Source organism: Syngnathus scovelli, chromosome 7 (assembly GCF_024217435.2).
Source record: "Syngnathus scovelli strain Florida chromosome 7, RoL_Ssco_1.2, whole genome shotgun sequence".
In the NCBI taxonomy this organism is placed as follows: domain Eukaryota; kingdom Metazoa; phylum Chordata; class Actinopteri; order Syngnathiformes; family Syngnathidae; genus Syngnathus; species Syngnathus scovelli.
The window spans coordinates 15,220,451-15,797,166 of NC_090853.1; the positions used below are offsets into that span (position 1 = coordinate 15,220,451).

The 576,716-nt window shown below is 43.5% G+C and overlaps 5 protein-coding genes, 3 long non-coding RNA genes and 2 pseudogenes across 23 annotated transcripts in view; 8 read left to right on the forward strand and 2 right to left on the reverse strand.

Annotated features, from left to right (window-relative positions):
* kcnj13 (potassium inwardly rectifying channel subfamily J member 13) overlaps positions 1–19,606 on the reverse strand; it is a 64,297-nt gene extending 44,691 nt beyond the window's left edge. The window contains exon 1 of one of the 2 annotated variants that reach the window (XM_049725899.1): positions 19,497–19,606. In XM_049725899.1, coding sequence (XP_049581856.1) covers positions 19,497–19,524 — 28 coding nt within the window. In that variant the 5' untranslated portion in view covers positions 19,525–19,606. Of the gene's footprint in view, positions 147–19,496 lie in introns of those variants that run through there. The other variant, XM_049725900.2, reaches the window with a different exon arrangement.
* Positions 19,607–34,216: 14,610 nt separating this feature from the next.
* Positions 34,217–34,335, reverse strand: LOC125972980 (5S ribosomal RNA; annotated as a pseudogene).
* A 9,740-nt stretch (positions 34,336–44,075) lies between these two features.
* On the forward strand, positions 44,076–79,092 carry akap1b (A kinase (PRKA) anchor protein 1b). Of its 2 annotated transcripts, XM_049725715.2 has the most exons (12): positions 44,100–44,242; positions 51,174–51,205; positions 51,280–52,814; positions 56,115–56,239; positions 58,363–58,489; positions 58,636–58,763; positions 71,332–71,509; positions 71,969–72,119; positions 73,522–73,589; positions 73,712–73,785; positions 73,866–73,931; positions 75,779–79,092. In XM_049725715.2, exons 3-12 carry the CDS (start codon positions 51,305–51,307, stop codon positions 75,839–75,841), a joined length of 2,490 nt encoding a protein of 829 aa, XP_049581672.1. In that variant the 5' UTR covers positions 44,100–44,242; positions 51,174–51,205; positions 51,280–51,304; the 3' UTR covers positions 75,842–79,092. The 2 variants fall into 2 exon arrangements, with proteins under 2 accessions (XP_049581671.1, XP_049581672.1); XM_049725714.1 differs by lacking the exon at positions 51,174–51,205 and having other exon boundaries at positions 44,076–44,242.
* A 2,323-nt stretch (positions 79,093–81,415) lies between these two features.
* Positions 81,416–243,731, forward strand: LOC125972246 (WD repeat and SOCS box-containing protein 1). 7 transcript variants are annotated; one of them, XM_049725851.2, is made up of 12 exons: positions 194,895–194,941; positions 195,014–195,107; positions 196,293–196,351; positions 199,986–200,055; positions 211,986–212,154; positions 212,653–212,936; positions 213,120–213,251; positions 219,219–219,319; positions 221,261–221,433; positions 225,942–226,055; positions 241,988–242,095; positions 242,192–243,731. In XM_049725851.2, the coding sequence occupies exons 3-12, from the start codon at positions 196,328–196,330 to the stop codon at positions 242,352–242,354; spliced, it is 1,338 nt and encodes a 445-aa protein (XP_049581808.1). In that variant the 5' UTR covers positions 194,895–194,941; positions 195,014–195,107; positions 196,293–196,327; the 3' UTR covers positions 242,355–243,731. The 7 variants fall into 7 exon arrangements, with proteins under 7 accessions (XP_068507340.1, XP_068507343.1, XP_068507342.1 ...); XM_068651239.1 differs by lacking the exons at positions 212,653–212,936; positions 213,120–213,251; positions 219,219–219,319; ... (2 more) ...; positions 241,988–242,095; positions 242,192–243,731 and adding exons at positions 81,416–81,583; positions 83,480–83,941; positions 84,136–84,263; ... (1 more) ...; positions 190,139–190,400; positions 194,613–194,678 and having other exon boundaries at positions 194,864–194,941; positions 211,986–212,134; XM_068651242.1 differs by lacking the exons at positions 211,986–212,154; positions 212,653–212,936; positions 213,120–213,251; ... (3 more) ...; positions 241,988–242,095; positions 242,192–243,731 and adding exons at positions 81,417–81,583; positions 83,480–83,941; positions 84,136–84,263; ... (2 more) ...; positions 194,613–194,678; positions 202,695–202,843 and having other exon boundaries at positions 194,864–194,941.
* LOC137840418 (uncharacterized) lies at positions 103,858–133,265 on the forward strand. Its single transcript, XR_011087056.1, has 2 exons — positions 103,858–117,580; positions 117,782–133,265. It is a non-coding gene; the product is annotated as an uncharacterized lncRNA (long non-coding RNA).
* LOC137840419 (uncharacterized) lies at positions 135,326–156,492 on the forward strand. Its single transcript, XR_011087057.1, has 2 exons — positions 135,326–136,061; positions 136,278–156,492. It is a non-coding gene; the product is annotated as an uncharacterized lncRNA (long non-coding RNA).
* On the forward strand, positions 176,666–188,645 carry LOC137840417 (uncharacterized). 2 transcript variants are annotated; one of them, XR_011087055.1, is made up of 2 exons: positions 176,666–183,347; positions 183,603–188,645. XR_011087055.1 is itself a non-coding variant. In XM_068651238.1 (2 exons), the coding sequence occupies exons 1-2, from the start codon at positions 180,733–180,735 to the stop codon at positions 182,293–182,295; spliced, it is 1,392 nt and encodes a 463-aa protein (XP_068507339.1). In that variant the 5' UTR covers positions 176,666–180,732; the 3' UTR covers positions 182,296–188,645. The 2 variants fall into 2 exon arrangements, 1 of the variants encoding a protein (XP_068507339.1); XM_068651238.1 differs by having other exon boundaries at positions 176,666–181,395; positions 181,567–188,645.
* Positions 243,732–247,084: 3,353 nt separating the features above from the next.
* LOC125972216 (kinase suppressor of Ras 1) lies at positions 247,085–309,607 on the forward strand. 7 transcript variants are annotated; one of them, XM_049725768.2, is made up of 19 exons: positions 247,109–247,261; positions 254,872–254,944; positions 274,757–274,904; positions 279,412–279,769; positions 284,947–285,101; positions 285,196–285,262; positions 286,982–287,065; positions 287,132–287,193; positions 291,361–291,473; positions 291,648–291,813; positions 292,538–292,598; positions 292,667–292,721; positions 293,941–294,159; positions 295,456–295,652; positions 295,767–295,863; positions 305,747–305,880; positions 305,955–306,086; positions 306,410–306,545; positions 308,173–309,607. In XM_049725768.2, the coding sequence occupies exons 2-19, from the start codon at positions 254,942–254,944 to the stop codon at positions 308,293–308,295; spliced, it is 2,310 nt and encodes a 769-aa protein (XP_049581725.1). In that variant the 5' UTR covers positions 247,109–247,261; positions 254,872–254,941; the 3' UTR covers positions 308,296–309,607. The 7 variants fall into 7 exon arrangements, with proteins under 7 accessions (XP_049581724.1, XP_049581723.1, XP_049581721.1 ...); XM_068651237.1 differs by lacking the exon at positions 254,872–254,944 and adding an exon at positions 261,670–261,799 and having other exon boundaries at positions 247,133–247,261; XM_049725767.2 differs by lacking the exons at positions 254,872–254,944; positions 308,173–309,607 and adding an exon at positions 306,918–308,165 and having other exon boundaries at positions 247,085–247,261.
* Positions 309,608–316,532: 6,925 nt separating this feature from the next.
* Positions 316,533–318,157, forward strand: LOC125972282 (phospholipid scramblase 1 pseudogene; annotated as a pseudogene).
* A 22,512-nt stretch (positions 318,158–340,669) lies between these two features.
* On the forward strand, positions 340,670–342,745 carry LOC125971956 (uncharacterized). The gene is made up of 3 exons (XR_011087158.1): positions 340,670–340,844; positions 340,957–341,029; positions 341,513–342,745. It is a non-coding gene; the product is annotated as an uncharacterized lncRNA (long non-coding RNA).
* Positions 342,746–576,716: the final 233,971 nt, after the last annotated feature.

Genomic DNA, 576,716 nt, shown 5'->3' on the forward strand with positions numbered 1-576,716 from the left:
GTTCAATAAATGAGTAAAACGCAACTTTAGTTACCATATTTTCCGGACGATAAGTCGCTCCGGAGTGCAAGTTACACCAGCCATAAAATGCATAATAAAGAAGAAAAAAACATATATAAGTTGCACCGGAGTACAAGTCGCATTTTTGGGGTAACTTTGTGTTAGGTTCAAAGTGCTAACTGAATATCTGAATAAGAGAAAAGGGTCAGCAGACAAAAAACAAGTGAGGCAGAATATTGAGTCTTTTCTCGCGAGGAGTGCAATCAGACTTACAGCAATCCGACTACACTAAAAATCTGTTTTACACTCCTCGCTCTTTTTATTTGGAATGCCCTACCCACAGTGTGAGACGATTAGCCCTTAAGGGGGGGGGAAAGAGATTGTGGCTTCGTCTCGTAAGAAACAAAAAGTAACGCACAAAGTGTTGCGTGCAGATATGGCTATATCAGCAAAACAGTTTAAGCGATATTCTGAGAGATAAAAAGAGAAAGTGACGTTCTTTAAGGAAGATCAGAAGGTTCGTGACGCATTGTTTGACGTGTTGTTTTCACGATCTGTTCTGGTGGACGCTGAGCTGTCAGCAGCATCTTGTTTGACACAACCGTCATCTCGCCCCTGACCCAGCCGTAATCCTTCTGTTCTGTTGTACAAGATAAGAATAAGCAAGGCAAAGCAGCAAGCATACTGAACAGTAATATTGTGAATAAGTACTCATTAGAGAACGCATGATAACATATATATACAATTTTTCTAACAATTCCCCCCTGTTTATCATAAGTTCTCGGGGACTAACTTATCACCCATATGGCCACTTCAAAAGATTTTCAGCCAAGGGATCACATTTCGCAAGAACTAACTTACACTTGGGAGGAAATTGAGTCTTAATCGTCAAAGCCAGAGTCACGAAACAAATCGGACAGGTTTACCACAATGGATTCGCTGACAGAGTCGTCACTAGAGAAAGAACTCCCGTCGATCGAAAGGTCATCCCTTTGGAGTAACGGAAAAGTCTCAGCTGGTGGAGAGATAGCAGTTGTAATTAGCTTAATAATTAAGGATCGGAGACAAGGAATGCAGCAACATCCACACAGGGTTAAAATGGCAGAGAAAACGGCAATGGAGACCAGGACCGAGGAAACCAGGGTGCGGTACTTTCCGAACACGTTCAACCAGTCGGTCCAAACCTCCGTGTTCACCCCACTGTGTTCCTTCATCCTCCCATTCAAGGTCCTCAGACCCTCAAGGGCCCGGGACAGGCTTCCGTCGGCTGCAGTATTATTTGGAATAAATGTGCAACATTGCTCACCAAACATGGCGCAGACACCGCCCTCTTTTGAGAGTAGCATGTCAAGGGCCATTCGATTCTGGAAAGCCATGAGGGAAGTAGCGGCCAGTTGGGAGTGGACCGCCTTGAAACCCGCCTCGGTCCAATTTCCAAGCCTCTGCACGTTGTAGTGGATGTAGTTAATCCTGTCAACATTTTTGTTAAGAGTACACCACCAACACAGGGCGGATTCAAAACCAGCTGCTATCTGATTCACCAGCTTATACTCAGCCGGTACTCCTCTAGGAACACCAATGGCATCTATGTAAGTTGGATTAGCTGCGCCCTGCCATTCGGCGTTTCGCTTCGTTCTCGGCCAGTATTTGGGCACTACGGACTTAGCAACAGATGTTAGATCATAAGAGGACATTGGTATCAAATGAACAGGAAACAATAGGGTTACCAAAGCGCAAATTCCAGAGCTGTTTAAAGGTAACCTATCATAAAGTTTGTTACTATTACACCAAAACCAAATATCACTACGAGCAATGGGCAAAAAAGGGGCAGTGACATTGGTCATGGACTCACACCATGGAGTAGGTAGGGCGCCGAGCTTCTCACCAGTACCAGGTAATCTAATGCATGTAAAATTACCCTTAGCTACATCGGACGAAAAAAGGGGTTTATATTTTGTCATAGAGGCAACAGGGTAAACCTTATCCCATTTAAAACAATCATGAGTGGGTGAAATGGATGAGTTTAACATTAAAACAACAGCACACTTAGGAACTATATTTGCAGGTATGATTTTCAAAAGAGGTCTTGGACCCATACATGCAATGCAACTGGTGTTAGCCATTTTTGCGGCTTGCTCAGCCATAAGAAGCCAGTTGTTGGTTTGACCGCTTATTCCTGTGGAGGCTACAAAATAGCTGTCTATATCAGTGAGGGGCATACTTGTGATTTTTGCTCCTGCTGACAAGGTGTAATTATTTGTAACGGGACGGTCTACGATCGACATTGTTTTGTTAATGCAAATAGCAATAGGAAAGTGGGGATCAATTCCAGAGGACCAAGCCCACAGTTGAAAACCCCAACAAGAAGTGTTAAACAAAGTGGCATTTGGAGGACGAATTTGACCATCAGGGAGTGTAAGAGTCAAAAGGAGGCTTGTGCCCTGATTTTTCAAAGTTACTCGTTTAGCAAAGAACACAGCCTCTTCACTGGAACCAGAGGGCCAAAAATCTTGCGTTTGTGTGGTGACAAGGGTGCCCCAGTCGGTGCTAACTGGGTGACCAGTTAAATACCACCAATATCCGAGCCATTTATCCCCAGTAGTGGGGTGACCATTTCGAAAACCTTTCAAACTTTTCATTGGTAAAATAATAGAAGAAGATGTATTAGGAGCCACAGTAAACATTAATGAGTTATTGTAAGTCCAAGACAAAAGCCATGGTACGCAAGTTGGAACGCGGACGGTTTCTGGTGTACAAACAACATGATCGAAAGGGGATTTTGTGTTGCGCTTATGTCTAGCAATTTTTCCCCATGAGCCATATTGATTAGAATCAGTGTTGGTAGTTGCCTGAGAGAAGAATGTTCGAGGCTCATGGTACTCTATCCATACGAATAAAATAACCCCCGAAAAAAAATATAATGGTAACACAAATCAGCAAAAGCAACCAAAAGCAAATGGTAGACTTTGCGCAGGCTACAGCCCGATTAAAGCACTCACCAAATGACTCTCTAATGCTCATGTTTTTGGATCTCCTCAGAGTCAACACCCTGAGCTTCGGGTTGGTGTCTTGGAAATTGGCTTCTGCTAGCTTTCGTGTCAACCCTGGATCTTGGCACCAGGATCAGGCACTATTACCAGACTTTGCTCACCTTCCGTACTTAGGTTGGGTCTGCGGAGATCACCTTTTTACAATGAGATAAATGAATCCATGTGTTGCGTTCGGCTATTTTCAAAGCATTAGGTGTCGTGAGTAGTACCAAAAAGGGACCTTCCCACTTGGGTGAATGCCAATTCTTCCTCTTGATACTCTTGATCAAAACCCAGTCTCCCGGTACCACTTTGGGGTCTTCCTGCGGAGAAATGGGTTCATCATCAGTGTTATTGGTTGGATTCTTTTGACGTTCCAACATTTTTCTCATGTAATCAGCTAATGTGGCTTCCTCGGGGATCTCCCATGTGTTCTTGAACTGAGGAAGCCTGTAAGGTCTTCCAAACATAGTTTCATAGGGAGTTAGCCCTGTTGTACTTGTAATATTTATGTACATTTTGACCAGGTCTAAGCACTGAGTCCATGGTCGTTTGGTTTCCGCCATACATTTCTTTAATCTGTTTTTTATAGTCGCGTTAGATCTCTCAACAAGGCCAGCTGATTGTGGATGATAAGAACAATGGTTCTTTAAATTTATGTGGAACATTCTCCCAATGTTATGCACTACTTGATTTACAAAGTGTGGACCATTGTCGCTGTAAATTTTTTCTGGAATACCGTACCTTGGAATGATGTCTTTGCATAAGGCTTTTGCCACTGTGAGTGCATCAGCATGTTTGGTAGGAAATGTTTCTACCCATTTAGAAAATGCGTCTATTATGACCAAACAATATTCTTTCCCTTCACATTTATGTAATTGAATATAATCCATATGTATTGTCTGAAACGGATACAATGGAGTCGGGTATTTCCCTCTCTGAGGTCTTAAATTGCCTTGTGGGTTGTGTTTAGCACAGATCAGACAGGCTCTGCAAAATTGTTGTGAGAAAGCTGCAAAGCCGTATGTTGTATAAATAGCTTCAACTTGTTTCACCATACCCCCCGTCGAGACATGGGTGACCCCATGACTCGAAATAGCAGCCCATTTGAACAAGTTACGAGGCAAGATAGGTTTGCCCAAAGGTCACACAAAAAGACCATCAGTGTTTTTAGTTGCACCCCGTTTTTCCCAAGAGAGTCGTTCCTGGGAGGGGCTCTGAGACTGCATGTCAAGCAACACATCAGGGGAGATGTGTGACATCGAATCATGATCAGTGAGAGACGAGAGGACATGGAGCAGGCCTTCTGCAGCGGCCTTAGCGGATTTGTCAGCAAAAGCATTACCAAGAGAAACAGGATCAGATCTTGCAGTGTGAGCAGCACATTTGCAAACAGCCACCTTTAAAGGTAGCTGGACAGCGTCCAAAAGTTGAGTTAGTAATGTGGAATGGGTGACGGGCTTCCCTGTAGAAGTTATCATGCCACGGTTGCTCCACTGCTGAGCAAAAACGTGCACTGTAGCAAAAGCATACTGACTATCAGTCCAGATAGTGACGGACTTGTTTGCAAACAATTTGCAGGCCCCAGTCAAAGCAATGAGCTCAGCGGCCTGTGCTGACATATAGGATGGCAGTTTAGCAGCCTCCAAGACTTCGTCGGCAGTAACAATGGCATACCCAGTAAGGGTCACTCCAGATTCATTTTTCTTAGAAGACCCATCAACAAAAACCACATCACCATCTGGCAGAGGCGTATCTTTCAAGTCAGGCCGAGCCTTTGCAATCTGTTGGGCAGCATCGACACAATCATGGAATTCACCGTCGTCAGGAAGGGGAATGAGAGTGGCAGGATTGAGTGTCGTGCATCTTTCAACGGTCAGGTGCGGCTGAGACAGTAACGTAGCCATGCAAGAAAGATGACGTGCAGGCGACAGAAAAGTCATATTAGTCTGTAGCAGAAGGGCCGAGACAGCATGAGGAACTTTCAGTGTTAAAGGATGAAACAACACAACACCAGCACTGCTCTCCACAGCCATGGAGGCCGCCACCACGGCCCTCACGCATGGTGGGAGAGCACATGCAACACTGTCCAGTTTAGAGGAATAAAAAGCAATAGGTCGCAACTTTGAGCCATGTGATTGGAGTAAAACAGAGGTCATGTAATGACCTTTGCAGTCAACAGTTTGGACAAATGCCTTATCATAGTTGGGTAAGGCTAGAGTGGAGCTGGATACCAAAGTCTGTTTGATCAACACAAAAGCCTCCTCAGCTTCAGGAGTCCATTTTAAGTGAGTGGACATTGAGATGTTTTCCACATACATCAATTTGGACAGAGGAGCAACAATTTGGGCATAATCAAGTATCCAGCTTCTACAATAACCTGTGAGACCCAAAAAAGACATCATTTGTTTCTTTGTGAGTGGCTTAGGAGCTTGCAAAATAGAGGCCTTTCTGCTCTCAACTATAGATCGACCTTGGGAACTTAGATTGTGGCCTAAATACTTAATTTCAGTGGACCACAGTTGAAGCTTGTCCTTGCTGACCTTGTGGCCTTCACTTGCCAAGTGATGCAGCACTGCAAGTGTGTCTTTCTGGCAAGAGGCAAAATCAGGAGATGCTATTAAAATGTCATCAACATAGAGCAAGATTTGACTTCCCATTGGCGGGACAAATTTAGCCATGCTGGCTGCCATCACCTGCGAGTAAATTGTCGGGCTTTCACAGTACCCTTGTGGTAACCTTGTAAAGGTGTACCTTGAGCCAGCATATGTAAATGCAAACCAAAACTGACTCTCTTCTGCAATAGGGACAGAGAAAAAAGCATTGCTAATGTCAATCACTGTAAAGATTTTCGCATCAGGTGTCAATGAATTCAACAAGGTATGCGGGTCAGGGACACAAGGTGCTCTCTGAATAACAGCATTGTTTACAGCTTGCAAGTCCTGCACCATTCTCCACCCCACAGAAGGGGGCGCCTTCTTTACAGGGAAAATTGGAGTATTGCAAGGAGAATCAGGGCAAGGAACAATGACACCTGCTTTTAGCAAATCAGAAATAACAGGTGCAATACCCTGTAAAGCATCAGGTTTTAAAGGATACTGCCTCACACAAGGGCGGTATTCAGTTCGAGGTCTTATGACAACAGGAAGCGCACCTTTCACTAAACCAACGTCAGAAGGACCCGTAGACCAAAGATGACTTGGGACCTCAGCGAGGATGTGCTCGTCATCAGACGTCAACACATAATCTCAAAATGAGGGTGTTTGCTCAACACCAGGATCAGCGTGAATTCCACTAATGAATGACAAGTCTTGAGTCATATTTTGTTTGAAGAGCTTGGTGGAAGGACTATAAAAGGAGTCAGGATTAACCTGAGTCCAGTCAGAAGCTGCCAAGGCCTCACCAGCCATAAATCCTAAACTTTGCCACGTTGCGGTGTGAGGCCTGTAGAGAGAGATGTGGAGCGGAGTGGGAGACACGTGTAACTTCTGCACAGCAGGGGGAGCCGTTTGTATGACTACACAAGCACGGCTCTCACCATCATGCAGAAGGAAAGATGTCGTCAAGGTGGTAGGTGTAGCAGCCTCAAGCATGTTCTCGTAGTTGTGATCAGGACCAGGTGTGTCTTTATGCCACATAGTTATGTGTAGTTCATTGGCTTCCATTGCCTGTTCAGGGCAGCGCAAAAGGGTGGCCACATGGGCCAAAAGAGGGGAACCAAATTCCATCACTTCTGCATCAGCCAAATCCAATGAATAAAAGTAGTAGCAGTGAAATTGACCAAAAATCTGTAACTGGTGTCGCCTTTTGACAACAATTTGATCGTTAAGAGACACAAGGGAAAGCCCAAGGGCAGTGAGAGCATCTCTACCTAGCAAATTAATAGGGCAACCGGGCATCAGCAAAATGGGAATGCAACAACTTCCCCCTTCTGGGTCCCGTATCCAAACTGGTCGAGACTGGGGAACTGGGGTTGCCAGCCCATTTGCTGCTCTCACCCAAAAAGTTTTACCGCTTTTTTGCACATCTGGAGGTATGTCACGACATGTGGTCACACATGCCCCTGAGTCACACAAAAAAGTTATTGGAGTCCCGTTTACCATTAGAGTTATCACTGGCTTCTCAATATTGTTCATCAACAAATCTTGAATGTTCAAATCTGAGGCGGCTCGGTGGCGCACTGGGTAGCACGTCCGCCTCACAGTTAGGAGGGTGCGGGTTCGATCCCACCTCCGGCCCTCCCTGTGCGGAGTTTGCATGTTCTCCCCGAGCCCGCGTGGGTTTTCTCCGGGCACTCCGGTTTCCTCCCACATCCCAAAAACATGCTTGGTAGGCCGATTGATCACTCCAAATTGTCCCTAGGTGTGAGTGCGTGTGCGAATGGTTGTTTGTCTCTGTGTGCCCTGCGATTGGCTGGCAACCGGTTCAGGGTGTCCCCCGCCTACTGCCCGATGACGGCTGGGATAGGCTCCAGCACGCCCGCGACCCCCGTGGGGACTAAGCGGTTCAGAAAATGGATGGATGGATGGATGTTCAAATCTACATCAACAGGGGGAGCTGTTGGCCAGGCAGTTGTTTCAACTGTAGTTTGACTGTCGGCTAGTCATAAGGGAGGTTTACTCTCGCCCTTGCCTGGGCAGTTTCTTGCTATATGGCCTTTTTTCCCACATGACCAGCAAATAGGAGGTTCAGCATTGTATCGTTTTGACTGACCTGAGGCGGGCTGGTCATTTGTTTTATAATTGGGAGAATCACGACTATACCACGCTACCTTTGCCACGAAATTTGTTACGACCACGCCCCCCTAGGCGTGGTTCGAAGGTCTTATTTTGATAGAACATTTCAGACTGCTCTCCATTGACCAAAAAAATGGTGCCTGTTTTCCCTTTCTCTTTTGCTCTTTTTGAATTGACAACTTTTTCGGCGTGTATAGCATGATCAATGAACTGTGGCAAGGTAGATGTCGGGAAAGTGATCATATGTTTAGTGATCCAGTTTTGGATTGCTGGTCGCGAATTTGCATGTAGAGCATTTTTGAGTTGTTGGTCATAAACATCAGTTCCATGCTCCAAGCCACTATTGGCTTTGAACACTTTTTCTAGTCTGTGTCTAAAGTCTTCAAACAACTCATCTTCTTTTTGTTTGGTTCGGCCAATGTCTGTGTAATTTGCTCTACGTTCGAATTTTATTTTTATCCTGCCCAATAGTTGGTCAATTTCTGTTTGTAATGGCACCCCGTTACATTCCAATGGACGGCCCCGGGAATCAAAGGGATTCCAGGTGCCTTTCACGCTTGCCCAATGTTTGGTTAAAGATGCCATGAAAGCCTGTTGTACTTCATCGCCTCTCAAATTATAGGAAGCAATGAGTTGTTTCATGTCGATACAGTATTGATCAACATCTTCAGTGGGCATTGCTATGCCCTCAATTGCTGATTTTATATCAGCTTGGGTCCATGTTCTGTATACTAAAATGGTGGGTCCTCCGTCATCATGAGGATTGGCCACTTCAATCATCGGGTATGCGTCAGCCGAGGGACCCAACTTAGCACGGCTCCGCGTCAACATACCACGAGTAGAATCACTATACTCAGGAGGATGATCTGTGTTTGGTAATTTGGGGTACAGAGACGGAAAAATTGGTTCGCTTTGGCGTGCTGCAATCTCCGTCTTTATAATTTGATCATTTTTCTCATCCTCATTCATCGCATTGTCAGCCTCGGCCTTCAAGCGAGCCCGCCCTGACACTGTCTCATCATCTTCCTGCCTGTGCAACAGCAAGTTCTTTTTTATCTTTTCTTCGTCTTCCTTATCTTTCAATTTTCCTCTCATCTGCCCACATTTTCTCTTCTCAGCTTCCAATTCCCATTGTACTATTAGATAATATCCGTCTTTATTTTTCTTTACGCCACATTTAGCATCAATTGATTGCTTTAGGTTATTCAATGAATTTGTTTTCAGCTGACCATCAAATTTGTAATCGGTTATCCATTTGTCAAGATATTTTACATTTTCGGGGTCGACCTCTTCCATCAATTTCCAATCTTTGCATTTTAATTCATGTCTGGGTAGCGGCTTTTGTTTGCTATTTGATTTTCCCATGGTTTATTTTCTAAATTTCGGAGTTGGCAATTCGAATGGCACCTACAGTGTCCTAAAGCCAACTTTATTCACAGGACAGTGGTTAAATGTTCGATGTGTGGCGAGTCTCTTTTCACCTTCCCGGAGGAAGCAGAGAGTCCTTGCTTTCATCCACACAAAGCCACTGTTTGCAACCCTGTGTTGTTTACATAGAGGAGAGCTCAAATGAGGTCACTCTCAGTCAAACCATACACACACACACAATGCGCACTTTTATCGTCTCACAGGCAAGCAGGGGAGTCCACCCTCCCGTGGATTTTAACAAACTCTTTAACCTTCCTATTGTGTAAGAAAACTTATTTTGCCTTTTTCTTGAAGTAGATATAAAACCTATCTTTTCATGGATAAGGGAGCCAAACCAGCTAAACAAGAGTTAAGAAAAACACCACAGATGGCAGCAGAAAGCTAACACATTAGGAAGGTTAAGTTAGGAGGCCCCACGACACCTCAGTGGAATTTAACTGCTCCAAATTACCTGTACTTTTTAGAAAACAGAGGAGTCCGCCCTCCCGTGGAATTTAACTGACTTTTACGTCAGGGGACTCCACCATCCCCTGCAGAATTTAACTGTTTCTAATTGCACTTGATAGGGTCTAGAATTGTCAAGGTTTTAAGTGACCTCTTGTCACTGCACTTTCATTACTTTTAACAGAATCAAGATCCGTACTCACAGTCTGCTGGGCCTTCTCCTCGGATGATCTCGTCAACCACTCCGGCGTCCAGCCGACTGATCGAGTCAGCCCCGTGAAAAGGGTTTCCTCTATATGCCTTGGCCAAGGACTTGTCCTGGGTCGAAAAGTCAGCTGGAATCCCGAAATAGGTCTATTGAGACCCCGGAACGAGCCCCCAAAAATCTGTTAGGTTCAAAGTGCTAACTGAATATCTGAATAAGAGAAAAGGGTCAGCAGACAAAAAACAAGTGAGGCAGAATATTGAGTCTTTTCTCGCGAGGAGTGCAATCAGACTTACAGCAATCCGACTACACTAAAAATCTGTTTTACACTCCTCGCTCTTTTTATTTGGAATGCCCTACCCACAGTGTGAGACGATTAGCCCTTAAGGGGGGGGGAAAGAGATTGTGGCTTCGTCTCGTAAGAAACAAAAAGTAACGCACAAAGTGTTGCGTGCAGATATGGCTATATCAGCAAAACAGTTTAAGCGATATTCTGAGAGATAAAAAGAGAAAGTGACGTTCTTTAAGGAAGATCAGAAGGTTCGTGACGCATTGTTTGACGTGTTGTTTTCACGATCTGTTCTGGTGGACGCTGAGCTGTCAGCAGCATCTTGTTTGACACAACCGTCATCTCGCCCCTGACCCAGCCGTAATCCTTCTGTTCTGTTGTACAAGATAAGAATAAGCAAGGCAAAGCAGCAAGCATACTGAACAGTAATATTGTGAATAAGTACTCATTAGAGAACGCATGATAACATATATATACAATTTTTCTAACACTTTGACACAATCAAACACCCAAAACAGACATGAATAGGCAACAACATGCTAAACGGTATGGTACGCTAACGTTAAATAAACACAAATGACTATACATAACTATAACATAAATAATACGTTTAGCAAACCATCCGCGTCATTCCAAATCATTAAATCCATTGAAATCTTTGTGCTTTGTGTCACTTATAAACAACGCCGCTGCTGACTCTGGAAGTGCATGCGGCGCAGACGTCGGAATCATAGTTAGTTGCGGCTCCAGTTATTTAGGGTGACCAGACATCCTCTTTTTCCCGGACATGTCCTACTTTTGAGCCCTAAAAAATTTCAATTTCAGGGGGAATTTCAAAATAGTCCAAGATTTTGTTAGACTGCCTCAAACATAATACATACATGTGCAGTACATTGTCAATAGAATTGCCACTCCGTTCCATTTCACTCAATTCCAGGTTTTTCTATAACGTTCGCAAATAAATCACACCCTAGGGGCCGGCCACCTTATGTATTTACACATAAATACTTGCATTTGATAGCATATGCGTACGCAGCGAGGGTCCAATTCTAAAATCACATTTAGGTAAATGCTCACACCTGGGATCGAACCAAGTTCTTTCCGAGCGAGAGCCCGTATCACCAACCAGTCGGCTATTTTGACCTGTCAGCCCTTGGCCGTCTGCACACTTTTGTACTAGTGATGTGCATTTCATTCTGAAGTGAACTGAATCTTTAGAATCAGTTCACGCAAAAGATTCATTCAAACGAATCATTCATCAAATCGTTCCCTCCCCACACACACACACACACACTGATCCTATTTATTTATTTATTTTTTATTTATTTTTTTATATAAATCAAATAATCAAAACTCATGGTCAAAGCTTCACGGAAAGTGAAAAGTGCCACACCTGCCCTCACCCCCACTTTCTGATTGGCTGTTTGATCTGTGACGTCACCGCCATTTTCAAGTGTACCTAATAACAGGCCACTTTACGAGGGAAATATCATGGCCAAAGGTCACAGGTGTCAAGCTCTAGTCCTCGGGGCCGCATTCCAACATGTTTTCCAAGATTCCCTCGTTAAGTGCACCTGTGTGAAAAGTTTTAGCTCCTGCAGAACGTGAAAATGAACAAAATCTTTTCACGCAGTGTGTCTAACAAGGGTAACTTGGAAAACATATTGGAACGCGGCCCCTCAAGGACTGGAGGTCGACACCCCTGGTTTAAGTGAAAAGTGCTACACCCGCCCTCACCCCCACTTTCTGATTGGCTGTTTGATCTGTGACGTCACCTGTACACTCCATTAGGTACACCGCCATTTTCAAGTGTACCTAATAACAGGCCACTTCATTAGGGAAATATCATGGTCAAAGGTCACAAGTGTCAAGCTCTAGTCCTCGGGGCCGCATTCCAACATGTTTTCCAAGAGTCCCTCGTTAAGTGCACCTGCGTGAAAAGGTTTTGGTCATTTTCACATTCTACAGGAGCTAAAACTTTACACGCAGGTGCACTTAACGAGGGAATCACACGGACACTCCATTAGGTACACCGCCATTTTCAAGTGTACCTAATAACAGGCCACTTTATTAGGGAAATATCATGGTCATGCAATAAAGTTAATCGTAAATCTACATTCTGGTTTACATAGTTCACACCAGGGGACGCAACACATTCACTGACTGATCCGTTGATGCACGGGAAGGCAGTTCACCCATTAACTCGTTCGCGAACGGGAAAGTCAGGATTCGTTCCCTCACTGATCCGTTCACGCGATGAACTGGAAATGCAAATCACTCACTCACTGACTCGTTCACTCGCAGATCTGTTCAGTTGGTGAACGGGAAAAGCACGATTCATTGAACGATTCGTTTGAACGAATCTTTTGAATGAACTGATTTTAAAGATTCTTTTCACTTAAAAGAACTGGAATGCACTAGTTGCTGTGTGCTTTTACTAACAGTGACGCGATGACGGCTGTGGTGCATTTTCGGTCCGATGGAAATCAGAACATGGAGTTCAACGGGAGATTCTGGATTGTTCATTTTTCACAACGTAAAATACACAGTCAAATCGAGACACCTTGACTGTGATAGCCACTCAGCCGCTGTCAGAACAGCAGAGCGTCTTTAAAAGTGACTTTGTTCTTAATGTCGCAATATTTTATAGAGCTAGTCTAAAACAGTAAACAAAGCCATATTGATTCTTTTGGATTTTGATCACAATCACTTTTAATAGTTTATTCCTTACACCAGTGTTTCCCAACCAGTGTGCCGCGGCACACTGGTGTGCCGTGAGAGATGTTCAGCTGTGCCGTGGGAAATTGTCCAACATTAAATACCGAGCGCATTGTAAACAGGATCGCCAAACCACAGGTCAGTTAGCGCAAGGCCTGGTCAGCCACTTGCTAATCGTGCATGCGTGGCAAATCGGAGAATCTTGAGATTTCATGTTGTGGCATCGGCACATACTCAGTTTATGTGTGTGTTGCTGTTAGTGTTGGCTCGTGAGTGAACAATTCGTTCAAAAGAACGATTTATTTTTTCCAGTGAACGAATCACTTCCTAAAGTGATTCGTTCTTTTTTCAGTTCATATGACTTCAACAAGTAGGTGCCGGTAATGCGCATTGAAGCTGGGCCACCTCGCCGTAAATCAAAACGAAGAAGAAAATGACGTAACTTCTCGTTCACGAACGACTCGTGAATTGCATTTCCCGTTCACCAACTGAACGGATCTGTGAGTGAACGAGTCAGTGAGTGAGTGATTTGCATTTCCAGTTCATCGCGAGAACGGATCAGTGAGGGAACGAATCCTGAATTTCCCGTTCGTGAACGAGTCAATGGGTGAACTGCCTTCCCGTGCATCAACGGATCAGTCAGTGAACGTGTTGCGTCTCCTGGCGTGAACTATGTAAGCCAGAATGTAGATTTACGATTTGCCAAGGAAAGAAAGAACCACTCACTGAAACACCACTTTTTTTATGCACGTTTTCTCCAAGCTAACGACTAACTTTATTGCATGAAGGGATGCGCCGTTATGCAACAACGGGGAGATTATGCTTCTCTTTGGGTAATCCAGATCAAACAGCCAATCAGAAAGTGGGGGTGAGGGCGGATGTGGCACTTTTCACTTTCACTTAAGCTTTGACCATGATTTTTCCCTAATGAAGTGGCCTGTGATTAGGTACACCTGAAAATGGCGGTGTACTTTAAGAGTGTCCGAATGACGTCACAGATCAAACAGCCAATCAGAACGTTGGGGTGAGGGCGGGTGTGGCACTTTTCACTTTCACTTAAGCTTTTTCCCTATTGAAGTGGCCTGTGATTAGGTACACCTCATGGACACTACACGAGGTAAAAAAAAGAAAAAAGAATGAATAAATAGGAAACTGTACTGAACGATTCGGTAAACGATTCTTTTGAACAAATATTTTGAGTGAACCGATTCTAAAGATTCAGTTCACTTAAGAACTGGAATGCACATCACTAGTACAAAACAGTGCAGACGACCGCGGGCTTCCAGGTCGAAATAGTCGATTGTATAATGACACTTGATTTGATCGCAGGTGTGAGAATGTACATAAATGTGCAATTAACCATTTATTTATTCTTTTTTTTTTTTTTTTACCTCGTGTAGTGTACCTATTGAAGTGTCCATGAGGTGTATGTAAGTGTCCATAAGATATATCATATCTAATATACCTAATCTCTCTCTCTCTCTCTCTCTCTCTCTCTCTCTCTAGAGATATATATATATATATACACACACACACACACACACACACACACACACACACACACACACACACACACACACATACTAATGATACTAACCACGATGGCGCCGCGTGCAAACGCAGCGGCCACTCTCTGTACCTATTGAAGTGTCCATGAGGTGTATGTAAGTGTCCATGAGGTATATCTCTCTCTCTCTATACACACACACACACACACACACACACACACACACACACACACACACACACACACACACACACACACACACACACACACACACACACACACACACACACACACACACACACACACACACACACGCACACACACACACACACACACACACACACACACACACACACACACACACATATATATATATATATATATACCGTATTTGCCGGTGTATAAGTCGACTCGGTGTATAAGTCGACCCCCTAAAATTCGACGTAAATTTACGATTTTATGATATATCCTTTGTATAAGTCGAGCTCAATTGTTGCATTATATTAAACTTCAAAATTCAATCAGAAATAAGCGAAATTTATTGACGAAATGTGTTCAAATTCGTGAGTTTGTATTGAGCGATCTATACGCCATTTTAAATATTATTTACTTCATGACCCTGTGATATTACGCGCTGAGAGAGACTAACAACAATGAACACTCTTAGAAACTGGTTTATTTTTAGTTAAGAAACAACAAAGTATAATTATAAAGTGATTGCCGGTACAAAGAGTTCAAAATTCGTCTTCATCGTCGCTATTTCCGAAAAGCTCGTTCCATTCGTTTTCGTTTAGTTTGTCGTCATAAAGGGCATCTTCTTGGTCTTCTCTATCCTGAGAGCATTTGGCGAATATTTTCTAAGTGCCAATGACTCAACCGCCGTAAAGTGTCCGCCTCGGCTGGTTCCCCATGTTGGCCACCACAAGTGAAAATTCGGCCTCTTCCCCTGGAAGTCTGGCCAAGTTTGGCAAATATTTTCAAAGTGCGAACGACTCAACCGCCGTAAAGTGTCCGCCTCGGCTGGTTCCCCGTGTCGGCCACCACAAGTGAAAATTCGGCCTCTTCCCCTGGAAGTCCGGCCAAGTTTGGCGAATATTTTCTAAGTGCCAACGACTCAACCGCCGTAAAGTGTCCGCCTCGGCTGGTTCCTCCGGTCGGCCAGAACAAGTGAAAATTCGGCCTCTTCCCCTGGAAGTCCGGCCAAGTTTGGCGAATATTTTCTAAGTGCCAACGACTCAACCGCCGTAAAGTGTCCGCCTCGGCTGGTTCCTCCGGTCGGCCAGAACAAGTGAAAATTCGGCCTCTTCCCCTGGAAGTCTGGCCAAGTTTGGCGAATATTTTCTAATTGCCAACGACATTCATTTAGACATGGCGATTGAATGTTTACGTACCGGTAGTTATTGTCGTTGCTTGACGCGCGATGACTCGCACATTCGCTCAATACCCAGTACTTCCCCCTAGCAGTCATCGTCGCTGCCTGGCTTTCGATGTCCGTTATTGAGGTGAGAATATTTGAAATTGTTGCTGAGGATGCGTGTTAATGCGACGAACGCTTTATAATGATTCAGTTTCTCGCTGTTTGATGAGCCTGACGGACGCACACCCACGCACAATGAGATGCATGAGAAACGGCCTTGGTTACCATCACATTTGAAGCGATGAATACGAAGTTAAATTTTATGACTCGGTGTATAAGTCGAGGTCGATTTTTTTCGGTCGACTTTGGATCGAAAAAGGTCGACTAATACACCGGCAAATACGGTATTACACACACACACACACACACACACACACACACATACATACATACTAATGATACTAATCAAGATGGCGGCGCGTGCACACGCAGCGGCCACTCTCTGTCCCGTTCGGTGTTTTGTGAGTGTTTACTGAGTGTTTGTCCGGCAGTTTTGTGTATGTTCGTCTCGTGTGATACGTCGTGCTACTAGTGCGGTGGGCATGTTCTGCTCAACATCGGCGGAAGTGGGTTTTATGGCGTTCTGGACTTTGGTGCGGAGAGATTAAGGGTGCTCGGACTGCTTCGTCATGGAGCGACGCCGGACTGGCCTGCTCTTCCTCCCTCGGTTGGACTGCGTCGTGAGCTCGGACTGCTCCGTCCTGGAGCATTGTTGGGATGCGTCAGCAGCGGGTCTGCGAGGCAGCAGAAGAGGGGCCAGCGCGGAGACATCGGGCCAGGCTTGCGCCCAACCCAGCTCGCCAAGCCGTGCCTTCCATTCTCCTGGCGTACGTTCGTTCGCGGGACGACAAGATGGGTTGCGTTCGCCTGATAGGATCTACGAACCGGACAGTGCGTGCCTGCTGTGTGCTCGTGTTCACAGTGGCCTGGTTGACTGTCATCTTTCCGGACTCTGCTGTGCATCGGGAGCGGCTAGCGTGCTATCACTCTTATTGTTCATCTTCTTGTTTTATTTTTCCTGTGTTGTTTACTTGTATGTGCGTTGTGAACTCTGTCTTGTCACCCTGGGATAGTGAGAAACGTAATTTCGATCTCTTTGTGTGTCTTGACATGCGGAGGAATTGACAATAAAGGAGACTTTGACATATATATATAAAAAAAAAAAAAAACTTTTCCTCACCCCCCGTGGGTGGTCTCTTTTTCCCTTCAAGCTCGGGTCCTCTACCAGAGGCCTGGGAGCTTGAGGGTTCTACGCAGTATCTTTGCTGTTCCTAGTACTGCACTTTTCTGGACTGAGATGTCAGATGTTTTTCCTGGGATCTGTTTCAGCCACTCCTCCAGTTTGGGGGTTACTGCCCCTAGTGCTCCAATGACCACAGGTACCACTGAAGTCTTAACTCTCCAGGTCTTCTCCAGCTCTTCTCTGAGCCCTTGATATTTCGCAAGTTTCTCATGTTCCTTTTTCCTAATGTTACCATCATTTGGGATGGCTATGTCAACCACAACGGCTTTCCTCTGCTCTTTGTCCACCACCACAATGTCCGGTTGGTTCGCCATTACCATTCTGTCTGTCTGGATCTGGAAGTCCCAGAGGATCTTGGCTTGGTCATTCTCTACCACCTTTGGAGGTGTTTCCCACTTGGATCTTGGGACTTCCAGTCCATACTCTGCACAGATGTTCCTGTACACTATTCCAGCTACTTGGTTATGGCGCTCCATGTATGCTTTACCTGCCAGCATCCTACACCCTGCAGTTATGTGCTGGATTGTCTCAGGACCTTCTTTGCACAATCTACACCTGGGGTCTTGTCTGGTGTGGTAGATTTGGGCCTCTATTGCTCTGGTGCTCAAGGCCTGTTCTTGTGCAGCCAGGATCAGTGCCTCTGTGCTGTCCTTCAGACCAGCTCTTTCTAGCCATTGGTAGGATTTCTGGATATCAGCTACTTCAGCTATGTTTCGGTGGTACATCCCATGTAGGGGCTTGTCCTCCCATGATGGTCCCTCCAGCACCTCATCTTCCTTTGATGCCCATTGTCTGAGACATTCACTGAGCACGTCATCCGTTGGGGCCTTATCCCTGATGTACTTATGGATCTTGGATGTTTCATCTTGGATCGTGGCTCTCACGCTCGCTAGTCCTCGGCCTCCTTCTTTACGGCTAGTGTACAGTCTCAGGGTGCTGGACTTGGGATGGAACCCTCCATGCATGGTTAGGAGCTTCCGTGTCTTGATATCTGTGGTCTGTATATCTTCCTTTGGCCACCGTATGATTCCTGCAGGGTACCTGATTACTGGTAGGGCGTAGCTGTTAATGGCTAGGGACTTGTTCTTGCCATTGAGCTGACTTCTTAGGACTTGCCTTACTCGATGGAGGTATTTGGCTGTGGCTGCTTTCCTTGTTTCCTCGTCAAGGTTGCCATTTGCCTGTGGAATTCCAAGGTATTTGTAGCTGTCCTCAATGTCTGCTATTGTTCCTTCTGGGAGTGAGACCCCCTCTGTGTGGATTACCTTTCCTCTTTTAGTCACCATGCGGCCACATTTCTCAAGTCCGAATGACATTCCGATGTCAGAGCTGTAGATCCTGGTAGGGATCTACAGCTCTGACATCGGAATATATATATATATATATATATATATATATACACACACACACACACACATATATATATAACATTCAGAATAATAACACCATCAACTATAACCCAACAAATACAAAATTAAAGTCGGCATAACGTGTGTTGGCTGGTATAGCAGCACTGCTGTCTGTCACTCACTCGTGAATCTTCGCGAACGACTAATCAGCAGCGAGCGATAGATGGAGGAGGGATTCACGAGTCAGTGGCGTAATTTCCCGTCCACGAACGAGACGAGTCAGTGACGCAACTTCCTGTTCAGTGTGTGCCTGTGTGTGTGTGTGTGGGGGGGGGGACGATTTGTTGAACGATTCGTTTGTACGAATTTTTTGAATGAACTGATTCTAAAGATTCAGTTCACTTAAAAGAACTGGAATGCACATCACTAGTTGCTGTGTGCTTTTACTAACAGTGACACTATGACGGCTGTGGTGCGTGTTCGGTCCGATGGAAATCAGAGCATGTAGTTCAACGGGAGAACTTGGATTGTTCATTTTTCACCAACGTAAAATACACAATCAAGTCGAGACACCTCGACTGTGATAGCCACTCAGCCGCTGTCAGAACAGCAGAGCGTCTTTAAAAGTGACTTTGTTCTTAATGTCGCAATATTTTATAGAGCTAGTCTAAAACAGTAAACAAAGCCATATTGATTCTTTTGAATTTTGATCACAATCACTTTCAATAGTTTATTGCTTACACTGTCTAAAACCTTTTTTCAAAAACTGTCACTTTCATTTACAAAAGAAATACAATTTAAAGAATATTTAGTAATTTTATTCAATTATTTGACTCTCCATACATATATAGGAATAGAACTTTATGTATTTTGTTGTAATATAACTGATTTCAATATAGAAGCTGGTGTAACATTTAACCGATTTTTGTTGGTGGTGTGCCTCGAGATTTTTTCCAATGAAAAGGTGTGCCGTGAATGAAAAAAGGTTGGGAAACACTGCGTTATTGAATGGAAAAGGCAAGGCAACAGTCGCTCACTCGGTCGTGAACGGGAAATTTCGTCACTGACTCGTTTTTTTTTTCCCCCTGTTACACCTACACGCGTCATGTGCGAGAATCGAATTGACGGTACCTGCACACAAGACAGGCGAGTGTACCATTACGCCATCAGCGACAGCCGTCCCCCTCACTCGTTCTTGAACGGGAAGTTGCGTCACTGAATCCTATGTGAGCGAACATAACGTGGCAGTATATCCGGTAAAGTCCCTCCTCCATTTAACGCTTGCTGCTGATTGGTCGTTCGCGAAGATTAACGAGTGAGTGACAGACAGCATTGCTGTTATCCCAGCCGGCACACGTTTGTGGGAGCTTAAATTACCTGAGAAATGATGATGCATTTTTTTTGTGTGTAATTGCGTGTCAAGAATGTGTATTTGACTACTTGATGTTTGTACAGGTTTATTGCACAATGCACACAAATATAAACAGTAATAAAATATGGAAATAAAAAGATACTGACACAAAGACATTGGGCCATTGGGTGACTTCATTACACAATATACCTACATTTGTTATTTTGGGGGACACCGACGTATAACATATACAAATTGTCATATTTTTCTATTTTCATGCGCAAAAATAAAAACATGGAATAAAACAGTCAAACACCAGACAAGTTTTAAAATAAAAAAGTTTATTAAAGTAATAATAATAAAAGTACATTTCAAACCAGCAATCTAATGTGAATTTGCAGTAGTTAGATTGGATAATTTCGTTGAATATTTAGGCGTATCAAAGTCAAAGTCAGCTTTATTGTCAATTTCTCCACATGCCAAAGACACACAAAGAAACCGAAATTACGTTCCCCCCTATCCCACGGTGACAAGACATGGCCCACAATAGACAATCAAGTAAACAAGTAAACAACAACGTGCTGAATAAATAATGAATAAATAACACAACAATAAATAAATAAGAGGAGCAAAACGGAAAAAGTGAGCGTACAGCAGACAGTCCAGAAAATAGCGCAACAGTGCCGCACGCTACGCAGAAGGGGGTAGTGTGGTATATGGTTTTAGTTGCTTCGCTGATCTCCAAAAAACACTCGGTGGTCGGTGGCTGTTTCCAGACAAATAAGCACTTCAGGGACCACGGCTGATTGGGAAAAGATTTTATTCAACCGATGTCAGAGTGAAGTCTTTCCAAAAAGTTGAGTGGCCCAAGGCATGGATGTAAAAAAGCCCCCCAACCCCTGTCAGGTCCGTATCTTTTATACCTGGCAAGGAGCTGATGTCATGGCTTTGTGCACCAGCTGCGGTTTTCAATCTACTAGTTTACTTCAGTCCTAAAAAGGAGATCTTGACCAGCGCTGTTGGTGATGGACGACAACAGCCACTTTACCTTATTATAGGATTGCACACATTGCTGAAACTGAATTCTCCCTGACCAGCAAATATAGAATAGAACCGTGTCACTGACGCCAGGTGGACATTCTAAGGCCACCTACAGGAATAGAGAGGGAATTCCAAATTACACTTCATTCCCCCCTTCCGGGACAAAGTAATAGTCCCGGAAACGGTCTAACAAAAGATGACATCGGTAAAGGTCCAAACATCTTCCCCCAACCAAATTTTATATATGCTCACGTCTACAATTTGGCCCAAAAATCCTCAGCCTAAATCACGCTCAAGGCATGCTACGTAAGGTTATTTTAACTAGGAAAGCTCAAACTATTTAGTTAGCCAATTGCTCCTTGACAACAATCTGAGGCATCTCAGGAACCACAAACAAAGAAAATTGAAGTCCACATTATTCAAACGACGATACCACCCCCCTTAGGTAATACCCTTACAACGGTGACAAATTGCGAAGTAATAAATTTGGTGTGGCCCGTTAGAAGCCCCAAAAAGCTGTCGGCCCTACCTCTAGAAAAAACCTCGCCCGTCTAATGACAAGGAAAAAGAGGAAGGCCCCTTCTACTAACGCCAGTGGTTCCCCTCACCTGGTGTCACCCAGGTGTAAGGAGCCCTGGCACATTACAATCCACAAAACAGTATGAGCTCACCAAACAGTATGGAAATGGAATGACATGTCCACCTATCACCAAACAGTGAAATTGTACCATCACATGATCAGCATGCCAGCAGGTAACAAAATGAGGTAAAAATATTGGAATAAACAATGAGGTATATAGTAATGAGGTATCAAAACATGGTATCAAAACAAGCCCCCGAAATGTCGCCCCCCTTCTTCATGTGTAAGTGCGTGCCGAGGCAGAGTCCATTCCCCGAATCTTCAGCGATAGAACGTGCTGGGTATCACTGCTCAGGGCCTGCTGTCCATACAAAGTCCTTATGCCCAGGTCACTGTCCATAGAGTCCCTTGCACGGCCCCGGTCAGCATTCAGAGGTTCTGGAACGAATAAGAACTCCTGCCAGTATCGTGTGATGACAATGGCACTCAACGCAAAACACATGCAACTTTGACACAATAACGATGGTAAACTGGTCGCGGGCTGGGCAACAACATACGGTGGATCACATTCCAGTGGAATCATGCAACACGTCACACAAAAAGGAAAATGAAAACCCAAGGAAGTGGTGCTACGCCGATGTTCCCACTCCTTCATCCCCTAACGTTGGGTTTTCATTTTCGTGTATAGCTCTATTTTTTGTATTTTTCTGATATTAATTCTCCTCTCCCATGCACTCCCCTTATCATTTTGTTATGTTTAATCCGAGTACCTGTCAGTCACTATCATTTCACCAGAGTAAGTCAGATCAGTCTTACAGTCGATCGGGAGCAGCGGCATCTGGGTCTGGTCCCTTGGCATTACCACGCCTATCCACCGTAATATCATGGCCTTTGCGCAAGTCATTATCACAGTGCAAAAACAAAGCATCACACATAGTGATATCCCGAGCACCTGCGCCACTATCGTCCCCACAGGTCCCAGTCTATCCTGTATCCAGCTGGTTGCTGACCAACCAGCGCCCTCAGACGGCCCAAAAGAATCTCGAATCACTTTAAGCGCGTTGATGATACTGGTAATGTTGTCGGTGTTATCAGGGATCAAAGTGTAGCAAGCGTCATCTGTCAAGTTTAGGGCTATGCACAACCCCCCTTGCCTCGCCAAGATATAATCCAAAGCCATGTCATGTTTAAGCAGGGTCAACCGATGGCTCTTTTGGGTAAGTGACAACTGTCGGAAGCCCTTGATCGTCTCATTCGCAAATCCCTGGAGGGTATACGTAATATTATCAATGTGATCTGCCAAAAATGTCACCCCGTACCAGGGAAAGATCCCAAGGCCCCATTTTTCTCCCAAGCTAATTCTCCAATGGTACGCATCCGTAGTGTGAAACGCCGCCATCTCCCTCTTGGCCCTGCTTGGGACCGCCTGATAAGTCTCCCCCTCTGGCTTGTGGCCCCTCTTTATTGTCATCACCTCAAATGGGAGCTTCAGGGTAGCAGAATAGCAGCAACCCAACCATCCATAAGGCAAAAACAAATACGCTTTAGTCCCACATACCCACCAGATGTCTCTAAGGTTACCTATGGTTGTGTTTCCAGGCCCCGTGCGATTCTCCACTATCACCGTAATCGCATTATAGGAGTCGGGTAGAGGAAAGGTCACCGGATGGATGGCTCCCCTTTCCCCCCATGCTTCACCTGGGAATTGCATAGAGTAATAGTCGCAATCTGCCACCCCCATAGGCACCCCCGGACCACCGTGAGTCACATTAGAGCAAAAACAGGCGGGCACCTTTATAGATGGCACATCGATGGATTCTGGCACCGCAACTTGAATGTCCTCATGCACGGCGAGCATATCCAAATAGGGAAGTTCACTTATCCACGCGCACACCCCTGTGGGCTTAAAAATCTTCCTGACCTGAGCGTCAGTTTCAGGTGCTTTCCACGACTGCTCGTACACCAACCAAAGCAGTAGCCTAAGTTGGCAATCGTCGGATACCGGCACTGGAACAGTCTGAAAAACAGCTTTCAGCGTACTTGGTGATTTTACCCTTACCAAGCACGGCCCACTCACTGCCTTGGACGACTTGATCGAATGCACCATCAGTTGATACCACATGTTTCTTCCTGCTCATTCATCAACGCCAAAGCATCGAACCCATAAGCCTTCCAAGCAGCTTCCCGTCTTGCCATAGCATGCAAATTGGTTCGCACCTCCGCCGGGGACCAGTCCGAGTCCGCAAACGCTTCGTGGACAGGTCCTGGAACGTCAGGCGTCGGCTTTACCGCCTCCGCCGTTCTCATGAGCGTCCCCGACGCGGCCGACTGCGTTTCAATGTTGTCGCCAATCGTTGTCATGGATACAACGTCAATTTTGATTGTGACTGCCTTCTCCGTCTTAACATACTCCGTGACTGGCCTGTCTGGTTGTTCGTCATCAATTTCTTTTTTCTCCGTCAATGTCACGAAAGTAACACTGTCTACCGTCGTTTGGTCGCCCATGCGTTCTGCCTTTTCCACTCCCATTTTGAAACAGGTACACGTATAGTTTCCGAAATCACTCATGCCAATTTTTGTCAGAAATAGAGCGCAATCTCCTAACACCTCAAATCGCCTATATGTATTTAGTAACAGTACATTGTCCACATGTGTTCGCTGAGCCAGGGCAAGGATGTTACCGGTGTTGTCTTCCCATTTGGCGGTGTGTCTGCACAGGGACCTTCCTGCCCTTGCGCAATTACATGGCAGTATGACAGCTCTTCCCAACACTCCCTCAACATTGCTCAATGTAACGCTCCGGCCGGACTCTGTGGCGGACTGGGCGTCCGTCACTGGGTCCTGTTGGGTGACCATGTCCATTGGGGACACCATCTCCGGTGGTAGTTGGCTCGGTGTCGCTGTGTTGGGGAGAGTCACCTGCATCTGGGGAGGGCGCGTCGTCAAGATTGACATTGTCGAACTGTTGGCTTCCTCGGCCATCGGCTGTGTCGCCCCCGATGTCCTCAGGAACAGATACAGCAGACACGTTATCCACCACAGCTCAACCTTGCCCGTCTTCATCCCGATCTGGGTCCCTGGGCGACTCTGGTTCTGGCAGTTGTTTGGAGTTCTCGCAGCCACGACTCCCTCTTTGGGGTTCTTCATCTTTGGGCACCTTGACGCAGTGTGTCAGATGGTACCAAGTTGGCGACCCTTTTACTTGCACCGCTGTTCCGGTACAGCGGACAACTTCAAATGGCCCCTGCCGTCTTTCGTTGTACCACTTGCGGCGGAACACTTTCACATACACCTTGTCTCCTGGCTGAACTGTGTCTTTAGTATTTGCTTCGAGTTTCTCTTGTGCTTCTTCTTGTTTCTGCCTGTCAACAACATAGGTGGAAATATTCCTATGTATCGTGGTTAAATGTTTGACATAGGCTTTCATTTCGTCCTCCAAAATTGACAGGCTTGGGCCTTTCCCACTGGTACGCAAACACGGCGAAGGCATGCGTATATCTGCGTATGCGTATACATATATCTTTTCCCTTCGACAGGTTGTATCATGTCGACAAAATCCACCACTAGTTCTCTCATGGGGCCATTAGGAGTCGGGATGTAACCCGTGGGGGTGGCTACCCCTCTTCTCACATTGTTTTTCAAGCAGATTGCACATTTTCCAATTACCTGGTCGATTTGTTCGAGCAAATATGGCGCCCAAAACCCGTATTCTGCGGTTATTTTTCTCTTTACCTCCCCCCTTGACACATGGGCCAACCCATGTGCCTCCTGGATTAACAGTCCCAGCAAATCTGGCGGCGCCACTACCAGACCTTCGTGATTTCTCCACAGTCCAGTAGGGTCTTGACTCGCCCCCCTTTGCTCCCAACGGTGTTTATCCATCGGGTTAACGGCTGCCTGCATTAAGATTACATCTCTGAGTGTGACCCTGTCTTCGAGGTCGACCTCATGCGTAACCAACAAAACTTTCCCTTTCTGGCTGCCCTTCGTGACAGCCCTGGCTGCTTCGTCCGCCACTCTATTTCCCTGCGTGACTCTGGACGCATCGGACTTGTGGGCAGCACATTTTGCAATGGCTATTTCTCTAGGTTTCATCATGGCCACCAGCAGCTTCATTATCTGCGCATGATGCTGGATGGGGGAACCGTCAGTCTTCTTGAACCCCCGATTCCTCCACACAGCACCGAACAGGTGGCACACGCTATGCGCATATGCCGAATCTGTATAGATTGTCACTCTTTTCCCTTCTGCGAGCAGGCATGCTTCTGTTAACCCCACCAGTTCAGCAAGTTGGGCCGAGGCCAGTTGTGGCACCACTTCGGCTTTGATCGTTACAAACTCAGGTCCCTGCGCTTGCACGACCGCATAGCCTGCACATAAATTTTCTCCGACTCGATAACAAGAGCCGTCTGTCCAAAGTTCGAGATCCGCTTCCCTCAGGGGGATAGCTTGCAAATCGGACCGCAGTCTAGAGTATTTTTCTGACTCATGCAAACAATCGTGGGGGTCCCCATCCTCTGAAGTTGGCAAAAACTCAGCTGGGTTTACAGTAGTACACCTTGCTAGAGTGACATCCTCTTGCTCCAAGAGCCTGTAATAGTCCCGGAGCCGGGGCTCTGTCAAGGTGTACTTGCCATGGTTCAACAGAGTCCGAAGACTATGGTGAGTAAGAATTGTCACAGGATAGCCCATGGTGATAGCAGAGGCTTTGTCATACATCAAATAGACTCCAACCATTGCTCTATAGCATGGCGGCAGGCCCATCTCCACCTCGGAGTAGGATGTCGAATAATAGGCCACAGGTTGGGGTCCAGACCCCGTACCTGTAGGCTGACAAAGAATTGCACACGCAAACCTACCCCCTGCCGAGATTGACGTGAATAACACAAAATTTTTCGAGTAATCTGGTAAAGCCAATGCTGGAGCCTCTTGCAACCTTGCTTTGATTGTTTCAAACGCCACATGGCCATCCTGTGTCCAATCCAGAGTGGCGTGGAGATCATTATTGCCTGTGTCTTTGATCATAGCTCTTAGCGGCCCCACCAATTTGGCGTATTCTTCGACCCAAGAGGCCGAATATCCCGCAATTCCCAGAAAGGTTAACATTTGCCGAACAGTTCTGGGTTTTGGAGCCGTTCGTATCGCCTCCAAGTGGCCATCTGAAATACGTCACTGTCCATACGATATTTTCTGGCCCAGATAGTCAACCTGTTTTTGACAGTATTGTAATTTCTTATGAGACACTTTATGACCATTTTCTGCCAAAATTTGCAACAGTTTGATCGAGTCTTTGTGGCACGTCTCGACATCCGATGCACAGACAATAATGTCGTCCACATATTGAATAACAGTGCTCTGCACCTGTCTTTCGAGCCCTTCGAGATCATCCTTTAACACTTTGTTAAACACATAAGGGCTATGTTTGTAACCCATAGATATTGTCTCTGATATTGATAAAACTGTCCTTTGAATGTGAACCCGAACAGTCCTTGTGATTCGCTACTGAGTGGGACACTGAAAAAGGCGCCACAAAGGTCCACCACTGAGAAGCATTCCGCGTCCGGCGGAATCTGTGCCAGCAGGGTGTGCGGATCTGGCACATCGGCTACATTGTCAATCACCACTTCGTTCACGGCTCGAAGGTCATGTACTAGCCGGTGGGTGTTGTCAGGCTTTTTCAAGGGCAGTATTGGTGTATTACTAAGAGGGGTCTGCGTTACCCTCAACACATTTGCCACGAGCAATCCTTCGATCTGTGTTTCAATCCCCCGCACTGCTTCCTCCTTCAGGGGGTACTGCGTCTTCCATGGAGGTCTGCAGCCTGGCCGAAGATCCACTGTTACCGGTTGTGCTGATTTTACAAGTCCAATATCCGTACTATGGCGAGACCACAGGTAGTCAGGGACCTGTTGTAGCATGTCCTCTTTGAGTTGATCTGTCGTCATACTGAGGATGGAGTCGTGTGACAGCTGTACTGTTTGGAGCTGTCCATGTCCATGCGCTGAAACCATGATTTTCATGAAACGTTTATCAACACTCACTCACAGAGCATTGTTTCCTGCCAGCGGGGAAAACTTCAGTGTTTCCGCCTCCGCCATCATTTCTCCTACATGTTGCTGCTCCCAGTCTTCTGCTATCAACAAAGTCACATGTGGGATGCTATTCTTGACTTTAAATTCCTTGTCAATGAATCAGTTTCTCTGGATTTTCATGGCCACTCCCTGTGGTCCCAGGATAATGCAAGTGCCGTTCAATTGCACTTCTTGAGGTTGTTGACGCAACCACTCTTCTGCCTGTGCCTGCGTTAGGACTTTGTGATATTGTAGCGTGCAGTGGACTGGGTACTCTGGGGTCCTTACTCCTGGTCTATTGGAGCGGATAAACTTCTCGCACTTCTTGTATGGTTCCAACAGGTTGTCGCTGACATCTCCCACCCAAAATACAGTGGGCGTTGACTTCCCGGACCCTGACTGCATCATCACCTTGTGGCACGTTTTGTTTGGTATTTCAACCTCACATCCATCGGGAGAACACTTTATGATACAGTTCAATCCACACAGGGCATCTCTGCCGAGGAGGGCAATAGGTGTACGGTTTGACACCAGGACTGGAATTTTTATTGTGTGGTCTTGCCAGCAGAGCTTTACTGGTCTTGTGGAAGGGATCAGCTGTTTAATACCCTCGAACCCTATTGTCCGCACAAAATGACCGGACATGGGGAGATGTGTAGCGTCTTCGGGCCGGATACAAGTGAAAGCCGCTCCGCTGTCAACCATAGCTGTCGAAGGCTGATCATTTACTTTCACTGTTATTGTTGGCTCCTGTTCCGGACCTGACAGTACCAGCTGACATCCCCCCTTAGGGCACTCTGGGCACCCCTAAAATCCAGGCTCCGGGCCCCCAAAGGGGTTTACCGGGCCCTGAGGCCTTTGGCCTCGTGGTTTGATTCCCCCTCTGAAGCCACCTCCAGAGGAGTTGTTATAGGGCCTATCACACTGGCGAGATATGTGGCCTGGTCGTCCGCAATTATAGCACGCATTAGGTCTCTGTTGTAGGCCCCCCGGGAGATTAGGCCTTCCTGCCCGTCCTTTGTCTCCACGGGCCGTGGCTCCCCAGAGATGGGCCGGTCTGTTTCCCCATTGAGGGGCTGGGCTGAAGGGCACCGCCATGGCTGCCTGCGGAGTTAGGCCATGCGGGGACGTGGGCTGTAGAATGATTTGTTGCGGTGGAGCTTGCACCACGACTGTCTGCTTCTTTTCCTTTTTATTGTCCACGAGCTGCACTTGGTTCAGCCTCCTCACCACTTCTTGGTCCTGCTCCTTTTGAGCCATCTCCTTCTTGCGGAACCAATCAATGTGATCAGTGTAGACATTAGTCGTCATGCTTCCCAGTCCCACCACTTCAGCCAGTTTGCTCCTCACTTGCACGGGCAGGCCCTTTTGGATCTTATCCCGCAAGATAGATTTTTCCATTTGGGTTGTATCTGGATCATTTCCTGTGATGTGTCTCCAAGTCTGATATGCTCTTGCCACGTATGAGCGTGCGTTCTCTGTCAGTCCCAGGGGTTCGAGCACAATATTATCAGGGTTTGCATTGGTCGGGTACGCTGCCCTCAGTGCTCCCCACATCTGGCCTCGGACTGCTGCAAACAGGTCAGAGTCATTTGCTGATGTTGTAGCAAAGCGATGTAACCCTGCTTTTCCCAAAATGTCTTTCATGGTATAGACTCCCACCACGTTAGCCAGAAGCCTCTTAATGTCTCCTACCGCGAACTGGGTTCCCACCATGCACTCCTCCAATTTGGATATCCAAGGGTGTGCTCCGTCTTGAATGGTGGGCAGCTTCTCAAGGATGGCTGACATGTCAGAATTCTGCCATGGTTTGTATTCCAGCTGTTGTCCTCTCACCAAAACTGGTAGGATTGTATTTGCCCGCCTTGATCTTTGCCCCTAGCTCAAAAGGGACGCTGGTATTTTGGACGCTTCTTTCTTCAGCTTGCGTTCAGCGACCTCCAACCTTTGCAATTGTTCCTCCAGCTCCTCTTGCTCCTTTGGTTCCACACTCCAGTCCAATTCCTCCAGGCATTGCTTTTTCCTGTTCTTAATGCTCATTAAGGCGGTTCTTCTCCAATCCTCCATGGCCGTGGGGGTGGAGCATGAGGTAGGCGTAGGATCCTTGTCTCCCCCGTCATCATCACTACTGTCGCTTCCACTGTCGGTGCTACTAAAATAAGTTGTTACTATATGCTACTTGTTCTAATCTTTTTCCCCGGAGTGCGTCCTTTTTCCTCCGCTTTTTTCAAAATGCTTTTGATTGTGGGGTCATAGCCCCCCGCTGCTCCTTCAGCATCACTCTGGCTGTCATACTGCAGCTCCTTTCTGGTGTAGTCAAAAGTGCCATGCTTCGCAAATCGTGTTTTATTTCTTTTGCGGGCAGGGCTAGGGTGCATGATGATGGTGGTCTTTGCTCTTCCTGTTTCGACAATGTCCTTATCCTCCGTCTCCAGCTGATAACTTCCTTCCTGGTTGATTATCGGAAGTTGTGGATAGAAATTTCCACGGTCTTCACTCACATCATACGGTGGGGGATTCTTAACAGGGGACACATGTGAAAAAGGCATGTTTGCTTTTTCCATTAGGTTCTTAGCTTCTTCCATATTTTTCTGCACTTCAGCTTTAATTTTCTCTTTTCTCTGTTGGAACTCTCGGTTCAATTTGAGTCCCTCTTCGTCAAATATTTTTAACAATCCCAATTCCCATTCTCTTTTTTCCTTCCTCTTTTCTCCTCTTTTTCCTTTTTTATGTCCTGCCTTGTATGCTGATACTAGTACACGTATAGTCTCAACTACTTCCCTGTTAAAAGTCCCTTCCACCGGCCAAGGCCTCTCGATGTCAGGCCATCTTTTATTCCATTTTTTTGGATATTTCTTTAACCCCCTTAATAAGCGGGTAGTTTCTCAGCACTACCTCGATGGGGGTAGTCACCATTGGACTAGCATATTTCCTTTCTCACATTTTTTTTTTTTTTTTTGATTGCAGGTAACAATATCAATTAAACAATGCACATACGATTTTGCCAACCTCAGATGGACCCCTTAAGACCGGCTGTCTCAATTGATATTCGATCCGGTGTATTCCGTCCGCGCTATTTCTGTACCCGCACTCAACTTATGTTGGAGATGACACCTTGTTTGAAAAACAATTGTTCACAAGTTTATGATGATCAGTCTGTAGTCAGTCTGCTATGCAATCCCTGTTCTCAGGTTAGAGTGAAATGCAAGAGTTTGTGGACAAAATCACACTGGCCTTAAGAATTTGAATGCGACGCTCCACGAAGCTCTTCTCCAGACGACTTGGAAGTTCAGTCTGTGTCTCTTTGTTCCCCTGGAGAAACGGATGTATCCGCCGTCTCAGGTTTTTTATGTAAACAGAAAATCAGAAGTATTGAGGAGAGCCCCAGAGAGCAATATCAATAATTGGTTTTTAATTTTATCATTCTGTCTTTAATTTAAATTAACAAGTTGGGCTTTTCTGCAACTCCAATTTCTCATTGCTCCCAGAGGGTCTAGGGGGCGCCAGCTGACCCTCGTAGGGTCCCTCATGAGGGACCACACTCTTTCTTGAGATGCATACATGCACATCTATATTAGTGTCGTATTAGGTAGCAGTCCCGTGCTTCTTGTTTCTTGTTAGACAGCTGTGGCACATTAATTCTCCTGGGTTGCAGTTACCTCAGGACCTCCACTGTTGGTCATGCATTCTTTTGCTCCTTCAGCATGCCGTCCTCCATCATCCTGTCACATTTTCTCACTACCAGCAAGGTAGGCCCCAAAATGGGCACAACTCTGGCCCCGCGCCCCGCCCCCACATCACCCACACGGGGAGTGCCTAGCCTTGAAACACGGTGGGCAGGTACAGATTGGCCACTCCCTGTCCCGCCCCCGAAGCCAGATTCCCCTCCCCGAGCGGGCACCACAGGCGGGCACGCGCCCCAGAGCACCGAGACGCTCACTATCCTTTTAGCTTTTTGCGGCCTCTCCAAGCACGCTCACCCACACGCATTCCAGAGCAAACACACACATTTACTCACGATCGCGCACACGCGCACACACACGCTCACATACACACACCCATGGGTACACTCACACACACACACACACACACACACACAGGGATCCCACACGTCTCTGCACGCGCAGACACTCACAAACAAAGAAGACAGAGCAGGATTCGAATCCATTCCACGTTTTGCTGTTTGCCAACTGCGGCTATGCAGTTTGGTGTTTAACCGTGCAGATATGCACTGACAAATACGCACGTCTTACTTAACTTTCGTTTCGTTTCTAATAGCGCTTTATATTTTCCCCTTTATTTTCTGCAGAATTTAACTTAAGTGTGCACACAAATTACTTTTTCCCAAGGTATACCAATCCTTGCACTCCGAGGCCTCATTGCCACGTTTTCCCTTTTTCACACAGAGGGATTTTCTCTACACACACACAATGCCGTTCAGCACCTATTTCCCAAACGCGGTCTGTACAGGCTCAAATTTATCAAACTTTGACAGACGTGCATGCTATTATAATACGTCCCCATAGAGGAATCGAACCGCAAGCAGATCGTATCAGCTTAATCAATATTCAAAAACCGCCAGTCCTTCGTTTTACCTGGGGGCCTCTTACACCAGCATTTAAATTGACCAGCCTTATAACTCACATACACCTCTAATTCGATCAGTGCCCAAACGACGTGGCTTCGCGCGCATCATTCTCTTCGGCCCACAGGTCCGTGACCTGGCCGGATATATTCTCCATCCACTCTCACGGTACGGATGCCAAGGTTGCGCTCGTTCCTATTGGCCAAACGCGGTCAACGCAACCTCCCTTTTTCGTTGGACTTTGGCAGAGACTAGCACGGCCACCGAACATCTCGACAATCGCACTTGGCGCTTGCAGTGTCCCGGCTTGCCCCAGGAACTTTCCGTCTGGGAGCTAGGTGGTGTGATCTATCTCTTGTCACAACATAGTTCAATCGTACCTATGTTTCCGCCACAATCACCCAGCTAAAATTTTGATCCTCCGCGGGACCATTGAAACGACTAATTTCCACGTCCACGTTTTTTGGGACTTCCTACTATTTTCTTCTTGTGACAGCTGACCAGCGTTGTTCTCGACAACCTGTCCTGTTTCACTTTCGCCCTCCCTGGGGCGTTTATTACTTCTCGTTTATCATTCTCACAAGACATGCCATTCACTCGTGCAATCCCCAAAACGTTTTGTTACTGTTCCCTTTTTATTTATTGTTTTTTATTTATTTTTTCTGTTTTTATTTTACTTTTCTTTCGCTGTCTCTATTTGCGCCACTCCCCCTTCAAAAGTCGCATTATGACGGCTTTTGACTTGGAGAGACAACTTTCCCTGGAGCCCGCCGTGGCCCCATCAGATCCGTTTAACTGCCCTCCGTGTGGGGGACAACGCTCCCTCCCCCACTTTCCAAGAGCGAGCATGCTGCGGCGACTTTGAGTGCAAGCAACTCACCTCAATACAGGTCGTCGGCCGGCCGCTGGATGCTGGCGGAGAGAGCGGACGGGAAGGTCCCCTGGAGAACACAAATCTTGTTTGTGACGCCGAAAATGTGGTATATGGTTTTTGCTGCTTCGCTGGTCTCCAAAAAACACTCGGTGATCGGTGGCTGTTTCCAGACAAATAAGCACTTCAGGGACCCACGGCTGATTGGGAAAAGATTTTATTCAACCGATGTCAGAGTGAAGTCTTTCCAAAAAGTTGAGTGGCCCAAGGCATGGATGTAAAAAAGCCCCCCAACCCCTGTCAGGCCCGTATCTTTTATACCTGGCAAGGAGCTGATGTCATGGCTTTGTGCACCAGCTGCGGTTTTCAATCTACTAGTTTACTTCAGTCCTAAAAAGGAGATCTTGACCAGCGCTGTTGGTGATGGACGACAACAGCCACTTTACCTTATTATAGGATTGCACACATTGCTGAAACTGAATTCTCCCTGACCAGTAAATATAAAATAGAACCGTGTCACTGATGCCAGGTGGACATTCTAAGGCCACCTACAGGAATAGAGAGGGAATTCCAAATTACACTTCAGTAGCGAGTTCAGGGTCCTAACAGCCTGGAGAAAGAAGCTGTTGGCGAGTCTGGTGGTGCGGGAGCGCAGGCTCCTGTACCTCTTCTCAGAGGGCAGAAGGTCAAACAAAGAGTGAGCCGGGTGACTCACATCACTCGCAATCGAGGTTGCCTTGCGGGCGAGATGGGAGGTGTAAATGTCCTTCAGGGAGGGGAGCGAAGCACCAATAATCTTACCAGCCGTATTCACTATGCGCTACAGGGCCTTCAAGTTCTGTTCAGTGCAGTTACCACCCCAGACAGCAATGCAACTGGTGAGGGCGCTCTCAATGGTGCCACGGTAGAATGTAGACAGGACTGCCTGAGGAGCACATGCATGCCTGAGCTTCCGCAGGAAGTACAGGCGGCGCTGAGCTTTCTATGCATACACGTTTCCTTTCACATTTGACTTGCAATAATAATAATGATAATACAAGCTTTCAGCACCTGCCGGTCTCCCATCCATGTCACAACCAGGTCCGAAACGGGCCTTCTTCCAAAACTTTTGGTGTTTCATGGAAACATGGCTACACTACATGGAAGTGCAATGTGTTGTGTTGGGTTCTTTTACAATAAAGACTGCTACTTTGAGTTCATAGGGAGCGAGGCTCTTTACGATATAGGTTTCAAACTCGGGTTGTAGTTTCAATGTCGGAGTTAAAATTAGGCTTGCAGTTTCCGAATGCCATACGTGATGGATGTTGTAAAAATTTGCTTTAACGATTGAAGTGCAAAAAGAAGAAAAAAAAAGCTTACAACACCTGGTATTCCCATGCAGTCTCGCATCCAACTACTAACCAGGCCCGACCCTGCTTAGCTTCAGAGATTGGACGAAATCGGGTGTTCTCAGGGTATAATGGCCGTAAGCCATGAGTGACTCAATAAATATTTGCCTTTTATAGATACAATCGCCCCTGAAAACCCGTGCCAAGCAGCGGCGGTACTTGATGGCTGTTGTAAAAGTTTCCTTACACAATTGACGTGAAAAAATATCAAAGTAAATGTCATGAAAAGAGGAAAAACACTAAATGGAAGCGCAATGTGTTCTGTTGGGTTCTTTTACAAATAAAGATTGCTGCTTTGAGTTCACAGGGAGCAAGCCTTTTTATTCACTGGACATAGTCTGCCATCTAACGGTTAGAAATGAGAACTACAATGCTATGGATGACGCCACACTATGTTTCAAACTCGGTGTAACTGACAAAGTCTACATGCAATTGTATCTTTCGCCACTAAGCACCCTGCGAGCATTTTGACGTCTAATAGACGTCTACATGCTACCCAGACGTCTCGGCTAAAACACGTCTAAAAAAGGTCTAAAAGTTAAATTAAAATAGACGTCTATGCCGTAGACTTCTACGGGAAAGACGTCTATTAGACGTCTATTAGACGCCTATATGTGAAGGTTTTTTTAGACGTCTACGGGATAGACATCTATTAAACGTCTCTTAGACGTCTACGGGACCGACGTCTATTAGACGTCTATGAGACGGCTATATATGAAAGTTTTTTTTAGACGTTTAGACTTAGACTTAGACTCAACTTTATTAATCCCTTGGGAATACTTGAGTAGACGTTCGAATGATGGCTAATAGCTATTAACGCGATTAGTGCTAACCGCGCTAATAGCTATCATTTGAACATCTAGACGTCTATTCAACATTGAGGTTCTCTTCAATACATTTAACCTGTGATCCTTACCTTTGTGTAGTTCCAGGATGTTATGAAAATGCATTTGATTAGTGACGGTCCAGGGTGTGAAAATTTACATTTTTAAATATAAAAATAGGTTTCAGTAACAGTCATACTTATGTTAGCTGCAGATATAAATACACCTTTTGATGTTAAAATTAAATAAATAAATAAAAACATTTTTTTCCAAACATTATCCAATCATCACAAATATAAATGTGCAATGTTTTTAAATCACATGTTTAAAAATGTAAAAATATACTTACAATATTAAAAAATGGGGGCTATTTTAATCGAACAAAACTACAGTGGAGCCTCGGTTTTCGAACGACCCGGTTCTCGAACAAACTGGTATTCGAACAAAAAATTCGAGATTTGTTTTGCTTCGGATGTCGGACGAAATTCGGTTGTCGAACTTCGCGAGATGAGCCGAGAGGACCCGCATGCCAACTGACTCCGTTCGTTATTACGTTCTCGTTACTCTGAGGATTGCATCAACTCTAATCATGCCTCCAAAGGAAGCAAGTGGGAGCAGTAAAGCCATCCTAAAACACAAAGACGGTCCTAAAGCAATGCGACACTGAGCGCGCTTCAGTTGCGCGATCGGACCTAATTAAGCTCCCTGCGCACTGAGGTCCACCTAAATTTTGGAAAGTCCATTAGGACTTTAAAAATAATTTCTAAATGTTAGCGACCGCTCTGTCACAATAATGTGACCAGCGCGATGCAGTTGCGCGGTCGGCGGGGCGCAACGGTTGGGCGTTCGGCGGTGCGCTGCAGTTGCGCGATCGGACAAAATTAAGCTCCCTTCGCACTGATGTTCACTTAAATTTTGGAAAGTACATCAGGACTTAAAAAATATTTTCTAAATTTCAGCGACGACTCTGTCACAATAATGCGACCAGCGCGGTGCAGTTGCACGGTCGGCGGCGCGCTACGGTTGTGCGTTTGGCGGTGCGCTGCAGTTGTACGATTGGACAAAAATGCGCAAATGAAAAAATGCTTAAAAAAGGCGTTTTTTTTTGGCATGGAACAGATTTTTTTTTTCCCATTATTTCTCGAACAACCTTCTGGAACAGATTGTGTTCGAAAACCGAGGCTCCACTGTACTAGGTTACAATATAAATATATAAGTGGAGCCTCGGTTTTTGACCACAATTCGTTCCAGAAGGTTGTTCGAGAAGTGAATCGTTCGAATTCCGAATCATGTTTTCCCGTTACAAATAATGGGAAAAAATTCATCCGTTCCGAACATATAACCTGCCCATTTTGAGCATTTTTTTCATTTGCGCATTTTTGTCCGATCGCGCAACTGCGGCGCACCGCCGAATGCGCAACTGCACCACGCTGGTCGCATTATTGTGACTGACGCTGAAATTTAGAAAATATTTTTAAAGTCCTGTTGTACTTTCCAAAATTTAAGTGGACCTCAGTAGATGGCGGGCCTAAGGCGATTAAAGTGAACTTGATTGATCTGCATCGCGGGAGTACACGATTCTTTGTGATCTAGGTTTTTTTTTTTTTTTTTTTGGTATGGCGCCTACGTGAGTGGCAGCCTTCCAGCAGTGTTCTCTCTTTTTCTCTTTATTTCCTTCTTTTCTCCTTTTTCTTTCTGTCTTTTTGTCCATTCGGCGATGCTGGTGCCTTCTACCGCACCTCGGTATCGCTTCGCATAGGATTCCCCCCCCCCCGGGAATATGTTCTTTGATATTGAGGGGTGCTGGTTGGCTGCTGTTACTTTTTTTCCTTTATCTTTTTGCTTTGCTTTGCTAGCTTTTATCTTTTGCACTTGCTGGCTTTCTTTGTGGCGTCTTAGGAGAGCCTATTGAGTTGCGCTCATGCCATCTGTGTGTCTTTTGTATACCCGCTATATAAATGTTCAATCAATCAATCAATCATATTAAGTCAAAAACAATTTGTTGGGAGCTAATTTTTGATCATCCTTTTTCACAATCTTACATTTTAATGAAATGTTTTCTCATGCATATCGTTGGACACCTCTAGCTCAGGGATGTCAAAGTCAAACACACCGAGGGCCAAAAAAACAAATTTGCTACAAGCCGAGGGCCGGACTGGTTCAATGTTTATTAAAATATATCGGAATGATTGCACATAGCCTTTTGAACTAAGACCTAACACAGTGTACATTATTTAATGATTAAATGAATATGGCAATATTTTGTTATGGCTCTGTCAGTAACTTCAAGGGAAAACATTTTCAACAGCCAAACAGCAAAAAATTCAATTGTTTTAAAAACAAAATGTGTTTCTTAATATCAACATAAATGCATAAGTAAAAGTGCATACATTATAAACTGAAAATGTATTATTGTGCTGCTCTATGATCTACCGATCATTGCTTTCAAATCGTAAAATAAAAAAATAATCAAATCAGTTGTATTCTTTCTCATGGCTCTTATCTGCAATTTTCCCTTGGTCCATTCAACTGAAAAATAAATATAAATAAATAAAATTCAAAAATTTACGGGACACAGACAAAACAATACTTTCTTCAAAGAAAAATCACGTCTTGTAGAAACAAATGTAAAAATGTAACCGAATTAAAAAACGGAAAATACGTTACTGTTCTGTGATGCTCACTTGTCTGAGGCTGAGCCTGATACTTAGAGGTGTCTCATTGTTTGTACAAGTTCATCAACGTTCGGGGTTAGGCTCTGAGGCTCAAAACCCGTTTTTGATCAACTCTCCTTCTGCAAAGGGCCGGGCTGATTTGGCGATCTCTTTTGCCACAATAAAGCTAGCCTTGGCAGCAGCCTCGCTTTGTGATTTAGCATACGTGAACATAGCCTGTCTGGACTTAAGGCCTCGTTTTAATTCTTCCACCTTCTGTAGCTTTTGTTCATATTCCATATTCTTGTCTTGGTCTGTGTGTTTCTTAGACGTTTGATAGTGCCTTCTTAAATTTAATTCTTTCATTACAGCCGCATTTTCTCCACACAGAAGACACACAGGTTTGCCTCTTACCTCCGTAAACATGTACTCTGCCTCCCACCTGGCCTGAAACCCCCTGTTCTCAGCGTCCACCTTACGTTTAGCCATTTTTGAGGAGGGGGGTATCAGAAAGTTGAACTCTGCTCTGACTACTGATGAATAATGAAGCCGCTTGTGCGAGCTGCAGGGACATCGCGGGCTACCGTTGCATTGTGGGAAATGTAGTGTTGGTGCGTGCAAAACACCAGCGGGCGGCTGTGGCCTACGGGCCGGTTCTAATAGTAATTCAATATCATCCAGGGGGCCATAGATAATCAATTCGCGGGCCGGATCTGGCCCGCGGGCCGTAACTCTGACATATGTGCTCTAGCTGATAAACCAATGACAAGTCGCATACGGGGATTAAGGACCCTAGTGATGTGCATTCCAGTTCTTTTAGGTGAACTGAATTTAAAGATTCTAAAGAATCAGTTCACTCAAAAGAAACGAATTCGTTGTTGTCGGCCTGGGATCTCTGAGACAGGATGGCGCCGATTCCCTGACTGGAGGCATCAACCTCCACCACAAACTGACGAGACGGGTCGGGCAAGGTGAGGATCGGAGCTGTGGTGAACCGCCTCTTCAGCTCCTGGAAGGCAGCTTCAGCCTCCGCCGTCCAGCGAAACGAAACTGTCGGGGAAGTGAGAGCGTGCAGGGGAGCCGCGGTGGCGCTGAAGCCTCGTATGAACCGTCTATAAAAGTTAGCAAATCCTAGAAATTGCTGCACTCTTTTGCGGCTATCCGGTACCGGCCATTAGGTCACCGCGCTTACTTTAGCCGGGTCCATCTGGACCTTCCCTGGGGCTATGATGAAGCCAAGGAATGATATCGTCTCGGCGTGGAACTCGCTCTTTTCGGCGTTTACATAAAGTTGATGGTCCAGGAGCCGTTGCAGGACCGACTTAACATGACTCTCATGGGTCTTCAAATCTGGTGAATAAATTAAGATATCATCCAAGTAAACGAAAACAAAGTGGTCTAAGAAATCACTCAGAACGTCATTGATCATGGCCTGGAAGACCGCGGGGGCATTGGTGAGGCCGAACGGCATTACCCGGTATTCAAAGTGTCCCCTGGGGTGTTGAAGCCCGTCTTCCACTCATCACCTTCCCGAATGCGCACGAGGTCATACGCGTTACGCAAATCTAACTTGGTGAATACCCGAGCCTGCTGCAACTGATCAAACACGGCCGACATGAGTGGGAGGGGATACCGATTTTTAATAGTGATCTGGTTGAGGGGACTGTAATCTATGCAGGGGCGCAGGGTACCGTCTTTCTTACCCACAAAGAAAAAACCGGCCCCTGCAGGCGATGATGACGGCCTGATCAGACCCGCTTTAAGTGACGCATCAATATAGTCATTTAAAGGGCTAGAGACACCGGTATATGTATAAATCGGTTTTAGTTAGCTTATGCGCTTATAAATATAAATTGTCGCTCGAAACAACGAAAAGGAAGCTGTTGCTCTGAAAAATATAATTTAAATTTGCCGCACAGACGAGTTTGACTGCACCGAGCCGCCAGCCGGAAGTGACGTCTCATGACGTCTCAAGTTGTACGCGTTTAGCTTCAGTGAATGTTAACAAAAAGAGAAGAGGGGCCAGCGCGGAGACGTCGGGCCAGGTTTGCGGCCAACCCAGCTCGCCTAGCCGTGCCTTCCATTATCCTGGCGTACGTTCGCTCGCGGGACGACAAGATGGGTTGAGTTCGCCTGATAGGATTACGTGCCTGCTGTGTGCTCGTGTTCACAGTGGCCTGGTTGACTGTCATCTTTCCGGACTCTGCTGTGCATCGGGAGCGGCTAGCGTGCTATCACTCTTATTGTTCTTCTTCTTGTTTTATTTTTCCTGTGTTGTTTACTTGTATGTGCGTTGTGAACGCTGTATTGTCACCCTGGGATAGTGAGAAACGTAATTTCGATCTCTTTGTGTGTCTTGACATGCGGCGGAATTGACAATAAAGGAGCCTTTGAGACTTTGACTTTGAAAAGTATGTCGAAGCGTGACGGGAGGGGCACAATTCAGAAAACGTGCTCAGCTCGTCGAAAAAATTTAAGAAATAAAATTAAAAATGCGCCTAAAACCTAAACCAAACGCTGCAGATGTTCATTTCTTCATTCGCAGTGGTCAACTCGGCACTCTACTCTTTTTACTATGCCAACCTAACCACAGTGACGGGAGAGGTGTCATGCGGTCACGTTTATTTTTCCGGATTTCTGTCTTGTCTGTGTCGTAACTTCACTTCCTGTTTTATTTTGTCATCCCTTCCGTTTCAGTTCGTGTTTCCTTCCTCTGTTTTCGGTTGTCTTGTATTCCCCGATCCCGATTGTGTGCACCTGCGTGATTGGCGCTAATTGTCAGCACCTGCGTCCCAGCCCTTTTGTGTGTATTTAGTTTGTGTCTTCCCCTTGTCTTGTGCCAGTGTGTCTTGCCTCGTCCCGACCACCAGCGATTCTTTGACGTCCGAACTCCCAGTAAGATTCCTCCTTTTTGTCTCGCCACAGAGCGACGCTTTCTGTTAGTGCCTTGTTCCCCATAGCCCTTTTTGTCTCGCCACCGAGCAACGCCTTTTGTTTGTGCCTTGATCCCCATAGCCCTTTTTGTCTCGCCCGAGTGCGACGCTTTTTGTTTGGACTTTTTGCCAAGTGTTTCCCTCGCAAGAGGCGCCTTGAGTTGTATTTTTTGATCGTGTGCTGGAATAAATCAGAGAAAAGAAAGACTCTGCATCCGAGTCCTCCGCCTTGTTCCCTGCCTGACAAGAGGCACAATTCAGAATACGTGCTCAGCTCGTCGAGAAAATGCAATTTAAGCAATAAAATTAAAAATGCTTATAAAACCTAAACCAAACGTTGCAGGTGGTCATGTCTTCATGTGCCGAGATCAACTCGGCACTCTAAAGCCCCCAAGAGCACTTTTTACTTTTTACTATGCCAACCTAACCAGAGTGACGGGAGGGGCACAATTCAGAAAATGTGCTCAGCTCAGCCCAAGTGAACTGCTAGATTCATCATACTCTGGGTCAAAAGAGGTTTCTGAATCGGATAAAATGATGCTAATATTGCCGCTAGAAACGGAGCTGTCGCTATCATCTGCCATGTTGTTTGGGTTTGTTGACATCCAGATGTACAACTTGTGACGTCACAGTAATGGCGCCGCCAGTTTGGCTTCGTGCGGGACCCGATCGATAAACTGGCATTTCATTTCAGCTTTATTCTTAGTAATCGGTGTCCATTTTTAATTTCCAATGCGGCAAATGTGTTCACTTTATACATTCTATCAAATTCCGTTCTAATTGAAAAAAAAAGGGGATGTCTCTAGCCCTTTAAGGCCTGCTTTTTGGGGCCCGAAAGGGAATAAAGTCTCCCCTTGGGTATCGTAGCACCGGGCAATAGTTCTATGGCGCAGTCGTAAGGACGGTGGGGTGGTAAGGAGCTCGCCTTGGCTTTGCTAAATACCTCCGCGAATTGATGATAGCATACGGGCACTTGGTTTAGATCCGGAGCTTTGAACTCTGGGTCAGGAGACGCAGAGTCAGAGAGAGAAGTGCGTGTAGAATCGATCGAAGGGTTCGGTTTGATACACGATTCTTGGCACTGGGATGCCCACCCCTTTATCTCCCCTGACTCCCAGTTCATGGCAGGGTTGTGATGTTTTAGCCACGGATAACCGAGGATACGCGGATTCAGGGGCGAGGTGACTACATGCATTCTTAGTAGTTCATGATGACTCCCAAAAGACAGTGAGAGGGGTTTGGTTATATAGGATATGTTGAAAAGGGCTTGTCCATTAAGTGCCTTAGCCTTTATGGTCGTGTTCAACAGTTCGGTCTTTACACCTAAGCTGCGATCGAAAGCCCAGTCAATCAGATTCTCATCGGCTCCAGAGTCAATCAACACTCCTAGCTTGATTACCTTGCCTTGGCAGGTTAGCATCCCGACGGGTAGAACCCGATTCTTCTGCCGGACCACGGAGAAGGTGCTTACCCTTCCTCTCCGGGCAGGAGAGGCGGATATGTCCAAGCGCACTGCAGTAGTAGCATCTGCCCTCATGGCGTCGACGCTGTCTTTCCTCTTCGCTCAATTTGGCCCTGCCGAGCTGCATGGGTTCCGTCCCAGCCAGTGGCAATGCCGGGGTCGATCTTTGGTGGTGCGTCTCGTGGGATGACAGCCCGCCCACTGACGCGGGAGGAGTGACGATTGCGCCCCGGCTTGCGCGCTGCTTCTTCCATTCCTGTAGTTGGTTGTCTGTTTCGGATGGCCAACGCGATGAGAGCGTCGAGTTCAGCAGGAAGGTCAAGGGGAATGAGTTGGTCCTGGATGGTCCCGGAAAGACCCCAGAGAAAAGCATCGTACAGGGCCGTCGAGTTCCATCCGCTTTCCGCGGCCAGAGTGCGGAAGCGGATCGCGTAGTCGCTGACCGTCTCTCGACCCTGGGTGATATGGCACAGCTCCCGTGCCTTCTCTCGGTCCGTGGGAACTGGATCGAACACCATGCGCAGGGCCTCGATGAATCTGGAGAATGAGTGACAGGTAGCGGAATTCCTGGCCCATTCTGCCGTCGCCCACGCCCGGGCTCTTCCCGTCAGATAGGATATCATGTATGCCACCGGGGAGCGTTCCGTTGGGAAGTCGCCTGGAGCTTGCTCGAACTGCATCTCACAATTGGTTATAAAGGCTCGGCTCAGCCCGGATTCACCTGCATATCGTTCCGGGGAAGCCAGTCTGACCCCCCTCGCCATAGGAGCGGGCGCCGGGTGGTCCACAGGGGGCGCCGCTGGGGAACTGTGCGTCGCAGCTCGTCCCGTGGTCAGCAGCGTGAGGACGTCTTGCATTTGACGACTCAGCGAATCCACCTGGGCGGCCACCGCCTCTCTGAAGCCTTCCTGGTTCTTCACCAGTTCTTGGACACCAACACTCAGAGCGTCTACCTGCTTCTGTTGTTGGCCCAGCTGCGACGTCTGGGAGCGTACTTGGGCGACCAGCTGCTCTGTCTCTGCCGAATCCATGTCTGGCCAGTGCATAATGTCAGGCGCGGAGCAGAGTTTCCAAAGTCCAAAGATGTGTTTATTTTCCCCAATGGCAGTAATAACAAAAGGCGCCTCAATATGAGGGAAAAAGGGGGGAAACTAAGGCGCCTCGAACCGAGGGAGAAAAAGGGGAAATCAAAGCACCTCGAACCGAGGTTAATACTATAACGAAGATAACTATGTAACCAAGTTAACATAGGTGATCAAAGTCGTTCAAACAAGGCTTCTACGTGGAACTCGAGGGTTTCGTGATCGCTAATGTTCTTAGCAAGGCAAGACGCACTGGGACTGGACACGGGGAAAGGCGCGGGTTATATGGACACAGAAGGAGGGGAACACAGGTGAAGACAGTTGGTCATTGGGGCAGGTGCACACACTTGGAATCAGGAAGTCACGTGACCGGACGCACAGGGGAAGGACACACCAACTGGAACGAGAGGAAAATTACACAATAAAACAGGAAGTGACCAGGACGACACATGACAGCATGACAGTCAGTGCCGATGACAAGCAGGGCAATTACCAACACCTAGTGGTTTGATCGGGGTTACGAACTCAGAAATCTGAAAGACATTGATTGTTTAATTACAACGCACCTTTATATTACAGCAATTACACAAATTTGTTATTTGTTCATACAGATGAAATAAAATACAATGATGTGTCGAGCAGGATTTGGCCCCCAGGCTTTCTGTTTGATATCTGTGTTTAAGATTTTATTTCTGTCTCTATGTAAACGACGTAACAAATTTCTAAAGTTGATACAGCTTATCACAATGTTTTCATTTCTCAGTAAAATAAATTAACCGGTATTGTTAAGTGCAAGAGTCTGTTGTATGGCGCAACCTCAGTTCGCCGTGCAGTTAAGTTATCACGAGACTGCACGTACCACCAACTATCATCGCGAGATTTGAGCAGCTGTTTGGTGTACTTTTTTTTTTTAAGCCTGATACTACTCTGCCAACACGTGGGGGAGAGATTGACTTTGTACCTGGACACCTTTTCAAAATCGACGTTTACACTGCGTTGTTCTCATCGTGGCAACATCAGGGGCCTTAAAATACTGTAAGTGAAATCTTCAACTCGCATTCATTTTTGCTACCAAGCATGTTAAAGTTAACTGCAGGTTCACTCTGCGTGGCTGGGTCAGATCTACTGACTGCGACGCAACGTAGGAACAGCCTTCGTGTTGCTGTCATGCATTTTTAATTTCTTTAAAAGCCATTGCCGTTATTCTGTCCGTGTCATTGAGCAACTAGCATCATCTTTCAACCTTTCTTATTTGCGTAGACAAGTTAGCCAATAGCCCCCTTGTTATTTATATAACTTGGCAAAATCAGCCCTCTTTGGTGTTAATTCACGTAATAATAACTGGTGCCAATGTCCAGAGTAGTGGCAGTGTGCCTTACATTGCTACAGCACTTGGCAAACTGGTTTCATTTTCGGCAGGCTGGTTAGCAAGCTAACGTTAAGGTCTTTGGCCCGTTCGGTGGAACACTGGCTGAAATTACCTCAAATATACATCGGTCAGCATTTTACTGCATTTTATATTGATGTAATTTAGTTAATAAATGACTAAAAATAGGCGAGGACGACACGAAACTGTTCTTAGACACAAGAGATCTTTCTTAGGACGTAACCCACGGTCAGAGTCGTTGGGCCAAAAAGAAGCCACTTTGGTAGTTCGACTTGCTGGACTGACATTGACCACCGTTACCGTTAATTCTACTTCATTGATTTGAATTTTCAAAATTGATTGTTCGTAAACGTAATGTGTGTCAAACACTGCGGCCTCCAAACGAGCTATGCTTTATTCCCAACAGTTCGGTTAGCATTAGATCACAGCTATCGACGTCAGATTTATCTAAAACACCGGTCAACGCAGAGTAAAATAATTTACTGATTTGTACGTAACTTCGCATTCTAAAAAGCTAACACAATATGTGAAACTTGTGAACATTACGCATTCACCGAGTATTTTGATATTGCATGATGGTGGTCTTAATTTCTGACGTTTCCTTGGTATTAGTAATAAAATGTTTTAGTCTGCATTGTTGTGTGGCAATGTTTTAAGTGTTGACATGTCAGAAGCCTGTCAAGCTGCAATCAGTAGGAGAAATGGTTGGACGCTTAAGTCACGGTATGCCCTTTGTAGTATCTGTTCAAGGGGAAAGACGTCCGAGTTGTTTCCGTTTCACGCGTGTGGTCGTCAATGCTAACTTGTCGACAACCGTTTTAACTACTCGTTAAAAGTACTTAAACAAATGTGATGAAACAAAGCGGTGAGGAACCAAACGGGACTGTCTTTAATAAAATGTGTCACTGGTTTTGCATAGAAGTTAAACGTTGTTAGCTACACTGACGTTAGAGGTTGGTGTGACTTTAGTATGCTAAGCAGTAAGCACCGACAGTGTAATTCTAGTAGCACATGGGATACGTTCGAGTTGGCATTTCTCCTTATTTTGAATGTTCAGTTAGCTTTTGGTGCTACATGTTTTACTAACAAGATATCATTTAGAATTTAGCTTGCAAAGAAAATCATGTAAACTCCCATGATCCTTGCTAAAATCTGTACCAAAATTTCAAATTGGCATTTATGATGAATAACTTCAAGATATTGCAAATATTTTTTGTTACCTATTTTTTACAGCAATTTGAACAGTAATTCAACAAACATTTTTTCATTTCAAAACTAGTCATCCATCAATTTGCTGTGTATAGGCAATAATATGATAAGACAGTTATACATTAATTTGGTGTCGCCGTCACAATGCTCTTATGAGGAACGCCATAACTATAAAATGGCCTGTGATAAAAACGAGTTTGACACCCCTGATTTAATATTACCAAATAAGCCAAAGTAATTGGTAACTAAACAGAAATAGTTTTTGCTTTTTTAATACTCTTGAACAGAAATACAATTGTATAGATCATTCAAATAATTGATTCTGAAAAAAGGTTTGATAATGACAGCCCTACACAAGTTCCTTTATGTTGAGTTGCATGGTCACTCTTGACCTGCAAAGTTGACTTTTTAAGAAAAGTGCGATTAACAGCAATTTGATATTGAAGGGACAATTGTTTGACACTAACAGCATCCTGCCAACTTTACCTTTAACCTTGTCCAAAATTAGGTATTAGGTATGCAATTCCCAAGTCGCATGATAGATAGATAGATAGATAGATAGATAGATAGATTGATACTTTATTGATCCCAGGGGGGAATTCAGTTTGCCAGCAGCATTCATAAAGTAGAGTGGGTTTATAAAAGACATACAGTGGTACCTCTACTTACGAAGTTAATTGGTTCCGCGATCGGGTTTGTAAATAGAAACGTTTGTAAATAGAAGCAACATTTTCCATAGGAATCAATGTAGTTAAAGCAAGTAATGCATGCCAGACTATCCCAAACGTCACACTTTTTGCCCTATTGCTCTGTGTAAGACACAGAAAACCAAAACAACACTTTTATTTTTGCTTTTTAAACATTTATAACAAAAATAAATGTCGCTTTATTTTTGACCTCTTAACTTTGCTTGGGGGGGGGACTCTTCAAATTTTCTGCACTTGCTAAAAATACCGAGAAGTCATACAAAAAGTCAGACTAATAAATTATTGTTTGCTTCCACGTACTACTCCTTGCAATGTACTCGCATACTTGTTACTTTTTGGTGCAATCATTTCCAACTGTGTGTGTTCAATGAACGCACCTCGCGCACAACACGAGTGAGAACTTGAAAAAAGAAAAGTAACCTAGCTTCTAAAAATGGAAATTGACAAAAAAAGGTGTGTTTTTCATGTTTTTATTGAAAACAAGCTGGTACTGTCTATCGCATGGCAACGGCTTCTGCCTTTCACTCAATGCGTGCATGCTCCTGCAGCAGAGGGTACCAATTTTCACAGAAATGGCAGAGTAAAGAAGACGAGGCTCGGGGTGGAGTGGGATGACTGGGGCGTTGGTTCAGAAGTCGAAAATTCGTTCGTAAGTAGATGCAAAAAAATTGCGAGGCTCCGATTCATAACACAAAATGTAAGTACAGGCGTTCGTAAATAAAGGTATCACTGTACTACACTTACTTGTCATTTTGTGGACGATGGGCTGCTCTGCTGGATACAAATGTATGAAGAAATGGACCTTTGTTTAAGTCAGGGGTCTCAAACTCCAGTCCTCGGGGCCCGCATTCCTACATGTTTTCTAAGTTTCCCTCGTTAAACACACCTGATTCAAATGATCAGTTCATCCTCACGTTCTGCAGGAGCCTGATAATTAAATCAAGTGTGTTTAACGAGGGAAACTTGGAAAACAAGTAGGAATGCGGCCCCCGAGGACTGGAGTTTGAGACCCCTGGTTTAAGTCAACGTTACCCACCATTTATCGACCCAATATTTTAAATTGGAAGAATTCTTATGTCATACCATTTAGCAACAAAATTTTTATTCAAAAAAAAGGTTAAGTACAGTGCATGATGGAGCACTGGTTAGCACGTCTGCCTCACAGTTCAGGGGTTGTGGGTTTGATTCTGGCTTCAGCCATCCCTGTGGAGTTTGCATGTTCTCCCCTTGCCTGCGTGGGTTTTCTCCGGGTAACCTCACATACCAAAAATATGCATGGTAGGCTGATTGAGCACTATTTACTATTTATTTACTTTCTGTACAAACCTCATTCATGTTCATACAGATACCCACATTAAACATACTGTAAATAAGATTTTTTTAACCTTCATTCTTAGACTAATGTAAATAAGATCTTTCACTTTTATTCTCAGACTTCCTTTTATACTTTTTTAAATTTTGTATGTTTGCACTAGGAAGGGAGCAGCTATCCGAATTTCGTTGTATAACTAAGTTGTAAAATGACAATAAAGAGCATTCTATTCTATTCTATTCTATTCTATTCTATTCTATTCTATTCTATTCTATTCTATTCTATTCTATTCTATTCTATTCTATTCATTCCAAATTGCCCATAAGTGTGAGTGCGTGTGGATGGTTGTTTGTCTCTGTGTGCGCTGCGATTGGCTGGTGACCAGTTCAGGGTGTCCCACGCCTACTGCAGGATGACAGCTGGGATAGGCTCCAACTCGCCGGCGACCCCCATGCGGACAAGCAGTATGGAAAATGAAATTTTTAGTAAAATATTATACAAAAAGTGGACGTACTGGTTAAATATGTAATGTCTTATCCAATAGAAAAACATTTGACTTTTTTCCCTTGAGGTGGTTGGAATTGTTGTAATATTTTTCTCAAATTAATTGACATTGGATAATTTGATTGCGGGCTCTGTACCGGTCCGTTGTGGTGAAGAGGGAGCTGAGCCAAAAGGCAAAGCTCTCGATTGACCGGTCAATCTATGTTCCTGCCCTCACCTATGGTCATGAGCTATGGGTCGTGATCAAAAGAACAATATCCCAAAATGAGTTTCCTCCGCTCGGTGTACGGGCTCTCCTATGGAGATAGTGTGAGAAGCTCGGTCATCCGTGAGGGACTGCTGCTCCTCCATGTCGAGAGAAGCCAGATGAGTTGGCTCGGGCATCTCATTAGGATGCGTCCTGGACGCCTCCCTGGTGTTCCGGGCATGTCCCACCAGCAGGAAACCCTGAGGACGACCCAGAACGCGCTGGAGGGACTGTCTCTCAGCTGACCTGGGAATGCCTTGGGGTTCCCTGGGATGAGTTGGACGAAGTGCCTGGGAAGAGGGAAGTCTGGGCGTCCCTCTTAAAGCTGATGCCCCCCGCGACACAACCTTGTAAAATCGGTAGAAGATGGATGGATGGATGGATGGATAGATGGATGGAAGGATGGATGGATGGATGCTGTCCAGTAGCAGTTGAAAAGAGTTTTCGTCATCCGCTGTCACTCGTCACTTTCTGTTGTATCTGTTTCAACTGTCCCATCAACATTATCAGGCCTGACCACAACCTCAATACCTCCCTGAATCTACTAACCGGATTCAGTTGAAGTTGGAAAATTGTGTAAAATGTAAATAAAAACAAAATACAATGATTTGAAAATCCTTCTCAACCCATATTCAATTGAATACACTACAAAGGCAACATATTTAATGTTCAAACTGAGAAAGCTGAGAAAAGCTCATCAAACACCTATTAGGAACATACCACATGTGATCAGGCTAATTTGGAACAGGTGGGTACCATGATTGGGTATAAAAGGAGCCTCCCCAAACATGCTCAGCCATTCACAAGCAAGGATGGAGCGAGGTTCCCCACTTTGTCCACAACTGTGAGAAAATAGTTGAACAGTTTAAGAACAACATTTCTCAAAGCAAAATTGCAAGGAATTTAGGGATTTCAACATCTACGGTCCATAATAGTTCATAGTTCTCTGGGCCCGAGCTCATGTAAAATGGACTGATGCACAATGGAAAAGTGTTTTGTGGTCTGATGAGTCCACTTTCTAAGTTGTTTTTGGAAACACTGGACGTCGTGTCCTCCGGACCAAAGAGGAAGCGGACCATCCAGTCTGTTATCAGCGCAAGCCAGCATCTGTGATGGTATGGGGGTGCATTAGTTCCCATGGCATGGGTGACTTACATTTCTGTGTAGGCAACATAAATGCTGAAAAGTACATACAGATTTCGGAGTAACATATGCTGCCATCCAAGCGACGTCTTTTTCATGGACGCCGCTGCTTATTTCAGCAAGATAATGCCAAGCCACATTCTGCACGTGTTACAACAGCGTGGCTTCAAAGTAAAAGAGTCCAGGTTCTCCCCTGGCCCGCTTGCAGTCCAGACCTGTCTCCCATTGAAAATGTGTGGCGCATTATGAAGCGTAAAATACGACAGGGAAGACCCCGGACTGTTGAACAACTGAAGCGGTTCATCAAGCAAGAATGGGAAAGAATTTCACATGAGAAGCTGAGAATTAGTTTCCTCTCTTCCAAAATGTTTATTGAGTGTTATTAAAAGGAAAGGTGATGTAACGAAGTGGTAAACATGCCCTTTCCCAACTTCTTCTGCACGTATTGCAGCCATGGAATTCTAAGTTCATTATTATTTGAAAAAGAAAATAAAGTTTGACTTTGAGCATTAAATATGTTGTCTTTGTAGTGTATTCAATTGGAAATAGGTTGAAAAGGATTTTCAAATCATTGTATTTTGTTTTTATTTACATTTTACACAATTTCCCAACTTTAACCGAATCCGGTTTGTAGTAACTGGACTGTGGTAGGATAGTCACACTCGCTCTTGGCCTTTTATTAATTCATTTAAATCATTTAACTGGCCATGAAAATGATCATCACCCGCTCAAGACTGCATTACAGTAGACATCACATGAATAGGTCAGGCATTATTTTGTGTTTTAATGTTAAGTGTATTTGCTTAGAATATTACTTTCTGACGAAGCAAATCGTAATATTTTGAATTCATAATAAAATAAAAACTAAAGTTCTTATGTCAGTTTTACATGTGCAACTTTTGTTGATTTTTAGATTTTTGTTGTACTGTTTTGGTACTGGTATCGAGGTACTTTATACATTTTTTTTTCCAATCAATGTTAGAATTTGGGCATTCTGTCATCACTACTTTAAACCCTTGTTGTGCAAAATGAAAGTTGGCCCCTCGTAGGAAGCTCATCTTGCATGCCTGCTTCTTCGGTGAGAATGATGAAGCAGCAGCACCGGATGTACTTGTAGCTTTTTTCTTTCACTTTCAACATTAACATCAACAAAGTACACATTAAACCACTAGAATTGCAGCTTTGGCCAAATATGCTTTATTACAGTCACGTTAAGATATATACAGTATACTGTATTGTGGATGATTAATTTAATTAATAATGCTTTTGACTCTTTAAAAGAATGCGAAATTTGCAATAATACTGTAGCTAGTAACGTTAACTTGGAACAAGGATGTTTAACTATATACTCGTAGTGTCAAAGCACAATTCAGAGTTCCATATTGCATCATTTTTCAATATCATGCAGCACAACTTGTCACCTTGGTAATAATGATTCTTAATTCTTGATTCTTAAGTTGCTGCTGAAACTGTTGGAAAGGTTTTTAAGGTAAGACCTACACACCTTGTCTGAACAAAAGATTACAATGGCTGAGATACATCTTTCCTTTTCCCTCTGTTCAGGTGTAGCTGCTAGTGTCCTGAGGAGATGCCTCTAAGGTTTCGCTCGATTGTGCCCTACACACTACCTGGAGTCCTTGCACTGATCGGCTGGTGGTGGTACACCTCGCGTAAGAAAGAGCGCCTCATCAGCCATGACGCCCCAGATGACAGTCCAACTAATGCATCCCTGAGATTGTGTATAACAACGGGAACGGGGCCCAATGGTGTGGTCGAGAAAGACACTGTATCTACTACACACAACACAAAACATCACTTGACCTGCAGAGATCCAAAAGCCAGTATAAACGATGAGGAGCAGGAAAATATGTTCCAAAATCATGTTGATGATACAGACACAGCATCCAATATGGGGCAGACTCTTAAAGAGACAGCTGTTGAAACATGTGGAATACAAGTGGAAGTTCAGAAACCCACAGTTTCAACTCTGCTGCCGTATGAACAGGATGAGAGTTTCAGTGTATCAGTAAAAGATCATGGAGACCTGAAAAAAAGCCCAGTACCCTCCTGTGGTTCAGAGGCAAATCTCGATCTAAAGAGAAAGTCAGCGTCTGCTTCAGAAATCACTATCAAAAACATGGTCTTGTCCTGCCAAGCCACCAATATTAGCCCCTCAACCACTACGACGTCAGGGTGCCTTGCTGATGCAGAACGGCCTGAGCCAGAGGGTGAAGTTGCTCAGACCCACACCACTACGACAGCACAGGATGATGGTGGTGCGATCATACCCATTGAAGCACGGAGAGTGGTCTCATCACAATTCGAGTCTCGAGACAAACACATTTCAGTGCAAGATTCAAATCAACTCATTCTAACCAGCACACCCAACTGTCTGGTCCTGACTCCTAAAGCCCAAACTACATCATTGACATCACAGGAAATCCAGGTTCCCAGGCATAATGGTGAGGAGCAAGATCTGGAAGTTCTGGCAGCTGGACTCATAACGGAGGTCATCTCAGCAGCCACCCAGCAGGTCTTTGGTGGCATCAACTGCCAGGTTTCTGACTCAAGCCAGCAGTGTCACCATCCTCGATTGTCAACCCACCATCAAACAGGCTGTGAGGAAACCCAAAACAAAGAGCAAGTGATGCCCAATGGGTCTTTTACCGACTCATGGGAGTCTTTAGAGGTTAATGAATTAGTGCAGACAAACTATACACAAAAAGAACCTATGCCAAAACTGTCTCACCAAATAGCAGACAGTATACCTCTGCTGAACAACGTTGTGAAAGGCAATGAATCAGCTACACAGACTGAGGACTCTGCTTGCAGCACCTGTCACTCTGAGGACGGCTTCAGCAATGAGAATCACCAACATAGTGTAATGGACAGCAAAATGGATGTCTTCCAGATTACAGACTTGTCAGAAAAAGAAGTAACACAAACCCAATCACTTATTGAGACACCCGCAGATGAAATTATTTTCCCTTTGGCTGGAGAAAATTCTGTGAATACTGTGTGTGGTGTTAAGATGCTTGATGGAATAAACGTAAGGAATGGACCTCAGGGATGTGAAGTGGAAACAGACCAGTCTGGAGGTGAGTCACTTTTGATCAAAGTGAAATATGCGGTGGAACCTCAAAGATAGAGCATGGCGATATGGCCTAAAATTAATATTGTATCAATTGCACCCCTTCACAGAAATTGTTTCATGATGTAATATAAAAAATATTTTTAATAATTAATACACCAAATGAATTATTTCTGAACAGAACCTAAATGAATGAAATAAAGGTAAAAATTAGGAGTTATGAAAACTTTTATTGTGCTAATCTCAAGTCAGAATAAAATTTTAGCACTCCCTAGTAGTACAAAATAATGCAAACAAAAATAAGATTGCTGATATTTTGAATGAAAACAGTATAATTGGGTTTCGGTTTCATATATCGTATAATTCCTTCTATTCACTGTGCCATTTTTTTTTGTCTTTAGCGGTAATATTTTCAAATGTAGTAGGAAGAAAGCAAGTCTATTCAACTCGATGGGTCAGATCTCAAATGTCAAAATCAAAAATCAGCATTCAAAATAAATAACATTGTCAATAGATTGGATTGATTGCTACAGTAGTTACTACCTTAGATATTTTGTTAATACACAGATATTTCAGGACAATGTAGGCTACTTGTACAAATGTCTTTTTTTCTCTATGTGCATATTTTCCCCGCCATCTACAGTATACGCAACCGGACTATGGTGTAAACCAGGGGTCACCAACACGGTGCCCGCGGGCACCAGGTCGCCCGTGAGGACCGCATGAGTCGCCCGCAGGATTGTTCTAAAATTAGCTCAAATCGCGGCACTTGTCAGTGAGATGCATCTATTTATTTTACAGTCAAACCTCGGTTTTCGAACGTCCTGGTTCTCGAACAAATCGGATTTCAAACAAAAAATTCAAGATTTTTTAGCTTCAGTTGTCGAACAAAATTCGGAGGTCGAACCTCGCGAGATGAGCCGGGAGGACCCGAGAAAACCCGACCTCGCGGCCCGGATGCCGACTGACTGTTGTTATTGTATTTTCGTTACTTTGACGATTGTATTAACCCCTAATCATGCCTCCAAAGAAAGCAAGTGGGAGCAGTAAAGTCATCCTTAAACACAAAGACGCTCTTAAAGCAATGCGACAGTGAGCGCCCGGCGCACTGCGGTTGCGCGATCGAACCAAATTAATCTCCCTGCGCACTGAGGTCCACTTACATTTTGGAAAGTACATCAGGACTTTAAAAATATTTTTTAAATTTTAGCGACGGCTCTGTCGCAATAATGCGACCAGCGCGGTGCAGTTGCACGGTCAGCGACGTGCTACTGTTGCGCGTTCGGCGGTGCGCTGCAGTTGGGCGATCGGGCCTAATTAAGCTCCCTGCGCACTGAGGTCCACTTACATTTTTGAAAGTACATCAGGACTTTAAAAATATTTTCTAAATTACAGCGACGGCTCTGTCACAATAATGCGACCAGCGTGGTGCAGTTGCGCGGTGGGCGACGCGCTACGGTTGCACGTTCGGCGGTGAGCTGCAGTTGCGCGATCGGACAAATATGCGCAAATGAAAAATAATGCTTAAAAAAGGCGGGGTGTTTTGTCTTGAAACGGATAAAAAAAATTCCCATTATTTGTAATGGGAAAAATAGATTCGGAATTCGACCGATTCGCTTCTCGAACCACCTTCTGGAACGGATTGTGGTCAAAAACCAAGGTTTGACTGTATTTTTGCTATTCTTGTTAAAATCACACTTACATATGAACTGGAAATGACAATAATAACACATAGTGAAAGCCAAATTGAGCAAATTTGCTATTTCAGAAGTGCGTGTCAAACTGGTAGCCCTTTGCCTTAATCAGTACCCAGGAAGTAGCTCTCGGTTTAAGAAAGGTTGGTGACCCCTGGTGTAAACTATAACGTCACTAATTTTAGACTTTTTTTGTAGCTTGTGATGACCACTGCAAGAAGTATGGTTAGAAACGTGTTATGGCAGCGAGCCAGAGACTATGGGCAAACATTTTGTATTATAATAACCGTAATTTCTGGACTATAAACCGCACCTGATTATAAACCGCACTAGCTAAAATTAGGGGAAAATCTTGTTTTGCTCATAATTAAACCGCACCAGACTAAAAATTGCAGGTGTTTGAATGTTTAATTATCATTTGCAAGAGAATATACACAGACGATTGTCAGGAAAGATATTATTAACATAATGTTTTTTGACAGAAATGAAGGAGCTCTGCAAACATACAAACATGCATAAATGTCAGCGACGACTCGGGCTGGATATCATGGCCAATTTCCTAAATCGATTCGATTTTGATTCTGAAGGTACTAAATCGATTAATTTCGATTAAATTCAATTCTGGTTTAATCGATTCAACCTGCTCTAAAATAATGAAAATAGTCAAAAGTCAAAAAAAGTCAAAGTCTGCTTTATTGTCAATTTCTTCACATGCCAAGACGTACAAAGAGATCAAAATTACGTATCCCACTATCCCACAGTGACAAGACATAGTACACAATATACTACATACAAGTAAACAACACAAAAAGTAAAAACAAGATGGCACAAACAATGAATAAATAAGAGCGATGAATAAATAATAAATGAACAAATAACATAATAAATAAGAGAAGCAAAAATGGAGCAAGTGTGCATACAGCAGGCAGTCAGAACATAGCGCAAAAGTACAGAACGTTACGCAGGAGGGGGGAGAGAGTTCAGGATCCTAACAGCCTGGAGTGTGAAGCTGTTGGTGAGTCTGGTGGTGCGGGAGCGCAGGCTCCTGTACCTCTTCCCAGATGGCAGAAGATCAAACAAAGAGTGACTCACATCACACACAATCGTGGTCGCCTTGCGGGTGAGATGGGAGGTGTAAATGTCCTTCAGGGAGGGGAGCGAAAATAGCTCACCTCTGTTGAAAAATACACGTAACTTTATTTTTTTTCGTCAGGTTTCAGCTGCAAACTTGAATTAAATTGCTCAAAGGAGTTGTTTCAGTGCAAAATATGATCAACAAAACTATAAGTTTAATTAACCTCTCAAGGCATTCACACTTTGACTGTAAACAAAACTGTCTTATCTCAGTAGTGCAATTGAAAATATATTGCAAATGGCAGCAAATTGCATTGTTGAAGTGAAAAATAATAACACAAAACTAAAAGTGGGCTTATAGTTAGGTGCGGTTTATAGTCCAGAAATTACGGTATTTTATGTTCAAGGGGCGTGCAAACAGAGCTGATCATTACAACTGGCAAATTATGTCTAGCTTCTTAGCATCGTGTTAACTTTGATTCTGATTCATTGTTTGTTTTTGCTGCTGAAAATTGATGACTGTACCTGCTGCTGTATAGGCTCTGATGTGAACAGTATGGACTCTGTGGATAGTGGCTGTACTATGGGTGCTAGAGAAAGTTATAGTACCCATGCTTCCTCTTCAAGTTCTGAGCTAGTCATCTGGGAGATTGAAGTGCCAAAGGTGAGGCATTATAAGTCTTATACATGTACATTAGTCCAATTTCCCTACCTTTTTAGCACAGAATTAGAGTTGCTACCTTGTCATAAATATTCCTTTAAAAGTTTAGGGCCTGACACCAACACGCTTGGAGAGGTGTGCCAATGGCTGGCTTGATTGTTCATGAACATTTTAATGAAATGGAGACATACCGTATTTTTCGGACTAAAAGTCGCTCCGGAGTACAAGTCGCATCACCTATAAAATGCACAATAAAGAGGAAAAACAAACATAAGTCGCACCGGAGTTTAAGTCGCATTTTGGGGGAAATTTATTTGACAAAATCCAACACCAAGAACAGACATGAACCAGCAACAACAGGCTAAACCAGTGGTCTCCAACATTTTTTGCGGCACGGACCGGTTACGTGTCAGAAATATTTTCGCGGACCGGCCTTTATATAAATAAATAATACATTTATATAAATAAATAATACATTTATAATAAATATATAAATACGATGAAATAAAATGATACCACTGGCATAAAAACAAGTATAAACAACATAAAGATAAAACTCACCATTACGTTGAATTAGTAGGAGCACTGAGCTTGTTTCTCAGAAAGGAGCCGGTCCCATATAGGCGTAATCGGAGACAATGACACCTGAAGTGGTTAAGGTTTGTCTTTTAATGCAGGATGCTTGGTCTTCATGTGCTGAAGCAGTTTTGAAGGCTTCATTGCCTCGTTAGCGAGCCTGTCGCCACATATTATGCAGAGTGGGCTTGGCGCGTCAGAGTCACCTGTGGCGATAAATCCATATTTTAAGTAGGACTCCAGAAATGTTCTTTTAATGCAGGTTTCCTTTTCTTAGAAGTCGTAGCCTCTTCTTCTTCCGTCTCCTCATTGTTTTTTTTCCCCCTTTCCGAAGAAGCTTTCCAAACATCTCTGTTTCTTGCTCATTTTTGCTTGCTTCATGGGCTCGACTAAGGTGACATCTCACTTGATCGAGACGAGCGTCTTGACCTGAACCGATGGACGTAATTGGGAGAAAATCGCCTATTTGTTTATATTTTTCAAAATAAATTTTTACTCATTTTTGCTAGCTCTGCGGGCTCGACTGGGGAAACATGTCACGTGACCGGGACGAGCGTCTTGACCTGAATTAATTGATCGTCGATAATTTTTTTTTTTTTTTTTTTTTTTTTTATTTTCTGTGGGGCTTGGCCGCCCGAGTGACCCATGTACCGGTCCGCGGACCCCTGGGCTAAACGATACGGTATGCTAACGTGACATAAACACAAATGAGGAGCTGAGAACGGGCCTGATGTAACATTAACAGTTATTCAAATAACTATAACATAAATAACACGTTTATCAAACCATCTGTGTCACTCCAAATCATTAAATCCATCGGAATATTCATCCTCTGTGTCAAAAAAAAAACAAAAACAAAAAAAACCGCTGTTGACTCCTGACCTACGTGCGCCACTGACGTCAGCCCCGTTGTCAGCCCCGTCGTCAGCTGCGGCTCCAATTATTCCACAGATCTACGTATATAACTATATTGTAGCGTTACCAAAGTACCTGGCAAGATGTGGGTTTCGTAATCGGCTCTTTATTTCACAAGACAAGAGCTCGATATGAGCCAACACACAGTGCTATAGCATGCGCCCTGGATCGCTCCCCCCCCCCCCGCCTTCACGGCCTTGCTAGACAATCAGAAACTACTGAAGTCTAACAACATACACGTTGCTACTCTAAATAAACTATATGTCAAATAACTATAACATAAATAACAAGTTTATCGAACCATCTGTGTCACTCCAAATCATGAAATCTCCTGACTCCGGAAGTCAGTGAATGGAACTCATTGTCAGTGAGACTCCAATTATTCCACAGCCGTAGTGCGCCCTCATGCGGTTTAAAGTGAAAACATGTGATCAACTATACTAGTAAGTAAGTAATGTGTTAATGATCAAGTAAAAATTTGTGAATAATTTCAGATATGTCACTCCTGAGTATAAGTTGCCCCCCCACCCAAACTGAACCCCCCGCGACTTATAGTCCGAAAAATACGGTAATTTATTTCAGCCACAATATTAAGATTAAAGTCTGTACATTCTTTGGCTGTCTTTCGTTTTCAGCTTCTGGTTGGGCGATTAATTGGGAAGCAAGGAAGATATGTGGGTTTTCTTAAGCAGACCTCTGGTGCAAAGATATACATCTCAACCCTGCCTTACACACAGGAGTTCCAAATCTGTCACATAGAGGGTGAGTTGCGGGGACTCTCAATTTTCATAGAATCTTGTGAAAAGAGAACTGACTCTCTAAAGAATTTAGCTCTCAAGTGCTTTTCTGTATTTTTTTTCACAATTGATATTTAAACAGGTTTAACCTCATGTTTGACATCCATGCAGGTATGCAACAACAAGTTGACAAAGCCCTGTCTCTGATTGGGAAGAAGTTTAAAGATTTGGATTTGACCAACCTTTATGCTCCTCCACCACCACCCCTCACATTGCCATCACTCCCCATGACTTCATGGGTAAGGGTAACTCTTTGTCTTCTACACTCATTACATTTGATGTTTTTTTTTTTTTTTTTTTAACATTTTGATAGTAAAAAAATAATACAAATCATACAATTCACCTCTACAGTCAAATAATTCCCATGGAACTAGCAGTGTTTTAAGTAGCATTTTTGACTCAAATAATGTGTAAAGCTATATTATAGTAAAATAAAATCCAACTCAACTTTTGATGTGTGACTAGTAACTACCATTTATGTTGTTTGCTTCAGACATAACCAAATTTGAATTTACTTCTAGTCAATTAATGCTTAAAGTTGAGTTATTTTTAGTGACATAACCAAATTTGAATTTACTTCTAGTTAATTAATGCTTAAAGTTGAGTTATTTTTAGTAATAATGCGCATATATATATATATATATATATATATATATATATATATATATATATATATATATATAGTTTTTTTATATACTGCTCAAAAAAATTAAAGAAACAGTTTTTTATCAGGGTATGGAATGAATCCAATTACACTTTTCTGATAAGGTTTTGGTCAGGTACGTGGCAGAAGGGGTTGTTAATCAGTTATAGCTGCATTGGTGTTGATGGAATTAACAACAGGTGCACTAGAGGGGCAACAACGAGATGGTCCCCAAAACAGGACTGGTTTTGCAGGTGGAGGCCATTTCAAGTTTCTCCCTCTTGATCTTTTTTAACTGTTTTTCCACAAGTGTTGGCCTTAGCTAGAGTCATTATCATGACTGGGAGGATGCGGCGATTTCTTAACCCTCCTGAAGTTGCGCAGATTGTCCAACTCCTCCTGAAGTTGCGCAGATTGTCCAACTCCTCCAGGATGGCACATCCATGCGTGCTGTTGCAAGAAGATTTGATGTGTCTCCCAGTACAACCTCCAGAGCATGGAGGAGATTCCAGGAGACAGGCAGTTACTCTAGGAGAGCTGGACAGGGCTGTAGACGGTCTTCATTCCATCAGCAGGACTGATATCTGCTACTTTGTGCAAGGAGGAACAGGTTGAGCACTGCCCGAGCCCTACAGAATGCCCAAACAGTTAGAAACAGACTTCACGAGGGTGGCCTCAGGGCACGACGTCCTGTAGTGTGCCCTGTGCTCATTGCTCAGCACCGTGGAGCTCGATTGGCATTTGCCATAGAATAGCAGAATTGGCAAGTCCGCCACTGGCGCCCTGTCCTTTTCACAGATGAGAGCAGGTTTCCTCTGAGCACCTATGATAGATGTGAAAGGGTCTGGAAAAGCCAAGGAGAGCGCTATGCTGCCTGCAACATCATTAAGCATGACCATTTCGGTGGTGGGTCAGTGATGGTCTGGGGAGGCATTTCCATGGAGGGACAAACAGACCTCTACAGGCGAGAGAACGGCAGTCTGACATTAGGTATCGGAATGAAATCCTTGCACCCATGGTCAGACCCTACGCTGGTGCAGTAGGTCCTGGGTTCCTCCTGATCCACAACAATGCCCGGCCTCATGTGGCAAGAGTATGCAGACAGTATCTGGAGGATGAAGGAATTGACACAATTGAATGGCCCTCACGATCACCTGATCTAAGCCCGATAGAACACCTCTGGGACATAATGTTTCGGTCCATCAGACGCCGCCAGGTTGCTCCTCAGACTTTACAGGAGCTTGCTGATGCCCTTAGACAGATCTGGGAGGACATCCCACAAGACACCATCCGTCGTCTCATTAGGAGCATGCTGTTTGTCAAGCATGCATACAAGCTCGTGGGGGCCACTCAAGATATTGAAAAGAATTTTGAGTTGCAGAAATTGAATTTAGGCAAAATGGACGAGCCTGCCACATCATTTTTTCACTTTGATTTTTGGGGTGTCTCTACACTGAGCCCTCTGTAGGCTGAAAACTTTTATTTCCATCAAAAGATGTGGCATCCTTTTGTTCCTGAGACATTAAACTGTCCATATCAGTATAAGATATCCAACTTTTTTTTCACCATTGAAATCTGTGTCTTCAAAGTGTTCCTTTAATTTTTTGGACCTGTGTGTGTGTGTGTGTGTGTGTGTGTGTGTGTGTGTGTGTGTGTGTGTGTGCATATATATATATATATATATATATATATATATATATATATACACATATATATATACACATATATATATATACACATATATATATACATATATATATATATATATATACACATATATATACGTACATATTGCACGCCCCACTTTTTAGTTTTTTATTTGTTAAAAAAGTTTAAATTATCCAATAAATTTCGTTCCACGTCACGATTGTGTCCCACTTGTTGATTCTTGACAAAAAATTAAAATTTTATATCTTTATGTTTGAAGCCTGAAATGTGGTGAAATGTTGAAAGGTTCAAGGGGGCCAAATACTTTCGCAAGGCACTGTGTGTGTGTGTGTGTGTGTGTGTGTGTGTGTGTGTGTGTGTGTGTGTGTGTGTGTGTGTGTGTGTGTGTGTGTGTGTGTGTGTGTGTGTGTGTGTGTGTGTGTGTGTGTGTGTGTGTGTGTGTGTGTGTGTGTGTGTGTGTGTGTGTGTGTGTGTGTGTGTGTGTGTGTGTGTGTGTGTGTGTGTGTGTGTGTGTGTGTGTGTGTGTGTGTGTGTGTGTGTGTGTGTGTGTGTGTGTGTGTGCGTGCGTGCGTGTGTGTGTGTATATAACACTCAGGACATGTGAAAATGACAAATATTCTCAAACATTCCCTGATCTTAAACTCCCAGGAGGGCAAGGAAAAACTCAAAACTCCAGCTAGGGAAAATGAGAAACCTTGAGAAGAGACCACAGATGGGATTGTCCCTCTTCCAGGATGACCAGGCTGCAATGGATGCAGAGAGGACACATAGTACAAACAGTGTAGTCAATTTAAAAAATATATATATATACCGTATTTTCCGGTGTATTAGTTGGCCTTTTTCGATCCAAAATCGACCGAAAAAAATCGACCTCGACTTATACACCGAGTCATAAAATTAAACTTCGTATTCAGCGCTTCAAATGTGATGGTAACCAAGGCTGTTTCTCATGCATCTCATTGTGCGTGGGTGTGCGTCCGTCAGGCTCATCAAACAGCGAGAAACTGAATCATTATAAAGCGTTCGTCGCATTAACACGCATCCTCAGCAACAATTTCAAATATTCTCACCTCAATAACGGACATCGAAAGCCAGGCAGCGATGATGACTGCTAGGGGGAAGTACTGGGTATTGAGCGAATGTGCGAGTCATCGCGCGTCAAGCAACGACAATAACTACCGGTACAAAAACATTCAATCGCCATGTCTAAATGAATGTCGTTGGCACTTAGAAAATATTCGCCAAACTTGGCCGGACTTCCAGGGGAAGAGGCCGAATTTTCACTTGTTCTGGCCGACCGGAGGAACCAGCCGAGGCGGACACTTTACGGCGGTTGAGTCATTGGCACTTAGAAAATATTCGCCAAACTTGGCCGGACTTCCAGGGGAAGAGGCCGAATTTTCACTTGTGGTGGCCGACACGGGGAACCAGCCGAGGCGGACACTTTACGGCGGTTGAGTCGTTCGCACTTTGAAAATATTCGCCAAACTTGGCCGGACTTCCAGGGGAAGAGGCCGAATTTTAACTTGTGGTGGCCGACACGGGGAACCAGCCGAGGCGGACACTTTACGGCGGTTGAGTCGTTCGCACTTTGAAAATATTTGCCAAACTTGGCCAGACTTCCAGGGGAAGAGGCCGAATTTTCACTTGTGGTGGCCGACATGGGGAACCAGCCGAGGCGGACACTTTACGGCGGTTGAGTCGTTGGCACTTGGAAAATATTCGCCAAGCTTGGCCAGACTTCCAGGGGAAGAGGCCGAATTTTCACTTGTTCTGGCCAACATGGGGAACCAGCCGGGGCGGACTCTTTATGGCGCAAGAGCCGTTGGCACTTAGAAAATATTTGCCAAACGCTCTCAGGATAGAGAAGACCAAGAAGATGCCCTTTATGATGACAAACTAAACGAAAACGAATGGAACGAGCTTTTCGGAAATAGCGACGATGAAGACGAATTTTGAACTCTATGTACCGGCAATCACTTTATAATTATAATTTGTTGTTTCTTAACTAAAAATAAACCAGTTTCTAAGAGTGTTCATTGTTGTTAGTCTCTCTCGGCGCGTAATATCACAGGGTCATGAAGTAAATATTTAAAATAGCGTATAGATCGCTCGCTACAAACTCGCGAATTTGAACACATTTCGTCAATAAATTTCGCATATTTCTGATTGAATTTTGAAGTTTAATATAATGCAACAATTGAGCTCGACTTATACAAAGGATATATCATAAAATCGTAAATTTACGTCGAATTTTAGGGGGTCGACTTATACACCGAGTCGACTTATACACCGGCAAATACGGTATATACATAGATACACACACACACACACACACACACACACACACACACACACACACACACACACACACACACACACTAGGAGTGGGAATCTTGAGGCACCTCACGATTCGATTACAATTCAGAGGCTACGATTCGATTATAAAGATTATTGATGCATTTTTAATTTAGGTTTATGATGCACTTTTTCCACATTTCTTTTTGTCTCACTGAATGAGCATTCATCACTTGCAGTTACAAAAACAATGCATTTGTAATAAGAAACAAAGAGTTTAATTAATTTCCATTATATCTTGGATATGGAAATTTCAATGGAAATATCCATTGGAATGGAAATGCATGGACATTTGAACTCTAGTGTTCTTGTATAAGAACAGTAGTTGATCCACATGCTCAGATGAGAGTGCTGCGTTGTGCAGTGATGTGTCTCCTGCAGTCGAAAAAACTCCTTCTGCAGCAACACTGGTGCCTGGAATACACAGGTACCGCTTGGCAAGCCTGGAAATAAGAGGAAAATGTACTGCATTCCTTGCCCACCAGTCAAGAGGGTCCTCTGAGAGACGGAGAGCTGGAGTACTAGTACAGTACTCGTTAACTTCTTGAGCCCTGGCGTAGGCAGATCGGGGCTGTGGCTGCCTTTCGGCTTGAGTGCTTCCCCAGCAGATCCTCCAACAGGGAAGATGACAAGGCTCTATGTTCCTCTTCCATGTCTATGTTTGGTGGGTCCTCTTCCCCTGCAGCAGGTGTTTGTTCCTCGTCCTCTTGCTCATTTTGCTGTAGGTAAACAAATGAGGAAAACGTGTAAACAAAAAGGCTCAAATGTTTATCACAACTTCATTGTTAAATTGACATTTGATACAAATGGTTGAATTTGATATTGAATTATGTACAAAATAAATAAATGTTATATTATGCAGAATATGCACAGAGTAACACTTTACAGGGAATATTATGTAATACAATATAATGAAAATTGCAGAATTGCCTGGAGTCGTGCAGCACCCTCAACAGCCACTCTGTCATAGGTCTCCTCTCTGTCCTCCTCCGACAGGAAGGGGAGGCTTTTAAACTGAGGGTCGAGAGCAGCAGCTATCTGAAGAGTTTGCTTCTCCTGCTCGCTGCTGTATTTTTTGCTGCTGAGCTCCTCGTGTATGGCTCTCTTTATTTCCCTGACCAGTGGAGACATCCCAGGAGGAGTTTAGCTTGCAGAGGAGCAATTAGAGAAATGGTGGGGCTTCTCTCTGTTGACATGACAGTTGTTGCATCCTTCAGGGGCTTGAGGGCTGCTATGATATCCTCAGCATTTTTGACATCAGCCTCACTGAGTGTACATAGGTCTTTCTCTGATCTTCTCACTTGAGGGGAGAGGAGTGTGGCGGTGATGGCAGGCTGCTGCTCCAAAAACCTGCTCACCACCTCAAAGGCACTATTCCATCTAGTAGTCTACCTTCAGTTTGTGCTTGAGGATGTTAAGCAGCTTCTGGTTCTCTTCAAGCTGATGTGCACCGACTGTGCCGCGGTGGAAAAAAGTGCCAATGCGTCTCACTCTTCCTAGCAGTCTGGCCACACTTGGCACCTTCAGGGCACGTTGAGCCGCAAGGTTCAGCGTGTGGGCGTAGCATTCCAGATGGCTGAACCAGCGACAACCATATTAGCTGCGTTGTCTGTAACTAGAACAACTTCTTTATTTGCGATGTTCCATTCATTTAAAGCACTGCTTAGCAGCTCAGCCATATTAGCACCCGTGTGGCTTTCATGCATTGATCTTGTTTGAAGCAGGTGTGCTTTCAGCTCCCACTCATCGGTTATGAAATGCGCAGTTAGAGTAACAAATGACTCGGTGGCTACAGATGTCCACGCATCACATGTAACGGCAACTCGGTCTGCATTCAACAGCGATGATGTTATTTCTGCTTTAGTCTGCTTGTAGAGTGCCGGGACGGCCGTGTCGGTGAAATAGCGTCGGGATGGGATGACGTACCTCGGCTCCGTTGCCTCCATCATTCTCCGAAATCCCCGATTCTCTACAACCGAGTACGGTTGCAAACCCATTGCAATGAATTCCGCGATGCCTTTTGTAATTCGCTTGGCCTTTTGCGATGTGTTTGGCAGCTTACTCAGAGCGTCCTCAATTGTTCTCTGGCTGCTAGTAGCAACAGCAGCAGCTGGCTTTCCCACCTCCTCTGTAGGGTGGAATCGTGCTGTAACTTCTCATATTCGTTGTGTTGTCAAAGTATTTTATTTTAGCGCTACATATCTTGCATACAACGTAGCTTTTGTCCAATTCAGTTCCTCCGTCAACATTGTAGAATCCAAAATGATTCCACACGTCTGCTTTTAAATTTTTACGAGCAGGTCGGATCTCTCGGCGAAGTGGGTTGAATATCTTAGGCTCAGCCATGTTTGTTTTTTTTCTGGAGGAGGGTACTGCGGAAGTGTGCTGAGTGTGCCACTGTGCTCTCGGTCCGTTCTGCATAGTGTCTCGGAGAATGCGCTTACTGTATTTTAGTTCCGCCTTACTTGGCATATTTAAATAATCGGAATTTGGATGTTTGCAAATCGTTCTCGATTCTTCCACGGCCGAATCGCGATTAATCTAAGAATCGGGAATTTCCCCCACCTCCAATACACACAGTATCTCACAAAAGTGAGTACACCCCTCTCATTTCTGCAATGTTTTAATTATATCTCATCATATCCTGCCATAACCAAATTTTAATTTATCTCCAGTCCAGGGGTGGGCAAACTTTTTGACTTGCGGGCCGAATTGGGTTCTAAATTTTGACCGGGGGGCCGAACCAGGAGCAGATGGATGTAGTGTTTGTGTGAAGTAATATAAACAACCTGTAAAGGTCATTGCATAAAAGGTTTTGGCCTTTAGTAGGTAGTAAAGCATGGATATTCTAAAAAAGTTTTTTGAAAACAAATGCATTTATTAACAGCATTAAAAAAAAAAAAAAACATCCCTAAAAAACTGCTATCAGTGATTCTCATAAAATATGACACTGTTATTATGAATGACAGTCTCCATCACTTCAGTGCCTGCAGGTCAGATTAATGAAAGATGTATGTTTATCTTATGAGATCACATCAAACGGCAAACATTTTGACCAAATATATCATCTTGAAGAATCGGTGAAAGCATACATCCAAATAAAGTAATCAAAACGGCAACACGGTGAGGGGTATCTGAAAATCAGAGCAGAGTTTTAACTCACAAACACCTGGTAACAGAAGTGAGGAAACGGAAAACACTTCCTTAAAGTAAGCCTTAACAACTTTAAAGGTTAAGATTAGTCATAACAGGTGGTGCATCAATGTCCTTGAGCATCCTGCATTGTTTGAAAATGAGAATGGTCGCTAGTTTCAATCCCTGCTATTTGTACAGATCATATTCAAAATGCATTTCTTTACAACAAACTTGAAAGCCTCCCCTTCATTTTCAGTGTTCATTTGATGCGGTTGTTCATGTGGCTGAACGTCACGTCGCGTACGTCGAGCCAAATTGGCCACTCTTTTTAAACACTCGGCACTTGCTTTTCCTTGGGCGACTCATTTTAATGGAAGGATTCCAGGGGAAGGTTTGTGGGTGGCTTTAGCGTAAAACTGTATCCGAAAACCCGGCGGGCAAATTACAAGAATGCTGTCGTCACAGCCCACGCTCTAAATTCGGCACTGCTACAAATAGAGCGCGAGTGCGCCATTTCCGTACTACTGAGTACGTACACGCACTTGTGAGTGTGCACCGAGCTTTCTGACACGGCTTCCGGTAGTAAATGCGCAGGCGAGTGGTTCCCCATCTACTGGGGAAACGCAGTCATTGCAGGCAAAATGACCGAAAAAAAAAAGTTTAATAATACAATTTATTTAGGGTTGGCGGGCCGGATTAAACGGATCCGGCCCGCGGGCCGTAGTTTGCCCATACCTGCTCTAGTCAATTAATGCTTAAAATTGAGTTATTTTTTAGTAATAATGCATATACCGTCTTTATTCTAATTATCGCACATATTCTAATAATTGCCCAGTGTGTGTTAGCGATGACATAAATAGAAAACATTGATACCTCTAATTATCGGCCATGCTGCTAAAATTGCTGCGATTGACCATTGCGCGCGGCCGTTCCGATCGGCCATTGCATGCGATCTTTCTGATCAACCATTGCGCGCGGTAGTTGCGCGCCGCCGTTCCGATCGGCCATTGCGCGCGGTCATTGCGCTCCTGTTGGATCGCCGCTGTGGGAATGTCGCCCTCCGGCCAAAGCCCAAAAGTAAATGAATGGGCCTTCATACTTTGTGTAATTTCAACCGAGAGGAAGTGTGCAACTTGGGAGTGGCCGTTGCGCCCGGCCGTTGTGGTTGGCCATTGCGTGTGGTCGTTGCGCGCGGCAACTCCGATCGGCCATTGCAGTTTCAACCGAGAGGAAGTGTGCGGTTTGGAGCGGCCGTTGCGCATGGCCGTTGCGATCGGCCATTGCGAGTGGCCGTTCCGATTGGCCATTGCGAGTGGCCGTTCCGATTGGCCATTGAGCGCAGTCGTTGCGCGTTTGAAGTATGCTGCGTTCCTTAAGAACACCAGTGAGATGCAGGTATTGCATACTACATAAGGAAAATAAACATATCGCCCATTTCAGTGCCCCTTGGCGATCGGACAAAAAGTGTTCTCTATTAATTGCCCACCCCCCTGTTGGACATAAACCTTCTCTAATTATCGCCCTGGGCGATAATTAGAATAAATACGAATATATAGTACATATTTTTCAAGATGGAGGCGCGTGCACACGCAGCGGCCACTCTCTGTCCCGTCAGTACGGTGATTTGTTCGTTTAATGAGTGTTCGTCCGACAGTCTTATGTGTTCGTCTCGTTGTGCTATGTCGTGCTACAAGTACAGCCGGCAGGTTCTGCTCGACATCGGCAGAAGTGGGTTTTGTGGCGTTCTGGACTTTGAAGTGGCGACATTAAAGGCGCTCGGACTGCTACGTCCTGAAACGTCGCCGACCTCGCCCGCTATTCCTCCCCCGGAAACTCTGTGCGAGGAGGCAGAAGAGGGGCAAGCGCGGAGGCGTCCGGGCCAGGCTGGCGGCCAACCCAGCTCGCCCGGCGGTGCCTTCCATTCTTCTGGCGAATGTTCGATCGCTGGACAACAAAACGGATTACATTCGCCTGCTGAGGTCTACAAACCGGACGGTGCGAAACTGCTGTGTCCTCGTGTTCACTGATACCTGGTTGACTGACAACATTCCAGACTCTGCCGTGCATCTGGAGCGGGGGGACCGTGCCATTGTACAAGGGGTAAAGTCGCGAGGAGGTGGAATATGCGTCTACATCCGAGAAGAATGGTGCCAGGACTCTGTGGTGGTATATAAGCACTGCTCGCCACTTGTGGAGTTTGTGATCATCAAGTGCCGTCCTGCCGAGGGAATTTACCGCTATTCTGCTAGTTGCGGTATACATCCCGCCTTCCAACATCGAAGGCGACAGGATCGCGGTGCTTGGTGAACTGTACCAGGCTGTCAGTGAACAACAGACAGCGCACCCTGACGGTTTCACCATCTTCGCTGGAGACTTTAATCATGCCAACCTGAAGTCTGTTTTCCCGAGGCTTCACCAGCATGTTACTTTTCCGACACGTGGAGACAGCTTCCTGGACCTAGTCTACTCTGCGCATAAGGGAGCTTTCAAAGCCACCCCCCTCCCCCATCTTGGGCTTTCTAACCATCTCACCGTTTTGCTTTTGCCCGCATACAGACAATTGGTAAAGGCATCCAGGCCGGTTCGGAGGCGGATTCGGGTGTGGCCTGAGGGTGCCTCCGATGCACTTCGTGACTGCTTCGACACCACTGACTGGGACTTGTTTAAGCAGGCGGCCACCTACAATGATCGGACGGACGTAGAGGAGTATACTGACTCTGTTTCCTCTTACATCGCGAAGTGCATCGATGATGTGACTAGCTCAAAATCCGTCGTCGCTCGAGCAAACTGGCAGCCGTGGCTGACAGGGGCCGTCCTCAGACTGCTGAGAGCCAGGGACAAGGCTTTCAGAGCGGGGGATGAGGCTGGCTTGAGGACAGTGAGAGCCGACCTGTCCTGGGCGTCAAAGAAGCGAAAAAGGCGTTCTCGTGCAAGGTCTCCACCCACTTCAAGGACAGCAAGGACGCACGGAGCCTCTGGCAGGGCATTCAGACCATCACGGACTACAAGCCCGCGCCGAGGAACTGTGAGGGCGACGTCCGTCTGCTGAACGATCTTAACCGCTTCTTTGCTCGCTTCGACGCCCAGAACAGCACTTGCCCGCTGAAGAGCACTCCCCCCCCCCCCTGGTCCTGGACAGGTACAAGTCTTGGATAGATGGGAGGTTGATTCCAATTATCTTTTCTGCAGTCCTGATTGTCCGTTGCAGTCTATGCTTGTCTTGTTTGGAGGCCGATCCAAACCAGACAGTGATGGAGGTGCAGAGGACAGACTGGATGATGGCAGTGTAGAAGGTTTTCAGCAGCTCCCGCGGCAGGTTGAACTTCTTGAGCTGTCTCAGGAAGTACAGCCTCTGCTGGGCCTTCTTCCGGACAGAGTCTATGTGGCCGGTCCATTTCAGGTCCCAAGAGATTGTGGTTCCCAGGAACTTGAAGGTGTCTGATGAGAGAATAGTATTACTGCGGATAGTGAGGGGTGAAAGTGGTGAAGGGCCTCGCCTGAAGTCCACTGTCATCTCCACGGTCTTGAGCGGGTTCAGGTCCAGGTGGATTTGGCTGCACCAGTGGACCAGCCGCTCCACCTCCTGTCTGTACGCAGTCTCATCACCGTTCTGGATCAGTCCGATGAGAGTGGTGTCGTCTGCATACTTCAGGAGCTTCACGGAAGAGTCACTTGCGGAGAAATCGTTGGTGTAGAGGGAGAAGAGCAGTGGGGAGAGGACGCATTCCTGAGGGGCTCCAGTGTTGGTGGTCAGGGTGTCAGATGTGGTGCTCCCCAGCCTCACACGCTGTCTCCTATTGGTCAGGAAGCTGGTGATCCACTGACAGGTGGAGGGAGGATGTCAGGAGCGATGGTGTTGAACGCCGAGCTGAAGTCCACAAACAGGATCCTGGCGTACTTTCCTGGGGTGTCCAGGTGTTGCAGGATGTAGTGCAGTCCCATGTTGACCGCATCATCCACCGACCTGTTTGCCCGGTAGGCAAACTGGAGGTGGTCCAGCAGGGGGCCCATGACATCCTTCAGGTGGTTCAGTACTAACCTCTCGAAAGATTTCATGACCACAGATGTTAGTGCAACAGGTCTATAGTCATTCAGACCTGTGATGGCGGGCTTCTTGGCCACTGGAACGATGGTGGAGCTCTTGAAGCACGAGGGCACCTCACACAGCTCCAGGGAACGGTTGAAGATCCGTGCAAAGGTGGGCGCCAGCGCAGACTTTCAAGCAGGAAGGTGACACACCGTCTGGGCCCGGTGCCTTCCTGATCTTTTGTCTCCGGAACATCTGGCGCACTTTCTCCTCGCGAATCTGGAGTGCGGGCGCGGCCTCTGCAAGAGAGAGAGTCGGTGACCACGGTGATGGTGTGGACAGAGCAGTTGTGGGGGGAGGTGAGTATGTGGATTGTGCTGCAGGAGGTCCCGTTGTGTGGGAGGACCGATCAAACCTGCAGTAGAACCTGTTTAACTGGTCAGCGAGCCTTGGGCTCTCCACAGGACGGGGGGTTTGTTTCTTGAAGCCCGTGATGCTCTGCAGGCCTTTCCACACTGTTGAGGGATCAGGATTGGCAGAGAGGTGTCTCTCCAGGCTCTCCCCGTAACACCTCCTGGCTTTCCTGACCTCTCGGACTTTCTTTGACTTTGATATACACACACACACACACACACACACACATATACACTTATACACATATACATACACACACACACATTATCTGGACGGACGGATTCAAGATTCAAGAGAGACACACAGCTGGCCAAAGGTGTGTGCGTGTGAGTGTGTGTGTGTGTGTACACACACACACACACACACACACACACACACACACACACACACACACACACCTTTGGCCAGCTGTGTGTGTGTGTGTGTCCATCCGTCCGTCCAGATAATCCTTTTTGTAATCGCTGTGAAAAACCATGGTTGACTGCAAACATTGAAGCGAGTAAAGTTTTGTTCAAGCGCTCCAATTTTTACTTTGCTTTTATTTTTGTCATTTGTCCTCTAGCTGCTCCTGCCCAGTGGTGTGACAGTTGAAGTGATTGTGGTGAATATTGTATCAGCCGGGCACATCTTTGTCCAGCAGCACACCCATCCTACTTACCATGCCCTAAGAAGCCTTGACCAGCAGATGTTCTTGTGCTACTCCCAACCTGGCACACCCACCCTTCCTTCTCCAGCTGAAGGTAAATATACCTGTAAAGAAAAATATTGTCTAGATCCACCCTTTGCAAAGTATTGTCCACAGTCTCTGATCAATGTCACAGTGTTAGGCTTGGTTAATACAGCAGGCAAATGCGACCCAAATTGGATTACCGTATTTTTCGGACTGTAAATCGCTCCGGAGTACAAGTCGCACCAGCCATACATAAAATGCATAATAAAGAAGAAAAACGCACATATAAGTCGCACCGGAGTACAAGTCACATTTTGGGGGGAACTTTATTTGACAAAATCTAACACCATGAACAGACATGAATAGGCAACAACAGGGTAAACAATAAGGTATGCTAACGTTACATAAACGCAAACGAGGAACTGAGAACGTTCCTGACGTAACATGTTAACAGTTATTCAAATAACTCCCTCACTGTTTCGTGCTTTTACATATATTAACACATGGTCTCTCTGTCTTCATCATCTAGTTGGTGTGATATGTGCAGCTCCAGCAGTGGAAGGAGCCTGGTGGAGAGCTCAGGTCATCACCTTCTATAAAGAATCAAATGAGGTGGAAATAAGATACGTTGATTATGGTGGCTATGACAGAGTGAAGATTGACTCATTACGGCAAATAAGGTATGGCTATATGTAAGAAGTACTGTTTAAGGGCCCTTGTCAACACAGCATTGCATTTTTAGATTAAGCTTCTTCGATGAATAAATAAAGCTTAAAGCAAAGCAGTGCAGTCCTTTCACAGAAGCTAGCGATGGCTAGCCTTGCGTTGTGAAAGAGGTACAGTTTTTTCATTAGTGTATTGGCCCAGGGTTTCTTTACCAGGTTTTGCTTTATATTTACCACATAAAGGACAATAATTATATGTGCAGCCATCTTGCTGATATTCAATAAATTAATCCATTTACCATTGAGGACAATAAATGATGAATGAGCAGTTTAAATAGTCAGACTTGTACAGTACTAGAATCTGCAGATTTGGATAGCGCTGTCAACACCATACCTTGCCCAAAACATTTTAAAAACTCAGACATTCAATTCTTTTAAAACGTATTATATTGAATGCCACCGTAAAGAAGACAAAGAAAATGAAAAACACAAACAAGGACGCAAAGAAGATAAAACTAGTGTCAGCCATCAGCCATCCAGCTATGATACAAGCCACATGTCGAAATATAATCAGGGCTTTAACAAAGAAACCATCAAGTAAAATCGGTGGCCGCCAGCCCACATCGTAAGTTTTAAGTTAAAAATAGCTTCCCGTATTTTCCGCACCATAAGGCGCATTTAAAAGCCTTTAATTTTTGCCAAACAATGAAGGTGCGCCTCTAACTAAGGTGCCCCTTTTGTGTGGACCAAATTCCCAAATCTGTAAAGTTCTTTTGTGTGGCTTCCGTGATATGTATACAGGCGTAATATGAAGACCCGATGAACCAATCAGAGGACTAGACGAAACATGTAGAGGAGTACGTACCTCCTCCGGCATTGGTAAATAAATACTATCGTTTGTGCAAATCTGTAAAGTTGTTTTGTGTGGCTTCCGCCACACAGACGTAGGTCCCTTATCAGAATCAGCTTTATTGGCCAAGTTTGTGCATGACAAACAAGGAATTTGACTCCGGTTGATCTCAGTCTCTGCAACATATAAATGACTAACGACATTTAAGTGGCAAGAACAGGATATTATTGCGACAATCTAATTTATTCGACACAAGACTTATTTTGGTTCATTATACGACTCCTTAAAAACCTCTAAATATAGGCTTAAAATCAGAATTTATAGAAGTTTATTTTATGCCCTTTATTCATGTTATTTAATGATAAATGGTGTGCACATAGCACTTTATTTATACCATATGGTGCCCAAAGCGCTTCAAGAAGATTACCAGTATATATTCTACCTTCATCTCATCCTCATTGTATAAAGGGACTGCAGGATTATAGCAAGATCTTTGCTTGTTGCCGTAATGCTTACGAACATGTTTAGTGTGACAGCGTTCAACACATTGATGGCTTTGTCTTTTAGGTCTGATTTTGTAACATTACCGTTTCAAGGGGCTGAAGTATTGCTTGACAACGTCGCTCCCCTCCCAGGTACACTGTTTTGACACAAGTTTATGCTTAACACATGGTTCTCTGGTATAGTTTATTCCTTATTTCAAATGGATTGCATTCATTTGCTTTCCTAATGTGCACTTACTGTATGATTCTATCAGGAGAGGATCATTTTTCGTCCGGGGCCACATCAGCGCTAGAAGAGATGACAAGAGGAGTTGCATTGCTTGCCCAAGTAGGCCTTTGTCAGTAATCTCCCCCAGACTGATAGTTGACTGTCACTAACTGGCAATATCTTTGTCTTGTATTTTAAAGGTCTCAAATTATGATAACAGTACCGGCCTCCCATTGGTTCATCTGTGGAACATGGTGGGAGAAGACGTAAGACACCACAATTATTAAATTACGAGTTGTTCGATTAACTGTATGTGTGTTTCTACTGTATAGTACAACTTTTTAGAATTGATTATTCTATTGTATTTCATTAAATAATCACATAAGAATGTTTGGCATTTAAGTGTATTGTAAAAACATATTTTCGATTACTTTTTGTTATTATTGAATGCTTAAACAAAGCCAAACAAACAACACATGAAACAAGTGGAAGGAAGTGATGTTATACTCATACAGTTTTTGAAACTGTGACTTTCTTAGGTTCTCGGTAATGCGAAAAGCTCGTCTACCAGGCTAAAGTATTTAGTCAGCCACCAATTGTGCAAGTTCTCCCACTTACAAGATGAGAGATGCCTATAATTTTCATCATAGGTACACTTCAACATTGAGAGACAAAATGGAAAAAAAAAATCACATTGTCTGCTTTTTTAAAAAAAAAAATATTTGCAAATTATGGTGGAAAATAAGTATTTGGTCAATAATGGCCTCGATCTGGGGCTCCACGCAAGATCCCACCCCGTGGTGTCAAAATGATCACGAGAACGGTGAACAAAAATCCCTGAACCACACAGGGGGACCTAGTGAATGACCTACAGAGAGCTGGGACCAAAGTAACAAAGACTACCATCAGTAACACACTACGTCGCCAGGGACTCAAATCCTGGAGTGCCAGACGTGTCCCTCTGCTTAAGCCAGTACATGTCCAGGCCCGTCTGAAGTTTGCTAGAGCGCATTTGGAAGAGAATTGGGAGAATGTCATATGGAATGTCATAAATTCTTTAAAAATCAGACAATGTGATTTTCTGGATTTTTTTTTTCATTTTGTCTCTCATAGTTGAAGTGTACCTATGATGAAATTTACAGCCATCTCTCATCTCTTTGTTCCCCAAAGTAAAAAAAGGTGTTTGCAAATGTCATATTTTGATAACAATAGACAGTTTGCTCTATGAAAAACTACAGAAATCTAATTATTTACTTTTGAGAAGCGGAAATCAGATGATTTGGACAATTTTAAGATAAACAATGGCTCTGAGTATTTAATTCTCAAATTAATTGTAGATTAATTTGATAATCGATCGTTGGCTAGTGTTATGGTTAAAATTTCACAACTCTTATTTCTAGTAGAGTTTTTTTCATAATTTTTTCATCAAAAGTACCTTAAAAAGGATCCTCACAGTATACAAATTGAAATTTGGAGGCCATTTAGAGTATTTGAAGGAAGGATGTTAACCAAATGGACCCAAAAAAAAGGTGTTTTTAAATTGTGTTACACAGTAAATTCTGCCAACAAATGCTAGCAAAAGTGGCCGTTTCACTTTTGGGCTTCCAATGATACGTAAAAACCAATGATATTAGTCTAGACCAGGGGTGTCAAACTCCTTTTTTTTCACGGGCCGCATTGTAGTCGTAGCTTCTTTCGGAGGGCCATTATGACTGTCAACCCAAATAAATGTATGAGCATCTCATATTAAATACAGTAAAAGCTACAAAACAAATAACTCGTTTACAAATCAGACGAGTAAAAACTGGTCAAATATTTAAAAAAAGAGAGAGATTAAAAGTGAAGACAATTTGCAATTCTAGTAATGACACACGAATTTGATGCACAATTTGTCTTCGCGGGCCACATAAAATGATGTGGCGGGCGGTATCTGGCCCCCGGGCCTTGAGTTTGACACCTGTGGTCTAGACCAAAAAAGCTCCAGAAAGAATGTAAGATAAGGTAAACATGAAGGTTTGTACTGACCTTCAGTTTTACAGTTTAGCATTCACTTAAGTATATGATGTATGCTTTCTAAGAAGTAAGTCTAACCAAGGTAATTTCTCTCTTTCAGGTTATTTCTATAAACCGCACATTGGCTGAGAGGGGCTTGGGTGTATGGGTTGATGGATTTTGAGCCATTGTCAGTTAAAGACAATTCACTGGATGATTTTTTGTTTCTTTGTTTGTTTTTCTCGTCCTGTTGTTGTTTGTTTCCTTTAAAAAGACATTAAAATATTTTTCTGGCATAGTCTTTGAGAGCAACAATGATAATAACACAAACCTTTTTGGGTCATTCACAAATGAAATGAAGAAAAACCTTGTACATGAAAAAAGGGTCTATATTGTAATTTAAATAAAGATTCAACCAATGTATTTTTTTTCTCCCCCAACTTTACCTTTTTGCACTGGGCTTTTGGACATTGTATTTTAATCATCATGCTGTATGGGCTCATGAGACGTATGTCAGACTATGTAGGCACGTGAACTGTAATTACCAACTCTGACAGCTATGGGTCAGTAAATTTCAAAATTGTTTGCATAAACGTTTTTTGTTTAGTCCAACTATAAGGATAATGCCATAATGTTGCTAAGTCCAAGGGTGAGTTGATAGCAAGCAGTCAAAGTCTGAAAACGGTCACCCGGCGACCAACAACAGTGCCGCCAGCTTGGACTAAAGCACAAGCTGGTTGTCCTACCGTAACATTATTCTGCCAACTTGTTTATGACCACAAAATGCCGTTCTCTGTAGACTTGAGCTCCAAGCTCGCTGCAGACTATCAAAGAAGCTTTTTTATTTTAATCACCCCCGGACCCCTTAATTCTATGACAGCACCACCAAAACCAAGTTTTATTTCGTTTTAAGAAAGTAGTGGTTGTGCGTGTGGTTGTGTGTCTGTGTGTGTACGTGCGTGCACATGGTAATTATCAGAGTGCGTCAACATTCTGATATTAGTTACATTCTGATATCAGTCGTAGATAAGTTATCAAATGTGGCAAAACTGTAGAATTAACCTTAAAGGGAAACAAAGGTCTTGTGCATAACTTCATTAACATCACCAGAAAAATTGAAGCACAAGTTTAATATAATAGCAGATTGGAAAACACTACATGAGGATTATTATACAATTTGACTTACCGTATTTTTCTGACTAAAAGTCGCTCGGGGTACAAGTCGCATCAGGCATAAAATGCACAAAAAAGTGAAAAAAACCAGAAGTTGCACCGGAGTATAACTCGCATTTTGGGGTAAATTTATTCGACAAAATCCAACACCAAGAACAGACATGAACAAGCAACAACAGGCTAAACAATACAGTATGCTAACGTGACATTAAACAGAAACGAAGAGCTGAGAACGGGCCTGAGGTAACATTAACAGTTATCCAAATAACTAAAACATAAATAACACCTTTATCAAACCATCTGTGTCACTCCAAATCATTAAATCTATCGATCGTCCTTTATGTAAACAATGCTGCGTGTGCGCCGCGCCGCTGACAGTTGGACTCGTCGTCAGTTGCAGTTCGAATCATTCCACAGGCCCATATGACGATATATAAATTATAGATCAAATAACTATTATATAAACAACAATATTATCAAACCATCTGTCACTCCAAATCATTAAATCCATCGATCGTCCTTTATGTAAACAATGCCGCATGTGCGCCGCGCCACCAGACTCATCGTCAGTTGCAGTTCAAATTATTCCACAGGCCCGCCCGTATATTTATAAACAACAATTTTATCAAAAAATCTCTTGTCACTCAAGTCATTAAATTCCGTGATCGAATCCTTTGTCCTTGATGTAAACAACGCCGCGTGTGCGCCGCGCCGCTGACATCAGTTGCAGTTCAAATTACAGTAATCCCTTGCTACATCGCGGTTCGTTTATTGCGGGTTCACTACATAGCGGATTTTTGAATTTTGAAAATTTGTGAATAATTTCACATATAAGTCGCTCCTGAGTATAAGTCGCCCCCCCCACCCAAACTATGAAAAGAACCGCGACTTATAGTCCGAAAAGTACAGGTATTTGACAATAGAATTAAAATTTGATAAGTGATCTGCTTAGTTCAAATTCAAGACCTTAACAGGTTATAGTCAATTAGTGATATATGTAATTCTGAATGTGCGACACTACTATTCATAATTGACTTTCTGTGGTCTGTATTACTGTACCTGAATGCAAGATTTATAAATCTATTGTGGCTGACAGGGTTAATTGGATTAAAACAAGGTTTCTTATTTTGACTTTGGCATGTCAAGTTCTCTCTCTCCGTTTTTTTTTTTTTCTTCAATAGAAAACGTAACCATGAAATTACACTACTTAAACAACACAACTTATATCAAGGATGCGCTGAGGTAAACAAAATTGACCTAGTGAGGAGTAATGACAAGGGAATGAGAATGACTTTGTGGACATAGTGGAATTTTCAACAGCTGGTTTTATCAAACAAAACACTATTCCAATTTACCAATAATTGGGCATTGTGGAAATTTCAACAGCTTTTTTTTTTTTATCAAACAAAACTATTCCAATTTACCAATATATATAGTTTTTGCTAAATGTTGCCCTTTGAAATTCTATCTAGTCTGTGTAGTCTTTCTTTTCTGAGTGCGTGTGACTGAGCGTGACTGAGTGAGGTAGCACGTATGAGATTTTGAGTGAAAATTCAAACCGAAACTGGGATCCGTGCACATTGCAAATGAATACTTAAAACACAGATTTCAGAGTTTTTGTTTGTTTTAACTTTTTGGTAACTGAAATGTAGTCCCATCTTTTATTTGTTGAGGCACATATTGGGAATATGAAGGTGCCTCGGTAATTAATCTGCAAAGTCAATGTGGTGAATCAGTGTACATGCAGACAGCTTTTGGTGGGTTTGAGTGCAACGGCTTTAAAAAAAAAAAAAAAAAAAAGTCCTCCCAGGAGCCTGTCCTCGTGTATTTGTATCCTCAATTATATAGTAAATACTGTAGATGTCTTCTCCTGTGATGCAAATTAACTTCCACCACACCTGAATACTTACTTTGTTCTATGTAAATAAGATACGACTATTTTCTATAACACTGCGAAACAGTGGTATTCAAAGGGGATGACGGGTATTTATTGCTATTTGGTCTGTTCTGGGTCATTTTGCCTCAAACTTTCACTCACCCATATTGTTTTTTGAAGTTGTGGGACGGTTTTTTGGGGGTGGATGGGGGGGTTGTTGTTTTGAATTGCTATACAAGTCTCCATTGGGATATTTGAAAGTACTGTGCCCATAAGATTTAACATGTACAGATGAAGTTTTTGCTAGTCTCATCTTCATTTTGATTGTACTGTAAAGATCTATTAGGGAAAAAAATAATAAAGGCTGTTTAAAGTGTATATATTAATTTGTTTCCATGTGGTAATTATTTTCATACACAAAGTAACCCGATGCGGGAACAGTAAAAAAACGCATCGTAGTATTAAAAAGAAGAAAGCTTAACATCACCTAATATCACAAATCTGTAATCTATCGTCACCAACATTTTTGTGGGCATCTCAATTTATGCTGACTTAAACCTCTGAGATTTTATGGACACAAGTCTTTTCCTCTCAATAGATCTCACTATAGAGAAAAGCTTAACATTGCATGACATCAGAAACTTGACCAGTTGTCACAAATTAATGTGTACTTATGCCTCCCCTGCCATCATGAAAAGGGGAAAAAACTAATTTAATTGTCATTCATCAAATTGTTTTATAATAAACTTTATAATATAGTCATTTTCCTTTTAATTTCAGTAGTTTTGTATCATTTTGAACCAAAATCGCTGAATTTTTATAGTTGGGTTAAAACCGAATATGAGTCGCTCAGAGGAGGCAACTTCCTGCCTTGCCAACCTTTTTTGTGACACGGTTAGGTGTCGGGCAAATTTTAACGGAGGGGGGGGGGTTCAGTGCTTCCCCATTCATGAACCTCACCGCACGTCACTGGTACTTATGATGATGATTTTATCCCACAGCGGGTAAATTTACTTGTCACAGCAATGGATAGATAGCAGACAAGGACAAAGACAATTGGCACCAGTGGCGGAAGAGACGAAACATGATCAGATGCCACGCATGTCGTAGAGCCTGACAGTAGTGGGAATGAAGGACCTGTGGAATTTTTCCTTCCTACACCGTGGGTGTAATAGTCTGCTGCTAAAGGAGCTGCTCAGGGACCACACAATGTCTTGGAGGGGGTGAAAGGTGCTGTCCGTGATGGATTTCACCTTGATTAACGTCCTCCTCTCACCCACAACCTCAATGGAGTCCAGGGGACAGCCCAGGACAGAGCTCGCTCTCCTGACCATCTTTAGTCTCCCCCTGTCCCGGTCCGTACTGCCCCCACCCCAGCAGACCACAGCATAGAGCAGGAGTAGGCAATTCCGGTCCTCGAGGGCCGGTGTCCTACATGTTTTCTATGTCACCCTGTTGCAACACACCTGATTCAAATGATCAGGATTGTTATCCAGCTTCTGCAGACCTTGCCAATTATCTGACCATTTGAATCAGGTGTGTTGCAACAGGGTGACATAGAAAACATGCAGGACACCGGCCCTCGAGGACCGGAATTGCCTACCCCTGGCGTAGAGGATGGCAGAGGCCACCACAGAGTCATAGTAGCCCTCAATCTCTGAAATTATATTTGATTTTAGGGACATTAGGCGACATGATTTCCAGGAAGCATGTCTGAATTTTTTTTTTTTTTTAACTGCAACAAGTGGCGTTGCGAAATAAAACGCTGTTTTCACTATACTGGAAGTGCATTTCCACATTTCACGAAAAGGATGGGCGTTGGAATAAGGTGGATGGTTTACGATCAATGGCAATATATTGGTATAAAAAGAAAAAAAAGATGTCCGCCCATCATCCTTGTGAAATTTGTTACTTGATTGGCATACTGGGGTGCCATTCATACGGCAGTTCAACGTCAAAAGTCAAAGTCTGCTTTATTGTTAATTTCGTCACATGCCAAGACATACAAAGAGATCGAAATTACGTAACGCCGTATCGCGTTTATATATCGGTTTGTGCAGTTATGTACACATCAAAATGTCTATACATAACGTAGGTAGCATTTGGATTTTACGTCACACTAGTTAACATGGTGAAAGTGCGGGACCCTCGACTGTGCTTTCCATGATTAAAAGTACATTAAAAGCTTGTAAAAACAGGAATAAAGATATTTAAAAACGAAGAAGAGAAATAGATGCAGTGTTTTCTGCAGCACTTAAGGGATTTTTAGTATGGAAAGTTCTTATTTAACAGTTAATTGGAGCAAATTTTCCAGGTAAATGGAGGGTTACGTTTATTCATTCCAAGTAACCTCACGCACTGGCCGAGCTAGGATATTTTTTTTAAAATTGGGAGAAGGGGGCCAAGGAAATATCACTGGGTCCGCTAAACCTTTACCATCCATATCAATGTTCCCTATGGGGCATTGGGAAACGCGGGGTAAAGGACAGCAGCTCTCTCGGACCGATATTGGTCAGTGATTTGGGCTTATCTCTGTTCGTTTTTCGTCAATTTACCTTAACAAAGCAACGAGAACCTTTGGAAGAAAAATGCGAATCTTAGTATCATTTAGATAGTTACAAATCATTTAAAATTAAATGTTCTGCACACAGAATGCGTTTCCATTCAATGAACTTTCTCTTGCATGTTATCACTGTGTGCACCGGGTAAAATGGACACATCCGGTTGCTAGCCGAGGTAGCTTACTGCTAAGATTATGGAGGCAGTGCACTTCTGTTTCCTATGACCGGCCCACCGTCCCGCAACACAGCTGGCCTTTTTGTCAAGACTCTGCTACACTGTGGATACTTTTAATCCTGCTCGGGATCCAACCAGCCTGTGAGTAACGGTAGCCTAAACTCAACATGTCGAACATGAAAGATTTGTTTGGCTTTAGTTTGGTGAATTACATCAAATGTGTCCTGTAGTGCCAAATATCGAATACTCAAGTTAGGAAAAGGGCAACAACAACAAAAAGTTGCTGGGTCTTAGTTGCACCCTACCGCCCCAAAATCGCATTATTGATGTCCTGCATCTATGACAAATTTAAATTTAGCCAATTCGGATTGGATGCTGCTGGGAGTGAGTCAGGCCTTTAGGATGGATTATCCGGAGGACCGTTTAAAGTGAATGCTTTGAACTACTGAATTCGGCGATGCAGTGATAAGTAAAATTGAAATCAGCGAAATGTAACTTTAAAATGTCGACATGACCACTTCCGGCATTTGTATTGATATTTAAGGGTACAGTGTTTGCGGAGAGAGACGTTACCGTAAACCAGTGAGCAGTGTTTTGATGAGAAACAATCACAGGAGGAAAGCGTAGCTATCGTGAAGATGTCACGCCAGAATCATCTTGTGACTATCTCCTTGTTCACTCGGTCGGCTGTGAATTTTTGCTCATCTTTTTAAGATGTATTTCAATAAGCTTTGTAGAAGCCCCGTTTTGTACTCGGTCGGCTGTGAATTTTTGCTCATCTTTTTAAGATGTATTTCAATAAGCTTTGTAGAAGCCCCGTTTTGTACTCGGTCGGCTGTGAATTTTTGCTCATCTTTTTAAGATGTATTTCAATAAGCTTTGTAGAAGCCCCGTTTTGTGTGTTTAGTGTACATTTTTATTACCGTTGTCTTGTGATGTGACCAGTTTCTTTTGCAATGAACGACTATGATTGGTCAATCGCCAGAGAAAAAAAATTCTGGGCTTCCCGTTAATCGGCGATTTGTGGCAGGGACAGAAGTGGCTTTTCGTGTGTGTGCATGCATATATATATTTATGTATATGCATTCGGCCTGCTCCATCATGGGTAAAAATCATAATCACGATTATTTTGTTCAACATCGAAATCACTTTTATTTTCACGATTATGTTTTGCAAATTAGAACAGCATTTATTGAACATGTTTGGAACAGTATTTATTGAACAAGGAAAGTTGGAAAAGTTAATTTTCTACACAAACTACTTCAAAGTTCAGGTCTCAAATATTAAAATTAACTTGTTCAGTTCATAATTTCAATAATTTTATGGTTCCAAAAATGAAGTATAGTTCCTCCCCCAATCACAAAACGTTGCTTCGACCTGTTACCAAAAGGCATTTTGTCATTTTGTCACTGTTTTCACCCATTCCTTTCACACTAGTATCCAGGTGCTATCACTGTACAATCTTAAATACAAGAGAACATTGCTTGAATTGTCTTTTTCTTTAATGAATTCAAACAAAAACATGGACTGTGGTCCATAATATGCAAACACAATCTGTTGTAGGTGCCAGACTAAGATTGGAAATGAAACATGTACAAATGACGTATTCAATGTGCAAAACAAGACTATATTTGCTTTATCAACTTTTTGTATTTAGTGAATATATTGTGTTTGCCCAAAGAACCAGAAAACCTTTAAAATTTGGGATGTAAAAGTGCAAAGGTAAAGGTGCAAATCCCAAATAAATTACTAAAACAGAAACAATCTCTTTAAGAGTAATTTGTGGTTCAACGCCAAATTTCAGAATGCTCTCAGGATGATAACTTGTTGTTGCCAGTTTACAAGGGGGGGGGGGGGGGGGTTTGCTAGTTGGACGACATGAATTTAATCAAATGGATCGTCTGTCATCACGCTTTTGTCGCATTTTGATGACGCTCGTGCCGTGCGACTGCGTGTGGCCGAAATTGCCAAAGCAGTTATAAAAGTGTCTGAATATCTCATACCAGATTGAGCTAACACATTATTTTTCTATTATAGGTCCTCAAACCTAAAAGAGGCTTTACATGTACTCCTCACACTCCAGGATTCAGTGTGCCATGCTAGAGGCAATTGAATCCAACTGTACTACTTGAGGAACGCTGACAGATCACACACATACAGTAAGGGCCATCCTAGCACTAGGTTGGTGAGAATTTGACAATGACCAGCCTGTTCAGGCGAAGCAGTAATAATGGAGGAGCTAGAAGCACTGGTGGAGGTGATGGACAGGTCGAGCTTAACAACAGCAGACCCAACTGCCAGGTCCGCCGACTGGAGTTCAACCAGGCAATGGAGGACTTCAAGATCATGTTCCCCACAATGGATTATGAAGTAATCGAATGTGTCTTGCGTTCCAATAATGGTGCTGTGGATTCCACCATTGACCAGCTTCTACAGATGAACATTGATGGACAGACTACAGATGATAGCTCAGACTCTGATGACAGCATCCCACCAGAGGTCAGTGGAAAGTGTCCAAAGCTGTCAACCCTAACCCTCTTATTTCCAGTAAGGCCTATTGCCCGTATTTTACTAAATCTTCATGTCTTGTGCAGTGGATGTGCAAAGCAAGATGACCTGGAAAGATTGAATGGAAACAAAATAGGACAGGCTTTACTTGAACCATGCATTGTGACAATTGTATTTCCCCTCAGATTCTGGAGAGAACGCTTGAACCAGACAGTTCAGATGAGGAACCACCGCCAATCTACTCACCACCAACATATGATATGCACATTTTTGATGGTAAATACCCAGAAGCCCCACCAAAACCCCCACCAAGGTAAGGTTGGTTCAAAAATGTATTTGCCTTGAAAGCCTTTGCAGCTCCATCTGGTGAACAATCATTCAATCTCAATCAACGCAATCAGCTGTTTCTTCCCCCCCCATCAATATTAAGACCTTTTAGCCTTAGCCTAAATCCATATTTCAAGTGAGTCTTCTGGTATTGTCTGTGAAATGCACCTTTCTTTTTCTCTTGAGTTGCATATATATCGAAATCGCTAAAGACTCAAATAAGTGCTTCTCTAGTAGAGGACACGTTATATAGGGTTGGCCAGAACTGCATTACAGATAAATTGGGAGAAAATAATACAGAATAATGTAGCCAGTCACATAAGACTAGAAATGATGGAGGACGTCACTGCACAAGTCATCTGAGAGGGGGGACAATAATATTAAAAGTATATTAGTGATACAATAAATATTTAACAAAAAAAACCTTTTATTCCCACAGTGGAGAAATCTGCATTGCTTTAGAAACAGTAGTGGTTATGGGAAATAGAAAAATAGCACGCCAGAGAAGATTTACCACACATCCATCTGCAAAGTTATGCGCAGAAGAAATAACATCACTCAACTAGAAAATGCAATTTCTGGAGAAATTGCGTGTGAAGGCGAAGACTTTGAATAACTTCTTGGGGAATGATGCCGAATGATGTTGAAATGAGTTGAATTACTTGAGAAATGTGGAAAATAGAAGTATAATACGAAATTTTGGAGAATTTGGTTGAATTTCAAATTCGGAATTTTTGGTAAGTGGGAAGTTGTGGAATAGGTAGGCAAAAGATGAACAGTTGAAAGTTGGAATGGGTTGAAAAATGTAGAAATTAGAGTAGAAAAATGAAATTTTGGAGAATTTGGTTGAATTTCAAATTTGGAATTTTTTGTAAGTGGGAAGTTGTGGAATAGGTAGGCAAAAGATGAACAGTTGAAAGTTGGAATGGGTTGAATTGGTTGAAAAACGTAGACGTTAGAGTAGAAAAATGAAATTTTGGAGAATTTGGTTGAACTTCAAATTTATAAATTTGTAATGTTTGGTAGGTGAGAAGGTGTGGAATAGGTAGGAAAAGATGAACAGTTGAACGTTGGAATGGGTTGAATCGGTTGAAAAATGTAGAAATTAGAGTAGAAAAATGGCATTTTGGAGAATTTGGTTGAATTTGAAATTTGGAATTTTTGGTAAGTAGGAAGTTGTGGAATAGGTAGGCAAAAGATTAACAGCTGAAAGTTGGAATGGGTTGAATTGGTTGAAAAACGTAGAAATAGAGTAGAAAAACGAAATATGGGAGAATTTCAAATTTGAAAATTTGGAATTTTTGGTAAGTGGGAAGTTGTGGAAAAGGTAGGCAAAAGATGAACAGTTGAAAGCTGGAATGGGTTGAATCGGATGAACAATGTAGAAACTAGAGTAGAAAAAGAAAATAATGGAGAATTTGGTTGAATTTCAAATTTGGAATTTTTGGTAAGTGGGAAGTTGTGGAATAGGTAGGCAAAAGATGAAAAGTTTAAAGTTGGAATGGGTTGAATCGGTTGAACAATGTAGAAATTAGAGTAGAAAACCAAAATTTTGGAGAATTTGGTTGAATTTTAAATTTGAAAGTTTGGAATTTTTGGTAAGTGGGAAGTTGTGTAATAGGTAGAAAAAAGATGAACAGTTGAAAGTAGGAATTGTTGTATCGGTTAAAAAATGTAGAAATCCATCCATCCATCTTCTTCCGCTTATCCGGGGTCGGGTCGCGGGGGCAGCAGCTTTAGGAGGGACTCCCAGACTTCCCTCTCCCCAGCCACTTCATCCAGCTCATCCCGGGGGATCCCAAGGCGTTCCCAGGCCAGCTGAGAGACATAGTCTCTCCAGCGCGTCCTGGGTCGTCCCCGGGGTCTCCTACCGGTGGGACATGCCCGGAACACCTCCCCAGGCAGGCGTCCAGGAGGCATCCTGATAAGATGCCCGAGCCACCTCATCTGGCTCCTCTCAACGTGGAGGAGTAGCGACTCTACTCCGAGTCTCTCCCGGATGACCGAGCTTCTCACCCTATCTCTAAGGGAGAGCCCGGACATCCTGCGGAGAAAACTCATTTCGGCCGCTTGTATCCGAGATCTCGTTCTTTCGGTCACGACCCATAGCTCGTGACCATAGGTGAGGTTAGGAGCGTAAATCGACCGGTAAATTGAGAGCTTTGCCTTTTGGCTCAGCTCTCTCTTCACCACAACGGACCGGTACAGGGTCCGCATTACTGCCGACGCTGCACCGATCCGCCTGTCGATCTCACGCTCCATCCTCCCCTCACTCGTGAACAAGACTCCAAGATACTTGAACTCCTCCACTTGGGGCAGGATCTCATCCCCGATCCGGAGAGGGCATTCCACCCTTTTCCGATCGAGGACCATGGACTCGGATTTGGAGGTGCTGACCCTCATCCCGACCGCTTCACACTCGGCTGCGAACCGTTCCAGCGAGAGCTGGAGATCACGGCCTGAAGAAGCCAACAGCACCACGTCATCTGCAAAAAGCAGAGACGCGATGCTGAGGTCCCCAAACCGGACCCCCTCAATGCCTCGGCTGCGCCTAGAAATTCTGTCCATAAAAATTATGAACAGAATCGGTGACAAAGGGCAGCCTTGGCGGAGTCCAACCCTCACTGGGAACGAATCCGACTTACTGCCGGAAATGCGGACCAGACTCTGGCATCGGTGATACAGGGACCGAACCGCCCTTATCAGTTGGCTCGGCACCCCGTACTCCCGAAGCACCCTCCACAGAACCTCCCGAGGGACACGGTCGAACGCCTTCTCCAAGTCCACAAAACACATGTGGACTGGTTGGGCGAACTCCCATGCACCCTCGAGGATCCTGCCGAGGGTGTAGAGCTGGTCCACTGTTTCACGGCCAGGACGAAAGCCACACTGCTCCTCCTGAATCCGAGGTTCGACCTCCTGACGGACCCTCCTCTCCAGCACCCCTGAATAGACCTTACCAGGGAGGCTGAGGAGTGTGATTCCCCTGTAATTGGAACACACCCTCCGGTCCCCCTTCTTAAAGAGGGGAACCACCACCCCAGTCTGCCAATCCAGAGGCACTGTCCCCGATGTCCACGCAACGTTGTAGAGGCGTGTCAGCCATGACAGCCCCACAACATCCAGAGCCTTTAAGAACTCTGGGCGGATCTCATCCACCCCCGGGGCCTTGCCACCGAGGAGTTTTTTAACTACCTCAGTGACTTCGACCCCAGAGATTGGAGAATCCGCCTCAGAGTCTCCAGGCCCTGCTTCCTCAATGGAAGGCGTGTAGGTGGAATTGAGGAGGTCTCCGAAGTATTCTCCCCACCGACTCACGACGTCCCGAGTCGAGGTCAGCAGCACGCCATCCCCACTGTAAACAGTGTTGACGTTGCACTGCTTCCCCCTCCTGAGACGCCGGATGGTGGACCAGAATTTCCTCGAAGCCGTCCGAAAGTCATTCTCCATGGCCTCACCGAACTCCTCCCACGCCCGGGTTTTTGCCTCAGCAACCGCCGAAGCCGCGTTCCGCTTGGCCATCCGGTACCTGTCAGCTGCCTCCGGAGTCCCGCAGGCCAAAACGGCCCGATAGGACTCCTTCTTCAGCTTGACGGCATCCCTTACCGCCGGTGTCCACCAGCGGGTTCGGGGGTTGCCGCCACGACAGGCACCAACGACCTTACGGCCACAGCTCCGGTCGGCCGCCTCAACAATGGAGGCGCGGAACATGGTCCACTCAGACTCAATGTCCCCCGCCTCCCCCGGGACGTGGGAAAAGCTCTGCCGGAGGTGGGAGTTGAAGCTCACCACCACCCAACCCACCACCAGGTGGTGATCAGTTGACAGCTCCGCCCCTCTCTTCACCCGAGTGTCCAAAACATGCGGCCGCAAATCCGATGACACGACTACAAAGTCGATCATCGAACTGCGGCCTAGGGTGTCCTGGTGCCAAGTGCACACATGGACACCCTTATGTTTGAACATGGTGTTCATTATTGAAAATCCGTGTCGAGCACAGAAGTCCAACAATAGAACACCGCTCGGGTTCAGATCAGGGGGGCCGTTCCTCCCAATCACGCCCTTCCAGGTCTCACTGTCATTGCCCACGTGAGCATTGAAGTCACCCAGTAGAACGATAGAGTCCCCAGAAGGAGCGCTCTCCAGCACTTCCTCCAGGGACCCCAAGAAGGGTGGGTACTCTGAGCTGCTGTTTGGTGCATAGACACAAACAACAGTCAGGACCCGTCCCCCCACCCGAAGGCGGAGGGAGGCTACCCTCTCGTTCACCGGGGTGAACCCCAATGTGCAGGCGCCCAGCCGGGGGGCAATAAGTATACCCACACCTGCTCGACGCCTCTCACCGTGGGCAACTCCAGAGTGGAAGAGAGTCCAGCCCCTCTCGAGAGGGCTTGTACCGGAACCCAAACTGTGTGTGGAGGCTAGTCCGACCATATCTAGTCGGAATCTTTCTGCCTCGCACACCAGCTCGGGCTCCTTTCCAGCCAGAGAGGTGACATTCCATGTCCCAAGAGCCAGCTTCTGCAGCCCGGGATCAGACCGCCAAGGTCCCCGCCTTTGGCTGCCGCCCAGCTCACATTGCACCCGACCCCTTCGGCCCCTCCCACAGGTGGTGAGCCCATGGGAAGGGGGACCCACGTTTCCATTTCGGGCTATGCCCGGCCGGGCAAATTTCAAATTTAAAAGTTTGGAATATTTGGTAAGTGAGAAGTTGTGGAAAAGGTAGGCAAACGATGAACAGTTGAACGTTGATATGGGTTGAATCGGTTGAAAAATGTAGAAATTGGAGTAGAAAAATGAAATTTTGGAGAATTTGGTTGAATTTCAAATTTGGAATTTTTGGTAAGTGGGAAGTTGTGGAATAGGTAGGCAAAAGATGAACAGTTGAAAGTTGGAATGGGTTGAATCGGTATGAAAAATGTAGAAGTTAGTGCAAATGTTGAATCCCAATAGAAAATGAGTGGGAATATAAAAGAAAAAACAATTGCGCCAAGATTTTTTGAAGTTTGGAACGAAACGAAATATACGCCTTCGGAAGGTTCACTTTTGGGGTTAAAATGTTGAAACGGGTTTAATCGGACAAAAATTGCAAAAGTTAGCGCAAATGTAGCGAATTGGGGCACTTTGTGTTGAATTACGGTCACTGCCGGTTTGATTCGGGTCACTTCTGGTTTATTTGGGTCACTTCCGGTTTAATATAGGTCACTTCCGCTTTAGCTGAGGTCACTTCCGGTTTATCTGGGGTCACTTCCGTTTTTTTTTTGGGTCACTTCCGGTTTGATTTGGGGTCACTTCCGGTTTACGTAAGGTAACTTCCGGTTCATTTGGGGTCACTTCCGGTTTGATTTGGGTCACTTCCGGTCTATTTTGGGTCACTTACGGTTTGATTAGAGGCACTTCCGGTCTAGCTGAGGTCACTTCCGGTTTAAAAAGGTCACTTCCTGTTTGATTTGGGGTCACTTCCGGGTCATTTGGGGTCACTTCCGGTTTGATTTGGGGCACTTCCGGTCTATTTTGGTCACTTCCGGTTTGATTAGAAGCACTTCCGGTCTAGTTGAGGTCACTTCCGGTTTATTTGGCGTCTCCTCCGGTTTAAAAAGGTCATTTCCGGTTTATTTTTGGGTCACTTCCGGTTTGATTTGGGGTCACTTCCGGTTTACCTAAGGTCACTTCCGGTTCATTTGGGGTCACTTCCAGTTTGATTTGGGTCACTTCCGGTCTATTTGGGTCACTTCCAGTTCATTCCGGGTTCATTGGGGCACTTCAGGGTCAATCCAAGATGGCCGCCACTCTGGAAGTGGGGGTCAAGGGTTGAATGGTGAAAGCATAGTGGAAGTGGGGGTGAAGGGGGTGAATATGGTAAGCATAAGGTGAACAAAGTGAATAAAGTTGGAATGGGTTGAATCAGTTGAAAAATGTAGAAATTAGAAGGGCAAAACAAAATTTTGGGAAAATTTGGTGTGAATTTCAAAATTGAAAATTTTGAAATTTTGGTAAGTGGGAAGGTGTGGAATAGGTAGGCAAAAGATGAACAGTTGAAAGTTGGAACGAGTTGAATCGGTGGAAAAATGTAGAAATTAGAAGTGAAAAACTAAATTTTGTGAAATTTTGCAACATTTTGTGCAAATTTTAAAAGTGAAAACGTGAAATTATTGAATTTGGCAAGTTTGGGAATGTCCCCAATGTGATTTGAATGCACTGAATTAAGTCAATTTCAAACTGGAGCAACGTAAATGTGAAATGCTGAATCTGCCATTAAGAATGAATGGGGAAGAATTTGCCAGAATTTTGTGAATTTTGCGAAAACGAAAAATGTTTTGAACAAAAAAAATGTAAGCAGCCGTGTCATGAATATTTGGAATCAGTGAAATGTGGAATGGAGTGAATCGGTTGAAGTATGTGGAAGTAGTTAAGCGTCAAAAAAGTGAGCGGAATAAGTAGAATAACTAGAATTTGCAATTCCTGAAGAAATTGCGTGTGAAGGTGAAGAGGTTGAATAAATACTTGGGGAATGCTGCAGAATGATGTTGAAAAGAGTTGAATCGGTTGAAAAATGTAGAAATTACAAGGGAAAAGGAAATTTGGGAAAATTGGGTGTGAATTTCAAAACTGAAATTTTGGAATTTTGGGTAAGTGGGAAGTTGTGGAATAGGTAGGAAAATGATGAACAGTTGAAAGGTGGAATGGGTTGAATAAGTTGAATGGGTTGAATAAGTTGAAAAAAGTAGAAATTAGAGTAGAAAACCAAAATTGAACAGTTGAAAGTTGGAACGAGTTGAATCGGTTAAAAAATGTAGAAGTTAGAGCAAATCTTGAATCCTAATAAAGAATGAATGGGAATTAAAAGAAAAAAAAATTGCGCCAAAATCTTTTGAAATTTGGAACAAAAGGAAAAAAAACGGCTTCAGGAGGTTCACTTTTGGGGTTAAAATGTAGAAACGGGTTTAATCGGTCAAAATTTGCAAAAGTTAGCGCAAATGTAGGTATTTTGGGCACTTAATGTTGAAATATGGTCACTTCCGGTTTGATTTGGGTCACTTCCGGTCTATTTGGGTCACTTCCGGTTTGATTAGAGGCACTTCCGGTCTAGCTGAGGTCACTTCCGGTTTATTTGGGGTAACTTCCGGTTTAAAAAGGTCACTTCCGGTTTGATTTGGGGTCACTTCCGAATTGATTTGGGGTCACTTCCGGTTTACCTGAGGTCACTTCCGGTTCATTTGGGGTCAATTCCGGTTTGATTTGGGGCACTTCCAGTTCATTCCGGGTTCATTGGGGCACTTCAGGGTCAATCCAAGATGGCCGCCACTCTGGAAGTGGGGGTCAAGGGTTGAATTGTGGAAGTGGGGGTGAAGGGGGTGAATATGGTAAGCATAAGGTGAACAAAGTGAATAAAGTTGGAATGGGTTGAATCGGTTGAAAAATGTAGAAATTAGAAGGGAAAAACTAAATTTTGGGAAAATTTGGTGTGAATTTCAAAATTGAAAATTTGGAAATTTTGCTAAGTGGGAAGGTGTGGAATAGGTAGGCAAAAGATGAACAGTTGAAAGTTGGAACGAGTTGAATCGGTGGAAAAATGTAGAAACTAGAAGTGAAAAACTAAATTTTGTGAAATTTTGCAAAATTTTGTGCAAATTTTAAAAGTGAAAACGTGAAATTTTTGAATTTGGCAAGTTTGGGAATGTCCCCAATGTGATTTGAATGTGTTGAAATAAGTGAATTTCAAACTGGAACAACAAAAATGTGAAATGTTGAATCTGCCATTAAGAATGAATGGGGAAAAAAATGCCACAAAATCGTGAATTTTGTGAAAACGGAAAATTTTTCGAACAAAAAAAATGTAAGCAGCCGTGTCATGAATATTTGGAATAAGTGAAAAGTGGAACGGAGTGAATCGGTTGAAGTATGTGGAAGGAGTTAAGCGTCAAAAAAGTGAGCGGAATAAGTAGAATAATAATAACTAGAATTTGCAATTCCTGAAGAAATTGCGTGTGAAGGTGAAGAGGTTGAATAAATACTTGGGGAATGTTGCAGAATGATGTTGAAAAGACTTGAATCGGTTGAAAAATGTAGAAATTACAAGGGAAAAAGGAAATTTGGGAAAATTGGGTGTGAATTTCAAAATTGAAAATTTGGAATTTTGGGTAAGTGGGAAGTTGTGGAATAGGTAGGAAAATGATGAACAGTTGAAAGGTGGAATGGCTTGAATAAGTTGAAAAATGTAGAAATTAGAGTAGAAAAACAAAATTGCAGAGAATTTTTGGTAAGTGGGAAATTGTGGAATAGGAAGGCAAAAGATGAACAGTTGAAAGTTGGAACGAATTGAATCGGTTAAAAAATGTAGAAGTTAGAGCAAAACTTGAATCCTAATAGAGAATGAATGGGAATTAAAAGAAAAAAAAATTGCACCAAAATTTTTTGAAATTTGGGACAAAAGGAAAAAAAAGGCTTCAGGAGGTTCACTTTTGGGGTTAAAATGTTGAAACGGGTTTAATCGGGCAAAATTTGCGAAAGTTAGCGCAAATGTATGTATTTAGGGCACTTAATGTTGAAATATGGTCACTTCCGGTTTGATTTGGGTCACTTCCGGTCTATTTGGGTCACTTCCGGTTTGATTAGAGGCACTTCCGGTCTAGCTGAGGTCACTTCCGGTTTATTTGGGGTCACTTCCGGTTTAAAAAGGTCACTTCCGGTTTGATTTGGGGTCACTTCCGGTTTGATTTGGGGTCACTTCCGGTTTACCTGAGGTCACTTCCGGTTCATTTGGGGTCAATTCCGGTTTGATTTGGGGCACTTCCAGTTCATTCCGGGTTCATTGGGGCACTTCAGGGTCAATCCAAGATGGCCGCCACTCTGGAAGTGGGGGTCAAGGGTTGAATTGTGGAAGTGGGGGTGAAGGGGGTGAATATGGTAAGCATAAGGTGAACAAAGTGAATAAAGTTGGAATGGGTTGAATCGGTTGAAAAATGTAGAAATTAGAAGGGAAAAACTAAATTTTGGGAAAATTTGGTGTGAATTTCAAAATTGAAAATTTGGAAATTTTGCTAAGTGGGAAGGTGTGGAATAGGTAGGCAAAAGATGAACAGTTGAAAGTTGGAACGAGTTGAATCGGTGGAAAAATGTAGAAACTAGAAGTGAAAAACTAAATTTTGTGAAATTTTGCAAAATTTTGTGCAAATTTTAAAAGTGAAAACGTGAAATTTTTGAATTTGGCAAGTTTGGGAATGTCCCCAATGTGATTTGAATGTGTTGAAATAAGTGAATTTCAAACTGGAACAACAAAAATGTGAAATGTTGAATCTGCCATTAAGAATGAATGGGGAAAAAAATGCCACAAAATCGTGAATTTTGTGAAAACGGAAAATTTTTCGAACAAAAAAAATGTAAGCAGCCGTGTCATGAATATTTGGAATAAGTGAAAAGTGGAACGGAGTGAATCGGTTGAAGTATGTGGAAGGAGTTAAGCGTCAAAAAAGTGAGCGGAATAAGTAGAATAATAATAATAATAACTAGAATTTGCAATTCCTGAAGAAATTGCGTGTGAAGGTGAAGAGGTTGAATAAATACTTGGGGAATGTTGCAGAATGATGTTGAAAAGAGTTGAATCGGTTGAAAAATGTAGAAATTACAAGGGAAAAAGGAAATTTGGGAAAATTGGGTGTGAATTTCAAAATTGAAAATTTGGAATTTTGGGTAAGTGGGAAGTTGTGGAATAGGTAGGAAAATGATGAAGGTGGAATGGCTTGAATAAGTTGAAAAATGTAGAAATTAGAGTAGAAAAACAAAATTGCAGAGAATTTTTGGTAAGTGGGAAATTGTGGAATAGGAAGGCAAAAGATGAACAGTTGAAAGTTGGAACGAATTGAATCGGTTAAAAAATGTAGAAGTTAGAGCAAAACTTGAATCCTAATAGAGAATGAATGGGAATTAAAAGAAAAAAAAATTGCACCAAAATTTTTTGAAATTTGGGACAAAAGGAAAAAAAAGGCTTCAGGAGGTTCACTTTTGGGGTTAAAATGTTGAAACGGGTTTAATCGGGCAAAATTTGCGAAAGTTAGTGCAAATGTATGTATTTAGGGCACTTAATGTTGAAATATGGTCACTTCCGGTTTGATTTGGGTCACTTCCGGTCTATTTGGGTCACTTCCGGTTTGATTTGGGTCACTTCCGGTCTAGCTGAGGTCACTTCCGGTTTATTTGGGGTCACTTCCGGTTTAAAAAGGTCACTTCCGGTTTGATTTGGGGTCACTTCCGGTTTGATTTGGGGTCTCTTCCGGTTTACCTGAGGTCACTTCCGGTTCATTTGGGGTCAATTCCGGTTTGATTTGGGGCACTTCCAGTTCATTCCGGGTTCATTGGGGCACTTCAGGGTCAATCCAAGATGGCCGCCACTCTGGAAGTGGGGGTCAAGGGTTGAATTGTGGAAGTGGGGGTGAAGGGGGTGAATATGGTAAGCATAAGGTGAACAAAGTGAATAAAGTTGGAATGGGTTGAATCGGTTGAAAAATGTAGAAATTAGAAGGGAAAAACTAAATTTTGGGAAAATTTGGTGTGAATTTCAAAATTGAAAATTTGGAAATTTTGCTAAGTGGGAAGGTGTGGAATAGGTAGGCAAAAGATGAACAGTTGAAAGTTGGAACGAGTTGAATCGGTGGAAAAATGTAGAAACTAGAAGTGAAAAACTAAATTTTGTGAAATTTTGCAAAATTTTGTGCAAATTTTAAAAGTGAAAACGTGAAATTTTTGAATTTGGCAAGTTTGGGAATGTCCCCAATGTGATTTGAATGTGTTGAAATAAGTGAATTTCAAACTGGAACAACAAAAATGTGAAATGTTGAATCTGCCATTAAGAATGAATGGGGAAAAAAATGCCACAAAATCGTGAATTTTGTGAAAACGGAAAATTTTTCGAACAAAAAAAATGTAAGCAGCCGTGTCATGAATATTTGGAATAAGTGAAAAGTGGAACGGAGTGAATCGGTTGAAGTATGTGGAAGGAGTTAAGCGTCAAAAAAGTGAGCGGAATAAGTAGAATAATAATAATAATAATAAAGGACAGCAATAACAATAGTGTGAAGGTCTTCACCTTCACACTAACTAGAATTTGCAATTCCTGAAGAAATTGCGTGTGAAGGTGAAGAGGTTGAATAAATACTTGGGGAATGTTGCAGAATGATGTTGAAAAGAGTTGAATCGGTTGAAAAATGTAGAAATTACAAGGGAAAAAGGAAATTTGGGAAAATTGGGTGTGAATTTCAAAATTGAAAATTTGGAATTTTGGGTAAGTGGGAAGTTGTGGAATAGGTAGGAAAATGATGAACAGTTGAAAGGTGGAATGGGTTGAATAAGTTGAAAATGTAGAAATTAGAGTAGAAAAAAAAATTGTAGAGAATTTTTGGTAAGTGGGAAGTTGTGGAATAGGAAGGCAAAAGAGGAACAGTTGAAAGTTGGAACGAGTTGAATCGGTTAAAAAATGTAGAAGTTAGAGCAAATCTTGAATCCTAATAGAGAATGAATGGGAATTAAAAGAAAAAAAATTGCACCAAAAGTTTCTGAAATTTGGAACAAAAGGAAAAAAACGGCTTCAGGAGGTTCACTTTTGGGGTTAAAATGTTGAAATGGGTTTAATCGGGCAAAATTTGCAAAAGTTAGCGCAAATGTAGGTATTTAGGGCACTTAATGTTGAAATATGGTCACTTCCGGTTTTATTTGGGTCACTTCCGGTTTGATTAGAGGCACTTCCGGTCTAGCTGAGGTCACTTCCGGTTTATTTGGGGTCACTTCCGGTTTAAAAAGGTCACTTCCGGTTGAAAAAGGTCACTTCCGGTTTGATTTGGGGTCACTTCCGGTTTGATTAAAAAGGTCACTTCCGGTTTGATTTTGGGTCACTTCCGGTTTACCTAAGGTCACTTCTGGTTTACCTAAGGTCACTTCCGGTTTGATTTGAGATACTTCTGGTTCATTCTGGGTTCATTGGGGGCACTTCAAGGTCAATCCAAGATGGCCGCCACACTGGAAGTGGGGGTCAAGGGGGTGAATATGGTAAGCATAAGGTGAACAAAGTGAATAAAGTTGGAATGGGTTGAATCGGTTCAAAAATGTATAAATTACAGTAGAAAAACAAAATTGCAGAGAATTTTTGGTAAGTGGGAAGTTGTGGAATAGGAAAGCAAAAGATGAACAGTTGAAAGTTGGAACGAGTTGAATTGGTTAAAAAATGTAGAAGTTTGAGCAAATCTTGAATCCTAATAGAGAATGAATGGGAATTAAAAGAAAAAAAATTGCGCCAAGATTTTTGGAAATTTGGAACAAAAGGAAAAAAACGGCTTCAGGAGGTTCACTTTTGGGGTTAAAATGTTGAAACGGGTTTAATCGGCCAAACTTTGTAAAAGTTAACCCAAATGTAGGTATTTAAGGCACCTAATGTTGAAATATGGTCACTTCCGGTTAGATTTGGGTCACTTCCGGTCTATTTGGGTCACTTCCGGTTTGATTAGAGGCACTTCCGGTCTACCTGAGGTCACTCCCGGTTTATTTGGGGTCACTTCCGGTTTAAAAGGTCACTTCCGGTTTGATTTGGGGTCACTTCCGGTTTGATTTGGGGTCACTTCCGGTTTACCTGAGGTCACTTCCGGTTCATTTGGGGTCAATTCCGGTTTGATTTGGGGCACTTCCAGTTCATTCCGGGTTCATTGGGGCACTTCAGGGTCAATCCAAGATGGCCGCCACTCTGGAAGTGGGGGTCAAGGGTTGAATTGTGGAAGTGGGGGTGAAGGGGGTGAATATGGTAAGCATAAGGTGAACAAAGTGAATAAAGTTGGAATGGGTTGAATCGGTTGAAAAATGTAGAAATTAGAAGGGAAAAACTAAATTTTGGGAAAATTTGGTGTGAATTTCAAAATTGAAAATTTGGAAATTTTGCTAAGTGGGAAGGTGTGGAATAGATAGGCAAAAGATGAACAGTTGAAAGTTGGAACGAGTTGAATCGGTGGAAAAATGTAGAAACTAGAAGTGAAAAACTAAATTTTGTGAAATTTTGCAAAATTTTGTGCAAATTTTAAAAGTGAAAACGTGAAATTTTTGAATTTGGCAAGTTTGGGAATGTCCCCAATGTGATTTGAATGTGTTGAAATAAGTGAATTTCAAACTGGAACAACAAAAATGTGAAATGTTGAATCTGCCATTAAGAATGAATGGGGAAAAAAATGCCACAAAATCGTGAATTTTGTGAAAACGGAAAATTTTTCGAACAAAAAAAATGTAAGCAGCCGTGTCATGAATATTTGGAATAAGTGAAAAGTGGAACGGAGTGAATCGGTTGAAGTATGTGGAAGGAGTTAAGCGTCAAAAAAGTGAGCGGAATAAGTAGAATAATAATAACTAGAATTTGCAATTCCTGAAGAAATTGCGTGTGAAGGTGAAGAGGTTGAATAAATACTTGGGGAATGTTGCAGAATGATGTTGAAAAGAGTTGAATCGGTTGAAAAATGTAGAAATTACAAGGGAAAAAGGAAATTTGGGAAAATTGGGTGTGAATTTCAAAATTGAAAATTTGGAATTTTGGGTAAGTGGGAAGTTGTGGAATAGGTAGGAAAATGATGAACAGTTGAAAGGTGGAATGGGTTGAATAAGTTGAAAATGTAGAAAAACAAAATTGTAGAGAATTTTTGGTAAGTGGGAAGTTGTGGAATAGGAAGGCAAAAGAGGAACAGTTGAAAGTTGGAACGAGTTGAATCGGTTAAAAAATGTAGAAGTTAGAGCAAATCTTGAATCCTAATGGAGAATGAATGGGAATTAAAAGAAAAAAAAATTGCACCAAAAGTTTCTGAAATTTGGAACAAACGGAAAAAAACGGCTTCAGGAGGTTCACTTTTGGGGTTAAAATGTTGAAATGGGTTTAATCGGGCAAAATTTGCAAAAGTTAGCGCAAATGTAGGTATTTAGGGCACTTAATGTTGAAATATGGTCATTTCCGGTTTGATTTGGGTCACTTCCGGTTTGATTAGAGGCACTTCCGGTCTAGCTGAGGTCACTTCCGGTTTATTTGGGGGTCACTTCCGGTTTAAAAAGGTCACTTCCGGTTTGATTTGGGGTCACTTCCGGTTTGATTTGGGGTCACTTCCGGTTTACCTGAGGTCACTTCCGGTTCATTTGGGGTCAATTCCGGTTTGATTTGGGGCACTTCCAGTTCATTCCGGGTTCATTGGGGCACTTCAGGGTCAATCCAAGATGGCCGCCACTCTGGAAGTGGGGGTCAAGGGTTGAATTGTGGAAGTGGGGGTGAAGGGGGTGAATATGGTAAGCATAAGGTGAACAAAGTGAATAAAGTTGGAATGGGTTGAATCGGTTGAAAAATGTAGAAATTAGAAGGGAAAAACTAAATTTTGGGAAAATTTGGTGTGAATTTCAAAATTGAAAATTTGCAAATTTTGCTAAGTGGGAAGGTGTGGAATAGGTAGGCAAAAGATGAACAGTTGAAAGTTGGAACGAGTTGAATCGGTGGAAAAATGTAGAAACTAGAAGTGAAAAACTAAATTTTGTGAAATTTTGCAAAATTTTGTGCAAATTTTAAAAGTGAAAACGTGAAATTTTTGAATTTGGCAAGTTTGGGAATGTCCCCAATGTGATTTGAATGTGTTGAAATAAGTGAATTTCAAACTGGAACAACAAAAATGTGAAATGTTGAATCTGCCATTAAGAAAGAATGGGGAAAAAAATGCCACAAAATCGTGAATTTTGTGAAAACGGAAAATTTTTCGAACAAAAAAAATGTAAGCAGCCGTGTCATGAATATTTGGAATAAGTGAAAAGTGGAACGGAGTGAATCGGTTGAAGTATGTGGAAGGAGTTAAGCGTCAAAAAAGTGAGCGGAATAAGTAGAATAATAATAATAACTAGAATTTGCAATTCCTGAAGAAATTGCGTGTGAAGGTGAAGAGGTTGAATAAATACTTGGGGAATGTTGCAGAATGATGTTGAAAAGAGTTGAATCGGTTGAAAAATGTAGAAATTACAAGGGAAAAAGGAAATTTGGGAAAATTGGGTGTGAATTTCAAAATTGAAAATTTGGAATTTTGGGTAAGTGGGAAGTTGTGGAATAGGTAGGAAAATGATAAACAGTTGAAAGGTGGAATGGGTTGAATAAGTTGAAAATGTAGAAATTAGAGTAGAAAAACAAAATTGTAGAGAATTTTTGGTAAGTGGGAAGTTGTGGAATAGGAAGGCAAAAGAGGAACAGTTGAAAGTTGGAACGAGTTGAATCGGTTAAAAAATGTAGAAGTTAGAGCAAATCTTGAATCCTAATAGAGAATGAATGGGAATTAAAAGAAAAAAAAATTGCACCAAAAGTTTCTGAAATTTGGAACAAAAGGAAAAAAACGGCTTCAGGAGGTTCACTTTTGGGGTTAAAATGTTGAAATGGGTTTAATCGGGCAAAATTTGCAAAAGTTAGCGCAAATGTAGGTATTTAGGGCACTTAATGTTGAAATATGGTCATTTCCGGTTTGATTTGGGTCACTTCCGGTTTGATTAGAGGCACTTCCGGTCTAGCTGAGGTCACTTCCGGTTTATTTGGGGTCACTTCCGGTTTAAAAAGGTCACTTCCGGTTGAAAAAGGTCACTTCCGGTTTGATTTGGGGTCACTTCCGGTTTGATTTGGGGTCACTTCCGTTTTACCTGAGGTCACTTCCGCTTCATTTGGGGTCACTTCCGGTTTGATTTGGGTCACTTCCGGTCTATTTAGGTCACTTCCGGTTTGATTAGAGGCACTTCCGGTCTATTTAGGTCACTTCCGGTTTGATTAGAGGCACTTCCGGTCTAGCTGAGGTCACTTCCGGTTTATTTGGGGTCACTTCCGGTTTAAAAAGGTCACTTCCGGTTTGATTTGGGGTCACTTCCGGTTTGATTTGGGGTCACTTCCGGTTTACCTGAGGTCACTTCCGGTTCATTTGGGGTCACTTCCGGTTTGATTTGGGTCACTTCCGGTCTATTTAGGTCACTTCCGGTTTGATTAGCGGCACTTCCGGTCTATTTAGGTCACTTCCGGTTTGATTAGAGGCACTTCCGGTCTAGCTGAGGTCACTTCCGGTTTATTTGGGGTCACTTCCGGTTTAAAAAGGTCACTTCCGGTTTGATTTGGGGTCACTTCCGGTTTGATTTGGGGTCACTTCCGGTTTACCTGAGGTCACTTCCGGTTCATTTGGGGTCACTTCCGGTTTGATTTGGGTCACTTCCGGTCTATTTAGGTCACTTCCGGTTTGATTAGCGGCACTTCCGGTCTATTTAGGTCACTTCCGGTTTGATTAGAGGCACTTCCGGTCTAGCTGAGGTCACTTCCGGTTTATTTGGGGTCACTTCCGGTTTAAAAAGGTCACTTCCGGTTTGATTTGGGGTCACTTCCGGTTTGATTTGGGGTCACTTCCGGTTTACCTGAGGTCACTTCCGGTTCATTTGGGGTCAATTCCGGTTTGATTTGGGGCACTTCCAGTTCATTCCGGCTTCATTGGGGCACTTCAGGGTCAATCCAAGATGGCCGCCACTCTGGAAGTGGGGGTCAAGGGTTGAATTGTGGAAGTGGGGGTGAAGGGGGTGAATATGGTAAGCATAAGGTGAACAAAGTGAATAAAGTTGGAATGGGTTGAATCGGTTGAAAAATGTAGAAATTAGAAGGGAAAAACTAAATTTTGGGATAATTTGGTGTGAATTTCAAAATTGAAAATTTGGAAATTTTGCTAAGTGGGAAGGTGTGGAATAGGTAGGCAAAAGATGAACAGTTGAAAGTTGGAACGAGTTGAATCGGTGGAAAAATGTAGAAACTAGAAGTAAAAAACTAAATTTTGTGAAATTTTGCAAAATTTTGTGCAAATTTTAAAAGTGAAAACGTGAAATTTTTGAATTTGGCAAGTTTGGGAATGTCCCCAATGTGATTTGAATGTGTTGAAATAAGTGAATTTCAAACTGGAACAACAAAAATGTGAAATGTTGAATCTGCCATTAAGAATGAATGGGGAAAAAAATGCCACAAAATCGTGAATTTTGCGAAAACGGAAAATTTTTCGAACAAAAAAAATGTAAGCAGCCGTGTCATGAATATTTGGAATAAGTGAAAAGTGGAACGGAGTGAATCGGTTGAAGTATGTGGAAGGAGTTAAGCGTCAAAAAAGTGAGCGGAATAAGTAGAATAATAATAATAACTAGAATTTGCAATTCCTGAAGAAATTGCGTGTGAAGGTGAAGAGGTTGAATAACTACTTGGGGAATGTTGCAGAATGATGTTGAAAAGAGTTGAATCGGTTGAAAAATGTAGAAATTACAAGGGAAAAAGGAAATTTGGGAAAATTGGGTGTGAATTTCAAAATTGAAAATTTGGAATTTTGGGTAAGTGGGAAGTTGTGGAATAGGTAGGAAAATGATGAACAGTTGAAAGGTAGAATGGGTTGAATAAATTGAAAATGTAGAAATTAGAGTAGAAAAACAAAATTGTAGAGAATTTTTGGTAAGTGGGAAGTTGTGGAATAGGAAGGCAAAAGAGGAACAGTTGAAAGTTGGAACGAGTTGAATCGGTTAAAAAATGTAGAAGTTAGAGCAAATCTTGAATCCTAATAGAGAATGAATGGGAATTAAAAGAAAAAAAATTGCACCAAAAGTTTCAGAAATTTGGAACAAAAGGAAAAAAACGGCTTCAGGAGGTTCACTTTTGGGGTTAAAATGTTGAAATGGGTTTAATCGGGCAAAATTTGCAAAAGTTAGCGCAAATGTAGGTAATTAGGGCACTTAATGTTGAAATATGGTCATTTCCGGTTTGATTTGGGTCACTTCCGGTTTGATTAGAGGCACTTCCGGTCTAGCTGAGGTCACTTCCGGTTTATTTGTGGTCACTTCCGGTTCAAAAAGGTCACTTCCGGTTTAAAAAGGTCACTTCCGGTTTGATTTGTGGTCACTTCCGGTTTACCTGAGGTCACTTCCGGTTCATTTGGGGTCACTTCCGGTTTGATTTGGGTCACTTCCGGTCTATTTAGGTCACTTCCGGTTTGATTAGAGGCACTTCCGGTCCAGCTGAGGTCACTTCCGGTTTATTTGGGGTCACTTCCGGTTGAAAAAGGTCACTTCCGGTTGAAAAAGGTCACTTCCGGTTTGATTTGGGGTCACTTCCGGTTTGATTTGGGGTCACTTCCGGTTTACCTGAGGTCACTTCCGGTTCATTTGGGGTCAATTCCGGTTTGATTTGGGGCACTTCCAGTTCATTCCGGGTTCATTGGGGCACTTCAGGGTCAATCCAAGATGGCCGCCACTCTGGAAGTGGGGGTCAAGGGTTGAATTGTGGAAGTGGGGGTGAAGGGGGTGAATATGGTAAGCATAAGGTGAACAAAGTGAATAAAGTTGGAATGGGTTGAATCGGTTGAAAAATGTAGAAATTAGAAGGGAAAAACTAAATTTTGGGAAAATTTGGTGTGAATTTCAAAATTAAAAATTTGGAAATTTTGCTAAGTGGGAAGGTGTGGAATAGGTAGGCAAAAGATGAACAGTTGAAAGTTGGAACGAGTTGAATCGGTGGAAAAATGTAGAAACTAGAAGTGAAAAACTAAATTTTGTGAAATTTTTCAAAATTTTGTGCAAATTTTAAAAGTGAAAACGTGAAATTTTTGAATTTGGCAAGTTTGGGAATGTCCCCAATGTGATTTGAATGTTTTGAAATAAGTGAATTTCAAACTGGAACAACAAAAATGTGAAATGTTGAATCTGCCATTAAGAATGAATGGGGAAAAAAATGCCACAAAATCGTGAATTTTGTGAAAACGGAAAATTTTTCGAACAAAAAAAATGTAAGCAGCCGTGTCATGAATATTTGGAATAAGTGAAAAGTGGAACGGAGTGAATCGGTTGAAGTATGTGGAAGGAGTTAAGCGTCAAAAAAGTGAGCGGAATAAGTAGAATAATAATAATAATAACTAGAATTTGCAATTCCTGAAGAAATTGCGTGTGAAGGTGAAGAGGTTGAATAAATACTTGGGGAATGCTGCAGAATGATGTTGAAAAGAGTTGAATCGGTTGAAAAATGTAGAAATTACAAGGGAAAAAGGAAATTTGGGAAAATTGGGTGTGAATTTCAAAATTGAAAATTTGGAATTTTGGGTAAGTGGGAAGTTGTGGAATAGGTAGGAAAATGATGAACAGTTGAAAGGTGGAATGGGTTGAATAAGTTGAAAATGTAGAAATTAGAGTAGAAAAACAAAATTGTAGAGAATTTTTGGTAAGTGTGAAGTTGTGGAATAGGAAGGCAAAAGAGGAACAGTTGAAAGTTGGAACGAGTTGAATCGGTTAAAAAATGTAGAAGTTAGAGCAAATCTTGAATCCTAATAGAGAATGAATGGGAATTAAAAGAAAAAAAATTGCGCCAAAATTTTTTGAAATTTGGAACAAAAGGAAAAAAAACGGCTTCAGGAAGTTCACTTTTGGGGTTAAAATGTTGAAATGGGTTTAATCGGGCAAAATTTGCAAAAGTTAGCGCAAATGTAGGTATTTAGGGCACTTAATGTTGAAATATGGTCACTTCCGGTTTGATTAGAGGCACTTCCGGTCTATTTGGGTCACTTCCGGTTTGATTAGAGGCACTTCCGGTCTAGCTGAGGTCACTTCCGGTTTATTTGGGGTCACTTCCGGTTTAAAAAGGTCACTTCCGGTTTGATTTGGGGTCACTTCCGGTTTGATTTGGGGTCACTTCCGGTTTACCTGAGGTCACTTCCGGTTCATTTGGGGTCAATTCCGGTTTGATTTGGGGCACTTCCAGTTCATTCCGGGTTCATTGGGGCACTTCAGGGTCAATCCAAGATGGCCGCCACTCTGGAAGTGGGGGTCAAGGGTTGAATTGTGGAAGTGGGGGTGAAGGGGGTGAATATGGTAAGCATAAGGTGAACAAAGTGAATAAAGTTGGAATGGGTTGAATCGGTTGAAAAATGTAGAAATTAGAAGGGAAAAACTAAATTTTGGGAAAATTTGGTGTGAATTTCAAAATTGAAAATTTGGAAATTTTGCTAAGTGGGAAGGTGTGGAATAGGTAGGCAAAAGATGAACAGTTGAAAGTTGGAACGAGTTGAATCGGTGGAAAAATGTAGAAACTAGAAGTGAAAAACTAAATTTTGTGAAATTTTGCAAAATTTTGTGCAAATTTTAAAAGTGAAAACGTGAAATTTTTGAATTTGGCAAGTTTGGGAATGTCCCCAATGTGATTTGAATGTGTTGAAATAAGTGAATTTCAAACTGGAACAACAAAAATGTGAAATGTTGAATCTGCCATTAAGAATGAATGGGGAAAAAAATGCCACAAAATCGTGAATTTTGTGAAAACGGAAAATTTTTCGAACAAAAAAAATGTAAGCAGCCGTGTCATGAATATTTGGAATAAGTGAAAAGTGGAACGGAGTGAATCGGTTGAAGTATGTGGAAGGAGTTAAGCGTCAAAAAAGTGAGCGGAATAAGTAGAATAATAATAATAATAAAGGACAGCAATAACAATAGTGTGAAGGTCTTCACCTTCACACTAATAATAATAAAGGACAGCAATAACAATAGTGTGAAGGTCTTCACCTTCACACTAATAATAATAATAAAGGACAGCAATAACAATAGTGTGAAGGTCTTCACCTTCACACTAATAATAATAATAAAGGACAGCAATAACAATAGTGTGAAGGTCTTCACCTTCACACTAATAACTAGAATTTGCAATTCCTGAAGAAATTGCGTGTGAAGGTGAAGAGGTTGAATAAATACTTGGGGAATGTTGCAGAATGATGTTGAAAAGAGTTGAATCGGTTGAAAAATGTAGAAATTACAAGGGAAAAAGGAAAATAGGGAAAATTGGGTGTGAATTTCAAAATTGAAAATTTGGAATTTTGGGTAAGTGGGAAGTTGTGGAATAGGTAGGAAAATAATGAACAGTTGAAAGGTGGAATGGCTTGAATAAGTTGAAAAATGTAGAAATTAGAGTAGAAAAACAAAATTGCAGAGAATTTTTGGTAAGTGGGAAATTGTGGAATAGGAAGGCAAAAGATGAACAGTTGAAAGTTGGAACGAATTAAATCGGTTAAAAAATGTAGAAGTTAGAGCAAAACTTGAATCCTAATAGAGAATGAATGGGAATTAAAAGCAAAAAAAATTGCACCAAAATTTTTTGAAATTTGGGACAAAAGGAAAAAAAAGGCTTCAGGAGGTTCACTTTTGGGGTTAAAATGTTGAAACGGGTTTAATCGGGCAAAATTTGCGAAAGTTAGTGCAAATGTATGTATTTAGGGCACTTAATGTAGAAATATGGTCACTTCCGGTTTGATTTGGGTCACTTCCGGTCTATTTGGGTCACTTCCGGTTTGATTAGAGGCACTTCCGGTCTAGCTGAGGTCACTTCCGGTTTATTTGGGGTCACTTCCGGTTTAAAAAGGTCACTTCCGGTTTGATTTGGGGTCACTTCCGGTTTGATTTGGGGTCACTTCCGGTTTACCTGAGGTCACTTCCGGTTCATTTGGGGTCAATTCCGGTTTGATTTGGGGCACTTCCAGTTCATTCCGGGTTCATTGGTGCACTTCAGGGTCAATCCAAGATGGCCGCCACTCTGGAAGTGGGGGTCAAGGGTTGAATTGTGGAAGTGGGGGTGAAGGGGGTGAATATGGTAAGCATAAGGTGAACAAAGTGAATAAAGTTGGAATGGGTTGAATCGGTTGAAAAATGTAGAAATTAGAAGGGAAAAACTAAATTTTGGGAAAATTTGGTGTGAATTTCAAAATTGAAAATTTGGAAATTTTGCTAAGTGGGAAGGTGTGGAATAGGTAGGCAAAAGATGAACAGTTGAAAGTTGGAACGAGTTGAATCGGTGGAAAAATGTAGAAACTAGAAGTGAAAAACTAACTTTTGTGAAATTTTGCGAAATTTTGTGCAAATTTTAAAAGTGAAAACGTGAAATTTTTGAATTTGGCAAGTTTGGGAATGTCCCCAATGTGATTTGAATGTGTTGAAATAAGTGAATTTCAAACTGGAACAACAAAAATGTGAAATGTTGAATCTGCCATTAAGAATGAATGGGGAAAAAAATGCCACAAAATCGTGAATTTTGTGAAAACGGAAAATTTTTCGAACAAAAAAAATGTAAGCAGCCGTGTCATGAATATTTGGAATAAGTGAAAAGTGGAACGGAGTGAATCGGTTGAAGTATGTGGAAGGAGTTAAGCGTCAAAAAAGTGAGCGGAATAAGTAGAATAATAATAATAATAATAATAATAATAATAATAATAAAGGACAGCAATAACAATAGTGTGAAGGTCTTCACCTTCACACTAATAATAACTAGAATTTGCAATTCCTGAAGAAATTGCGTGTGAAGGTGAAGAGGTTGAATAAATACTTGGGGAATGTTGCAGAATGATGTTGAAAAGAGTTGAATCGGTTGAAAAATGTAGAAATTACAAGGGAAAAAGGAAATTTGGGAAAATTGGGTGTGAATTTCAAAATTGAAAATTTGGAATTTTGGGTAAGTGGGAAGTTGTGGAATAGGTAGGAAAATGATGAACAGTTGAAAGGTGGAATGGGTTGAATAAGTTGAAAATGTAGAAATTAGAGTAGAAAAACAAAATTGTAGAGAATTTTTGGTAAGTGGGAAGTTGTGGAATAGGAAGGCAAAAGAGGAACAGTTGAAAGTTGGAACGAGTTGAATCGGTTAAAAAATGTAGAAGTTAGAGCAAATCTTGAATCCTAATAGAGAATGAATGGGAATTAAAAGAAAAAAAAATTGCACCAAAAGTTTCTGAAATTTGGAACAAAAGGAAAAAAACGGCTTCAGGAGGTTCACTTTTGGGGTTAAAATGTTGAAATGGGTTTAATCGGGCAAAATTTGCAAAAGTTAGCGCAAATGTAGGTAATTAGGGCACTTAATGTTGAAATATGGTCATTTCCGGTTTGATTTGGGTCACTTCCGGTTTGATTAGAGGCACTTCCGGTCTAGCTCAGGTCACTTCCGGTTTATTTGGGGTCACTTCCGGTTTAAAAAGGTCACTTCCGGTTTAAAAAGGTCACTTCCGGTTTGATTTGGGGTCACTTCCGGTTTACCTGAGGTCACTTCCGGTTCATTTGGGGTCACTTCCGGTTTGATTTGGGTCACTTCCGGTCTATTTAGGTCACTTCCGGTTTGATTAGAGGCACTTCCGGTCTATTTAGGTCACTTCCGGTTTGATTAGAGGCACTTCCGGTCTAGCTGAGGTCACTTCCGGTTTATTTGGGGTCACTTCCGGTTTAAAAAGGTCACTTCCGGTTTGATTTGGGGTCACTTCCGGTTTGATTTGGGGTCACTTCCGGTTTACCTGAGGTCACTTCCGGTTCATTTGGGGTCAATTCCGGTTTGATTTGGGGCACTTCCAGTTCATTCCGGGTTCATTGGGGCACTTCAGGGTCAATCCAAGATGGCCGCCACTCTGGAAGTGGGGGTCAAGGGTTGAATTGTGGAAGTGGGGGTGAAGGGGGTGAATATGGTAAGCATAAGGTGAACAAAGTGAATAAAGTTGGAATGGGTTGAATCGGTTGAAAAATGTAGAAATTAGAAGTGAAAAACTAAATTTTGGGAAAATTTGGTGTGAATTTCAAAATTGAAAATTTGGAAATTTTGCTAAGTGGGAAGGTGTGGAATAGGTAGGCAAAAGATGAACAGTTGAAAGTAGGAACGAGTTGAATCGGTGGAAAAATGTAGAAACTAGAAGTGAAAAACTAAATTTTGTGAAATTTTGCAAAATTTTGTGCAAATTTTAAAAGTGAAAACGTGAAATTTTTGAATTTGGCAAGTTTGGGAATGTCCCCAATGTGATTTGAATGTGTTGAAATAAGTGAATTTCAAACTGGAACAACAAAAATGTGAAATGTTGAATCTGCCATTAAGAATGAATGGGGAAAAAAATGCCACAAAATCGTGAATTTTGTGAAAACGGAAAATTTTTCGAACAAAAAAAATGTAAGCAGCCGTGTCATGAATATTTGGAATAAGTGAAAAGTGGAACGGAGTGAATCGGTTGAAGTATGTGGAAGGAGTTAAGCGTCAAAAAAGTGAGCGGAATAAGTAGAATAATAATAATAACTAGAAAATGCAATTTCTGGAGAAATTGCGTGTGAAGGCGAAGACTTTGAATCACTTCTTGGGGAATGCTGGCGAATTATGCTGAAACGAGTTGAATTACTTGAGAAATGTAGAAAATAGAGGTGAAAAACGGAATTTTGGAGAATTTGGTGGAATTTCAGAATTTTGGAGAATTTGGTTGAGTTTAAAATCTTAAAATGTGGAATTTATGGCAAGTGGAAATTTGGGGAATAGGTAGGAAAAAGATGAAGAGTTGAAAGTTGGAATGGGTTGAATCGGTTGAACAATGTGAAAATTAGAGTAGAAAAACACATTTTTGGAGAATTTGGTTGAATTTCAAATTTCAAAATTTGGAATTTTTTGTAAGGGGAAGTTGTGGAATAGGTAAGCAAAAGATGAAGAGTTGAAAGTTGGAATGGGTTGAATCGGTAGAGAAATGTAGAAATGAGAGTAGAAAAACGAAATTTTGGAGAATTTGGTTGAATTTCAAATTTGGGATTTTTGGTAAGTGGGAAGTTGTGTAATACGTAGGCAAAAGATGAAGAGTTGAAAGTTGGAATGGGTTGAATCGGTTGAAAAATGTACAAATTAGAGTCGAAAAATGAAATTTTGCAGAATTTGGTTGAATTTCAAATTTGGAATTTTTGGTAAGTGGGAAGTTGTGAAATAGGTAAGCAAAAGATGAAAAGTTGAAAGTTGGAATGGATTGAATCGGTTTCACAATGTAAAGATTAGAGTAGAAAAACAAAATGTTTGAGAATTTGGTTGAATTTCAAATTTTTAATTTTTAATTTTTGGTAAGTGGGAAGTTGTGGAATAGGTAGGCAAAAGATGAAGAGTTGAAAGTTGGAATGGGTTGAATCGGTTGAACAATGTAGAAATTACAGTAGAAAAACGAAATTTTGGAGATTTTGGTTGAATTTCAAATTTGGAATTTTTGGTAAGTGGGAAGTTGTGGAATAGGTAGGCAAAAGATGAAGAGTTGAAAGTTGGAATGGGTTGAATTGGTTGAACAATGTAGAAATTAGAGTAGAAAAACAAAATGTTGGAGAATTTGGTTGAATTTCAAATATGGAATTTTTGGTAAGTGGGAAGTTATGGAATAGGTAGGCAAAAGATGAAGAGTTGAAAGTTGGAATGGGTTGAATCGGTTGAACAATGTAGAAATTAGATTAGAAAAACGAAATTTGGGAGAATTTGGTTGAATTTCAAATTTGGAATTTTTGGTAAACGGGAAGTTGTGGAATAGGTAGACAAAACATGAACAGTTGAAAGTTGGAATGAGTTGAATCGGTTAAAAAATGTAGAAATTAGAGTAGAAAAACAAATTTTTTTGAGAATTTGGTTGAATTCCAAATTTGGAATTTTTGGTAAGTCGGAAGTTGTGGAATAGGTAGGCAAAAGATGAAGAGTTGAAAGTTGGAATGGGTTGAATCGGTTGAACAATGTAGAAATTAGAGTAGAAAAACAAAATGTTGGAGAATTTGGTTGAATTTCAAATATGGAATTTTTGGTAAGTGGGAAGTTGTGGAATAGGTAGGCAAAAGATGAAGAGTTGAAAGTTGGAATGGGTTGAATCGGTTGAACAATGTAGGAATTAGATTAGAAAAACGAAATTTTGGAGAATTTGGTTGAATTTCAAATTTGGAATTTTTGGTAAACGGGAAGTTGTGGAATAGGTAGGCAAAACATGAACAGTTGAAAGTTGGAATGGGTTGAACCGGTTGAACAATGTAGAAATTAGATTAGAAAAACGAAATTTTGGAGAATTTGGTTGAATTTCAAATTTGGAATTTTTGGTAAACGGGAAGTTGTGGAATAGGTAGGCAAAACATGAACAGTTGAAAGTTGGAATGAGTTGAATCGGTTAAAAAATGTAGAAATTAGAGTAGAAAAACACAATTTTTGAGAATTTGGTTGAATTCCAAATTTGGAATTTTTGGTAAGTCGGAAGTTGTGGAATAGGTAGGCAAAAGATGAAGAGTTGAAAGTTGGAAACGGTTGAATCGGTTGAACAATGTAGAAATTAGAGTAGAAAAACAAAATGTTGGAGAATTTGGTTGAATTTCAAATATGGAATTTTTGGTAAGTGGGAAGTTGTGGAATAGGTAGGCAAAAGATGAAGAGTTGAAAGTTGGAATGGGTTGAATCGGTTGAACAATGTAGAAATTAGATTAGAAAAACGAAATTTTGGAGAATTTGGTTGAATTTCAAATTTGGAATTTTTGGTAAACGGGAAGTTGTGGAATAGGTAGGCAAAACATGAACAGTTGAAAGTTGGAATGAGTTGAATCGGTTAAAAAATGTAGAAATTAGAGTAGAAAAACAAAATGTTGGAGAATTTGGTTGAATTTCAAATATGGAATTTTTGGTAAGTGGGAAGCTGTGGAATAGGTAGGCAAAACATGAACAGTTGAAAGTTGGAATGAGTTGAATCGGTTTAAAAATGTAGAAATTAGAGTAGAAAAACAAAATTTTTGAGAATTTGGTTGAATTCCAAATTTGAAAATTTGGAATTTTTCATAAGTTGGAAGTTGTGGAATAGTTAGAAAAAGATGAACAGTTGAAAGTTGGAATGGGTTGAATCGGTTGAAAAACGTAAAAGTTAGAGTGGAAAAACGAAATTTTGGAGAATTTGGTTGAATTTCAAATTTGGAATTTTTGGTAAGTGGGAAGTTGTGGAATAGGTAGGCAAAAGATGAACAGTTGAAAGTTGGAATGAGTTGAATCGGTTGAACAATGTAGAAAAAAGTGGAATGATGTAAATGTGAAATGTCGAATCTGCCATTAAGAATGAATGGGGAAAAATTTGTCGTAAGTTCGCGAATTTTGCGAAATCGGAAAATTTTCAGAACGAGAAAAATGGAAGCGCTCATCTCGTGAATATTTGGAACACGTCAAAAGTGGAACGGAGTGAATCGGATGAACTATGTGGAAGAAGAAGCGGGACAAAAAAGTGTGGAGAATAAAATATAATAATAATAATAATAACTAGAATTTGCAATTCCTGAAGAAATTGCGTGTGAAGGTGAAGAGGTTGAATAAATACTTGGGGAATGTTGCAGAATGATGTTGAAAAGAGTTGAATCGGTTGAAAAATGTAGAAATTACAAGGGAAAAAGGAAATTTGGGAAAATTGGGTGTGAGTAACAAAATTGAAAATTTGGAATTTTGGGTAAGTGGGAAGTTGTGGAATAGGTAGGAAAATGATGAACAGTTGAAAGGTCGAATGGGTTGAATAAGTTGAAAAATGTAGAAATTAGATTAGAAAAACAAAATTGTAGAGAATTTTTGGTAAGTGGGTAGTTGTGGAATAGGAAGGCAAAAGAAGAACAGTTCAAAGTTGGAAACAGTTGAATCGGTTAAAAAATGTAGAAGTTAGAGCAAATCTTGAATCCTAATAGAGAATGAATGGGAATTAAAAGAAAAAAAATTGCACCAAAATTTTTTGAAATTTGGAACAAAAGGAAAAAAACAGCTTTAGGAGGTTCACTTTTGGGGTTAAAATGTTGAAATGGGTTTAATCGGGCAAAATTTGCAAAAGTTAGCGCAAATGTAGGTATTTAGGGCACTTAATGTTGAAATATGGTCACTTCCGGTTTGATTTGGTCACTTTCGGTCTATTTGGGTCACTTCCGGTTTGATTAGAGGCACTTCCGGTCTAGCTGAGGTCACTTCCGGTTTATTTTGGGTCACTTCCGGTTTAAAAAGGTCACTTCCGGTTTGATTTGGGGTCACTTCCGGTTTGATTTGGGGTCACTTCCGGTTTACCTGAGGTCACTTCCGGTTCATTTGGGGTCAATTCCGGTTTGATTTGGGGCACTTCCAGTTCATTCCGGGTTCATTGGGGCACTTCAGGGTCAATCCAAGATGGCCGCCACTCTGGAAGTGTGGGTCAAGGGTTGAATTGTGGAAGTGGGGGTGAAGGGGGTGAATATGGTAAGCATAAGGTGAACAAAGTGAATAAAGTTGGAATGGGTTGAATCGGTTGAAAAATGTAGAAATTAGAAGGGAAAAACTAAATTTTGGGAAAATTTGGTGTGAATTTCAAAATTGAAAATTTGGAAATTTTGCTAAGTGGGAAGGTGTGGAATAGGTAGGCAAAAGATGAACAGTTGAAAGTTGGAACGAGTTGAATCGGTGGAAAAATGTAGAAACTAGAAGTGAAAAACTAAATTTTGTGAAATTTTGCAAAATTTTGTGCAAATTTTAAAAGTGAAAACGTGAAATTTTTTAATTTGGCAAGTTTGGGAATGTCCCCAATGTGATTTGAATGTGTTGAAATAAGTGAATTTCAAACTGGAACAACAAAAATGTGAAATGTTGAATCTGCCATTAAGAATGAATGGGGAAAAAAATGCCACAAAATCGTGAATTTTGTAAAAACGGAAAATTTTTCGAACAAAACAAATGTAAGCAGCCGTGTCATGAATATTTGGAATAAGTGAAAAGTGGAACGGAGTGAATCGGTTGAAGTATGTGGAAGGAGTTAAGCGTCAAAAAAGTGAGCGGAATAAGTAGAATAATAATAATAATAAAGGACAGCAATAACAATAGTGTGAAGGTCTTCACCTTCACACTAACTAGAATTTGCAATTCCTGAAGAAATTGCGTGTGAAGGTGAAGAGGTTGAATAAATACTTGGGGAATGTTGCAGAATGATGTTGAAAAGAGTTGAATCGGTTGAAAAATGTAGAAATTACAAGGGAAAAAGGAAATTTGGGAAAATTCGGTGTGAATTTCAAAATTGAAAATTTGGAATTTTGGGTAAGTGGGAAGTTGTGGAATAGGTAGGAAAATGATGAACAGTTGAAAGGTGGAATGGGTTGAATAAGTTGAAAATGTAGAAATTAGAGTAGAAAAACAAAATTGTAGAGAATTTTTGGTAAGTGGGAAGTTGTGGAATAGGAAGGCAAAAGAGGAACAGTTGAAAGTTGGAACGAGTTGAATCGGTTAAAAAATGTAGAAGTTAGAGCAAATCTTGAATCCTATTAGAGAATGAATGGGAATTAAAAGAAAAAAAAATTGCACCAAAAGTTTCTGAAATTTGGAACAAAAGGAAAGAAACGGCTTCAGGAGGTTCACTTTTGGGGTTAAAATGTTGAAATGGGTTTAATCGGGCAAAATTTGCAAATGTTAGCGCAAATGTAGGTATTTAGGGCACTTAATGTTGAAATATGGTCATTTCCGGTTTGATTAGAGGCACTTCCGGTCCAGCTGAGGTCACTTCCGGTTTATTTGGGGTCACTTCCGGTTTAAAAAGGTCACTTCCGGTTTGATTTGGGGTCACTTCCGGTTTGATTTGGGGTCACTTCCGGTTTACCTGAGGTCACTTCCGGTTCATTTGGGGTCAATTCCGGTTTGATTTGGGGCACTTCCAGTTCATTCCGGGTTCATTGGGGCACTTCAGGGTCAATCCAAGATGGCCGCCACTCTGGAAGTGGGGGTCAAGGGTTGAATTGTGGAAGTGGGGGTGAAGGGGGTGAATATGGTAAGCATAAGGTGAACAAAGTGAATAAAGTTGGAATGGGTTGAATCGGTTGAAAAATGTAGAAATTAGAAGGAAAAAACTAAATTTTGGGAAAATTTGGTGTGAATTTCAAAATTGAAAATTTGGAAATTTTGCTAAGTGGGAAGGTGTGGAATAGGTAGGCAAAAGATGAACAGTTGAAAGTTGGAACGAGTTGAATCGGTGGAAAAATGTAGAAACTAGAAGTGAAAAACTAAATTTTGTGAAATTTTGCAAAATTTTGTGCAAATTTTAAAAGTGAAAACGTGAAATTTTTGAATTTGGCAAGTTTGGGAATGTCCCCAATGTGATTTGAATGTGTTGAAATAAGTGAATTTCAAACTGGAACAACAAAAATGTGAAATGTTGAATCTGCCATTAAGAATGAATGGGGAAAAAAATGCCACAAAATCGTGAATTTTGTGAAAACGGAAAATTTTTCGAACAAAAAAAATGTAAGCAGCCGTGTCATGAATATTTGGAATAAGTGAAAAGTGGAACGGAGTGAATCGGTTGAAGTATGTGGAAGGAGTTAAGCGTCAAAAAAGTGAGCGGAATAAGTAGAATAATAATAATAATAACTAGAATTTGCAATTCCTGAAGAAATTGCGTGTGAAGGTGAAGAGGTTGAATAAATACTTGGGGAATGTTGCAGAATGATGTTGAAAAGAGTTGAATCGGTTGAAAAATGTAGAAATTACAAGGGAAAAAGGAAATTTGGGAAAATTGGGTGTGAATTTCAAAATTGAAAATTTGGAATTTTGGGTAAGTGGGAAGTTGTGGAATAGGTAGGAAAATGATGAACAGTTGAAAGGTGGAATGGGTTGAATAAGTTGAAAATGTAGAAATTAGAGTAGAAAAACAAAATTGTAGAGAATTTTTGGTAAGTGGGAAGTTGTGGAATAGGAAGGCAAAAGAGGAACAGTTGAAAGTTGGAACGAGTTGAATCGGTTAAAAAATGTAGAAGTTAGAGCAAATCTTGAATCCTAATAAAGAATGAATGGGAATTAAAAGAAAAAAAAATTGCACCAAAAGTTTCTGAAATTTGGAACAAAAGGAAAGAAACAGCTTCAGGAGGTTCACTTTTGGGGTTAAAATGTTGAAATGGGTTTAATCGGGCAAAATTTGCAAAAGTTAGCGCAAATGTAGGTATTTAGGGCACTTAATGTTGAAATATGGTCATTTCCGGTTTGATTTGGGTCACTTCCGGTTTGATTAGAGGCACTTCCGGTCCAGCTGAGGTCACTTCCGGTTTATTTGGGGTCACTTCCGGTTGAGAAAGGTCACTTCCGGTTGAAAAAGGTCACTTCCGGTTTGATTTGGGGTCACTTCCGGTTTGATTTGGGGTCACTTCCGGTTTACCTGAGGTCACTTCCGGTTCATTTGGGGTCAATTCCGGTTTGATTTGGGGCACTTCCAGTTCATTCCGGGTTCATTGGGGCACTTCAGGGTCAATCCAAGATGGCCGCCACTCTGGAAGTGGGGGTCAAGGGTTGAATTGTGGAAGTGGGGGTGAAGGGGGTGAATATGGTAAGCATAAGGTGAACAAAGTGAATAAAGTTGGAATGGGTTGAATCGGTTGAAAAATGTAGAAATTAGAAGGGAAAAACTAAATTTTGGGAAAATTTGGTGTGAATTTCAAAATTGAAAATTTGGAAATTTTGCTAAGTGGGAAGGTGTGGAATAGGTAGGCAGAAGATGAACAGTTGAAAGTTGGAACGAGTTGAATCGGTGGAAAAATGTAGAAACTAGAAGTGAAAAACTAAATTTTGTGAAATTTTGCAAAATTTTGTGCAAATTTTAAAAGTGAAAACGTGAAATTTTTGAATTTGGCAAGTTTGGGAATGTCCCCAATGTGATTTGAATGTGTTGAAATAAGTGAATTTCAAACTGGAACAACAAAAATGTGAAATGTTGAATCTGCCATTAAGAATGAATGGGGAAAAAAATGCCACAAAATCGTGAATTTTGTGAAAACGGAAAATTTTTCGAACAAAAAAAATGTAAGCAGCCGTGTCATGAATATTTGGAATAAGTGAAAAGTGGAACGGAGTGAATCGGTTGAAGTATGTGGAAGGAGTTAAGCGTCAAAAAAGTGAGCGGAATAAGTAGAATAATAACTAGAATTTGCAATTCCTGAAGAAATTGCGTGTGAAGGTGAAGAGGTTGAATAAATACTTGGGGAATGCTGCAGAATGATGTTGAAAAGAGTTGAATCGGTTGAAAAATGTAGAAATTACAAGGGAAAAAGGAAATTTGGGAAAATTGGGTGTGAATTTCAAAATTGAAAATTTGGAATTTTGGGTAAGTGGGAAGTTGTGGAATAGGTAGGAAAATGATGAACAGTTGAAAGGTGGAATGGGTTGAATAAGTTGAAAATGTAGAAATTAGAGTAGAAAAACAAAATTGTAGAGAATTTTTGGTAAGTGTGAAGTTGTGGAATAGGAAGGCAAAAGAGGAACAGTTGAAAGTTGGAACGAGTTGGATCGGTTAAAAAATGTAGAAGTTAGAGCAAATCTTGAATCCTAATAGAGAATGAATGGGAATTAAAAGAAAAAAAAATTGCGCCAAAATTTTTTGAAATTTGGAACAAAAGGAAAAAAAACGGCTTCAGGAAGTTCACTTTTGGGGTTAAAATGTTGAAATGGGTTTAATCGGGCAAAATTTGCAAAAGTTAGCGCAAATGTAGGTATTTAGGGCACTTAATGTTGAAATATGGTCACTTCCGGTTTGATTTGGTCACTTCCGGTCTATTTGGGTCACTTCCGGTTTGATTAGAGGCACTTCCGGTCTAGCTGAGGTCACTTCCGGTTTATTTGGGGTCACTTCCGGTTTAAAAAGGTCACTTCCGGTTTGATTTGGGGTCACTTCCGGTTTGATTTGGGGTCACTTCCGGTTTACCTGAGGTCACTTCCGGTTCATTTGGGGTCAATTCCGGTTTGATTTGGGGCACTTCCAGTTCATTCCGGGTTCATTGGGGCACTTCAGGGTCAATCCAAGATGGCCGCCACTCTGGAAGTGGGGGTCAAGGGTTGAATTGTGGAAGTGGGGGTGAAGGGGGTGAATATGGTAAGCATAAGGTGAACAAAGTGAATAAAGTTGGAATGGGTTGAATCGGTTGAAAAATGTAGAAATTAGAAGGGAAAAACTAAATTTTGGGAAAATTTGGTGTGAATTTCAAAATTGAAAATTTGGAAATTTTGCTAAGTGGGAAGGTGTGGAATAGGTAGGCAAAAGATGAACAGTTGAAAGTTGGAACGAGTTGAATCGGTGGAAAAATGTAGAAACTAGAAGTGAAAAACTAAATTTTGTGAAATTTTGCGAAATTTTGTGCAAATTTTAAAAGTGAAAACGTGAAATTTTTGAATTTGGCAAGTTTGGGAATGTCCCCAATGTGATTTGAATGTGTTGAAATAAGTGAATTTCAAACTGGAACAACAAAAATGTGAAATGTTGAATCTGCCATTAAGAATGAATGGGGAAAAAAATGCCACAAAATCGTGAATTTTGTGAAAACGGAAAATTTTTCGAACAAAAAAAATGTAAGCAGCCGTGTCATGAATATTTGGAATAAGTGAAAAGTGGAACGGAGTGAATCGGTTGAAGTATGTGGAAGGAGTTAAGCGTCAAAAAAGTGAGCGGAATAAGTAGAATAATAATAATAAAGGACAGCAATAACAATAGTGTGAAGGTCTTCACCTTCACACTAATAATAATAAAGGACAGCAATAACAATAGTGTGAAGGTCTTCACCTTCACACTAATAATAAAGGACAGCAATAACAATAGTGTGAAGGTCTTCACCTTCACACTAATAAAGGACAGCAATAACAATAGTGTGAAGGTCTTCACCTTCACACTAATAAAGGACAGCAATAACAATAGTGTGAAGGTCTTCACCTTCACACTAATAATAATAATAATAATAATAATAAAGGACAGCAATAACAATAGTGTGAAGGTCTTCACCTTCACACTAATAACTAGAATTTGCAATTCCTGAAGAAATTGCGTGTGAAGGTGAAGAGGTTGAATAAATACTTGGGGAATGTTGCAGAATGATGTTGAAAAGAGTTGAATCGGTTGAAAAATGTAGAAATTACAAGGGAAAAAGGAAATTTGGGAAAATTGGGTGTGAATTTCAAAATTGAAAATTTGGAATTTTGGGTAAGTGGGAAGTTGTGGAATAGGTAGGAAAATGATGAACAGTTGAAAGGTGGAATGGGTTGAATAAGTTGAAAATGTAGAAATTAGAGTAGAAAAACAAAATTGTAGAGAATTTTTGGTAAGTGGGAAGTTGTGGAATAGGAAGGCAAAAGAGGAACAGTTGAAAGTTGGAACGAGTTGAATCGGTTAAAAAATGTAGAAGTTAGAGCAAATCTTGAATCCTAATAGAGAATGAATGGGAATTAAAAGAAAAAAAAATTGCACCAAAAGTTTCTGAAATTTGGAACAAAAGGAAAGAAACGGCTTCAGGAGGTTCACTTTTGGGGTTAAAATGTTGAAATGGGTTTAATCGGGCAAAATTTGCAAAAGTTAGCGCAAATGTAGGTATTTAGGGCACTTAATGTTGAAATATGGTCATTTCCGGTTTGATTTGGGTCACTTCCGGTTTGATTAGAGGCACTTCCGGTCCAGCTGAGGTCACTTCCGGTTTATTTGGGGTCACTTCCGGTTGAAAAAGGTCACTTCCGGTTGAAAAAGGTCACTTCCGGTTTGATTTGGGGTCACTTCCGGTTTGATTTGGGGTCACTTCCGGTTTACCTGAGGTCACTTCCGGTTCATTTGGGGTCAATTCCGGTTTGATTTGGGGCACTTCCAGTTCATTCCGGGTTCATTGGGGCACTTCAGGGTCAATCCAAGATGGCCGCCACTCTGGAAGTGGGGGTCAAGGGTTGAATTGTGGAAGTGGGGGTGAAGGGGGTGAATATGGTAAGCATAAGGTGAACAAAGTGAATAAAGTTGGAATGGGTTGAATCGGTTGAAAAATGTAGAAATTAGAAGGGAAAAACTAAATTTTGGGAAAATTTGGTGTGAATTTCAAAATTGAAAATTTGGAAATTTTGCTAAGTGGGAAGGTGTGGAATAGGTAGGCAAAAGATGAACAGTTGAAAGTTGGAACGAGTTGAATCGGTGGAAAAATGTAGAAACTAGAAGTGAAAAACTAAATTTTGTGAAATTTTGCAAAATTTTGTGCAAATTTTAAAAGTGAAAACGTGAAATTTTTGAATTTGGCAAGTTTGGGAATGTCCCCAATGTGATTTGAATGTGTTGAAATAAGTGAATTTCAAACTGGAACAACAAATATGTGAAATGTTGAATCTGCCATTAAGAATGAATGGGGAAAAAAATGCCACAAAATCGTGAATTTTGTGAAAACGGAAAATTTTTCGAACAAAAAAAATGTAAGCAGCCGTGTCATGAATATTTGGAATAAGTGAAAAGTGGAACGGAGTGAATCGGTTGAAGTATGTGGAAGGAGTTAAGCGTCAAAAAAGTGAGCGGAATAAGTAGAATAATAATAACTAGAATTTGCAATTCCTGAAGAAATTGCGTGTGAAGGTGAAGAGGTTGAATAAATACTTGGGGAATGCTGCAGAATGATGTTGAAAAGAGTTGAATCGGTTGAAAAATGTAGAAATTACAAGGGAAAAAGGAAATTTGGGAAAATTGGGTGTGAATTTCAAAATTGAAAATTTGGAATTTTGGGTAAGTGGGAAGTTGTGGAATAGGTAGGAAAATGATGAACAGTTGAAAGGTGGAATGGGTTGAATAAGTTGAAAATGTAGAAATTAGAGTAGAAAAACAAAATTGTAGAGAATTTTTGGTAAGTGTGAAGTTGTGGAATAGGAAGGCAAAAGAGGAACAGTTGAAAGTTGGAACGAGTTGAATCGGTTAAAAAATGTAGAAGTTAGAGCAAATCTTGAATCCTAATAGAGAATGAATGGGAATTAAAAGAAAAAAAATTGCGCCAAAATTTTTTGAAATTTGGAACAAAAGGAAAACAAACGGCTTCAGGAAGTTCACTTTTGGGGTTAAAATGTTGAAATGGGTTTAATCGGGCAAAATTTGCAAAAGTTAGCGCAAATGTAGGTATTTAGGGCACTTAATGTTGAAATATGGTCACTTCCGGTTTGATTTGGTCACTTCCGGTCTATTTGGGTCACTTCCGGTTTGATTAGAGGCACTTCCGGTCTAGCTGAGGTCACTTCCGGTTTATTTGGGGTCACTTCCGGTTTAAAAAGGTCACTTCCGGTTTGATTTGGGGTCACTTCCGGTTTGATTTGGGGTCACTTCCGGTTTACCTGAGGTCACTTCCGGTTCATTTGGGGTCAATTCCGGTTTGATTTGGGGCACTTCCAGTTCATTCCGGGTTCATTGGGCCACTTCAGGGTCAATCCAAGATGGCCGCCACTCTGGAAGTGGGGGTCAAGGGTTGAATTGTGGAAGTGGGGGTGAAGGGGGTGAATATGGTAAGCATAAGGTGAACAAAGTGAATAAAGTTGGAATGGGTTGAATCGGTTGAAAAATGTAGAAATTAGAAGGGAAAAACTAAATTTTGGGAAAATTTGGTGTGAATTTCAAAATTGAAAATTTGGAAATTTTGCTAAGTGGGAAGGTGTGGAATAGGTAGGCAAAAGATGAACAGTTGAAAGTTGGAACGAGTTGAATCGGTGGAAAAATGTAGAAACTAGAAGTGAAAAACTAAATTTTGTGAAATTTTGCAAAATTTTGTGCAAATTTTAAAAGTGAAAACGTGAAATTTTTGAATTTGGCAAGTTTGGGAATGTCCCCAATGTGATTTGAATGTGTTGAAATAAGTGAATTTCAAACTGGAACAACAAAAATGTGAAATGTTGAATCTGCCATTAAGAATGAATGGGGAAAAAAATGCCACAAAATCGTGAATTTTGTGAAAACGGAAAATTTTTCGAACAAAAAAAATGTAAGCAGCCGTGTCATGAATATTTGGAATAAGTGAAAAGTGGAACGGAGTGAATCGGTTGAAGTATGTGGAAGGAGTTAAGCGTCAAAAAAGTGAGCGGAATAAGTAGAATAATAATAACTAGAATTGCAATTTCTGGAGAAATTGCGTGTGAAGGCGAAGACCTTCGCACTATTGTTATTCTACTTTAAGCGGGAAGAATAAAAAGGAAATTAAATTATTATGAAATAAATGGGAAAATGACAAAAGTTACAAATGATAAATGTTAAAAATGATAAGCGGGAAGAATATAAATTATTATTGTACGATAAATGGAAAAATGACGAGAGTTATAAATGATAAGCGGGAAGAATAAAAAGGAAAATAAATTATTAAAATAAATGGTAAAATGACAAGTTACAAATCATAAGCGTAAAAAATATGAAGTAGTGAATAAAAAATTAAAAAAAACGGTACCCACAGTTGGAATCGAACTCACACGGGGAAGCGGCTAGAGTTAAGAAGTGGCCGCGTTACAAACTGAGCTAATCAGTTTCCTTTTGTGAACCGGTAGAATTTGCTTAATGTGATGAATGTTCACGTTGAATGCGCCATTAAGAATGAATGCGTAATTTTATACCACAAATGTACTAATTATGCAAAAATGACAAATGTTTATAAAGAAAAAACTGCAGCCAGTGTCGTGTGAGTTTGTGTAATGGTGAGACGCCCAATGTGACACATGTAAAATTCGAACCCACGCAGGCAAATGGCTCGTGTTGAAATTGCCATTAAGAATGAATGGGGATTTAAAAGTCACAAATTTGCTAATTACACAAAAACGGTAAATGTTATCAACAAAAAAAATGGTAGCAAGCATGACATGAATATTTGGAATGTGTGAAAGTTTGAACGGGGTGAATCGGTTGAAGCATGTAGGACTAGTTAGGTGCCAAAAAAGTGGGCGGAATAAGTTGAATAATAATAATAATAACTAGAATTTGCAATTCCTGAAGAAATTGCGTGTGAAGGTGAAGAGGTTGAATAAATACTTGGGGAATGCTGCAGAATGATGTTGAAAAGAGTTGAATCGGTTGAAAAATGTAGAAATTACAAGGGAAAAAGGAAATTTGGGAAAATTGGGTGTGAATTTCAAAATTGAAAATTTGGAATTTTGGGTAAGTGGGAAGTTGTGAAATAGGTAGGAAAATGATGAACAGTTGAAAGGTGGAATGGGTTGAATAAGTTGAAAATGTAGAAATTAGAGTAGAAAAACAAAATTGTAGAGAATTTTTGGTAAGTGGGAAGTTGTGGAATAGGAAGGCAAAAGAGGAACAGTTGAAAGTTGGAACGAGTTGAATCAGTTAAAAAATGTAGAAGTTAGAGCAAATCTTGAATCCTAATAGAGAATGAATGGGAATTAAAAGAAAAAAAAATGCACCAAAAGTTTCTGAAATTTGGAACAAAAGGAAAAAAACGGCTTCAGGAGGTTCACTTTTGGGGTTAAAATGTTGAAATGGGTTTAATCGGGCAAAATTTGCAAAAGTTAGCGCAAATGTAGGTAATTAGGGCACTTAATGTTGAAATATGGTCATTTCCGGTTTGATTTGGGTCACTTCCGGTTTGATTAGAGGCACTTCCGGTCTAGCTCAGGTCACTTCCGGTTTATTTGGGGTCACTTCCGGTTTAAAAAAGGTCACTTCCGGTTGAAAAAGGTCACTTCCGGTTTGATTTGGGGTCACTTCCGGTTTGATTTGGGGTCACTTCCGGTTTACCTGAGGTCACTTCCGGTTCATTTGGGGTCAATTCCGGTTTGATTTGGGGCACTTCCAGTTCATTCCGGGTTCATTGGTGCACTTCAGGGTCAATCCAAGATGGCCGCCACTCTGGAAGTGGGGGTCAAGGGTTGAATTGTGGAAGTGGGGGTGAAGGGGGTGAATACGGTAAGCATAAGGTGAACAAAGTGAATAAAGTTGGAATGGGTTGAATCGGTTGAAAAATGTAGAAATTAGAAGGGAAAAACTAAATTTTGGGAAAATTTGGTGTGAATTTCAAAATTGAAAATTTGGAAATTTTGCTAAGTGGGAAGGTGTGGAATAGGTAGGCAAAAGATGAACAGTTGAAAGTTGGAACGAGTTGAATCGGTGGAAAAATGTAGAAACTAGAAGTGAAAAACTAAATTTTGTGAAATTTTGCGAAATTTTGTGCAAATTTTAAAAGTGAAAACGTGAAATTTTTGAATTTGGCAAGTTTGGGAATGTCCCCAATGTGATTTGAATGTGTTGAAATAAGTGAATTTCAAACTGGAACAACAAAAATGTGAAATGTTGAATCTGCCATTAAGAATGAATGGGGAAAAAAAATGCCACAAAATCGTGAATTTTGTGAAAACGGAAAATTTTTCGAACAAAAAAAATGTAAGCAGCCGTGTCATGAATATTTGGAATAAGTGAAAAGTGGAACGGAGTGAATCGGTTGAAGTATGTGGAAGGAGTTAAGCGTCAAAAAAGTGAGCGGAATAAGTAGAATAATAATAACTAGAATTTGCAATTCCTGAAGAAATTGCGTGTGAAGGTGAAGAGGTTGAATAAATACTTGGGGAATGTTGCAGAATGATGTTGAAAAGAGTTGAATCGGTTGAAAAATGTAGAAATTACAAGGGAAAAAGGAAATTTGGGAAAATTGGGTGTGAATTACAAAATTGAAAATTTGGAATTTTGGGTAAGTGGGAAGTTGTGGAATAGGTAGGAAAATGATGAACAGTTGAAAGGTCGAATGGGTTGAATAAGTTGAAAAATGTAGAAATTAGATTAGAAAAACAAAATTGTAGAGAATTTTTGGTAAGTGGGTAGTTGTGGAATAGGAAGGCAAGAGAAGAACAGTTCAAAGTTGGAACAAGTTGAATCGGTTAAAAAATATAGAAGTTAGAGCAAATCTTGAATCCTAATAGAGAATGAATGGGAATTTAAAGAAAAAAAATTGCACCAAAATTTTTTGAAATTTGGAACAAAAGGAAAAAAAACAGCTTTAGGAGGTTCACTTTTGGGGTTAAAATGTTGAAATGGGTTTAATCGGGCAAAATTTGCAAAAGTTAGCGCAAATGTAGGTATTTAGGGCACTTAATGTTGAAATATGGTCACTTCCGGTTTGATTTGGGTCACTTCCGGTCTATTTGGGTCACTTCCGGTTTGATTAGAGGCACTTCCGGTCTAGCTGAGGTCACTTCCGGTTTATTTGGGGTCACTTCCGGTTTAAAAAGGTCACTTCCGGTTTGATTTGGGGTCACTTCCGGTTTGATTTGGGGTCACTTCCAGTTTACCTGAGGTCACTTCCGGTTCATTTGGGGTCAATTCCGGTTTGATTTGGGGCACTTCCAGTTCATTCCGGGTTCATTGGGGCACTTCAGGGTCAATCCAAGATGGCCGCCACTCTGGAAGTGGGGGTCAAGGGTTGAATTGTGGAAGTGGGGGTGAAGGGGGTGAATACGGTAAGCATAAGGTGAACAAAGTGAATAAAGTTGGAATGGGTTGAATCGGTTGAAAAATGTAGAAATTAGAAGGGAAAAACTAAATTTTGGGAAAATTTGGTGTGAATTTCAAAATTGAAAATTTGGAAATTTTGCTAAGTGGGAAGGTGTGGAATAGGTAGGCAAAAGATGAACAGTTGAAAGTTGGAACGAGTTGAATCGGTGGAAAAATGTAGAAACTAGAAGTGAAAAACTAAATTTTGTGAAATTTTGCGAAATTTTGTGCAAATTTTAAAAGTGAAAACGTGAAATTTTTGAATTTGGCAAGTTTGGGAATGTCCCCAATGTGATTTGAATGTGTTGAAATAAGTGAATTTCAAACTGGAACAACAAAAATGTGAAATGTTGAATCTGCCATTAAGAATGAATGGGGAAAAAAAATGCCACAAAATCGTGAATTTTGTGAAAACGGAAAATTTTTCGAACAAAAAAAATGTAAGCAGCCGTGTCATGAATATTTGGAATAAGTGAAAAGTGGAACGGAGTGAATCGGTTGAAGTATGTGGAAGGAGTTAAGCGTCAAAAAAGTGAGCGGAATAAGTAGAATAATAATAACTAGAATTTGCAATTCCTGAAGAAATTGCGTGTGAAGGTGAAGAGGTTGAATAAATACTTGGGGAATGTTGCAGAATGATGTTGAAAAGAGTTGAATCGGTTGAAAAATGTAGAAATTACAAGGGAAAAAGGAAATTTGGGAAAATTGGGTGTGAATTACAAAATTGAAAATTTGGAATTTTGGGTAAGTGGGAAGTTGTGGAATAGGTAGGAAAATGATGAACAGTTGAAAGGTCGAATGGGTTGAATAAGTTGAAAAATGTAGAAATTAGATTAGAAAAACAAAATTGTAGAGAATTTTTGGTAAGTGGGTAGTTGTGGAATAGGAAGGCAAAAGAAGAACAGTTCAAAGTTGGAACAAGTTGAATCGGTTAAAAAATATAGAAGTTAGAGCAAATCTTGAATCCTAATAGAGAATGAATGGGAATTTAAAGAAAAAAAATTGCACCAAAATTTTTTGAAATTTGGAACAAAAGGAAAAAAAACAGCTTTAGGAGGTTCACTTTTGGGGTTAAAATGTTGAAATGGGTTTAATCGGGCAAAATTTGCAAAAGTTAGCGCAAATGTAGGTATTTAGGGCACTTAATGTTGAAATATGGTCACTTCCGGTTTGATTTGGGTCACTTCCGGTCTATTTGGGTCACTTCCGGTTTGATAAGAGGCACTTCCGGTCTAGCTGAGGTCACTTCCGGTTTATTTGGGGTCACTTCCGGTTTAAAAAGGTCACTTCCGGTTTGATTTGGGGTCACTTCCGGTTTGATTTGGGGTCACTTCCAGTTTACCTGAGGTCACTTCCGGTTCATTTGGGGTCAATTCCGGTTTGATTTGGGGCACTTCCAGTTCATTCCGGGTTCATTGGGGCACTTCAGGGTCAATCCAAGATGGCCGCCACTCTGGAAGTGGGGGTCAAGGGTTGAATTGTGGAAGTGGGGGTGAAGGGGGTGAATATGGTAAGCATAAGGTGAACAAAGTGAATAAAGTTGGAATGGGTTGAATCGGTTGAAAAATGTAGAAATTAGAAGGAAAAAACTAAATTTTGGGAAAATTTGGTGTGAATTTCAAAATTGAAAATTTGGAAATTTTGCTAAGTGGGAAGGTGTGGAATAGGTAGGCAAAAGATGAACAGTTGAAAGTTGGAACGAGTTGAATCGGTGGAAAAATGTAGAAACTAGAAGTGAAAAACTAAATTTTGTGAAATTTTGCAAAATTTTGTGCAAATTTTAAAAGTGAAAACGTGAAATTTTTGAATTTGGCAAGTTTGGGAATGTCCCCAATGTGATTTGAATGTGTTGAAATAAGTGAATTTCAAACTGGAACAACAAAAATGTGAAATGTTGAATCTGCCATTAAGAATGAATGGGGAAAAAAATGCCACAAAATCGTGAATTTTGTGAAAACGGAAAATTTTTCGAACAAAAAAAATGTAAGCAGCCGTGTCATGAATATTTGGAATAAGTGAAAAGTGGAACGGAGTGAATCGGTTGAAGTATGTGGAAGGAGTTAAGCGTCAAAAAAGTGAGCGGAATAAGTAGAATAATAACTAGAATTTGCAATTCCTGAAGAAATTGCGTGTGAAGGTGAAGAGGTTGAATAAATACTTGGGGAATGTTGCAGAATGATGTTGAAAAGAGTTGAATCGGTTGAAAAATGTAGAAATTACAAGGGAAAAAGGAAATTTGGGAAAATTGGGTGTGAATTTCAAAATTGAAAATTTGGAATTTTGGGTAAGTGGGAAGTTGTGGAATAGGTAGGAAAATGATGAACAGTTGAAAGGTGGAATGGGTTGAATAAGTTGAAAATGTAGAAATTAGAGTAGAAAAACAAAATTGTAGAGAATTTTTGGTAAGTGGGAAGTTGTGGAATAGGAAGGCAAAAAAGGAACAGTTGAAAGTTGGAACGAGTTGAGTCGGTTAAAAAATGTAGAAGTTAGAGCAAATCTTGAATCCTAATAGAGAATGAATGGGAATTAAAAGAAAAAAAAATTGCACCAAAAGTTTCTGAAATTTGGAACAAAAGGAAAAAAACGGCTTCAGGAGGTTCACTTTTGGGGTTAAAATGTTGAAATGGGTTTAATCGGGCAAAATTTGCAAAAGTTAGCGCAAATGTAGGTATTTAGGGCACTTAATGTTGAAATATGGTCATTTCCGGTTTGATTTGGGTCACTTCCGGTTTGATTAGAGGCACTTCCGGTCTAGCTGAGGTCACTTCCGGTTTATTTGGGGTCACTTCCGGTTTAAAAAGGTCACTTCCGGTTTGATTTGGGGTCACTTCCGGTTTGATTTGGGGTCACTTCCGGTTTACCTGAGGTCACTTCCGGTTCATTTGGGGTCAATTTCGGTTTGATTTGGGGCACTTCCAGTTCATTCCGGGTTCATTGGGGCACTTCAGGGTCAATCCAAGATGGCCGCCACTCTGGAAGTGGGGGTCAAGGGTTGAATTGTGGAAGTGGGGGTGAAGGGGGTGAATATGGTAAGCATAAGGTGAACAAAGTGAATAAAGTTGGAATGGGTTGAATCGGTTGAAAAATGTAGAAATTAGAAGGGAAAAACTAAATTTTGGGAAAATTTGGTGTGAATTTCAAAATTGAAAATTTGGAAATTTTGCTAAGTGGGAAGGTGTGGAATAGGTAGGCAAAAGATGAACAGTTGAAAGTTGGAACGAGTTGAATCGGTGGAAAAATGTAGAAACTAGAAGTGAAAAACTAAATTTTGTGAAATTTTGCAAAATTTTGTGCAAATTTTAAAAGTGAAAACGTGAAATTTTTGAATTTGGCAAGTTTGGGAATGTCCCCAATGTGATTTGAATGTGTTGAAATAAGTGAATTTCAAACTGGAACAACAAAAATGTGAAATGTTGAATCTGCCATTAAGAATGAATGGGGAAAAAAATGCCACAAAATCGTGAATTTTGTGAAAACGGAAATTTTTTCGAACAAAAAAAATGTAAGCAGCCGTGTCATGAATATTTGGAATAAGTGAAAAGTGGAACGGAGTGAATCGGTTGAAGTATGTGGAAGGAGTTAAGCGTCAAAAAAGTGAGCGGAATAAGTAGAATAATAATAATAACTAGAATTTGCAATTCCTGAAGAAATTGCGTGTGAAGGTGAAGAGGTTGAATAAATACTTGGGGAATGTTGCAGAATGATGTTGAAAAGAGTTGAATCGGTTGAAAAATGTAGAAATTACAAGGGAAAAAGGAAATTTGGGAAAATTGGGTGTGAATTTCAAAATTGAAAATTTGGAATTTTGGGTAAGTGGGAAGTTGTGGAATAGGTAGGAAAATGATGAACAGTTGAAAGGTGGAATGGGTTGAATAAGTTGAATGGGTTGAATAAGTTGAAAAAAGTAGAAATTAGAGTAGAAAACCAAAATTGAACAGTTCAAAGTTGGAACGAGTTGAATCGGTTAAAAAATGTAGAAGTTAGAGCAAATCTTGAATCCTAATAAAGAATGAATGGGAATTAAAAGAAAAAAAAATTGCGCCAAAATGTTTTGAAATTTGGAACAAAAGAAAAAAAAACGGCTTCAGGAGGTTCACTTTTGGGGTTAAAATGTAGAAACGGGTTTAATCGGTCAAAATTTGCAAAAGTTAGCGCAAATGTAGGTATTTTGGGCACTTAATGTTAAAATATGATCACTTCCGGTTTGATTTGGGTCACTTCCGGTCTATTTGGGTCACTTCCGGTTTGCTTAGAGGCATTTCCGGTCTCGCTGAGGTCACTTCCGGTTTATTTGGGGTCACTTCCGGTTTAAAAAGGTCACTTCCGGTTTGATTTGGGGTCACTTCCGGTTTGATTTGGGGTCACTTCCGGTTTACCTGAGGTCACTTCCGGTTCATTTGGGGTCACTTCCGGTTTGATTTGGGTCACTTCCGGTCTATTTAGGTCACTTCCGGTTTGATTAGAGGCACTTCCGGTCTATTTAGGTCACTTCCGGTTTGATTAGAGGCACTTCCGGTCTAGCTGAGGTCACTTCCGGTTTATTTGGGGTCACTTCCGGTTTAAAAAGGTCACTTCCGGTTTGATTTGGAGTCACTTCCGGTTTGATTTGGGGTCACTTCCGGTTTACCTGAGGTCACTTCCGGTTCATTTGGGGTCAATTCCGGTTTGATTTGGGGCACTTCCAGTTCATTCCGGGTTCATTGGGGCACTTCAGGGTCAATCCAAGATGGCCGCCACTCTGGAAGTGGGGGTCAAGGGTTGAATTGTGGAAGTGGGGGTGAAGGGGGTGAATATGGTAAGCATAAGGTGAACAAAGTGAATAAAGTTGGAATGGGTTGAATCGGTTGAAAAATGTAGAAATTAGAAGGGAAAAACTAAATTTTGGGAAAATTTGGTGTGAATTTCAAAATTGAAAATTTGCAAATTTTGCTAAGTGGGAAGGTGTGGAATAGGTAGGCAAAAGATGAACAGTTGAAAGTTGGAACGAGTTGAATCGGTGGAAAAATGTAGAAACTAGAAGTGAAAAACTAAATTTTGTGAAATTTTGCAAAATTTTGTGCAAATTTTAAAAGTGAAAACGTGAAATTTTTGAATTTGGCAAGTTTGGGAATGTCCCCAATGTGATTTGAATGTGTTGAAATAAGTGAATTTCAAACTGGAACAACAAAAATGTGAAATGTTGAATCTGCCATTAAGAATGAATGGGGAAAAAAATGCCACAAAATCGTGAATTTTGTGAAAACGGAAAATTTTTCGAACAAAAAAAATGTAAGCAGCCGTGTCATGAATATTTGGAATAAGTGAAAAGTGGAACGGAGTGAATCGGTTGAAGTATGTGGAAGGAGTTAAGCGTCAAAAAAGTGAGCGGAATAAGTAGAATAATAATAATAATAATAATAATAAAGGACAGCAATAACAATAGTGTGAAGGTCTTCACCTTCACACTAATAACTAGAATTTGCAATTCCTGAAGAAATTGCGTGTGAAGGTGAAGAGGTTGAATAAATACTTCGGGAATGTTGCAGAATGATGTTGAAAAGAGTTGAATCGGTTGAAAAATGTAGAAATTACAAGGGAAAAATGAAATTTGGGAAAATTGGGTGTGAATTACAAAATTGAAAATTTGGAATTTTGGGTAAGTGGGAAGTTGTGGAATAGGTAGGAAAATGATGAACAGTTGAAAGGTCGAATGGGTTGAATAAGTTGAAAAATGTAGAAATTAGATTAGAAAAACAAAATTGTAGAGATTTTTTGGTAAGTGGGTAGTTGTGGAATAGGAAGGCAAAAGAAGAACAGTCCAAAGTTGGAACAAGTTGAATCGGTTAAAAAATGTAGAAGTTAGAGCAAATCTTGAATCCTAATAGAGAATGAATGGGAATTAAAAGAAAAAAAAATTGCACCAAAATTTTTTGAAATTTGGAACAAAAGGAAAAAAAACAGCTTTCAGAGGTTCACTTTTGGGGTTAAAATGTTGAAATGGGTTTAATCGGGCAAAATTTGCAAAAGTTAGCGCAAATGTAGGCATTTAGGGCACTTAGGGTTGAAATATGGTCACTTCCGGTTTGATTTGGGTCACTTCCGGTCTATTTGGGTCACTTCCGGTTTGATTAGAGGCACTTCCGGTCTAGCTGAGGTCACTTCCGGTTTATTTGGGGTCACTTCCGGTTTTAAAAGGTCACTTCCGGTTTGATTTGGGGTCACTTCCGGTTTGATTTGGGGTCACTTCCGGTTTACCTGAGGTCACTTCCGGTTCATTTTGGGTCAATTCCGGTTTGATTTGGGGCACTTCCGGTTCATTCCGAGTTCATTGGGGCACTTCAGGGTCAATCCAAGATGGCCGCCACTCTGGAAGTGGGGGTCAAGGGTTGAATTGTGGAAGTGGGGGTGAAGGGGGTGAATATGGTAAGCATAAGGTGAACAAAGTGAATAAAGTTGGAATGGGTTGAATCGGTTGAAAAATGTAGAAATTAGAAGGGAAAAACTAAATTTTTGGAAAATTTGGTGTGAATTTCAAAATTGAAAATTTGGAAATTTTGGTAAGTGGGAAGGTGTGGAATAGGTAGGCAAAAGATGAACAGTTGAAAGTTGGAACGAGTTGAATCGGTGGAAAAATGTAGAAATTAGAAGTGAAAAACTAAATTTTGTGAAATTTTGCAAAATTTTGTGCAAATTTTAAAAGTGAAAACGTGAAATTTTCTAATTTGGCAAGTTTGGGAATGTCCCCAATGTGATTTGAATGTGTTGAATTAAGTGAATTTCAAACTGGAGCAACGTAAATGTGAAATGTTGAATCTGCCATTAAGAATGAATGGGGAAGAATTTGCCGGAATTTTGTGAATTTTGCGAAAACGGAAAATTTTTTGAACGAAAAAAATGTAAGCACCCGTGTCATGAATATTTGGAATCAGTGAAAAGTGGAATGGAGTGAATCGGTTGAAGTATGTGGAAGTAGTTAACGGACAAAAAAGTGAGCGGAATAAGTAGAATAATAATAATAACTAGAATTTGCAATTCCTGAAGAAATTGCGTGTGAAGGTGAAGAGGTTGAATAAATACTTGGGGAATGTTGCAGAATGATGTTGAAAAGAGTTGAATCGGTTGAAAAATGTAGAAATTACAAGGGAAAAAGGAAATTTGGGAAAATTGGGTGTGAATTTCAAAATTGAAAATTTGGAATTTTGGGTAAGTGGGAAGTTGTGGAATAGGGAGGAAAATGATGAACAGTTGAAAGGTGGAATGGTTGAATAAGTTGAAAATGTAGAAATTAGAGTAGAAAAACAAAATTGTAGAGAATTTTTGGTAAGTGGGAAGTTGTGGAATAGGAAGGCAAAAGAGGAACAGTTGAAAGTTGGAACGAGTTGAATCGGTTAAAAAATGTAGAAGTTAGAGCAAATCTTGAATCCTAATAGAGAATAAATGGGAATTAAAAGAAAAAAAAATTGCACCAAAAGTTTCTGAAATTTGGAACAAAAGGAAAGAAACGGCTTCAGGAGGTTCACTTTTGGGGTTAAAATGTTGAAATGGGTTTAATCGGGCAAAATTTGCAAAAGTTAGCGCAAATGTAGGTATTTAGGGCACTTAATGTTGAAATATGGTCATTTCCGGTTTGATTTGGGTCACTTCCGGTTTGATTAGAGGCACTTCCGCTCCAGCTGAGGTCACTTCCGGTTTATTTGGGGTCACTTCCGGTTGAAAAAGGTCACTTCCGGTTGAAAAAGGTCACTTCCGGTTTGATTTGGGGTCACTTCCGGTTTGATTTGGGGTCACTTCCGGTTTACCTGAGGTCACTTCCGGTTCATTTTGGGTCAATTCCGGTTTGATTTGGAGCACTTCCGGTTCATTCCGAGTTCATTGGGGCACTTCAGGGTCAATCCAAGATGGCCGCCACTCCGGAAGTGGGGGTCAAGGGTTGAATTGTGGAAGTGGGGGTGAAGGGGGTGAATATGGTAAGCATAAGGTGAACAAAGTGAATAAAGTTGGAATGGGTTGAATCGGTTGAAAAATGTAGAAATTAGAAGGGAAAAACTAAATTTTTGGAAAATTTGGTGTGAATTTCAAAATTGAAAATTTGGACATTTTGGTAAGTGGGAAGGTGTGGAATAGGTAGGCAAAAGATGAACAGTTGAAAGTTGGAACGAGTTGAATCGGTGGAAAAATGTAGAAATTAGAAGTGAAAAACTAAATTTTGTGAAATTTTGCAAAGTTTTGTGCAAATTTTAAAAGTGAAAACGTGAAATTTTCTAATTTGGCAAGTTTGGGAATGTCCCCAATGTGATTTGAATGTGTTGAATTAAGTGAATTTCAAACTGGAGCAACGTAAATGTGAAATGTTGAATCTGCCATTAAGAATGAATGGGGAAGAATTTGCCGGAATTTTGTGAATTTTGCGAAAACGGAAAATTTTTTGAACGAAAAAAATGTAAGCACCCGTGTCATGAATATTTGGAATCAGTGAAAAGTGGAATGGAGTGAATCGGTTGAAGTATGTGGAAGTAGTTAACGGACAAAAAAGTGAGCGGAATAAGTAGAATAATAATAATAATAACTAGAATTTGCAATTCCTGAAGAAATTGCGTGTGAAGGTGAAGAGGTTGAATAAATACTTGGGGAATGTTGCAGAATGATGTTGAAAAGAGTTGAATCGGTTGAAAAATGTAGAAATTACAAGGGAAAAAGGAAATTTGGGAAAATTGGGTGTGAATTTCAAAATTGAAAATTTGGAATTTTGGGTAAGTGGGAAGTTGTGGAATAGGTAGGAAAATGATGAACAGTTGAAAGGTGGAATGGGTTGAATAAGTTGAAAATGTAGAAATTAGAGTAGAAAAACAAAATTGTAGAGAATTTTTGGTAAGTGGGAAGTTGTGGAATAGGAAGGCAAAAGAGGAACAGTTGAAAGTTGGAACGAGTTGAATCGGTTAAAAAATGTAGAAGTTAGGTCAAATCTTGAATCCTAATAGAGAATGAATGGGAATTAAAAGAAAAAAAAATGCATCAAAAGTTTCTGAAATTTGGAACAAAAGGAAAAAAACGGCTTCAGGAGGTTCACTTTTGGGGTTAAAATGTTGAAATGGGTTTAATCGGGCAAAATTTGCAAAAGTTAGCGCAAATGTAGGTATTTAGGGCACTTAATGTTGAAATATGGTCATTTCCGGTTTGATTTGGGTCACTTCCGGTTTGATTAGAGGCACTTCCGGTCTAGCTGAGGTCACTTCCGGTTTATTTGAGGTCACTTCCGGTTTAAAAAGGTCACTTCCGGTTTAAAAAGGTCACTTCCGGTTTGATTTGGGGTCACTTCCGGTTTGATTTGGGGTCACTTCCGGTTTACCTGAGGTCACTTCCGGTTCATTTGGGGTCAATCCCGGTTTGATTTGGGGCACTTCCAGTTCATTCCGCGTACATTGGGGCACTTCAGGGTCAATCCAAGATGGCCGCCACTCTGGAAGTGGGGGTCAAGGGTTGAATTGTGGAAGTGGGGGTGAAGGGGGTGAATATGGTAAGCATAAGGTGAACAAAGTGAATAAAGTTGGAATGGGTTGAATCGGTCGAAAAATATAGAAATTAGAAGGGAAAAACTAAATTTTTGGAAAATTTGGTGTGAATTTCAAAATTGAAAATTTGGAAATTTTGCTAAGTGGGAAGGGGTGGAATAGGTAGGCAAAAGATGAACAGTTGAAAGTTGGAACGAGTTGAATCGGTGGAAAAATGTAGAAATTAGAAGTGAAAAACTAAATTTAGTGAAATTTTGCAAAATTTTGTGCAAATTTTAAAAGTGAAAACGTGAATTTTTTTAATTTGGCAAGTTTGGGAATGTCCCCAATGTGATTTGAATGTGTTGAAATAAGTGAATTTCAAACTGGAACAACAAAAATGTGAAATGTTGAATCTGCCATTAAGAATGAATGGGGAAGAATTTGCCGGAATTTTGTGAATTTTGCGAAAACGGAAAATTTTTTGAACGAAAAAAATGTAAGCACCCGTGTCATGAATATTTGGAATCAGGGAAAAGTGGAATGGAGTGAATCGGTTGAAGTATGTGGAAGTAGTTAACGGACAAAAAAGTGAGCGGAATAAGTAGAATAATAATAATAATAACTAGAATTTGCAATTCCTGAAGAAATTGCGTGTGAAGGTGAAGAGGTTCAATAAATACTTGGGGAATGTTGCAGAATGATGTTGAAAAGAGTTGAATCGGTTGAAAAATGTAGAAATTACAAGGGAAAAAGGAAATTTGGGAAAATTGGGTGTGAATTTCAAAATTGAAAATTTGGAATTTTGGGTAAGTGGGAAGTTGTGGAATAGGTAGGAAAATGATGAACAGTTGAAAGGTGGAATGGGTTGAATAAGTTGAAAATGTAGAAATTAGAGTACAAAAACAAAATTGTAGAGAATTTTTGGTAAGTGGGAAGTTGTGGAATAGGAAGGCAAAAGAGGAACAGTTGAAAGTTGGAACGAGTTGAATCGGTTAAAAAATGTAGAAGTTAGAGCAAATCTTGAATCCTAATAGAGAATGAATGGGAATTAAAAGAAAAAAAAATTGCACCAAAAGTTTCTGAAATTTGGAACAAAAGGAAAGAAACGGCTTCAGGAGGTTCACTTTTGGGGTTAAAATGTTGAAATGGGTTTAATCGGGCAAAATTTGCAAAAGTTAGCGCAAATGTAGGTATTTAGGGCACTTAATGTTGAAATATGGTCATTTCCGGTTTGATTTGGGTCACTTCCGGTTTGATTAGAGGCACTTCCGGTCCAGCTGAGGTCACTTCCGGTTTATTTGGGGTCACTTCCGGTTGAAAAAGGTCACTTCCGGTTGAAAAAGGTCACTTCCGGTTTGATTTGGGGTCACTTCCGGTTTGATTTGGGGTCACTTCCGGTTTACCTGAGGTCACTTCCGGTTCATTTGGGGTCAATTCCGGTTTGATTTGGGGGACTTCCAGTTCATTCCGGGTTCATTGGGGCACTTCAGGGTCAATCCAAGATGGCCGCCACTCTGGAAGTGGGGGTCAAGGGTTGAATTGTGGAAGTGGGGGTGAAGGGGGTGAATATGGTAAGCATAAGGTGAACAAAGTGAATAAAGTTGGAATGGGTTGAATCGGTTGAAAAATGTAGAAATTAGAAGGGAAAAACTAAATTTTGGGAAAATTTGGTGTGAATTTCAAAATTGAAAATTTGGAAATTTTGCTAAGTGGGAAGGTGTGGAATAGGTAGGCAAAAGATGAACAGTTGAAAGTTGGAACGAGTTGAATCGGTGGAAAAATGTAGAAACTAGAAGTGAAAAACGAAATTTTGTGAAATTTTGCAAAATTTTGTGCAAATTTTAAAAGTGAAAACGTGAAATTTTTGAATTTGGCAAGTTTGGGAATGTCCCCAATGTGATTTGAATGTGTTGAAATAAGTGAATTTCAAACTGGAACAACAAAAATGTGAAATGTTGAATCTGCCATTAAGAATGAATGGGGAGAAAAATGCCACAAAATCGTGAATTTTGTGAAAACGGAAAATTTTTCGAACAAAAAAAATGTAAGCAGCCGTGTCATGAATATTTGGAATAAGTGAAAAGTGGAACGGAGTGAATCGGTTGAAGTATGTGGAAGGAGTTAAGCGTCAAAAAAGTGAGCGGAATAAGTAGAATAATAATAATAATAATAATAATAATAAAGGACAGCAATAACAATAGTGTGAAGGTCTTCACCTTCACACTAATAAAGGACAGCAATAACAATAGTGTGAAGGTCTTCACCTTCACACTAATAATAATAAAGGACAGCAATAACAATAGTGTGAAGGTCTTCACCTTCACACTAATAATAATAAAGGACAGCAATAACAATAGTGTGAAGGTCTTCACCTTCACACTAATAATAATAAAGGACAGCAATAACAATAGTGTGAAGGTCTTCACCTTCACACTAATAATAATAAAGGACAGCAATAACAATAGTGTGAAGGTCTTCACCTTCACACTAATAATAATAACTAGAATTTGCAATTCCTGAAGAAATTGCGTGTGAAGGTGAAGAGGTTGAATAAATACTTGGGGAATGCTGCAGAATGATGTTGAAAAGAGTTGAATCGGTTGAAAAATGTAGAAATTACAAGGGAAAATGAAATTTGGGAAAATTGGGTGTGAATTTCAAAACTGAAAATTTGGAATTTTGGGTAAGTGGGAAGTTGTGGAATAAGTAGGAAAATGATGAACAGTTGAAAGGTGGAATGGGTTGAATAAGTTGAATGGGTTGAATAAGTTGAAAAAAGTAGAAATTAGAGTAGAAAACCAAAATTGAACAGTTGAAAGTTGGAACGAGTTGAATCGGTTAAAAAATGTAGAAGTTAGAGCAAATCTTGAATCCTAATAAAGAATGAATGGGAATTAAAAGAAAAAAAAATTGCGCCAAAATTTTTTGAAATTTGGAACAAAAGGAAAAAAAACGGCTTCAGGAGGTTCACTTTTGGGGTTAAAATGTAGAAACGGGTTTAATCGGTCAACATTTGCAAAAGTTAGCGCAAATGTAGGTATTTTGGGCACTTAATGTTGAAATATGGTCACTTCCGGTTTGATTTGGGTCACCTCCGGTCTATTTGGGTCACTTCCGGTTTGATTAGAGGCACTTCCGGTCTAGCTGAGGTCACTTCCGGTTTATTTGGGGTCACTTCCGGTTTAAAAAGGTCACTTCCGGTTTGATTTGGGGTCACTTCCGGTTTGATTTGGGGTCACTTCCGGTTTACCTGAGGTCACTTCCGGTTCATTTGGGGTCAATTCCGGTTTGATTTGGGGCACTTCCAGTTCATTCCGGGTTCATTGGGGCACTTCAGGGTCAATCCAAGATGGCCGCCACTCTGGAAGTGGGGGTCAAGGGTTGAATTGTGGAAGTGGGGGTGAAGGGGGTGAATATGGTAAGCATAAGGTGAACAAAGTGAATAAAGTTGGAATGGGTTGAATCGGTTGAAAAATGTAGAAATTAGAAGGGAAAAACTAAATTTTGGGAAAATTTGGTGTGAATTTCAAAATTGAAAATTTGGAAATTTTGCTAAGTGGGAAGGTGTGGAATAGGTAGGCAAAAGATGAACAGTTGAAAGTTGGAACGAGTTGAATCGGTGGAAAAATGTAGAAACTAGAAGTGAAAAACTAAATTTTGTGAAATTTTGCAAAATTTTGTGCAAATTTTAAAAGTGAAAACGTGAAATTTTTGAATTTGGCAAGTTTGGGAATGTCCCCAATGTGATTTGAATGTGTTGAAATAAGTGAATTTCAAACTGGAACAACAAAAATGTGAAATGTTGAATCTGCCATTAAGAATGAATGGGGAAAAAAATGCCACAAAATCGTGAATTTTGTGAAAACGGAAAATTTTTCGAACAAAAAAAATGTAAGCAGCCGTGTCATGAATATTTGGAATAAGTGAAAAGTGGAACGGAGTGAATCGGTTGAAGTATGTGGAAGGAGTTAAGCGTCAAAAAAGTGAGCGGAATAAGTAGAATAATAATAATAACTAGAATTTGCAATTCCTGAAGAAATTGCGTGTGAAGGTGAAGAGGTTGAATAAATACTTGGGGAATGTTGCAGAATGATGTTGAAAAGAGTTGAATCGGTTGAAAAATGTAGAAATTACAAGGGAAAAAGGAAATTTGGGAAAATTGGGTGTGAGTTACAAAATTGAAAATTTGGAATTTTGGGTAAGTGGGAAGTTGTGGAATAGGTAGGAAAATGATGAACAGTTGAAAGGTCGAATGGGTTGAATAAGTTGAAAAATGTAGAAATTAGATTAGAAAAACAAAATTGTGGAGAATTTTTGGTAAGTGGGTAGTTGTGGAATAGGAAGGCAAAAGAAGAACAGTTCAAAGTTGGAACAAGTTGAATCGGTTAAAAAATGTAGAAGTTAGAGCAAATCTTGAATCCTAATAGAGAATGAATGGGAATTAAAAGAAAAAAAATTGCACCAAAATTTTTTGAAATTTGGAACAAAAGGAAAAAAACAGCTTTAGGAGGTTCACTTTTGGGGTTAAAATGTTGAAATGGGTTTAATCGGGCAAAATTTGCAAAGGTTAGCGCAAATGTAGGTATTTAGGGCACTTAATGTTGAAATATGGTCACTTCCGGTTTGATTTGGGTCACTTCCGGTCTATTTGGGTCACTTCCGGTTTGATTAGAGGCACTTCCGGTCTAGCTGAGGTCACTTCCGGTTTATTTGGGGTCACTTCCGGTTTAAAAAGGTCACTTCCGGTTTGATTTGGGGTCACTTCCGGTTTGATTTGGGGTCACTTCCGGTTTACCTGAGGTCACTTCCGGTTCATTTGGGGTCAATTCCGGTTTGATTTGGGGCACTTCCAGTTCATTCCGGGTTCATTGGGGCACCTCAGGGTCAATCCAAGATGGCCGCCACTCTGGAAGTGGGGGTCAAGGGTTGAATTGTGGAAGTGGGGGTGAAGGGGGTGAATATGGTAAGCATAAGGTGAACAAAGTGAATAAAGTTGGAATGGGTTGAATCGGTTGAAAAATGTAGAAATTAGAAGGGAAAAACTAAATTTTGGGAAAATTTGGTGTGAATTTCAAAATTGAACATTTGGAAATTTTGCTAAGTGGGAAGGTGTGGAATAGGTAGGCAAAAGATGAACAGTTGAAAGTTGGAACGAGTTGAATCGGTGGGAAAATGTAGAAATTAGAAGTGAAAAACTAAATTTTGTGAAATTTTGTGAAATTTTGTGCAAATTTTAAAAGTGAAAACGTGAAATTTTTGAATTTGGCAAGTTTGGGAATGTCCCCAATGTGATTTGAATGTGTTGAAATAAGTGAATTTCAAACTGGAACAACAAAAATGTGAAATGTTGAATCTGCCATTAAGAATGAATGGGGAAAAAAATGCCACAAAATCGTGAATTTTGTGAAAACGGAAAATTTTTCGAACAAAAAAAATGTAAGCAGCCGTGTCATGAATATTTGGAATAAGTGAAAAGTGGAACGGAGTGAATCGGTTGAAGTATGTGGAAGGAGTTAAGCGTCAAAAAAGTGAGCGGAATAAGTAGAATAATAATAATAATAACTAGAATTTGCAATTCCTGAAGAAATTGCGTGTGAAGGTGAAGAGGTTGAATAAATACTTGGGGAATGTTGCAGAATGATGTTGAAAAGAGTTGAATCGGTTGAAAAATGTAGAAATTACAAGGGAAAAAGGAAATTTGGGAAAATTGGGTGTGAATTACAAAATTGAAAATTTGGAATTTTGGGTAAGTGGGAAGTTGTGGAATAGGTAGGAAAATGATGAACAGTTGAAAGGTCGAATGGGTTGAATAAGTTGAAAAATGTAGAAATTAGATTAGAAAAACAAAATTGTAGAGAATTTTTGGTAAGTGGGTAGTTGTGGAATAGGAAGGCAAAAGAAGAACAGTTCAAAGTTGGAACAAGTTGAATCGGTTAAAAAATGTAGAAGTTAGAGCAAAACTTGAATCCTAATAGAGAATGAATGGGAATTAAAAGAAAAAAAAATTGCACCAAAATTTTTTGAAATTTGGGACAAAAGGAAAAAAAAGGCTTCAGGAGGTTCACTTTTGGGGTTAAAATGTTGAAACGGGTTTAATCGGGCAAAATTTGCAAAAGTTAGCGCAAATGTATGTATTTAGGGCACTTAATGTTGAAATATGGTCACTTCCGGTTTTATTTGGGTCACTTCCGGTCTATTTGGGTCACTTCCGGTTTGATTAGAGGCACTTCCGGTCTAGCTGAGGTCACTTCCGGTTTATTTGGGGTCACTTCCGGTTGAAAAAGGTCACTTCCGGTTTGATTTGGGGTCACTTCCGGTTTGATTTGGGGTCACTTCCGGTTTACCTGAGGTCACTTCCGGTTCATTTGGGGTCAATTCCGGTTTGATTTGGGGCACTTCCAGTTCATTCCGGGTTCATTGGGGCACTTCAGGGTCAATCCAAGATGGCCGCCACTCTGGAAGTGGGGGTCAAGGGTTGAATTGTGGAAGTGGGGGTGAAGGGGGTGAATATGGTAAGCATAAGGTGAACAAAGTGAATAAAGTTGGAATGGGTTGAATCGGTTGAAAAATGTAGAAATTAGAAGGGAAAAACTAAATTTTGGGAAAATTTGGTGTGAATTTCAAAATTGAAAATTTGGAAATTTTGCTAAGTGGGAAGGTGTGGAATAGGTAGGCAAAAGATGAACAGTTGAAAGTTGGAACGAGTTGAATCGGTGGAAAAATGTAGAAACTAGAAGTGAAAAACTAAATTTTGTGAAATTTTGCAAAATTTTGTGCAAATTTTAAAAGTGAAAACGTGAAATTTTTGAATTTGGCAAGTTTGGGAATGTCCCCAATGTGATTTGAATGTGTTGAAATAAGTGAATTTCAAACTGGAACAACAAAAATGTGAAATGTTGAATCTGCCATTAAGAATGAATGGGGAAAAAAATGCCACAAAATCGTGAATTTTGTGAAAACGGAAAATTTTTCGAACAAAAAAAATGTAAGCAGCCGTGTCATGAATATTTGGAATAAGTGAAAAGTGGAACGGAGTGAATCGGTTGAAGTATGTGGAAGGAGTTAAGCGTCAAAAAAGTGAGCGGAATAAGTAGAATAATAATAATAACTAGAATTTGCAATTCCTGAAGAAATTGCGTGTGAAGGTGAAGAGGTTGAATAAATACTTGGGGAATGCTGCAGAATGATGTTGAAAAGAGTTGAATCGGTTGAAAAATGTAGAAATTACAAGGGAAAAGGAAATTTGGGAAAATTGGGTGTGAATTTCAAAACTGAAATTTTGGAATTTTGGGTAAGTGGGAAGTTGTGGAATAGGTAGGAAAATGATGAACAGTTGAAAGGTGGAATGGGTTGAATAAGTTGAATGGGTTGAATAAGTTGAAAAAAGTAGAAATTAGAGTAGAAAACCAAAATTGAACAGTTGAAAGTTGGAACGAGTTGAATCGGTTAAAAAATGTAGAAGTTAGAGCAAATCTTGAATCCTAATAAAGAATGAATGGGAATTAAAAGAAAAAAAAATTGCGCCAAAATCTTTTGAAATTTGGAACAAAAGGAAAAAAAACGGCTTCAGGAGGTTCACTTTTGGGGTTAAAATGTAGAAACGGGTTTAATCGGTCAAAATTTGCAAAAGTTAGCGCAAATGTAGGTATTTTGGGCACTTAATGTTGAAATATGGTCACTTCCGGTTTGATTTGGGTCACTTCCGGTCTATTTGGGTCACTTCCGGTTTGATTAGAGGCACTTCCGGTCCAGCTGAGGTCACTTCCGGTTTATTTGGGGTCACTTCCGGTTTAAAAAGGTCACTTCCGGTTTGATTTGGGGTCACTTCCGGTTTGATTTGGGGTCACTTCCGGTTTACCTGAGGTCACTTCCGGTTCATTTGGGGTCAATTCCGGTTTGATTTGGGGCACTTCCAGTTCATTCCGGGTTCATTGGGGCACTTCAGGGTCAATCCAAGATGGCCGCCACTCTGGAAGTGGGGGTCAAGGGTTGAATTGTGGAAGTGGGGGTGAAGGGGGTGAATATGGTAAGCATAAGGTGAACAAAGTGAATAAAGTTGGAATGGGTTGAATCGGTTGAAAAATGTAGAAATTAGAAGGGAAAAACTAAATTTTGGGAAAATTTGGTGTGAATTTCAAAATTGAAAATTTGGAAATTTTGCTAAGTGGGAAGGTGTGGAATAGGTAGGCAAAAGATGAACAGTTGAAAGTTGGAACGAGTTGAATCGGTGGAAAAATGTAGAAACTAGAAGTGAAAAACTAAATTTTGTGAAATTTTGCAAAATTTTGTGCAAATTTTAAAAGTGAAAACGTGAAATTTTTGAATTTGGCAAGTTTGGGAATGTCCCCAATGTGATTTGAATGTGTTGAAATAAGTGAATTTCAAACTGGAACAACAAAAATGTGAAATGTTGAATCTGCCATTAAGAATGAATGGGGAAAAAAATGCCACAAAATCGTGAATTTTGTGAAAACGGAAAATTTTTCGAACAAAAAAAATGTAAGCAGCCGTGTCATGAATATTTGGAATAAGTGAAAAGTGGAACGGAGTGAATCGGTTGAAGTATGTGGAAGGAGTTAAGCGTCAAAAAAGTGAGCGGAATAAGTAGAATAATAATAATAACTAGAATTTGCAATTCCTGAAGAAATTGCGTGTGAAGGTGAAGAGGTTGAATAAATACTTGGGGAATGTTGCAGAATGATGTTGAAAAGGGTTGAATCGGTTGAAAAATGTAGAAATTACAAGGGAAAAAGGAAATTTGGGAAAATTGGGTGTGAATTTAGAAATTGAAAATTTGGAATTTTGGGTAAGTGGGAAGTTGTGGAATAGGTAGGAAAATGATGAACAGTTGAAAGGTGGAATGGGTTGAATAAGTTGAAAATGTAGAAATTAGAGTAGAAAAACAAAATTGTAGAGAATTTTTGGTAAGTGGGAAGTTGTGGAATAGGAAGGCAAAAGAGGAACAGTTGAAAGTTGGAACGAGTTGAATCGGTTAAAAAATGTAGAAGTTAGAGCAAATCTTCAATCCTAATAGAGAATGAATGGGAATTAAAAGAAAAAAAAATTGCACCAAAAGTTTCTGAAATTTGGAACAAAAGGAAAGAAACGGCTTCAGGAGGTTCACTTTTGGGGTTAAAATGTTGAAATGGGTTTAATCGGGCAAAATTTGCAAAAGTTAGCGCAAATGTAGGTATTTAGGGCACTTAATGTTGAAATATGGTCATTTCCGGTTTGATTTGGGTCACTTCCGGTTTGATTAGAGGCACTTCCGGTCCAGCTACGGTCACTTCCGGTTTATTTGGGGTCACTTCCGGTTGAAAAAGGTCACTTCCGGTTGAAAAAGGTCACTTCCGGTTTGATTTGGGGTCACTTCCGGTTTGATTTGGGGTCACTTCCGGTTTACCTGAGGTCACTTCCGGTTCATTTGGGGTCAATTCCGGTTTGATTTGGGGCACTTCCAGTTCATTCCGGGTTCATTGGGGCACTTCAGGGTCAATCCAAGATGGCCGCCACTCTGGAAGTGGGGGTCAAGGGTTGAATTGTGGAAGTGGGGGTGAAGGGGGTGAATATGGTAAGCATAAGGTGAACAAAGTGAATAAAGTTGGAATGGGTTGAATCGGTTGAAAAATGTAGAAATTAGAAGGGAAAAACTAAATTTTGGGAAAATTTGGTGTGAATTTCAAAATTGAAAATTTGGAAATTTTGCTAAGTGGGAAGGTGTGGAATAGGTAGGCAAAAGATGAACAGTTGAAAGTTGGAACGAGTTGAATCGGTGGAAAAATATAGAAACTAGAAGTGAAAAACTAAATTTTGTGAAATTTTGCAAAATTTTGTGCAAATTTTAAAAGTGAAAACGTGAAATTTTTGAATTTGGCAAGTTTGGGAATGTCCCCAATGTGATTTGAATGTGTTGAAATAAGTGAATTTCAAACTGGAACAACAAAAATGTGAAATGTTGAATCTGCCATTAAGAATGAATGGGGAAAAAAATGCCACAAAATCGTGAATTTTGTGAAAACGGAAAATTTTTCGAACAAAAAAAATGTAAGCAGCCGTGTCATGAATATTTGGAATAAGTGAAAAGTGGAACGGAGTGAATCGGTTGAAGTATGTGGAAGGAGTTAAGCGTCAAAAAAGTGAGCGGAATAAGTAGAATAATAATAATAATAATAATAAAGGACAGCAATAACAATAGTGTGAAGGTCTTCACCTTCACACTAATAATAATAATAATAATAATAATAAAGGACAGCAATAACAATAGTGTGAAGGTCTTCACCTTCACACTAATAATAACAAAGGACAGCAATAACAATAGTGTGAAGGTCTTCACCTTCACACTAACTAGAATTTGCAATTCCTGAAGAAATTGCGTGTGAAGGTGAAGAGGTTGAATAAATACTTGGGGAATGCTGCAGAATGATGTTGAAAAGAGTTGAATCGGTTGAAAAATGTAGAAATTACAAGGGAAAAGGAAATTTGGGAAAATTGGGTGTGAATTTCAAAACTGAAAATTTGGAATTTTGGGTAAGTGGGAAGTTGTGGAATAGGTAGGAAAATGATGAACAGTTGAAAGGTGGAATGGGTTGAATAAGTTGAATGGGTTGAATAAGTTGAAAAAAGTAGAAATTAGAGTAGAAAACCAAAATTGAACAGTTGAAAGTTGGAACGAGTTGAATCGGTTAAAAAATGTAGAAGTTAGAGCAAATCTTGAATCCTAATAAAGAATGAATGGGAATTAAAAGAAAAAAAAATTGCGCCAAAATCTTTTGAAATTTGGAACAAAAGGAAAAAAACGGCTTCAGGAGGTTCACTTTTGGGGTTAAAATGTAGAAACGGGTTTAATCGGTCAAAATTTGCAAAAGTTAGCGCAAATGTAGGTATTTTGGGCACTTAATGTTGAAATATGGTCACTTCCGGTTTGATTTGGGTCACTTCCGGTCTATTTGAGTCACTTCCGGTTTGAATAGAGGCACTTCCTGTCTAGCTGAGGTCACTTCCGGTTTATTTGTGGTCACTTCCGGTTTAAAAAGGTCACTTCCGGTTTAAAAAGGTCACTTCCGGTTTGATTTGGGGTCACTTCCGGTTTACCTGAGGTCACTTCCGGTTCATTTGGGGTCAATTCCGGTTTGATTTGGGGCACTTCCGGTTCATTCCGAGTTCATTGGGGCACTTCAGGGTCAATCCAAGATGGCCGCCACTCCGGAAGTGGGGGTCAAGGGTTGAATTGTGGAAGTGGGGGTGAAGGGGGTGAATATGGTAAGCATAAGGTGAACAAAGTGAATAAAGTTGGAATGGGTTGAATCGGTTGAAAAATGTAGAAATTAGAAGGGAAAAACTAAATTTTTGGAAAATTTGGTGTGGATTTCAAAATTGAAAATTTGGACATTTTGGTAAGTGGGAAGGTGTGGAATAGGTAGGCAAAAGATGAACAGTTGAAAGTTGGAACGAGTTGAATCGGTGGAAAAATGTAGAAATTAGAAGTGAAAAACTAAATTTTGTGAAATTTTGCAAAGTTTTGTGCAAATTTTAAAAGTGAAAACGTGAAATTTTTGAATTTGGCAAGTTTGGGAATGTCCCCAATGTGATTTGAATGTGTTGAATTAAGTGAATTTCAAACTGGAGCAACGTAAATGTGAAATGTTGAATCTGCCATTAAGAATGAATGGGGAAGAATTTGCCGGAATTTTGTGAATTTTGCGAAAACGGAAAATTTTTTGAACGAAAAAAATGTAAGCACCCGTGTCATGAATATTTGGAATCAGTGAAAAGTGGAATGGAGTGAATCGGTTGAAGTATGTGGAAGTAGTTAACGGACAAAAAAGTGAGCGGAATAAGTAGAATAATAATAATAACTAGAATTTGCAATTCCTGAAGAAATTGCGTGTGAAGGTGAAGAGGTTGAATAAATACTTAAGGAATGCTGCAGAATGATGTTGAAAAGAGTTGAATCGGTTGAAAAATGTAGAAATTACAAGGGAAAAGGAAATTTGGGAAAATTGGGTGTGAATTTCAAAACTGAAAATTTGGAATTTTGGGTAAGTGGGAAGTTGTGGAATAGGTAGGAAAATGATGAACAGTTGAAAGGTGGAATGGGTTGAATAAGTTGAAAATGTAGAAATTAGAGTAGAAAAACAAAATTGTAGAGAATTTTTGGTAAGTGGGAAGTTGTGGAATAGGAAGGCAAAAGAGGAACAGTTGAAAGTTGGAACGAGTTGAATCGGTTAAAAAATGTAGAAGTTAGAGCAAATCTTGAATCCTAATAAAGAATGAATGGGAATTAAAAGAAAAAAAAATTGCACCAAAAGTTTCTGAAATTTGGAACAAAAGGAAAGAAACGGCGTCAGGAGGTTCACTTTTGGGGTTAAAATGTTGAAATGGGTTTAATCGGGCAAAATTTGCAAAAGTTAGCGCAAATGTAGGTATTTAGGGCACTTAATGTTGAAATATGGTCATTTCCGGTTTGATTTGGGTCACTTCCGGTTTGATTAGAGGCACTTCCGGTCCAGCTGAGGTCACTTCCGGTTTATTTGGGTCACTTCCGGTTGAGAAAGGTCACTTCCGGTTAAAAAAGGTCACTTCCGGTTTGATTTGGGGTCACTTCCGGTTTGATTTGGGGTCACTTCCGGTTTACCTGAGGTCACTTCCGGTTCATTTGGGGTCAATTCCGGTTTGATTTGGGGCACTTCCAGTTCATTCCGGGTTCATTGGGGCACTTCAGGGTCAATCCAAGATGGCCGCCACTCTGGAAGTGGGGGTCAAGGGTTGAATTGTGGAAGTGGGGGTGAAGGGGGTGAATATGGTAAGCATAAGGTGAACAAAGTGAATAAAGTTGGAATGGGTTGAATCGGTTGAAAAATGTAGAAATTAGAAGGGAAAAACTAAATTTTGGGAAAATTTGGTGTGAATTTCAAAATTGAAAATTTGGAAATTTTGCTAAGTGGGAAGGTGTGGAATAGGTAGGCAAAAGATGAACAGTTGAAAGTTGGAACGAGTTGAATCGGTGGAAAAATGTAGAAACTAGAAGTGAAAAACTAAATTTTGTGAAATTTTGCAAAATTTTGTGCAAATTTTAAAAGTGAAAACGTGAAATTTTTGAATTTGGCAAGTTTGGGAATGTCCCCAATGTGATTTGAATGTGTTGAAATAAGTGAATTTCAAACTGGAACAACAAAAATGTGAAATGTTGAATCTGCCATTAAGAATGAATGGGGAAAAAAATGCCACAAAATCGTGAATTTTGTGAAAACGGAAAATTTTTCGAACAAAAAAAATGTAAGCAGCCGTGTCATGAATATTTGGAATAAGTGAAAAGTGGAACGGAGTGAATCGGTTGAAGTATGTGGAAGGAGTTAAGCGTCAAAAAAGTGAGCGGAATAAGTAGAATAATAATAATAATAACTAGAAAATGCAATTTCTGGAGAAATTGCGCGTGAAGGCGAAGACTTTGAATCACTTCTTGGGGAATGATGCCGAATGATGTTGAAATGAGTTGAATTTCTTGAGAAATGTGGAAAATAGAAGTGTAATACTAAATTTTTGAGAATATGGTTGAATTTCAAATTTGATTTTTGGAATTTTTGGTAAGTGGAAAGTTGTGGAATAGGCAGGCAAAGGATGAACAGTTGAATGTTGGAACGGGTTGAATCGGTTAAAAAATGTAGAAGTGAGAGCAAATGTTGAATCCCCATAGAGAATGAATGGGAATTAAAAGAAAAAGCAATTGCGCCAAAATATTTTGAAATTTGGAACAAAATGTAAAAAAACAGCTTCAGGAGGTTCACTTTTGGGGTTAAAATGTTGAAACGGGTTCAATCGGACAAAAAATGCAAAAGTTAGCGCCTAATGTAGCTATTTATGGCAGTTAATGTTGAAATAAGTTTACTTCCGGGTTGATTTGGGTCACTTCCGGTCTATTTGGGTCACTTCCGGTCTGATTAGAGGCACTTCCGGTCCAGCTGAGGTCACTTCCGGTTCATTTAGGGTCACTTCCGGTTTAAAAAGGTCACTTCCGGTTTAAAAAGGTCACGTCCGGTTTGATTTGGGGTCACTTCCGGTTTACCTAAGGTCACTTCCTGTTTACCTAAGGTCACTTGCGGTTTGATATGGGGCACTTCCGGTACATTCTGGGTTCATTGGGGGCACGTCCGGGTCAATCCAAGATGGCCGCCACACTGGAAGTGTGGGTGAAGCAGGTGAATATGGTAAGCATAAGGTAAACAAAGTGAATAAAGTTGGAATGGGTTGAATCGGTTGAAAAATGTGGAAAAAAGAGTAGAAAAACGAAATTGTAGAGAATTTTTGGTGAGTGGAAAGTTGTGGAATAGGCAGGCAAAGGATGAACAGTTGAATGTTGGAACGGGTTGAATCGGTTAAAAAATGTAGAAGTGAGAGCAAATGTTGAATCCCCATAGAGAATGAATGGGAATTAAAAGAAAAAGCAATTGCGCCAAAATATTTTGAAATTTGGAACAAAACGTAAAAAAACAGCTTCAGGAGGTTCACTTTTGGGGTTAAAATGTTGAAACGGGTTCAATCGGACAAAAAATGCAAAAGTTAGCGCCTAATGTAGCTATTTATGGCAGTTAATGTTGAAATAAGTTCACTTCCGGGTTGATTTAGGTCACTTCCGGTCTATTTGGGTCACTTCCGGTCTGATTAGAGGCACTTCCGGTCCAGTTGAGGTCACTTCCGGTTTATTTGGGGTCACTTCCGGTTTAAAAAGGTCACTTCCGGTTTAAAAAGGTCACTTCCGGTTTGATTTGGGGTCACTTCCGGTTTACCTGAGGTCACTTCCTGTTTACCTAAGGTCACTTCCGGTTTGATTTGGGCCACTTCCGGTTCATTCTAGGTTCATTGGGAGCACTTCAGGGTCAATCCAAGATGGCCGCCACACTGGAAGTGGGGGTCAAGGGTTGAATTTTGTAAGCATAGTGGAAGTGGGGGTGAAGGGGGTGAATATGGTAAGGATGAGGTGACCAAAGTGAATAAAGTTGGAATGGGTTGAATCGGTTGAAAAATGTAGAAATTAGAGTAGAAAAACCAAATTTTGTAGAATTTGGTTGAATTTCAAAATTGAAAATTTGGAAATTTTGGTAAGTGGGAAGGTGTGGAATAGGTAGGCAAAAGATGAACAGTTGAAAGTTGGAATGGGTTGAATCGGTTGAAAAATGTAGAAATTAGAGTAGAAAAACGAAATTACGAAGAATTTGGTTGAATTTCAAATTTGAAAATTTGGAATTTTTTTTGTAAGTGGGAAGTTGTGGAATAGGTAGGCAAAAGATGAACAGTTGGAAGTTGGAACGGGTTCAATCGGTCGAAAAATGTAGAAATTAGAGGTGAAAAACGAAATTTCGTGAAATTTTGTCGGAATTTTTAACGTGAAAACGTGAAATTTTTGAATTTGGGAATTTTGGGAATGTCGAGAATCATTCCGAATGTGGTTTGAATGTGCTGAATGAGGTGAATTTAAAAGGGGAATGACGTAAATGTGAAATGTCGAATCTGCCATTGAGAATGAATGGGGAAAAATTTGTCGTAAATTCGCGAATTTTGCGAAATCGGAAAATTTTCGGAACGAGAAAAATGGAAGCGCTCATCTCGTGAATATTTGGAATACGTCAAAAGTGGAACGGAGTGAATCGGATGAATTATGTGGAAGAAGAAGCGGGACAAAAAAGTGGCGGGAATAAAATAGAAGAATAATAATAACTAGAATTTGCAATTCCTGAAGAAATTGCGTGTGAAGGTGAAGAGGTTGAATAAATACTTGGGGAATGCTGCAGAATGATGTTGAAAAGAGTTGAATCGGTTGAAAAATGTAGAAATTACAAGGGAAAAAGGAAATTTGGGAAAATTGGGTGTGAATTTCAAAATTGAAAATTTGGAATTTTGGGTAAGTGGGAAGTTGTGGAATAGGTAGGAAAATGATGAACAGTTGAAAGGTGGAATGGCTTGAATAAGTTGAAAAATGTAGAAATTAGAGTAGAAAAACAAAATTGCAGAGAATTTTTGGTAAGTGGGAAATTGTGGAATAGGAAGGCAAAAGATGAACAGTTGAAAGTTGGAACGAATTGAATCGGTTAAAAAATGTAGAAGTTAGAGCAAAACTTGAATCCTAATAGAGAATGAATGGGAATTAAAAGAAAAAAAAATTGCACCAAAATTTTTTGAAATTTGGGACAAAAGGAAAAAAAAGGCTTCAGGAGGTTCACTTTTGGGGTTAAAATGTTGAAACGGGTTTAATCGGGCAAAATTTGCGAAAGTTAGTGCAAATGTATGTATTTAGGGCACTTACTGTTGAAATATGGTCACTTCCGGTTTGATTTGGGTCACTTCCGGTCTATTTGGGTCACTTCCGGTTTGATTAGAGGCACTTCCGGTCTAGCTGAGGTCACTTCCGGTTTATTTGGGGTCACTTCCGGTTGAAAAAGGTCACTTCCGGTTTGATTTGGGGTCACTTCCGGTTTGATTTGGGGTCACTTCCGGTTTACCTGAGGTCACTTCCGGTTCATTTGGGGTCAATTCCGGTTTGATTTGGGGCACTTCCAGTTCATTCCGGGTTCATTGGGGCACTTCAGGGTCAATCCAAGATGGCCGCCACTCTGGAAGTGGGGGTCAAGGGTTGAATTGTGGAAGTGGGGGTGAAGGGGGTGAATATGGTAAGCATAAGGTGAACAAAGTGAATAAAGTTGGAATGGGTTGAATCGGTTGAAAAATGTAGAAATTAGAAGGGAAAAACTAAATTTTGGGAAAATTTGGTGTGAATTTCGAAATTGAAAATTTGGAAATTCTGCTAAGTGGGAAGGTGTGGAATAGGTAGGCAAAAGATGAACAGTTGAAAGTTGGAACGAGTTGAATCGGTGGAAAAATGTAGAAACTAGAAGTGAAAAACTAAATTTTGTGAAATTTTGCAAAATTTTGTGCAAATTTTAAAAGTGAAAACGTGAAATTTTTGAATTTGGCAAGTTTGGGAATGTCCCCAATGTGATTTGAATGTGTTGAAATAAGTGAATTTCAAACTGGAACAACAAAAATGTGAAATGTTGAATCTGCCATTAAGAATGAATGGGGAAAAAAATGCCACAAAATCGTGAATTTTGTGAAAACGGAAAATTTTTCGAACAAAAAAAATGTAAGCAGCCGTGTCATGAATATTTGGAATAAGTGAAAAGTGGAACGGAGTGAATCGGTTGAAGTATGTGGAAGGAGTTAAGCGTCAAAAAAGTGAGCGGAATAAGTAGAATAATAATAATAATAATAATAATAATAAAGGACAGCAATAACAATAGTGTGAAGGTCTTCACCTTCACACTAATAATAATAATAAAGGACAGCAATAACAATAGTGTGAAGGTCTTCACCTTCACACTAATAACTAGAATTTGCAATTCCTGAAGAAATTGCGTGTGAAGGTGAAGAGGTTGAATAAATACTTGGGGAATGTTGCAGAATGATGTTGAAAAGAGTTGAATCGGTTGAAAAATGTAGAAATTACAAGGGAAAAAGGAAATTTGGGAAAATTGGGTGTGAGTTACAAAATTGAAAACTTGGAATTTTGGGTAAGTGGGAAGTTGTGGAATAGGTAGGAAAATGATGAACAGTTGAAAGGTCGAATGGGTTGAATAAGTTGAACAATGTAGAAATTAGATTAGAAAAACAAAATTGTAGAGAATTTTTGGTAAGTGGGTAGTTGTGGAATAGGAAGGCAAAAGAAGAACAGTTCAAAGTTGGAACAAGTTGAATCGGTTAAAAAATGTAGAAGTTAGAGCAAATCTTGAATCCTAATAGAGAATGAATGGGAATTAAAAGAAAAAAAATTTGCACCAAAATTTTTTGAAATTTGGAACAAAAGGAAAAAAACAGCTTTAGGAGGTTCACTTTTGGGGTTAAAATGTTGAAATGGGTTTAATCGGGCAAAATTTGCAAAAGTTAGCGCAAATGTAGGTATTTAGGGCACTTAATGTTGAAATATGGTCACTTCCGGTTTGATTTGGGTCACTTCCGGTCTATTTGGGTCACTTCCGGTTTGATTAGAGGCACTTCCGGTCTAGCTGAGGTCACTTCCGGTTTATTTGGGGTCACTTCCGGTTTAAAAAGGTCACTTCCGGTTTGATTTGGGGTCACTTCCGGTTTGATTTGGGGTCACTTCCGGTTTACCTGAGGTCACTTCCGGTTCATTTGGGGTCAATTCCGGTTTGATTTGGGGCACTTCCAGTTCATTCCGGGTTCATTGGGGCACTTCAGGGTCAATCCAAGATGGCCGCCACTCTGGAAGTGGGGGTCAAGGGTTGAATTGTGGAAGTGGGGGTGAAGGGGGTGAATATGGTAAGCATAAGGTGAACAAAGTGAATAAAGTTGGAATGGGTTGAATCGGTTGAAAAATGTAGAAATTAGAAGGGAAAAACTAAATTTTGGGAAAATTTGGTGTGAATTTCAAAATTGAAAATTTGCAAATTTTGCTAAGTGGGAAGGTGTGGAATAGGTAGGCAAAAGATGAACAGTTGAAAGTTGGAACGAGTTGAATCGGTGGAAAAATGTAGAAACTAGAAGTGAAAAACTAAATTTTGTGAAATTTTGCAAAATTTTGTGCAAATTTTAAAAGTGAAAACGTGAAATTTTTGAATTTGGCAAGTTTGGGAATGTCCCCAATGTGATTTGAATGTGTTGAAATAAGTGAATTTCAAACTGGAACAACAAAAATGTGAAATGTTGAATCTGCCATTAAGAATGAATGGGGAAAAAAATGCCACAAAATCGTGAATTTTGTGAAAACGGAAAATTTTTCGAACAAAAAAAATGTAAGCAGCCGTGTCATGAATATTTGGAATAAGTGAAAAGTGGAACGGAGTGAATCGGTTGAAGTATGTGGAAGGAGTTAAGCGTCAAAAAAGTGAGCGGAATAAGTAGAATAATAATAATAATAATAATAATAAAGGACAGCAATAACAATAGTGTGAAGGTCTTCACCTTCACACTAATAACTAGAATTTGCAATTCCTGAAGAAATTGCATGTGAAGGTGAAGAGGTTGAATAAATACTTGGGGAATGTTGCAGAATGATGTTGAAAAGAGTTGAATCGGTTGAAAAATGTAGAAATTACAAGGGAAAAAGGAAATTTGGGAAAATTGGGTGTGAGTTACAAAATTGAAAATTTGGAATTTTGGGTAAGTGGGAAGTTGTGGAATAGGTAGGAAAATGATGAACAGTTGAAAGGTCGAATGGGTTGAATAAGTTGAAAAATGTAGAAATTAGATTAGAAAAACAAAATTGTAGAGAATTTTTGGTAAGTGGGTAGTTGTGGAATAGGAAGGCAAAAGAAGAACAGTTCAAAGTTGGAACAAGTTGAATCAGTTAAAAAATGTAGAAGTTAGAGCAAATCTTGAATCCTAATAGAGAATGAATGGGAATTAAAAGAAAAAAAATTGCACCAAAATTTTTTGAAATTTGGAACAAAAGGAAAAAAACAGCTTTAGGAGGTTCACTTTTGGGGTTAAAATGTTGAAATGGGTTTAATCGGGCAAAATTTGCAAAAGTTAGCGCAAATGTAGGTATTTAGGGCACTTAATGTTGAAATATGGTCACTTCCGGTTTGATTTGGGTCACTTCCGGTCTATTTGGGTCACTTCCGGTTTGATTAGAGGCACTTCCGGTCTAGCTGAGGTCACTTCCGGTTTATTTGGGGTCACTTCCGGTTTAAAAAGGTCACTTCCGGTTTGATTTGGGGTCACTTCCGGTTTGATTTGGGGTCACTTCCGGTTTACCTGAGGTCACTTCCGGTTCATTTGGGGTCAATTCCGGTTTGATTTGGGGCACTTCCAGTTCATTCCGGGTTCATTGGGGCACTTCAGGGTCAATCCAAGATGGCCGCCACTCTGGAAGTGGGGGTCAAGGGTTGAATTGTGGAAGTGGGGGTGAAGGGGGTGAATATGGTAAGCATAAGGTGAACAAAGTGAATAAAGTTGGAATGGGTTGAATCGGTTGAAAAATGTAGAAATTAGAAGGGAAAAACTAAATTTTGGGAAAATTTGGTGTGAATTTCAAAATTGAAAATTTGGAAATTTTGCTAAGTGGGAAGGTGTGGAATAGGTAGGCAAAAGATGAACAGTTGAAAGTTGGAACGAGTTGAATCGGTGGAAAAATGTAGAAACTAGAAGTGAAAAACTAAATTTTGTGAAATTTTGCAAAATTTTGTGCAAATTTTAAAAGTGAAAACGTGAAATTTTTGAATTTGGCAAGTTTGGGAATGTCCCCAATGTGATTTGAATGTGTTGAAATAAGTGAATTTCAAACTGGAACAACAAAAATGTGAAATGTTGAATCTGCCATTAAGAATGAATGGGGAAAAAAATGCCACAAAATCGTGAATTTTGTGAAAACGGAAAATTTTTCGAACAAAAAAAATGTAAGCAGCCGTGTCATGAATATTTGGAATAAGTGAAAAGTGGAACGGAGTGAATCGGTTGAAGTATGTGGAAGGAGTTAAGCGTCAAAAAAGTGAGCGGAATAAGTAGAATAATAATAATAAAGGACAGCAATAACAATAGTGTGAAGGTCTTCACCTTCACACTAATAATAATAATAATAAAGGACAGCAATAACAATAGTGTGAAGGTCTTCACCTTCACACTAATAATAATAATAATAACTAGAAAATGCAATTTCTGGAGAAATTGCGTGTGAAGGCGAAGACTTTGAATCACTTCTTGGGGAATGATGGCGAATGATGTCTAAATGAGTTGAATTTCTTGAGAAATGTGGAAAATAGAAGTGTAATACTAAATTTTGGAGAATTTGGTTGAATTTCAAATTTGAAGTTTGGAATTTGTGGTAAGTGGGAGGTTGTGGAATAGGTAGGCAAAAGATGAACAGTTGAATGTTGGAACGGGTTGAATCGGTTAAAAAATGTAGACGTGAGAGCAAATGTTGAATCTCCATAGAGAATGAATGGGAATTAAAAGCAAAAGCAATTGCGCCAAAATATTTTGAAATTTGGAACAAAACGAAAATAAATAGCTTCAGGAGGTTCACTTTTGGAGTTAAAATGTTGAAATGGGTTCAATCGGACAAAAAATGCAAAAGTTAGCGACTAATGTAGCTATTTAGGGCAGTTAATGTTGAAATAAGGTCACTTCCGGGGTGATTTGGGTCACTTCCGGTCTATTTGGGTCACTTCCGGTTTGAGTAGAGGCACTTCCGGTCTAGCTGAGGTCACTTCCGGTTTATTTGGGGTCACTTCCGGTTTACAAAGGTCACTTCCGGTTTAAAAAGGTCACTTCCGGTTTGATTTGGGGTCACTTCCGGTTTACCTAAGGTCACTTTCTGTTTACCTAAGGTCACGTGTGGTTTGATATGGGGCACTTCCGGTATATTCTGGGTTCATTGGGGGCACTTCCGGGTCAATCCAAGATGGCCGCCACACTGGAAGTGTGGGTGAAGGAGGTGAATATGGTAAGCATAAGGTAAACAAAGTGAATAAAGTTGGAATGGGTTGAATCGGTTGAAAAATGTGGAAAAAAGAGTAGAAAAACGAAATTGTAGAGAATATTTGGTAAGTGGAAAGTTGTGGAATAGGCAGGCAAAGGATGAACAGTTGAATGTTGGAACGGGTTGAATCGGTTAAAAAATGTAGAAGTGAGAGCAAATGTTGAATCCCCATAGAGAATGAATGGGAATTAAAAGAAAAAGCAATGGCGCCAAAATATTTTGAAATTTGGAACAAAACGTAAAAAAACAGCTTCAGGAGGTTCACTTTTGGGGTTAAAATGTTCGAACGGGTTCAATCGGACAAAAAAAGCAAATGTTAGCGCCTAATGTAGCTATTTAGGGCAGTTAATGTTGAAATAAGTTCACTTCCGGTTTGATTTGGGTCACTTCCGGTCTATTTGGGTCACTTCCGGTTTGATTAGAGGCACTTCCGGTCTAGCTGAGGTCACTTCCGGTTTATTTGGGGTCACTTCCGGTTTAAAAAGGTCACTTCCGGTTTAAAAAGGTCACTTCCGGTTTGATTTGGGGTCACTTCCGGTTTACCTAAGGTCACTTCCTGTTTACCTAAGGTCACTTCCGGTTCAATTTGGGGCACTTCCGGTTCATTCTAGGGTCATTGGGAGCACTTCAGGGTCAATCCAAGATGGCCGCCACACTGGAAGTGGGGGTCAAGGGTTGAATTGTGTAAGCATAGTGGAAGTGGGGGTGAAGGGGGTGAATATGGTAAGGATGAGGTGACCAAAGTGAATAAAGTTGGAATGGGTTGAATCGGTTGAAAAATGTAGAAATTAGAGTAGAAAAACCAAATTTTGTAGAATTTGGTTGAATTTCAAAATTGAAAATTTGGAAATTTTGGTAAGTGGGAAGGTGTGGAATAGGTAGGCAAAAGATGAACAGTTGAAAGTTGGAATGGGTTGAATCGGTTGAAAAACGTAGAAGTTAGAGTAGAAAAACGAAATTTTGGAGAATTTGGTTGAATTTCAAATTTGAAATTTTGGAATTTTTGGTAGGTGAGAAGTTGTGGAATAGGCAGGCAAAAGATGAACAGTTGAAAATTGGAATGGGTTGAATCGGTTGAAAAATGTAGAAACTAGAGGTGAAAAACGAAATTTCGTGAAATTTTGTCGGAATTTTTAACGTGAAAACGTGAAATTTTTGAATTTGGGAATTTTGGGAATGTCGAGAATCATTCCGAATGTGGTTTGAATGTGCTGAATGAGGTGAATTTAAAAGGGGAATGACGTAAATGTGAAATGTAGAATCTGCCATTGAGAATGAATGGGGACAAATTTGTCGTAAATTCGCGAATTTTGCGAAATCGGAAAATTTTCGGAACGAGAAAAATGGAAGCGCTCATCTCGTGAATATTTGGAATACGTCAAAAGTGGAACGGAGTGAATCGGATGAATTATGTGGAAGAAGAAGCGGGACAAAAAAGTGTGGAGAATAAAATATAATAATAATAATAACTAGAAAATGCAATTTCTGGAGAAATTGCGTGTGAAGGCGAAGACTTTGAATCACTTCTTGGGAAATGATGGCGAATGATGTTGAAATGAGTTGAATTTCTTGAGAAATGTGGAAAATAGAAGTGTAATACTAAATTTTGGAGAATTTGGTTGAATTTCAAATTTGAAGTTTGGAATTTGTGGTAAGTGGGAGGTTGTGGAATAGGTAGGCAAAAGATGAACAGTTGAATGTTGGAACGGGTTGAATCGGTTAAAAAATGTAGACGTGAGAGCAAATGTTGAATCTCCATAGAGAATGAATGGGAATTAAAAGAAAAAGCAATTGCGCCAAAATATTTTGAAATTTGGAACAAATTGAAAATAAATAGCTTCAGGAGGTTCACTTTTGGAGTTAAAATGTTGAAACGGGTTCAATCGGACAAAAAATGCAAAAGTTAGCGACTAATGTAGCTATTTAGGGCAGTTAATGTTGAAATAAGGTCACTTCCGGGGTGATTTGGGTCACTTCCGGTCTATTTGGGTCACTTCCGGTTTGAGTAGAGGCACTTCCGGTCTTGCCGAGGTCACTTCCGGTTTATTTGGGGTCACTTCTGGTTTAAAAAGGTCACTTAAGGTTTAAAAAGGTCACTTCCGGTTTGATTTGGGGTCACTTCCGGTTTACCTAAGGTCACTTCCTGTTTACCTAAGGTCACTTGCGGTTTGATATGGGGCACTTCCGGTACATTCTGGGTTCATTGGGGGCACTTCCGGGTCAATCCAAGATGGCCACCACACTGGAAGTGTGGGTGAAGGAGGTGAATATGGTAAGCATAAGGTAAACAAAGTGAATAAAGTTGGAATGGGTTGAATCGGTTGAAAAATGTGGAAAAAAGAGTAGAAAATTGAAATTGTAGAGAATTTTTGGTAAGTGGAAAGTTATGGAATAGGCAGGCAAAGGATGAAGAGTTGAATGTTGGAACGGGTTGAATCGGTTAAAAAATGTAGAAGTGAGAGCAAATGTTGTATCCCCATAGAGAATGAATGGGAATTAAAAGAAAAAGCAATTGCGCCAAAATATTTTGAAATTTGGAACAAAACGTAAAAAAAACAGCTTCAGGAGGTTCACTTTTGGGGTTAAAATGTTGAAACGGGTTCAATCGGACAAAAAAAGCAAAAGTTAGCGCCTAATGTAGCTATTTAGGGCAGTTAATGTTGAAATAAGTTCACTTCCGGGTATAAATGGGTCACTTCCGGTCTATTTGGGTCACTTCCGGTTTGATTAGAGGCACTTCCGGTCTAGCTGAGGTCACTTCCGGTTTATTTGGGGTCACTTCCGGTTTAAAAAGGTCACTTCCGGTTTAAAAAGGTCACTTCCGGTTTGATTTGGGGTCACTTCCGGTTTACCTGAGGTCACTTCCTGTTTACCTAAGGTCACTTCCGGTTCGATTTGGGGCACTTCCGGTTCATTCTAGGTTCATTGGGAGCACTTCAGGGTCAATCCAAGATGGCCGCCACACTGGAAGTGGGGGTCAAGGGTTGAATTTTGTAAGCATAGTGGAAGTGGAGGTGAAGGGGGTGAATATGGTAAGGATGAGGTGACCAAAGTGAATAAAGTTGGAATGGGTTGAATCGGTTGAAAAATGTAGAAATTAGAGTAGAAAAACCAAATTTTGTAGAATTTGGTTGAATTTCAAAATTGAAAATTTGGAAATTTTGGTAAGTGGGAAGGTGTGGAATAGGTAGGCAAAAGATTAACAGTTGAAAGTTGGAATGGGTTGAATCGGTTGAAAAACGTAGAAGTTAGAGTAGAAAAACGAAATTTTGGAGAATTTGGTTGAATTTCAAATTTGAAATTTTGGAATTTTTGGTAGGTGAGAAGTTGTGGAATAGGCAGGAAAAAGATGAACAGTTGAAAATTGGAATGGGTTGAATCGGTTGAAAAATGTAGAAACTAGAGGTGAAAAACGAAATTTCGTGAAATCTTGTCGGAATTTTTAACGTGAAAACGTGAAATTTTTGAATTTGGGAATTTTGGGAATGTCGAGAATCATTCCGAATGTGGTTTGAATGTGCTGAATGAGGTGAATTTAAAAGGGGAATGACGTAAATGTGAAATGTAGAATCTGCCATTGAGAATGAATGGGGAAAAATTTGTCGTAAATTCGCGAATTTTGCGAAATCGGAAAATTTTCGGAACGAGAAAAATGGAAGCGCTCATCTCGTGAATATTTGGAATACGTCAAAAGTGGAACGGAGTGAATCGGATGAATTATGTGGAAGAAGAAGCGGGACAAAAAAGTGTGGAGAATAAAATATAATAATAATAATAATAACTAGAAAATGCAATTTCTGGAGAAATTGCGTGTGAAGGCGAAGACTTTGAATCACTTCTTGGGGAATGATGCCGAATGATGTTGAAATGAGTTGAATTTCTTGAGAAATGTGGAAAATAGAAGTGTAATACTAAATTTTTGAGAATATGGTTGAATTTCAAATTTGATTTTTGGAATTTTTGGTAAGTGGAAAGTTGTGGAATAGGCAGGCAAAGGATGAACAGTTGAATGTTGGAACGGGTTGAATCGGTTAAAAAATGTAGAAGTGAGAGCAAATGTTGAATCCCCATAGAGAATGAATGGGAATTAAAAGAAAAAGCAATTGCGCCAAAATATTTTGAAATTTGGAACAAAACGTAAAAAAACAGCTTCAGGAGGTTCACTTTTGGGGTTAAAATGTTGAAACGGGTTCAATCGGACAAAAAATGCAAAAGTTAGCGCCTAATGTAGCTATTTATGGCAGTTAATGTTGAAATAAGTTCACTTCCGGGTTGATTTGGGTCACTTCCGGTCCATTTGGGTCACTTCCGGTCTGATTAGAGGCACTTCCGGTCCAGCTGAGGTCACTTCCGGTTTATTTGGGGTCACTTCCGGTTTAAAAAGGTCACTTCCGGTTTAAAAAGGTCACTTCCGGTTTGATTTGGGGTCACTTCCGGTTTACCTGAGGTCACTTCCTGTTTACCTAAGGTCACTTCCGGTTTGATTTGGGCCACTTCCGGTTCATTCTAGGTTCATTGGGAGCACTTCAGGGTCAATCCAAGATGGCCGCCACACTGGAAGTGGGGGTCAAGGGTTGAATTTTGTAAGCATAGTGGAAGTGGGGGTGAAGGGGGTGAATATGGTAAGGATGAGGTGACCAAAGTGAATAAAGTTGGAATGGGTTGAATCGGTTGAAAAATGTAGAAATTAGAGTAGAAAAACCAAATTTTGTAGAATTTGGTTGAATTTCAAAATTGAAAATTTGGAAATTTTGGTAAGTGGGAAGGTGTGGAATAGGTAGGCAAAAGATGAACAGTTGAAAGTTGGAATGGGTTGAATCGGTTGAAAAACGTAGAAGTTAGAGTAGAAAAACGAAATTTTGGAGAATTCGGTTGAATTTCAAATTTGAAATTTTGGAATTTTTGATAGGTGAGAAGTTGTGGAATAGGCAGGCAAAAGATGAACAGTTGAAAGTTGGAATGGGTTGAATCGGTTGAAAAATGTAGAAATTAGAGTAGAAAAACGAAATTACGAAGAATTTGGTTGAATTTCAAATTTGAAAATTTGGAATTTTTTGTAAGTGGGAAGTTGTGGAATAGGTAGGCAAAAGATGAACAGTTGGAAGTTGGAACGGGTTGAATCGGTCGAAAAATGTAGAAATTAGAGGTGAAAAACGAAATTTCGTGAAATTTTGTCGGAATTTTTAACGTGAAAACGTGAAATTTTTGAATTTGGGAATTTTGGGAATGTCGAGAATCATTCCGAATGTGGTTTGAATGTGCTGAATGAGGTGAATTTAAAAGGGGAATGACGTAAATGTGAAATGTCGAATCTGCCATTGAGAATGAATGGGGAAAAATTTGTCGTAAATTCGCGAATTTTGCGAAATCGGAAAATTTTCGGAACGAGAAAAATGGAAGCGCTCATCTCGTGAATATTTGGAATACATCAAAAGTGGAACGGAGTGAATCGGATGAACTATGTGGAAGAAGAAGCGGGACAAAAAAGTGTGGAGAATAAAATAGAAGAATAATAATAATAATAATAATAATAGAGAATGGTGTAGAATAACATATGTGTGAAGGCCATCGCCTTCACACAATAATAGAGAATGGTGTAGAATAACATATGTGTGAAGGCCATCGCCTTCACACAACTAGAATTTGCAATTCCTGAAGAAATTGCGTGTGAAGGTGAAGAGGTTGAATAAATACTTGGGGAATGTTGCAGAATGATGTTGAAAAGAGTTGAATCGGTTGAAAAATGTAGAAATTACAAGGGAAAAAGGAAATTTGGGAAAATTGGGTGTGAATTTCAAAATTGAAAATTTGGAATTTTGGGTAAGTGGGAAGTTGTGGAATAGGTAGGAAAATGATGAACAGTTGAAAGGTGGAATGGGTTGAATAAGTTGAAAATGTAGAAATTAGAGTAGAAAAACAAAATTGTAGAGAATTTTTGGTAAGTGGGAAGTTGTGGAATAGGAAGGCAAAAGAGGAACAGTTGAAAGTTGGAACGAGTTGAATCGGTTAAAAAATGTAGAAGTTAGAGCAAATCTTGAATCCTAATAGAGAATGAATGGGAATTAAAAGAAAAAAAAATTGCACCAAAAGTTTCTGAAATTTGGAACAAAAGGAAAGAAACGGCTTCAGGAGGTTCACTTTTGGGGTTAAAATGTTGAAATGGGTTTAATCGGGCAAAATTTGCAAAAGTTAGCGCAAATGTAGGTATTTAGGGCACTTAATGTTGAAATATGGTCACTTCCGGTTTGATTTGGGTCACTTCCGGTCTATTTGGGTCACTTCCGGTTTGATTAGAGGCACTTCCGGTCTAGCTGAGGTCACTTCCGGTTTATTTGGGGTCACTTCCGGTTGAAAAAGGTCACTTCCGTTTTGATTTGGGGTCACTTCCGGTTTGATTTGGGGTCACTTCCGGTTTACCTGAGGTCACTTCCGGTTCATTTGGGGTCAATCCCGGTTTGATTTGGGGCACTTCCAGTTCATTCCGCGTACATTGGGGCACTTCAGGGTCAATCCTAGATGGCCGCCACTCTGGAATTCGGGGTCAAGGGTTGAATTGTGGAAGTGGGGGTGAAGGGGGTGAATATGGTAAGCATAAGGTGAACAAAGTCAATAAAGTTGGAATGGGTTGAATCGGTTGAAAAATGTAGAAATTAGAAGGGAAAAACTAAATTTTGGGAAAATTTGGTGTGAATTTCAAAATTGAAAATTTGGAAATTTTGCTAAGTGGGAAGGTGTGGAATAGGTAGGCAAAAGATGAACAGTTGAAAGTTGGAACGAGTTGAATCGGTGGAAAAATGTAGAAACTAGAAGTGAAAAACTAAATTTTGTGAAATTTTGCAAAATTTTGTGCAAATTTTAAAAGTGAAAACGTGAAATTTTTGAATTTGGCAAGTTTGGGAATGTCCCCAATGTGATTTGAATGTGTTGAAATAAGTGAATTTCAAACTGGAACAACAAAAATGTGAAATGTTGAATCTGCCATTAAGAATGAATGGGGAAAAAATGCCACAAAATCGTGAATTTTGTGAAAACGGAAAATTTTTCGAACAAAAAAAATGTAAGCAGCCGTGTCATGAATATTTGGAATAAGTGAAAAGTGGAACGGAGTGAATCGGTTGAAGTATGTGGAAGGAGTTAAGCGTCAAAAAAGTGAGCGGAATAAGTAGAATAACTAGAATTTGCAATTCCTGAAGAAATTGCGTGTGAAGGTGAAGAGGTTGAATAAATACTTGGGGAATGTTGCAGAATGATGTTGAAAAGAGTTGAATCGGTTGAAAAATGTAGAAATTACAAGGGAAAAAGGAAATTTGGGAAAATTCGGTGTGAATTTCAAAATTGAAAATTTGGAATTTTGGGTAAGTGGGAAGTTGTGGAATAGGTAGGAAAATGATGAACAGTTGAAAGGTGGAATGGGTTGAATAAGTTGAAAATGTAGAAATTAGAGTAGAAAAACAAAATTGTAGAGAATTTTTGGTAAGTGGGCAGTTGTGGAATAGGAAGGCAAAAGAGGAACAGTTGAAAGTTGGAACGAGTTGAATCGGTTAAAAAATGTAGAAGTTAGAGCAAATCTTGAATCCTAATAGAGAATGAATGGGAATTAAAAGAAAAAAAAATTGCACCAAAAGTTTCTGAAATTTGGAACAAAAGGAAAAAAACGGCTTCAGGAGGTTCACTTTTGGGGTTAAAATGTTGAAATGGGTTTAATCGGGCAAAATTTGCAAAAGTTAGCGCAAATGTAGGTATTTAGGGCACTTAATGTTGAAATATGGTCACTTCCGGTTTGATTTGGGTCACTTCCGGTTTGATTAGAGGCACTTCCGGTCTAGCTGAGGTCACTTCCGGTTTATTTGGGGTCACTTCCGGTTTAAAAAGGTCACTTCCGGTTTGATTTGAGGTCACTTCCGGTTTGATTTGGGGTCACTTCCGGTTTACCTGAGGTCACTTCCGGTTCATTTGGGGTCAATTCCGGTTTGATTTGGGGCACTTCCAGTTCATTCCGGGTTCATTGGGGCACTTCAGGGTCAATCCAAGATGGCCGCCACTCTGGAAGTGGGGGTCAAGGGTTGAATTGTGGAAGTGGGGGTGAAGGGGGTGAATATGGTAAGCATAAGGTGAACAAAGTGAATAAAGTTGGAATGGGTTGAATCGGTTGAAAAATGTAGAAATTAGAAGGGAAAAACTAAATTTTGGGAAAATTTGGTGTGAATTTCAAAATTGAAAATTTGGAAATTTTGCTAAGTGGGAAGGTGTGGAATAGGTAGGCAAAAGATGAACAGTTGAAAGTTGGAACGAGTTGAATCGGTGGAAAAATGTAGAAACTAGAAGTGAAAAACTAAATTTTGTGAAATTTTGCAAAATTTTGTGCAAATTTTAAAAATGAAAACGTGAAATTTTTGAATTTGGCAAGTTTGGGAATGTCCCCAATGTGATTTGAATGTGTTGAAATAAGTGAATTTCAAACTGGAACAACAAAAATGTGAAATGTTGAATCTGCCATTAAGAATGAATGGGGAAAAAAATGCCACAAAATCGTGAATTTTGTGAAAACGGAAAATTTTTCGAACAAAAAAAATGTAAGCAGCCGTGTCATGAATATTTGGAATAAGTGAAAAGTGGAACGGAGTGAATCGGTTGAAGTATGTGGAAGGAGTTAAGCGTCAAAAAAGTGAGCGGAATAAGTAGAATAATAATAACTAGAATTTGCAATTCCTGAAGAAATTGCGTGTGAAGGTGAAGAGGTTGAATAAATACTTGGGGAATGCTGCAGAATGATGTCTAAAAGAGTTGAATCGGTTGAAAAATGTAGAAATTACAAGGGAAAAAGGAAATTTGGGAAAATTGGGTGTGAATTTCAAAATTGAAAATTTGGAATTTTGGGTAAGTGGGAAGTTGTGAAATAGGTAGGAAAATGATGAACAGTTGAAAGGTGGAATGGGTTGAATAAGTTGAAAATGTAGAAATTAGAGTAGAAAAACAAAATTGTAGAGAATTTTTGGTAAGTGGGAAGTTGTGGAATAGGAAGGCAAAAGAGGAACAGTTGAAAGTTGGAACGAGTTGAATCAGTTAAAAAATGTAGAAGTTAGAGCAAATCTTGAATCCTAATAGAGAATGAATGGGAATTAAAAGAAAAACAAATTGCACCAAAAGTTTCTGAAATTTGGAACAAAAGGAAAAAAACGGCTTCAGGACGTTCACTTTTGGGGTTAAAATGTTGAAATGGGTTTAATCGGGCAAAATTTGCAAAAGTTAGCGCAAATGTAGGTAATTAGGGCACTTAATGTTGAAATATGGTCATTTCCGGTTTGATTTGGGCCACTTCCGGTTTGATTAGAGGCACTTCCGGTCTAGCTGAGGTCACTTCCGGTTTATTTGGGGTCACTTCCGGTTTAAAAAGGTCACTTCCGGTTGAAAAAGGTCACTTCCGGTTTGATTTGGGGTCACTTCCGGTTTGATTTGGGGTCACTTCCGGTTTACCTGAGGTCACTTCCGGTTCATTTGGGGTCAATTCCGGTTTGATTTGGGGCACTTCCAGTTCATTCCGGGTTCATTGGGGCACTTCAGGGTCAATCCAAGATGGCCGCCACTCTGGAAGTGGGGGTCAAGGGTTGAATTGTGGAAGTGGGGGTGAAGGGGGTGAATATGGTAAGCATAAGGTGAACAAAGTGAATAAAGTTGGAATGGGTTGAATCGGTTGAAAAATGTAGAAATTAGAAGGGAAAAACTAAATTTTGGGAAAATTTGGTGTGAATTTCAAAATTGAAAATTTGGAAATTTTGCTAAGTGGGAAGGTGTGGAATAGGTAGGCAAAAGATGAACAGTTGAAAGTTGGAACGAGTTGAATCGGTGGAAAAATGTAGAAACTAGAAGTGAAAAACTAAATTTTGTGAAATTTTGCAAAATTTTGTGCAAATTTTAAAAGTGAAAACGTGAAATTTTTGAATTTGGCAAGTTTGGGAATGTCCCCAATGTGATTTGAATGTGTTGAAATAAGTGAATTTCAAACTGGAACAACAAAAATGTGAAATGTTGAATCTGCCATTAAGAATGAATGGGGAAAAAAATGCCACAAAATCGTGAATTTTGTGAAAACGGAAAATTTTTCGAACAAAAAAAATGTAAGCAGCCGTGTCATGAATATTTGGAATAAGTGAAAAGTGGAACGGAGTGAATCGGTTGAAGTATGTGGAAGGAGTTAAGCGTCAAAAAAGTGAGCGGAATAAGTAGAATAATAATAATAAAGGACAGCAATAACAATAGTGTGAAGGTCTTCACCTTCACACTAATAACTAGAATTTGCAATTCCTGAAGAAATTGCGTGTGAAGGTGAAGAGGTTGAATAAATACTTGGGGAATGTTGCAGAATGATGTTGAAAAGAGTTGAATCGGTTGAAAAATGTAGAAATTACAAGGGAAAAAGGAAATTTGGGAAAATTGGGTGTGAATTTCAAAATTGAAAATTTGGAATTTTGGGTAAGCGGGAAGTTGTGGAATAGGTAGGAAAATGATGAACAGTTGAAAGGTGGAATGGGTTGAATAAGTTGAAAATGTAGAAATTAGAGTAGAAAAACAAAATTGTAGAGAATTTTTTTGTAAGTGGGAAGTTGTGGAATAGGAAGGCAAAAGAGGAACAGTTGAAAGTTGGAACGAGTTGAATCGGTTAAAAAATGTAGAAGTTAGAGCAAATCTTGAATCCTAATAGAGAATGAATGGGAATTAAAAGAAAAAAAAATTGCACCAAAAGTTTCTGAAATTTGGAACAAAAGGAAAAAAAACGGCTTCAGGAGGTTCACTTTTGGGGTTAAAATGTTGAAATGGGTTTAATCGGGCAAAATTTGCAAAAGTTAGCGCAAATGTAGGTATTTAGGGCACTTAATGTTGAAATATGGTCATTTCCGGTTTGATTTGGGTCACTTCCGGTTTGATTAGAGGCACTTCCGGTGTAGCTGAGGTCACTTCCGGTTTATTTGGGGTCACTTCCGGTTTAAAAAGGTCACTTCCGGTTGAAAAAGGTCACTTCCGGTTTGATTTGGGGTCACTTCCGGTTTGATTTGGGGTCACTTCCGGTTTACCTGAGGTCACTTCCGGTTCATTTGGGGTCAATTCCGGTTTGATTTGGGGCACTTCCAGTTCATTCCGGGTTCATTGGGGCACTTCAGGGTCAATCCAAGATGGCCGCCACTCTGGAAGTGGGGGTCAAGGGTTGAATTGTGGAAGTGGGGGTGAAGGGGGTGAATATGGTAAGCATAAGGTGAACAAAGTGAATAAAGTTGGAATGGGTTGAATCGGTTGAAAAATGTAGAAATTAGAAGGGAAAAACTAAATTTTGGGAAAATTTGGTGTGAATTTCAAAATTGAAAATTTGGAAATTTTGCTAAGTGGGAAGGTGTGGAATAGGTAGGCAAAAGATGAACAGTTGAAAGTTGGAACGAGTTGAATCGGTGGAAAAATGTAGAAACTAGAAGTGAAAAACTAAATTTTGTGAAATTTTGCAAAATTTTGTGCAAATTTTAAAAGTGAAAACGTGAAATTTTTGAATTTGGCAAGTTTGGGAATGTCCCCAATGTGATTTGAATGTGTTGAAATAAGTGAATTTCAAACTGGAACAACAAAAATGTGAAATGTTGAATCTGCCATTAAGAATGAATGGGGAAAAAAATGCCACAAAATCGTGAATTTTGTGAAAACGGAAAATTTTTCGAACAAAAAAAATGTAAGCAGCCGTGTCATGAATATTTGGAATAAGTGAAAAGTGGAACGGAGTGAATCGGTTGAAGTATGTGGAAGGAGTTAAGCGTCAAAAAAGTGAGCGGAATAAGTAGAATAATAATAATAACTAGAATTTGCAATTCCTGAAGAAATTGCGTGTGAAGGTGAAGAGGTTGAATAAATACTTGGGGAATGTTGCAGAATGATGTTGAAAAGAGTTGAATCGGTTGAAAAATGTAGAAATTACAAGGGAAAAAGGAAATTTGGGAAAATTGGGTGTGAATTTCAAAATTGAAAATTTGGAATTTTGGGTAAGTGGGAAGTTGTGGAATAGGTAGGAAAATGATGAACAGTTGAAAGGTGGAATGGGTTGAATAAGTTGAAAATGTAGAAATTAGAGTAGAAAAACAAAATTGTAGAGAATTTTTGGTAAGTGGGAAGTTGTGGAATAGGAAGGCAAAAGAGGAACAGTTGAAAGTTGGAACGAGTTGAATCGGTTAAAAAATGTAGAAGTTAGAGCAAATCTTGAATCCTAATAGAGAATGAATGGGAATTAAAAGAAAAAAAAATTGCACCAAAAGTTTCTGAAATTTGGAACAAAAGGAAAGAAACGGCTTCAGGAGGTTCACTTTTTTTGGGGTTAAAATGTTGAAATGGGTTTAATCGGGCAAAATTTGCAAAAGTTAGCGCAAATGTAGGTATTTAGGGCACTTAATGTTGAAATATGGTCATTTCCGGTTTGATTTGGGTCACTTCCGGTTTGATTAGAGGCACTTCCGGTCCAGCTGAGGTCACTTCCGGTTTATTTGGGGTCACTTCCGGTTGAAAAAGGTCACTTCCGGTTTAAAAAGGTCACTTCCGGTTTGATTTGGGGTCACTTCCGGTTTACCTGAGGTCACTTCCGGTTCATTTGGGGTCACTTCCGGTTTGATTTGGGTCACATCCGGTCTATTAAGGTCACTTCCGGTTTGATTAGAGGCACTTCCGGTCTATTTAGGTCACTTCCGGTTTGATTAGAGGCACTTCCGGTCTAGCTGAGGTCACTTCCGGTTTATTTGGGGTCACTTCCGGTTTAAAAAGGTCACTTCCGGTTTGATTTGGGGTCACTTCCGGTTTGATTTGGGGTCACTTCCGGTTTACCTGAGGTCACTTCCGGTTCATTTGGGGTCAATTCCGGTTTGATTTGGGGCACTTCCAGTTCATTCCGGGTTCATTGGGGCACTTCAGGGTCAATCCAAGATGGCCGCCACTCTGGAAGTGGGGGTCAAGGGTTGAATTGTGGAAGTGGGGGTGAAGGGGGTGAATATGGTAAGCATAAGGTGAACAAAGTGAATAAAGTTGGAATGGGTTGAATCGGTTGAAAAATGTAGAAATTAGAAGGGAAAAACTAAATTTTGGGAAAATTTGGTGTGAATTTCAAAATATAAAATTTGGAAATTTTGCTAAGTGGGAAGGTGTGGAATAGGTAGGCAAAAGATGAACAGTTGAAAGTTGGAACGAGTTGAATCGGTGGAAAAATGTAGAAAATAGAAGTGAAAAACTAAATTTTGTGAAATTTTGCAAAATTTTGTGCAAATTTTAAAAGTGAAAACGTGAAATTTTTGAATTTGGCAAGTTTGGGAATGTCCCCAATGTGATTTGAATGTGTTGAAATAAGTGAATTTCAAACTGGAACAACAAAAATGTGAAATGTTGAATCTGCCATTAAGAATGAATGGGGAAAAAAATGCCACAAAATCGTGAATTTTGTGAAAACGGAAAATTTTTCGAACAAAAAAAATGTAAGCAGCCGTGTCATGAATATTTGGAATAAGTGAAAAGTGGAACGGAGTGAATCGGTTGAAGTATGTGGAAGGAGTTAAGCGTCAAAAAAGTGAGCGGAATAAGTAGAATAATAATAATAATAAAGGACAGCAATAACAATAGTGTGAAGGTCTTCACCTTCACACTAATAATAATAATAAAGGACAGCAATAACAATAGTGTGAAGGTCTTCACCTTCACACTAACTAGAATTTGCAATTCCTGAAGAAATTGCGTGTGAAGGTGAAGAGGTTGAATAAATACTTGGGGAATGTTGCAGAATGATGTTGAAAAGAGTTGAATCGGTTGAAAAATGTAGAAATTACAAGGGAAAAAGGAAATTTGGGAAAATTGGGTGTGAATTTCAAAATTGAAAATTTGGAATTTTGGGTAAGTGGGAAGTTGTGGAATAGGTAGGAAAATGATGAACAGTTGAAAGGTGGAATGGGTTGAATAAGTTGAAAATGTAGAAATTAGAGTAGAAAAACAAAATTGTAGAGAATTTTTGGTAAGTGGGAAGTTGTGGAATAGGAAGGCAAAAGAGGAACAGTTGAAAGTTGGAACGAGTTGAATCGGTTAAAAAATGTAGAAGTTAGAGCAAATCTTGAATCCTAATAGAGAATGAATGGGAATTAAAAGAAAAAAAAATTGCACCAAAAGTTTCTGAAATTTGGAACAAAAGGAAAGAAACGGCTTCAGGAGGTTCACTTTTGGGGTTAAAATGTTGAAATGGGTTTAATCGGGCAAAATTTGCAAAAGTTAGCGCAAATGTAGGTATTTAGGGCACTTAATGTTGAAATATGGTCATTTCCGGTTTGATTTGGGTCACTTCCGGTTTGATTAGAGGCACTTCCGGTCCAGCTGAGGTCACTTCCGGTTTATTTGGGGTCACTTCCGGTTGAAAAAGGTCACTTCCGGTTGAAAAAGGTCACTTCCGGTTTGATTTGGGGTCACTTCCGGTTTACCTGAGGTCTTTTCCGGTTCATTTGGGGTCACTTCCGGTTTGATTTGGGTCACTTCCGGTCTATTTAGGTCACTTCCGGTTTGATTAGAGGCACTTCCGGTCTATTTAGGTCACTTCCGGTTTGATTAGAGGCACTTCCGGTCTAGCTGAGGTCACTTCCGGTTTATTTGGGGTCACTTCCGGTTTAAAAAGGTCACTTCCGGTTTGATTTGGGGTCACTTCCGGTTTGATTTGGGGTCACTTCCGGTTTACCTGAGGTCACTTCCGGTTCATTTGGGGTCAATTCCGGTTTGATTTGGGGCACTTCCAGTTCATTCCGGGTTCATTGGGGCACTTCAGGGTCAATCCAAGATGGCCGCCACTCTGGAAGTGGGGGTCAAGGGTTGAATTGTGGAAGTGGGGGTGAAGGGGGTGAATATGGTAAGCATAAGGTGAACAAAGTGAATAAAGTTGGAATGGGTTGAATCGGTTGAAAAATGTAGAAATTAGAAGGGAAAAACTAAATTTTGGGAAAATTTGGTGTGAATTTCAAAATTGAAAATTTGGAAATTTTGCTAAGTGGGAAGGTGTGGAATAGGTAGGCAAAAGATGAACAGTTGAAAGTTGGAACGAGTTGAATCGGTGGAAAAATGTAGAAACTAGAAGTGAAAAACTAAATTTTGTGAAATTTTGCAAAATTTTGTGCAAATTTTAAAAGTGAAAACGTGAAATTTTTGAATTTGGCAAGTTTGGGAATGTCCCCAATGTGATTTGAATGTGTTGAAATAAGTGAATTTCAAACTGGAACAACAAAAATGTGAAATGTTGAATCTGCCATTAAGAATGAATGGGGAAAGAAATGCCACAAAATCGTGAATTTTGTGAAAACGGAAAATTTTTCGAACAAAAAAAATGTAAGCAGCCGTGTCATGAATATTTGGAATAAGTGAAAAGTGGAACGGAGTGAATCGGTTGAAGTATGTGGAAGGAGTTAAGCGTCAAAAAAGTGAGCGGAATAAGTAGAATAACTAGAATTTGCAATTCCTGAAGAAATTGCGTGTGAAGGTGAAGAGGTTGAATAAATACTTGGGGAATGTTGCAGAATGATGTTGAAAAGAGTTGAATCGGTTGAAAAATGTAGAAATTACAAGGGAAAAAGGAAATTTGGGAAAATTGGGTGTGAATTTCAAAATTGAAAATTTGGAATTTTGGGTAAGTGGGAAGTTGTGGAATAGGTAGGAAAATGATGAACAGTTGAAAGGTGGAATGGGTTGAATAAGTTGAAAATGTAGAAATTAGAGTAGAAAAACAAAATTGTAGAGAATTTTTGGTAAGTGGGAAGTTGTGGAATAGGAAGGCAAAAGAGGAACAGTTGAAAGTTGGAACGAGTTGAATCGGTTAAAAAATGTAGAAGTTAGAGCAAATCTTGAATCCTAATAGAGAATGAATGGGAATTAAAAGAAAAAAAAATTGCACCAAAAGTTTCTGAAATTTGGAACAAAAGGAAAGAAACGGCTTCAGGAGGTTCACTTTTGGGGTTAAAATGTTGAAATGGGTTTAATCGGGCAAAATTTGCAAAAGTTAGCGCAAATGTAGGTATTTAGGGCACTTAATGTTGAAATATGGCCATTGCCGGTTTGATTTGGGTCACTTCCGGTTTGATTAGAGGCACTTCCGGTCTATTTAGGTCACTTCCGGTTTGATTAGAGGCACTTCCGGTCTAGCTGAGGTCACTTCCGGTTTATTTGGGGTCACTTCCGGTTTAAAAAGGTCACTTCCGGTTTGATTTGGGGTCACTTCCGGTTTGATTTAGGGTCACTTCCGGTTTACCTGAGGTCACTTCCGGTTCATTTGGGGTCAATTCCGGTTTGATTTGGGGCACTTCCAGTTCATTCCGGGTTCATTGGGGCACTTCAGGGTCAATCCAAGATGGCCGCCACTCTGGAAGTGGGGGTCAAGGGTTGAATTGTGGAAGTGGGGGTGAAGGGGGTGAATATGGTAAGCATAAGGTGAACAAAGTGAATAAAGTTGGAATGGGTTGAATCGGTTAAAAAATGTAGAAATTAGAAGGGAAAAACTAAATTTTGGGAAAATTTGGTGTGAATTTCAAAATTGAAAATTTGGAAATTTTGCTAAGTGGGAAGGTGTGGAATAGGTAGGCAAAAGATGAACAGTTGAAAGTTGGAACGAGTTGAATCGGTGGAAAAATGTAGAAACTAGAAGTGAAAAACTAAATTTTGTGAAATTTTGCAAAATTTTGTGCAAATTTTAAAAGTGAAAACGTGAAATTTTTGAATTTGGCAAGTTTGGGAATGTCCCCAATGTGATTTGAATGTGTTGAAATAAGTGAATTTCAAACTGGAACAACAAAAATGTGAAATGTTGAATCTGCCATTAAGAATGAATGGGGAAAAAAATGCCACAAAATCGTGAATTTTGTGAAAACGGAAAATTTTTCGAACAAAAAAAATGTAAGCAGCCGTGTCATGAATATTTGGAATAAGTGAAAAGTGGAACGGAGTGAATCGGTTGAAGTATGTGGAAGGAGTTAAGCGTCAAAAAAGTGAGCGGAATAAGTAGAATAATAATAATAACTAGAATTTGCAATTCCTGAAGAAATTGCGTGTGAAGGTGAAGAGGTTGAATAAATACTTGGGGAATGTTGCAGAATGATGTTGAAAAGAGTTGAATCGGTTGAAAAATGTAGACATTACAAGGGAAAAAGGAAATTTGGGAAAATTGGGTGTGAATTTCAAAATTGAAAATTTGGAATTTTGGGTAAGTGGGAAGTTGTGGAATAGGTAGGAAAATGATGAACAGTTGAAAGGTGGAATGGGTTGAATAAGTTGAAAATGTAGAAATTAGAGTAGAAAAACAAAATTGTAGAGAATTTTTGGTAAGTGGGAAGTTGTGGAATAGGAAGGCAAAAGAGGAACAGTTGAAAGTTGGAACGAGTTGAATGGGTTAAAAAATGTAGAAGTTAGAGCAAATCTTGAATCCTAATAGAGAATGAATGGGAATTAAAAGAAAAAAAAATTGCACCAAAAGTTTCTGAAATTTGGAACAAAAGGAAAGAAACGGCTTCAGGAGGTTCACTTTTGGGGTTAAAATGTTGAAATGGGTTTAATCGGGCAAAATTTGCAAAAGTTAGCGCAAATGTAGGTATTTAGGGCACTTAATGTTGAAATATGGTCATTTCCGGTTTGATTTGGGTCACTTCCGGTTTGATTAGAGGCACTTCCGGTCTAGCTGAGGTCACTTCCGGTTTATTTGGGGTCACTTCCGGTTGAAAAAGGTCACTTCCGGTTTAAAAAGGTCACTTCCGGTTTGATTTGGGGTCACTTCCGGTTTACCTGAGGTCACTTCCGGTTCATTTGGGGTCACTTCCGGTTTGATTTGGGTCACTTCCGGTCTATTTAGGTCACTTCCGGTTTGATTAGAGGCACTTCCGGTCTATTTAGGTCACTTCCGGTCTAGCTGAGGTCACTTCCGGTTTATTTGGGGTCACTTCCGGTTTAAAAAGGTCACTTCCGGTTTGATTTGGGGTCACTTCCGGTTTGATTTGGGGTCACTTCCGGTTTACCTGAGGTCACTTCCGGTTCATTTGGGGTCAATTCCGGTTTGATTTGGGGCACTTCCAGTTCATTCCGGGTTCATTGGGGCACTTCAGGGTCAATCCAAGATGGCCGCCACTCTGGAAGTGGGGGTCAAGGGTTGAATTGTGGAAGTGGGGGTGAAGGGGGTGAATATGGTAAGCATAAGGTGAACAAAGTGAATAAAGTTGGAATGGGTTGAATCGGTTGAAAAATGTAGAAATTAGAAGGGAAAAACTAAATTTTGGGAAAATTTGGTGTGAATTTCAAAATTGAAAATTTGGAAATTTTGCTAAGTGGGAAGGTGTGGAATAGGTAGGCAAAAGATGAACAGTTGAAAGTTGGAACGAGTTGAATCGGTGGAAAAATGTAGAAACTAGAAGTGAAAAACTAAATTTTGCGAAATTTTGCAAAATTTTGTGCAAATTTTAAAAGTGAAAACGTGAAATTTTTGAATTTGGCAAGTTTGGGAATGTCCCCAATGTGATTTGAATGTGTTGAAATAAGTGAATTTCAAACTGGAACAACAAAAATGTGAAATGTTGAATCTGCCATTAAGAATGAATGGGGAAAAAAATGCCACAAAATCGTGAATTTTGTGAAAACGGAAAATTTTTCGAACAAAAAAAATGTAAGCAGCCGTGTCATGAATATTTGGAATAAGTGAAAAGTGGAACGGAGTGAATCGGTTGAAGTATGTGGAAGGAGTTAAGCGTCAAAAAAGTGAGCGGAATAAGTAGAATAATAATAATAACTAGAAAATGCAATTTCTGGAGAAATTGCGTGTGAAGGCGAAGACTTTGAATCACTTCTTGGGGAATGATGCCGAATGATGTTGAAATGAGTTGAATTTCTTGAGAAATGTGGAAAATAGAAGTGTAATACTAAATTTTTGAGAATATGGTTGAATTTCAAATTTGATTTTTGGAATTTTTGGTAAGTGGAAAGTTGTGGAATAGGCAGGCAAAGGATGAACAGTTGAATGTTGGAACGGGTTGAATCGGTTAAAAAATGTAGAAGTGAGAGCAAATGTTGAATCCCCATAGAGAATGAATGGGAATTAAAAGAAAAAGCAATTGCGCCAAAATATTTTGAAATTTGGAACAAAACGTAAAAAAACAGCTTCAGGAGGTTCACTTTTGGGGTTAAAATGTTGAAACGGGTTCAATCGGACAAAAAATGCAAAAGTTAGCGCCTAATGTAGCTATTTATGGCAGTTAATGTTGAAATAAGTTCACTTCCGGGTTGATTTGGGTCACTTCCGGTCTATTTGGGTCACTTCCGGTCTGATTAGTGGCACTTCCGGTCCAGCTGAGGTCACTTCCGGTTTATTTGGGGTCACTTCCGGTTTAAAAAGGTCACTTCCGGTTTAAAAAGGTCACTTCCGGTTTGATTTGGGGTCACTTCCGGTTTACCTGAGGTCACTTCCTGTTTACCTAAGGTCACTTCCGGTTTGATTTGGGCCACTTCCGGTTCATTCTAGGTTCATTGGGAGCACTTCAGGGTCAATCCAAGATGGCCGCCACACTGGAAGTGGGGGTCAAGGGTTGAATTTTGTAAGCATAGTGGAAGTGGGGGTGAAGGGGGTGAATATGGTAAGGATGAGGTGACCAAAGTGAATAAAGTTGGAATGGGTTGAATCGGTTGAAAAATGTAGAAATTAGAGTAGAAAAACCAAATTTTGTAGAATTTGGTTGAATTTCAAAATTGAAAATTTGGAAATTTTGGTAAGTGGGAAGGTGTGGAATAGGTAGGCAAAAGATGAACAGTTGAAAGTTGGAATGGGTTGAATCGGTTGAAAAACGTAGAAGTTAGAGTAGAAAAACGAAATTTTGGAGAATTTGGTTGAATTTCAAATTTGAAATTTTGGAATTTTTGATAGGTGAGAAGTTGTGGAATAGGCAGGCAAAAGATGAACAGTTGAAAGTTGGAATGGGTTGAATCGGTTGAAAAATGTAGAAATTAGAGTAGAAAAACGAAATTACGAAGAATTTGGTTGAATTTCAAATTTGAAAATTTGGAATTTTTTTGTAAGTGGGAAGTTGTGGAATAGGTAGGCAAAAGATGAACAGTTGGAAGTTGGAACGGGTTCAATCGGTCGAAAAATGTAGAAATTAGAGGTGAAAAACGAAATTTCGTGAAATTTTGTCGGAATTTTTAACGTGAAAACGTGAAATTTTTGAATTTGGGAATTTTGGGAATGTCGAGAATCATTCCGAATGTGGTTTGAATGTGCTGAATGAGGTGAATTTAAAAGGGGAATGACGTAAATGTGAAATGTCGAATCTGCCATTGAGAATGAATGGGGAAAAATTTGTCGTAAATTCGCGAATTTTGCGAAATCGGAAAATTTTCGGAACGAGAAAAATGGAAGCCCTCATCTCGTGAATATTTGGAATACGTCAAAAGTGGAACGGAGTGAATCGGATGAATTATGTGGAAGAAGAAGCGGGACAAAAAAGTGGCGGGAATAAAATAGAAGAATAATAATAATAACTAGAAAATGCAATTTCTGGAGAAATTGCGTGTGAAGGCGAAGACTTTGAATCACTTCTTGGGGAATGATGGTGAATGATGTTGAAATGAGTTGAATTTCTTGAGAAATGTGGAAAATAGAAGTGTAATACTAAATTTTGGAGAATTTGGTTGAATTTCAAATTTGAAGTTTGGAATTTGTGGTAAGTGGGAGGTTGTGGAATAGGTAGGCAAAAGATGAACAGTTGAATGTTGGAACGGGTTGAATCGGTTAAAAAATGTAGACGTGAGAGCAAATGTTGAATCTCCATAGAGAATGAATGGGAATTAAAAGAAAAAGCAATTGCGCCAAAATATTTTGAAATTTGGAACAAAACGAAAATAAATAGCTTCAGGAGGTTCACTTTTGGAGTTAAAATGTTGAAATGGGTTCAATTGGACAAAAAATGCAAAAGTTAGCGACTAATGTAGCTATTTAGGGCAGTTAATGTTGAAATAAGGTCACTTCCGGGGTGATTTGGGTCACTTCCGGTCTATTTGGGTCACTTCCGGTTTGATTAGAGGCACTTCCGGTCTAGCTGAGGTCACTTCCGGTTTATTTGGGGCCACTTCCGGTTTAAGAAGGTCACTTCCGGTTTAAAAACGTCACTTCCGGTTTGATTTGGGGTCACTTCCGGTTTACTTGAGGTCACTTCCGGTTCATTTGGGGTCACTTCCGGTTTGATTTAGGTCACTTCCGGTCTATTTGGGTCACTTCCGGTTTGATTAGAGGCACTTCCGGTCTAGCTGAGGTCACTTCCGGTTTATTTGGGGTCACTTCCGGTTTAAAAAGGTCACTTCCGGTTGATTTGGGGTCACTTCCGGTTTACCTGGGGTCACTTCCGGTTCATTTGGGGTCACTTCCGGTTTGATTTGGGTCACTTCCGGTCTATTTGAGTCACTTCCGGTTTGAATAGAGGCACTTCCGGTCTAGCTGAGGTCACTTCCGGTTTATTTGGGGTCACTTCCGGTTTAAAAAGGTCACTTCCGGTTTAAACAGGTCACTTCCGGTTTGATTTGGGGTCACTTCCGGTTTACTTGAGGTCACTTCCGGTTCATTTGGGGTCACTTCCGGTTTGATTTGGGTCACTTCCGGTCTATTTGGGTCACTTCCGGTTTGATTAGAGGCACTTCCGGTCTAGCTGAGGTCACTTCCGGTTTATTTGGGGTCACTTCCGGTTTAAAAAGGTCACTTCCGGTTTAAAAAGGTCACTTCCGGTTTGATTTGGGGTCACTTCCGGTTTACCTGAGGTCACTTCCTGTTTACCTAAGGTCACTTCCGGTTTGATTTGGGCCACTTCCGGTTCATTCTAGGGTCATTGGGAGCACTTCAGGGTCAATCCAAGATGGCCGCCACACTGGAAGTGGGGGTCAAGGGTTGAATTTTGTAAGCATAGTGGAAGTGGGGGTGAAGGGGGTGAATATGGTAAGGATGAGGTGACCAAAGTGAATAAAGTTGGAATGGGTTGAATCGGTTGAAAAATGTAGAAATTAGAGTAGAAAAACCAAATTTTGTAGAATTTGGTTGAATTTCAAAATTGAAAATTTGGAAATTTTGGTAAGTGGGAAGGTGTGGAATAGGTAGGCAAAAGATGAACAGTTGAAAGTTGGAATGGGTTGAATCGGTTGAAAAACGTAGAAGTTAGAGTAGAAAAACGAAATTTTGGAGAATTCGGTTGAATTTCAAATTTGAAATTTTGGAATTTTTGATAGGTGAGAAGTTGTGGAATAGGCAGGCAAAAGATGAACAGTTGAAAGTTGGAATGGGTTGAATCGGTTGAAAAATGTAGAAATTAGAGTAGAAAAACGAAATTACGAAGAATTTGGTTGAATTTCAAATTTGAAAATTTGGAATTTTTTTGTAAGTGGGAAGTTGTGGAATAGGTAGGCAAAAGATGAACAGTTGGAAGTTGGAACGGGTTGAATCGGTCGAAAAATGTAGAAATTAGAGGTGAAAAACGAAATTTCGTGAAATTTTGTCGGAATTTTTAACGTGAAAACGTGAAATTTTTGAATTTGGGAATTTTGGGAATGTCGAGAATCATTCCGAATGTGGTTTGAATGTGCTGAATGAGGTGAATTTAAAAGGGGAATGACGTAAATGTGAAATGTCGAATCTGCCATTGAGAATGAATGGGGAAAAATTTGTCGTAAATTCGCGAATTTTGCGAAATCGGAAAATTTTCGGAACGAGAAAAATGGAAGCGCTCATCTCGTGAATATTTGGAATACATCAAAAGTGGAACGGAGTGAATCGGATGAACTATGTGGAAGAAGAAGCGGGACAAAAAAGTGTGGAGAATAAAATAGAAGAATAATAATAATAATAACTAGAAAATGCAATTTCTGGAGAAATTGCGTGTGAAGGCGAAGACTTTGAATCACTTCTTGGGGAATGCTGGCGAATTATGCTGAAACGAGTTGAATTACTTGAGAAATGTAGAAAATAGAGGTGAAAAACGGAATTTTGGAGAATTTGGTGGAATTTAAGAATTTTGGAGAATTTGGTTGAGTTTAAAATCTTAAAATGTGGAATTTATGGCAAGTGGAAATTTGGGGAATAGGTAGGAAAAAGATGAAGAGTTGAAAGTTGGAATGAGTTGAATCGGTTGAACAATGTGAAAATTAGAGTAGAAAAACACATTTTTGGAGAATTTGGTTGAATTTCAAATTTCAAAATTTGGAATTTTTTGTAAGGGGAAGTTGTGGAATAGGTAAGCAAAAGATGAAGAGTTGAAAGTTGGAATGGGTTGAATCGGTAGAGAAATGTAGAAATGAGAGTAGAAAAACGAAATTTTGGAGAATTTGGTTGAATTTCAAATTTGGGATTTTTGGTAAGTGGGAAGTTGTGTAATACGTAGGCAAAAGATGAAGAGTTGAAAGTTGGAATGGGTTGAATCGGTTGAAAAATGTACAAATTAGAGTCGAAAAACGAAATTTTGCAGAATTTGGTTGAATTTCAAATTTGGAATTTTTGGTAAGTGGGAAGTTGTGAAATAGGTAAGCAAAAGATGAAAAGTTGAAAGTTGGAATGGATTGAATCGGTTGCACAATGTAAAGATTAGAGTAGAAAAACAAAATGTTTGAGAATTTGGTTGAATTTCAAATTTTTAATTTTTGGGAAGTGGGAAATTGTGGAATAGGTAGGCAAAAGATGAAGAGTTGAAAGTTGGAATGGGTTGAATCGGTTGAACAATGTAGAAATAACAGTAGAAAAACGAAATTTTGGAGATTTTGGTTGAATTTCAAATTTGGAATTTTTGGTAAGTCGGAAGTTGTGGAATAGGTAGGCCAAAGATGAAGAGTTGAAAGTTGGAATGGGTTGAATCGGTTGAACAATGTAGAAATTAGAGTAGAAAAACAAAATGTTGGAGAATTTGGTTGAATTTCAAATATGGAATTTTTGGTAAGTGGGAAGTTGTGGAATAGGTAGGCAAAAGATGAAGAGTTGAAAGTTGGAATGGGTTGAATCGGTTGAACAATGTAGAAATTAGATTAGATAAACGAAATTTTGGAGAATTTGGTTGAATTTCAAATTTGGAATTTTTGGTAAACGGGAAGTTGTGGAATAGGTAGGCAAAACATGAACAGTTGAAAGTTGGAATGAGTTGAATCGGTTAAAAAATGTAGAAATTAGAGTAGAAAAACAAAATTTTTGAGAATTTGGTTGAATTCCAAATTTGGAATTTTTGGTAAGTCGGAAGTTGTGGAATAGGTAGGCAAAAGTTGAAGAGTTGAAAGTTGGAATGGGTTGAATCGGTTGAACAATGTAGAAATTAGAGTAGAAAAACAAAATGTTGGAGAATTTGGTTGAATTTCAAATATGGAATTTTTGGTAAGTGGGAAGTTGTGGAATAGGTAGGCAAAAGATGAAGAGTTGAAAGTTGGAATGGGTTGAATCGGTTGAACAATGTAGAAATTAGATTAGAAAAACGAAATTTTGGAGAATTTGGTTGAATTTCAAATTTGGAATTTTTGGTAAACGGGAAGTTGTGGAATAGGTAGGCAAAACATGAACAGTTGAAAGTTGGAATGAGTTGAATCGGTTAAAAAATGTAGAAATTAGAGTAGAAAAACAAAATGTTGGAGAATTTGGTTGAATTTCAAATATGGAATTTTTGGTAAGTGGGAAGTTGTGGAATAGGTAGGCAAAACATGAACATTTGAAAGTTGGAATGAGTTGAATCGGTTGAAAAATGTAGAAATTAGAGTAGAAAAACACAATTTTTGAGAATTTGGTTGAATTCCAAATTTGAAAATTTGGAATTTTTCATAAGTTGGAAGTTGTGGAATAGTTAGAAAAAGATGAACAGTTGAAAGTTGGAATGGGTTGAATCGGTTGAAAAACGTAAAAGTTAGAGTGGAAAAACGAAATTTTGGAGAATTTGGTTGAATTTCAAATTTGGAATTTTTGGTAAGTGGGAAGTTGTGGAATAGGTAGGCAAAAGATGAACAGTTGAAAGTTGGAATGAGTTGAATCGGTTGAACAATGTAGAAAAAAGTGGAATGATGTAAATGTGAAATGTCGAATCTGCCATTAAGAATGAATGGGGAAAAATTTGTCGTAAGTTCGCGAATTTTGCGAAATCGGAAAATTTTCGGAACGAGAAAAATGGAAGCGCTCATCTCGTGAATATTTGGAACACGTCAAAAGTGGAACGGAGTGAATCGGATGAATTATGTGGAAGAAGAAGCGGGACAAAAAAGTGTGGAGAATAAAATATAATAATAATAATAATAATAATAATAATAGAGAATGGTGTAGAATAACATATGTGTGAAGGCCATCGCCTTCACACAATAATAGAGAATGGTGTAGAATAACATATGTGTGAAGGCCATCGCCTTCACACAATAATAGAGAATGGTGTAGAATAACATATGTGTGAAGGCCATCGCCTTCACACAATAATAATAATAATAAAGGACAGCAATAACAATAGTGTGAAGGTCTTCACCTTCACACTAATAAAGGACAGCAATAACAATAGTGTGAAGGTCTTCACCTTCACACTAATAATAATAATAATAAAGGACAGCAATAACAATAGTGTGAAGGTCTTCACCTTCACACTAATAATAAAGGACAGCAATAACAATAGTGTGAAGGTCTTCACCTTCACACTAATAATAATAAAGGACAGCAATAACAATAGTGTGAAGGTCTTCACCTTCACACTAATAATAATAATAAAGGACAGCAATAACAATAGTGTGAAGGTCTTCACCTTCACACTAATAAAGGACAGCAATAACAATAGTGTGAAGGTCTTCACCTTCACACTAATAATAATAATAATAAAGGACAGCAATAACAATAGTGTGAAGGTCTTCACCTTCACACTAATAATAATAATAATAATAATAAAGGACAGCAATAACAATAGTGTGAAGGTCTTCACCTTCACACTAATAAAGGACAGCAATAACAATAGTGTGAAGGTCTTCACCTTCACACTAATAATAAAGGACAGCAATAACAATAGTGTGAAGGTCTTCACCTTCACACTAATAATAAAGGACAGCAATAACAATAGTGTGAAGGTCTTCACCTTCACACTAATAATAATAAAGGACAGCAATAACAATAGTGTGAAGGTCTTCACCTTCACACTAATAATAATAATAATAATAAAGGACAGCAATAACAATAGTGTGAAGGTCTTCACCTTCACACTAATAATAATAAAGGACAGCAATAACAATAGTGTGAAGGTCTTCACCTTCACACTAATAAAGGACAGCAATAACAATAGTGTGAAGGTCTTCACCTTCACACTAATAATAATAATAATAATAAAGGACAGCAATAACAATAGTGTGAAGGTCTTCACCTTCACACTAATAATAATAATAAAGGACAGCAATAACAATAGTGTGAAGGTCTTCACCTTCACACTAATAATAAAGGACAGCAATAACAATAGTGTGAAGGTCTTCACCTTCACACTAATAAAGGACAGCAATAACAATAGTGTGAAGGTCTTCACCTTCACACTAATAAAGGACAGCAATAACAATAGTGTGAAGGTCTTCACCTTCACACTAATAATAATAAAGGACAGCAATAACAATAGTGTGAAGGTCTTCACCTTCACACTAATAATAAAGGACAGCAATAACAATAGTGTGAAGGTCTTCACCTTCACACTAATAATAATAAAGGACAGCAATAACAATAGTGTGAAGGTCTTCACCTTCACACTAATAATAATAAAGGACAGCAATAACAATAGTGTGAAGGTCTTCACCTTCACACTAATAATAAAGGACAGCAATAACAATAGTGTGAAGGTCTTCACCTTCACACTAATAAAGGACAGCAATAACAATAGTGTGAAGGTCTTCACCTTCACACTAATAATAATAAAGGACAGCAATAACAATAACAATAATTTTTTTTTTTTTTTTTTTTTTTTTTTTTTTGGTATGGCGCCGACGTGAGTGGCAGCCTCCCAGCAGTGTTCTCTCTTTTTCTCTTTATTTCCTTCTTTTCTCCTTTTTCTTTCTGTCTTTTTGTCCATTCGGCGATGCTGGTGCCTTCTACCGCACCTCGGTATCGCTTTGGATGTGATTTTCTTTTTTTTTTTTCCCCTGGGACCGGGATGGCTGCGCACATCGGTCGAGACCGGCGTACCTCTACGACGGCTTCCTGCTTATCCGGCTGATGCTGACCGGGTCCCTTGCCTTGCAGCCGCGACCCCTGTGCTCCCTCGTGCTCGTCAGAACCAGCGACCTTCGCCGTGCTAGCCCCGTGGTGACCATCTGCACGTGCCCCGACTGGGTGCCCAGGACGCTGCTCACACGTTTGCCTGCTTTGTGATGTTTTCACCGATTCACGACCACGGTCCATTGGGTGCCGTTGAACTGGACTACCCTTACACCTGTCTGTGGACCCCGTGGAGGCTATTTTGTGTGTTTTGGGGTGTTTTCTGATATTGAGGGGTGCTGGTTGGGCACTGTTACTTTTTTCTTTTGTCTTTTTGCTTTGCTTTGCTTTGCTTTGCTTTGATGGCTTTTATCTTTCGCACTTTCTGGCTTTCTTTGTGGCGCCGTTGTATGGCAGCCTTATGAGGGCCTATTGAGTTGCGCTCATGCCATCTGTGTGTCTTTTGTAAACCCGCTCTGTGGTATGGATACTGCTGGGGCCTGAATTTCCCTGAAAGAGTATTCCCAAGGGATTAATAAAGTTGAGTCTAAGTCTAAGTCTAAGTCTAGTGTGAAGGTCTTCACCTTCACACTAATAATAAAGGACAGCAATAACAATAGTGTGAAGGTCTTCACCTTCACACTAATAATAAAGGACAGCAATAACAATAGTGTGAAGGTCTTCACCTTCACACTAATAAAGGACAGCAATAACAATAGTGTGAAGGTCTTCACCTTCACACTAATAAAGGACAGCAATAACAATAGTGTGAAGGTCTTCACCTTCACACTAATAAAGTAGAATTATTCACACAATAATAAAGGACAGCAATAACAATAGTGTGAAGGTCTTCACCTTCACACTAATAATAATAATAATAATAATAATAATAATAAACGACAGCAATAACAATAGTGGGAAGGTCTTCACCTTCACACTAATAATAATAATAATAGTAATAAAGGACAGCAATAACAATAGTGTGAAGGTCTTCACCTTCACACTAATAATAAAGGACAGCAATAACAATAGTGTGAAGGTCTTCACCTTCACACTAATAATAATAATAATAATAAAGGACAGCAATAACAATAGTGTGAAGGTCTTCACCTTCACACTAATAATAATAATAATAATAATAAAGTAGAATAACAATGTGTGAAGGCTTCACCTTCACACAATAATAATAATAAAGGACAGCAATAACAATGTGTGAAGGCTTCACCTTCACACAATAATAATAATAAAGGACAGCAATAACAATAGTGTGAAGGTCTTCACCTTCACACTAATAATAATAATAATAATAATAAACGACAGCAATAACAATAGTGGGAAGGTCTTCACCTTCACACTAATAATAATAATAATAGTAATAGTAATAAAGGACAGCAATAACAATAGTGTGAAGGTCTTCACCTTCACACTAATAATAAAGGACAGCAATAACAATAGTGGGAAGGTCTTCACCTTCACACTAATAATAATAATAATAATAATAATAATAATAATAATAAAGGACAGCAATAACAATAGTGTGAAGGTCTTCACTTTCACACTAATAATAATAATAAAGGACAGCAATAACAATAGTGTGAAGGTCTTCACTTTCACACTAATAATAATAATAAAGGACAGCAATAACAATAGTGTGAAGGTCTTCACCTTCACACCAATAAAGTAGAATAACAATGTGTGAAGGCCTTCGCCTTTACACAATAATAATAATAATAATAAAGTAGAATAACAATGTGTGAAGGCCTTCGCCTTCACACAATAATAATAATAAAGTAGAATAACAATGTGTGAAGGCCTTCGCCTTCACACAATAAAGGACAGCAATAACAATAGTGTGAAGGTCTTCACCTTCACACTAATAATAAAGGACAGCAATATCAATAGTGTGAAGGTCTTCACCTTCACACTAATAAAGGACAGCAATAACTATAGTGTGAAGGTCTTCACCTTCACACTAATAATAAAGGACAGCAATAACAATAGTGTGAAGGTCTTCACCTTCACACTAATATAGGACAGCAATAACAATAGTGTGAAGGTCTTCACCTTCACACTAATAAAGGACAGCAATAACAATAGTGTGAAGGTCTTCACCTTCACACTAATAATAAAGGACAGCAATAACAATAGTGTGAAGGTCTTCACCTTCACACTAATAAAGGACAGCAATAACAATAGTGTGAAGGTCTTCACCTTCACACTAATAATAATAATAATAATAAAGGACAGCAATAACAATAGTGTGAAGGTCTTCACCTTCACAATAATAATAATAATAATAATAAAGGACAGCAATAACAATAGTGTGAAGGTCTTCACCTTCACACTAATAATAATAATAATAAAGGACAGCAATAACAATAGTGTGAAGGTCTTCACCTTCACACTAATAATAATAATAATAAAGGACAGCAATAACAATAGTGTGAAGGTCTTCACCTTCACACTAATAAAGGTCAGCAATAACAATAGTGTGAAGGTCTTCACCTTCACACTAATAAAGGACAGCAATAACAATAGTGTGAAGGTCTTCACCTTCACACTAATAATACTAATAATAAAGGACAGCAATAACAATAGTGTGAAGGTCTTCACCTTCAGCTCAGGGTCCTAACAGCCTGGAGAATGAAGCTGTTGGCAAGTCTGGTGGTGCGGGAGCGCAGGCTCCTGTACCTCTTCCCAGAGGGCAGAAGGTCGAACAAAGAGTGAGCTGGGTGACTCACATCACTCACAATCGCGGTTGGCTTGCGGGTGAGATGGGAGGTGTAAATGTCCTTCAGGGAGGGGAGCGAAGCACCAACAATCTTACCAGCCGTATTCACTATGCGCTGCAGGGCCTTCAAGTTTTTGTCCACAATTTAGGGAGCGCGCTATCTGCGCCTCACGGCTAAAGCCATTGCCTGTTATCCAATTTACTCACTGCGTGCTCGTTTGATTTATTCAGATTTAGGAAAATGCTAAGACACTGAAGCAGAAATTAGACTTACACGGGTTGGTTGAGTTCAATCACAATTCTTGTTAAGAAAGCTCTGTTTTCAGGAAAGTATTATACAGCGCTGGGCCCTTCAAGAGCAGAAAGTCTTCATTCAGAAAAGGCAACGTTCAAGGTTATTTGGTCAGCTTATATTCAGTGGCACATGCCAGTGTGGGCCGAGTTTGATGGGTGATGAATCTTTGGGGTGGGGCAAGTTTGCTGGAGAGTCTGATTCCATGGGAGTGGGTGCTGGTTCGGTGAGAGCTTGTTCCGTGGGGTTGGGTGCTGATTATGGGCGATTCGATGTGATGTGTGGGGGCTGTTGTTTTCCTTTCCGTCTTTCAGCCTTGACGATCATCTTTGCCTTGGCTGTCTCCCTCTGGCACCTGCTGGTTTTATCTCCAAGTGACCTTCCTGTAAACATTTTCCTCCATTCTTGCACATACACTGTCGCACCTCATCCATTCATCATTCTTTCAATTTTGTCATTTTGCACGGAATTATGTGAACTTTTGGCTGTGACATCATCAATTTATTAATGTTCCCTGACTATGCAAAGTTTGTACTCACCACTTACCATGTTTTTGTTTGTTTGTTCTTTTGATACTCTATGTACTTGCTTACATCATCATATCCTTAGTTTAATCATGCTTTCAACCATGTATTTTCTTTGTTAGGCAAAATATTTCCCTCTGTCCAGAACGTTCAGTAGTAATCGAAAACTGGCGTCTAGCATTAGTCAAAACATAAGATACAATCAAGTACTGAACATTTTTAGACGACTTTGGCAGTGTCCGTGATTTAGACAATAATCAGGCATGCATTAAACAGTTCCTTAAGGGTCATTAAGCTATTCAGGCAATATATAAAAAAACATTTGTTATTTCAAAGTGTTCAGAAATATATATCGGATCATAAAGTTATAAAAACTTTTCTCATTACCACTTATCAAAAATGTCTAGTTATGTCTTCTTTATTGATTTGGTGTGTAGGTATGCTTAAATTTTTTCTTTTATTGATTTAATATGTGAATATATACTTGTCTGCTTGTGTACTTTATTCAATGAGGTTTGAGCATATCTGTTTTTGTAGCTAGGCAGGACTTTTTGTATTTCGACCCCATTCCTTCACTACGCAGCAAAATATTTAACCATTCGGTCCATCCTGCACGGAATAAGATGCCCTAATGGATATTGAATATTAAATATTTGGAAGAAATAAGGCAAGGTTTTTCAATCTCCAGTGACCTAAAGATGGTGCCATGTCATGGCCGTATGTAAAAATGAACCGTCTGTGTCACTGAGTTACTACTATCGCCATAAAGGTTGACATTATTTTTCAAGTGGGATTAATTAAAGCTAAATATAAAGTCATCACTGCTACTCAAAACAACTTTGTACATTTGATCTCGCACCTTCCTGGACTCTCCCCCCTGCTCGCACGGAGTACCGTATTTTCCGGACTATAAGTCGCTCCGGAGTATAAGTCGCACCAGCCATAAAATGCCCCAAATAGTGAAAAAAAACCATATATAAGTCGCTCCGGAGTATAAGTCGCTCCGGAGTATAAGTCGCATTTTGGGGGGCAATTTATTCGACAAAATCCCACACCAAAAACAGTCACGAACGAGCAACAACAGGCTAAACGATAGCAACAACAGGCTAAACGATAGGTATGCTAACGTGACAAACACAAATGAGGAGCTGAGAACGGGCCTGACGTAACATATAGAGTGATTTAGGACAACCATTACATAAATAACATATTTATAAAACCATCGGTGTCACTCCAATTCATTAAATCCATCGATCGTTCTTTGTCAACAATGGCTGCACGCGGCTGAGGGCGCTTGCACTTCAAAATATTCCACAGGCTCATATAACGATAGATAAACTATATTTCAAATAACTATAATATAAGCAATAATATTATCAAACCATCCGTGCACTTTAAATCCATTAAATCCATCGATCAAATTCCTCGTCCTTTGTCAACATCGCCGCGCGTGCGCCCTGACGTCAGCCTCGTCTTTATTCCACAGATCTAGTATATAACTATATACCAGCTCAGTGGCCTAGTAGTAGAGTGTCCGCCCTGAGACTGGAAGGTTGTGGGTTCAAACCCCGGCCGGGTCATACCAAAGACTATAAAAATGGGACCCATTGCCTCCCTGCTTGGCACTCAGCATTAAGGGTTGGAATTGGGGGGTTAGATCACCAAATGATTCCCGAGCGCGGCACCGCTGCTGCTCACTGCTCCCCTCTCCCCCAGGGGATGGATTAAAATCACATGGGGATGGGTTAAATGCAGAGGACAAATTTCACCACACCCAGATGTGTGTGTGACGATGATCATTGGGACTTTAACTTTAACTTGGGACTTTTGTACCGTTAACAAAGTACAAGGATAGACGTGGGTTTGGTAAACGGCTCTTTATCCCACAAAACAAACTTCCAAGCCTGTGGCGATGTGTACTTCCAGACACGAGAGCTCCATGGCAGAGGACCGGGCGTGCGTAATGGCCATGTCCGAGCCCCATGCACCGTTCGCGGACAGCCACTCGGCCGAGCGCCGGCCCCCGACTCAGTAGAGTAGGACCGGGCGTGCGTAAAAGCCATAATAGTTTTTCAAACCTTCTATGTCACTCCAAATCCTTAATTCCTTCAAACTCTTTGTCCTCCGTGTCACTTAGAAATGATCACCGCGAATGATGCCGGTATGACGTGGGTCGCGCCGCGCGGTGCCACTGACGTCACTTGAAATAGTAATCCATTGGTACATCACGGTTCTCCAAACTTTCTTTCTGCTGCTCGATTACGGTTTTCAGCTGCATATTTTACAACTTGAAGTTTGTAACTTGCAAAATATGACTTTCTTTTTGGTGCCATTTTTCTTAAGCCCACCCAGTTGATGAGTCACGGCCAACGGTGAAATTTAAAGCGCCCTCATCCAGTTTCGTCTGAAAATATAATTTTTTTCAGATGTAGTTTTTTGTTTTGTTTATTTGGTTGTTTTATCAAAGACAAAGTCTGCTTTATTGTCGATTTTTTTTTTCATATACCAAGACACACAAAGAGATTGAAATTACGTTCCCACTATCCCTCGGTGAGGTAGTACACATATGCATACAAGCGACATAAAAAAACCCAAGAAGGCATAGACAATGAATAAATAAGAGTGTTGAATAAATGATAAATAAACAAATAATAATGAATAATAATAATAAATATAAGAGGAGCAAACAGACAGTGGACTTGGATATGGTGCTTTAAAGTGTTAATTGCTTTATTTGATGTTTTCTCTATTTTTTATGTTTTAAATATGTTCAAGATAAAGATATAAAAGCATGTTAAGTGATCAGCTATACTAAAAGTAACATGGGAAGTGGTCAACTATACTTTTAAGTGATGTCTTAATGATCAAGTAAAAATTTGTGGAAAAAAAACATATATAAGTCGCTCCTGAGTATAAGTCGCCCCCCCCCCACCCAAACTATGAAAAAAACCGCGACTTATAGTCCGGAAATTACGGTACATTTTGTGCTCTGGGTGATGTCAGTGTCGGATACTTGCCACATGGCAGTTTAAACTGACATAGCAAAAACATCGGTTGCATAGCCGATCTAAAACTACATTTAAAAGTGATGCTGGTCAGATTTGGAAAAAATCTAAATTGAGTTGTTCAAACAGTCATAAAAAAATCTGGTTGAGGTTGAATACTGGGAAAAGAAAATATCAGATCTGTTTGTATAATGTATATAATGTAGAAGAGTGCTATTCATTTTATGAATAAATTTGGGATTGAGGGGGGCAGATTAATGACATTTCTATTCGTTTCAGTGGAGAAAGTTAATTTTAGAGATGAGGACATGGAGCGAATAAAACTCATACATCAAGATACCACTGTATTTATGAGTAACTAATAGGAAATAATGTTTATTTTACTATAATATAACACATGTTGTTCTCTGTCCTGCTACATCATCTCCCTTTTAGATTTGAAGCCCAACAACAACTTTCAGGTCCCAAGCAGGTCAAAAACTTCAGGAATTGGAACCCTCCATTGCTTGGAAATCTCCCAGATGATTTCCTTAGGATCCTGCCTCAGCAATTAGAAAGTATAAAGGTAAGTAAAACAAAGCTTGGAACATTTGATAAAATGTGCTCATAGGACATGTCATCTAAATTAGCCTCGTTAGTTTTTGGAAGTTCTCATCAATACAATCGTCTTGTGCTGAGTAATGAGGGCAGTCGTAACAACATGGTGGTTGTGTTGGCTGCTAAATGATATCTTGGTTGACAGTTAAACAGTTGTAAACATTTCAGTCCACTCTGAAGAATCTCCTTTTCTGTCAGTCCTGGCCGGTATATGGCTCTTGGTTCCAACGACCGGAATGATATTGTTGTCCAGCACTGTTTTTATTTCACCACATGCATTGTGTGTGTGCGTGTTATTAAAAAAACAAAAAACAATTTGGCTGTGTTTGCTTGTTCACGTTCATGCGGGTGACGTACTAAGTAGGTCCTCGACCCCGATTTGGTGTTGCTGTCGTGTCATAGCTAAACAGTTCTCCTCGTGCATTTGTATATGTGGTTTCTCAACAATTTGAACATTCTTTATAACGTATAGCGTGTCTTTTTCCACAGAGTACTCAGGCTGAGCTTTCCCAGCTTGGAACATCACTATCCTCATCTTCAGTCTCTTTGAGTAAAATGAGAGGCCAGTCAACTTCTCAGTCTAGAGTTGAAGGCACAACTCGTGGTCCAGGTGTGACGGCAATAGCTACAGAGCAAGACAAGAAACTGAAGCAGTATCTGGAAGATGAGCGCATTGCGCTTTTTCTACAGAACGAGGAGTTCATGAAAGAACTGCAGCGAAATCGGGAGTTTCTTGTTGCCTTAGAGAGAGGTAGTCTTTTTATTGACAGCATCACCACATTATTCACAGTTCAGCAACTATTTTTTTGTATTCTTTCAAAGTGACAATACAATAGAAATTAAATTTTCCTATAACTTAGTACACATAGCCCTAATTGTCTAAATACCTGGCAAGACGAGTGGGGTTGAGCATTGAGTCTGGAGAACAAACTGGGCCTAACTTCTGATTCTTCTGGAATCGTTCACATTTTAAAATTTCAATTCCTTGTTTCGAATCCTTTTTTGCCAACTACCAACGAAGAAGACCCGTGTGTGTGTGTATGTGTGTGTGTGTGTGTGTGTGTGTGTGTGCGCGCGTTTGTGCGTGCGTGTGTTTGTGTGTGTTTCTGTGTGCGTGTGCACGTGTACTTCTGCCTTGTTACATAATGGAGAAAATTTGTGTTGTAGTACAAGCAAGGCCATATTAAATGTTCATTTTAGTCTACGAGCCAAGCTGCTAAACGGATGGCCATGGTTCGGACATCCTTGGTTTAAACTACTATGCAGCCTTTTTTTTAGCCTGCCCTCTAAAATAATAATATTTTTTCCCTCTTCTTGGTCTAAAAAAGTAACCATTACAGATTGCCATAATTTTTTTTTCTTGATTTCATAGTGTTTCTTAAAGCTAGAAAGTTGCTATTTGAAATGACTAGTTTTGTGTCATGTCTGTGATCATGCTTTTATTTCTACAAAATTAAACAACTGAATAAACATCCTCTGAGGCCGGTAATTCCATAATTGGAATTATGGAAGAGGTTGTAGTCTGGCCTAGATGCAATGAAGTCGTGTATTCCTGTTTCTAAGTGCTGTTGAGAAAGAAAGGGCTTGACCTTAGCCAGCTGCCCAAAATGAAAGAGGCAGGATGTAACAACAGCACTGATTCAACTTAAAATCACTGGTCAATTTCAAACACAGTTTTGGCTTACTCCAGGGGCCCAGGACAACAGGATAGGATTTACTCAGGCCACTAGGACAGAAAGCCATAATTTTTATTTATTTATTTTTTCTATTTTGAAATTGAACTTCTTGCTCAACGGCAATGTCATCTGCATCACAGTGAAAGGAAATGCCATGTTTTCATAGGGCAGAATACCATGAAAACAGCAATGGCTTCTGAATAGAACCCTGTGGAGCAGCATACGACAGAGGGGTCGAGCAAAACTTAAAGCCACTTAGGCAAACACAAAAGTACTGCCAGCCAAATAGGATTTAAACCACTCTAGAGCGCTACCAGTGATGCCAACATCATCATCATCATCATCATCGGTTTAAAGTCCGTTTTCCAGGCACCGCTGGGTTGGACTGGGTTCTTGATATGGCTTTCTTCCACCGGGAACGGTCCATGGCCATCTCGTGGCTGATGCCGAGTGCCTTCATGTCGGCTGACACGGTCGTCTGCCAGGTCTTTTTAGGTCGGCCACTGGGTCTTGTTCCCTCTACGTTATACGACATGACTTTCTTCACCCAGTCGTTCTCGTCCTTCCTCACTACATGTCCGTACCATCGCAGTCTGCCTCTCCTCACCACATCCACTATGGCCTCCACTCCCATCTTCTTTCTCAGCTCTGCACTGGTTTTTTTCTCCCTCATTGACACGCCACACATCCATCTGATCATTCTCGTTTCTGCTCTGTTTAGTTTTTCTTCGTGTTCTGTTTTCAGGGCCCATGCCTCACTTCCGTACGTCATACTACTTCTGACGCACGCTGAGTACACTCGGCCTCTCATCTTCAGGGATGGGGCCTTAGATGTTAAGAAGGGCATGAGTTCCCTGAATTTCTTCCACCCGCTTCTCACCCTTGTGGTCACTGCTAGGTCCACCCCCCCATCAGCATTAAGCATGTCTCCAAGGTAGCAGAAGCTGTCCACCACCTCATACATCTCCCCATCTACTACGAGCCCCTCCTGCTCAGCTGGGTCTGCTTGGGCGACTTCTCCCCTGCACCGCTTGCATTTGAAGGTCTCACTTGCAGCTAGTAGGCTGCCTTTTACTCCGCTGCATTTTCGGTGTACCCATCTCTGACAACCCTTGCACCGGATAGAGTTAGCTTGCACCCCTTTCCCGCAAACTCCACATGGCCATGCTCCTGACTGTGGTACCACTCCCAGGCCATGACCTTTGATTTTGCCGCATTCACCTTCAATCCTTTCACTTCCAAGGTGCTGCAAACAAGCCAGCGAAATACTGTGGTACACCATATCGAATGCTGCAGTTAGAGACAACAAAACCAGACACACATCATCAGTGTCAGTCATTTTTTTCCTGCATAACCGTACTTATGTATGCACTCCCATCTCTTTCTGTCACTTTGTCTCTACCTATTCTCTATCCCATTTTCTTATTTAATGTAGTGATTAAAAATATTATATAGAATTGTCCATCCTTCCCTTTCAGCTGGGCAGTGGAAGAAGGCAAGGACCTTGGCAATCTGATCCATAGCGACAGAATCTTTCTAGGCACATGAAAGCACCAAAGGGGCTTGAGCTTTATTATGAAGAATAATACAAGAGACGTTGCAGTGTAGCTGTTAATACATCGATGCAGCTTTTCTTGCCTGCAACGGACATGACTCTCTCCTGTCTGGCTAGTTTTGTGTCTAGTGGCCTGATTGGTCGCCACCCCCTTCCGGCAGATGGTGGGTATTGGTCTATATTGACTAAGATCTCATTGCAAAGTCATGTAGGCTGTTAAGAGAACTCTCTAATGGGATCCCAGACTAGCAGGCTTGTTAGAAATACTTTTCACTTTTTCTCAGGAGTGCCTATAACTCTTGTTTGCTTGAAGCAAAGTGAAGTCACTCCCACGTACAAACACGAAACACAAGACAAGCGGTGTCTCGTGATATTTCACATTCAGTCTGAACGTAGTGTATCGGGTACATGCGAGACAAAGAAAACACCTGTCAGAAACGGAAACCTCTATCTTTGGCGGACATCCATGATAGCGTGTCAGTAGATAGTGTTTTTTTTGTTTTGTTTTTTTAATTAATTTTTTTTTTTTTTAAACTTTCTCATCCTCCGCCCTTCTTTCACAAAATGGGTGTCCAGGAGTGACGGACGGATGGACCATTCAGGCCACCTCTGGTTCATACATTATGGGCTTCTACATACCTGACCTGTTTAATTGGATTTCCGCCTAGACCTTAAAGATTTGTATATCTTATCTTACATTAAATGTTCAACATTGCATAGAATTTATTGAGGATTTGAAAATAGATTTTTTTTTGCTACAATTGTTGAATTTTCACTGAATAACTGCTATACAAGCTGTGTAAAGACTGCTCTAAACTATTCAGTTTAGTTGTCAATAAGAATGTCGATTTCTATTGTATTTTTGAAGAGAACGTACATTAAAATGGTTGCTGAATTGTGAGGCAAAAGACTAACTTACTTTGAAGTACTTTTCCAACACCTAAAAGTAAAACAAGTAAACGCGTAGTTCTCTCATCATGGATATGAACAAGTAACTTAGAGACCACAACTGAATTGAATCTAAACCTAAAAATAATTGTGGAAGACTGTCAATGTATGATACTACTTTACTGTACTGTATAGCATTGGTTCAACACAATTTTTTATCACGAAGCAAAAGTAAAAACACAATTAGTGACTAAACCTTGTATGAATGAATGATGTTAAATGAGGAAAAATGGATCCGTGTATTAAAAGTTCAAACGTAAACATTGACTTTGAGGTATTCAAAATTATTATCTTCATGTGAGACATGGATTTCAAGGAACTGTTTTTCTTTTGCATATATACCACCTTGAGAATACATACTGGCAAGAAGAACCAATAATAGTTGTGAAGTTAAATAAAAAAATAATAAACAGAGTGTTTTAAAGATCTTATCAAAGCATTTATCAATGTTTAATGCTTTGATGAGATCGTGAATATCCTCATGTTTTCCTTACGCTTCTGACACGTGTGTAATTAATTAACAGTACAATTGTGAATATGCTATAATATAGTAGCTTTCTACCTTCGGTATACTATAAGCTCTTTGTAACTGTCTCCTGATGATGCCGCAATAACTCCGTATGTTGAACAAGGACACTTCAACATGATCACTCTTGGGTCAAAGCTACAACCTTCGGGTCGGGAGATATTCACTTTAGCATCTGTTCCCCACTGCTCACAACTTGTGTTTTGCGCTAGGACTCATCACGTTTTGGTTCATAATATCTTTTCCTTGTTTTTTTAGATCGCTTGAAGTATGAATCAAAGAAATCAAAGTGCAGTCATTCATCTGGCTCGGAGAATTGCCCAGGTAGATACAATTCATAACGCATACAGTCAAACTATTATACTTATCAACAGAATGCTATTGCACTATGTCCACTGTTATATTAATTGATTTGTTACTAACTGCCCTCATGTCATGTGATCACACATCAATCTACAGAACATGTTATGAGTACTACAGTAAGTGTTGCTGTTGTCATTGTATTATAGAGTCATTCTCTGCACCTTCACCAGAGGCTGTGTCAGAAGATGCCCTGTTTAGAGACAAACTTAAACATATGGGCAAATGTAAGTCTCCTCCTCCAAATGTTATTCTTATCAAATTAACATTTGACCAAACAAACTGTCTTTTTTTTCCAGCTACAAGAAAGAAGCTTTTTGAAATTGCCAAAACTTTCTCGGAAAGGACAAAGAGAAGAAAGTCAAAAAGGAGAACACTTCTGAAGCATCATTCGTATCCTGAGATTTAGTATTACAGATTGGCCTATGTGCTTGTATACATACAAACAAAATAGTTGGTACCCTTTTGGTAAAAAAGAACAACTTGAAAAGGAGATTTGAATTTGTTAAAAAGCAATTTGACAAGACACAAAGCTGCTGGGAGGGACTCAACTGGAGCTTGACATTTTGGCAAGGCACATGTATACAGATTCAAAACTTGAGCATACAAAAACGGTTTGGTTCATTCATATAGCGATAACTGGTGATTGTGTCTAATGCCATATGCCACATGCCACAGCACTCAACTGGCTTTAAGTATGAACCTATTTGTCTGTTTGTATATTTGGCCCAAAATTCATATCACGATATCAATTGCATCCCTTCACCATAATGGTATGTATCACAACATAAAATTTGTTGTAGACAACAAATGCATTATTCATTTAATAATAAATAGTTTCTGAATAGGTTAGTTATATATATACTCAATCAGATAAACTAAATTTGTAAAATAACTAGCGATATCATGGACTGAGGGTGCATTTAATGTAAAGTAAACACCAGCCAGTCGCAGGGCACCTATAGAGACGAACATACAATCACACCCACACATTTGCGTCACTGAGCGAAGATCGGCCCTAAGCCACCCGCACACAAATCAGACGAGTGTAGCCCTAACTACATGATCAGCAACTTTGGGCCAAACAAGTTTCATCATTTTACAACTTTTCTACAATTTTGTATTTACTTTGGTTGTCTCTTGGGGAGGGGGGGAGATTTCAGTAATAGACTCAAAATAAGGCAACAAAATATTAAGGATTGCAAAAGTTTTGTCAAGGCCACTTGTTTGTCCTTCCAGTACTTCATTTTTTTGCACTCAAAGTATAGTTTGAATTTCCTTTGATATTTTGTCTGTACTTCATTTTATCATTGCTTTTGTCTATTTAAGATAAATTTAGAGATGGTTGTTGGATACAGGGGACCAACAATTTTATTGCGTCCAGTAAAGTGTGTGTTCCATCAAAGAAACAGTACTTTGAGTGAATTCATTCATTCACTCTTTGGCATCCATTACAATTCAATGTCAGTCAATACTTCTCAAATTACCATGTATATTGTAGCATGTTGTACTCTAGTCACTAGATTCTAGTGCTTAAGAATGAACAATCTGTCTAGTTTTCTTACTAAACTTTACCAGGTTGGGTACCGCTCATTCCACAGCCAATCTCCTTGATGATGTGGAAGAAAACTCCTGTGGTAAGAGAAAGTTATATTTGGTTCCACTTTATGATTGTGTCCCACTTGGTGTTGATTGTTCACACACACAAAAAAATGGAATTAAACATATTGACTAATGTCAGTTTTGCAGTGCATTTACAGCATTAAAGGAATGCCATTAATCCGAGTAACAGAAAAGTCAATTAGCATGTTCCTCAATGATCATGTTAATGTCAGTATTTCCACATTTATTTTTTACTCTACTAAATGTAAATAATGCCCAGTAATATGCACATTCTTTCGACTGACAATTCACAGATTTAAACTATGCTGATAGAGATGAAAGGCTGAAAATCATTCCAATTATTTTCCTGTGTTCTCCTTACTTTCTTTCTTGGTCAAATCACAGGAAAGGGTTTGTTTTCTTTTGGTGCAATCAGAGCTATTGCCATTGGGATGTTATGCTGAATGCTTCAATAAATTCCTGAAATTAAAAGTATACATCAGTGCACACTATGCACTCCTTAATTCAAGCATTTCTGAAATTAGCCTAATTTAGGGACCAGTTTTATCATTAAGTTGGGCCCCTGCTCACTATTTTCCAAAGCAGTATGTAATGGGTAAAGCATGTAACTGGGCTCAGAAAATAGAAATACATCAAAGCATGTCAAGTGAGAGTCAACAAAGTGAGAGTGCATGTCAAGTCAAATTTATTTATATTGCTCCTAATTGCAAAAATGTTTCAAAGGGCTTCACATACAGGTGACAAATATTAATGACATCCCCTAATCTTAACCCCCAAGACAGCAAAAAAATTAGAAAGATTGTCAAGGGGCTGCAGATGGGGGATCCCCCTTTGAGGATTACTAGGCTAGTTATTTTAAAGTAAACATTATGTAAGCTAGATAAAAAAAAACAACTGAAAATAGAAAAGAAAATATATAAAATATAAAAATTAAAAATATATTTAAAAAAATAAAAAGCTTAGTTTGAGGTTCACAAACTGAAAGTTACAGTAAGTTACGGAACATATGCATCTCTGTCTCTCTAAGATAGTGACAATTAAAAAAACCTTTTTATTGATTATATCTGTTATTTATTTCTTTTTACATTTCTGATATAATTCATTTGTTCTATTGCTATGTGTATCTGCAGTATTTATTAAGGAAATATCGTTGTTTTATTTGGCTGTGGAACGAGTTTAACGAATTACAAGGTATTTTTATGGGAATATTTTATCCAACATACGACTATTTCAACATACAAAGTAGGTCCCGGAACAAATTAAATTTGTATGTTGAGGTTTGACTGTACTCCACTGTGTGGCTTGCCGGTACAGGCCTGAAAGATGATAGAATAATGGCGTGGCCCCCTTCTTCACCTGATCTAAATTCTATTGAGAACTTGTCTACAAACTGCAGTCCCTGCTCACTACAGAAGCTCACCAGCCACCATTTAAGCGAAAGTCATCTGCTAAACCTCTCATCATTACCCCTCCTAGGCAAGGAGCCAGAGACAATTACCGTATTTTCCGGACTATAAGTCGCTCCGGAGTATAAGTCGCACCAGCCATAAAATGCCCCAAATAGTGAAAAAAAACATATATAAGTCGCTCCGGAGTATAAGTCGCATTTTGGGGGGCAATTTATTCGACAAAATCCCACACCAAAAACAGTCATGAACAAGCAACAACAGGCTAAACGATAGCAACAACAGGCTAAACAATAGGTATGCTAACGTGACAAACACAAACAAAGAGCTGAGAACGGGCCTGATGTAACATATAGAGTGATTAAGGACAACTATTACATGAATAACATGTTTATAAAACCATCGGTGTCACTCCAATTCATTAAATCCATCGATCATTCGATACGATAGCAACAGGCTAAACGATAGGTATGCTAACGTGACAAACACAAATGAGGAGCTGAGAACGGGCCTGACGTAACATATAGAGTGATTTAGGACAACCATTACATAAATATTAATAAATAACATATTTATAAAACCATCGGTGTCACTCCAATTCATTAAATCCATCGATCGTTCTTTGTCAATAATGGCTGCACGTGGCTGAGGGCGCTTGCACTTCAAAATATTCCACAGGCTCATATAACGATAGATAAACTATATTTCAAATAACTATAATATAAGCAATAATATTATCAAACCATCCGTGCACTTTAAATCCATTAAATCCATCGATCAAATTCCTCGTCCTTTGTCAACATCGCCGCGCGTGCGCCCTGACGTCAGCCTCGTCTTTATTCCACAGATCTTAGTATATAACTATATTGTAGCGTTAACAAAGTACAAGGATAGACGTGGGTTTGGTAAACGGCTCTTTATTCCACAAAACAAACTTCCAAGCGTGTGGCGGCGTGTACTTCCAGACACGAGAGCTCCATGGCAGAGGACCGGGCGTGCGTAATGGCCATGTCCGAGCCCCATGCACCGTTCGCGGACAGCCACTCGGCCGAGCGCCGGCCCCCGACTCAGTACAGTAGGACCGGGCGTGCGTAAAAGCCATAATAGTTTTTCAAACCTTCTATGTCACTCCAAATCCTTAATTCCTTCAAACTCTTTGTCCTCCGTGTCACTTAGAAATGATCACCGCGAATGATGCCGGTATGACGTGGGTCGCGCCGCGCGGTGCCACTGACGTCACTTGAAATAGTAATCCATTGGTACATCACGGTTCTCCAAACTTTCTTTCTGCTGCTCGATTACTGTTTTCAGCCGCATATTTTACAACTTGAAGTTTGTAACTTGCAAAATATGACTTTCTTTTTGGTGCCATTTTTCTTAAGCCCACCCAGTTGATGAGTCACGGCCAACGGTGAAATTTAAAGCGCCCTCATCCAGTTTCGTCTGAAAATATAATTTTTTTCAGATGTAGTTTTTTGTTTTGTTTATTTGGTTGTTTTATCAAAGACAAAGTCTGCTTTGTTGTCGATTTTTTTTTTTTTTTCCATATACCAAGACACACAAAGAGATTGAAATTACGTTCCTACTATCCCTCGGTGAGATAGTACACATATGCATACAAGCAACACAAAAAAAACCAAGAAGGCATAGACAATGAATAAATAAGAGTGTTGAATAAATGATAAATAAACAAATAATAATAAATAATAATAATAATAAATATAAGAGGAGCAAACAGACAGTGGACTTGGATATGGTGCTTTAAAGTGTTAATTGCTTTATTTGATGTTTTCTCTATTTTTTATGTTTTAAATATGTTCAAGATAAAGATATAAAAGCATGTTAAGTGATCAACTATACTAAAAATAACATGGGAAGTGGTCAACTATACTTTTAAGTGATGTCTTAATGATCAAGTAAAAATTTGTGGAAAAAAAAACATATATAAGTCGCTCCTGAGTATAAGTCGCCCCCCCCACCCGAACTATGAAAAAAAACGCGACTTATAGTCCGGAAATTACGGTACCTGATGCTGACTCATCTTTCTGGCGAGATCATAAATCCTAGCTATGTTTTTCTTTGTGATCTCTAATAGCCTCATCCTGGTGTTATTGGAGCCAATATGTATCACATTACATCAGGGTGGGAAGCTGGTCAATGAAAAGGGAATGTTTCTACAAGCTCTATCATACTGACAACTAATGACATTTAAGTTAGACACTGTGTATTTATCTGTCCATAGAGGAAGAATGTCAATCAAGAAGAGCAACCACTCAGGAAGAAAACGGGCAACGCAGTGAGACAGAGTCATGGTAAGCTTCTCCCCACTCATCCAACCTGTCCTGCAAATGAGCTTGTTGCATCACATTGACTGTATAAAGCCTAAACCTAGCATGTTTCATGACTACACTCAAGCCTCTATCCCACTGAGTGACGAACAAGTTCAAGTGTTTACAAAGGCAATAAATGTTGCATTCTCATCAAAGTTCGTCAGGGTTTCTTCATTGTTGCAAATGTTGTCAAAACGTTCGCCAGACATTTGCCAACAGTTTTTGTGATTTTTTTTCTTGTAGCTATACTACAAGCCGTTCGGGTTTGATTCCACCTCCGTCCCTCCCTGCGTGGAGTTTGCATGTTCTCCCCGTGCCCACGTGGGTTTTCTCCGGGCACTCCGGTTTCCTCCCACATCCCCAAAACGTCCCGAGTAGGCCGATTGAACACTCCAAATTGTCCCTAGGTGTGAGTGCGAGTGCGAATGGTTGTTCGTCTCTGTGTGCCCTGCCACACCAGAGAATCATAAACTCTATTTTAGTGGCAGAGAAGACCGCCATGAACATGGAGTAGGGTTCCTTGTTAACAAAGAGGTCACAGGGGCAGTAATTGCATGCCAACCCATCAACAGCCGGATCATAACCATACGATTGAAATCACTGCCTTTCAACCTCACCATAATACAAGCGTATGCACCAACAACAGACCACCCAGATGAAGAAGTCAAAGACTTTTACCATCAACTACAAAAAGTAATTGACGAAACACCAAAAAAAGACATATTAGTCATGCAGGGTGACTGGAATGGAAAGATAGGAAAGGATGCCTTCAACGACTGGAAAAGTACATGTGGACCCTACTGTAATGACATCTCAAATGACAGAGGGCTGTGGCTTCTTGAATTTGCCAGCTTGAATGAACTTAAAATCATGAACACTCTGGGGCCACACAAGAAATGAAGAAGAATGACCTGGCTCAGCCCAGGAGGACTTTACCAAAGCCAAATTGACTATATCATGATCCAACAACGCTTCAAATCTAGTGTAAACATCGCAAGGACAAGAACATTCCCAGGAGCAGATATTGGAAGTGACCACAGCCTCGTAATGATGACCTTTTCCCTACGTCTGAAAAAGATCCAGAAAGCTGGGGGCACCAGACTAAAATTCAACCTAGAAAAGCTGAAAGATCCTACCATTTTGGAATCCTTCAAGGCCAAAATCGGAGGAAAATTTGCACCACTACTCGCATTGAATGAAGATGTAGATGTAGAATCTTTAACACACTCCTTTACCTCAGCCATCACTGAAACAGCTAGTGACATTATCGGAAAACACCGCCCGAAGAAGAAACCATGGATAACTGACGAAATATTGGAGCTATGTGATAAACGCAGAGAGCTGAGATGGAAAAAGAACACAACAGAGGACCTGACACAATACAGAAAGACCAACCTACGAGTTAAAAAAGAAATAAACCAAGCGAGAGAAGTGTGGATTGGAGATCAGTGCAAAGATATTGAAGACAGCCTACTCAAAAACAACAGTAAAAAGGCCTTCCAGACAATCAAAGACCTCACCTCCACAAAGCGATCAAGGACCACAATAATACAAGACTCCAAAGGGAATTGCTTAACCGAAGAAGCACAAGTGAGAAAGAGATGGACAGAATACTGCTCCGAACTATACACACATAAAATAAAAGGCAACCCAAAAGTCCTTACTGCCCCTGCAGCAACAAACAATCACAAGGACCCTATACTGCGAGAAGAAATAGTTTCAGGAGTACAGTCACTAAAACCAGGAAAATCACCAGGCGTGGATAACATCACAGCGGAACTGATCAAGGCGGGGGGTGACCCGATCATAGATGCACTTTTACTTATCTGCAACAAAATCTGGACAACAGGCGAGTGGATGAAGGATCTAAACCCGAAATACTTCCCAGGATTGCCCAAACTACAAATGCAATGACCAAGCTGAAGACCATCTGGAACAACAAAAATATCTCTACCAGCTCGAAGATCAGACTAATGCGCTCCCTAGTAATCTCAATCTTTCTATATGCTTGTGAATCCGGGACCCTAACAGCAGACACTGAAAAGCGAATCAAGGCAAGCGGGATAGAAAAGGGATGGATGGATGGATTTAACAAAGAGACCATCAGAGCATAAGCACTATGCATTGATGTCTATTCCGGCAGCTGGCGGCCACCTGCCTGCATGGTGTTAGTTTCAATGTAAAACTTATTTACTTTAATTTCCATGGTACCTCACCTCAATCAATTTCTTTAACTGATTATTGTTTTGGTCCAATTTTAAATCCACCCGCTTGTGTCCTATTTGCTTGTTAGTGCAAAGCTAACAGTTGGGGTCACTCAGGCGGCGCTCAACAAGTGATTTAATTCCCTTTGTGGACAGCATTACTGCATGAAATTCCCCCTCTTTGCTACATTAGTAGGAAGCAGGATTTTGCCTCAACTGCCATTTTCCTCACAAGTTGACAGATGACGAACACTGCTGTTGCCTTATAAACAAAATGTCACACATCTCATCTGAGTCTGCAAATTATAAATTCATAATCAATATGCCACGCCCAATTGAACGCTAATTGACTCATTCATTCACAGTATTTGTATTGGAGTGGCATCGGGCAAGATTTAAATGATGTTCATATTTCAGATCCTCCCATGCTCCACCATGTATCGTTACCATGGTGACAGTGGAACGGTCCATTGGTGTAGGTATTGAAGCTCTTCCTATAACCCACTACACACAGCCCCACCCTGATACCAGGCAAGACCTCCAACCCTTCTTTCTAAGGAAAAGGCCTGGACTCACAAAACAGATTGGTACTAACTGTCATTAAATATTTTTTTTTCTGTATAATGATAATTTGATGCTATACTATGTTAATTGCAATATGAAAAGTATTAGTCTCTATCCTTATTTTTTTAACCCTGTCCTCAAAACCTCTCCTTAGGGGTTTACTAACTATAGCAAGAGATTGTTTCTACCTTTGTTACTTTTCTCTTTACAGTAGCATATTCTGTTTGTGATTAGGCATCCTCAGGATGGGCATTTCAAATCCAAGACATGAAAAATGCCCCTTTATATACACAACTGTATCATGAGTATTTACCATGTTGGATTTTCTCCTCCAACAACTGGGGGTTACAGAAATATATATTTTATGCATCCAGATATTGTGGTCATTAAAGCTGTAACTGCCCAAAAGTCCACAGTGAACCACTGCAACAAGTTCATCAATCTAACATAAGGACCAAGGACACATATGGTGCTTATGATTTTCCATTATTTTTAATTCATACTGCAAAAAAAGTCTGAGCAAGAATCATATAAAATACTTAAGTTTTTTTTTTTTTTTAAGGGGTGGTGTTTGTTTTTGTCTCGTGACATATGGTCACCCTTGTATACTTCTGTTATCTTTTTTTTTGACAATGACATTGTGACCTCTGTTAATAGATAGCTACATATGAGTGTTCTGGTTGACATTTTTAGTCTGTTTACTGAACACTACAACTCACAGGCACTCTCGAAGCAAAATATAAATGTATCTTTTATTGTTGTTGGGGTTGTTTTTTTTAACCCAGTCTGCTAAATTAACCTAAATAATCATCTTCATTCAGTGCTCCTTAAATACATACTATTTTAGTCATGAGCAAATTGACTGAGTGGATGATTATGTTGAGAGCCCTTTCAATGTAGCTTGGGAAAATGTATTGTTAAAATATTTACTAGCACGCAAACCCATAGTGACAGGACACTTCTTATGACACAGCCTAAAAAAAAAAAATGTCTGACTTGTATGGTGTGCCCAACTTGATAAGCACCCAGCCCAACAGTCGTGGCTCCACCTCAAGGGTGGTACAGTAATCCCTCGTTTATCGCGGATAATTGGTTCCAAGACCACACGCGATAGTTGAAAATCCGTGATGTAAAGAAACTATATTGTTACAATATCCACACAAGACTTTTATGAACCTTTATTGTAGTTTTAAACACTTTATTGTACTTTTAAATGCTTTTTGTATTTTTCAATATAAACAGACTTATCAGAACTTATTTTGCGGTAACTCTACTGCATCTGCGTGCTTTAAACAAGTTTTTTCACAATTGTAGCACTTGTCAGGTCTTCATGGACAGCCACATAAAAAAACTAAGCTAAACAGTGCAGCGCCTTCTTTACTTGTATGTTACATTGCCTCAGTTCATTTTAATTTACCAACTTAAGACGTACATACAAGGAGCATCAAAAGGCTTAGTGGTGATGCTGTCACTGTTTTTTGCAGCCTGAAGGAAGCAACCTTAATTTTGCCTCTCTTCTACGCTTTCCTACCCTCTTCTCGACGCTTACCGTAATTTCCGGACTATAAGTCGCGGTTTTTTTCATAGTTTGGGTGGGGGGGCGACTTATACTCAGGAGCGACTTATATATGTTTTTTTTCACAAATTTTTACTTGATCATTAAGACATCACTTACAAGTATAGTTGACCACTTCCCATGTTATTTTTAGTATAGTTGCTCACTTCACATGCTTTTATATCTTTATCTTGAACATATTCAAAACATAAAAAATAGAGAAAACATCAAATAAAGCAATTAACACTTTAAAGCACCATATCCAAGTCCACTGTCTGCTGTATGTACACTTGCTCCATTTTTGCTACTCTTATATTTATTATTATTTATTATTATTTGTTTATTTATCATTTATTCAACATTCTTATTTATTCATTGTTTGTGCCTTCTTGTTTTTTTTTGTGTTGCTTGTATGCATATGTGTACTATCTCACCGAGGGATAGTGGAAACGTAATTTCAATCTCTTTGTGTGTCTTAGTATATAAAAAAATAATCGACGATAAAGCAGACTTTGACTTTGATAAAACAACCCAAAAAAATTATATTTTCAGACAAAACTGGATGAGGGCGCTCTAAATTTCACCGTTGGCCGTGACTCATCATCTGGGTGGGCTTAAAAAAAATGGCACCAAAAAGAAACTCATATTTTGCAGGTTACAAACTTCAAGTTGTAATATATGCAGCTGAAAACAGTAATCGAGCAGCAGAAAGAAAGTTTGGAGAACCGTGATGTACCAATGGATTACTATTTCAAGTGACGTCAGTAGCGCGGCGCGGCGGTTGTTTACATACAAACGTGCCCACATAAGGACTACCGGCATCATTAGCGGTGATCATTTCTAAGTGACACGGAGGACAAAGAGTTTGAAGGAATTAAGGATTCGGAGTGACATAGAAGGTTTGAAAAACTATTATGGCTTTTACGCACGCCCGGTCCTACGCTACTGAGTCGGGGGCCGGCGCTCGGCCGAGTGGCTGTCCGCGAACGGTGCGCGGGGCTCGGACATGGCCATTACGCACGCCCGGTCTGTCTGGAAGTCCACGCCGCCACACGCTTGGAAGTTTGTTTTGTTTAATAAAGAGCTGTTTACCAAACCCACGTCTATCCTTGTACTTTGTTAACGCTACAATATAGTTATATAGTAGATCTGTGGAATAAAGACGAGGCTGACGTCAGGGCGCACGCGCGGCGATGTTGACAAAGGACGAGGAATTTGATCGATGGATTTAATGGAATTAAAGTGCACGGATGGTTTGATAATATTATTGGCTTGTATTATAGTTATTTGAAATATAGTTTATCTATCATTATATGAGCCTGTGGAATATTTTGAAGTGCAAGCGCCCTCAGCCGTGCGCACCCATTGTTGACAAAGAACGATCGATGGATTTAATGAATTGGAGTGACACCGATGGTTTTATAAACATGTTATTCATGTAATAGTGGTCCTTAATCACTCTATAATTTACGTCAGGCCCGTTCTCAGCTCTTTGTTTGTGTTTGTCACGTTAGCATACCTATCGTTTAGCCTGTTGTTGCTATTTAATGAATTGGAGTGACACCGATGGTTTTATAAACATGTTATTCATGTAATAGTTGTCCTTAATCACTCTATATGTTACGTCAGGCCCGTTCTCAGCTCTTTGTTTGAGTTTGTCACGTTAGCATACCTATCGTTTAGCCTGTTGTTGCTATTTAATGAATTGGAGTGACACCGATGGTTTTATAAACATGTTATTCATGTAATAGTTGTCCTTAATCACTCTATATGTTACGTCAGGCCCGTTCTCAGCTCTTTGTTTGTGTTTCCCACGTTAGCATACCTATCGTTTAGCCTATTGTTGCTATCGTTTAGCCTGTTGTTGCTCGTTCAGGACTGTTTTTGGTGTGGGATTTTGTCGAATAAATTGCCCCCAAAATGCGACTTATACTCCGGAGCGACTTGTATATGTTTTTTTTTCACTTTTTGGGGCATTTTATGGCTGGTGCGACTTATACTCCGGAGCGACTTATAGTCCGGAAAATACGGTAATACACCGAGTTGCCCGAAGATTGGTCGAGCGACGACACGCCACTTGTGTCTGGAACTTCAAGGTAAATGCTTCACCGGAAACACTGAACACATGCGTACAAGAGCTTTTTCATCTTCACTTCCGACAGCTTGGGCGAGTGGGCGTGTCAAGCAGTGTTAGTTTTTATTGATTGCTTTGACCCGTTTGAAGAAACTGGGAACCTCTCAGTCTTCATCATCACCATCTCAGCAGAGAAGATGGCTCATGCAAATATGTAACCCATTGTCATTGGATTGACAGTTTTCCCACCCTTTTGCAAAACAGTTAACGCAGATGTCATTCAAGAAGTCCAAACTCCATTGTTTTAGCCGTGCTTCCAAAACAGAAACCATATGCTCCGAGCTCGTAGAAACTCCCTGATCAGTATGCAATCATTAAAAGCACCTGTCTGACACTTCTTCACAAAATATTTCAATTTGCTATCAGTCTTCAGGCCTGTGTTGTTTTTTGCAAGCATGGATCGAGGAGGTCTAAGGCAGATGAGGGGTAGAGCGAGAGTAAGAGGTAGAGAAGTCAGAGGAAGAGTGTGTGTGCGAGGTGAAGGTCTAGCTGGAAGGGCTCAGAAAAGACACACGAATGTCATTTGTGGCTATCTCTTGTACTCTTATAGTATAGGCCTACTATAGATTTTTGTTCTTTATTGTAAAATGTTTTTTTTTTTACTTTCCTAATTTCTCACACAATAATGTATTTTTTCCACGTATTCTCTGTGTGAATATTTCATTGGTCAGCCACAGTCGGAAAAAAAAGCCTATCTGATTATTGATGCATTTTTTGCAAGAGGGCACATTTGACTGCATGTAAGCTATGTATAGACTGCAATGTAAGCTATGTACGTATAGGCTGCGATGACAAGCAATGGTGCACTGATTCACACAAGTGCTGTATTTTGTTGCCCATTGGGTAATGATTATTTATTATTTATTGGAGGTGCTCACTTGTGTCAAAGTTGAGTTTGCTTTTGTTTCATATTTTAAATATTTTGGCAGTTAGAGCCTTTTGCGAACAAAATGTGTCATTTTGACCACTGTGGCATGTGTTTAGCCCTCTGCGTTAACTGTTTTGAAAATGTGGATTTGAGTTGACGGCTGCATCAAAACAATACAAATTGTAACCAGACACCTAATTTATTTGTGTAACTATGTTTAACGGCTTCCAGTTCGTTGTATTTTTTCTCCTTGCATTATTTTTACTTTTCAAATAGTTACCAATACTTTTACAGTTCAGTATAAAGCTAGCTACTTCAACTTCTTTAAAATCATGTTTAAATCTCATTATCTATACTTGAGTAGTCAATGTGAATACTTTTGATACATCTGCTCATGACCCCAATGATAAAATTTGTATTAATGCTATACGCTCTTTGTAGGTCCTGATGTGTCCAGAGAAAAGAAAATATTATCATAGTACAATGGTGCCAACGTTGAAATTTTGTCTTTTTCTACATCTTCCTGTTGTCAATCCCTAGGGGAAAAATCAATCCTAGAACCTACAAAGTAATAAATAAATGTATATTCTCACACTATAACAATGAACTAAATGCATCAAAACTCCTTTTCACCGTGGCAAGGGAATAATTACGATTATTAAACAGGCTAAAATAATTAGATACAACAAAACCGATAATAACAAAAACACCAAAAGAGGACGTTAATAGTATTTCTATGGAAACTCTGCTTGACGTAGATGAAATGCTGAAGCACCGCCTACTGTTAAAGTATCGCCCCTCCCGGCCTCCCCGGATGAAAATAGCTTGATACATACGTTTAGAAGCTAGTATAATTCGCATTGTGATTGGAACGGCAACGGTTTGTTGGACGTATATTTGCCAGTTTTATTATCACATTTAAAAGAGTAAGTAAAGTGTTGAAGTAATCAAGGGTTTTACGACGACTACGTTTTCTACCCAGCAGTGCGCTTTTGAGGCGGAGGGATTTACTGACGCTAGCAGAAGCCGAAGGTGGAAGAAAAGCTATCTTCATCCGCAGCCGTCGAATTTCCACTTTAATCTTGGTTTTACCGTCGGAGCTCGGCTTTTCTTGGTCTCTGCCCTCAGTTAGATGGCAAGCTTCCCAGACTCTATAAACGAAAATGATATAGGTAAGTACAATTGATAACGTGTACCGCTTTTCTTCTCTGTGGGCTTGGGCGGTGATCGACGAATATCTTTTAAGACCTTCCCTGCGACTCATTTGTTGTCAAAAATCGTAACAATTTACAATGCATGACTCGATACGTTGGGATTGCTTTTAAAATGGTATGTAGATTGCAGGGTTGAATTATTGGCCTTGGTTTATGAATTTTGATCTGCCTTGATCTGCCTTGCAGAGTGCGTTACGTCCTAATTTATGTCAATAATGTGTCCCACAATTTGTAATTGTTTCATTTACTTGTCATCAAGTCAATGGTGTGATTTCTCCTTTCCCTTTTAAGTCATCATGAAACAATTTTAAAAATATATCCAAGTACACGGTCAGACTTTGCATTGGTTCCTCTCCCTCCCCCACACTAGTGTCGAAAGTCATTAGCTCGCCTCATGCTGTACGTGCTTGTTCATCGCAGACGTTCCACAGTTGAGTCAGAAAACAAGCACGTCACTCAAACTAACGCCTACTGTAACTATCAACAGCGGTGGTTAGTTTGGCAGTTGAAAACTATAATATTACTAATAACAAGTTCACCTTTTAGGATAGAGCACAAATAATAATACTTAAAGGCAGTGTTGGGACTCGCACCAAATTTCATAAATGCTCTCACAACTTATCGCTGCTGTTTGACAATAAAGGGCGAGTGGGGCTGCTCGTCGTGTGGCGTGTGTTTTCATCGAATGAGCGACTGTCATTGCGCTTTTGTCGCATTTTGATGACGCCAGCGCCGTACGATTGTTGGTGGCCTTTTCTTCCCGCCTTGTTTACAGTGTGTGTTTGCAGTGTGTTTAGCGGGGTTTTATTTTAAGTCTAAGAAGAGTAAACCTGGCATTCTTGAACGAAAGTAAACTGCCATTCAAACCATTCATTGGCCCCAAAATGAACGTTCGCAGAGCAAACGTGAAACGTTCAGGTTCACGTTTATCCAAAATATGAACGAGTTCATTAACTTTCGTTCATTGAACGCATTCAGGTACAATGCTGCTTGTTAAATATGGCCTGGAGCTCCACTCTCCACAGGCGGGAAAATAACATGTGAAGTGATCAACTATAATAGTAAGTAATGTGTTAATGATCAAGTAATAATGTGTTAATAATTTCACATATACCGTATTTGCCGGTGTATAAGTCGACTCGGTGTATAAGTCGACCCCCTAAAATTCGACGTAAATTTACGATTTTATGATATATCCTTTGTATAAGTCGAGCTCAATTGTTGCATTATATTAAACTTAAATTCAATCAGAAATATGCTAAATTTATTGACGAAATGTGTTCAAATTCGCGCGTTTGTAGCGAGCGATCTATACGCCATTTTAAATATTATTTACTTCATGACCCTGTGATATTACGCGCCGAGAGAGACTAACAACAATGAACACTCTTAGAAACTGGTTTATTTTTAGTTAAGAAACAACAAATTATAATTATAAAGTGATTGCCGGTACATAGAGTTCAAAATTCGTCTTCATCGTCGCTATTTCCGAAAAGCTCGTTCCATTCGTTTTCGTTTAGTTTGTCGTCATAAAGGGCATCTTCTTGGTCTTCTCTATCCTGAGAGCGTTTGGCGAATATTTTCTAAGTGCCAACGACTCAACCGCCGTAAAGTGTCCGCCTCGGCTGGTTCCCCATGTCGGCCACCACAAGTGAAAATTCGGCCTCTTCCCCTGGAAGTCTGGCCAAGTTTGGCAATTATTTTCGAAGTGCGAACGACTCAACCGCCGTAAAGTGTCCGCCTCGGCTGGTTCCCCGTGTCGGCCACCACAAGTGAAAATTCGGCCTCTTCCCCTGGAAGTCCGGCCAAGTTTGGCGAATATTTTCTAAGTGCCAACGACTCAATCGCCGTAAAGTGTCCGCCTCGGCTGGTTCCCCGTGTCGGCCACCACAAGTGAAAATTCGGCCTCTTCCCCTGAAAGTCCGGCCAAATTTGGCGAATATTTTCTAAGTGCCAACGACTCAACCGCCGTAAAGTGTCCGCCTCGGCTGGTTCCTCCGGTGGGCCAGAACAAGTGAAAATTCGGCCTCTTCCCCTGGAAGTCTGGCCAAGTTTGCCGAATATTTTCTAAGTGCCAACGACATTCATTTAGACATGGCGATTGAATGTTTACGTACCGGTAGTTATTGTCGTTGCTTGACGCGCGATGACTCGCACATTCGCTCAATACCCAGTACTTCCCCCTAGTAGTCATCGTCGCTGCCTGGCTTTCGATGTCCGTTATTGAGGTGAGAATATTTGAAATTGTTGCTGAGGATGCGTGTTAATGCGACGAACGCTTTATAATGATTCAGTTTCTCGCTGTTTGACGAGCCTGACGGACGCACACCCACGCACAATGAGATGCATGAGAAACGGCCTTGGTTACCATCACATTTGAAGCGATGAATACGAAGTTAAATTTCATGACTCGGTGTATAAGTCGAGGTCGATTTTTTTCCGGTCGATTTTGGATCGAAAAAGGTCGACTAATACACCGGCAAATACGGTAAGTCGCTCCTGATTATAAGTCGCACCCTAGGCCAAACTGAAAAAAAAACTGCGACTTATAGTCCGGAAAATATGGTCATCGTTTTTCCTCGATTATATGAATTTTCGGGTCGTCAGAAGCAAAAATCGGAATCATAATTAAAATTCGATTAATTGAGCAGCCCTATTGAATCGTTAAATGTATTTGACAAATAATACATTTATTGTCGCATGATAAAGTTTAAATTCTCTTTTTTTCCCCTTCCCTAACAATTTGATGCAATGCACGACAATTGCTTTCGTGAAAAATTTGTTTGGGGCATTAAATTAAAATCGTCGTGGCTTATGAGGCAGAACCTCAAGTACTGAAAGGAAGCGAACAAATTTATGGGTTGACTCCAACATGTTTGCTTGGATGGCCTGTGTGAAGGGGCTCAACTGTTTGATGTTCAGCCATATATGGTTTTAGTACATTGTACACAAATTGTCTGATCAGTATAAAAAAAGGATGTTTGAGTTCCTTTGCTGACAAAGCCGTGGAGCTGTTTCAGCGTTGAATATCAAAGTTGACTAGTCTGCTTGTATGATATACAGTAAATATTTAAGGGTGGGGCACAAAAATGTCACAGAGATCGTTAGACAACATAAATCTTGTTTTCATTGCAGAACCAGATTAGTTGTCCCTTTTCAACCCAACACACCTACAGTGCCCTTTATCCATGTCAGAATAATTTTTCCATGTTTTACACATTCAACTCGAAAGATGAACTTGATTTGACATTTTTCTTATGCACTGTTTAACATGTCTACACATTTGCTGTACAGAAAAAAAAACAGTTTCATCTTGAACATATGAATTCCATAGGTTTGAGCCGAGAAAATAAATCAGAACTTTGCTTTACAGGTAAGGCAAAGTTCATTGGTGAACTCCTGGTACCTGTTGCTCCCTTTGACCAGAAGTCTGGGCGTGAAGCTTGGACAGTCGCGTTTGCACCCAATGGTTCTTACTTCGCTTGGTCTCAGGGGCATCGCATTGTCAGGCTTATTCCCTGGTCCAAATGTCTGACAAATTTGTAAGTACCACTTTAAACACACATTTGTTTTGTTGGTCATTTTTTAATAGAAAATATATTGAAGTTTCTTGACTTGTTGCAATTACAAAGGGGTTCATCACCCAGATACAGTGCAGTGATTGTGATTTGTTATATTTGTAAAATTGATTTTTGGAATTTATCAGTTCATATAAACGTGAATCAATTCGTAAAGCACTATGACCACAAGCCCCAGTTTCTGCTGAATATAAGCAAACCTAAAGTGCAATGCTGCTATCCTCACCTTGTGTATATTTGTCATTTTGAATGTTGAGGGAAATGCTGACAAAGCAGAATGCTACAACAAGATCTGTTGGCGGAAATGACCGACACAAGACAAACGAAGAGGCAGCTGAAAGCACAATGTTTTTACATTTGAGAGACATCAAATCAAATGAATACATCAAATGAATAATTTAACTGTAGTTAATGCCTTTTAGTATCATTGTATATTTATGTTAAATAATATTTCTTTTTCAGTTCAGCGGGCCATGATGGAGAAGGCACTAATGCCCTAAGTCCCCGACGCTTTTCCCGTCAAAACAGTGATGGAGGCCAGTGCATACAGACAACTGGTGATCCCAGAGAGCACACCATTGACTGCGGCGACATTGTCTGGGGTTTGGCTTTTGGCTCATCTGTGCCTGAGAAGCAGAGCCGCTGTGTCAACGTCGAATGGCACCGGTTTAAATTCGGGCAGGACCAATTGCTACTGGCAACTGGCCTCAACAATGGCCGGATCAAAATCTGGGATGTTTACACTGGTGAGGATACCTGAAAATAAACATGCACTGCAAAAATTCCCATTTGCCCAGCCTTTGTCAAGGCTAAAGCTGTAGCAAATAATGTTTGTCTGGCTGTTTGTAGATAAACATGTGTATCAGACGAGCAGCTGTACATGTACACGTGGTAGTAGACATTTGCATTAATTCCTTGCCATTTCTCAGGTAAACTATTGCTGAATCTCATGGATCACTCTGATGTAGTTCGAGACTTGACCTTTGCTCCTGATGGAAGCCTCATGCTGGTCTCTGCTTCCAGAGATAAGACCCTCCGAGTGTGGGACCTCAAAGATGATGGTGTGTTTATGCTTCATGTTTGTATTTCCTTAAAATGTTTTTACTGTCTAAAGTAAAACAAAAAAAATCATTTGTATTTGGATTATTGTGGTTCCGATTCACTGAGTTGATTTTGGTTTCTAACAATTATTTAAGATTCTCAACCAAAAAAATTAATTAATTTGGGGCAAATTGTATGATTTCTGTTCTTTAATTTCTTTTTATATTTTATTGTTTCTGAACTTTGAGTTACTCTGAGGGATATTTTTAATCAGTATACAGTAATCCCTTGTTTTTCGCTGGGGTTACGTTCCAAAAAGAACCAGTGATAGGCAAAATCCTTGAAGTAGAACCCTTTATTTTCTTACCAGTATTATACATGTACAGGACTGTCTCAGAAAATTTAAATATCGTGATAAAGTTCTTTATTTTTTGTAATACAATTAAAAAAAAAAATGTCATACATTCTGGAGTCATTACAAATCAACTGAAATATTGCAAGCCTTTTATTATTTTAATATTGCTGAACATGACATACAGCTTAAGAAAACTCAAATATCCTATCTCAAAATATTAGAATATTTCCTCAGACCAAGTAAAAAAAAAAAAAGATTTATAACAGCAAAACAAAATCAAAGATTTGAAAATGTCCATTAATGCACTCAGTACTTGGTCCTTTTGCACGGATTACTGCAACCAATGCGGCGTGGCATGAAGGCAATCAGCCTGTGGCATTGCTGAGGTGTTATGGATGCCCAGGATGCTTCATCAGCGGCCTTTAGCTCATTTGCATTGTTGGGTCTGGTGTCTTTCAGCTTCTTCTTCACAATACCCCACAAATTCTCTATGGGGTTCAGGTCAGGGGAATTGGCAGGCCAATCGAGGACAGTAATGCCATGGTCAGTACACCATTTACTGGTGGTTTTGGCACTGTGGGCAGGTGCCAGATCATGCTGGAAAATGAAATCATCTCCATAGATGTTTTCAGCAGACGGAAGCATGTAGTGCTCTAAAATCTGCATTTACTCTGGACTTGATGAAACACAGTGGACAAACACCAGCAGCTGACATGGCTCCCCAAACCATCGCTGACTGTGGGAACTTCACACTGGATTTCAAGCAACTTGGATTTTGCTCCTCTCCAGCCTTTCTCCAGACTCTGGCGCCTTGACTTCCAAATGAAATACAAACCTTGCTTTTGTCTGAAAAGAGGAGTTTGGACCACTCTGGAACTGTCCAGTGCTTCTTTTCCATAGCCCAAGTCAGACGCTTCTTCCGTTGTTCCGAAGTGGCTTGACCATGGGAATAAAGCTGTTGTAGCCCATTTCCTGGACATGTCTGTGAACAGTGGCTTTTGATACCTGGACTCCAGCTTCAGTCCACTGTCTTTGAAGCTCCCCCAAATTCTGGAAGCGACACTTCTTCACAAATGCGCTTATTTTAGCAAAAACTCGTTATTTTTCGCAAGTCATTAATCTCAATAAAAACAATCCTAAATACCTATTTGATACAGTGGCAAACCTAACTCTGCGCCAGCCGACCCCCGATAGCTCCTTCCACTCAGCTGACGAGTTTATGAAATTTTTTGCTCAAAAGATTGAGTCCATTAGGGACGAGATCAAGAATACCATTCCAATCGCTCCGCCGGTTACTAGCGCTGGGGATCATGCAATAACCCTCTCAAATTTTAAAAGCGTGTCCCTTGAAATGCTTACAAAATTGGTTAGTGCGGTTAAACAGACATGTTTACTCGACCCGCTTCCAGCCAAACTACTTAAAGAATTATTTCCAATTTTAGAACCATCCGTCTTAAATATAATCAATCTGTCTGTTTCCTCTGGGATAGTGCCAACAGCCTTTAAAACCGCTATTATGAAACGGCTACTTAAGCGAGCAAATCTTGACCCGGACTGTCTCAGTAATTATAGGCCAGTTTCAAACCTCCCATTCATAGCAAAACTTCTTGAAAAAGTAATAGCGCAGCAGCTTATTGATTACATGGTCGCTAATAATCGATATGACTCTTTTCAGTCTGGTTTTAGAGCTAATCATTCCACAGAGACAGCACTTGCTAAAGTGACTAATGATCTCCTCATAGCTATGGATTCAAATACGTCGTCTGTATTGTTACTACTCGATCTTAGTGCTGCCTTTGACACTGTAGACTTCGATATTCTATTAGGGCGTCTTAAAAGTTGTTTTGGTATCTCAGGGTCAGCACTCAGCTGGTTCAATTCCTATCTATCAGACAGGACGCACCGAGTGGTCCATGGCAATACGTCCTCTGAGCTCTATAATGTTACGTGTGGTGTCCCACAGGGATCGGTACTCGGACCGATTTTATTTAATATTTATATGATTCCGCTTGGGGACATAATACGTAAATATAATATTAGTTTTCAATGCTACGCGGATGACACCCAATTATATATGCCGTTATCGATGACAGATCCGCGGGACTGTTGTAATCTCGAGGCGTGCCTTGCGGTGATCAAGCAATGGATGTCTCTCAACTTCCTTCGTCTTAACCCAGATAAAACTGAGACGTTGATAATTGGTCCTACTCGTTATCAACACTTATTTAAGAAAACCACTATGACTATAGATAACCGTACTATCACTCAGAGTGATACGGTAACTAATCTCGGGGTAATATTTGACCAAACGCTCTTTTTTCAAAAACACATTAAGAATATAACCAGGATTGCGTTTTTTCACCTTCGTAATATTGCTAAGATTCGTCCTATCCTCTCGACCGGGGACGCGGAAACTATTATACATGCGTTCGTCACGTCGCGCCTGGACTACTGTAATGTATTATTCTCTGGTCTTCCTAAGTCCAGTATCAAAAGTCTACAGTTAGTGCAAAATGCCGCTGCGAGGCTGCTCTCACGGTCAAGAAAATTTGATCACATTACCCCAATATTAGCCAAATTACATTGGCTCCCGGTCCATTTAAGATGTGACTTCAAGGTTCTTCTACTAACCTATAAATCACTGCATGGCTTAGCGCCTTCATATCGTCGACCTAGTCGTTTCTTATGTTCCGTCTCGTAACCTTCATTCGCAAAACGCTAGTCTTTTAGTTACACCGAGGGCCAAGAAAATGTCTGCAGGGTCTAGAGCAGGGGTGGGCAAACTTTTTGACATGCGGGCCGAATTGGGTTCTAAATTTTGACCGGGGGGCCGAACCAGGAGCAGATGGATGTAGCGTTTGTGTGAAGTAATATAAATTACATGTAAAGGTCATTGCATAAAAGGTTTTTACTTTTAGTAGAAGCATGGATATTAAAAAAAACTTTTTGAAAACAAATGCATTTATTAACAGCATCAAAAAAATATTTCACCAAAAAACTACTATCGGTGATTCTTATTAAATACGACACTGTTATGATGAATAACATTTTCCATCACTTCAGCGCCTGCAGGTCAGATTTATGAAATATGTTTATCTAATGAGGCGAAATCACATCCAACGGCAAACATTCTGACCAAATCCATCATCTTGAAGAATCAGTGAAAGAATACATGTAAATAAAGTAATAAAGAAATCAATAGTATGGTTTTGCTTTTTTGCTAGTGCATCATAGTCTGGAGTAAAATTTGTTGTGGTAATTCTTAGGATAGAGCCGAGGTGTCGGTCCATTAACCTAGATCTGTGACGGGCTTTGTTGACGCTCATGTGGCGGAACGTCTTCTCACACACGTAGGTCGAGCCAAATTGTCCACTCTTTTTTAACATTCGGCACTCAGTGTCCACCTTTCTTTTCTTCGGGCCACTCATTTTAATGAAAGGATTCCAGGGGAAGGTTTGTGGGTGGCATTAGTGTAAAACTATCTGAAAACTCAGCGCGCGAATTACGAGAATACTGACGTCACAGCCTACGTTCGAAATTCGGCACCGATAGATGAAATAGAGCGCGGAGTGCGCTGCGTCCGTACTACTGAGTACGCGCACGTGCTTGTGAATGCGCATCGTGACTTTCTGACACGGCTCCCGGGAGTAAATGCGCGGGCGGGCGCTTCCCCATCTACTGGAGAAACATAGTAATTGCAGGGAAAATGACCCCCCCCAAAAAAAATTAATAATACAATTTATTCAGGGTTGGCGGGCCGGATTAAATGGCCCTGTGGGCCGGATGTGGCCCGCGGGCCATAGTTTGCCCATATCTGGTCTAGAGCATTCTCTATTCGGGCTCCAGAGCTTTGGAATGCCCTACCAATGGATATTAGAACTACTACCTCAGTAGAAACATTTAAGACACGTTTAAAGACACATTTCCATGAGATGGCCTTTAACTAACTTGTAGTGGCCGATTTGGCCGGAGTTTGTTTTGTTCTCTCTGCCCACCCCCTCCCTGGCTGGGGAGGGGGTTAGGTGGCTCAAAAGCTGATAGCGGCTTGCTGGATTCTTGGGGACCAATTCAAGATGAAGAAACTGCAGCTCAACCTCCTTGAAGACACTGCCAGGACAATCGAGGGCACCTCCGACATCCATTTTTTCATTGATTTTCATATTATGTATTACTTGTGCCCTCTCTGCATCCATTACAACCTGGTGATCCTGAAAGGGGGATCCCTCCATCTGTGGTCCCTTCTCAAGGTTTCTCATTTTCCCCTGGCAGGTTTTTTTTTAGTTTTTCCTTGCCCTTTTGGGAGCTTAAGATCAGGGGATGCTTTGAGAATAATTGTCAATTTTGGCTATGTGAAGCCCTTTGAGAGTGTTTGTGATTTAGGGCTATACGAATAAACTTGACTTGACTTGACAATGCTGTTAAGGCTGCGGTCATCTCTCTTGGTTGTGCAGCGTTTCCTGCCACATTTCCCCCTTCCAACAGACTTTTTGTGGATGTGCTTTGAAAGTGCACTCTGTGAACAGCTTGCTCTTTGAGAAATTTCTTTTTGTTTCTTACCCTCCTGATGGAGGGTGTCAATGATGGTCCTCTGGACAGCAGTCAGATCAGCAGGCTTCCCCATACTTGTGATTTAGTTTACTGAACCAACCTGAGTGTTTTTCAAGGCTCAGGAAACCCTTGCAGGTGTTCTGAGATAATTAGACCATTCAAGTGATTAGTTGAATACCCTACTAGTATACTTTTTCATGATATTCTAATATTTTGAGATAGGATATGTGAGTTTTCTTAAGCTGTATGCCATAATCGGCAATATTAAAATAATAAAAGGCTTGCAATATTTCAGTTGATTTGTAATGAATCCAGAATGTATGACATTTTTGGTTTTTTAATTGCATTACAGAAAATAAAGAACTTTATCACAATATTCAAATTTTCAGAGACGGTCCTGTATAATATTGAAACGAAAGAACAAAACCTGTTTTCAGGTCCAAACATGTTTTTAACACAGAAGTAAATGCTCTCTTACAAATAACCACAGTAAAATAGTAATTTTAATCATCAATACAAAGTACGTGCAATATAGTAGGACAAATTGTGACTCGCGTGTATTTCACTGCACTACTCTGACTGTGCTGCTGTGGCCTGACTCCAATCTGTAGTGTATTTTTCTAATGAAGCCATAGCAATGCACTATTATATAGCGAGTGATTACTGTATTTGTTTATTTTTTATTTTTCACAAGACCCTTATTTTTGAGAATCTCAAGAAAATACAATAATGCTGAAGTCACTTAAGATATGCTACTGAACACTGATTGATGGGAGCTCTATAGTCTAAGCAGTTTATGGAACCATAAGATGTGTGTGTATGTGTGTGTGTGTGTGTGTGTGTGTGTGTGTGTGTGTGTGTGTGTGTGTGTGTGTGTGTGTGTGTGTGCGTGTGCGTGTGCGTGTGCGTGCGCGGGTGTGTGGGCAGGCGCGCCCGTGTGTGTGTGTATGAGTATGTAGGCAGTGCAGTTCATTTATTTTATTGATCGCAAAGGGGAAATTCGTCATAGACATTCAGCAAATCTGTTGACTTCGACTTTTGAGAGTAAATGGCATTTTGTTGATAATGTGACTTGCTTCTTTAGGTAACATGGTGAAAGTTTTACGGGGTCACCAGAATTGGGTCTACTGCAGCGCCTTTTCCCCTGACTCGTCCATCGTTTGCTCTGTCGGATCAAGCAAAGCAGTACGTAAACATGTTCCTCCCAGTTCACTTTTTATTGATTTTCTAGCTTACTGTTGTGCCATTGCTTGTGACTAGCCATGCTCAATGAGCCTAGAAATGGAATGAAATACAACCCATCCCAGCACTGCTCACCTATGTTCACACTAAAAGCGACTTTGCTGTGTCATAAGTGAAGTGACCTGCATCTAGAGTTTTGTTGACTGTGGGGAAAATGCTTTGCTGAATTTTGCAAAACTCACAACTAACTGTTTGTACACACATCTAGCTACATATACTGTAAGTCAGCGTTGACGAGTGAGGAAAAACTAATAGAAACACTCACCTATTTAGCTTTATTAATACTGTATGTTATTTTAAGCAAAATGAAAAGTATTTTTAACACATTCTTGTCATTCATGACTGATTGGCCTGCAGACAAAATCTGTTTTCTGTTTATAATATGCTAACCTTCCATTTTTAAAATGTCAGAATTGATAGATTGTGAGTGCCCTCCATGAACAGATCTTTTCAATTCTCAATAAAACTTACCAAACAAGTGGTAGTAGACATGTAGGTAGTAGGTTTGACCAGCTGTGTGTGTCCCTACAGTGTGTGTGTCTTGCTCTCCCTGTCACAGGTGGTGGCAGAGCTCAGTTTGTGATTGGTTTTGAGGGGAGCGCCGCGCTGACATTTTGAGCAGCCGGTGTGAACCGCGGATGCGCATTGCCCAAAGGCCTGCCAGGGGCAACTTGGCACCTGACCCGCAAGGTCAATCTGTACGTAGGTGCTGCTCCGTGTCTGTCTACTTATGCTGTCGCAGTTCCTATTTTATTAATTTCACCCAAAAACTATCATTAAACCGGTCATCAATTATTCCCTCTTTCCCACACCCCCCCTTTACACCACTACCTTTTTCCCAAATTCCCCCACTCCTCCTTTATAGTACATTCATCATCTATCTATGCATACTAGATTGTTTTGTCCTTTGGTCAGGTGTTTTTCTGGTGGACTTTAATGTCACCCTCTATTATCTGCTTCCAGGATGTTGCAGATGTTGAAGTGAAAGTATTGCAGATGAATAGAAATAGTATTGTTACTCATTTAAAAGAAACACATACTTAATCTTAAAAATATGTATTGCCTAAAAACATCAGAAAAGCTCATCCCACTTGTTCCATAAAAAGCATGTCAAGTTAAAGAAATTTGAACAGAAAATGATGTAAACTGAAGGCTGAAATAGCATGTTAAAAATTTCATTCGGCATTTCCTCTAAGCCCGCCAATACTGATAGGTCGTAGCGTTTAACAATTTATAATTTTTATTTGTGTGTGTGTGTACGTTTGTGTGTGTGTGGGTGTGGGTGGGTGCTGATGTGTACTTTGCCAGAGGTGTCAACCCTTTGGCCATAAAATATTCTTTTCTCTTGCAGTATCTGTCTCTCTTCGTAGGCTTCTGCCGGAGGTGTGAGCCTATTGTAAACAGAGAGAACTAAAACTCTGAAAGGGGAAACCAGTGGAGTAACATTATGTTACCTTAAGTTACTACTTGTTTTATTTTCTCTTTTTTGTTAAAAGATTACAAGTAATTTTGTAGTAATTTTTATCTTATTTAATACTGATTTAAGCATTGTGTATAGTTAAAGGATCTGGTAATTTGATACAACTGAGAATGTTAGTCATGTAGTCAGCAAAAATGTGACTTAATGTTTAATAGGGATGTCGCATTTTGACATGTAGCCTTGATTTTTGTGTAGCATGTACACTTTGATTTGCTTTGGATTTTTTTAATAGTTAGAAATATGTCCATTTACTCAGAACGTCACTTAATTGTCTTTAAGTCCTCATAATTTAATTGTTAACTCCTTTACATGCAGACAGTAATGGTAATGATAGACCTATGATAGTACAACTCAACCCTTCTCATCAATCCATGGATTTTAATAGACCTTTCTTCACTTTGCAGGTGTTCTTATGGAACATGGATAAATACACATTAATCCGGAAGTTGGAGGGCCACCACAATGACGTGGTGTCTTGTGAGTTTTCACCAGATGGGGCGCTGTTGGTCACTGCCTCCTATGACACCCGGGTCATTGTCTGGGATCACCACAAGGCCACTATCCTCCTAGAGCTGGGGTGAGACCTGCGATTTTCCCAATTGTGTGTGTTTGTCCGAACAGAAACTTCAAATTATTAAAAGGTCACCAAACAATAATTGAATGAATAAACATGGAGGGATGCACCGATACTGGTATTGTACTCGTACTCATGACACGAGAGCGGATACCAGCAGCCAATACCACATTATTAGTTTTACGGCAGCGCCTCCTGCCATGGTTTGCCATGGTGTTTTCTGGCAAAGGGACAGTTAAGCTAGCACAAAACTAGAGCAAGTAAAGGAGTAATGTCAGCTGAGTGGAAGTATTTCAAAGTAAATGTGAGTGTCAAAAGCAAAATGGACTAATATTTGCAAGGCAAAACTTGTTCGAGGTGGGTGTACAATAAATGTGTATAACACCAGCAACTTGATAAATACCAGCTCAGTGGCCTAGTGGTAGAGTGTCCGCCCTGAGACTGGAAGGTTGTGGATTCAAAGCCCGGCCGGGTCATACCAAAGACTATAAAAATGGGACCCATTGCCTCCCTGCTTGGCACTCAGCATTAAGGGTTGGAATTGGGGGGTTAGATCACCAAATGATTTTCGAGCGCGTTGCCGCTACTGCTCCCCTCTCCCCCAGGGGATGGATCAAAATCACATGTTGATGGGTTAAATGCAGAGGACAAATTTCACCACACCCAGATGTGTGTGTGTGACGATCATTGGGACTTTAACTTTAACTTAACTTTAAAACATTTGAAAACTCACCACAACTGGGAGTATAATGCATTTGCCAGCAGCGGAGCTCAAAGTAACAAACAACTTCATAAGAGACTTTGCAGAAGCGAGATAAGATGCCTTCAGACAATCCACAAGCAATAAAAATCACTGGTTTGATTGCAGAGTATATCGCTCTTGATGATCAACTACTGTCGTATGTGGATGATGTGGGCTTTTGGCGTCTTTTGAGTGAACTCAAGCCACGGTATGAGATACCGAGCTGCCACGTTACAGACCGTGTTTTACCAAAGGTGCACGAGAATGTAAAAAGGCACATTACTGACTTGCTCCAAGGAGTTACTGCCCTTGGCTTCACTACGGATATATGGACAAGTAGTGTTAGACCTGTGTCTCTGATCAGTTTGACAGCACAGTGAATTGACGATAATTCCGCCCCACAAAGAGTCGTTCTACATGTAAGACTACTACCCAGCTCTCACATGAGTCAGGCTACAGTGACTGTATTTGACAATATGCTGCAAGTGTGGGGGATACCCGCATTGTTGTAGCTAACAAAAAATATTGAACAAACAAGGTTATGCAGTTCTCAAACTTAAGTTGTCATTTTTTAATCAGTTGTTTTGCTGGTAAACCTCAACCAAAGAATTAGTTATTTATGTAGAATAGGTGTTCTTAATATTTTTTTTATACTTTTTGCAGTATTCGAAAGTAATAGAAAAGTGAGCCATTTAATGTTGACTGTTAAACAACTGTTAAAATAGTTTTCAACTGTAAGATTTGGTGCTTGTTGAATTGTAAAATAAAAATAACATTTTAGTTTGGAATTATCCATCTATCCATTTTCTGTACCTCTTTATCCCCACGGGGGTCGCGGGTGTGCTGGAGCCTATCCCAACTGTCATCGGGCAGTAAGCGAGGGACACTCTGAACCGGTTGCCAGCCAATCGCAGGGCACACAAAGACGAACAACCATCCACACTCGGACTCACACCTAGGGGCAATTTGGAGTACTCAATCGGCCTACCAAGCATGTTTTTGGGATGTGGGAGGAAACCAGAGTTCCCGGAGAAAACCCACGCGGACACGGGGCGAACATGCAAAATCCACACAGGGAGGGCCGGAGGTGGAATCGAACCCGCACGCTCCTAACTGTGAGGCGGATGTGCTAACCCACATATGTCAGAGTTACGGCCCGCGGGCCAGATCCGGCCCGCGAATTGATTATCTATGGCCCCCTGGATGATATTGAATTACTATTAGAACCGGCCCGTAGGCCACAGCCGCCCGCTGGTGTTTTGCACGCACCAACACTACATTTCCCACAATGCAACGGTAGCCCGCGATGTCCCTGCAGCTCGCACAAGCGGCTTCATTATTCATCAGTAGTCAGAGCAGAGTTCAACTTTCTGATACCCCCCTCCTCAAAAATGGCTAAACGTAAGGTGGACGCTGAGAACAGGGGGTTTCAGGCCAGGTGGGAGGCAGAGTACATGTTTACGGAGGTAAGAGGCAAACCTGTGTGTCTTCTGTGTGGAGAAAATGCGGCTGTAATGAAAGAATTAAATTTAAGAAGGCACTATCAAACGTCTAAGAAACACACAGACCAAGACAATAATATGGAATATGAACAAAAGCTACAGAAGGTGGAAGAATTAAAACGAGGCCTTAAGTCCAGACAGGCTATGTTCACGTATGCTAAATCACAAAGCGAGGCTGCTGCCAAGGCTAGCTTTATTGTGGCAAAAGAGATCGCCAAATCAGCCCGACCCTTTGCAGAAGGAGAGTTGATCAAAAACGGGTTTTGAGCCTCAGAGCCTAACCCCGAACATTGATGAACTTGTACAAACAATGAGACACCTCTAAGTATCAGGCTCAGCCTCAGACAAGTGAGCATCACAGAACAGTAACGTATTTTCCGTTTTTTAATTCGGTTACATTTTTACATTTGTTTCTACAAGACGTGATTTTTCTTTGAAGAAAGTATTGTTTTGTCTGTGTGCCGTAAATTTTTGAATTTTATTTATTTATATTTATTTTTCAGTTGAATGGACCAAGGGAAAATTGCAGATAAGAGCCATGAGAAAGAATACAACTGATTTGATTATTTTTTTATTTTACGATTTGAAAGCAATGATCGGTAGATCATAGAGCAGCACAATAATACATTTTCAGTTTATAATGCATGCACTTTTACTTATGCATTTATGTTGATATTAAGAAACACATTTTGTTTTTAAAACAATTGAATTTTTTGCTGTTTGGCTGTTGAAAATGTTTTCCCTTGAAGTTACTGACAGAGCCATAACAAAATATTGCCATATTCATTTAATCATTAAATAATGTACACTGTGTTAGGTCTTAGTTCAAAAGGCTATGTGCAATCATTCCGATATATTTTAATAAACATTGAACCAGTCCGGCCCTCGGCTTGTAACAAATTAGTTTTTTTGGCCCTCGGTGTGTTTGACTTTGACATCCCTGTGCTAACCAGTGCTCCACCGAGCCGCCTGGTGGAATTATACTTTTCGTATTTTCAAGGACAATGCAACGGTACTCGGTATCGGCTATTACTGTAATCAAATCTACTTGTATTGTTTTTTTTTAAAAATGGTATCGGTGCATCCCTATAAACATGTACAGTGAATATAAAGTCTATACACACACGCACGCCTGGTGGAATTATACTTTTATTTTCAAGGACAATGCAACTCGTACTCGTATCGGTACTCGGTATCGGCTATTACTGTAATCAAATCTACTTGTATTGTTTTTTTTTAAAATGGTACCGGTGCATCCCTATAAACATGTACAGTGAATATAAAGTATATACACACACGCACGCCTGGTGGAATTATACTTTTCGTATTTTCAAGGACAATGCAACTCATACTCGTATCGTTACTCGGTATCGGCTATTACTGTAATCAAATCTACTTGTATTGTTTTTTTTTAAAAAAATGGTATCGGTGCATCCCTATAAACATGTACAGTGAATATAAAGTCTATACACACACGCACGCCTGTTGAAATGTCAGGTTTTTGTGACATAAAACAGTGAGACCAAAAGGAATAATTTAAAAACGTTTTCCCCCTTTTAATTTGAAATATAAGTAATAAAAGTTGATTTGAAAAACAAACTGATTCATTGGGTAACAATAAAACAATACATGTTCAAAAACCTGATGCCATAAATATGCATGCTCTAGACTTTGTGCTAATACTTTTACTAATACTTTAAACATTTAGGGTTCGTGCGGTCTTGAAAATCCTGGGAAAGTTTGGAGTATGTCAAATGTATTTTCCAGGTCCTCGAAAACTTATTGAGAAATGAAAATGTATATAAAGTATTGCCTAGATAATATTTGGTATGTGTCCCGTGCAATAAAAATTCATTTAACAAGGAACTGCAATGTCACGCTATATGGCATTACGACAGTTCACAGCATTGATTGGCATAACGTAAACAAGCAGATGGTTCACCAAAATTCTGAACTACTCTCTAGTCTCTGCCCAACATAGATTCATAAATATTGTAGTGCTATCAAAACCAAGAAAATTGTGTTTCAACTTCAAGATGTTTCAAGAAGAAGTTCAAACATTTTCCATGGGTGTACAAAATGGATGCACTAAGCTCTTCGACGTAACCAGCAAGGGAGAGAAACAGCACTCACAAGCCATATACAGACCTTGAAGTTGAAATGAATGTTTTAGTATAAATAGAAACTACCAGAAATGGATAAAGATTAGTGAAATTAATGTGTACTACACTACACTTTGAACTCAAGTCAAGTTGATGTTTTCACAGTCACCTCTTTCCTCCGCCATCACTCATTTTTGCTGGAGGGTCAAATGACCGCTGGGTGCGCTCTGTGAGCTTCTGCCCCGACGGCCGTCACATCGCCAGCATTACTGATGACAGGCAAGTAATTTTGTTCTCTTCTCATCTGTATCTTATTGAAAAAAAGCCGAAGTGACTGGATGTGACTTTTGAAGTCTCTGCTTCATTGTTTACATTGTTAACTGTGGTTAGTGGCGCATGAATGTATCATGACACTGTTAAATGTTTAATCCACAGCTTTTCTCTCTTGGCAGCAGTTTCAGAAGTGTTGTTTTCCTACACAGGTTGAAAAAAATTAATAGTTACAATTTTGAGCCCTCTATTGTCAATTTAAATGCAAATTTTTCATAATATGATTTTGTTGAGCATTGTTGTGCTATGTGATGATGTTGAAGGATTATATCATAATCAGTACAAATATGATTCAGATAAATAAGTGTACTGTATTCGTGTTTTTATGTGGCACTAGACATTAATGTTAATTGGGCTCACTGTAGTTGTACTTGAAAAGAATTATTGCCCAACTACTGTTCAGTCGTATTTACCTTTTTTAGTACAATTTTCCTACATTTAGGCGCAGTGTTCAAGCCGTACATAATAAGGCTGGACAATTATGGGAACAAAGTATAATCAGGATGATTTTGACTGTGTTCGAAATGACGATTATTTAAACGATTATTCATTCATTTAAAAAAAAAAAATCACCTAATAACTGTGTTTCAAATTATTATGCAAATGATCAGAGATGGGACCAAGTCACACATGTGCAAGTCTCAAGTAAGTCTCAAGTCTTAACCTTCAAGTCTCAAGTAAGTCCCAAGTCATTTTTTTCTTGGGCAAGTCAAGTCAAGTCCTTAAATAGGTCAAGTCCAAGTCAAGTCTAAGTCAAGTTAACTGTAGTTTTTCTTTATTAACTTGCTCCATATTAAATCATATTTACTTAATTCATTTTCATCATCATATTCATTGCATTAAAGCTGTGTATACACACCTATTTAGATAAATGAAAAGCACTTACTTGGCAGAATGGCTCTTCAAATGATAGACAAAGTTTGAAGTTGTCGTCTGGCTGTCCGAAATGTTTTTGTTGCATATCTCGCACTGTGCTGTCCGTCTTTTGCCGTCATAAAAGTAATTGCGATAGCCGAAGGTGATGACTCGCGGTACTGCTCCCGCTGACATGTTTGCGCATGTCTGATGTAAAGGGCCGTGATTCTCCAATAAACACGTTCGGTAGGTCGAGATGGCATTACTGATTGATTGACAGGGTAGTGATCCAATCATGACAACGCCATTCTCAGCCTGTGCTCCTACCGTGTTATCGATATTATTTTTTAAATGTATTATTAATTTTACATTCAAACTGAAAACAGTCATTCAAGTCATCGTGTCTCAAGTCAAGTCCCGAGTCTTTAACTTCCAAGTCCAAGTCGAGTCTAAGTTTTTTAATTTTTTGTCAAGTCAAGTCACAAGTCACAAGTCTCAAAACAGCGACTCGAGTCGACTCGAGTCCAAGTCACAGTGACTCGAATCCCCATCTCTGCAAATTATATTTTCTCAGATTTTCCTAAATGGTCAATGCAAATAAACAGTATGATAAGTCATACTGATAAGTCACATTGTTCAAGTATTAGTATGTCAAATTTTATTGAACAAACCTCCCAATGAAAACAGTGTATTGTTAAAAAGTAAAGAAAACTCGATACATTGAAATACACTGTTCTAAATTATTATGCACAGCAGAGTTTCAAAACATTTTATAGGTTGTAAAGAATTGAAAATAGTCATTTGTTCAATTTACAACATTAGGTGGTCACATTCTCTGAATCAAGTTCAATCAAAACCATCCTAACAGACCAAGTTACATGTTAACATAGGAACCCTGTTTTGATATAACCTTCATAATTCTTGTATCCATTGAACTTGTGAGTTTCTGGAGAGTATCCGCTTGAATTGCTTTGCATGACGTCAGAATAGCCTCCCAGAGCTGTTGTTTTGATGTGAATTGCCTCCCACACTCATAGATCTTTTGCTTGATGATACTCCAAAGGTTCCCTACAGGGTTGAGATCAGGGGAAGTTGTTGGCCACACCATGCGTTTCTCTCCTTTTATGCCCATAGCCAATGACACAGAGATATTCTTTGCAGCATAGGGTGCATTGTCATGCAGATGGATGGATGGATGGATGGATGGATGGATGGATGGATGGATGGATGGATGGATGGATGGATGGATGGATGGATGGATGGATGGATGGATGGATGGATGGATGGATGGATGGATGGATGGATGGATGGATGGATGGATGGATGGATGGATGGATGGATGGATGGATGGATGGATGGATGGATGGATGGATGGATGGATGCTCTCGCCAAGGTCAAACCCTCCCCTCCCCTGCCACACAAGCCCCACAATGTCACGGTGCCTCCTACATTTGCAGACCACTTCCTTCCAGTTATCAGAGTAGGGACTGTTTGGGCTACACGTGAGTCCCAGGATTCAGTTAGTGTCTTCTACAGCCTCACTTTGGAGCACTTGAAGTCCTCCGTGAGACTGGATAGAGGAAGTTCCAGAATGCCTTTTCCGTACACCCTATGCTGTTGAAACACCTGGGAACACCCAGCCATTTCTTCACTAAAGAGCTGAGTAGTATCAGTATCTGCATAAGGGCTGTTTGATATGGCTAAAATTTAATATTGTGATCGTTTTGTCAGGCATCAGTAACGATACGATGCGAACGATATTACTATGGGTTCAGTGTAAACTAACTGAGATTGTGGCTTCGTCTCGTAAGAAAAGAAACAAAAAGTAACACACAAAGTGTTGCGTGCAGATATGGCTATATCAGCAAAACAGTTTAAGCAATATTCCGAGAGCTAGAAAGAGAAAGTGATGTTCTTTAAGGAAAATCAGAAGGTTCATGAAGCATCATTTGATGTGATCTGTTCTGGTGGATGTCGTTTTTCTGCTGAGAAGTCAGCAGTATCTTGTTTGACACAACCGTCATCTCGCCCCTGACTCAGCCGTAATCCTTCTGTTCTGTTACACAAGATAAGAATAAGCAAGGCAAAGCAGCAAGCATACTGAACAGTAACATTATGAATAAGTACTCATTAGAGAACGCATGATAACATATATATACAATTTTTCTAACAATATGTTTCAGTCTGAACTGGTCCAAACACACAAATCTGTTTAAACTGTTCGTGGCGTCAATCAATTTGTGGAGAGATAGCGCCACACATACAAAGCTTGAGGGTATGTGTCAAAACAACTCCATTCATGAAAGTGCAGTCAAACCTCGGTTTTCGAACATCCCGGTTCTTGAACAAATCGGAATTCGAACGAAAAATTTGAGATTTTTTTTGTTTCGGTTGTCGCAAAAAAAATTCGGAGGTCGAACCTCGCGAGATGAGCTGAGAGGACCCGAGAAAACCCGACCGCGCGACCCGGATGCCGACTGACTCCGTTCGTTGTTATTGTATTTTCGTTACTTTGAGGATTGCATTAACCCCTAATCATGCCTCCAAAGAAAGCAAGTCGGAGCAGTAAAGCCATCCTAAAACACAAAGATGCTCTTAAAGCAATGCAACAGTGAGCGCCCGGCGCACTGCAGTTGCGCGATCGGACCAAATCAAGCTCCCTGCGCACTGAGGTCCACTAAAATTTGGGAAAGTACATCAGGACTTCAAAACTATTTTCTAAATTTCAGCAACGGCTCTGCAACAATAATGCGACCCGCACGATGCAGTTGCGCAGTCGGTGGCACGCTGCGGTTGGCGGTGCGCTGCAGTTGCGCGATCGGACAAAATAAAAATGAAAAAATGCTTAAAAAAGGCGTTTTTTTTTTTTTTTTTTTTGTCTTGGAACGGATTAATTTTTTTTCCATTATTTGTAATGAGAAAAATGGATTCGGAATTCGAATGATTCACTTTTTGAACCGCCTTCTGGAACGGATTGTGGTCGAAAACCGAGGTTTGACTGTATTTCATGTGTTGTGTCTGTCACAATTATCATGTCGTACACTTCGCTGCTGAACAACGCCTCTGTTCCAAAGTCATTGCTACATCAAATGAACAGGGCCAAATCAAATCTGGACCCTTGCTAAAACCTGTATGCAATCTAAAAAATGTAACCGGGCCAAATCAAATCTGGACCTTTGCTAAAACCTGTATGCACTCTAAAAAATGTAACCGTGCTCTACTCATTTTAATCTGTGTAACAAAAATGTGCAGCCCTTACATTGCTATGCATGAGCCGTCACCCTCAAAAGGATGATAAACAGTGTTACAATATGAAACAAAAACATTGATTTAATACTATTTAAATTTTTGGACCGGATCTATTAAAATTGTATGAAATTATTTCATTGTTGTAAAATCTACAACTATATTGGAAAACACAAAAAAGATAATATTACTTAAAATTAGTATTTATTGAGTTTAGCTTTCATGCAATACAGGGAAAAAGTTGTCTTTTTCAAAATTTTAAACACCTAATCCTTTCTATATATTATAAATACATCCCATTTACCAATTCTGATATTATGTCTTCGTTCACCGCCACTCTATCAGCATGCAATTCGACTTGATATCCTAACTCAGAAAAATTATGAACTTTTGCCCAAACATCCCAAAAATAATTATGTAGAAGCCATGCCATACAGAGAGTAACTTAAACTGTAGATTTACACGATTAGGAAAACCGTGTGCAACTGCTACACTGCTAATGAAGTCATTTTGGCCATACATCTCTGTTTGGTCAACGGTGTTATCTCTCCACAGCACTGTCGCATGTCATGCCTGAGCATGCATGGCCATACGATCATCATTGTCCAGTCGGCGGTGTTCTCTCTACGCAGCACTAACATGGCAGACTAACATCCCTTAGCATGTTGTGTAGCGCTTAATTACAACTAAATTAGTCCCGTTTTGGTGCCGTTTGCTGTATAAATGGTATTAGCTTAATGAACCATGTGATAAGCAATATGTTGGCTCGAAAACATTAACAAAGTTAGCTAACAGCATAATGGTGACAACGTTTATATGCACATTAGATTGTGCTTCACTTACCGAGTTCTCCAAGTGATTTTCACCGCGTTGTCCGTTGACCGTTTCCGTGCCGCTGTTATTTCAAAAAGCAGCGGGTAGCTATCCCATGATTCCACTCGAGAGTGCGAAAACTACTGATTTTCTCAAGTTGTTGTTATTGATTACAAATATATTGAGTAAGATTAAGTGTTAATTGTAGTTGTTGAAACCGATTGGAATGATTGGCCCATACTCAAATATTCTGACTGGTATTTAGTAATTACATTATAAATATCTGAGAATTATAATTAGTTTGTCAAATACTAATTTTGTAAAACAAGCTTAATAATGGAGGTAAATGTAAGGCAAAAATAACTATCTAATTTTTCAACATTTATTTTGATATATCCAACTCAAATTATCTGCTCTGTGATTTTTTTTATATTTTACGAAGTTAATATACTTTTTTAATATTGTGATATATACTAAGGCCCTGAATTACTTTTTAGAGTGTGGAAAGTCAGCCCTAAAAATCTGATTTGAGGAGAAATTTGAGTTGAATCAGGTATGCCTGCAGTCAAAACTCGGCCTTATACCGATAGACATCAACATTATCAAAGCAGCAATAAAGTAAAAATAATTAAATTCACTTTGTACTGCACTTCTGCTTTAATGATAATTTAATGCATTCACCCTCACACATGACGATGGTTGTGTATGCATTGATGCTTTACATGGCGATTTAATGTGTCGGCTTATTTTTATGAAGTATGCCAGCCTTGATCGGATATTGAGGCTATGTTGCATTGTATGATTTACCGCGTAAGCTTTTGTGAAAGTGCAAAATAAACATGTATTTTTTTAACATGAACATATTGTGGCGGTCAGGGAAGACCTACGTATCAGAAGACGTTTGTGTGTGTGTGTGTGTGTGTGTGTGTGTGTGTGTGTGTGTGTGTGTGTGTGTGTGTGTGTGTGTGTGTGTGTATGTACACACACACACACGTATTCATATATGTAGTGAAAGGCGAGACCCACTTAACTCCCATTTATTTTAATAGAATCAGTGAGGCAGGGGCTGCTTGTACATGTTTACAAGCTCTGCTATTTTGTCCATGGGCAAATGTGAAATGATACACACACACGTACAATATCATTGGCTGACTTCTTTTTTTTTTTCTAACCGCAAACTTGAAATAAGGGATGGGTTGGTTGGATTGAGCTTTACATGCAACACAAGTGTGGCAAAGTCACAAGATTATTGTCCTAATTTCGATGTTGATATCTTGATTGTTCGTATCTTGATTTTGATAAAATGGTCAATCGCCCAGCACTAGTCTGTATACTAAAACAGCCCTTGTGGTTCAAGTATGATGCAGCATACCATGAGTGAGCACACAGAGGACTATTGGATTCTGAGTGTCCATTTAATCAACAAAGCTTTTGTCTGCATTATTTCCTCTACTAATGGACTTCCTGTGTTCAAATAATCAGCAATGTGTTACAGAAACGCTCCACTGTTTGTTTCTTAAAATGTGGAGTCATGACTCTTTGTATTTGGCTTTATTCCAATGAGTCACATGGCTGTCAACATGGGGCTATTTATCAAGCTTACTGCTGGCTGACCTAGAACTGAACTTTTGTTATGGAATGAAAAAAAAAAGATGCATGGAATGAGCACATGAGTTTTAAGTAATCTAGAAAGTAGAATTATGGACAATTGACCACATACCATGTTGCAGTTCAACATTTGCCGCAGTCTGAATTTATATATATAAGTCAGGCATGTCCAAAGTCCGGCCCGCGGGCCAAATCCGGCCCCCGTTCAGATTTCATACGGCCCGCAGCTTCGGTCTTATAATTTATGGCCCGCCTGCACTGTCAAACTGAATTACAAAAAAATATCATGAAACTTGAAACTGTAATCCCTCCTATTACCAAAAGGTGGCAGCACCACCCCTCTCCGCTCATTTCTGCCATGGCGACTGCAAAGAAAACAAGGAAAGTTGACATTGCTTTCAAGAGAAATGGGAATTACAATACTTCTTCACTGAAAATCAAGATAATTGTGTTTGTCTAATTTCTAAAGAGACGGACGGTTGCCTTGTTTAAGGATTTCAACCTAAAGAGACACTATCAAACTAAACATGCTAACACATACGACAAGCGCAAAGGGAGTGACCGCGCTGATAAAGTACAGCAGCTCCAAGCTGAACTGGCATAACAACAGTGATTCTTCACGTGGGGCTGTGAGTCAAAAGTAAATCAAAATTAAATATTACTTAATATTAAATACTACGAAGTGGCCATGTTAATACTGTCGATGTTATGAACCTGTAGACGTGGCAAACTATTACTTTCTGAAGGATATTGTAAATGACGACCAAAATTCAATTGTTTTAAGTTTTGAGGCAAAAATAATTTTAAACTCATGTAAATTTAAGGTATTTCATACAGTTTGTTCAATGTCATCTGACTCTTCAGAGATGAATGAAAGGCAGAATTCGTGTTTTTAGAGTTGTTCACATCTGCCTGAGTGGCTTATATTTGGTTATTTTGTCACTTAAAAAATAAAAACAATTGGGAGAATGAAATTAGTTTTATAACAGTGTGTGTTTGCATGAAATTTTTGTAATTAAAAAATGGCTGAAAAAACTATTAGCCCCCGGCCCCCTTCACTTTATCAAATCTGGCCATTGTTTTTGTGGCAATTCAATATATGAATTGATGTGGTGCCGTCGCTCATTGAATGCACAGAAGCGTGCACATGTAGACGAAAAATCAATTTACAGATTTAAGATGACAAACACCCGCCGTCAAGACAAGAATGCAGTGAATACAGCAGATATTTAAAAACTTTATTAGGATTAATCCCTTGTGTATCACATCATTTTCGAGGGGGTCCCAGGTAAAAATAAGAAACAAGGATTAGGAAAAGTGGAATAAGTAAACAGATAACAAATAAACAAATACAACATTCACACACAAACATTGGAAGGAGTAATCAAAACATTACAAACATTACAGCCTAAGCATACAAGATAAAGTGAACTATTACAGGCAGTTACATTGAATGCATATAATTTTATGAGGTAAAGTAGCTGTACTATACATACAGTTTCATAGCATTACAGACTCAGAAATGGGCAAAAGCTTTTATATATATATGAATTCAAGCCAGTGCATATGTCATCTCAAATCAGGGGAAGAGAGATTGAGGTTTTGATAGAATACACAGTGGTATGTATGGAAATCACAGCTAAAACCAAATCTACAAATTCTATTGTAAGCAGTGTTTAATGGGGCTAAAACAGATTGAGGAGCATTGTGACAGAGAACGTCACAATAGTCAGTTAAGAGAAATAGCAGTTGGGTAGCAAGTTTTTTCCTAACCTGTAAGGTAAAACAGCTGGGAGCGGTAAAGAGCACCGAGACCAAAGTTTACTTTATGACGTATATGATCAATGTGTTAGTTGAATGAAAGCTTAGAAATAAGCCATACCCTTTGATATTTAAAACTGTCAACTGTTTGCAGAATTGTACCATCATTACAGGAAATAGTACAAGAGCTTGACATAGATTTAAGTATGTGCTAGATACCAAAAATCATAGAAAAGGATGAGGATTTGTTCAAAAATAGCTCATTATGGAGTACCTAGACTTGCAGGAAGATAAAATCTAACTGGAGTGAAACTTAAATTTGTGAGAGATTAGGTTTTGATGTGTAAAGAACTTTATCATCTGCAAATACATGAACATGACAATTTTTAAAAATGGAAGGCGGTGTGTGTGTGTGTGTGTGTGTGTGTGTGTGTGTGTGTGTGTGTGTGTGTGTGTGTGTGTGTGTGTGTGTGTGTGTGTGTGTGTGTGTGTGTGTGTGTGTGTGTGTGTGTGTGTGTGTGTATACCGTATTTTCCGGACTATAAGTCGCTCCGGAGTATAAGTCGCACCAGCCATAAAATGCCCCAAAAAGTGAAAAAAACATATATAAGTCGCTCCGGAGTATAAGTCGCATTTTGGGGGGCAATTTATTCGACAAAATCCCACACCAAAAACAGTCATGAACGAGCAACAACAGGCTAAACAATAGCAACAACAGGCTAAACGATAGGTTTGCTAACGTGACAAATACAAACAAAGAGCTGAGAACGGGCCTGATGTAACATATAGAGTGATTAAGGACAACTATTACATGAATAACATGTTTATAAAACCATCTGTCACTCCAATTCATTAAATAGCAACAACAGGCTAAACGATAGGTATGCTAACGTGACAAACACAAACAAAGAGCTGAGAACGGGCCAAATAATAATAATTAATAATAATAAATATAAGAGGAGCAAAAATAGAGCAAGTGTACATACAGCAGACAGTGGACTTGGATACGGTGCTTTAAAGTGTTAATTGCTTTATTTGATGTTTTCTCTATTTTTTATTTTTGAATATGTTCAAGATAAAGATATAAAAGCATGTGAAGTGATCAACTATACTAAAAATAACATGGGAAGTGGTCAACTATACTTGTAAGTAAGTGATGTCTTAATGCTCAAGTAAAAATTTGTGAAATAAAACATATATAAGTCGCTCCTGAGTATAAGTCGCCCCCCGACCCAAACTATGAAAAAAAGCGCGACTTATAGTCCGGAAATTACGGTGTGTGTGTGTGTGTGTGTATATATATATATATATATATATATATATATATATATATATATATAGTATTTTTCGGACTATAAGTCGCACCAGCCATAAAATGCACAATAAAGGGAAAAAAAAAAAAGTCGCACTTTTGGGGGAAATTTATTTGACAAAATCCAACACCAAGAACAGACATGAACCAGCAACAACAGGCTAAACGATACGGTATGCTAACGTGACATAAACACAAACGAGGAGCTGAGAACGGGCCTGATGTAATATTCGCAGTTATTTAAATAACTATTACATAAATAACATGTTCATCAAACCATTTGTGTCACTACAAATCATTAAATCCATCGATCAAATTCTTCGTCCTTTCTGTAAACAACGCCGCGTGTGCGGCGCGGCGCTGACGTTGGACTTGTCGTCGTCATTTACATTTCACAAAATCCAACACCAAGAACAGACATGAACCAGCAACAACAGGCTAAACGATACGGTATGCTAACGTGACATAAACACAAACGAGGAGCTGAGAACGGGCCTGACGTAATATTCGCAGTTATTTAAATAACTATTACATAAATAACATGTTCATCAAACCATTTGTGTCACTACAAATCATTAAATCCATCGATCAAATTCTTCGTCCTTTCTGTAAACAACGCCGCGTGTGCGGCGCGGCGCTGACGTTGGACTTATCGTCGTCATTTACATTTCAAATTATTCCACAGGCCCATATAACGATATATAAACTATATATCAAATAATAATGTAAACAACAATTTTATCTAACCATCTGTGTCACTCCAAATCATTAAATCCATCGGAATCTTCGTCTTCTGTGTCACTTAAAAAAAAAAAAATACCACAGCTTTAGACTCCGGAACTACGTGCACTGCTGACATCAGACTAGATATGTCAAATAAATGTAATATCAACAACAATTTTATTGAACCATCCGTGTCACTTCAAATCATTAAATCCATCAGAATCTTCATCTTCTGTGTCACTTAAAAAAAAAAACAGCTGTTGACTCCGGAAGTACGTGCGCCGCTGACGTCAGACTCGTCGTCAGTTGCGGCTCCAATTATTCCACAGATCTACGTATATAACTATATTGTAGCGTTACCAAAGTACCAGGCAAGACGTGGGTTTGGTAACCGGCTCCTTATTTATCAAAACGAGCTCAGTGAGCCAAAAATGACAATCGCACCACCCCCTAACCCTAACCCACTCCCCAATGTGAAACTACTAATAACTAACATAAATAACAAGTTTGTCAAACCTGTATTACTCCAAATCATCAAATCCTTCAAACTCTGCATCCTCCGTGTCACTTACAAACAAAGCCGCTACTGTTGCCGGTAGTACGTGGGGCCCTTGGACGTCTACGTCGCCGACGTCAGACTCCTCGTTAGTTTCAGTTACAATTATTCCAGCTTTTCTGAATCCTGACAGAATGGTTTCGGGTTTCACTGAAGCCCATGCTTTGTCAATCCATCTAATGATGTCCAAGAATATAGCACGGCTAATTCGCCTGGTTGCTGTGAAGCTGTGCTCTCCGTCCATCATCCACTGCTCCCACAGGTTACGCAAGGCTGCCTTAAAGCTGCTCCCACAGGTTACGCAAGACTGCCTTAAAGCTCCTATTCACGGAGATATCAAGTGGCTGGAGTATTTTAGTTAAGCCTCCAGGGATGATGGCCGGTATGGAGTTGAGATTTTTTAATATATTTTTCAACCGTGGTGTGATGTGCGCTCGCACGCTGTCCATCACAAGCAGAGCTTTGCGTGCGCTAAAGAAGCCATCCGGACGCATAGTGTAGCACTCATCCAGTTTAGTCTGAAAATAACATGTTAAGTGAATCTACTTCACAATGACGATAATGACGGTGTGAATGTGTGTAAGTGACCCAAAAAAAAGTGTGTTATGTGTTAAAAATTTGACATAAGTCGCTCCTGAGTATAAGTCGCACCCCACCCAAACTATGAAAAAGGGTGTGACTTATCCTCCAAAAAATACGGTATATATGGTGAAAAGTAGAGATCCAAGTGTAGAGCCCTGGGGTACTCCACTTTGCTGTATAAGGAGATCAAAATATTCCCATTCAAAATTACACTCTCAAGGTTCAAGAATTTCTATTGACCATGTTTGAGCATGCCAAACAAGGAATTTGACTTCGGTACATCTCAGCCTCTGTGCAACATTTAGGTGACTAACAACACTCAGGACGTGCGAAAATTGACAAATATTCTCAAACATCCCCTCATCTTAAACTCCCAGGATGGCAAGGGAAAAGCTCAAAACTCCTACTCGGGGAAATGAGAAACCTTGAGAAGAGATCACAGATGGGAGGATCCCTCTTCTAGGATGACCAGGCTGCAATGGATGCAGAGTGGACACATAGTACACATAATACAGACAATTCAAAATAAAGCGGCGAGAGCAGGATGTTATTGCACAGCAATGACTCTGAGACTCTAAGAGTGGTGTGAGTTCATCAGAGCGACAGCCTGGGAGAAGAAGCTGTCTCTGTTTGGCATACAGAGCTCTGTAACACCGTCCAGAAGGAAGTAGTTCGAACAGACTGCAACCTTGGATTATGTAAATATGATCAAAACCACAGTAATGCATTTTTAGATCGTTCAGCAGCATGTAATTTATTTATAAGAGTAAATAGTGGTCAACAACATCAAAAGCCTTGGTAAGATCAATAAAGATGGCACCACTTAACTCCCCTCTGTCAGCTGCAGAGAACACATCATTTGTGAATTTAAGCAGAGCAGTAGCTGTGGTGTCTAAAACCAGATTGTAGGAGTGTGAAAATGGTGTTCTTACTAAAGTACAGTCAAACCTCGGTTTTTGAACGTCCCGGTTCTCGAACAAACCAGAATTCGATCGAAAAATTTGCGATTTCTTTCCTTTGGTTGTGGAACAAAATTCGGAGGTCGAACCTCGCGAGATGTGCCGAAAGGACCCGAGAAAACCCGACCTCGCCGCCCGGATGCCGACTGACTCCGTTCGTTATTGTATTTTCGTTACTTTGAGGATTGTATTAACTCCTAATCATGCCTCCAAAGGAAGCAAGTGGGAACAGTAAAGCCATCCTAAAACACAAAGACGCTCTTAAAGCAATGCGACAGTGAGCGCCCGGCACACTTCAGTTGGGCGATCGGACCAAATTAAGCTCCCTGCGCACTGAGGTCAACTTAAATTTGGGAAATATAATAATGCAACCAAGCGCAGTGCAGTTGCGCAGTCGGCGGCGCGCTACGGTTGCGCGTTCGGCGGTGCGCTGCAGTTGTGCAATCGGACAAAACTGTGCAAATGAAAAAAATGCTTAAAAAAAAAGGCGTTTTTTTTTTTTTTGTTTTGTATCGGATTAAACATTTTTCCATTATTTGTAATGGGAAAAATAGATTCGGAATTCGACCGATTCACTTCTCGAACCACCTTCTGAAACAGATTGTGGTCGAAAACCGAGGTTTGACTGTATAGCAAAAGTTGGTTAAAGATTATTTTTCAAATATTTTGACTATAGAGCATAGGATGGAGATAGGCCTGCAGTTATTGCAGTCAAGCTGGTCACCACTTTTATGGACAGGAATAACAGGAATGTTTCCAGATAAATGTTAATTCACTGGTGACAAATGACTCGAGAAAACGATTTTCAACCCCATCAAGTCCAGGACTGCTCCTCACCTTTTATTCACAAATTGCTTTCTGCACGTCGAATGGTATTATTTTTCCAAAATTAAAAGTACTGATACAAGGTGGCATATTACCAGGAGAACAGGTAGTCCGTTGAGGAGTCAGGGAGACGAGACAGACGAAAAATGGTTGATGAGGACCTGGAAAATATATAGTGCTTCATGTACAATATTGCCATCAACCGTACCGTAATTTTCGGACTAAAAGTCGCTCCGGAATATAGGTTGCATCAGCCATAAAATGCCCAATAACGTGAAAAAAAAACACATATAAGTCGCTCCGGAGTATAAATCGCATTTTGGGGGGAAATTTATTCGACAAAATCCAACACCAAGACCAGACATGAAGGAGCAACAACAGGCTAAACGATAGGTATGCTAACGTGACATAAACACAAACAAAGAGCTGAGAACGGGCCTGACGTAACATTCAGTTATTAAAAAAAACTATTACATAAATAACACGTTAATAAAACCATCTGTCACTCCAATTCATTAAATCCATCGATCGTCCTTTGTCAACAATGCGTGCGCGCCGCTGACGGCGCTTGCACTTCAAAATATTCCACAGGCCCATACAACGATATATAAATTATATATCAAATAACTATTATATAAGCAATAATGTTATCAAACCATCTGTGTCACTCCAAATCATTAAATCCATCGATCGTCCTTTGTCAACAATGGGTGCGCGTGGCTGACGGCGCTTGCACTTCAAAATATTCCACAGGCCCATATAACGATATATAAATTATATATCAAATAACTATTATATAAGCAATAATGTTATCAAACCATCTGTGTCACTCCAAATCATTGAATCCATCGATCGTCCTTTGTCAGCAATGGGTGCGCGCGGCTGACGGCGCTTGCACTTCAAAATATTCCACAGGCCCATATAACGATATATATAAATTAGATATCAAATAACTATTATATAAGCAATAGTATTATCAACCCATCTGTGCACTCTAAATCATTAAATCCATTGATCAAATTCCTCGTCCTTTGTCAACAACGCCGCGCGTGCGCCCTGACGTCAGCCTCGTCGTTATTCCACAGATCTAGTATAACTATAACTATATTGTAGCGTTAACAAAGTACAAGGACGTGGGTTTGGTAAACGGCTCTTTATTTAACAAAACAAACTTCCAGGCGTGTGGCGGCGTGGACTTCCAGCCACGGAAATGGAAGAGAGATCCATAGAATAGGACCGGGCGTGCTTAAAAGCCATGACCGAGCCCTATCCACCGTCCCCGGCCAGCCACCCAGCCGAGCGCAGGCCCCAGACTTCCATCCACGGAGGTGAAAGAGAGCTCCATAGAATAGGACCGGGCGTGCGTAAAAGCCATAATAGTTTTTCAAACCTTCTGTGTCACTCCAAATCCTTAAATCCTTCAAACTCTTCATCCTCTGTGTCACTTATAAACAAACCCGCTAATGATGCCGGTAGCACATGGGGCCCTTCGTCATCTTCGTCATCCCATGATCAATCTTTGTCCTTTTTGTAAACAACCGCCGCGCACGCCGCGCCACGCTGCTGACGTCACTTGAAATTCAAATTACAGTAATCCCTTGCTACATCGCGGTTTGTTTATCGCGGTTTCCCTTTTTTTTTGGGGGGGGGGGGAAATTTTTGAAAAAAATATGTAAGTCGCTACTTATTATAAGTCGCCCCCCCCACCCAAACTATGAAAAAAACCGCGACTTATAGTCCGAAAATTACTGTAATTTGAATAATGGAATGTTTTTCAGAGATGTTGGTAATTGTTTTCAATTTTCTCCATAGTTGGCATTAGAATTATTTCAATAAGATTCATCATGTCTTCGTAATTATACATAGTAAATTCTTTTGGTCAGACGAAAAGGTGTTACCTGCTGACCGTTTGGACTGTGGCTCCAGTCTTCTTCAGATGCACATCCTTAAAAAGTTTTCTTGTCTGAACAAAATACTCTGCTATATTTGGCATTAGAAGTTTTAGTTTTGCTTAAATTTCTCAGTTTTCTATACGTTTCCCAGTCAGCATTGTCTCTTGTCTGATGGTATGTCGTCCCTTTGCCTAAAGAGCTCAATAAACTCAGGACTGATCCAGGGGAGTTGTCTACCCTTATTCTTTTATTATTTACCCTATTTTGCGTCAATTGATCCTCAATTTCATATGAATCATGGATAAAATAACGCGATAGTGGTTTCATGAGCAGCATGCAAAGTTGACTGCCAGCGCTTATTCATTCTGAATGGAGAGCTCACTCATTTATTTGGCCCCCTGAAACAACAGCTCGTCGCTCTCACTTTAGGGTGCCTGAAATCCTCGGGCGCCCACCCAAAGCTGCCATTCCCAAAATGGCTGACGTGATCAGTCGAGCTGGGGAAACGGCATGCCTCTTCTCTGTAGAAAAGAGCTTGAGTTACCCTTGTAATCTCTGAGCAATCGTCACTGGACCCGTTCTGACTGGAATCAGAAAATTCTGATTCAACAATTGACGAGGCACCATCAATATATATTTTAAAGCCAACCAAATTGAAGCAGTTTGTTTATTTTTCAAATTGCTGCCTTTGCAATTTGGAAATTGCTACTACAATACATTTCAATGTGGTTTGTTCCTTCTTGACATAGACTGGTCCGTTTCTGGAGTATTGAAGAAAGAGCTCCTCAGGCTATCGCCTCTCTCTCTAATGGCCTTTGCTGTGCCTTCTCTCCTGAAGGAAGTGTCCTTGCTGCTGGGTAAGATATTGACATACTATGTTTATAGAAGCAGTAGTGGCTGGCTGCTTTTTACATGCTACAAGATGTGTTCTGACGATAACCTGTGATTTGAAGAACCCGTGACGGCAGTGTGCACTTTTGGGAGTGTCCTCGTAGCACTGCCAGCTTGCAGCACTTGTGCAGGATGGCTCTCCGGCGAGTGATTACCACGAAGCAGGTGGAGTCGTTGGCCCTTCCCATACCACTCCGTGACTACCTGTCCTACAAAGTCATCTGATTCTCCGTGAGCATCTGCCAGTGTCTGGACAGCACATTGGAAAGCTGACAATAAATTTGTCTATGTATATATTTTGAGAGAACTCGTAAGATTTGTGAAAGTTGAGAGAATGATAATTCCATTTGAATACCGTTGTCTCAAGTTCTAGCACATAGTCTCAAAGTAGGATGTTATTTTGTACATATTTATTTTTGTAACGACTTAATATACAATGTCGTGCTGGAGCCAGTGCGCACCAACGCCTGTAAGGTCAACATTGTTCTTCTGCTCATCTCCATCAATCCTCATCTTTTTAACTACAAAGTATTCTGCTTCTCCCTCTGACTTGCCTCAGGATCAATTGAACAGTCTTCATCTTTTCCTCCAACTTGAAATGGCTGTTGCACTTCAGAGTTTTGCTGTCATGCATGTCTTGTTTGTAAATGGTTGAGATCAAGTTGGAACATATTTTAAAAGCTCTTACACACTGGCATCCGAGTCAGTGTTTTTTTTCCCCGAGCTTTTCTCTGCCACACTTTTCTAATGGTGTAAGGTGTATCAGATTTTTTGCCCCCCACCTTTTGTCTAAATGACAATCTCATCCAACTGTGATATGCTCAACCAAGTGTAGCACATTCACTGTGCAAACCTGACTTACTTTCCCTCTGCTAAAATAAGCTTGCATGTTTTTTTTCTGTCCTGCCAGGGCAACGTTACATAATTATTTGAGACCAGTTTTAATTACCTGTAATGAAAACAAAGCACCTCTTATGCTTAACTGCGAACTTGTGTAAAAGGTTCATACTCAATAAAATGAATAATGTACATACAATATCTGTAAATGTATCAATTTAAATCTTCATTTTGTTTTCTCGGTAAATGTGAAAATATAAGCAAGCAAATGCCCCTGTCTTACGTTTAAAGATCAAATAAACATTTTGTGACTGTGGCACTAAATGCAACATTTCCAAACCTAGCAAGAATTGTGAACGTAATTGGATTCCTAAGGATCAATGTGATTCTAGTACCATTAGATGCAAGTATGCGTCATTCCAAATATATGCACAAGCCACAGTAATGCTTTTGGATGGTCAATTTGGCACTTTCAATTTGTATTGTGTCTGCTGTGTGAGGCGGATGTGAAGAAAGGGAAGAGAGCATTCTTGAGTTTTGTGTTAATGAAAGCAAATCAGTGCAGGGCAAGTTCTTCTGAGCAATAAGTTCTTAGCAACTGAAGGTTGCATTACCCAACATTAAAGTACTTGTGTATTTAAGGAATGAAAAGACATCTAAAGTTTAATGCAGTATGAATTGCCGAAGTTGTTAACTGAATGTAAGCTTCTGCAATTTTATGGTAGTAGTATTTTTTTTTTATTTGAATAAAGGCTTTTGAGTATATTTTATCATCCTCATTTTTGTTTGAAACACTCACTACAACTCAAGTATTGAATGATACCGTACTTGGGAAGTACTAATTGGTGTCAGTACTTGTGTATTTAAGGAATGAAAAGACATCTAAAGTTTAATGCAGTATGAATTGCCGAAGTTGTCAACTGAATGTAAGCTGCCATTTTATGGTAGTAGTATTTTTTTTATTTCACTAAAGGCTTTTGAGTATATTTTATCAGCCTCGTTTTTGTTTGAAACACTCACTACAACTCAAGTATTGAATGATACCGTACTTGGGAAGTACTAATTGGTGACAGTCTTATTCTCAGAGACCATCATAGGTTTGGCTGGTAAGCAAGCAGCGCAGGAACCTGCCTTTCAGCTGGAAAAAGCTCCAGTTCATCCAGTATAGAAATTAGATGGATGCTTTTCCACTGGGATACAACGTTACAAGGCAACTTGTACCTCAGGACCACAGGGTGTTTCAGCCAATGATAGGACAATTTTTGCTGAGGAAGGCCCACCACAGGTTGGTCCGACTATCTTCAAGTTGAAACGAAGTCAAGGCAGCCTACACAAGTATTGACAACTAGCTTATACTCGGCATTGGGTAACACCGCCAACACGTTGTGAGGGCAAATTTCTAATCATAAATACATGGACAGCCGTTCTGTAAAATAACCCCTCTGTTATTACGCAGCTGTTTAACTTTATTTTGATTCAGATTTCACATTCCATTTTAAAATAAAAGTCTTTTGAAATAAGTATTTTTGTAACAATCCCTTTTTTGTTGCATTTCCAAAGCATTTGGCTTAGTAACTCCACTACTTAAAACCTGGACTCCCATCACTCCCTGGCAAATGTCCATGATGCTGTCGCTACGCACACTGCTCTCCCACCAACTGACTCCTGTTGCCGACTTTGCCAGCCAGTTAACCTGTAGCTCTCTGAACGTTGCCCATCCTAACAAACCGCTTGCCCCCGACTACGCTCTGAACACCAGCTGTCCTGACAATTCACCTGCCCCCGACCACGCTCTAAACGGCGCGCGCTACCCATTGGCGCGCTTGCTCTGCTTCTCTGCAAATGGTATGTCTATAGGAGCAGTAGAGTTATTGTATAAGTAGCAGCAGTATGGATAAGTCTGCAGTGATGGCTTGTATAAGCAAGCTGTGTCAGACCCTGTTCGTTCAATTTCTGTTGGACCGGTAGTGCCTGCTTGAAGGCAGCAGAAGGTTAAAAAGGTGATGTGCGAGATTGCTGTAGTCACCTCTGATTGCCTCCGTTCTTCTGAAGCTGAGGGACTTGAATATGTCCTTCAGGGGTGGCAGTGGGTAGCCGATGATCCTCAGCGCACACTTGGCCACTCTTTGGAGCATCTTAGATCAGCCTCCACATAGTGATGAAATTTGTCAGAATACTGTTGATGAGCACCAGAAAGTTGGGATCAACTACTGGTGGATGTTTTTCCCGAGCACCCTCAGGAAGAACATACAATGTCCAAAGATGGTTGCCATTGATGTCAATAAGGATGCCCTGATGCCACATACACTAAGAGGTTTTTTATTTGTCCTGATGCCAAAAGTTGCATTCAATGGTATGTGGATCGACTCTTCACTGCTTCCACATGAAAGCCGTTTCAACAAGTAGAGGAAATGAGTCATTGTTGTTATGAGCTCTCAAGGCCAGGAAGATAAGAGCAGTAAGCAGAGTAAAAGTCCAACAGTTGTAATAGTGTTCAATATAGTTAACCTTCATGCTTTTATTGAAAACAAGCAGGGACTGTCCGTGTGTTCATCATGTTTGTATTGAAAACAAGCTGGCACTGTCTGCTGCACGGCAATGGCTTCCGCCTTTCACTCAATGCGTGCACGCTCCTGCAGCAGGGGATTTTCACGAGGGTATCTTACTTTGCACAAAAACGGCCATACTCCGTCACGAGCTCGCATGCAGGCAGGTACCACTTTAGCCGGCGGACCCAAAAGGAGAGGGTCGCAGGAGCAAAGTAGAGACACGAGGAGACTAGCGCGTGAATTGTTCATCTTTCAGAATGACCAAACTTTGTCTTGAACAACGAGCTTGTGCTCCAACTTAATTTTTCACACATCGCCATTGACAAGAAATCAGTCTTCCTCGTTCCGTGTCGCTGACTTGGACAATGGAACTATCTGCTGGTCACATCGAGTATTACAGTTTACCATATACTATCATAGTGGGGGGACACAGAGGTCCGTGGACGCGAGGTAACGAGTAAACATCAGCATGAGCAGGAATAGAATATTTTTCTAAACAAGATGCCTGTATCATGAGGATACATTTTCCCATCTCCACCCAACTGGTCCGGGAAAATACGCTTCTCAGAAAATATCCAACAATATGCTGTACATTAGATGCTGTAGAACAGGGGTCTCAAACTCCAGTTCTCGGGGGCCGCATTCCTACATGTTTTCCAAGTTTCCCTCGTTAAACACACCTGATTCAATTATCAGGCTCCTGCAGAACGTGAGGATGAACTGATCATTTGAATCAGGTGTGTTTAACGAGGGATACTTGGAAAACATGTTGGAATGCGGCCCCCGAGGACTGGAGTTTGAGACCCCTGCTGTAGAAACCAATCATTTAGCCTAATGTTGCCACCTGTCTCGGATTTACATGATTTTTCTGGATTTTCATGGTCCGTCTCGGAAAAAAAAAAATCCGGGACACTGAGATGTCCTTCAAGAAGTTCAAACTCCGGTGTTTTAGCTGTGCTTACAGAACAGAAACAATATGCTCCAAGTTCTTTAAAACTCCCTCATCAGTATGTAATCATTAAAAGTCTGACACTATTTTACAAAATATTTCAATTTGCGATCAGTCTTCAGACCTGTGTTGTTCTTTGCAAGCATGGATCAAGGAAGTCTAAGGCAGATGAGAGGTACAGTAGTGGATTTGAGTTGACGGCTGCGTCAAAACAATCAATAAAAACTGTGGTAATGGTTTATTTAGTTGTTTATTATCATTTTCATTTTTCTTTCTTGTAGTTTTATCGTGTTCACTGTATTATATATGGTTGTAAGCAGCTACTGCTATTTTGGTAAAATGTGCAATTTTTATTAATAATTAAAAAAATGATAATGTAGCATATAGCTTCTTTGCCAGCATTGCTGTGTGACGAGAACTAAACTAAACTAGAATGTGCTGAGTCAGCTGCTCTGCAATCCTCTGTCCCTGCCCTTTACGCCCTCTAACACACCCAAAACCAGACACACGCGCGCGCGCGCACACACTCGCACGCACGCACACACGCACACGCGTACACGTGTGTCCACACGCACGCACGTACGCACACACACCCACACAGCTCGGCAGTCTTGACAGCTCTTTGTAAACAATAGAGAACACGGAGGGCAAGTTTGAAGTTGTGCTGCAGGTTTTTTCCTGACTGCGCTGAGAAGGAGACGGCAGGTGGCTGGGAAAGGCTGATGAGAAATGGAAACACTCATCATACTGAATGGGACCTTCACCAAATCTCAGTAGATCACCTCCAGGACGCTGAGGCAAGAACAAGTACCTCTTTTAGAAAAACAAAATAACAACCGTATGTATGTATATAGTATCAATACAATTCTGGATACATGGGAGTACTACAATCAAGCGTAACAATTTTAAAATGTAATAATGTGGTTCGACTATTATTAAGTTCAATATGGTACAACTGTACATTTTGTGGGTGGCTCGGTGGCGGACGAGTTAGCACGTCCACCTCACAGTTAGGAGGGTGCCAGTTCGATTCCACGTCCGACCCTCCCTGTGTGGAGTTAGCTGTGCTCCCCATGCCTGTGCGGGTTTTCTCCGGGCACTCCGGTTTCCTCCCAAATCCTAAAAACATGCTTGGTAGGCTAATTGAGCACTCCAAATTACCCCTAGGTGTGAGTGCGAGTGTGGTTGGTTGTTTGTCTCTGTGTGCCCTGCAATTGGCTGGCAACCGGTTCAGGGTGTCCCCCGCTTACTGGCCGATGACTGCTGGAATAGGCTCCAGCACGCCCGGGGACAAGCGATATAGAAAATGGATGGATGGATGTATCTTTTGTCATGTGTTTGTGTAGACGCAACAACACATGAAAGCACTCTAAAGGCTGTATTCATTATAGTCAAAGAAACAACAAATCATCAGCAATTTACACTGATTTATACCTTTATTCATACCATCTCTCATATAAGAGACTGATATCTCCATATATGGGGTAAGATATGATTCAAGGATGCAATGATTTTGTAACATTTGTAACGCATCGTCAAATCAAAATCAATTTTCCCATTCGAATATGTATATAGTAATCCCTCGTTTATTGCGGATAATTGGTTCCAAAAACCACCCGCGATAAATGAAATCCGCGAAGTACGGTCACCCTCTCATCTGTACTTTTTTTTTTTTTTTTTAAATATTGAAAATATAAACATAATACGTGTGTGCGTGTAACGTTAACAAGAAGTACTGGGCAGGCTAACGAGTTAGCGGAAAGTTGCTAATTTGCGATCGTGCTAACACACGAAGACGGACCTCTACAGGAATTTAAACGATCATTTGGAGCAATACTAAATTGTCCTAAAAGTTAGACACGTGATTGTTCATTTCTCTTGTTAGGAGACCAAGTGACATCGTCAAAATAAATCACCCTACCTGAAATCAAAGCACGGCTGAATAACATAAATAACATGGAAAATTCTTAACACATACTGTAAATATGTTTTTAGAACAACTTTTATTATTATATTTTTTTATAACAAGGTACAAGTGTACATACTGTAAATATGTTTTTAGAACTCTTTTGTAGTGTAATCACGATAAACGAACCGTGATGTAGCGAGGGATTACTGTATGTTTTTTTTACACCACAAATGTATATTATGTACTGAAGCTGGTATTTTTGTTTCCTTTTCATCACAGTGGTATATCTTAAAGAGGAAGTCACCCCCAATTTTTTCTAATATGTTTTGTACAGCCCACAAGTCTAAACACAGTATTCTGATTAATGTTTTCTTTCTGTAATATGAGTTAAAAAGGCAAAGTCCACCTGTTTTTTTCCATCTTCGGAGGCGGCCATTTTGCCACTTGCTGTCGACTGAAAATGACAAACCACAACCATTGTCACAACCAATCACGGCTCAGCTTCAGCATACTAGTGAGTCGTGATTGGTTGGGAACTAAGACCCGGCAACTGTGATTTCTATGATGTCATTTTCAATCAACAACAAGTAGCAAAATGGCTGCCCCCTGAGATGGATTAAAACGGGTGAATGTTGCTACTCAACTCATTCCACAGACACAATATTAATCAGAATGCCGTGTTTAGACGAGTGGGGGCACATACAACACATTATTGTAATGAAAATGTTGGTGTTGACTTCCACTTTAAAGTAAATGCGCATTAATTACTATTCAAAATACTTTATTTATTCTTAATTTGTTTTCATCGATTTATTTTCAGTCCTCAAAACTTTTGCAGTTGCCTTTGCAGTTCACATTATTGTAGTGTTTCTGCATACAACAGATTATATAACAATTCATACTGACAAAATAATTTGAGAAGTATTTGACATAATGTTAAATACTATTGTAACATATTGAGACATATATTGTATGATTGAAACTAATGATATGGTTTGTTGTTCGCACTTCCCTTTGGACCATGTGAACTGGACTGTGTGCTTGCCATAAATCGCAGTAGCCTATTTTTTGCTGTGTTTAGTTTAAAAAAAATCAACTACATATTTTTATGGGGAGTAACAAAATTGTCAAAAGGACTTACTTAGACTTATGTCCCATTCTCAATCATCTGCATGTGCATTCCTGTCTTGTAAAACTGTAGGAGAGGTGAGTACTGCCCTCAGGGTTTTGCCAGGATCAGGCGTGTTCCCACAACGTTTGCATGACTTTGACAGTTTAGTAAGATACACAAAGAGGCAGGGATGAAGCTGGGGCAGGATCTAATAATACTGTATGTTAGCAGAGTCTTTCCTTTCTGAATAATTTTTTAGCTCGAAAAGGTGTGGTTATTGAACATCTTTTGGTGGCTCCTGTAAACACTTTAGTGCAGGGGTCTTAAACTCAATTTACATGGTGGCCACTGGAGGTAGAGTCTCGGGTGAGGCTGGGCCACATTGGGTTTTTTTAGGCTCGGAAAAAAAGTATGTTAACAAATGTAAGAAAAATAATTATCAAACAGTAATAAATAAATAAAATGCTTATTAAAACAATACTAATACAGCAGATATAGAAAACTGGAGAAACCACATATAGTTGACTACTGAAATTTATCGATCGATCGATCGATGGGCAGTTGGTCAGGCGTTCAGGCATAGTCAGTCAGCTACTGGGAATCAGAGCAGGTAACAGAGCACAGGAACGAGCAGGTAGCATACAGGGACAAAGTGACAAGGGAGTGATTGATGTGTGATGTTTAAATAGGAACTGGTTGATGAGCAGGAACAGGTGTGGGTGATTAACTCAATAGAAGGGGCGTGGCTGTGAATGAATGACATCTTGGTATCCAGGGTGACTGATAGACTGTGACAGAGTTACCGGCTGATGATGGGTGGCACGGCACGTGACAATAATGCGTGCCGGACTATGGCAAAAGTCACACTTTTTGCCCTATTACTCAGTGTAACTCACACAGAAAATTAAAACAACAGTTTTATTTTTGCTTTTTCAAACATTTTTAACAAAAAATAAATGTCACTTTATTCTTGATCTCCCAACTTTGCTTGGTGAGGGGGGGGGGGGACCGCATGCTTTCGCCATGCTCCTTTGAGATTTCGAGTTTCATTTTGATAGTCTTAGGAGAAATACTCGAATACACTATAATTATTGTTACACTGCAAACGCGCCGAGACGAACAGGGAATGGCAGAGTGGCTGGTGCTTTGGTTTGGTGCTGTCACGGATCGGATGGAACATGGAGCAGGGCGACCAAGTGCAGCTTGGACCAGGGTTTATTGAGGGAAAAGGGACGTGGAAGGAGGCATCGAGGGAAACAGACGAGAACTGGCAAACTAATAACATGAGAAACTGACCGACAGGGATTGCAAACAGAAACAGACTCGAAACAGACAGGAACCACAAGGACAGCAAACGGGACGACATTGACGATCCGACCGGGAGTGAGGGGCAGACAGGACTTGTATACACGACAGGTAACGAGAGGCAGGTGGGAATAATCACACTGATCATGGGCACACAGGAGGGGAGGGGCGAGCACACAGACACAAGAACAGAACTATGAAACGACAGACACAAGAACAGAACTATGAAACGATCGGGGACGAGTCCTGACAGGTGCTCCCAAAAAGACAAATTCGAATCAGCACCGCACACAACCATTCCTATCAAAATCACGGGCCACACAAACATTAAACTTTCATATTAAAGCGAGGGCCAGAAATTATCATCCTGCAGGCCCTAATTGGCCCGCGGGCCATGGGTTTGAGACCACTATTTTAGGGTCATAATTTAAAAAGTATCAATTTTGACTTGTTATAAAAATAAAAAGGGCTGTTGCCTAGTGGTTAGCACATCAGCAAACAATGATTGTTAAAGTCCAAATTGTTAAAGTCCAAACAAAACAAAACTAAGAACCTAAGTAAAAAAAAGGAAACAGTGCTTGCTAACTCTTGAAGAATAAAAACATTTCCAGCCTGATGAAAATATTATTTGTGTATACATATGACTGTTTTCCTACAAATGTATTTGATGTCACAAAGTGAGGACGTGTTCATTTTGGGTCTGATAGAGTGAGGCCAACTCACTCGACAGGTGCCATCTTGTAGCCAAGCCTGCGTGACGCACGCTATGAAACAGTCCAAGCCTGCTGCCTTACCGATGTGTGTTTCTTTCCTACACTCGAAAAATTATTTGTATTCCATCATGAAAATTGCTGTAGATATGGACTGGAAGGTGGCTTTGCCTCTGGTTTATTTACTATATTTCCTGGTTAGAACTAATGAGCAGGGATGTGATTCAAAAAGAGCCAACCTGCAAGCCTCCAATCATTAGAATACATTCAAAACCCCAAATAAAAACCTAACCGATTAATGCCTAAATTAAATTGCTTGTGCATAAGTGTAGGCATGTGCTAATCGTCAGAACCGTGGCTTACATATGCGTATTAATGCTTCTGACGTTTCTATGAAACTAATAAACTAATAAAAACTAAAATGACAGTTTGACACAAAGACTAGACTAAAACTAAAACAGGCTGCCAAAAATAACACTAACTGTGAGACATGTAATATAAACCCCATTCTATCGAGGCTCATCAATGTCGAGAACCTCTGGCCTAGGACACATGAAGAACTGCCTCATTCCAGGACACTAGAAATGGACTATTCTTATACTTGTACAAAAACAGGGGGGATTGTTCATCTTATTTTCACCTATTTCACATGCTAAATTGTTCTGTCCTGCCATTATTGTTTGGTAATACAAGTAATTATGTTGTAATTATTGGAGCCGGAATGTAGAGGTATGGATGTGTTTCTTTACATGTTAATAAGGGTAAGCGTGTGTGGGTGGAGCTGAGTATATAGTTGTGTCACTAGTGGAATGATTGATTAATACCACCTGTGTCAACCTAGAAATGTTTGTTTCCTTGATGCAGGGATAGAGAAGACTGGGTGCAATTTCTGTTGACTGCTTGTTTTGTTACCATCTTTTTGTCCACAACTGCAACTTTCTTTCCATTCATTATAACATTTTAAAGTACTGAAAACTGAAATAACTGCCTACAAACTGCAGTAATGGCCTTCAAGCTTCAATCTTAGATTCAGCGTCTCAGACAGAGCCATGCATTGTCATCTTCGTCATCTCGTTTTGGTTGACGAAAATGAAGAAAGATTTGAGCATATAGTTTTTATTTTAAAGACCACATTTAGTCTCGTTTATAATGGTCAACAATTAGGTATTACAGATTTAATTATAGTTATTGTCATATGACCACCATTTTCATTTTGTCTCGACTTGTCTCTGTCACGTTATAAAGTCTTGTTGACGAAGATGTTTTGTCCCAATTTTGGTCAGTAACAGCAATAATGCTCATGGTCAAAACATTTTCATAAACATGAACAATGTATTAATTCCATATTTGAACTACACACCTAAAACTGCAATATTGTTACTTATTTAGTCACTGCCTACGTTTCCGTTCTGCTTACTGATTGCTGACACCATTGATTATAACCAGGGCGGCTTGGTGGAGCAATGGTTAGCATGTCTGCCTCACAGTTAGGAGGGTGCAGGTTTGATTCCACCGCTGGCCCTCCCTGTGTGGAGTTTGCATGTTCTCCCCGTGCCCGCATGGTTTTTCTCCGGGCACTCCGGTTTCCTCCCACATCCCAAAAACATGCTTGGTAGGCTGATTCATCCATCCATTTTCTATACCGCTTGTCCCCGCTGGGGTCGCGGGCGTGCTGGAGCCTATCCCAGCAGTCATCGGGCAGTAGGCGGGGGACACCCTGAACCTGTTGCCAGTCGATCGCAGGGCACACAGACACGAACAACCATCCGCACTCGCACTCACACCTAGGGGCAATTTCGAGTGCTGAATTGGCCTACCAAGCATGTTTTTAGGATGTGGGAGGAAACCGGAGTGCCTGGAGAAAACCCACACGGGCACGGGGAGAACATGCAAACTCCATACAGGGAGGGTTGGAGGTGGAATCGAACCGGCACCCTCCTAACTGTGAGGCAGACGTGCTAACCAGTGTGTCACCGAGCCGCCCGTGGTAGCCTGATTGAACACTCCAAATTGCCCCCAGGTGTGAGTGCGAGTGCGAATGATTGTTCGTCTCTGTATGTCCTGTGATTGGCTGGCAAGCGGTCCAGGGTGTCTCCCGCCTACTGCCCGATGACAGCTGGGATAGGCTCCAGCACGCCCACGAACATCGTGGGGACAAGCGGCATAGATGATGGATGGATGGATGGATGGATGGATGGATGGATGGATGGATGGATGGATGGATGGATGGATGGATGGATGGATGGATGGATGGATGGATGGATGGATGGATGGATGGATGGATGGATGGATGGATGATTATAACCATGTGCAAGCCAATTGGATGGAGATCCTCAATGATTCACGAAGTTAAATTCCGCCATATTGATACTTCATCTTGAGTACTGCCTAGCAGTCTCTGGGTGGTTGGCAGCCAATCACAGGGCAAATATATACAAACAATCAATCGCAATTACACCTACAGTCAATTAGGAGTAGTCATTGGAATGTGGGAGGAAACCGGAGTGCCCTGAGGAAAAAACACATTCTTTCATCATAACCGATTATTTTAACAACTTTGATCTAAGATCTGCTACATTGGCCACTTTACAGAAGGTGTCAGAGACAGCTCATCTGAATGAAGCATCGAGTAACGAATCTTTAACGTTGAGAAATTAATATATTCAAGTTAAGATCGCTGTGGTGTGGAAGCTGCGTGTACAAATAACTCCTGTTATTTTAAAGACCAAGACTCGTTGCGGATAGAGCAAGAGCATGCGCCGGACACAAACCAATGACAAGCTCGAACGAGTAACACGTGTAAAAGAATGGTTTCCATGACACCATTTTTATGTTTTTTTTAAAAGGGTTATTGACTGCATGTAAATGCCATATACTATGGCGCTGGGTACTTAGAGAGGTGGAATGAGCAGGAATGTTATAAGGTGAGGGAATGGAGGAAAACACCACTTTGGGCTTGCATAATCAGCATTTTAACATGGCTAAAACCTAAAAAAAAAAGTAAATTTTGCATGAAATGGGTCCTTTAAATTAATTATCAATTGTATGGTAATATCCAACCTGACAGTCCTTACACAACCCAAAAGAACTGAAACCACAACTGACAGGCCCAATACTGAATAAACATCAACCTGCAAAACCTGTGTTTTTTTTTTTTTTATAGAATGTCCTTAGTGCTTCCCCCTAGATATATGGTGTTGGCATTGTCAGGTAGACAAGGCAAATGAAATGAATGGCTATCCAGAAATAGGAGGAAGGGGGGTAAGGAACAATCGCAGGAGGAGATTGGTTGGAGGGAGGGAATAGACAAACTGGGAGTGTGATAACAGTCGGGAATGCTGGTTGAACTGCTGTCGGTATGTTTCTGTGCAGCCGGCTGCACAGTGGATTACTTTGAACAACACCTGGATTACGAGAGCAGGCTGTCTGACTTGCTGTTGACATGGTAACGTAATTCTAATACAATAATCTGTTCTGAATATAATTTGCGGTCTAACGTGCAAAGAAAGTACTTATATCCCTTACTTTTTCTGTCTTTTTTATTAGAAATAGTTCCACTTGTGCCGCGCAACAGTTGCGCGTGGTCGCTTTTGCGGCGAGTTACTGCTTGATCAGATGCTCTCATACCTTTTTCACTAGTGTCTGGCAGAAACAATACTTTTTAAAGACATGCTATCTGCTTGTTAAATTGAGGCATAAATTTACACGTTGGAAAAAAAAAAGCACGTGCCTGTTACTGTGGACTCTACCCCTCCCATTTAGGCTGTTTCCTTGGTCTGTTTACCTGGACGTCTGTCTTGATGTAAATGGACGTTTGGTAGGAGAACAATATATTTTAGAAGAGCTTTCATTCTCCCCTGTTGGATTATGTACTTTAGTCATATTAATTCTGCTCCCGCTTCGTTAGCTGTAAACACAAGCATCCAAGGCATGCCCAGGCACTGCCCAGGTGGTTGGTATGTCTCAGCTATTGCAGTGTGAGGTGCAAAGTCTGATTTGCATTTTTTTTTGCTTCATATTATCTGCAAAAATGTCTAGAACAGGGGTGTCCAAACTTTTTTCAATGAGGGCCACATGCATGACCATATAGGAAGGGGTGGGCTACTTACTAGTCAAGTTAAGTCAAGTTTATTTGTATAGCCCTAAATCACAAGCAGTCTCAAAGGGCTTCACATAAACAAACAATTGACAATTTTTCTCAAAGAATCCCCTGATCTTAAGCTCCCAAAAGGGCAAGGAAAAACTCAAAAAAACCCTACCAGGGAAAAAATTAGAAACCTTGAGAAGGGACCACAGATGGAAGGATCCCCCTTTCAGGATCACCAGGCTGCAATGGATGCAGAGAGGGCATATCAAATATGTAATATGAAAATCAATGAAAAAGTGGATGTCCAAGTCAAAGCGAAGAGCTGCCGGAGTTGTCCTCGATTGTCCTGGCAGTGTCTTCGAGGAGGGTAAGCTGCAGTTCCCTCATCCTGAATTGGTCCACGAGAATCCAGATAGCCGCTGTCAGCTCGGGTGCCACCTAACCACCTCCCCAGCCGGGGAGGGGTGGGGGGAGGGGGGCTGGGGAGAGGGAGCGAAAACAAACTCCAGCCGAATCGGCCACTACAGGTTAATTAAAGGCCATATCATAGAAATGTGTCTTTAAATGTGTCTTAAATGTTTCTCTTGAGGTAGCAGTTCTCATATCCATTGGTAGGGCATTCCAAAGCTCTGGAGCCCGAATAGAAAATGCTCTAGACCAGTGGTTCTTAACCTTGTTGGATGTACCGAACCCCACCAGTTTCATATGCGCATTCACCGAACCCCTCGTTAGTGAAAAATAATTTTTGAAAAATTCAAGACATAGGTGATTTTTACTCGTGCACAAAATGAGCCGTGCATGAATATCTCCTTGCTTGCTCAAAGAACAAAACCAACACTATGCATGACCTCACAACAAATTACATACTGGCAAATCAGAATTTACACAATAAATTAGGTTTGTTCGGACCTCCACAGTGGAGGCTCTGTCGAACCCTTGAGACCGATTCACTGAACCCCTCGGGTTCGATCGAACCCAGGTTAAGAACCACTGCTCTAGACACTGCAGACATTTTCTTGTTAATAGGTTAATAGAAGAACCTTGAAGTCACATCTTAAATGGACCGAGAGCCAATGTAAGTTGGCTAATATTGGGGTAATGTGATCAAATTTTCTTGTCCGTGAGAGCAGCCTCGCAGCAGCATTTTGTGCTAACTGTAGACTTTTGATGCTGGACGTAGAAATAGCAGAGAATAATGCATTCCAGTAGTCCAGATGCAACGTGATGAACGCATGTATAATAGTTTCCGCATCACCGGTCGAGAGGATCGGACGAATCTTAGCAATATTATGAAGGAAAAAAAACGCAATTCTGGTTATATTCTTAATGTGCTTTTGAAAGGAGAGCGTTTGGTCAAATATTACCCCGAAATTAGTTACAGTATCGCTCTGATCTATAGTTCTAGTGGTTTCCTTAAATAAGTGTTGATAACGAGTAGGACCAATTATCAACATCTCAATTTTATCTGGGTTAAGACCGAAGGAAGTTGAGAGACATCCATTGCTTGATCTCCACAAGGCACGCCTCAAGATTACAACAGTCCCGCGGATCTGTCATCAATAACGGCATATATAATTGGGTGTCATCCGCGTAACATTGAAAACTAATATTATATTTACGTATTATTTCCCCAAGCGGAATCATATAAATATTAAATAGAATTGGTCCGAGTACCAATCCCTGTGGGACACCACACGTAACATTATAGAGCTCAGAGGACGTATTGCCATGGACCACTCGGTGCGTCCTGTCTGATAGATAGGAATAGAACCAGCCTAGTGCTGACCCTGTAATACCAAGACAACTTTTAAGATGCTCTAATAAAATATCGACGTCTACAGTGTCGAAGGCAGCACTAAGATCGAGTAGTAACAATACCAATGAAGTGTTTGAATCCATAGCTATGAGGAGATCATTAGTCACTTTAGCAAGTGCTGTCTCTGTGGAATGATTAGCTCTAAAACCAGACTGAAAAGATTCGTATTGATTATTGGCGACCATGTAATCAATAAGCTGCTGTGCTACTACTTTTTCAAGAAGTTTTGCTATGAATGGGAGGTTTGAAACTGGCCTATAATTACTGAGACAGTCCGGGTCAAGATTTGGTCACTTAAGTAACGGTTTACTGATAGCGGATTTTAAGGCTGTTGGTACTATCTCAGAGGAGACAGACAGATTAATTATATTTAAGACGGACGGTCCTAAAATTTGAAATAATTCTTTAAATAGTTTGGCTGGAAGCGGGTCCAGTAAACATGTTGTTAGTTTAGCCGCACGAACCAATTGTGTAAGCCTTTCAAGGGACACGCTTTTAAAATTTGAGAGGGTTATTGCATGATCGTCAGCGCCGGTAATCGGCGGTCTCGACTGAGCGATTGGAATGGATCAAAATCACACGGGGATGGGTTAAATGCAGAGGACAAATTTCACCACACCCAGATGTGTGTGTGACGATCATTGGGACTTTAACTTGAACTTAACTTTAACTTATAGGGTAGAAAACAGTAGGACAATTAATTTTTAGGACTGGGAAAACCCATGAACGATTATTACTTTGGTGTGCTAATTTTTATTTTCCCTTTGCACACAGAAGTTTACTTTTAACTTTACTACCGAAGTTACACCTATAGTTATAAGCCTAAACCTTTTTATTTTTCAAATAACAAAGGTAACATTTTCATACCCCAAGAATCTCCCTTTTGGCAATTGGACGGCTCTGTCTTGGCACTTTCGAGGGGGGGGTGAACTTCGGGGGGCTCCGTTTTCTCTATTATGCTTATATGTGAAGTATTGGAGACAAAACACCAGGAAATGTTATGGATCTTTGCGCTATCAATCGGTAAACAATACGGGGAGTCCTATCATCTACGTCACGGTACCATGTGATCCAGAATAGCGCGGTTCGTGACAGAGGCGGGAAAGATCGAGAAATACACACAAATTGACTGCGTTTGGCTCACGAATGCAATTTTATTTCAAATTTTATAATATTATTTGGATACAGGTGAATATAATCGAACATTCTGAGTGTTTTTTAAAACATGTTAAAGGTGCCTCATACGCTTTAAATTAAATGTTATATTGTTGAATATAATTAAATTCAATAGGAGACCCCGTGGACGACCCAGGACGCGCTGGAGAGACGATGTCTCTCAGCTGGCCTGGGAACGTCTTGGGATCCCCAGGACGAGCTGGATGAAGTGGCTGGGGAGAGGGAAGTCTGGGAGTCCCTCCTAAAGCTGCTGCCCCCGCCATCCGACCCCGGATAAGCGGAAGAAGGTGGATGGATGGATAGATGGATTGATAGTTAAATTCAACGCTGCATTCTGATTCTACAGCTTTTCATGAATGTATCCTTATTGATTAATTCATAAAAGGCTTTGGTAGCTCATTCTCAGAACAGCAGCCTCAGATTTCTTCTTAGACATAAGATTTGCAGTACAGAGAAAAAACAATCAGAATCAGCTTTATTGACCAGGGTTGGCATGCCAAACAGTGGAATTTGACTCCAGTTGATCTCAGCCTCTGTACGACATTTAAGCGACTGACAACATTCAGGCAACTAACAACATTTAAGTGGCGAGAGCAGGATGTTATTGCACAGTGGTGTCTCTGAGTCTCCATGAGTGGTGTGAGTTCATCAGAGCGACAGCCCAGGGGAAGAAGCTGTGTTTGTCTACTGGTTTTGGCGTACAGCGCTCTGTGACGCCGTCCGGAAGGGAGTAGTTTGAACCTTGACCTGGGTGAGAAGGGTTTGCAGAGATGTTACTTGCACGTTTCCTGGTCCTGGACAGGTACAAGTCTTAGATAGATGGGAGGTTGGTCCCGATTATCTTTTCCGCAGACCTGATTGTCCGTTGCAGTCTGTGCTTGTCTTGTTTGGTGGCCGATTCAAACCAGACAGTGATGAAGGTGCATAGGATAGACTGGACGATGGCAGTGTAGAAGGTCTTCAGTAGCTCCTGTGGCAGGTTGAACTTCCTGAGCTGTCTCAAAAAGTACAACCTCTGCTGGGCCTTCTTCTGGACAGAATCTATGTGGCCGGTCCATTTCAGGTCCTGGGAGATTGTGGATCCCAGGAACTTGAAGGTGTCTGTGGTGGGAATAGCCTTACTGAGGATGCTGAGGGGTGGAAGTGGCGAAGGGTCTCTCCTGAAGTCCACTGTCATCTCCACGGTCTTGAGCGGGTTCAGCTCCAGGTGGTTTTGGCTGCACCAGTGGACCAGTCACTCCACCTCCTGTCTGTACGCAGTCTCGTCACCGTCCCGGATCAGTCTGATGAAAGTGGTGTCGTCCGCATACTTCAGGAGCTTCACAGAAGAGTCGCCTGAGGAGCAATCGTTAGTGTAGAACAGGGGTCTCAAACTCCAGTCCTCGGGGGCCGCATTCCTACATGTTTTCCAAGTTTCCCTCGTTAAACACACCTGATTCAATTATCAGGCTCCTGCAGAACGTGAGGATGAACTGAACGTCCGCTTCACAGTTCGGAGGGTGCGGGCCCTCCCTGTGTGGAGTTTGCATGGTCGGCTGATTGAGCACTCTAAATTGCCCCGAGGTGTGAGTACGAGTGCGGATGGTTGCTCGTCTATGTGTGCCCTGCGATTGGCTGGCTGTCCCCCGCCTACTGCCCGATGACCGCTGGGATAGGCTCCAGCACGCCCGCGACCCCCGTGGGCACAAGCGGTACAGAAGATGGATGGATGGAAAGATGGATAGATAGATGGATGGATGGATAGATGGATGGTTCATCGGGTCTTCATATTACGCCTGTATAAGCCACACAAAACAACTGTACAGATTTTGGAATTTGGTCCACACAAAAGGCGCACATTATTAAAAGACGCACCTTAGTTTTTTGAGAAAATTAAAGGCTTTTAAGTGGGCCTTATGGTGCGGAAAATACGGTAAATATTTCTGAAAAGACCAGAACTCAAACAAAACAGCAGGAAACGAACATGACAGCGACAACGATTCAAGACGGAAAGAAATGGGGCAATTCAGGCTACATTTCAGCTACATTCACACCGCAGGTGCTCTATTCGGATTTTTGGGTGAAATTCGATATGTGTATGTGTGTGTGTGTGTGTGTGTGTGTGTGTGTGTGTGCGTGTGTGTGTGTGTGTGTCTGTCTGTCTCAGTCCGTCTGGAGTGTGAACGTACCAGTCCCCAAATTGACCTGCATGCGCAGAAGAAAGAGACACTGTCACTCTTGACATCCTATATTAGCGGAAGTAAATGTGGACTAACAAGCAGAGGTCATGGTCTTATCTTTTTGTTATCGCAGGAGCCGCACGGACGTCATTGCGTCAATGCCACACACAGTTTGCCTTCAACCCACATGCGTTATTTTTAAAACGGCTACACCTGGTGTTGGTTCAGACGAGGGCTGTCACAAACAAATCTTTTTGGAATACCTTATTTTTCGCACGATAGGGCGCACTGGATTATCAGGCGCATCCTCATTGAATTTTTTATTTTAGAAATGATTTCATATATAAGGCGCACCGGATTAAAAGGCGCATAAAATAGAAGCTATACTGCAACAGACTGAGGTTGACTAGGGTCACGGTATGCATCCACTCATCGTCATCGGCGGTCACTCGAAGCGAGTATGACTGTCCTCTTCATAGAGTCATCTACCTGTGTGTCCTCAGATGGCTGTGGAGGCCAATCCGCGATCCACATATTTTGGTGCAATATGGGCAGGGAAAAGTCAAGCTGGTTTGTGGTGGCGGAGCGTTTTTCTGTCTTTCCTTGTGGTGCTTTTGCTTCGTTTCTGCAATGTTACGGAGTTCCATTTCATTATATGTAGCTCCTTCTTGCAAGGATTTTTTCCATGTGCGCCTGTCCAGTGCAAGGTGCTCCCAGTCATTTGATATAATGTGAAACTTCTTCAGACTGATTCTGATGTTGTCCTTGAAGTGTTTCTTTTGGCCGCCAGCAGCTCGCTGACCCTTCTTTAGCTGTGAGTAGAGGATCTGTTTGGGGAGGCGTGTGTTGGGCATGCGGATGACGTGACCTGTCCATCGGAGTTGGTGCTGCATTATTGTGGTGGTGATGCTGAGCATGTTTGCTTCCTCCAGAACGCTGATGTTGGTGCGTCTGTCTTACCAACCGATCCTCAAGATCTTCCGCAGAGATCTCTGGTGATGTCCTTCCAGGGCTTTGAGGTGCCGGCTGTAGGTGGTCCAAGTCTCAGCTCCATACAACAGGGTAGGGAGGACAACAGCCCTGTAAACCAGGAGCTTTGTTTGGGCTTTAAATCCTGGTCTTCGAAGACTCTTTTCCTGAGTCTTGCATACGCTCCACTAGCACAGCTCAGGCGATGGCTGATCTCTGAGTCTATGTCAGCTTTAGATGAAAGAAGGCTGCCAAGGTATGGGAAGTGGTCAACAGTTTCAAACAGGGTGTTGGTTGGGTGGAGGTTGATGCAGGACCTGTGTCTTTGTGCTGTTCAATGTTAGACCCAGGGCTCTGTATGCCTTAGCAAACGCATTCAGGATGCCCTGCAGGTTCTCGGCAGGGTGTGTTGCGATGGTGTTATCATCAGCATATTGGAGCTCCGTGGTGGTGGTGTTGGAGACCTTGCTCTTGGCTTTGAACCTGAGCTGGTTGAAGAGCCTGCCATCAGTCCTGTAGACCAGTGTTTCCCAACCTTTTTTCATTCACGGCACACCTTTTCATTGGAAAAAATCTCGAGGCACACCACCAACAAAAATCAGTTAAGTGTTACACCAGCTTCTATATTAAAATCAGTTATATTACAACAAAAGACCTATTCCTATATATGTATGGAGAGTCGAATAATTGAATAAAGATAAATACTAAATATTCTTTAAATTGTATTTCTTTTGTAAATAAAAGTGACAGTTTTTGCAAAAAGGTTTTAGACAGTGTAAGAAATAAACTATTGAAAGTGATTGTGATCAGAATCCAAAAGAATCAATATGGCTTTGTTTACTGTTTTAGGAACAATCCAGGTTCTCCCGTTGAACTACATGCTCTGATTTCCATCGGAACGAAAACGTCATTTTCTTCTTCGTTTCGCTTCAGGAAGTGATTCCTTCACTCTTGTTCACTGAAATAAAAATTGTTCACTCACGAGCCAACACTAACAGCAACACACACATAAAGATTCTCAAGATTCTCCGATTTGCCACGCATGCACGATTAGCCTTGCGTTGTGGTTTGGTAATCCTGTTTACAATTTGCTCGGTATTTAATGTTGGACAATTTCCCACGGCACAGCTGAACATCTCTCATGGCACACCAGTGTGCCGCGGCACACTGGTTGGGAAACACTGCTGTAGACAATTGGGATCCCCTAAGGCAGCTCCTTGCCAATAAGGTGAAGTATTGCAGCTATGAAGATGGCGAACAGGGTTGGTGCAATGATGCATCCCTGTTTTACACCAGTCCCGACTGTGAAGGGCTTGGACTCCGAGCCGCTGTTGGTGAGCACTGTAGCTGACATGCCGTCATGTAGAAGCCTCAGTATCCTAATGTACTTCTCATGGCAGCCATACCTTGCTAGTATACTCCACAGGGCCTGGCGGTCTACAGTGTCAAAGGCCTTTGTCAGGTCTATGAAAACCATGTAAAGAGGCTGCCCTTGTTCACGGCATTTCTCCTGAAGTTGGCGTGTCGTGAAGATCATGTCGGCTGTACCTCTGGATGGTCGGAAACCACACTGTGATTCTGGGAGTATTTCCTTAGACAGTGGTAGCAGTCGGTTCGACAGAAGACAGGCAATGACTTTGCCTGTTGTTGACAGGAGTGAGATGCCCCTGTAGTTTCCACATTCAGCCTTATCCCCCTTCTTAAATATGGTCACTATTAGAGCATCTCTGAGCTCTGAGGGAAGCTCTTCTTTTCCCCAGACCTTGAGGAGGAGGGTGTGGATGTGGTACAGGAGCTTTGGTCCACCTTCTCTTAGGATCTCTGCTGGGATCCCATCTGGACCGGTGGCCTTGTTGTTCCTAAGGCTCCTGATGGCATCTTGAACCTCTGTCATGGTGGGAGGTCCCCCCATGTCTTCTCTGATGGGACTCTGGGGGATGTGGCTGATTAAGTCTGGGTCTGTTATGCTGTCACGGTTGAGGAGTTCCTGGAAATGCTCCTTCCACCGTGTGTTGATGGACTCATTGTCCTTTAGCAGCTCCTGCCCATCCTTTGAGCGCAAGGGATTCAGGCCACGGTAGCTTGGGCCATAAACAGCCTTAGTAGCACTGAAAAAGCCTCTGGTGTCACCACAGTCTGCCAGTCTCTGGATTTCCAAAGCCCTTTCTTTCCACCAGGAGTTCTTGAGTTCCCTCACACGGCTCTGGACTGCCGCCTTAGCTCTGGAGTGAGCCGCTCTTTTGATCTGGCATGTTATGTCATTTTGCCATGCACGAAAGGCTTTCCTTTTATTGGAGATGAGCTGTTCAATCACACTGTCATTTTCATCAAAGCGGTCCTGATGTTTTTTGAACTTGTACCCAAGGGTGATTTTGCAGGTATCAAGGATAGTGGATTTGAGCAGGCTCCAGTGCTGTTCAATGTTATCAGGGTATTCCTGTCGAAGACTCTCCCCAAGACAGGCCTGAAGCCTCTGTTGAGTGACAGTGTTATTCAGACCTTCAAGGTTAAGTCTTGCTTCTTTTGCATCCTCCTCCTCCTCCTGAGTTTGATGGATAACGTGGAGCGTATGAGGCAATGATCTGTCCAGGAGTCATCCGTGTCAATCATGGCCCTTGTGATGTTCACGTCACGACAGTCCCTGGCTCGTACAATGACATAATCACTGAGATGCCACTGTTTGGAGCGAGGGTGTCTCCAGGATGCCTTAAGTTTGTTTTTCTGGTGAAAGAGTGTGTTAGTAATGGTGAGATCGAACTGAGCACATATGCTGAGAAGCAGAACTCCATTGGAGTTGATGTTCCCGATGCCTTCCTTTCCTATGGTGCCCTTCCAGAGGTCGTGGTCTCGGCCGACCCTGGCGTTTAAATCTCCTAAGAGAATAATCTTATCTTCTCTGGGGATTCTTGACGGTGTCTCATCTAGGCAGGCGTAGAAGGTCTCTTTCACTTACTCCACAGAGTCTAAGGTAGGGGCATAGGCACTCACAACTGTTGCCATCTGGTTGTTGTCAAGCATCAGACAGATAGTCATGAGACGCTCATTAATTAAAAGTTAAAGTTAAAGTCCCAATGATTGTCACACACACATCTGGGTGTGGTGAAATTTATCTCTGCATTTAACCCATCCCCGTGTGATTTTGATCCATCCCCTGGGGGAGAGGGGAGCAGTGAGCAGCAGCGATGCCGCACTCGGGAATCATTTGGTGATCTAACCCCCCAATTCCAACCCTTAATGCTGAGTGCCAAGCAGGGAGGCAATGGGTCCCATTTTTAGAGTCTTTGGTATGACCCGGCCGGGGTTTGAACCCACAACCTTCCAGTCTCAGGGCAGACACTCTACCACTAGCCCACTGAGCTTCCCCACAGGAAGTTCAGAGAGGTGACTAATGAGGTGGTTCCTGATGGCAAATCCAACACCATGGATCCTGGGTTCATCAGCCGCTTTCCCTTTCCAAAAGAAAGTGTAGCCTCCTTTCTCCTCCTTTAGTTGTCCTTCATCTGCCCGGCGGGTCTCAGAAAGGGCAGCCAGGTCAATCCGGCATCTCCTCAGTTCTCTAGCGATGATCGCAGTTCTCCTCTCTGGTCTGTCACTGGTTGCACTATCCATCAGAGTGCGTACATTCCAGGCTCCAAAATTCATCATGATTTTATGTTTTCGACCGCATGTGGTGATCCCTCTGAACGCGGTAATCCAGTCGGGAGTTTTGAGGCAGGCTACTTTTAGGGCACCTTTTCTAGCCCCCTCCCCATATGGGGTGAGCAGAGTGGACCCTAAAAAGGGCTGCTCAGTCATGGGTGCGGCTGCCGAAAGGCTCTTTCTGCCTCGTTCCAAGAGCCTAGCGACTGAAACCAACACCCACCGCCTGATGTGCCAGTTTGTGACTAGAGGCTTCCAGATCTCACAATCCTGCCCCCGTCGCCACTTACTGGTCGCCACAGGGTTTTAATCCGGGATGTAAGGTGGATTCCTTGAAAAGGACGCCTGTGTGTGACTTTGTTTAAAGTGGGGAGACTGGTGCACAGACAGTCACCACACTGTCCTTGACAGATCGGGGTCAGAATCCAGTAGCATGGAGATCAAGACGACCGGTGACCCTTTTCTGCTGCAGCCTTCATCCGCCTTCCCAGCCGTTGTGACGCTCCCCTTAGGTCAGCCGTCATCCTCCGCCTGGTCCACCGTTGAGGTCTTCACTATTTACCCATAGCTGGTGCTGTTTACCCACAGCGGGGACAGTGGTTGATGGGCAGTAGGGCGTGTCCACACACTGGTGGGCCTACATGCTGCATCTCTGGGGCCCACTGCTGCTCCAAGATCCTGGAACCGCAAGGTACCAGTTACCGTGTGTGGCCACGAGGAGGCGTGTGCAAGTCTTGGCAATGGAGAGGCTGTGTACTGGCTGAGGAGGCTTATGTACTTGGCTCCTCTTTTCACCCCCGGAAACAGAGGGCTAGCCGGTGGCGGTAGCTGAAAGCAGAAAAGTGGCAAGCAGAAGCAGCATGCAGCATGCACAAACTATAGGCACTACTACTCCATCACTACTGCACTGACGCATCACATGCCCTGCGTGCTGATGGAAAAAGCACACACAGACACATGCATCCACTAGCCTAGGGGTCGGCAACCCAAAATGTTCAAAGAGCCATATTGGCCCAAAAAAAACCCCATACCTTTCTGGAGCTGCAAAAATTTAAAAGCCTTTTATAAGGCAACATAGACTGTCAATACATAAGCTGTATGCATGCCTATTATTAAAATAATTAAGGAGGCTACAAATACAAAATGAACATTCACGATTAAATGTTTATTTTCCCTGCAGCGCACCCTAGAGAGAATTACGCACCACGTGACTACTGATGTACGATAGGCCTATTGCTACTTCAAGTTTAGCCGAACTTCCATTACAATATTAATGTCTTGCGTTTTGTTGCGGCCCATTAGAGTTCACGTACCTGCATCGCTGCATAGCGGAGCTGTCTGTTCGACATCGGTCACGTCACACGACTTGTCACAGGCCATTGAGAAAACTGGAGCTGAATTGATGCCCTTGATTTGCTGATATTGTTTGCCGTTTTAATTACCCTTTCCGTCACTGTTTTTGCGGTGACAGGCATGTCTTTAATTTTCGGAATGATCTCGGTTTTGTTTTTGAAGTCCGAAAATAAGTACTCTGGTAGTTGAATGAATCCTTAATGTACTCACCATCGGTGAATGGTTTTCCGAACTTTATTATCTCCCGGGCTGCAACAAAACTTGCAGCAGTAGTAGAGTTTGGAGATGCAATCCACTTCTTGAAACCGTTTTTTCGATCCTCCAATTTCTCCACCAGTACTGCAATTGCACCTTTCCTTTCAGTTCCAACTGGGTGATTGGCAGCAAATTTAGCATGCTTTAGCTGAAAATGTCGCTCCAAATTCCTCTTCTTGTTATTTGACAACTTCTCATTGCAAATCAAACATCCAGGCAATCTTTCGGCATTGGCAATGAAAGCAAATGGTTCAGTCCGGTCTTTCTTAAACCCTATGTTCTCATCAGCAATCTTTCCCTGTTTGACTTTTGAATCCATGGCCCATCACTCTCTCACACCCCTGTTTGTTAACAACTCGCCTGTATTGTGTCGCAGGCTATGACGCAATTTGGCTATTTGACGCCATTCTGAAATTCTGCATTTTAATATATTTACAACTACATACAATTTTACAGCATAAGAATGTTTGTGTCATGATTAACTTCTAAAAACCATATCTTAAAAAAACCAACAACAACAAAAATCATCTTTTTCCATTTTCACGCATTTTTGCAAAAGCTCCAGGAGCCGCTGGGGGGGGCGGCTAAAGAGCCGCATGCGACTCTGGAGCCACGGGTTGCCGACCCCTGCACTGGCCAATAGCCAATGAGCCCTCAGTAAACAATCGCGTTTCTCAAACTATCTCCTACAAAAGAGATCGGACCCGACTAAAGTTTGATCTAACACATTGGTACTGCTTACTTATGTTTCCCTTCCAAATCGATCCTTAAATTTACTTGAAACATTAATGGAACAGCCTATTTTGTAATGAAAGAGCCTCGTACGTATAGCAGCTATCATTATAGCATTAGCCACCCGCAAATTCCCATGAGCCTCAGCTCACAGACTCCCATGAGCGTCAGCAAAGTGTCATGGCGGCCCCCTGTAAACAATCACGTTTCTCAAACTCTCTTCCGTAAAAGTGATCGGAACCGACTAAAGACTGATTTAACACATTGGTGCTGCTTATTTATGATTTCATTGGATATTGATCCGTAAACGTACTCGAAAACGGAACAGCCTATTTTGAAATGAAACAGCCTCGCGGGTACAACAGCTATTCAGTGACGCCCCCTGACCCCGGTTGCCGTAATGCTGGGAAGCGATGCGACCTTGTAATTTAGTCGTACTAAAATGTACTGAAAAATTTTGGCAGAGCGCTGTCTACAACCAGTATAGATTAACAAATTCATCAATTGATCCATAAAGTATAAGAATCTCTGCATTATAAGGCGCACTGTGGTTTTTTGATTAAATTTTAAGTTTTTAAGTGCGCCTAATAGTGCGGAAAATACGGTAGATAATCCTATCAGTAATTGGATCAATTAATCAGTGTTTGTGTGAGATTTTTGCCTCGTATAAAAGAAAAAGGAACCATTTTAAGTTGATGTTTGTTTTTTATCTCCTTAGCTAGATAGGTCTTGTGGCATTTACTCGTCAATAGATAAAGTTAAAGTCCCAATGATCGTCACACACACATCTGGGTGTGGTGAAATTTGTCCTCTGCATTTAACCCATCACTGTGTGATTTTAATCCATCCCCTGGGGGAGAGGGGAGCAGTGAGCAGCAGCGGTGCCGCGCTTGGGAATCATTTGGTGATCTAATCCCACAATTCCAACCCTTAATGCTGAGTGCCAAGCAGGGAGGCAATGGGTCCCATTTTTATAGTCTTTGGTATGACCCGGCCGGGGTTTGAACCCACAACCTTCCAGTCTCAGGGCGGACACTCTACTACTAGGCCACTGAGCTGGTTTAGTAATAAATGCATGTTTAGAGTTGAAGTTAGGACCTTTGGTATTGGATCCCTCCTTTCTCTGTTGCCTCTTTGTTTCTGCGGCACACAGAAGGTCCTTTTCAAACTGTGCTGCACCCTCATGGACCATCCTGCTCCATAGATCTCTCTTAAGGGCTTACCGCCTCCCACGTGTTTGGATTGATGTGACATTTTTTAGGTGAGTTTTGATATTGTCCTTGTATCGATTTTTCTGTCCCCCTTGAGTTCAATATCCTTCCTTCAATTGGCCATACAGAATTTGTTTGGGAAGGCGGTTACAAGGCATGCGGACATGCCTGTCCATCGTAGCTGGTGCCGAACAATGGTTGTGGTAATACTGGGACTGTTGGCCTCCTCCAGGACAAATTAGTTTGCCTATCCTCCCAACCTATCTTCAGGATCTTGCGAAGACATCGCATGTAGTACTGCTGCAATGCATTAAGGTATCTGCTATAGGCGGTCCAGCTATCTATCCCGTAAAGCAGAGTGGGCAGAACCACTGCTCGGTAGACCAGGAGTTTGTCCCGGTTCTCGAAGACTCTCTTTCTCAGCCTGGCAAAAGCTGCACTGGCACACCCAATACGGTGGTTAATTACATCACCAATGACAGCTCTTGTGGAGAGAAGGCTACTAAGATAGTTGACCTTATCTATATTTTCCAGCTGATTCTATCCACGTGGATACCCCCACTATCTATGGGAGGGGTGTACTGGCTGGTGGAGAATCTGTGCTCTGTTTTTTTTTTTTTTTTTTATGTTAATGTCAAGTCTCAGGAGTTGGTAGGCTCTGACAAAGGCATCCATGTTGTTCTGAAGTCTTTTTGAGAGTGAGCAATCAAGGCGCTGTCATCGGCATACTGGAGCTCCATGATGGAGGAGATGAGCACCTTGCTTTTGACCCTGAATTTACTAGGATTGAGGAGCCCGCCATCAAACCTCTATATGAGCTGGACTCCCTCTGATAGATTGTGGCTGGTAAGGGGAAGGGCAGTGGAGATGAAAATGGCAAACAGGGTTGGTGCAATTATACAGCCCTGCTTGACCCCAGTGTCCACTTTGAAGGGGGCTGTTTCAGAGCCACGGTTGCCAATTACGGTTGCGGTCATATCGTCATGTAGCAGACGCAAGATCTACAGATACTTGTCCGGACATCCGATCCTTGAAAGGGCGCACCAGAGGGCCAAATGCCTTGGTGAGGTCAATGAAGGCTATATACAGAGATAGTTGCTGTTCTTGACATTTCTCTTGCAGTTGACGGGCTTTAAATATCACGTCAGAGGTTCCTCTGGCAGGACGCAAGTCACATTGCAACTCTGGAAGGATCTCTTCCAATAGTGGCAGTAGGCGGCTCGCCAGTATCCAGTGGCAGTCGGCAGCTTGACAATATCCGGGCCAAAACCTTGCCTGTTCTGGACAAGAAGGAAATACCTCTATAGTTGCTGCAGACTGCCTTATCTCCCTTTTTGAAGACAGTGACAATCAGGGATTCTTCAGGGATTTCTTCTTTGCCCCAGATCTTTACAAGGAGGCTATGGATGTGAGAGGAGTTTCGGCCCACACTGCTTGAGGATTTCTCCCAGGATTGCATCTTGTCCAGAGTCCTTGTCATTGCTTAGCCTCCTCATGGCATCCAGGACATCATCTTTGGTGGGTGGGGCGCTCAGATGCTCCATAGTACGCTGCTGGTTGATGGTCTCTAGCTCGACAGTGGTGTTTCAGTTCAGGAGTTCTTGGAAGTGTTCTCACCCTCTGGAGCAGATTCATTCTTCAGCAAAGTTTGTCCATCTTTGGAGCGTAAGAAATTGAGGCATCGATAGGTGGTGCCATGGGTACACTTGGTAGCATTGAAAAAGCCCCTGGTGTCACCCGAGTCAACAAGCCTCTGGATTTCCAGGGCCTTCTCCTTCCACCATTGATTTTTCAGCTCTCTTGCCCTGCTCTGGACAGCTGACTTTGCCTTGGAGTGGGTCTGCCTTTTTGCCCTACCAGGAGCAAAAGGCTTTCCTTTTGACATCGATTAGTAGTTTGATTTCAGTGTCGTCATCGAACCAGTCTTGATGCTTCCTAGACTGGTAGCCAATGGTGTCCTTGCTGGTCTCCAGTAAGGTGGTTTTTAAGGGTCATCCAATGCTCTTCCACAGGATATTTGTCAGGGAGCCTCTCAGACAAGGTGTTCGATGTTGCACTTTAAAGCTCCCAGGCTATTGACATTGAGTTTCAGGCGAGTTAGTTTCCTTTGTGTCCTCCTCTTCTGCTGTAGCTGGATTTTCATTTTTGAGCAAATAAGACGATGGTCTGTCCAGCAGTCGTCTGTGCAGGTCGTAGCCCTGGTGATGTTGACATCTATGCAATCTCTGGCCCTGACAATCTCATAATCAATGAGATGCCAGCATTTCGATAGGGGATGCAGCCAGGAGGTTTTAAACCTATTTCTCTGGTGGAAAACAGTATTGGTTATCACGACCAGTTCACTACACTTTGAGAGTAAGAGGATTCCATTCTATTTGAGTTGGCCATCCCGAGTTGGCCTTTCCGACTCACTACCTAAAGTGCCAGAGCTTGTGATCTTTGCCAACACTGGCATTGAAATCTCAAGTAGGAGGATTTTGTCTTCCTTTGGGATGTTTGATAGAACCTGGTCCAGAGTTGCATAGAAGGTCATCCTGAGTGCAAGGTTGTCGTGAAGGCACTCACAGCAGTGGCCATCTGATCGTGTGAGAGAATCAGGCGTAAAGTCATTAAACGCTCATTGATGCCTGTTGGAGATTCGGAGAGTTGGGAGATGAGCTGGTTCTTGATGGCAAATCCTACTACATGGATTCAAGGCTCATCTGCTGTTTTACCCTTCCAAAAGAAGTTATAACCTCATTTCTCCTCCTTCAGTTGCCCTTCCCTGATCAGGCAGGTTTCAGACAATGTAATTAATGTCTTAATTAATTTAATGTCTTTTGTTTTTGACCGCTATGAGGGGAACCCACTGGATGGTTTTAAGAGGCAGACTAGTTTTAGGGCACCTTTTCCAGCCCCTTCCTCATTACGGGATGAGCAGAGTGGATCCTGAATAGGACTACTCAGGCATGGGTGCTGCTGTTGGGATGCTCTCTCTGCCTTGGTCCGAGAGCAAAGCGACTGAGTCAAGTACCCACCGTCTGTGTGCCATTGCATGGCTAGAAGCTCTTGACTACATTGTCCTGCTCCTGTTACCATTTCCTGATTGCCAAAGAGCTTGAGGGGTATGGGATGGGTCCTTAAGATGCGTGGAGTCTTTTAGAGTGGGGAGACTAGTGCACAGGAAACCACCAACACTGTCCTTGACAAAGAGAAGGCCAGGGTCCAATGGCATGAGGAAAACAAGACGATTGGCGACCTCCCGTTGCTGCAGCCTTCCTCCGCCTTTATGACCGTTGTGTGGCACCTTTGCAACCATAATCCACTCAATCCGCTGTTGAGGAAACTTGTTTTGGATCGCTCTTTGTCCTTACCGCCATTGGCGACCCTCCGGACCGTATCACTCTCAGGTTCATCGAAGCATGCAAGGCTCTACATCACGGCAAGGTGGCGATCCAAGGAGGGCATGCCTTTCCCTACTTATTAATCAATGTGGTATTTAGATTTGTGATTTTATATTTGTGTATCCTGGCGTCACAAACGAGCTACGTGAACGGTTGACTTACTACTACTTAGAACTGCTACCTCAGTAGAAACATTTAAGACACGTTTAAAGACACATTTCTATGATATGGCCTTTAATTAACCTGTAGTGGCCGATTTGGCTGGAGTTTGTTTTCGCTCCCTCTCCCCCTCTCCCCACCCCTACCCGGCCGGCTGGGAAGGTGGTTAGGTGACACCCAAGCTGACAGCGGCTATCTGGATTCTCGTGGACCAATTCAGAATGAGGGAACTGCAGCTTACCCTCCTCGAAGACACTGCCAGGACAATTGAGGGCACCTCCGGCAGCTCTTCGCTTTGACTTGGACATCCACTTTTGCATTGATTTTCATATTACGTATTTTATGTGCCCTCTCTGCATCCATTGCAGCCTGGTGATCCTGAAAGGGGGATCCTTCCATCTGTGGTCCCTTCTCAAGGTTTCTCATTCTTCTCCTGGTAGTTTTTTTTTTAGTTTTTCCTTGCCCTTTTGGGAGCTTAAGATCAGGGGATGCTTTGAGAAAACTTGTCAATTGTTTGTCTATGTGAAGCCCTTTGAGACTGCTTGTGATTTAGGGCTATACAAATAAACTTGACTTGACTTGACTACTACCTACTTCCTACTTAAGGATTCCATCGTCAACTATCATGATGACTGGATTTAACGTCATCATTGACGTAAAATCCATCGGCAGTTCGACATTGTTTTTCCTATAATGCAACGGGCTATTTTTTTTCGCATGCAAATAACCCATGGAATCATGGGGGAATAAATGCCAAACAAAAATCATGCAATGCGGCCATAATAAAAGCATACAATTATAAATAAACTATTTTACTGATTTAATTTTTGAACGCCTCACAGTTCAGAAGTGCAGGGTTTGATTCAGACTCCAGCCTTCCTGTCTGGCATTTGTATGTTCTCGCCGTGCTTCCTTTGGATACTCCGGTTTCCCACCAGACTGCAACCCTTGTGAGGATAAAGCGACTTAGAAAATGGATGGGTGCATGGACGGACGGACGGACGGATGGATGGATGATGGATGATGATGGATGGATGGATAGATAATTCTTTTACATATTGGCATAATGTAGGCCAGCCAAATGCTTCAAATGAAATAGATTTTTTTACACACGCATTTACAAGTCAATTCTCCGTTACAAGCTCCAATTACTTTCGAGCGTATTTGCAAGTGTGTTTAAACATATTTGCCAGTCAAAACATTAAGTCCACATTGGCAGCTCTGTACTTCCGTAGTTATTTCCTTTCTAGTGTTTTATTTAGGGTGACCAGATTTGGATTTCTGAAAAGGAGGACACCTTTTTTTGGTGGGGGCTGGGTTCATAGGTGTATCGGTATACATTACGATGCAAAAGAGATGGTGTCTACATAGCAATTGTGTCAGCTGATTCATTTGGGGTGCTTTTAATTTTTATTAATTTACTTTGAACACTACCATTCTTCCAGTCGTAATGTTGGATCAGCAGAGGGAACAATTTTACTGCTCCATGGTTGCTGCCATCAGTGGACACGCCTCAATACCTTGAAGTGCTTCTAAAGCAACGTCAACAGAATGGGGGATCATGATATTTACAATGGCTTCTGTGTTCATTCAGGCGCATGAGAATTTTTCAGTTGATGGGGTCTGTGAAAATCTTCCTTAGCAGGCCAGATGTGCAGTCCATTGACCTGTAGCTTTCATGGTGCTTAACAGTATGAAAAGCATAGCTACCTTCTGCTGCAGTGACGGCGACGCTCTCGAACTTCGTCACAAAGACGACTTTGGATGATGAGGTCTCACCCCTCGCAGCTTTTGTGTGCTTGGTTGAATTTACATACTATGTGTGCCTGCACGTCGGTGTCACCTTTATTTGTCACAGACATGTAAGCACGGGAACTTTTTATTCAACTCCTCCGTGAACGTGCATTTTTGTTTCGGCATTGCTTGTAAACACTCGGTGTAGACTGGCCAGCCCACCCTACTTTGTAGCAAAGTGACTAGATTTGATGAGAAGGGCATGACTTATTTGCGAACGATACAGAAAAACCTGGAATTGAGTGAAATGGAACGGAGTGGCAATTCTATTGACAATGTATTGTACATGTATTATGTTTGAGGCTGTCGAACAAAATCCCGAACAATTTTGAAATTCCTCCCGGAATTTTTTTTAGGTCTCAAAAGTAGGACATGTCTGGGAAAAAGAGGACGTCTGGTCACCCTAGTTTTATTAGAGACACCAAATGGGATGAGGGGTTCCCTATTAAAATCACAGTGGCGTGTATTTTGAAGGCTTTAAACAAATATCATTTTCATGTTGTTTTCCTCCCTGTGTTCCACAGACTGCAGAAGAAGAGAAGCGTTTTGTAGACAATGTGCTGCAGATGCCCAACTCTGTTCAGGATACAATGAAGCGCCTAGGCTCTAACACAGATGATCGCTCACGCATCCCTGCTGCCCTCTCCTGTCTAAAGAGTCCTACAGAAACAGGTGAATCATGAAACTAACTGTATGCTGTATCCACAGTCAGAACCCCCCCCCCCCCCCCCCACACACACACACACACAAAAAAAGCTCCGGAAAGCGGTTTTATCACCATGTTTGTCACTGTGTGGGGAATTGGCAATTTAGCGCTCCCTTCAGCCGCAGGCCAGGTGGACGAGCCTGAGGCAAGTGAGTTTTCGGGTTAACCTAACAAGTCAATGAGCGATTGGTTAAGGCAGCGTTATGGTAGCCAATCAGACCCAGTATTTTTCACTTCTGCCGACCGACGCACTGTTATTTTTTTATTATTATTATTTTTTAAGTCACACACTCACACACATGCACACCGTCATATGTGGGAATCGAAATCATGGTGCCTGCACACAAGACAGGCGGGTGTGCCACTACACCATCAGCTATCCTCGACCGACGCACTTTCATCAGTCGTCACACACAACACAAACAGAAGAGACAGAAATGGTGACTCAGGATCGCTGAAAAGTTAGCATTTTCAAGGTGGCGATATCAACATATACAGTAATCCCTCGCCACATCGCGGTTCGTTTATCGCGGTTTCACTACATCGCAGATTTTTTCCCCCCCAAAAATTAAAAGTCAAAATAAAACTTCTAAATTGAGGAATTATGGCACGAAACTTGCCCACACGCCAGCAGAAGGCAAGGAGTGCCGACACAATTACAATGCGTAAACTTGTACCTTTTTTATAAAAACTAGTTATAATAATAAGAGTTCTAAAAACATATCTACAGTGTTGTACCTTGTTATAGATTTTTTTATAATAATAAAAGAGTTCTAAAAACATATTTACAGTATGTACACTTGTACCTTGTTATAAAAAATGTATAATAATAAAAGTTGTTCTAAAAACATATTTACAGTATGTGTTAAGAATTATCCATGTTATTTGTTATTCAGCCTTGCTTTGATTTGAGGTAGGGTGATTTATTTTGAAGGCTGTTTTCAGGCGATACCGCTTCTTGTTTTACTTTCGTGTACATATGTCGGTTACAGTGGTACAGGAGTCATTGACGATGTAAGTGGGACTCCTAAGAGAAATGAACGATCACATGTGTCTAACCTTTAGGACAATGTAGTATTGCTCCAAATGTTCGTTTAAAATTCCTTTAGAAGTCCGTTTTCACGTGTTAGCACGATCGTGAATTAGCATCTTTCCGCTAGCTCGTTAGCCTGCCCAGTACGCACACACGTATAATGTTTATATTTTCAATATTTATACAAAAAATTCTGTGTTATTTATACTATTGATGTATTGTTTACATGTTTGAAACAATTATTTAATGTTCTAATGATAAAATATGCACTTAAATGGTTTCATATACCTTTATTGACACACAAATGTACAGATAAAAAAATGTACAGATGAGAGGGTGACTGTACTTCGCGGATTATACTTACTGCGAGTGGTTTTTGGAACCAACTATTATATTACTGTATTTCAAATTCATTGAGGTTAAAGGCAAAAATGTGCATGTATTGTTTAATGTGTTTTTTTAACTAACACTTTCCCGGGTAACGAGTTACTTTTATTCAGTAATACAATTAATTAACAGTTACTTTTTTGAACAAGTAGTGAGTTCCCAACACTGTAAATTAAGGGCTAATAATAATTTGGGACATAGCCTACCTTTTACGTTTGTTAGCATTTTGTTTAGGTTAGTTTTCTGCCTTCCCCTATGCTTGCTCTGCTTATAGGCTACAATTTATAATCCGGTCTTAACTCAACAAACGAGATATAATTTTAAGATTATAAAATTGTGCTTTACAACATGACTGTTACAAGTTCAGTGATTAGGCCTACTTATTTTCCTTGGGTTAATGTTGGCCCATAATTAGCTAGCGGAATGTTCATATCTGAAGCTAGTTTTGAAGACAAACTTTTGCCATTTGCTAGTGCAACTATATTTCGTGACAACTGTTTTTTGTGTCATAACTGAAAGTTTGCCAAGCATAGAATTTGGGGCAGTTACCAAGGAGCTAATCGTTACTTCTTCCTTGCTAGTCTCCATCTTCTCATGTTCTCTCTTCACGCTCAGTGTGTTGCACACTTAGGCTACTCCTTGTCTCCCTTTAAAGCAGGGGTCACCAACCTTTCTTAAACCGAGAGCTACTTCCTGGGTACTTATTAAGGCAAAGGGCTACCAGTTTGACATACACTTCTGAAATAGCCAATTTGCTCAATTTGGCTTTCACTATGTGTTATTATTGTCATTTCCAGTTCACATGTAAGTGTGATTTAAACAAGAATAGCAAACATACAGTTAAACCTTGGTTTTTGACCACAATCCGTTCCAGAAGACGGTTCGAGAAGCAAATCGGTCGAATTCCGAATTATTTTTCCCATTACAAATAATGGATTTTTTTTTTTAAAATCCGTTTCAAGACAAAAAAAACCCCCGCCTTTTTAAAGCATTTTTTCATTTGCGCATATTTGTCCGATCGCGCAACTGCAGTGCACCGCCGAACGCGCAACCGTAGCGCGTCGCCCACCGCACAACTGCACCGCGCTGGTCGCATTATTGTGACAGAGCCATCGCTGAAATTTAGAAAATATTTTTAAAGTCCTGATTTACTTTCCTAAATTTAAGTGGACCTAAGTGCGCAGGGAGCAAAATTTTGTACGATCGTGCAACTGCAGCGCACCGCCGAATGCGCAACTGCAGCGCACCGCCGAACGCGCAACAGTAGCGCATCGCCGACCGCGCAACTGCACCGCGCTGGTCGCATTATTGTGACAGAGCCGTCGCTAAAATTTTGAAAATATTTTTAAAGTCCTAAAGTACTTTCCAAAATTTAAGTGTTGTATTGCTTTAAGAGCGTCTTTGTGTTTTAGGATGGCTTTACTGCTCCCACTTGCTTTCTTTGGAGGCATGATTAGGGGTTAATACAGGGGTGGGCAAATTTTTTGACTTGCGGGCCGAATTGGGTTCCAAATTTTGACCGGGGGGCCGAACCAGGAGCAGATGGATGTAGTGTTTGTGTGAAGTAATATAAACGACCTGTAAAGGTCATTGCATAAAAGGTTTTGGCCTTTAGTAGGTAGTAAAGCATGGATATTCAAAAAAGGTTTTTTGAAAATAAATGCATTTATTAACAGCATTAAAAAAAAAAAAAAACATCCCTAAAAAACTGCTATCAGTGATTCTCATAAAATACGACACTGTTATTATGAATAACAGTCTCCATCACATCAGTGCCTGCAGGTCAGATTAATGAAAGATGTATGTTTATCTTATGAGATCACATCAAACGGCAAACATTCTGACCAAATATATCATCTTAAAGAATCGGTGAAAACATACATCCAAATAAAGTAATCAAAACGGCAACACGGTGAGGGGTATCTGAAAATCAGAGCAGAGTTTTAACTCACAAACACCTGGTAACAGAGGTGAGGAAACGGGAAACACTTCCTTAAAGTAAGCCTTAAGAACTTTACAAGTTAAGATTAGTCACAAACAGGTGGTGCATCAAAGTCCTTGAGCATCCCGCATTGTTTGAAAATGAGAATGGTCGCTGCTATTTGTACAGATCATATTCAAAATGCATTTTTTTACAACAAACTTGAAAGCCTCCCCTTCATTTTCAGTGGCAACAGTGTTGTTGGTCTCCCTTTTTTTGCTAGTGTGTCATAGTCTGGAGTAAAATTCTTAGGAGAGATCCGAAGTGTTGGTGACCCTTGCTTTAAAGGACTACTTGTTAGGAGTGTGGTATTTAATTGAAAATATGTGAAGAGCAGATGTGACAACGGAAATAGATACAGTTTAGCATTTTTTGTAAATGTGTGGAACTAGTGATTGAGGGGTTAGGGGTTACGAATGGATATTCGGACACAGCTGTTGTCTGAGATCGTGACATTGGTCCCAAATTGATAACTCATTCAGCCCTATTTGCGAGCATCCATCCATTTTCTGTACTTCTTATTCCCACATCGGGTAGTAGGCGGGGAACACCCTGAACCGGTTGCCAGACAATCGCAGGACACACAGAGATGAATAACCATTTGAACACGCACTCACAATTTGGCATATTACTGCGCATGTTTTTGGGACGTGGGAGGAAACCGGAGTGCGCGGAGAAAACCCACTCCGGCGCGGGGAGAACAGGCAAACGCCACACAGGGAGGGCCAGAGGTGGAATCGAACCCGCACCCTCTGAACTGCGAGGCAGACGTGCTAACCAGTGCGTTACCATGCCTATTTGCGAGCATGTAGCTAATATTATTTTCCCAATAGGGTTCACAAAAGAAATTTTATGTAGCAAATATGTTGAAAATTTCCTGGCGACAAGAAAAGGTGTTTGCGACCGATAAAGCTGTTGTTGTTCATCAGGAGGAAAGTCTTCGTGATCATTTGCCTTGAATTTGCCTTGAATTGTGAATTTAATTGAGAACTGGTTAAATGTGATTGTAACTATGTTTTGGCACAATACGTACTGTACTAACTTGCTTGTGTCTGACTCACTGACTGATTAGGTGGAGATGTGAGGTCTGAATCCCAGCAGCATATTGATGTCTTCCCTGCCATCACTCCTTCCACCAAAAAGCAGCCTACAATTAAGCACGGCCGATCCATCTCCATATCCGTGGTTCCGTGTTCGGGTGACAACCAACCTCACATATCTACCGAGGAAATGGTAGACGCCTTCTCGTCGGAGCCGAGCACTGCCTCCAGAATTCGATCTTCCAAGATGCAAACAACCAAAAGTTCCCATACACTGCCGCGGCATTCTCGTAAGCTACTGCAGCTCCTGCCCATTTCCATTGGACCAACACGAAGCAAGAGTCATGAGTCACAAGTGGTGAAGTACACTGAAGAGCCTGCAAACCAAAAGTGGGTTGGCGCGTTGCACTCTTTACATGACTGCCAAGTTCCAACATTGTGTACTTTGTTGCACAAAAGTACAGTTCACATTTCAATTAGACATTTTAAAGACACACGTTACATATAGCTTAGTATTGATCCACACATTTGAGTGTTTTTCCCATAAAAGAGAACAAAGTAGCAAGTCAAACACAAAATTGGAGTCACTGAAAATGTATGTACTTGATTTATAAAAAATGAAAGGTATAGTTGGAGTTTCATTTAGATTGGTAAACTGTTCTTTTGAGAAGCTTGTTTTTGTAGGACGGACGGACTGACTGACAGACGGACCAACGGACGGACGGACAGTGGTATTAAGTGGTTCTAGTTGCAAGTCCGGCTGCTGAACCAAATATTGAAATTGAGAAAAGTTGCTTAAGAGAGATTGCCTCCTGAGTACATATTGTTGTGGTAACCTAGGACAAGACGTAAACTGTTTTTACCTACTCAAAATGCAAGCGAAAACCATCATTCTAAATTTGTGCTTTTTAAAAAACTATTCTATGTTATTATACTGCATTACTGTATATACCGTAATTTCCGGACTATAAGCCGCGACTTTTTTCCAAAATTTTGAACCCTGCGGTTTATAGTCAGGTGCGGCTTATATAAGATTTTTTTTCGGGATTTTTGTGATGACTTGATCACTTTTATACACTCGTAAAAAGGCTGTGGACCACTGTTGTGCGGTATCTTGAAGAAAAAAACAACAACTAAAATACTATTTTGAAACACTACTATGGCTGCTGCTTATTCTGGCTGTGTTGCTTGTGACTATTACGAGCTTTAGTAGGAATGCACGCTAGGTGACCTGCGTCAAAGGGCTCTAAACCCTTTCTCTTAGAAATTACACAAAGCAGTGGCGCTGTTTGGACCATCTGCATTGTATTAAAACACAATCAATCAGCATTTAAATTCAATTCTTCTGACATTTTGCTCACCAAAAACAAGTTGTAATGAATGTGAATTTTTAATGCATTTTATTCAGAAGGTTACTTTCAACCCTGAGGCTTAAATGGCGGCGAGGCGTATTTATGGATTTTTACGGCTTTCTGTGTACTGTCTTTCTTTGTAAAAAACTCATGTGCACGTGCGGCTTATAGTCCGGTGCGTCTTATGTAAGAAAAAAAAACTAAAATATCCCTGAATTTTAGCTGGTGCGGCTTATAGTCCGGTGCGGCTTATAGTCCGGAAATTACGGTACTATACAAAGCAATATTATACCACACCACACCACACGACATTACACCTATCCTAACAGTAACGATAACTTTACTTTTTTCAAAACTTTTTTTGGTACGATAAGTATCGATATAAGGCCTAACGATTTGAAACAAAGCGATATAGTATCTATGGGCTCATAGAAGGTTCGCCAGCCTCTTTCCCTGGAATCCTCTAAAAGTTCCTGGTAGTTGGCGTGCTTCCTCTCATTTGCTTCCTCAATACGCTCCCCTCAGAACACTTTAAGTTCCAGTAGGATCAGATATCGTGTCTTATAATCTGTCTGATATCTTATCTTCAGAGATGATGGTCATGTCTGGATGAAGTTTATAGGTAAATCCAATAAAAAAAATATTTTTTTCATGTGATTTTATTTTATTTAGCTGTACTGATTCAAAAATGTTAAAAAACAACAACAACATTGATACACTGCTTCTCTTAATAGTCTAGCATAAGAAAAGAACAGAACAAGCTACCGTATTTTCCGGACTATAAATTGCTCTGGAGTACAAGTCGCACCAGCCATAAAATGCATAATAAAGAAGAAAAAAAACATATATAAGTTGCACCGGAGTACAAGTCGCATTTTTGGGGGGACTTTATTTTACAAAATACACCAAGAACAGACATGAATAGGCAACAACAGGCTAAACAATACGGTATGCTAACTTTACATAAACACAAACAAGGAACTGAGAACGTGCCTTACGTGACATATTAGCAATTATTCAAATAACTATAACATAAATAACAAGTTTATCAAACCACCCGTGTCACTCCAAATCATTAAATCCATTGAAACCTGGGTCCTCTGTGTAAACAACGCCGCTGCTGACTCCAGAAGTACATGCAATGCTGACGACAGACTCGTCGTCAGTTGCAGTTCCAATTATTCCACAGGCCTACATAACTATATATAAACTATATATCAAATAACTATAATGTTAGGGTTGATAGATTAGTTTGATCCTATGATTATGTTGGAATGTAACCTGTAATAATTAACCAAACTTGTCCTGTCCTAACAAAGTAGTAGAACAAAGTGCTAAGATCCTTTGAACTGATTGACCAGCTGCAGACGAAACAATCTAAGTTGTTATGTTTCCCCCAACGTCGTAAAAGACCCCCTGCTATGCTTTGACCAGTGGCCAGGGGTTCACCCCCATCCTGACCAATCTCACCACCACCCTGCTTTCTCTCAATAAATACTCTCTTGCAAGAATCTAGAGTCAGACCTCATTCGATCATCGCTGTATGCGCAGCAACGAATGACTCTCCACTTGCAAGTACTTAAAAGGGCATACTGTCTCCCGTGTGGTTCTTGCAAAATAAGTTAGAGTGAGCACCACTCTAACATATAACATAAATAACAAGTTTATCAAACCATCCATGTCACTTCAAATTATTAAATCCATCGAAATCTTCGTCCTCTGTGTAAACTAAGCAGCTGCTGACTCCAGACGTACACACGGCACTGACATCAGACTCATCATCAGTTGCTGTTCCAATTATTCCACAGGCTTATAGAACTATAAAAAAACTATACATTAACTAACGATAACAGATAATTTTATCGAACCACCCGTGTCACTCCAAATTATTAAATCCATCAAAATCTTTGTCCTCTGTGTCACTTAGAAAGAACTCCGCTGACTCCGGAAGTCAGTGGATGGAGTCAGACTCATCGTCAGTTGCCGTTCCAATTATTCCACAGGCCTATAAAACCATATCTAAACTATATATCAAATAATTATAACATGAATAACAAATTTATCGAACCATCTGTGTCACTCCAAATGATTAAATCCATCGAAATCTTCGTCCTCTGTGTCACTTATAAACAATGCCACTGGTGACTCCGGAAGTCAGTGGCTGGATTCAGACTCATTGTCAGTTGCAGTTCCAATTATTCCACAGGCCTAGAGCGCCCTCATGCGGTTTAGTCTGAAAATAACATGTGAGGTGAATCTACTACTAGTAACTAATGCAATAAAGTGTTAATAATTTCACATATAAGTCGCTTCTGAGTATAAGTTTCACCTCTGGCCAAACTATGAAAAAGACTGCAACTTATAGTCCGGAAAATACGGTAGTTCTCCTTTTATACATGTACCTTATTACCAAAATATGCCATTTTTTTGCATTACTGCAATTGGCTGGTGACCACTTCAGGATGCATCTTGCCTACCGCCCTAGGACAGCTGGAATGGGCTCCAGCACGTTCGTCACCGTTGTGATGATAAGCGGTTCGGAGAATGAATGGATGGACATTTATGCATTAAGACATCAACGCAAATTAACCCTTTTATAAAACGCTTCATGTATCTGAAGAATATTCAACGTTCTCTTGTAAGACCAAAAATATACACTACCGTCTAAAAGGTTGGGGTCACCCAAACAATTTTGAGTATTCCTGGATGTTTGCGATGTCCTACTTTGTGAGTGGTCATTGAATGCACGTCAAGTCAATTTTCCTTCTGTAAAACTGACAATCAAAAAACACAAAAGTGTGTTCTTTGTGTCTCTAAATGAAATCAAGAAAGTAATGCCGCAACGCTGTCAAAAAATGCATACGCACTACCGCAAGAGAAACTACTTTGGCACAACTGGTGCGATAAGTCGACAAATTGTCGCGTTCCCGTAATATTTCACTCATTGGTCTTGTCAAGACTTTCTTACAAAATCAGAAGTGTGTCCTTCACTGTACTGTTCTAGCAAAATCCAAAGTGTGTACTTCACTGCACTGTTCTAGTCACAATCACGTGCCCAGGACCTCAGACCCTAAATCAGTTCCAACCCAAAACAAAATGCAATTCTTTATTCAACCAAGAGAGCACAACAACATCAGCAAGGATGAATACAAAACAGAAAAACTACATCAGGATAAGCCCGACACCAAAACTCAAAACACACAAGCGGATGGGTGGAGCACGATGGGTAAAAATACAAAATGGAAATAAATGTAACAAAAGTGCAAAAAACAAAACAAAAAAGCAACAGAATAACTCAAATAAACACAAAGAAGTGCTGACTACAAAAGAAAGGACACAAACAGAATTTAATCCAAGCTAGTTTAAAAAGCAATCCATCCATTTTCTGAATCGCTTGCTGGAGCAATCTATGGTCAGTAGGTGGGGTACACACATGGACAAATGGCAAATCGACTGCATTTATATACTACTAGAGCTTCATCTACATCGTATGGTGCGCAATGTCTCGCATTCACATACCCATAAATTCATACACCTACAGGAGGCTGCTGCCATACTGCCAGCCCCACCACAGTATCAAATTAGGGTTCAGTGTCTTGCTCAAGGACACTTTGAGATGGTCACCAGAGTTGAGGATAGAACCAACGACCTTAGAGTTGGGAGACGAGCACTCTCCCACTGAGCCACGCCAACCATTCACACTCGCAATCACACCTACGAACAATTCGGAGTGGTCAATTGGCCTAACATCCATGTTTTTAGAATGTAGAGGAAACTGGAGTAACTGGTGAAAATCCACACAGGCACGGGTAGAACACCCAAACTCCACACAGGCAGTATCAAACACTGGACCTTCGAACTGTGAGGAGGATGTGAATGTTTCGTTCTCAAATATTAGATGTGCTGGCTGTATATGGGATGGGGACACCGGATGACGTGGCAGACATACTGGATGTTTGCCTACTTGCGGTCAATTGAACCCAAGTCTGCTCAAGCCGTAAATTGAAGGAGCTTAAGGAGATATATTTTTAACATCTCCAAAATCCTACTTTATCGTTTGATCATGCTCTCCAACCCTTCAACCTTGATTGGCCAAAGCTACACTTGTTTGGCTTCTGCGGGGCCCATGCTTGTTAGCTGGAATATTCTGTTATAATCGCATGCCCAGAATTTTTGTTTGTGAGCTCCATTGACAGCTTCACTGTGTCTTTGAAGGGTGAATAGAAAGAAGGCGCTGGCTTCTATCCACCTCAATGGAAAGAGTCTTGATGATTTAAATCTACATTCATCCCCGCTGTCTGCCCCCACACACGGCCCTGTCCCTGCCTCAGCCCCATACACGATGACTGCCGCTCTCACATCCCTGGACAGTGAGTCCCGCAGTTATGACATCAGGCATCTTCTTGTATGATATGTCTCATTTTATTGTGTAATTCACATAGTGTGTGCTGGTGTGTTTCACAGACCTTGCAGTGCACAGGAGTTCACCTCAGACAGTGAAGCGAGATATTGGCTTGGCTGTTACACACAGGTGAGTTAACTGCCATAAAGGACAAAGCCAGGCAACGAAACGCATTGAGAGAAGACTTTTTATGTAACTTCGTTTTGTCGGCTAATGAATTAAAATTTTTGAGCCTAGATTTGAAACCACACTATTTGACCTGTGAGGTATATGTGGTAACCAGTAGGCCTCTGTGCCACCTTATATTACCGCCCTGAATCCCTTTTACACTATGCAGAATATAGAAATGTCAACAGATATTATTTTATTATCTAAAAATGAGGGCAGCAGAGACGTTAGTACTTCATCTGATCGTGGTTTGGACACCCCTGGTGTAGTACTTCTGACCTATTTGGTGGAACAACTGCCTTGATCAACAGCAGTAGTAGAAGAACAGTAGCTCCTCTTGATGTTAAAAATAAAAAGTGTAATACACTCAGGCAAAAGTTGAAGTGCGTGTATTCTATTTATAAAATTTATTGCAGACCGTAGTTTGGACACCCCTGGTTTAGGTGAATAATATAATATTTATTATATATATATATATTGTATTTAGTTAAGTAGAGATGTCCACATGCATTTTAAGGCTAAATATTAAATATCTATCTTGGTAGACAGGTGCTCATGCGCTCGGTGCAAGAATGGGCGCAAATTCATTTTCGTGCAAGTGGAAATCTAGTCTAGCGTGTCTTGGGCCATGCTGCATCTCACTGGGCATTTCTACCTCACCCACAGCGCATCTTCTAATTTGGTAAAAAAAAAAAACTAGACTAAACTCCAGACTGAAAAAAAGCAGGTCTACTTCCAGGCGCAGGCCGTCGAACACAATTTTAGTGTATTTGATCAAGGCGCAGACAGACAAACCAGCGCTCCACGGGTGTGAGTGCTGGATGACATCAAGTATGCTATTTAATTCATGAATAAAACACCGGGTGGCCGATAGTGTCGGGGTACAACACGCCTGACTTGTGTGCGTGTGCTTGTGCTTGGGTGTGACTGGTCGTTTGTCTCTTTGTGTTCCCTGGGACTGGCTGGCGACCAGTTTAGGGTGTAGTCTGCCTTTTGCCTGATGTCAGTTGGGATTGGATCCAGCACCCCCCGCGATCCTGATCAGGATAAGCAGTGTTGAACATGGATGCATACAACATCAGCGTAGAACAATCCTGATTGATTAATTGAATGGATTATAATCCTCATCATTATCTTAAAAATTGTATTGTTTTTATAAGCACCCTGTCACTATTGTTTGTGTGTGGGGGGGCGGAGAGCGAGTTCCACAAAGCTCAATGTAAATTAATATATTAGTTGCACTTTTATTAGCTGATCAATAATAGATTAATGTGCACATTGAAGAGCATCTTGTTGGGACAGACGGGGCAAAAACATAAAATAGGAAAATGTTTAACAGATGCAAATCATGCCAGCCTCGGTTGTACTTTCCATTGAGGTTTTAAGGAAATGAGGCGGTGTGGCAGCCCCGAACTTTTAGCTCAGCGGTTGGTGTTCTGTGGTTCAGAGCAGGGCCGTCGCTACGATTCCCAAGTTGGGTGAAGTTTTGGTTTCCACGGTGTCAGGCACGGCGGACTCGGATTAGCGTTTCGACTGCCCTGATTTTGATGCAAATGAGGGACACTGTGCTGATTGGCTGGGAAAAGTCTACTTCCATGCCCTCATTATGCCCCATTAAGATAAACACGAAAATAGGGCCCAAAATGTCTTTTGTCACCATTTCCTTTTCTGGTGTTTCAGGTTTTCAACAAAATCGTGGCTCTCACAGATATGCCAAGTGTGTGGCAAGAACATGATCTTTGGTGTAAAGTGTAAACACTGCAAGTAAGACACTCAATATTCAATTCATATGTATGATGATGTCACATATTTTCATTTTTCTCTCTGCAGATTAAAGTGTCACAACAAATGTACCAAAGATGCTCCCTCTTGTCGGATATCATTTCTCACATGTAAGCAGTCGTCACCTTATCGTGGTGGAGGGGTTTGCGTGCCCCTATGATCCTAGGAGCCATGTTGTCGGGGGCTTCATGCCCCTGGTAGGGTCACCCATGGCAAACGGGTCCTAGGTGAGGGGTCAGACAAAGCACGGCTCACCCAAGCCCCTTATGATGAAAAACATAAATGGACTTTGTTTTCCCTCGCCCGGACGCGGGTCACCGGGGCCTCCCTCTGGAGCCAGGCCTGGAGGCGGGGCTCGAAGGCGAGCGTCTGGTGGCCTGCACATTGGGGTTCACCCCGGTGAACGAGAGGGTAGCCTCCCTCCGCCTTCGGGTGGGGGGACGGGTCCTGACTGTTGTTTGTGTCTATGCACCAAACGGCAGCTCAGAGTACCCACCCTTCTTGGGGTCCCTGGAGGAAGTGCTGGAGAGCGCTCCTTCTGGGGACTCCATCGTTCTACTGGGTGACTTCAATGCTCACGTGGGCAATGACAGTGAGACCTGGAAGGGCGTGATTGGGAGAACGGCCCCCCTGATCTGAACCCGAGCGGTGTTCTATTGTTGGACTTCTGTGCTCGACACGGATTTTCAATAATGAACACCATGTTCAAACATAAGGGTGTCCATGTGTGCACTTGGCACCAGGACACCCTAGGCCGCAGTTCGATGATCGACTTTGTAGTCGTGTCATCGGATTTGCGGCCGCATGTTTTGGACACTCGGGTGAAGAGAGGGGCGGAGCTGTCAACTGATCACCACCTGGTGGTGGGTTGGCTCCGATGGTGGGGGAAGATGCCGGTCCGACCTGGCAGACCCAAACGCTCTGTGAGGGTCTGCTGGGAACGTCTGGCAGAATCTCCTGTCAGGAAGAGCTTCAACTCCCACCTCCGGCAGAGCTTTTCCCACATCCCGGGGGAGGCGGGGGACATTGAGTCTGAGTGGACCATGTTCCGCGCCTCCATTGTTGAGGCAGCCGACCGGAGCTGTGGCCGTAAGGTCGTTGGTGCCTGTCGTGGCGGCAATCCCCGAACCCGCTGGTGGACACCGGCGGTAAGGGATGCCGTCAAGCTGAAGAAGGAGTCCTATCAGGCCGTTTTGGCCTGCGGGACTCCGGAGGCAGCTGACAGGTACCGGATGGCCAAGCGGAACGCGGCTTCGGCGGTTGCTGAGGCAAAAACCCGGGTGTGGGAGGAGTTCGGTGAGGCCATGGAGAATGACTTTCGGACGGCTTCGAGGAAATTCTGGTCCACCATCCGGCGTCTCAGGAGGGGGAAGCAGTGCAACGTCAACACTGTTTACAGTGGGGATGGCGTGCTGCTGACCTCGACTCGGGACGTCGTGAGTCGGTGGGGAGAATACTTCGAAGACCTCCTCAATTCCACCTACACGCCTTCCATTGAGGAAGCAGGGCCTGGAGACTCTGAGGCGGATTCTCCAATCTCTGGGGTCGAAGTCACTGAGGTAGTTAAAAAACTCCTCGGTGGCAAGGCCTCGGGGGTGGATGAGATCCGCCCGGAGTTCTTAAAGGCTCTGGATGTTGTAGGGCTGTCATGGCTGACACGCCTCTACAACGTTGCGTGGACATCGGGGACAGTGCCTCTGGATTGGCAGACTGGGGTGGTGGTTCCCCTCTTTAAGAAGGGGGACCGGAGGGTGTGTTCCAATTACAGGGGAATCACACTCCTCAGCCTCCCTGGTAAGGTCTATTCAGGGGTGCTGTAGAGGAGGGTCCGTCGGGAGGTCGAACCTTGGATTCAGGAGGAGCAGTGTGGCTTTCTTCCTGGCCGTGGAACAGTGGACCAGCTCTACACCCTCGGCAGGATCCTCGAGGGTGCATGGGAGTTCGCCCAACCAGTCCACATGTGTTTTGTGGACTTGGAGAAGGCGTTCGACCGTGTCCCTCGGGAGGTTCTGTGGAGGGTGCTTCGGGAGTACGGGGTGCCGAGCCAACTGATAAGGGCGGTTCGGTCCCTGTATCACCGATGCCAGAGTCTGGCCCGCATTTCCGGCAGTAAGTCGGATTCGTTCCCAGTGAGGGTTGGACTCCGCCAAGGCTGCCCTTTGTCACCGATTCTGTTCATAATTTTTATGGACAGAATTTCTAGGCGCAGCCGAGGCGTTGAGGGGGTCCGGTTTGGGGACCTCAGCATCGCGTCTCTGCTTTTTGCAGATGACGTGGTGCTGTTGGCTTCTTCAGGCCGTGATCTCCAGCTCTCGCTGGAACGGTTCGCAGCCGAGTGTGAAGCGGTCGGGATGAGGGTCAGCACCTCCAAATCCGAGTCCATGGTCCTCGATCGGAAAAGGGTGGAATGCCCTCTCCGGATCGGGGATGAGATCCTGCCCCAAGTGGAGGAGTTCAAGTATCTTGGAGTCTTGTTCACGAGTGAGGGGAGGATGGAGCGTGAGATCGACAGGCGGATCGGTGCAGCGTCGGCAGTAATGCGCACCCTGTACCGGTCCGTTGTGGTGAAGAGAGAGCTGAGCCAAAAGGCAAAGCTCTTAATTTACCGGTCGATTTACGCTCCTACCCTCACCTATGGTCACGAGCTATGGGTCGTGACCGAAAGAACGAGACCTCGGATACAAGCGGCCGAAATGAGTTTTCTCCGCAGGATGTCCGGGCTCTCCCTTAGAGATAGGGTGAGAAGCTCGGTCATCCGGGAGAGACTCGGAGTAGAGTCGCTACTCCTCCACGTTGAGAGGAGCCGGATGAGGTGGCTCGGGCATCTTATCAGGATGCCTCCTGGACGCCTCCCTGGGGAGGTGTTCCGGGCATGTCCCACCGGTAGGAGACCCCGGGGACGACCCAGGACGCGCTGGAGAGACTATGTCTCTCAGCTGGCCTGGGAACGCCTTGGGATCCCCCGGGATGAGCTGGATGAAGTGGCTGGGGAGAGGGAAGTCTGGGAGTCCCTCCTAAAGCTGCTGCCCCCGCGACCCGACCCCGGATAAGCGGAAGAAGATGGATGGATGGATGGATGGATGGATGGATGGATGGATGGATGGATGGATGGATGGATGGATGGATGGATGGATGGATGGATATGTAAGCAATGATCATGATCAGGGAAATGCATTAAGATCTTAATTTAAATTTCCAATTTGCCATTGTTCAAATGCATGTTCCATACATCACTGAAACATCTGCTGAAACATCAGCTGAATTTGTGACATGACTCTATTTGATGAAACAGCTTGTAATTATGCAGGTTCTTCAACATTATAAGGATCATAAGACCATCTGGAGTGGTCACGGTTTGTGGCCCCATGTAAAAACATTTTAATTTGGACACCACCATTTCAATGCTACAAACTGAAAATAGAAACTCAAGTCAAGAACAAGCATGTTCAAAATGGGTTTCTCTATGATAGTTTCCCAAACTTCTTTGTAGCGCCCACACAGTTTTTCCAATAAGTATGCATATTTGTATACAGACAATCTGGTTGTTGTATTGGCTGCTAAATGCTTTTTTGCTTCCTTTTTTGTCTCAGGAAAGGAAGTTGGCTGTGTTGTATACTTCTCGGTCCCACGGACCGCAATGATGCTGTTGTCACATATTGTTTTTATTTCACCACACGCATTGTGTGTGTATTTAAAAAAACTGGCTGTGCATTTGCTTGTTCATACGCATTTTTGTACGGACACCAGTTCACTTACATGGGTTCACCGACATGGGTGAAATTGGCGAATGAGCAAAGTTTTCAATTTGAACACTTCAAAAGTGCTGCCGGTCACACGAGGGCGCCTAACCATGCGAACTGCCTTGACTATATATGAGCACACATTCAGTCTGCATGTAACATAACTTAATAATGAAAATTGTTCATGATAACCCCAAGCCTCCCTCATAACACCAGGCACCCTCTAGGACGTACGCACCCTAGTTTGAAACCACTATGACATGGTATTTATATGGGGAATGTAAGCACCTTTGTGGAGTCATCCTCTGTACAGTAGAAGAGATGGACAGTTGGTGGTAGGGGATTAAACCCTTAACATAAAGGAAAGCAAGCATGCTGGTAACCAAAGCCAAAATTATTTTGATGAGAGTCCATTATGTTTTATTTGTGCACTGCAAGGATGCCATTCAAGCTAGGACCACCGTCAGTAGGAAATGATGGGTTATCATTCAATTAAAAAACCTGCTATACATTCACAGTGTCAATGTTTTTTTGTAGTGCCAAATATGCGAAGGGCAGAATCAGTGCCGTCTGATATCCATAATCGTATTGATCAAAAAGCCAAGCTCCCACTGCAGTTTGGCACATTACCAAAGGCAATAACCAAAAAGGTATGTACAACTACTGCTGCACTAGAATTTGTGAACCGACCTACCCTACCCTACCCTACCCTACCCTACCCTACCCTACCCTACCCTACCCTACCCTACCCTACCGTACCGTACCGTACCGTACCGTACCGTACCGTACCGTACCGTACCGTACCGTAAATCTATTTCACACAGGAGCCTCCTGTCCAGCTGGACTCCAGTAGTAACCCATCATCAGCTACCTCCTCCACACCTTCCTCTCCAGTACGTTCCCAGCAGAGTAACCCACCCAGTGTTGGTGCCACACCCCCACTCAACACGTCTCCACAAGGTTCCCAGGGCAACAACTTCCACTTCCCAGGTCAGCCTACTGTGGCTGCCTCGTACATTCACTGCCAAAAACTAATGTTTTACATGACTGAAATTTGATATGAACATTTGGACGATTCCTCTTGCCCATACTGTACTTTTATTTTACATGTTGTTTTACATTATACAAAACCCATACATCTGTTATTGTTTGAGAACTAATGCATCTGTCCACCATAAATGAAATATTAATGTGTATGGGGATGGAATAACTAGGTTAGGGTTAGGAGCACATTAATTGTCTTATCTTTAGTTCCTGTCTGTCTTTGTTTAAAGTCCCAATGATCATCGTCACACACACATCTGGGTGTGGTGAAATTTGTCCTTTGCATTTAAGCCATCCCCATGTGATTTTGATCCATCCCCTGGGGGAGAGGGGAGCAGTGAGCAGCAGCGGTGCCGCGCTCGGGAATCATTTGGTGATCTAACCTCCCAATTTCCAACCCTTAATGCTGAGTGCCAAGCAGGGAGGCAATGGGTCCCATTTTTATAGTCTTTGGTATGACCCGGCCGGGGTTTGAACCCACAACCTTCCAGTCTCAGGGCGGACACTCTACTACTAGGCCACTGAGCTGGTTTAGTAATAAATGCATGTTTAGAGTTGAAGTTAGGATACATAACTGAGTTAGTAGAGTAACATGGCACAGCTATGAGTTATTTCTAGGAACTAGAACTAGAAGAGGGATTTTAATGTTATTTCTGTTGTCCCCTCTAAGCAGATGTTGCTGATTCCAAAAATTCCGGTAGTCAACAGTCTGACAGCTCCAATGACTCTGGGTAAAATGCTACAAAGAAAAATGTGTGCTTCATCAATTACTGTCTAAATTAATTATTCTTTTTCTTAGAGTATCGCAGACAGCTATTACTGAGACGCAAGTAAAAGCAGCTGAACAAGACCAGGTTTGTTCAGGCATTCCATTTGACACTTGTACCAACAAATGACAGAAGCAAAATTATTTATATTTAGCTTGAAATCAAATGCATTTTTCAAATCATGCTTAAGTTGTTCACAGTTAGCGTACAATATTTTGTATACTTAAGGCAGTGACGTGCAGTGAGGTTCATGACTGGGGAGGCACTGACATAGGCAGCTGTGTGATTACGCAATCCTCAGAGGAGGCTAGGCAGGAAGTTGGCTCCTACGAGCGAATCGTCTTCGGTTTTAAAATAACTATAAAAAATCAGCGATTTTGGTTCAAAATGATGCAAAACTATTGAAATTAAAAGGAAAATGACTTTATAATAAAAACAATTGAATTTGTTTTTCCCCCTTTTCATTATGGCAGGGGAGGCGTGGCCTCCCTTGACTCCTCTGACTGCACGTCCCTGCTTAAAGGGATACAAAAGCAATGATGGTCCATTTTTCACTAATTAAGTAGTCTTTTTTTATCAGGAAAATTAAAAAAGTTAGCATTTTTGATCTTATCCATTCATTTTGGAAATAATGAAATAACTCATGTCTTCAGAAACGCCCACTTTTGATGTGGAATATGGCCACACACCCTTCCCCTCCATGCCGTGGCCATCAAAGGAAGTGATCACAATCTCGCAATTTTGGAAGTCATTGTTCATATATCGCTTGCAATGTCAAAATAATAGGGATCAATCAGCCTCAAAATGCATGTGGACATCTCTATTTAGGCCCATTTCTACCTCTGAAAACTTCATAAAACACCTTTCCATGGCTGACTTAAGAGCAAGAAATGAGCAGCCTCTCTGCAACTAATATGCTTTGTCACCTCTGTGTACTTCCTTTTATCAGTCACCAACACGATGCATTGTAAGAGGCTTTATGTTAGCTGAACTGTTTAAGGGTCGTTAGATATTCAATTGACATCTGTAAAGGTTCGTTTGATTTACATTTTCCCTGAAGTTCACGTATAGGAATCCCCCCCGCCACCTATCTAAAAAAGAGGTGCTTGAAACAGCCATATTCAGCTGAAGTCCTTCCTTGCTGGAAGTCCAGTTCTCCCAATCTTTCCAACAAGCTGGCCTACGGGCGTTGCCTTGTAGTTATTTACCCGAAATTATGTTGTAATTGCGGCGCAGAGAGCTTACTCGCTGAGCAGTGCACTTTTATCTTAATGAATTAATTATACTGTATGTTGTTCTTTATTAGAGAGCAGAGGAGAATCATCCTGCTTGCCAAGTCAAGAGCTTCTCCAATGAGGACTTTGATGAAGATGGGCTGGAAGACCTCCCCTCGTCTATCTGTCGTCGTAGGACTGTTGGCCGCTTGAGGGGGGGCATCGACCGTAAAGCCAGTCAGACCAGCGTTTACCTGCAGGAATGGGACATCCCATATGAGGAACTGCAACTCGGAGAGCTTGTAGGAAAGGTGAAGACAGAGATGCTCATTCCTTGAAATAAAACCAAAAAGCAGCATGTAGACATGAAAAAAATTACATGGCATACACAGGACATATAATACCATATATTAGAAAAAATCAAGGGGATGACAGTTTCTTTTGTTTAAACTTGAACACCACCCAGAATTTTAAGCCTTATTAAACCGTACATTGATTAAAAACTATTAATTGATAAAAGAGCTCGAGCATGCTGAAAGTCAATTTTGTTGTGGGCCACATCGTAGTTATGGTTTTCCTCGTGGGGCCATGAATAGAATAGAATAGAATAGAATAGAATGCCTTTGTCATTGTATATAGGTCATTGGTAGGTATAGCAGGTATAAAACAAAATTGGGACCGCTGCTCCGTTGGTGTTTTGTAGGAGGGAATGGGAGTGTGAAACATCGAGTGGGATAGTATAGAATACAGAATTGGCATATATAAGGAGGACAGTGGAGAATGTAACTTTGTCCGCTGGTGCAGGATTGGAGTATGTGGTAAGTTGCTTTGCATCTAGGGTCACGCAAGGTTGTATTCCCAGTAGTAGCAGCAGGTGGTAGGCTGACTTCATATCTGAAATTGCACAAGATATTATACATATAATGTGTTCTGCACATAGAATATTGTATTGCACATGTTATTAACATGTCATATTGAACTATGAATACTAACTACACTAACTATATATATATATATATATATATATATATATATATATATATATATATATATATATATATATATATATATATATATGTACACTTGAAGGAGTGCGTAGGGAATAAGTGGCTTTTAGCAAGTTGGGTGTACAATATTTTAGTAAACTGCAAAATGGATGGTAACAGAGGCGCATTGGCAGAGGTTATTTTTGGCTTACTTGTTTTTTGCTGTTGTTGTGTGGACGCCACAAAACCACATAAAACAGGATTGGGCGGATCCTGTAATTGAATCCAATTCGCTTTGATTCTGAAATACTCAAAACTTAACACAGCCTAAAATAAAACACACAAGCCCAACTCAGTAACATCCTGTAGCCCATGGATATTACAGCATTTAGTCAATTTTATTTTTCTGTAGTTTATATGGGTATGCAGGATCAAATATTATACTATGTTATTAATGAACCAAAAAATGGCAATCAAAACAGTATCACCTGCCTTCATATGAGTAAGGACAAAAATTGGATTACAATTATAGTGAACTACGATGTTGAATTATTTGTCTTGACAAGGGTCAAGCAGACACCTGTGTAAAACTCCAAACATGAGTGTCTTTCAACTCTCCAGGGTCGTTGGGGGAAGGTGTTCAGGGGTCGCTGGCACGGTGAGGTAGCCATTCGCCTTGTGGAGGTCGACGGCAATAACCAGGAGCACCTGAAGCTTTTTAAGAAGGAGGTGATGAACTACAGGCAAACCAGACATGAAAATGTCATCTTGTTCATGGGGGCCTGCATGGCCCCGCCCCACCTTGCTATTGTCACCAGGTAGAACAAAGATGACAAATTTCTGCTTATGTTTTTTTTTTCTTTCCCCCTCCAATACATAAACACAGATGTTAACATTTTTGTGACAATGCTGCATATTTTTTTGCTTTGCAGTTTCTGTAAAGGGGTGCCTTTATACTCTTTTGTAAGAGAAAGTGGTCACTTGTTGGATATAAATAATACCAGACAGATTGCACAAGAAATTGTAAAGGTAAGAAGCATCAATACAAAATGGATATCATTTTTTAAAAATTACAATGACGTTAGGACACTTTGTAAAACTGAAATAAAAACACGTTATAATGATTTGTAAATCCCTTTCAACCTATACAAACTAATGTTTTTGCAATTGATGATGGTAGGCCGATTGAAGACTCCAAATTGTCCCTAGGTCTGAGTGTGAGTGCGATTGGTTGTCTGTCTCTGTGTGCCCTGCGATTGGCTGGCAACCAGTTCAGGGTGTCCCCCGCCTACTGCCCGATGACGGCTGGGATAGGCTCCAGCACGCCCGCGACCCCCGTGGGGACTAAGCGGTTCAGAAAATGGATGGATGGATGGATGATCCTATTGATTAGACTACTCGGGGAATCAAGGTGGTGCTGCATGTCAATGTATTTCATTCACAACGATGTAAACGCTGAAACATTCCCTCAAAACATGGAAATCAATTTTTGAATGAATTCTTATCCTAAAAATATTTTAATAGCAACTTCTTGACTGTGTGGCACAACTGTGGATGGATGGTGAGGTCACATATGGGTGAAAGGTGGTCTCCAATTGCCCACATTACATGCACAGTCAGTTACATCATCTGCAATTTCTGCTTCTACAATGTCAAAGTCAAAGTCTGCTTTATTGTCAATTTCTTCACATGCCAAGACACACAAAGAGATCGAAATTACGTTTCCCACTATCCCACGGTGGCAAGACATAGCACACAATATACATACAAGTAAACAACACAAAAAGTAAAAACAAGAAGGCACAAACAATGAATAAATAATAGCGATGAATAAATAATAAATAAACAAATAACATAATAGGCGGCTCGGTGGCGCACTGGGTAGCACGTCCGCCTCACAGTTAGGAGGGTGTGGGTTCAATTCCACCTCCGGCCCTCCCTGTGTGGAGTTTGCATGTTCTCCCCGGGCCCGCGTGGGTTTTCTCCGGGCACTCCGGTTTCCTCCCACATTCCAAAAACATGCTTGGTAGGCCGATTGAAGACTCCAAATTGTCCCTAGGTGTGAGTGCGATTGGTTGTCTGTCACTGTGTGCCCTGCGATTGGCTGGCAACCAATTCAGGGTGTCCCCCGCCTACTGCCCGATGACGGCTGGGATAGGCTCCAGCACGCCCGCGACCCCCGTGGGGACTAAGCGGTTCAGAAAATGGATAACAATAAATAAGAGGAGCAAAAATGGAGCAAGTGTACATACAGCAGACAGTCAGAATATAGCGCAAAAGTACAGGACGTTACGCAGGAGGGGGGATAGAGTTCAGGATCCTAACAGCCTGGAGTATGAAGCTGTTGGTGAGTCTGGTGGTGCGGGAGCGCAGGCTCCTGTACCTCTTCCCAGAGGGCAGAAGATCAAACAAAGAGTGAGCGGGGTGACTCACATCGCACACAATCGTGGTCGCCTTGCGGGTGGGGCTGTGTGAGCGCTGATTTTAAAAAGAATGAGGGGAGCTGCTTTGATTGAAAAAAGGAAAGTATACTCGTATGCAAATCTGGGAAAATACCAAAAAAGGAAAGTCTACTCATATGCACAGTTAAACTGCACTTTGCGCTAGACTTGGCTGAGCATAAAAATAGGGCCTCAAACTGATGAAGGCTTATTTTTTGCAACTGTCATTTTCTCTCGATTGAAGCCTGCAAGATTAGTCTGGTGCTGTATGTCAATTTGGTAATTTTTATTGCCAAAATTGAATTTGTTTTTTGTTTAGTGTTCAAATAAGCTAGAAATATTGGGGTTCAATTTTCTCACCCATTTTATATGTCAGTGATTAGGGGCGGATCAAGGACGGGGAGGACACAATTGGATAAAGTTAGGAAAAGGACACCACTTATGGGTATGAGCCTATGAGCTTGAGAAAAGATGTAAGTTTTTAGACGGGACTTAAATACAGGGAGTGAGGGTGAGTCGCAGACAGATTGAAGGAGAGAGTTCCAGAGTCGGGGTGCTGTGCAGGAGAAGGCTCTGTCGCCGAAGTATTTGAGTTTGGATTTTGGGACTGTCAGACGTGAAGTAGTGGAGGATCGGAGGGGACGGGTGGGGCGGTAGGGGATAAGGAAGTCGGATAGGTAAGGGGGAGCCAGGTGGTGAAGGGCTTTGAAGGTGAGGAAGGAGTATCTTGAAGATGATACGCTGCTTGATGGGGAGCCAGTGAAGAGAGTAGAGAATGGGAGTGATGTGTTCGCAGAACCGGGTGTGGGTAAGGAGGCGGGCAGCAGAGTTGTGGACTAGTTGAAGTCTATGGAGTGACTGAGCGAGCAATGATGCCAGTGAGAAGGGAGTTGCAGTAGTCAAGCCGCGATGAGATAAAGGCATGTATGAGGGATTCAGCAGTGTCGGATTTTGGTGATGCGGCGCAGGTGGAAGTAGGAGGTCTTGACAACTGAGCTAACATGAGGGTGGAAGGACAGTGTAGCGTCGAAGATAACGCCGAGGTTGCGTGCCAGAAGGGAGGGAGTGATGGTTGAGGAGTCAATGGTGAATGAGATGGGTCCAGTTTTATTGAGGGAGGATTTAGTGCCTATGAGGAGGAGCTCTGTTTTGTCATTGTTGAGTTTGAGGAAGTTGTGGGTCAGCCATGTTTTTATTGTAGAGATGCAGGTATCAAGGTGGGTGAGGGGAGGGTTTCAGGTGGGTGCGGTGCATATGTAGTTCTGGGTGTCATCAGCGTAACAGTGGAAGTCCTGATTGAGTTTGCGGATGACATAGCCAAGGGGGAAGAGTTAGCAGATGAATTGGAGGGGGCCAAGACCTGAGCCTTGGGGGACCTCCTGTGTGGGGAGAGGATGGATGTGTGGCCGGAGAGAGAGATGAACTGGTTCCTGTTGGTGAGATAAGAGGTGAGCCAGTCGAGTGCAGTGCCCTCAACACCTAGTTGGCGCAGCCTTTGAAGAAGGATGGAGTGTTTCACAGTATCAAAGGCTAGGCAAATGTCGAGCAGTTTCAGGGTATTGAGGGCACTGAAGTCTGCAGAAATGAGATCATTGGTGACTTTAACAAGAGCGGTTTCGGTGCTGTGAAGTGGGTGGAATCCGAACTGGAAGGGTTCATAGAGGTTGTTGGACTGGAGATGGGTATGGAGTTGGGCGGAGACAATGCGTTCGAGGGTTTTGGAAAGGAATGAAAGGTTGGAGATGGGACGGTAGTTGGAGAGGTTGACTGGGTCCAGGGTGGGCTTTTAGAGGATGGGGGTGATGGCGGCAAGCTTACAGACAGTGGGAAAGTGGCCAAGGGATAGAGACTGATTAAAAAGGGTGGTGCAGGGATGAGAATTTTCCGCGGATATCCGTGTTTTTTCCGTCTAAAGTATCATTTTCATGGATCGTGTAAATCTGTTGAGCAAATTATTTTTTCTATATATGGGGGGGGGGGGGGGGGGGGGGGTGAGCGGCCGGCCAGCTGGCCTGGCAACGTTAGCCTCGGCGACTCACGAGCATTCGCTCGCCCGCCGCGACGTCATCTTTAGGCACATCTCAAGACAAAATTAGTTAAGCTGTGAGTACGGAAATCGGCTTGCCTCTGTAAACCTAACTCACTGGCAGCAGTGATGCGACAACATCTGCCTTATTTTTGGCAGCATTTCCACTTGTTAACTTAACTTACGCGGAGAACTAAGTGTTTTTACACCGCTACAATGTGAATTTGCGATTGGGTTTTCATCACTTGTAGACGAGTTATTTAGTTTGATAGATCTAGGGCCTACTCAGCAAATTTTTTCGCCAGCATGACGCAGGTTTTGGAGAAAAAAGACAAGGATTGTGCCAGGAAAATAGACAAGTCGAACGGGATCAAGAACTGCTTCAGATGGGCATAGCTCGAGAGCAGCATCGTAAAGTAGATGTCCCGGGGAAGGTTTTGTGTATTCTCTGTCAAGATATGATCAGCTATGGAGGTTGCGGCGCTAGGAACATTAAGGAGCACATCGAAACAAAAAAAAACAAAGCTACGTTTTTACTTTTACAAGCATGTGGGTTAAGAACAGACCTGGGCAAATTACGGCCCGCGGGCCACATCCGGCCCTTTGTGCGTCCCTGTCCGGCCCACATGAGGCCAATCGTAGATTATATTTGATTACTACTTAATTAAAAAAATAAAATAAAAATTGTGTCGTGCGTGCAATACAACTGTTTTGCTTTTATTTTGAAAGGCGTTGCACTTCCGTGTAGCGTACGTGTATGTGAGCTGTGCGTGAAGGTGAACAGTGCGAAGTAATGCTGCCCGAGAAATGTGTGCTGACCCTCAGAAAAGAAAAGTTGACAAGGAGCGCCGTGTTTTCAACAAGACATGGACTGCCAAGTATTTCTTTACAGAAATGAAAGGTAAAGCCATGTGCCTGATTTGTGGTACACAGGTCGCTGTGTTTAAAGAATATAATTTGAGTCACCACTACATGACCAAGCATGAGAAAAAATACATCTGTCTGATAAACAGGGCGCATCAGAGGCTGATGCATTGCTAGCAAAACTGCAAGCCCAACAAGGACTTTTTATCAAACTTCACACCCAGAGATGCAGCGGCTTTGTCATTTGAGGAAAAGTTAAAGAAGTCAAGAATAAATTGTACTGATTAATGATTGTTTTTTTATTTGACCTATACACCACAATTTCACATATCTTAATATAAATATAAACAAAATAATTGTATTCCTCTAATTACCAGTACCAACTATTTAAAATAAATAATTTTGTGCATTTTAAAATGGAAGAAAATTGAGCAGGTTTAAGTTATCGTAGGTGTGGCCCTCTGACACAACTCAGGTTTTTCATGTGGCCCCTTGTAAAAATTAATTGCCCACCGCTGGTTTAGAAAGTAACATGATGTTACATGTAAGCTAATGTTAGGCTATTGGCATGATATCGTTATAGATTAAATCTTCAATGATATACATACTATATATATATATATATATATATAGCTGACTAGCTCAATCAGTAAGTGACATGACTTACAAACGGAAGACCCGGGTTCGATTCCCGGCAGGGGCACAATATGAGCAATGAGCGATTACCTTACCATCAGTCAGTGTGGGTCCTTAGGCAAGACCCTTAACGATACCGCCTACCTCAGAGATAATGAGAGTACAAGAAACGAAAGACATGCCGGCTCAGACGTCGCCCGGACAAACAAGGTCTGCGTCAGGTGCTGGGGAACCAGAGCACCCTGATGAAAAATGGGCTACTGGAACAAGACACAAATGGGCGAGATGCGAGAATAAGGATCTGTTGGAATGCTACTACTCCAGCAACCCGAGCGAGAGGGGTTACATGCGGAGAATGCGGGAACAATGGCAACTTCAATACCCACAGTCAACACTATCGGCCAAGCAACTAGTAGCTCAATGTTCCAATATCCATAAACGGCACCTGCTATCACACCTCGAGATTGATGAGATACAACACAAATGCCATAGCGAAGGCCAACCAGAGCACCAGGTCAGAGACGAGTTAAATCCATGTAAAAGCCCAGAGGTTGGGTACGAAACCCCAATAAGCACAATCAAGCTGAACGAGGCAGCAACTGACCTGAAGAACAAGATCACGGTGAGAATGAATGCTCGGGAACCTAGATACACACTGCAGAGGCTAAGTGAAGTACCCTCAGAAAGTCTCCTAGAAGATGTGAATGCAGCATTGACAACAATTCCTACGGCTACCATCACTGAAACCAATGAGCTGATATACACCTCAGCAGCAGTGATCCTAGAAATCCTTGGCTACAAGAAGAATGACCATATGCGACCACAACAGTGCCCACCATGGAAGAGAAGGCTGGAGGCCAAAATCAAGATAGCACGGAGAGAAGTGAGCCAAATGACAGAGGCCCAGAAAGGTGCAATGAAAAAGCAAGTTCCCAAGAAATACAGCCATATGCCCATACCTGAAGCACTCGAAACTGCCAAACAAAGACTCCAAGCCTTGGCCAGCCGCCTAAAGAGGTACACAAGAGAGAATGAAGCCAGACGAATAAACAGGTTGTTCACAACACAACCAGCGAAAGTGTACGCTCAGTGGCAGGGGAATAATAGCAGAGCAGACCCACCAAGGCTGGAAACTGAACAGTACTGGAAGGATATATGGGAGCGGGAGGCATCACACAAGAAGGATGCACAGTGGCTGGTGGCTCTGAGAAAGGACCACAGCAAGCTCCCTGAACAGAACCCAGTAACCATCACAGTGGCAGACATCCAGGGAAGAGTCTCAGGAATGAAAAACTGGACAGCACCAGGCCCTGACATGATCCACAGCTACTGGCTCAAGAAACTTACAACTCTCCATGAGCGCCTGGCAGCACAAATGAACCAGCTGCTAAGGGATGGGACTCACCCTGAATGGCTAACCCAAGGGCGTACGATCCTGATCCAGAAGGATCCATCAAAGGGTACAGTCCCATCCAACTACCGGCCAATCACCTGCCTCTCCACAACATGGAAGCTGATGTCGGGCATAATATCAGATAAGATCAGCGGGCACATGGATCAATACATGAGCACTGCTCAGAAAGGGATTGGTAAAATCAACTCCTGGTGGATAGAACAGTCACCCAAGACTGCAGAACTAGACGTACCAACCTGAGCACTGCCTGGATTGATTACAAGAAAGCATATGACTCAATGCCACATACTTGGATCACTGAATGCTTGAGGCTGTACAACATCAATGGGACTCTGAGAACCTTCATCGCCAACTCGATGAAACAGTGGAAAACCACACTTGAAGCCAATGGCAAGCCACTTGCACACGTGACCATCAAATGTGGTATATACCAAGGAGACGCTCTGTCCCCAATGCTGTTCTGTATAGGACTGAACCCCCTCAGCCAAATAATCAACAAGACGGGCTATGGATACCAACTCAGGAATGGGGCCACCATCAGCCACCTCCTCTACATGGATGACATAAAGCTGTACGCTAAGAACGAGCGGGACATTGACTCCCTGATCCACACTACCAGGATCTACAGCTCTGACATCGGAATGTCATTCGGACTTGAGAAATGTGGCCGCATGGTGACTAAAAGAGGAAAGGTAATCCACACAGAGGGGGTCTCACTCCCAGAAGGAACAATAGCAGACATTGAGGACAGCTACAAATACCTTGGAATTCCACAGGCAAATGGCAACCTTGACGAGGAAACAAGGAAAGCAGCCACAGCCAAATACCTCCATCGAGTAAGGCAAGTCCTAAGAAGTCAGCTCAATGGCAAGAACAAGTCCCTAGCCATTAACAGCTACGCCCTACCAGTAATCAGGTACCCTGCAGGAATCATACGGTGGCCAAAGGAAGATATACAGACCACAGATATCAAGACACGGAAGCTCCTAACCATGCATGGAGGGTTCCATCCCAAGTCCAGCACCCTGAGACTGTACACTAGCCGTAAAGAAGGAGGCCGAGGACTAGCGAGCGTGAGAGCCACGATCCAAGATGAAACATCCAAGATCCATAAGTACATCAGGGATAAGGCCCCAACGGATGACGTGCTCAGTGAATGTCTCAGACAATGGGCATCAAAGGAAGATGAGGTGCTGGAGGGACCATCATGGGAGGACAAGCCCCTACATGGGATGTACCACCGAAACATAGCTGAAGTAGCTGATATCCAGAAATCCTACCAATGGCTAGAAAGAGCTGGTCTGAAGGACAGCACAGAGGCACTGATCCTGGCTGCACAAGAACAGGCCTTGAGCACCAGAGCAATAGAGGCCCAAATCTACCACACCAGACAAGACCCCAGGTGTAGATTGTGCAAAGAAGGTCCTGAGACAATCCAGCACATAACTGCAGGGTGTAAGATGCTGGCAGGTAAAGCATACATGGAGCGCCATAACCAAGTAGCTGGAATAGTGTACAGGAACATCTGTGCAGAGTATGGACTGGAAGTCCCAAGATCCAAGTGGGAAACACCTCCAAAGGTGGTAGAGAATGACCAAGCCAAGATCCTCTGGGACTTCCAGATCCAGACAGACAGAATGGTAATGGCGAACCAACCGGACATTGTGGTGGTGGACAAAGAGCAGAGGAAAGCCGTTGTGGTTGACATAGCCATCCCAAATGATGGTAACATTAGGAAAAAGGAACATGAGAAACTTGAGAAATATCAAGGGCTCAGAGAAGAGCTGGAGAAGACCTGGAGAGTTAAGACTTCAGTGGTACCTGTGGTCATTGGAGCACTAGGGGCAGTAACCCCCAAACTGGAGGAGTGGCTGAAACAGATCCCAGGAAAAACATCTGACATCTCAGTCCAGAAAAGTGCAGTACTAGGAACAGCAAAGATACTGCGTAGAACCCTCAAGCTCCCAGGCCTCTGGTAGAGGACCCGAGCTTGAAGGGAAAAAAAAAGAGACCACCCACGGGGGGTGAGGAAAAGGTTTTTTATATATATATATATATATATATATATATATATATATATATATATATATATATATATAGGATATATATAGGATGCTGGGGTTCCGGTTGGCGATGTTAATGAGGGATGAGAAGTAAGTGGACTTGGCAGCAAGAAAAGCATCACGGTAGGAGGTGATGTGTTGTTTGAAGGCTTCAGCGTGGACAGTGAGGCGGGTTCTTTTGTAGAGGCATTCAAGTTGACAGCCAGTTTGTTTCATGGAATGGAGTTCTGGGGTGTACCAGAGGCAGAGTTGGTGAATGAGACAGAGGAAGTTTTCCAGGGGGCTAGGGAGTCAAGGAAGTCAGAAAGGATGTTGTTGAGCATGATGGCGAGGTAATCAGGGTAGGAGGGTGTGGGGTCAGAGGGAAGGGCAGAGGATATGTGCCGGCAGAGTGTGTGAGTTTACTGTCTTGATGTTGCGGTAGGAGAGGGTGCGTTTTGTGGGATTATGAGGCAAGGGTAGAGGGGCGGAGAAGTGGAAGCAGAGATGATCCAACAGTGGGAAGGCGAGAGGACAGGGGTTGGATGCGAGTGGAAAGGAGGAGCAAAGTATATCCAGGGTGTGGCCTGTAGTGTGGGTGGGGAAGTTGATATGGTGGGTAAGATGGAAGCAGTCCAGAAGAGAGATGAAGTCAGACGTCAGTGGGGCAGTTGGCTGGTCGATGTGGATGTTGAAGTCACTGGTGAGTAGGAGGCGGGAGGAGACTGAAGATACGATGGTGAGGAGTTCAGAGAGTTCAGAAAGAAAAGACGGATGTGACTTTGTAGGACGGTAGTTGAGAACAGCAGTAGTAGAATTGGGGAGGGAAAAAGCGAGATACGGACGGACACATGTGATGTTGATTGGTCCTTCCAACGTGTGCTGCCAACGGCCAATCACCACACGAGCCGGATGATGCGTGTACAGTACAAAGGCAGTCTGACGATTGATTGACACATCATTGTGACAGTCTTGAGTAGGGAGGGAGGGAGGCAGGGAAGGTGTGCAATAAATAGTGGTTTATAGTCCAAAAAATACGGTACCTCTTTTTGTTATATTGCAAGTGTCACACAAAGTTCGGTGTGGTGCAATATGGGTCTGAAATTCTGTTCTTACAGAATTTGCAGGTTGCTTCATATTTGCTAACGCCAGTTCTCGATGGTCAAGTCTGAGTCACCAAAAATGTGTAGTCTGGACTCCGACTCGAGTACTACAGCCCTGCTTTGTAGTGTTAGGTTCAATATACAGTATGTTGAATGTAGGTTGAATTCGCTGTTTTTAATAGGTTGAAATGGATTTGCAAGTCACTGTATTGTGTTTTTTTGTTTGTTGATGTTTTGTTTAACACAACGTCCTGCCTGAGTTCATTTGAATTTTTTAGTACGTATAGTATGTACAGCTAAACAGATACCATTTTTTCACAACATGAGGCCGACTTTTGACAGTCCCAAACTGCTATGTATTATTTGCATATTTGTCTCTACCAAAGGGAATGGGCTATCTGCATGCAAAAGGCATCATTCACAAAGATCTGAAGTCCAAGAATGTTTTCTATGACTCCAACAGAGTAGTTATAACAGATTTTGGTCTGTTTGGGATGGCCGGTGTGGTAGAAGAAGGAAGGTAAGAATGCAACAGATGTCTTCAGTTTATGTTATTATTGTCTACATTGTGATTGCAATGTTTTGTGTGAATAGAAGAAAGAGTGTGTTGAAAATACCCCAAGGATGGATCAACTACCTGTCCCCAGAGATTGTTCACGTGATGAGCCCAGACGTTGCTGAGGACCAGCTGCCGTTCTCGAAAGCTGCCGATGTTTATGCTTTTGGGTATTAAATGTTGTCAATTCAAAACTAATAATTACATAAAAAGCTAGAGTTAACATTATTTGAAATATTCCAAATGTTCATGGTGATTATTGGTTTGTTCTAAGCCTGAAAGCAAAAAAATGGCTTGAGACTAACATTACTGCACAAATGTTAAACTGCACAGCACGTTGCACCAGACCCACACGATTGTTGTAGGCATAAAAAAGAGGCCAGTACAATCCTTTTCTCATATAAATTTCTATATATTAGGCATAAATGTTTTTTGGTTTAGAAGTGCAATTAATTTTATTTATTTGATTTAACTTGACATTGACTTTTTTCAGTACAATCTGGTATGAGCTGCATGCTAGAGATTGGCCAATCACCAACCATCCCGTGGAAGCCAAAATCTGGTTAGTGGGTAGCAATGAGGGCATGAAGAGGGTGCAGACAGATGCCAACCTGGGCAAGGAAGTTATGGTAAGTCTATAGCATAAAGTAGGGCTATTACATTGTTTTAAAAGCTTTTTAGGTTGATTTCCTTGTAATATTCGCTTTTTAACTGTGTGTATGGACCCCTTTAAGAGTTCGTAAAGAATGTGGTGTCATTTTTTGGGGGCGTGGCTTAGCTGGAGGCAAAGAGATCCAGCATGCTCGCTTGACATCGCAGATTAACATATTGTGTTTATGTAGAAATGGATACGAAAAATGGACATTTGAGTGAATATGTAAGCTCACACTCCACAATCGTAAATGCAGTCACAAGTGCTGCTAATTCAAAGACAAGGATGTACTAGGCACCTCAGAAAATCTAAACAATTGTGCTGATAGTTTTTAAAATTTATTTTACAGGTTGAAGTGGACAATCGGTGGAATGCGCATCAGAACTTTAGTGGCGATTGGTCGTAATTTTTGGACGTTTAGTGACACAAAAGTTACTACAGCTCATAGTCAGACAGGTTAACAGACACTGCTCCCTCTAGCTCCTATGGCTTGTCAATGCAGAATTAGCATCCAACGGCTAAACTAACAAGATTAGCAGTGCGATTTCAGCTTTTTACCTCCCAGACATGGGCCTATGTGCCACAGCCAAAAAGCTCATAGTCTGCCGTCGATCGCATTAGCTAGCCACGGCCTGTGAGGCAGCTGGGAGGATCTCCCGTCTGCATCGCCCGAAGAAGCTCCGTGCCCGCAGTTTTTGTTCATCGCCGCCTGACCTCTTCATTGTTGCCACCGCCCTCTGCCCATCTAGCTCCATCCAGGAGTATGAGATGCAGCAGCCTGTGTCGCGCTGCCCAGTCAGCCGGCCCATGTGTGTCAATTACGGATAAATAACTCAGAGAGCACTGAACTTCTAGTAATGTGTAGCCAGCCAAGTGTGGGCACTTAAAGCACCTCCTTTTCGGATAAGAAGATATGTCATGTGCGGGATGGAGCAGGGTGACCAAATGCAGCTTGGAGCACGGTTTATTGAAGGGAAAAGGGTGGTGGAGGAGAGGATGAGGGGAACAAACAGGAGGACATAGCAGGACTAACAGGGAGGCAAACAGGCAGGAACAAACTGGCAAACAGGAAAACAGGCAAGAGTAAACAGGGAGGACAACAAAACTGACTAACAGGACTGACTAACAGGTCTGGCAACAGGCTAACAGAACAATCTGACCGGGAGTGACACGCATACAGGACTTAAATACAAGACTGGAAACAAGGGGCAGGTAACGGCGATTACAGCGATTACTGGTAGGACATAGGAGGGGCGAGCGTACAGATGCGGGACAGAGATGCGAACGGAAACCATGACAACAAACCATACTTGACTTCAGGAGAAATTTTATTTCTATTACATTACAACGATGACCAAAAGTTGACATTATATTAATTGGTGGAGGAAAATTGAGCCGTGAGGAGCATTTCCACATGTTGATGGGGCTTGGAGTTGAAGTGATAATTACAGTCAAAATAATGTGTTAGAGTGGTGCTCACTCTAACTTGTCATGGTGAATGCCTAATGGTGATTCACAGTCATACGTAGTTGAGTGAGGATATATACGTATTTGTCAATTTGTAACAACTAATGTTGGCATGTATCAATGTTTTGCCACAACAGGAGATCTTTTCTGCCTGCTGGTCATTTGAAATAGATGACAGACCAACCTTCACCCAGCTGGCGAGTATGTTGGACAGGCTGCCGAAACTGAACCGCCGACTGTCCCATCCTGGACATTTCTAGAAGTCTCTTGAGTCTGTATAATAGAAATTGGGGGTCCAACCAACTATCAACTTCACTCACAGTGATACACAAAAAGGGAGCTTGAAACGACAGCAAATGAACCAACATGACAAGAATCAGATTGATACGTAAATCACTCGACAGAGTTCTTCACAGTATCTATCCACTGTGATCTGCTTGGGAAAGGAGGGACAATTGAGTACAATACTTCAAGCTGATTGGGTGATGTGGCAATCTGTGCAGCCTATCAAACTTTTGTTTTGACCAATCACGACAGCAGAAACCCGAATCAGGGAGTTAAAGAAGCACAACCTTCCAAAAAGAAAGTGTGAGTAACTGCAGAAACAGAATTAATCGCAGCATCCATGCATTTGTCCACCGGTGTCACCAGTGTGGTTGGTTCGTTGGTTTTCCCCGGCTCAGCGCTTCTTGTTTTTGACGCAGAAACTTATCTTGACCCTAAGTACATTTTTGCTTTGTGATTGGTTCGGTCATCCAGTTGTGCAGGCCTGAGACAAGATGGATTCTTGTGTTTTTGTAAACTCACAAATACCGTGAGAATTCAGCTTGCAAACAAGGTTAGAAATTAACTGCCCAAAACATGATTTTGCAGATTGATGAAGTTGTTTTGCAATGTATCAGGAATGTACAGGAAGTGACTTTTCTGTGACTGTTAAGTTTGTACTTTTCAGAAGTTACGTAAATCTCCCTTTTATGATATGGTCTGATTTTTCTCTCTTCACTTTGCGATGTCCTAATCCATGTTCTCCTGCTGTACCTGATCACCATGTTCAGGATTTTGAATTTCTCTTTATTCTATACGCCTCTGTTTAAAGCTGTTACTATTTTCATGTATATCCTCTCATTTCCACGCCAATGGTGGACCATGGGATCATTATCATCGTTCATCCTCCTCTCAGACAATAAACAATAATACTGTACATAGTATTGGTATGTAGTGTATATAATAATAAATACTTTACTATTATGTCACGTCTCGTCCCCAACTGCTCCACTATGTGTCTGTTGTCTTGGTTTCTGTCTGTGTGCTCGCCCCTCCCCTCCTGTGTGCCCATGATCAGTGTGATTATTCCCACCTGCCTCTCGTTACCTGTCATGTATATAAGTCTTGTCTGCCCCTCACTCCCTGTCGGATCATTGGTTGTCGTGTCGTCTTCATGTCCTTTTGGTTCCTGTCGGTTTCAAGTATGTTTTGGTTGGGAAGTCATGTTGTTTTGCTAAGTCATGTCAGTTTACCGAGTGTGTTAGTTTGCCTTTTTGAGTCCCTCAATAAACCCTGGTCCAAGCTGCACTTGGTCGTCCTGCTCCATGCTCCACCCGTTCGTGACAATTAATGTATTAAGCACTGGGTGCTCACTTATGTTTTTTAGCTCATTCAAATGTAACGGTTTGATACTTATTATGCAGTAATGCAGTAAATACCCTACAGCACAAACTTAGGCTGACTTTCTTACACAAGAGTTTGAAAGGTCTTTAAAGATACCAATCTAAATGTCTATTCCCTTGCTTTTGAAAACACATCTGTAACACTGTGACATACAATCAAATTAGCAACATTTATTTAAAATTGTTTCCAGAAGTTAATTCAATTTAACATTTACCAATTCTGCATTTTTAACACATATGTGCGTGGTTACTCATTTATTTTCGGTTATTTTTAAGATCCCCTTGAAAGACAAAGTTTACAGGAGAAAATAAGATACCTTTCCATATTTCAATCAATTCTCAGAATATCTACAGGAGAGTGTAACTTAAATTCCCCCTTAAGAGGTTATATTAATATGTATAATAAATTAAAAACGGAATTAACATTAAGACTTTGGTGACATAATTGTTATAGTTTCTGCAATTCAAATTTTCCTTTTTTAAGTGCTAAGCTGCTCGTAGTTCCTCATCTAACCGGCTGACTGCTTCCTCCTCTTACTTCACCACTAACTGTTTTTCACTGCATACATTGCCACCACTTCTCCCTGTATTAAAAAGCTTCATAGCACAGAGGCTGCTGTATTCAGCTTATTGGTTCTAGCTCCTCTTCAATGTACGCCGGTGGTAACATTAAAATTGATGGTTGTCATAGTTTATGAACAAATGTATATACAGAGATAAGATGAATTGCTGTTCAAATGTTTTTATTGTTCCATTTTGTTTTTCAAAATACCTTTAAGGACACATTATGGGATATGAATGTTTCAATTGCTTGTATGCCAATGTGTCTGCAATATGCTCAATATACACAAACCCTCACACTAAATTGACAAATATAATTAGGCATTTTAGTGATCAATACAATACAATACAATACAATACAATACAATACAATACAATACACACGCACACAAAAGAAACAATCAGCAGTCATCAAAAAGAGAGCGAGGCAATCTAAAAACTTGAGAATAGGGGTAGGAAACCCTGGTCTTACAAGAGCCATATCCTGCCTGTTTTTCCATCTCTCCCTGCTAACAATAACTATTTGTATAAATAAGAAACGTAAGTGGGCGCTCACCAATAGCATCAATTTGTGGGGAATTACCATCTCTCCCTACTGACAATAAATATTTGTATAAATAAGAAACCAAAGTGGGCACTTGCCAATAAAATCAATTTGTGAGGAAATACGAAAATGATTGCTCGACGCATTGAGATGTTTGCTAAATATAGCTGAAATCGTCCTCAAATTGTCGCACTTGCAGCAGAGGAGTTGACTTATAGACCTATAGACCTAATCTAAAAAGCGTATTTATGCAATGCTAAAAGTAGGGGATAAAAGTGTGCTTTATTTCCTTCTTGGGAAACCCTGTACAAGAATTTAGGGACAGTTTTAAATTGTGAAAAAAAAATGCATATGTATGATAAGTGTTTATAGTTTTGAGATGTATGTTTGTTTGTTTTTAATTATAGGGAGATTTACAGAGGATTTGTGCAAAACGTTATGTCTTTTGTATCAGTAATTGAATACATTAAAGTTGATATCTGGACTCAGAACCTTCTGCAAGCTATTACAAGGTTCAGTCATCTCGTTAATTGTTAGTTTTAGTTTAAGCTTCTCAAAGAGGAAGTCCACAATTACACTGGTTAAAGTTATGCATACAATACACACTGTGACACAGATTGTTGTTTGACTTTTGGCGAGTCCTTTTTTAGTCAGGGGTCGTATGATGTTACTCGTGTGATGTTTGGTACAGTTTTTACGCCAGATGCCCTTCCTGATGCAACCCACCCGTAGTGTAAAAGGGTCTTGCCGAGGGACCCAAATGGGTGCTACCATTTGTCACGTCTCGTCCCCAACTGCTCCACTATGTGTCTGTTGTCTTGGTTTCTGTCTGTGTGCTCGCCCCTCCCCTCCTGTGTGCCCATGATCAGTGTGATTGTTCCCACCTGCCTCTCGTTACCTGTCGTGTATAAAAGTCCTGTCTGCCCCTCTCTCCCTGTCGGATCATTGGTATTGGTTTTGGTTTTGGTTCCTGTCGTTCGGTGTGTCGTCCTGTCTTGGTGCCGTCATGTCCTGCTGTCTTCTTGTTCCACGTCCCGGTCAGTCAGTCAAGTTATTGTTTAAGTCATGTCAGTTTACCGAGTCTGTATTTTGAGTTGCTTCAATAAACCCTGGTCCAAGCTGCACTTGGTCGTCCTGCTCCATGCTACAACCGACCGTGACACCATTGGCCTTGACCAGGATTTCACCCCTCGTCCCTGGCATCTGAAGCCAGCCGCCTGACACTGTAACACAGATTGAAAGGCAGAATTTAGAATTTGTATTGAAATTGATGTCTAATTGAAGGGGAATCTATAATAATGCCACCAGTAAGAGTAAAAAACAAATGAACAGAGATATTCAGGAAGACAAATCCTCAGGAGCAGTGTATTTGTCTTTCACTTTTAACACAAATTAATCTTGTGACCAGACTGAGACAACACAGAGACAGACATCTCATGTATGGTCCTGAAGCCATCCATCCATCCATTTTCCGAACCGCTTAGTCCCCACGGGGGTCGCGGGCGTGCTGGAGCCTATCCCAGCCGTCATCGGGCAGTAGGCGGGGGACACCCTGAACCGGTTGCCAGCCAATCGCAGGGCACACAGAGACAAACAACCATTCGCACTCGGACTCACACCTAGGGACAATTTGGAGTGACCAATCGGCCTACCAAGCATGTTTTTTGGGATGTGGGAGGAAACCGGAGTGCCCGGAGAAAACCCACGCGGGCTCGGGGAGAACATGCAAACTCCGCACAGGGAGGGCCGGAGGTGGAATCGAAACCGCACCCTCCTAACTGTGAGGCGGACGTGCTACCCAGTGCGCCACCGAGCCGCCGGTCCTGAAGCCATTCTTGTAAATATCAAGCCATCTATGTAAGAATCTTTTTTTTACTGGTCTTAATAACAATAATCTTCCTCCGCTTTCAAGTTCCCCATTAAATTGTTCTATTAAAATGTCTGTACCTACACAGTCTTATCCCTGAAGTCACAATGATCGTTGACGGGGATGTGCGCACACACACACGCACGCACGCACGCACGCACGCACGCACGCACGCACGCACACACACACACACACACACACACTCACACATAGTGGGTCAAAAAGGTATTCAGTCAGCCACCAATTGTACAAGTTCTCCCACTTGAAAGATGAGAGATGCCTTTAATTTTCATCATAGGTACACTTGAGACACACTGAGAGACAAAATGGAAAAAAAATCCAGAAAATCATATTGTTTGATTTTTAAATAATTTATTTGTAAATTATAGTGGGAAAAAAAAGTATTTGGTAAATAATGGTCCTGATCTGGGGCTCCACACAAGATCTCAAGGTCAAAATGATCACAAGAAAGGTGAACAAAAATCCCAGAACCACATGGGAGGACTTAATGAATGACCTGCACTGATCTGGCACCAAAGTAACAAAGAATACCATCAGTAACACACTCAAGTAACCAGGGACTCAATTCATTGAGTTTACCCACCCTGTTAGTTCTTCCACTTTTGTTATCACTTTTAGTTTACACATCCTGGCTAGTTCCTTTTTGAGACATTCACGAAGTGGAGCTGGAACTCTCCTTGGTGCATGTATCACTGGTATTGCATTTTCTTTTAACCGAATCTGATAAGGCAGGGACGTGCGGTCAGAGGAGGCAAGAGAGGCTACGCCTCCCCTGACATCATGAAAAGGGACAAAACAAATTCAATTGTTTTCATTATAAAGTAATTTTCCTTTTAATTTCAATAGTTTTGTATCATTTTGATCCAAAATTGCTGAATTTTTATAGTTATTTTAAAACCGAAGACGATTCGCTCCGAGGAGCCAACTTCCTGTCTCGCCTCCTCTGAGGATGGCGTAATCACACGGCTGCCTATGTTGACAGGCTATGCCAGGGGTCTGCCAGCAATAAACTGAAGCACCTGAACACACAAAAAAAATCTACATTAGCTCGGAGTCAGATTTTTTTTTCCAGGAAAAGTAATAGCTTATTAAATTACATTTATTTATTTATACATTTGCTCATAAGTATGTTGAGATGGACAAGACTCCAAATGCATACTTTTCCATGTTAATATACGTGTCAGGAATGGCACTCCATGTTTCAAAAACAAGTTTGGCGGGGTGGGGGAGTTTCTCCATATCTCCATTTGTGCTCTTTAACGAGTGTAGCCTTCTGACGGGCGACTTCTTCAATATCCGCCGTCAGTGATTTGAACTTATTAACCCATAAATCTTTATCCGCTATGTCTGCCAGTTCAATTTCTAGATCAGGCTTACTTACTCCAGTGAATGCAACTGTGTTCAGCAGGGATGGGTCGATGTCCAGCGGTGTGATAAGGAAAGAGCATACAGGTAAGCCAGCGTCGTTGGCGGTGAATGTAAATAAATAAGTCCACGCTGAATTAAACTCTCTATTTTCTTCCGAAACTTTCCTTTTTTTTTTTTTTTTTCATGGCTATTCAGGGTTCACAACTTCGCACACAGGTTCGCACGGGTTCACACAATCTAAGAGCTGCCAGCAGGTAAAGGCGCGGGACGTATCAACTCAAACTCCAAGATAACTGCGCAACAAAAACTAATAATATGTAAATACAAATGAATTAAGAAATACTCTTTATTTATGTTCGTTTTTTTTTTTGTCAAGGCCAATGTAGCTGCTATAAGGAGGCTGAAGAGCCACATGCGGCTCCGGAGCCACAGGTTGCCGACCCCTGTTTTAGACTGTCATAATGGAAGCGGGGCTCAAAAGTACTAAGAGTAGTATCTTTTTCTTCTACCTTTTTTCCCTTTTTAAAGTTAATAGGAAGAAAAAAAAAGACATTTACTAAAATGATTTTAAAAAAGGAGAAAATATATTTTTTAGTACCTTAATTTTCGGACTATAAGTCGCGTTTTTTTTTCATAGTTTGGGTGGGGGGGCGACTTACACTCAGGAGCGACTTCTATGTGAATTTTTTCGCAAATTTTCAAAATTCAAAAATCCGTGATGTAGTGAAACCGCGATGTAGCAAGGGATAACTGTCATTTGACCTGCAAGTGACGTCAGCAGCGCGGCGGTTGTTTACATAAAGACAAAGGATTCTATCACGGGATGACGAAGATGACGAAGGATTTAATGATTTGGAGTGACACAAGGTTTGAAAAATGTATTTATGTTATAGTTATTTGATATATTTTATTTCGTGTAGCAACTTGTATATGTTTTTATCGTTACAGTTCAGTAGTTGTTGGCTCGTTGAACTCTTGTTAAATAAAGAGCCGTTTACCAAACCCACGTGTTTCCTGGTACTTTGTTAACGCTACAATATAGTTCCTGGGGGTGCACATCAGTGAGGACCTCTCCTGGTCCGCAAACACCTCGTCACTGGCAAAGAAAGCTCAGCGCATGTGCTCCTCAGGCAGTCCTGTCTACATTCTACCGTGGCACTATTGAGAGCGTCATCACCAGTTGCATCGCTGTCTGGGGTGGTAACTGCACTGAACAGAACTTGAAGGCCCTGCAGCGCATAGTGAATACGGCTGGTAAGATTATTGGTGCTTCGCTCCCCTCCCTGAAGGACATTTACACCTCCCATCTCGCCCGCAAGGCAACCTCGATTGCCAGAGATGTGAGTCACCCGGCTCACTCTTTGTTTGACCTTCTGCCCTCTGGGAAGAGGTACAGGAGCCTGCGCTCCCGCACCACCAGACTTGCCAACAGCTTCTTTCCCCAGGCTGTTAGGGCCCTGAACTCGCTACCCCCTTCTGCGTAGCGTGTGGCACTGTTGCGCTATTTTCGGGAATGTCTGCTGTACGCGCACTTGCTCCTTTTTTTTCTGCTCCTCTTATTTATTTATTTATTGTTGTGTTATTTATTCATTATTTATTCAGCACGCTTTTGTTATACTTGTTACTTGTTTGTCTGTTGTGAGCCATGTCTTGTCACCGTGGGATAGGGGGGAACGAAATTTCGGTTTCTTTGTGTGTCTTTGGCATGTGGAGAAATTGACAATAAAGCTGACTTTGACTTTGACTTTGTATACTAGATCTGTGCGGCGCGCACGCGGCGTTGTTGACATAAAGGACGAGGAATCTGATAGATGGATTTAATGATTAGGAGTGACACAGATGGTTGATAATGTTGTATGATAGTTATTTGAAATATACTTTATATATCGTTATATGGGTCTGTCGAATAATTAGAAATGCAATTTACGAGTCCGACGTCAGCGGCGCATATGTGGCGCATACGTGGCATTGTTTACATAAAGGATGCTCGATGGATTTAATGAATTGGAGTGACACAGATGGTTTGATAAACATGTTATTTATGTAATACTTATTTGAATAACTCTGAATGTTACTCAGGCCCGTTCTCAGCTCCTTGTTTGTGTATATGTCATGTTAGCATACCGTATCGTTTAGCCTGTTGTTGCTGGTTCATGTCTGTTCTTGGTGTTGGATTTTGACAAATAAATTTGCCCCAAAAGTGTGACTTATACTCCGCTGCGACTTATATATGATTTTTTTTCACTGTATTGTGCATTTTATGGCTGGTGCAACTTATACTCCGGTGCGACTTATAGTCCGAAAATTCCGGCGTATATATATATATATATATATATATATATATATATATATATATATATATATATATATATATATATATATATATATATATGTAGGAGGAGCCTGGACCGGAGTATGCCGAGAAATCCCACACAGGTATGGGGAGAACATGCAAACTCTACACAGGAAGGTGCCTGTGAGAATGAAGCAGTTCAGATATTGGATAGATGGAGGGATGTTTACCTATTTTTGCACCTCCCTGTACATACTAGCACAATGCTACATCGGAAAACAAATGTAATATTGCACTCCATCATACGGTTGTCGTTCCCCTCCTGTCTGTCTGCTATTCACTTTTAGTTATCATGGATCTTTTTGTGAGATACAGTTGCCTCCAAAAGAATTTGGAATGGTGAGGTCAATTCCTTTTTTTGCTCCCCAGTATCCTGAAAACATGGGTTTCAGTTCAAATGAGAAATCTGACAGAATTTCGGATTTTATTTCATATTATTTACATCTAAATGTTAAACAATTTAGGACAAAGAACTTTCGTTTCAAGCCAAGTGAGCAAAAGTATTATTAAATAATAATTTAACGTTGCTTAACCCTTACTTGTAATAACTGCATCAAGCCTGTGACCCATTGACTTCACGAGAATGTTTCATTCCTCATTTGAAATGCTTTTCCAGGCTTTTACTACAGCTTCTTTCAGTTCTTGTTAGTTTCTGGTGGATTTCAAAAAAAGAAATGTTGCCAGGCCATACACATTAGGCGCCCAATAAACACATGATAATGAACAATTTCAAACCAATATTGACAGTTTTGATTGACAATTTTATACATATTTCAAAGTTGAAACTGACATGTTTTTTACCCCAGTATCTTACTGCTACTCCTGTTTTCAGCACCGCTAGCCATGCTTTCAAACAACACGGTCAGCAATGTGGGTAGGCTATGCGAGTGTTACATTCACTATCAGACACTGGGAATTTTTCAAAATCCAGTATATCCAACTCCATTGGAAAGTGCAGCAGTAGCTCCCCCACCGTAAACACTACCGGCTGCTGCCATGCAAGTGCCCTTACCTGTCCCAGTTTTAGGCTGTCCACCTGGACTAGAACACCTGATTCAAATCAGCCAGCTGAGAGGGTCCACCTGGCCGAGACGATTACTGGCTGGGGGATGAGCAATGTTTACACAGTAAAGAATATCTTGGAGCAGCAGGTGTTCGGAGCTACTGAGGACAATGATATCTTCACCATGCAGGCCTGCGGCCCGGCTAGGCCTTTCACAATACACCTTCATGAGAATTTAGGACGTGACATTGTAACCTTGAGCTGCCAACTGAGGTGCACTCTGTGCTGCTTCCCCTGCTGCCTGCAGGAGCTGGAGGTGCAGAACCCCCTGGAAATGCCATAGGTTATGTGGAACAGAACTGGCACCCTGTTTTGCCCAAATGTATCTTCTTGAATGAGACAAGAAAGCCCCAACTCGAGCTCATTGGGCCATTCCGTGACCGCAACTGTATGTCTGATTCAACGTTTGAGGTGCCCTCTTTGGATGAATCTGATGTGGTGGGCCAGATTAGTAAATAATGGGGTGGCTTCATGCAAGACGGTTTTACAGATGCAGATATCTTTATTATCTCATTTCCATTGAACCTGGATGTTACAGTTTTTATTGATTGCTTTGACCTGTTTGAAGAAACTGGCAACCTCAGTCTTCATCATCACCATTGTGGTATATGGTTTTAGTTGCTTCGCTGGTCTCCAAAAAACACTCGGTGGTCGGTGGCTGTTTCCAGACAAATAAGCACTTCAGGGACCACGGCTGATTGGGAAAAGATTTTATTCAACCAATGTCAGAGTGAAGTGTTTCCAAAAAGTTGAGTGGCCCAAGCCCCCCCCCCCCCCCCCCCCCCCCAAAAGGGGGAGCGAGCGAGAGCGAGCGAACCCGCGCTAGAGCGAGCCCTGGAACCCAGCCCTCTTGTCAGGCCCGTAGCTTTTATACCTGACAAGAATCTGATGTCACGGCTTTGGGTAACAGCTGTAGTTTTCAATGTACTAGTTTACTTCAGTCCTAAAAAGGAGATCTTGACCAGCGCTGTTGGTGATGGACGACAACAGCCACTTTACCTTATTATAGGATTGCACACATTGCTGCAACTGAATTCTCCCTGGTCACGGACAACTGGCCCTTCTATCTTCTACTAAGTACTTATACATTACTGAAACTAAAGCTTCTCTGTACAGCGAAAATAGTTTGATAGTCTTACTGCTACAAGTGGATCATCTAGTGCAACATACAGATACGCATAAAGTTCAAAATTCACTTCATTTCCCCCTTCGGGACGTTACAAATGTCCCGAAAACAGTTTAACAAAAGATGACATCAGTAAACAACCAAAAAATCTTCTCCCAACCAAATTTTCTATGGTCACGTCTACAATTTGGCCTATACCTGCACAGCCTAAATTATGCTCGAGGCATGCTACTTAAGGTTATTTTAACTAGGAAAACTCAAACTATTTATTTAGCCAATTTCTCCCTGACAACAATCTGAGGCCTCTCAGGAACCACGAGTAAAGAAAATTGAAGTCCACATTATACCGACGACGGTACCACCCCCCTTAGGTAATACCCTTACAAAGGTGACAAATTGTGAAGTAACAAATTTGGCGTGGCCCGTTAGAAGCACCAAAAAGCTGCCGGCCCTTCCTCAAGAAAAAACCTCGCCAGTCTAATGGCAAGGAAAAAGAGGAAGGCCCTTTCTACCATCCCCAGTGGTTCCCTTCACCTGGTGTTACCCAGGTGTAAGGAGCCCCGGCACATTACAATCCACAAAACAGTATGAGCTCACAAAACAGTATGAAAATGAAATGACATATCCACCGACCGCTAAACAGTCAAACTGCATTAACATGATGTTAATATGTGATGGATTAAAGTAATGCAACATGTGGTCATTTGATAAAGTAATGAAGGACATAGTATTGACGCAATATCACAGCATACTGCAAAGTTGAAACACTCTTAGTTTTGCCCCCCTTGCATATGTATGTTTCTCTCGATGCAAAGTCCAGTCCACTGAATGCTCAGTAGTGAACCGCGCTGGGATCACTGCCCAGGGCCTGCTGTCCATCCAAGAGCTTTATGTCCACTTCACCGTCCTCAGAGTCTCCTCCCAGGCCCCGGTCAGCGTCCAGGAGTTCTGCGATAATTGGTAGCTACTGCCAGTATTGAACAATGACAACAGCACAAAACCTTGAGTTGCAATGAAAAAAGCAGCAATGCCCAGCGTAGGCCGGAAGTCCTCCTGCCCCCCTTTGGTCACCCCTAGTAAACGACATCTCCATAAGCAGTCGTCCGCAAACAAATCCTTCTCCTCTGGGGTTGTTTGGGGCACGGGGACGATTGGTGGTCATCGTCTCATCGAAGTACTCAATAGAACCTCCGAGCGTTCCCGGCATCTACTCCTATGATCCAGAGGCCCACGTGATCCTTAAAACACACAAACAAACAAACAAACAAACAAACAAACAAACAAACAAACAAACAAACAAACAAACAAACAAACAAACACTCCCCCCAGGAGTTATGAATTATCCCCCTTATTCCTCGTTTTGCTGTCAGTCTCGCAAGATTTTTCCTGTAGCAGAGTAACTGCTAGCCGTTCAAGTTAGCCTTTCCTGCTGCAGCTGTCACTGTCTGAAGTCCTGTCAATCACGTCTCGGCAATCACTCTTTCCCAGTCCAAATACTAATTTTCTCTCCAAATTTCCTCTTTGATTTAGGTTTTTTCTCAATATCGTCAAATTGGTACCAGTCTCGTCAGTTTTGTCCAACCAATTTGTGTATGTACCTTATCTTCGTCGAAATGTGTTCTTAAATACTTTCCCTTTAATAGCAGCTTTAATGCATTCATATGTTAAGAAATTTTCTCTATTCCTTGTTTCTGATCCAGTTTCCTATTTTATTTAATTACCTTCCAAACATTTGTTGTCTATTGTGCTGCAGTCTAATCCCTATTGGCTGTATGAGTTGTCGTCATTCATGCTTTTCCGTTGATAGACCTTAACCCTTACTGTCGCTAGATTGTTACCACGCTTTGCTTCCATTCCAGATTGTTATCTCCCATTAACTTTGCTTTCGAGATACTTCTTCTGCTCCTTCCATCACTGCCTGTTGAATTCTGGCACGTCCTGGTAAAGCCTCAAAAACAAGTGATTCCAAAAAAAACATTGAATGTCACAATTAAATTTTATATCTACTTACTCATTGAAACGTAACCCCACCCCCCTTAGACACATTCACCCAATGTGTCATTAGGCATCCGAAAAGGAACCGGCAAATGTCCTACCACATCATCATATGTCTTGCAGCCCGTCCTGTCGAACCTTGCACTCATCCAGGATCGTCATCCCCAAGTTCCTGAAAATTGACTGTGCACCTCACACTCGGCAATACCAACAACGGACACTTGTACTCACAAAACTACACAGGCATCGAGTATCTACTAAATGAAAATAGACACACAATGAATCATGGCGCACGGGGATTCCGTCCTGAAAATCATCAATCATCATAAAAAATCAAAAGGGTTAGGGTTAACATTTTCACGTGAATTCAACATAAACTTTCCAAGACTGCAATCGACAGCCTGCAAAAGTAATACAAGTTATAAAACAACCAGCAATCTGCTCCTCGGCTGGCGGTTGATGCTGCAATAAGTCAAGTGACACACAGAAACAAAGCAAAGCTCACACTTGCCACAAGCAAGCTTAAGTTTCAAATGTATGCTTGTCATCTACATAGTCTGTCACCCTGTCGGGTGAGTCCAGGTTTGTCATGTCATATCGTCCATCGTCCTAATGTTTGATATTAGTCCTGTCTTGTCCATCCATGTTGCTGAATTCGGCCTTCTCCATGAACTATTTTGCTGTTCATGGTGCCTCTGATTAACCATCAGCTGTTAGTCATCACTCTTGGGTGTTCCCGTCTCAGGTGAGAGGAATCTTACCCTCAACTGTGACCCTTTCATACCAACTCCAAAATACTTTGGCCTTTCACACTGCTCCCGACACACACACTCATTCCTAACCGCACAAATGCCACTCCATTTGTTTCTATCACTCATACCACAACAAACAAATTTAGTATGTGTAAGTGAGCAGGCAATCAGTGAATACTAACAGTAACCCTTCATTTCCGGATGTTCTTCCCAATTAAATATTTCCTACATTCATACCTCACCTTTACCGTAAAATTGCCAAATAAATGCCTAAAAAATTCAGTCATTTCCACTGTTGAGCATGTTCATAGGTGAGCGTGGGGAAAGAAGCAGCCTCAGATGGTTCCTAAATAATTTTGTCCTAATCCATCGTTCTGATCGAGCAGCCGGGTAAAGATACTCCAACAGTCTACTCCACCACGTTATTTTCACTTTGCCATATTAAGGCATTTGTTATTCGAGTCCTATCACATTTGTCATCGCGTTCACTATCACTTGGTGTGACTCTTAGTATTAGTAGTAGCAGTATTATTCTTAACTGTCAAAAGGTTTCATGGCTGTTATTCCTTGATTTTATCGGACTTGTTTGACACCAGAATTTCCCCGTGAGGTGTGATTAACTTCTAATTTATTAATTAGCTCCATTGAACAATCTAATCACCTCTTGGCTGCATCCTAGTGGGTCCTAATGCCCTATTTTCCCTTCTCCAAAGTGTCAATGACTAAATGTCTAATCGTTAAGCTGGATGGGCTAAATGTGATTCTACTCTTATTTCTTACAGTGTTAGCCTATCTGTTTTATCCAAATTTAATCTCTGACTATGATGCTTTTCCTTTTTCTGTAACACTACACATTTTGCTCCTTATTTCTTTATACGTCTTTAGTTATCAAGACTCCTCAGTGGTGTCAAACTCAGTGTCCAAGCAAGCTTCCCTCCACTCTGACCCAAGCTCCACCAGTTTTGATAACGTCTCAGCAGCTTGATGCATCTTTCAGGTCTCATGTCTCTTTCGCCGCACCTCATTGTCAAGTTGTTGTCTTTGGTTGTAGTCTCAGAGTCAACTCATCTCTCACTCTTGAATGAGTCCATTTTCAACTGAGTCCATTCTCATCTTGTAAGTTCCTTCACTCTTTGTACTCTGCCTCCGAGGATGTCGTTCTCCTCAGGGCGTTGTGCTCCCCCCAGCACAAATATAGTCCTCCTTTGCTCTTGCAAAGGTCAAAGGTGCCTCAGAGCCATGCACCGTTTTCTTGTTGTTCTCAGCTGTCGGTGGAGTCTCGGGATCGAGTTTCAGAGTAACTGATGACCACTGAAAGAGACAGACTGGGATACCAAACTTAAATATCATCTCCCAATATGCCATTAATTTCATAGTGCCTTTTGTTAATCAAACTTCAAATCAAAGTCAAAGTCAGCTTTATTGTCAATTTCTCCACATGCCAAAGACACACAAAGAAACCGAAATTTCGTTCCCCCATCCCACGGTGACAAGACATGGCTCACAACAGACAAACAAGTAAACAAGTATAACAAAAGTGTGCTGAATAAATAATGAATAAATAACACAACAATAAATAAATAAATAAGAGGAGCAGAAAAAAAAAAGGAGCAAGTGCGCGTACAGCAGACATTCCCGAAAATAGCGCAACAGTGCCGCACGCTACGCAGAAGGGGGTAGCGAGTTCAGGGCCCTAACAGCCTGGAGAAAGAAGCTGTTGGCGAGTCTGGTGGTGCGGGAGCGCAGGCTCTTGTACCTCTTCCCAGAGGGCAGAAGGTCAAACAAAGAGTGAGCCGGGTGACTCACATCTCTGGCAATTGAGGTTGCCTTGCGGGTGAGATGGGAGGTGTAAATGTCTTTCAGGGAGGGGAGCGAAGCACCAATAATCTTACCAGCCGTATTCACTATGCGCTGCAGGGCCTTCAAGTTCTGTTCAGTGCAGTTACCACCCCACACAGCGATGCAACTGGTGAGGACGCTCTCAATGGTCCCACGGTAGAATGTAGACAGGACTGCCTGAGGAGCACATGCACGCCTGAGCTTCCGCAGGAAGTACAGGCGGCGCTGAGCTTTCTTTGCCAGTGACGAGGTGTTTGCGGACCAGGAGAGGTCCTCACTGATGTGCACCCCCAGGAACTTGGTGCAGCTCACCCTCTCCACCACAGCACCGTCAATGATCAGCGGCAGGTGTGTTGTGTGACCCTTCCGGAAGTCAACAATGATTTCCTTGGTCTTCTTGACGTTCAGCAGGAGGTTGTTGTCCCTGCACCACGTGGTCAGAAGGTCAACTTCCGACCTGTACCGAGTCTCGTCGCCATTCGTGATGAGACCCACCAGAGTCGTGTCGTCAGCAAACTTCACTATGCGGTTGTCGCTGTAGGTCGCAGTGCAGTCATGCGTCAGCAGGGTGAAGAGCAATGGACTGAGCACGCAGCCCTGGGGGGCCCCCGTGCTCAGCGTGATGCTGGCGGAGATTTTGTCGCCAACACGCACCACCTGAGGCCTCTGACAGAGGAAGTCCAGTATCCAGTTGCAGAGGGAGGTACTGAGGCCCAGCTCGTCGAGTTTGCGGATGAGTCGCTGCGGCACAATGGTGTTGAAGGCAGAGCTGAAGTCCACAAACAGCAACCTCACATATGAGTCCTTTCTCTCCAGGTGGGTGGGGGCCGAGTGGAGGGCAGAGCAGATGGCATCCTCAGAGGACCGCTTGGCACGGTACGCAAACTGGAAAGGGTCAATGGTGGGGGGGAGAACGGACTTGATGTGCTCCATGACCAGCCGCTCAAAGCACTTCATGATGATGGGCGTCAGTGCCACAGGGCGGTAGTCATTGAAGCAGGACGGTGCAGGTTTCTTCGGCACAGGAACGATGGTGGCAGCCTTGAAACACGAGGGGACGATGGCCTGCTGCAGGGAAACGTTAAAGATGTCCGTGAAGACACCCGACAGCTCCCCAGCGCAGTCCTTCGACCCGGGATGTTGTCAGGGCCCGCCGCCTTACGGGTGTCACGTTTTCCCCTTCACACAGTGGGATTTCTTTTCACACAGTAGCCGTCCAGCACCTATTTCCCAAACGCGGTCTGTACAGGCTCAAATTGATCAAACTTTGACAGACGTGCATGCTATTATAATACGTCCCTATAGAGGAATCGAACCGCAAGCAGATCATATTAGCTTAATCAATATTCAAAAACCGCCAGTCCTTTTAAGTTTTACCTGGGGGCCTTTTACACCAGCATTTAAATTGACAAGCCTTATAACTCACACACACCTCTAATTCGATCAGTGCCCAAACGACGTGGCTTCGCACGCATCCTTCTCTTCGGCCCACAGGTCCCTGACCTGGCCGGATATCTTCTCCCATTCACTCTCACAGTACGGATGCCAAGGTTGCGCTCGTTCCTATTGGCCAAACGCGGTCAACGCAACCTCCCTTTTTCGTTGGACTTTGGCAGAGACTAGCACGGCCACCGAACATCTCGACAATCGCACTTGGCACTTGCAGTGTCCTGGCTTGGCCCAGGAATTTTGGACCTCTGGGGGCTAAGTGGCTGTCTCCTGTCGCAACATAGTTCAATCGTATCTGTGTTTCCGTCACAATCACACAGCTAAAATTTCGATCCTCCGTCGAACCATTGACACGACTAATTTCCACGTCCACGTTTTATGGGACTTCCTACTATTTTCTTCTTGTGACAGCCGACCAGTGTTGTTCTCGACAACCTGTCCTGTTTCACATTCGCCCTCCCTGGGGCGTTTATTTCTTCTCAATTAACATTCTCACCCGGCATGCCATTCACTCGTGCAATCCCCAAAACGTTTTGTTACTGTTCCCTTTTTATTTATTGTTTTTTATTTATTTTTCCGGTTTTTATTTTACTTTTCTTTCGCTGTCTCTATTTGGGGCCACTCCCCTTTCAAAAGTCGCATTATGACGGCTTTTGACTAGGAGAGACAACTTTCCCTGGAGCCCGCCGTGGCCCCATCAGATCCATTTAACTGCCCTCCGTGTGGGGAACAACGCTCCCTCCCCCCCTTTCCAAGAGCGAGCATGCTGCGGCGACTTTGAGTGCAAGCAACTCACCTCAATACAGGTCGTCGGCCGGCCGCTGGATGCTGGCGGAGAGAGCGGACGGGAAGGTCCCCTGGAGAACACGAATCTTGTTCGTGACGCCGAAAATGTGGTATATGGTTTTTGCTGCTTCGCTGGTCTCCAAAAAACACTCGGTGACCGGTGGCTGTTTCCAGACAAATAAGCACTTCAGGGACCCACGGCTGATTGGGAAAAGATTTTATTCAACCGATGTCAGAGTGAAGTCTTTCCAAAAAGTTGAGTGGCCCCAAGGCATGGATGTAAAAAGCCCAAGAGAGAGAGCGAGCGAGAGCGAGCGAGCCCGAGCTAGAGCGAGCCCCCCCGCTTCTTTTGTCAGGGCCGTAGCTTTTATACCTGACAAGAAGCTTGGGTAACAGCTGCAGTTTGAGTCTCAGTCTGCTTGTTTCCCCTAAAAGGTCATCCCTTCAGCTCTCCCTGGTCCCTTCTATCTTCTACTAAGTACCTATACATGACTGAAACTAAAGCTTCTCTGTACAACAAGAATAGTTTGATAGTCTTACTGCTACTAGTGGATCATCTAATGCAACATACAGATACGCATAAAGTTCAAAATTCACTTCAAGATCGCGGAGCTTTATTCGACTTTCGGCGGCCGGCGCACTCACGCGCGCCCCCCGGGACCACCGGGAGGCCGTGCGCACGCGCCAGGTGGCCGAAAATAGCTCCAGCCGAGCGGATCGGCACTGTATAAGCACCGCGGATGAGATTGCGGAGCCTTATTTGACTTCCAGCGGGCCGCGCGCGCACGACGAGCGGCGCCGGTGACCGTCCAGCTCCATCTGGTACCTAGCACGGCCCGCTTCTCCCCCCGCGCGGACTTCCAAGCACTCGGGGAGACATTCGGAAGCTGCCGGTGAAGCTGTGGCGGGGAAATACTTCCCTCTGGCGTACACGGTGAAAAATTACATCACCTCTCGCACTTAGCGCACACTCGCGTTGCTCCACCTCCGATGACACTTTAAGCGGCCAAACGACGGGAGTAACTATAACTCTCTTAAGGTAGGCCCATTTTACATTTTTTTAACGGTTCGTGGAGGCGACCGGGAACACCGGGAGGCCGTGCGCACAAGCGATGTGGCCGAATAATGTTCCAGCAAGCCCGGGTGATTACCATTAGGATCCCTGGCCGGCGTCGTGGAGCTGTGATGATTCTCCGCGGGACTTGGAGCAGCCAGTGCGCTCACGCGCGCCGCCCGGCACCACCGGGAGGCCGTGCGCACATGCCAGTTGGGCGAAAATAGCTCCAGCCGAGCGAATCGGCACTTTATAAGCACCGCGGATGAGATTGCGGAGCCTTATTCGACTTCCGGCGGCCGGCGCACTTACGCACGCCGCCCGGGACCACCGAGAGGCCGTGCGCACGAGCCAGGTGTCCGAAAATAGCTCCAGCCGAGCGGATCGGTACTTTAGAAGCACCTCGGATGAGATCGCGGAGCCTTATTCGACTTCCGGCGGCCGGCACACTCACGTGCGACGGCCGGGACCACCGGGAGGCCGTGCGCACGCGCCAGGTGGCCGAAAATGGCTCCAGCCGAGCGGATCGGCACTTTATAAGCACCGCGGATGAGATCGCGGAGCCTTATTTGACTTCCAGCGGGCCGCGCGCGCACGACGAGCGGCGCCGGTGATCGTCCAGCTCCACCTTGCACGGACCGCTTCTCCCCCCGTGCGGACTTCCAAGTGCTCGGGGAGACATTCGGAGGCTGCCGGTGCCGCTGTAGCGGGGAACTGCCTCCCTCTGGCGGACACGGCGAGAAATTACACCGCCAGCCAAACCGTGGGAGTAACTATGACTCTCTTAAGGTAGGCTCACTCGACATCTTTTTAACGGTTCGTGGAGGACCCAGGGGACTTCCAGCCGGCTCTCGGGGGTGCATTCTTCCTCACGTTTGAGCCCCGAGGAGGCTTCCAGCACCTCGGCTAAGCATTTACCATGGCCCGCCGAGCTTCCAGAAGACTTCCAGCCGGTTCTCCGGGTGCTTTCCTCCTCACTCTTTAAGCCGGCCGAGGCTTCCAGCACCTCGGCTAAGCGTTTTCCACGGCCCGCTGAGCTTCCAGAGGACTTCCGGCCGGTTCTCAGGGTGCTTTCCTCCTCACTTTTTAAGCCGCCCGAGGCTTCCAACACCTCGGCTAAGCGTTTTTCACGGCCCGCCGAGCTTCCAGAGGACCTCCAGCCGGTTCTCAGGGTGCTTTCCTCCCAGTTTTTTAAGCCGGCCGAGGCTTCCAGCACCTCGGCTAAGCATTTTCCACGTCCCGTTGATCTTCCCGGAGCTTGTAACGGGGAAATACCTCCCTCTGATTGACACGGCCCGGCCGAACGGCGGGAGTATCTATAAGTCTCTTAAGGTAGGCTCACTTGACATTTTTTTAACGGTTCGCGGAGGCGACCGGGACCACCGGGAGGACGTGAGCGCGCGCCGGGTAGCAGGAAATAGCTCCAAGACGAGCGGATCGGCGTTTTGTAAGCACCGCGGATGAGATCGCGGGGCCGCATTCGACTTCTAGCGGCCGGTGCACTCGCGCACGCCGCCCAGCACCGCCGAAAGGCCGTGCGCATGCGCCAAGTGGCCAAAAATGGCCCTGGCCCAGCGGTTCGGCACTTTACAAGCACCGCGGATGACATCGCGGGGCCGCATTCGACTTCCAGTGGCCGGTGCACTCGCGCACGCCGCCCGGCACCGCCGAAAGGCCGTGCGCATGCGCCAAGTGGCCGAAAATTGCCCCGGCCCAGCGGTTCGGCACTTTACAAGCAACGCGGATGAGATTATAGTCCGAAAATTACGGCGTATATATATATATATATATATATATATATATATATATATATATATATATATATATTATATTATGTATATTATCACATATATAGTCAAATAATGTAAAATTATCAGTCGTTTATAATTATTATATCTATATTGTTTACATGTGATGTGTCATTTTTATAATTATTATGCATATAATGTTATAATTATGTTACACTTGTTATATTATCATGATATGATTATACCAGCGGAAGTTGGCCTGGGCTCCGGTGTCACGAACGGATGGAGCATGGAGCAGGACGACCAAGTGCAGCTTGGACCAAGGTTTATTGGCGGAACTCAAAATACAGACTCGGTAAACTGAGATGACTTAACAAAACAACATGACTTCCCAACCAAAACATACTTGATGTCAGGCAGGGAACAAGGCGGAGGACTCGGATGCAGAGTCGTTTCTTTCTCTGATTTATTCCAGCACACACACTGCTCAAAAGTACAACTCAAAACGCCTCTTGCGAGGGAAAACACGTGGCAAAAAGTTTAAACAAAAGCGTCGCACTGGGGCGAGACAAAAAGGCTATGGGGATCAAGGCACTAACAAAAAGCGTCGCTCTGTGGCGAGACAAAAAGGCTATGGGGATCAAGGCACTAACAAAAAGTGTCGCTCTGTGGCGAGACAAAAAGGAGGAATCTTACTGAGAGTTCGGACGTCAAAGAATCGCTGGTGGTCGGGACGAGGCAAGACACACTGGCACAAGACAAGGGGAAGACGCGGACTAAATACACACAAAAGGGCTGGGACGCAGGTGCTGACAATTAGCGCCAATCACGCAGGTGCCACAATCAGGATCGGGGAAGACAAGACAACCAAACACAGAGGAAGGAAACTCGAACTGAAACGGAAGGGATGACAAAATAAAACAGGAAGTAAAGTTACTACACCAACGAGACAGAAAACCGGAAAAATAAACGTGACCGCATGACATAACCCCCCCCCTAGGGCCGGATCCCAGACGGCCCAGGAGCCTCAGGGTGGGCTGCATAAAAGTCCTCAAACAGTCCCGGGTCCAAGATATAACTAGGCAGCACCCATTGCCGCTCCTCCGGCCCATAACCCTCCCAGTCCACCAGGTACTGCCAGCCCCGGCCTCTTCTGCGCACGTCCAACAGTTCCTTCACCGTGTAGGCCGTTCCAACACCCACAGTCCGCGGAGGCGGGGGCGGCGCAGGATCTGGCACCAATGGACTGTCCACAACCGGCTTGACCTTCCCGACGTGAAAGGTGGGGTGGACTGCAAGGGACCTGGGCAAGTGGAGACGCACCGCGGCCGGGTTCACGACCTTGGCGATGGGGAACGGACCCACGAAGCGAGGCGCCAGTTTCCTGGAGTTCCCCCGGTGGGGGAGATCCTTGGCGGACAGCCAAACACGTTGACCTCGCTGCTACACGGGCGCCGGACGTCTCCTCCGGTCAGCCATCCGCTTGACCCGGTCCCCCTGGCGGACCAGCGTGGCCTGCGCCGCCGACCAGACGCGACGACAGCGGCGCACCAAGGCGTGGGCCGAGGTCACCGTCACCTCCGGCTCACTGTCAGGGAAGACTGGGGGCTGGTAGCCATACACACACTTGAATGGGGACATACCTGTAGCCGTGGTGGGCAGGGAGTTGTGGGCATACTCCACCCAGGTGAGGTTCTTGCTCCACGAGGATGGGTTCTGGGAGACCAGGCAGCGGAGACTTGTCTCCAACTGCTGGTTGATGCGTTCCGTCTGTCCGTTTGCCTCCGGATGATAGCCCGACGTGAGACTCACGGTTGCCCCTATGAGCCTGCAAAACTCCCTCCAAAACCTGGATATGAATTGGGGCCCCCTATCAGAAACAATGTCTTTTGGGAACCCATGAATTCGGAATATGTGGTCCATCATCACTGTGGCCGTTCGTTTAGCGGACGGGAGCTTGGGCAAGGCGATAAAGTGAGCCATCTTTGAGAATCTGTCTACCACCGTGAGTATGGTGGTTCGCCCATTTGAGGCCGGAAGCCCGGTGACGAAGTCCATGGATATTTCTGCCCATGGACGCGAAGGAATGGGTAGGAGATGCAGCAACCCCATTCGGGCGCCGTGGGAGTTCTTATTCCGGGCGCAGACGGGACAGGCTGCGACGTATTCTTTGACGTCTGCCCTCATGGAGGGCCACCAGAATCGCTGCTGGACGACAAAAAGGGTTCTGCGCATGCCCGGATGACAGGAGAGTCTGGAGGTGTGAGCCCAATGGACGACTTGGGATCGTAATTGATCGGGGACAAATAGTCTGTTCTCAGGGCAACCACTAGGGGGTGGCTCGTTACCATTGGCCCGCTGTACCCGGCCTTCGATAGGCCAGGTCACTGCTCTTACCAGGCAATGAAGAGGCAGAATGGATTCGCGCTTCTTAACTTCTGGATCTGGGTTGTAGACACGGGAGAGGGCGTCAGGCTTGGTGTTTTTGGTTCCCGGTCTGTAAGACAGAGTAAAGTTAAATCGATTGAAAAAAAGTGACCAGCGGGCTTGGCGAGAGTTCAATCTCTTAGCTGACTTTATGTATTCTAAATTCTTATGGTCTGTCCAGAACAAAAAGGGCTGCTGTGCTCCCTCCAACCAATGTCTCCATTCTTCCAATGCCAGTTTCACTGCCAACAGTTCGCGATCTCCCACGTCGTAATTCTGTTCGGCTGGCGTCAGCCGTCGAGACAGGAACGCGCACGGATGGAGCTTGTTGTCGCTCTTGGCTCTCTGTGATAGAATGGCCCCCACTCCTCGATTGGAGGCGTCCACCTCCACCACAAACTGTCGTGACGGGTCGGGAAGCGTGAGGATGGGAGCGGTGCTGAAGCGGTTCTTCAGCTCCTGGAAGGCCGCCTCCGCCTCCGCCGACCAGCGGAAGGGAACCTTAGGGGACGTTAGCGCATGCAAGGGAGCCGCCGTGGCACTGAAGCCCTTGATGAACCGCCTATAAAAATTGGCAAAGCCCAGGAATTGCTGCACCTTTCTGCGGGAGTCAGGGGTAGGCCATTCCCTTACCGCGCTAACTTTCGCCGGGTCCATCTCTACTTTGCCCGGGGCTACGATGAAACCGAGAAAAGATACGGTGTTCTTGTGGAATTCACTTTTCTCGGCCTTTACGTACAGTTGGTGTGCAAGGAGTCGTCGCAGCACCGTCTCGACGTGAAACCTATGGGTCTTCAGATCCGGGGAATAAATCAAAATATCATCCAAATATACGTACACAAATCGGTCCAAACAGTCTCTCAAAACATCATTTATCATGGCCTGAAACACCGCGGGAGCATTGGTGAGGCCAAATGGCATTACTAGGTATTCAAAGTGTCCTCGATGTGTGTTAAACCCCGTCTTCCATTCGTCCCCTTCCCGGATGCGCACTAGATGGTATGCGTTGCGCAGATCTAACTTTGTGAACACCCGGGCTTGCTGTAATTGGTCGAACACGGTCGACATCAGTGGGAGCGGATACCGGTTTTTGATTGTGATCTGATTGAGGGGGCTATAGTCAATACAGGGACGTAGGGTGCCGTCCTTTTTGCCCACGAAAAAGAACCCCGCACTCGCAGGCGACGAAGATGGTCGAATCAGTCCTGCTTGCAGGGAGGAGTCTATATATTCGTTCAAGGCTTGCTTTTCAGGTCCCGAAAGAGAATAAAGCCTCCCCTTGGGTATGGTTGAACCCGGCAGGAGTTCAATGGCGCAATCATACGGACGGTGGGGGGGTAGGGAGGTAGCCTTGGCCTTGCTGAATACCTCGGCCCATTGGTGGTAACACGCAGGAACCCCGGTTAAGTCTGGAGTTTGCGCGTCTAGAGCAGGAGGCACAGCGCGCGGGTTAGACTTGATACAGGAATCATGACAGTTGGGCCCCCATCCCGTTATTTCCCCTGATCCCCAGTCTATAGCGGGGTTGTGGCGTTGAAGCCATGGATACCCGAGAATGAGGGGGTTCATTGGGGAGGTCACGACATGTAGTCGTATCTTCTCATGGTGGGGCCCAATAGACAGCGAGACAGGTTCTGTTATGTGGGTTACCTCAAAAAGTGCCTGTCCATTGAGTGCCTTAGCGTTCACGGGAGTGTTCAGCAGGTCAGTCTTAATCCCCCATCGGCGAGCAAATGCCCAGTCTATCAAGCTTTCATCCGCTCCAGAGTCTATTAGCACTTAAAGTTCTATTTCTTTTCCCAGCTGTGTAATCCTGCCCTTGGGGAGCACTCGCCCCGGGGACCGAGCCGCAGAGAAGCCGCTTACCTTCAGGGTCCTCCTCACCGGGCGAGAAAGAAGGAGGTGTCACCGCAGTCGTAGCATCTTCCTTCCCGGCGTCGTCGTGACTTCTCCTCCTCTGTCAACTATGCTCTGCCCAACTGCATCGGTTCTGGCTCTGGGTGCTGCCGATCCCCGTCCGGCCTGGGGTGGTTCCTGCTTCGGTGCTTCCTCCACTCTTGCAGCCGGTTGTCGGTGCGGATGGCCAGAGCGATGAGGGCGTCCAGATCGGTGGGAAGATCTAGGGGAATTAGCTGATCCTGTATGGATCCAGAAAGGCCTCGGAGGAAGATGTCATACAGCGCAGTCGCGGTCCAACCACATTCCGCGGCCAGCGTGCGGAAACGGATGGCGTAATCTCCGACGGTCTCTTGTCCCTGGGCTATCTGACAGAGTTGGCGAGCCTTTTCTCGGTCAGTGGAGATTGGGTCAAACACCGTTCGCAGAGCCTCGATAAAAGCGGGGAGAGAGCGACAGGAGATGGAATCCCTGGCCCATTCCGCGGTGGCCCATGTGCGGGCCCTTCCCGTCAGGTACGACACCATGTAGGCCACCTTGGAGCGTTCGGAGGGGAAATCCGCTGGGGACCTCTCAAAATGCATCTCGCACTCAGTAATAAAGGCCCGGCTAAGGCCGGGTTCGCCGGAGTAGCGTTCTGGAGGAGCCAGTCTGGCACCGCCGGTCATGGGAGCTACGGCAAGGGGAGTCACTGGGGAAGCAACGGGTGTACTGGAGGTCGCTGCTGGTCCCGTGTTTAAGAGCGAGAGCACGTCCTGCATTTGTTGACCCAGCCTTGCTACTTGGGTGGCGACCGCCCCTCTGAAATCTTCTTGACTCTTAGCGAGCCCTCGGATTTCTTCGCCCAAATTGCCCACTTCCCTCTGGTGCTGGGCGAGCTGTGAGGCGTGGGAGCGCACTGCGGCGCACAGGTGCTCCGACTCTGCCGATTCCATGTCTGGCCAGTGTGTACTGTCAGGCAGGGAACAAGGCGGAGGACTCGGATGCAGAGTCGTTTCTTTCTCTGATTTATTCCAGCACACACACTGCTCAAAAGTACAACGCAAAACGCCTCTTGCGAGGGAAAACACGTGGCAAAAAGTTCAAACAAAAGCGTCGCACTGGGGCGAGACAAAAAGGCTATGGGGATCAAGGCACTAACAAAAAGCGTCGCTCTGTGGCGAGACAAAAAGGCTATGGGGATCAAGGCACTAACAAAAAGCGTCGCTCTGTGGCGAGACAAAAAGGAGGAATCTTACTGAGAGTTCGGACGTCAAAGAATCGCTGGTGGTCGGGACGAGGCAAGACACACTGGCACAAGACAAGGGGAAGACGCGGACTAAATACACACAAAAGGGCTGGGACGCAGGTGCTGACAATTAGCGCCAATCACGCAGGTGCCACAATCGGGATCGGGGAAGACAAGACAACCAAACACAGAGGAAGGAAACTCGAACTGAAACGGAAGGGATGACAAAATAAAACAGGAAGTAAAGTTACTACACCGACGAGACAGAAAACCGGAAAAATAAACGTGACCGCATGACACTTGAAACCGTCAGGAACCAAAAGGACATGAAGACGACACGACAGCAACCAACAATGATCCGACAGGGAGTGAGGGGCAGACAGGACTTATATACATGACAGGTAACGAGAGGCAGGTGGGAATAATCACACTGATCATGGGCACACAGGAGGGGAGGGGCGAGCACACAGACAGAAACCAAGACAACAGACACATAGTGGAGCAGTTGGGGACGAGACGTGACATCCGGGGGAAGAGGCCTATTTTTCGCCATTGTGGCCGACCGGGGAACCAGCCGAGGCGGACACATCACGGCGCGAGAGCCGTTGGCACTTTTAAAAATTTTCGCCAAAGTTGACCCGGGCTCCAGGGGAAGAGGCCAAATTTTCGCCATTCGTGGCCGACCGGGGAACCAGCGAAGGCGGATACGATTTCAAGGGAAGCCTGGGTAGCTGGTCCGCGGGCCGATTGGTGTCCCGTAAACTACCGGGCGCGGACGCCGACCCACGCCGGGCCAGAGCCACCGAGAGGCGGATGAGCTTTCACGGAAGCGCCGCCGGCCGGTCCGCGTGCCAAACGGGGTCCCGTAACCTACCGGTAGCGGACGCCGACCCACGCCCGGCAAGATCCACCGAGAGGCGGATACACTCTCTAACAAGCCCCGCTGGCCGGTCCGCGGGGGGGAATGGTGCCCTCTGTTGGACACGCCGTTGTAAATGAATGGGGTTTGGCACTTAGTGCATTTTCGCCAAAGTTGACCAGCGCTCCAGGGGAAGAGGCCGAATTTTCGCCATTTGTGGCCGACCAGGGAACCAGCGAAGGCGAATACAATTTCAAGGGAAGCCTGGGTAGCTGGTCCGCGGGCCGATTGGGGTCCCGTAAACTACCGGTCGCGGACGCTGACCCATGCCGGGCCGGAGCCACCGAGAGGCGGATACGCTTTCACGGAAGCCCCGCCGGCCGGTCCGCGGGCCAAATGGGGTCCCGTAAACTACCGATAGCGGACGCTGACCCACGCCGGGTGAGAGCCACCAAGAGGCGGATGAGCTTTCACGGAAGCCCCGCCGGCCGGTACGCGGGCCAAACGGGGTCCCGTAACCTACCGATAGAGGACGCCGACCCACGCCGGGTCAGAGCCACCGAGAGGCGGATGAGCTTTCACGGAAGCCCCGCCGGCCGGTCTGTGGGCCAAACGGGGTCCCATAACCTACCGATAGAGGACGCCGACCCACGCCGGGTCAGAGCCACCGAGAGGCGGATACGCTTTCATGGAAGCCCCGCCGGCCGGTCCGCGGGCCAAACGGGGTCCCGTAAGCTACCGGTCGCAGATTCGAACCCACGCCGGCCCAGCGCCACCGAGAGGCGGATAGGCATTCATGGAGGCCCCGCCGGCTGGTCCGTGGGCCAAACGGGGTCCCGTAAGCTACCGGTCACGGACGCGAACCCACGCCGGGCATGAGCCACTGAGAAGGCATTCACCGAGGCCCCGCCAGCTGGTCCGCGGTCCAAACGGGGTCCCGTAAGCTACCGGTCGCGAACGCGAACCCACGCCGGGCATGAGCCACCAAGAGGCGGATAGGCATTCATGCAGGCCCCGCCAGCTGGTCCGCGGGCCAAACGGGGTCCCGTAAGCTACCGGTCGCGGACGCGAACCCACGCCAGCCCAGAGCCACCGAGAGGCGGATAGGCATTCATGGAGGCCCCGCCGGCTGGTCCGTGGGCCAAACGGGGTCCCGTAAGCTACCGGTTGTGGACTCGAACCCACGCCGGGTATGAGCCACCAAGAGGCGGATAGGCATTCACCGAGGCCCCGCCAGCTGGTCCGCAGGCCAAATGGGGTCCCATAAGCTACCGGTCGCGGACACGAAAACACGCCGGGCATGAGCCACCGAGAGGCGGATAGGTGTGTATGTGTGTGTGTGTGTGTGTGTGTGGGGGGGGGGGGGGTTGTGCGTGTTGGCTTTACTTGAGTTCAATTTGGTATTTTCGTCAAAAGCGCATGTGGTGAAATTCCACAAAGTAGGATGGGCAAACACATTCCAGTAAACTATTAGTATCAATTGGGCTCTCAAAATGGCAGGGAAAAGATGCATAGCAAAACGAAAATATGTAGATGAACACAGGACGTTTTTATCAGAGTGGGAAAGTTTCTATTTTTTGTTGAACGTGATGGCAAACCATTCTACCTGATATGTCAGACCTCAGCGCATTGCAAAGATTCAAATCTTCAGCGCCATGCACTTCAGCTCACTCCATTCTAACATTGATCAGGCGTCGAACCTGCAATATCATGCTTAAGAGGTGGACATGCTAACCAGTGCGCCATTATGTCAACGCATAATAACTAAGTCTGCTGATCAAAACAGCGGTTACTATATGACGTCACTACGTCGTGGTCACATGACGCAGACAAGACGTCAATGGGTGAAACTTCCGCCAAAATTCAAATCCGTGGGCAGAGTTAACTTGTTTAAAAGGGAGTGGGCAGAAGAAGTATTTAATTTATTTAAATCTATTTTGAGTGCACACCATTATGTCAATGCATAAAAACTGTAAATCTACTAAACTAAACAGCGGTTGCTATGTGACATCTGTCACGTTGTGGTCACGTGACAGACGTGATGTCGATGGGCGGAACCTCCGCCGGAATTCAAATCCGCGGGGAGAGCTAACTTGTTTAAAAGGGAGTGGGCAGAAGAATTATTTAATTTATTTAAATCTATTTTGAGTGCGCGCCATTAATGTCAATGCATAACAACTGTAAGTCTACTAAACAAAACAGCGGTTGCTATATGACGTCTGCCACGTCGTGGTCACGTGACGCGGACGTGACGTCGACGCCTACTTTACATCCCACCAATCACAGGACCCCTCGGCTGCATAACCGCGCCCCCTTCCCAACCAATCGGATTTCATTCTCATTGCCGCACACACTTTCTGATGCGTCAGCGAATCATCAAGCAGCATTTAACAAGCAAATTGAACAACCCCCCCAAAACAAAAAACAGTTACAAACTTTATGCAGAAGTGAGAGAAAATTGACACAGTATAGCCCAAGGGCAGGTCTCGAACACTTGTTCCATCGTACCAGAGGTACTAACGTTACCACTCGACCAAAGACTCGTGACTATGACAGAAGAGCAACGCACGCTCACCTCAAGAGTGAAAAGTGCCTTCAAAAACTAAAACCTAAGTGCCACTTTGCCCGCCTCCTACCTCAGCCCAAATTCAGTCTGACCAATCAGAGCACAGCTGAACTTGGTCTCGCAACAGGAAGTAGGAAAACGGCGATGTTGGAAAACAAGACACGGCGGATAGTAACACAACGACTAACAAGAGAAATATTTTTATTTTCTGCTTGCAACTGGATCGTCCAGAGCGTACACGGTAAGTAACACTCATTGTGTTTAAGGAGATTTACATTTGTGTAGTTTGACTAAAGTTGTCGATGTCGCTAGCGTTCACTGTAATAGCAACGTGTAGCTAAGGCGCTAACCCTAGCAGAAGTGTAGCCGCGTTGCGTTGTACGTGTGAATATTGGTCGAGGCGAAATGTTAATGTTTAATTTCATTCCTTTAGGTTCCACGGTGTTTGTTGGCTGTAAGTTTTCCACTGTAGATTGAGTGTGGGCACTCTCAAGTTAACATATGTGATTATACTGCCTAATCTGTTACAGAGTATGTTGTTGCCAAGTAATGTAGAATAGACCCAAAGTAGTAATCCCTAATAGCTTTGAAAAGGCCATTAAAATAATAAACAAATCTAAATAAGCCACTCCTTCTCCAACAAGTAAACTCTGCCCATTTTGCGCAGTAGATGTTCTGTTAATATCTAGCATTTATACAAAGTCATAATTTAAATTGCTTTCAACTTCGGTTCAACCAACGTTACTCGAACTTATTACCAACGTCTATCGATTCAACTAAGCGTTTAATACTTCCTATCAGGTCTCAAGTCAAGATTTGGCAAAATACAATTTCAGCAAATCCAATTTTGCCAGGGAACAAAAATAGATTAAATAAACTAAATAAGTCTTCTTCCCATTAAATAAATCAGAAAAGTCTGTCTTGTAACCAGTCCTCTTCAAACAAGTAAAGTCTGCCCATTTTGTGCCGTAGATTTTGTGTCTATGCCTAGTATTTATACAAAATCATAATTTAAAGGACTTCATTCCTTCATTCACTTTGGAAATTTGGAATTGCAGCACATCAAATTTGGCCTGGGAAGAAAAGTAGATTAAATAAATTTATTAAGTCTTACTACTTCCCATTAAATAAATTAAATACGTCTTACTTGTTCCCACTCCTTTTCAAAAAAGTAGTTTAAAACGAGGGCCCTTCACTCAACCTTTAACCCTATTTAGTCACCTTCTAGGCTAAGTGTTAAAGGCTAAGTGTTAAAGGCTAAGTGTTAGAGGCTAAGTGCCAGAGGCTAGGTGCCAGAGGCTAGTTTTTGTGGGCTGAAGTTTTAGTGGGGTTAGTGTGAATACAATCCAAAAGAATACAACAGAATACAATACAATAGAATGTAATACATAGAATAAATTCAATAACTCTTACTACTTCCCATTAAATAAATTAAATACGTCTTACTTGTTCCCACTCCTTTTCAAAAAAGTAGTTTAATACGAGGGCCCTTCACTCAACCTTTAACCTCAACCCCGCATGTCACATTGTGAACGTCACATCTGTGAATGTTGGTTGTGGCCAAATGATAGTTTTCTTTTATTCGTTTAGGTTCCACGGTGTTTGTTGGCTATATGTTTTCCACTGTCAGAAAGATGAAAATACAAAGTACAACGCTTGGACGTGGGCGAAGACGTCACCGGTGAGTCCTTCCTTCCTATTTATTCACCTTCTAGGTGCTAGAGGCTAAGTGTTAGAGGCTAAGGGTTAGAGGCAACACAATACGAACAACACAACACAATACGAACAACTCAACACAATACAAACAACACAATATGAACAACACAACGCAATACGAACAACACAACACAATACGAACAACACAACACAATACGAACAACACAACACATTAAGAACAACACAACACAATACGAACAACACAACGATACTGGACTGAAAAACACGATACCGCACTGAACAACACGATACCGCACTGAACAACACCATGCCGCACTGAACAACACCATCCCGCACTGAACAACACCATGCCGCACTGAACAACACCATGCCGCACTGAAAAACACCATCCCGCACTGAACAACACCATGCCGCACTGAACAACACCATGCCGCACTGAACAACACCATGCCGCACTGAACAACACCATGCCACACTGAACAACACCATCCCGGACTGAACAACACCATGCCGCACTGAACAACACCATGCCGCACTGAACAACACCATGCCGCAATGAACAACACCATGCCGCACTGAACAACACCATGCAGCACTGAACAACACCATGCCGCATTGAACAACACCATGCCGCACCGAATAACATCATGCCACACCGAACAACACCATGCCGCACCGAACAACACCATCCCTCACTGAACAACAAACAACACCATGCCGCACTGAACAACACCATGCCGCACTGAACAACACCATGCCGCACTGAACAACACCATGCCGCACTGAAAAACACCATCCCGCACTGAACAACACCATGCCGCACTGAACAACACCATGCCGCAATGAACAACACCATGCCGCACTGAACAACACCATGCAACACTGAACAACACCATGCCGCACTGAACAACACCATGCCGCACTGAACAACACCATGCCGCATTCAACAACACCATGCCGCACCGAATAACATCATGCCACACCGAACAACACCATGCCGCACCGAACAACACCATCCCGCACTGAACAACAAACAACACCATGCCGCACTGAACAACACCATGCCGCACTGAACAACACCATGCCGCACTGAACAACACCATGCCGCACTGAACAACACCATGCCGCACTGAACAACACCATGCCACACTGAACAACACCATGCCGCACTGAACAACACGACGCCACACTGAACACGACGCCGCACTGAACACGACGCCACACTGAACAACACGACGCCGCACAGAACAACAGGACACCGCACACAACAACACGACACTGCACAGAACAACACAATAAGGCACAGAACAACACAATACCGCACAGAACAACACAATATCGCACAGAACAACCCAATACTGCACAAACAGTTTTAGATATTACGTCGCAGTCATGTGACGCGGACGTGACGTCAATAGGCGGAACTCACGTCAAAATTATAATCCTTGGGCGTGGCTTGCAACAGGAAGTAGGAAAGCGGCAATGCTGGCAAACAAGACACAGCGGTTAGTAACACGACGACTAACAAGACAAATATTTTCGTTTTCAGCTTGCAACTTGACCGTCTAGAGCGTACAAGGTAATTACAACTCATTGTTTTGAAAAATAAGTTTTTTTAAGCCCTGAAAAGCGAGGGAGTGTGGCATTTGGGAGGAACGTCGAACTCGGCGTCTGCTTCCAGCCACAGACGCCAAATTTCGATGATTATTTCGACTGGTCACCGGTTGTAAATTATTGCGTTGATTAAAAACTTTATTTAACTCTTTAACTTTGCCGTTTCAGATATGCGGGTATTACATCGCAGGCATGTGCCGCGGAAATGACGTCAATAGGCTGAACTCTCGCCAAAATTCAAATCTGTGGGCGCAATGGCCTTGAGCGAGACAGCGGATACAAACACGACGATTATCAACAGAAATATCGTTATTTTCTGCTTGCAAGTGGACCGTCTAGAGCGTACACGGTAAGTACAACTCATTGTGTTTAAAAAGATTTACGTTTGTGTAGTTTGCGCTGCGTTGTATCTGTGAATGTTGGTTGAGGCCAAATGTTAATGTTTAATTCCATTCCTTTAGGTTCCACGTGTTTGTTGGCTATATGTTTTCCCCTGCAAGAAGAGGCTCGTATCATTGACCAGGAGCTACAATGGTGAGTACCCCTTTCGTCCTCAAATTATTTAAACACTTCCTCTTTCATGTCTAACAGTACTCGTTTTAACAAATAACCATAAATAAATACAGTGTGGGAACTCAAGTTAACATATGTGATTATACTGCCTAATATGTATGTTTATCACAAATATGTCAGTAATCACTAATATGTTTATTTGTTTATCACAACACCTTTGGACCTTCAGCAATCGATTATTTCCCTTCATCTACATAGAGACAGAACGATGGTGTCTTAAACATCTCATTCATTTCACCAAATAACTTCACGCAGGTGGATAACGGCCGTCTCGGTCACGTTATGTTGCGTGATGCAGTTTTGAAGAACCAAATGCATTTATTCAATGAATAAATTGAATAAATGCATTTGGTTATATCTATGTTTATGATGTTGTAAGTTACGGTACCGATTGAAGTTGAGTCCGAAGACAGTGGAAAACAGCGCTGCATTTGTGCTCTCCAGGTACAAATGTTGTGATCTTTGACCGACGACCGGGCGAGACTCGAGTAAGAGATGTCCAAACGAGCTCCGGCAGGGCGGAGCGAATGGACGCCCTTCAAGCCGCCAATGACGAGCTGAAAGCCAAACTGATGGACAGTTAGAACTTCAGCAGGAGAAGAACAAGGTGAAAACCTCAACAGACAGACACTGCCTGCCTCCCTGCCTGCCTACGCCGAGAGGGCGCGCGCCGAGTGGTCGCTGCGTTGCATCAAGAGGGAGCTGTGCCGCGGCAAAACGGGCCACACGCGTGCTTGTTAGCGCTGCGCTTAGAGGGTGGGCCCAGGGTGCGCCAAGATGGCGCACGCGTGGTGCACCAGGAGTGCACTGCGTCGACAGCACAGGCACGATGCGCCGAGAGGGCGATGCACTGACAGGTCAAGCGCGTTGCGCAGTGTGCGCGCTGCACCCAGAGAATGTGCACGCGCTGCGCTGGGAGGGCACTGTGTCTATAGGGCGCCGTGCTGCATCAAGAAGGCGCCACGCTGCGACGACAGGGCGCCGCGTCTCGCCGTGCCGAGAAGGCACCGTGTTGCGTCAAGAGAGCGCAGCTTTGAGTGGACGCCACGCTGAGAGGACGCCGCACCGAGAAGGCGCCGCACCGACAGTGTGCGAACTGCGCAGAGAAGACACGAGCCCTGCGCGCACTTCGCGTGCTGCGCCGGCAGAGTGGGCCGAGGGTGTAACGCGCCGAGAGGGCGCTGCGCTGAGAAGGCACCGTGCCGAGAGAGTGCTGCGTCGCGCCGGGCGAAATCTGTGTCGCGCCAAGAGAGTGACGCAAGGATGCCAAAAGGTTGCCACGCCGAGGGTGCCGTGCTGCGCCACACCGACAGAGAGCCGCGTCGATAGGGTGCCGCACCATGGCGAAAGCGTGCGGCACGGCGCCACGAGGACGCCGCGGATAGAGGGAGCCGCTGCGAGAAGGCGCCGCACCGAGAGAGGTCGCGGCGAGAGGGCGCCGCGCCAAGAAGACGCCGCCCTGCGTCGAGGGGGTGCGCGCGCTGCATGCGCTGCGCAAGATACGTGCGCTGCGCACGCTGCGCTGCGATGGCAGGCCGAGGGTGCGATGCGGCAAGATGGAACTGTGCAGCAAGGGCGCTGCGCCGAGAGGGTGTTGCGCCAAGAGAACGCTGCGTCGAGAGAGCGCTGCGTCGGGAAGGATGCCGAGGGTCCGCCGAGAGGACACCCGCGCACTGCGCCGAGAGGGCGCTGCGCCGAGATGGCGCGTGCGCTGCACCAAGAGGGTGCTACGGCGAGTGGGCGCCGTGCCCAGTCAAGAGGTTCCCGGTCCGACAGGGTGCTGCACCGCAGTGCTTGGGCGCTGCGAGGGCGGCGCGAGAGGGCGCCCTCGCAGTGCCCTCTCAGCGCCCAAGCGCTGCGGTGCAGCACACTTTCGGCACAGGGGGGCGCCCTGTCATCCCAGGTACCTCTTGGCGGGGCACGGCACCCACTTACTTAAGGCACATTATCCTCTCGGTGCAGCCCATGTGCCCTCTCGGCTCATTGCCCACTCGGCGTAGCGCTCTTGGCACAGCGCCGAGAGGGAGCTTCGCCAAGTGGGCACTGCGCCGAGAGAGCTCGCGTGCTCTGCCGAGAGGATGATGCGCCAAAAGGGCCCACACGCTCCGCCGACAGGGCGCCGCGCCGTATTGCCGCTGCGGTGAGAGGACTACGCACCATGAGAGTGCTGCGCCATGAGGGCGCTGCCCCTTTGGGGCGCCCTCGCGGTGCACTCACGGCACCCTTTGCAGCACCCTCGTGGCACCATCTCCGTCTCTGCGCAGCGCCAACTCGGCGCAGCGCCGTCTTGGCGCAGCACGCGCGCGCGCCCTCTCGGCGCCGAGAGGACCTAATGCTAGGAGGGCCCCGCGCCGAGAGGGCGCGCGCGCTGTGCCAAAAGGGCCTGCGCACTCCGCCGACAAGGCGCCGCGTCGAGTTGGCGCTCCGCCGAGAGGACTACGCGCAATGAGGGTGCTGCACGATGAGGGTGTCGCCCATTTGGGGCGCCCTCCAGGCTTTGCAGCACCCTCGGGGCACCCTTGCGGCACCCTCTCCGCCTTCTCGGCGCAGCGCCAACTCCGCACTGCGCCGCCTCGGCGCAGCACGCGCGCGCACCCTCCCGGCACCGAGAAGACGCAGTGCCAAGAGGGCCCTGTGCCGAGAGGGTGCGTGCGCTGCGCCAAAACGGCCCGCGCGCTCCGCCGACAAGGCGCCGCGTCGAGTTGGCGCTCCGCCGAGAGGACTACGCGCAATGAGGGTGCTGCACCATGAGGGTGTCGCCCATTTGGGGCGCCCTCCAGGCTTTGCAGCACCCTCGGGGCACCCTTGCGGCACCCGCTCCGCCTTCTCGGCGCAGCGCCAACTCGGCACTGCGCCGCCTCGGCGCAGCACACACGCGCACCCTCCCGGCACCGAGAAGACGCAGTGCCAAGAGGGCCCTGTGCCGAGAGGGTGCGCGCGCTGCGCCAAAACGGCCCGCGCGCTCCGCCGACAGGGCACCGCGCCGAGTTGGCCATCTCAGCGCGCCGTCTCAGCGCAGCACAATCCGTTCCAGAAGGCGGTTTGAGAAGTGAATCGGTCAAATTTCGAATCTATTTTTCCCATTACAAATAATGAAAAAAGATTTAATCCGTTCCAAGACTAAAACAAAACACCTTTTTTAAGCATTTTTTAAGTTGCGCTATTTTTCCGATCACGCAACTGCAGCGCACCACCAAACGCGCAACCTTAGGACGCCGCCGACGGCAACACTGCATTATTGCGACAGATCCGTCGCTGAAATTTAGAAAATATTCTTAAAGTCCTGATGTACAAACCAAAATTTAAGTGGACCTCAGGGTGCAGGGAGCTTAATTTGGTCTGATCGGGCAACCGCAGTGCGCCGGGCACTATCTGTCACATTGCTTTAAGAGCATCTTTGTGTTTCAGGATGGCATGATTGGGGTTTAATACAATCCTCAAAGTAACGAAAATACAATAACGAGCGGAGTCAGTCTGCATCCAGGCCGTGCAGTCCGATTTTCTCGGGTCCTTTCAGCTCATCTCGCGAGGTTCGACCGCCGAATTTTGTTTGACAACTGAAGCAAAGAAATCTCGAATTTTTCGTTCGAATTCCGATTTGTTCGAGAACCGGGACATTCCAAAACCGAGGTTTGACTGTAACAGTAAATATATTGGAGCGAACCGGATGTGAGCGAACGCTGGTGCGTCTTGCTGCCGCGTCTTGCTGCCGCTGTTCTCCGGTCATTTTCTTTAAAGATTTGCTCTGATATTGTGCACATTCTTTATTAAACCACAAAACCTTGATGGATGTGGTACCGTTTGGCTTCATTCTGGGTTAACTTCCTGGCGGACCTGTCTGTCTGGAGTGTGTCTTTGACCGCCTTGATCAGGGGTCGTCAACCCAAAATGTTCAAAGAGCCATATTGACCCCCCACCCCCAAAAAAAAAGAAATAACTGTCTGGAGCATCAAAAATCTAAATGCTTTTTATAAGCATATAATACATGAACTATTTTTGGCCCAGCCATCGCGGTAAGAGCCGGTGCAGACGGATAAATACGGAGGACAAATATTAGGCATAGACATAAATCTGGTTTGGCCTGCATGTGATCACCTTTGTGAATGAGCTCCTGCCATTTATGGATTGCACACAGGTGCGTAACAACACCCACACTCACTGGGTCACAGGGTCAATTAGGGACATGACATATCCATAGTCCATAGTTCAGTTACCAAATAGAAAACATACAAATTTCTCCATCCTGTCTTTATCAACAGACTTAGTAAAAACATCGGCCACTATATCACCCGTAGGGCAATAGAGAAGAAGAATTTTGCCTTCTGAAATAACAGAGCGAACAAAATGGTATCTGATGTCAATATGTTTGCATCGCTGTCGACACACAGGGTTTTTGGAGTGAGCAAAAGCACCCTGATTGTCCTCAAAAAATGTCACAGGTATAAAGTTCAAAGTATTGTCCATTCCTTTCAATAGGTTAACCAGATACAAGCTTTCTTGAGTTGTTGCAGACAGAGCCATGTATTCGGCCTCACAGGTAGATAAGGCGACTGTGGGCTGTTTCTGAGATTTCAAGGAAACAATAGCCCCAGCCTCAGACAAACTAAAGCAGTAACCAGCAACACTGTGCCGGTCATTCTGGTCAGCTGCCCAGTCTGCATCACTATAGGCAACAAGCTTCAAGTTTACATTTTGCTTTTTATAGCACAACTCCCGGTCCAGAGTGCATTTCAAACATCTCAGAACATGTTTAGCTGCCACCCAGTGCTGTTCTTTAAGTTCAGACAAGTATTGGGATAATTTACCAACAACAAAACTTCACAACATTACTCACTGCAAGAAAATCGTCAACCCAAATAATCAACAGGATTCAGTCATTTCCAACATTTTTACAGTAAAAACAATAGTCAGCAATATTTTGAACAAAACCATTTTCAATAAGGAAATTGTGTAACATCCTATTCCAGTTTCGTCTTGACTGTTTCAAACCATACAGTGACTTATTGAGCTTAAAGTCGTCAAAGTAAAAGTATCGTTCTCTATTAGAGAGTCCATTTCCTCTTTCATAGCTTTGGCCCACTGCTTATAGTCTAATCCTGCCACTTGACTGTAACCTGCTCGTCAAAGTAAAAGTATCGTTTTCTATTAGAGACTCCATTTCCTCTTTCATAGCTGTGGCCCGCTGCTTTGATTTAGAAGAGCTCAAAGCTTCTTTTGGGGTTCGTGGGACATCACAAGTCACACGATAGCAATAATCAATACTTGTGAATGCTTCATCACATTTGACCTCATAATCACAATCTGAATAATATTGAGGGGCTCTCCTCTCGCTTTGGATAACGACCACTCTGGCTGCTCTCTCCATCACATTTTAAGTTTGAATCACAAAACTATTTTTACATCAGGTGGGATTGGTTGTGTCTCATCCGGTTTTGGTTGTGGGGTCTCCACCCTCTTTCTAGACTCAAAATGTTCATACAGGTCATCTGTCTGAGTGTCACATTCAATAAAACTTTTTCTAACAAACTTCACCAGTCTATTTTTGGTTACTTTCTCTGTCTCTGGATAGAAAATAATATATGCTGAACTGTTTTGGTCATAGCAAAACAAATTCATATAAATATCAAAACCCGTACAATTTTTATAGATGAGCTGATTCTGTCCCTTCTTGATGATGACTGTCGCTCCTTGCGCTGTAGCGGATTTAATAGAAAAGATGATTATGGCACATAGAGTGCCTCCATCATATCCACAACGCGGCCTTTACCGTCTCTCAAGCGCAACTTGGCGTGCGTGAGTGCACCGGCCGCCGGAAGTCGAATGAGGCTCCGCGATCTCATCCGCGGTGCTTATAAAGTGCCGATCCGCTCGGCTGGAGCTATTTTCGGCCACCCGGCGCGAGCGCACGGCCTCCCGGTGGTCCCGGGTGGCGTGCGTGAGTGCACCGGCCGCCAGAAGTCGAATAAGGCTCCGCGATCTCATCCGTGGTGCTTATAAAATGCCAATCCGCTCGGCTGGAGCTATTTTCGGACACCTGGCTCGTGCGCACGGCCTCTCGGTGGTCCCGGGCGGCGTGCGTAAGTGCGCCGGCCGCCGGAAGTCGAATAAGGCTCCGCAATCTCATCCGCGGTGCTTATAAAGTGCCGATTCGCTCGGCTGGAGCTATTTTCGCCCAACTGGCATGTGCGCACGGCCTCCCGGTGGTGCCGGGCGGCGCGCGTGAGCGCACTGGCTGCTCCAAGTCCCGCGGAGAATCATCACAGCTCCACGACGCCGGCCAGGGATCCTAATGGTAATGCGCACGGCCTCCCGCTGGTGCTCCAAGTCCCGTGGAGGACCATCAGAGCTCCACGACGCCGGGCGGGTAGCCTAATAGTAATCACCCGGGCCTGCTGGTGCATTATTCGGCCACATCGCTCGTGTGCACGGACTCCCGGTGGTCCCGGTCGCCTCCACGAACCGTTAAAAAAAATGTCAAATGAGCCTACCTTAAGAGAGTTATAGTTACTCCCGCCGTTTGGCCGCTTAAAGTGTCATCGGACGCGGAGCAATGCGAGTGTGCGCTAAGTGCGAGAGGTGGTGTAACTTTTCACCGTGTCCGCCAGAGGGAGGTAAATCCCCTGCCGAAAATAGCTCCAGCGGAGCGGATCAGCACTTTATAAGCACCGCGGATGAGATCGCGGAGCCTCATTCGACTTCCGGCGGCCGGTGCACTCACGCACGCCACCCGGGACCACCGGGAGGCCTGGTGCACGCACCAGATGGCCAAAAATAGCTCCAGCCGAGCAGATCCGCACTTTATAAGCACCGAAGATGAGATTGCGGAGCCTTATTCGACTTCCGGCTGCCGGTGCACTCACGCACGCCGCCCGGGACCACCGGGAGGCCGTGCGCTCACGCCGGGTGGCTGAAAATAGCTCCAGCCGAGCGGATCGGCACTTTATAAGCACCGCGGATGAGATCGCGGAGCTCCATTTGACTTCCGGCGGCCGGCGCACTCACGCACGCCGCCCGGGACCACTGAGAGGCCGTGCGCACGCGCCAGGTGGCCGAAAATAACTCCAGCCGAGCGGATCGGCACTGTATAAGCACCGCGGATGAGATCGCGGAGCCTCATTCGACTTCCAGCGGCTGGCGCACTCACACACGCCGCCCGGCACCAATGTGAAGCCTTGCGCACGCGCTAGGTGGCCGGAAATAGGTCCAGCCGAGCGGATCGGAACTTTATAAGCACTGCGGATCAGATCGCGGAGCCTTATTTGACTTCCGGCGGCCGGCACACTCACGCACGCCGCCCGGCACCACCGGGAACCCGTGCGCACGCGGCATATGGCCGAAAATAGCTCCAGCCGAGCAGATCAGCACTTTATAAGCACCGCGGATGAGATCGCGGAGCCTCATTCGACTTCCGGCGGCCGGCGCACTCACACACGCCGCCCGGGACCACGGGGAGGCCTTGTGCACGCCCAAGGTGGCCGAAAATAACTCCAGCCGAGCGGATCGGCACTGTATAAGCACCGCGGATGAGATCGCGGAGCCTCATTCGACTTCCAGCGGCTGACGCACTCACACACGCCGCCCGGCACCAATGTGAAGCGTTGTGCACACGCCAAGTGGCCGAAAATAGCTCCAGCCGAGTGGATCAGAACTTTATAAGCACCGCGGATGAGATCGCGGAGCCTTATTTGACTTCCGGCGGCCGGCACACTTACGCACGCCGCCCGGCACCACCGGGAAGTCGTGCGCACGCGGCATGTGGCCAAAAATTGCTCCAGCCGAACGGATCAGCACTTTATAAGCACCGCGGATGAGATCGCGGAGCCTCATTCGACTTCCGGCGGCCGGCGCACTGACGCACGCCTCCCGGGACCACCGGGAGGCCGTGCGCACGCGACAGGTGGCCGAAAATAGCTCAGCGGATCGGCACTTTATAAGCACCACAGATGAGATTGCGGAGCCCTCCCGTCACTCTGGTTAGGTTGGCATTGTAAAAAGTGCTCTTGGGGGCTTTAGAGTGCCGAGTTGACCTCGGCACATGAAGAAATGATCTCCTGCAAAGTTTGGTTTAGGTTTGTTGCGATTTTTTTATTTTATTGCTTAAATCGCATTTTCTCGACGAACAGGACAGGTTTTCTGAATTGTGCCCCTCCCGTCACTCTGTTTAGGTTTGCACAGTAGAAAGTACTCTTGGGGGCTTTACAGTGTCGAGTTGACCTCGGCACATGAAGAAATGACCACCTGCAACGTTTGGTTTAGGTTTTAGGCGCATTTTTAATTTCATTGCTTTAATCGCTTTTTCTCGACGAGCTGAGCACGTTTTCTGAATTGTGCCACTCCCGTCACTCTGTTTGGGTTGGCATAGTAAAAAGTGCTCTTGGGGGCTTTAGAGTGCCGAGTTGACCACGGCACATGAAGAAATGACCACCTGCAACGTTTGGTTTAGGTTTTTTGCGCTTTTAAAATTTTATTGCTTAAACCACATTTTCTCGACGAGCTGAGCAGGTTTTCTGAATTGTGCCCCTCCCGTCACTCTGGTTAGGTTGGCATAGTAAAAAGTGCTCTTGGGGGCTTTAGAGTGCCGAGTTGACCACGGCACATGAAGAAATGACCACCTGCAAAGTTTAGTTTAGGTTTTTTGCGCTTTTTAAATTTTATTGCTTAAATCGCATTTTTTCGACGAGCTGAGCACGTTTTCTGAATTGTGCCCCTCCCGTCACTCTGGTTAGGTTGGCATAGTAAAAATTACTCTTGGGGGCTTTAGAGTGCCGAGTTGACCTCGGCACAAGAAGAAATGACCACCTGCGACGTTTGATTTAGGTTTTATGAGTATTTTTAATTTTATTGCTTAAAGCATAGTTTCTCGACAAGCTGAGCATGTTTTCTGAATATTGCCTCCTCCATCACTGTGGTCAGGTTGGCATCATAAAAAGTTCTCAGGGCGCTTTACAGTGCCGAGTTGACCATTGCGCATGAAGAAATGACAATCTGCAGCGTTTGGTTTAGGTTTAAGCTGCACTTTTAATTTTATTGCTTGAATTGCATTTTCTCGACCAGCTGAGCACGTTTTCCGAATTTTGCCCCTCTGGTCGCTCCGGTTAGGTTGGCATCGTAAAAAGTGCTCTTGGGGGCTTTAGAGTGTCGAGTTGACCAATGCGCATGAAGAAATGACCATCTGCAGCGTTTGGTTTAGGTTTTAGGCACTTTTTTAATTTAATTGCTTAAATCGCATTTTCTCGACGAGCTGAGCACGTTTTCTGAATTGTCCCCCTCCCGTCACTCTGGTTAGGTTGGCATGGTAAAATGTACTCTTGGGCGCTTGAAAGTGCTGAGTTGACCTCGGCACATGAAGAAATGACCACCTGCAACGTTTGGTTTAGGTTTTATGAGCATTTTTAATTATACTGCTTAAATCGCATTTTCTCGACGAGCAGGCCACGTTTTCTGAATATTGCCTCCCCTGTCACTGTGGTCAGGTTGGCATCGTAAAAAGTTCTCAGGGGGCTTTAGAGTGCCGAGTTGACCATTGCGCATGAAGAAATAACAATCTGCATCGTTTGGTTTAGGTTTAAGCCGCATGTTAAATTGTGTATATATATGTTATCATGCGTTCACTAATGAATACTTATTAATAAAGTTATTGCACAGAATGCTTGCTGTTTCGCCTTGCAGACGTCCACCAGTCCACAACAAGTCAAACGATGCTGTCTGGAGCTTCCTGACCTTCTACACCTCTGGGAATCCAAGAAAGTTGTTGATAGCTCAATCTAGTTTGTTGATGTCTGCACATGTCATTTTGTCTTTGCACTCTTTTCACATGACTTCTTTGTTTCACATAGCATTTTGTCCTTGCACTCTTTTCGTTTCTCATGGCATCCTGTCTGCGACTTCTAGTTTCACATAGAATCTCGTTTCTTCTCTCATGAGACAAAGCCCACGCTTTCCCCCCACCTATCAGGGGCTAGTCTCACATTGTAGGTAGGGCATTCCTAAATAAAAAGAGTGAGGAGTGTAAACATACTTTTAATGTAGTCGGATTGATTTAAGTCTGAATGCACTCCTCGCGAGAAAAGACTCAACATTCTGCCTCACTGGTTTTGTCTGCTGATGCTTTTGCTGATTTTGAACCTAACAGATTTTTGGGGGCTCGTTCCGGGGTTTCAATAGACCTATTTCGGGATTCCAGCTGACTTTTCGACCCAGGACAAGTCCTTGGCCAAGGCATATAGAGGAAACCCTTTTCACGGGGCTGACTCGATCAGTCGGCTGGACACCGGAGTGGTTGACGAGATCATCCGAGGAGAAGGCCCAACAGACTGTGAGTACGAATCTTGATTCTGTTGAAAGTAATGAAAGTGCAGTGACAAGAGGTCACTTAAAACCTTGACAATTCTAGACCCTATCAAGTGCAATTAGAAACAGTTAAATTCCGCTGGGATGATGGAGTCCCCTGACTGATAAGTCAGTTAAATTCCATGGGAGAGCGGACCCATCTGTTTTCTAAAGAAGTACAGGTAATTTGGAGCAGTTAAATTCCGCTGAGGTGTCGTGGGGCCTCCTAATTAACCTTTCTAATGTGTTAGCTTTCTGCTGCCATCTGTGGTGTTTTTTGTTAACTCTTGTTTAGCTGGTTTGGCTTCTTTATCCATGAAAAGATAGGTTTTATATCTACTTTAAGAAAAAGGCAAAAATAAGTTTTTTCTTACACAATAGGAAGGTTAAAGAGTTTACAGTTTGTTAAGATCCACGGGAGGGCGGACTCCCCTGCTTGCCTGTGGGACGATAAGAGTGCGCATTGTGTGTGTGTGTGTATGGTTTGACTGAGAGTAACCTCATTTGAGGACACACAGGATTGTAATCAGTGCCTTTGTGTGGACGAAAGCAAGCATTCTCCGTTTCCTCCGGAGACTCACCACACATCGAACATTTAACCACTGTCCTGTGAATAAAGTTGGCTTTAGGACACTGTAGGTGCCATTCGAATTGCCAACTCCGAAATTTAGAAAATAAACCATGGGGACAGCAAGTAGCAACCAAAAACCGCTACCCCGACATGAATTAAAATGCAAAGATTGGAAATTGATGGAAGAAGTCGACCCCGAAAATGTAAGATATCTTGACAAATTTGATGGTCAGCTGAAAACGAATTTGTTGAATAACCTAAAGCAAGCAATTGATGCTAAATGTGGTGTAAAGAAGAATAAAGACGGGTATCATCTAATAGTACAATGGGAATTGGAAGCTGAAAAGAGAAAATGTGGGCAGATAAGAGAAAAATTGAGAGATAAGGAAGACGAAGAAAAGATAAAAAAGAACTTGCTGTTGCACAGGCAGGAGGATGATGAGACAGTGTCAGTGCGGGCTCGCTTGAAGGCCGAAGCTGACAATGCGATGAATGAGGATGAAAAAAATGATCAAATTATAAAGACGGAGATTGCAGCACGCCAAAGCGAACCAATTTTTCAGAATCATCAGAAATCAGAAAACCTTTATTGTCATTCTACACAGTACAATGAAATTGGAGACCTCCATCCAGTGCATGAGGTAGATACAAGTAACATAGTTAAGTAAACGACTAATAGAAAAGTAGATGAATAATCGGAAACAGTAGTGCGGACAAAGTGCAGTAGTAGTGCAGGAGGAAAGTGTCATCAGTGTCGGCTGGAGTTGAGGGCGGCTATGGCTTGGGGAAAGAAACTGTTTTTGAGTCTGTTTGTCCTGGTCTTCATTTGCCTGTAGCGTCTTCCAGAGGGCAACAGGTCAAACAGGGCGGAGCCAGGGTGGGAGCTGTCCGCTGAGATGGCCTTAGCCCTGCTGAGGCAGCGGGTAGTGTAGATGTCCGTAAGGGAGGGGAGAGGGCGGCCAATGATCCTCTGAGCTGCCTTCACCACTCTCTGCAGCTTCTCCCTGTCAGCGGCGGTGGAGCTGCCGAACCATACTACGATGCAGTAGGTCAGTAGATCGGTAGAAGGTCAGCAACAGGTCGGTGTTGAGGTTGTACCTCCTGAGGACTCTCAGGAAGTGTAACCGCTGCTGAGCCTTCTTGACGATGGTGGTGATGTTCTCTGACCAGGAGATCCGGTCAGAGATGTGGACGCCCAGGTACTTGGTGCTGTGGACCCTCTCCACCTGCTCGCCGTTGATGAAGAGGGGAGTTGGCTCAGGGCTGTGCCTTCTGAAGTCTATGATGATCTCGTTGGTCTTCTTGGTGTTCAGAGCGAGATTGTTCTCTGAGCACCATTCGACCAGCTCCAGGACCTCCTCTCTGTAGGCTACCTCATTGCCATTGGAGATGACACCGACCACAGTGGTATCGTCGGCGAACTTGACAATCCGGTTGTGGTTGTGAGCCGGTCTGCAATCGTGTGTGTAGAGGCAGAAGAGGAGGGGGCTCAACACACAGCCCTGTGGGGAGCCGATGCTCAGCGTACGGGTGGAGGAGAGGCGGGAGCCAACTTTCCGTCTCTGTACCCCAAATTACCAAGCGCAGATCATCCTCCTGAGTATAGTGCTTCTGCTCGTGGTATGTTGGCGCGGAGCCGTGCTCGTGGTATGTTGACGCGGAGCCGTGCTAAGTTGGGTCCTTCGGCTGACGCATACCCGATGATTGAAGTGGCAAATCCTCATGATGATGGAGGACCCACAATTTTAGTGTACAGAACATGGACCAACGCTGATATAAAATCAGCAATTGAGGGTATAGCGTTGCCCACTGAAGATGTTGATCAATACTGTACCGACATGAAACAACTCATTGCTTCGTATAATTTGAGAGGCGATGAAGTACAGCAGGTTTTCATGGCATCCTTAACCAAACATTGGGCAAGCGTTAAAGGCACCTGGGATCCTTTTGATTCCCGGGGCTGTTCTTTGGAATGTAACGGGGTGCCATTACAGACAGAAATTGACTAACTATTGGGCAGGATAAAAATAAAATTCGAACGTAGAGCCAATTACACAGACATTGGCCAACAAAAAGAAGATGAGTTGTTTGAAGACTTTAGACACAGACTCGAAAGAGTGTTCAAAGCCAATAGTGGCTTGGAGCATGGAACTGATGTTTATGACCAACAACTCAAAAATGCTCCACATGCAAATTCGCGACCAGCAATCCAAACCTGGATCACTAAACATATGATCACTTTCCCGACATCTACCTTGCCACAGTTCATTGATCATGCAATACACGCCGAAAAAGTTGTCAATTCAAATTCAAAAAGAGCAAAAGAGAAGGGGAAAACAGACACCGTGTTTTTTGTTGAAGAAGGGCAGTCTGAAGTGTTCTATCAAAATAAGACCTTCGAACCACGCCTAGGGGGGCGTGGTCGCAACAAATTCCGTGGCAAAGGTAGCGGGGGGTACAGTCGTGATCCTCCCAATAATGGAACAAATGACCAGCCCGCCTCAGGTCAGTAAACGCTACAATGCTGAACCTCCTATTTGCTGGTCATGTGGGAAGAAAGGCCATATAGCAAGAAACTGCCCAGGTAATTATAAGGGCGGGAGTAGACCTCCCTTATGACTAGACAACGATCAAAATACAGTTGGAACAACTGTCTTGTCCACAGCTCCCCCTGTTGATGTAGATTTGAACATTCAAGATTTGTTGATGAACAATATTGAGAAGCCAGTGATAACTCTAATGGTAAACGGGACTCCAATAACCTTTTTATGTGACTCAGGGGCATGTGACATACCTGCAGATGTGCAAAAAAACGGTAAATCCTTTTGGGTGAGAGCAGCAAATGGGCTGGCAACCCCGGTTCCCCAGTCTCGACCAGTTTGGATACGGGACCCGGAAGGGGGAAGTTGTTGCATTCCCATTTTGCTGATGCCCAGTTGCCCTATTAATTTGCTAGGTAGAGATGCTCTCACTGCCCTTGGGCTTTCCCTTGTGTCTTTTAACGGTCAAATTGTTGTCAAAAGGCGACACCAGTTACAGATTTTTGGTCAATTTCACTGCTACTATTTTTATTCATTGGATTTGGCTGATGCAGAAGTGATGGAATTTGGTTCCCCTCTTTTGGCCCGTGTGGCCACTCTTTTGCACTGCCCTGAACAGGCAATGGAAGCCAATAAACTACACATAACTATGTGGCATAAAGACACACCTGGTCCTGATCACAACTACGAGAACATGCTTGAGGCTGCTACACCTGCCACTTTGACGGCATCTTTCCTTCTGCATGATGGTGAAAGCCGTGCTTGTGTAGTTATACAAACGGCTCCCCCTGCTGTTCAGAGGTTGCACGTGTCTCCCGCTCCGCTCCACATCTCTCTCTACAGGCCTCACACCGCAACGTGGCAAAGTTTAGAATTTATGGCTGGTGATGCCTTGGCAGCTTTTGACTGGACTCAGGTTAATCCTGACTCCTTTTATAGTCCTTCCACCAAGCTTTTCAAACAAAATATGACTCGAGACATTCATTAGTGGAATCCACGCTGATCCTGGTGTTGAGCAAACACCCTCATTTTGAGATTTTGTGTTGATGTCAGATGACGAACACATCCTCGCTGAGGTCCCAAGTCATCTTTGGTCTGCGGGTCCTTCTGACGTTGGTTTAGTGAAAGGTGCGCTTCCTGTTGTCATAAGACCTAAAACTGAATACCGCCCTTGTGTGAGGCAGTATCCTTTAAAACCTGATGCCTTACAGGGGATCACACCTGTTATTTCTGATTTATCAAAAGCGGGTGTCATTGTTCCTTGCCCGGAGTCTCCTTGCAATACTCCAATTTTCCCTGTGAAGAAGGCACCCCCTTCTGTGGGGTGGAGAATGGTGCAAGACTTGCAAGCTGTAAACAATGCTGTTATTCAGAGAGCACCTTGTGTCCCTGACCCGCATACCTTGTTGAATTCATTGACACCTGATGCGAAATTCTTCACAGTGATTGACATTAGCAATGCTTTTTTCTCTGTCCCTATTGCAGAAGAAAGTCAGTTTTGGTTTGCATTTACATATGCTGGCTCAAGGTACACCTTTACGAGGTTACCACAAGGGTATTGTGAAAGCCCGACAATTTACTCGCAGGTGATGGCAGCCAGCATGGCTAAATTTGTCCCGCCAATGGGAAGTCAAATCTTGCTCTATGTTGATGACATTTTGATAGCATCTCCTGATTTTGCCTCTTGCAATGCTGCATCACTTGGCAAGTGAAGGCCACAAGGTCAGCAAGAACAAGCTTCAACTGTGGTCCACTGAAATTAAGTATCTAGGCCACAATCTAAGTTCCCAAGGTCGAGCCATAGTTGAGAGCAGAAAAGCCTCTATTTTACAAGCTCCTAAGCCACTAACAAAGAAGCAAATGATGTCTTTTTTGGGTCTCACAGGTTATTGTAGAAGCTGGATACTGGATTATGCCCAAATTGTTGCTCCTCTGTCCAAATTGATGTATGTGGAAGACATCTCAATGTCCACTCACTTAAAATGGACTCCTGAAGCTGAGGATGCTTTTGTTTTGATCAAACAGACTTTGGTCTCCAGCTCCACTCTAGCCTTACCCAACTATGATAAGGTATTTGTCCAAACTGTTGACTGCAAAGGTCATTACATGACCTCCGTTTTGCTCCAATCACATGGCTCAAAGTTGCGACCTATTGCTTTTTATTCCTCTAAACTGGACAGTGTTGCATGTGCTCTCCCTCCATGCGTGAGGGCCGTGGTGGCGGCCTCTATGGCTGTGGAGAGCAGTGCTGGTGTTGTATTGTTTCATCCTTTAACGCTGAAAGTTCCTCATGCTGTCTCAGTTCTTCTGCTACAGACTAATATGACCTTTCTGTCGCCTGCGCGTCATCTTTCTTGCATGGCTACGTTGCTGTCTCAGCCGCATCTGACCGTTGAAAGATGCACGACACTCAATCCTGCCACTCTCATTCCCCTTCCTGACAACGGCGAATTCCATGATTGGGTCGATGCTGCCCAACAAATTGCAAAGGCTCGGCCTGATTTGGAAGATACGCCTCTGCCAGATGGTCATGTGGTTTTTGTTGATGGGTCTTCTAAGAAAAATGAATCTGGTGTGACCCTTACTGGGTATGCCATTGTTACTGCCGACGTGGTTTTGGAGGCTGCTAAACTGCCATCCAATATGTCTGCACAGGCCGCTGAGCTCATTGCTTTGACTGGGGCCTGCAAATTGTTTGCAAACAAATCCGTCACTATTTGGACTGATAGTCAGTTTTCTTTTGCTACAGTGCACGTTTTTGCTCAGCAGTGGAGCAACCGTGGCATGATAACTTCTGCAGGGAAGCCCGTCACCCTTTCCACATTACTGACTCAACTTTTGGACGCTGTCCAGCTACCTTTAAAGGTAGCGGTTTGCAAGTGTGCTGTTCACACTGCGAGCTCTGATCCTGTTTTTTTCAGTAATGCTTTTGCTGACAAATCTGCTAAGGCCGCTGCAGAGGGCCTGCTCCATGTCCTCTCGTCTCTCACAGCTCATGATTCGATGTCACACATCTCCCCTGATGTGTTGCTTGACATGCAGTCTCAGAGCCCCTCCCAGGAACGGCTCTCTTGAGAAAAACGGGGTGCAACTAAAAACACTGTTGGTCTTTTTGTGTGACCTTTTGGCAAACCTGTCTTGCCTCGTAACATGTTCAAATGGGCTGCTATTTCGAGTCATGGGGTCACCCATGTCTCGACGGGGGGTATGGTGAAACAAGTTGAAGCTATTTATACAACATACGGCTTTGCAGCTTTTTCACAACAATTTTGCAGAGCGTGTTTGATCTGTGCTAAACATAACCCACAAGGCAATTTAAGACCTCAGAGAGGGAAATTCCCGACTCCATTGTATCCGTTTCAGACAATACATATGGATTATATCCAATTACATAAATGTGAAGGGAAAGAATATTGTTTGGTCATAATAGACGCATTTTCTAAATGGGTAGAAACATTTCCTACCAAACATGCTGATGCACTCACAGTGGCAAAAGCCTTATGCAAAGACATCATTCCAAGATACGGTATTCCACAAACAATTTACAGCGACAATGGTCCACATTTTGTAAATCAAATAGTGCATAACATTGGGAGAATGTTCCACATAAATCTAAAGAACCATTGTTCCTACAGGCCACAATCAGCTGGCCTTGTTGAGAGATCTAACGCGACTATAAAAAAACAGATTAAAGAAATGTATGGAAGAAACCAAACGACCATGGACTCAGTGCTTAGACCTGGTCAAAATGTACATAAATATTACAAGTACAACTCCCTATGAAACTATGTTTGGAAGGCCTTACAGGCTTCCTCAGTTCAAGAACACATGGGAGATCCCCGAGGAAGCCACGTTAGCTGATTACATGAGAAAAATGTTGGAACGTCAAAAGAATCTAACCAATAACACTGATGATGAACCCATTACTCCGCAGGAAGACCCCAAAGTGGTACCGGGAGACTGGGTTTTGATCAAGAGTATCAAGAGGAAGAATTGGCATTCACCCAAGTGGGAAGGTCCCTTTTTGGTACTAATCACGACACCTAATGCTTTGAAAATAGGCGAACGCAACACGTGGATTCATTTATCTCATTGTAAAAAGGTGATCTCTGCAGACCCAACCTAAGTACGGAAGGTGAGCAAAGTCTGGTAATAGTGCCTGATCCTGGTGCCAAGATCCAGGGTTGACACGAAAGCTAGCAGAAGCCAATTTCCAAGACACCAACCCGAAGCTCAGGGTGTTGACTCTGAGGAGATCCAAAAACATGAGCATTAGAGAGTCATTTGGTGAGTACTTTAATCGGGCTGTGGCCTGCGCAAAGTCTGCCATGTGTTTTTGGTTGCTTTTGCTGGTTTGTGTTACCATTGTATTTCTTTCGGGGGTTATTTTGTTTGGAGGGATAGAGTACCATGAGCCTCGAACATTCTTCTCTCAGGCAACTACCAACGCTAATTCTAATCGATATGGCTCATGGGGAAAAATTGCTAGACATAAGCGCGACACTAAATCCCCTTTTGATCAGGTTGTTTGTATTCCAGAAACCGTCCGCGTTCCAACTTGCGTACCATGGCTTTTGTCTTGGGCTTATAATAAATCATTAATGTTTACTGTGGCTCCTAATACATCTTCTTCTATTATTTTACCTATGAAAAGTTTGAAAGGGTTTCATAATGGTCACCCCACTACTGGAGATAAATGGCGCGGGTATTGGTGGTATTTAACTGGCCACCCGGTTAGCACCGGCTGGGGCACCCTTGTCACCACACAAATGCGAGAGTATTGGCCCTCTGGTTCCAGTGAAGACAGGATTAACTACGTCCATTACAACGTGCAGAGGCTTGGAAACTGGTCCGAGGCGGGTTTCAAGGCGGTCCACTCCCAATTGGCCGCTACTTCCCTCATGGCTTTCCAGAATCGAATGGCCCTTGACATGCTACTCTCAAAGGAGGGCGGTGTCTGCACCATGTTCGGTGAGCAATGTTGCACGTTTATTCCGAATAATACTGCAGCCGGCGGAAGCCTGTCCCAGGCCCTTGAGGGCCTGCGGACCTTGAACGGGAAGATCAAGGAACACAGTGGGGTGAACACAGCGGTTTGGACCGACTGGTTGAACGTGTTCGGAAAGTACCGCACCCTGGTTTCCTCTGCCCTGGTCTCCATTGCCGTTTTCTCTGCCATTTTGACCTTGTGTGGATGTTGTTGCATCCCTTGTCTCCGATCCCTAATTAACAGGCTAATTACAACTGCTATCTCTCCACCAGCTGAGACTTTCCCGTTGCTCTCACATTGTAGGTAGGGCATTCCTAAATACAAAGAGTGAGGAGTGTAAACAGACTTTTAGTGTAGTCGGAAATATGTACCGTATTTGCCGGTGTATTGGTCGACCTTTTTCGATCCAAAATCGACCGAAAAAAATCGACCTCGACTTATACACCGAGTCATAAAATTTAACTTCGTATTCATCGCTTCAAATGTGATGGTAACCAAGGCCGTTTCGCATGCATCTCATTGTGCGTTGCACTTAGAAAATTTGAACCGTGCGGCGTGCGCGAGTGCGCGGCCCGCTGGAAGTCCAATGAGGCGCCGCGATCTCCTGCGCGGTGCTTATAAAGTGCCGATCCGCTCGGCTTGGAGCTATTTCCGACCTCCCGTTGGTGCCGGGCGGCGTGCGCGAGCTCGCCGGCCGCGATCTCCTGCGCGGTGCTTATAAAGTGCCGATCCACTCGGCTTGGAGCTATTTCCGACCTCCCGTTGGTGCCGTGCGGTGTGCGCGAGCTCGCCGGCCGCGATCTCCTGCGCGGTGCTTATAAAGTGCCGATCCGGTCGGCTTGGAGCTATTTCCGACCTCCCGTTGGTGCCGGGCGGCGTGCGCGAGCTCGCCGGCCGCGATCTCCTGCGCGGTGCTTATAAAGTGCCGATCCGCTCGGCTTGGAGCTATTTCCGACCTCCCGTTGGTGCCGGGCGGCGTGCGCGAGCTCGCCGGCCGCGATCTCCTGCGCGGTGCTTATAAAGTGCCGATCCGCTCGGCTTGGAGCTATTTCCGACCTCCCGTTGGTGCCGGGCGGCGTGCGCGAGCTCGCCGGCCGCGATCTCCTGCGCGGTGCTTATAAAGTGCCGATCCGCTCGGCTTGGAGCTATTTCCGACCTCCCGTTGGTGCCGGGCGGCGTGCGCGAGCTCGCCGGCCGCGATCTCCTCCGCGGTGCTTATAAAGTGCCGATCCGCTCGGCTTGGAGCTATTTCCGACCTCCCGTTGGTGCCGGGCGGCGTGCGCGAGCTCGCCGGCCGCGATCTCCTGCGCGGTGCTTATAAAGTGCCGATCCGCTCGGCTTGGAGCTATTTCCGACCTCCCGTTGGTGCCGGGCGGCGTGCGCGAGCTCGCCGGCCGCGATCTCCTGCGCGGTGCTTATAAAGTGCCGATCCGCTCGGCTTGGAGCTATTTCCGGCCTCCCGTTGGTGCCGGGCGGCGTGCGCGAGCTCGCCGGCCGCGATCTCCTCCGCGGTGCTTATAAACAGCCGCATGCGCACGGCCTCCCGGAATTTGAACACATTTCGTCAATAAATTTCGCATATTGAATTTTGAAGTTTAATATAATGCAACAATTGAGCTCGACTTATACAAAGGATATATCATAAAATCGTAAATTTCCGTCGAATTTTAGGGGGTCGACTTATACACCGAGTCGACCTGTACACCTGCAAATACGGTAAGTCTGAATGCACTCCTCGCGAGAAAAGACTCAACATTCTGCCTCACTGGTTTTGTCTGCTGATCCTTTTGCTGATTTTGAACCTAACACCGCATTTTATATTCTTTTGCTTAAATCGCATTTTCTCGACCAGCTGAGCAGGTTTTCCGAATTGTGCCCCTCCCGTCGCTCCGGTTAGGTTGGCATAGTAAAAAGTTCTCAGGGGGCTTTAGAGTGCCGAGTTGACCTCGGCACATGAAGAAATAACCACCTGCAACGCTTGGTTTGGGTCTTATAAGTATTTATAATTGTATTTTTAAATCGCATTTTCTCGACAAGCTGAGCACGTTTTCTGAATTTGCCTCTCCTGTCACTGTGGTTAGGTTGGCATCGTAAAAAGTTCTCAGGGGGCTTTAGAGTGCCGAGTTGACCACTGCGCATGAAGAAATGACCATCTGCAGTGTTTGGTTTAGGTTTTAGGCGCATTTTTAATTTTATTGCTTAAATCACATTTTCTCGATGAGCTGAGCACTGTTTCTGAATTGTGCCCCTACCGTTACTCTTTAGTTTAGTTTTAGTTTAGTTTATTGTTTAGCACAAATAACAGTGCAAGGAGGGAGACGAAGCCTAGGGCTTGTAAGAAGCTCCACTCCTGTTATATATATACAAACAAAGTGCAGAAACAATCAAAGTGCTGTGCAGTCAATTGTCATTCAAGTGTTTAAGAAAAGAAAAAAATATATATATAAGTAAATAAACAAAAGCATAACACGCTAAATATTATTTTATTTTATTTTATGCATATATACGAGTGTGTATGTATACATACATAAACAGATACACGATACAAAAATAAGAAACAAGCGAAACAAAATAGACACTTATCGATGTTGAAGCGATTAAAGAGACAACAGATAGGAATAGCTAAAAGGGATTAGAAGAACTGTAAACAGAAAATAACAAAACAAAACAAGGAAGAATCTGAGTCAAAATTGTGGATTAAGTTGATGATCATAGTATGGAACAGCTGAGTGCGGTGGAGTAATTATGGACTAGTAGGATCATGAGTGGAGAAGGTGGTGTTTCAGGTGCTTTGTAAAAGCAGCCTGTGCAGATATGGATCAGATATGGATTGGTAGCTTATTCCAGAGTGAGGGCCCTCTAAAGTGGATATTATATTGATGGTGTGACGTTCGACAGAAAGGTGGGTGAAGATTGTCCCTCTGACTTGTTGGATAAGAATGAAAGTCTGATGCAAATGTGAAGAAATTATGAAAAGTGGCTGGAAGACAGTGTTTCCTATATATGTATTTATGGATGAGTAGACAAGTTTGATGAATGTTTACTTTATCAATTGGCAGTAATGAATAATTTCTAAACAGTGGTGCCGATGGTTCATATCTATTTGAAGAAGAGATTATTCTTAGGAACTTCTTTTGTAAGATGAGTAATTTGTTGAGGTATGTTGGATATGTGGCTGCCCAGATTATGTTGCAGTAATTGAGTAAAGGAAACAGGAAACTATAATACAGAGTGAGATGAGCAGAAGGATGGACCAAGGGACAAACTTTTCGTAAAATACCTAGCATTTTCATAGATCTTTTGCAAACCAAATCAATGTGTTCGGACCAATTTAAGTGTTTGTCTACTATAACACCTAGGAATTTGGTGCAAGTAACTTGATGGATTTCGTTATTGTTTATGCAAATTTTGGTCTGTTCTTTGGGGTAAGATTTGTTTATATTGCAGAAGATCATGAAGTTACATTTTTTTATATTTAGTGTTGGGTTTACAACATTTATCTGAAATCAATCTCAGAGGCGGTAGGTCTTTTTGGCTTAGCGTTTTCTTCTGCGCAGAAGGACGCACCCCAGACACACAGCAAGTGTGGCTGAGATCCGCGCTCTTCTCGAGTTTAGCCGTGCCTTTTATTGAGAAAGAAACAATCGGGCAAGTGTACATGAACGGGCAGTTTCCCAGACAGGAAGGACATTCCATAGTTACATCTCATGACTTCAACTTAAATAAGACCTTTGTCTGCTTCAGCCATCCCATGACAATCTCATGATCTGTACATGTCTAGCTAACTATGGGGCTTATTGTATAGCTCATACGCAATGACTCCAGTCATTAGCCGGCCATATGCCCCCAAGTCATTATCACGAGGCCAGACTGTCACATACTGCGGAGAATCTTGCGCACAAAAGTAGATACATAGATTCCAATGATAAAAAGTATATTATTCCCAACATTTAGTGTCAACTTATTTATTTTGAACCATTTTGTAATAGCGTACAACTCAGCATTCACACTTGCAATGAGGGAATTAAAATCATCGTGGGTGGCAATGAGGTTGGTATCGTCCGCAAATAACAAAGGGAGAAAATTTGAACAAGACATGGAAAAATCATTTATGTACACCAAAAATAATAGAGGACCCAATATTGAGCCCTGCGGGACCCCAAATAGTATTTTAGATCTGTTGGAAGAACAACCATTTAAATAAACATATTGTTCTCTGTTGGCAAGACAGTTTGTGAACCATTTCAGGGCAGAATCCTTCACTCCATATCTCTCTAGCTTAGCGATAAGGATCTTATGGTCGACAGTATCAAATGCTTTAGTTAGATCTAGAAAGACACCAAGAGCGAATTTCTTATTGTCAAGAGCTCTTGAGATATGGTTGACAAGCTGAAGCAGTGCATGCTCAGTGGAAAACTTTTTGCCGAAACCATATTGATGCTTATAAAGAATATTATTTGTTTTAGGTGCTTTGCCAATCTTGAATAAACCACTTTTTCTAGAATCTTGGAGAAGCATGGAAGAATGGATATAGGCCGAAAATTACCATATTCATTTGTCTCACCAGCTTTGAAAATAGGAATGACTTTAGCAATTTTTAGTTCTTGGGGTACAATGCCAAATTTTAAAGATGAGGAGAAAATGTGTGTTATTGGGAAGTAAGCTTCTGATCTCGTCATGGCCAGGGGCCGAGTTTTTCAAGCTCATGACAACGCTGTAAACTTCCTCAACACTAGGAGGGTCAAGAATGGAGAGTGAAGGAAACTGCCCTTTAATTAGGCAACAGGGGCTTGTATCAGAGGTTGAGAAGCTAGATGCCAAGGTAGCGCCAACATTTACGAAGAAATAATTGAAACCATTGGAAATATCTACTGGGTTTGAATGGGCTCCATTTTTCCCCAGCATCTCATTTGGGGTAAATGTTTTAGATTTTTTGCGATGTAATAAATGGTTGATACGATTCCATGTTGTTTTGATGTCACCAGAGGCTTGAGTAAGTTTATCAGCATAGTAAGTTTGTTTGGTTTTCCTTAGTCCATCCATCCATTTTCTGAACCGCTTAGTCCCCACGGGGGTCGCGGGCGTGCTGGAGCCTATCCCAGCCGTCATCGGGCAGTAGGCGGGGGACACCCCTGAACTGGTTGCCAGCCAATCGCAGGGCACACAGAGACAGACAACCAATCTCACTCACACTCACACCTAGGGACAATTTGGAGTCTTCAATCGGCCTACCAAGCATGTTTTTGGAATGTGGGAGGAAACCGGAGTGCCCGGAGAAAACCCACGCGGGCCCGGGGAGAACATGCAAACTCCACACAGGGAGGGCCGGAGGTGGAATCGAAGCCGCACCCTCCTAACTGTGAGGCGGACGTGCTACCCAGTGCCCCACAGAGCCGCTCGGTTTTCCTTAGTAATACTGTAAATTTATAGTTCTGGTCCACCATCCGGCGTCTCAGGAGGGCGAAGCAGTGCAACGTCAACACTGTTTACAGTGGGGATGGTGTGCTGCTGACCTCGACTCGGGACGTCGTGAGTCGGTGGGGAGAATACTTCGAAGACCTCCTCAATTCCACCTACACGCCTTCCATTGAGGAAGCAGGGCCTGGAGACTCTGAGGCGGATTCTCCAATCTCTGGGGTCGAAGTCACTGAGGTAGTTAAAAAACTCCTCGGTGGCAAGGCCCCGGAGGTGGATGAGATCCGCCCGGAGTTATTAAAAGCTCTGGATGTTGTGGGGCTGTCATGGCTGACACGCCTCTAAAACATTGCGTGGACATCGGGGACAGTGCCTCTGGATTGGCAGACTGGGGTCATGGTTCCCCTCTTTAAGAAGGGGGACCGGAGGGTTTGTTCCAATTATAGGGGAATCACACTCCTCAGCCTCCCCGGTAAGGTCTATTCAGGGGTGCTGGAGAGGAGGGTCCGTCGGGAGGTCGAACCTCAGATTCAGGAGGAGCAGTGTGGCTTTCATCCTGGCCGTGGAACAGTGGACAAGCTCTTTAAGCAATAAAATTAATAATGCACCTAAAACCTAAACCAAACGCTGCAGATGGTCATTTCTTCATGTGCAGTGGTCAACTTGGCACGCTAAAGCCCTCAGGAGTACTTTTTACTATGCCAACCTAACCAGAGTGACGGGAGGAGCAAAATTCAGAAAACGTGCTCAGCTCGTCGAGAAAATGCGATTTAAGCAATAAAACTAAAAATGCACCTAAAACCTAAACCAAACGCTGCAGATGGTCATTTCTTCATGCGCAGTGGTCAACTCGGCACTCTCTAGCCCCCAAGAGCACTTTTTACTATGCCAACCCAACCAGAGTGACGGGAGGAGCACAATTCAGAAAACGTGATCAGCTCGTCGAGAAAATGCGATTTAAGCAATAAATTCATAAATACTTATAAAACCCAAACCAAACGTTGCAGGTGGTTATTTCTTCATGCGCAGTGGTCAACTCGGCACTCTCTAGCCGCCAAGAGCACTTTTTACTATGCCAACCCAACCAGAGTGACGGGAGGAGCACAATTCAGAAAACCTGCTCAGCTCCCGGAGAAAATGCGATTTAGGCAATAAAATTTAAAATGCACCTAAAACCTAAACCAAACGCTGCAGATGGTCATTTCTTCATGCGCAGTGGACAACTCGGCACTCTCTAGCCACCAAGAGCACTTTTTACTATGCCAACCCAACCAGAGTGACGGGAGGGGCACAATTCAGAAAACGTGCTCAGCTCGTCGAGAAAATGCGATTTAAGCAATAAAATTAAAAATGCACCCAAAACCTAAACCAAACGTTGCAGGTGGTTATTTCTTCATGCGCAGTGGTCAACGCGGCACTCTCTAGCTGCCAAGAGCACTTTTTACTATGCGCACCCAACCAGAGTGACGGGAGGAGCACATTTCAGAAAAGGTGCTCAGTTCGTAGAGAAAATGCGATTTAAGCAATAAAATTAAAAATGCACCTAAAACCTAAACCAAACGTTGCAGGTGGTTATTTCTTCATACGCAGCAGTCAACGCGGCACTCTCTAGCTGCCAAGAGCACTTTTTACTATGCGCACCCAACCAGAGTGACGGGAGGAGCACATTTCAGAAAACGTGCTCAGCTCGTCGAGAAAATGCGATTTAAGCAATAAAATTAAAAATGCACCTAAAACCTAAACCAAACGTTGCAGGTGGTTATTTCTTCATGCGCAGTGCTCAACGCGGCACTCTCTAGCTGCCAAGAGCACTTTTTACTATGCGCACCCAACCAGAGTGACGGGAGGAGCACATTTCAGAAAACGTGCTCAGCTCGTCGAGAAAATGCGATTTAAGCAATAAAATTAAAAATGCACCTAAAACCTAAACCAAACGTTGCAGGTGGTTATGTCTTCATGCGCAGTGGTCAATGCGGCACTCTCTAGCTGCCAAGAGCACTTTTTACTATGCGCACCCAACCAGAGTGACGGGAGGAGCACATTTCAGAAAACGTGCTCAGCTCGTCGAGAAAATGCGATTTAAGCAATAAAATTAAAAATGCACCTAAAACCTAAACCAAACGTTGCAGGTGGTTATTTCTTCATGCGCAGTGGTCAACGCGGCACTCTCTAGATGCCAAGAGCACTTTTTACTATGCGCACCCAACCAGAGTGACGGGAGGAGCACATTTCAGAAAACGTGCTCAGCTCGTCGAGAAAATGCGATTTAAGCAATAAAATTAAAAATGCACCCAAAACCTAAACCAAACGTTGCAGGTGGTTATTTCTTCATGCGCAGTGGTCAACGCGGCACTCTCTAGCTGCAAAGAGCACTTTTTACTATGCGCACCCAACCTGAGTGACGGGAGGAGCACATTTCAGAAAACGTGCTCAGCTCGTCGAGAAAATGCGATTTAAGCAATAAAATTAAAAATGCACATAAAACCTAAACCAAACGTTGCAGGTGGTTATTTCTTCATGCGCAGTGGTCAACGCGGAACTCTCTAGCTGCCAAGAGCACTTTTTACTATGCACACCCAACCAGAGTGACTGGAGGAGCACATTTCAGAAAACGTGCTCAGCTCGATGAGAAAATGCGATTTAAGCAATAAAATTAAAAATGCACCTAAAACCTAAACCAAACGTTGCAGGTGGTTATTTCTTCATGCGCAGTGGTCAACGCGGCACTCTCTAGCTGCCAAGAGCACTTTTTACTATGCGGCACCCAACCAGAGTGACGGGAGGAGCACATTTCAGAAAACGTGCTCAGCTCGTCGAGAAAATGCGATTTAAGCAATAAAATTAAAAATGCACCTAAAACCTAAACCGAATGTTGCAGGTGGTTATTTCTTCATGCGCAGTGGTCAACGCGGCACTCTCTAGCTGCCAAGACCACTTTTTACTATGCGCACTTAATCACAGTGACGGGAGGAGCACATTTCAGAAAACGTGCTCAGCTCGTCGAGAAAATGCGATTTAAGCAATAAAATTAAAAATGCACCTAAAACCTAAACTAAACGTTGCAGGTGGTTATTTCTTCATGCGCAGTGGTCAACGCGGCACTCTCTAGATGCCAAGAGCACTTTTTACTATGCGCACCCAACCAGAGTGACGGGAGGACCACATTTCAGAAAACGTGCTCAGCTCGTCGAGAAAATGCGATTTAAGCAATAAAATTAAAAATGCACCCAAAACCTAAACCAAACGTTGCAGGTGGTTATTTCTTCATGCGCAGTGGTCAACGCGGCACTCTCTAGCTGCAAAGAGCACTTTTTACTATGCGCACCCAACCTGAGTGACGGGAGGAGCACATTTCAGAAAACGTGCTCAGCTCGTCGAGAAAATGCGATTTAAGCAATAAAATTAAAAATGCACATAAAACCTAAACCAAACGTTGCAGGTGGTTATTTCTTCATGCGCAGTGGTCAACGCGGAACTCTCTAGCTGCCAAGAGCACTTTTTACTATGCACACCCAACCAGAGTGACTGGAGGAGCACATTTCAGAAAACGTGCTCAGCTCGATGAGAAAATGCGATTTAAGCAATAAAATTAAAAATGCACCTAAAACCTAAACCAAACGTTGCAGGTGGTTATTTCTTCATGCGCAGTGGTCAACGCGGCACTCTCTAGCTGCCAAGAGCACTTTTTACTATGCGGCACCCAACCAGAGTGACGGGAGGAGCACATTTCAGAAAACGTGCTCAGCTCGTCGAGAAAATGCGATTTAAGCAATAAAATTAAAAATGCACCTAAAACCTAAACCAAATGTTGCAGGTGGTTATTTCTTCATGCGCAGTGGTCAACGCGGCACTCTCTAGCTGCCAAGACCACTTTTTACTATGCGCACTTAATCACAGTGACGGGAGGAGCACATTTCAGAAAACGTGCTCAGCTCGTCGAGAAAATTCGATTTAAGCAATAAAATTAAAAATGCACCTAAAACCTAAACCAAACGTTGCAGATGGTCATTTCTTCATGCGCAGTGGTCAACGCAGCACTCTCTAGCTGCCAAGAGCACTTTTTACTATGCGCACCCAACCAGAGGGACGGGAGGAGCACATTTCAGAAAACGTGCTCAGCTCGTCCAGAAAATGCGATTTAAGCAATAAAATTAAAAATGCACCCAAAACCTAAACCAAACGTTGCAGGTGGTTATTTCTTCATGCGCAGTGGTCAACGCGGCACTCTCTAGCTGCCAAGAGCACTTTTTACTATGCGCACCCAACCAGAGTGACGGGAGGAGCACATTTCAGAAAAGGTGCTCAGTTCGTCGAGAAAATGCGATTTAAGCAATAAAATTAAAAATGCACCTAAAACCTAAACCAAACGTTGCAGGTGGTTGTTTCTTCATACGCAGCAGTCAACGCGGCACTCTCTAGCTGCCAAGAGCACTTTTTACTATGCGCACCCAACCAGAGTGACGGGAGGAGCACATTTCAGAAAACGTGCTCAGCTCGTCGAGAAAATGCGATTTAAGCAATAAAATTAAAAATGCACCTAAAACCTAAACCAAACGTTGCAGGTGGTTATTTCTTCATGCGCAGTGCTCAACGCGGCACTCTCTAGCTGCCAAGAGCACTTTTTACTATGCGCACCCAACCAGAGTGACGGGAGGAGCACATTTCAGAAAACGTGCTCAGCTCGTCGAGAAAATGCGATTTAAGCAATAATATTAAAAATGCACCCAAAACCTAAACCAAACGTTGCAGGTGGCTATTTCTTCATGCGCAGTGGTCAACGCGCCACTCTCTAGCTGCCAAGAGCATTTTTTACTATGCGCACGAAACCAGAGTGACGGGAGGAGCACATTTCAGAAAACGTGCTCAGCTCGTCGAGAAAATGCGATTTAAGCAATAAAATTAAAAATGCACCTAAAACCTAAACCAAACGTTGCAGGTGGTTATTTCTTCATGCTCAGTGGTCAACGCGGCACTCTCTAGCTGCCAAGAGCACTTTTTACTATGCGCACCCAACCAGAGTGACGGGAGGAGCACATTTCAGAAAACGTGCTCAGCTCGTCGAGAAAATGCGATTTAAGCAATAAAATTAAAAATGCACCTAAAACCTAAACCAAACGTTGCAGGTGGTTATTTCTTCATGCGCAGTGGTCAACGCGGCACTCTCTAGCTGCTGAAGTGTAATTTGGAATTCCCTCTCTATTCCTGTAGGTGGCCTTAGAATGTCCACCTGGCGTCAGTGACACGGTTCTATTCTATATTTGCTGGTCAGGGAGAATTCAGTTTCAGCAATGTGTGCAATCCTATAATAAGGTAAAGTGTCTGTTGTCGTCCATCACCAACAGCGCTAGCGCTGGTCAAGATCTCCTTTTTAGGACTGAAGTAAACTAGTAGATTGAAAACCGTAGCTGGTGCACAAAGCCATGACATCAGCTCCTTGCCAGGTATAAAAGATACGGGCCTGACAAGGGAGGGGGGCTTTTTTACATCCATGCCTTGGGCCACTCAACTTTTTGGAAAGACTTCACTCGTACATTGGTTGAATAAAATCTTTTCCCAATCAGCCGTGGTCCCTGAAGTGCTCATTCGTCGGGAAACAGCCACCGATCACCGAGTGTTTTTTGAAGACCAGTGAAGCAGCAAAAACCATATACCACATTTTTGGCGTCACGAACAGGATTCGTGTTCTCCAGGGGACCGTCCCGTCTGCTCTCTCCGCGAGCATCCAGCGGCCAGCCGACGACCTGTTTTGAGGTGAGTTGCTTGCACTCAAAGTCGCCGCAGCATGCTCGCTCTTGGAAAGGGGGGGAGGGAGCGTTGTCCCCCGCACGGAGGGCAGTTAAACGGATCTGATGGGGCCACGGCGGGCTCCAGGGAAAGTTGTCTCTCCTAGTCAAAAGCCGTCATAATGCGACTTTTGAAGGGGGAGTGGCCCCAAATAGAGACAGCGAAAGAAAAGTAAAATAAAAACAGAAAAATAAATAAAAAACAATAAATAAAAAGGGAACAGTAACAAAACGTTTTGGGGATTGCACGAGTGAATGGCATGTCTTGTGAGAATGATAAACGAGAAGAAATGAACGCCCCAAGGAGGGCGAAAGTGAAACAGGACAGGTTGTCGAGAACAACGCTGGTCGGCTGTCACGAGAAGTAAATAGTAGGAAGTCCCATAAAACGTGGACGTGGAAATTAGTCGTTTCAATGGTCCCGCGGAGGATCGAAATTTTAGCTGTGTGATTGTGGCGGAAACACAGGTACGATTGAACTATGCTGCGACAAGATACGGGTGAATCCACACGGGCCAGGGGCTATAGCCGAGATGTCCGGTGGGGGCCTAGTCTCTGCCAAAGTCCAGCGCAAAAGGGAGGTTGCGTTGACCGCGTTTGGCTAATAGGAACGAGCGCAACCTTGGCATCCGTACCGTGAGTGAGAGTGAATGGAAGAAAATATCCGGCCAGGTCACGGACCTGTGGGCCGAAGAGAATGATGCGCGCGAAGCCACGTCGTTTGGGCACTGATCGAATTAGAGGTGTATGTGAGTTTTAAGGCTTGTCAATTTAAATGCTGGTGTAAAAGGCCCCCAGGTAAAACGATGGACTGGCGGTTTTTGAATATTGATTAAGCTGATACGATCTGCTTGCGGTTCGATTCCTCTATGGGGACGTATTATAATAGCATGCACGTCTGTCAAAGTTTGATAAATTTGAGCCTGTACAGACCGCGTTTGGGAAATAGGTGCTGAACGGCTGTTGTGTGTAGAGATCCCTCTGGAGACAGGGAAAACGTGGCAATGATGCCTCGGAGTGCAAGGATTGGTATACCTTGGGGAAAAGTAATTTGTGCGCACACTTAAGTTAAATTCTGCAGAAAATAAAGGGGAAAATATAAAGCGCTATTAGAAACGAAACGAAACGAAAGTTAAGTAAGACGTGCGTATTTGTCAGTGCATATCTGCACTGTTAAACACCAAACTGCATAGCCGCAGTTGGCAAACAGCAAAACGTGGAATGGATTGGAATCCTGCTCTGTCTTCTGTGTTTGTGCGTGAGCGTTTGTCGCTCAATGGCGTCTGTTTGTGAGTGTCTGCGCGTGCGGAGACGTGTGAGATCCTATTTGTGTGTGTGTGTACCCATGGGTGTGTGTATGTGAGCGTGCGTGTGTGCGCGTGCGTGCGATCGTGAATAAGTGTGTTTGTGCTCTAGTGGTGGATTTTGTCGACATGATACAACCTGTCGAAGGGAAAATATATATGTTGGTGGTCGTAGACCGGTTTTCAAGATGGCCGGAGGCCTGTCCAACTAAACGGAAAGATGCTCAGTCTGTGGCCAAGTTTCTGTGCCGCGAAGTTATCAGCAGATGGGGTCTGCCGGATAGGATTTCTTCAGACAACGGGAGAGAGTTTGTGGATAAAACGGTCAAAATCATAATGCAAAAATTGGGAGTTAAACAGCGGCTCGGAGCAGTGTATCATCCACAAAGCCAAGGCATTTGTGAAAAAATGAACGGCGTCATAAAAAATCGAATTTCCAAAATTTGTCAACATACAGGCTTGAATTGGATAGCTGCCTTACCACTGGCACTGATGGTTTGCCGGTCGAGTGAACTCCGCGATTTGCATTTGACCCCACATGAATTGGTAACCGGTAGACGCATGCCTTCGCCGTGTTTGCGTACCAGTGGGAAAGGCCCCAGCCTGTCAATTTTGGAGGACGAAATGAAAGCCTATGTCAAGCATTTAACCACGATACATAGGAATATTTCCACCTATGTTGTTGACAGGCAGAAGCAAGAAGAAGCACAAGAGAAACTCGAAGCAAATACTAAAGACACAGTTCAGCCAGGAGACAAGGTGCATGTGAAAGTGTTCCGCCGCAAGTGGTACAACGAAAGACGGCAGGGGCCATTTGAAGTTGTCCGCTGTACCGGAACAGCGGTGCAAGTAAAAGGGTCGCCAACTTGGTACCATCTGACACACTGCGTCAAGGTGCCCAAAGATGAAGAACCCCAAAGAGGGAATCGTGGCTGCGAGAACTCCGAACAACTGCCAGAGCAAGAGTCGCCCAGGGGCCCAGATCGGGATGAAGACGGGCAAGGTCGAGCTGTGGTGGATAACGTGTCTGCTGTATCTGTTCCTGAGGACATCGAGGGCGACACAGCCGACGATCGAGGAAGCCAACAGTTCGACAATGTCAATCTCGACGACGCGCCCTCCCCAGATGCAGGTGACTCTCCCCAGCACAGCGACACCGAGCCAACTACCACCGGAGATGGTGTCCCCAATGGACATGGTCACCCAACAGGACCCAGTGACGGACGCCCAGTCCGCCACAGAGTCCGGCCGGAGCGTTACATTGAGCAATGTTGAGGGAGTGTTGGGAAGAGCTGTCATACTGCCATGTAATTGTGCAAGGGCAGGAAGGTCCCTGTGCAGACACACCGCCAAATGGGAAGACAACACCGGTAACATCCTTGCCCTGGCTCAGCGAACACATGTGGACAATGTACTGTTACGAAATACATATAGGCGATTTGAGGTGTTAGGAGATTGCGCTCTATTTCTGACAAAAATTGGCATGAGTGATTTCGGAAATTATACGTGTACCTGTTTCAAAATGGGAGTGGGAAAGGCAGAACGCATGGGCGACCAAACGACGGTAGACAGTGTTACTTTCGTGACATTGACGGAGAAAAAAGAAATTGATGACGAACAACCAGACAGCCCAGTCACGGAGTATGTTAAGACGGAAAAGGCAGTCACAATCAAAATTGACATTGTATCCATGATAACGGTTGGCGACAACATTGAAACGCAGTCGGCCGCGGCGGGGACGCTCATGACAACGGCGGAGGCGGTAAAGCCGACGCCTGACGTTCCAGGACCTGTCCATGAAGCGTTTGCGGACTCGGACTGGTCCCCGGCGGAGGTGCGAACCAATTTGCATGCTATGGCAAGACGGGAAGCTGCTTGGAAGGCTTATGGGTTCGATGCTTTGGCATTACCGGGGGTTGATGAATGGGCAGGAAGAAACATGTGGTATCAACTGATGGTGCATTCGATCAAGTCGTCCAAGGCAGTGAGTGGGCCGTGCTTGGTGAGGGTAAAATCACCAAGTACGCTGAAAGCTGTTTTTCAGACTGTTCCAGTGCCGGTATCCGACGATTGCCAACTTAGGCTACTGCTTTGGTTGGTGTACGAGCAGTCGTGGAAAGCACCTGAAACTGACGCTCAGGTCAGGAAGATTTTTAAGCCCACAGGGGTGTGCGCGTGGATAAGTGAACTTCCCTATTTGGATATGCTCGCCGTGCATGAAGACATTCAAGTTGCGGTGCCAGAGTCCATAGAGGTGCCATCTATAAAGGTGCCCGCCTGTTTTTGCTCTAATGTGACTCACGGGGGTCCGGGGGTGCCTATGGGGGTGGCAGATTGCGACTATTACTCTATGCAATTCCCAGGGGAAGCATGGGGGGAAAGGGGAGCCATCCATCCGGTGACCTTTCCTCTACCCGACTCCTATAATGCGATTACGGCGATGGTGGAGAATCGCACGGTGCCTGGAAACACAACCATAGGTAACCTTAGAGACATCTGGTGGGTATGTGGGACTAAAGCTTATTTGTTTTTGCCTTATGGATGGTTGGGTTGCTGCTATTCTGCTACCCTGAAGCTCCCGTTTGAGGTGATGACAATAAAGAGGGGCCACAAGCCAGAGGGGGAGACTTATCAGGCGGTCCCAAGCAGGGCCAAGAGGGAGATGGCGGCGTTTCACACTACGGATGCGTACCATTGGAGAATTAGCTTGGGAGAAAAATGGGGCCTTGGGATCTTTCCCTGGTATGGGGTGACATTTTTGGCAGATCACATTGATAATATTACGTATACCCTCCAGGAATTTGCGAATGAGACGATCAAGGGCTTCCGACAGTTGTCATTTACCCAAAAGAGCCATCGGTTGACCCTGCTTAAACATGACATGGCTTTGGATTATATCTTGGCGAGGCAAGGGGGGTTGTGCATAGCCCTAAACTTGACAGATGACGCTTGCTACACTTTGATCCCTGATAACACCGACAACATTACCAGTATCATCGACGCGCTTAAAGTCATTCGAGATTCTTTTGGGCCGTCTGAGGGCGCTGGTTGGTCAGCAACCAGCTGGATACAGGATAGACTGGGACCTATAGGGACGATAGTGGCGCAGGTGTTGGGGGCGCTCGGGATATCACTATGTGTGATGCTTTGTTTTTGCACTGTGATAATGACTTGCGCAAAGGCCATGATATTACGGTGGATAGGCGTGGTAATGCCAAGGGACCAGACCCAGATGCCGCTGCTCCCGATCGACTGTGAGACTGATCTGACTTACTTTGGTGAAATGATAGTGACTGACAGGTACTCGGATTAAACATAATAAAATGATAAGGGGAGTGCATGGGAGAGGAGAATTAATATCAGAAAAATACAAAAAATAGAGCTATACACGAAAATGAAAACCCAAAGTTAGGGGATGAAGGAGTGGGAACATCGGCGTAGCGCCACTTCCTTGGGTTTTCATTTTCCTTTTTGTGTGATGTGTTGCATGATTCCACTGGAATGTGATCCACCGTATGTTGTTGCCCAGCCCGCGACCAGTTTACCATCGTTATTGTGTCAAAGTTGCATGTGTTTTGCGTTGAGTGCCATTATCATCACACGATACTGGCAGGAGTTCTTATTCGTTCCAGAACCTCGGAATGCTGACCGGGGCCGTGCAAGGGACTCTATGGACAGTGACCTGGACATAAGGACTTTGTATGGACAGCAGACCCTGGGCAGTGATACCCAGCACGTTCTATCGCTGAAGATTCGGGGAATGGACTCTGCCTCAGCACGCACTTACACATGAAGAAGCGGGGCGACATTTCGGGGGCTTGTTTTGATAGCATGTTTTGATACCTCATTACTATATACCTCATTGTTTATTCCAATATTTTTACCTCATTTTGTTACCTGCTGGCATGCTGATCATGTGACGGTACAATTTCACTGTTTGGTGTTAGGTGGACATGTCATTCCATTTCCATACTGTTTGGTAAGCTCATACTGTTTTGTGGTTTGTAATGTGCCAGGGCTCCTTACACCTGGGTGACACCAGGTGAGGGGAACCACTGGCGTTAGTAGAAGGGGCCTTCCTCTTTTTCTTTGTCACTAAACGGGCGAGGTTTTTCTAGAGGTAGGGCCGGCAGCTTTTTGGGGCTTCTAACGGGCCACACCAAATTTATTACTTTGCAATTTGTCACCGTTGTAAGGGTATTACCTAAGGGGGGTGGTATCGTCATTTGAATAATGTGGACTTAAATTTTCTTTTCTTGTGGTTCCTGAGATGCCTCAGATTGTTGTCAAGGAGCAATTGGCTAACTAAATAGTTTGAGCTTTCCTAGTTAAAATAACCTTACGTAGCATGCCTTGAGCGTGATTTAGGCTGAAGATTTTGGGCCAAATTGTAGACGTGAGCATATATAAAATTTGGTTGGGGGAAGATGTTTGGACCTTTACCGATGTCATCTTTTGTTAGACCGTTTCCGGGACTATTACTTTGTCCCGAAAGGGGGGAATGAAGTGTAATTTGGAATTCCCTCTCTATTCCTGTAGGTGGCCTTAGAATGTCCACCTGGCGTCAGTGACACGGTTCTATTCTATATTTGCTGGTCAGGGAGAATTCAGTTTCAGCAATGTGTGCAATCCTATAATAAGGTAAAGTGGCTGTTGTCGTCCATCACCAACAGCGCTGGTCAAGATCTCCTTTTTAGGACTGAAGTAAACTAGTAGATTGAAAACCGCAGCTGGTGCACAAAGCCATGACATCAGCTCCTTGCCAGGTATAAAAGATACGGGCCTGACAGGGGAGGGGGGCTTTTTTACATCCATGCCTTGGGCCACTCAACTTTTTGGAAAGACTTCACTCTGACATTGGTTGAATAAAATCTTTTCCCAATCAGCCGTGGTCCCTGAAGTGCTCATTCGTCGGGAAACAGCAACCGATCACCGACTGTTTTTTGAAGACCAGCGAAGCAGCAAAAACCATATACCACACTGCCAGAAGCACTTTTTACTATGCGCACCCAACCAGAGTGACGGGAGGAGCACATTTCAGAAAACGTGCTCAGCTCGTCGAGAAAATGCGATTTAAGCAATAAAATTAAAAATGCACCTAAAACCTAAACCAAACGTTGCAGATGGTCATTTCTTCATGCGCAGTGGTCAACGCGGCACTCTCTAGCTGCCAAGAGCACTTTTTACTATGCACACCCAACCAGAGTGACGGGAGGAGCACATTTCAGAAAACCTGCTCAGCTCGTTGAGAAAATGCGATTTAAGCAATAAAATTAAAAATGCACCTAAAACCTAAACCAAACGTTGCAGGTGGTTATTTCTTCAGCGCAGAAGTCAACGCGGCACTCTCTAGCTGCCAAGAGCACTTTTTACTATGCGCACCCAACCAGAGTGACGGGAGGAGCACATTTCAGAAAGCGTGCTCAGCTCGTCGAGAAAATGCGATTTAAGCAATAAAATTAAAAATGCACCCAAAACCTAAACCAAACGTTGCAGGTGGTTATTTCTTCATGCGCAGTGGTCAACGCGGCACTCTCTAGCTGCCAAGAGCACTTTTTACTATGCGCACCCAACCAGAGTGACGGGAGGAGCACATTTCAGAAAACGTGCTCAGCTCGTCGAGAAAATGCGATTTAAGCAATCAAATTAAAAATGCACCTAAAACCTAAACCAAACGTTGCAGGTGGTTATTTCTGCATGCGCAGTGGTCAACGCGGCACTCTCTAGCTGCCAAGAGCACTTTTTACTATGCGCACCCAACCAGAGTGACGGGAGGAGCACATTTCAGAAAACGTGCTCAGCTCGTCGAGAAAATGCGATTTAAGCAATAAAATTAAAAATGCACCTAAAACCTAAACCAAACGTTGCAGGTGGTTATTGCTTCATGCGCAGTGGTCAACGCGGCACTCTCTAGCTGCCAAGAGCACTTTTTACTATGCCACCCAACCAGAGTGACGGGAGGAGCACATTCCATAAAACGTGCTCAGCTCGTCGAGAAAATGCGATTTAAGCAATAAAATTAAACATGCATTCAAAACCTAAACCAAACGTTGCAGATGGTCATTTCTTCATGCGCAGTGGTCAACGCGGCACTCTCTAGCTGCCAAGAGCACTTTTTACTATGCGCACCCAACCAGAGTGACGGGAGGAGCACATTTCAGAAAACGTGCTCAGCTCGTCGAGAAAATGCTATTTAAGCAATAAAATTAAAAATGCACCTAAAACCTAAACCAAACGTTGCAGATGGTCATTTCTTCATGCGCAGTGGTCAACGCGGCACTCTCTAGCTGCCAAGAGCAAATTTTACTATGCACACCCAACCAGAGTGACGGGAGGAGCACATTTCAGAAAACGTGCTCAGCTCGTCGAGAAAATGCTATTTACGCAATAAAATTAAAAATGCACCTAAAACCTAAACCAAACGTTGCAGGTGGTTATTGCTTCATGCGCAGTGGTCAACGCGGCACTCTCTAGCTGCCAAGAGCACTTTTTACTATGCGCACCCAACCAGAGTGACGGGAGGAGCCCATTTCAGAAAACGTGCTCAGCTCGTCGAGAAAATGCGATTTAAGCAATAAAATTAAAAATGCATCTAAAACCTAAACCAAACGTTGCAGGTGGTTATTTCTTCATGCGCAGTGGTCAACGCGGCACTCTCTAGCTGCCAAGAGCACTTTTTACTATGCGCACCCAACCAGAGTGACGGGAGGAGCACATTTCAGAAAACGTGCTCAGCTCGTCGAGAAAATGCAATTTAAGCAATAAAATTAAAAATGCACCTAAAACCTAAACCAAACGCTGCAGATGGTCATTTCTTCATGCGCAGTGGTCAACGCGGCACTCTCTAGCTGCCAAGAGCACTTTTTACTATGCGCACCCAACCAGAGTGACGGGAGGAGCACATTTCAGAAAACGTGCTCAGCTCGTCGAGAAAATGCGATTTAAGCAATAAAATTAAAAATGCACCTAAAACCTAAACCAAACGTTGCAGGTGGTTATTTCTTCATGCGCAGTGGTCAACGCGGCACTCTCTAGCTGCCAAGAGCACTTTTTACTATGCGCACCCAACCAGAGTGACGGGAGGAGCACATGTCAGAAAACGTGCTCAGCTCGTCGAGAAAATGCGATTTAAGCAATAAAATTAAAAATGCACCTAAAACCTAAACCAAACGCTGCAGATGGTCATTTCTTCATGCGCAGCGGTCAACGCGGCACTCTCTAGCTGCCAAGAGCACTTTTTACTATGCACACCCAACCAGAGTGACGGGAGGAGCACATTCCATAAAACGTGCTCAGCTCGTCGAGATAATGCGATTTAAGCAATGAAATTAAAAATGCACCCAAAACCTAAACCAAACGTTGCAGGTGGTTATTTCTTCATGCGCAGTGGTCAACCCGGCACTCTCTAGCTGCCAAGAGCACTTTTTATTATGCGCACCCAACCAGAGTGACGGGAGGAGCACATTTCAGAAAACGTGCTCAGCTCGTCGAGAAAATGTGATTTAAGCAATGAAATTAAAAATGCACCCAAAACCTAAACCAAACGTTGCAGATGGTCATTTCTTCATGCGCAGTGGTCAACGCGGCAATCTCTAGCTGCCAAGAGCACTTTTTACTATGCGCACCCAACCAGAGTGACGGGAGGAGCACATTCCATGAAACGTGCTCAGCTCGTCGAGAAAATGCAATTTAAGCAATAAAATTAAAAATGCACCAAAACCTAAACCAAACGTTGCAGATGGTCATTTCTTCATGTGCAGTGGTCAACGCGGCACTCTCTAGCTGCCAAGAGCACTTTTTACTATGCACACCCAACCAGAGTGACGGGAGGAGCGCATTTCAGAAAACGTGCTCAGCTCGTCGAGAAAATGCGATTTAAGCAATAAAATTAAAAATGCACCTAAAACCTAAACCAAACGCTGCAGATGGTCATTTCTTCATGCGCAGTGGTCAACGCGGCACTCTCTAGCTGCCAAGAGCACTTTTTACTATGCACACCCAACCAGAGTGACGGGAGGAGCGCATTTCAGAAAACGTGCTCAGCTTGACGAGAAAATGCGATTTAAGCAATAAAATTAAAAATGCACCTAAAACCTAAACCAAACGTTGCAGGTGGTTATTTCTTCATGCGCAGTGGTCAACGCGGCACTCTCTAGCTGCCAAGAGCACTTTTTATTATGCGCACCCAACCAGAGTGACGGGAGGAGCACATTTCAGAAAACGTGCTCAGCTCGTCGAGAAAATGTGATTTAAGCAATAAAATTAAAAATGCACCTAAAACCTAAACCAAACGCTGCAGATGGTCATTTCTTCATGCGCAGTGGTCAACGCGGCACTCTCTAGCTGCCAAGAGCACTTTTTACTATGCGCACCCAACCAGAGTGACGGGAGGAGCACATTTCAGAAAACGTGCTCGGCTCGTCGAGAAAATGCGATTTAAGCAATAAAATTAAAAATGCACATAAAACCTAAACCAAACGTTTCAGGTGGTTATTTCTTCATGCGCAGTGGTCAACGCGGCACTCTCTAGCTGCCAAGAGCACTTTTTACTATGCGCACCCAACCAGAGTGACGGGAGGAGCACATTTCAGAAAACGTGCTCAGCTCGTCCAGAAAATGCTATTTAAGCAATAAAATTAAAAATGCACCCAAAACCTAAACCAAACGTTGCAGATGGTCACTTCTTTAATGCGCAGTGGTCAACGCGGCACTCTCTAGCTGCCAAGAGCACTTTTTACTATGCGCACCCAACCAGAGTGACGGGAGGAGCGCATTCCATAAAACGTGCTCAGCTCGTCGAGAAAATGCGATTTAAGCAATAAAATTAAAAATGCACCCAAAACCTAAACCAAACGTTGCAGATGGTCATTTCTTCATGTGCAGTGGTCAACGCGGCACTCTCTAGCTGCCAGGAGCACTTTTTACTATGCGCACCCAACCAGAGTGACGGGAGGAGCGCATTTCAGAAAACGTGCTCAGCTCGTCGAGAAAATGCGATTTAAGCAATAAAATTAAAAATGCACCTAAAACCTAAACCAAACGTTGCAGGTGGTTATTTCTTCATGCGCAGTGGTCAACGCGGCACTCTCTAGCTGCCAAGAGCACTTTTTACTATGCGCACCCAACCAGAGTGACGGGAGGAGCACATTTCAGAAAACGTGCTCAGCTCCTCGAGAAAATGTGATTTAAGCAATAAAATTAAAAATGCACCTAAAACCTAAACCAAACGCTGCAGATGGTCATTTCTCCATGCGCAGTGGTCAACGTGGCACTCTCTAGCTGCCAAGAGCACTTTTTACTATGCACACCCAACCAGAGTGACGGGAGGAGCACATTCCAGAAAACGTGCTCAGCTCGTCGAGAAAATGCGATTTAAGCAATGAAATTAAAACTGCACCCAAAACCTAAACCAAACGTTGCAGATGGTCATTTCTTCATGCGCAGTGGTCAACGCGGCACTCTCTAGCTGCCAAGAGCACTTTTTACTATGCACACCCAACCAGAGTGACGGGAGGAGCACATTTCAGAAAACGTGCTCAGCTCGTCGAGAAAATGCGATTTAAGCAATAAAATTAAAAATGCACCCAAAACCTAAACCAAACGTTGCAGGTGGTTATTTCTTCATGCGCAGTAGTCAACGCGGCACTCTCTAGCTGCCAAGAGCACTTTTTACTATGCACACCCAACCAGAGTGACGGGAGGAGCACATTTCAGAAAACGTGCTCAGCTAGTCGAGAAAATGCGATTTTAGCAATAATATTAAAAATGCACCCAAAACCTAAACCAAACGTTGCAGGTGGTTATTTCTTCATGCGCAGTGGTCAACGCGGCACTCTCTAGCTGCCAAGAGCACTTTTTACTATGCACACCCAACCAGAGTGACGGGAGGAGCGCATTTCAGAAAACGTGCTCAGCTTGACGAGAAAATGCGATTTAAGCAATAAAATTAAAAATGCACCTAAAACCTAAACCAAACGTTGCAGGTGGTTATTTCTTCATGCGCAGTGGTCAACGCGGCACTCTCTAGCTGCCAAGAGCACTTTTTATTATGCGCACCCAACCAGAGTGACGGGAGGAGCACATTTCAGAAAACGTGCTCAGCTCGTCGAGAAAATGTGATTTAAGCAATAAAATTAAAAATGCACCTAAAACCTAAACCAAACGCTGCAGATGGTCATTTCTTCATGCGCAGTGGTCAACGCGGCACTCTCTAGCTGCCAAGAGCACTTTTTACTATGCGCACCCAACCAGAGTGACGGGAGGAGCACATTTCAGAAAACGTGCTCGGCTCGTCGAGAAAATGCGATTTAAGCAATAAAATTAAAAATGCACATAAAACCTAAACCAAACGTTTCAGGTGGTTATTTCTTCATGCGCAGTGGTCAACGCGGCACTCTCTAGCTGCCAAGAGCACTTTTTACTATGCGCACCCAACCAGAGTGACGGGAGGAGCACATTTCAGAAAACGTGCTCAGCTCGTCCAGAAAATGCTATTTAAGCAATAAAATTAAAAATGCACCCAAAACCTAAACCAAACGTTGCAGATGGTCACTTCTTTAATGCGCAGTGGTCAACGCGGCACTCTCTAGCTGCCAAGAGCACTTTTTACTATGCGCACCCAACCAGAGTGACGGGAGGAGCGCATTCCATAAAACGTGCTCAGCTCGTCGAGAAAATGCGATTTAAGCAATAAAATTAAAAATGCACCCAAAACCTAAACCAAACGTTGCAGATGGTCATTTCTTCATGTGCAGTGGTCAACGCGGCACTCTCTAGCTGCCAGGAGCACTTTTTACTATGCGCACCCAACCAGAGTGACGGGAGGAGCGCATTTCAGAAAACGTGCTCAGCTCGTCGAGAAAATGCGATTTAAGCAATAAAATTAAAAATGCACCTAAAACCTAAACCAAACGTTGCAGGTGGTTATTTCTTCATGCGCAGTGGTCAACGCGGCACTCTCTAGCTGCCAAGAGCACTTTTTACTATGCGCACCCAACCAGAGTGACGGGAGGAGCACATTTCAGAAAACGTGCTCAGCTCCTCGAGAAAATGTGATTTAAGCAATAAAATTAAAAATGCACCTAAAACCTAAACCAAACGCTGCAGATGGTCATTTCTCCATGCGCAGTGGTCAACGTGGCACTCTCTAGCTGCCAAGAGCACTTTTTACTATGCACACCCAACCAGAGTGACGGGAGGAGCACATTCCAGAAAACGTGCTCAGCTCGTCGAGAAAATGCGATTTAAGCAATAAAATTAAAACTGCACCCAAAACCTAAACCAAACGTTGCAGATGGTCATTTCTTCATGCGCAGTGGTCAACGCGGCACTCTCTAGCTGCCAAGAGCACTTTTTACTATGCACACCCAACCAGAGTGACGGGAGGAGCACATTTCAGAAAACGTGCTCAGCTCGTCGAGAAAATGCGATTTAAGCAATAAAATTAAAAATGCACCCAAAACCTAAACCAAACGTTGCAGGTGGTTATTTCTTCATGCGCAGTAGTCAACGCGGCACTCTCTAGCTGCCAAGAGCACTTTTTACTATGCACACCCAACCAGAGTGACGGGAGGAGCACATTTCAGAAAACGTGCTCAGCTAGTCGAGAAAATGCGATTTTAGCAATAATATTAAAAATGCACCCAAAACCTAAACCAAACGTTGCAGGTGGTTATTTCTTCATGCGCAGTGGTCAACGCGGCACTCTCTAGCTGCCAAGAGCACTTTTTACGATGCACACCCAACCAGAGTGACGGGAGGAGCGCATTTCAGAAAACGTGATCAGCTCGACAAGAAAATGGGATTTAAGCAATAAAATTAAAAATGCACCTAAAACCCAAACCAAACGTTCCAGGTGGTTATTTCTTCATGCGCAGTGGTCAACGCGGCACTCTCTAGCTGCCAAGAGCACTTTTTACTATGCGCACCCAACCAGAGTGACGGGAGGAGCACATTTCAGAAAACGTGCTCAGCTCGTCGAGAAAATGCGATTTAAGCAATAATATTAAAAATGCACCCAAAACCTAAATCAAACGTTGCAGATGGTCATTTCTTCATGCGCAGTGGTCAACGCGGCACTCTCTAGCTGCCAAGAGCACTTTTTACTATGCGCACCCAACCAGAGTGACGGGAGGAGCACATTTCAGAAAACGTGCTCAGCTCTTCGAGAAAATGCGATTTAAGCAATAAAATTAAAAATGCATCCAAAACCTAAACCAAACGTTGCAGGTGGTTATTTCTTCATGCGCAGTGGTCAACGCGGCACTCTCTAGCTGCCAAGAGCACTTTTTACTATGCGCACCCAACCAGAGTGACGGGAGGAGCACATTTCAGAAAACGTGCTCAGCTCGTCGAGAAAATGCGATTAAAGCATTCAAATTAAAAATGCACCCAAAACCTAAACCAAACGTTGCAGATGGTCATTTCTTCATGCGCAGTGGTCAACGCGACACTCTCTAGCTGGCAAGAGCACTTTTTACTATGCACACCCAACCAGGGTGACGGGAGGAGCGCATTTTAGAAAACGTGCTCAGCTCGACGAGAAAATGCGATTTAAGCAATAAAATTAAAAATGCACCCAAAACCCTAACCAAACGTTGCAGGTGGTTATTTCTTCATGCGCAGTGGTCAACGCGGCACTCTCTAGCTGCCAAGAGCACTTTTTACTATGCGCACCCAACCAGAGTGACGGGAGGAGCACATTTCAGAAAACGTGCTCAGCTCGTCCAGAAAATGCGATTTAAGCAATAAAATTAAAAATGCACCTAAAACCTAAACCAAACGTTGCAGATGGTCATTTCTTCATGCGCAGTGGTCAACGCGGCACTCTCTAGCTGCCAAGAGCACTTTTTACTATGCACACCCAACCAGAGTGACGGGAGGAGCACATTTCAGAAAACGTGCTCAGCTCGTCGAGAAAATGCGATTTAAGCAATAAAATTAAAAATGCACCTAAAACCTAAACCAAACGTTGCAGTGGGTTATTTCTTCATGCGCAGTGGTCAACGCGGCACTCTCTAGCTGCCAAGAGCACTTTTTACTATGCGCACCCAACCAGAGTGACGGGAGGAACACATTTCAGAAAACGTGCTCAGCTCGTCGAGAAAATGCGATTTAAGCAATAAAATTAAAAATGCACCTAAAACCTAAACCAAACGTTGCAGGTGGTTATTTCTTAATGCGCAGCAGTCAACGCGGCACTCTCTAGCTGCCAAGACCACTTTTTACTATGCGCACCCAACCAGAGTGACGGGAGGAGCACATTTCAGAAAACGTGCTCAGCTCGTCGAGAAAATGCGATTTAAGCAATAAAATTAAAAATGCACCTAAAACCTAAACCAAACGTTGCAGGTGGTTATTTCTTCATATGCAGCAGTCAAAGCGGCACTCTCTAGCTGCCAAGAGCACTTTTTACTATGCGCACCCAACCAGAGTGACGGGAGGAGCACATTTCAGAAAACGTGCTCAGCTCATCCAGAAAATGCGATTTAAGCAATACAATTAAAAATGCACCTAAAACCTAAACCAAACGTTGCAGATGGTCATTTCTTCATGCGCAGTGGTCAACGCGGCACTCTCTAGCTGCCAAAAGCACTTTTTACTATGCACACCCAACCAGAGTGACGGGAGGAGCACATTTCAGAAAACGTGCTCAGCTCGTCGAGAAAATGCGATTTAAGCAATAAAATTAAAAATGCACCCAAAACCTAAACCAAACGTTGCAGATGGTCATTTCTTCATGCGCAGTCATCAACGCGGCACTCTCTAGCTGCCAAGAGCACTTTTTACGATGCACACCCAACCAGAGTGACGGGAGGAGCACATTTCAGAAAACGTGCTCAGCTCGTCGAGAAAATGCGATTTAAGCAATAAAATTAAAAATGCACCCAAAACCTAAACCAAACGTTGCAGATGGTCATTTCTTCATGCGCAGTCATCAACGCGGCACTCTCTAGCTGCCAAGAGCACTTTTTACGATGCACACCCAACCAGAGTGACGGGAGGAGCACATTTCAGAAAACGTGCTCAGCTCGTCGAGAAAATGCGATTTAAGCAATAAAATTAAAAATGCACCCAAAACCTAAACCAAACGTTGCAGGTGGTTATTTCTTCATGCGCAGCAGTCAACGCGGCACTCTCTAGCTGCCAAGAGCACTTTTTACGATGCACACCCAACCAGAGTGACGGGAGGAGCGCATTTCAGAAAACGTGCTCAGCTCGTCGAGAAAATGCGATTTAAGCAATAAAATTAAAAATGCACCTAAAACCTAAACCAAACGTTGCAGGTGGTTATTTCTTCATGCGCAGTGGTCAATGCGGCACTGTCTAGCTGCCAAGAGCACTTTTTACTATGCGCACCCAACCAGAGTGACGGGAGGAACACATTTCAGAAAACGTGCTCAGCTCGTCGAGAAAATGCGATTTAAGCAATAAAATTAAAAATGCACCTAAAACCTAAACCAAACGTTGCAGGTGGTTATTTCTTCATGCGCAGCAGTGAACGCGACACTCTCTAGCTGCCAAGAGCACTTTTTACTATGCGCACCCAACCAGAGTGACGGGAGGAGCACATTTCAGAAAACGTGCTCAGCTCGTCGAGAAAATGCGATTTAAGCAATACAATTAAAAATGCACCTAAAACCTAAACCAAACGTTGCAGGTGGTTATTTCTTCATGCGCAGTGGTCAACGCGGCACTCTCTAGCTGCCAAGAGCACTTTTTACTATGCGCACCCAACCAGAGTGACGGGAGGAGCACATTTCAGAAAACGTGCTCAGCTCGTCGAGAAAATGCGATTTAAGCAATAAAATTAAAAATGCACCTTAAACCTAAACCAAACGTTGCAGGTGGTTATTTCTTCATGCGCAGTGGTCAACGCGGCACTCTCTAGCTGCCAAGAACATTTTTTACTATGCGCACCCAACCAGAGTGACGGGAGGAGCACATTTCAGAAAACGTGCTCAGCTCGTCGAGAAAATGCGATTTAAGCAATAAAATTTAAAATGCACCTAAAACCTAAACCAAACGTTGCAGGTGGTTATTTCTTCATGCGCAGTGGTCAACGCGGCACTCTCTAGCTGCCAAGAGCACTTTTTACTATGCGCACCCAACCAGAGTGACGGGAGGAGCACATTTCAGAAAACGTGCTCAGCTCGTCGAGAAAATGCGATTTAAGCAATAAAATTAAAAATGCACCCAAAACCTAAACAAAACGTTGCAGGTGGTTATTTCTTCATGCGCAATGGTCAACGCGGCACTCTCTAGCTGCCAAGAGCACTTTTTAATATGCACACCCAACCAGAGTGACGGGAGGAGCACATTTTAGAAAACGTGCTCAGCTCGTCGAGAAAATGCGATTTAAGCAATAAAATTAAAAATGCACCTTAAACCTAAACCAAACGTTGCAGGTGGTTATTTCTTCATGCGCAGTGGTCAACGCGGCACTCTCTAGCTGCCAAGAGCATTTTTTACTATGCGCACCCAACCAGAGTGACGGGAGGAGCGCATTTCAGAAAACGTGCTAAGCTTGACGAGAAAATGCGATTTAAGCAATAAAATTAAAAATGCACCCAAAACCTAAACCAAACGTTGCAGGTGGTTATTTCTTCATGCGCAGTGGTCAACGCAGCACTCTCTAGCTGCAAGAGCACTTTTTACTATGCGCACCCAACCAGAGTGACGGGAGGAGGACATTTCAGAAAACGTGCTCAGCTCGTCGAGAAAATGCGATTTAAGCAATAAAATTAAAAATGCACCCAAAACCTAAACCAAACGTTGCAGGTGGTTATTTCTTCATGCGCAGTGGTCAACGCGGCACTCTCTAGCTGCCAAGAGCACTTTTTACTATGCACACCAAACCAGAGTGACGGGAGGAGCACATTTCAGAAAACGTGCTCAGCTCGTCGAGAAAATGCGATTTAAGCAATAAAATTAAAAATGCACCTAAAACCTAAACCAAACGTTGCAGGTGGTTATTTCTTCATGCGCAGTGGTCAACGCGGCACTCTCTAGCTGCCAAGAGCACTTTTTACTATGCGCACCCAACCAGAGTGACGGGAGGAGCACATTTCAGAAAACGTGCTCAGTTCGTCGAGAAAATGCGATTTAAGCAATAAAATTAAAAATGCACCCAAAACCTAAACCAAACGTTGCAGGTGGTTATTTCTTCATGCGCAGTGGTCAACGCGGCACTCTCTAGCTGCCAAGAGCACTTTTTACTATGCGCACCCAACCAGAGTGACGGGAGGAGCACATTTCAGAAAACGTGCTCAGCTCGTCGAGAAAATGCGATTTAAGCAATAAAATTAAAAATGCACCCAAAACCTAAACCAAACGTTGCAGATGGTCATTTCTTCATGCGCAGTGGTCAACGCGGCACTCTCTAGCTGCCAAGAGCACTTTTTACTATGCACACCCAACAAGAGTGACGGGAGGAGCGCATTTCAGAAAACGTGCTCAGCTCGAAGAGAAAATGCGATTTAAGCAATAAAATTAAAAATGCACCCAAAACCTAAACCAAACGTTGCAGGTGATTATTTCTTCATGCGCAGTGGTCAACGCGGCACTCTCTAGCTGCCAAGAGCACTTTTTACTATGCGCACCCAACCAGAGTGAGGGGAGGAGCACATTTCAGAAAACGTGCTCAGCTCGTCGAGAAAATGCGATTTAAGCAATAAAATTAAAAATGCACCCAAAACCTAAACCAAACGTTGCAGGTGGTTATTTCTTCATGCGCAGTGGTCAACGCGGCACTCTCTAGCTGCCAAGAGCACTTTTTACTATGCGCACCCAACCAGAGTGACGGGAGGAGCAGATTTCAGAAAACGTGCTCAGCTCGTCGAGAAAATGCGATTTAAGCAATAAAATTAAAAATGCACCTAAAACCTAAACCAAACGTTGCAGGTGGTTATTTCTTCATGCGCAGTGGTCAACGCGGCACTCTCTAGCTGCCAAGAGCACTTTTTACTATGCACACCCAACCAGAGTGACGGGAGGAGCACTTTCCAGAAAACGTGCTCAGCTTGTCGAGGAAATGCGATTTAAGCAATAAAATTAAAACTGCACCCAAAACCTAAACAAAACGTTGCAGATGGTCATTTCTTCATGCGCAGTGGTCAACGCGGCACTCTCTAGCTGCCAAGAGCACTTTTTACTATGCACACCCAACCAGAGTGACGGGAGGAGCACATTTCAGAAAACGTGCTCAGCTCGTCGAGAAAATGCGAATTAAGCAATAAAATTAAAAATGCACCTAAAACCTAAACCAAACGTTGCAGGTGGTTATTTCTTCATGCGCAGCAGTGAACGCGACACTCTCTAGCTGCCAAGAGCACTTTTTACTATGCGCACCCAACCAGAGTGACGGGAGGAGCACATTTCAGAAAACGTGCTCAGCTCGTCGAGAAAATGCGATTTAAGCAATAAAATTAAAAATGCACCTAAAACCTAAACCAAACGTTGCAGGTGGTTATTTCTTCATGCGCAGTGGTCAAGGCGGCACTCTCTAGCTGCCAAGAGCACTTTTTACTATGCGCACCCAACCAGAGTGACGGGAGGAGCACATTTCAGAAAACGTGCTCAGCTCGTCCAGAAAATGCGATTTAAGCAATAAAATTAAAAATGCACCTAAAACCTAAACCAAACGTTGCAGGGGGTTATTTCTTCATGCGCAGTGGTCAACGCGGCACTCTCTAGCTGCCAAGAGCATTTTTTACTATGCGCACCCAACCAGAGTGACGGGAGGAGCACATTTCAGAAAACGTGCTCAGCTCGTCGAGAAAATGCGATTTAAGCAATAAAATTAAAAATGCACCTAAAACCTAAACCAAACGTTGCAGGTGGTTATTTCTTCATGCGCAGTGGTCAACGCGGCACTCTCTAGCTGCCAAGAGCACTTTTTACTATGCGCACCCAACCAGAGTGACGGGAGGAGCACATTTCAGAAAACGTGCTCAGCTCGTCGAGAAAATGCAAATTAAGCAATAAAATTAAAAATGCACCTAAAACCTAAACCGAACGTTGCAGATGGTCATTTCTTCATGCACAGTGGTCAACGCGGCACTCTCTAGCTGCCAAGAGCACTTTTTACTATGCACACCCAACCAGAGTGACGGGAGGAGCACATTTCAGAAAACGTGCTCAGCTCGTCGAGAAAATGCGATTTAAGCAATAAAATTAAAAATGCACCCACAATCTAAACCAAACGTTGCAGGGGGTTATTTCTTCATGTGCAGTGGTCAACGCGGCACTCTCTAGCTGCCAAGAGCACTTTTTACTATGCGCACCCAAACAGAGTGGCGGGAGGAGCACATTTCAGAAAACGTGCTCAGCTCGTCGAAATAATGCGATTTACGCAATAAAATTAAAAATGCACCTAAAACCTAAACCAAACGTTGCAGGTGGTTATTTCTTCATGCGCAGCAGTCAACGCGGCACTCTCTAGCTGCCAAGAGCACTTTTTACTATGCGCACCCAACCAGAGTGACGGGAGGAGCACATTTCAGAAAACGTGCTCAGCTCGTCGAGAAAATGCGATTTAAGCAATAAAATTAAAAATGCACCTAAAACCTAAACCAAACGTTGCAGGTGGTTATTTCTTCATGCGCAGTGGTCAACGCGGCACTCTCTAGCTGCCAAGAGCACTTTTTACTATGCGCACCCAACCAGAGTGACGGGAGGAGCACATTTCAGAAAACGTGCTCAGCTCGTCGAGAAAATGCGATTTAAGCAATAAAATTAAAAATGCACCCAAAACCTAAACAAAACGTTGCAGGTGGTTATTTCTTCATGCGCAGCAGTCAACGCGGCGCTCTCTAGCTGCCAAGAGCACTTTTTACTATGCGCACCCAACCAGAGTGACGGGAGGAGCACATTTCAGAAAACGTGCTCAGCTCGTCGAGAAAATGCGATTTAAGCAATAAAATTAAAAATGCACCTAAAACCTAAACCAAACGTTGCAGGTGGTTATTTCTTCATGCGCAGCAGTCAACGCGGCACTCTCTAGCTGCCAAGAGCACTTTTTACTATGCGCACCCAACCAGAGTGACGGGAGGAGCACATTTCAGAAAACGTGCTCAGCTCATCCAGAAAATGCGATTTAAGCAATAAAATTAAAAATGCACCTAAAACCTAAACCAAACGTTGCAGATGGTCATTTCTTCATGCGCAGTGGTCAACGCGGCACTCTCTAGCTGCCAAGAGCACTTTTTACTATGCACACTAAAGGAAAATGTGCTTTCGGCAGTTTGCAAACATATTTTTTAAGGTTGTGTTAAACTTATAATCTATATATTAATATCTAGTATTAGAGTGCTCGTGTGGATTGGTGGGGGGCGAGGAATGTGCAGGCAAACTGCATGAACTTGTTTTCTTCGAAGTGTTGTGAAATAGGCCCGGATAGGGAGTACCGGAGGAGACCATCTCAAGGTCGGTTAGGAACAAGAACAACAGCACGTCTATGAGACCGGCCTTCGAGGGGAAAACCCAACCGTCTGACCTCAGCGACACCTGGACCGGGGAGGAGATGGCCATCGACCAATCATCTCACAATATTTTGCATGCTTCAATATTCATATTGTGTTTCTTTAAAACTGGGCAACCCGGAAGAATGTGTCGTCTTTCGGTGGTCACAAAAACGCACGAGTTTTAGTGTGAGGGACCCGGGACCCAGGCCTGTATTAGTGCGCTTTGTCAGGAATAAATAATTGGTAAATTTGGTCTAATTGATCTACTGGTCTTCTCTTTGACAGAACGAACTCGCAAAATTGTTAGGTGCGCCAGTGTGTGGATTAGGACATAGCAATTTATGTGTTAAGTGTTGATCGCAATTTGGAGTCAGATCAATAACTAAAATCTGTAACCTAACAATTTCTTGGTGACCGCGGACGTGATGTCAAGAGAAGGGTAATTGACAACTCGTGGTCTTTAGCCAAAACACCGGACAGTGTCAGGGACACTGTCTCCCGGTCGGCGAACCGTTTGGAATAAGCGCACAACGTTGAGCTGGTACGACGTCTCCTAAACCCTGAGCTCATCACCGATAAGGTAAGCAGAATACCTGTTACTATAAGTCGAAATGCTGCAAATTGAAAGATGAAATTTAATAGGAGACTGTCGTTCAGATCAAATAAGGTGTGCATGAAGTTAAGATACATACGGTGAATAAGTTTGGAACTTACGTGTGTAACGTGTACGGTAAAGTCAGGGACTTACGCGTACTAAGGATAGGTCAGGGACCTAGTGCTTCGTCGTGGCGGACAAGGGTGCGGTGACGATCGTATTCAAATAGCTGGGGTTAATAAAGAGATCCCCGAGGGGAAGTGAGGCCTCCTCAAAAAATATCCGGTGGTAACAGTTCCTCCTGTGAGAGATCAGACCGCTAAAACATCCAAAATGAACCAAATTGGGGGGAGAGTGTGTGCGCGCAGAGGATCTTCATGAGTGGGTGTGTATATGAGTGTGTGTGAGTGATGTGTGTTCTATGGAAGAATGATGTGTTTAAGTTAAGTTGGTTAGAGAAACTAAGATGAGCAAGGTGTGGCAGTAGAGAAAATAAGGTGTGTGACAGAAAGTTACTAGAACGGTGGCTTGCTAGGATGAGAATAAGAGACAACAAATGTTGTGTAGAAGACATTGAAAGATGTCGAATGTGAACATGATGAAGGGCGCAACAGCAAAGTTGGCCTGCCCTTTGAGAGGTTGAGACTGATGAGCGAGCCTGCACTCGCGCGTAGTCGCGGGTCTGGGCTGTGCGCGTGGGCCTGTGCTATGCTCGTGCGGGCGGTGGGCCGGCATCATGATTGTTGCAGGAAATGGCCAGCCTGTAACCAGTCAACATTGATGCCGCGACCCCCTCGCACGGGGGGTGCTATAGCCCGGGCGGGGCAGGGACAGTGTGAGTTTCTCAGTGAATGTTTGAAGCAGTGAGATTGAAGGAATGTATATGCTGATGTGGAAGCGCAAATTGTGAGTGGTATTGACCGATAGAAAGTGGCAAAGAAGCTACATGAGAGATGGATTGTGCGTGCGTGCGTGCGTGCGGATGCGTGTGTGTGTGTGTGTACGTGCGGTTGTGTGCGCGCTCGGTGTGTGCGTTCATGTGCACACCCTGTGTGGGTGCAGGCGTGTGAGGAGGAAGACGGCATGGATCAGAGAATGTTCAAGAAAGGGGGGCTAACTCGTAAATAATGAGGAGCTATTGGGAGTAATCTGTTTGTCCTTTCTTTAAGGTTAGGTTAGGTTAGGTTAGCAACACGAGCGATTTAGAGGTTCAAAAGAAAGACAGTTAAAAGAAAATAAAATTTTTGATTTGGACAATTGCAGGCTAACAAGAGCATGAGAAAGAAGGGTAGAGAAAGCGGTGAAAATAGACAAGGAAAGAAATGAATACAAGGGCATTTATCCATCTTTGCATGATGTGACACACCCTAGTGCCCCAAAACTCGGAGTGACCTATGTTGGACCGCCGCCGTACGGCGACCCCGGAGTAATGGTTCCGGTGGTGACGCTGGGTGGCAGGATGGTAGTGGATGTCGAGGGCGAAGGCGAAAGGGCGGATCAGAGTATTGTACAATTGATTGAACAAGCAGTAAATAAAGAGAGGCGACGGGCCCGGGAGGGGGACACATCCCGCGTGGACACATCCCGCGTGGACACCTCCACCCCCGGTCTGAGCCCTCAACCGTCCAATGTGACGAAAGGAGAAAGCTGGCATAGACTTACTGCCGAGAATGAGGAGCTAAAAAAGAAAATTGATCAAGCCGATGAGCAGCGTAGACAGGAAGCGCAGATGTTAAAATGGGCAACAGAGAGAGAGAGAGAGAGACACGGAGAAAATATAATTTGCGGAGTGGTCAGGGACAGATGACACAGGCCGAGGTGCAGAAAAATGAATTGATGTGTCCGCTGGTGACCACATCGGGCGGTCAGCACTACGAGCCCATGGTGCTCCGTGATGTGACCGCGATAATGGAAAATATGCCCCCACTTCACAGAGGAGGCAAGGTGTGGCTGAACAAATTTTTGGCTCTGATGAGTGGGCAGAGCTGTACACTCGGTAACATGCGCCAGATGTTGGCAGGAGCATGCTCCCTGGTGCAACTGCAGGCAATTGAGGAAGCAGCAGGCACAGCGAGACTGGGGAGGGAGGTGCCCTTGCCACAAGTAGCAGCGCCCCTGTTTGAAAACATTAAATTGACTTTCCCACAACCCACCGATCTGGCCCCCACTATTTTTCCTTATGATGTGAAAATGTCACCTGCACAACATTATGTAACATGTGTGGAGAGTTGGATTGAAACCACAGGTCGCCATCCGGCTCTCACGCACGAGGCAGAGGTGCTCTTCCGAACGGCGCTGCTGGATGGACTTCCACCAGATGTGAAGAAGCAGCTAATGTCAGATCCTGACATTCTGGTTTGTGCCGAAGAACGATTTAAACGTCATCTTTTGCATCACTGCAGAATGTTCACTGAGTCACAAGCTAAAGTTGAAAACGAGACAGACGCATTATCTAAACAGTTGTTGAAATTACAGTTGGCAAAAATGCATGGTGAAGCTAAACAGTCTAAATCCCAGAAAAAGGAAATGCAAATGTCACAGGCTCTTCAGGTGGTGGGGCGCGGAAGGGGCCAGTTCCGGGGCGGATACAGAGGCCGGGGAGGGAGTGCACCTGCTTACCCGGGGAGGGCAGCATACAAACCCCATTCGCCCAACGCATGTTTCATCTGCGGCGAAATCGACCACTGGGCAAAAGAATGCCCACAGTATCGACCGCGCGGAGCCACCCGCCCACAAACGCACGGAGGTCAGTACTACCAACATGATGATCTCTGGTGTGGACCATTTGAATAGGGCTGCCCGGGGAGCCAGGAAAGCAGTGGCCCGGCGGAGCCAATGCTTCATGTGACAGTGGAAGGAAAAACCTGTGAAGATGCTGGTGGACACAGGAGCAACTTATTCATCAATAAACACTGCCCTTCCTGTATCCTCACTGACAAAGAAAACAACAACTTTAGTCGGCTTCTCGGGACAACCACGTACTCTGCCTTTTACCAAACCACTTGAAACTGTGATCACCCGGACAGGGTGTAGACTGTGGTACAAATACATCCATTCCACAGACACTCCGATCAATTTGATGGGAAGGGACTTGCTGTCAGCAGTTCAAGCCAGAATTCTGTGTGGGCCAGAGGGAGTGATTATTCAATTTCCAGATGGCGTCAGCATCCAGTGCTCACAGCAGCTACAACAACATGGTCAGTGGCTGATGGCGCCCCTACCGGCAGAAGCAGAAACTGCAACCATCTACTGGACCAGGCTGGAGCCAGAGACCCCTGCTGGTGGCGGTGTGTTCTCGACCTACCTACTGTGGAAGCCCTGGATCTGCTCACTGGTGCCATACCACCCACTTGTTGATCCTTTGCATTGCACTCTATTTTATGACCGAAAAAGTGATGATGTATATCGGGATTTGTTTGAAGAAATTGAAGGGCACATGTGGGATTTAACTTCATCATGCATTTTGATTGGTAAAGAGGGAGTCGCAGCGGCAACTGAATTGACATATGAACAAATGCAGTGGTTCAAAATGACAGAGAAAGGGGTGCCACACATTTCGCTGGCTCTTGCCCCAGGACACGAGGCCAGACAATTGGGCTCAATGGTCAAGCAGTTGTTGCAACAGACTGATTGGCGGAAAACTCACATTCCTAATTTGTACTGGTCTGAGTCTCAGAATGCATACCAAATTAAACAACCCATGGCAGACACAGGATTGCTGGAGATGATGTTGGTGTCCCGCACACACGGTAGGGAGTTAACTGATCATGAGGATGCTGAAGTAATGCTGGCGGCCTTGCCCGACACACTGAGGTGCCAGGGTTCATTTGATGTCGGGTTTTGTCATTCGGTGGCCCATATTGATCTCCAAATGGATGAGACGCAGCCTATCAAACGGCCTCAATATCGTCGGCCGAAAGAGGCGGACCAAGGCATGGAAGACACTCTGTGTGGCCTCTGGGACGCAGGGGTGTTGGAAGTGTCCGACGGCCAAATCGCACTCCTTGCTGTGGCGTTACCAAACTGGGTGGAGCTCGGGTCAAGGTGGACAGGAGCTTCATTGTGCACTGAGTTTGATAGAACTGAGGAGATTTGATAAAAATTGAATAATGCGTAGAGCTACAGAGAAAAGCATCATAGTCAGAGATTGAACAGATTTGGATAAAACAAATAGGCTAAAACGGTAAGAAACAAGAGCGAGATCTGATATTTTGGCTCGTTAGGCTTAAGAAGTAGAAGTCGAGTTAGATACATTTTAGAATAGGACATTTGGACTAAATTGGATTCGGTCAAGAGGAACAGGGGCATTTTGGCATTTTAACAGGGATTGACAGCAAGGGAGATTGAGGATAGAAGATCTGGACAGCAATGACGTAAATTACATTAAAAACTGCCCATTCTAGGGAGAGGTGCTGGATGGTGTGACAGGCAGGATTTTTAGGAAGAGAAAAAGGGGCGAGTTAGACTCGCCAAGAGGGGCAATAAAGAGAAGCAGACTGAGAAACATATTTGAGCTAGACAACAGGAAAAAGGGGGAGAGCCAAATGATGATGTAAAAATCCAGAGGGAATAGTCGGACCCATCTTTATTGAATTTAATTAGGATAATTAATAGAGATCGAGTTTGTAGGAGCAATCTGAGGTTATGGAGGCTCCCCTGACACGCGGGTCCCACAGTCGTCCCCCCCAGATAGACATATATGACAATTTGCGATGAATCTGATGGGCGAGTTTATGGAAAATTGAATTGGAGATTTTACAATAGGTCATGTTGACAAGTATGTCCAAATGTGAAGAGTTACTATTAGGAGTCAATGTTTGCCTGCACACTAACATACTAACTTTGCTTAGTGTGGGAGGAGAGCTGAGTGATAGAGACGGATGTGTGTGTCTGCGAGTGTGTGGATGGGTGTGTGCGCATGTGATCATCTATGACTGTGTGTGCGCAGTATGATTGGCCAGAGAGGTCTGAAGTTGGGGTGATGTGTTTGCAATTGAGGATAAAATTCCTCTCACCTGAAGGGGTGGTACAGACTGGAGGGTCTGGAACTGGTAAGTGATGAGTTCTGACCGGAACCATGGCTCAATGATCAATCAGGGGCACCATCGACAACAAAACAGTGTGATGGAGAAGGCCCATTTCAGTGATATGGTCAGACAAGACAGAACTAGTATCGAACAGCAAGACTTTGGACGATTTGACGTGTGACGACTTTGAGCTCACCCGACGGGGTGACGGACTAGGTGGACAGTGACCAATTGTTTGACGCTTGAACGTGTTTGCGACAATAGCACGCTCTGCTTTGTTTTTCTGTGTGACTTGATTTTTTTTGCAGCATCAGCCACCAGCCAAGGAGCGGATTGCGCGTTGCTTGCGTAACTTGTTTTCATTCTTGCAGGTTGTCGATTGCATTCGTGGAAATTTTGTGTTGGATTTACAAGAATATGTTAACCCTTGCCCTTTTGGTTTTTATGATGAACTTGTTGATGACGTGGTTTTCAGGACATGATCCGCGGGCGCCAGGATTCATTTTATGACTGTTTTGATTTTGATACTTGATGTCTGTTTTTGTGTGTACAAATGTCCGCTGTCAGCCGGGCTATAAGCTCACTGACAGCAGTGCGATGATTTTTGTTTGTGTTGCTGAGTGTGTGTGGTGGACAGTCAAGTTTCAAGGACTTGGGGTGATGGTCCCGGGGCCCAGATGGTAACTAGAGGTTCCGCAGGCCTGGCTACAATGAGTGTGGTGATGATTGGGGACGCTTTGCAGGTTCCTTTTGATACGTAATGACACATTGGGTGAATGTGTCAAAGGGGGAGAGTGGTAAAATAGAAATGGGTGAGTAGGTTTCAATTTGTAATTGGGATATACAAAGTTTTTTTTCCAAATTCACTTGCTTTCAAGCTTTAACAGGACATGCCAGAATTCACACAGCAATGATGGAAGGAGCAGAGGAAGACCAGTGACATCTGGTTGTGGTGTGGAGATGACAAATTATAGGATCGCTTGCCGAAGAATGCATCAGGTATCTGTGCCCTCGTGTCGTTGATAATGCCTGTGGTGGTTGTCCCCATTTAAATACAGAATCTCAATTGGAACCTGGAGTCCCCACTGCCGGGGCTCCTGAAGCAAGCCAAAAGAGACATTTTGCCCCCGTGGTTGAGCGACGACGATCCAACATATATTGACACTATAGGAGTGCCCCGGGGTGTGCCAGATAAGTATAAACTCGTTAATCAAGTGTCCTCGGGATTCAAAAGTATCTTCCTATGGATCACCCCCAATAAAAATGTAGACCGTATTAATTACGTTCATTACAATGTCCAACGACTGGGTAATTATACAGCTGAATCATTTGCCGCAGTTCATGAACAATTGGCTGCAACGTCGTTAATGGCGTTCCAAAATAGAATTGCGTTGGACATGCTATTGGCTAAGGAACATGGTGTGTGTGGAATGTTTGGTGATGCATGTTGTACTTTCATCCCAAACAACACGGCACCAGGAGGCCGACTGACCAGGGCGTTGGAAGGACTAAGGACACTGAACAAAAAGATGAAAGATCATTCAGGCGTACACGATATTTGGTCTGATTGGATGAAAACGTTCGGAAGCTGGAAAGGCCTCATCATGTCTGTGCTTGTTGCTGTAGCTATTTTTATTACAATTATGATTTTATGCGATTGTTGTTGTATTCCATGTATTAGGTCACTCACTGTCCGGTTGATCGAGAAAACCGTTGGCCCGTTGCCACCGATGGGCGAATATGCCCTGGTGACTCAACATGAGCAGCGGGGGGAAGGAAGGATCGACAGCGCGCTGGTAGCTGTTTGCTAAAGTAACGGGTGATGACCTCATAAATGAGGTCATGAGAGGGAATAAAGGAAAATGTGCTTTCGGCAGTTTGCAAACATATTTTTTAAGGTTGTGTTAAACTTATAATCATATTAATATCTAGTATTAGAGTGCTCGTGTGGATTGGTGGGGGGCGAGGAATGTGCAGGCAAACTGCATGAACTTGTTTTCTTCGAAGTGTTGTGGAATAGGCCCGGATAGGGAGTACCGGAGGAGACCATCTCAAGGTCGGTTAGGAACAAGAACAACAGCACGTCTATGAGACCGGCCTTCGAGGGGAAAACCCAACCGTCTGACCTCAGCGACACCTGGACCGGGGAGGAGATGGCCATCGACCAATCATCTCACAATATTTTGCATGCTTCAATATTCATATTGTGTTTCTTTAAAACTGGGCAACCCGGAAGAATGTGTCGTCTTTTGGTGGTCACAAAAACGCACGAGTTTTAGTGTGAGGGACCCGGGACCCAGGCCTGTATTAGTGCGCTTTGTCAGGAATAAATAATTGGTAAATTTGGTCTAATTGATCTACTGGTCTTCTCTTTGACAGAACGAACTCGCAAAATTGTTAGGTGCGCCAGTGTGTGGATTAGGACATAGCAATTTATGTGTTAGGTGTTGATCGCAATTTGGAGTCAGATCAATAACTAAAATCTGTAACCTAACAACACCCAACCAGAGTGACGGGAGGAGCACATTTCAGAAAACGTGCTCAGCTCGTCGAGAAAATGCGATTTAAGCAATAAAATAAAAAATGCACCTAAAACCTAAACCAAACGTTGCAGGTGGTTATTTCTTCATGCGCAGTGGTCAACGCGGCACTCTCTAGCTGCCAAGAGCACTTTTTACTATGCGCACCCAACCAGAGTGACGGGAGGAGCACATTTCAGAAAACGTGCTCAGCTCGTCGAGAAAATGCGATTTAAGCAATAAAATTAATACTGCACCCAAAACCTAAACCAAACGTTGCAGATGGTCATTTCTTCATGCGCAGTGGTCAACGCGGCACTCTCTAGCTGCCAAGAGCACTTTTTACTATGCACACCCAACAAGAGTGACGGGAGGAGCGCATTTCAGAAAACGTGCTCAGCTCGACGAGAAAATGCGATTTAAGCAATAAAATTAAAAATGCACCCAAAACCTAAACCACACGTTGCAGGTGGTTATTTCTTCATGCGCAGTGGTCAACGCGGCACTCTCTAGCTGCCAAGAGCACCTTTTACTATGCGCACCCAACCAGAGTGACGGGAGGAGCACATTTCAGAAAACGTGCTCAGCTCGTCGAGAAAATGCGATTTAAGCAATAAAATTAAAAATGCACCCAAAACCTATACCAAACGTTGCAGGTGGTTATTTCTTCATGCGCAGTGGTCAACGCGGCACTCTCTAGCTGCCAAGAGCACTTTTTACTATGCGCACCCAACCAGAGTGACGGGAGGAGCACATTTCAGAAAACGTGCTCAGCTCGTCCAGAAAATGCGATTTAAGCAATAAAATTAAAAATGCACCTAAAACCTAAACTAAACGTTGCAGATGGTCATTTTTTCATGCGCAGTGGTCAACGCGGCACTCTCTAGCTGCCAAGAGCACTTTTTACTATGCACACCCAACCAGAGTGACGGGAGGAGCACATTTCAGAAAACGTGCTCAGCTCGTCCAGAAAACGCGATTTAAGCAATAAAATTAAAAATGCACCCAAAACCTAAACCAAACGTTGCAGGTGGTTATTTATTCATGCGCAGTGGTCAACGCGGCACTCTCTAGCTGCCAAGAGCACTTTTTACTATGCGCACCCAACCAGAGTGACGGGAGGAGCGCATTTCAGAAAACGTGCTCAGCTCGTCGAGAAAATGCGATTTAAGCAATAAAATTAAAAATGCACCTAAAACCTAAACCAAACGTTGCAGGTGGTTATTTCTTCGTGCGCAGCAGTCAACGCGGCACTCGCTAGCTGCCAAGAGCACTTTTTACTATGCGCACCCAACCAGAGTGACGGGAGGAGCGCATTTCAGAAAACGTGCTCAGCTTGACGAGAAAATGCGATTTAAGCAATAAAATTAAAAATGCACCCAAAACCTAAACCAAACGTTGCAGGTGGTTATTTCTTCATGCGCAGTGGTCAACGCAGCACTCTCTAGCTGCAAGAGCACTTTTTACTATGCGCACCCAACCAGAGTGACGGGAGGAGCACATTTCAGAAAACGTGCTCAGCTCGTCGAGAAAATGCGATTTAAGCAATAAAATTTAAAATGCACCTAAAACCTAAACCAAACGTTGCAGGTGGTTATTTCTTCATGCGCAGCGGTCAACGCGGCACTCTCTAGCTGCCAAGAGCACTTTTTACTATGTGCACCCAACCAGAGTGACGGGAGGAGCACATTTCAGAAAACGTGCTCAGCTCGTCGAGAAAATGCGATTTAAGCAATACAATTAAAAATGCATCTAAAACCTAAACCAAACGTTGCAGGTGGTTATTTCTTCATGCGCAGTGGTCAACGCGGCACTCTCTAGCTGCCAAGAGCACTTTTTACTATGCGCACCCAACCAGAGTGACGGGAGGAGCACATTCCAGAAAACGTGCTCAGCTCGTCGAGAAAATGCGATTTAAGCAATCAAATTAAAAATGCACCCAAAACCTAAACCAAACGTTGCAGGTGGTTATTTCTTCATGCGCAGTGGTCAACGCGGCACTCTCTAGCTGCCAAGAGCACTTTTTACTATGCGCACCCAACCAGAGTGACGGGAGGAGCACATTTCAGAAAACGTGCTCAGCTTGACGAGAAAATGCGATTTAAGCAATAAAATTTAAAATGCACCCAAAACCTAAACCAAACGTTGCAGGTGGTTATTTCTTCATGCGCAGTGGTCAACGCAGCACTCTCTAGCTGCAAGAGCACTTTTTACTATGCGCACCCAACCAGAGTGACGGGAGGAGCACATTTCAGAAAACGTGCTCAGCTCGTCGAGAAAATGCGATTTAAGCAATAAAATTTAAAATGCACCTAAAACCTAAACCAAACGTTGCAGGTGGTTATTTCTTCATGCGCAGCGGTCAACGCGGCACTCTCTAGCTGCCAAGAGCACTTTTTACTATGTGCACCCAACCAGAGTGACGGGAGGAGCACATTCCAGAAAACGTGCTCAGCTCGTCGAGAAAATGCGATTTAAGCAATCAAATTAAAAATGCACCCAAAACCTAAACCAAACGTTGCAGGTGGTTATTTCTTCATGCGCAGTGGTCAACGCGGCACTCTCTAGCTGCCAAGAGCACTTTTTACTATGCGCACCCAACCAGAGTGACGGGAGGAGCACATTTCAGAAAACGTGCTCAGCTCGTCGAGAAAATGCGATTTAAGCAATAAAATTTAAAATGAACCTAAAATCTAAACCAAACGTTGCAGGTGGTTATTTCTTCATGCGCAGTGGTCAACGCGGCACTCTCTAGCTGCCAAGAGCACTTTTTACTATGCGCACCCAACCAGAGTGACGGGAGGAGCACATTTCAGAAAACGTGCTCAGCTCGTCGAGAAAATGCGATTTAAGCAATACAATTAAAAATGCACCTAAAACCTAAACCAAACGTTGCAGGTGGTTATTTCTTCATGCGCAGTGGTCAACGCGGCACTCTCTAGCTGCCAAGAGCACTTTTATTATGCGCACCCAACCAGAGTGACGGGAGGAGCACATTTCAGAAAACGTGCTCAGCTCGTCGAGAAAATGCGATTTAAGCAATAAAATTTAAAATGCACCTAAAACCTAAACCAAACGTTGCAGGTAGTTATTTCTTCATGCGCAGTGGTCAACGCGGCACTCTCTAGCTGCCAAGAGCACTTTTTACTATGCGCACCCAACCAGAGTGACGGGAGGAGCACATTTCAGAAAACGTGCTCAGCTCGTCGAGAAAATGCGATTTAAGCAATAAAATTAAAAATGCACCTGAAACCTAAACCAAACGTTGCAGGTGGTTATTTCTTCATGCGCAGCAGTCAACGCGGCACTCTCTAGCTGCCAAGAGCACTTTTTACTATGCGCACCCAACCAGAGTGACGGGAGGAGCACATTTCAGAAAACGTGCTCAGCTCGTCGAGAAAATGCGAATTAAGCAATAAAATTAAAAATGCACCTAAAACCTAAACCGAACGTTGCAGATGGTCATTTCTTCATGCGCAGTGGTCAACGCGGCACTCTCTAGCTGCCAAGAGCACTTTTTACTATGCACACCCAACCAGAGTGACGGGAGGAGCACATTTCAGAAAACGTGCTCAGCTCGTCGAGAAAATGCGATTTAAGCAATAAAATTAAAAATGCACCCAAAACCTAAACCAAACGTTGCAGGTGGTTATTTCTTCATGCGCAGCAGTGAACGCGGCACTCTCTAGCTGCCAAGAGCACTTTTTACTATGCGCACCCAACCAGAGTGACGGGAGGAGCACATTTCAGAAAACGTGCTCAGCTCGTCGAGAAAATGCGATTTAAGCAATACAATTAAAAATGCAGCTAAAACCTAAACCAAACGTTGCAGGTGGTTATTTCTTCATGCGCAGTGGTCAACGCGGCACTCTCTAGCTGCCAAGAGCACTTCTTACTATGCGCACCCAACCAGAGTGACGGGAGGAGCACATTCCAGAAAACGTGCTCAGCTCGTCGAGAAAATGCGATTTAAGCAATAAAATTAAAAATGCACCCAAAACCTAAACCAAACGTTGCAGATGGTCATTTCTTCATGCGCAGTGGTCAACGCGGCACTCTCTAGCTGCCAAGAGCACTTTTTACTATGCGCACCCAACCAGAGTGACGGGAGGAGCACATTTCAGAAAACGTGCTTAGCTCGTCGAGAAAATGCGATTTAAGCAATAAAATTAAAAATGCACCCAAAACCTAAACCAAACGTTGCAGGTGGTTATTTCTTCATGCGCAGTGGTCAACGCGGCACTCTCTAGCTGCCAAGAGCACTTTTTACTATGCACACCCAACCAGAGTGACGGGAGGAGCACATTTTAGAAAACGTGCTCAGCTCGTCGAGAAAATGCGATTTAAGCAATAAAATTAAAAATGCACCTTAAACCTAAACCAAACGTTGCAGGTGGTTATTTCTTCATGCGCAGTGGTCAACGCGGCACTCTCTAGCTGCCAAGAGCACTTTTTACTATGCGCACCCAACCAGAGTGACGGGAGGAGCACATTTCAGAAAACGTGCTCAGCTCGTCGAGAAAATGCGATTTAAGCAATACAATTAAAAATGCACCTAAAACCTAAACCAAACGTTGCAGGTGGTTATTTCTTCATGCGCAGTGGTCAACGCGGCACTCTCTAGCTGCCAAGAGCACTTTTTACTATGCGCACCCAACCAGAGTGACGGGAGGAGCACATTCCAGAAAACGTGCTCAACTCGTCGAGAAAATGCGATTTAAGCAATAAAATTAAAAATGCACCCAAAACCTAAACCAAACGTTGCAGATGGTCATTTATCCATGCGCAGTGGTCAACGCGGCACTCTCTAGCTGCCAAGAGCACTTTTTACTATGCGCACCCAACCAGAGTGACGGGAGGAGCACATTTCAGAAAACGTGCTCAGCTCGTCGAGAAAATGCGATTTAAGCAATAAAATTAAAAATGCACCCAAAACCTAAACCAAACGTTGCAGGTGGTTATTTCTTCATGCGCAGTGGTCAACGCGGCACTCTCTAGCTGCCAAGAGCACTTTTTACTATGCGCACCCAACCAGAGTGACGGGAGGAGCGCATTTCAGAAAACGTGCTCAGCTCGACGAGAAAATGCGATTTAAGCAATAAAATTAAAAATGCACCCAAAACCTAAACCAAACGTTACAGGTGGTTATTTATTCATGCGCAGTCATCAACGCGGCACTCTCTAGCTGCCAAGAGCACTTTTTACGATGCACACCCAACCAGAGTGACGGGAGGAGCGCATTTCAGAAAACGTGCTCAGCTTGACGAGAAAATTTGATTTAAGCAATACAATTAAAAATGCACCTAAAACCTAAACCAAACGTTGCAGGTGGTTATTTCTTCATGCGCAGCAGTCAACGCGGCACTCTCTAGCTGCCAAGAGCACTTTTTACTATGCGCACCCAACCAGAGTGACGGGAGGAGCACATTTCAGAAAACGTGCTCAGCTCGTCGAGAAAATGCGATTTAAGCAATAAATTAAAAATGCACCCAAAACCTAAACCAAACGTTGCAGGTGGTTATTTCTTCATGCGCAGTGGTCGACGCGGCACTGTCTAGCTGCCAAGAGCACTTTTTACTATGCGCACCCAACCAGAGTGACGAGAGGAGCACATTTCAGAAAACGTGCTCAGCTCATCCAGAAAATGCGATTTAAGCAATAAAATTAAAAATGCACCTAAAACCTAAACCAAACGTTGCAGATGGTCATTTCTTCATGCGCAGTGGTCAACGCGGCACTCTCTAGCTGCCAAGAGCACTTTTTACTATGCACACCCAACCAGAGTGACGGGAGGAGCACATTTCAGAAAACGTGCTCAGCTCGTCGAGAAAATGCGATTTAAGCAATACAATTAAAAATGCACCCAAAACCTAAACCAAACGTGGTCATTTCTTCATGTGCAGTGGTCAACGCGGCACTCTCTAGCTGCCAAGAGCACTTTTTACTATGCACACCCAACCAGAGTGACGGGAGGAGCACATTTCAGAAAACGTGCTCAGCTCGTCGAGAAAATGCGATTTAAGCAATAAAATTAAAAATGCACCTTAAACCTAAACCAAACGTTGCAGGTGGTTATTTCTTCATGCGCAGTGGTCAACGCGGCACTCTCTAGCTGCCAAGAGCATTTTTTACTATGCGCACCCAACCAGAGTGACGGGAGGAGCACATTTCAGAAAACGTGCTCAGCTCGTCGAGAAAATGCGATTTAAGCAATAAAATTAAAAATGCACCTAAAACCTAAACCAAACGTTTCAGGTGGTTATTTCTTCATGCGCAGTGGTCAACGCGGCACTCTCTAGCTGCCAAGAGCACTTTTTACTATGAGCACCCAACCAGAGTGACGGGAGGAGCGCATTTCAGAAAACGTGCTCAGCTTGACGAGAAAATGCGATTTAAGCAATAAAATTAAAAATGCACCCAAAACCTAAACCAAACGTTGCAGGTGGTTATTTCTTCATGCGCAGTGGTCAACGCAGCACTCTCTAGCTGCAAGAGCACTTTTTACTATGCGCACCCAACCAGAGTGACGGGAGGAGCACATTTCAGAAAACGAGCTCAGCTCGTCGAGAAAATGCCATTTAAGCAATAAAATTAAAAATGCACCTAAAACCTAAACCAAACGTTGCAGGTGGTTATTTCTTCATGCGCAGTGGTCAACGCGGCACTCTCTAGCTGCCAAGAGCACTTTTTACTATGAGCACGCAACCAGAGTGACGGGAGGAGCGCATTTCAGAAAACGTGCTCAGCTTGACGAGAAAATGCGATTTAAGCAATAAAATTAAAAATGCACCCAAAACCTAAACCAAACGTTGCAGGTGGTTATTTCTTCATGCGCAGTGGTCAACGCGGCACTCTCTAGCTGCCAAGAGCACTTTTTACTATGCGCACACAACCAGAGTGACGAGAGGAGCACATTTCAGAAAACGTGCTCAGCTCGTCGAGAAAATGCCATTTAAGCAATAAAATTAAAAATGCACCTAAAACCTAAACCAAACGTTGCAGGTGGTTATTTCTTCATGCGCAGTGGTCAACGCGGCACTCTCTAGCTGCCAAGAGCATTTTTTACTATGCGCACCCAACCAGAGTGACGGGAGGAGCACATTTCAGAAAACGTGCTCAGCTCGTCGAGAAAATGCCATTTAAGCAATAAAATTAAAAATGCACCCAAAACCTAAACCAAACGTTGCAGGTGGTTATTTCTTCATGCGCAGTGGTCAACGCAGCACTCTCTAGCTGCAAGATCACTTTTTACTATGCGCACCCAACCAGAGTGACGGGAGGAGCACATTTCAGAAAACGTGCTCAGCTCGTCGAGAAAATGCGATTTAAGCAATAAAATTAAAAATGCACCTAAAACCTATACCAAACGTTGCAGGTGGTTATTTCTTCATGCGCAGCAGTCAACGCGGCACTCTCTAGCTGCCAAGAGCACTTTTTACTATGCGCACCCAACCAGAGTGACGGGAGGAGCACATTTCAGAAAACGTGCTCAGCTCGTCGAGAAAATGCGATTTAAGCAATAAAATTAAAAATGCACCCAAAACCTAAACCAAACGTTGCAGGTGGTTATTTCTTCATGCGCAGTGGTCAACGCGGCACTCTCTAGCTGCCAAGAGCACCTTTTACTATGCGCACCCAACCAGAGTGACGGGAGGAGCACATTTCAGAAAACGTGCTCAGCTCGTCGAGAAAATGCGATTTAAGCAATAAAATTTAAAGTGAACCTAAAACCTAAACCAAACGTTGCAGGTGGTTATTTCTTCATGCGCAGTGGTCAACGCGGCACTCTCTAGCTGCCAAGAGCACTTTTTACTATGCGCACCCAACCAGAGTGACAGGAGGAGCACATTTCAGAAAACGTGCTCAGCTCGTCGAGAAAATGCGATTTAAGCAATACAATTAAAAATGCACCTAAAACCTAAACCAAACGTTGCAGGTGGTTATTTCTTCATGCGCAGTGGTCAACGCGGCACTCTCTAGCTGCGAAGAGCACTTTTTACTATGCGCACCCAACCAGAGTGACGGGAGGAGCACATTCCAGAAAACGTGCTCAGCTCGTCGAGAAAATGCGATTTAAGCAATAAAATTAAAAATGCACATAAAACCTAAACCAAACGTTGCAGGTGGTTATTTCTTCATGCGCAGCAGTCAACGCGGCACTCTCTAGCTGCCAAGAGCACTTTTTACTATGTGCACCCAACCAGAGTGACGGGAGGAGCACATTTCAGAAAACGTGCTCAGCTCGTCGAGAAAATGCGATTTAAGCAATAAAATTAAAAATGCACCTAAAACCTAAACCAAACGTTGCAGATGGTCATTTCTTCATGCGCAGTGGTCAACGCGGCACTCTCTAGCTGCCAAGAGCACTTTTTACTATGCGAACCCAACCAGAGTGACGGGAGGAGCACATTTCAGAAAACGTGCTCAGCTCGTCGAGAAAATGCGATTTAAGCAATAAAATTAAAAATGCACCCAAAACCTAAACCAAAGGTTGCAGATGGTCATTTCTTCATGCGCAGTGGTCAACGCGGCACTCTCTAGCTGCCAAGAGCACTTTTTACTATGCACACCCAACCAGAGTGACGGGAGGAGCGCATTTTAGAAAACGTGCTCAGCTCGACGAGAAAATGCGATTTAAGCAATAAAATTAAAAATGCACCCAAAACCTAAACCAAACGTTGAGGTGGTTATTTCTTCATGCGCAGTGGTCAACGCGGCACTCTCTAGCTGCCAAGAGCACCTTTTACTATGCGCACCCAACCAGAGTGACGGGAGGAGCACATTTCAGAAAACGTGCTCAGCTCGTCGAGAAAATGCGATTTAAGCAATAAAATTTAAAATGAACCTAAAACCTAAACCAAACGTTGCAGGTGGTTATTTCTTAATGCGCAGTGGTCAACGCGGCACTCTCTAGCTGCCAAGAGCACTTTTTACTATGCGCACCCAACCAGAGTGACGGGAGGAGCACATTTCAGAAAACGTGCTCAGCTCGTCGAGAAAATGCGATTTAAGCAATACAATTAAAAATGCACCTAAAACCTAAACCAAACGTTGCAGGTGGTTATTTCTTCATGCGCAGTGGTCAACGCGGCACTCTCTAGCTGCCAAGAGCACTTTTTACTATGCGCACCCAACCAGAGTGACGGGAGGAGCACATTCCAGAAAACGTGCTCAGCTCGTCGAGAAAATGCGATTTAAGCAATAAAATTAAAAATGCACCCACAACCTAAACCAAACGTTGCAGATGGTCATTTCTCCATGCGCAGTGGTCAACGCGGCACTCTCTAGCTGCCAAGAGCACTTTTTACTATGTGCACCCAACCAGAGTGACGGGAGGAGCACATTTCAGAAAACGTGCTCAGCTCGTCGAGAAAATGCGATTTAAGCAATAAAATTAAAAATGCACCCAAAACCTAAACCAAACGTTGCAGGTGGTTATTTCTTCATGCGCAGTGGTCAACGCGGCACTCTCTAGCTGCCAAGAGCACTTTTTACTATGCGCACCCAACCAGAGTGACGGGAGGAGCGCATTTCAGAAAACGTGCTCAGCTCGACGAGAAAATGCGATTTAAGCAATAAAATTAAAAATGCACCCAAAACCTAAACCAAACGTTGCAGGTGGTTATTTCTTCATGCGCAGTCATCAACGCGGCACTCTCTAGCTGCCAAGAGCACTTTTTACGATGCACACCCAACCAGAGTGACGGGAGGAGCGCATTTCAGAAAACGTGCTCAGCTCGACGAGAAAATTTGATTTAAGCAATACAATTAAAAATGCACCTAAAACCTAAACCAAACGTTGCAGGTGGTTATTTCTTCATGCGCAGCAGTCAACGCGGCACTCTCTAGCTGCCAAGAGCACTTTTTACTATGAGCACCCAACCAGAGTGACGGGAGGAGCGCATTTCAGAAAACGTGCTCAGCTTGACGAGAAAATGCGATTTAAGCAATAAAATTAAAAATGCACCCAAAACCTAAACCAAACGTTGCAGGTGGTTATTTCTTCATGCGCAGTGGTCAACGCAGCACTCTCTAGCTGCAAGAGCACTTTTTACTATGCGCACCCAACCAGAGTGACGGGAGGAGCACATTTCAGAAAACGTGCTCAGCTCGTCGAGAAAATGCCATTTAAGCAATAAAATTAAAAATGCACCTAAAACCTAAACCAAACGTTGCAGGTGGTTATTTCTTCATGCGCAGTGGTCAACGCGGCACTCTCTAGCTGCCAAGAGCACTTTTTACTATGCGCACCCAACCAGAGTGACGGGAGGAGCACATTTCAGAAAACGTGCTCAGCTCGTCGAGAAAATGCGATTTAAGCAATACAATTAAAAATGCACCTAAAACCTAAACCAAACGTTGCAGGTGGTTATTTCTTCATGCGCAGTGGTCAACGCGGCACTCTCTAGCTGCGAAGAGCACTTTTTACTATGCGCACCCAACCAGAGTGACGGGAGGAGCACATTCCAGAAAACGTGCTCAGCTCGTCGAGAAAATGCGATTTAAGCAATAAAATTAAAAATGCACATAAAACCTAAACCAAACGTTGCAGGTGGTTATTTCTTCATGCGCAGCAGTCAACGCGGCACTCTCTAGCTGCCAAGAGCACTTTTTACTATGTGCACCCAACCAGAGTGACGGCAGGAGCACATTTCAGAAAACGTGCTCAGCTCGTCGAGAAAATGCGATTTAAGCAATAAAATTAAAAATGCACCTAAAACCTAAACCAAACGTTGCAGATGGTCATTTCTTCATGCGCAGTGGTCAACGCGGCACTCTCTAGCTGCCAAGAGCACTTTTTACTATGCGCACCCAACCAGAGTGACGGGAGGAGCACATTTCAGAAAACGTGCTCAGCTCGTCGAGAAAATGCGATTTAAGCAATAAAATTAAAAATGCACCCAAAACCTAAACCAAAGGTTGCAGATGGTCATTTCTTCATGCGCAGTGGTCAACGCGGCACTCTCTAGCTGCCAAGAGCACTTTTTACTATGCACACCCAACCAGAGTGACGGGAGGAGCGCATTTTAGAAAACGTGCTCAGCTCGACGAGAAAATGCGATTTAAGCAATAAAATTAAAAATGCACCCAAAACCTAAACCAAACGTTGAGGTGGTTATTTCTTCATGCGCAGTGGTCAACGCGGCACTCTCTAGCTGCCAAGAGCACCTTTTACTATGCGCCCCCAACCAGAGTGACGGGAGGAGCACATTTCAGAAAACGTGCTCAGCTCGTCGAGAAAATGCGATTTAAGCAATAAAATTTAAAATGAACCTAAAACCTAAACCAAACGTTGCAGGTGGTTATTTCTTAATGCGCAGTGGTCAACGCGGCACTCTCTAGCTGCCAAGAGCACTTTTTACTATGCGCACCCAACCAGAGTGACGGGAGGAGCACATTTCAGAAAACGTGCTCAGCTCGTCGAGAAAATGCGATTTAAGCAATACAATTAAAAATGCACCTAAAACCTAAACCAAACGTTGCAGGTGGTTATTTCTTCATGCGCAGTGGTCAACGCGGCACTCTCTAGCTGCCAAGAGCACTTTTTACTATGCGCACCCAACCAGAGTGACGGGAGGAGCACATTCCAGAAAACGTGCTCAGCTCGTCGAGAAAATGCGATTTAAGCAATAAAATTAAAAATGCACCCACAACCTAAACCAAACGTTGCAGATGGTCATTTCTCCATGCGCAGTGGTCAACGCGGCACTCTCTAGCTGCCAAGAGCACTTTTTACTATGTGCACCCAACCAGAGTGACGGGAGGAGCACATTTCAGAAAACGTGCTCAGCTCGTCGAGAAAATGCGATTTAAGCAATAAAATTAAAAATGCACCCAAAACCTAAACCAAACGTTGCAGGTGGTTATTTCTTCATGCGCAGTGGTCAACGCGGCACTCTCTAGCTGCCAAGAGCACTTTTTACTATGCGCACCCAACCAGAGTGACGGGAGGAGCGCATTTCAGAAAACGTGCTCAGCTCGACGAGAAAATGCGATTTAAGCAATAAAATTAAAAATGCACCCAAAACCTAAACCAAACGTTGCAGGTGGTTATTTCTTCATGCGCAGTCATCAACGCGGCACTCTCTAGCTGCCAAGAGCACTTTTTACTATGAGCACCCAACCAGAGTGACGGGAGGAGCGCATTTCAGAAAACGTGCTCAGCTTGACGAGAAAATGCGATTTAAGCAATAAAATTAAAAATGCACCCAAAACCTAAACCAAACGTTGCAGGTGGTTATTTCTTCATGCGCAGTGGTCAACGCGGCACTCTCTAGCTGCCAAGAGCACTTTTTACTATGCGCACCCAACCAGAGTGACGGGAGGAGCGCATTTCAGAAAACGTGCTCAGCTCGACGAGAAAATGCGATTTAAGCAATAAAATTAAAAATGCACCCAAAACCTAAACCAAACGTTGCAGGTGGTTATTTCTTCATGCGCAGTCATCAACGCGGCACTCTCTAGCTGCCAAGAGCACTTTTTACGATGCACACCCAACCAGAGTGACGGGAGGAGCGCATTTCAGAAAACGTGCTCAGCTCGACGAGAAAATTTGATTTAAGCAATACAATTAAAAATGCACCTAAAACCTAAACCAAACGTTGCAGGTGGTTATTTCTTCATGCGCAGCAGTCAACGCGGCACTCTCTAGCTGCCAAGAGCACTTTTTACTATGAGCACCCAACCAGAGTGACGGGAGGAGCGCATTTCAGAAAACGTGCTCAGCTTGACGAGAAAATGCGATTTAAGCAATAAAATTAAAAATGCACCCAAAACCTAAACCAAACGTTGCAGGTGGTTATTTCTTCATGCGCAGTGGTCAACGCAGCACTCTCTAGCTGCAAGAGCACTTTTTACTATGCGCACCCAACCAGAGTGACGGGAGGAGCACATTTCAGAAAACGTGCTCAGCTCGTCGAGAAAATGCCATTTAAGCAATAAAATTAAAAATGCACCTAAAACCTAAACCAAACGTTGCAGGTGGTTATTTCTTCATGCGCAGTGGTCAACGCGGCACTCTCTAGCTGCCAAGAGCACTTTTTACTATGCGCACCCAACCAGAGTGACGGGAGGAGCACATTTCAGAAAACGTGCTCAGCTCGTCGAGAAAATGCGATTTAAGCAATACAATTAAAAATGCACCTAAAACCTAAACCAAACGTTGCAGGTGGTTATTTCTTCATGCGCAGTGGTCAACGCGGCACTCTCTAGCTGCGAAGAGCACTTTTTACTATGCGCACCCAACCAGAGTGACGGGAGGAGCACATTCCAGAAAACGTGCTCAGCTCGTCGAGAAAATGCGATTTAAGCAATAAAATTAAAAATGCACATAAAACCTAAACCAAACGTTGCAGGTGGTTATTTCTTCATGCGCAGCAGTCAACGCGGCACTCTCTAGCTGCCAAGAGCACTTTTTACTATGTGCACCCAACCAGAGTGACGGCAGGAGCACATTTCAGAAAACGTGCTCAGCTCGTCGAGAAAATGCGATTTAAGCAATAAAATTAAAAATGCACCTAAAACCTAAACCAAACGTTGCAGATGGTCATTTCTTCATGCGCAGTGGTCAACGCGGCACTCTCTAGCTGCCAAGAGCACTTTTTACTATGCGCACCCAACCAGAGTGACGGGAGGAGCACATTTCAGAAAACGTGCTCAGCTCGTCGAGAAAATGCGATTTAAGCAATAAAATTAAAAATGCACCCAAAACCTAAACCAAAGGTTGCAGATGGTCATTTCTTCATGCGCAGTGGTCAACGCGGCACTCTCTAGCTGCCAAGAGCACTTTTTACTATGCACACCCAACCAGAGTGACGGGAGGAGCGCATTTTAGAAAACGTGCTCAGCTCGACGAGAAAATGCGATTTAAGCAATAAAATTAAAAATGCACCCAAAACCTAAACCAAACGTTGAGGTGGTTATTTCTTCATGCGCAGTGGTCAACGCGGCACTCTCTAGCTGCCAAGAGCACCTTTTACTATGCGCCCCCAACCAGAGTGACGGGAGGAGCACATTTCAGAAAACGTGCTCAGCTCGTCGAGAAAATGCGATTTAAGCAATAAAATTTAAAATGAACCTAAAACCTAAACCAAACGTTGCAGGTGGTTATTTCTTAATGCGCAGTGGTCAACGCGGCACTCTCTAGCTGCCAAGAGCACTTTTTACTATGCGCACCCAACCAGAGTGACGGGAGGAGCACATTTCAGAAAACGTGCTCAGCTCGTCGAGAAAATGCGATTTAAGCAATACAATTAAAAATGCACCTAAAACCTAAACCAAACGTTGCAGGTGGTTATTTCTTCATGCGCAGTGGTCAACGCGGCACTCTCTAGCTGCCAAGAGCACTTTTTACTATGCGCACCCAACCAGAGTGACGGGAGGAGCACATTCCAGAAAACGTGCTCAGCTCGTCGAGAAAATGCGATTTAAGCAATAAAATTAAAAATGCACCCACAACCTAAACCAAACGTTGCAGATGGTCATTTCTCCATGCGCAGTGGTCAACGCGGCACTCTCTAGCTGCCAAGAGCACTTTTTACTATGTGCACCCAACCAGAGTGACGGGAGGAGCACATTTCAGAAAACGTGCTCAGCTCGTCGAGAAAATGCGATTTAAGCAATAAAATTAAAAATGCACCCAAAACCTAAACCAAACGTTGCAGGTGGTTATTTCTTCATGCGCAGTGGTCAACGCGGCACTCTCTAGCTGCCAAGAGCACTTTTTACTATGCGCACCCAACCAGAGTGACGGGAGGAGCGCATTTCAGAAAACGTGCTCAGCTCGACGAGAAAATGCGATTTAAGCAATAAAATTAAAAATGCACCCAAAACCTAAACCAAACGTTGCAGGTGGTTATTTCTTCATGCGCAGTCATCAACGCGGCACTCTCTAGCTGCCAAGAGCACTTTTTACGATGCACACCCAACCAGAGTGACGGGAGGAGCGCATTTCAGAAAACGTGCTCAGCTCGACGAGAAAATTTGATTTAAGCAATACAATTAAAAATGCACCTAAAACCTAAACCAAACGTTGCAGGTGGTTATTTCTTCATGCGCAGCAGTCAACGCGGCACTCTCTAGCTGCCAAGAGCACTTTTTACTATGAGCACCCAACCAGAGTGACGGGAGGAGCGCATTTCAGAAAACGTGCTCAGCTTGACGAGAAAATGCGATTTAAGCAATAAAATTAAAAATGCACCCAAAACCTAAACCAAACGTTGCAGGTGGTTATTTCTTCATGCGCAGTGGTCAACGCAGCACTCTCTAGCTGCAAGAGCACTTTTTACTATGCGCACCCAACCAGAGTGACGGGAGGAGCACATTTCAGAAAACGTGCTCAGCTCGTCGAGAAAATGCCATTTAAGCAATAAAATTAAAAATGCACCTAAAACCTAAACCAAACGTTGCAGGTGGTTATTTCTTCATGCGCAGTGGTCAACGCGGCACTCTCTAGCTGCCAAGAGCACTTTTTACTATGAGCACCCAACCAGAGTGACGGGAGGAGCGCATTTCAGAAAACGTGCTCAGCTTGACGAGAAAATGCGATTTAAGCAATAAAATTAAAAATGCACCCAAAACCTAAACCAAACGTTGCAGGTGGTTATTTCTTCATGCGCAGTGGTCAACGCAGCACTCTCTAGCTGCAAGATCACTTTTTACTATGCGCACCCAACCAGAGTGACGGGAGGAGCACATTTCAGAAAACGTGCTCAGCTCGTCGAGAAAATGCGATTTAAGCAATAAAATTAAAAATGCACCTAAAACCTATACCAAACGTTGCAGGTGGTTATTTCTTCATGCGCAGCAGTCAACGCGGCACTCTCTAGCTGCCAAGAGCACTTTTTACTATGCGCACCCAACCAGAGTGACGGGAGGAGCACATTTCAGAAAACGTGCTCAGCTCGTCGAGAAAATGCGATTTAAGCAATAAAATTAAAAATGCACCCAAAACCTAAACCAAACGTTGCAGGTGGTTATTTCTTCATGCGCAGTGGTCAACGCGGCACTCTCTAGCTGCCAAGAGCACCTTTTACTATGCGCACCCAACCAGAGTGACGGGAGGAGCACATTTCAGAAAACGTGCTCAGCTCGTCGAGAAAATGCGATTTAAGCAATAAAATTTAAAGTGAACCTAAAACCTAAACCAAACGTTGCAGGTGGTTATTTCTTCATGCGCAGTGGTCAACGCGGCACTCTCTAGCTGCCAAGAGCACTTTTTACTATGCGCACCCAACCAGAGTGACGGGAGGAGCACATTTCAGAAAACGTGCTCAGCTCGTCGAGAAAATGCGATTTAAGCAATACAATTAAAAATGCACCTAAAACCTAAACCAAACGTTGCAGGTGGTTATTTCTTCATGCGCAGTGGTCAACGCGGCACTCTCTAGCTGCGAAGAGCACTTTTTACTATGCGCACCCAACCAGAGTGACGGGAGGAGCACATTCCAGAAAACGTGCTCAGCTCGTCGAGAAAATGCGATTTAAGCAATAAAATTAAAAATGCACATAAAACCTAAACCAAACGTTGCAGGTGGTTATTTCTTCATGCGCAGCAGTCAACGCGGCACTCTCTAGCTGCCAAGAGCACTTTTTACTATGTGCACCCAACCAGAGTGACGGGAGGAGCACATTTCAGAAAACGTGCTCAGCTCGTCGAGAAAATGCGATTTAAGCAATAAAATTAAAAATGCACCTAAAACCTAAACCAAACGTTGCAGATGGTCATTTCTTCATGCGCAGTGGTCAACGCGGCACTCTCTAGCTGCCAAGAGCACTTTTTACTATGCGCACCCAACCAGAGTGACGGGAGGAGCACATTTCAGAAAACGTGCTCAGCTCGTCGAGAAAATGCGATTTAAGCAATAAAATTAAAAATGCACCCAAAACCTAAACCAAAGGTTGCAGATGGTCATTTCTTCATGCGCAGTGGTCAACGCGGCACTCTCTAGCTGCCAAGAGCACTTTTTACTATGCACACCCAACCAGAGTGACGGGAGGAGCGCATTTTAGAAAACGTGCTCAGCTCGACGAGAAAATGCGATTTAAGCAATAAAATTAAAAATGCACCCAAAACCTAAACCAAACGTTGAGGTGGTTATTTCTTCATGCGCAGTGGTCAACGCGGCACTCTCTAGCTGCCAAGAGCACTTTTTACTATGCGCACCCAACCAGAGTGACGGGAGGAGCACATTTCAGAAAACGTGCTCAGCTCGTCGAGAAAATGCGATTTAAGCAATACAATTAAAAATGCACCTAAAACCTAAACCAAACGTTGCAGGTGGTTATTTCTTCATGCGCAGTGGTCAACGCGGCACTCTCTAGCTGCCAAGAGCACTTTTTACTATGCGCACCCAACCAGAGTGACGGGAGGAGCATATTCCAGAAAACGTGCTCAGCTCGTCGAGAAAATGCGATTTAAGCAATAAAATTAAAAATGCACCCACAACCTAAACCAAACGTTGCAGATGGTCATTTCTCCATGCGCAGTGGTCAACGCGGCACTCTCTAGCTGCCAAGAGCACTTTTTACTATGTGCACCCAACCAGAGTGACGGGAGGAGCACATTTCAGAAAACGTGCTCAGCTCGTCGAGAAAATGCGATTTAAGCAATAAAATTAAAAATGCACCCAAAACCTAAACCAAACGTTGCAGGTGGTTATTTCTTCATGCGCAGTGGTCAACGCGGCACTCTCTAGCTGCCAAGAGCACTTTTTACTATGCGCACCCAACCAGAGTGACGGGAGGAGCGCATTTCAGAAAACGTGCTCAGCTCGACGAGAAAATGCGATTTAAGCAATAAAATTAAAAATGCACCCAAAACCTAAACCAAACGTTGCAGGTGGTTATTTCTTCATGCGCAGTCATCAACGCGGCACTCTCTAGCTGCCAAGAGCACTTTTTACGATGCACACCCAACCAGAGTGACGGGAGGAGCGAATTTCAGAAAACGTGCTCAGCTCGACGAGAAAATTTGATTTAAGCAATACAATTAAAAATGCACCTAAAACCTAAACCAAACGTTGCAGGTGGTTATTTCTTCATGCGCAGCAGTCAACGCGGCACTCTCTAGCTGCCAAGAGCACTTTTTACTATGAGCACCCAACCAGAGTGACGGGAGGAGCGCATTTCAGAAAACGTGCTCAGCTTGACGAGAAAATGCGATTTAAGCAATAAAATTAAAAATGCACCCAAAACCTAAACCAAACGTTGCAGGTGGTTATTTCTTCATGCGCAGTGGTCAACGCAGCACTCTCTAGCTGCAAGAGCACTTTTTACTATGCGCACCCAACCAGAGTGACGGGAGGAGCACATTTCAGAAAACGTGCTCAGCTCGTCGAGAAAATGCCATTTAAGCAATAAAATTAAAAATGCACCTAAAACCTAAACCAAACGTTGCAGGTGGTTATTTCTTCATGCGCAGTGGTCAACGCGGCACTCTCTAGCTGCCAAGAGCACTTTTTACTATGAGCACCCAACCAGAGTGACGGGAGGAGCGCATTTCAGAAAACGTGCTCAGCTTGACGAGAAAATGCGATTTAAGCAATAAAATTAAAAATGCACCCAAAACCTAAACCAAACGTTGCAGGTGGTTATTTCTTCATGCGCAGTGGTCAACGCAGCACTCTCTAGCTGCAAGATCACTTTTTACTATGCGCACCCAACCAGAGTGACGGGAGGAGCACATTTCAGAAAACGTGCTCAGCTCGTCGAGAAAATGCGATTTAAGCAATAAAATTAAAAATGCACCTAAAACCTATACCAAACGTTGCAGGTGGTTATTTCTTCATGCGCAGCAGTCAACGCGGCACTCTCTAGCTGCCAAGAGCACTTTTTACTATGCGCACCCAACCAGAGTGACGGGAGGAGCACATTTCAGAAAACGTGCTCAGCTCGTCGAGAAAATGCGATTTAAGCAATAAAATTAAAAATGCACCCAAAACCTAAACCAAACGTTGCAGGTGGTTATTTCTTCATGCGCAGTGGTCAACGCGGCACTCTCTAGCTGCCAAGAGCACCTTTTACTATGCGCACCCAACCAGAGTGACGGGAGGAGCACATTTCAGAAAACGTGCTCAGCTCGTCGAGAAAATGCGATTTAAGCAATAAAATTTAAAGTGAACCTAAAACCTAAACCAAACGTTGCAGGTGGTTATTTCTTCATGCGCAGTGGTCAACGCGGCACTCTCTAGCTGCGAAGAGCACTTTTTACTATGCGCACCCAACCAGAGTGACGGGAGGAGCACATTCCAGAAAACGTGCTCAGCTCGTCGAGAAAATGCGATTTAAGCAATAAAATTAAAAATGCACATAAAACCTAAACCAAACGTTGCAGATGGTCATTTCTCCATGCGCAGTGGTCAACGCGGCACTCTCTAGCTGCCAAGAGCACTTTTTACTATGTGCACCCAACCAGAGTGACGGGAGGAGCACATTTCAGAAAACGTGCTCAGCTCGTCGAGAAAATGCCATTTAAGCAATAAAATTAAAAATGCACCTAAAACCTAAACCAAACGTTGCAGGTGGTTATTTCTTCATGCGCAGTGGTCAACGCGGCACTCTCTAGCTGCCAAGAGCACTTTTTACTATGCGCACACAACCAGAGTGACGAGAGGAGCACATTTCAGAAAACGTGGTCAGCTCGTCGAGAAAATGCCATTTAAGCAATAAAATTAAAAATGCACCTAAAACCTAAACCAAACGTTGCAGGTGGTTATTTCTTCATGCGCAGTGGTCAACGCGGCACTCTCTAGCTGCCAAGAGCATTTTTTACTATGCGCACCCAACCAGAGTGACGGGAGGAGCACATTTCAGAAAACGTGCTCAGCTCGTCGAGAAAATGCCATTTAAGCAATAAAATTAAAAATGCACCTAAAACCTAAACCAAACGTTGCAGGTGGTTATTTCTTCATGCGCAGTGGTCAACGCGGCACTCTCTAGCTGCCAAGAGCACTTTTTACTATGAGCACCCAACCAGAGTGACGGGAGGAGCGCATTTCAGAAAACGTGCTCAGCTTGACGAGAAAATGCGATTTAAGCAATAAAATTAAAAATGCACCCAAAACCTAAACCAAACGTTGCAGGTGGTTATTTCTTCATGCGCAGTGGTCAACGCAGCACTCTCTAGCTGCAAGAGCACTTTTTACTATGCGCACCCAACCAGAGTGACGGGAGGAGCACATTTCAGAAAACGTGCTCAGCTCGTCGAGAAAATGCCATTTAAGCAATAAAATTAAAAATGCACCTAAAACCTAAACCAAACGTTGCAGGTGGTTATTTCTTCATGCGCAGTGGTCAACGCGGCACTCTCTAGCTGCCAAGAGCACTTTTTACTATGAGCACCCAACCAGAGTGACGGGAGGAGCGCATTTCAGAAAACGTGCTCAGCTTGACGAGAAAATGCGATTTAAGCAATAAAATTAAAAATGCACCCAAAACCTAAACCAAACGTTGCAGGTGGTTATTTCTTCATGCGCAGTGGTCAACGCAGCACTCTCTAGCTGCAAGAGCACTTTTTACTATGCGCACCCAACCAGAGTGACGGGAGGAGCACATTTCAGAAAACGTGCTCAGCTCGTCGAGAAAATGCGATTTAAGCAATAAAATTAAAAATGCACCTAAAACCTATACCAAACGTTGCAGGTGGTTATTTCTTCATGCGCAGCAGTCAACGCGGCACTCTCTAGCTGCCAAGAGCACTTTTTACTATGCGCACCCAACCAGAGTGACGGGAGGAGCACATTTCAGAAAACGTGCTCAGCTCGTCGAGAAAATGCGATTTAAGCAATAAAATTAAAAATGCACCCAAAACCTAAACCAAACGTTGCAGGTGGTTATTTCTTCATGCGCAGTGGTCAACGCGGCACTCTCTAGTTGCCAAGAGCAATTTTTACTATGCGCACCCAACCAGAGTGACGGGAGGAGCACATTTCAGAAAACGTGCTCAGCTCGTCGAGAAAATGCGATTTAAGCAATACAATTTAAAATGAACCTAAAACCTAAACCAAACGTTGCAGGTGGTTATTTCTTCATGCGCAGTGGTCAACGCGGCACTCTCTAGCTGCCAAGAGCACTTTTTACTATGCGCACCCAACCAGAGTGACGGGAGGAGCACATTTCAGAAAACGTGTTCAGCTCGTCGAGAAAATGCGATTTAAGCAATACAATTAAAAATGCACCTAAAACCTAAACCAAACGTTGCAGGTGGTTATTTCTTCATGCGCAGTGGTCAACGCGGCACTCTCTAGCTGCCAAGAGCACTTTTTACTATGCGCACCCAACCAGAGTGACGGGAGGAGCACATTCCAGAAAACGTGCTCAGCTCGTCGAGAAAATGCGATTTAAGCAATAAAATTAAAAATGCACCCACAACCTAAACCAAACGTTGTAGATGGTCATTTCTCCATGCGCAGCAGTCAACGCGGCACTCTCTAGCTGCCAAGAGCACTTTTTACTATGCGCACCCAACCAGAGTGACGGGAGGAGCACATTTCAGAAAACGTGCTCAGCTCGACGAGAAAATGCGATTTAAGCAATAAAATTAAAAATGCACCCAAAACCTAAACCAAACGTTGCAGGTGGTTATTTCTTCATGCGCAGTCATCAACGCGGCACTCTCTAGCTGCCAAGAGCACTTTTTACGATGCACACCCAACCAGAGTGACGGGAGGAGCGCATTTCAGAAAACGTGCTCAGCTCGACGAGAAAATTTGATTTAAGCAATACAATTAAAAATGCACCTAAAACCTAAACCAAACGTTGCAGGTGGTTTTTTCTTCATGCGCAGCAGTCAACGCGGCACTCTCTAGCTGCCAAGAGCACTTTTTACTATGCGCACCCAACCAGAGTGACGGGAGGAGCACATTTCAGAAAACGTGCTCAGCTCGTCGAGAAAATGCGATTTAAGCAATAAAATTAAAAATGCACCCAAAACCTAAACCAAACGTTGCAGGTGGTTATTTCTTCATGCGCAGTGGTCAACGCGGCACTGTCTAGCTGCCAAGAGCACTTTTTACTATGCGCACCCAACCAGAGTGACGAGAGGAGCACATTTCAGAAAACGTGCTCAGCTCATCCAGAAAATGCGATTTAAGCAATAAAATTAAAAATGCACCTAAAACCTAAACCAAACGTTGCAGATGGTCATTTCTTCATGCGCAGTGGTCAACGCGGCACTCTCTAGCTGCCAAGAGTACTTTTTACGATGCGCACCCAACCAGAGTGACGAGAGGAGCACATTTCAGAAAACGTGCTCAGCTCGTCGAGAAAATGCGATTTAAGCAATAAAATTAAAAATGCACCCAAAACCTAAACCAAACGTTGCAGGGGGTTATTTCTTCATGCGCAGTGGTCAACGCGGCACTCTCTAGCTGCCAAGAACACTTTTTACTATGCGCACCCAACCAGAGTGACGGGAGGAGCACATTTCAGAAAACGTGCTCAGCTCGTCGAGAAAATGCGATTTAAGCAATAAAATTAAAAATGCACCTAAAACCTAAACCAAACGTTGCAGGTGGTTATTTCTTCATGCGCAGTGGTCAACGCGGCACTCTCTAGCTGCCAAGAGCACTTCTTACTATGCGCACCCAACCAGAGTGACGGGAGGAGCACATTTTAGAAAACGTGCTCAGCTCGTCGAGAAAATGCGATTTAAGCAATAAAATTAAAAATGCACCCAAAACCTAAACCAAACGTTGCAGATGGTCATTTCTTCATGCGCAGTGGTCAACGCGGCACTCTCTAGTTGCCAAGAGCACTTTTTACTATGCGCACCCAACCAGAGTGACGGGAGGAGCACATTTCAGAAAACGTGCTCAGCTCGTCGAGAAAATGCGATTTAAGCAATAAAATTAAAAATGCACCCAAAACCTAAACAAAACGTTGCAGGTGGTTATTTCTTCATGCGCAGTGGTCAACGCGGCACTCTCTAGCTGCCAAGAGCACTTTTTACTATGCACACCCAACCAGAGTGACGGGAGGAGCACATTCCAGAAAACGTGCTCAACTCGTCGAGAAAATGCGATTTAAGCAATAAAATTAAAAATGCACCCAAAACCTAAACAAAACGTTGCAGGTGGTTATTTCTTCATGCGCAGCAGTCAACGCGGCAGTCTCTAGCTGCCAAGAGCACTTTTTACTATGCGCACCCAACCAGAGTGACGGGAGGAGCACATTTCAGAAAACGTGCTCAGCTCGTCGAGAAAATGCGATTTAAGCAATAAAATTAAAAATGCACCTAAAACCTAAACCAAACGTTGCAGGTGGTTATTTCTTTATGCGCAGTGGTCAACGCGGCACTCTCTAGCTGCCAAGAGCACTTTTTACTATGCACACCCAACCAGAGTGACGGGAGGAGCACATTTCAGAAAACGTGCTCAGCTCGTCGAGAAAATGCGATTAAGCAATAAAATTAAAAATGCACCCAAAACCTAAACCAAACGTTGCAGGTGGTTATTTCTTCATGCGCAGTGGTCAACGCGGCACTCTCTAGCTGCCAAGAGCACTTTTTACTATGCGCACCCAACCAGAGTGACGAGAGGAGCACATTTCAGAAAACGTGCTCAGCTCATCCAGAAAATGCGATTTAAGCAATAAAATTAAAAATGCACCTAAAACCTAAACCAAACGTTGCAGGTGGTTATTTCTTCATGCGCAGCAGTCAACGCGGCACTCTCTAGCTGCCAAGAGCACTTTTTACTATGCGCACCCAACCAGAGTGACGGGAGGAGCACATTTCAGAAAACGTGCTCAGCTCGTCGAGAAAATGCGATTTAAGCAATAAAATTAAAAATGCACCTGAAACCTAAACCAAACGTTGCAGGTGGTTATTTCTTCATGCGCAGCAGTCAACGCGGCACTCTCTAGCTGCCAAGAGCACTTTTTACTATGCGCACCCAACCAGAGTGACGGGAGGAGCACATTTCAGAAAACGTGCTCAGCTCATCCAGATAATGCGATTTAAGCAATAAAATTAAAAATCCACCTAAAACCTAAACCAAACGTTGCAGATGGTCATTTCTTCATGCGCAGTGGTCAACGCGGCACTCTCTAGCTGCCAAGAGCACTTTTTACTATGCACACCCAACCAGAGTGACGGGAGGAGCACATTTCAGAAAACGTGCTCAGCTCGTCGAGAAAATGCGATTTAAGCAATAAAATTAAAAATGCACCCAAAACCTAAACCAAACGTTGCAGGGGGTTATTTCTTCATGCGCAGTGGTCAACGCGGCACTCTCTAGCTGCCAAGAGCACTTTTTACTATGCGCACCCAACCAGAGTGACGGGAGGAGCACATTTCAGAAAACGTGCTCAGCTCGTCGAGAAAATGCGATTTAAGCAATAAAATTAAAAATGCACCTAAAACCTAAACCAAACGTTGCAGGTGGTTATTTCTTCATGCGCAGTGGTCAACGCGGCACTCTCTAGCTGCCAAGAGCACTTTTTACTATGCGCACACAACCAGAGTGACGGGAGGAGCACATTTCAGAAAACGTGCTCAGCTCGTCGAGAAAATGCGAATTAAGCAATAAAATTAAAAATGCACCTAAAACCTAAACCGAACGTTGCAGATGGTCATTTCTTCATGCGCAGTGGTCAACGCGGCACTCTCTAGCTGCCAAGAGCACTTTTTACTATGCACACCCAACCAGAGTGACGGGAGGAGCACATTTCAGAAAACGTGCTCAGCTCGTCGAGAAAATGCGATTTAAGCAATAAAATTAAAAATGCACCCAAAACCTAAACCAAACGTTGCAGGTGGTTATTTCTTCATGCGCAGCAGTGAACGCGGCACTCTCTAGCTGCCAAGAGCACTTTTTACTATGCGCACACAACCAGAGTGACGAGAGGAGCACATTTCAGAAAACGTGCTCAGCTCGTCGAGAAAATGCCATTTAAGCAATAAAATTAAAAATGCACCTAAACCTAAACCAAACGTTGCAGGTGGTTATTTCTTCATGCGCAGTGGTCAACGCGGCACTCTCTAGCTGCCAAGAGCATTTTTTACTATGCGCACCCAACCAGAGTGACGGGAGGAGCACATTTCAGAAAACGTGCTCAGCTCGTCGAGAAAATGGCATTTAAGCAATAAAATTAAAAATGCACCTAAAACCTAAACCAAACGTTGCAGGTGGTTATTTCTTCATGCGCAGTGGTCAACGCGGTACTCTCTAGCTGCCAAGAGCACTTTTTACTATGAGCACCCAACCAGAGTGACGGGAGGAGCGCATTTCAGAAAACGTGCTCAGCTTGACGAGAAAATGCGATTTAAGCAATAAAATTAAAAATGCACCCAAAACCTAAACCAAACGTTGCAGGTGGTTATTTCTTCATGTGCAGTGGTCAACGCAGCACTCTCTAGCTGCAAGAGCACTTTTTACTATGCGCACCCAACCAGAGTGACGGGAGGAGCACATTTCAGAAAACGTGCTCAGCTCGTCGAGAAAATGCGATTTAAGCAATAAAATTAAAAATGCACCTAAAACCTATACCAAACGTTGCAGGTGGTTATTTATTCATGCGCAGCAGTCAACGCGGCACTCTCTAGCTGCCAAGAGCACTTTTTACTATGCGCACCCAACCAGAGTGACGGGAGGAGCACATTTCAGAAAACGTGCTCAGCTCGTCGAGAAAATGCGATTTAAGCAATAAAATTAAAAATGCACCCACAACCTAAACCAAACGTTGCAGGTGGTTATTTCTTCATGCGCAGTGGTCAACGCGGCACTCTCTAGCTGCCAAGAGCACTTCTTACTATGCGCACCCAACCAGAGTGACGGGAGGAGCACATTTTAGAAAACGTGCTCAGCTCGTCGAGAAAATGCGATTTAAGCAATAAAATTAAAAATGCACCCAAAACCTAAACCAAACGTTGCAGATGGTCATTTCTTCATGCGCAGTGGTCAACGCGGCACTCTCTAGTTGCCAAGAGCACTTTTTACTATGCGCACCCAACCAGAGTGACGGGAGGAGCACATTTCAGAAAACGTGCTCAGCTCGTCGAGAAAATGCGATTTAAGCAATAAAATTAAAAATGCACCCAAAACCTAAACAAAACGTTGCAGGTGGTTATTTCTTCATGCGCAGTGGTCAACGCGGCACTCTCTAGCTGCCAAGAGCACTTTTTACTATGCACACCCAACCAGAGTGACGGGAGGAGCACATTCCAGAAAACGTGCTCAACTCGTCGAGAAAATGCGATTTAAGCAATAAAATTAAAAATGCACCCAAAACCTAAACAAAACGTTGCAGGTGGTTATTTCTTCATGCGCAGCAGTCAACGCGGCAGTCTCTAGCTGCCAAGAGCACTTTTTACTATGCGCACCCAACCAGAGTGACGGGAGGAGCACATTTCAGAAAACGTGCTCAGCTCGTCGAGAAAATGCGATTTAAGCAATAAAATTAAAAATGCACCTAAAACCTAAACCAAACGTTGCAGGTGGTTATTTCTTTATGCGCAGTGGTCAACGCGGCACTCTCTAGCTGCCAAGAGCACTTTTTACTATGCACACCCAACCAGAGTGACGGGAGGAGCACATTTCAGAAAACGTGCTCAGCTCGTCGAGAAAATGCGATTAAGCAATAAAATTAAAAATGCACCCAAAACCTAAACCAAACGTTGCAGGTGGTTATTTCTTCATGCGCAGTGGTCAACGCGGCACTCTCTAGCTGCCAAGAGCACTTTTTACTATGCGCACCCAACCAGAGTGACGAGAGGAGCACATTTCAGAAAACGTGCTCAGCTCATCCAGAAAATGCGATTTAAGCAATAAAATTAAAAATGCACCTAAAACCTAAACCAAACGTTGCAGGTGGTTATTTCTTCATGCGCAGCAGTCAACGCGGCACTCTCTAGCTGCCAAGAGCACTTTTTACTATGCGCACCCAACCAGAGTGACGGGAGGAGCACATTTCAGAAAACGTGCTCAGCTCGTCGAGAAAATGCGATTTAAGCAATAAAATTAAAAATGCACCTGAAACCTAAACCAAACGTTGCAGGTGGTTATTTCTTCATGCGCAGCAGTCAACGCGGCACTCTCTAGCTGCCAAGAGCACTTTTTACTATGCGCACCCAACCAGAGTGACGGGAGGAGCACATTTCAGAAAACGTGCTCAGCTCATCCAGATAATGCGATTTAAGCAATAAAATTAAAAATCCACCTAAAACCTAAACCAAACGTTGCAGATGGTCATTTCTTCATGCGCAGTGGTCAACGCGGCACTCTCTAGCTGCCAAGAGCACTTTTTACTATGCACACCCAACCAGAGTGACGGGAGGAGCACATTTCAGAAAACGTGCTCAGCTCGTCGAGAAAATGCGATTTAAGCAATAAAATTAAAAATGCACCCAAAACCTAAACCAAACGTTGCAGGGGGTTATTTCTTCATGCGCAGTGGTCAACGCGGCACTCTCTAGCTGCCAAGAGCACTTTTTACTATGCGCACCCAACCAGAGTGACGGGAGGAGCACATTTCAGAAAACGTGCTCAGCTCGTCGAGAAAATGCGATTTAAGCAATAAAATTAAAAATGCACCTAAAACCTAAACCAAACGTTGCAGGTGGTTATTTCTTCATGCGCAGTGGTCAACGCGGCACTCTCTAGCTGCCAAGAGCACTTTTTACTATGCGCACACAACCAGAGTGACGGGAGGAGCACATTTCAGAAAACGTGCTCAGCTCGTCGAGAAAATGCGAATTAAGCAATAAAATTAAAAATGCACCTAAAACCTAAACCGAACGTTGCAGATGGTCATTTCTTCATGCGCAGTGGTCAACGCGGCACTCTCTAGCTGCCAAGAGCACTTTTTACTATGCACACCCAACCAGAGTGACGGGAGGAGCACATTTCAGAAAACGTGCTCAGCTCGTCGAGAAAATGCGATTTAAGCAATAAAATTAAAAATGCACCCAAAACCTAAACCAAACGTTGCAGGTGGTTATTTCTTCATGCGCAGCAGTGAACGCGGCACTCTCTAGCTGCCAAGAGCACTTTTTACTATGCGCACACAACCAGAGTGACGAGAGGAGCACATTTCAGAAAACGTGCTCAGCTCGTCGAGAAAATGCCATTTAAGCAATAAAATTAAAAATGCACCTAAACCTAAACCAAACGTTGCAGGTGGTTATTTCTTCATGCGCAGTGGTCAACGCGGCACTCTCTAGCTGCCAAGAGCATTTTTTACTATGCGCACCCAACCAGAGTGACGGGAGGAGCACATTTCAGAAAACGTGCTCAGCTCGTCGAGAAAATGGCATTTAAGCAATAAAATTAAAAATGCACCTAAAACCTAAACCAAACGTTGCAGGTGGTTATTTCTTCATGCGCAGTGGTCAACGCGGTACTCTCTAGCTGCCAAGAGCACTTTTTACTATGAGCACCCAACCAGAGTGACGGGAGGAGCGCATTTCAGAAAACGTGCTCAGCTTGACGAGAAAATGCGATTTAAGCAATAAAATTAAAAATGCACCCAAAACCTAAACCAAACGTTGCAGGTGGTTATTTCTTCATGTGCAGTGGTCAACGCAGCACTCTCTAGCTGCAAGAGCACTTTTTACTATGCGCACCCAACCAGAGTGACGGGAGGAGCACATTTCAGAAAACGTGCTCAGCTCGTCGAGAAAATGCGATTTAAGCAATAAAATTAAAAATGCACCTAAAACCTATACCAAACGTTGCAGGTGGTTATTTATTCATGCGCAGCAGTCAACGCGGCACTCTCTAGCTGCCAAGAGCACTTTTTACTATGCGCACCCAACCAGAGTGACGGGAGGAGCACATTTCAGAAAACGTGCTCAGCTCGTCGAGAAAATGCGATTTAAGCAATAAAATTAAAAATGCACCCACAACCTAAACCAAACGTTGCAGGTGGTTATTTCTTCATGCGCAGTGGTCAACGCGGCACTCTCTAGCTGCCAAGAGCACTTTTTACTATGCGCACCCAACCAGAGTGACGAGAGGAGCACATTTCAGAAAACGTGCTCAGCTCATCCAGAAAATGCGATTTAAGCAATAAAATTAAAAATGCACCTAAAACCTAAACCAAACGTTGCAGGTGGTTATTTCTTCATGCGCAGCAGTCAACGCGGCACTCTCTAGCTGCCAAGAGCACTTTTTACTATGCGCACCCAACCAGAGTGACGGGAGGAGCACATTTCAGAAAACGTGCTCAGCTCGTCGAGAAAATGCGATTTAAGCAATAAAATTAAAAATGCACCTGAAACCTAAACCAAACGTTGCAGGTGGTTATTTCTTCATGCGCAGCAGTCAACGCGGCACTCTCTAGCTGCCAAGAGCACTTTTTACTATGCGCACCCAACCAGAGTGACGGGAGGAGCACATTTCAGAAAACGTGCTCAGCTCATCCAGATAATGCGATTTAAGCAATAAAATTAAAAATCCACCTAAAACCTAAACCAAACGTTGCAGATGGTCATTTCTTCATGCGCAGTGGTCAACGCGGCACTCTCTAGCTGCCAAGAGCACTTTTTACTATGCACACCCAACCAGAGTGACGGGAGGAGCACATTTCAGAAAACGTGCTCAGCTCGTCGAGAAAATGCGATTTAAGCAATAAAATTAAAAATGCACCCAAAACCTAAACCAAACGTTGCAGGGGGTTATTTCTTCATGCGCAGTGGTCAACGCGGCACTCTCTAGCTGCCAAGAGCACTTTTTACTATGCGCACCCAACCAGAGTGACGGGAGGAGCACATTTCAGAAAACGTGCTCAGCTCGTCGAGAAAATGCGATTTAAGCAATAAAATTAAAAATGCACCTAAAACCTAAACCAAACGTTGCAGGTGGTTATTTCTTCATGCGCAGTGGTCAACGCGGCACTCTCTAGCTGCCAAGAGCACTTTTTACTATGCGCACACAACCAGAGTGACGGGAGGAGCACATTTCAGAAAACGTGCTCAGCTCGTCGAGAAAATGCGAATTAAGCAATAAAATTAAAAATGCACCTAAAACCTAAACCGAACGTTGCAGATGGTCATTTCTTCATGCGCAGTGGTCAACGCGGCACTCTCTAGCTGCCAAGAGCACTTTTTACTATGCACACCCAACCAGAGTGACGGGAGGAGCACATTTCAGAAAACGTGCTCAGCTCGTCGAGAAAATGCGATTTAAGCAATAAAATTAAAAATGCACCCAAAACCTAAACCAAACGTTGCAGGTGGTTATTTCTTCATGCGCAGCAGTGAACGCGGCACTCTCTAGCTGCCAAGAGCACTTTTTACTATGCGCACACAACCAGAGTGACGAGAGGAGCACATTTCAGAAAACGTGCTCAGCTCGTCGAGAAAATGCCATTTAAGCAATAAAATTAAAAATGCACCTAAACCTAAACCAAACGTTGCAGGTGGTTATTTCTTCATGCGCAGTGGTCAACGCGGCACTCTCTAGCTGCCAAGAGCATTTTTTACTATGCGCACCCAACCAGAGTGACGGGAGGAGCACATTTCAGAAAACGTGCTCAGCTCGTCGAGAAAATGGCATTTAAGCAATAAAATTAAAAATGCACCTAAAACCTAAACCAAACGTTGCAGGTGGTTATTTCTTCATGCGCAGTGGTCAACGCGGTACTCTCTAGCTGCCAAGAGCACTTTTTACTATGAGCACCCAACCAGAGTGACGGGAGGAGCGCATTTCAGAAAACGTGCTCAGCTTGACGAGAAAATGCGATTTAAGCAATAAAATTAAAAATGCACCCAAAACCTAAACCAAACGTTGCAGGTGGTTATTTCTTCATGTGCAGTGGTCAACGCAGCACTCTCTAGCTGCAAGAGCACTTTTTACTATGCGCACCCAACCAGAGTGACGGGAGGAGCACATTTCAGAAAACGTGCTCAGCTCGTCGAGAAAATGCGATTTAAGCAATAAAATTAAAAATGCACCTAAAACCTATACCAAACGTTGCAGGTGGTTATTTATTCATGCGCAGCAGTCAACGCGGCACTCTCTAGCTGCCAAGAGCACTTTTTACTATGCGCACCCAACCAGAGTGACGGGAGGAGCACATTTCAGAAAACGTGCTCAGCTCGTCGAGAAAATGCGATTTAAGCAATAAAATTAAAAATGCACCCACAACCTAAACCAAACGTTGCAGATGGTCATTTCTCCATGCGCAGTGGTCAACGCGGCACTCTCTAGCTGCCAAGAGCACTTTTTACTATGCGCACCCAACCAGAGTGACGGGAGGAGCACATTTCAGAAAACGTGCTCAGCTCGTCGAGAAAATGCGATTTAAGCAATAAAATTAAAAATGCACCCAAAACCTAAACCAAACGTTGCAGGTGGTTATTTCTTCATGCGCAGTGGTCAACGCGGCACTCTCTAGCTGCCAAGAGCACTTTTTACTATGCGCACCCAACCAGAGTGACGGGAGGAGCGCATTTCAGAAAACGTGCTCAGCTCGACGAGAAAATGCGATTTAAGCAATAAAATTAAAAATGCACCCAAAACCTAAACCAAACGTTGCAGGTGGTTATTTCTTCATGCGCAGTCATCAACGCGGCACTCTCTAGCTGCCAAGAGCACTTTTTACGATGCACACCCAACCAGAGTGACGGGAGGAGCGCATTTCAGAAAACGTGCTCAGCTCGACGAGAAAATTTGATTTAAGCAATACAATTAAATATGCACCTAAAACCTAAACCAAACGTTGCAGGTGGTTATTTCTTCATGCGCAGCAGTCAACGCGGCACTCTCTAGCTTCCAAGAGCACTTTTTACTATGCGCACCCAACCAGAGTGACGGGAGGAGCACATTTCAGAAAACGTGCTCAGCTCGTCGAGAAAATGCGATTTAAGCAATAAAATTAAAAATGCACCCAAAACCTAAACCAAACGTTGCAGGTGGTTATTTCTTCATGCGCAGTGGTCAACGCGGCACTGTCTAGCTGCCAAGAGCACTTTTTACTATGCGCACCCAACCAGAGTGACGAGAGGAGCACATTTCAGAAAACGTGATCAGCTCATCCAGAAAATGCGATTTAAGCAATAAAATTAAAAATGCACCTAAAACCTAAACCAAACGTTGCAGATGGTCATTTCTTCATGCGCAGTGGTCAACGCGGCACTCTCTAGCTGCCAAGAGCACTTTTTACTATGCGCACCCAACCAGAGTGACGGGAGGAGCACATTTCAGAAAACGTGCTCAGCTCGTCGAGAAAATGCGATTTAAGCAATAAAATTAAAAATGCACCCAAAACCTAAACCAAACGTTGCAGGTGGTTATTTCTTCATGCGCAGTGGTCAACGCGGCACTCTCTATCTGCCAAGAGCACTTTTTACTATGCGCACCCAACCAGAGTGACGGGAGGAGCACATTTCAGAAAACGTGCTCAGCTCGTCGAGAAAATGCGATTTAAGCAATAAAATTAAAAATGCACCCAAAACCTAAACCAAACGTTGCAGATGGTCATTTCTTCATGCGCAGTGGTCAACGCGGCACTCTCTAGCTGCCAAGAGCACTTTTTACTATGCACACCCAACCAGAGTGACGGGAGGAGCGCATTTTAGAAAACGTGCTCAGCTCGACGAGAAAATGCGATTTAAGCAATAAAATTAAAAATGCACCCAAAACCTAAACCAAACGTTGCAGGTGGTTATTTCTTCATGCGCAGTGGTCAACGCGGCACTCTCTAGCTGCCAAGAGCACTTTTTACTATGCGCACCCAACCAGAGTGACGGGAGGAGCACATTTCAGAAAACGTGCTCAGCTCGTCGAGAAAATGCGATTTAAACAATAAAATTTAAAATGCACCTAAAACCTAAACCAAACGTTGTAGGTGGTTATTTCTTCATGCGCAGTGGTCAACGCGGCACTCTCTAGCTGCCAAGAGCACTTTTTACTATGTGCACCCAACCAGAGTGACGGGAGGAGCACATTTCAGAAAACGTGCTCAGCTCGTCGAGAAAATGCGATTTAAGCAATAAAATTAAAAATGCACCCAAAACCTAAACCAAAGGTTGCAGATGGTCATTTCTTCATGCGCAGTGGTCAACGCGGCACTCTCGAGCTGCCAAGAGCACTTTTTACTATGCACACCCAACCAGAGTGACGGGAGGAGCACATTTCAGAAAACGTGCTCAGCTCGTCGAGAAAATGCGATTTAAGCAATAAAATTAAAAATGCACCCAAAACCTAAACAAAACGTTGCAGGTGGTTATTTCTTCATGCGCAGCAGTCAACGCGGCACTCTCTAGCTGCCAAGAGCACTTTTTACTATGCGCACCCAACCAGAGTGACGGGAGGAGCACATTTCAGAAAACGTGCTCAGCTCGTCGAGAAAATGCGATTTAAGCAATAAAATTAAAAATGCACCTAAAACCTAAACCAAACGTTGCAGGTGGTTATTTCTTTATGCGCAGTGGTCAACGCGGCACTCTCTAGCTGCCAAGAGCACTTTTTACTATGCACACCCAACCAGAGTGACGGGAGGAGCACATTTCAGAAAACGTGCTCAGCTCGTCGAGAAAATGCGATTTAAGCAATAAAATTAAAAATGCACCCAAAACCTAAACCAAACGTTGCAGGTGGTTATTTCTTCATGCGCAGTGGTCAACGCGGCACTCTCTAGCTGCAAAGAGCACTTTTTACTATGCGCACCCAACCAGAGTGACGAGAGGAGCACATTTCAGAAAACGTGCTCAGCTCATCCAGAAAATGCGATTTAAGCAATAAAATTAAAAATGCACCTAAAACCTAAACCAAACGTTGCAGGTGGTTATTTCTTCATGCGCAGCAGTCAACGCGGCACTCTCTAGCTGCCAAGAGCACTTTTTACTATGCGCACCCAACCAGAGTGACGGGAGGAGCACATTTCAGAAAACGTGCTCAGCTCGTCGAGAAAATGCGATTTAAGCAATAAAATTAAAAATGCACCTAAAACCTAAACCAAACGTTGCAGGTGGTTATTTCTTCATGCGCAGCAGTCAACGCGGCACTCTCTAGCTGCCAAGAGCACTTTTTACTATGCGCACCCAACCAGAGTGACGGGAGGAGCAAATTTCAGAAAACGTGCTCAGCTCATCCAGAAAATGCGATTTAAGCAATAAAATTAAAAATGCATCTAAAACAAACCAAACGTTGCAGATGGTCATTTCTTCATGCGCAGTGGTCAACGCGGCACTCTCTAGCTGCCAAGAGCACTTTTTACTATGCACACCCAACCAGAGTGACGGGAGGAGCACATTTCAGAAAACGTGCTCAGCTCGTCGAGAAAATGCGATTTAAGCAATAAAATTAAAAATGCACCCAAAACCTAAACCAAACGTTGCAGGTGGTTATTTCTTTATGCGCAGTGGTCAACGCGGCACTCTCTAGCTGCCAAGAGCACTTTTTACTATGCGCACCCAACCAGAGTGACGGGAGGAGCACATTTCAGAAAACGTGCTCAGCTCGTCGAGAAAATGCGATTTAAGCAATAAAATTAAAAATGCACCCAAAACCTAAACCACAGGTTGCAGATGGTCATTTCTTCATGCGCAGTGGTCAACGCGGCACTCTCGACCTGCCAAGAGCACTTTTTACTATGCACACCCAACCAGAGTGACGGGAGGAACACATTTCAGAAAACGTGCTCAGCTCGTCGAGAAAATGCGATTTAAGCAATAAAATTAAAAATGCACCCAAAACCTAAACAAAACGTTGCAGGTGGTTATTTCTTCATGCGCAGCAGTCAACGCGGCACTCTCTAGCTGCCAAGAGCACTTTTTACTATGCGCACCCAACCAGAGTGACGAGAGGAGCACATTTCAGAAAACGTGCTCAGCTCATCCAGAAAATGCGATTTAAGCAATAAAATTAAAAATGCACCTAAAACCTAAACCAAACGTTGCAGGTGGTTATTTCTTCATGCGCAGTGGTCAACGCGGCACTCTCTAGCTGCCAAGAGCACTTTTTACTATGCGCACCCAACCAGAGTGACGGGAGGAGCACATTTCAGAAAACGTGCTCAGCTCGTCGAGAAAATGCGATTTAAGCAATACTATTAAAAATGCACCTAAAACCTAAACCAAACGTTGCAGGTGGTTATTTCTTCATGCGCAGTGGTCAACGCGGCACTCTCTAGCTGCCAAGAGCACTTTTTACTATGCGCACCCAACCAGAGTGACGGGAGGAGCACATTCCAGAAAACGTGCTCAGCTCGTCGAGAAAATGCGATTTAAGCAATAAAATTAAAAATGCACCCAAAACCTAAACCAAACGTTGCAGATGGTCATTTCTTCATGCGCAGTGGTCAACGCGGCACTCTCTAGCTGCCAAGAGCACTTTTTACTATGCGCACCCAACCAGAGTGACGGGAGGAGCACATTTCAGAAAACGTGCTCAACTCGTCGAGAAAATGCGATTTAAGCAATAAAATTAAAAATGCACCTAAAACCTAAACCAAACGTTGCAGGTGGTTATTTCTTCATGCGCAGCAGTCAACGCGGCACTCTCTAGCTGCCAAGAGCACTTTTGACTATGCGCACACAACCAGAGTGACGGGAGGAGCACATTTCAGAAAACGTGCTCAGCTCGTCGAGAAAATGCGATTTAAGCAATAAAATTAAAAATGCACCTAAAACCTAAACCAAACGTTGCAGATGGTCATTTCTTCATGCGCAGTGGTCAACGCGGCACTCTCTAGCTGCCAAGAGCACTTTTTACTATGCACACCCAACCAGAGTGACGGGAGGAGCACATTTCAGAAAACGTGCTCAGCTCGTCGAGAAAATGCGATTTAAGCAATAAAATTAAAAATGCACCCAAAACCTAAACCAAACGTTGCAGGGGGTTATTTCTTCATGCGCAGTGGTCAACGCGGCACTCTCTAGCTGCCAAGAGCACTTTTTACTATGCGCACCCAACCAGAGTGACGGGAGGAGCACATTTCAGAAAACGTGCTCAGCTCGTCGAGAAAATGCGATTTAAGCAATAAAATTAAAAATGCACCTAAAACCTAAACCAAACGTTGCAGGTGGTTATTTCTTCATGCGCAGTGGTCAACGCGGCACTCTCTAGCTGCCAAGAGCACTTTTTACTATGCGCACCCAACCAGAGTGACGGGAGGAGCACATTTCAGAAAACGTGCTCAGCTCGTCGAGAAAATGCGATTTAAGCAATAAAATTAAAAATGCACCTAAAACCTAAACCAAACGTTGCAGGTGGGTATTTCTTTATGCGCAGTGGTCAACGCGGCACTCTCTAGCTGCCAAGAGCACTTTTTACTATGCACACCCAACCAGAGTGACGGGAGGAGCACATTTCAGAAAACGTGCTCAGCTCGTCGAGAAAATGCGATTTAAGCAATAAAATTAAAAATGCACCCAAAACCTAAACCAAACGTTGGAGATGGTCATTTCTTCATGCGCACTGGTCAACGCGGCACTCTCTAGCTGCCAAGAGCACTTTTTACTATGCACACCCAACAAGAGTGACGGGAGGAGCGCATTTCAGAAAACGTGCTCAACTCGACGAGAACATGCGATTTGAGCAATAAAATTAAAAATGCACCCAAAACCTAAACCAAACGTTGCAGGTGGTTATTTCTTCATGCGCAGTGGTCAACGCGGCACTCTCTAGCTGCCAAGAGCACTTTTTACTATGCACACCCAACCAGAGTGACGGGAGGAGCACATTCCAGAAAACGTGCTCAGCTCGTCGAGAAAATGCGATTTAAGCAATAAAATTAAAAATGCACCCAAAACCTAAACCAAACGTTGCAGATGGTCATTTCTTCATGCGCAGTGGTCAACGCGGCACTCTCTAGCTGCCAAGAGCACTTTTTACTATGCGCACCCAACCAGAGTGACGGGAGGAGCACATTTCAGAAAACGTGCTCAGCTCGTCGAGAAAATGCGATTTAAGCAATAAAATTAAAAATGCACCTAAAACCTAAACCAAACGTTGCAGGTGGTTATTTCTTCATGCCCAGTGGTCAACGCGGCACTCTCTAGCTGCCAAGAGCACTTTTTACTATGCGCACCCACCCAGAGTGACGGGAGGAGCACATTTCAGAAAACGTGCTCAGCTCGTCGAGAAAATGCGATTTAAGCAATAAAATTAAAAATGCACCTAAAACCTAAACCAAACGTTGCACGTGGTTATTTCTTCATATTCAGTGGTCAACGCGGCACTCTCTAGCTGCCAAGAGCACTTTTTACTATGCGCACCCAACCAGAGTGACGGGAGGAGCACATTTCAGAAAACGTGCTCAGCTCGTCGAGAAAATGCGATTTAAGCAATAAAATTAAAAATGCACCCAAAACCTAAACCAAACGTTGCAGGTGGTTATTTCTTCATGCGCAGTGGTCAACGCGGCACTGTCTAGCTGCCAAGAGCACTTTTTACTATGCGCACCCAACCAGAGTGACGAGAGGAGCACATTTCAGAAAACGTGCTCAGCTCATCCAGAAAATGCGATTTAAGCAATAAAATTAAAAATGCACCTAAAACCTAAACCAAACGTTGCAGATGGTCATTTCTTTATGCGCAGTGGTCAACGCGGCACTCTCTAGCTGCCAAGAGCACTTTTTACTATGCACACCCAACCAGAGTGACGGGAGGAGCACATTCCAGAAAACGTGCTCAGCTCGTCGAGAAAATGCGATGTAAGCAATAAAATTAAAAATGCACCTAAAACCTAAACCAAACGTTGCAGATGGTCATTTCTTCATGCGCAGTGGTCAACGCGGCACTCTCTAGCTGCCAAGAGCACTTTTTACTATGCACACCCAACCAGAGTGACGGGAGGAGCACATTTCAGAAAACGTGCTCAGCTCGTCGAGAAAATGCGATTTAAGCAATAAAATTAAAAATGCACCTTAAACCTAAACCTAACGTTGCAGGTGGTTATTTCTTCATGCGCAGTGGTCAACGCGGCACTCTCTAGCTGCCAAGAGCATTTTTCACTATGCGCACCCAACCAGAGTGACGGGAGGAGCACATTTCAGAAAACGTGCTCAGCTCGTCGAGAAAATGCGATTTAAGCAATAAAATTAAAAATGCACCTAAAACCTAAACCAAACGTTGCAGGTGGTTATTTCTTCATGCGCAGTGGTCAACGCGGCACTCTCTAGCTGCCAAGAGCACTTTTTACTATGCGCACCCAACCAGAGTGACGGGAGGAGCACATTTCAGAAAACGTGCTCAGCTCGTCGAGAAAATGCGAATTAAGCAATAAGATTAAAAATGCACCTAAAACCTAAACCAAACGTTGCAGGTGGTTATTTCTTCATGCGCAGCAGTGAACGCGACACTCTCTAGCTGCCAAGAGCACTTTTTACTATGCGCACCCAACCAGAGTGACGGGAGGAGCACATTTCAGAAAACGTGCTCAGCTCGTCGAGAAAATGCGATTTAAGCAATACAATTAAAAATGCACCTAAAACCTAAACCAAACGTTGCAGGTGGTTATTTCTTCATGCGCAGTGGTCAACGCGGCACTCTCTAGCTGCCAAGAGCACTTTTTACTATGCGCACCCAACCAGAGTGACGGGAGGAGCACATTCCAGAAAACGTGCTCAGCTCGTCGAGAAAATGCGATTTAAGCAATAAAATTAAAAATGCACCCAAAACCTAAACCAAACGTTGCAGATGGTCATTTCTTCATGCGCAGTGGTCAACGCGGCACTCTCTAGCTGCCAAGTCACTTTTTACTATGCGCACCCAACCAGAGTGACGGGAGGAGCACATTTCAGAAAACGTGCTCAGCTCGTCGAGAAAATGCGATTTAAGCAATAAAATTAAAAATGCACCCAAAACCTAAACCAAACGTTGCAGGTGGTTATTTCTTCATGCGCAGTGGTCAACGCGGCACTCTCTAGCTGCCAAGAGCACTTTTTACTATGCGCACCCAACCAGAGTGACGAGAGGAGCACATTTCAGAAAACGTGCTCAGCTCATCCAGAAAATGCGATTTAAGCAATAAAATTAAAAATGCACCTACGTAAAACCTAAACCAAACGTTGCAGGTGGTTATTTCTTCATGCGCAGCAGTCAACGCGGCACTCTCTAGCTGCCAAGAGCACTTTTTACTATGCGCACCCAACCAGAGTGACGGGAGGAGCACATTTCAGAAAACGTGCTCAGCTCGTCGAGAAAATGCGATTTAAGCAATAAAATTAAAAATGCACCTAAAACCTAAACCAAACGTTGCAGGTGGTTATTTCTTCATGCGCAGCAGTCAACGCGGCACTCTCTAGCTGCCAAGAGCACTTTTTACTATGCGCACCCAACCAGAGTGACGGGAGGAGCACATTTCAGAAAACGTGCTCAGCTCATCCAGAAAATGCGATTTAAGCAATAAAATTAAAAATGCACCTAAAACCTAAACCAAACGTTGCAGATGGTCATTTCTTCATGCGCAGTGGTCAACGCGGCACTCTCTAGCTGCCAAGAGCACTTTTTACTATGCACACCCAACCAGAGTGACGGGAGGAGCACATTTCAGAAAACGTGCTCAGCTCGTCGAGAAAATGCGATTTAAGCAATAAAATTAAAAATGCACCCAAAACCTAAACCAAACGTTGCAGGGGGTTATTTCTTCATGCGCAGTGGTCAACGCGGCACTCTCTAGCTGCCAAGAGCACTTTTTACTATGCGCACCCAACCAGAGTGACGGGAGGAGCACATTTCAGAAAACGTGCTCAGCTCGTCGAGAAAATGCGATTTAAGCAATAAAATTAAAAATGCACCTAAAACCTAAACCAAACGTTGCAGGTGGTTATTTCTTCATGCGCAGCAGTCAACGCGGCACTCTCTAGCTGCCAAGAGCACTTTTTACTATGCGCACCCAACCAGAATGACGGAAGGAGCACATTTCAGAAAACGTGCTCAGCTCGTCGAGAAAATGCGATTTAAGCAATAAAATTTAAAATGCACCTAAAACCTAAACCAAACGTTGCAGGTGGTTATTTCTTCATGCGCAGCAGTCAACGCGGCACTCTCTAGCTGCCAAGAGCACTTTTTACTATGCGCACCCAACCAGAGTGACGGGAGGAGCACATTTCAGAAAACGTGCTCAGCTCATCCAGAAAATGCGATTTAAGCAATAAAATTAAAAATGCACCTAAAACCTAAACCAAACGTTGCAGATGGTCATTTCTTCATGCGCAGTGGTCAACGCGGCACTCTCTAGCTGCCAAGAGCACTTTTTACTATGCACACCCAACCAGAGTGACGGGAGGAGCACATTTCAGAAAACGTGCTCAGCTCGTCGAGAAAATGCGATTTAAGCAATAAAATTAAAAATGCACCCAAAACCTAAACCAAACGTTGCAGGGGGTTATTTCTTCATGCGCAGTGGTCAACGCGGCACTCTCTAGCTGCCAAGAGCACTTTTTACTATGCGCACCCAACCAGAGTGACGGGAGGAGCACATTTCAGAAAACGTGCTCAGCTCGTCGAGAAAATGCGATTTAAGCAATAAAATTAAAAATGCACCTAAAACCTAAACCAAACGTTGCAGGTGGTTATTTCTTCATGCGCAGTGGTCAACGCGGCACTCTCTAGCTGCCAAGAGCACTTTTTACTATGCGCACCCAACCAGAGTGACGGGAGGAGCACATTTCAGAAAACGTGCTCAGCTCGTCGAGAAAATGCGATTTAAGCAATACAATTAAAAATGCACCTAAAACCTAAACCAAACGTTGCAGGTGGTTATTTCTTCATGCGCAGTGGTCAACGCGGCACTCTCTAGCTGCCAAGAGCACTTTTTACTATGCGCACCCAACCAGAGTGACGGGAGGAGCACATTCCAGAAAACGTGCTCAGCTCGTCGAGAAAATGCGATTTAAGCAATAAAATTAAAAATGCACCCAAAACCTAAACCAAACGTTGCAGGTGGTTATTTCTTCATATGCAGTGGTCAACGCGGCACTCTCTAGCTGCCAAGAGCACTTTTTACTATGCGCACCCAACCAGAGTGACGGGAGGAGCACATTTCAGAAAACGTGCTCAGCTAGTCGAGAAAATGCGATTTAAGCAATAAAATTAAAAATGCACCTAAAACCTAAACCAAACGTTGCAGGTAGTTATTTCTTCATGCGCAGTGGTCAACGCGGCACTCTCTAGCTGCCAAGAGCACTTTTTACTATGCGCACCCAACCAGAGTGATGGGAGGAGCACATTTCAGAAAACGTGCTCAGCTCGTCGAGAAAATGCGATTTAAGCAATAAAATTAAAAATGCACCTAAAACCTAAACCAAACGTTGCAGATGGTCATTTCTTCATGCGCAGTGGTCAACGCGGCACTCTCTAGCTGCCAAGAGCACTTTTTACTATGCACACCCAACCAGAGTGACGGGAGGAGCACATTTCAGAAAACGTGCTCAGCTCGTCGAGAAAATTCGATTTAAGCAATAAAATTAAAAATGCACCTAAAACCTAAACCAAACGTCGCAGGTGGTTATTTCTTCATGCGCAGTGGTCAACGCGGCACTCTCTAGCTGCCAAGAGCACTTTTTACTATGCGCACCCACCCAGAGTGACGGGAGGAGCACATTTCAGAAAACGTGCTCAGCTCGTCGAGAAAATGCGATTTAAGCAATAAAATTAAAAATGCACCTAAAACCTAAACCAAACGTTGCAGGTGGTTATTTCTTCATATGCAGTGGTCAACGCGGCACTCTCTAGCTGCCAAGAGCACTTTTTACTATGCGCACCCAACCAGAGTGACGGGAGGAGCACATTTCAGAAAACGTGCTCAGCTCGTCGAGAAAATGCGATTTAAGCAATAAAATTAAAAATGCACCTAAAACCTAAACCAAACGCTGCAGATGGTCATTTCTTCATGCGCAGTGGTCAACGCGGCACTCTCTAGCTGCCAAGAGCACTTTTTACTATGCACACCCAACCAGAGTGACGGGAGGAGCACATTCCAGAAAACGTGCTCAGCTCGTCGAGAAAATGCGATTTAAGCAATAAAATTAAAAATGCACCCAAAACCTAAACCAAACGTTGCAGATGGTCATTTCTTCATGCGCAGTGGTCAACGCGGCACTCTCTAGCTGCCAAGAGCACTTTTTACTATGCACACCCAACAAGAGTGACGGGAGGAGCGCATTTCAGAAAACGTGCTCAGCTCGACGAGAACATGCGATTTGAGCAATAAAATTAAAAATGCACCCAAAACCTAAACCAAACGTTGCAGGTGGTTATTTCTTCATGCGCAGTGGTCAACGCGGCACTCTCTAGCTGCCAAGAGCACTTTTTACTATGCACACCCAACCAGAGTGACGGGAGGAGCACATTCCAGAAAACGTGCTCAGCTCGTCGAGAAAATGCGATTTAAGCAATAAAATTAAAAATGCACCCAAAACCTAAACCAAACGTTGCAGATGATCATTTCTTCATGCGCAGTGGTCAACGCGGCACTCTCTAGCTGCCAAGAGCACTTTTTACTATGCACACCCAACAAGAGTGACGGGAGGAGCGCATTTCAGAAAACGTGCTCAGCTCGACGAGAACATGCGATTTAAGCAATAAAATTAAAAATGCACCCAAAACCTAAACCAAACGTTGCAGGTGGTTATTTCTTCATGCGCAGTCATCAACGCGGCACTCTCTAGCTGCCAAGAGCACTTTTTACGATGCACACCCAACCAGAGTGACGGGAGGAGCGCATTTCTGAAAACGTGTTTAGCTCGACGAGAAAATGCGATTTAAGCAATAAAATTAAAAATGCACCTAAAACCTAAACCAAACGTTGCAGGTGGTTATTTCTTCATGCGCAGCGGTCAACGCGGCACTCTCTAGCTGCCAAGAGCACTTTTTACTATGCGCACCCAACCAGAGTGACGGGAGGAGCACATTTCAGAAAACGTGCTCAGCTCGTCGAGAAAATGCGATTTAAGCAATAAAATTAAAAATGCACCTAAAACCTAAACCAAACGTTGCAGGTGGTTATTTCTTCATGCGCAGTGGTCAACGCGGCACTCTCTAGCTGCCAAGAGCACTTTTTACTATGCGCACCCACCCAGAGTGACGGGAGGAGCACATTTCAGAAAACGTGCTCAGCTCGTCGAGAAAATGCGATTTAAGCAATAAAATTAAAAATGCACCTAAAACCTAAACCAAACGCTGCAGATGGTCATTTCTTCATGCGCAGTGGTCAACGCGGCACTCTCTAGCTGCCAAGAGCACTTTTTACTATGCACACCCAACCAGAGTGACGGGAGGAGCACATTCCAGAAAACGTGCTCAGCTCGTCAAGAAAATGCGATTTAAGCAATAAAATTAAAACTGCACCCAAAACCTAAACCAAACGTTGCAGATGGTCATTTCTTCATGCGCAGTGGTCAACGCGGCACTCTCTAGCTGCCAAGAGCACTTTTTACTATGCACACCCAACCAGAGTGACTGGAGGAGCACATTTCAGAAAACGTGCTCAGCTCGTCGAGAAAATGCGATCTAAGCAATAAAATTAAAAATGCAACCAAAACCTAAACCAAACGTTGCAGGTGGTTATTTCTTCATGCGCAGTGGTCAACGCGGCACTCTCTAGCTGCCAAGAGCACTTTTTACTATGCGCACCCAACTAGAGTGACGGGAGGAGCACATTTCAGAAAACGTGCTCAGCTCGTCAAAAAAATGCGATTTAAGCAATAAAATTAAAAATGCACCCAAAACCTAAACCAAACGTTGGAGATGGTCATTTCTTCATGCGCACTGGTCAACGCGGCACTCTCTAGCTGCCCAGAGCACTTTTTACTATGCACACCCAACAAGAGTGACGGGAGGAGCGCATTTCAGAAAACGTGCTCAGCTCGACGAGAACATGCGATTTGAGCAATAAAATTAAAAATGCACCCAAAACCTAAACCAAACGTTGCAGGTGGTTATTTCTTCATGCGCAGTGGTCAACGCGGCACTCTCTAGCTGCCAAGAGCACTTTTTACTATGCGCACCCAACCAGAGTGACGGGAGGAGCACATTTCAGAAAACGTGCTCAGCTCGTCGAGAAAATGCGATTTAAGCAATAAAATTAAAAATGCACCTAAAACCTAAACCAAACGTTGCAGATGGTCATTTCTTCATGCGCAGTGGTCAACGCGGCACTCTCTAGCTGCCAAGAGCACTTTTTACTATGCACACCCAACCAGAGTGACGGGAGGAGCACATTTCAGAAAACGTGCTCAGCTCGTCGAGAAAATGCGATTTAAGCAATACAATTAAAAATGCACCCAAAACCTAAACGAAACGTTGCAGATGGTCATTTCTTCATGCGCAGTGGTCAACGCGGCACTCTCGAGCTGCCAAGAGCACTTTTTACTATGCACACCCAACCAGAGTGACGGGAGGAGCACATTTCAGAAAACGTGCTCAGCTCGTCGAGAAAATGCGATTTAAGCAATAAAATTAAAAATGCACCCAAAACCTAAACAAAACGTTGCAGGTGGTTATTTCTTCATGCGCAGCAGTCAACGCGGCACTCTCTAGCTGCCAAGAGCACTTTTTACTATGCGCACCCAACCAGAGTGACGGGAGGAGCACATTTCAGAAAACGTGCTCAGCTCGTCGAGAAAATGCGATTTAAGCAATAAAATTAAAAATGCACCCAAAACCTAAACCAAACGTTGCAGGTGGTTATTTCTTCATGCGCAGCAGTGAACGCGACACTCTCTAGCTGCCAAGAGCACTTTTTACTATGCGCACCCAACCAGAGTGACGGGAGGAGCACATTTCAGAAAACGTGCTCAGCTCGTCGAGAAAATGCGATTTAAGCAATACAATTAAAAATGCACCTAAAACCTAAACCAAACGTTGCAGGTGGTTATTTCTTCATGCGCAGTGGTCAACGCGGCACTCTCTAGCTGCCAAGAGCACTTTTTACTATGCGCACCCAACCAGAGTGACGGGAGGAGCACATTCCAGAAAACGTGCTCAACTCGTCGAGAAAATGCGATTTAAGCAATAAAATTAAAAATGCACCCAAAACCTAAACCAAACGTTGCAGATGGGCATTTCTTCATGCGCAGTGGTCAACGCGGCACTCTCTAGCTGCCAAGTCACTTTTTACTATGCGCACCCAACCAGAGTGACGGGAGGAGCACATTTCAGAAAACGTGCTCAGCTCGTCGAGAAAATGCGATTTAAGCAATAAAATTAAAAATGCACCCAAAACCTAAACCAAACGTTGCAGGTGGTTATTTCTTCATGCGCAGTGGTCAACGCGGCACTCTCTAGCTGCCAAGAGCACTTTTTATTATGCGCACCCAACCAGAGTGACAGGAGGAGCGCATTTCAGAAAACGTGCTCAGCTCGACGAGAAAATGCGATTTAAGCAATAAAATTAAAAATGCACCCAAAACCTAAACCAAACGTTGCAGGTGGTTATTTCTTCATGCGCAGTCATCAACGCGGCACTCTCTAGCTGCCAAGAGCACTTTTTACGATGCACACCCAACCAGAGTGACGGGAGGAGCGCATTTCTGAAAACGTGTTTAGCTCGACGAGAAAATGCGATTTAAGCAATAAAATTAAAAATGCACCTAAAACCTAAACCAAACGTTGCAGGTGGTTATTTCTTCATGCGCAGCGGTCAACGCGGCACTCTCTAGCTGCCAAGAGCACTTTTTACTATGCGCACCCAACCAGAGTGACGGGAGGAGCACATTTCAGAAAACGTGCTCAGCTCGTCGAGAAAATGCGATTTAAGCAATAAAATAAAAAATGCACCTAAAACCTAAACCAAACGTTGCAGGTGGTTATTTCTTCATGCGCAGTGGTCAACGCGGCACTCTCTAGCTGCCAAGAGCACTTTTTACTATGCGCACCCACCCAGAGTGACGGGAGGAGCACATTTCAGAAAACGTGCTCAGCTCGTCGAGAAAATGCGATTTAAGCAATAAAATTAAAAATGCACCTAAAACCTAAACCAAACGTTGCAGGTGGTTATTTCTTCATATGCAGTGGTCAACGCGGCACTCTCTAGCTGCCAAGAGCACTTTTTACTATGCGCACCCAACCAGAGTGACGGGAGGAGCACATTTCAGAAAACGTGCTCAGCTCGACGAGAACATGCGATTTAAGCAATAAAATTAAAAATGCACCCAAAACCTAAACCAAACGTTGCAGGTGGTTATTTCTTCATGCGCAGCAGTCAACGCGGCACTCTCTAGCTGCCAAGAGCACTTTTTACTATGCACACCCAACCAGAGTGACGGGAGGAGCACATTTCAGAAAACGTGCTCAGCTCGTCGAGAAAATGCGATTTAAGCAATACAATTAAAAATGCACCTAAAACCTAAACCAAACGTTGCAGGTGGTTATTTCTTCATGCGCAGTGGTCAACGCGGCACTCTCTAGCTGCCAAGAGCACTTTTTACTATGCGCACCCAACCAGAGTGACGGGAGGAGCACATTCCAGAAAACGTGCTCAACTCGTCGAGAAAATGCGATTTAAGCAATAAAATTAAAAATGCACCCAAAACCTAAACCAAACGTTGCAGATGGGCATTTCTTCATGCGCAGTGGTCAACGCGGCACTCTCTAGCTGCCAAGTCACTTTTTACTATGCGCACCCAACCAGAGTGACGGGAGGAGCACATTTCAGAAAACGTGCTCAGCTCGTCGAGAAAATGCGATTTAAGCAATAAAATTAAAAATGCACCCAAAACCTAAACCAAACGTTGCAGGTGGTTATTTCTTCATGCGCAGTGGTCAACGCGGCACTCTCTAGCTGCCAAGAGCACTTTTTATTATGCGCACCCAACCAGAGTGACAGGAGGAGCGCATTTCAGAAAACGTGCTCAGCTCGACGAGAAAATGCGATTTAAGCAATAAAATTAAAAATGCACCCAAAACCTAAACCAAACGTTGCAGGTGGTTATTTCTTCATGCGCAGTCATCAACGCGGCACTCTCTAGCTGCCAAGAGCACTTTTTACGATGCACACCCAACCAGAGTGACGGGAGGAGCGCATTTCTGAAAACGTGTTTAGCTCGACGAGAAAATGCGATTTAAGCAATAAAATTAAAAATGCACCTAAAACCTAAACCAAACGTTGCAGGTGGTTATTTCTTCATGCGCAGCGGTCAACGCGGCACTCTCTAGCTGCCAAGAGCACTTTTTACTATGCGCACCCAACCAGAGTGACGGGAGGAGCACATTTCAGAAAACGTGCTCAGCTCGTCGAGAAAATGCGATTTAAGCAATAAAATAAAAAATGCACCTAAAACCTAAACCAAACGTTGCAGGTGGTTATTTCTTCATGCGCAGTGGTCAACGCGGCACTCTCTAGCTGCCAAGAGCACTTTTTACTATGCGCACCCACCCAGAGTGACGGGAGGAGCACATTTCAGAAAACGTGCTCAGCTCGTCGAGAAAATGCGATTTAAGCAATAAAATTAAAAATGCACCTAAAACCTAAACCAAACGTTGCAGGTGGTTATTTCTTCATATGCAGTGGTCAACGCGGCACTCTCTAGCTGCCAAGAGCACTTTTTACTATGCGCACCCAACCAGAGTGACGGGAGGAGCACATTTCAGAAAACGTGCTCAGCTCGTCGAGAAAATGCGATTTAAGCAATACAATTAAAAATGCACCTAAAACCTAAACCAAACGCTGCAGATGGTCATTTCTTCATGCGCAGTGGTCAACGCGGCACTCTCTAGCTGCCAAGAGCACTTTTTACTATGCACACCCAACCAGAGTGACGGGAGGAGCACATTCCAGAAAACGTGCTCAGCTCGTCAAGAAAATGCGATTTAAGCAATAAAATTAAAACTGCACCCAAAACCTAAACCAAACGTTGCAGATGGTCATTTCTTCATGTGCAGTGGTCAACGCGGCACTCTCTAGCTGCCAAGAGCACTTTTTACTATGCACACCCAACCAGAGTGACTGGAGGAGCACATTTCAGAAAACGTGCTCAGCTCGTCGAGAAAATGCGATCTAAGCAATAAAATTAAAAATGCACCCAAAACCTAAACCAAACGTTGCAGGTGGTTATTTCTTCATGCGCAGTGGTCAACGCGGCACTCTCTAGCTGCCAAGAGCACTTTTTACTATGCGCACCCAACTAGAGTGACGGGAGGAGCACATTTCAGAAAACGTGCTCAGCTCGTCGAGAAAATGCGATTTAAGCAATAAAATTAAAAATGCACCCAAAACCTAAACCAAACGTTGGAGATGGTGAAAACGTGCTCAGCTCGTCGAGAAAATGCGATTTAATCAATAAAATTAAAAATGCACCCAAAACCTAAACCAAACGTTGCAGGGGGTTATTTCTTCATGCGCAGTGGTCAACGCGGCACTCTCTAGCTGCCAAGTCACTTTTTACTATGCGCACCCAACCAGAGTGACGGGAGGAGCACATTTCAGAAAACGTGCTCAGCTCATCCAGAAAATGCGAGTTAAGCAATAAAATTAAAAATGCACCTAAAACCTAAACCAAACGTTGCAGGTGGTTATTTCTTCATGCGCAGCAGTCAACGCGGCACTCTCTAGCTGCCAAGAGCACTTTTTACTATGCGCACCCAACCAGAGTGACGGGAGGAGCACATTTCAGAAAACGTGCTCAGCTCGTCGAGAAAATGCGATTTAAGCAATAAAAATAAAAAAATGCACCTACAACATAAACCAAACGTTGCAGGTGGTTATTTCTTCATGCGCAGCAGTCAACGCGGCACTCTCTAGCTGCCAAGAGCACTTTTTACTATGTGCACCCAACCAGAGTGACGGGAGGAGCACATTTCAGAAAACGTGCTCAGCTCGTCGAGAAAATGCGATTTAAGCAATAAAATTAAAAATGCACCTAAAACCTAAACCAAACGTTGCAGATGTTCATTTCTTCATGCGCAGTGGTCAACGCGGCACTCTCTAGCTGCCAAGAGCACTTTTTACTATGCACACCCAACCAGAGTGACGGGAGGAGCACATTCCAGAAAACGTGCTCAGCTCGTCGAGAAAATGCGATTTAAGCAATAAAATTAAAAATGCACCCAAAACCTAAACCAAACGTTGCAGATGATCATTTCTTCATGCGCAGTGGTCAACGCGGCACTCTCTAGCTGCCAAGAGCACTTTTTACTATGCACACCCAACAAGAGTGACGGGAGGAGCGCATTTCAGAAAACGTGCTCAGCTCGTCGAGAAAATGCGATTTAAGCAATAAAATTAAAAATGCACCCAAAACCTAAACAAAACGTTGCAGGTGGTTATTTCTTCATGCGCAGCAGTCAACGCGGCACTCTCTAGCTGCCAAGAGCACTTTTTACTATGCGCACCCAACCAGAGTGACGGGAGGAGCACATTTCAGAAAACGTGCTCAGCTCGTCGAGAAAATGCGATTTAAGCAATAAAATTAAAAATGCAACTAAAACCTAAACCAAACGTTGCAGATGGTCATTTCTTCATGCGCAGTGGTCAACGCGGCACTCTCTAGCTGCCAAGAGCACTTTTTACTACGCACACCCAACCAGAGTGACGGGAGGAGCACATTTCAGAAAACGTGCTCAGCTCGTCGAGAAAATGCGATTTAAGCAATAAAATTAAAAATGCACCCAAAACCTAAACCAAACGTTGCAGGTGGTTATTTCTTCATGCGCAGCAGTCAACGCGGCACTCTCTAGCTGCCAAGAGCACTTTTTACTATGCGCACCCAACCAGAGTGACGGGAGGAGCACATTTCAGAAAACGTGCTCAACTCGTCGAGAAAATGCGATTTAAGCAATAAAATTAAAAATGCACCTAAAACCTAAACCAAACGTTGCAGGTGGTTATTTCTTCATGCCCAGTGGTCAACGCGGCACTCTCTAGCTGCCAAGAGCACTTTTTACTATGCGCACCCACCCAGAGTGACGGGAGGAGCACATTTCAGAAAACGTGCTCAGCTCGTCGAGAAAATGCGATTTAAGCAATAAAATTAAAAATGCACCTAAAACCTAAACCAAACGTTGCAGGTGGTTATTTCTTCATATGCAGTGGTCAACGCGGCACTCTCTAGCTGCCAAGAGCACTTTTTACTATGCGCACCCAACCAGAGTGACGGGAGGAGCACATTTCAGAAAACGTGCTCAGCTCGTCGAGAAAATGCGATTTAAGCAATAAAATTAAAAATGCACCCAAAACCTAAACCAAACGTTGCAGGTGGTTATTTCTTCATGCGCAGTGGTCAACGCGGCACTGTCTAGCTGCCAAGAGCACTTTTTACTATGCGCACCCAACCAGAGTGACGAGAGGAGCACATTTCAGAGAACGTGCTCAGCTCATCCAGAAAATGCGATTTAAGCAATAAAATTAAAAATGCACCTAAAACCTAAACCAAACGTTGCAGATGGTCATTTCTTCATGCGCAGTGGTCAACGCGGCACTCTCTAGCTGCCAAGAGCACTTTTTACTATGCGCACCCAACCAGAGTGACGGGAGGAGCACATTTCAGAAAACGTGCTCAGCTCGTCGAGAAAATGCGAATTAAGCAATAAGATTAAAAATGCACCTAAAACCTAAACCAAACGTTGCAGGTGGTTATTTCTTCATGCGCAGCAGTGAACGCGACACTCTCTAGCTGCCAAGAGCACTTTTTACTATGCGCACCCAACCAGAGTGACGGGAGGAGCACATTTCAGAAAACGTGCTCAGCTCGTCGAGAAAATGCGATTTAAGCAATACAATTAAAAATGCACCTAAAACCTAAACCAAACGTTGCAGGTGGTTATTTCTTCATGCGCAGTGGTCAACGCGGCACTCTCTAGCTGCCAAGAGCACTTTTTACTATGCACACCCAACCAGAGTGACGGGAGGAGCACATTCCAGAAAACGTGCTCAGCTCGTCGAGAAAATGCGATTTAAGCAATAAAATTAAAAATGCACCCAAAACCTAAACCAAACGTTGCAGATGGGCATTTCTTCATGCGCAGTGGTCAACGCGGCACTCTCTAGCTGCCAAGTCACTTTTTACTATGCGCACCCAACCAGAGTGACGGGAGGAGCACATTTCAGAAAACGTGCTCAGCTCGTCGAGAAAATGCGATTTAAGCAATAAAATTAAAAATGCACCCAAAACCTAAACCAAACGTTGCAGGTGGTTATTTCTTCATGCGCAGTGGTCAACGCGGCACTCTCTAGCTGCCAAGAGCACTTTTTATTATGCGCACCCAACCAGAGTGACAGGAGGAGCGCATTTCAGAAAACGTGCTCAGCTCGACGAGAAAATGCGATTTAAGCAATAAAATTAAAAATGCACCCAAAACCTAAACCAAACGTTGCAGGTGGTTATTTCTTCATGCGCAGTCATCAACGCGGCACTCTCTAGCTGCCAAGAGCACTTTTTACGATGCACACCCAACCAGAGTGACGGGAGGAGCGCATTTCTGAAAACGTGTTTAGCTCGACGAGAAAATGCGATTTAAGCAATAAAATTAAAAATGCACCTAAAACCTAAACCAAACGTTGCAGGTGGTTATTTCTTCATGCGCAGCGGTCAACGCGGCACTCTCTAGCTGCCAAGAGCACTTTTTACTATGCGCACCCAACCAGAGTGACGGGAGGAGCACATTTCAGAAAACGTGCTCAGCTCGTCGAGAAAATGCGATTTAAGCAATAAAATTAAAAATGCACCTAAAACCTAAACCAAACGTTGCAGGTGGCTATTTCTTCATGCGCAGTGGTCAACGCGGCACTCTCTAGCTGCCAAGAGCACTTTTTACTATGCGCACCCACCCAGAGTGACGGGAGGAGCACATTTCAGAAAACGTGCTCAGCTCGTCGAGAAAATGCGATTTAAGCAATAAAATTAAAAATGCACCTAAAACCTAAACCAAACGTTGCAGGTGGTTATTTCTTCATATGCAGTGGTCAACGCGGCACTCTCTAGCTGCCAAGAGCACTTTTTACTATGCGCACCCAACCAGAGTGACGGGAGGAGCACATTTCAGAAAACGTGCTCAGCTCGTCGAGAAAATGCGATTTAAGCAATACAATTAAAAATGCACCTAAAACCTAAACCAAACGCTGCAGATGGTCATTTCTTCATGCGCAGTGGTCAACGCGGCACTCTCTAGCTGCCAAGAGCACTTTTTACTATGCACACCCAACCAGAGTGACGGGAGGAGCACATTCCAGAAAACGTGCTCAGCTCGTCAAGAAAATGCGATTTAAGCAATAAAATTAAAACTGCGCCCAAAACCTAAACCAAACGTTGCAGATGGTCATTTCTTCATGCGCAGTGGTCAACGCGGCACTCTCTAGCTGCCAAGAGCACTTTTTACTATGCACACCCAACCAGAGTGACTGGAGGAGCACATTTCAGAAAACGTGCTCAGCTCGTCGAGAAAATGCGATCTAAGCAATAAAATTAAAAATGCACCCAAAACCTAAACCAAACGTTGCAGGTGGTTATTTCTTCATGCGCAGTGGTCAACGCGGCACTCTCTAGCTGCCAAGAGCACTTTTTACTATGCGCACCCAACTAGAGTGACGGGAGGAGCACATTTCAGAAAACGTGCTCAGCTCGTCGAGAAAATGCGATTTAAGCAATAAAATTAAAAATGCACCCAAAACCTAAACCAAACGTTGGAGATGGTCATTTCTTCATGCGCACTGGTCAACGCGGCACTCTCTAGCTGCCAAGAGCACTTTTTACTATGCACACCCAACAAGAGTGACGGGAGGAGCGCATTTCAGAAAACGTGCTCAGCTCGACGAGAACATGCGATTTGAGCAATAAAATTAAAAATGCACCCAAAACCTAAACCAAACGTTGCAGGTGGTTATTTCTTCATGCGCAGTGGTCAACGCGGCACTCTCTAGCTGCCAAGAGCACTTTTTACTATGCGCACCCAACCAGAGTGACGGGAGGAGCACATTTCAGAAAACGTGCTCAGCTCGTCGAGAAAATGCGATTTAAGCAATAAAATTAAAAATGCACCTAAAACCTAAACCAAACGTTGCAGATGGTCATTTCTTCATGCGCAGTGGTCAACGCGGCACTCTCTAGCTGCCAAGAGCACTTTTTACTATGCACACCCAACCAGAGTGACGGGAGGAGCACATTTCAGAAAACGTGCTCAGCTCGTCGAGAAAATGCGATTTAAGCAATAAAATTAAAAATGCACCCAAAACCTAAACCAAACGTTGGAGATGGTCATTTCTTCATGCGCACTGGTCAACGCGGCACTCTCTAGCTGCCAAGAGCACTTTTTACTATGCACACCCAACAAGAGTGACGGGAGGAGCGCATTTCAGAAAACGTGCTCAGCTCGACGAGAACATGCGATTTGAGCAATAAAATTAAAAATGCACCCAAAACCTAAACCAAACGTTGCAGGTGGTTATTTCTTCATGCGCAGTGGTCAACGCGGCACTCTCTAGCTGCCAAGAGCACTTTTTACTATGCGCACCCAACCAGAGTGACGGGAGGAGCACATTTCAGAAAACGTGCTCAGCTCGTCGAGAAAATGCGATTTAAGCAATAAAATTAAAAATGCACCTAAAACCTAAACCAAACGTTGCAGATGGTCATTTCTTCATGCGCAGTGGTCAACGCGGCACTCTCTAGCTGCCAAGAGCACTTTTTACTATGCACACCCAACCAGAGTGACGGGAGGAGCACATTTCAGAAAACGTGCTCAGCTCGTCGAGAAAATGCGATTTAAGCAATAAAATAAAAAATGCACCTAAAACCTAAACCAAACGTTGCAGGTGGTTATTTCTTCATGCGCAGTGGTCAACGCGGCACTCTCTAGCTGCCAAGAGCACTTTTTACTATGCGCACCCAACCAGAATGACGGGAGGAGCACATTTCAGAAAACGTGCTCAGCTCGTCGAGAAAATGCGATTCAAGCAATAAAATTAAAAATGCACCTAAAACCTAAACCAAACGTTGCAGATGGTCATTTCTTCATGCGCAGTGGTCAACGCGGCACTCTCTAGCTGCCAAGAGCACTTTTTACTATGCGCACCCAACCAGAGTGACGGGAGGAGCACATTTCAGAAAACGTGCTCAGCTCGTCGAGAAAATGCGATTTAAGCAATAAAATTAAAAATGCACCCAAAACCTAAACGAAAGGTTGCAGATGGTCATTTCTTCATGCGCAGTGGTCAACGCGGCACTCTCGAGCTGCCAAGAGCATTTTTTACTATGCACACCCAACCAGAGTGATGGGAGGAGCACATTTCAGAAAACGTGCTCAGCTCGTCGAGAAAATGCGATTTAAGCAATAAAATTAAAAATGCACCCAAAACCTAAACCAAACGTTGCAGGTGGTTATTTCTTCATGCGCAGCAGTCAACGCGGCACTCTCTAGCTGCCAAGAGCACTTTTTACTATGCGCACCCAACCAGAGTGACGGGAGGAGCACATTTCAGAAAACGTGCTCAGCTCGTCGAGAAAATGCGATTTAAGCAATAAAATTAAAAATGCACCTAAAACCTAAACCAAACGTTGCAGGTTGTTATTTCTTCATATGCAGTGGTCAACGCGGCACTCTCTAGCTGCCAAGAGCACTTTTTACTATGCGCACCCAACCAGAGTGACGGGAGGAGCACATTTCAGAAAACGTGCTCAGCTCGTCGAGAAAATGCGATTTAAGCAATAAAATTAAAAATGCACCCAAAACCTAAACCAAACGTTGCAGGTGGTTATTTCTTCATGCGCAGTGGTCAACGCGGTACTGTATAGCTGCCAAGAGCACTTTTTACTATGCGCACCCAACCAGAGTGACGAGAGGAGCACATTTCAGAAAACGTGCTCAGCTCATCCAGAAAATGCGATTTAAGCAATAAAATTAAAAATGCACCTAAAACCTAAACCAAACGTTGCAGATGGTCATTTCTTCATGCGCAGTGGTCAACGCGGCACTCTCTAGCTGCCAAGAGCACTTTTTACTATGCACACCCAACCAGAGTGACGGGAGGAGCACATTCCAGAAAACGTGCTCAGCTCGTCGAGAAAATGCGATTTAAGCAATAAAATTAAAAATGCACCTAAAACCTAAACCAAACGTTGCAGATGGTCATTTCTTCATGCGCAGTGGTCAACGCGGCACTCTCTAGCTGCCAAGAGCACTTTTTACTATGCACACCCAACCAGAGTGACGGGAGGAGCACATTTCAGAAAACGTGCTCAGCTCGTCGAGAAAATGCGATTTAAGCAATAAAATTAAAAATGCACCTTAAACCTAAACCTAACGTTGCAGGTGGTTATTTCTTCATGCGCAGTGGTCAACGCGGCACTCTCTAGCTGCCAAGAGCATTTTTCACTATGCGCACCCAACCAGAGTGACGGGAGGAGCACATTTCAGAAAACGTGCTCAGCTCGTCGAGAAAATGCGATTTAAGCAATAAAATTAAAAATGCACCCAAAACCTAAACGAAAGGTTGCAGATGGTCATTTCTTCATGCGCAGTGGTCAACGCGGCACTCTCGAGCTGCCAAGAGCACTTTTTACTATGCACACCCAACCAGAGTGACGGGAGGAGCACATTTCAGAAAACGTGCTCAGCTCGTCGAGAAAATGCGATTTAAGCAATAAAATTAAAAATGCACCCAAAACCTAAACAAAACGTTGCAGGTGGTTATTTCTTCATGCGCAGCAGTCAACGCGGCACTCTCTAGCTGCCAAGAGCACTTTTTACTATGCGCACCCAACCAGAGTGACGGGAGGAGCACATTTCAGAAAACATGCTCAGCTCGTCGAGAAAATGCGATTTAAGCAATAAAATTAAAAATGCACCTAAAACCTAAACCAAACGTTGCAGGTGGTTATTTCTTTATGCGCAGTGGTCAACGCGGCACTCTCTAGCTGCCAAGAGCACTTTTTACTATGCACACCCAACCAGAGTGACGGGAGGAGCACATTTCAGAAAACGTGCTCAGCTCGTCGAGAAAATGCGATTTAAGCAATAAAATTAAAAATGCACCCAAAACCTAAACCACAGGTTGCAGATGGTCATTTCTTCATGCGCAGTGGTCAACGCGGCACTCTCGAGCTGCCAAGAGCACTTTTTACTATGCACACCCAACCAGAGTGACGGGAGGAGCACATTTCAGAAAACGTGCTCAGCTCGTCGAGAAAATGCGATTTAAGCAATAAAATTAAAAATGCACCCAAAACCTAAACAAAACGTTGCAGGTGGTTATTTCTTCATGCGCAGCAGTCAACGCGGCACTCTCTAGCTGCCAAGAGCACTTTTTACTATGCGCACCCAACCAGAGTGACGGGAGGAGCACATTTCAGAAAACGTGCTCAGCTCGTCGAGAAAATGCGATTTAAGCAATAAAATTAAAAATGCACCTAAAACCTAAACCAAACGTTGCAGGTGGTTATTTCTTTATGCGCAGTGGTCAACGCGGCACTCTCTAGCTGCCAAGAGCACTTTTTACTATGCACACCCAACCAGAGTGACGGGAGGAGCACATTTCAGAAAACGTGCTCAGCTCGTCGAGAAAATGCGATTTAAGCAATAAAATTAAAAATGCACCCAAAACCTAAACCAAACGTTGCAGGTGGTTATTTCTTCATGCGCAGTGGTCAACGCGGCACTCTCTAGCTGCCAAGAGCACTTTTTACTATGCGCACCCAACCAGAGTGACGAGAGGAGCACATTTCAGAAAACGTGCTCAGCTCATCCAGAAAATGCGATTTAAGCAATAAAATTATAAATGCACCTAAAAACTAAACCAAACGTTGCAGGTGGTTATTTCTTCATGCGCAGCAGTCAACGCGGCACTCTCTAGCTGCCAAGAGCACTTTTTACTATGCGCACCCAACCAGAGTGACGGGAGGAGCACATTTCAGAAAACGTGCTCAGCTCGTCGAGAAAATGCGATTTAAGCAATAAAATTAAAAATGCACCTAAAACCTAAACCAAACGTTGCAGGTGGTTATTTCTTCATGCGCAGCAGTCAACGCGGCACTCTCTAGCTGCCAAGAGCACTTTTTACTATGCGCACCCAACCAGAGTGACGGGAGGAGCACATTTCAGAAAACGTGCTCAGCTCATCCAGAAAATGCGATTTAAGCAATAAAATTAAAAATGCACCTAAAACCTAAACCAAACGTTGCAGATGTTCATTTCTTCATGCGCAGTGGTCAACGCGGCACTCTCTAGCTGCCAAGAGCACTTTTTACTATGCACACCCAACCAGAGTGACGGGAGGAGCACATTTCAGAAAACGTGCTCAGCTCGTCGAGAAAATGCGATTTAAGCAATAAAATTAAAAATGCACCCAAAACCTAAACCAAACGTTGCAGGGGGTTATTTCTTCATGCGCAGTGGTCAACGCGGCACTCTCTAGCTGCCAAGAGCACTTTTTACTATGCGCACCCAACCAGAGTGACGGGAGGAGCACATTTCAGAAAACGTGCTCAGCTCGTCGAGAAAATGCGATTTAAGCAATAAAATTAAAAATGCACCTAAAACCTAAACCAAACGTTGCAGGTGGTTATTTCTTCATGCGCAGTGGTCAACGCGGCACTCTCTAGCTGCCAAGAGCACTTTTTACTATGCGCACCCAACCAGAGTGACGGGAGGAGCACATTTCAGAAAACGTGCTCAGCTCGTCGAGAAAATGCGATTTAAGCAATACAATTAAAAATGCACCTAAAACCTAAACCAAACGTTGCAGGTGGTTATTTCTTCATGCGCGGCACTCTCTAGCTGCCAAGAGCACTTTTTACTATGCGCACCCAACCAGAGTGACGGGAGGAGCACATTCCAGAAAACGTGCTCAGCTCGTCGAGAAAATGCGATTTAAGCAATAAAATTAAAAATGCACCCAAAACCTAAACCAAACGTTGCAGCTGGTCATTTCTTCATGCGCAGTGGTCAACGCGGCACTCTCTAGCTGCCAAGAGCACTTTTTACTATGCGCACCCAACCAGAGTGACGGGAGGAGCACATTTCAGAAAACGTGCTCAACTCGTCGAGAAAATGCGATTTAAGCAATAAAATTAAAAATGCACCTAAAACCTAAACCAAACGTTGCAGGTGGTTATTTCTTCATGCGCAGCAGTCAACGCGGCACTCTCTAGCTGCCAAGAGCACTTTTGACTATGCGCACCCAACCAGAGTGACGGGAGGAGCACATTTCAGAAAACGTGCTCAGCTCGTCGAGAAAATGCGATTTAAGCAATAAAATTAAAAATGCACCTAAAACCTAAACCAAACGTTGCAGATGGTCATTTCTTCATGCGCAGTGGTCAACGCGGCACTCTCTAGCTGCCAAGAGCACTTTTTACTATGCGCACCCAACCAGAGTGACGGGAGGAGCACATTTCAGAAAACGTGCTCAGCTCGTCGAGAAAATGCGATTTAAGCAATAAAATTAAAAATGCACCCAAAACCTAAACGAAAGGTTGCAGATGGTCATTTCTTCATGCGCAGTGGTCAACGCGGCACTCTCGAGCTGCCAAGAGCACTTTTTACTATGCACACCCAACCAGAGTGACGGGAGGAGCACATTTCAGAAAACGTGCTCAGCTCGTCGAGAAAATGCGATTTAAGCAATAAAATTAAAAATGCACCCAAAACCTAAACAAAACGTTGCAGGTGGTTATTTCTTCATGCGCAGCAGTCAACGCGGCACTCTCTAGCTGCCAAGAGCACTTTTTACTATGCGCACCCAACCAGAGTGACGGGAGGAGCACATTTCAGAAAACGTGCTCAGCTCGTCGAGAAAATGCGATTTAAGCAATAAAATTAAAAATGCACCTAAAACCTAAACCAAACGTTGCAGGTGGTTATTTCTTTATGCGCAGTGGTCAACGCGGCACTCTCTAGCTGCCAAGAGCACTTTTTACTATGCACACCCAACCAGAGTGACGGGAGGAGCACATTTCAGAAAACGTGCTCAGCTCGTCGAGAAAATGCGATTTAAGCAATAAAATTAAAAATGCACCCAAAACCTAAACCAAACGTTGCAGGTGGTTATTTCTTCATGCGCAGTGGTCAACGCGGCACTCTCTAGCTGCCAAGAGCACTTTTTACTATGCGCACCCAACCAGAGTGACGGGAGGAGCACATTTCAGAAAACGTGCTCAGCTCGTCGAGAAAATGCGATTTAAGCAATAAAATTAAAAATGCAACCACAACCTAAACCAAACGTTGCAGGGGGTTATTTCTTCATGCGCAGTGGTCAACGCGGCACTCTCTAGCTGCCAAGAGCACTTTTTACTATGCACACCCAACCAGAGTGACGGGAGGAGCACATTTCAGAAAACGTGCTCAGCTCGTCGAGAAAATGCGATTAAGCAATAAAATTAAAAATGCACCCAAAACCTAAACCAAACGTTGCAGGTGGTTATTTCTTCATGCGCAGTGGTCAACGCGGCACTCTCTAGCTGCCAAGAGCACTTTTTACGATGCACACCCAACCAGAGTGACGGGAGGAGCACATTCCAGAAAACGTGCTAAGCTCTTCGAGAAAATGCGATTTAAGCAATAAAATTAAAAATGCACCCAAAACCTAAACCAAACGTTGCAGATGGTCATTTCTTCATGCGCAGTGGTCAACGCGGCACTCTCTAGCTGCCAAGTCACTTTTTACTATGCGCACCCAACCAGAGTGACGGGAGGAGCACATTTCAGAAAACGTGCTCAGCTCGTCGAGAAAATGCGATTTAAGCAATAAAATTAAAAATGCACCCAAAACCTAAACCAAACGTTGCAGGTGGTTATTTCTTCATGCGCAGTGGTCAACGCGGCACTCTCTAGCTGCCAAGAGCACTTTTTATTATGCGCACCCAACCAGAGTGACAGGAGGAGCTCTTTTCAGAAAACGTGCTCAGCTCGACGAGAAAATGCGATTTAAGCAATAAAATTAAAAATGCACCCAAAACCTAAACCAAACGTTGCAGGTGGTTATTTCTTCATGCGCAGTCATCAACGCGGCACTCTCTAGCTGCCAAGAGCACTTTTTACGATGCACACCCAACCAGAGTGACGGGAGGAGCGCATTTCAGAAAACGTGCTCAGCTCGACGAGAAAATGCGATTTAAGCAATAAAATTAAAAATGCACCTAAAACCTAAACCAAACGTTGCAGGTGGTTATTTATTCATGCGCAGCAGTCAACGCGGCACTCTCTAGCTGCCAAGAGCACTTTTTACTATGCGCACCCAACCAGAGTGACGGGAGGAGCACATTTCAGAAAACGTGCTCAGCTCGTCGAGAAAATGCGATTTAAGCAATAAAATTAAAAATGCACCCAAAACCTAAACCAAACGTTGCAGGTAGTTATTTCTTCATGCGCAGTGGTCAACGCGGCACTCTCTAGCTGCCAAGAGCACTTTTTACTATGCGCACCCAACCAGAGTGACGGGAGGAGCACATTTCAGAAAACGTGCTCAGCTCGTCGAAATAATGCGATTTACGCAATAAAATTAAAAATGCACCTAAAACCTAAACCAAACGTTGCAGGTGGTTATTTCTTCATGCGCAGCAGTCAACGCGGCACTCTCTAGCTGCCAAGAGCACTTTTTACTATGCGCACCCAACCAGAGTGACGGGAGGAGCACATTTCAGAAAACGTGCTCAGCTCGTCGAGAAAATGCGATTTAAGCAATAAAATTAAAAATGCACCCAAAACCTAAACCAAACGTTGCAGGGGGTTATTTCTTCATGCACAGTGGTCAACGCGGCACTCTCTAGCTGCCAAGAGCACTTTTTACTATGCGCACCCAACCAGAGTGACGGGAGGAGCACATTCCAGAAAACGTGCTCAGCTCGTCGAGAAAATGCGATTTAAGCAATAAAATTAAAAATGCACCCAAAAACTAAACCAAACGTTGCAGATGGTCATTTCTTCATGCGCAGTGGTCAACGCGGCACTCTCTAGCTGCCAAGAGCACTTTTTACTATGCACACCCAACCAGAGTGACGGGAGGAGCGCATTTTAGAAAACGTGCTCAGCTCGACGAGAAAATGCGATTTAAGCAATAAAATTAAAAATGCACCCAAAACCTAAACCAAACGTTGCAGGTGGTTATTTCTTCATGCGCAGTGGTCAACGCGGCACTCTCTAGCTGCCAAGAGCACCTTTTACTATGCGCACCCAACCAGAGTGACGGGAGGAGCACATTTCAGAAAACGTGCTCAGCTCGTCGAGAAAATGCGATTTAAGCAATAAAATTTAAAATGAACCTAAAACCTAAACCAAACGTTGCAGGTGGTTATTTCTTCATGCGCAGTGGTCAACGCGGCACTCTCTAGCTGCCAAGAGCACTTTTTACTATGCGCACCCAACCAGAGTGACGGGAGGAGCGCATTTCAGAAAACGTGCTCAGCTCGACGAGAAAATGCGATTTAAGCAATAAAATTAAAAATGCACCCAAAACCTAAACCAAACGTTGCAGGTGGTTATTTCTTCATGCGCAGCAGTCAACGCGGCACTCTCTAGCTGCCAAGAGCACTTTTTACTATGCGCACCCAACCAGAGTGACGGGAGGAGCACATTTCAGAAAACGTGCTCAGCTCGTCGAGAAAATGCGATTTAAGCAATAAAATTAAAAATGCACCCAAAACCTAAACCAAACGTTGCAGGTGGTTATTTCTTCATGCGCAGTGGTCGACGCGGCACTCTCTAGCTGCCAAGAGCACTTTTTACTATGCGCACCCAACCAGAGTGACGAGAGGAGCACATTTCAGAAAACGTGCTCAGCTCATCCTGAAAATGCGATTTAAGCAATAAAATTAAAAATGCACCTAAAACCTAAACCAAACGTTGCAGATGGTCATTTCTTCATGCGCAGTGGTCAACGCGGCACTCTCTAGCTGCCAAGAGCACTTTTTACTATGCACACCCAACCAGAGTGACGGGAGGAGCACATTTCAGAAAACGTGCTCAGCTCGTCGAGAAAATGCGATTTAAGCAATAAAATTAAAAATGCACCTAAAACCTAAACCAAACGTTGCAGATGGTCATTTCTTCATGCGCAGTGGTCAACGCGGCACTCTCTAGCTGCCAAGAGCACTTTTTACTATGCGCACCCAACCAGAGTGACGGGAGGAGCACATTTCAGAAAACGTGCTCAGCTCGTCGAGAAAATGCGATTTAAGCAATAAAATTAAAAATGCACCCAAAACCTAAACCAAAGGTTGCAGATGGTCATTTCTTCATGCGCAGTGGTCAACGCGGCACTCTCGAGCTGCCAAGAGCACTTTTTACTATGCACACCCAACCAGAGTGACGGGAGGAGCACATTTCAGAAAACGTGCTCAGCTCGTCGAGAAAATGCGATTTAAGCAATAAAATTAAAAATGCACCTTAAACCTAAACCAAACGTTGCAGGTGGTTATTTCTTCATGCGCAGTGGTCAACGCGGGCACTCTCTAGCTGCCAAGAGCATTTTTTACTATGCGCACCCAACCAGAGTGACGGGAGGAGCACATTTCAGAAAACGTGCTCAGCTCGTCGAGAAAATGCGATTTAAGCAATAAAATTTAAAATGCACCTAAAACCTAAACCAAACGTTGCAGGTGGTTATTTCTTCATGCGCAGTGGTCAACGCGGCACTCTCTAGCTGCCAAGAGCACTTTTTACTATGCGCACCCAACCAGAGTGACGGGAGGAGCACATTTCAGAAAACGTGCTCAGCTCGTCGAGAAAATGCGATTTAAGCAATAAAATTAAAAATGCACCCAAAACCTAAACAAAACGTTGCAGGTGGTTATTTCTTCATGCGCAGCAGTCAACGCGGCAGTCTCTAGCTGCCAAGAGCACTTTTTACTATGCGCACCCAACCAGAGTGACGGGAGGAGCACATTTCAGAAAACGTGCTCAGCTCGTCGAGAAAATGCGATTTAAGCAATAAAATTAAAAATGCACCCAAAACCTAAACCAAACGTTGCAGGTGGTTATTTCTTCATGCGCAGTGGTCAACGCGGCACTCTCTAGCTGCCAAGAGCACTTTTTACTATGCGCACCCAACCAGAGTGACGGGAGGAGCACATTTTAGAAAACGTGCTCAGCTCGTCGAGAAAATGCGATTTAAGCAATAAAATTAAAAATGCACCTTAAACCTAAACCAAACGTTGCAGGTGGTTATTTCTTCATGCGCAGTGGTCAACGCGGCACTCTCTAGCTGCCAAGAGCATTTTTTACTATGCGCACCCAACCAGAGTGACGGGAGGAGCACATTTCAGAAAACGTGCTCAGCTCGTCGAGAAAATGCGATTTAAGCAATAAAATTAAAAATGCACCTAAAACCTAAACCAAACGTTGCAGGTGGTTATTTCTTCATGTGCAGTGGTCAACGCGGCACTCTCTAGCTGCCAAGAGCACTTTTTACTATGCGCACCCAACCAGAGTGACGGGAGGAGCACATTTGAGAAAACGTGCTCAGCTCGTCGAGAAAATGCGAATTAAGCAATAAAATTAAAAATGCACCTAAAACCTAAACCGAATGTTGCAGATGGTCATTTCTTCATGCGCAGTGGTCAACGCGGCACTCTCTAGCTGCCAAGAGCACTTTTTACTATGCACACCCAACCAGAGTGACGGGAGGAGCACATTTCAGAAAACGTGCTCAGCTCGTCGAGAAAATGCGATTTAAGCAATAAAATTAAAAATGCACCCAAAACCTAAACCAAACGTTGCAGGTGGTTATTTCTTCATGCGCAGTGGTCAACGCGGCACTCTCTAGCTGCCAAGAGCACTTTTTACTATGCGCACACAACCAGAGTGACGAGAGGAGCACATTTCAGAAAACGTGCTCAGCTCGTCGAGAAAATGCCATTTAAGCAATAAAATTAAAAATGCACCTAAAACCTAAACCAAACGTTGCAGGTGGTTATTTCTTCATGCGCAGTGGTCAACGCGGCACTCTCTAGCTGCCAAGAGCATTTTTTACTATGCGCACCCAACCAGAGTGACGGGAGGAGCACATTTCAGAAAACGTGCTCATCTCGTCGAGAAAATGCCATTTAAGCAATAAAATTAAAAATGCACCCAAAACCTAAACCAAACGTTGCAGGTGGTTATTTCTTCATGCGCAGCAGTCAACGCGGCAGTCTCTAGCTGCCAAGAGCACTTTTTACTATGCGCACCCAACCAGAGTGACGGGAGGAGCACATTTCAGAAAACGTGCTCAGCTCGTCGAGAAAATGCGATTTAAGCAATAAAATTAAAAATGCACCCAAAACCTAAACCAAACGTTGCAGGTGGTTATTTCTTCATGCGCAGTGGTCAACGCGGCACTCTCTAGCTGCCAAGAGCACTTTTTACTATGCGCACACAACCAGAGTGACGAGAGGAGCACATTTCAGAAAACGTGCTCAGCTCGTCGAGAAAATGCCATTTAAGCAATAAAATTAAAAATGCACCTAAAACCTAAACCAAACGTTGCAGGTGGTTATTTCTTCATGCGCAGTGGTCAACGCAGCACTCTCTAGCTGCAAGAGCACTTTGTACTATGCGCACCCAACCAGAGTGACGGGAGGAGCACATTTCAGAAAACGTGCTCAGCTCGTCGAGAAAATGCGATTTAAGCAATAAAATTAAAAATGCACCTAAAACCTATACCAAACGTTGCAGGTGGTTATTTCTTCATGCGCAGCGGTCAACGCGGCACTCTCTAGCTGCCAAGAGCACTTTTTACTATGCGCACCCAACCAGAGTGACGGGAGGAGCACATTTCAGAAAACGTGCTCAGCTCGTCGAGAAAATGCGATTTAAGCAATAAAATTAAAAATGCACCCAAAACCTAAACCAAACGTTGCAGGTGGTTATTTCTTCATGCGCAGTGGTCAACGCGGCACTCTCTAGCTGCCAAGAGCACTTTTTACTATGCGCACCCAACCAGAGTGACGGGAGGAGCACATTTCAGAAAACGTGCTCAGCTCGTCCAGAAAATGCGATTTAAGCAATAAAATTAAAAATGCACCTAAAACCTAAACCAAACGTTGCAGATGGTCATTTCTTCATGCGCAGTGGTCAACGCGGCACTCTCTAGCTGCCAAGAGCACTTTTTACTATGCACACCCAACCAGAGTGACGGGAGGAGCACATTTCAGAAAACGTGCTCAGCTCGTCGAGAAAATGCGATTTAAGCAATAAAATTAAAAATGCACCCACAACCTAAACCAAACGTTGCAGGGGGTTATTTCTTCATGCGCAGTGGTCAACGCGGCACTCTCTAGCTGCCAAGAGCACTTTTTACTATGCACACCCAACCAGAGTGACGGGAGGAGCACATTTCAGAAAACGTGCTCAGCTCGTCGAGAAAATGCGATTAAGCAATAAAATTAAAAATGCACCCAAAACCTAAACCAAACGTTGCAGGTGGTTATTTCTTCATGCGCAGTGGTCAACGCGGCACTCTCTAGCTGCCAAGAGCACTTTTTACTATGCGCACCCAACCAGAGTGACGGGAGGAGCACATTCCAGAAAACGTGCTAAGCTCTTCGAGAAAATGCGATTTAAGCAATAAAATTAAAAATGCACCCAAAACCTAAACCAAACGTTGCAGATGGTCATTTCTTCATGCGCAGTGGTCAACGCGGCACTCTCTAGCTGCCAAGTCACTTTTTACTATGCGCACCCAACCAGAGTGACGGGAGGAGCACATTTCAGAAAACGTGCTCAGCTCGTCGAGAAAATGCGATTTAAGCAATAAAATTAAAAATGCACCCAAAACCTAAACCAAACGTTGCAGGTGGTTATTTCTTCATGCGCAGTGGTCAACGCGGCACTCTCTAGCTGCCAAGAGCACTTTTTATTATGCGCACCCAACCAGAGTGACAGGAGGAGCGCATTTCAGAAAACGTGCTCAGCTCGACGAGAAAATGCGATTTAAGCAATAAAATTAAAAATGCACCCAAAACCTAAACCAAACGTTGCAGGTGGTTATTTCTTCATGCGCAGTCATCAACGCAGCACTCTCTAGCTGCCAAGAGCACTTTTTACGATGCACACCCAACCAGAGTGACGGGAGGAGCGCATTTCAGAAAACGTGCTCAGCTCGACGAGAAAATGCGATTTAAGCAATAAAATTAAAAATGCACCTAAAACCTAAACCAAACGTTGCAGGTGGTTATTTCTTCATGCGCAGCAGTCAACGCGGCACTCTCTAGCTGCCAAGAGCACTTTTTACTATGCGCACCCAACCAGAGTGACGGGAGGAGCACATTTCAGAAAACGTGCTCAGCTCGTCGAGAAAATGCGATTTAAGCAATAAAATTAAAAATGCACCCAAAACCTAAACCAAACGTTGCAGGTAGTTATTTCTTCATGCGCAGTGGTCAACGCGGCACTCTCTAGCTGCCAAGAGCACTTTTTACTATGCGCACCCAACCAGAGTGACGAGAGGAGCACATTTCAGAAAACGTGCTCAGCTCATCCAGAAAATGCGATTTAAGCAATAAAATTAAAAATGCACCTAAAACCTAAACCAAACGTTGCAGGTGGTTATTTCTTCATGCGCAGCAGTCAACGCGGCACTCTCTAGCTGCCAAGAGCACTTTTTACTATGCGCACCCAACCAGAGTGACGGGAGGAGCACATTTCAGAAAACGTGCTCAGCTCGTCGAGAAAATGCGATTTAAGCAATAAAAATAAAAATGCACCTAAAACATAAACCGAACGTTGCAGGTGGTTATTTCTTCATGCGCAGCAGTCAACGCGGCACTCTCTAGCTGCCAAGAGCACTTTTTACTATGCACACCCAACCAGAGTGACGGGAGGAGCACATTTCAGAAAACGTGCTCAGCTCGTCGAAAAAATGCGATTTAAGCAATAAAATTAAAAATGCACCCAAAACCTAAACCAAACGTTGCAGGTGGTTATTTCTTCATGCGCAGCAGTGAACGCGGCACTCTCTAGCTGCCAAGAGCACTTTTTACTATGCGCACCCAACCAGAGTGACGGGAGGAGCACATTTCAGAAAACGTGTTCAGCTCGTCGAGAAAATGCGATTTAAGCAATACAATTAAAAATGCACCTAAAACCTAAACCAAACGTTGCAGGTGGTTATTTCTTCATGTTCAGTGGTCAACGCGGCACTCTCTAGCTGCCAAGAGCACTTCTTACTATGCGCACCCAACCAGAGTGATGGGAGGAGCACATTCCAGAAAACGTGCTCAGCTCGTCGAGAAAATGCGATTTAAGCAATAAAATTAAAAATGCACCCAAAACCTAAACCAAACGTTGCAGATGGTCATTTCTTCATGCGCAGTGGTCAACGCGGCACTCTCTAGCTGCCAAGAGCACTTTTTACTATGCGCACCCAACCAGAGTGACGGGAGGAGCACATTTCAGAAAACGTGCTCAGCTCGTCGAGAAAATGCGATTTAAGCAATACAATTAAAAATGCACCCAAAACCTAAACCAAACGTTGCAGGTGGTTATTTCTTCATGCGCAGTGGTCAACGCGGCACTCTCTAGCTGCCAAGAGCACTTTTTACTATGCACACCCAACCAGAGTGACGGGAGGAGCACATTTTAGAAAACGTGCTCAGCTCGTCGAGAAAATGCGATTTAAGCAATAAAATTAAAAATGCACCTTAAACCTAAACCAAACGTTGCAGGTGGTTATTTCTTCATGCGCAGTAGTCAACGCGGCACTCTCTAGCTGCCAAGAGCATTTTTTACTATGCGCACCCAACCAGAGTGACGGGAGGAACACCTTTCAGAAAACGTGCTCAGCTCGTCGAGAAAATGCGATTTAAGCAATAAAATTAAAAATGCACCTAAAACCTAAACCAAACGTTGCAGGTGGTTATTTCTTCATGCGCAGTGGTCAACGCGGCACTCTCTAGCTGCCAAGAGCACTTTTTACTATGCGCACCCAACCAGAGTGACGAGAGGAGCACATTTCAGAAAACGTGCTCAGCTCGTCGAGAAAATGCGAATTAAGCAATAAAATTAAAAATGCACCTAAAACCTAAACCGAATGTTGCAGATGGTCATTTCTTCATGCGCAGTGGTCAACGCGGCACTCTCTAGCTGCCAAGAGCACTTTTTACCATGCACACCCAACCAGAGTGACGGGAGGAGCACATTTCAGAAAACGTGCTCAGCTCGTCGAGAAAATGCCATTTAAGCAATAAAATTAAAAATGCACCTAAAACCTAAACCAAACGTTGCAGGTGGTTATTTCTTCATGCGCAGTGGTCAACGCGGCACTCTCTAGCTGCCAAGAGCACTTTTTACTATGCGCACACAACCAGAGTGACGAGAGGAGCACATTTCAGAAAACGTGCTCAGCTCGTCGAGAAAATGCCATTTAAGCAATAAAATTAAAAATGCACCTAAAACCTAAACCAAACGTTGCAGGTGGTTATTTCTTCATGCGCAGTGGTCAACGCGGCACTCTCTAGCTGCCAAGAGCACTTTTTACTATGAGCACCCAACCAGAGTGACGGGAGGAGCGCATTTCAGAAAACGTGCTCAGCTTGACGAGAAAATGCGATTTAAGCAATAAAATTAAAAATGCACCCAAAACCTAAACCAAACGTTGCAGGTGGTTATTTCTTCATGCGCAGTGGTCAACGCAGCACTCTCTAGCTCCAAGAGCACTTTGTACTATGCGCACCCAACCAGAGTGACGGGAGGAGCACAATTCAGAAAACGTGCTCAGCTCGTCGAGAAAATGCGATTTAAGCAATAAAATTAAAAATGCACCTAAAACCTATACCAAACGTTGCAGGTGGTTATTTCTTCATGCGCAGCAGTCAACGCGGCACTCTCTAGCTGCCAAGAGCACTTTTTACTATGCGCACCCAACCAGAGTGACGGGAGGAGCGCATTTCAGAAAACGTGCTCAGCTCGACGAGAAAATGCGATTTAAGCAATAAAATTAAAAATGCACCCAAAACCTAAACCAAACGTTGCAGGTGGTTATTTCTTCATGCGCAGTCATCAACGCGGCACTCTCTAGCTGCCAAGAGCACTTTTTACGATGCACACCCAACCTGAGTGACGGGAGGAGCGCATTTCAGAAAACGTGCTCAGCTCGACGAGAAAATTTGATTTAAGCAATACAATTAAAAATGCACCTAAAACCTAAACCAAACGTTGCAGGTGGTTATTTCTTCATGCGCAGCAGTCAACGCGGCACTCTCTAGCTGCCAAGAGCACTTTTTACTATGCGCACCCAACCAGAGTGACGGGAGGAGCACATTTCAGAAAACGTGCTCAGCTCGTCGAGAAAATGCGATTTAAGCAATAAAATTAAAAATGCACCCAAAACATAAACCAAACGTTGCAGGTAGTTATTTCTTCATGCGCAGTGGTCAACGCGGCACTCTCTAGCTGCCAAGAGCACTTTTTACTATGCGCACCCAACCAGAGTGACGAGAGGAGCACATTTCAGAAAACGTGCTCAGCTCATCCAGAAAATGCAATTTAAGCAATAAAATTAAAAATGCACCTAAAACCTAAACCAAACGTTGCAGGTGGTTATTTCTTCATGCGCAGCTGTCAACGCGGCACTCTCTAGCTGCCAAGAGCACTTTTTACTATGCGCACCCAACCAGAGTGACGGGAGGAGCACATTTCAGAAAACGTGCTCAGCTCGTCGAGAAAATGCGATTTAAGCAATAAAAATAAAAATGCACCTAAAACATAAACCAAACGTTGCAGGTGGTTATTTCTTCATGCGCAGCAGTCAACGCGGCACTCTCTAGCTGCCAAGAGCACTTTTTACTATGTGCACCCAACCAGAGTGACGGGAGGAGCACATTTCAGAAAACGTGCTCAGCTCGTCGAGAAAATGCGATTTAAGCAATAAAATTAAAAATGCACCTAAAACCTAAACCAAACGTTGCAGATGGTCATTTCTTCATGCGCAGTGGTCAACGCGGCACTCTCTAGCTGCCAAGAGCACTTTTTATTATGCGCACCCAACCAGAGTGACGGGAGGAGCACATTTCAGAAAACGTGCTCAGCTCATCGAGAAAATGCGATTTAAGCAATAAAATTGAAAATGCACCCAAAACCTAAACCAAAGGTTGCAGGTGGTTATTTCTTCATGCGCAGCAGTGAACGCGGCACTCTCTAGCTGCCAAGAGCACTTTTTACTATGCGCACCCAACCAGAGTGACGGGAGGAGCACATTTCAGAAAACGTGCTCAGCTCGTCGAGAAAATGCGATTTAAGCAATACAATTAAAAATGCACCTAAAACCTAAACCAAACGTTGCAGGTGGTTATTTCTTCATGCGCAGTGGTCAACACGGCACTCTCTAGCTGCCAAGAGCACTTCTTACTATGCGCACCCAACCAGAGTGATGGGAGGAGCACATTCCAGAAAACGTGCTCAGCTCGTCGAGAAAATGCGATTTAAGCAATAAAATTAAAAATGCACCTAAAACCTAAACCAAACGTTGCAGGTGGTTATTTCTTCATGCGCAGTGGTCAACGCGGCACTCTCTAGCTGCCAAGAGCACTTTTTACTATGCGCACCCAACCAGAGTGACGAGAGGAGCACATTTCAGAAAACGTGCTCAGCTCGTCGAGAAAATGCGAATTAAGCAATAAAATTAAAAATGCACCTAAAACCTAAACCGAATGTTGCAGATGGTCATTTCTTCATGCGCAGTGGTCAACGCGGCACTCTCTAGCTGCCAAGAGCACTTTTTACTATGCACACCCAACCAGAGTGACGGGAGGAGCACATTTCAGAAAACGTGCTCAGCTCGTCGAGAAAATGCGATTTAAGCAATAAAATTAAAAATGCACCCAAAACCTAAACCAAACGTTGCAGGTGGTTATTTCTTCATGCGCAGTGGTCAACGCGGAACTCTCTAGCTGCCAAGAGCACTTTTTACTATGCGCACACAACCAGAGTGACGAGAGGAGCACATTTCAGAAAACGTGCTCAGCTCGTCGAGAAAATGCCATTTAAGCAATAAAATTAAAAATGCACCTAAAACCTAAACCAAACGTTGCAGGTGGTTATTTCTTCATGCGCAGTGGTCAACGCGGCACTCTCTAGCTGCCAAGAGCATTTTTTACTATGCGCACCCAACCAGAGTGACGGGAGGAGCACATTTCAGAAAAACGTGCTCAGCTCGTCGAGAAAATGCCATTTAAGCAATAAAATTAAAAATGCACCTAAAACCTAAACCAAACGTTGCAGGTGGTTATTTCTTCATGCGCAGTGGTCAACGCGGCACTCTCTAGCTGCCAAGAGCACTTTTTACTATGAGCACCCAACCAGAGTGACGGGAGGAGCGCATTTCAGAAAACGTGCTCAGCTTGACGAGAAAATGCGATTTAAGCAATAAAATTAAAAATGCACCCAAAACCTAAACCAAACGTTGCAGGTGGTTATTTCTTCATGCGCAGCGGTCAACGCGGCACTCTCTAGCTGCCAAGAGCACTTTTTACTATGCGCACCCAACCAGAGTGACGGGAGGAGCACATTTCAGAAAACGTGCTCAGCTCGTCGAGAAAATGCGATTTAAGCAATAAAATTAAAAATGCACCTAAAACCTAAACCAAACGTTGCAGGTGGTTATTTCTTTATGCGCAGTGGTCAACGCGGCACTCTCTAGCTGCCAAGAGCACTTTTTACTATGCACACCCAACCAGAGTGACGGGAGGAGCACATTTCAGAAAACGTGCTCAGCTCGTCGAGAAAATGCGATTTAAGCAATAAAATTAAAAACGCACCCAAAACCTAAACCAAACGTTGCAGGTGGTTATTTCTTCATGCGCAGTGGTCAACGCGGCACTCTCTAGCTGCCAAGAGCACTTTTTACTATGCGCACCCAACCAGAGTGACGAGAGGAGCACATTTCAGAAAACGTGCTCAGCTCATCCAGAAAATGCGATTTAAGCAATAAAATTATAAATGCACCTAAAAACTAAACCAAACGTTGCAGGTGGTTATTTCTTCATGCGCAGCAGTCAACGCGGCACTCTCTAGCTGCCAAGAGCACTTTTTACTATGCGCACCCAACCAGAGTGACGGGAGGAGCACATTTCAGAAAACGTGCTCAGCTCGTCGAGAAAATGCGATTTAAGCAATAAAATTAAAAATGCACCTAAAACCTAAACCAAACGCTGCAGATGGTCATTTCTTCATGCGCAGTGGTCAACGCGGCACTCTCTAGCTGCCAAGAGCACTTTTTACTATGCACACCAAACCAGAGTGACGGGAGGAGCACATTTCAGAAAACGTGCTCAGCTCGTCGAGAAAATGCGATTTAAGCAATAAAATTAAAAATGCACCCAAAACCTAAACCAAACGTTGCAGGGGGTTATTTCTTCATGCGCAGTGGTCAACGCGGCACTCTCTAGCTGCCAAGAGCACTTTTTACTATGCGCACCCAACCAGAGTGACGGGAGGAGCACATTTCAGAAAACGTGCTCAGCTCGTCGAGAAAATGCGATTTAAGCAATAAAATTAAAAATGCACCTAAAACCTAAACCAAACGTTGCAGGTGGTTATTTCTTCATGCGCAGTGGTCAACGCGGCACTCTCTAGCTGCCAAGAGCACTTTTTACTATGCGCACCCAACCAGAGTGACGGGAGGAGCACATTTCAGAAAACGTGCTCAGCTCGTCGAGAAAATGCGATTTAAGCAATACAATTAAAAATGCACCTAAAACCTAAACCAAACGTTGCAGGTGGTTATTTCTTCATGCGCAGTGGTCAACGCGGCACTCTCTAGCTGCCAAGACCACTTTTTACTATGCGCACCCAACCAGAGTGACGGGAGGAGCACATTCCAGAAAACGTGCTCAGCTCGTCGAGAAAATGCGATTTAAGCAATAAAATTAAAAATGCACCCAAAACCTAAACCAAACGTTGCAGATGGTCATTTCTTCATGCGCAGTGGTCAACGCGGCACTCTCTAGTAGCTGCCAAGAGCACTTTTTACTATGCGCACCCAACCAGAGTGACGGGAGGAGCACATTTCAGAAAACGTGCTCAACTCGTCGAGAAAATGCGATTTAAGCAATAAAATTAAAAATGCACCTAAAACCTAAACCAAACGTTGCAGGTGGTTATTTCTTCATGCGCAGCAGTCAACGCGGCACTCTCTAGCTGCCAAGAGCACTTTTGACTATGCGCACCCAACCAGAGTGACGGGAGGAGCACATTTCAGAAAATGTGCTCAGCTCGTCGAGAAAATGCGATTTAAGCAATAAAATTAAAAATGCACCTAAAACCTAAACCAAACGTTGCAGATGGTCATTTCTTCATGCGCAGTGGTCAACGCGGCACTCTCTAGCTGCCAAGAGCACTTTTTACTATGCGCACCCAACCAGAGTGACGGGAGGAGCACATTTCAGAAAACGTGCTCAGCTCGTCGAGAAAATGCGATTTAAGCAATAAAATTAAAATGCACCCAAAACCTAAACGAAAGGTTGCAGATGGTCATTTCTTCATGCGCAGTGGTCAACGCGGCACTCTCTAGCTGCCAAGAGCACTTTTTACTATGCGCACCCAACCACAGTGACGGGAGGAGCACATTTCAGAAAACGTGCTCAGCTCGTCGAGAAAATGCGATTTAAGCAATAAAATTAAAAATGCACCTAAAACCTAAACCAAACGTTGCAGGTGGTTATTTCTTCATGCGCAGTGGTCAACGCGGCACTCTCTAGCTGCCAAGAGCACTTATTACTATGCGCACCCAACCAGAGTGACGGGAGGAGCACATTTCAGAAAACGTGCTCAGCTCGTCGAGAAAATGCGAATTAAGCAATAAAATTAAAAATGCACCTTAAACCTAAACCGAACGTTGCAGATGGTCATTTCTTCCTGCGCAGTGGTCAACGCGGCACTCTCTAGCTGCCAAGAGCACTTTTTACTATGCACACCCAACCAGAGTGACGGGAGGAGCACATTTCAGAAAACGTGCTCAGCTCGTCGAAAAAATGCGATTTAAGCAATAAAATTAAAAATGCACCCAAAACCTAAACCAAACGTTGCAGGTGGTTATTTCTTCATGCGCAGCAGTGAACGCGGCACTCTCTAGCTGCCAAGAGCACTTTTTACTATGCGCACCCAACCAGAGTGACGGGAGGAGCACATTTCAGAAAACGTGCTCAGCTCGTCGAGAAAATGCGATTTAAGCAATACAATTAAAAATGCACCTAAAACCTAAACCAAACGTTGCAGGTGGTTATTTCTTCATGCGCAGTGGTCAACGCGGCACTCTCTAGCTGCCAAGAGCACTTTTTACTATGCGCACACAACCAGAGTGACGAGAGGAGCACATTTCAGAAAACGTGCTCAGCTCGTCGAGAAAATGCCATTTAAGCAATAAAATTAAAAATGCACCTAAAACCTAAACCAAACGTTGCAGGTGGTTATTTCTTCATGCGCAGTGGTCAACGCGGCACTCTCTAGCTGCCAAGAGCACTTTTTACTATGCGCACCCAACCAGAGTGACGGGAGGAGCACATTTCAGAAAACGTGCTCAGCTCGTCGAGAAAATGCGATTTAAGCAATAAAATTAAAAATGCACCTAAAACCTAAACCAAACGTTGCAGGTGGTTATTTCTTTATGCGCAGTGGTCAACGCGGCACTCTCTAGCTGCCAAGAGTACTTTTTACTATGCACACCCAACCAGAGTGACGGGAGGAGCACATTTCAGAAAACGTGCTCAGCTCGTCGAGAAAATGCGATTTAAGCAATAAAATTAAAAATGCACCCAAAACCTAAACCAAACGTTGCAGGTGGTTATTTCTTCATGCGCAGTGGTCAACGCGGCACTCTCTAGCTGCCAAGAGCACTTTTTACTATGCGCACCCAACCAGAGTGACGGGAGGAGCACATTTCAGAAAACGTGCTCAACTCGTCGAGAAAATGCGATTTAAGCAATAAAATTAAAAATGCACCTAAAACCTAAACCAAACGTTGCAGGTGGTTATTTCTTCATGCGCAGCAGTCAACGCGGCACTCTCTAGCTGCCAAGAGCACTTTTGACTATGCGCACCCAACCAGAGTGACGGGAGGAGCACATTTCAGAAAACGTGCTCAGCTCGTCGAGAAAATGCGATTTAAGCAATAAAATTAAAAATGCACCTAAAACCTAAACCAAACGTTGCAGATGGTCATTTCTTCATGCGCAGTGGTCAACGCGGCACTCTCTAGCTGCCAAGAGCACTTTTTACTATGCGCACCCAACCAGAGTGACGGGAGGAGCACATTTCAGAAAACGTGCTCAGCTCGTCGAGAAAATGCGATTTAAGCAATAAAATTAAAATGCACCCAAAACCTAAACGAAAGGTTGCAGATGGTCATTTCTTCATGCGCAGTGGTCAACGCGGCACTCTCTAGCTGCCAAGAGCACTTTTTACTATGCGCACCCAACCACAGTGACGGGAGGAGCACATTTCAGAAAACGTGCTCAGCTCGTCGAGAAAATGCGATTTAAGCAATAAAATTAAAAATGCACCTAAAACCTAAACCAAACGTTGCAGGTGGTTATTTCTTCATGCGCAGTGGTCAACGCGGCACTCTCTAGCTGCCAAGAGCACTTTTTACTATGCGCACCCAACCAGAGTGACGGGAGGAGCACATTTCAGAAAACGTGCTCAGCTCGTCGAGAAAATGCGAATTAAGCAATAAAATTAAAAATGCACCTAAAACCTAAACCGAACGTTGCAGATGGTCATTTCTTCCTGCGCAGTGGTCAACGCGGCACTCTCTAGCTGCCAAGAGCACTTTTTACTATGCACACCCAACCAGAGTGACGGGAGGAGCACATTTCAGAAAACGTGCTCAGCTCGTCGAAAAAATGCGATTTAAGCAATAAAATTAAAAATGCACCCAAAACCTAAACCAAACGTTGCAGGTGGTTATTTCTTCATGCGCAGCAGTGAACGCGGCACTCTCTAGCTGCCAAGAGCACTTTTTACTATGCGCACCCAACCAGAGTGACGGGAGGAGCACATTTCAGAAAACGTGCTCAGCTCGTCGAGAAAATGCGATTTAAGCAATACAATTAAAAATGCACCTAAAACCTAAACCAAACGTTGCAGGTGGTTATTTCTTCATGCGCAGTGGTCAACGCGGCACTCTCTAGCTGCCAAGAGCACTTTTTACTATGCGCACACAACCAGAGTGACGAGAGGAGCACATTTCAGAAAACGTGCTCAGCTCGTCGAGAAAATGCCATTTAAGCAATAAAATTAAAAATGCACCTAAAACCTAAACCAAACGTTGCAGGTGGTTATTTCTTCATGCGCAGTGGTCAACGCGGCACTCTCTAGCTGCCAAGAGCATTTTTTACTATGCGCACCCAACCAGAGTGACGGGAGGAGCACATTTCAGAAAAACGTGCTCAGCTCGTCGAGAAAATGCCATTTAAGCAATAAAATTAAAAATGCACCTAAAACCTAAACCAAACGTTGCAGGTGGTTATTTCTTCATGCGCAGTGGTCAACGCGGCACTCTCTAGCTGCCAAGAGCACTTTTTACTATGAGCACCCAACCAGAGTGACGGGAGGAGCGCATTTCAGAAAACGTGCTCAGCTTGACGAGAAAATGCGATTTAAGCAATAAAATTAAAAATGCACCCAAAACCTAAACCAAACGTTGCAGGTGGTTATTTCTTCATGCGCAGCGGTCAACGCGGCACTCTCTAGCTGCCAAGAGCACTTTTTACTATGCGCACCCAACCAGAGTGACGGGAGGAGCACATTTCAGAAAACGTGCTCAGCTCGTCGAGAAAATGCGATTTAAGCAATAAAATTAAAAATGCACCCAAAACCTAAACCAAACGTTGCAGGTGGTTATTTCTTCATGCGCAGTGGTCAACGCAGCACTCTCTAGCTGCCAAGAGCACTTTTTACTATGCGCACCCAACCAGAGTGACGGGAGGAGCACATTTCAGAAAACGTGCTCAGCTCGTCGAGAAAATGCGATTTAAGCAATAAAATTAAAAATGCACCCAAAACCTAAACAAAACGTTGCAGGTGGTTATTTCTTCATGCGCAGCAGTCAACGCGGCACTCTCTAGCTGCCAAGAGCACTTTTTACTATGCGCACCCAACCAGAGTGACGGGAGGAGCACATTTCAGAAAACGTGCTCAGCTCGTCGAGAAAATGCGATTTAAGCAATAAAATTAAAAATGCACCTAAAACCTAAACCAAACGTTGCAGGTGGTTATTTCTTTATGCGCAGTGGTCAACGCGGCACTCTCTAGCTGCCAAGAGCACTTTTTACTATGCACACCCAACCAGAGTGACGGGAGGAGCACATTTCAGAAAACGTGCTCAGCTCGTCGAGAAAATGCGATTTAAGCAATAAAATTAAAAATGCACCCAAAACCTAAACCAAACGTTGCAGGTGGTTATTTCTTCATGCGCAGTGGTCAACGCGGCACTCTCTAGCTGCCAAGAGCACTTTTTACTATGCGCACCCAACCAGAGTGACGAGAGGAGCACATTTCAGAAAACGTGCTCAGCTCATCCAGAAAATGCGATTTAAGCAATAAAATTATAAATGCACCTAAAAACTAAACCAAACGTTGCAGGTGGTTATTTCTTCATGCGCAGCAGTCAACGCGGCACTCTCTAGCTGCCAAGAGCACTTTTTACTATGCGCACCCAACCAGAGTGACGGGAGGAGCACATTTCAGAAAACGTGCTCAGCTCGTCGAGAAAATGCGATTTAAGCAATAAAATTAAAAATGCACCTAAAACCTAAACCAAACGTTGCAGGTGGTTATTTCTTCATGCGCAGCAGTCAACGCGGCACTCTCTAGCTGCCAAGAGCACTTTTTACTATGCGCACCCAACCAGAGTGACGGGAGGAGCACATTTCAGAAAACGTGCTCAGCTCATCCAGAAAATGCGATTTAAGCAATAAAATTAAAAATGCACCTAAAACCTAAACCAAACGCTGCAGATGGTCATTTCTTCATGCGCAGTGGTCAACGCGGCACTCTCTAGCTGCCAAGAGCACTTTTTACTATGCACACCCAACCAGAGTGACGGGAGGAGCACATTTCAGAAAACGTGCTCAGCTCGTCGAGAAAATGCGATTTAAGCAATAAAATTAAAAATGCACCCAAAACCTAAACCAAACGTTGCAGGGGGTTATTTCTTCATGCGCAGTGGTCAACGCGGCACTCTCTAGCTGCCAAGAGCACTTTTTACTATGCGCACCCAACCAGAGTGACGGGAGGAGCACATTTCAGAAAACGTGCTCAGCTCGTCGAGAAAATGCGATTTAAGCAATAAAATTAAAAATGCACCTAAAACCTAAACCAAACGTTGCAGGTGGTTATTTCTTCATGCGCAGTGGTCAACGCGGCACTCTCTAGCTGCCAAGAGCACTTTTTACTATGCGCACCCAACCAGAGTGACGGGAGGAGCACATTTCAGAAAACGTGCTCAGCTCGTCGAGAAAATGCGATTTAAGCAATACAATTAAAAATGCACCTAAAACCTAAACCAAACGTTGCAGGTGGTTATTTCTTCATGCGCAGTGGTCAACGCGGCACTCTCTAGCTGCCAAGAGCACTTTTTACTATGCGCACCCAACCAGAGTGACGGGAGGAGCACATTCCAGAAAACGTGCTCAGCTCGTCGAGAAAATGCGATTTAAGCAATAAAATTAAAAATGCACCCAAAACCTAAACCAAACGTTGCAGATGGTCATTTCTTCATGCGCAGTGGTCAACGCGGCACTCTCTAGCTGCCAAGAGCACTTTTTACTATGCGCACCCAACCAGAGTGACGGGAGGAGCACATTTCAGAAAACGTGCTCAACTCGTCGAGAAAATGCGATTTAAGCAATAAAATTAAAAATGCACCTAAAACCTAAACCAAACGTTGCAGGTGGTTATTTCTTCATGCGCAGCAGTCAACGCGGCACTCTCTAGCTGCCAAGAGCACTTTTGACTATGCGCACCCAACCAGAGTGACGGGAGGAGCACATTTCAGAAAACGTGCTCAGCTCGTCGAGAAAATGCGATTTAAGCAATAAAATTAAAAATGCACCTAAAACCTAAACCAAACGTTGCAGATGGTCATTTCTTCATGCGCAGTGGTCAACGCGGCACTCTGTAGCTGCCAAGAGCACTTTTTACTATGCACACCCAACCAGAGTGACGGGAGGAGCACATTTCAGAAAACGTGCTCAGCTCGTCGAGAAAATGCGATTTAAGCAATAAAATTAAAAATGCACCCAAAACCTAAACCAAACGTTGCAGGTGGTTATTTCTTCATGCGCAGCAGTCAACGCGGCACTCTCTAGCTGCCAAGAGCACTTTTTACTATGCGCACCCAACCAGAGTGACGGGAGGAGCACATTTCAGAAAACGTGCTCAGCTCGTCGAGGAAATGCGATTTAAGCAATAAAACTAAAAATGCACCTAAAACCTAAACCAAACGTTGCAGGTGGTTATTTCTTCATATGCAGTGGTCAACGCGGCACTCTCTAGCTGCCAAGAGCACTTTTTACTATGCGCACCCAACCAGAGTGACGGGAGGAGCACATTTCAGAAAACGTGCTCAGCTCGTCGAGAAAATGCGATTTAAGCAATAAAATTAAAAATGCACCCAAAACCTAAACCAAACGTTGCAGGTGGTTATTTCTTCATGCGCAGTGGTCAACGCGGCACTGTCTAGCTGCCAAGAGCACTTTTTACTATGCGCACCCAACCAGAGTGACGAGAGGAGCACATTTCAGAGAACGTGCTCAGCTCATCCAGAAAATGCGATTTAAGCAATAAAATTAAAAATGCACCTAAAACCTAAACCAAACGTTGCAGATGGTCATTTCTTCATGCGCAGTGGTCAACGCGGCACTCTCTAGCTGCCAAGAGCACTTTTTACTATGCGCACCCAACCAGAGTGACGGGAGGAGCACATTTCAGAAAACGTGCTCAGCTCGTCGAGAAAATGCGAATTAAGCAATAAGATTAAAAATGCACCTAAAACCTAAACCAAACGTTGCAGGTGGTTATTTCTTCATGCGCAGCAGTGAACGCGACACTCTCTAGCTGCCAAGAGCACTTTTTACTATGCGCACCCAACCAGAGTGACGGGAGGAGCACATTTCAGAAAACGTGCTCAGCTCGTCGAGAAAATGCGATTTAAGCAATACAATTAAAAATGCACCTAAAACCTAAACCAAACGTTGCAGGTGGTTATTTCTTCATGCGCAGTGGTCAACGCGGCACTCTCTAGCTGCCAAGAGCACTTTTTACTATGCACACCCAACCAGAGTGACGGGAGGAGCACATTTCAGAAAACGTGCTCAGCTCGTCGAGAAAATGCGATTTAAGCAATAAAATTAAAAATGCACCTAAAACCTAAACCAAACGTTGCAGGTGGCTATTTCTTCATGCGCAGTGGTCAACGCGGCACTCTCTAGCTGCCAAGAGCACTTTTTACTATGCGCACCCAACCAGAGTGACGGGAGGAGCACATTCCAGAAAACGTGCTCAGCTCGTCGAGAAAATGCGATTTAAGCAATAAAATTAAAAATGCACCCAAAACCTAAACCAAACGTTGCAGGTGGTTATTTCTTCATGCGCAGCAGTCAACGCGGCACTCTCTAGCTGCCAAGAGCACTTTTTACTATGCGCACCCAACCAGAGTGACGGGAGGAGCACATTTCAGAAAACGTAATCAGCTCGTCGAGAAAATGCGATTCAAGCAATAAAATTAAAAATGCACCTAAAACCTAAACCAAACGTTGCAGATGGTCATTTCTTCATGCGCAGTGGTCAACGCGGCACTCTCTAGCTGCCAAGAGCACTTTTTACTATGCGCACCCAACCAGAGTGACGGGAGGAGCACATTTCAGAAAACGTGCTCAGCTCGTCGAGAAAATGCGATTTAAGCAATAAAATTAAAAATGCACCCAAAACCTAAACGAAAGGTTGCAGATGGTCATTTCTTCATGCGCAGTGGTCAACGCGGCACTCTCGAGCTGCCAAGAGCATTTTTTACTATGCACACCCAACCAGAGTGACGGGAGGAGCACATTTCAGAAAACGTGCTCAGCTCGTCGAGAAAATGCGATTTAAGCAATAAAATTAAAAATGCACCTAAAACCTAAACCAAACGTTGCAGGTGGTTATTTCTTCATATGCAGTGGTCAACGCGGCACTCTCTAGCTGCCAAGAGCACTTTTTACTATGCGCAGACAACCAGAGTGACGGGAGGAGCACATTTCAGAAAACGTGCTCAGCTCGTCGAGAAAATGCGATTTAAGCAATACAATTAAAAATGCACCTAAAACCTAAACCAAACGCTGCAGATGGTCATTTCTTCATGCGCAGTGGTCAACGCGGCACTCTCGAGCTGCCAAGAGCACTTTTTACTATGCACACCCAACCAGAGTGACGGGAGGAGCACATTTCAGAAAACGTGCTCAGCTCGTCGAGAAAATGCGATTTAAGCAATAAAATTAAAAATGCACCCAAAACCTAAACAAAACGTTGCAGGTGGTTATTTCTTCATGCGCAGCAGTCAACGCGGCACTCTCTAGCTGCCAAGAGCACTTTTTACTATGCGCACCCAACCAGAGTGACGGGAGGAGCACATTTCAGAAAACGTGCTCAGCTCGTCGAGAAAATGCGATTTAAGCAATAAAATTAAAAATGCACCCAAAACCTAAACCAAACGTTGCAGGTGGTTATTTCTTCATGCGCAGCAGTCAACGCGGCACTCTCTAGCTGCCAAGAGCACTTTTTACTATGCGCACCCAACCAGAGTGACGGGAGGAGCACATTTCAGAAAACGTGCTCAGCTCGTCGAGAAAATGCGATTTAAGCAATAAAATTAAAAATGCACCTAAAACCTAAACCAAACGTTGCAGGTGGTTATTTCTTCATGCCCAGTGGTCAACGCGGCACTCTCTTGCTGCCAAGAGTACTTTTTACTATGCGCACCCACCCAGAGTGACGGGAGGAGCACATTTCAGAAAACGTGCTCAGCTCGTCGAGAAAATGCGATTTAAGCAATAAAATTAAAAATGCACCTAAAACCTAAACCAAACGTTGCAGGTGGTTATTTCTTCATATGCAGTGGTCAACGCGGCACTCTCTAGCTGCCAAGAGCACTTTTTACTATGCGCACCCAACCAGAGTGACGGGAGGAGCACATTTCAGAAAACGTGCTCAGCTCGTCGAGAAAATGCGATTTAAGCAATAAAATTAAAAATGCACCTAAAACCTAAACCAAACGTTGCAGATGGTCATTTCTTCATGCGCAGTGGTCAACGCGGCACTCTCTAGCTGCCAAGAGCATTTTTCACTATGCGCACCCAACGAGAGTGACGGGAGGAGCACATTTCAGAAAACGTGCTCAGCTCGTCGAGAAAATGCGATTTAAGCAATAAAATTAAAAATGCACCTAAAACCTAAACCAAACGTTGCAGGTGGTTATTTCTTCATGCGCAGTGGTCAACGCGGCACTCTCTAGCTGCCAAGAGCACTTTTTACTATGCGCACCCAACCAGAGTGACGGGAGGAGCACATTTCAGAAAACGTGCTCAGCTCGTCGAGAAAATGCGAATTAAGCAATAAGATTAAAAATGCACCTAAAACCTAAACCAAACGTTGCAGGTGGTTATTTCTTCATGCGCAGCAGTGAACGCGACACTCTCTAGCTGCCAAGAGCACTTTTTACTATGCGCACCCAACCAGAATGACGGGAGGAGCACATTTCAGAAAACGTGCTCAGCTCGTCGAGAAAATGCGATTTAAGCAATAAAATTAAAAATGCACCCAAAACCTAAACCAAACGTTGCAGGGGGTTATTTCTTCATGCGCAGTGGTCAACGCGGCACTCTCTAGCTGCCAAGAGCACTTTTTACTATGCGCACCCAACCAGAGTGACGGGAGGAGCACATTTCAGAAAACGTGCTCAGCTCGTCGAGAAAATGCGATTTAAGCAATAAAATTAAAAATGCACCTAAAACCTAAACCAAACGTTGCAGGTGGTTATTTCTTCATGCGCAGCAGTCAACGCGGCACTCTCTAGCTGCCAAGAGCACTTTTTACTATGCGCACCCAACCAGAATGACGGGAGGAGCACATTTCAGAAAACGTGCTCAGCTCGTCGAGAAAATGCGATTTAAGCAATACAATTTAAAATGCACCTAAAACCTAAACCAAACGTTGCAGGTGGTTATTTCTTCATGCGCAGCAGTCAACGCGGCACTCTCTAGCTGCCAAGAGCACTTTTTACTATGCGCACCCAACCAGAGTGACGGGAGGAGCACATTTCAGAAAACGTGCTCAGCTCATCCAGAAAATGCGATTTAAGCAATAAAATTAAAAATGCACCTAAAACCTAAACCAAACGTTGCAGATGGTCATTTCTTCATGCGCAGTGGTCAACGCGGCACTCTCTAGCTGCCAAGAGCACTTTTTACTATGCACACCCAACCAGAGTGACGGGAGGAGCACATTTCAGAAAACGTGCTCAGCTCGTCGAGAAAATGCGATTTAAGCAATAAAATTAAAAATGCACCCAAAACCTAAACCAAACGTTGCAGGGGGTTATTTCTTCATGCGCAGTGGTCAACGCGGCACTCTCTAGCTGCCAAGTCACTTTTTACTATGCGCACCCAACCAGAGTGACGGGAGGAGCACATTTCAGAAAACGTGCTCAGCTCGTCGAGAAAATGCGATTTAAGCAATAAAATTAAAAATGCACCCAAAACCTAAACCAAACGTTGCAGGTGGTTATTTCTTCATGCGCAGTGGTCAACGCGGCACTCTCTAGCTGCCAAGAGCACTTTTTACTATGCGCACCCAACCAGAGTGACGAGAGGAGCACATTTCAGAAAACGTGCTCAGCTCATCCAGAAAATGCGATTTAAGCAATAAAATTAAAAATGCACCTAAAACCTAAACCAAACGTTGCAGGTGGTTATTTCTTCATGTGCAGCAGTCAACGCGGCACTCTCTAGCTGCCAAGAGCACTTTTTACTATGCGCACCCAACCAGAGTGACGGGAGGAGCACATTTCAGAAAACGTGCTCAGCTCGTCGAGAAAATGCGATTTAAGCAATAAAATTAAAAATGCACCTAAAACCTAAACCAAACGTTGCAGGTGGTTATTTCTTCATGCGCAGCAGTCAACGCGGCACTCTCTAGCTGCCAAGAGCACTTTTTACTATGCGCACCCAACCAGAGTGACGGGAGGAGCACATTTCAGAAAACGTGCTCAGCTCATCCAGAAAATGCGATTTAAGCAATAAAATTAAAAATGCACCTAAAACCTAAACCAAACGTTGCAGATGGTCATTTCTTCATGCGCAGTGGTCAACGCGGCACTCTCTAGCTGCCAAGAGCACTTTTTACTATGCACACCCAACCAGAGTGACGGGAGGAGCACATTTCAGAAAACGTGCTCAGCTCGTCGAGAAAATGCGATTTAAGCAATAAAATTAAAAATGCACCCAAAACCTAAACCAAACGTTGCAGGGGGTTATTTCTTCATGCGCAGTGGTCAACGCGGCACTCTCTAGCTGCCAAGAGCACTTTTTACTATGCGCACCCAACCAGAGTGACGGGAGGAGCACATTTCAGAAAACGTGCTCAGCTCGTCGAGAAAATGCGATTTAAGCAATAAAATTAAAAATGCACCTAAAACCTAAACCAAACGTTGCAGGTGGTTATTTCTTCATGCGCAGCAGTCAACGCGGCACTCTCTAGCTGCCAAGAACACTTTTTACTATGCGCACCCAACCAGAATGACGGAAGGAGCACATTTCAGAAAACGTGCTCAGCTCGTCGAGAAAATGCGATTTAAGCAATAAAATTTAAAATGCACCTAAAACCTAAACCAAACGTTGCAGGTGGTTATTTCTTCATGCGCAGCAGTCAACGCGGCACTCTCTAGCTGCCAAGAGCACTTTTTACTATGCGCACCCAACCAGAGTGACGGGAGGAGCACGTTTCAGAAAACGTGCTCAGCTCATCCAGAAAATGCGATTTAAGCAATAAAATTAAAAATGCACCTAAAACCTAAACCAAACGTTGCAGATGGTCATTTCTTCATGCGCAGTGGTCAACGCGGCACTCTCTAGCTGCCAAGAGCACTTTTTACTATGCACACCCAACCAGAGTGACGGGAGGAGCACATTTCAGAAAACGTGCTCAGCTCGTCGAGAAAATGCGATTTAAGCAATAAAATTAAAAATGCACCCAAAACCTAAACCAAACGTTGCAGGGGGTTATTTCTTCATGCGCAGTGGTCAACGCGGCACTCTCTAGCTGCCAAGAGCACTTTTTACTATGCGCACCCAACCAGAGTGACGGGAGGAGCACATTTCAGAAAACGTGCTCAGCTCGTCGAGAAAATGCGATTTAAGCAACAAAATTAAAAATGCACCTAAAACCTAAACCAAACGTTGCAGGTGGTTATTTCTTCATGCGCAGTGGTCAACGCGGCACTCTCTAGCTGCCAAGAGCACTTTTTACTATGCGCACCCAACCAGAGTGACGGGAGGAGCACATTTCAGAAAACGTGCTCAGCTCGTCGAGAAAATGCGATTTAAGCAATACAATTAAAAATGCACCTAAAACCTAAACCAAACGTTGCAGGTGGTTATTTCTTCATGCGCAGTGGTCAACGCGGCACTCTCTAGCTGCCAAGAGCACTTTTTACTATGCGCACCCAACCAGAGTGACGGGAGGAGCACATTCCAGAAAACGTGCTCAGCTCGTCGAGAAAATGCGATTTAAGCAATAAAATTAAAAATGCACCTAAAACCTAAACCAAACGTTGCAGGTGGTTATTTCTTCATATGCAGTGGTCAACGCGGCACTCTCTAGCTGCCAAGAGCACTTTTTACTATGCGCACCCAACCAGAGTGACGGGAGGAGCACATTTCCGAAAACGTGCTCAGCTCGTCGAGAAAATGCGATTTAGGCAATAAAATTAAAAATGCACCTAAAACCTAAACCAAACGCTGCAGATGGTCATTTCTTCATGCGCAGTGGTGAACGCGGCACTCTCTAGCTGCCAAGAGCACTTTTTACTATGCACACCCAACCAGAGTGACGGGAGGAGCACATTCCAGAAAACGTGCTCAGCTCGTCGAGAAAATGCGATTTAAGCAATAAAATTAAAACTGCACCCAAAACCTAAACCAAACGTTGGAGATGGTCATTTCTTCATGCGCAGTGGTCAACGCGGCACTCTCTAGCTGCCAAGAGCACTTTTTACTATGCACACCCAACCAGAGTGACTGGAGGAGCACATTTCAGAAAACGTGCTCAGCTCGTCGAGAAAATGCAATCTAAGCAATAAAATTAAAAATGCACCCAAAACCTAAACCAAACGTTGCAGGTGGTTATTTTTACATGCGCAGTGGTCAACGCGGCACTCTCTAGCTGCCAAGAGCACTTTTTACTATGCGCACCCAACTAGAGTGACGGGAGGAGCACATTTCAGAAAACGTGCTCAGCTCGTCGAGAAAATGCGATTTAAGCAATAAAATTAAAAATGCACCCAAAACCTAAACCAAACGTTGGAGATGGTCATTTCTTCATGCGCACTGGTCAACGCGGCACTCTCTAGCTGCCAAGAGCACTTTTTACTATGCACACCCAACAAGAGTGACGGGAGGAGCGCATTTCAGAAAACGTGCTCAGCTCGACGAGAACATGCGATTTGAGCAATAAAATTAAAAATGCACCCAAAACCTAAACCAAACGTTGCAGGTGGTTATTTCTTCATGCGCAGTGGTCAACGCGGCACTCTCTAGCTGCCAAGAGCACTTTTTACTATGCGCACCCAACCAGAGTGACGGGAGGAGCACATTTCAGAAAACGTGCTCAGCTCGTCGAGAAAATGCGATTTAAGCAATAAAATTAAAAATGCACCTAAAACCTCAACCAAACGTTGCAGATGGTCATTTCTTCATGCGCAGTGGTCAACGCGGCACTCTCTAGCTGCCAAGAGCACTTTTTACTATGCACACCCAACCAGAGTGACGGGAGGAGCACATTTCAGAAAACGTGCTCAGCTCGTCGAGAAAATGCGATTTAAGCAATAAAATTAAAAATGCACCCAAAACCTAAACCAAACGTTGCAGGTGGTTATTTCTTCATGCGCAGCAGTCAACGCGGCACTCTCTAGCTGCCAAGAGCACTTTTTACTATGCGCACCCAACCAGAGTGACGGGAGGAGCACATTTCAGAAAACGTAATCAGCTAGTCGAGAAAATGCGATTTAAGCAATAAAATTAAAAATGCACCTAAAACCTAAACCAAACGTTGCAGGTAGTTATTTCTTCATGCGCAGTGGTCAACGCGGCACTCTCTAGCTGCCAAGAGCACTTTTTACTATGCGCACCCAACCAGAGTGATGGGAGGAGCACATTTCAGAAAACGTGCTCAGCTCGTCGAGAAAATGCGATTAAAGCAATAAAATTAAAAATGCACCTAAAACCTAAACCAAACGTTGCAGATGGTCATTTCTTCATGCGCAGTGGTCAACACGGCACTCTCTAGCTGCCAAGAGCACTTTTTACTATGCACACCCAACCAGAGTGACGGGAGGAGCACATTTCAGAAAACGTGCTCAGCTCGTCGAGAAAATGCGATTTAAGCAATAAAATAAAAAATGCACCTAAAACCTAAACCAAACGTTGCAGGTGGTTATTTCTTCATGCGCAGTGGTCAACGCGGCTCTCTCTAGCTGCCAAGAGCACTTTTTACTATGCGCACCCAACCAGAGTGACGGGAGGAGCACATTTCAGAAAATGTGCTCAGCTCGTCGAGAAAATGCGATTTAAGCAATAAAATTAAAAATGCACCTAAAACCTAAACCAAACGTCGCAGGTGGTTATTTCTTCATGCGCAGTGGTCAACGCGGCACTCTCTAGCTGCCAAGAGCACTTTTTACTATGCGCACCCACCCAGAGTGACGGGAGGAGCACATTTCAGAAAACGTGCTCAGCTCGTCGAGAAAATGCCATTTAAGCAATAAAATTAAAAATGCACCTAAAACCTAAACCAAACGTTGCAGGTGGTTATTTCTTCATATGCAGTGGTCAACGCGGCACTCTCTAGCTGCCAAGAGCACTTTTTACTATGCGCACCCACCCAGAGTGACGGGAGGAGCACATTTCAGAAAACGTGCTCAGCTCGTCGAGAAAATGCCATTTAAGCAATAAAATTAAAAATGCACCTAAAACCTAAACCAAACGTTGCAGGTGGTTATTTCTTCATATGCAGTGGTCAACGCGGCACTCTCTAGCTGCCAAGATCACTTTTTACTATGCGCACCCAACCAGAGTGACGGGAGGAGCACATTTCAGAAAACGTGCTCAGCTCGTCGAGAAAATGCGATTTAAGCAATAAAATTAAAAATGCACCTAAAACCTAAACCAAACGCTGCAGATGGTCATTTCTTCATGCGCAGTGGTCAACGCGGCACTCTCTAGCTGCCAAGAGCACTTTTTACTATGCACACCCAACCAGAGTGACGGGAGGAGCACATTCCAGAAAACGTGCTCAGCTCGTCGAGAAAATGCGATTTAAGCAATAAAATTAAAAATGCACCCAAAACCTAAACCAAACGTTGCAGATGGTCATTTCTTCATGCGCAGTGGTCAACGCGGCACTCTCTAGCTGCCAAGAGCACTTTTTACTATGCACACCCAACAAGAGTGACGGGAGGAGCGCATTTCAGAAAACGTGCTCAGCTCGACGAGAACATGCGATTTGAGCAATAAAATTAAAAATGCACCCAAAACCTAAACCAAACGTTGCAGGTGGTTATTTCTTCATGCGCAGTGGTCAACGCGGCACTCTCTAGCTGCCAAGAGCACTTTTTACTATGCACACCCAACCAGAGTGACGGGAGGAGCACATTCCAGAAAACGTGCTCAGCTCGTCGAGAAAATGCGATTTAAGCAATAAAATTAAAAATGCACCCAAAACCTAAACCGAACGTTGCAGATGATCATTTCTTCATGCGCAGTGGTCAACGCGGCACTCTCTAGCTGCCAAGAGCACTTTTTACTATGCACACCCAACAAGAGTGACGGGAGGAGCGCATTTCAGAAAACGTGCTCAGCTCGACGAGAACATGCGATTTGAGCAATAAAATTAAAAATGCACCCAAAACCTAAACCAAACGTTGCAGGTGGTTATTTCTTCATGCGCAGTGGTCAACGCGGCACTCTCTAGCTGCCAAGAGCACTTTTTACTATGCGCACCCAACCAGAGTGACGGGAGGAGCACATTTCAGAAAACGTGCTCAGCTCGTCGAGAAAATGCGATTTAAGCAATAAAATTAAAAATGCAACTAAAACCTAAACCAAACGTTGCAGATGGTCATTTCTTCATGCGCAGTGGTCAACGCGGCACTCTCTAGCTGCCAAGAGCACTTTTTACTACGCACACCCAACCAGAGTGACGGGAGGAGCACATTTCAGAAAACGTGCTCAGCTCGTCGAGAAAATGCGATTTAAGCAATAAAATTAAAAATGCACCCAAAACCTAAACCAAACGTTGCAGGTGGTTATTTCTTCATGCGCAGCAGTCAACGCGGCACTCTCTAGCTGCCAAGAGCACTTTTTACTATGCGCACCCAACCAGAGTGACGGGAGGAGCACATTTCAGAAAACGTGCTCAGCTCGTCGAGAAAATGCGATTTAAGCAATAAAATTAAAAATGCACCTAAAACCTAAACCAAACGTTGCAGGTGGTTATTTCTTCATGCCCAGTGGTCAACGCGGCACTCTCTAGCTGCCAAGAGCACTTTTTACTATGCGCACCCACCCAGAGTGACGGGAGGAGCACATTTCAGAAAACGTGCTCAGCTCGTCGAGAAAATGCGATTTAAGCAATAAAATTAAAAATGCACCTAAAACCTAAACCAAACGTTGCAGGTGGTTATTTCTTCATATGCAGTGGTCAACGCGGCACTCTCTAGCTGCCAAGAGCACTTTTTACTATGCGCACCCAACCAGAGTGACGAGAGGAGCACATTTCAGAAAACGTGCTCAGCTCATCCAGAAAATGCGATTTAAGCAATAAAATTAAAAATGCACCTAAAACCTAAACCAAACGTTGCAGATGGTCATTTCTTCATGCGCAGTGGTCAACGCGGCACTCTCTAGCTGCCAAGAGCACTTTTTACTATGCGCACCCAACCAGAGTGACGGGAGGAGCACATTTCAGAAAACGTGCTCAGCTCGTCGAGAAAATGCGAATTAAGCAATAAGATTAAAAATGCACCTAAAACCTAAACCAAACGTTGCAGGTGGTTATTTCTTCATGCGCAGCAGTGAACGCGACACTCTCTAGCTGCCAAGAGCACTTTTTACTATGCGCACCCAACCAGAGTGACGGGAGGAGCACATTTCAGAAAACGTGCTCAGCTCGTCGAGAAAATGCGATTTAAGCAATACAATTAAAAATGCACCTAAAACCTAAACCAAACGTTGCAGGTGGTTATTTCTTCATGCGCAGTGGTCAACGCGGCACTCTCTAGCTGCCAAGAGCACTTTTTACTATGCACACCCAACCAGAGTGACGGGAGGAGCACATTCCAGAAAACGTGCTCAGCTCGTCGAGAAAATGCGATTTAAGCAATAAAATTAAAAATGCACCCAAAACCTAAACCAAACGTTGCAGATGGGCATTTCTTCATGCGCAGTGGTCAACGCGGCACTCTCTAGCTGCCAAGTCACTTTTTACTATGCGCACCCAACCAGAGTGACGGGAGGAGCACATTTCAGAAAACGTGCTCAGCTCGTCGAGAAAATGCGATTTAAGCAATAAAATTAAAAATGCACCCAAAACCTAAACCAAACGTTGCAGGTGGTTATTTCTTCATGCGCAGTGGTCAACGCGGCACTCTCTAGCTGCCAAGAGCACTTTTTATTATGCGCACCCAACCAGAGTGACAGGAGGAGCGCATTTCAGAAAACGTGCTCAGCTCGACGAGAAAATGCGATTTAAGCAATAAAATTAAAAATGCACCCAAAACCTAAACCAAACGTTGCAGGTGGTTATTTCTTCATGCGCAGTCATCAACGCGGCACTCTCTAGCTGCCAAGAGCACTTTTTACGATGCACACCCAACCAGAGTGACGGGAGGAGCGCATTTCTGAAAACGTGTTTAGCTCGACGAGAAAATGCGATTTAAGCAATAAAATTAAAAATGCACCTAAAACCTAAACCAAACGTTGCAGGTGGTTATTTCTTCATGCGCAGCGGTCAACGCGGCACTCTCTAGCTGCCAAGAGCACTTTTTACTATGCGCACCCAACCAGAGTGACGGGAGGAGCACATTTCAGAAAACGTGCTCAGCTCGTCGAGAAAATGCGATTTAAGCAATAAAATTAAAAATGCACCTAAAACCTAAACCAAACGTTGCAGGTGGCTATTTCTTCATGCGCAGTGGTCAACGCGGCACTCTCTAGCTGCCAAGAGCACTTTTTACTATGCGCACCCAACCAGAGTGACGGGAGGAGCACATTCCAGAAAACGTGCTCAGCTCGTCGAGAAAATGCGATTTAAGCAATAAAATTAAAAATGCACCCAAAACCTAAACCAAACGTTGCAGGTGGTTATTTCTTCATGCGCAGCAGTCAACGCGGCACTCTCTAGCTGCCAAGAGCACTTTTTACTATGCGCACCCAACCAGAGTGACGGGAGGAGCACATTTCAGAAAACGTAATCAGCTCGTCGAGAAAATGCGATTCAAGCAATAAAATTAAAAATGCACCTAAAACCTAAACCAAACGTTGCAGATGGTCATTTCTTCATGCGCAGTGGTCAACGCGGCACTCTCTAGCTGCCAAGAGCACTTTTTACTATGCGCACCCAACCAGAGTGACGGGAGGAGCACATTTCAGAAAACGTGCTCAGCTCGTCGAGAAAATGCGATTTAAGCAATAAAATTAAAAATGCACCCAAAACCTAAACGAAAGGTTGCAGATGGTCATTTCTTCATGCGCAGTGGTCAACGCGGCACTCTCGAGCTGCCAAGAGCATTTTTTACTATGCACACCCAACCAGAGTGACGGGAGGAGCACATTTCAGAAAACGTGCTCAGCTCGTCGAGAAAATGCGATTTAAGCAATAAAATTAAAAATGCACCTAAAACCTAAACCAAACGTTGCAGGTGGTTATTTCTTCATATGCAGTGGTCAACGCGGCACTCTCTAGCTGCCAAGAGCACTTTTTACTATGCGCAGACAACCAGAGTGACGGGAGGAGCACATTTCAGAAAACGTGCTCAGCTCGTCGAGAAAATGCGATTTAAGCAATACAATTAAAAATGCACCTAAAACCTAAACCAAACGCTGCAGATGGTCATTTCTTCATGCGCAGTGGTCAACGCGGCACTCTCGAGCTGCCAAGAGCACTTTTTACTATGCACACCCAACCAGAGTGACGGGAGGAGCACATTTCAGAAAACGTGCTCAGCTCGTCGAGAAAATGCGATTTAAGCAATAAAATTAAAAATGCACCCAAAACCTAAACAAAACGTTGCAGGTGGTTATTTCTTCATGCGCAGCAGTCAACGCGGCACTCTCTAGCTGCCAAGAGCACTTTTTACTATGCGCACCCAACCAGAGTGACGGGAGGAGCACATTTCAGAAAACGTGCTCAGCTCGTCGAGAAAATGCGATTTAAGCAATAAAATTAAAAATGCACCCAAAACCTAAACCAAACGTTGCAGGTGGTTATTTCTTCATGCGCAGCAGTCAACGCGGCACTCTCTAGCTGCCAAGAGCACTTTTTACTATGCGCACCCAACCAGAGTGACGGGAGGAGCACATTTCAGAAAACGTGCTCAGCTCGTCGAGAAAATGCGATTTAAGCAATAAAATTAAAAATGCACCTAAAACCTAAACCAAACGTTGCAGGTGGTTATTTCTTCATGCCCAGTGGTCAACGCGGCACTCTCTTGCTGCCAAGAGTACTTTTTACTATGCGCACCCACCCAGAGTGACGGGAGGAGCACATTTCAGAAAACGTGCTCAGCTCGTCGAGAAAATGCGATTTAAGCAATAAAATTAAAAATGCACCTAAAACCTAAACCAAACGTTGCAGGTGGTTATTTCTTCATATGCAGTGGTCAACGCGGCACTCTCTAGCTGCCAAGAGCACTTTTTACTATGCGCACCCAACCAGAGTGACGGGAGGAGCACATTTCAGAAAACGTGCTCAGCTCGTCGAGAAAATGCGATTTAAGCAATAAAATTAAAAATGCACCTAAAACCTAAACCAAACGTTGCAGATGGTCATTTCTTCATGCGCAGTGGTCAACGCGGCACTCTCTAGCTGCCAAGAGCATTTTTCACTATGCGCACCCAACGAGAGTGACGGGAGGAGCACATTTCAGAAAACGTGCTCAGCTCGTCGAGAAAATGCGATTTAAGCAATAAAATTAAAAATGCACCTAAAACCTAAACCAAACGTTGCAGGTGGTTATTTCTTCATGCGCAGTGGTCAACGCGGCACTCTCTAGCTGCCAAGAGCACTTTTTACTATGCGCACCCAACCAGAGTGACGGGAGGAGCACATTTCAGAAAACGTGCTCAGCTCGTCGAGAAAATGCGAATTAAGCAATAAGATTAAAAATGCACCTAAAACCTAAACCAAACGTTGCAGGTGGTTATTTCTTCATGCGCAGCAGTGAACGCGACACTCTCTAGCTGCCAAGAGCACTTTTTACTATGCGCACCCAACCAGAATGACGGGAGGAGCACATTTCAGAAAACGTGCTCAGCTCGTCGAGAAAATGCGATTTAAGCAATAAAATTAAAAATGCACCCAAAACCTAAACCAAACGTTGCAGGGGGTTATTTCTTCATGCGCAGTGGTCAACGCGGCACTCTCTAGCTGCCAAGAGCACTTTTTACTATGCGCACCCAACCAGAGTGACGGGAGGAGCACATTTCAGAAAACGTGCTCAGCTCGTCGAGAAAATGCGATTTAAGCAATAAAATTAAAAATGCACCTAAAACCTAAACCAAACGTTGCAGGTGGTTATTTCTTCATGCGCAGCAGTCAACGCGGCACTCTCTAGCTGCCAAGAGCACTTTTTACTATGCGCACCCAACCAGAATGACGGGAGGAGCACATTTCAGAAAACGTGCTCAGCTCGTCGAGAAAATGCGATTTAAGCAATAAAATTTAAAATGCACCTAAAACCTAAACCAAACGTTGCAGGTGGTTATTTCTTCATGCGCAGCAGTCAACGCGGCACTCTCTAGCTGCCAAGAGCACTTTTTACTATGCGCACCCAACCAGAGTGACGGGAGGAGCACATTTCAGAAAACGTGCTCAGCTCATCCAGAAAATGCGATTTAAGCAATAAAATTAAAAATGCACCTAAAACCTAAACCAAACGTTGCAGATGGTCATTTCTTCATGCGCAGTGGTCAACGCGGCACTCTCTAGCTGCCAAGAGCACTTTTTACTATGCACACCCAACCAGAGTGACGGGAGGAGCACATTTCAGAAAACGTGCTCAGCTCGTCGAGAAAATGCGATTTAAGCAATAAAATTAAAAATGCACCCAAAACCTAAACCAAACGTTGCAGGGGGTTATTTCTTCATGCGCAGTGGTCAACGCGGCACTCTCTAGCTGCCAAGTCACTTTTTACTATGCGCACCCAACCAGAGTGACGGGAGGAGCACATTTCAGAAAACGTGCTCAGCTCGTCGAGAAAATGCGATTTAAGCAATAAAATTAAAAATGCACCCAAAACCTAAACCAAACGTTGCAGGTGGTTATTTCTTCATGCGCAGTGGTCAACGCGGCACTCTCTAGCTGCCAAGAGCACTTTTTACTATGCGCACCCAACCAGAGTGACGAGAGGAGCACATTTCAGAAAACGTGCTCAGCTCATCCAGAAAATGCGATTTAAGCAATAAAATTAAAAATGCACCTAAAACCTAAACCAAACGTTGCAGGTGGTTATTTCTTCATGTGCAGCAGTCAACGCGGCACTCTCTAGCTGCCAAGAGCACTTTTTACTATGCGCACCCAACCAGAGTGACGGGAGGAGCACATTTCAGAAAACGTGCTCAGCTCGTCGAGAAAATGCGATTTAAGCAATAAAATTAAAAATGCACCTAAAACCTAAACCAAACGTTGCAGGTGGTTATTTCTTCATGCGCAGCAGTCAACGCGGCACTCTCTAGCTGCCAAGAGCACTTTTTACTATGCGCACCCAACCAGAGTGACGGGAGGAGCACATTTCAGAAAACGTGCTCAGCTCATCCAGAAAATGCGATTTAAGCAATAAAATTAAAAATGCACCTAAAACCTAAACCAAACGTTGCAGATGGTCATTTCTTCATGCGCAGTGGTCAACGCGGCACTCTCTAGCTGCCAAGAGCACTTTTTACTATGCACACCCAACCAGAGTGACGGGAGGAGCACATTTCAGAAAACGTGCTCAGCTCGTCGAGAAAATGCGATTTAAGCAATAAAATTAAAAATGCACCCAAAACCTAAACCAAACGTTGCAGGGGGTTATTTCTTCATGCGCAGTGGTCAACGCGGCACTCTCTAGCTGCCAAGAGCACTTTTTACTATGCGCACCCAACCAGAGTGACGGGAGGAGCACATTTCAGAAAACGTGCTCAGCTCGTCGAGAAAATGCGATTTAAGCAATAAAATTAAAAATGCACCTAAAACCTAAACCAAACGTTGCAGGTGGTTATTTCTTCATGCGCAGCAGTCAACGCGGCACTCTCTAGCTGCCAAGAGCACTTTTTACTATGCGCACCCAACCAGAATGACGGAAGGAGCACATTTCAGAAAACGTGCTCAGCTCGTCGAGAAAATGCGATTTAAGCAATAAAATTTAAAATGCACCTAAAACCTAAACCAAACGTTGCAGGTGGTTATTTCTTCATGCGCAGCAGTCAACGCGGCACTCTCTAGCTGCCAAGAGCACTTTTTACTATGCGCACCCAACCAGAGTGACGGGAGGAGCACGTTTCAGAAAACGTGCTCAGCTCATCCAGAAAATGCGATTTAAGCAATAAAATTAAAAATGCACCTAAAACCTAAACCAAACGTTGCAGATGGTCATTTCTTCATGCGCAGTGGTCAACGCGGCACTCTCTAGCTGCCAAGAGCACTTTTTACTATGCACACCCAACCAGAGTGACGGGAGGAGCACATTTCAGAAAACGTGCTCAGCTCGTCGAGAAAATGCGATTTAAGCAATAAAATTAAAAATGCACCCAAAACCTAAACCAAACGTTGCAGGGGGTTATTTCTTCATGCGCAGTGGTCAACGCGGCACTCTCTAGCTGCCAAGAGCACTTTTTACTATGCGCACCCAACCAGAGTGACGGGAGGAGCACATTTCAGAAAACGTGCTCAGCTCGTCGAGAAAATGCGATTTAAGCAATAAAATTAAAAATGCACCTAAAACCTAAACCAAACGTTGCAGGTGGTTATTTCTTCATGCGCAGTGGTCAACGCGGCACTCTCTAGCTGCCAAGAGCACTTTTTACTATGCGCACCCAACCAGAGTGACGGGAGGAGCACATTTCAGAAAACGTGCTCAGCTCGTCGAGAAAATGCGATTTAAGCAATACAATTAAAAATGCACCTAAAACCTAAACCAAACGTTGCAGGTGGTTATTTCTTCATGCGCAGTGGTCAACGCGGCACTCTCTAGCTGCCAAGAGCACTTTTTACTATGCGCACCCAACCAGAGTGACGGGAGGAGCACATTCCAGAAAACGTGCTCAGCTCGTCGAGAAAATGCGATTTAAGCAATAAAATTAAAAATGCACCTAAAACCTAAACCAAACGTTGCAGGTGGTTATTTCTTCATATGCAGTGGTCAACGCGGCACTCTCTAGCTGCCAAGAGCACTTTTTACTATGCGCACCCAACCAGAGTGACGGGAGGAGCACATTTCCGAAAACGTGCTCAGCTCGTCGAGAAAATGCGATTTAGGCAATAAAATTAAAAATGCACCTAAAACCTAAACCAAACGCTGCAGATGGTCATTTCTTCATGCGCAGTGGTGAACGCGGCACTCTCTAGCTGCCAAGAGCACTTTTTACTATGCACACCCAACCAGAGTGACGGGAGGAGCACATTCCAGAAAACGTGCTCAGCTCGTCGAGAAAATGCGATTTAAGCAATAAAATTAAAACTGCACCCAAAACCTAAACCAAACGTTGGAGATGGTCATTTCTTCATGCGCAGTGGTCAACGCGGCACTCTCTAGCTGCCAAGAGCACTTTTTACTATGCACACCCAACCAGAGTGACTGGAGGAGCACATTTCAGAAAACGTGCTCAGCTCGTCGAGAAAATGCAATCTAAGCAATAAAATTAAAAATGCACCCAAAACCTAAACCAAACGTTGCAGGTGGTTATTTTTACATGCGCAGTGGTCAACGCGGCACTCTCTAGCTGCCAAGAGCACTTTTTACTATGCGCACCCAACTAGAGTGACGGGAGGAGCACATTTCAGAAAACGTGCTCAGCTCGTCGAGAAAATGCGATTTAAGCAATAAAATTAAAAATGCACCCAAAACCTAAACCAAACGTTGGAGATGGTCATTTCTTCATGCGCACTGGTCAACGCGGCACTCTCTAGCTGCCAAGAGCACTTTTTACTATGCACACCCAACAAGAGTGACGGGAGGAGCGCATTTCAGAAAACGTGCTCAGCTCGACGAGAACATGCGATTTGAGCAATAAAATTAAAAATGCACCCAAAACCTAAACCAAACGTTGCAGGTGGTTATTTCTTCATGCGCAGTGGTCAACGCGGCACTCTCTAGCTGCCAAGAGCACTTTTTACTATGCGCACCCAACCAGAGTGACGGGAGGAGCACATTTCAGAAAACGTGCTCAGCTCGTCGAGAAAATGCGATTTAAGCAATAAAATTAAAAATGCACCTAAAACCTCAACCAAACGTTGCAGATGGTCATTTCTTCATGCGCAGTGGTCAACGCGGCACTCTCTAGCTGCCAAGAGCACTTTTTACTATGCACACCCAACCAGAGTGACGGGAGGAGCACATTTCAGAAAACGTGCTCAGCTCGTCGAGAAAATGCGATTTAAGCAATAAAATTAAAAATGCACCCAAAACCTAAACCAAACGTTGCAGGTGGTTATTTCTTCATGCGCAGCAGTCAACGCGGCACTCTCTAGCTGCCAAGAGCACTTTTTACTATGCGCACCCAACCAGAGTGACGGGAGGAGCACATTTCAGAAAACGTAATCAGCTAGTCGAGAAAATGCGATTTAAGCAATAAAATTAAAAATGCACCTAAAACCTAAACCAAACGTTGCAGGTAGTTATTTCTTCATGCGCAGTGGTCAACGCGGCACTCTCTAGCTGCCAAGAGCACTTTTTACTATGCGCACCCAACCAGAGTGATGGGAGGAGCACATTTCAGAAAACGTGCTCAGCTCGTCGAGAAAATGCGATTAAAGCAATAAAATTAAAAATGCACCTAAAACCTAAACCAAACGTTGCAGATGGTCATTTCTTCATGCGCAGTGGTCAACACGGCACTCTCTAGCTGCCAAGAGCACTTTTTACTATGCACACCCAACCAGAGTGACGGGAGGAGCACATTTCAGAAAACGTGCTCAGCTCGTCGAGAAAATGCGATTTAAGCAATAAAATAAAAAATGCACCTAAAACCTAAACCAAACGTTGCAGGTGGTTATTTCTTCATGCGCAGTGGTCAACGCGGCTCTCTCTAGCTGCCAAGAGCACTTTTTACTATGCGCACCCAACCAGAGTGACGGGAGGAGCACATTTCAGAAAATGTGCTCAGCTCGTCGAGAAAATGCGATTTAAGCAATAAAATTAAAAATGCACCTAAAACCTAAACCAAACGTCGCAGGTGGTTATTTCTTCATGCGCAGTGGTCAACGCGGCACTCTCTAGCTGCCAAGAGCACTTTTTACTATGCGCACCCACCCAGAGTGACGGGAGGAGCACATTTCAGAAAACGTGCTCAGCTCGTCGAGAAAATGCCATTTAAGCAATAAAATTAAAAATGCACCTAAAACCTAAACCAAACGTTGCAGGTGGTTATTTCTTCATATGCAGTGGTCAACGCGGCACTCTCTAGCTGCCAAGAGCACTTTTTACTATGCGCACCCACCCAGAGTGACGGGAGGAGCACATTTCAGAAAACGTGCTCAGCTCGTCGAGAAAATGCCATTTAAGCAATAAAATTAAAAATGCACCTAAAACCTAAACCAAACGTTGCAGGTGGTTATTTCTTCATATGCAGTGGTCAACGCGGCACTCTCTAGCTGCCAAGATCACTTTTTACTATGCGCACCCAACCAGAGTGACGGGAGGAGCACATTTCAGAAAACGTGCTCAGCTCGTCGAGAAAATGCGATTTAAGCAATAAAATTAAAAATGCACCTAAAACCTAAACCAAACGCTGCAGATGGTCATTTCTTCATGCGCAGTGGTCAACGCGGCACTCTCTAGCTGCCAAGAGCACTTTTTACTATGCACACCCAACCAGAGTGACGGGAGGAGCACATTCCAGAAAACGTGCTCAGCTCGTCGAGAAAATGCGATTTAAGCAATAAAATTAAAAATGCACCCAAAACCTAAACCAAACGTTGCAGATGGTCATTTCTTCATGCGCAGTGGTCAACGCGGCACTCTCTAGCTGCCAAGAGCACTTTTTACTATGCACACCCAACAAGAGTGACGGGAGGAGCGCATTTCAGAAAACGTGCTCAGCTCGACGAGAACATGCGATTTGAGCAATAAAATTAAAAATGCACCCAAAACCTAAACCAAACGTTGCAGGTGGTTATTTCTTCATGCGCAGTGGTCAACGCGGCACTCTCTAGCTGCCAAGAGCACTTTTTACTATGCACACCCAACCAGAGTGACGGGAGGAGCACATTCCAGAAAACGTGCTCAGCTCGTCGAGAAAATGCGATTTAAGCAATAAAATTAAAAATGCACCCAAAACCTAAACCGAACGTTGCAGATGATCATTTCTTCATGCGCAGTGGTCAACGCGGCACTCTCTAGCTGCCAAGAGCACTTTTTACTATGCACACCCAACAAGAGTGACGGGAGGAGCGCATTTCAGAAAACGTGCTCAGCTCGACGAGAACATGCGATTTGAGCAATAAAATTAAAAATGCACCCAAAACCTAAACCAAACGTTGCAGGTGGTTATTTCTTCATGCGCAGTGGTCAACGCGGCACTCTCTAGCTGCCAAGAGCACTTTTTACTATGCGCACCCAACCAGAGTGACGGGAGGAGCACATTTCAGAAAACGTGCTCAGCTCGTCGAGAAAATGCGATTTAAGCAATAAAATTAAAAATGCAACTAAAACCTAAACCAAACGTTGCAGATGGTCATTTCTTCATGCGCAGTGGTCAACGCGGCACTCTCTAGCTGCCAAGAGCACTTTTTACTACGCACACCCAACCAGAGTGACGGGAGGAGCACATTTCAGAAAACGTGCTCAGCTCGTCGAGAAAATGCGATTTAAGCAATAAAATTAAAAATGCACCCAAAACCTAAACCAAACGTTGCAGGTGGTTATTTCTTCATGCGCAGCAGTCAACGCGGCACTCTCTAGCTGCCAAGAGCACTTTTTACTATGCGCACCCAACCAGAGTGACGGGAGGAGCACATTTCAGAAAACGTGCTCAGCTCGTCGAGAAAATGCGATTTAAGCAATAAAATTAAAAATGCACCTAAAACCTAAACCAAACGTTGCAGGTGGTTATTTCTTCATGCCCAGTGGTCAACGCGGCACTCTCTAGCTGCCAAGAGCACTTTTTACTATGCGCACCCACCCAGAGTGACGGGAGGAGCACATTTCAGAAAACGTGCTCAGCTCGTCGAGAAAATGCGATTTAAGCAATAAAATTAAAAATGCACCTAAAACCTAAACCAAACGTTGCAGGTGGTTATTTCTTCATATGCAGTGGTCAACGCGGCACTCTCTAGCTGCCAAGAGCACTTTTTACTATGCGCACCCAACCAGAGTGACGAGAGGAGCACATTTCAGAAAACGTGCTCAGCTCATCCAGAAAATGCGATTTAAGCAATAAAATTAAAAATGCACCTAAAACCTAAACCAAACGTTGCAGATGGTCATTTCTTCATGCGCAGTGGTCAACGCGGCACTCTCTAGCTGCCAAGAGCACTTTTTACTATGCGCACCCAACCAGAGTGACGGGAGGAGCACATTTCAGAAAACGTGCTCAGCTCGTCGAGAAAATGCGAATTAAGCAATAAGATTAAAAATGCACCTAAAACCTAAACCAAACGTTGCAGGTGGTTATTTCTTCATGCGCAGCAGTGAACGCGACACTCTCTAGCTGCCAAGAGCACTTTTTACTATGCGCACCCAACCAGAGTGACGGGAGGAGCACATTTCAGAAAACGTGCTCAGCTCGTCGAGAAAATGCGATTTAAGCAATACAATTAAAAATGCACCTAAAACCTAAACCAAACGTTGCAGGTGGTTATTTCTTCATGCGCAGTGGTCAACGCGGCACTCTCTAGCTGCCAAGAGCACTTTTTACTATGCACACCCAACCAGAGTGACGGGAGGAGCACATTCCAGAAAACGTGCTCAGCTCGTCGAGAAAATGCGATTTAAGCAATAAAATTAAAAATGCACCCAAAACCTAAACCAAACGTTGCAGATGGGCATTTCTTCATGCGCAGTGGTCAACGCGGCACTCTCTAGCTGCCAAGTCACTTTTTACTATGCGCACCCAACCAGAGTGACGGGAGGAGCACATTTCAGAAAACGTGCTCAGCTCGTCGAGAAAATGCGATTTAAGCAATAAAATTAAAAATGCACCCAAAACCTAAACCAAACGTTGCAGGTGGTTATTTCTTCATGCGCAGTGGTCAACGCGGCACTCTCTAGCTGCCAAGAGCACTTTTTATTATGCGCACCCAACCAGAGTGACAGGAGGAGCGCATTTCAGAAAACGTGCTCAGCTCGACGAGAAAATGCGATTTAAGCAATAAAATTAAAAATGCACCCAAAACCTAAACCAAACGTTGCAGGTGGTTATTTCTTCATGCGCAGTCATCAACGCGGCACTCTCTAGCTGCCAAGAGCACTTTTTACGATGCACACCCAACCAGAGTGACGGGAGGAGCGCATTTCTGAAAACGTGTTTAGCTCGACGAGAAAATGCGATTTAAGCAATAAAATTAAAAATGCACCTAAAACCTAAACCAAACGTTGCAGGTGGTTATTTCTTCATGCGCAGCGGTCAACGCGGCACTCTCTAGCTGCCAAGAGCACTTTTTATTATGCGCACCCAACCAGAGTGACGGGAGGAGCACATTTCAGAAAACGTGCTCAGCTCGTCGAGAAAATGCGATTTAAGCAATAAAATTAAAAATGCACCTAAAACCTAAACCAAACGTTGCAGGTGGCTATTTCTTCATGCGCAGTGGTCAACGCGGCACTCTCTAGCTGCCAAGAGCACTTTTTACTATGCGCACCCACCCAGAGTGACGGGAGGAGCACATTTCAGAAAACGTGCTCAGCTCGTCGAGAAAATGCGATTTAAGCAATAAAATTAAAAATGCACCTAAAACCTAAACCAAACGTTGCAGGTGGTTATTTCTTCATATGCAGTGGTCAACGCGGCACTCTCTAGCTGCCAAGAGCACTTTTTACTATGCGCACCCAACCAGAGTGACGGGAGGAGCACATTTCAGAAAACGTGCTCAGCTCGTCGAGAAAATGCGATTTAAGCAATACAATTAAAAATGCACCTAAAACCTAAACCAAACGCTGCAGATGGTCATTTCTTCATGCGCAGTGGTCAACGCGGCACTCTCTAGCTGCCAAGAGCACTTTTTACTATGCACACCCAACCAGAGTGACGGGAGGAGCACATTCCAGAAAACGTGCTCAGCTCGTCAAGAAAATGCGATTTAAGCAATAAAATTAAAACTGCGCCCAAAACCTAAACCAAACGTTGCAGATGGTCATTTCTTCATGCGCAGTGGTCAACGCGGCACTCTCTAGCTGCCAAGAGCACTTTTTACTATGCACACCCAACCAGAGTGACTGGAGGAGCACATTTCAGAAAACGTGCTCAGCTCGTCGAGAAAATGCGATCTAAGCAATAAAATTAAAAATGCACCCAAAACCTAAACCAAACGTTGCAGGTGGTTATTTCTTCATGCGCAGTGGTCAACGCGGCACTCTCTAGCTGCCAAGAGCACTTTTTACTATGCGCACCCAACTAGAGTGACGGGAGGAGCACATTTCAGAAAACGTGCTCAGCTCGTCGAGAAAATGCGATTCAAGCAATAAAATTAAAAATGCACCTAAAACCTAAACCAAACGTTGCAGATGGTCATTTCTTCATGCGCAGTGGTCAACGCGGCACTCTCTAGCTGCCAAGAGCACTTTTTACTATGCGCACCCAACCAGAGTGACGGGAGGAGCACATTTCAGAAAACGTGCTCAGCTCGTCGAGAAAATGCGATTTAAGCAATAAAATTAAAAATGCACCCAAAACCTAAACGAAAGGTTGCAGATGGTCATTTCTTCATGCGCAGTGGTCAACGCGGCACTCTCGAGCTGCCAAGAGCATTTTTTACTATGCACACCCAACCAGAGTGATGGGAGGAGCACATTTCAGAAAACGTGCTCAGCTCGTCGAGAAAATGCGATTTAAGCAATAAAATTAAAAATGCACCCAAAACCTAAACCAAACGTTGCAGGTGGTTATTTCTTCATGCGCAGCAGTCAACGCGGCACTCTCTAGCTGCCAAGAGCACTTTTTACTATGCGCACCCAACCAGAGTGACGGGAGGAGCACATTTCAGAAAACGTGCTCAGCTCGTCGAGAAAATGCGATTTAAGCAATAAAATTAAAAATGCACCTAAAACCTAAACCAAACGTTGCAGGTGGTTATTTCTTCATGCCCAGTGGTCAACGCGGCACTCTCTAGCTGCCAAGAGCACTTTTTACTATGCGCACCCACCCAGAGTGACGGGAGGAGCACATTTCAGAAAACGTGCTCAGCTCGTCGAGAAAATGCGATTTAAGCAATAAAATTAAAAATGCACCTAAAACCTAAACCAAACGTTGCAGGTGGTTATTTCTTCATATGCAGTGGTCAACGCGGCACTCTCTAGCTGCCAAGAGCACTTTTTACTATGCGCACCCAACCAGAGTGACGGGAGGAGCACATTTCAGAAAACGTGCTCAGCTCGTCGAGAAAATGCGATTTAAGCAATAAAATAAAAAATGCACCCAAAACCTAAACCAAACGTTGCAGGTGGTTATTTCTTCATGCGCAGTGGTCAACGCGGTACTGTCTAGCTGCCAAGAGCACTTTTTACTATGCGCACCCAACCAGAGTGACGAGAGGAGCACATTTCAGAAAACGTGCTCAGCTCATCCAGAAAATGCGATTTAAGCAATAAAATTAAAAATGCACCTAAAACCTAAACCAAACGTTGCAGATGGTCATTTCTTCATGCGCAGTGGTCAACGCGGCACTCTCTAGCTGCCAAGAGCACTTTTTACTATGCACACCCAACCAGAGTGACGGGAGGAGCACATTTCAGAAAACGTGCTCAGCTCGTCGAGAAAATGCGATTTAAGCAATAAAATTAAAAATGCACCTTAAACCTAAACCTAACGTTGCAGGTGGTTATTTCTTCATGCGCAGTGGTCAACGCGGCACTCTCTAGCTGCCAAGAGCATTTTTCACTATGCGCACCCAACCAGAGTGACGGGAGGAGCACATTTCAGAAAACGTGCTCAGCTCGTCGAGAAAATGCGATTTAAGCAATAAAATTAAAAATGCACCTAAAACCTAAACCAAACGTTGCAGGTGGTTATTTCTTCATGCGCAGTGGTCAACGCGGCACTCTCTAGCTGCCAAGAGCACTTTTTACTATGCGCACCCAACCAGAGTGACGGGAGGAGCACATTTCAGAAAACGTGCTCAGCTCGTCGAGAAAATGCGAATTAAGCAATAAGATTAAAAATGCACCTAAAACCTAAACCAAACGTTGCAGGTGGTTATTTCTTCATGCGCAGCAGTGAACGCGACACTCTCTAGCTGCCAAGAGCACTTTTTACTATGCGCACCCAACCAGAGTGACGGGAGGAGCACATTTCAGAAAACGTGCTCAGCTCGTCGAGAAAATGCGATTTAAGCAATACAATTAAAAATGCACCTAAAACCTAAACCAAACGTTGCAGGTGGTTATTTCTTCATGCGCAGTGGTCAACGCGGCACTCTCTAGCTGCCAAGAGCACTTTTTACTATGCGCACCCAACCAGAGTGACGGGAGGAGCACATTCCAGAAAACGTGCTCAGCTCGTCGAGAAAATGCGATTTAAGCAATAAAATTAAAAATGCACCCAAAACCTAAACCAAACGTTGCAGATGGGCATTTCTTCATGCGCAGTGGTCAACGCGGCACTCTCTAGCTGCCAAGAGCACTTTTTACTATGCGCACCCAACCAGAATGACGGAAGGAGCACATTTCAGAAAACGTGCTCAGCTCGTCGAGAAAATGCGATTTAAGCAATAAAATTTAAAATGCACCTAAAACCTAAACCAAACGTTGCAGGTGGTTATTTCTTCATGCGCAGTCATCAACGCGGCACTCTCTAGCTGCCAAGAGCACTTTTTACTATGCACACCCAACCAGAGTGACTGGAGGAGCACATTTCAGAAAACGTGCTCAGCTCGTCGAGAAAATGCGATTTAAGCAATAAAATTAAAAATGCACCCAAAACCTAAACCAAACGTTGCAGGTAGTTATTTCTTCATGCGCAGTGGTCAACGCGGCACTCTCTAGCTGCCAAGAGCACTTTTTACTATGCGCACCCAACCAGAGTGACGAGAGGAGCACATTTCAGAAAACGTGCTCAGCTCATCCAGAAAATGCGATTTAAGCAATAAAATTAAAAATGCACCTAAAACCTAAACCAAACGTTGCAGGTGGTTATTTCTTCATGCGCAGCAGTCAACGCGGCACTCTCTAGCTGCCAAGAGCACTTTTTACTATGCGCACCCAACCAGAGTGACGGGAGGAGCACATTTCAGAAAACGTGCTCAGCTCGTCGAGAAAATGCGATTTAAGCAATACAATTAAAAATGCACCTAAAACCTAAACCAAACGTTGCAGGTGGTTATTTCTTCATGCGCAGTGGTCAACGCGGCACTCTCTAGCTGCCAAGAGCACTTTTTACTATGCGCACCCACCCAGAGTGACGGGAGGAGCACATTTCAGAAAACGTGCTCAGCTCGTCGAGAAAATGCGATTTAAGCAATAAAATTAAAAATGCACCTAAAACCTAAACCAAACGTTGCAGGTGGTTATTTCTTCATATGCAGTGGTCAACGCGGCACTCTCTAGCTGCCAAGAGCACTTTTTACTATGCGCACCCAACCAGAGTGACGGGAGGAGCACATTTCAGAAAACGTGCTCAGCTCGTCGAGAAAATGCGATTTAAGCAATAAAATTAAAAATGCACCTAAAACCTAAACCAAACGTTGCAGGTGGTTATTTCTTCATGCGCAGCAGTCAACGCGGCACTCTCTAGCTGCCAAGAGCACTTTTTACTATGCGCACCCAACCAGAATGACGGAAGGAGCACATTTCAGAAAACGTGCTCAGCTCGTCGAGAAAATGCGATTTAAGCAATAAAATTTAAAATGCACCTAAAACCTAAACCAAACGTTGCAGGTGGTTATTTCTTCATGCGCAGCAGTCAACGCGGCACTCTCTAGCTGCCAAGAGCACTTTTTACTATGCGCACCCAACCAGAGTGACGGGAGGAGCACATTTCAGAAAACGTGCTCAGCTCATCCAGAAAATGCGATTTAAGCAATAAAATTAAAAATGCACCTAAAACCTAAACCAAACGTTGCAGATGGTCATTTCTTCATGCGCAGTGGTCAACGCGGCACTCTCTAGCTGCCAAGAGCACTTTTTACTATGCACACCCAACCAGAGTGACGGGAGGAGCACATTTCAGAAAACGTGCTCAGCTCGTCGAGAAAATGCGATTTAAGCAATAAAATTAAAAATGCACCCAAAACCTAAACCAAACGTTGCAGGGGGTTATTTCTTCATGCGCAGTGGTCAACGCGGCACTCTCTAGCTGCCAAGAGCACTTTTTACTATGCGCACCCAACCAGAGTGACGGGAGGAGCACATTTCAGAAAACGTGCTCAGCTCGTCGAGAAAATGCGATTTAAGCAATAAAATTAAAAATGCACCTAAAACCTAAACCAAACGTTGCAGGTGGTTATTTCTTCATGCGCAGTGGTCAACGCGGCACTCTCTAGCTGCCAAGAGCACTTTTTACTATGCGCACCCAACCAGAGTGACGGGAGGAGCACATTTCAGAAAACGTGCTCAGCTCGTCGAGAAAATGCGATTTAAGCAATACAATTAAAAATGCACCTAAAACCTAAACCAAACGTTGCAGGTGGTTATTTCTTCATGCGCAGTGGTCAACGCGGCACTCTCTAGCTGCCAAGAGCACTTTTTACTATGCGCACCCAACCAGAGTGACGGGAGGAGCACATTCCAGAAAACGTGCTCAGCTCGTCGAGAAAATGCGATTTAAGCAATAAAATTAAAAATGCACCTAAAACCTAAACCAAACGTTGCAGGTGGTTATTTCTTCATATGCAGTGGTCAACGCGGCACTCTCTAGCTGCCAAGAGCACTTTTTACTATGCGCACCCAACCAGAGTGACGGGAGGAGCACATTTCAGAAAACGTGCTCAGCTCGTCGAGAAAATGCGATTTAGGCAATAAAATTAAAAATGCACCTAAAACCTAAACCAAACGCTGCAGATGGTCATTTCTTCATGCGCAGTGGTGAACGCGGCACTCTCTAGCTGCCAAGAGCACTTTTTACTATGCACACCCAACCAGAGTGACGGGAGGAGCACATTCCAGAAAACGTGCTCAGCTCGTCGAGAAAATGCGATTTAAGCAATAAAATTAAAACTGCACCCAAAACCTAAACCAAACGTTGGAGATGGTCATTTCTTCATGCGCAGTGGTCAACGCGGCACTCTCTAGCTGCCAAGAGCACTTTTTACTATGCACACCCAACCAGAGTGACTGGAGGAGCACATTTCAGAAAACGTGCTCAGCTCGTCGAGAAAATGCAATCTAAGCAATAAAATTAAAAATGCACCCAAAACCTAAACCAAACGTTGCAGGTGGTTATTTTTACATGCGCAGTGGTCAACGCGGCACTCTCTAGCTGCCAAGAGCACTTTTTACTATGCGCACCCAACTAGAGTGACGGGAGGAGCACATTTCAGAAAACGTGCTCAGCTCGTCGAGAAAATGCGATTTAAGCAATAAAATTAAAAATGCACCCAAAACCTAAACCAAACGTTGGAGATGGTCATTTCTTCATGCGCACTGGTCAACGCGGCACTCTCTAGCTGCCAAGAGCACTTTTTACTATGCACACCCAACAAGAGTGACGGGAGGAGCGCATTTCAGAAAACGTGCTCAGCTCGACGAGAACATGCGATTTGAGCAATAAAATTAAAAATGCACCCAAAACCTAAACCAAACGTTGCAGGTGGTTATTTCTTCATGCGCAGTGGTCAACGCGGCACTCTCTAGCTGCCAAGAGCACTTTTTACTATGCGCACCCAACCAGAGTGACGGGAGGAGCACATTTCAGAAAACGTGCTCAGCTCGTCGAGAAAATGCGATTTAAGCAATAAAATTAAAAATGCACCTAAAACCTCAACCAAACGTTGCAGATGGTCATTTCTTCATGCGCAGTGGCCAACGCGGCACTCTCTAGCTGCCAAGAGCACTTTTTACTATGCACACCCAACCAGAGTGACGGGAGGAGCACATTTCAGAAAACGTGCTCAGCTCGTCGAGAAAATGCGATTTAAGCAATAAAATTAAAAATGCACCCAAAACCTAAACCAAACGTTGCAGGTGGTTATTTCTTCATGCGCAGCAGTCAACGCGGCACTCTCTAGCTGCCAAGAGCACTTTTTACTATGAGCACCCAACCAGAGTGACGGGAGGAGCACATTTCAGAAAACGTGCTCAGCTCGTCGAGAAAATGCGATTTAAGCAATAAAATTAAAAATGCACCTAAAACCTAAACCAAACGTTGCAGGTTGTTATTTCTTCATATGCAGTGGTCAACGCGGCACTCTCTAGCTGCCAAGAGCACTTTTTACTATGCGCACCCAACCAGAGTGACGGGAGGAGCACATTTCAGAAAACGTGCTCAGCTCGTCGAGAAAATGCGATTTAAGCAATAAAATTAAAAATGCACCCAAAACCTAAACCAAACGTTGCAGGTGGTTATTTCTTCATGCGCAGTGGTCAACGCGGTACTGTATAGCTGCCAAGAGCACTTTTTACTATGCGCACCCAACCAGAGTGACGAGAGGAGCACATTTCAGAAAACGTGCTCAGCTCATCCAGAAAATGCGATTTAAGCAATAAAATTAAAAATGCACCTAAAACCTAAACCAAACGTTGCAGATGGTCATTTCTTCATGCGCAGTGGTCAACGCGGCACTCTCTAGCTGCCAAGAGCACTTTTTACTATGCACACCCAACCAGAGTGACGGGAGGAGCACATTCCAGAAAACGTGCTCAGCTCGTCGAGAAAATGCGATTTAAGCAATAAAATTAAAAATGCACCTAAAACCTAAACCAAACGTTGCAGATGGTCATTTCTTCATGCGCAGTGGTCAACGCGGCACTCTCTAGCTGCCAAGAGCACTTTTTACTATGCACACCCAACCAGAGTGACGGGAGGAGCACATTTCAGAAAACGTGCTCAGCTCGTCGAGAAAATGCGATTTAAGCAATAAAATTAAAAATGCACCTTAAACCTAAACCTAACGTTGCAGGTGGTTATTTCTTCATGCGCAGTGGTCAACGCGGCACTCTCTAGCTGCCAAGAGCATTTTTCACTATGCGCACCCAACCAGAGTGACGGGAGGAGCACATTTCAGAAAACGTGCTCAGCTCGTCGAGAAAATGCGATTTAAGCAATAAAATTAAAAATGCACCTAAAACCTAAACCAAACGTTGCAGGTGGTTATTTCTTCATGCGCAGTGGTCAACGCGGCACTCTCTAGCTGCCAAGAGCACTTTTTACTATGCGCACCCAACCAGAGTGACGGGAGGAGCACATTTCAGAAAACGTGCTCAGCTCGTCGAGAAAATGCGAATTAAGCAATAAGATTAAAAATGCACCTAAAACCTAAACCAAACGTTGCAGGTGGTTATTTCTTCATGCGCAGCAGTGAACGCGACACTCTCTAGCTGCCAAGAGCACTTTTTACTATGCGCACCCAACCAGAGTGACGGGAGGAGCACATTTCAGAAAACGTGCTCAGCTCGTCGAGAAAATGCGATTTAAGCAATACAATTAAAAATGCACCTAAAACCTAAACCAAACGTTGCAGGTGGTTATTTCTTCATGCGCAGTGGTCAACGCGGCACTCTCTAGCTGCCAAGAGCACTTTTTACTATGCGCACCCAACCAGAGTGACGGGAGGAGCACATTCCAGAAAACGTGCTCAGCTCGTCGAGAAAATGCGATTTAAGCAATAAAATTAAAAATGCACCCAAAACCTAAACCAAACGTTGCAGATGGGCATTTCTTCATGCGCAGTGGTCAACGCGGCACTCTCTAGCTGCCAAGTCACTTTTTACTATGCGCACCCAACCAGAGTGACGGGAGGAGCACATTTCAGAAAACGTGCTCAGCTCGTCGAGAAAATGCGATTTAAGCAATAAAATTAAAAATGCACCCAAAACCTAAACCAAACGTTGCAGGTGGTTATTTCTTCATGCACAGTGGTCAACGCGGCACTCTCTAGCTGCCAAGAGCACTTTTTATTATGCGCACCCAACCAGAGTGACAGGAGGAGCGCATTTCAGAAAACGTGCTCAGCTCGACGAGAAAATGCGATTTAAGCAATAAAGTTAAAAATGCACCCAAAACCTAAACCAAACGTTGCAGGTGGTTATTTCTTCATGCGCAGTCATCAACGCGGCACTCTCTAGCTGCCAAGAGCACTTTTTACGATGCACACCCAACCAGAGTGACGGGAGGAGCGCATTTCTGAAAACGTGTTTAGCTCGACGAGAAAATGCGATTTAAGCAATAAAATTAAAAATGCACCTAAAACCTAAACCAAACGTTGCAGGTGGTTATTTCTTCATGCGCAGCGGTCAACGCGGCACTCTCTAGCTGCCAAGAGAACTTTTTACTATGCGCACCCAACCAGAGTGACGGGAGGAGCACATTTCAGAAAACGTGCTCAGCTCGTCGAGAAAATGCGATTTAAGCAATAAAATTAAAAATGCACCTAAAACCTAAACCAAACGTTGCAGGTGGTTATTTCTTCATGCGCAGTGGTCAACGCGGCACTCTCTAGCTGCCAAGAGCACTTTTTACTATGCGCACCCACCCAGAGTGACGGGAGGAGCACATTTCAGAAAACGTGCTCAGCTCGTCGAGAAAATGCGATTTAAGCAATAAAATTAAAAATGCACCTAAAACCTAAACCAAACGTTGCAGGTGGTTATTTCTTCATATGCAGTGGTCAACGCGGCACTCTCTAGCTGCCAAGAGCACTTTTTACTATGCGCACCCAACCAGAGTGACGGGAGGAGCACATTTCAGAAAACGTGCTCAGCTCGTCGAGAAAATGCGATTTAAGCAATACAATTAAAAATGCACCTAAAACCTAAACCAAACGCTGCAGATGGTCATTTCTTCATGCGCAGTGGTCAACGCGGCACTCTCTAGCTGCCAAGAGCACTTTTTACTATGCACACCCAACCAGAGTGACGGGAGGAGCACATTCCAGAAAACGTGCTCAGCTCGTCAATAAAATGCGATTTAAGCAATAAAATTAAAACTGCACCCAAAACCTAAACCAAACGTTGCAGATGGTCATTTCTTCATGTGCAGTGGTCAACGCGGCACTCTCTAGCTGCCAAGAGCACTTTTTACTATGCACACCCAACCAGAGTGACTGGAGGAGCACATTTCAGAAAACGTGCTCAGCTCGTCGAGAAAATGCGATCTAAGCAATAAAATTAAAAATGCACCCAAAACCTAAACCAAACGTTGCAGGTGGTTATTTCTTCATGCGCAGTGGTCAACGCGGCACTCTCTAGCTGCCAAGAGCACTTTTTACTATGCGCACCCAACTAGAGTGACGGGAGGAGCACATTTCAGAAAACGTGCTCAGCTCGTCGAGAAAATGCGATTTAAGCAATAAAATTAAAAATGCACCCAAAACCTAAACCAAACGTTGGAGATGGTGAAAACGTGCTCAGGTCGTCGAGAAAATGCGATTTAATCAATAAAATTAAAAATGCACCCAAAACCTAAACCAAACGTTGCAGGTGGTTATTTCTTCATGCGCAGTGGTAAACGCGGCACTCTCTAGCTGCCAAGAGCACTTTTTACTATGCACACCCAACCAGAGTGACGGGAGGAGCACATTTCAGAAAACGTGCTCAGCTCGTCGAGAAAATGCGATTTAAGCAATAAAATTAAAAATGCACCCAAAACCTAAACCAAAGGTTGCAGATGGTCATTTCTTCATGCGCAGTGGTCAACGCGGCACTCTCGAGCTGCCAAGAGCACTTTTTACTATGCACACCCAACCAGAGTGACGGGAGGAGCACATTTCAGAAAACGTGCTCAGCTCGTCGAGAAAATGCGATTTAAGCAATAAAATTAAAAATGCACCCAAAACCTAAACAAAACGTTGCAGGTGGTTATTTCTTTATGCGCAGCAGTCAACGCGGCACTCTCTAGCTGCCAAGAGCACTTTTTACTATGCGCACCCAACCAGAGTGACGGGAGGAGCACATTTCAGAAAACGTGCTCAGCTCGTCGAGAAAATGCGATTTAAGCAATAAAATTAAAAATGCACCTAAAACCTAAACCAAACGTTGCAGGTGGTTATTTCTTTATGCGCAGTGGTCAACGCGGCACTCTCTAGCTGCCAAAAGCACTTTTTACTATGCACACCCAACCAGAGTGACGGGAGGAGCACATTTCAGAAAACGTGCTCAGCTCGTCGAGAAAATGCGATTTAAGCAATAAAATTAAAAATGCACCCAAAACCTAAACCAAACGTTGCAGGTGGTTATTTCTTCATGCGCAGTGGTCAACGCGGCACTCTCTAGCTGCCAAGAGCACTTTTTACTATGCGCACCCAACCAGAGTGACGAGAGGAGCACATTTCAGAAAACGTGCTCAGCTCATCCAGAAAATGCGATTTAAGCAATAAAATTAAAAATGCACCTAAAACCTAAACCAAACGTTGCAGGTGGTTATTTCTTCATGCGCAGCAGTCAACGCGGCACTCTCTAGCTGCCAAGAGCACTTTTTACTATGCGCACCCAACCAGAGTGACGGGAGGAGCACATTTCAGAAAACGTGCTCAGCTCGTCGAGAAAATGCGATTTAAGCAATAAAATTAAAAATGCACCTAAAACCTAAACCAAACGTTGCAGGTGGTTATTTCTTCATGCGCAGTGGTCAACGCGGCACTCTCTAGCTGCCAAGAGCACTTTTTACTATGCGCACCCAACCAGAGTGACGGGAGGAGCACATTCCAAAAAACGTGCTCAGCTCGTCGAGAAAATGCGATTTAAGCAATAAAATTAAAAATGCACCCAAAACCTAAACCAAACGTTGCAGATGGTCATTTCTTCATGCGCAGTGGTCAACGCGGCACTCTCTAGCTGCCAAGAGCACTTTTTACTATGCGCACCCAACCAGAGTGACGGGAGGAGCACATTTCAGAAAACGTGCTCAGCTCGTCGAGAAAATGCGATTTAAGCAATAAAATTAAAAATGCACCTAAAACCTAAACCAAACGTTGCAGGTGGTTATTTCTTCATGCGGAGCAGTCAACGCGGCACTCTCTAGCTGCCAAGAGCACTTTTGACTATGCGCACCCAACCAGAGTGACGGGAGGAGCACATTTCAGAAAACGTGCTCAGCTCGTCGAGAAAATGCGATTTAAGCAATAAAATTAAAAATGCACCCAAAACCTAAACCAAACGTTGCAGATGGTCATTTCTTCATGCGCAGTGGTCAACGCGGCACTCTCTAGCTGCCAAGAGCACTTTTTACTATGCGCACCCAACCAGAGTGACGGGAGGAGCACATTTCAGAAAACGTGCTCAGCTCGTCGAGAAAATGCGATTTAAGCAATAAAATTAAAAATGCACCTAAAACCTAAACCAAACGTTGCAAGTGGTTATTTCTTCATGCGCAGCAGTCAACGCGGCACTCTCTAGCTGCCAAGAGCACTTTTGACTATGCGCACCCAACCAGAGTGACGGGAGGAGCACATTTCAGAAAACGTGCTCAGCTCGTCGAGAAAATGCGATTTAAGCAATAAAATTAAAAATGCACCTAAAACCTAAACCAAACGTTGCAGATGGTCATTTCTTCATGCGCAGTGGTCAACGCGGCACTCTCTAGCTGCCAAGAGCACTTTTTACTATGCGCACCCAACCAGAGTGACGGGAGGAGCACATTTCAGAAAACGTGCTCAGCTCGTCGAGAAAATGCGATTTAAGCAATAAAATTAAAAATGCACCCAAAACCTAAACGAAAGGTTGCAGATGGTCATTTCTTCATGCGCAGCGGTCAACGCGTCACTCTCGAGCTGCCAAGAGCACTTTTTACTATGCACACCCAACCAGAGTGACGGGAGGAGCACATTTCAGAAAACGTGCTCAGCTCGTCGAGAAAATGCGATTTAAGCAATAAAATTAAAAATGCACCCAAAACCTAAACAAAACGTTGCAGGTGGTTATTTCTTCATGCGCAGCAGTCAACGCGGCACTCTCTAGCTGCCGAGAGCACTTTTTACTATGCGCACCCAACCAGAGTGACGGGAGGAGCACATTTCAGAAAACGTGCTCAGCTCGTCGAGAAAATGCGATTTAAGCAATAAAATTAAAAATGCACCTAAAACCTAAACCAAACGTTGCAGGTGGTTATTTCTTTAGTATGCGCAGTGGTCAACGCGGCACGCTCTAGCTGCCAAGAGCACTTTTTACTATGCACACCCAACCAGAGTGACGGGAGGAGCACATTTCAGAAAACGTGCTCAGCTCGTCGAGAAAATGCGATTTAAGCAATAAAATTAAAAATGCACCCAAAACCTAAACCAAACGTTGCAGGTGGTTATTTCTTCATGCGCAGTGGTCAACGCTGCACTCTCTAGCTGCCAAGAGCACTTTTTACTATGCACACCCAACCAGAGTGACGAGAGGAGCACATTTCAGAAAACGTGCTCAGCTCATCCAGAAAATGCGATTTAAGCAATAAAATTAAAAATGCACCTAAAACCTAAACCAAACGTTGCAGGTGGTTATTTCTTCATGCGCAGCAGTCAACGCGGCACTCTCTAGCTGCCAAGAGCACTTTTTACTATGCGCACCCAACCAGAGTGACGGGAGGAGCACATTTCAGAAAACGTGCTCAGCTCGTCGAGAAAATGCGATTTAAGCAATAAAATAAAAAATGCACCTAAAACCTAAACCAAACGTTGCAGGTGGTTATTTCTTCATGCGCAGCAGTCAACGCGGCACTCTCTAGCTGCCAAGAGCACTTTTTACTATGCGCACCCAACCAGAGTGACAGGAGGAGCACATTTCAGAAAACGTGCTCAGCTCATCCAGAAAATGCGATTTAAGCAATAAAATTAAAAATGCACCTAAAACCTAAACCAAACGTTGCAGATGGTCATTTCTTCATGCGCAGTGGTCAACGCGGCACTCTCTAGCTGCCAAGAGCACTTTTTACTATGCACACCCAACCAGAGTGACGGGAGGAGCACATTTCCGAAAACGTGCTCAGCTCGTCGAGAAAATGCGATTCAAGCAATAAAATTAAACATGCACCCAAAACCTAAACCAAACGTTGCAGGGGGTTATTTCTTCATGCGCAGTGGTCAACGCGGCACTCTCTAGCTGCCAATAGCACTTTTTACTATGCGCACCCAACCAGAGTGACGGGAGGAGCACATTTCAGAAAACGTGCTCAGCTCGTCGAGAAAATGCGATTTAAGCAATAAAATTAAAAATGCACCTAAAACCTAAACCAAACGTTGCAGGTGGTTATTTCTTCATGCGCAGTGGTCAACGCGGCACTCTCTAGCTGCCAAGAGCACTTTTTACTATGCGCACCCAACCAGAGTGACGGGAGGAGCACATTTCAGAAAACGTGCTCAGCTCGTCGAGAAAATGCGATTTAAGCAATACAATTAAAAATGCACCTAAAACCTAAACCAAACGTTGCAGGTGGTTATTTCTTCATGCGCAGTGGTCAACGCGGCACTCTCTAGCTGCCAAGAGCACTTTTTACTATGCGCACCCAACCAGAGTGACGGGAGGAGCACATTCCAGAAAACGTGCTCAGCTCGTCGAGAAAATGCGATTTAAGCAATAAAATTAAAAATGCACCCAAAACCTAAACCAAACGTTGCAGATGGTCATTTCTTCATGCGCAGTGGTCAACGCGGCACTCTCTAGCTGCCAAGAGCACTTTTTACTATGCGCACCCAACCAGAGTGACGGGAGGAGCACATTTCAGAAAACGTGCTCAGCTCGTCGAGAAAATGCGATTTAAGCAATAAAATTAAAAATGCACCTAAAACCTAAACCAAACGTTGCAAGTGGTTATTTCTTCATGCGCAGCAGTCAACGCGGCACTCTCTAGCTGCCAAGAGCACTTTTGACTATGCGCACCCAACCAGAGTGACGGGAGGAGCACATTTCAGAAAACGTGCTCAGCTCGTCGAGAAAATGCGATTTAAGCAATAAAATTAAAAATGCACCTAAAACCTAAACCAAACGTTGCAGATGGTCATTTCTTCATGCGCAGTGGTCAACGCGGCACTCTCTAGCTGCCAAGAGCACTTTTTACTATGCGCACCCAACCAGAGTGACGGGAGGAGCACATTTCAGAAAACGTGCTCAGCTCGTCGAGAAAATGCGATTTAAGCAATAAAATTAAAAATGCACCCAAAACCTAAACGAAAGGTTGCAGATGGTCATTTCTTCATGCGCAGTGGTCAACGCGGCACTCTCGAGCTGCCAAGAGCACTTTTTACTATGCACACCCAACCAGAGTGACGGGAGGAGCACATTTCAGAAAACGTGCTCAGCTCGTCGAGAAAATGCGATTTAAGCAATAAAATTAAAAATGCACCCAAAACCTAAACAAAACGTTGCAGGTGGTTATTTCTTCATGCGCAGCAGTCAACGCGGCACTCTCTAGCTGCCAAGAGCACTTTTTACTATGCGCACCCAACCAGAGTGACGGGAGGAGCACATTCCAGAAAACGTGCTAAGCTCTTCGAGAAAATGCGATTTAAGCAATAAAATTAAAAATGCACCCAAAACCTAAACCAAACGTTGCAGATGGTCATTTCTTCATGCGCAGTGGTCAACGCGGCACTCTCTAGCTGCCAAGTCACTTTTTACTATGCGCACCCAACCAGAGTGACGGGAGGAGCACATTTCAGAAAACGTGCTCAGCTCGTCGAGAAAATGCGATTTAAGCAATAAAATTAAAAATGCACCCAAAACCTAAACCAAACGTTGCAGGTGGTTATTTCTTCATGCGCAGTGGTCAACGCGGCACTCTCTAGCTGCCAAGAGCACTTTTTATTATGCGCACCCAACCAGAGTGACAGGAGGAGCGCATTTCAGAAAACGTGCTCAGCTCGACGAGAAAATGCGATTTAAGCAATAAAATTAAAAATGCACCCAAAACCTAAACCAAACGTTGCAGGTGGTTATTTCTTCATGCGCAGTCATCAACGCAGCACTCTCTAGCTGCCAAGAGCACTTTTTACGATGCACACCCAACCAGAGTGACGGGAGGAGCGCATTTCAGAAAACGTGCTAAGCTCGACGAGAAAATGCGATTTAAGCAATAAAATTAAAAATGCACCTAAAACCTAAACCAAACGTTGCAGGTGGTTATTTCTTCATGCGCAGCAGTCAACGCGGCACTCTCTAGCTGCCAAGAGCACTTTTTACTATGCGCACCCAACCAGAGTGACGGGAGGAGCACATTTCAGAAAACGTGCTCAGCTCGTCGAGAAAATGCGATTTAAGCAATAAAATTAAAAATGCACCCAAAACCTAAACCAAACGTTGCAGGTAGTTATTTCTTCATGCGCAGTGGTCAACGCGGCACTCTCTAGCTGCCAAGAGCACTTTTTACTATGCGCACCCAACCAGAGTGACGAGAGGAGCACATTTCAGAAAACGTGCTCAGCTCATCCAGAAAATGCGATTTAAGCAATAAAATTAAAAATGCACCTAAAACCTAAACCAAACGTTGCAGGTGGTTATTTCTTCATGCGCAGCAGTCAACGCGGCACTCTCTAGCTGCCAAGAGCACTTTTTACTATGCGCACCCAACCAGAGTGACGGGAGGAGCACATTTCAGAAAACGTGCTCAGCTCGTCGAGAAAATGCGATTTAAGCAATAAAAATAAAAATGCACCTAAAACATAAACCGAACGTTGCAGGTGGTTATTTCTTCATGCGCAGCAGTCAACGCGGCACTCTCTAGCTGCCAAGAGCACTTTTTACTATGCACACCCAACCAGAGTGACGGGAGGAGCACATTTCAGAAAACGTGCTCAGCTCGTCGAAAAAATGCGATTTAAGCAATAAAATTAAAAATGCACCCAAAACCTAAACCAAACGTTGCAGGTGGTTATTTCTTCATGCGCAGCAGTGAACGCGGCACTCTCTAGCTGCCAAGAGCACTTTTTACTATGCGCACCCAACCAGAGTGACGGGAGGAGCACATTTCAGAAAACGTGTTCAGCTCGTCGAGAAAATGCGATTTAAGCAATACAATTAAAAATGCACCTAAAACCTAAACCAAACGTTGCAGGTGGTTATTTCTTCATGTTCAGTGGTCAACGCGGCACTCTCTAGCTGCCAAGAGCACTTCTTACTATGCGCACCAAACCAGAGTGATGGGAGGAGCACATTCCAGAAAACGTGCTCAGCTCGTCGAGAAAATGCGATTTAAGCAATAAAATTAAAAATGCACCCAAAACCTAAACCAAACGTTGCAGATGGTCATTTCTTCATGCGCAGTGGTCAACGCGGCACTCTCTAGCTGCCAAGAGCACTTTTTACTATGCGCACCCAACCAGAGTGACGGGAGGAGCACATTTCAGAAAACGTGCTCAGCTCGTCGAGAAAATGCGATTTAAGCAATACAATTAAAAATGCACCCAAAACCTAAACCAAACGTTGCAGGTGGTTATTTCTTCATGCGCAGTGGTCAACGCGGCACTCTCTAGCTGCCAAGAGCACTTTTTACTATGCACACCCAACCAGAGTGACGGGAGGAGCACATTTTAGAAAACGTGCTCAGCTCGTCGAGAAAATGCGATTTAAGCAATAAAATTAAAAATGCACCTTAAACCTAAACCAAACGTTGCAGGTGGTTATTTCTTCATGCGCAGTAGTCAACGCGGCACTCTCTAGCTGCCAAGAGCATTTTTTACTATGCGCACCCAACCAGAGTGACGGGAGGAACACATTTCAGAAAACGTGCTCAGCTCGTCGAGAAAATGCGATTTAAGCAATAAAATTAAAAATGCACCTAAAACCTAAACCAAACGTTGCAGGTGGTTATTTCTTCATGCGCAGTGGTCAACGCGGCACTCTCTAGCTGCCAAGAGCACTTTTTACTATGCGCACCCAACCAGAGTGACGAGAGGAGCACATTTCAGAAAACGTGCTCAGCTCGTCGAGAAAATGCGAATTAAGCAATAAAATTAAAAATGCACCTAAAACCTAAACCAAACGTTGCAGGTGGTTATTTCTTCATGCGCAGTGGTCAACGCGGCACTCTCTAGCTGCCAAGAGCACTTTTTACTATGAGCACCCAACCAGAGTGACGGGAGGAGCGCATTTCAGAAAACGTGCTCAGCTTGACGAGAAAATGCGATTTAAGCAATAAAATTAAAAATGCACCCAAAACCTAAACCAAACGTTGCAGGTGGTTATTTCTTCATGCGCAGTGGTCAACGCAGCACTCTCTAGCTCCAAGAGCACTTTGTACTATGCGCACCCAACCAGAGTGACGGGAGGAGCACAATTCAGAAAACGTGCTCAGCTCGTCGAGAAAATGCGATTTAAGCAATAAAATTAAAAATGCACCTAAAACCTATACCAAACGTTGCAGGTGGTTATTTCTTCATGCGCAGCAGTCAACGCGGCACTCTCTAGCTGCCAAGAGCACTTTTTACTATGCGCACCCAACCAGAGTGACGGGAGGAGCGCATTTCAGAAAACGTGCTCAGCTCGACGAGAAAATGCGATTTAAGCAATAAAATTAAAAATGCACCCAAAACCTAAACCAAACGTTGCAGGTGGTTATTTCTTCATGCGCAGTCATCAACGCGGCACTCTCTAGCTGCCAAGAGCACTTTTTACGATGCACACCCAACCTGAGTGACGGGAGGAGCGCATTTCAGAAAACGTGCTCAGCTCGACGAGAAAATTTGATTTAAGCAATACAATTAAAAATGCACCTAAAACCTAAACCAAACGTTGCAGGTGGTTATTTCTTCATGCGCAGCAGTCAACGCGGCACTCTCTAGCTGCCAAGAGCACTTTTTACTATGCGCACCCAACCAGAGTGACGGGAGGAGCACATTTCAGAAAACGTGCTCAGCTCGTCGAGAAAATGCGATTTAAGCAATAAAATTAAAAATGCACCCAAAACATAAACCAAACGTTGCAGGTAGTTATTTCTTCATGCGCAGTGGTCAACGCGGCACTCTCTAGCTGCCAAGAGCACTTTTTACTATGCGCACCCAACCAGAGTGACGAGAGGAGCACATTTCAGAAAACGTGCTCAGCTCATCCAGAAAATGCAATTTAAGCAATAAAATTAAAAATGCACCTAAAACCTAAACCAAACGTTGCAGGTGGTTATTTCTTCATGCGCAGCTGTCAACGCGGCACTCTCTAGCTGCCAAGAGCACTTTTTACTATGCGCACCCAACCAGAGTGACGGGAGGAGCACATTTCAGAAAACGTGCTCAGCTCGTCGAGAAAATGCGATTTAAGCAATAAAAATAAAAATGCACCTAAAACATAAACCAAACGTTGCAGGTGGTTATTTCTTCATGCGCAGCAGTCAACGCGGCACTCTCTAGCTGCCAAGAGCACTTTTTACTATGTGCACCCAACCAGAGTGACGGGAGGAGCACATTTCAGAAAACGTGCTCAGCTCGTCGAGAAAATGCGATTTAAGCAATAAAATTAAAAATGCACCTAAAACCTAAACCAAACGTTGCAGATGGTCATTTCTTCATGCGCAGTGGTCAACGCGGCACTCTCTAGCTGCCAAGAGCACTTTTTACTATGCGCACCCAACCAGAGTGACGGGAGGAGCACATTTCAGAAAACGTGCTCAGCTCATCGAGAAAATGCGATTTAAGCAATAAAATTGAAAATGCACCCAAAACCTAAACCAAAGGTTGCAGGTGGTTATTTCTTCATGCGCAGCAGTGAACGCGGCACTCTCTAGCTGCCAAGAGCACTTTTTACTATGCGCACCCAACCAGAGTGACGGGAGGAGCACATTTCAGAAAACGTGCTCAGCTCGTCGAGAAAATGCGATTTAAGCAATACAATTAAAAATGCACCTAAAACCTAAACCAAACGTTGCAGGTGGTTATTTCTTCATGCGCAGTGGTCAACGCGGCACTCTCTAGCTGCCAAGAGCACTTCTTACTATGCGCACCCAACCAGAGTGATGGGAGGAGCACATTCCAGAAAACGTGCTCAGCTCGTCGAGAAAATGCGATTTAAGCAATAAAATTAAAAATGCACCTAAAACCTAAACCAAACGTTGCAGGTGGTTATTTCTTCATGCGCAGTGGTCAACGCGGCACTCTCTAGCTGCCAAGAGCACTTTTTACTATGCGCACCCAACCAGAGTGACGAGAGGAGCACATTTCAGAAAACGTGCTCAGCTCGTCGAGAAAATGCGAATTAAGCAATAAAATTAAAAATGCACCTAAAACCTAAACCGAATGTTGCAGATGGTCATTTCTTCATGCGCAGTGGTCAACGCGGCACTCTCTAGCTGCCAAGAGCACTTTTTACTATGCACACCCAACCAGAGTGACGGGAGGAGCACATTTCAGAAAACGTGCTCAGCTCGTCGAGAAAATGCGATTTAAGCAATAAAATTAAAAATGCACCCAAAACCTAAACCAAACGTTGCAGGTGGTTATTTCTTCATGCGCAATGGTCAACGCGGAACTCTCTAGCTGCCAAGAGCACTTTTTACTATGCGCACACAACCAGAGTGACGAGAGGAGCACATTTCAGAAAACGTGCTCAGCTCGTCGAGAAAATGCCATTTAAGCAATAAAATTAAAAATGCACCTAAAACCTAAACCAAACGTTGCAGGTGGTTATTTCTTCATGCGCAGTGGTCAACGCGGCACTCTCTAGCTGCCAAGAGCATTTTTTACTATGCGCACCCAACCAGAGTGACGGGAGGAGCACATTTCAGAAAAACGTGCTCAGCTCGTCGAGAAAATGCCATTTAAGCAATAAAATTAAAAATGCACCTAAAACCTAAACCAAACGTTGCAGGTGGTTATTTCTTCATGCGCAGTGGTCAACGCGGCACTCTCTAGCTGCCAAGAGCACTTTTTACTATGAGCACCCAACCAGAGTGACGGGAGGAGCGCATTTCAGAAAACGTGCTCAGCTTGACGAGAAAATGCGATTTAAGCAATAAAATTAAAAATGCACCCAAAACCTAAACCAAACGTTGCAGGTGGTTATTTCTTCATGCGCAGCGGTCAACGCGGCACTCTCTAGCTGCCAAGAGCACTTTTTACTATGCGCACCCAACCAGAGTGACGGGAGGAGCACATTTCAGAAAACGTGCTCAGCTCGTCGAGAAAATGCGATTTAAGCAATAAAATTAAAAATGCACCCAAAACCTAAACCAAACGTTGCAGGTGGTTATTTCTTCATGCGCAGTGGTCAACGCGGCACTCTCTAGCTGCCAAGAGCACTTTTTACTATGCGCACCCAACCAGAGTGACGGGAGGAGCACATTTCAGAAAACGTGCTCAGCTCGTCCAGAAAATGCGATTTAAGCAATAAAATTAAAAATGCACCTAAAACCTAAACCAAACGTTGCAGATGGTCATTTCTTCATGCGCAGCAGTCAACGCGGCACTCTCTAGCTGCCAAGAGCACTTTTTACTATGCGCACCCAACCAGAGTGACGGGAGGAGCACATTTCAGAAAACGTGCTCAGCTCGTCGAGAAAATGCGATTTAAGCAATAAAATTAAAAATGCACCTAAAACCTAAACCAAACGTTGCAGGTGGTTATTTCTTTATGCGCAGTGGTCAACGCGGCACTCTCTAGCTGCCAAGAGCACTTTTTACTATGCACACCCAACCAGAGTGACGGGAGGAGCACATTTCAGAAAACGTGCTCAGCTCGTCGAGAAAATGCGATTTAAGCAATAAAATTAAAAACGCACCCAAAACCTAAACCAAACGTTGCAGGTGGTTATTTCTTCATGCGCAGTGGTCAACGCGGCACTCTCTAGCTGCCAAGAGCACTTTTTACTATGCGCACCCAACCAGAGTGACGAGAGGAGCACATTTCAGAAAACGTGCTCAGCTCATCCAGAAAATGCGATTTAAGCAATAAAATTATAAATGCACCTAAAAACTAAACCAAACGTTGCAGGTGGTTATTTCTTCATGCGCAGCAGTCAACGCGGCACTCTCTAGCTGCCAAGAGCACTTTTTACTATGCGCACCCAACCAGAGTGACGGGAGGAGCACATTTCAGAAAACGTGCTCAGCTCGTCGAGAAAATGCGATTTAAGCAATAAAATTAAAAATGCACCTAAAACCTAAACCAAACGCTGCAGATGGTCATTTCTTCATGCGCAGTGGTCAACGCGGCACTCTCTAGCTGCCAAGAGCACTTTTTACTATGCACACCAAACCAGAGTGACGGGAGGAGCACATTTCAGAAAACGTGCTCAGCTCGTCGAGAAAATGCGATTTAAGCAATAAAATTAAAAATGCACCCAAAACCTAAACCAAACGTTGCAGGGGGTTATTTCTTCATGCGCAGTGGTCAACGCGGCACTCTCTAGCTGCCAAGAGCACTTTTTACTATGCGCACCCAACCAGAGTGACGGGAGGAGCACATTTCAGAAAACGTGCTCAGCTCGTCGAGAAAATGCGATTTAAGCAATAAAATTAAAAATGCACCTAAAACCTAAACCAAACGTCGCAGGTGGTTATTTCTTCATGCGCAGTGGTCAACGCGGCACTCTCTAGCTGCCAAGAGCACTTTTTACTATGCGCACCCAACCAGAGTGACGGGAGGAGCACATTTCAGAAAACGTGCTCAGCTCGTCGAGAAAATGCGATTTAAGCAATACAATTAAAAATGCACCTAAAACCTAAACCAAACGTTGCAGGTGGTTATTTCTTCATGCGCAGTGGTCAACGCGGCACTCTCTAGCTGCCAAGACCACTTTTTACTATGCGCACCCAACCAGAGTGACGGGAGGAGCACATTCCAGAAAACGTGCTCAGCTCGTCGAGAAAATGCGATTTAAGCAATAAAATTAAAAATGCACCTAAAACCTAAACCAAACGTTGCAGGTGGTTATTTCTTCATGCGCAGTGGTCAACGCGGCACTCTCTAGCTGCCAAGAGCACTTTTTACTATGCGCACCCAACCAGAGTGACGAGAGGAGCACATTTCAGAAAACGTGCTCAGCTCGTCGAGAAAATGCGAATTAAGCAATAAAATTAAAAATGCACCTAAAACCTAAACCGAATGTTGCAGATGGTCATTTCTTCATGCGCAGTGGTCAACGCGGCACTCTCTAGCTGCCAAGAGCACTTTTTACTATGCACACCCAACCAGAGTGACGGGAGGAGCACATTTCAGAAAACGTGCTCAGCTCGTCGAGAAAATGCGATTTAAGCAATAAAATTAAAAATGCACCCAAAACCTAAACCAAAGGTTGCAGATGGTCATTTCTTCATGCGCAGTGGTCAACGCGGCACTCTCGAGCTGCCAAGAGCACTTTTTACTATGCACACCCAACCAGAGTGACGGGAGGAGCACATTTCAGAAAACGTGCTCAGCTCGTCGAGAAAATGCGATTTAAGCAATAAAATTAAAAATGCACCCAAAACCTAAACAAAACGTTGCAGGTGGTTATTTCTTTATGCGCAGCAGTCAACGCGGCACTCTCTAGCTGCCAAGAGCACTTTTTACTATGCGCACCCAACCAGAGTGACGGGAGGAGCACATTTCAGAAAACGTGCTCAGCTCGTCGAGAAAATGCGATTTAAGCAATAAAATTAAAAATGCACCTAAAACCTAAACCAAACGTTGCAGGTGGTTATTTCTTTATGCGCAGTGGTCAACGCGGCACTCTCTAGCTGCCAAAAGCACTTTTTACTATGCACACCCAACCAGAGTGACGGGAGGAGCACATTTCAGAAAACGTGCTCAGCTCGTCGAGAAAATGCGATTTAAGCAATAAAATTAAAAATGCACCCAAAACCTAAACCAAACGTTGCAGGTGGTTATTTCTTCATGCGCAGTGGTCAACGCGGCACTCTCTAGCTGCCAAGAGCACTTTTTACTATGCGCACCCAACCAGAGTGACGAGAGGAGCACATTTCAGAAAACGTGCTCAGCTCATCCAGAAAATGCGATTTAAGCAATAAAATTAAAAATGCACCTAAAACCTAAACCAAACGTTGCAGGTGGTTATTTCTTCATGCGCAGCAGTCAACGCGGCACTCTCTAGCTGCCAAGAGCACTTTTTACTATGCGCACCCAACCAGAGTGACGGGAGGAGCACATTTCAGAAAACGTGCTCAGCTCGTCGAGAAAATGCGATTTAAGCAATAAAATTAAAAATGCACCTAAAACCTAAACCAAACGTTGCAGGTGGTTATTTCTTCATGCGCAGTGGTCAACGCGGCACTCTCTAGCTGCCAAGAGCACTTTTTACTATGCGCACCCAACCAGAGTGACGGGAGGAGCACATTCCAAAAAACGTGCTCAGCTCGTCGAGAAAATGCGATTTAAGCAATAAAATTAAAAATGCACCCAAAACCTAAACCAAACGTTGCAGATGGTCATTTCTTCATGCGCAGTGGTCAACGCGGCACTCTCTAGCTGCCAAGAGCACTTTTTACTATGCGCACCCAACCAGAGTGACGGGAGGAGCACATTTCAGAAAACGTGCTCAGCTCGTCGAGAAAATGCGATTTAAGCAATAAAATTAAAAATGCACCTAAAACCTAAACCAAACGTTGCAGGTGGTTATTTCTTCATGCGGAGCAGTCAACGCGGCACTCTCTAGCTGCCAAGAGCACTTTTGACTATGCGCACCCAACCAGAGTGACGGGAGGAGCACATTTCAGAAAACGTGCTCAGCTCGTCGAGAAAATGCGATTTAAGCAATAAAATTAAAAATGCACCCAAAACCTAAACCAAACGTTGCAGATGGTCATTTCTTCATGCGCAGTGGTCAACGCGGCACTCTCTAGCTGCCAAGAGCACTTTTTACTATGCGCACCCAACCAGAGTGACGGGAGGAGCACATTTCAGAAAACGTGCTCAGCTCGTCGAGAAAATGCGATTTAAGCAATAAAATTAAAAATGCACCTAAAACCTAAACCAAACGTTGCAAGTGGTTATTTCTTCATGCGCAGCAGTCAACGCGGCACTCTCTAGCTGCCAAGAGCACTTTTGACTATGCGCACCCAACCAGAGTGACGGGAGGAGCACATTTCAGAAAACGTGCTCAGCTCGTCGAGAAAATGCGATTTAAGCAATAAAATTAAAAATGCACCTAAAACCTAAACCAAACGTTGCAGATGGTCATTTCTTCATGCGCAGTGGTCAACGCGGCACTCTCTAGCTGCCAAGAGCACTTTTTACTATGCGCACCCAACCAGAGTGACGGGAGGAGCACATTTCAGAAAACGTGCTCAGCTCGTCGAGAAAATGCGATTTAAGCAATAAAATTAAAAATGCACCCAAAACCTAAACGAAAGGTTGCAGATGGTCATTTCTTCATGCGCAGCGGTCAACGCGTCACTCTCGAGCTGCCAAGAGCACTTTTTACTATGCACACCCAACCAGAGTGACGGGAGGAGCACATTTCAGAAAACGTGCTCAGCTCGTCGAGAAAATGCGATTTAAGCAATAAAATTAAAAATGCACCCAAAACCTAAACAAAACGTTGCAGGTGGTTATTTCTTCATGCGCAGCAGTCAACGCGGCACTCTCTAGCTGCCGAGAGCACTTTTTACTATGCGCACCCAACCAGAGTGACGGGAGGAGCACATTTCAGAAAACGTGCTCAGCTCGTCGAGAAAATGCGATTTAAGCAATAAAATTAAAAATGCACCTAAAACCTAAACCAAACGTTGCAGGTGGTTATTTCTTTAGTATGCGCAGTGGTCAACGCGGCACGCTCTAGCTGCCAAGAGCACTTTTTACTATGCACACCCAACCAGAGTGACGGGAGGAGCACATTTCAGAAAACGTGCTCAGCTCGTCGAGAAAATGCGATTTAAGCAATAAAATTAAAAATGCACCCAAAACCTAAACCAAACGTTGCAGGTGGTTATTTCTTCATGCGCAGTGGTCAACGCTGCACTCTCTAGCTGCCAAGAGCACTTTTTACTATGCACACCCAACCAGAGTGACGAGAGGAGCACATTTCAGAAAACGTGCTCAGCTCATCCAGAAAATGCGATTTAAGCAATAAAATTAAAAATGCACCTAAAACCTAAACCAAACGTTGCAGGTGGTTATTTCTTCATGCGCAGCAGTCAACGCGGCACTCTCTAGCTGCCAAGAGCACTTTTTACTATGCGCACCCAACCAGAGTGACGGGAGGAGCACATTTCAGAAAACGTGCTCAGCTCGTCGAGAAAATGCGATTTAAGCAATAAAATAAAAAATGCACCTAAAACCTAAACCAAACGTTGCAGGTGGTTATTTCTTCATGCGCAGCAGTCAACGCGGCACTCTCTAGCTGCCAAGAGCACTTTTTACTATGCGCACCCAACCAGAGTGACAGGAGGAGCACATTTCAGAAAACGTGCTCAGCTCATCCAGAAAATGCGATTTAAGCAATAAAATTAAAAATGCACCTAAAACCTAAACCAAACGTTGCAGATGGTCATTTCTTCATGCGCAGTGGTCAACGCGGCACTCTCTAGCTGCCAAGAGCACTTTTTACTATGCACACCCAACCAGAGTGACGGGAGGAGCACATTTCCGAAAACGTGCTCAGCTCGTCGAGAAAATGCGATTCAAGCAATAAAATTAAACATGCACCCAAAACCTAAACCAAACGTTGCAGGGGGTTATTTCTTCATGCGCAGTGGTCAACGCGGCACTCTCTAGCTGCCAATAGCACTTTTTACTATGCGCACCCAACCAGAGTGACGGGAGGAGCACATTTCAGAAAACGTGCTCAGCTCGTCGAGAAAATGCGATTTAAGCAATAAAATTAAAAATGCACCTAAAACCTAAACCAAACGTTGCAGGTGGTTATTTCTTCATGCGCAGTGGTCAACGCGGCACTCTCTAGCTGCCAAGAGCACTTTTTACTATGCGCACCCAACCAGAGTGACGGGAGGAGCACATTTCAGAAAACGTGCTCAGCTCGTCGAGAAAATGCGATTTAAGCAATACAATTAAAAATGCACCTAAAACCTAAACCAAACGTTGCAGGTGGTTATTTCTTCATGCGCAGTGGTCAACGCGGCACTCTCTAGCTGCCAAGAGCACTTTTTACTATGCGCACCCAACCAGAGTGACGGGAGGAGCACATTCCAGAAAACGTGCTCAGCTCGTCGAGAAAATGCGATTTAAGCAATAAAATTAAAAATGCACCCAAAACCTAAACCAAACGTTGCAGATGGTCATTTCTTCATGCGCAGTGGTCAACGCGGCACTCTCTAGCTGCCAAGAGCACTTTTTACTATGCGCACCCAACCAGAGTGACGGGAGGAGCACATTTCAGAAAACGTGCTCAGCTCGTCGAGAAAATGCGATTTAAGCAATAAAATTAAAAATGCACCTAAAACCTAAACCAAACGTTGCAAGTGGTTATTTCTTCATGCGCAGCAGTCAACGCGGCACTCTCTAGCTGCCAAGAGCACTTTTGACTATGCGCACCCAACCAGAGTGACGGGAGGAGCACATTTCAGAAAACGTGCTCAGCTCGTCGAGAAAATGCGATTTAAGCAATAAAATTAAAAATGCACCTAAAACCTAAACCAAACGTTGCAGATGGTCATTTCTTCATGCGCAGTGGTCAACGCGGCACTCTCTAGCTGCCAAGAGCACTTTTTACTATGCGCACCCAACCAGAGTGACGGGAGGAGCACATTTCAGAAAACGTGCTCAGCTCGTCGAGAAAATGCGATTTAAGCAATAAAATTAAAAATGCACCCAAAACCTAAACGAAAGGTTGCAGATGGTCATTTCTTCATGCGCAGTGGTCAACGCGGCACTCTCGAGCTGCCAAGAGCACTTTTTACTATGCACACCCAACCAGAGTGACGGGAGGAGCACATTTCAGAAAACGTGCTCAGCTCGTCGAGAAAATGCGATTTAAGCAATAAAATTAAAAATGCACCCAAAACCTAAACAAAACGTTGCAGGTGGTTATTTCTTCATGCGCAGCAGTCAACGCGGCACTCTCTAGCTGCCAAGAGCACTTTTTACTATGCGCACCCAACCAGAGTGACGGGAGGAGCACATTCCAGAAAACGTGCTAAGCTCTTCGAGAAAATGCGATTTAAGCAATAAAATTAAAAATGCACCCAAAACCTAAACCAAACGTTGCAGATGGTCATTTCTTCATGCGCAGTGGTCAACGCGGCACTCTCTAGCTGCCAAGTCACTTTTTACTATGCGCACCCAACCAGAGTGACGGGAGGAGCACATTTCAGAAAACGTGCTCAGCTCGTCGAGAAAATGCGATTTAAGCAATAAAATTAAAAATGCACCCAAAACCTAAACCAAACGTTGCAGGTGGTTATTTCTTCATGCGCAGTGGTCAACGCGGCACTCTCTAGCTGCCAAGAGCACTTTTTATTATGCGCACCCAACCAGAGTGACAGGAGGAGCGCATTTCAGAAAACGTGCTCAGCTCGACGAGAAAATGCGATTTAAGCAATAAAATTAAAAATGCACCCAAAACCTAAACCAAACGTTGCAGGTGGTTATTTCTTCATGCGCAGTCATCAACGCAGCACTCTCTAGCTGCCAAGAGCACTTTTTACGATGCACACCCAACCAGAGTGACGGGAGGAGCGCATTTCAGAAAACGTGCTAAGCTCGACGAGAAAATGCGATTTAAGCAATAAAATTAAAAATGCACCTAAAACCTAAACCAAACGTTGCAGGTGGTTATTTCTTCATGCGCAGCAGTCAACGCGGCACTCTCTAGCTGCCAAGAGCACTTTTTACTATGCGCACCCAACCAGAGTGACGGGAGGAGCACATTTCAGAAAACGTGCTCAGCTCGTCGAGAAAATGCGATTTAAGCAATAAAATTAAAAATGCACCCAAAACCTAAACCAAACGTTGCAGGTAGTTATTTCTTCATGCGCAGTGGTCAACGCGGCACTCTCTAGCTGCCAAGAGCACTTTTTACTATGCGCACCCAACCAGAGTGACGAGAGGAGCACATTTCAGAAAACGTGCTCAGCTCATCCAGAAAATGCGATTTAAGCAATAAAATTAAAAATGCACCTAAAACCTAAACCAAACGTTGCAGGTGGTTATTTCTTCATGCGCAGCAGTCAACGCGGCACTCTCTAGCTGCCAAGAGCACTTTTTACTATGCGCACCCAACCAGAGTGACGGGAGGAGCACATTTCAGAAAACGTGCTCAGCTCGTCGAGAAAATGCGATTTAAGCAATAAAAATAAAAATGCACCTAAAACATAAACCGAACGTTGCAGGTGGTTATTTCTTCATGCGCAGCAGTCAACGCGGCACTCTCTAGCTGCCAAGAGCACTTTTTACTATGCACACCCAACCAGAGTGACGGGAGGAGCACATTTCAGAAAACGTGCTCAGCTCGTCGAAAAAATGCGATTTAAGCAATAAAATTAAAAATGCACCCAAAACCTAAACCAAACGTTGCAGGTGGTTATTTCTTCATGCGCAGCAGTGAACGCGGCACTCTCTAGCTGCCAAGAGCACTTTTTACTATGCGCACCCAACCAGAGTGACGGGAGGAGCACATTTCAGAAAACGTGTTCAGCTCGTCGAGAAAATGCGATTTAAGCAATACAATTAAAAATGCACCTAAAACCTAAACCAAACGTTGCAGGTGGTTATTTCTTCATGTTCAGTGGTCAACGCGGCACTCTCTAGCTGCCAAGAGCACTTCTTACTATGCGCACCAAACCAGAGTGATGGGAGGAGCACATTCCAGAAAACGTGCTCAGCTCGTCGAGAAAATGCGATTTAAGCAATAAAATTAAAAATGCACCCAAAACCTAAACCAAACGTTGCAGATGGTCATTTCTTCATGCGCAGTGGTCAACGCGGCACTCTCTAGCTGCCAAGAGCACTTTTTACTATGCGCACCCAACCAGAGTGACGGGAGGAGCACATTTCAGAAAACGTGCTCAGCTCGTCGAGAAAATGCGATTTAAGCAATACAATTAAAAATGCACCCAAAACCTAAACCAAACGTTGCAGGTGGTTATTTCTTCATGCGCAGTGGTCAACGCGGCACTCTCTAGCTGCCAAGAGCACTTTTTACTATGCACACCCAACCAGAGTGACGGGAGGAGCACATTTTAGAAAACGTGCTCAGCTCGTCGAGAAAATGCGATTTAAGCAATAAAATTAAAAATGCACCTTAAACCTAAACCAAACGTTGCAGGTGGTTATTTCTTCATGCGCAGTAGTCAACGCGGCACTCTCTAGCTGCCAAGAGCATTTTTTACTATGCGCACCCAACCAGAGTGACGGGAGGAACACATTTCAGAAAACGTGCTCAGCTCGTCGAGAAAATGCGATTTAAGCAATAAAATTAAAAATGCACCTAAAACCTAAACCAAACGTTGCAGGTGGTTATTTCTTCATGCGCAGTGGTCAACGCGGCACTCTCTAGCTGCCAAGAGCACTTTTTACTATGCGCACCCAACCAGAGTGACGAGAGGAGCACATTTCAGAAAACGTGCTCAGCTCGTCGAGAAAATGCGAATTAAGCAATAAAATTAAAAATGCACCTAAAACCTAAACCAAACGTTGCAGGTGGTTATTTCTTCATGCGCAGTGGTCAACGCGGCACTCTCTAGCTGCCAAGAGCACTTTTTACTATGAGCACCCAACCAGAGTGACGGGAGGAGCGCATTTCAGAAAACGTGCTCAGCTTGACGAGAAAATGCGATTTAAGCAATAAAATTAAAAATGCACCCAAAACCTAAACCAAACGTTGCAGGTGGTTATTTCTTCATGCGCAGTGGTCAACGCAGCACTCTCTAGCTCCAAGAGCACTTTGTACTATGCGCACCCAACCAGAGTGACGGGAGGAGCACAATTCAGAAAACGTGCTCAGCTCGTCGAGAAAATGCGATTTAAGCAATAAAATTAAAAATGCACCTAAAACCTATACCAAACGTTGCAGGTGGTTATTTCTTCATGCGCAGCAGTCAACGCGGCACTCTCTAGCTGCCAAGAGCACTTTTTACTATGCGCACCCAACCAGAGTGACGGGAGGAGCGCATTTCAGAAAACGTGCTCAGCTCGACGAGAAAATGCGATTTAAGCAATAAAATTAAAAATGCACCCAAAACCTAAACCAAACGTTGCAGGTGGTTATTTCTTCATGCGCAGTCATCAACGCGGCACTCTCTAGCTGCCAAGAGCACTTTTTACGATGCACACCCAACCTGAGTGACGGGAGGAGCGCATTTCAGAAAACGTGCTCAGCTCGACGAGAAAATTTGATTTAAGCAATACAATTAAAAATGCACCTAAAACCTAAACCAAACGTTGCAGGTGGTTATTTCTTCATGCGCAGCAGTCAACGCGGCACTCTCTAGCTGCCAAGAGCACTTTTTACTATGCGCACCCAACCAGAGTGACGGGAGGAGCACATTTCAGAAAACGTGCTCAGCTCGTCGAGAAAATGCGATTTAAGCAATAAAATTAAAAATGCACCCAAAACATAAACCAAACGTTGCAGGTAGTTATTTCTTCATGCGCAGTGGTCAACGCGGCACTCTCTAGCTGCCAAGAGCACTTTTTACTATGCGCACCCAACCAGAGTGACGAGAGGAGCACATTTCAGAAAACGTGCTCAGCTCATCCAGAAAATGCAATTTAAGCAATAAAATTAAAAATGCACCTAAAACCTAAACCAAACGTTGCAGGTGGTTATTTCTTCATGCGCAGCTGTCAACGCGGCACTCTCTAGCTGCCAAGAGCACTTTTTACTATGCGCACCCAACCAGAGTGACGGGAGGAGCACATTTCAGAAAACGTGCTCAGCTCGTCGAGAAAATGCGATTTAAGCAATAAAAATAAAAATGCACCTAAAACATAAACCAAACGTTGCAGGTGGTTATTTCTTCATGCGCAGCAGTCAACGCGGCACTCTCTAGCTGCCAAGAGCACTTTTTACTATGTGCACCCAACCAGAGTGACGGGAGGAGCACATTTCAGAAAACGTGCTCAGCTCGTCGAGAAAATGCGATTTAAGCAATAAAATTAAAAATGCACCTAAAACCTAAACCAAACGTTGCAGATGGTCATTTCTTCATGCGCAGTGGTCAACGCGGCACTCTCTAGCTGCCAAGAGCACTTTTTACTATGCGCACCCAACCAGAGTGACGGGAGGAGCACATTTCAGAAAACGTGCTCAGCTCATCGAGAAAATGCGATTTAAGCAATAAAATTGAAAATGCACCCAAAACCTAAACCAAAGGTTGCAGGTGGTTATTTCTTCATGCGCAGCAGTGAACGCGGCACTCTCTAGCTGCCAAGAGCACTTTTTACTATGCGCACCCAACCAGAGTGACGGGAGGAGCACATTTCAGAAAACGTGCTCAGCTCGTCGAGAAAATGCGATTTAAGCAATACAATTAAAAATGCACCTAAAACCTAAACCAAACGTTGCAGGTGGTTATTTCTTCATGCGCAGTGGTCAACGCGGCACTCTCTAGCTGCCAAGAGCACTTCTTACTATGCGCACCCAACCAGAGTGATGGGAGGAGCACATTCCAGAAAACGTGCTCAGCTCGTCGAGAAAATGCGATTTAAGCAATAAAATTAAAAATGCACCTAAAACCTAAACCAAACGTTGCAGGTGGTTATTTCTTCATGCGCAGTGGTCAACGCGGCACTCTCTAGCTGCCAAGAGCACTTTTTACTATGCGCACCCAACCAGAGTGACGAGAGGAGCACATTTCAGAAAACGTGCTCAGCTCGTCGAGAAAATGCGAATTAAGCAATAAAATTAAAAATGCACCTAAAACCTAAACCGAATGTTGCAGATGGTCATTTCTTCATGCGCAGTGGTCAACGCGGCACTCTCTAGCTGCCAAGAGCACTTTTTACTATGCACACCCAACCAGAGTGACGGGAGGAGCACATTTCAGAAAACGTGCTCAGCTCGTCGAGAAAATGCGATTTAAGCAATAAAATTAAAAATGCACCCAAAACCTAAACCAAACGTTGCAGGTGGTTATTTCTTCATGCGCAATGGTCAACGCGGAACTCTCTAGCTGCCAAGAGCACTTTTTACTATGCGCACACAACCAGAGTGACGAGAGGAGCACATTTCAGAAAACGTGCTCAGCTCGTCGAGAAAATGCCATTTAAGCAATAAAATTAAAAATGCACCTAAAACCTAAACCAAACGTTGCAGGTGGTTATTTCTTCATGCGCAGTGGTCAACGCGGCACTCTCTAGCTGCCAAGAGCATTTTTTACTATGCGCACCCAACCAGAGTGACGGGAGGAGCACATTTCAGAAAAACGTGCTCAGCTCGTCGAGAAAATGCCATTTAAGCAATAAAATTAAAAATGCACCTAAAACCTAAACCAAACGTTGCAGGTGGTTATTTCTTCATGCGCAGTGGTCAACGCGGCACTCTCTAGCTGCCAAGAGCACTTTTTACTATGAGCACCCAACCAGAGTGACGGGAGGAGCGCATTTCAGAAAACGTGCTCAGCTTGACGAGAAAATGCGATTTAAGCAATAAAATTAAAAATGCACCCAAAACCTAAACCAAACGTTGCAGGTGGTTATTTCTTCATGCGCAGCGGTCAACGCGGCACTCTCTAGCTGCCAAGAGCACTTTTTACTATGCGCACCCAACCAGAGTGACGGGAGGAGCACATTTCAGAAAACGTGCTCAGCTCGTCGAGAAAATGCGATTTAAGCAATAAAATTAAAAATGCACCCAAAACCTAAACCAAACGTTGCAGGTGGTTATTTCTTCATGCGCAGTGGTCAACGCGGCACTCTCTAGCTGCCAAGAGCACTTTTTACTATGCGCACCCAACCAGAGTGACGGGAGGAGCACATTTCAGAAAACGTGCTCAGCTCGTCCAGAAAATGCGATTTAAGCAATAAAATTAAAAATGCACCTAAAACCTAAACCAAACGTTGCAGATGGTCATTTCTTCATGCGCAGCAGTCAACGCGGCACTCTCTAGCTGCCAAGAGCACTTTTTACTATGCGCACCCAACCAGAGTGACGGGAGGAGCACATTTCAGAAAACGTGCTCAGCTCGTCGAGAAAATGCGATTTAAGCAATAAAATTAAAAATGCACCTAAAACCTAAACCAAACGTTGCAGGTGGTTATTTCTTTATGCGCAGTGGTCAACGCGGCACTCTCTAGCTGCCAAGAGCACTTTTTACTATGCACACCCAACCAGAGTGACGGGAGGAGCACATTTCAGAAAACGTGCTCAGCTCGTCGAGAAAATGCGATTTAAGCAATAAAATTAAAAACGCACCCAAAACCTAAACCAAACGTTGCAGGTGGTTATTTCTTCATGCGCAGTGGTCAACGCGGCACTCTCTAGCTGCCAAGAGCACTTTTTACTATGCGCACCCAACCAGAGTGACGAGAGGAGCACATTTCAGAAAACGTGCTCAGCTCATCCAGAAAATGCGATTTAAGCAATAAAATTATAAATGCACCTAAAAACTAAACCAAACGTTGCAGGTGGTTATTTCTTCATGCGCAGCAGTCAACGCGGCACTCTCTAGCTGCCAAGAGCACTTTTTACTATGCGCACCCAACCAGAGTGACGGGAGGAGCACATTTCAGAAAACGTGCTCAGCTCGTCGAGAAAATGCGATTTAAGCAATAAAATTAAAAATGCACCTAAAACCTAAACCAAACGCTGCAGATGGTCATTTCTTCATGCGCAGTGGTCAACGCGGCACTCTCTAGCTGCCAAGAGCACTTTTTACTATGCACACCAAACCAGAGTGACGGGAGGAGCACATTTCAGAAAACGTGCTCAGCTCGTCGAGAAAATGCGATTTAAGCAATAAAATTAAAAATGCACCCAAAACCTAAACCAAACGTTGCAGGGGGTTATTTCTTCATGCGCAGTGGTCAACGCGGCACTCTCTAGCTGCCAAGAGCACTTTTTACTATGCGCACCCAACCAGAGTGACGGGAGGAGCACATTTCAGAAAACGTGCTCAGCTCGTCGAGAAAATGCGATTTAAGCAATAAAATTAAAAATGCACCTAAAACCTAAACCAAACGTCGCAGGTGGTTATTTCTTCATGCGCAGTGGTCAACGCGGCACTCTCTAGCTGCCAAGAGCACTTTTTACTATGCGCACCCAACCAGAGTGACGGGAGGAGCACATTTCAGAAAACGTGCTCAGCTCGTCGAGAAAATGCGATTTAAGCAATACAATTAAAAATGCACCTAAAACCTAAACCAAACGTTGCAGGTGGTTATTTCTTCATGCGCAGTGGTCAACGCGGCACTCTCTAGCTGCCAAGACCACTTTTTACTATGCGCACCCAACCAGAGTGACGGGAGGAGCACATTCCAGAAAACGTGCTCAGCTCGTCGAGAAAATGCGATTTAAGCAATAAAATTAAAAATGCACCTAAAACCTAAACCAAACGTTGCAGGTGGTTATTTCTTCATGCGCAGTGGTCAACGCGGCACTCTCTAGCTGCCAAGAGCACTTTTTACTATGCGCACCCAACCAGAGTGACGAGAGGAGCACATTTCAGAAAACGTGCTCAGCTCGTCGAGAAAATGCGAATTAAGCAATAAAATTAAAAATGCACCTAAAACCTAAACCGAATGTTGCAGATGGTCATTTCTTCATGCGCAGTGGTCAACGCGGCACTCTCTAGCTGCCAAGAGCACTTTTTACTATGCACACCCAACCAGAGTGACGGGAGGAGCACATTTCAGAAAACGTGCTCAGCTCGTCGAGAAAATGCGATTTAAGCAATAAAATTAAAAATGCACCCAAAACCTAAACCAAACGTTGCAGGTGGTTATTTCTTCATGCGCAGTGGTCAACGCGGAACTCTCTAGCTGCCAAGAGCACTTTTTACTATGCGCACCCAACCAGAGTGACGAGAGGAGCACATTTCAGAAAACGTGCTCAGCTCGTCGAGAAAATGCCATTTAAGCAATAAAATTAAAAATGCACCTAAAACCTAAACCAAACGTTGCAGGTGGTTATTTCTTCATGCGCAGTGGTCAACGCGGCACTCTCTAGCTGCCAAGAGCATTTTTTACTATGCGCACCCAACCAGAGTGACGGGAGGAGCACATTTCAGAAAACGTGCTCAGCTCGTCGAGAAAATGCGAATTAAGCAATAAAATTAAAAATGCACCTTAAACCTAAACCGAACGTTGCAGATGGTCATTTCTTCCTGCGCAGTGGTCAACGCGGCACTCTCTAGCTGCCAAGAGCACTTTTTACTATGCACACCCAACCAGAGTGACGGGAGGAGCACATTTCAGAAAACGTGCTCAGCTCGTCGAAAAAATGCGATTTAAGCAATAAAATTAAAAATGCACCCAAAACCTAAACCAAACGTTGCAGGTGGTTATTTCTTCATGCGCAGCAGTGAACGCGGCACTCTCTAGCTGCCAAGAGCACTTTTTACTATGCGCACCCAACCAGAGTGACGGGAGGAGCACATTTCAGAAAACGTGCTCAGCTCGTCGAGAAAATGCGATTTAAGCAATACAATTAAAAATGCACCTAAAACCTAAACCAAACGTTGCAGGTGGTTATTTCTTCATGCGCAGTGGTCAACGCGGCACTCTCTAGCTGCCAAGAGCACTTTTTACTATGCGCACACAACCAGAGTGACGAGAGGAGCACATTTCAGAAAACGTGCTCAGCTCGTCGAGAAAATGCCATTTAAGCAATAAAATTAAAAATGCACCTAAAACCTAAACCAAACGTTGCAGGTGGTTATTTCTTCATGCGCAGTGGTCAACGCGGCACTCTCTAGCTGCCAAGAGCACTTTTTACTATGCGCACCCAACCAGAGTGACGGGAGGAGCACATTTCAGAAAACGTGCTCAGCTCGTCGAGAAAATGCGATTTAAGCAATAAAATTAAAAATGCACCTAAAACCTAAACCAAACGTTGCAGGTGGTTATTTCTTTATGCGCAGTGGTCAACGCGGCACTCTCTAGCTGCCAAGAGTACTTTTTACTATGCACACCCAACCAGAGTGACGGGAGGAGCACATTTCAGAAAACGTGCTCAGCTCGTCGAGAAAATGCGATTTAAGCAATAAAATTAAAAATGCACCCAAAACCTAAACCAAACGTTGCAGGTGGTTATTTCTTCATGCGCAGTGGTCAACGCGGCACTCTCTAGCTGCCAAGAGCACTTTTTACTATGCGCACCCAACCAGAGTGACGGGAGGAGCACATTTCAGAAAACGTGCTCAACTCGTCGAGAAAATGCGATTTAAGCAATAAAATTAAAAATGCACCTAAAACCTAAACCAAACGTTGCAGGTGGTTATTTCTTCATGCGCAGCAGTCAACGCGGCACTCTCTAGCTGCCAAGAGCACTTTTGACTATGCGCACCCAACCAGAGTGACGGGAGGAGCACATTTCAGAAAACGTGCTCAGCTCGTCGAGAAAATGCGATTTAAGCAATAAAATTAAAAATGCACCTAAAACCTAAACCAAACGTTGCAGATGGTCATTTCTTCATGCGCAGTGGTCAACGCGGCACTCTCTAGCTGCCAAGAGCACTTTTTACTATGCGCACCCAACCAGAGTGACGGGAGGAGCACATTTCAGAAAACGTGCTCAGCTCGTCGAGAAAATGCGATTTAAGCAATAAAATTAAAATGCACCCAAAACCTAAACGAAAGGTTGCAGATGGTCATTTCTTCATGCGCAGTGGTCAACGCGGCACTCTCTAGCTGCCAAGAGCACTTTTTACTATGCGCACCCAACCACAGTGACGGGAGGAGCACATTTCAGAAAACGTGCTCAGCTCGTCGAGAAAATGCGATTTAAGCAATAAAATTAAAAATGCACCTAAAACCTAAACCAAACGTTGCAGGTGGTTATTTCTTCATGCGCAGTGGTCAACGCGGCACTCTCTAGCTGCCAAGAGCACTTTTTACTATGCGCACCCAACCAGAGTGACGGGAGGAGCACATTTCAGAAAACGTGCTCAGCTCGTCGAGAAAATGCGAATTAAGCAATAAAATTAAAAATGCACCTAAAACCTAAACCGAACGTTGCAGATGGTCATTTCTTCCTGCGCAGTGGTCAACGCGGCACTCTCTAGCTGCCAAGAGCACTTTTTACTATGCACACCCAACCAGAGTGACGGGAGGAGCACATTTCAGAAAACGTGCTCAGCTCGTCGAAAAAATGCGATTTAAGCAATAAAATTAAAAATGCACCCAAAACCTAAACCAAACGTTGCAGGTGGTTATTTCTTCATGCGCAGCAGTGAACGCGGCACTCTCTAGCTGCCAAGAGCACTTTTTACTATGCGCACCCAACCAGAGTGACGGGAGGAGCACATTTCAGAAAACGTGCTCAGCTCGTCGAGAAAATGCGATTTAAGCAATACAATTAAAAATGCACCTAAAACCTAAACCAAACGTTGCAGGTGGTTATTTCTTCATGCGCAGTGGTCAACGCGGCACTCTCTAGCTGCCAAGAGCACTTTTTACTATGCGCACACAACCAGAGTGACGAGAGGAGCACATTTCAGAAAACGTGCTCAGCTCGTCGAGAAAATGCCATTTAAGCAATAAAATTAAAAATGCACCTAAAACCTAAACCAAACGTTGCAGGTGGTTATTTCTTCATGCGCAGTGGTCAACGCGGCACTCTCTAGCTGCCAAGAGCATTTTTTACAATGCGCACCCAACCAGAGTGACGGGAGGAGCACATTTCAGAAAAACGTGCTCAGCTCGTCGAGAAAATGCCATTTAAGCAATAAAATTAAAAATGCACCTAAAACCTAAACCAAACGTTGCAGGTGGTTATTTCTTCATGCGCAGTGGTCAACGCGGCACTCTCTAGCTGCCAAGAGCACTTTTTACTATGAGCATCCAACCAGAGTGACGGGAGGAGCGCATTTCAGAAAACGTGCTCAGCTTGACGAGAAAATGCGATTTAAGCAATAAAATTAAAAATGCACCCAAAACCTAAACCAAACGTTGCAGGTGGTTATTTCTTCATGCGCAGCGGTCAACGCGGCACTCTCTAGCTGCCAAGAGCACTTTTTACTATGCGCACCCAACCAGAGTGACGGGAGGAGCACATTTCAGAAAACGTGCTCAGCTCGTCGAGAAAATGCGATTTAAGCAATAAAATTAAAAATGCACCCAAAACCTAAACCAAACGTTGCAGGTGGTTATTTCTTCATGCGCAGTGGTCAACGCGGCACTCTCTAGCTGCCAAGAGCACTTTTTACTATGCGCACCCAACCAGAGTGACGGGAGGAGCACATTTCAGAAAACGTGCTCAGCTCGTCGAGAAAATGCGATTTAAGCAATAAAATTAAAAATGCACCCAAAACCTAAACAAAACGTTGCAGGTGGTTATTTCTTCATGCGCAGCAGTCAACGCGGCACTCTCTAGCTGCCAAGAGCACTTTTTACTATGCGCACCCAACCAGAGTGACGGGAGGAGCACATTTCAGAAAACGTGCTCAGCTCGTCGAGAAAATGCGATTTAAGCAATAAAATTAAAAATGCACCTAAAACCTAAACCAAACGTTGCAGGTGGTTATTTCTTTATGCGCAGTGGTCAACGCGGCACTCTCTAGCTGCCAAGAGCACTTTTTACTATGCACACCCAACCAGAGTGACGGGAGGAGCACATTTCAGAAAACGTGCTCAGCTCGTCGAGAAAATGCGATTTAAGCAATAAAATTAAAAATGCACCCAAAACCTAAACCAAACGTTGCAGGTGGTTATTTCTTCATGCGCAGTGGTCAACGCGGCACTCTCTAGCTGCCAAGAGCACTTTTTACTATGCGCACCCAACCAGAGTGACGAGAGGAGCACATTTCAGAAAACGTGCTCAGCTCATCCAGAAAATGCGATTTAAGCAATAAAATTATAAATGCACCTAAAAACTAAACCAAACGTTGCAGGTGGTTATTTCTTCATGCGCAGCAGTCAACGCGGCACTCTCTAGCTGCCAAGAGCACTTTTTACTATGCGCACCCAACCAGAGTGACGGGAGGAGCACATTTCAGAAAACGTGCTCAGCTCGTCGAGAAAATGCGATTTAAGCAATAAAATTAAAAATGCACCTAAAACCTAAACCAAACGTTGCAGGTGGTTATTTCTTCATGCGCAGCAGTCAACGCGGCACTCTCTAGCTGCCAAGAGCACTTTTTACTATGCGCACCCAACCAGAGTGACGGGAGGAGCACATTTCAGAAAACGTGCTCAGCTCATCCAGAAAATGCGATTTAAGCAATAAAATTATATATGCACCTAAAACCTAAACCAAACGCTGCAGATGGTCATTTCTTCATGCGCAGTGGTCAACGCGGCACTCTCTAGCTGCCAAGAGCACTTTTTACTATGCACACCCAACCAGAGTGACGGGAGGAGCACATTTCAGAAAACGTGCTCAGCTCGTCGAGAAAATGCGATTTAAGCAATAAAATTAAAAATGCACCCAAAACCTAAACCAAACGTTGCAGGGGGTTATTTCTTCATGCGCAGTGGTCAACGCGGCACTCTCTAGCTGCCAAGAGCACTTTTTACTATGCGCACCCAACCAGAGTGACGGGAGGAGCACATTTCAGAAAACGTGCTCAGCTCGTCGAGAAAATGCGATTTAAGCAATAAAATTAAAAATGCACCTAAAACCTAAACCAAACGTTGCAGGTGGTTATTTCTTCATGCGCAGTGGTCAACGCGGCACTCTCTAGCTGCCAAGAGCACTTTTTACTATGCGCACCCAACCAGAGTGACGGGAGGAGCACATTTCAGAAAACGTGCTCAGCTCGTCGAGAAAATGCGATTTAAGCAATACAATTAAAAATGCACCTAAAACCTAAACCAAACGTTGCAGGTGGTTATTTCTTCATGCGCAGTGGTCAACGCGGCACTCTCTAGCTGCCAAGAGCACTTTTTACTATGCGCACCCAACCAGAGTGACGGGAGGAGCACATTCCAGAAAACGTGCTCAGCTCGTCGAGAAAATGCGATTTAAGCAATAAAATTAAAAATGCACCCAAAACCTAAACCAAACGTTGCAGATGGTCATTTCTTCATGCGCAGTGGTCAACGCGGCACTCTCTAGCTGCCAAGAGCACTTTTTACTATGCGCACCCAACCAGAGTGACGGGAGGAGCACATTTCAGAAAACGTGCTCAACTCGTCGAGAAAATGCGATTTAAGCAATAAAATTAAAAATGCACCTAAAACCTAAACCAAACGTTGCAGGTGGTTATTTCTTCATGCGCAGCAGTCAACGCGGCACTCTCTAGCTGCCAAGAGCACTTTTGACTATGCGCACCCAACCAGAGTGACGGGAGGAGCACATTTCAGAAAACGTGCTCAGCTCGTCGAGAAAATGCGATTTAAGCAATAAAATTAAAAATGCACCTAAAACCTAAACCAAACGTTGCAGATGGTCATTTCTTCATGCGCAGTGGTCAACGCGGCACTCTGTAGCTGCCAAGAGCACTTTTTACTATGCACACCCAACCAGAGTGACGGGAGGAGCACATTTCAGAAAACGTGCTCAGCTCGTCGAGAAAATGCGATTTAAGCAATAAAATTAAAAATGCACCCAAAACCTAAACCAAACGTTGCAGGTGGTTATTTCTTCATGCGCAGCAGTCAACGCGGCACTCTCTAGCTGCCAAGAGCACTTTTTACTATGCGCACCCAACCAGAGTGACGGGAGGAGCACATTTCAGAAAACGTGCTCAGCTCGTCGAGGAAATGCGATTTAAGCAATAAAACTAAAAATGCACCTAAAACCTAAACCAAACGTTGCAGGTGGTTATTTCTTCATGCGCAGTGGTCAACGCGGCACTCTCTAGCTGCCAAGAGCATTTTTTACTATGCGCACCCACCCAGAGTGACGGGAGGAGCACATTTCAGAAAACGTGCTCAGCTCGTCGAGAAAATGCCATTTAAGCAATAAAATTAAAAATGCACCCAAAACCTAAACCAAACGTTGCAGATGGTCATTTCTTCATGCGCAGTGGTCAACGCGGCACTCTCTAGCTGCCAAGAGCACTTTTTACTATGCGCACCCAACCAGAGTGACGGGAGGAGCACATTTCAGAAAACGTGCTCAGCTCGTCGAGAAAATGCGATTTAAGCAATAAAATTAAAAATGCACCTAAAACCTAAACCAAACGTTGCAGATGGTTATTTCTTCATGCGCAGTGGTCAACGCGGCACTCTCTAGCTGCCAAGAGCATTTTTTACTATGCGCACCCAACCAGAGTGACGGGAGGAGCACATTTCAGAAAACGTGCTCAGCTCGTCGAGAAAATGCGATTTAAGCAATAAAATTAAAAATGCACCCAAAACCTAAACCAAACGTTGCAGGTGGTTATTTCTTCATGCGCAGTGGTCAACGCGGCACTCTCTAGCTGCCAAGAGCACTTTTTACTATGCGCACCCAACCAGAGTGACGGGAGGAGCACATTTCAGAAAACGTGCTCAGCTTGACGAGAAAATGCGATTTAAGCAATAAAATTAAAAATGCACCCAAAACCTAAACCAAACGTTGCAGGTGGTTATTTCTTCATGCGCAGTGGTCAACGCAGCACTCTCTAGCTGCAAGAGCACTTTTTACTATGCGCACCCAACCAGAGTGACGGGAGGAGCACATTTCAGAAAACGTGCTCAGCTCGTCGAGAAAATGCCATTTAAGCAATAAAATTAAAAATGCACCAAAAACCTAAACCAAACGTTGCAGATGGTCATTTCTTCATGCGCAGTGGTCAACGCGGCACTCTCTAGTTGCCAAGAGCACTTTTTACTATGAGCACCCAACCAGAGTGACGGGAGGAGCGCATTTCAGAAAACGTGCTCAGCTTGACGAGAAAATGCGATTTAAGCAATAAAATTAAAAATGCACCCAAAACCTAAACCAAACGTTGCAGGTGGTTATTTCTTCATGCGCAGTGGTCAACGCGGCACTCTCTAGCTGCCAAGAGCACTTTTTACTATGCGCACCCAACCAGAGTGACGGGAGGAGCACATTCCAGAAAACGTGCTCAGCTCGTCGAGAAAATGCGATTTAAGCAATAAAATTAAAAATGCACCCACAACCTAAACCAAACGTTGCAGATGGTCATTTCTCCATGCGCAGTGGTCAACGCGGCACTCTCTAGCTGCCAAGAGCACTTTTTACTATGCGCACCCAACCAGAGTGACGGGAGGAGCACATTTCAGAAAACGTGCTCAGCTCGTCGAGAAAATGCGATTTAAGCAATAAAATTAAAAATGCACCCAAAACCTAAACCAAACGTTGCAGGTGGTTATTTCTTCATGCGCAGTGGTCAACGCGGCACTCTCTAGCTGCCAAGAGCACTTTTTACTATGCGCACCCAACCAGAGTGACGGGAGGAGCGCATTTCAGAAAACGTGCTCAGCTCGACGAGAAAATGCGATTTAAGCAATAAAATTAAAAATGCACCCAAAACCTAAACCAAACGTTGCAGGTGGTTATTTCTTCATGCGCAGTCATCAACGCGGCACTCTCTAGCTGCCAAGAGCACTTTTTACGATGCACACCCAACCAGAGTGACGGGAGGAGCGCATTTCAGAAAACGTGCTCAGCTCGACGAGAAAATGCGATTTAAGCAATAAAATTAAAAATGCACCTAAAACCTAAACCAAACGTTGCAGGTGGTTATTTCTTCATGCGCAGCAGTCAACGCGGCACTCTCTAGCTGCCAAGAATACTTTTTACTATGCGCACCCAACCAGAGTGACGGGAGGAGCACATTTCAGAAAACGTGCTCAGCTCGTCGAGAAAATGCGATTTAAGCAATACAATTAAAAATGCACCCAAAACCTAAACCAAACGTTGCAGGTAGTTATTTCTTCATGCGCAGTGGTCAACGCGGCACTCTCTAGCTGCCAAGAGCACTTTTTACTATGCGCACCCAACCAGAGTGACGAGAGGAGCACATTTCAGAAAACGTGCTCAGCTCGTCGAGAAAATGCGATTTAAGCAATAAAATTAAAAATGCACCCAAAACCTAAACCAAACGTTGCAGGTGGTTATTTCTTCATGCGCAGTGGTCAACGCGGCACTGTCTAGCTGCCAAGAGCACTTTTTACTATGCGCACCCAACCAGAGTGACGAGAGGAGCACATTTCAGAAAACGTGCTCAGCTCATCCAGAAAATGCGATTTAAGCAATAAAATTAAAAATGCACCTAAAACCTAAACCAAACGTTGCAGATGGTCATTTCTTCATGCGCAGTGGTCAACGCGGCACTCTCTAGCTGCCAAGAGCACTTTTTACTATGCACACCCAACCAGAGTGACGGGAGGAGCACATTTCAGAAAACGTCCTCAGCTCGTCGAGAAAATGCGATTTAAGCAATAAAATTAAAAATGCACCCAAAACCTAAACCAAACGTTGCAGATGGTCATTTCTTCATGTGCAGTGGTCAACGCGGCACTCTCTAGCTTCCAAGAGCACTTTTTACTATGCACACCCAACCAGAGTGACGGGAGGAGCACATTTCAGAAAACGTGCTCAGCTCGTCGAGAAAATTCGATTTAAGCAATAAAATTAAAAATGCACCTTAAACCTAAACCAAACGTTGCAGGTGGTTATTTCTTCATGCGCAGTGGTCAACGCGGCACTCTCTAGCTGCCAATAGCATTTTTTACTATGCGCACCCAACCAGAGTGACGGGAGGAGCACATTTCAGAAAACGTGCTCAGCTCGTCGAGAAAATGCGATTTAAGCAATAAAATTAAAAATGCACCTAAAACCTAAACCAAACGTTGCAGGTGGTTATTTCTTCATGCGCAGTGGTCAACGCGGCACTCTCTAGCTGCCAAGAGCACTTTTTACTATGCGCACCCAACCAGAGTGACGGGAGGAGCACATTTCAGAAAACGTGCTCAGCTCGTCGAGAAAATGCGAATTAAGCAATAAAATTAAAAATGCACTCAAAACCTAAACCAAACGTTGCAGGTGGTTATTTCTTCATGCGCAGCAGTGAACGCGACACTCTCTAGCTGCCAAGAGCACTTTTTACTATGCGCACCCAACCAGAGTGACAGGAGGAGCGCATTTCAGAAAACGTGCTCAGCTCGACGAGAAAATGCGATTTAAGCAATAAAATTAAAAATGCACCCAAAACCTAAACCAAACGTTGCAGGTGGTTATTTCTTCATGCGCAGTCATCAACGCGGCACTCTCTAGCTGCCAAGAGCACTTTTTACGATGCACACCCAACCAGAGTGACGGGAGGAGCGCATTTCAGAAAACGTGCTCAGCTCGACGAGAAAATGCGATTTAAGCAATAAAATTAAAAATGCACCTAAAACCTAAACCAAACGTTGCAGGTGGTTATTTCTTCATGCGCAGCAGTCAACGCGGCACTCTCTAGCTGCCAAGAGCACTTTTTACTATGCGCACCCAACCAGAGTGACGGGAGGAGCACATTTCAGAAAACGTGCTCAGCTCGTCGAGAAAATGCGATTTAAGCAATAAAATTAAAAATGCACCCAAAACCTAAACCAAACGTTGCAGGTAGTTATTTCTTCATGCGCAGTGGTCAACGCGGCACTCTCTAGCTGCCAAGAGCACTTTTTACTATGCGCACCCAACCAGAGTGACGAGAGGAGCACATTTCAGAAAACGTGCTCAGCTCATCCAGAAAATGCAATTTAAGCAATAAAATTAAAAATGCACCTAAAACCTAAACCAAACGTTGCAGGTGGTTATTTCTTCATGCGCAGCAGTCAACGCGGCACTCTCTAGCTGCCAAGAGCACTTTTTACTATGCGCACCCAACCAGAGTGACGGGAGGAGCACATTTCAGAAAACGTGCTCAGCTCGTCGAGAAAATGCGATTTAAGCAATAAAAATAAAAATGCACCTAAAACATAAACCGAACGTTGCAGGTGGTTATTTCTTCATGCGCAGCAGTCAACGCGGCACTCTCTAGCTGCCAAGAGCACTTTTTACTATGCACACCCAACCAGAGTGACGGGAGGAGCACATTTCAGAAAACGTGCTCAGCTCGTCGAAAAAATGCGATTTAAGCAATAAAATTAAAAATGCACCCAAAACCTAAACCAAACGTTGCAGGTGGTTATTTCTTCATGCGCAGCAGTGAACGCGGCACTCTCTAGCTGCCAAGAGCACTTTTTACTATGCGCACCCAACCAGAGTGACGGGAGGAGCACATTTCAGAAAACGTGTTCAGCTCGTCGAGAAAATGCGATTTAAGCAATACAATTAAAAATGCACCTAAAACCTAAACCAAACGTTGCAGGTGGTTATTTCTTCATGTTCAGTGGTCAACGCGGCACTCTCTAGCTGCCAAGAGCACTTCTTACTATGCGCACCCAACCAGAGTGATGGGAGGAGCACATTCCAGAAAACGTGCTCAGCTCGTCGAGAAAATGCGATTTAAGCAATAAAATTAAAAATGCACCCAAAACCTAAACCAAACGTTGCAGATGGTCATTTCTTCATGCGCAGTGGTCAACGCGGCACTCTCTAGCTGCCAAGAGCACTTTTTACTATGCACACCCAACCAGAGTGACGGGAGGAGCACATTTTAGAAAACGTGCTCAGCTCGTCGAGAAAATGCGATTTAAGCAATAAAATTAAAAATGCACCATAAACCTAAACTAAACGTTGCAGGTGGTTATTTCTTCATGCGCAGTAGTCAACGCGGCACTCTCTAGCTGCCAAGAGCATTTTTTACTATGCGCACCCAACCAGAGTGACGGGAGGAGCACATTTCAGAAAACGTGCTCAGCTCGTCGAGAAAATGCGATTTAAGCAATAAAATTAAAAATGCACCTAAAACCTAAACCAAACGTTGCAGGTGGTTATTTCTTCATGCGCAGTGGTCAACGCGGCACTCTCTAGCTGCCAAGAGCACTTTTTACTATGCGCACCCAACCAGAGTGACGAGAGGAGCACATTTCAGAAAACGTGCTCAGCTCGTCGAGAAAATGCGAATTAAGCAATAAAATTAAAAATGCACCTAAAACCTAAACCGAATGTTGCAGATGGTCATTTCTTCATGCGCAGTGGTCAACGCGGCACTCTCTAGCTGCCAATAGCATTTTTTACTATGCGCACCCAACCAGAGTGACGGGAGGAGCACATTTCAGAAAACGTGCTCAGCTCGTCGAGAAAATGCGATTTAAGCAATACAATTAAAAATGCACCTAAAACCTAAACCAAACGTTGCAGGTGGTTATTTCTTCATGCGCAGTGGTCAACGCGGCACTCTCTAGCTGCCAAGAGCACTTTTTACTATGCGCACCCAACCAGAATGACGGAAGGAGCACATTTCAGAAAACGTGCTCAGCTCGTCGAGAAAATGCGATTTAAGCAATAAAATTTAAAATGCACCTAAAACCTAAACCAAACGTTGCAGGTGGTTATTTCTTCATGCGCAGCAGTCAACGCGGCACTCTCTAGCTGCCAAGAGCACTTTTTACTATGCGCACCCAACCAGAGTGACGGGAGGAGCACATTTCAGAAAACGTGCTCAGCTCATCCAGAAAATGCGATTTAAGCAATAAAATTAAAAATGCACCTAAAACCTAAACCAAACGTTGCAGATGGTCATTTCTTCATGCGCAGTGGTCAACGCGGCACTCTCTAGCTGCCAAGAGCACTTTTTACTATGCACACCCAACCAGAGTGACGGGAGGAGCACATTTCAGAAAACGTGCTCAGCTCGTCGAGAAAATGCGATTTAAGCAATAAAATTAAAAATGCACCCAAAACCTAAACCAAACGTTGCAGATGGTCATTTCTTCATGCGCAGTGGTCAACGCGGCACTCTCTAGCTGCCAAGAGCACTTTTTACTATGCACACCCAACCAGAGTGACGGGAGGAGCACATTTCAGAAAACGTGCTCAGCTCGTCGAGAAAATGCGATTTAAGCAATAAAATTAAAAATGCACCCAAAACCTAAACCAAACGTTGCAGGGGGTTATTTCTTCATGCGCAGTGGTCAACGCGGCACTCTCTAGCTGCCAAGTCACTTTTTACTATGCGCACCCAACCAGAGTGACGGGAGGAGCACATTTCAGAAAACGTGCTCAGCTCGTCGAGAAAATGCGATTTAAGCAATAAAATTAAAAATGCACCCAAAACCTAAACCAAACGTTGCAGGTGGTTATTTCTTCATGCGCAGTGGTCAACGCGGCACTCTCTAGCTGCCAAGAGCACTTTTTACTATGCGCACCCAAGCAGAGTGACGAGAGGAGCACATTTCAGAAAACGTGCTCAGCTCATCCAGAAAATGCGATTTAAGCAATAAAATTAAAAATGCACCTAAAACCTAAACCAAACGTTGCAGGTGGTTATTTCTTCATGTGCAGCAGTCAACGCGGCACTCTCTAGCTGCCAAGAGCACTTTTTACTATGCGCACCCAACCAGAGTGACGGGAGGAGCACATTTCAGAAAACGTGCTCAGCTCGTCGAGAAAATGCGATTTAAGCAATAAAATTAAAAATGCACCTAAAACCTAAACCAAACGTTGCAGGTGGTTATTTCTTCATGCGCAGCAGTCAACGCGGCACTCTCTAGCTGCCAAGAGCACTTTTTACTATGCGCACCCAACCAGAGTGACGGGAGGAGCACATTTCAGAAAACGTGCTCAGCTCATCCAGAAAATGCGATTTAAGCAATAAAATTAAAAATGCACCTAAAACCTAAACCAAACGTTGCAGATGGTCATTTCTTCATGCGCAGTGGTCAACGCGGCACTCTCTAGCTGCCAAGAGCACTTTTTACTATGCACACCCAACCAGAGTGACGGGAGGAGCACATTTCAGAAAACGTGCTCAGCTCGTCGAGAAAATGCGATTTAAGCAATAAAATTAAAAATGCACCCAAAACCTAAACCAAACGTTGCAGGGGGTTATTTCTTCATGCGCAGTGGTCAACGCGGCACTCTCTAGCTGCCAAGAGCACTTTTTACTATGCGCACCCAACCAGAGTGACGGGAGGAGCACATTTCAGAAAACGTGCTCAGCTCGTCGAGAAAATGCGATTTAAGCAATAAAATTAAAAATGCACCTAAAACCTAAACCAAACGTTGCAGGTGGTTATTTCTTCATGCGCAGCAGTCAACGCGGCACTCTCTAGCTGCCAAGAGCACTTTTTACTATGCGCACCCAACCAGAATGACGGAAGGAGCACATTTCAGAAAACGTGCTCAGCTCGTCGAGAAAATGCGATTTAAGCAATAAAATTTAAAATGCACCTAAAACCTAAACCAAACGTTGCAGGTGGTTATTTCTTCATGCGCAGCAGTCAACGCGGCACTCTCTAGCTGCCAAGAGCACTTTTTACTATGCGCACCCAACCAGAGTGACGGGAGGAGCACGTTTCAGAAAACGTGCTCAGCTCATCCAGAAAATGCGATTTAAGCAATAAAATTAAAAATGCACCTAAAACCTAAACCAAACGTTGCAGATGGTCATTTCTTCATGCGCAGTGGTCAACGCGGCACTCTCTAGCTGCCAAGAGCACTTTTTACTATGCACACCCAACCAGAGTGACGGGAGGAGCACATTTCAGAAAACGTGCTCAGCTCGTCGAGAAAATGCGATTTAAGCAATAAAATTAAAAATGCACCTAAAACCTAAACCAAACGTTGCAGGTGGTTATTTCTTCATGCGCAGTGGTCAACGCGGCACTCTCTAGCTGCCAAGAGCACTTTTTACTATGCGCACCCAACCAGAGTGACGGGAGGAGCACATTTCAGAAAACGTGCTCAGCTCGTCGAGAAAATGCGATTTAAGCAATACAATTAAAAATGCACCTAAAACCTAAACCAAACGTTGCAGGTGGTTATTTCTATATGCGCAGTGGTCAACGCGGCACTCTCTAGCTGCCAAGAGCACTTTTTACTATGCGCACCCAACCAGAGTGACGGGAGGAGCACATTCCAGAAAACGTGCTCAGCTCGTCGAGAAAATGCGATTTAAGCAATAAAATTAAAAATGCACCTAAAACCTAAACCAAACGTTGCAGGTGGTTATTTCTTCATATGCAGTGGTCAACGCGGCACTCTCTAGCTGCCAAGAGCACTTTTTACTATGCGCACCCAACCAGAGTGACGGGAGGAGCACATTTCAGAAAACGTGCTCAGCTCGTCGAGAAAATGCGATTTAGGCAATAAAATTAAAAATGCACCTAAAACCTAAACCAAACGCTGCAGATGGTCATTTCTTCATGCGCAGTGGTCAACGCGGCACTCTCTAGCTGCCAAGAGCACTTTTTACTATGCACACCCAACCAGAGTGACGGGAGGAGCACATTCCAGAAAACGTGCTCAGCTCGTCGAGAAAATGCGATTTAAGCAATAAAATTAAAACTGCACCCAAAACCTAAACCAAACGTTGGAGATGGTCATTTCTTCATGCGCAGTGGTCAACGCGGCACTCTCTAGCTGCCAAGAGCACTTTTTACTATGCGCACCCAACCAGAGTGACGGGAGGAGCACATTTCAGAAAACGTGCTCAACTCGTCGAGAAAATGCAATCTAAGCAATAAAATTAAAAATGCACCCAAAACCTAAACCAAACGTTGCAGGTGGTTATTTTTTCATGCGCAGTGGTCAACGCGGCACTCTCTAGCTGCCAAGAGCACTTTTTACTATGCGCACCCAACTAGAGTGACGGGAGGAGCACATTCCAGAAAACGTGCTCAGCTCGTCGAGAAAATGCGATTTAAGCAATAAAATTAAAAATGCACCCAAAACCTAAACCAAACGTTGCAGATGATCATTTCTTCATGCGCAGTGGTCAACGCGGCACTCTCTAGCTGCCAAGAGCACTTTTTACTATGCACACCCAACAAGAGTGACGGGAGGAGCGCATTTCAGAAAACGTGCTCAGCTCGACGAGAACATGCGATTTGAGCAATAAAATTAAAAATGCACCCAAAACCTAAACCAAACGTTGCAGGTGGTTATTTCTTCATGCGCAGTGGTCAACGCGGCACTCTCTAGCTGCCAAGAGCACTTTTTACTATGCGCACCCAACCAGAGTGACGGGAGGAGCACATTTCAGAAAACGTGCTCAGCTCGTCGAGAAAATGCGATTTAAGCAATAAAATTAAAAATGCAACTAAAACCTAAACCAAACGTTGCAGATGGTCATTTCTTCATGCGCAGTGGTCAACGCGGCACTCTCTAGCTGCCAAGAGCACTTTTTACTACGCACACCCAACCAGAGTGACGGGAGGAGCACATTTCAGAAAACGTGCTCAGCTCATCCAGAAAATGCGATTTAAGCAATACAATTAAAAATGCACCTAAAACCTAAACCAAACGTTGCAGGTGGTTATTTCTTCATGCGCAGCAGTCAACGCGGCACTCTCTAGCTGCCAAGAGCACTTTTTACTATGCGCACCCAACCAGAGTGACGGGAGGAGCACATTTCAGAAAACGTGCTCAGCTCGTCGAGAAAATGCGATTTAAGCAATAAAATTAAAAATGCACCTAAAACCTAAACCAAACGTTGCAGATGGTTATTTCTTCATGCGCAGTCATCAACGCGGCACTCTCTAGCTGCCAAGAGCACTTTTTACGATGCGCACCCAACCAGAGTGACAGGAGGAGCGCATTTCAGAAAACGTGCTCAGCTCGACGAGAAAATGCGATTTAAGCAATAAAATTAAAAATGCACCCAAAACCTAAACCAAACGTTGCAGGTGGTTATTTCTTCATGCGCAGTCATCAACGCGGCACTCTCTAGCTGCCAAGAGCACTTTTTACGATGCACACCCAACCAGAGTGACGGGAGGAGCGCATTTCTGAAAACGTGTTTAGCTCGACGAGAAAATGCGATTTAAGCAATAAAATTAAAAATGCACCTAAAACCTAAACCAAACGTTGCAGGTGGTTATTTCTTCATGCGCAGCGGTCAACGCGGCACTCTCTAGCTGCCAAGAGCACTTTTTACTATGCGCACCCAACCAGAGTGACGGGAGGAGCACATTTCAGAAAACGTGCTCAGCTCGTCGAGAAAATGCGATTTAAGCAATAAAATTAAAAATGCACCTAAAACCTAAACCAAACGTTGCAGGTGGTTATTTCTTCATGCGCAGTGGTCAACGCGGCACTCTCTAGCTGCCAAGAGCACTTTTTACTATGCGCACCCACCCAGAGTGACGGGAGGAGCACATTTCAGAAAACGTGCTCAGCTCGTCGAGAAAATGCGATTTAAGCAATAAAATTAAAAATGCACCTAAAACCTAAACCAAACGTTGCAGGTGGTTATTTCTTCATATGCAGTGGTCAACGCGGCACTCTCTAGCTGCCAAGAGCACTTTTTACTATGCGCAGACAACCAGAGTGACGGGAGGAGCACATTTCAGAAAACGTGCTCAGCTCGTCGAGAAAATGCGATTTAAGCAATACAATTAAAAATGCACCTAAAACCTAAACCAAACGCTGCAGATGGTCATTTCTTCATGCGCAGTGGTCAACGCGGCACTCTCTAGCTGCCAAGAGCACTTTTTACTATGCACACCCAACCAGAGTGACGGGAGGAGCACATTCCAGAAAACGTGCTCAGCTCGTCAAGAAAATGCGATTTAAGCAATAAAATTAAAACTGCACCTAAACCTAAACCAAACGTTGCAGATGGTCATTTCTTCATGCGCAGTGGTCAGCGCGGCACTCTCTAGCTGCCAAGAGCACTTTTTACTATGCACACCCAACCAGAGTGACGGGAGGAGCACATTTCAGAAAACGTGCTCAGCTCGTCGAGAAAATGCGATTTAAGCAATAAAATTAAAAATGCACCCAAAACCTAAACCAAACGTTGGAGATGGTCATTTCTTCATGCGCACTGGTCAACGCGGCACTCTCTAGCTGCCAAGAGCACTTTTTACTATGCACACCCAACAAGAGTGACGGGAAGAGCGCATTTCAGAAAACGTGCTCAGCTCGACGAGAACATGCGATTTGAGCAATAAAATTAAAAATGCACCCAAAACCTAAACCAAACGTTGCAGGTGGTTATTTCTTCATGCGCAGTGGTCAACGCGGCACTCTCTAGCTGCCAAGAGCACTTTTTACTATGCGCACCCAACCAGAGTGACGGGAGGAGCACATTTCAGAAAACGTGCTCAGCTCGTCGAGAAAATGCGATTTAAGCAATAAAATTAAAAATGCACCTAAAACCTGAACCAAACGTTGCAGATGGTCATTTCTTCATGCGCAGTGGTCAACGCGGCACTCTCTAGCTGCCAAGAGCACTTTTTACTATGCACACCCAACCAGAGTGACGGGAGGAGCACATTTCAGAAAACGTGCTCAGCTCGTCGAGAAAATGCGATTTAAGCAATAAAATAAAAAATGCACCTAAAACCTAAACCAAACGTTGCAGGTGGTTATTTCTTCATGCGCAGTGGTCAACGCGGCACTCTCTAGCTGCCAAGAGCACTTTTTACTATGCGCACCCAACCAGAATGACGGGAGGAGCACATTTCAGAAAACGTGCTCAGCTCGTCGAGAAAATGCGATTTAAGCAATAAAATTAAAAATGCACCTAAAACCTAAACCAAACGTTGCAGATGGTCATTTCTTCATGCGCAGTGGTCAACGCGGCACTCTCTAGCTGCCAAGAGCACTTTTTACTATGCGCACCCAACCAGAGTGACGGGAGGAGCACATTTCAGAAAACGTGCTCAGCTCGTCGAGAAAATGCGATTTAAGCAATAAAATTAAAAATGCACCCAAAACCTAAACGAAAGGTTGCAGATGGTCATTTCTTCATGCGCAGTGGTCAACGCGGCACTCTCGAGCTGCCAAGAGCACTTTTTACTATGCACACCCAACCAGAGTGACGGGAGGAGCACATTTCAGAAAACGTGCTCAGCTCGTCGAGAAAATGCGATTTAAGCAATAAAATTAAAAATGCACCCAAAACCTAAACAAAACGTTGCAGGTGGTTATTTCTTCATGCGCAGCAGTCAACGCGGCACTCTCTAGCTGCCAAGAGCACTTTTTACTATGCGCACCCAACCAGAGTGACGGGAGGAGCACATTTCAGAAAACGTGCTCAGCTCGTCGAGAAAATGCGATTTAAGCAATAAAATTAAAAATGCACCCAAAACCTAAACCAAACGTTGCAGGTGGTTATTTCTTCATGCGCAGCAGTCAACGCGGCACTCTCTAGCTGCCAAGAGCACTTTTTACTATGCGCACCCAACCAGAGTGACGGGAGGAGCACATTTCAGAAAACGTGCTCAGCTCGTCGAGAAAATGCGATTTAAGCAATAAAATTAAAAATGCACCCAAAACCTAAACGAAAGGTTGCAGATGGTCATTTCTTCATGCGCAGTGGTCAACGCGGCACTCTCGAGCTGCCAAGAGCACTTTTTACTATGCACACCCAACCAGAGTGACGGGAGGAGCACATTTCAGAAAACGTGCTCAGCTCGTCGAGAAAATGCGATTTAAGCAATAAAATTAAAAATGCACCCAAAACCTAAACAAAACGTTGCAGGTGGTTATTTCTTCATGCGCAGCAGTCAACGCGGCACTCTCTAGCTGCCAAGAGCACTTTTTACTATGCGCACCCAACCAGAGTGACGGGAGGAGCACATTTCAGAAAACGTGCTCAGCTCGTCGAGAAAATGCGATTTAAGCAATAAAATTAAAAATGCACCCAAAACCTAAACCAAACGTTGCAGGTGGTTATTTCTTCATGCGCAGCAGTCAACGCGGCACTCTCTAGCTGCCAAGAGCACTTTTTACTATGCGCACCCAACCAGAGTGACGGGAGGAGCACATTTCAGAAAACGTGCTCAGCTCGTCGAGAAAATGCGATTTAAGCAATAAAATTAAAAATGCACCTAAAACCTAAACCAAACGTTGCAGGTGGTTATTTCTTCATGCCCAGTGGTCAACGCGGCACTCTCTTGCTGCCAAGAGTACTTTTTACTATGCGCACCCACCCAGAGTGACGGGAGGAGCACATTTCAGAAAACGTGCTCAGCTCGTCGAGAAAATGCGATTTAAGCAATAAAATTAAAAATGCACCTAAAACCTAAACCAAACGTTGCAGGTGGTTATTTCTTCATATGCAGTGGTCAACGCGGCACTCTCTAGCTGCCAAGAGCACTTTTTACTATGCGCACCCAACCAGAGTGACGGGAGGAGCACATTTCAGAAAACGTGCTCAGCTCGTCGAGAAAATGCGATTTAAGCAATAAAATTAAAAATGCACCTAAAACCTAAACCAAACGTTGCAGATGGTCATTTCTTCATGCGCAGTGGTCAACGCGGCACTCTCTAGCTGCCAAGAGCATTTTTCACTATGCGCACCCAACGAGAGTGACGGGAGGAGCACATTTCAGAAAACGTGCTCAGCTCGTCGAGAAAATGCGATTTAAGCAATAAAATTAAAAATGCACCTAAAACCTAAACCAAACGTTGCAGGTGGTTATTTCTTCATGCGCAGTGGTCAACGCGGCACTCTCTAGCTGCCAAGAGCACTTTTTACTATGCGCACCCAACCAGAGTGACGGGAGGAGCACATTTCAGAAAACGTGCTCAGCTCGTCGAGAAAATGCGAATTAAGCAATAAGATTAAAAATGCACCTAAAACCTAAACCAAACGTTGCAGGTGGTTATTTCTTCATGCGCAGCAGTGAACGCGACACTCTCTAGCTGCCAAGAGCACTTTTTACTATGCGCACCCAACCAGAATGACGGGAGGAGCACATTTCAGAAAACGTGCTCAGCTCGTCGAGAAAATGCGATTTAAGCAATAAAATTAAAAATGCACCCAAAACCTAAACCAAACGTTGCAGGGGGTTATTTCTTCATGCGCAGTGGTCAACGCGGCACTCTCTAGCTGCCAAGAGCACTTTTTACTATGCGCACCCAACCAGAGTGACGGGAGGAGCACATTTCAGAAAACGTGCTCAGCTCGTCGAGAAAATGCGATTTAAGCAATAAAATTAAAAATGCACCTAAAACCTAAACCAAACGTTGCAGGTGGTTATTTCTTCATGCGCAGCAGTCAACGCGGCACTCTCTAGCTGCCAAGAGCACTTTTTACTATGCGCACCCAACCAGAATGACGGGAGGAGCACATTTCAGAAAACGTGCTCAGCTCGTCGAGAAAATGCGATTTAAGCAATAAAATTTAAAATGCACCTAAAACCTAAACCAAACGTTGCAGGTGGTTATTTCTTCATGCGCAGCAGTCAACGCGGCACTCTCTAGCTGCCAAGAGCACTTTTTACTATGCGCACCCAACCAGAGTGACGGGAGGAGCACATTTCAGAAAACGTGCTCAGCTCATCCAGAAAATGCGATTTAAGCAATAAAATTAAAAATGCACCTAAAACCTAAACCAAACGTTGCAGATGGTCATTTCTTCATGCGCAGTGGTCAACGCGGCACTCTCTAGCTGCCAAGAGCACTTTTTACTATGCACACCCAACCAGAGTGACGGGAGGAGCACATTTCAGAAAACGTGCTCAGCTCGTCGAGAAAATGCGATTTAAGCAATAAAATTAAAAATGCACCCAAAACCTAAACCAAACGTTGCAGGGGGTTATTTCTTCATGCGCAGTGGTCAACGCGGCACTCTCTAGCTGCCAAGTCACTTTTTACTATGCGCACCCAACCAGAGTGACGGGAGGAGCACATTTCAGAAAACGTGCTCAGCTCGTCGAGAAAATGCGATTTAAGCAATAAAATTAAAAATGCACCCAAAACCTAAACCAAACGTTGCAGGTGGTTATTTCTTCATGCGCAGTGGTCAACGCGGCACTCTCTAGCTGCCAAGAGCACTTTTTACTATGCGCACCCAACCAGAGTGACGAGAGGAGCACATTTCAGAAAACGTGCTCAGCTCATCCAGAAAATGCGATTTAAGCAATAAAATTAAAAATGCACCTAAAACCTAAACCAAACGTTGCAGGTGGTTATTTCTTCATGTGCAGCAGTCAACGCGGCACTCTCTAGCTGCCAAGAGCACTTTTTACTATGCGCACCCAACCAGAGTGACGGGAGGAGCACATTTCAGAAAACGTGCTCAGCTCGTCGAGAAAATGCGATTTAAGCAATAAAATTAAAAATGCACCTAAAACCTAAACCAAACGTTGCAGGTGGTTATTTCTTCATGCGCAGCAGTCAACGCGGCACTCTCTAGCTGCCAAGAGCACTTTTTACTATGCGCACCCAACCAGAGTGACGGGAGGAGCACATTTCAGAAAACGTGCTCAGCTCATCCAGAAAATGCGATTTAAGCAATAAAATTAAAAATGCACCTAAAACCTAAACCAAACGTTGCAGATGGTCATTTCTTCATGCGCAGTGGTCAACGCGGCACTCTCTAGCTGCCAAGAGCACTTTTTACTATGCACACCCAACCAGAGTGACGGGAGGAGCACATTTCAGAAAACGTGCTCAGCTCGTCGAGAAAATGCGATTTAAGCAATAAAATTAAAAATGCACCCAAAACCTAAACCAAACGTTGCAGGGGGTTATTTCTTCATGCGCAGTGGTCAACGCGGCACTCTCTAGCTGCCAAGAGCACTTTTTACTATGCGCACCCAACCAGAGTGACGGGAGGAGCACATTTCAGAAAACGTGCTCAGCTCGTCGAGAAAATGCGATTTAAGCAATAAAATTAAAAATGCACCTAAAACCTAAACCAAACGTTGCAGGTGGTTATTTCTTCATGCGCAGCAGTCAACGCGGCACTCTCTAGCTGCCAAGAGCACTTTTTACTATGCGCACCCAACCAGAATGACGGAAGGAGCACATTTCAGAAAACGTGCTCAGCTCGTCGAGAAAATGCGATTTAAGCAATAAAATTTAAAATGCACCTAAAACCTAAACCAAACGTTGCAGGTGGTTATTTCTTCATGCGCAGCAGTCAACGCGGCACTCTCTAGCTGCCAAGAGCACTTTTTACTATGCGCACCCAACCAGAGTGACGGGAGGAGCACGTTTCAGAAAACGTGCTCAGCTCATCCAGAAAATGCGATTTAAGCAATAAAATTAAAAATGCACCTAAAACCTAAACCAAACGTTGCAGATGGTCATTTCTTCATGCGCAGTGGTCAACGCGGCACTCTCTAGCTGCCAAGAGCACTTTTTACTATGCACACCCAACCAGAGTGACGGGAGGAGCACATTTCAGAAAACGTGCTCAGCTCGTCGAGAAAATGCGATTTAAGCAATAAAATTAAAAATGCACCCAAAACCTAAACCAAACGTTGCAGGGGGTTATTTCTTCATGCGCAGTGGTCAACGCGGCACTCTCTAGCTGCCAAGAGCACTTTTTACTATGCGCACCCAACCAGAGTGACGGGAGGAGCACATTTCAGAAAACGTGCTCAGCTCGTCGAGAAAATGCGATTTAAGCAATAAAATTAAAAATGCACCTAAAACCTAAACCAAACGTTGCAGGTGGTTATTTCTTCATGCGCAGTGGTCAACGCGGCACTCTCTAGCTGCCAAGAGCACTTTTTACTATGCGCACCCAACCAGAGTGACGGGAGGAGCACATTTCAGAAAACGTGCTCAGCTCGTCGAGAAAATGCGATTTAAGCAATACAATTAAAAATGCACCTAAAACCTAAACCAAACGTTGCAGGTGGTTATTTCTTCATGCGCAGTGGTCAACGCGGCACTCTCTAGCTGCCAAGAGCACTTTTTACTATGCGCACCCAACCAGAGTGACGGGAGGAGCACATTCCAGAAAACGTGCTCAGCTCGTCGAGAAAATGCGATTTAAGCAATAAAATTAAAAATGCACCTAAAACCTAAACCAAACGTTGCAGGTGGTTATTTCTTCATATGCAGTGGTCAACGCGGCACTCTCTAGCTGCCAAGAGCACTTTTTACTATGCGCACCCAACCAGAGTGACGGGAGGAGCACATTTCAGAAAACGTGCTCAGCTCGTCGAGAAAATGCGATTTAGGCAATAAAATTAAAAATGCACCTAAAACCTAAACCAAACGCTGCAGATGGTCATTTCTTCATGCGCAGTGGTGAACGCGGCACTCTCTAGCTGCCAAGAGCACTTTTTACTATGCACACCCAACCAGAGTGACGGGAGGAGCACATTCCAGAAAACGTGCTCAGCTCGTCGAGAAAATGCGATTTAAGCAATAAAATTAAAACTGCACCCAAAACCTAAACCAAACGTTGGAGATGGTCATTTCTTCATGCGCAGTGGTCAACGCGGCACTCTCTAGCTGCCAAGAGCACTTTTTACTATGCACACCCAACCAGAGTGACTGGAGGAGCACATTTCAGAAAACGTGCTCAGCTCGTCGAGAAAATGCAATCTAAGCAATAAAATTAAAAATGCACCCAAAACCTAAACCAAACGTTGCAGGTGGTTATTTTTACATGCGCAGTGGTCAACGCGGCACTCTCTAGCTGCCAAGAGCACTTTTTACTATGCGCACCCAACTAGAGTGACGGGAGGAGCACATTTCAGAAAACGTGCTCAGCTCGTCGAGAAAATGCGATTTAAGCAATAAAATTAAAAATGCACCCAAAACCTAAACCAAACGTTGGAGATGGTCATTTCTTCATGCGCACTGGTCAACGCGGCACTCTCTAGCTGCCAAGAGCATTTTTTACTATGCACACCCAACAAGAGTGACGGGAGGAGCGCATTTCAGAAAACGTGCTCAGCTCGACGAGAACATGCGATTTGAGCAATAAAATTAAAAATGCACCCAAAACCTAAACCAAACGTTGCAGGTGGTTATTTCTTCATGCGCAGTGGTCAACGCGGCACTCTCTAGCTGCCAAGAGCACTTTTTACTATGCGCACCCAACCAGAGTGACGGGAGGAGCACATTTCAGAAAACGTGCTCAGCTCGTCGAGAAAATGCGATTTAAGCAATAAAATTAAAAATGCACCTAAAACCTCAACCAAACGTTGCAGATGGTCATTTCTTCATGCGCAGTGGTCAACGCGGCACTCTCTAGCTGCCAAGAGCACTTTTTACTATGCACACCCAACCAGAGTGACGGGAGGAGCACATTTCAGAAAACGTGCTCAGCTCGTCGAGAAAATGCGATTTAAGCAATAAAATTAAAAATGCACCCAAAACCTAAACCAAACGTTGCAGGTGGTTATTTCTTCATGCGCAGCAGTCAACGCGGCACTCTCTAGCTGCCAAGAGCACTTTTTACTATGCGCACCCAACCAGAGTGACGGGAGGAGCACATTTCAGAAAACGTAATCAGCTAGTCGAGAAAATGCGATTTAAGCAATAAAATTAAAAATGCACCTAAAACCTAAACCAAACGTTGCAGGTAGTTATTTCTTCATGCGCAGTGGTCAACGCGGCACTCTCTAGCTGCCAAGAGCACTTTTTACTATGCGCACCCAACCAGAGTGATGGGAGGAGCACATTTCAGAAAACGTGCTCAGCTCGTCGAGAAAATGCGATTAAAGCAATAAAATTAAAAATGCACCTAAAACCTAAACCAAACGTTGCAGATGGTCATTTCTTCATGCGCAGTGGTCAACGCGGCACTCTCTAGCTGCCAAGAGCACTTTTTACTATGCACACCCAACCAGAGTGACGGGAGGAGCACATTTCAGAAAACGTGCTCAGCTCGTCGAGAAAATGCGATTTAAGCAATAAAATAAAAAATGCACCTAAAACCTAAACCAAACGTTGCAGGTGGTTATTTCTTCATGCGCAGTGGTCAACGCGGCTCTCTCTAGCTGCCAAGAGCACTTTTTACTATGCGCACCCAACCAGAGTGACGGGAGGAGCACATTTCAGAAAATGTGCTCAGCTCGTCGAGAAAATGCGATTTAAGCAATAAAATTAAAAATGCACCTAAAACCTAAACCAAACGTCGCAGGTGGTTATTTCTTCATGCGCAGTGGTCAACGCGGCACTCTCTAGCTGCCAAGAGCACTTTTTACTATGCGCACCCACCCAGAGTGACGGGAGGAGCACATTTCAGAAAACGTGCTCAGCTCGTCGAGAAAATGCCATTTAAGCAATAAAATTAAAAATGCACCTAAAACCTAAACCAAACGTTGCAGGTGGTTATTTCTTCATATGCAGTGGTCAACGCGGCACTCTCTAGCTGCCAAGAGCACTTTTTACTATGCGCACCCACCCAGAGTGACGGGAGGAGCACATTTCAGAAAACGTGCTCAGCTCGTCGAGAAAATGCCATTTAAGCAATAAAATTAAAAATGCACCTAAAACCTAAACCAAACGTTGCAGGTGGTTATTTCTTCATATGCAGTGGTCAACGCGGCACTCTCTAGCTGCCAAGATCACTTTTTACTATGCGCACCCAACCAGAGTGACGGGAGGAGCACATTTCAGAAAACGTGCTCAGCTCGTCGAGAAAATGCGATTTAAGCAATAAAATTAAAAATGCACCTAAAACCTAAACCAAACGCTGCAGATGGTCATTTCTTCATGCGCAGTGGTCAACGCGGCACTCTCTAGCTGCCAAGAGCTCTTTTTACTATGCACACCCAACCAGAGTGACGGGAGGAGCACATTCCAGAAAACGTGCTCAGCTCGTCGAGAAAATGCGATTTAAGCAATAAAATTAAAAATGCACCCAAAACCTAAACCAAACGTTGCAGATGGTCATTTCTTCATGCGCAGTGGTCAACGCGGCACTCTCTAGCTGCCAAGAGCACTTTTTACTATGCACACCCAACAAGAGTGACGGGAGGAGCGCATTTCAGAAAACGTGCTCAGCTCGACGAGAACATGCGATTTAAGCAATAAAATTAAAAATGCACCCAAAACCTAAACCAAACGTTGCAGGTGGTTATTTCTTCATGCGCAGTGGTCAACGCGGCACTCTCTAGCTGCCAAGAGCACTTTTTACTATGCGCACCCAACCAGAGTGACGGGAGGAGCACATTTCAGAAAACGTGCTCAGCTCGTCGAGAAAATGCGATTTAAGCAATAAAATTAAAAATGCAACTAAAACCTAAACCAAACGTTGCAGATGGTCATTTCTTCATGCGCAGTGGTCAACGCGGCACTCTCTAGCTGCCAAGAGCACTTTTTACTACGCACACCCAACCAGAGTGACGGGAGGAGCACATTTCAGAAAACGTGCTCAGCTCGTCGAGAAAATGCGATTTAAGCAATAAAATTAAAAATGCACCCAAAACCTAAACCAAACGTTGCAGGTGGTTATTTCTTCATGCGCAGCAGTCAACGCGGCACTCTCTAGCTGCCAAGAGCACTTTTTACTATGCGCACCCAACCAGAGTGACGGGAGGAGCACATTTCAGAAAACGTGCTCAGCTCGTCGAGAAAATGCGATTTAAGCAATAAAATTAAAAATGCACCTAAAACCTAAACCAAACGTTGCAGGTGGTTATTTCTTCATGCCCAGTGGTCAACGCGGCACTCTCTAGCTGCCAAGAGCACTTTTTACTATGCGCACCCACCCAGAGTGACGGGAGGAGCACATTTCAGAAAACGTGCTCAGCTCGTCGAGAAAATGCGATTTAAGCAATAAAATTAAAAATGCACCTAAAACCTAAACCAAACGTTGCAGGTGGTTATTTCTTCATATGCAGTGGTCAACGCGGCACTCTCTAGCTGCCAAGAGCACTTTTTACTATGCGCACCCAACCAGAGTGACGGGAGGAGCACATTTCAGAAAACGTGCTCAGCTCGTCGAGAAAATGCGATTTAAGCAATAAAATTAAAAATGCACCCAAAACCTAAACCAAACGTTGCAGGTGGTTATTTCTTCATGCGCAGTGGTCAACGCGGCACTGTCTAGCTGCCAAGAGCACTTTTTACTATGCGCACCCAACCAGAGTGACGAGAGGAGCACATTTCAGAGAACGTGCTCAGCTCATCCAGAAAATGCGATTTAAGCAATAAAATTAAAAATGCACCTAAAACCTAAACCAAACGTTGCAGATGGTCATTTCTTCATGCGCAGTGGTCAACGCGGCACTCTCTAGCTGCCAAGAGCACTTTTTACTATGCGCACCCAACCAGAGTGACGGGAGGAGCACATTTCAGAAAACGTGCTCAGCTCGTCGAGAAAATGCGAATTAAGCAATAAGATTAAAAATGCACCTAAAACCTAAACCAAACGTTGCAGGTGGTTATTTCTTCATGCGCAGCAGTGAACGCGACACTCTCTAGCTGCCAAGAGCACTTTTTACTATGCGCACCCAACCAGAGTGACGGGAGGAGCACATTTCAGAAAACGTGCTCAGCTCGTCGAGAAAATGCGATTTAAGCAATACAATTAAAAATGCACCTAAAACCTAAACCAAACGTTGCAGGTGGTTATTTCTTCATGCGCAGTGGTCAACGCGGCACTCTCTAGCTGCCAAGAGCACTTTTTACTATGCACACCCAACCAGAGTGACGGGAGGAGCACATTCCAGAAAACGTGCTCAGCTCGTCGAGAAAATGCGATTTAAGCAATAAAATTAAAAATGCACCCAAAACCTAAACCAAACGTTGCAGATGGGCATTTCTTCATGCGCAGTGGTCAACGCGGCACTCTCTAGCTGCCAAGTCACTTTTTACTATGCGCACCCAACCAGAGTGACGGGAGGAGCACATTTCAGAAAACGTGCTCAGCTCGTCGAGAAAATGCGATTTAAGCAATAAAATTAAAAATGCACCCAAAACCTAAACCAAACGTTGCAGGTGGTTATTTCTTCATGCGCAGTGGTCAACGCGGCACTCTCTAGCTGCCAAGAGCACTTTTTATTATGCGCACCCAACCAGAGTGACAGGAGGAGCGCATTTCAGAAAACGTGCTCAGCTCGACGAGAAAATGCGATTTAAGCAATAAAATTAAAAATGCACCCAAAACCTAAACCAAACGTTGCAGGTGGTTATTTCTTCATGCGCAGTCATCAACGCGGCACTCTCTAGCTGCCAAGAGCACTTTTTACGATGCACACCCAACCAGAGTGACGGGAGGAGCGCATTTCTGAAAACGTGTTTAGCTCGACGAGAAAATGCGATTTAAGCAATAAAATTAAAAATGCACCTAAAACCTAAACCAAACGTTGCAGGTGGTTATTTCTTCATGCGCAGCGGTCAACGCGGCACTCTCTAGCTGCCAAGAGCACTTTTTACTATGCGCACCCAACCAGAGTGACGGGAGGAGCACATTTCAGAAAACGTGCTCAGCTCGTCGAGAAAATGCGATTTAAGCAATAAAATTAAAAATGCACCTAAAACCTAAACCAAACGTTGCAGGTGGCTATTTCTTCATGCGCAGTGGTCAACGCGGCACTCTCTAGCTGCCAAGAGCACTTTTTACTATGCGCACCCAACCAGAGTGACGGGAGGAGCACATTCCAGAAAACGTGCTCAGCTCGTCGAGAAAATGCGATTTAAGCAATAAAATTAAAAATGCACCCAAAACCTAAACCAAACGTTGCAGGTGGTTATTTCTTCATGCGCAGCAGTCAACGCGGCACTCTCTAGCTGCCAAGAGCACTTTTTACTATGCGCACCCAACCAGAGTGACGGGAGGAGCACATTTCAGAAAACGTAATCAGCTCGTCGAGAAAATGCGATTCAAGCAATAAAATTAAAAATGCACCTAAAACCTAAACCAAACGTTGCAGATGGTCATTTCTTCATGCGCAGTGGTCAACGCGGCACTCTCTAGCTGCCAAGAGCACTTTTTACTATGCGCACCCAACCAGAGTGACGGGAGGAGCACATTTCAGAAAACGTGCTCAGCTCGTCGAGAAAATGCGATTTAAGCAATAAAATTAAAAATGCACCCAAAACCTAAACGAAAGGTTGCAGATGGTCATTTCTTCATGCGCAGTGGTCAACGCGGCACTCTCGAGCTGCCAAGAGCATTTTTTACTATGCACACCCAACCAGAGTGACGGGAGGAGCACATTTCAGAAAACGTGCTCAGCTCGTCGAGAAAATGCGATTTAAGCAATAAAATTAAAAATGCACCTAAAACCTAAACCAAACGTTGCAGGTGGTTATTTCTTCATATGCAGTGGTCAACGCGGCACTCTCTAGCTGCCAAGAGCACTTTTTACTATGCGCAGACAACCAGAGTGACGGGAGGAGCACATTTCAGAAAACGTGCTCAGCTCGTCGAGAAAATGCGATTTAAGCAATACAATTAAAAATGCACCTAAAACCTAAACCAAACGCTGCAGATGGTCATTTCTTCATGCGCAGTGGTCAACGCGGCACTCTCTAGCTGCCAAGAGCACTTTTTACTATGCACACCCAACCAGAGTGACGGGAGGAGCACATTCCAGAAAACGTGCTCAGCTCGTCAAGAAAATGCGATTTAAGCAATAAAATTAAAACTGCACCCAAAACCTAAACCAAACGTTGCAGATGGTCATTTCTTCATGCGCAGTGGTCAACGCGGCACTCTCTAGCTGCCAAGAGCACTTTTTACTATGCACACCCAACCAGAGTGACGGGAGGAGCACATTTCAGAAAACGTGCTCAGCTCGTCGAGAAAATGCGATTTAAGCAATAAAATTAAAAATGCACCCAAAACCTAAACCAAACGTTGGAGATGGTCATTTCTTCATGCGCACTGGTCAACGCGGCACTCTCTAGCTGCCAAGAGCACTTTTTACTATGCACACCCAACAAGAGTGACGGGAAGAGCGCATTTCAGAAAACGTGCTCAGCTCGACGAGAACATGCGATTTGAGCAATAAAATTAAAAATGCACCCAAAACCTAAACCAAACGTTGCAGGTGGTTATTTCTTCATGCGCAGTGGTCAACGCGGCACTCTCTAGCTGCCAAGAGCACTTTTTACTATGCGCACCCAACAAGAGTGACGGGAGGAGCACATTTCAGAAAACGTGCTCAGCTCGTCGAGAAAATGCGATTTAAGCAATAAAATTAAAAATGCACCTAAAACCTGAACCAAACGTTGCAGATGGTCATTTCTTCATGCGCAGTGGTCAACGCGGCACTCTCTAGCTGCCAAGAGCACTTTTTACTATGCACACCCAACCAGAGTGACGGGAGGAGCACATTTCAGAAAACGTGCTCAGCTCGTCGAGAAAATTCGATTTAAGCAATAAAATAAAAAATGCACCTAAAACCTAAACCAAACGTTGCAGGTGGTTATTTCTTCATGCGCAGTGGTCAACGCGGCACTCTCTAGCTGCCAAGAGCACTTTTTACTATGCGCACCCAACCAGAATGACGGGAGGAGCACATTTCAGAAAACGTGCTCAGCTCGTCGAGAAAATGCGATTTAAGCAATAAAATTAAAAATGCACCTAAAACCTAAACCAAACGTTGCAGATGGTCATTTCTTCATGCGCAGTGGTCAACGCGGCACTCTCAAGCTGCCAAGAGCACTTTTTACTATGCGCACCCAACCAGAGTGACGGGAGGAGCACATTTCAGAAAACGTGCTCAGCTCGTCGAGAAAATGCGATTTAAGCAATAAAATTAAAAATGCACCCAAAACCTAAACGAAAGGTTGCAGATGGTCATTTCTTCATGCGCAGTGGTCAACGCGGCACTCTCGAGCTGCCAAGAGCACTTTTTACTATGCACACCCAACCAGAGTGACGGGAGGAGCACATTTCAGAAAACGTGCTCAGCTCGTCGAGAAAATGCGATTTAAGCAATAAAATTAAAAATGCACCCAAAACCTAAACAAAACGTTGCAGGTGGTTATTTCTTCATGCGCAGCAGTCAACGCGGCACTCTCTAGCTGCCAAGAGCACTTTTTACTATGCGCACCCAACCAGAGTGACGGGAGGAGCACATTTCAGAAAACGTGCTCAGCTCGTCGAGAAAATGCGATTTAAGCAATAAAATTAAAAATGCACCCAAAACCTAAACCAAACGTTGCAGGTGGTTATTTCTTCATGCGCAGCAGTCAACGCGGCACTCTCTAGCTGCCAAGAGCACTTTTTACTATGCGCACCCAACCAGAGTGACGGGAGGAGCACATTTCAGAAAACGTGCTCAGCTCGTCGAGAAAATGCGATTTAAGCAATAAAATTAAAAATGCACCCAAAACCTAAACGAAAGGTTGCAGATGGTCATTTCTTCATGCGCAGTGGTCAACGCGGCACTCTCGAGCTGCCAAGAGCACTTTTTACTATGCACACCCAACCAGAGTGACGGGAGGAGCACATTTCAGAAAACGTGCTCAGCTCGTCGAGAAAATGCGATTTAAGCAATAAAATTAAAAATGCACCCAAAACCTAAACAAAACGTTGCAGGTGGTTATTTCTTCATGCGCAGCAGTCAACGCGGCACTCTCTAGCTGCCAAGAGCACTTTTTACTATGCGCACCCAACCAGAGTGACGGGAGGAGCACATTTCAGAAAACGTGCTCAGCTCGTCGAGAAAATGCGATTTAAGCAATAAAATTAAAAATGCACCCAAAACCTAAACCAAACGTTGCAGGTGGTTATTTCTTCATGCGCAGCAGTCAACGCGGCACTCTCTAGCTGCCAAGAGCACTTTTTACTATGCGCACCCAACCAGAGTGACGGGAGGAGCACATTTCAGAAAACGTGCTCAGCTCGTCGAGAAAATGCGATTTAAGCAATAAAATTAAAAATGCACCTAAAACCTAAACCAAACGTTGCAGGTGGTTATTTCTTCATGCCCAGTGGTCAACGCGGCACTCTCTTGCTGCCAAGAGTACTTTTTACTATGCGCACCCACCCAGAGTGACGGGAGGAGCACATTTCAGAAAACGTGCTCAGCTCGTCGAGAAAATGCGATTTAAGCAATAAAATTAAAAATGCACCTAAAACCTAAACCAAACGTTGCAGGTGGTTATTTCTTCATATGCAGTGGTCAACGCGGCACTCTCTAGCTGCCAAGAGCACTTTTTACTATGCGCACCCAACCAGAGTGACGGGAGGAGCACATTTCAGAAAACGTGCTCAGCTCGTCGAGAAAATGCGATTTAAGCAATAAAATTAAAAATGCACCTAAAACCTAAACCAAACGTTGCAGATGGTCATTTCTTCATGCGCAGTGGTCAACGCGGCACTCTCTAGCTGCCAAGAGCATTTTTCACTATGCGCACCCAACGAGAGTGACGGGAGGAGCACATTTCAGAAAACGTGCTCAGCTCGTCGAGAAAATGCGATTTAAGCAATAAAATTAAAAATGCACCTAAAACCTAAACCAAACGTTGCAGGTGGTTATTTCTTCATGCGCAGTGGTCAACGCGGCACTCTCTAGCTGCCAAGAGCACTTTTTACTATGCGCACCCAACCAGAGTGACGGGAGGAGCACATTTCAGAAAACGTGCTCAGCTCGTCGAGAAAATGCGAATTAAGCAATAAGATTAAAAATGCACCTAAAACCTAAACCAAACGTTGCAGGTGGTTATTTCTTCATGCGCAGCAGTGAACGCGACACTCTCTAGCTGCCAAGAGCACTTTTTACTATGCGCACCCAACCAGAATGACGGGAGGAGCACATTTCAGAAAACGTGCTCAGCTCGTCGAGAAAATGCGATTTAAGCAATAAAATTAAAAATGCACCCAAAACCTAAACCAAACGTTGCAGGGGGTTATTTCTTCATGCGCAGTGGTCAACGCGGCACTCTCTAGCTGCCAAGAGCACTTTTTACTATGCGCACCCAACCAGAGTGACGGGAGGAGCACATTTCAGAAAACGTGCTCAGCTCGTCGAGAAAATGCGATTTAAGCAATAAAATTAAAAATGCACCTAAAACCTAAACCAAACGTTGCAGGTGGTTATTTCTTCATGCGCAGCAGTCAACGCGGCACTCTCTAGCTGCCAAGAGCACTTTTTACTATGCGCACCCAACCAGAATGACGGGAGGAGCACATTTCAGAAAACGTGCTCAGCTCGTCGAGAAAATGCGATTTAAGCAATAAAATTTAAAATGCACCTAAAACCTAAACCAAACGTTGCAGGTGGTTATTTCTTCATGCGCAGCAGTCAACGCGGCACTCTCTAGCTGCCAAGAGCACTTTTTACTATGCGCACCCAACCAGAGTGACGGGAGGAGCACATTTCAGAAAACGTGCTCAGCTCATCCAGAAAATGCGATTTAAGCAATAAAATTAAAAATGCACCTAAAACCTAAACCAAACGTTGCAGATGGTCATTTCTTCATGCGCAGTGGTCAACGCGGCACTCTCTAGCTGCCAAGAGCACTTTTTACTATGCACACCCAACCAGAGTGACGGGAGGAGCACATTTCAGAAAACGTGCTCAGCTCGTCGAGAAAATGCGATTTAAGCAATAAAATTAAAAATGCACCCAAAACCTAAACCAAACGTTGCAGGGGGTTATTTCTTCATGCGCAGTGGTCAACGCGGCACTCTCTAGCTGCCAAGTCACTTTTTACTATGCGCACCCAACCAGAGTGACGGGAGGAGCACATTTCAGAAAACGTGCTCAGCTCGTCGAGAAAATGCGATTTAAGCAATAAAATTAAAAATGCACCCAAAACCTAAACCAAACGTTGCAGGTGGTTATTTCTTCATGCGCAGTGGTCAACGCGGCACTCTCTAGCTGCCAAGAGCACTTTTTACTATGCGCACCCAACCAGAGTGACGAGAGGAGCACATTTCAGAAAACGTGCTCAGCTCATCCAGAAAATGCGATTTAAGCAATAAAATTAAAAATGCACCTAAAACCTAAACCAAACGTTGCAGGTGGTTATTTCTTCATGTGCAGCAGTCAACGCGGCACTCTCTAGCTGCCAAGAGCACTTTTTACTATGCGCACCCAACCAGAGTGACGGGAGGAGCACATTTCAGAAAACGTGCTCAGCTCGTCGAGAAAATGCGATTTAAGCAATAAAATTAAAAATGCACCTAAAACCTAAACCAAACGTTGCAGGTGGTTATTTCTTCATGCGCAGCAGTCAACGCGGCACTCTCTAGCTGCCAAGAGCACTTTTTACTATGCGCACCCAACCAGAGTGACGGGAGGAGCACATTTCAGAAAACGTGCTCAGCTCATCCAGAAAATGCGATTTAAGCAATAAAATTAAAAATGCACCTAAAACCTAAACCAAACGTTGCAGATGGTCATTTCTTCATGCGCAGTGGTCAACGCGGCACTCTCTAGCTGCCAAGAGCACTTTTTACTATGCACACCCAACCAGAGTGACGGGAGGAGCACATTTCAGAAAACGTGCTCAGCTCGTCGAGAAAATGCGATTTAAGCAATAAAATTAAAAATGCACCCAAAACCTAAACCAAACGTTGCAGGGGGTTATTTCTTCATGCGCAGTGGTCAACGCGGCACTCTCTAGCTGCCAAGAGCACTTTTTACTATGCGCACCCAACCAGAGTGACGGGAGGAGCACATTTCAGAAAACGTGCTCAGCTCGTCGAGAAAATGCGATTTAAGCAATAAAATTAAAAATGCACCTAAAACCTAAACCAAACGTTGCAGGTGGTTATTTCTTCATGCGCAGCAGTCAACGCGGCACTCTCTAGCTGCCAAGAGCACTTTTTACTATGCGCACCCAACCAGAATGACGGAAGGAGCACATTTCAGAAAACGTGCTCAGCTCGTCGAGAAAATGCGATTTAAGCAATAAAATTTAAAATGCACCTAAAACCTAAACCAAACGTTGCAGGTGGTTATTTCTTCATGCGCAGCAGTCAACGCGGCACTCTCTAGCTGCCAAGAGCACTTTTTACTCTGCGCACCCAACCAGAGTGACGGGAGGAGCACGTTTCAGAAAACGTGCTCAGCTCATCCAGAAAATGCGATTTAAGCAATAAAATTAAAAATGCACCTAAAACCTAAACCAAACGTTGCAGATGGTCATTTCTTCATGCGCAGTGGTCAACGCGGCACTCTCTAGCTGCCAAGAGCACTTTTTACTATGCACACCCAACCAGAGTGACGGGAGGAGCACATTTCAGAAAACGTGCTCAGCTCGTCGAGAAAATGCGATTTAAGCAATAAAATTAAAAATGCACCCAAAACCTAAACCAAACGTTGCAGGGGGTTATTTCTTCATGCGCAGTGGTCAACGCGGCACTCTCTAGCTGCCAAGAGCACTTTTTACTATGCGCACCCAACCAGAGTGACGGGAGGAGCACATTTCAGAAAATGTGCTCAGCTCGTCGAGAAAATGCGATTTAAGCAATAAAATTAAAAATGCACCTAAAACCTAAACCAAACGTCGCAGGTGGTTATTTCTTCATGCGCAGTGGTCAACGCGGCACTCTCTAGCTGCCAAGAGCACTTTTTACTATGCGCACCCACCCAGAGTGACGGGAGGAGCACATTTCAGAAAACGTGCTCAGCTCGTCGAGAAAATGCCATTTAAGCAATAAAATTAAAAATGCACCTAAAACCTAAACCAAACGTTGCAGGTGGTTATTTCTTCATATGCAGTGGTCAACGCGGCACTCTCTAGCTGCCAAGAGCACTTTTTACTATGCGCACCCAACCAGAGTGACGGGAGGAGCACATTTCAGAAAACGTGCTCAGCTCGTCGAGAAAATGCGATTTAAGCAATAAAATTAAAAATGCACCCAAAACCTAAACCGAACGTTGCAGATGATCATTTCTTCATGCGCAGTGGTCAACGCGGCACTCTCTAGCTGCCAAGAGCACTTTTTACTATGCACACCCAACAAGAGTGACGGGAGGAGCGCATTTCAGAAAACGTGCTCAGCTCGACGAGAACATGCGATTTGAGCAATAAAATTAAAAATGCACCCAAAACCTAAACCAAACGTTGCAGGTGGTTATTTCTTCATGCGCAGTGGTCAACGCGGCACTCTCTAGCTGCCAAGAGCACTTTTTACTATGCGCACCCAACCAGAGTGACGGGAGGAGCACATTTCAGAAAACGTGCTCAGCTCGTCGAGAAAATGCGATTTAAGCAATAAAATTAAAAATGCAACTAAAACCTAAACCAAACGTTGCAGATGGTCATTTCTTCATGCGCAGTGGTCAACGCGGCACTCTCTAGCTGCCAAGAGCACTTTTTACTACGCACACCCAACCAGAGTGACGGGAGGAGCACATTTCAGAAAACGTGCTCAGCTCGTCGAGAAAATGCGATTTAAGCAATAAAATTAAAAATGCACCCAAAACCTAAACCAAACGTTGCAGGTGGTTATTTCTTCATGCGCAGCAGTCAACGCGGCACTCTCTAGCTGCCAAGAGCACTTTTTACTATGCGCACCCAACCAGAGTGACGGGAGGAGCACATTTCAGAAAACGTGCTCAGCTCGTCGAGAAAATGCGATTTAAGCAATAAAATTAAAAATGCACCTAAAACCTAAACCAAACGTTGCAGGTGGTTATTTCTTCATGCCCAGTGGTCAACGCGGCACTCTCTAGCTGCCAAGAGCACTTTTTACTATGCGCACCCACCCAGAGTGACGGGAGGAGCACATTTCAGAAAACGTGCTCAGCTCGTCGAGAAAATGCGATTTAAGCAATAAAATTAAAAATGCACCTAAAACCTAAACCAAACGTTGCAGGTGGTTATTTCTTCATATGCAGTGGTCAACGCGGCACTCTCTAGCTGCCAAGAGCACTTTTTACTATGCGCACCCAACCAGAGTGACGGGAGGAGCACATTTCAGAAAACGTGCTCAGCTCGTCGAGAAAATGCGATTTAAGCAATAAAATTAAAAATGCACCCAAAACCTAAACCAAACGTTGCAGGTGGTTATTTCTTCATGCGCAGTGGTCAACGCGGCACTGTCTAGCTGCCAAGAGCACTTTTTACTATGCGCACCCAACCAGAGTGACGAGAGGAGCACATTTCAGAGAACGTGCTCAGCTCATCCAGAAAATGCGATTTAAGCAATAAAATTAAAAATGCACCTAAAACCTAAACCAAACGTTGCAGATGGTCATTTCTTCATGCGCAGTGGTCAACGCGGCACTCTCTAGCTGCCAAGAGCACTTTTTACTATGCGCACCCAACCAGAGTGACGGGAGGAGCACATTTCAGAAAACGTGCTCAGCTCGTCGAGAAAATGCGAATTAAGCAATAAGATTAAAAATGCACCTAAAACCTAAACCAAACGTTGCAGGTGGTTATTTCTTCATGCGCAGCAGTGAACGCGACACTCTCTAGCTGCCAAGAGCACTTTTTACTATGCGCACCCAACCAGAGTGACGGGAGGAGCACATTTCAGAAAACGTGCTCAGCTCGTCGAGAAAATGCGATTTAAGCAATACAATTAAAAATGCACCTAAAACCTAAACCAAACGTTGCAGGTGGTTATTTCTTCATGCGCAGTGGTCAACGCGGCACTCTCTAGCTGCCAAGAGCACTTTTTACTATGCACACCCAACCAGAGTGACGGGAGGAGCACATTCCAGAAAACGTGCTCAGCTCGTCGAGAAAATGCGATTTAAGCAATAAAATTAAAAATGCACCCAAAACCTAAACCAAACGTTGCAGATGGGCATTTCTTCATGCGCAGTGGTCAACGCGGCACTCTCTAGCTGCCAAGTCACTTTTTACTATGCGCACCCAACCAGAGTGACGGGAGGAGCACATTTCAGAAAACGTGCTCAGCTCGTCGAGAAAATGCGATTTAAGCAATAAAATTAAAAATGCACCCAAAACCTAAACCAAACGTTGCAGGTGGTTATTTCTTCATGCGCAGTGGTCAACGCGGCACTCTCTAGCTGCCAAGAGCACTTTTTATTATGCGCACCCAACCAGAGTGACAGGAGGAGCGCATTTCAGAAAACGTGCTCAGCTCGACGAGAAAATGCGATTTAAGCAATAAAATTAAAAATGCACCCAAAACCTAAACCAAACGTTGCAGGTGGTTATTTCTTCATGCGCAGTCATCAACGCGGCACTCTCTAGCTGCCAAGAGCACTTTTTACGATGCACACCCAACCAGAGTGACGGGAGGAGCGCATTTCTGAAAACGTGTTTAGCTCGACGAGAAAATGCGATTTAAGCAATAAAATTAAAAATGCACCTAAAACCTAAACCAAACGTTGCAGGTGGTTATTTCTTCATGCGCAGCGGTCAACGCGGCACTCTCTAGCTGCCAAGAGCACTTTTTATTATGCGCACCCAACCAGAGTGACGGGAGGAGCACATTTCAGAAAACGTGCTCAGCTCGTCGAGAAAATGCGATTTAAGCAATAAAATTAAAAATGCACCTAAAACCTAAACCAAACGTTGCAGGTGGCTATTTCTTCATGCGCAGTGGTCAACGCGGCACTCTCTAGCTGCCAAGAGCACTTTTTACTATGCGCACCCACCCAGAGTGACGGGAGGAGCACATTTCAGAAAACGTGCTCAGCTCGTCGAGAAAATGCGATTTAAGCAATAAAATTAAAAATGCACCTAAAACCTAAACCAAACGTTGCAGGTGGTTATTTCTTCATATGCAGTGGTCAACGCGGCACTCTCTAGCTGCCAAGAGCACTTTTTACTATGCACACCCAACCAGAGTGACGGGAGGAGCACATTCCAGAAAACGTGCTCAGCTCGTCGAGAAAATGCGATTTAAGCAATAAAATTAAAACTGCACCCAAAACCTAAACCAAACGTTGGAGATGGTCATTTCTTCATGCGCAGTGGTCAACGCGGCACTCTCTAGCTGCCAAGAGCACTTTTTACTATGCGCACCCAACCAGAGTGACGGGAGGAGCACATTTCAGAAAACGTGCTCAGCTCGTCGAGAAAATGCGATTTAAGCAATAAAATTAAAAATGCACCCAAAACCTAAACGAAAGGTTGCAGATGGTCATTTCTTCATGCGCAGTGGTCAACGCGGCACTCTCGAGCTGCCAAGAGCATTTTTTACTATGCACACCCAACCAGAGTGATGGGAGGAGCACATTTCAGAAAACGTGCTCAGCTCGTCGAGAAAATGCGATTTAAGCAATAAAATTAAAAATGCACCCAAAACCTAAACCAAACGTTGCAGGTGGTTATTTCTTCATGCGCAGCAGTCAACGCGGCACTCTCTAGCTGCCAAGAGCACTTTTTACTATGCGCACCCAACCAGAGTGACGGGAGGAGCACATTTCAGAAAACGTGCTCAGCTCGTCGAGAAAATGCGATTTAAGCAATAAAATTAAAAATGCACCTAAAACCTAAACCAAACGTTGCAGGTGGTTATTTCTTCATGCCCAGTGGTCAACGCGGCACTCTCTAGCTGCCAAGAGCACTTTTTACTATGCGCACCCACCCAGAGTGACGGGAGGAGCACATTTCAGAAAACGTGCTCAGCTCGTCGAGAAAATGCGATTTAAGCAATAAAATTAAAAATGCACCTAAAACCTAAACCAAACGTTGCAGGTGGTTATTTCTTCATATGCAGTGGTCAACGCGGCACTCTCTAGCTGCCAAGAGCACTTTTTACTATGCGCACCCAACCAGAGTGACGGGAGGAGCACATTTCAGAAAACGTGCTCAGCTCGTCGAGAAAATGCGATTTAAGCAATAAAATAAAAAATGCACCCAAAACCTAAACCAAACGT

Coding starts and splice junctions, on each gene's coding strand:
- akap1b (XM_049725714.1), top strand. CDS start 51,305: ATGCCTCTAAGGTTTCGCTCGATTGTGCCCTACACACTACCTGGAGTC. Junction 58,764..71,331: donor CACTCCCCATGACTTCATGG/GTAAGGGTAACT, acceptor TTTGTCCTCTAG/CTGCTCCTGCCCAGTGGTGT. Junction 71,510..71,968: donor CCTTCCTTCTCCAGCTGAAG/GTAAATATACCT, acceptor TTCATCATCTAG/TTGGTGTGATATGTGCAGCT.
- LOC137840417 (XM_068651238.1), top strand. CDS start 180,733: ATGTGTGAAGGCCATCGCCTTCACACAATAATAATAATAATAAAGGAC. Junction 181,396..181,566: donor GCAATAACAATAGTGTGAAG/GTCTTCACCTTC, acceptor AATAGTGTGAAG/GTCTTCACCTTCACACTAAT.
- LOC125972246 (XM_049725850.2), top strand. CDS start 202,726: ATGGTGACAGTGGAACGGTCCATTGGTGTAGGTATTGAAGCTCTTCCT. Junction 202,865..211,985: donor TGGACTCACAAAACAGATTG/GTACTAACTGTC, acceptor TTTGCTTTACAG/GTAAGGCAAAGTTCATTGGT. Junction 212,155..212,652: donor TCCAAATGTCTGACAAATTT/GTAAGTACCACT, acceptor TTTCTTTTTCAG/TTCAGCGGGCCATGATGGAG.
- LOC125972216 (XM_049725764.1), top strand. CDS start 247,187: ATGAGAAATGGAAACACTCATCATACTGAATGGGACCTTCACCAAATC. Junction 279,770..284,946: donor GAAGAGCCTGCAAACCAAAA/GTGGGTTGGCGC, acceptor GTGTCTTTGAAG/GGTGAATAGAAAGAAGGCGC. Junction 292,722..293,940: donor AAGCAGCTGAACAAGACCAG/GTTTGTTCAGGC, acceptor GTTCTTTATTAG/AGAGCAGAGGAGAATCATCC.